At 43.8% G+C, this 576,716-nt stretch overlaps 1 protein-coding gene across 1 annotated transcript; it reads left to right on the plus strand.

The window, feature by feature from the left end:
- Window positions 1-45,889: 45,889 nt before the first annotated feature.
- On the plus strand, window positions 45,890-386,365 carry FGF10 (fibroblast growth factor 10). The gene is made up of 3 exons (XM_069627240.1): window positions 45,890-47,119; window positions 355,070-355,173; window positions 383,835-386,365. The coding sequence occupies exons 1-3, from the start codon at window positions 46,828-46,830 to the stop codon at window positions 384,042-384,044; spliced, it is 606 nt and encodes a 201-aa protein (XP_069483341.1). The 5' UTR covers window positions 45,890-46,827; the 3' UTR covers window positions 384,045-386,365.
- Window positions 386,366-576,716: the final 190,351 nt, after the last annotated feature.

A 576,716-nucleotide genomic window follows, 5' to 3' on the forward strand; every position in this document is an offset into this window, starting at 1 on the left:
AGGTGTATAAGTGGTAGTTGATTTTAGGAAATTGAAAAAAGTACAGTAAATTCATTTAACAGATTTTACAAGGTAAAAGTCTGTTTGAAAATGTGTTCATCTACCATAGCTCTCAAGTCACACGCTTTTGGCGGGTGTCACACGCCTTGTAAAGGGCAGACTCACCCGCCAAGCCTCCTGGACGCCCATTCATTCCAATGGGCGTCTCACCCGCTAAAAACAAAATCGGGTGATTTCACCCGCCTGTAAAACAAAAATGGTTGAGAGCTATGTCATGTACTATACAGAAAATATGCATAGCTGAAGTTTGTGTTCATGCATATGGATATGCGTGGAGCTGCAAGTAGAAATCTTGAAGACTTGTACAGTATTTCTGGTAGATGCTGCTTGCCAATGATATGACACTTGTACTCAGAGAGATTCAGAGTACATTTGCAGTGCTGATCTATGATGATGCAGTTAGATGTAGAGGTCTTGAATGTGATTGGTGCATGGTCATGTGATTTTTGAGGTACATCCAATGAGGGAATGGCAGAGAGAGTGTAGTGGAAATGGTAGAAGGGCTGTTCATGTTACGATATGTCCGCGGACATGGCGGTAGTTCCAGGACATCGGGAGTTACATCCGGGGATTTTTGGGTTCAGAAGTCATGCAAATGAGAATAAGCACTGAAAGGGATTGGTCAGGAAGGTTTGGTGGGTGTGTTGTGCCAGGAGAGATTTTTTGAGATACTCTTTTTGCTGAGAGAACAAAAGATATGGCTGTGTGTTTCAGAAAACAGATTGTTTGGATTTTAGGAGATTCGTGGATACATTGGTTGAAGGTGCATGCAGAAAGCTGTGGAGTAGCTGTAGACCTTGGATTCCCACATGTGGAAGTACACTGGCATGGAGTACGTGGAATGAAGTGGTTGGACTTGCTACCTCTCTGTGCTACTTTGGAGACAGAGCAACATCCAGACATAATTGTAATTCATTGTGGAGGGAACAGTTTAGGGCATGTGACTGGACTTTTTTTGCAATTTGCTATGAAAGAAGGACTGGGGAAGGTTATGGACATGTTTCCTAATTCGCAAGTGATATTTTCACGGATTGCGCAGAGACAAATGTGGCTTCGTTCTTCTTCATTTGGTCCACAAATGGAAAAAGCAAGGCGCAATGTTAATAAGGCTGTTTGTGGCTTTCTAAGAAATTTTGGCATGTCTTCTTTTCACAATGAAAATATTATGTTTTGTAGTACATACATTTTTCGCAGAGATGGAGTCCATCTTACTTATGCTGGCAATCAGATTTTTCTGACAAATGTAGAAAATGCATTGCAACCTTTTTTTGGAATTACAACAACGATTTTGAAGTAGATGTTAAGCATTTACAATTTTTGACTTACAAACACCACCCAAAGGCTCTTTTCAGAGCCACCACTTCTTTCCAGAGAAAATAACAATGTTTGTGATGGAGTAGTAACCCAATTTTTTAATGTTCGCGAACTGTCCGCGGACTTCTAAAAAATACAAAGAGCCCTGCTTCATTTATTTTCACTTCTATTTTTTAACTGGGAATGGCGGCTCTGAAAAGAGCCTTATTTGTTTTTGATTTTTGTAATTTTGTATTTTTTTTGGTTTTTCAGACACGACACACTAAGAGAGGAGGGTAAAGGAGGGTGAAGGGGGGGGCACCAACCACAGGGATAAGAAAGGGCGAGCTGAGAGAGGAAGATGTAGAGTGGGTTTTATTTGGGTAGTGAGCAGGTCTTCTCGTGCTCTGAGACGATAGTCTCAAAAGCACTCCGAAGTCGCTCCCCCCTGCAGAGTACTGTGTCACAGTACATACATACAACTGTGACCCTCGAAAGGTAAGGGTCATCAGCATTCTGTATGGCCTGTGAGGCAGCTTCAGAAAGACGCTGTCCCACAGAGGTGGTCCTTGTAGTGACAGGATCAGAAACAGAGGATGAAGTAGAGGAAATCAACCTGCTACGTTCTTCGCAAGGTACAACCATGCGAATAGCCCCAGAGTGAAATGACCTCAGGTGTCTCTTCATAGTAGTGGTCCCAAAGCTGTAGTTACTGTGCTTCCCGCGACTGAGTATCATTTTGCACTAATTGCAGGCAACATGGTTCGCACGAGCCTTAGGAACATTCCCATGAATGGTAAATAACCGCCTCACCCAAGACTCACGCCTAGTGCGGGTAGTAGGGATTTCCTCTACCTCATTCTCATCATCCTCTTCTTCCTCCTCCGCATCCTCACTCCTGTTCCCCTCTTCAGACACTTGGGGAGGTGGTGGTGGTGGAGGGGGTGGTGGTGGTGCTGAAGCAGGTGCAGCACCAAGTGGCAGTTCAGCAGCCAAGGATGCCATGTCGATGATGGTGTAGTCTGCAGGTGGCAGCAAAAATCACTGTGTTCTGAAGAATAGCCAGAAACACAATGGGAATAAGCTCTTGGGCGTGGTCTTTTATAGGGGTGCTTGTGCGCGGTCCGCGGACATGCGCACTGTGCGCGGACAGATCGAACACAAAAAAAGGTTCAGAAAGTTTCAAAAGGTATATAGAAACTCAAGATTGCTATGTGGTACTTGTGGCATAGTGAGATTTTATTGAAAAATATTATGGATTAACTGAAAATGTACTTTTAAATTGTTCGGGGAAACGAACAGTGTCCGCATTTCAGGACACACGATGAGCGTGGGCGCGGTCATATGATCTGTTTGCGAACTAGTCTGTGAAGGAAGCGCCTGTCCGCAGGACACCAAGTGCACGAAGATTGGTTAGCGCATGCGCATTGGTGTCCTACGGACACTGTTCGGGTTCTGAAGTAATTAAAAGTGCGTCACACGTGAAACAAACATTTCAGGACACCGCATGTGTTCTTAGAACAGTTTAAACTTGGTAGCGAACAGTAAGGACAGATATAGTGTTCTTCAGGACACGTGTACTTTAGTTTATGTACGAACATTTCAGGACACCAATTGTGTTCTTAGAAAACTTTCAATTGGGTAGCGAACACTACGAACAGTTGTACTGTTGTTCAGGACACATCATTTTCGTTTATTTACGAACATTTCAGGACAGTAATTGTGTTCTTCGGACAGTTTTAAGTTGATAGCAAACATTACGGACAGATATAGTGTTCTTTAGAACACTTTCATTTTTGTTTCTTTACGAACATTTCAGGACACTACGAGTGTTCTTAGAACATTTTGAACTTGCATGAGAACATTACGGACAGATGTAGTGTCCTCAGGACAGTTACATTTTCGTTTCTTTACGAACATTTCCGAACAACCGCGGTGTCCGTGGACACCTAAATTGGTTTTATTACAAGGAACTGAAAGTAATTACAACACAATATAAGAAAAGTAACTTTATTTAACATATATAAACAATTTATGACTGAGAAGATGGGGCAGAAACGGAAACAAAAACAGGAGAATTAGGGTTTTCAATATTAGTGGGATCAGGTGAAGAAGGGATGCAAATCTCATCAAAAGATTGTGGTCCATGGAGAGAGTTTGGGGATAAATTAATGGGATATGGTGAGGGGGGACAAGTACAGGTGGGACAATGGTATGTTGTTGGTGGTTTTAGGTGATCTTCCACAAAGTTCATAAAATTTGCCATAAATTGGTTCATTTTGTGGGTAATGTGTTCATAATGTGTTCAAGAGTGTTATCCATCACTTCTTTTTCTTTGGTAGTTGCAATTTTTGTAGGGTCTGTAAAAAAAGAATGTATATGTTGAATGTATACAAAATAATATTTATCAATTGGTTTATACAGTAAAGTGTGTACCATTAGGTGGACTATCTTCTAGCATTTCGTCTCGTGGGAAATGGTCCTCTAGCCAGTCCAGAGTACTACACATTTCTGTGAGAAAACAAAGAAGTAATATGTTTTTTTTTTCTAATATAGAAAGTTTATAAATATATGAGTAAAAAGAAGTGCACTTACTATGTCTGGTGAGATATGTAATCAGTAGTGTATAAGTCTGGTCTTGCTGTTGGTTGTGGAGCGTCTGTGAGGTAATTATGGTGGAAGCCACTTTATCTTCTTTTGGTATATTACATTTTAAAACATATTGTATTTACATGAATGGTTAGTGTGTTACATATATGGGTAACATTTTTTAAGTATTACTACATATACTTTGTATGTGTGCTGCTTTGTTAATTTGTTAAATGTTCCTATGTTATGATATAACTATTACAAATACCTCCCCAGAGTTTTTAGGTGGTGGTACTGTTCTCCGAACATGTCCGCGAACATTAAATAAGTTCACGGACATCAAGTTCATAAGAAGAGATCTAGTCAGTTCCATATGACATGTATATAAAGTCAAAGTCATTATTGTTAAGTTGTGCTACTAAAAAACTATGAAATTCAGTGAAAAAACTTTGTTAAAGGGACGTTATGGTTAAGTTGCGCTACTAAAAACCTATGAAATTCAGTGAAAAAAACTTTGCTAAAGGGACGTTATGGTTAAGTTGCGCTACTAAAAACCTATGAAATTCTGTGAAAAAACTTTGTTAAAGGGACGTTATGGTTCCAAGTAAAACCGAAAAACCCTTGAAATTCGGCAGTTATGGTAAGCTAAGCAACCATAACTCGCGCCGCCACCGTGCACTGCTAAGACTAACACCCAGGACATCAAAGATGACATCACAAATGTCATTGATGACATCACTGATGACATCACATGTGTATGTACTTCTCATGAAATATGTGTAGAAGGGATTCTTATTATGTTGCGAAAAAAGTGTCAAGAATCATTGCAAGAAATATACCCTAATAAGTGCATTGAACGATGCATTGATATAAATAGCATCCTATTATGGGGTTCTATCTAGTATACTAAGCTACTCATACAGAAACATAACATTGTGTGCAGCGTACAAGATGAAGGTATGATATTGGTAATGTTAATATGTTGAATAATGAAATGATAATTGTTTTTTTAATAGATTTTTGTATACTGTGAAATATGTAATAAGTAGCTAATAAAACCCATGTATTACATAATTGCATTACTATAGACAAAATACAAAGACACAAGAACACATACCAATATGGGTATATACAGGGAAAGTGAAGTTAGCAAAAAAGCACAAGTAGTAGCAGAAACAACTCATAACTTAACTGATTAGTTTCATGCAAATAAATGATTGCTCTGTTTCAAAGCTGCTATTTACCCTATGTATATGTATCACTTGATGTGATTGGACCCACAGGGAAAGTACAGCCATACAAAAAAAACAACAGAACTATCAGAAAGTGCTCATAAATCTAGTGATTATCTTTATGCACAAAAAGGATTGCTGTCTTTCAAGCTTGTGTTTTCCCATATGTATATGTTTCATATGATGTGACTGTACTCTAAGAGAATTACTGTAAGAACCTACTAGAAGGATACGTCTACAAATAAAATATAATTCTTAGTTTCTGACTGTTACTGAAGAAAACCATGTGGCCTAGATATGTCAGCAAAAGAAAAAATAGTGAGCCAGACATGTGATGTCATCAGTGATGTCATCAATGACATTTGTGATGTCATCTTTGATGTCCTGGGTGTTAGTCTTAGCAGTGCACGGTGGCGGCGCGAGTTATGGTTGCTTAGCTTACCATAACTGCCGAATTTCAAGGGTTTTTCGATTTTACTTGGAACCATAACGTCCCTTTAACAAAGTTTTATCACAGAATTTCATAGGTTTTTAGTAGCGCAAGTTAACCATAACGTCCCTTTAACAAAGTTTTTTTCACTGAATATATATATATATATCTTTCCTAACCTAATGTGTAATTCCACTGCCACATAGAATCTGCAGTGTAAGACATTCTTCTGCTCTCTGACGACAACCTACAAGCACCCACTCAGACACTGTGTTCCCCCCGTCCGGTGTCATTTTTTGAAGCACAATAAATCTTCATTCAAACAGTCTGTGCCTAATGCACAAGCCACGCGATACGCATGCACGCAACGCTTTCACTACCTGGCGGCCGACACAGCCACAACTCTCCAGCCCCCTGTACGAGGTAAGCTGTATTGAGTGCCTTACGCACTCGCCGAGCCCACCTTTCACTGTTAAATTAGCCAGCAATTTCGTCACTCCGGTTTTGACATTCATTTATTTTTGGCGAAACACACGCAGCTTCACTGCACGCCTGTCCGCCATCAGGCACTGTTTTGCTCCGTCCACCTTTCTTCCTATCTCACTTTGACATTTTCGGGAATTTGAAATATATGACATTAATTACATGACTGCCCTCACTCTATCTTTCACTGGGGCCATTCCGGGTTACAATCACCAGTACTAATAATAGACAATATCACTGGCACTGTCCTTTATGTATGTTCCTTGGAGAAGATGCACGCAGCTCCAGCACACGTGGGTCTGCCATTAAGCATGTGTTCTGCTTTGTGCACATCCCATCACAAAGAGCTAACTTATCTATTAAATTCTCCTGATCCTAACTCACCATTCAACATGCATTACAGTAATTACATGAACTGTCCCCTCCTTTTCTCTCCACGGGGACGTTCTGGGTCACAGTGATCAGTAGTAATAAAAAATAAAAAAGAAGGCCAATGGCACATTAATCTAGGTTGACCACAAATAATTAAATACACCACTAAGCCATGCATTGTGATCATTCTTTGGGTGATCCTGTTACACTAACCATAGCGTAGCGATTCATCTCATCGCGGCATCATCAGCCAGCCCTTTTTCGTCTAGTCTTACTAACCATCCCAGGTACTCTGTTGTTGTATTAATCAATCTACTGCAATATAATACATTCATATCAGACATTAAGGTAATCATGTACCCCTCTCCTATATCCCGCACACAACAGGATCTAACTAATTTTGCCAGTACCAAGCAGGGCTTCCGTCCATTCATTTAAGTTCACAAGACGACATATCAAGGTAGGTCCTCGACCTGCAGCTTTTTAATGCAATCTATACCCCTTGGTCACTTACTCCTGACACACATCTATTTCTACCACCAAATTCGTCCTGATGACAGTTTGGTCCCTCCAGACAACTTGCCACAATACAGCACCTTCTGAGGGTCATTTTCATTCCGAACCAGAAACACCAACTGCTTAATGTGTCGACAACAATGGCGTACTACTACTATTAAGTAGTACATGAATCTGCAAAAATAATTTTGTTACTAACCCTCACTATAATGTGTAGCTAAACGTATCATTGTCTTTGCCCCTGCGGGCCCATGTGTTGTTTAAGGCCTCGTGTTGAGTTATAGGACTGCAACTTTTAGATGTCTGTCCATATATTAATTAAAGTTTGAATTTTGGATTCACCTTGCCAATTTTGTGATCTTGTCTTCTGGCTAGTATTTGTTAAGCCTAGCTTTCTGCTGCAACTCGCACCTAACCCCAAATTCTTCTCTGAACAGGGGTAGCTTCTGACTCTCTTCTGTTTTTCTTATGTAATCCTCCCTCTCGAGTCAGGCACCCCTTAAACAAAAAAGAAGGTACCCTTGCCCCACCTATCTCTTGAATTCTTTAACAGCCACATAAGTGATTAGCAAAACATTTTTTTTGTAATAAACATGAGTTTTTTTTAACATTGACACTAAACACTTTCTGTATTATCTCTGTGCATTGTTGACGAATACATAGTCACAACTAAAAGCATGCAAAGCTTGTTTTGTGCCTACACGTTTTTTTCTCTGTGCAGGGGTACTTTTGGTAGGTACTATGGTATATATGAAGACTTGGATGGGTTGATGAGCTCTCCTTCACGTATAAAATATTTGTTTTTTTTAACCTATATGTTTGGAAAAAGAGTTATGAGATGCGCCTTTTACACTGATTTGTAAATAATGTTGGTGGTTGGGAAGAGGAAATTGCCTTCCAAACCTTTCGAACATGGTCTCTCAAAAATTACGCATGCTCACAAAGTGGCTTACCACGTTATTCGGTTGCGCACATGGAAAATAATTTGCGCTCGAAGGCTAATCATTTCTGCACTTAAGGAAAAATAATTAGAGGGAACATTGGACAATCTGAATTAGTTGCAGAACTCTCTTTCACATTTTATTTTATTCCAGTAAAATATACCCATACATACTCACTGCAAGTTGCACCACTGTCTGTGGGGTGACTCTAGAATGAACGTTATGAGAAACACTTCTAGCCTGTCTAGATGGGTTTGGAAAGCATAGAGCATGCCGTGAAAATGAGGAGAATGCATGCCTATAATGACTGGTTTGGGAAATATAGCACCACTTTGCTCTTTTCCGAGGGATTTCTATAATGTCAGTGGTTTCAGGATATCTGTTCATATCTTCATGAACTCATTATCTTGGGATGTACAGAGACGTCCAGTGATGATGCATGTTTGCCAGCTCTAGAATTACTTAGGTATTTTCCCATTATGAGTAGATCCTGAAAATACTAGGTTGTTCCTGGATCTTTACTGGTATCATATATGCGGGATGTTTTTACCCATGCATCCAAGCCCTACAGTAAAACTGTGCAGTACTGGCATGGAAAACATCATGCTGGCCAGAACTCCCCAGAGAGTGCACAGGGAAAACATGAAGAATAGGCTGCCACCCATTTTTGCCTATGTTGTGAGCACAGGAGGGCACTGCCTAAAACCACCAGTGGGCTACACACACAGTAGCCTGAAACCATTGGGAATGGCAATGCTGATTGCCAAAAAAGCAACTCAGAACTGTGGGGAATTCATTTTCTTAATCCCAAAAATGGTTGCATTACCAGTACTCACCACTATCAGAAAGCCGGCGTTTTAAAACCACCAGACTTTTGTGTAAAACTGAACAAATGAAACAAAACGAGACCAAGGAAAGACTTGCTAAGAGGTGGATACAATGTAAAACTATATTCTGAAATGACTTGAAGGAAGTAATTATTTAATGCATATGTAAAAATTGTCAGTGTGATTTGAATGTAGAAAACCGGGAACAAAAAGTGACATTTAGCTGAAACCTGGCTTAATGAAACTGGATTCAGCCACTCCCCTTGCCAAAAGGAGTTGTCACCTCTCTGATTAGATTAGGGGTGGAGCAGCTGGGGACTACAGGGAGTTGAACAAAGGCCTGTCCTGGACTCAGGCAAATGTTATATTGGGGGGCCGTAAAGTGGCTTCCTCTTAGGGGAAACTGGGAGGGGCAGTGCCTCTGCTAGCAGCTGAGCTTGGGGGAAGTGGATAAACCAGTTATTCCACCCTGTGATGTGGGAAGCCACACCCCTTTTTGACCAGGGCATAATTTTAAAAAGATAGATAACTGATAGTGCGGACTTGTCAGAATTATATAAGTAATATCATTATTTTTGTGATTTTTCTGTGAATATTTTGAGAGGCGTTAGGACCCTGTGGTGTATTCTGGGGGGTTGCTAGCGGAAAATAGGGTCTCACTCCAAATGTCTGCATGTTAAAAATCGGACACTTCATCAATTAATGTCTATAATCCTTGTGCACATGTGTGTAATTTTGGGTAAATGTCGGATATTGCAAAACCAGTTAAAAAGCGCAAAATGTTGTCATTTTTGAATGCAAGCCCCCAGGAAGATCAGAGGCGGACAAGCATGGACCATAAGGAATATATAATGTGCACATGTAATTTCAACAAATTGTATATCTGGGAAGGATGTATTTGAATCAAATATAGATTTGTGGGCAAACTGACCAGGGGAGGATCCTCTGACCCATAAACAGACTTCATCATGCTGACAATCCATTTCCTTCCCCCAATCATGGGAGAAGGGAGAATTGGGCCAATAACAAGTAGAGAGGGGCAGGCTTAGCTAGGCCCAGGCACACACCCATTTTCAAAACACATAAAAAGAGACTGCTGGGACAGGTAGAGACATTCAATTCCATTTGCTGCGGAGCATGCTGAGCGACGACTTCACATGCAGAGATCCTACACTTAGACTTCCAAGCTAAACAGAGACTACAGAACTTTGAACCAAGAAGGCCCACTGCAAGCAAAAGTATTTGTCAGCAGGCCTCAAAATCATTTGCGAACTATTCCACAGCCGGGCGAGCTGTCTGAATTCTTTTGCCAAAAACTCTTGCCAGTACCCAGAAAGCAGTGTTACATCCAGAATCCACTTGATCCGGACCAGAAAGCAGAGCAGTATCCAGAACCAGAGGCCAGAGATCCAGAGTGACCCAGACCGCTGTGAGCAGAACCAGAGAGCTGACCCAGATCACTGTGAAGTGCCGAGACCAGAACCGGAGTCCAGTCCAAAACCTGACCAGATCCGTGGCGAGGCCTATTTCAAATTTATATTGTGAGTTCCTAGCGGAACTGTGCAGAACCAATCTCTTAGTTAAAATAATCTAATCCAAACTATTTTAACCTAAGTAGAACTGCCTCCTAGAAATCGTCTCGTCTGTCATTTTTAAAGCTGCAAGCAGTCACCTGTCATTTTGAGTTTTACTTTAAATCCGAAAAACGACCTTTACAAAATCGTTCATATCTCTGGAACCGTTTGTCCTAGGAACTTGGTTTAACTTTCCTCTGAAAGCTTAGAATCTCACGATTCACGCACTCGCGAATTTTGCGAATTTTGCCACGATATGCGATTTGGCCTGATTCTTTACCTGTAAAAAGATAGCAGCTTTTTGCTTTCCTGTGCTAAAAATTCGTTTGTCTCTTAATAACCATCCCTGAATCATTGCTAAAGTGAGCCTGAGCTCATCCCAAGTATCTCTCACTCACCCTGAACCGACTTGCTACTCCTTGTACTTTTGCCGTAATCACGATTCACGCACTGGCGAAATTTGCCACGATTTGCGATTTGGCCTGATTCTTTACCTGTAAAAAGATAGCAGCTTTTTGCTTTCCTGTGCTAAAAATCGTTTGTCTCTTAATAACCATCCCTGAATCATTGCTAAAGTGAGCTTGAGCTCATCCCAAGTATCTCTCACTCACCCTCAACCTCCTGAAGGGAATTAAAAGCATTTTCAGCATATTTCTCACTTCACTGCCACCCCATTCAAAACACTTGGGCCTGTGTTTTAAAACTCATACCTGTTTTCTCTAAGCTTGCTGGGGTGGGAATTGAATTTCGTATTGTATTTGATTACATTCCTGAGAACTGTGTGCTCCTCTTTCCATCTCCTTCCATTTCTTACATTGCATAGGGGAGGTGGGTGAATTGCCAGAGAAAAAGTGATTATCTTATCTTTTGCTAAAATCATATCAAGTATTTCTGTACTGCGTTTTATTCCTCATTGCATCCATTTGAAACCATAAAAGTATTTTTGCTGCCTTATCCATCCTACACCAACTCCTCGTTGATTATAAAGAAGTGTGCTAGTGTCAGATTACCCATTGTTGATTAACATTATATTTATAAGGGCGATATCGATTATTAATTTATTATAAAAGCGTGGTATCTATATTTTGTTTTATTTCTCAAATAAACCTTTTAAACTTGCAAAACAGAACTACTTCTTGGCTCAGTGGGGTCAGGGGGATTCTAAGAGATGGGTGTTTTATAGGGGTAGTCATCCAGAACTCATGAACTGGACATAAAGATATATCAGTAAGGGTTTCCATTCAGTATCCTAGACTAGGCATTGACTTAGCTCTAGTGTTGAATTGAATCCTCTTACATATAAGAGACTTATTCAGGAGGTAGAATTATTTGGGTGTATGTCTTGTCTTCTCCTTCCCTAGATTGCTAGTAAAGTTAGAAGTATGTTGAGGATTTGAACCATTCCTCTTAATGGGCACACATGGTGGATTTTGTGAGTTATATTCCTCCTCATTTTCCCATGCTAAGATATTCTGCCACCTGATTCCAATTTCTATTAGTTTACTTAAAACAATCTTCAAACACATGTATGAGATGTAGCCAGATACCCAACAAGGAAATCACATTGGTTATTAGGTCAAAACAAAGTTAGTTCATTCATTTCTGTGCAATGGAATGTTTGGTTGGAAAACTCATTTCAGAGACTTGTAGACAGTCAGGACATTAAAGATGTTATGTTATGTTACGTTAAAAGCATTTATAGAGCACACGTAAGCCAAAAGGCATCACGGCGCTAAACTGGCAGAGAAACAAAGAGAGCGACGGATGAGAATCTAAAACAGGAGAGGTTTAAGAGACCAACCGAAAACCAGATGATCAGAAATGGCTCGCAAGGAATGAGGGAGAGCATTCCAGGCCTTAGCTGCCACAACCGAGAAAGCACGTCCACCCACACAGGAAAGCCTGAACCGAAGGACGCAGACCATAAGAGCAGACTGAGAGTGGAGGGGGTGGGAAGGAACATACATCGGGAACTTCACCTGAAGGTAGTTTGCCCCCACTTTATAGAAAGCACAGTGAACAATGCATAAATATTTAAAAAGCACACGCTTTTCAACAAGAAGCCAATTAAGCTGTCGAGGTAAGGGAGACATGTGATCACCCATCGCAGGGTGAAGAAATGACCTGGCTTGCTCTTCTGGCTTGCTGGGTGAAAACTCGAGAAAGTTAGCAGAGCATTCCTATCAGTGGGTTTATTAAATACCATAGTAGTTATGGTGTTATTTCGCACTTCAGTTTTTCACCCAGCAAGCCTGCAGAACAATTTGCCCTTCGGTCAATTCTTAAGATGCAGAAGGAACTGTTCGAACATTGTAGACTTTGAAAGACAATTGGATCACTTGGATAACAAACTAAAAAAGAGAGGATATGTGAAAAAAACATCAAATTGGCAAGAAAGAGGGCATGTAACATTCCACGTGATAATACGGTCAGGGCTTTAAGTGGGGTAAGAAATCGAGGGGGGCCCTCATTTGGGGGCGTGGCTTGTGGGGGAGGGGCGTGGCCTAAAAGTATGCAAATCGTAGGGTATACACACAAATATATATAAATGTTATATATTTGTGTGCATACCTTACTATGGTTTGTGTACTATGCAAGCCATCTTTTCTAAACATAGAAATATGTAACATATTATATGAGAAATAATAATAATATGAGAAATATGAGATGGACCAAGAAGTGGCATGGTTTTGTTTATAAACCTTTAGTTTTATATACCAAAAAGAGAACCTATCTATCCATAACTCTATGATGGTTTTCCCTGCCTCAACCTAAAACTAAGGAAGTGTCAGAATGTCTGTCAAATAAAATTCACTCTCCTTGTCCAAAACCCTACATCTATCCTTTACATTTAAATCTAATAATGCTAACTAAAATAAGGTCTTCCACCAGGAGAATATCTCTCTTCTCCTGGTATTCGGTGTAGTAAAAAAGCCAAGATAGTGGGCATAATTACAACTGTGCCAGTCCGGAAACAACTGTGCCAGTAGGCCTATTGGCACTGTTGTTTCTAGAACGGCACAGTACAACTCTGTGGGCAGGTGCCGTCATGCCCGCCAGGGGAAGACCTGCTGGGCAGGACGGCACCCGCTCGCAGAATTCTTACGGAAGCACCAGCACCATTGTTGACAGTGCCTGTGCTCCTGTGTCCCCATTCCCATGGAGCCCTGTTGGACTCCATGGGAATGGGGACTAACAAAATTACCAGCGCCTGACTTTCTGGCCACCGGACTCGGAATAGCTCAGTGGCACTGGGAAGTCAGGTGCTGGTAATTCTTTTTGGGTTCAGCGGCAACCCACCTGTTTTATTGGTAGGGTTACTGCCGGGCCCCTAATGAGGCCCAATGCCTCCCTTCTCCAGGCACAGTTCAAACAAGAAGATCTTCAACCAAGAGAAGGGCTCCCTTCTTCTGGTACACTCAGAAAAGTTATCTTTACAAAATGGAACAAACCAGGCGGAATGACTCTCTTCCCCATACATTTTATTGACTTATTATTAGTTCAGCTTTCAGATTCTTTATCAGGAAAATGCCTCCCTTCTCCTCGTAGGTATGGCTGTATCACGGTGTCCACACACTTTGTTGCTGGGGGAATTACTCTCTTTCCCTGACTCCTGACACTTACTATAACTTTTAATGTTCTTAACTACTGCCAGCTTGTCAAGTCTGTTGGCCTCTGTTCCCAGGCTCTTACAGTGTCCCAACTCTTTCTATACATTTCAGTGACGTCCTTCTGGTCACTGAATTGGGGATGTTTTCCTTATTTTGTATTGCACTTTGCTTTATGTTCCCGATCCTTATCCAATATTCAGTGGTCTTCCTGTGGCCACTGGGTTGAGGATGTCCTCCTCTGTTCTTTCTTTCAACTATTTAAGGGTACTGACCAGGTCTGTTGCAAGCTCTGGAAAAGTTCTGGGGCTCTCCTAATGTCAGAATTGTCAGGACCCTGGCTAGCTAGCTTTTTAGTTGTAGCCCCTGAGCTTCTATTCATGGCTACAACCAAAGGACCCCAGGCTATAGCCCCCTCAACCGCCCCAGCAATGTCTCTGTTCCAAACCCTTCTCTGGTGGTCAGTGTTTCTTCATCTCCACTGAAATGAGGAAGCTCTCCTCAGATGCAGTCTCTATTCATTTAAGGGTCCCCGACCCTTCTCTGGCAGTCAGTGGTTTCACTGTCTCCACTGAGATGCAAAGTACTCCTCGGATGCACTCTCTAGATGTAATAGGGCCCCCCACCCTTCTATGTTGTTCAGTGGTCTCTCTCTCTCTCTTTACTGGGTGAGGACATACTCCTCGGGTGGGCTCTCTATTCGTTATAGGGTCCCAGACCCTTTGTGGGCCACTTTTAGGCTCTGCCACATTGATGGCTGGAAGCTGGGACCCCTCAACTCTTCCCTTGTCCTCACCAGTCTGCCCGTGCCACCTGTTACCTGTTGAGAGCTGCTTGCACAGTGCTGGCTCTTCCAGGGAGTGCCGTTGGTCTCTTCTTGGCTTCCTGCGGTTTTCAGTGGCTTCGGTTGTTTCATGGGGTGTCTGCATCTGTTGGCTTCAGCATCATTGTGAGACCACATACCACCCCGCACAGGATGTCATGCCACCGCCTCACTTTCTTCCACCGGTCCTTGGATCTGCTGCTTTTGGACCCACTGGAGATGCTATCTGCTTCCCACTGGCATCCTCCAGTCTCTGGTATTTGCCGCTTCTTGACTCATGCGTTTTACAGCTACCTTGCCTCTCACTACTCCGAGGCTGACTTGACCCAGCTGGCCTTGACTGTTTGTATAGTCCTCATCTCTTCTTACACTTTTTTGCCAGCTCCTCTCTGGCCGAACGTACTTTGTTCCTTATGACATTTGCTTCTGTATGCCTCCTGGGGGCCACCTCGTACCAGTACTTGCCTGGCAAGTACTTTTCACGTCTTATGCAATCTTTCTCATCCTAATCTTTTCTACCTGGGCTCTACTGAAGGTATTACAATAGCACATATGTTTATCCTCAAGAAAGGGGTTTGTGATAGAAGAGGGGCAGAGAATGTTGGGTTGTGACAACTGAGGGCCTATACCCTAGGTGGTTGTACTTGTGCCCATGTGGGGAGTCCCTCCCCATGAGGTCCTCCTACATTAAACCTCCATTCTGGGGACTATTGGGTAGAAGCCTCACCTTCATGGGAAGCGCCCCCCGCCCCTGGCGAGACATGACGACACCTGGTGAATCTTCACAAGTCCTATGGACTCCATAAAATGGGGATTTTCACCACCTACAACCACTTGTGATCCTGTGGCAAACCCACAGGACCAAGTGGCAGTAACAGTAATACCATTTAGCGGTAATTCAGTGGTATTGCCAATGGATTACAGCCAAACTTTTAATGAGGCCCAATTTCCTGTAAAAAGGTAGAGCGTGGAGTCTTACTAGTAACCAGGGCCCTATAAGGCAGACCAGGGGAACAGAGCGCTTCAAATACCTTGAATAGTTGCTCTTGTGGCTCAGAATCATTGAACTAGGCTTTTAGGCACTTCAAAGCTTTAAATATGTGATGGCAGCATTGAGAGATTTTGAGTTGGTTTTTTCCAATGGATCACTTGCATCGAGACAGTCAAGTCGCCTTAAGCCGATCCAGCGATGCAGTGTGGTTCTCTAGCAGTGATCAGTTTGAATCGGATGAAGATCCGGAAGGTGATGGGTTGAGTCAGCGTATCAAATCAGTGAACTCATCTCAAAAAGTCCAATGATGTGATGTAGTTGTTTAGCAGCAATGGGCCCAAAAACAGCTGAAGCACAGGCACGCGATGGGTCAAGTCAGCAGATCGATGTGTAGACAGAGGATCAAAAAGCGGCAAGTGTTAACAGCATCTCTTGGTGCTTGTAGCAGCGCAACAATTGTCTTGAGTTTGCTGCACCAGCTTTAAAATTGATTGAAGCTGAAACACATGGTTCAGAGCAGTTTCTTGTCTTCTGGTTGCTGAAATACCCAGTCCAAGGTCACCAGGGGCAAGATAAGTCCTTTGTTCTGCAATTCAAAGTCAGAAAGTTTTCTAGAGAGCACACGCATCTGTCATCTCTGGTGAGCAGGTTTATCGGTACCAGTGATGTCAGCTTGCAGAAGAACATATCCAGCCATCATGGGTTCTATCTCATCCATGTGTGATTGGCTGGCTCTTTGTTACAAATGGAGCTTGTGTTCTCTATGGCAAATGCTATCTGTGCGCTTTTTATTGTGCCAGTTTGGGGTGTACATTCAGTACATATCTCAAACTCCAGGTACTATTAACATTTCTGGTGTTCAGTAAATTTGCATGTGTATCATATACATCTTGTAAATGGATGGTGCAGGTATGATATATCTGCATGTTATTTAGGGTGTCATTTGGTAGGTTGTGAGTTAGGGGAATGTTGTCTAAGTTGATGGATAGGCATTCACTATAGTTTATTTAAAGTTGTTTTTTATGTTTTCCTGTGTTTTTCTTATTGAGAAATGTTTTAGCATGACTGGTTGGGAACATGTTTTAGGATGGAAGGGTGTCTGGTGTGAAGTGGTTCCTCGTATATGGTGATGATGCAAGAAAATAGCTTCAACATGTTTCCAAATATACATGAGCACAGTCCTACTCACATTTTATGCTATCCAAATGTTCTAGTATCTACCATCACGTATTAAGATCATGTTAGGTGTTATTGCTTGCAGCCCCAGTCATACCTCTCCTAAAAAAGCAAGGGTCAGACCCGAACATACCGGCTCACTTTCACCTTGTGTCTTCCACATTACTCTAAAGTGCTCATAAGGGTTGTGTTCAAATGTCTTACCAATTTCATAGACATCCACAACCTTTGAGATCCCCTACAAGCAGGTTTCTGCTCCTGTGACTCCACAGTAACTGCCCTCAAGAATGTCTCCAACTTTATAGACTCTGCTAATCACTGCAACCTATCCTCTATCCTAACTCTCCTTAACCTGTATGCTGCCTTTGGCACTGTCAATCCCACTGATCTCCTTAGTACTCTCTTTCTTCTTGGGATTTGCGATCAAGCCCTTGCCTGGATTGAATCCTACCTTGCATCTTGCCAATTCTCAATCTCCTAAAGCAACAACTCACTCCTCTAACTGTTGGTGTTGCGCAATGCTTTGTATTGGATCCACTCCTCTTTACACTCTACACCTCTGCTCTTGGGGCACTCATTTCCTGGTTTTGATTCTTGTACCAACTGTTTGTGGATGACACCAAAATCTTCTTCTCTTTTCCTGAACTCTCCCCAGATCTCTCTATTAAAATGTCCAACTGTCTCTCTGCCATTAAATGAGCTCTCTCTCATCACTTCCTCTGCCTATCCAGATCCCACCTAACACTCTCCCCTACTCTTCTTCAGCTAGAAACCGTGGATTCCTCTATGACCCTTCTCACACATGCTCTACTTTCTTTTTTTATTATTATTTTTATTTGATTTACAATTTATACAATGTACAGTTTACAAGTTACCCCCCTTACAAATTAACCCCAACAAACAGATTCAAACACAGTGTTAGTTCAATTCCACGAATCTACCTCAAATGTCCTCAAATAAGGCTCCCTTCTCAAGTCGGTTGAATATTACTATCTCCATAAAAGCAAGTTTATACATTTCCTCCAACCAATCCCCCTTCTTCTGAGACACCTTCACTCATCATCCCCTAAGATTAGGGTTGCAAAATCAAAGTCCATAGAGCTTCTCAAAGTCCTGTCAAAAGTCATGCAGACTTTACCCCAGAAATTCCTCACTTTGACACATTCCCAGAGCATATGTGGCCAAGCATTAGCCCCAGGATTTTCCAGTTTCTTTCTCAAACATTGCCTTTCTAAGAATCAAGCCAAAACAATGTTTCTATTGTATTGTGAATGTTTTCTATTGGTTAATTTGCAATTATATCTGATGTAAGTTGTGACTGCATATTTCAAAATTGTACCTGTGTTGTTTTAATAACGGAATTTAATTTGGAGTTGTGACATTGTGTAGTGCCACAGCATTGGTGGTTGGTGCTGGTTGCTAGTCTTCTTTGTCAAACGTTAAATAAATATATATATTCTTACTATACATTGGCCTGGTTCCTACTCTATTGGTGACATAAGGTATTTGTTGGGGTGCTGCGAGATGGGTTGTTTTCCTAACTAAAGATGAATCTGTAAAAGCACTTTGGGTGTGCGCTATCTTTGTGGGGCGGGGGGAACTCACTGAGTTGAGTGTGACAGCCTAATAAACTGTGACACCACTAAACAACCACAGAAGAACTAACAATGTCAACAAAAACTCCAACCAACATCACAGGACGGCTAACACCTCTGTGATCCGATCCAATACATTAATATATGCTCCAAAAACCCAACCAAAGCACAGAAAGAAAGAAAAGGAAAACAGGAAAACACAATAAACCGTGGTAGGCGCCTCACAGACACAACTACAACTATCACACTTGCTAAAAAACCACAAAACCCTGCTAATAAAGAGGAACAACTCAAACTCCCAGGAAGGAAACTGCAACAGTGAACCAAAACACACCAGGACACAGAAAGGAAAACGCAAGGAGTGACATAAGAAAACCCCAAACTCATGAGGACCACCTTGGGCAAAAAACCAAAGAACACACCATTATAAAATACCGAACCTCAGAATCACGGGAAGTCATGCGTAATCATGAGATATCCTGAGCTTCCAAGTATTCTAAAGGAAAAGCACTAGAACACTTAGAAGGACAGAAGATGCCAGAGGAAATGACGAAGCATGAGAAACCACAGAGAAAGCATAAGCAAAATGGAATCACATCAGGCCACCACGCCAGCAAACACCAACACAACAACAGAAGACATGCCCACGACCCTGATGGTAAAAAGAACCAGACTGAAAACAAGACATAAATCACTGTACCTAACACCCTATCTCGCAAAGGAACACTCGCCAGAGCAACAAACAACATCCAGAAAAGTTAGACACATCATCAGGATATCGGGACTCCAAAGGGAAAAGGCAGAAACAAACAGAAGGAGAACTATGGGAATAATACCTTCACTCCATACATCCTTAAAACCCAAGGGGACAATGACAACACCAACCTGAGACAGAAGAGGATCCATAAGAAGACATGAACCCAATATGAACCTAGCCAACCTACTTACTGATGAGATCTATTTCTAAGCACACAACAGAGATCTACAATCAACTTTGAGATGGGGGAATCAACACCCTATTTGTCACAGAAACATGGCTGGGTGAAAACTACAAAGTCATAATGCATGGCTGTCTACCTGACAATTTCAAATGCATACAGGCAAACAGAAAAGGAAAAACAGTAGGAGGACTTGCAGTTGCTTACAAAGAACACCTGCAATAAAAAACAGCCGACCCACTGAACAACCCGAACTGCAAATTCCTCATCCTTCAGCTGACCTCAGAGCACAAACAAACCTCACATTTAGACTTATTTATAGATCACTGATTTACGACACAACATTCCTAGACATCTTCATAGAAGCTGTGACTAACCTGGCCATTAAACATGGCTACTTGATCATTCTCAGGGACTTCAACATATGGTTCGAGGAAAAGAACACAAATTCACAGAAAACCCTAACGAAGCAGCGTGAGAAAATGAAAGTATGACAGATGGTGAAAGGAGCGACGCACATAGCAGCACACACACTGGATGCAATACTTGTCAATACAAACTTGATCACAACAGCACCACCAAAACAAATGCTATGGAGCAATTACCTCATTATACATTTCGTGATCCAAATACCAACAAATGCATTCAACAAGCCCCAAAAGAACCACCATGTCTGGAAAAGAAACTGGAGAACAGTCAAAAGCAGTAACCTAGAAGAAAAACTAGAATCCTTGAAGCCAACGATTGCAACCCTGGACGCAACTGACATGGTTGAAAAAAAAAACAACATATTCCTGAAATGGATCGCAGAAACCATAGACAGCATCTTCTTGGAAAAAACCCTCATCCCACCATGAAAGAAAGCAGTGGTGAGATGGTTCATGCCTCACCTCAAAGCAATGAAAACAACAAACCAGAATGTAGAACATGATTGGAGAAAGAACGACAACCAAGCCAAAAGAATAACAAATCAGAAACAAATCTGATAATGCAAAGTGGAAATTCTCAAAGCGATAAAGAAATACTACAACGACTGGATCACAAAAGCAACAAACAGAAAGAACTATTTAACCTCGTAAACCAGATGAGAAATCTCACCAGATGCAATAACACCCTGGTACGCAAAACTATGCAATGATCTTGCAGATCACTTTAAGATTAAAATCATCAACATACACCAGATCATATTAAGTAGACCGATCAACCAGATCACTCACTTTTCTCACCCACCCACTGGGCCACAGAACAGACAGAACAGTTTCACCCAAATGTCCAGAAAAGAATTCCTCAGATTGGTGAACAAAAGCAACAAGGCATGCTCCCCAATGGTCCCCTGTCCACCAGACATCTACAAATCGATCCTTACACCGGGTGCACCCTCGGAATACTACCGAAACCTCTTAAATCTGTCACTTTCAACAAGAAGAGAACTGCAAGAATTCAAATCTGCCTACATCAAACTACTCCTCAAAAAGATACTACGGGCGATGTGGAAGACCTCTCAAACTACAGACCGATCTCAAACATTCCTTACCCGTCAAAACTATTAGAGAACTATGTCTACGAACAAATACTGGAAAACTTCAAAAATAACCAACTATTGGACCAGGCACAAGTAGGCTTCAAACCCATGAGAGGCACAGGGAACGGCACTACCCACTATATGGGATGACCCAAAGACCAACTTAGACTCCAACACAAACTCGCCACTGATACTACTCAACCTCTCCACAGCATTGGACACATTCAACCATAACACCCTCGTCAAGAGACTGGAAAAAATAGGGATCTGCAACATGGCGCTGCTTTGGATGAAATGTTTCCTGTCCAAAAGAAGAGAAGCAGTATGGCAACAACCATTCAAATCTGCACTGTTATCCCAGCTACTCTTCAACATCTATATGACGCAACTAATCAACCTCATCAAAAGACACTGCTCACATGCTACAACTATGCAGATGATACCCAAATTATCTACACAATCGTCAATAAACAAGAAGAGAACCCCACGCTAACAGAATGTCTCAAAGAACTCTACCAATGGATGAACACCAATAACCTCAAAATTAACCCGGACAAAATGGAAATCAAGATTACGCCTGTCAAGCAAGGAAACAACCAGCACATTCTGTAACCCACAGAACTCACACCGTCCAAAGTAGTCAGAAACCTTGGAATCCTAATGAACAACGCGTTGATACTAGAACCTCAAGTGAATGCAATAATAAAAAAAATGCTTCTTTCATCTTCACATGATCAAAACGATTCTATCATTCCTCGTCTTCAGGTGAAAAACACTGACCATCATCTCCCGCATCATGTCCTGGATAGACTACACCAACAGCTTATACCATGGAATGCCGGACTACTTACTGAGGAAACTGCAACGGATACAGAATGCAGCTGCCACATCGCACCAGAGCTAAAGATGCTACATTAGCTCCCAGTCAAATAAGAGAATCACCTTGAATACAATGTGCATAACACACAGAGCAATCCACGCCCAAGGAGCAGAATTCATACAAAGAAAATCACCATCTACAAGCCACCAACAATAAACACTTAGATCCAGCAACAACGTTTGCCTAGAACCTAAACTCTCGATGAGGCAAAAACTTGGTGGATCATGTGGGGTGCATTAAGCCCTAAGAAGAAATCCCCTTCACCTAAACCCACATTTAAACAGTGCCACCAAAACAGCTGTGCTTTTGTCTTTCTGGCACATGTGTGGCAAGCAGTTGAACACTGCTTTGAAAATTTGCCCTGCGTTTGCTTCATTTTCGTCTACATAACTAGAAGTTATGCCCTGCCTTAAGAGCCGTGCTGCATCTGTTTTTCTTACATCTGGAGAACAAAAAGTATGCAAAACATCCAAAGGAGCATTGTTCTAGTGATAAATCACATGAGGGGTAAGGGTTTCCACATTACAACCCAACACACCTTTTGTTTCCCTTTGATGTGAACCATAATTCTCAAATTACTGCAAATGAAAGAAATGCACGGTTTTCTCTTTTCTGTATCCAAATCAAAACAATCCTGTGCAGTATACCTCTGTGTCCATGAACCAACCGTACATGCAAAACCCCTCTAAAGGATCTAATTTAAAGACAATCCTGTGACCGTCAGAACCGCATTTTGGAACTTTAAATGAAAGACCTGCACATGTGTGAATCTGCTCTTTGGAAAATAAGGAAAAATCTCATTTAAAGGTCAACGTTGAATGACAGCTTTTGCTTGCACAGAAATGTCTGAATATGTGTGGGTGGGGCCTTGGCTATACAATGTGTACATTATATTTGTTCCCACAAGATTTAGTTACATTGGAAAAGGCTCAGGAACCAGTAAAACTGGTTTTTGGCTCAGGCAAAAAATTCAATTGCAAGCCTTGGCTCCCATTGAAAAGTCGCATAAATAAGTGAACCGGCCCACAATGGCATGTGAGGTGGCCAAGGGTATGGGGATTCTCTGCTCTACCAGACTAGCAGGCATTACTGGAAGAGGGGACAAAGGAAGCCAGTGTGGCTAGTGTTTGACCAAGAAGTGCGATTTCCTCCAGCACCCACTCTGAAAGAGGAACTGTCAAACTTCAAAGAGCATCATAAGTCCTTTGTTGCAAGCCGAGCCAGGAGGAGACAGTTTGTTGTGGGGGTCTGCAGCACCACCCCCATATGTGAGAAATCCTCCCCATTGACATTAAAGGACTTCTTCCTTTCCTTATAACACATTTTTCCCAGCACCGATGAATAAGTAGTAATTTTGTATTATGCTAGTTTTCCATGTGATTTTTAGATGCAGTTAAAGAGACCAAGTGCATGTTTCTAGCACTTTGTAAACTGAAATGGCCAGGAAAGACATGTTTCTGGCTAAATTATAAATGGGACAAATATGAAACTATGTGGAAACGTGGGAAATGTAATTATGAATATGTGTAATCATTGGCATAATTTTAACTAATATGAATTTCATGAAAAGAGCCAACCTCACACAGAGCCGGCGACCGGTTTGTCCAAATCCTATTGACCCATTGAATCTGCATATTTACTTCTTATGGTGGTGGCTAGTATGAGTCTGAAGTTTTTATTCATAATTTATTGTTGTTACAAAGTAGACTTGGGAGACAAAGAAGGGTCAGAAATGCAAATAGATGAATTATGCCTTTTCCCCTGAACCAATAGGGCTAGGGGTGGGAGGAAGAGAGGAATGGTAGGCTGTCCAATCCCAGGATAGGAGTAATTCCAGAGTACTCCCCTGCAGACTGTAAAATAAATGATGTCATTTGGGCTATATAAGAGGACCACAGAGAGACACAAAGGATCCATCCATCCCATCTACAGCAAGATACGCAGATTCCAGATCCAGACACACATGAATCCAGGGAAAAAGGAGAGGAGGAAGCTGATTTCATCCAATAGAGTGCAGAGACCAGACCTTGCCTAGCTGACCCCATCTAGGAGACCACAGTTACCAGACCTTGGCATAGCTGTCCAGAATCCATCCAGAAGAGTGCAGTGACCAGTTCCCTTGGCCTAGCTGTCCAGAGTGACCAGGTCCCTTGGCCGAGCTGTCCAGAGTGATCAGAAACCTTGCTGGCTTTCCAGAATCCCAAACTCAAGCTTACATTTTAAGAATCAAATAACCCCAGTCCCAAATTGCATTCCCCTCTCTTTTGAATCTTGCATCCCATAGGAAATCCCATTCAAAGTCCCAAATTGTCAGTATAATCCATTCACCTCCATTCTCAACAACACACACGATATGCTCATTCCGTGGTTGGCAGCGCACCTCTGGCCAAGGCATGTGGCCACCATTGAATGGCCCATAACTGTGCATGTTCCAATAGCCACGAGACTCCATTTTGTTAACTACCAACTCCATTTTGTAATAGGCACCGGGTAAACACTGAATACAGGCCTGCACCTCTCCCCACCATTCTCTGCGCACAAGCCAGCATGCCAACCCCCCACCTCCTCCCCTCTGCCATCTTCACGGCTGTCCTGTTCTCACGGAAGCATTGGGCATAAACTGTAACAAGCTAAACACTTGTATCTCTCTTCTTTCTTTTACATCAATGCCCTGTGTGTGACCGTGCTGAAGCATGGTCCTGGAAAAAAACATCCATCTCCACGACCCTGCCTCTGCACCAGCAGACCCCTTCTAAAGAAATATAGACCAGAAGCCACCTAACCTTGCACCTCTTTTGATATAACGGGGGCGTGCCCCTCACCCATTTGCCACTCCAGTACACACCCTATCACTAATCCCATGTGTGGTCATATATTCTCCTTGTACTAACAAACAGTAAGAACACCCCTAATACATCTAAGGAAACACTTGATGAATGTGATACTGAAATATTGTTTTAGATAAGACACTTGGACCCATGTACCCTTACTTTTATTGTTCAGGTCAAACGTTTAATCATCTAAATATATTGCATGTTGGGATTTATGAATTGTGCTAAAAGATGTGTGGCCAAAAGGGCAAATGTTAGATAGAGTTAATCAAAGCGATGAGGACATCGCCTGACCATTCACCCCTCCCAGATGAGCCCAGCTTACCCGCATGCTCCACAAAGTTGCCAGCTCTGCACTAACAAATCCGGGAGCACCGACCCTACAGCATCAATACTGTCCTGTACCCTTTGTCCAACAACCACGACTTAATGTATCCCCTGTAGTACACGTCAAAGATGATGTGTTTTTGTAATATAACATGTATTTTTTGTTGTTTGGGCAGAGCGCTCTCGGAGTAGCAGAGTCCTCTGCGTGCCCCATTTTAACTTTATATAAAGCCTTTTCTTTTACCTCACTTGCATTTGGTCCTGGTCTCATTCCCTACTGGGGTGTATCCATTAGTGTCTCTTATTTGCTTATTTTATTAAAATTGTGGGCAATGCCAGCTTTCACTTTTCATAGATTAATCTGTATTAGCCTGTGTATTTTAGTTTATTCCTTTTATGAATCTTTCAGTTGTCTGTATACATCCTTAATATTATTTTCAAGTAAATTAATGAATTCCCCTATAAAGAGATTCATTGTGTGAGTTGGTTGGAATTCGAAAATTACCCACCTCATTCCAAATGCCTTTCTTTAATAACTATAGTCATTAAAATAACTTTATATAAATTATTTTCTTTTACCTCACTTGCACTTGCACTTAGTCCTGTCTCATTCCCTGCTGGGGTGTGTCCATTAGTTATTTGATTATAATTGTGGAGAATGCCAGCTTTAATTTGTGACCCCGATGAGATTGCGTTCTTTCATTCGTTTTGGCGCGAGACGTCCCCTGGCCACAACGGCGAGATCCAGGGCGCGTCCCCGTCACGGCTACACACTTATGGCAACTGGTACCCTTACAGGTATGCACAATTAGGCCAGAAGGTTCCACGGGTCCCGGCTTTGCAAATACCCAGCCGTACTGCTCGCCAGAGCCGGGTATGGCCTTGAGTGTGGGCCGGGACCTTGACAGACCGGGTCCGGAGGCTCTATGATCAAGACGGACACGGGAATATCAAGTGTGCGAGACCCTAAAAGAAGGTGAAAGGGGGAAAACCGGAAGGGAGTCAGATAGAGGTGTGTTGGGAATATATGGTGGGGATTGAAACAGGGGACTTTCCTTCGAAGATGGGAACTTTTTCTTTACTGACCTTTTCTGTCGCAGATGGCCATTAGGGTTTTATAAGAGGATAAGAGGTGAATAGAGGTACAAGAACTTAGCTCCGCAAGGGGGTTGAAGGCGGCACCACATAGTACTATCTCGACTAGAACAGGGATTAAAAGGTGACAAAGTGAACAAAGTAGGAGTCTTGTGTAAAGAGAGGACTCTGAGAAATTTTTAGAAAATGCTTTCTTCTTGTTCATTCTTCCTTACGTGCTCCTTAGAAGATGGTCTCGAAGGGGCCAGTATACAGGGGAGACTCTGGGTGTAATAAGGGGAGGGGGAATGTAGAGGACAGTAGGCAGGCAGGGTCCATAGTTGAATGTTTGTGCATAACTCCTTGTTTTAATGTTGCATGATGTGCGTTGTATCTGTCTAATCTAATCGAATTTTATATGTCCTGTGGCCAATGTTTTATTTAATTTGGGTTCAGTAATGACAAAGTGTGGTAAATGAAGTGGAAGAAAAGTGCCATGATCCCTGTCCCTAGCCCTCTTAGGCATAGCACTGGAGCCAGGCCACGATTCCCCACATGGATCCAAAGGCCTCCCCATCTCATCTGAGACCCACTTGTAGTCAGACCTGGCACCTGTGGCGCCAGGTTCATACATGAGGCAGAGGACAGACTTGGAATTGGACTTGGTAATGCACTTTGGGAAATATGGATGCTGCCACATAACTCAGTTCCATGAACCGAGCTATGCGGTCTAGCTTTTTGCGTGTGGTTCGACCTAGGGATACATGGGATACCTTGAGGTTATATAAACCATGCCCGGGCAGAGAAACACGCTTTGCATTACTCTGCGCCTGCAGCATGACACTCACCGTGTTCGGATCGGTCTCCTGAGGCCTTCGCCTTTCCTCCGCATCCCACGTACCTGAAAGAACAAGAACAACATTAATATCACACTTACCGTGGAGAATTCTGTTTCCATCCATCGTTCCTCCGGTCCTGTGGACAGCATTTCAGGGCTGTTAGGGAGAATTCTCAGTTATGGCTAATTTCCCTCACCTAGTGAGTCCCCCAGCAGCTTTGCTGGACTTCTGGAGTTTATTTATTTCACTTGGTAAGAGTGTGAGCTTTTCCCCCACTCTTACCCATGTTTTGCCATTTGTCTTTTACCTGTTTTTTGATTGTGGACTCTGGAGTACACCGCTTCAGTAGCCCCCTTCTTTTGTGGGTTACACAGCACCTTCAGTGCAGTGACACAGGGTTGTCTTTTAGACTTCCCGCCGAATCCAATTCTGGGGCTGACTACTACAGTCCTCCAGAAAAGGGTAAAGTTGCCATTAACTTTACTTAGCCAATTTACCACAGATCCAGTACACCCCATCTTCCATGGAGTACTGGAAAGGGTTACTTCGTATCCCTTTGTATCTGTACCTCCTAGAGCATTGTTTCGCTCTTTTAACATTTAGACATGGCTGGTGGCAGTGGTATCTACCTTAACTTTTCTACCGCGATTATATTAGATAAACGTGGTATTGTTTTAGGCTATTATATTAGCCTCGCATTTAAACCAGCTTGACCAAATACTTTTTCTTTTGGCTCCTGTCGGTTTATTTGCCATTTCTTTTTGTTACAGTCCTTCTTGTGTCTTACTTTGCGCGGCAAACCAGATTTGCCTCCTTTGTTCACCGTCTTTTAGCAGGCTTCTGCTCAGAAGCCCTCCTCGAGGCGCCTGGGTGTCTAGATGGGCTGAGGGCGGGGTGTAATCACCCCCTGCATAGGGTATCCTAGGAAACCCAAGTCACACTTTGCCATGATTGGCTGAGGTGGTTGTACGGGCCGACAACCCCCCTGCTGCGTGATTGACAGCCAGGCTGTGTGAATGGGGGATTTTCGCATTAAAAAAAGCAGGTCTCTTGGGCTAGAAGTCAGAGAGTCGCCACTGGAACTACAAGGAACCGAAGAGAAGTGAAGAAGAAGTCGACTGCTGCAACTATCCCGTCCCGGTGAAGCCCTGCTGCAGTCCTGAGCTACCTACCCTTCGACGACCAGAGAAGATCCAGTCTGGAGTCTTCTTCCCTTGAGCTTGGTGGGGATAACCAGCTCATCTTCCACAGCCAGAGGATCCTCTTCGTGGTCGAAATCGCTGCACATGGCTGTAGTGGTCCGGATAGCCATCTGAAGAGCCTCTCCTGTTTTTAAGGAGTGCACCTTTTATTCATCGTCGCTGCAGCCGGCTTCATCCCTGTGTGGTGCAGACCTCTCCAGACGTCCTCCTTCACATCGAAGCTCCAGGAACCGTAGGTCTGCAGGAAACCACCAGGAACAACTGCCAGGGTGCCAGCTTCTCCATTGAATAAGGTACTGTGTCCTGCTTAAGGAATTAGGGTGAATCCCTTTTCTTCATCTCCAAGACAATATCAAAGTACTCTTGGCTACGCTGAATCGTGAACTGTCTGACTGCATGATCCTCGACAACAGGCACCCGGTGTTACTTGATCCTGGCTCCGGCCCTTTGACTCTTGAATTCCTGTCTATGAGTGTTCTTCGATTCTGTCTGCCTAAGTATAATATTGCCTATGATTTTTGCCTCCAACTCCCTCTGTGTATCGCAGGTGCTAAATGTGTTTTTGCCCCGGTAGCATTTCTTGTTACGGATACGCGTTTATTTAGTAGACCGAACTGTCAAAAAGTGATCGCAATCGTACTCACGGTAACGTGTCTTGTTTCATAACACCTGTCCATTCAAACACAGGGTACTTACCTTGAGGCATACCGTACAAAGTGAATTGGTTAGTTGTAGTATATTTACGTGTGGTTTTGAATTTAATAGAAGTGTTGTGTTTATAACAAATGGCTTAGAAATAAATGTACTTATATTTTTCTACCTGAAACCTTGAGTCAGTGTTTGCTTGAGTCACAGTAATTGTGGTCCCTTTGTGTAATCTCTGCTACTGCTCATATACTCTTGAGATAAGCATTGCTGCTCCTCTACTGCTACCACTTTAACATAGTAGTACAGGCTTGTACCAAAGGTAAAACTCTTATTGCCACCTGTGGTCTTAATTGTGTGTAGTGGTCCCTAAGGGCACTGCACAGGATTCTGCCTAACAGCGGCGTCATCTCCACTTCGGAACGCTGCATCCTGGGAAGAAAATAAGGAAGGGAAAAGACATTAGTAATCATTCTTGTATCCCGATTCCTTAAAACAGCAAGAAGAGTCAAACGCTTACCTGGACTCAAGCCGCTCATGGTAACTTCAGCTCCGGAGCGCGCCATCAACCTAAAAAGGGAAAAGACAATACAGGTTAGCACATAAAGGACAAGAAGGTGCTGCACATTGCGCTTTACTCACAGCACCTTATACTCTCACCCGGCAGCCATACTGGGACATTCCAGCGGCCTGAAAGGGACAAAGAGAGACATAGGTCAGCACAAGAAAAAACGAACAGCGCTGCACATTGCACTTTCACTCACTGCTTAGCGCTCGGCTTCCCTAAGTGGCACGACACCATCACCGTCCCCCTCCAACATCTAAGGAAGAAAGAGGAGACATTATTACGGGGCAAGAGACAAGAAAAGGACAGCTCATCAAACCTACCTTGTCGGGCTGGAGTTACAACAAGCCCAGACTCATTGGGGCAGCACCAGTGGAGCAACTAGGTCGCGCAGCGCCCACATCAACTGACGCACCCCTGCACCGAAGAGCAGGACGGAGAGGAAATCACACAAGAAAACAAGGTGAGGAGAGGACATAGGGGAAGGTTTGGTCCTCAGGGAAGTGGGGGTCAAGCAACCAGAGACTATAAAGTTACCATCTGGAAATCCTGTATTTCAGGCACAGTCCCCAGTCGAACATATTCCAGGGAAGGGTTTGAGATCGTGAGTGGTCCAAACAGGCTGAGTGGCATCCCCGTGGATATCAGGTGAGCGTTACAAAAAGGTGTTTTTGTAAACTGCATTGCAATAAATTTCGGGAAACAAGGAAGAGTATTGTTGTCAAAAGGTTGATTGAAATTGATATTGGAGTGTCCATACTTGCACGCAAACACATAATAGGCTCAAATTAAAACACAATGGGGGTAGAAACACCACTTATGCATATAAGCCAATGTTTACTATGGTACAGAGACAACATTATAAAGTATCACGAACAGTGGTTCACAGAAATGAAAGGTATGCCCCAAGTATGGCCTGATGGTGGGTCATTTGATAAATCCATACTAGACATGGTAGTAACATATTTGTTCATTAAGTACAAAGGCAGACTGTTGCAAAACAGAAGAGAAGTGTTAGACTTGTGGAAGTTGTTGGAAGAAATACCCCCAACTAAGAATAAGGGTCAAGGTACGTCTCCCCAGGCAACTAACAATAGTGAGGGGAAGGGGGCATGTGCAGAAAAGCCAATAGAAGCTGTACGACTATACCCAATGTTAACAAAACCTGCAGAGGGATATAGCGACCCATTGTATGTATCAAAACCAAGCACAGCCCTCGTGCCACAAGCAACAGCCCCAGCCCCACCCCATACGACCCAAAAGGTTCATTTGGACAGACATGCACCCCTCACTGAATATAGAACAGCCAACACAAGGCATAGAAGCACGATTAACAATGGCACAAGCTGAACTAGCACTTATCAGAGGGATATGTGAGCAAAGCACACCCGTACAGAGGGGCGAACAGACGTTATCACCCCAGCAGCCTGGTACCCCAGTGAAGGTAGTGGGTGATGACTGGAAAAAAGGAGAGATTCTATTTCGAATTAATGACACCCCCACCAGAATAATACAACTAGGGCAAGCAGAGGAGCAGGTGAGTATGGGGCAGGAGAGTGTATCATCCAAAAGGGAGGAAGAATATTGGAGTGATTTAGATGAAGAAGAGGAGGGGAATGGAGATGGTGAGATGACAGGTGGGGCATGAGGTGGAGCGTCACTCCTCGTGGGCTCATCACCCAGCACAACAGGAGAAGAGGAAGGGTGGCAAGGGAGACTAAGGAATAGAATGGGGAAGGTAACAGTAGTAGGCAAAAAGGGAGTAAGGGTGAGTATGGGAAGAGGGAAGGGCAAGTTACAGATGCCATTGATACACAAGGGGGCAGGGAGGCCGCATTATGTCCCATGGGCACAAATGGACAAAGCAAATCTATTGAAGACATTGCCACCACTTTCAGGGGGGGGGCAAGCAAGTGGATATACGCATTTGAGAAAAACACCGCCGGGGTCCCCCTAGCAATTGGTGATGTTAAGAGTCTATTGGTTTCGGCAGTAGGTGATCAGGTCTTCAGGGTGTGGGCGAAGGCGGGGTTCCCGGGGGTAACACTGGATTATGAAAGCCATGATGGGGCATCTTTTAACACTGTGAGGGCCTGGGTGTGGGAAGCACTGAGGGGTACATTCCCAGACACCCCCGGTTTGCAGTCAGTAATGCAGTCCACTATGGTTTGTTTTTTTGTTTTGTTTGTTTATTTTATTTGTATGGCGCTCCAAACCCAGAGGTAGAAGGGCGCTTAAGAATTTGGTTACAGCATTGTGAAGTATCTTAGTTTTGCATACTTCGTACAAGTTTATAATATAAGCATATATCTGTACAGTGAACAGTAAACAAGAGCAAATGCGTACAATATGCAGTTTTCAATATAAATACAGATACTGCACAGGTCTGGTGTTAATGGTGTTATTCTTTGTTTAGAAGCCAGCTGATGACCTGCTTCCTAAAGATCTGGAAGGATTCGATCATTTTGATGTTAAGCGGTAGGGAGTTCCAGAGTTGGGGGTCAAGCACTGTGAAGCTTACCCCTCCAGCTCTTTTTAGGTGGAACCGGGGCACTGATAAGCAGAGTGTTGGAGGATCTGGTGGATCTGGTGGCTGGTTTCAGGGTGAATTTATTAGCTAGGTAAGGTGGTGCTAGGTGATTGAGGGATTTGTACGTGAGGCAATTGGTTTTTAGATCAATTTTTTGGCATATGGATAGCCATTTGCAGGCTTTCCTAGTAGCGGTGATGTGCTCACGTCTGGGAAAGTTGAGGGCTGCGCGCAAGGCGTTGTTTTGTATTACCTGCAACTTGTTGAGTACGGATTGATTAGCACCTAGGTACAGGCTGTTACAGTAATCGAGTTTTGATTGTATTAGGGCCCTGGCAAGGGTGAGGCAGCTGTTGGGTGATAGGAAAGGTCTGCTGGCCGTAATGAGCTTGCCAGTATAGGCAGCAGCTGAGGCAGTCATATTGGTGTGTTTGCTAAGGTTGGTGTTGGTATCTAGATAGAAACCAAGGGTTTTTACGCTTTTGGCTATGGGAATGGCGTGGCCGTCTATAGTGATGTTGTTATAGCTAGGGTCGAGTTTAGTTAGAGTGTTGGGGGAGGCGACGATTAGGAGTTCTGTCTTCTTATCATTCAGGCAGAGGCCATGGGAGGCCATCCATGCCTGAATGATGGAGAATATTTTGTTGATCCGGGCGGCGTCTTCTTGGTAATTACCAGAGATGGTGAGGAGTATCTGGGTGTCATCTGCGTAGTTTGTGTAGGTGACACCCAGGCAGTCCACTTGGTCAAATAGAGGCTTTGTAAATATGTTGTACAAAGTGGGGGATACACAGGATCCTTGTGGGACCCCCCATGTGATGGGGATGGGGTCTGCTGCAGCTGTGGTGGAAAAGACTTGCATGATTCTGTTTGCCAGGAAGGATTGTATCCATGTGATGGCGGAGGGGGAGAAGTGGGCTGCGGTGGCAAGGTGATTACAGAGGACTTCGTGGCTGACCAGGTCAAAAGCCGCTGAGAGGTCTAGTAGGAGTAGGATTGCGGCATTGCCTTTGTCTTTAATTTCATCAATCTGGCTTTTGAGATCAACAAGGGCGGTTTCAGTTCCATGTTGAGGTCTGAAGCCGGATTGACGTATTCCTAGCAGTTGGTTGGATTCCAGGTATTCCTGAATTGGGATGTAGGCAACTCTGTCCAGGATTTTCAGTAGGAAGGGGACTGTGGTAATGGGCCTGTAGTTGGTGGGTATGGCCGGGTCGAGGGATTGTTTTTTCAGGAGTGGGAGAACCCATGATTGTTTTAAGTTGTTGGGGATAGAGTTATTGGTGAAGGATAGGTTGATGAGTTTGGTAATGAAGGGGGAGAGCTCTCTGGCTGCATCCTTTATGATCTGAGCCGGACAGCTGTCTCCTTTGCAGTTAGAGGGTTTTAGGGTGGTGATGATTTTTTGAACTTCCGGGATGGTGACTTTCTTAAACGAGAAGCCTGCGCTAGGGTTGTTGGGTGTGGGTAGGCTAAGGTTGGTGACCTTATTGTTGAAGAGTTGTTGCCGTTTGTCTTCAATTTTAGTTTGGAGTCCTAAAATTTTGTTGTTGAGGGCGTTCTGGATGTCGGTGCACCAGGATTTGTCTTTCAGGCCGGTTTCTGGAGGTGAAATAGGGTTTTCTAGTTCCTTCAGAATTTTGAATAATTCTTTAGTGGAGGATCCTGCCTGAGTGATCCTGGTGTTGTAAGCATCTTTTTTGGTTTGGATTATCTCACTTTTGTAGCGTGAGGATAAGTTAGTGAGGTTGGATTCGTTTACCGCGGTGGGGTTTGTCTTCCAGGTGTGATGAGCCTTAGCTTTCTCTTTCCTGAGTGTTTTGAGCTCAGGGGTGAAGGATGAAGTTGCTTCAGCTTACATTCTTCAAGTGCAGGACATGTGGAAAGCAGAGACAGGCACGGCCCGGGCTGGCCAGAAATACAGAGCATCATAGTGCACCATTGTAGGAGGATCAAAGAAAGGGAAAGCAAGATAGTACAGAAAAGGTTGGCAGACGAGGCAAAATTAGTTTAAACAAAGTTGGTGAAGGTCGCAGCAGTAGCTGCCACCCTGCCCGCAGTGCGACTTGGAGACGGGGAGGAGGGGCCAATATCAATACAGGCAAGAATGGCAGCAAATTGGTCAACAAGCGGACAGGAGCAATGGGCTGGTGAAGAACAGTATGCAGGGCCACAATGGCAAGGAAGGGTTGGAAGAGGAAGATGAGGTGGGTACAGAGGATCAAGAGGGGGTATGGAGGTCAAGGGCCCATAGGAGGAGGGCAAGGTGTGTGTTGGATCTGTGGTAGATGGGGCCATTTCTCAAGAGAGTGTCACAGCCATCCCATGGCGCCTTACCAAAATGAACAACAGTATGGTCACCCCCACCGAGGTAGCCCCCTATGGGCTGCCAATGGGAGGATATAGACGTGAAGAACAAGCATACCCCCAGTATGGATATGAACACAGAGCACCCATGCAAGGTGCACAGCAACACCCACCACCGCAGGGTCACATGACGCCTATATGCAGCACCCCATTCGCCACGACAGCAAACGGTGCACCGGCACCATTTATGGTGCAGCAGTGGTAGGGGATAATGTCTTCCACAAACATGACACACTGAGACACCCAGCATAGGACAGCCCACAGAATGCGTGTCCACTACTATTGACGACCCTCCGCTCAGATGAGGAACCACTGGTGGGGGCGGAGATAGGAAATAAACAATTCATCTTTATGGTGGATTCGGGAGCGGAAAAGTCGTGTCTGAAAGAAGGCCGGTTTCCACTTTCAAATCAAAAAATGGAGACGCTGGGATTTTCTGGGGCGGTGGTCGAGGTTCCATGCACTGAGGATTTGGATGTAACGGTAGGGGGAAAAACAGTACGAGCACCCCTGTTGTACTATGAAGATTCACCCATAATTATGCTGGGGCGGGACCTCCTCAGCAAACTTAATATGACCATATTGTTTACAGAAAGAGGAATAGTGTGTTCAACACCAGGGATATGTGCCATAAGGGCCATGTTACTAATACACACGCAAGCCAATAAACTAGCAGTTCGGGGATACCCATCGACCCAGACATGCTTGTGCAAGGGATACAGGTACTAGCGAGGGTAGTACCAGAAATAACGCACCAAGAGTAGCGTGTACCATCAGAATTTGTGTTCCACCCGTGGCAACCCCCGAGATGGTACCCAGGTCGATAGTGTCCATAGAAATACATGCAGCACAAGTATCAGCGCAACGAATTGCAGTAATGGGAATGGACATGCATGAGTGTGAGTGGTGATCAGTGTTGTGCATAGACCCCAATGTAGTGCTACGTGACTTGTCGGATGAGGGGCTGTTCACTGACAATGACACTGATGGAAAAATAATAATGGAAATTTCCATCCCATGTGAGAAAATGATTCAACATCGGCAGGTGACGACACCCGTCATGGCCATTGTCAGTGCACCGCTGGCATTTTTTGATGAGGACATGCAACAAGTACCATCCATATTATCGACCACAGGCCCTCATGATGTAGGACTCCTGCAGGAAGTAACCCACGTCAGAATCAAGATCAAGCCAGGTGCAATACTACCCCGTGTAAAGCAATACCCACTATCACAAGAGCAGAAAAAGGGATTCGCCCTGTAATACTTGTATTTATCTGATAGAAAAAAGTGAAGGGCGGAGCTTGGAGGATGATACAGGACTTAAGGCCTCTTAATGATGTCATACAAAAGGAATTTCCACTTGTTCCAAACCCTTCATCAATTTTGTGTAGCATCCCAAAGTGAAAAATATGTTTTTTCCGATATTATTGGACCCAGAGTCACAATATTTAACAGCATTCACCCTGGGGGGGAAGAGGTATGAACACTGCAGATTTCCACAGGGATACTGTGAAAGTCCAAGTATTTTTAACAGGATGCTGCATGAGGACCTTGGAAACATTGGCACAAAGAGCACAATCATTCAGTATGTTGTCGATGTGTTAATTTGCAGAGAGACTGAGAACAAGTGCAGACATGACTCAATAGTTCTGCTCACATTGCTGGCACACAAGGGATACAAAGTAGACAAGCAAAAATTGCAGTACTGCCTAACTGAAGTATTATATTTGGGTCAGCTCATATCAAAGGATGGCAAGAGAATAATACCAGACAGAACAGCAGCAGTGCACGCAGTAAGTGAACCAAACACAGTAAAGGAAATACAAAACTTCTTTGGCATGTGCATTTACTGTCGTGCCTATATATTAGACTATGTAACATGCACAAAAACTCTACTGCATGCATTAAAAGAAGCACAGAAAGAGAACACAACATTAACATGGACCACAGAAATGAGCTCAGCCTTTGACACACTCAAAGAATTTATTTCAACAGCACCCGCTTTAGCAAAGCCTGATTATGACCGTGATTTCTACTTGTTCTCACACTGTGATGGAATGTTGATGACAGCAGTACTGACACAAAAATCGTCACTAGGGCACAAGCCTCGAGCCTACTACAGTGGGACACTCGATGTGGTAATGCAAGGACACTTCGCATGCGAACAGGCTCTCACAGCCGTGGCGTTCACGATTGAAAAAAACACCACAATTTTAATGGGATGCTCGTTGTTTGTTGAGCACTCATTGTTTGCCATACTAGAAAGATCAAAGTCCACACTGACAACACAGAGAGCTACAGCATATAAAATTATCCTGTCCAGCCCAAATATACACATAGTGTGTGTAAAACAGTAAAACCAGCTACCTTCCTCACTGAGGCCTGTACCATAGAAGATATGCAAAACCATGACTGTGCCACATACAGGGGGGGGATGATGACATGTCCAAAGCAAACAAAAATGCCCTGGAAGAGGGAGAAGTGTATTTTGTAGACGGTTCATCATCAATAAACTCAGAGACAGGAGAAACACATGTAGGGGCAGTAGTACGATTGGAAGATGGGGAGTATGAGACACTAGTACAAAAGAGGCTACCAGCCCATTTTTCAGCACAAGCAACAGAATTGGCAGCGCTAATTGAGGCACTACACACAGCAAAAGGGTGTGCTGTAACTATTTACACAGATTCGGCTTACATGACAACAACAGTACATGCTGAGCTTCTATAAGAGCTCATAGAAGCTTTAAAAGAGCCAACAATGGTGGCCTTGGTTAAATGCCAGGCCCACACTTACAACACTGACGTCATTCCCTTGGGAAACGCCTTGGGAAACGCGGCAGCGGACGCTGCTCACAAAAAGGCAGCTTACCGAGCTAAAGAACTACAAGGAGAATTCATAATGAAAGGACATGTAGAGGAAGAGAGAGGTGAAGGTTACAACTCAATGTCAATTTCCCAAACTTTCAAAAAAGAGCCCCACCAGAATAGCAGGAGTTGTGGGCAAAAAGAGGGTGTATACAGTCTTCCACTGACCTTCTGTGGTGACAAAGTTGTAGAGGAAAAATAGTAATTTCTGTGGAACTATTAGAGATGGCATTCCAGAAACTACAATTCCCAGCACACACTGCAAAACAACACATAGCCACAGACATTCAGGAAAATTGGTTTGTGCCAGGATTGCAGGAACATGTGGCAAAATTGGTTTTAGAATGTACAACATGTCAAACATATAACTCAGGGATGACTTTGAGAACACTAAGAGGATCATTGCTCCACCCCATTGGGCTATTCCGTAAACTGCACATTGACTATGCAGACATGGGAGAAAGGTTTAGTGGAACACGATATCTGATTGTGGTAGTACGCCCCTTTTCGCAGTGAGTGGAAGCGGGACCCTGCGCCCACCTGGATGCAAAATGCGCAGCATAATTTTTGGTGAGGGAAGTATTTCCCCGGTGGGGCATCTGTGACATCATACGATAAGACAACGGAACGCATTTCGTCAACGACTTGTTTAAAGCTGTGACTGCGCTGCTGGGGATAAAACACAAATTGTTTTTTATTTATCGGCGCAAGCGAACAGGATTGTAGAAAAATTAAACGGCCTCCTTAAGAGCAGATTGTCAAAATTGTGCCACACCCTAAAGAAAAACTGGGTGTACTGCTTGCCGTTAACCCTATTTGAATTGAGGAACTAGCCTAGCAAAGATCACCACCTGTCACCCCATGAAATAGTGACAGGGTGACGCATGCACACGCCAATATCACCCCTAAAAAGGATGTCAGATGCTCGTAGAACAGCCACAGTACTGGGCGCGGAGTTCCAAGATTACCTAAGAAAATTGACCAAAGCAGCATGGATAGTAGCAAAGAAAATAGCACTGCCCTTTACGTGAGAAAGTGAAAGTGACACAGTAACCTTAGCAGGAGATAGCCCAAATACACAACTAATGCCTGGGGAGACAGTATATGTACGCAACTTTGTGCGGCGATGGAATGCTCCAAGATTTCATGGACCATACGATGTAATTTACTGTACACTCACAGCGGTGAAAGTAAAGGTGCTGAAATACTGGATACATCTATCAGTCCGAAAAAGCATATGACAGCGTTGTAGTGACAGCGGAGAGAAACGTTGAGGAAGTAACAATGCAGACATAGCTGAATAATGATGCCGAGAAATAATACAGAATCAGACAAAAGGATAAATAAGATAAAAGGTGAAAATCAATAAATGAAGAAAAGGTGTACATAAGATAATGTAAAGGTGTACATAGAAATGAAAGATATTAGCAAAATACAAGAGTATATATGTCTAAGACTTCAAGAATAAACTGCCTATCTCTCTCTCTCTCCCTCTTTCACTTGCTCTCTCTCTCCCTCTCTCCCTCTGTCTCTCTCTATCTATCTCTCTCTTTTTCTTTTTCAGAACCTTGCCACACACTAGTCACTCATTCTCTTTTTCAATTTTTATCACATAATATGAAAAAGGTAGATGAAATGTAAATTATTGTGTATGAGATATTTCTACGTAGATGATTTCAACCAAATTAAATCTGCAGTGAGTACTTAACATAATTATATCTCACTCTGTAGGCATTGAAAAGGCAGAAACGAGGGTTCTCAATGCCAGCGATGCTACAGTAGATAGTTATAGGAGAAATATTAGTAGTACTAGACTATATTCTTAAGAGTGCAGCATTTGTTTTTCGGCAATTTTTTTTTTTACACCATTTTTTGGTTTAGTATTGTACTGGGCAATATCTTTCATATATATTGATATGAAAGAGGGGGGGTTAAACTAATACAAGAAGGGTCCCAACTAGTTTGGGATGGTTTTAAGCTAATATGGTCCCACAATTTTCTGACAAACCTAACTACCCTGCACAAGAATAAAACTGTTAGATACCCACTAATGAACTACTCCGTAGGTGACTATTATGAGCATGAATTCAAGGTGTAAGAAATGAATGACCCCAACCCTCACGCATATACGGTGCCATATGATGACCTCAATACGACCACACTAACTTCCTCAGGCAACGACTATGTAAATGATGAACACCAAACACCTGCCCTGGCTCATGAAAAAGTGGGTGGGAAGCAAGGTGAAGAAACGTAGGCGGAGGTAATGGCTGGACTATTCCCAATCCTATATCAGGAACTGATAGAACTACAAAATGGTCCAGGGGGTAGAACAGGAACCGAAAAAGGGTGGTGGGACGGAAAATGTATGATGAATATCACAGCCTGGGTCTAGATACAGTAGAATACCCGCGCCACCCGCACGAGTCCAACAAACGGTATGCAGACATGAGCACAATAGCAAAGTAGGCTACCAACGAAAGCTGCTTTGTGTGCTCCTTGATATCCCATGCCTCGGAACACCCATGGCGTTGTTGCCACAAGAGGCGCCTATTGCGGATGCTCAGTGTCTAATTCATCTTACACTGTGTAGAATTAAAAGCACGTATCAAGCACACACTGTTACCTTGCAAATGCTGAAGAATGAAAAAACATGCTACAACAAGACACAAGGAGTAACCTGCATTAAGGATCCCTTTTTTGTAATACAAGGGACAATGTTTTCTGACAAAAAATGGCATTAAGAGCAAGTACCGTGTAAGGCAGAGGCGTTGCGAGGACTGTCCGACGAGAAGCTACAATGGATCAGAAGCACATGTGCTCCAATATGGTCCCAGCACAACGCCAAACTCACATAGGTAACAGCTCTCGAGAAACCAATCAAGTTGCAGAGTGAAATATCTTATGAATAGTGCATCCACGGAGAAGGGAAAGTGCCCTTAGGAATGAATAAGAACAGAATAGCAAAACTCATCATTCCAGACATTAAAAAAGGAACAGCAGCGTTAATGGATACTTATGGGTGTGTGGCAAACAGGCGTACCTGCACCTTCCGAAGTCATGGAGGGGCACCTGTGCTCTAGCACTGCTGCATTCAGCCCTAATGGTGCTTCCAGAAAGCCACATCTGAGGGGAGTGGGTGCCAGTAAAGATGTCCCAGGCACCCCCGTCAACAACCGAAGAACCCCCAGCATATGCTGTTATATCTGAAGAACAGCTACAGAACACAGTATCCCAAAAGCAAAGATCATAAAATTACATTGCCACAGAATCCTCTGGACTTTTGGCACAAATCCAAACAAGTTTACGTCAGCTGAGACATTTTTTGTGTCTCTTATTCCAAGCATCCAAGCTTGAGCAAATGCAAAATGGCTCCAGATCACGCACTGGGGGCTCATCCAGCTGGCCAACTACACAGAAGAAGGAATCAATGTCATTAAAGTGGAGTGGAGAACCCTGCAGTTGATGACCATTCAGAACTGCCATGTCCTCTACCTGCAAACTGCTATGGATAGCGGTGTTTGCCGAAAAAATGGGACAGCATGTTGCACGCTCGTACCCTCTGCCGATGCGGATAACGGGACATTATCGCATGTGATAGCAGCAGTGCATAATCTCAGCGAAAGAATGAAGGAAGAAGGAGGAGTGCAATCCAGCATATGGTTCGACAACCTGTTTGAGTGGGTCCTGACATGGCTTGGAATGACAGTGAAGCTACTGATACCCATCATCGTCTTTTTTTTGCAGATTTTTTGTGTGTGCCAATTTGGACTCAGGTGTTGTGCATAGTCTATTCCTAACAGTGCATTGATGATGGTGACAATGGGTAGTGCAGCAGGAGTAGTACAGATAACACACGAGGCTGAGGTCCAAACAGGAGAAGATTCAGAACCAAAATATCCAATTACTGCTATTTATAACACTGTGTATATTGTAGACCCACTCTGGCACACAACAATTAAGGAGCCCCAAGAGTTGGAGTGGTATGATGAAGTATGCGTAGATCTGGAGGGGGATGCAGGATGTATCTACATGATGTGCACCCCTGATGAATATGCAGAGGTGGGGGAGAGCCTAAGGCTGTATGTCAGGCCTGAATGCAAAGAAAGGGAACCCTGGCTTGGGACGCTGCTGTAGCTGAAGAAGCTGAACAGAGACGTTTGGGAGAGTTACAGTATTCGTTACTTAAGTAACGAAAGGGGGGAATGTAAGGGAGGAAGGGTCTTCCAGGCCTCCCTTCATTCCCAACAACGTACGCGATATGGTAATAGGCCACAGGTAAATACAGGCCTGCACCTCTCCCCCCCATTCCCTGCGCACAAGCCAGCATGCCAACCCCCACCTCCTCCCCTCTGCCGTCTTTGCAGCTGTCCTGTTCTCACAGAAGCATTGGGTGCGAACTGTAACAAGCTAAACACTGTATCTCTCTTCTTTCTTTTACATCACTGACCTGTGTGTGACTGGGCTGAAGCCTGGTCCTGGAAAGAACCATCCATCTCCCCAAACCTGTGTCTGCACCAGCAGACCCCTTCTAAAGAAATATAGACCATAAGCCCCCTAACCTCGCACCTCTTTTGATGTAATGGGTGTGTGGCCCTCACCTGTGTGCCGCTCCAGTTCACCCCCTATCACTAATGCCAGGTGTGGCCATATATTCTCCTTGTACTAACAGACAGTAAGAACACCCCTAATATACCTAAGGAAACACTTGATAAATGTGATACTGAAATATTGTCTTAGATAAGACACCTGGACCCATATACCATTACTTTTATTGTTCAGGTCAAACATTTAATCATCTAAATATAATGCATGTTGGGATTTATAAATTCTGCTAAGAGATGTGTGACCAAAAGGGCAAATTTTAGATAGAGTAAATCACAGCGATGTGGACATCGCCTGAACCTGCGCCCCGCCCAGCTGACCCGTGTGATCCAGGAAGTTGCCAGCTCTGCACCAACCAATCCGGGAGCCGGTGCCTACAGCATCGATACTGTCCTGTCCCCTTTGTCCAATAACCACGACTTAATGTATCCCCTATAGTACACTTCACATATGAAGTGTTTTTGTAACATAACATGTATTCTTTGTTGTTTGGGCACAGCGCTCTCGGAGTAGAAGAGTCCTCTGCATGCCCCATTTTAACTTTATATAAAGCCTTGTCTTTTACATCACTTGCACTTGGTCCTGCTCTCATTCCCTACTGGGGTGTGTCCATTAGTGTCTCTTATTTGGTTACTTTATTATAATTGTGGCCAATGCCAGCTTTCACTTTTCATAGACGGATCTGCATTAGCCTGTGTATTTTAGTGTATTCCTTTTATTAATCTTTCAGTTGTCTGTATAAATCCTTAATATTATTTTCAAATAAATTAATGAATTCCCCTATAAAGAGATTCCCGGTGTGAGTTGGTTGAAATTCGAAAATTAACCACCTCATTCAAAGAGCCATTCATATTAACTATAGTCATTAAAATATAGCTTCAATAGAATTTGTCTCTGAGTAACAAAAAACAAATTTGCACGTGTGCTGTGTGCATTCGCATGAATTCTGATTTATCATCTGTCCCATAGAAAAACCCAAACTGCAGTCCCAATGAGAACCATCCATGTCTGTCAGAATCCTATCCGTTATGTCCCTTTGTCCTCCTCCTTGAAACCGATTTCCAATTTTGACAGCAAAGCCCTTTCCGTGGCTGCCTATCATCACAGGTCCCGTGTTAAAACGAATTTCCATTCTGCCGCGTGTATTTTTCTTTAGCATTTATTTTCTTCCCCAAAAAACGATCTTCTTACCTGTGTTCATGTTGCCTTGGTGGCCTGCTTAGTAGTCTGTAAGCTTTCTTATCTCTCGAGTGTAGAAACACAAATTTCTTTTCCAGCTGTCCCACCCCACCGCGGTTGTAAGATGATGTGCGAGTAACAAGTAAAATCTGATTATGCCGTTTTGCTCATAAATCAGGTTTTCATTTTCTTTTCTGGTCTCCCATCTTGGGGTGGTGGGCTGACTTCTAAATTCGATTTTCCCCTCTTTATCCTGACTCCTTGCCACTGCCTTCCATCCAAAAGGAATTAAGTGAGCAGATGTTTGGGGTGAGTGTTGCAGGGGGAGTGCTTAACCTTAGTACCATCACGCGCTTCAAAATCATTTTTCCTGTTTTGCCATTAAAGATCCATGTGAATTGTGGGGATTTTGAACTAACTGTGTTGAAGGAATCTTTGCATTTGTATTGCCACAACATTGGTGGCTGGTGTCCAATTGTTTGATTTTGCTTTTATTTTCTTTAAACCATCAAATTAATAAATATCATATTGATACAAACCGGCCTGGTTCCTTGTCCACTGTGATACGGGGTGTTTGTGAAGGTTGGGTGCGAGACGGGTTGGGGGCCTACTCAAATAAAAGAACCTGTGGTTGATTAACGATAGAAAGCGTTTTTGTTGTGTGCCATATTCATTGTCAGGGAAAGCAGTACCTGGCTGGAGTGTGCTGTGTTATAAAGCCGTTACAATCAGCATTCTCTTGCATAGCTGTTAAACTTTGGAACTCCCTCCCGAGAGAAATACGTATTATGGAGGACCATCTAAAATGTAGAACACTTCTAAAAACCTGGCTCGTCAGCTCCGAACGGGATGAAGGAGTGGGACGGACCAGAGTGGAGAGCAGGGGAGAAAAATTGAGTCTAACTAGGAAGGGTGATTGGAGACCAGAAGTGTATCTCATCCGGTAGAGGGCCAAAGGTGGAAACAGGGGAGAGGGATGTGTCCGACTTAATCGTACCACTGAGTGTGTGAAACTCGAAACACAAAGAAATGCGGCTGGACGCTGAAACCGTGCAGCTCACGGACTGACTGCAGGGTACAGGGTGCAAATCACTCCTGGAGGAACGTGTGGGCGTCGTAATTGCTACACACTAGAATGAAGGACAGGGGAAGGGATACAGGTTGCCTTTAGTCAGAAAAGTGGGGCTAGAAAATGTACTGCCACTAACTAACCCTACTAAAAACTCACCCTTCTGCATACACTTCTCAAATGCTGAACTAAGCACAACCATAGCTCTACAGCATCACAAACCACACACACTGCACAACACCACGACAACAAAACAAACCACACATAATATATCCCCACACCACATGGCAACTACCAATTGAAAAACACACCTATGCTCAGTGACCGGTTTCTCCGAACTGAACCTGCCAACAGCACATCACAGCCCTCTTGCTCTTTTTCCTGCAGAGACCTACTAACATACCCGCCACGGTCCTTGCATTACAGTTCCACCAGAGCGCCAAGAGACCACACAGGTGGCAACAGTGCACGATATAAGAACCTTTAACATAACATAGCAACATTTAAATAAATATTGTAAGAGAACAAGAATAATTTCCATTTGTTTTTGTAAAACGGTCAAGGTACGATGTACTAACATTGTTCAAATGATATCTTAGCTAGCGTAGGTCATATGATATTTTAGCATGGTTCTAATTGAACCTATTATACAATGGAAACGTTTTCGTATTTAGGCCATTTTGGGATTACCTTGCTGCCAATGTTATCTGTTGTTGAATTATTAAGTTGGAAGGTGTGCTGTGTCTTGTCAGCAGTGTATGAGGTCATGTCTGAGGTCACGAGTGGAACACTGAGGTCCTGCTGTTCTACGAGTGCTGGTTGGTGTCAGTCGCAGGTGTTCAGCCTGGGTGCTGGGCACCGGGATCAGGGCAAGGTCAAGACTGCACATAACGTGTACCCAGGCCTCAAGTCGAAGGTACACGCGAGTGGACGAGTCCCCCCACTTTTTTATGAGGGTGTCTTGATATGCTAATTTCCGGTGACACCACGTTCAATTGATATGTTCATGAGCCCCCCCAGTTGTTGTTTTTTTAGGACTTGACCCCTGCTTGTACCAATAAAGCAGAAGTAACCACCGACCTCAAGTCTGCCTCCCAGTGTGTTATACGTAAATGTCACCCGCAACATGTATACAATAAAACTAAAATGCGCAACATTGTACTGTGAACACTCAGTGGATGCCCATTCTGCAAATATCATGGGCATAGCGTAAACCCAACACTTCGTACCATCCCTCTTGCCAGCTCCCAAAGTGGCTGCGCGTCAGAAGTCAGACGCATAGCTGCACTTTGTTGTTGCTCAGTACCCCGTGCCGTCGTATCTGTGCTGCTTATCATAAGGACTTTCTGTAGGTTATCGCATATCCGGGAAACCAAAAACTGAGCACAATCACTTTGGGGGAAAAAATGGATGAAGATGCTGTACGGAATTGTGCTTGACAGGGGGGAAACGTTATGATGGAAAAAATATGTTCTTTATAGCAAAGTTGCAAAGGAAATTGCATGAAAAATGCAGACACTCGACGCTAAGGCGGGTTTTATGGGGAAATCGCCGGTAATAAAGAGCGCTAGCTTTGAAGTGGAAGCCCGATTCAGTAAATGAGTCATGCGGGCAATTAGAAACCGGGCGTCAAAGTCGTCGCTTTCATTTTAGGAAGGATGGGGGTGGGAGGGCAGTTAGAATTTAAGGGGGTCGATAAAATGCGCGCCTTGGGAAGGAAGGGCGAAGAGTAACGTGTGAACTTTTGATTCCAGCGACGGAAGTGCCGAGGCAGCGGTTCGTTAAGTGGGGGGAGACCTCCGTGCCAGCTGCTGCCAGTGGCAGGGGTTAGGAAAAGGATGCTAATAACGCCCTCCCCGCTCTGCGTAGCCAGCATCCTCTAATCTACCCCCCACCCCCTCCACCCTTCAGGAGGACTTGGTTGCCCTTCTCCAGCAGTGAAGCACAAAAAAGCAAACCAACAACAAGCTCCAGGTGGCTCCCGATCGCTTTACTGCCAAAAAAAGAGCCTGTGTAGAAAACAAGTTTTTTCAGAAAAAAAGTGGGGCTCCCTAGAGGGAGCGGCTCAGGCTGGAAGACAACAGAATTGGGAAAACACTGCGAATTGGAGCCATGCTGGTGGGCAGCGGGAGGAGGCGAGCGCCCAGCAACAATTAGCAGAGACTGGGGGCTGCTGGTCTGCAGAGCAGAGCTCTCTCGGCTCCTCGCGCAGCCCCAGAAGGATTTCCTCACTCCTGCAGACGTCCACCGCTGCTTGACCTCGGTGCCCATCAGAGAAACATCCCACCTCTGGCTCCAGTAATCGCCGAGTCCTGCGAGCAGCGGCTCCCGACCTGTTCACAAGCGAGAACAAAAGCAGCACTTCGGAGGGTCTTCGCAGCCAAGCGGCCCGTCCCAGGTCTGACATGAAGAAGGGTGTACAGCTGGACCGAGTTCAGTGAAAAAGAGCACGTAGGTGCGGGCAGAGCTCCGGTGGGCAGTGCCTTTGGTTGGACATGCTGCCCCTCTTTCTCGCGCTGCCGCACTTGAGCTGCGGCATCTGACAGGCTGTGGAGATCACCATCACGAGGAAGGCAGTGGCACCACCTTAAACAATTGACTGCAGGAGAAAAGTGCGGAGGCGAGGAGGCCAGTTGGTGAACAGGGTTTTATTGTTTGGGTTAAGGACAGCCACCAAGGGTAACTGGGGGAGAGCCGCTCCCTGGAAGTGATTGGACCCCTGAGTAATGGATGTTGGTGCACTCTCTTCATCCGAGGTCCGAGCCCCGCGGGAGATAGGTGTCCGGCGGCCCCCCTCTTGCCTCCCACCAGTGAGCATCCTTCCAGCATGTTTCTTCTTGTGAGGCGTTCTCTGCTGCCGCGAGCTCCAGAACGATGTGCGAATGGGTACTGAGGAAGGGTGCCGCCGCCTTGTCCCAGCTGCCCTGCCTGGCGCTGCTACTCTGGGTGTCCTGCCTCTCGGTCACCTGCCATGACCTGGCCAGGGACATGCTGTCGCCGGAGGTCGCCAATAGCTCGGTGCCTGTGGTCGGGCGACAAGTGCGCAGCTACAAACACCTCGAAGGAGATGTGCGCTTGAGGAGGCTCCTGTGCGTTACCAACTACTTCCTCAAGATTGATGCGGACGGCAAGGTCAGCGGAACCACCAAAGTGGACTGCCCGTACAGTAAGTACCCATCACATGTGCCCTTTAGAGTCACCCGCAGGGGTCGTGTTGGACACAACGATACGTACTTGCTGTGCGAGGGCACAGCCAGGGGTCTGTAGATGGGAGAAAATGGGCGCGTGCCCCAATTGCATTGTATTTGAACACTCAGTTGTTCCTAGCGCCACTCGCTGTTAATGAACCGCACCGCAGACGTCTGAATGTGGCTGCCAATTCGGCGTGCATATTGCTGCCTGCGTAAGAAGGAAGAAGGGCGATGAACTTGCCATTGCGGCCCGTCCACGGCAGTTCCCTAAACAATGCTTGATTTAGGGTCGGGGGGGGGGGGTGTTTTGGTTTGGATTACTGTCTTGCATGCCTTAGACGATCATGGTTAGCAACAGTCCACCACGAAAGAAGCCGAGCACAGGCAATGCCTTCGAGGTCACCACAAACCACCCACTCGGCCACAGTGACCGCAGCGCAGTATAAGCGAGTCTCGCCTACGCAATGCCACACACGCACCCCTACTATAAACCACTCGCAAGAGCACAATATGACCTCGAAAACGTAGAAGTGTCCCTCTGTCTGTCACACACACAAACACGCCAGGGCACACACAATGCAAACCAATCCAACATCATATTCTGGCCATGCTGTCTGCAGTATAGTAGAAAGACAGGTTTCACACAGCCACACTCAAACACACCCGCGCACACATACACATAATGGCGCACTACTAATCACCTCTAGTATTACATTCTAACAATTATAGAGGTTCACAAACATTCACAACACACGCGGGCACATCTTAAGCCACTGGGGGCGGCGGGGCTGGGGGGTGTGGGGTGCTTTCTTTAACATTTGAGTCACGCAGGCCACAGGAAAGCCCTACACTGGCACTCTGAAAATCTGACTACACCACAGTAGAAGCCGTCACACACTGGCATTTTGCAAAACTATCTTTTAAAGGTTTCCAATGACCAGATTATCCAAGTAACCACACATTGCCCTTCTTTCGTTATATAAGTCCCCCCGTTTTGAAATTCTACTTTGTGGTCGTATTTTGGTCACACTGGCTCACGCCAACCTATTCAGTATTCAGTGCGCTCCGTAACTACGTCACACAGTGCACTTGGGAACTAACTACTCTGGCACACAGAAACCACACTCACATTTCTGCCACTAGAATCGGTGGCCACCTCACGTTATCTACTTGGGACACGTGCACGCAACACACTAGCCGCTAGAATGTTCCCTTTTTCAGACGCAAGAGAAAACGTGTTGGACTGTCCAGCACCTAGCCTAGCGCCACTTCGAATGCTCTTGAATGTACAGTCTACGCCAAACCCATTGCAGCGAGTGGTACTTAGTGACATAGCATGACATCTGGACCAACGCCATTGGGTGTCTCTCGCTGGGTGGGACATGGTGTTACACCAATGTCACAGGCCTCAGTGAGCACGCGCAGAGTTCTCCTAGAGCACGCAGTGGCTCATGCCAAACCGATTCCAGTAACGCGCACTGTCCACAGCACAGGTTTTAAAACTGCGTCTGATTGCCACCGCGCATACTTCGCTCATGTCATGCTCAGATACACAGCAACGTCACCCCAAGCGTTATCACTGGCATCAGACCGACCCCACGCCAGAGGCCACGCTCGAGAGTCTTGCCATATGGAAAGCACCGTGTTACACAAATGAACAACGCACACACGTTTCTTCTAAAACAAAATGTAAATGAAAAGTGGTCGCGAATACATTATACCTTTATCAGCATCATGCATACGACGGTTTGGACGTTTTCAAAAGGAAATAGGACCCCCCTCGTGCCCTAATGCGAGTAAACCAAATCAGGCCATGGGCTTTGTGTGGTCCTCGCCCTATCAGTAATATTTAGCCACACAGCTTGGGTAGGTGCCTGCCTTCTGACAGTTCATTTAATTCTGGATTTCTCTCATCAGTTATCAGTTGGGCGGAGTACCCAGTCCCTTAATCTGGATATACATTCACCGCGCGCCTCCAGAGATAGCCTGGAAACACACAGTGGCGTGGGCCCTACTGTGGGGCACGGAACAGTCCTCGCTCCAGAGCCTCCTGTTGCACGGAGCTTGACCTGTATCCTATATGCTGATAGCGTGGCTTGCTTGGCGGTGACGAGCTCTCGGGGCGCTGACAGAAGGCCCGGCCCGGAGCCCGTCGACAGAGCGGGCTTCCCCGGCTCCCGCTGCTCAGGCCCCGGCGCTGTTTGTCTTCGCGTGCCCCCTTCTGGTAATCGGATCCTCGTGTCTGCCTGTCAATAGCATGCGCGCTGACTTGTGGCTGTGGCCTGTGCTTCTGGAAGCGTTGGCCCGGGCTCCCCAGCACGGCAGACATCTGGGCCACATTTATGCCGACCTCATACACATGCCACCGCTGAGTTATCGTGCTGCTCTCTCAGGGCGCAGAGCCAGTCACCCAGGTAGCCCTGCTGCTGCGCGGGAGCTCCCGCCTCATACCTTCCAGTAGTTTCTCCAGGCACCTGGAGATGACGCAGATGCATATTCTGCGCAGTCGCGGGTTCGAATCCAGGCAGAGCCGTCCAGCTCCTTTATCCTTTCCATACCGAGTACCGCTGAGGTTGCCATTAGAAACCTTTATTACGAGAGAGGGGGACCCGTGCTGTATAATACATGATACTGTTATTGTAATTAACTTTATTATGTCCTCAGCCTCTCCTCGGTCATGTATCTTGGAGTGTGTCTACATCGTTCCTCAACCGAGTGTTTTGTCTGATGTATTTATTGTCAGCATGTGGTATTTTTTGTTGCACAGCCACGTGAACGTTTAGCACTCGGGTACATCGAAGTGTGTCCATGATCAACGAAACGTAGAAATACCCCTTAGGCACTTGGGTACAGACCACCCGTTTTTAATACGGGCCATAATGGACTGAGTCTGTACCTATACGAGAGAAGAAATTCAACTGGGGGAGCAATTACAGCAGAACATTTCATTTGTTACCCTTAGTGGCAAGTATTGGGTGCCACAGTGTCTTTGACTGTTATGCTTCCCCCATTTTACCTCATGGCCACTCTATCCAATCAAATGCTTATTTTTGTTGATGCCCATGTCATCGTATACAATGTGTTGAGTTTCATATTTGCAAATAAAGAACAACTGCATCGTTCTGTTGGTGAATCATGTCCCCCGCGTTGCGGTTTTAAATGTGTGGTCGATACTTTTATTATTGGCATTCCCGGAAGGGCCTGGCGTGGGCTCAGTAAATGGCTCCAGCCCGCTGCGCGCGCGAGCGGGATTCCAGAGCACTGTGAACAACGCCTCCCGTTGAACCACTGGGGCTGGCTGACAGGAGTCGGGCTCAGATGCTCTCTACATAAACCCGAGGGAGGGAGGAAGGGAGGGAGGGGACTAAACGCACCATTCTGTAGTATAGAACGTCTAGCGCTATGTTATCCAGCCCCCGAGAAACGCCTGTCTACAATATACGTGTGTGTGAGTCGAGAGGGGGCTGATAAACGTTTACAACCAAACATGCTTTCCACCCCACCCCCGAAAACATTATAATAATAAAGTCGAGGAAATGCATTTAATTGACGATGCCGATATTTTTACTGCAAATAAATCGCCCGTCAACATTAATGGCTGGGGGAACACTATGAGTGAAACGGGACGAAGAGACCCCACGTATATGCAAACCCAAACCGTTTAGCAAAACCTCCAAGAATACACAGTGCAAAAGATCTCGCCCTCATTTCCTGCTGCTTACTTTGGAAATGAAATGTCCCCTAGAACTGTTTTGTGGCCAAAAGGCGGCAATGTTAGAAGTTGCAGTTGTCAAATGCACCCGGGTGCATTTGGCAGTGTTTATATGTAGGGGCCAGTAAAATAAACCCGCAGACTTTAAACATACCAATTTGTGCAGAGACTAAACTGCCTTGCGTCCATTACCTTAATGAACAGAGCCACTGGATGGTATTTAACGCAGAGACATTCATTTTGTTAGGGTTTGGGGTACCAGATCAAAGAAACCGAGCTGCCTAATACTTTATTTAATAGCGCCAGTGATTATTTACTGGAAATGGGTGTGTCTCCTCAAGAAGCAGATCCCTGACAGCCCGTGCGAGCCTGTATAGTATACTACCCTACAGGCACACATATCTATGTGAACAGATTATCTCTTTAGAAATATATATATATATATATATATATATATATATATATATATATATATATATATATATATATATATATATATATATATATATATATATATATATACACAGCCCATGACTGAGCCCCCTCTGCTTTCACATATGGTTGTGCAATCAGGGAATGGCCATTGTTTCCAGCTGGAGAAGATTGTGTGCTTGCACACGTGTCATTAAGACTTTGTCTAAATGTTGTGTAATTGCATGGGAACAAATCTATTGCATGGCTCCAGGGTAGACGACTAGGCCACCAAATTAGGGTGACCTATTAGGGTGCTTGACCTATGAACTGGTATCCGTTTTCACTAAGAAGTTAGATTTTTTTCAGAGGCATGCTTCCACAAGCTTTTTGAGAGCGGTGTATGTTCAGGAGAGTTTCTAACCCGTGCTCCCCAATCAGAACAGATAGGGCCTGATTCGCAAAGCTGTTGTCAATGGGATGGCACCCCTGTAAAATGCTTTAGTAAATGAGGCCCATAGTGTCTGTCATTTTTGAGGTACATTTCAAATCATGGCAATTAATGAAAGGTGCTTTTGACAGAAGAGCATAAGGGTAAGACTGTCTAATGGGAAACAATGGCTTCTTGGCTGGCTGGCTGGCTGCCTCTAGAAAGTTAACACTGGAGGCCCGATTTGGATAAAACCCGAGAGCAGCGTGGGCTCTCGGAGGTAGGAGTGAGGGGTGCAGAAGATGCTACGAGGATTTTGAAAGGGCACTTGCGCTAACCTACCCGTGACGCAGAGGTGCTAATTGGGGGTGTACCAGTGTCCTGTGTTTTTTTTCAAGTACTGCACACCCATATCCATCATAGTGCAAATCAGGGGGACAACAAAGAATGGGCCTGAATTGAAAGTGTTTTTCAATGGGGGTTTCCCAGTCAAAGGTGCTTCTGGGAATCAGGCCCATAACGTGTTGCTTCAGAAAAGCATGAGTCTCGCCGGTGCATGTGCGTTAACCATCCCCGGTGGAGAACCGCAGTGGAGGCTGCATACTATTTCCTCTGAGATGATGATGCTGATGGATTAGCATACCAGTGTGTCAGATACATATCTTCCCTTTTGTATAGGCCTTCTATCTTTTCTAGGAAATTGCAAACGCAGCAAGAAAGTTGTGCAGTATTTCATCCATAGCGTACCATGAAAACAATAATGAGTTGCTGTTGGTGCACTGAGCGACCATATGATCACCAACAACAGTGCATACGTCCCTAGCATTGTTACTGTACATTCACTGCCATACATGACAAAACAGAGAGCACAAATACGACGAACAGAAGAAAAGCCTTTGCTGTGAAGCCAGTCTATGTTGTGAACACAGAGAGGACTTTGAAGCCCTGCCTCGCTTTCCTTCAACATGCAGACACCTACAGCTGTGAACTCTCAACAGTGCAGCGATTAACATGATAGCCAACCACTGCTGTAATTTAAGCCAGCGGCCCTAGCTCTGCTGCTCAACTAGTGGATCACAAGGTCAGCCAAGGCTTAGCAGCAAACTCTCCATATTCCATAACTCCTTACTTTCACTGCAGGTTGCGTCATGCTGTGTTTCGGGACCCCTGTGGTTCAGCACTATACTTGCGTATGCAATAGTCATATTTTGCCACCTTAGGGATCTTTTGAAAAGGTCATGCTTCTCTTACCCTTGAGACATAGCAGCAACCAGTTTTCAACTTCTATATGTGCCAAAAACATGCCACTGTACAGACAATGTAGAACAATGGCATTCCATGTAGGATTTGGTCTGGTATTTAACAGGACAGGAACCAAGGACCAGGGGCACACGTTTGAGAGGACATCTTTACGGTGGAATGATGATCTTGACTGTGATGTGCTCCACATAGAACGCTATATTGTGTGGTTTACGAGCAAGTTAAGGAGACAGGGTATATATATAATAAGAAGTCAATTGGGAATGAGTACACAGAAGAGATTTTCCTGTGGTATTTTGACACTTCGATACACAGGAAGATTTGCAAAGAAAGGTTTCAAGCCATGTTAGTCTAGTTTTAAATTGACAAAACTCCAAAGGTAGATTTTTCCTGGGACTAGAGATAACTAGTGCACTACAATGACACAATTAGTTCACTTTCAAAGTTCTTTAAAAGGTGGAAGTAAAAGATTGGAAAGAAGCAACAGCAAAACAGGATGGGAGTTTCTCTGCCCAGTGCTTTGCCCAGAATCACTGCATTGTTAATGACGAACTATAGTCCAGATTAGGATTGAGATTTTAAAATTCCAAAGGTAGCAATTTAACTACCACAGCACCTTGGCCCACTATGACAAGCCCCTCTTAAGCAGCAGCGATTTCCATTGTTCAGGTCTTCTTAGCAGGCACCTAGGGACAGAGCCTGTGGCCTGATAATACGCTGTGCTCCAATACCTAGATTTAGATGCTACATGCATTTCTCTTTCTGATAGGCCAAAGAGGTCGCCCATGGAGGTAGATGCATAGAATGATAAAAGAGTGAGACATAAATTGAAGAGAACCATACATAGAAGGCTAATGGACCCTGCGCAATGTTCTCTCACACACGAGGTAGGAGCTGCCCAAAGGCCCACAGACAGTGGGGTAACTTTGCTGAAAATTTTGGGGGGGACATGACCTCTGAACTAAAGCTTCCCCAGCCAAATGAATGGGGACAAAATGGTGTGCCATGAAAGTTGGGGGGGGGACAAACACCGCTGTCCCCACTTAAAATTACGCCCATGCCCACAGAGCACAGCCCGTGCACGTATCAACACAGAGAGAGATCCCACAGAGATTTGTAAAGACAGAGCATGCAATATTTCATATTATTGTGTGTTATATAAGCACAACCTGCATTTCATGGCCTGTTGGTGCTTTATAGAGTCCTAATGAAATGTGCTCATAGCTGCCTGCAATTGCTGCAAATATGGGGGCATGTTGACAGTTTTCCAAAATGTATCAGCATTAACTTGTGTTGCAGGCATCGAAGAAGAACCCGCAAAGCATTCGATGAAAGTGTTTTCACAGTAATAGATTGGATGAAATCCCATAGATTCGAAAGGAGCACAATGACCAGCGCAGTGCTCAGTTCAGCCTACCAGGCAATGGCTTCCGGACTTAATGTGAGAATATATGCCTTAACAGGTCGATTTGGCCAATCTTAAATGGGCTCACAAATCTATTTGAAATGTCCGTTAATAATGGCTTAAGAGAAAGGCTCTTACTATGTGCTATTATTAGGGTTGTCGAGTGGAGACCCAGCTTTAGGAAGCAACAGAGTACTTTACAATCATAGGGCGAAAAACACAGTGAAGGAAGCAGTGTCCCCCAGAAGCAACATTATGATAAGACAATTTACTCCAAGACTAAGATAAATGTGTTCAGACCAAAGAAGTTTAAAGGGAAGAGAGATTTTGAATTTAATCTACAGTGATTACAGAAGCCTTTCAACATCAATGGGGCAACTACATTTTACAGAGAGCAACAACGGTATTCCCAGTGGAATGACTTGTTAACCGAGTCTAAATATGGCCTGCTGTTACTGCTTGCATTCATGCATATTTTTCTTCTAATATGTGCTATGTTGCACTACTACTACTACTACCACGCTCGGTCGCTATGGCATATCTGAGGGAAATATGTATGCCCCTACACTTAAAACATTCACTAGCCATGCTGGCACTAGGACTATGGTGGGAGCAGGGTGGGAGGAGCTCAGGCACTCTGGTGGGAGCAGGATGGGGGTAGCCAAGGGATAGGGGTGGGAGTAGGATGGGGAGAGCCCAGGATCTGTGGTGGGGTGGGGAGAGCCCATGGACTGGGCTAGGCATGGGATGAGGGAGTCCAGAGACTGTGATGGGAGCAGGTGGGGGAGCCCAGGGATTATACTGGAAGCAGGTAGTGGCGACGGCACGCAACAGTTCATAACCATTTGTACTTACTTTCCATTTGGCATTTTTTGCGGGTCCTGGCCTGCCCACATTTTGCTCTGGGTCTCCAGGCCAAAAAAGTTTGGAGATCGCTGCCCTAGAAGGATGACCTTGGGCAGCAATCAGTTATATAACTGGTGGCTTAGAGAAGGCTTCAGTTCATCAAAACTACTATCAACCAATGTCTGCCCATCCGACGTTCCCATACTGCCACATGACAAGTAGTTAAGGAGAATTTACTGCAGTGAGTGTCTGTCATACATTATTTGAAGGTCTGGTGGTTGTGGTGTCAATATCATTCGTTGAACTCTGAGTAATCTGAAGCTCACTGCTGCTCTCTATTACCCAGCATAAATCAGGCGCTGAAATGTTCTTAATGTGTGTTAGGAAGGCCATGTCATGATGTGCTCTGGAAAGCAGAGCTGTTCACTTCGCTAATGTCGATGGGTAAAGCCCTTCATTACAGTTGACTTTCTCTCTCTCTCTCTCTCTCTCTCTCTCTCTCTCTCTCTCTCTCTTTCTCTCTCGCTCTCTTTCTCTCTCGTTCTCTCTCTCTTTCTTTCTTTCTCTCCCTCTCTCTCTCTCTCTCTCTCTCTCTCTCTCTCTCTCTCTCTCCCTCTCTATCTCTCCCTGTCTCTCACTCCCCATCTCTATCTGATCTCCATCTGGGATTAGCTCATTCTGCTTCACTGAAAGGAGCCCACATCTCTGCTTTAGGATTTTCAGGAGTGAACCCATTAATGTCCAGCATTGCATTGCCAAACCACTGCATTCAGTGTCCCGCTGCAATGTAGAAGACTCTCTTTCATGCCTTCTTAATATGTGGACTGAAGTTTGATGGCACATCGCTGTCATGATACTCCAATAACCTTATGTGTATCTCCCCAGGCAGGATGTAATACTCATTGGACCACTTATCACTTCTTGGTGCTCCTGCCAATCCCATGTGATAGAAAATGGAAATGAGGTGGGATGTTCCTTTTTGCTTTCCACCACCATTCCAGTGGGAACGAATTCTGTACTACCATCAGTCAGCTCACTGCATCAGTCACACTAATGTGGGGAATAATACACTTTCTCCACGTGTGTGAAACCCCAACATATGGATTCTTTTCTTGCTCCCAGGTGCTGCTTTTTTAAGGTGTAACATTCACAGGGCCGGGGCACTGCTTTCTCTTTTGTGTACCCTCCCGGTACACCCATTTTTGAACCATAAGGGCTGCCTATTGATTTATCTAGGCATACCGCATAGCTGAAGTCTTGACTCGTTTACAGCGTTTCTTTGAGGGCACTCCTCTTTGGAGGTAATGCAGAGGGATACGGGATCTGAGCGGTTTCTCTGAGGGCTCCTTCCTGGGAGAGCAGTGTGTTTAAGTGCTGCGATTCTTGTGAGGACCGCCCTGATTCACTTGCACCAGCAGCGCAGGAAGGACAGGGCTTGTGTACACTTACTGAAAATGAAGTGGCTCTTCTAGAGCCCGTGGTGTGGAGGCAGTGTGTACACCAGCCGAGTGTCATGTGTGTGGTTACACCTATCAATCCCATATAAATGTACGAGCTTCAGAGGGTGAAGCACACATGCATGAAAAAGAATGGGAGACAGCAGTGAGAAGAGTTAGGAAGCAGACAGGGGGATGACCGCCGAGTAGGTTTTTTCTCGCACAAAAGAAACATTCCATGTCAGTGCAGCGTGAACAATGCCAATTTTATGCAGGTGTTTAATTTGATATAGGTCGTCTGTAAAATAACACTGATTGCACTTTACTTGTTGTCAACTCCCTTATTAATCAATGATGTTGTGAGGTCTGTCTGCTGCCTCTGTTAATGCTGCACCGTTTCTGCTCCTTTCAAGGGGCTACACTGTCCGGAATGCCATGCCTTTGCCCCCCAAACCTGCCCATCAGCCCAGCGAATACTCCACCCCCAACCGACCCGGCCTTCTCCACACTATCACTCGCCATTTTCAAACTGCAATCTATACTGCTTTTCTTCCTGCATGCCGGCTCATTTCAGGCGACACAACGTTCTGACAGTTGTGGCATGCACTATGTTGTCAGGACAATGTTGGCATTATGTACCTCTATTGTTTTACCACTGATGTATTGACCTGAAATAGGTTGATCAGGAGAAAATGGTTAAAGGTTTCAATGCCTCTGAAGGCCATCACGTCGCCCCTCGCGCCGCCTGATCGCTACATGCAGCCCGCGCCGCTCCTGCCAGCCTGCCAGCCTCCCAGTACCGATCCTCTGCCGCACTCTGCATCCTACCCCTGCTGTATATATGTTCTGTTGTTACCACTGAAAAGCACTCCGTTATGCATCTATGATGCTGGACACCCCTGTAAAGTGCTCCGTTATGCATCTATAATGTTGGACACCTCTGTAAATTGCTCTGTTATGTATCTATAATGTTGGACACCTCTGTAAAGTGCTCTGTTATGTATCTATAATGTTGGACACCTCTGTAAAGTGCTCTGTTATGTATCTATAATGTTGGACACCTCTGTAAAGTGCTCTGCTATGTATCTGTATTGGTGCATACCTTTGTAATGCACCCCCAAGCTAGGTCCGTGCTCAATGAGTACCACAATACCATAATAATAATAATAGCAGTGTTTAATTTGTAAGAAAATAAGTGCCAGAGCCCAAATATTTTCACGCCTGTTACACATTGGGGTGGCCAACTCCCCGCCCACTGTTGACTCTACCCACGGCTGCTGCATAGTGTGTCAACATATTTGTGGTTAAAGATGCAACTCCCACTGGTTAATTGAGGGTGATGGATCCATTGTGCGATTTACAGTTATCAATCGTATAATAGTTGTGTCTTGAAATAAATTAAATGTTTAATGGTTTCTTTAAAACACATAATCATTAACATTTAGCTCTGATCGTATCGGTAGCAAATGGAACATGTTAACCATCTATCCACAGAAGAAAGAGAGCATGCATGCTTTCCTCCTACGGTAAATTGATGGACACATGCAGGCAATGACCCTCATTCTGAGGTTGGTGCTAGTCATGGCGCAATTAGCGCCATGACTAGCACCAATACCGGTACTGCCACTGACTTGGTGGTATGGGGATTTACCGGTTTATTCCGGCCATTGCGGGACCGGTAAGTCCCCATTTGAAAAGCCGTTCCCCATTCCCATTTGAGCCCCCATAGGGCTCAATGGGAAGGGGGAAGGCTTCAATAACTGTACCGCAAATTGCAGTACCATTATTGACCCCAGTATCCCTTAGCGGGTCCCGTCCATAACGCCTGGTAAAACCAGGCGTTAAGGGAGGGACCCGCAAAGGGACCTCGGAATAGGGCGCAAAGGGATTACCGGCACCGGTGTCATTACCGGTACCCGTTTTCCCTTTGCGCCCAGGTCGTAATGACCCCCAATATCATTAATTAACTGACAGACTTGCCTATAAAAGACTGCTGCAGGATTGTTTTATAAAGGTTGTCACTCATGACACAATCTCCTCTTCGATATTGGCCCTTTCAATGAACTTGTCCCTGTGTTGGGGCTGCTGGCTGGTGACTGGCCTGTTGTTGTGAACCCACCCTGATGGTTACTTCAGCAGAGAATCTGCAGCAATATCATGCTGGAGCAGAGTGCGGGCATGGCTAGCATCAGTGCCCAGCATTGTCAGTGTCCAACTTATTGATACATGAAAATGGATAAATAGCCTTGCCAACCGGGGTCATCACACTTGCTGTTATATTGCTATGACTGACTGACAGTTAAAATAATAAAGTTGCCAAAACACCACAACATATTCAAGCTGGAATCAGCAATAAGTGCAGGGACTCACACATAAGTGCCAGGAAGGAACCCTGGCAAACCCCCACAAATTAAGCACTGGCTCAGAGGTAGATTAAAATTGGTTTGCTAACACTGCCAGAATTCATGTCCATTGGCAGATCACATCCAGTTCCCATCAGCACAGACTCAGTTGCCTTGCCATTGTAAATCCTGATTCCCTCTTGTCCAGAAGATTGTTGCTCTTAATAAAAGATTGGAGCTGCTTAATCATAGCTAACTTGACTCTACAAGGTAATTTGGCAATTTAGACACAAATGACCGGATTGAACGGATCTGCGTGTGGCTTTCTTAATAATGGAGTTGCTATTGCAATTGCTTAAAGCACTGATGTAATAGCCAAGGGGATCGCAAAACATTAAATATTTTCAGAAAATGGTAGCCAAGTAGAGAAGTCATGATGTAATTCTGAAAATGTTTGCTGGTATTACATCATTGGGGAATCTTAGTATTCAAATCCATAAGTTGCTCTAGGGGCACCAGTGAGAATTGATCATGGGTACTTGTTGATATAGCCATTGAACGTTTGGACTAAGGTACTAATGCTGTAATCTGTGTTAGCTTTTTCTTGGATATCTTCATATATCAGATATAGTGGTTGAATGTTTTATATTAATGACTAATGGTTGTCTTATCTTCTCAATAATCAGGCCATACTTCTTTTGTGATAAATTGGACGTTGTGTTTTAGGCCAGAAAATAATGCATTTTATTTGCCTATCAAGACTTTGTGTTGCCCAAGACAGTAAATAGTATATTTTAGTTAAGGTGGTTAGTATGTTCTTCATTTCTGTTCAAAACAACTTTGAGCTTTTCGGACTGCTTCATGTTCATGTTCTCTGTGAACAACGTATCGCACCCATTCTTTTTAGTAATGCCATTGTGGCCATCCACGAAACCGTCGCCGACTTCTCTAAGTCTTGGAGGCGTCAAGCTTCGCTAATTCTGCTGGTGGGAGGTGAGATTCAAGTTCATTGGGCTCAACGTTTTTCCTTGACTATTTTCAGTTACAGTCACAGGCACAACTTGTGCTATTTCTAGTGACCCAAAGAACCTTTGCAGATTGATATTGCATGTGTATATATAACATTGAAAACACTGTGCACATTGATGTTCACCATTCTGTGCTTACCAAAGGGTGTATTGAATGGCAGAGGGAGCGGTTCTTACCTTCAGCGCCTCAGTATTCTACTGCTACTTTGTTGACAAATAAAATATGCATGTAACAAAATAACATCTGTATAATGTGTTACAAAAATAATGCCTAGAACGTTAAGACAGTGGTGGGGTTTCTAGAATCATCTGCTTTCCCCTTGTCCATAGCTATTCTTATAATTATAATTGTTCTTGTAATACACTGCCCTAGGTGGCCTCCAGCTTTACCTCTCGATTGCAGAGTTTTATTGTTGTCTTGTATCTTTGCAGCACCCTTTAGGAGTTATGTATAGCGTTGGACTTCAACAACCTTGATGAAAGATACATCCATGCACTTGCTGTTCATTCCATGCCTATATTTACAATACCATTTATGACCTTATGCATGTAAGTGCATCAATGGTGACCCGAAATGCAAGGGATATCTCCTCACTGCTGATATTGATACAGGATTATAACACCTAGGGGAATGCACATAGTAAATGCAGTAGCCCTTCTCACATATGCAAGGTCATAAATCTAAATGAAGGTCTTCCACTGCATACATGTTTAAATTCGTGTCAAGCATGACGTATTTTTAGGCTATGACTTAAACGTGAATGAGTGCTGGAAGGAAAACGATTTCTATAGTAACGGGACACTTGAAACTTCTAATTGAATTTTTTCAGGACTGTTTTCTTTTGTTTTTTATATCATCAGATTGGGGAGATTGTGCTGTTCTTGTATATAATTACTATTATGATTATTATGATTATTTTTCTTTATTGTGTTCTGATTACAATGTAGCCGCACACAAATAAACTATGTACAATCAATTTAAACACAATTTTATTTGTATAATCTTAACAAGTAATATTCTATACGGTTTATAGTGATAATGTTGAAAAACATTTTGTCGAAAGTCAAAATGTCAAAAACATAATGTCGAAAAAAATATTTTCGAATGTCTTTTTTTCTTTGTTTTTTGTTCGAAATGGGGGGGTTCCCCCAACCACCTTTTTAATGTTTTTTTCTGTTTTAACCTTTTTTTTTACTTGCGGAACCCAAAAAAATAATAAAATTAAAAAAAGCATTCTAAAAAAAAATTTCCGACATTATTTTTTCAACATTTTTGTAATTCAACCAAATGTTTTCGACATTATAACTGCACACCATTCTATACATTTCACACATAACCACTATCAAAAATGCATGTATAGATCTCTAAAAAGTAAAATGCAAAATAAAAAGTTCTTTAGTAGAAAACAGTTTGTAAATAAATTGTACTACAGCCAAGGTAAATGCGACTGAGTCCCCCCAAGATCTCCTTCCATAGAATTTGTGAGGAAAGGCACGTTTATTTACAGACACATTTGCTGAAGTGCCTCACATGCCTAGAATGAACAGAGGGACAATAAATCAAATGTTCCATCGTTTCCATGGAATATTGATTTCCACACTGTCTGCAGACATATTGGGGGTCATTACGACCCTGGCGTTAAGGGTTTAACGGCGCCGTAAAAGGTGTCGGCGCTGTTAAACCCTTAACGCCTGATTACAAGGTCCCTTTGCGGGACCCGACCTTAACGGCTGGTTTTACCAGCCGTTAAAGTAGGGTGCCGCAAAGGGACCTCGGTACTAATTACGGTACCGCAATTTGCGGTACCGTACTTAGCGCCTTCCCCAGTCCTGTTGAGCCCTATGGGGCAAAAATGGGAATGGGGAAGGGCCATGGTGATTCCAAGGGTGGCGGGCGGTATTTTCCCATTCCACCATGGCGGACTCGTTACAACACCGGCACCAACCATGGTGCTAATAGCGCCATGGTTTAGCGCCGGGGTTGTAATGAGGGCCATTGAGAGCAATCTAGACCCTGTCTTTACCCAACTATTTCAAAGGTTGGACAAAGATTTAAACAAAATCTCTGAACTGTTCATCTGAAATTACAATTTGGTAATTCAATTAAGTTTTGAGGGCGACAACCCCTCTTTTTTTCTGAACCTGAAATATATTTAAACAGAGTATAGTTTTGAGTCTGATATCTTATATCTGTCCAATGGAAGTCTTCTAGCTTATTCTTAGGGTTAGATATTAGAAGAGATTCATTCATTGCCAATAGAAATGAACTGCAGACAGCTGCACATTTGTATAATTCTCTTGAGGTGTTTCTTAATAGAATTATATTCAAATCACTGTATAAGATACTCATAGTTGGTGGCATAATCTTAAGGTAAATAGAGAGCAGCTGCCACTGTGTATAGTGCCTTATAGACAAACTACCCAATTTGTTTCCAGTTATTGCAGGTGGTACAGTTTGGGAATGTTTAAGACCTTTCTCGATATTGTCCATCTAGTAGGTTTAAAAAAAGACCAATCAGAATTCTACAATATCTCTAAACCATAAATCAGCATTGTAATTATCTTCTGTTATTAAAAGTTTAAGACAGGAATTAATGTGACTTGGCCATATTTTTGTCCTAGTGAATTTCAATGAGCAACAAGCAGCAGCATTTTTAACCCTGCTTTTTGGGACACCATAATAGATAAAATGATTTTAAACCAATAGTTTTGTCCACTTTAAATGCCAATTAAGATGACTAGGATTTCTTTTTAATGAGGTGCGCATTAATGTCGATTTGGTGATATTTATTGTGAGATTATGGTTGGTAATATTATCAGACATATATTGTCATACCAAGTTGTAAACCTATTGGAGTATGATCTAAAATAATTAGGTCATCACCATATGCCAGCCATCGGATATGTAAATATCCATTTGTGGTGAAGACAAAGTGGAATTAGAAAGATATTCACTACGGTTGCTAATGTAAATATTAAATAAGGCTTGGGCCAGAACATAAACCTTTCGTAACCCACACAATTTCAAAACCATACCCATTTAGTCTTACTTGGGCAGTGTTTATTCAATGTAGGAGAGTTATGATGGTCAAAAGACTCAACGGAATCCCACAGGATTCTAGTTTAGACCAAAGTAATGATTGATTTACTCAATTGAAAAGTGTTAGTTTTACTTATACTGTCCACTAGGAAAATATGTCTATAGTTGTTTGGGTCATCCCTATCACCTTTTTTAAATAGGAAAATGTTCATGGAGGACTGCCAGGACCAAGGCATCTTCTTGGTTTCAGCAATTTGTTTAAATAGTGCAAATGGAAGTGAGCCCCAAAGGTCAGGATTTGCTATTAGTAGTGTAATCGGAATGCCAACCAGGCCATTAGCTCTAAATGGATTTGCCTTGTTTATAACGTCATCGAGATCCTCCCGATCAAATTCACATGACCAAATATTACCACTTTGTAAATCAAAATCTGAAATATCTAAATTAGAAGGCTGTAGAATTCCTCATAGTATTTTTCTAAACCTCATCGGATATCGGGTTCAGTTGCAAAGAGACTTGATCTACATGGTCGCTCTTTATAATCAGCCAAAAAGAGTTAGCATTTAAATTAGTCATTGGGGAATGCTCTGCGTATCCACTGTGTCTTTTCAGGATATTTTCTATGTTCTTTCAATTAATTGGAATTGTATAGGCAGTGAAGGAAACTCCAATAAATAGAAGGATTGGAATTATTGTCCACCTCATATGACACAGAGGCTAAGGTTGGATGTACATCTTTTATTATACCTCTTTACCTATGATGGAAACCATTTTATTCTATTCCCATTACCATTCACACTTTAACCGATGACCATGGGAATGGCAGGGGATACTTGGTTTTTCCACTGAATAGTAAGATCACTTTTGTCTGTAAACTCATATTGCAAATTAAAATAGAATTAGGGACAAAATGTAATCCAAGATGTAATCCAGATGGAACTACTGCCCGCTCGTTTGCAAGTCGGGTGACCTGGTATATCGTCTGGGACATTACCATTAATTTAGGTCAAATTCAAGAAGCAAGAGCTGCTGTTTAGGCAGAAGGAGCTTGATTTCAATATGGCCAAACTAAAAATCGAACAGGCAGAAAAACAGAAAGACAGGGATCACCAGTTGGAACTGGCCAAGCTTCAAGTTGCCAATGGATCCAAGGGTCCTGGACATGGGTCTGGGGCCTCCTCTCATCCAAGGTTTCCAAAAGATCTGCTCAGTGTGTATGAGGAAAAGAATGACATTATGGACTGGCTGAATACATTTGAGTATGCATGTGAAGTTCAACAAGTTGACAATGCTGATAAAATTGCAGTGCCATTATGGAAATGTCGAAAGCTGAGAGAGCAGATCTTGCAATGTTGAAGCAGACTCTCATTTTAAAGTTTGGAAAGACTCCTGCCCAATACTTAAAAAGATTCAGAGAGTATAAGAAAAAAGAAGGTGGTACTTGGGTATCTTATGTCACTGAATCCTTAAAAAACTTGACTGGCTGGGTCGAAGGTTATAAAGTTTCTACCTTTGAAGGTATGATAAGTCTTGTCATGCTGGAACATATTTTTGCATTTTCTTCTCCTAAGCTTAAGCAGCATTTGGCCGATTCAAAGGCGATAGATCCTAAGAAGCTCGCCATTGCAGCAGATTTATGGGTGTCACATTGAGTGTCCCATAAGGACAAGACTCATCCTGGTAAGCAGGAGGAAGGGAAAAAGTCCAAAGATAAGGAGGGTGGGGGAAACTGATAAATCTTCTTCCCAAAAGGGCCACAAAAAGAAAAATAAGGGTAAGACACAAGAGAACTCACAGGGTAGTGGAGGTCAGCCTCCAAAATAGAACTCTTGTTATAATAAACCTTCCCATGTAAACAGACCCAATGGATCTTGTTTTGCTTGTGGAGCAACTGACCACGTGAAGGGGATCCCAAATGTAAGGTCAAAACCTTTGGGGTCCACTCTGCTAATCTGGCCTTCTCCTCCTATGAGGAAGAAGAGATTAAAGGAGCATCCTTCTCCTCCGACTCCTTCCCCAGTGGGATAGAAGCTGAGGTAGTTTTAGTTTCCCTGGGTTCCTGCGAGCCTAAAGTCACAGAGGTTTATGCTAGGATTCCAGATAACACCAAGCACTACTTTAAAGACAGGGTGCTGATCAATGGAGTAGATTCTCCAGCTCTTAGGGATAGTGGGTGCAGTCAAACTGTAGTGGATTCTACCTTGGTAGACTCAGAGGAAGTTGCCAGAGCTACTCTGATGCCCACTAAGTTGGCTGACGGCCCACCTCTCATGTTCCCAGTAAAACCTGTAAATCTTACTATTAATGGTACAGCAGTCAGGATTCCAGTGAGCATTCCGAGGAGTGTCCCAGGAAAGGTCTTGTTGGGCAATGATCTCAGAGCTTTAGGGCTTGTGGGAGATACTGCTGACAGACCCTGCACAAGGTCTCAAACGAGGGCAGCACTGGCCAAGACCAATGCTCTGCCCCAGCCAAAGGGAAACCCAAGGCTAAAGGAGTCAAGAAACCAAAAAGAGGGAAAGAAAATATTCCCCCTAACTCGCCTAACACTACGGTGGAGGTAGTTGGTCAATCACCCGGACCTGATGAGGAGGTGGTGATGCCTGAAGTATTTGACCCCAATGACCATCCCAAACTAAACGATTTGTTAGTAGAAGGTGGTCCTGACAGGGAAGAATTCAGTAAAGGCCAACGTGAGTGCCCATCTCTGGAAGGCCTAAGGAGATAGGGCTGCTCCCAGCTTGAGGGTGAACCTCCTTGGAAGCATCGGATTTATTGGGAAGGTGGACTCCTGTATAGTGACCCCACAGAGTCTACAGAAGGGGACCATAGGAGGTTGGTGGTTCCCCTTGCTGTAAGACCCTTCCTCCTGCAGCTGGCGCATGAAGTGCCGCTTGCTGGTCACCTTGGTATTAAGAGGACCAAGCAAAGGTTATCCATGCACTTCTACTGGCCCAAGATGGGGGTGCAAGTAGAAAGTCACTGCAGGAGTTGTGCCTCCTGCCAATTATCTGGTAAGAGTGGTAAAAGTGGTTCAACAATTCAAGCATCATTGGTACCACTCCCAGTTGTGGGAGTACCATTCGAGAGGGTAGGGATCGACATTGTTGGTCCCCTTGACCCCCAAACATCCTCAGGCAATAGGTTTATCCTGGTATTGGTCGACCATGCCACCAGATATCCTGAGGCCATCCCATTGAAGATTGTGACTGCCAAGTCAGTCGCAAAAGCTTTACTCAGCATCTTTACTGGCTTCCCTAAAAAAGTTGGGTCTGACAGAGGCAGCAACTTTATGTCGAAGTATATGCAGGCTATGTAGAAAGAATGTGGGGTCACCTACAAGTTCTCCTCTGCATACCACCCCCAGACCAATGGTCTGGTGGAACGGTTTAACAGAACGTTAAAAAGTATGATGGGGCTCTGGAAGAACCTCAAAGAAGAAAATGGGCTCTTCTTTTACCATGCTTACTGTTTGCCTCCCGAGAGGTACCACATGAGGGTGTTGGCTTCAGCCCCTTCGAACTTCTGTTTGGTCACCCTGTGCTGGGACCCTTAGCCATAGCAAGGAGGGATGGGAGATACCCACTCCCCCTATTACTACCAACGTAGTAGACTATGTGTTAGGGCTCGGAAAAAGGATGGTACTCCTGATGGGTCTGGCTAGTGACAAGTTGAAGGCAGGACAAGCCCTGGTGAAACATTTGTATGACCAGAGAGCTTCCCTCATCAACTTCACACCTGGTCAGCAAGTCCTGATCATGAATCCCATACGGCCTAGAGCTTTACAGGATAAGTGGTCAGGCCCTTACACAGTGGTGGAGCCTCTGGGTGAGGTCAACTATTTAGTGGACCTTGGACGGCCTGGACAGGCTCCAAAAGTGTTCCATGTAAATAGGCTGAAGGCTTTCATCCCAAGAGTTGAAATCGCAGCACTGCTATTAGCTTCAGATGTTGAGGAAGAGGAGTCTGAACCTCTCCCTGACCTGTTTCAAAGCAGTCCTTCAGATAGCTCCTTTGAGGGTGTCCGAGTGGCCCCTCACCTGACTTCTGATCAGCAGGCTGAGGTGAAAAGTTTGCTTAGGCAATTTTCCCCCCTGTTTTCACAGTCCCCTGGTTTGACACCTTGGTGCAAACATAACATAGACACAGGAGACAGTGTACCTACCAAAAGTAGGGGATACAGGATGTCAAACAAAGTACGGTCTTACATTAAGACGGAGGTCAACAAAATGTTAGATCTTGGGGTGATTGAACCCTCTAGTAGTCCTTGGTCCAGCCCTGTGGTTTTGGTTCCAAAAGCAGGTACTTCCGAATTGAGGTTCTGCGTGGATTACAGGGCTCTGAATGCTGTCACCAAGACAGATGCCCACTCCTTGCCTCGAACAGATGAGCTGGTGGATACCTTGGGTGCCTCCAAGTACCTCAGCACATTTGACCTCACTGCAGGCTATTGGCAAATAGCCCTCGCAGAACATGCCAAGTAGAAGACAGCGTTCTCAACTCCAGAAGGTCTTTACCAGTTCAGGGTAATTCCTTTTGGGTTGAAGAATGCACCTGTTACTTTCCAGAGGCTTGTGAATCATGTGTTGAATGTGTTGGATGAATTCTGTCTTGCATATCTGGATGATATAGCAGTTTTCAGTGCCACCTGGGAAGACCATGTGAAACACCTTGGGATTGTGTTACAGGCTCTTCAGAAAGCCCACTTGACCATAAAGGCCAGTAAATGCCAGATTGGACAAGGCTCAGTGGTTTACCTTGGACATGAAGTAGGTGGAGGGAGGATACAGCCTCTACCCAGTAAAGTACAAGCAGTACAAGCCTGGCCTACCCCCACTACGCAGACCCAAGTGAGAGCCTTCTTAGGACTCACGGGGTATTACAGAAATTTCATGGCAGACTATGACACCATAGCTGCCCCGCTGACTGCTTTCACCACTCCGAAGAAACCCAAGACGGTAACTTGGATTGAAGAGTGTGAGACGGCCTTCAATGGCTTAAAAGACTCCTTGTGCCAGGCCCCTGTACTCAGGGCCCCTGATTACCAAAGACCTTTTATTGTGCAGACAGATGCCTCTGACACTGGGATAAGAGCTGTACTATCACAAGTAGATTAGAAGCGAGCTCAGATGGTCCACAGTAGAGAAAGAATGTTTCTCTGTTGTGTGGGCCCTACGGAAGCTGAGGCTCTACCTCTGTGGGACCCACTTTACTCTGCAAACTGACCATGAAACCCTTAAAGTGGCTAATGAACATGAAGGGAGAGAATCCAAAGTTGCTTAGGTGGTCCATAAATCTGCAAGGCTCTGACTTCACTATTGAGCATAGGCCAGGTGTCCAACATAGCAATGCTGATGGATTGTCCAGAATGTTTAACCGACCTGAACAAGAAACTCATCCAGGGATGGATTAGTTCCCCCTGTCTTTAGTCTGGGAGGGGCGAGTGTTAGGAAAGATTTCATATTGAAGGTAATTTTCCCTCCATGTGGCAACCCCCAAACTTTTTGCCGTTGTTTTACACCCTGATATAGACTTTCCCAGAGAAGCGCAGCCTTCCGCCACACTCCTCTGGGCTTTCACTCAATTCTTATGGGGAAACTGACATGCCCTTAAGACAGTCAGTACTGGGAGACTTTGTTTCCCTTAGTCCTTTCCTCATGTTGCAGCTTTTGTGCAGCATGAAACAAGAGTGCACCGTAACTTACATTACCGCGCTCTTGGGTCTCTAGTCATTACAAAGGCCCGAGAAACAATCAACGGACTTATTATGAACTGTGCAAGTGTGTCACGACGGGACTGGTGGCAGCTATCGTTTCTCTTGTGTTTTGAACCCTTTTTAACAATAATAACAGACATAGTGTAAATATGTTAATACACCACTATCTATTAAGCATTTATACCCGATCTGGCATGCCGGATCAGGTATTATCAGCCTGGGGCCAGAGTTAAAGGCCCGAGCTTAGCAGGGGCTTTTAATGAGGGTCCCTGGGCCGATAAGATCAGATCCAGCATGGTGGAGATGGTATAAATGGTATTAGCACCCAGCTTGCCAATCCGGTAACCCGGGGTGTTAAGAGCATTGTATTTTGTTTGAATGAACAGGCGCCTTGTGGTGTTTCGTTCATTCAAACGATATACTTTAGCAAGATGCCGTGATGGAGCTGGAAGACGGGGCTCCATACAGAGCGCCTCTTCCATTTCCATTGAGACCAGCACTGACAGCAGGAGGAGGCAGCAGCATCAGCGGAGTGTGTCACCACTGCAGAAATCAGGTAAGTGTGGGGATTAAAAGAAGAAGGTAAGGGAGGGTGAAGGGAAGATGGCAGGTGGGGGGAAGCAGCCATCAGGTTGCTTGGAAAGTGCAGGGTTAGATCGGTAGCTTGAGCCCACGTTCTGGGCAACGTGATTGGTTGTTACCCCACCCCTAGTGCTATTATACATTTTATTACTATGTCTACTACTGATGTTTTGTTTTTGCATTCACAAGCTTCATACAGATTTTGACATTTTAAAATTAGTACTGGGTATGCAAGTCCCAATTATTTGCTGCATTCATGGTCCTAAATGTAAAATGCAATACAAAACTCCAAATGCAATGACTATCAGCTTTTGCAATGCTTCGTCTGGCCAGCGAGAGTGGATGTACAGTGATATAGTTTTGCTGGTCAGCACAAAACGAGCTGTCCTGTACTCTCTTCCCCCATGAAAAATGAGCTCATGGCGGAAGAGAGTGCAGGACATGGGGTTGGCGATCATACTTAAAGCTGGGAGGGGGACATCACTTTAAAGGAGGATCGTTAAACGTATTGACAAAAACAAGGCAAGATGGATGGGTGGCAAACGAGTTGGGGCATGAGAACCACTGAGGGGACGATTGATTGAGAATTAAAGAGATGTAAACATTTGAACAGCCACAGTGTATATGCAATGAGTTGATTCAAAGGACCTAAGTAGGAAGTGTTTTAAAAGCTGGGGTACGGTGATGAAACAAAGGGGCCTAAGGATATTCCAGATCTGAGACACTACCTCAAGAGGTGCTTAGTCCAGATCTCCCAGTCATATAACTAGTATCTGCTGTGGAGCAGACATTACAGGTCTGTTGCACTGAAGAACCATTGCTTACTCATGATCAGTCACTCTGTTGTTTAGTCAGATACCATTCCTCAAGAGAGCCGTTGAAAACGACAGACTACCTAAATGCAAGGTTATTTGATGCCAATGTAGACACACGGACCTTCAAGAGCACAAATCAGACTGACATCTTCCTTATTGAAGTCAACATGTTTTCAAATGTGGGCAAATATCTATGTTTCAGTGCAAGCACAGTTGCCTTATAATACAATTCATCCCAATTGTTGTAGCCGCCCGTGCCTCGGGTGGCTCACATGCATACATGCGCACACACACACATTCAGAGAGACACGGGACGCGATGCTGCCTGCTACGCGTCCCGGCGGCAACTGCCTGCATGAGCGCGGTTTATTAACCTGCGCATGCGCGGGTCTCAAACGAGGCTCGCGCATGCGCTACCACTAACTGGGACGTCACATCCCTTATTTTTTCCATCAACAAAACAGTTCAACAACATGGTGCTCTAACAATGCAAAATCGGTAAATTACAAACTGGATACTTCCATTACTGGGGACCACCCTTGGAAACATCTGCTCAATCCCCGGAGTCCAGGACATAGTCCTTGAGGTGAGCCGGCAGTCTCCGGTCTCTCCGCACGGGATACCTCGAGGTGCTGGCACAGTCCCATGGTTACTGACGTCCGCAGGGGCGATGTCCCTGGTGGGATCCTCGACTGGGGCCTCAGGGATAGTGTCCTGGTGTGGCCTTTCCTCTAGACCTGTGGCCCCCCGTGAAGTTTCCACTTTTTTGAAGAAAGACCTGTTGCGGGTGACAGTGCCGCAGTCACAGGCCGTGGTCACCATGGTTCCTTTCACGTGGGTGACCTTCCACGGGCGAGGCTCGTAGGGTAGAGACAGTTTGCCCTCGGGGTGTCGGTTCTGAACCAACACAGAGTCACCGACACACACATCGGCGTCGTGCAGTCCTCGTCTCTCGCTCTCCTTCTGATTGCGCACGGCGCGCTCCTCTCGGACTTTGTCATTGTCTATGACACCTGGCCTCCTGCCCTCCACTTCTGGTATCATTCCCCAGGGCAACGCCCGAACAGCACCTCCGCAGGGGCAACCCCCGTCGATTGGTGAGGCGTGGTGCGATATTCTCGCAGAAACTCCACGAGCTTTTTCAGAAGGTCCTCACCCCCACTGGCGGAAATCCTCAGTACCTTATTCAAGGTACGCATCATCCTTTCAACCTCTCAGTTCGCTCGAGGCCACAGCGGGGATACCCTGTGGTGACGGATTCCCCTCTGTTGGAGATACTGGGCAAACTGGCTGCCGGTAAACGGCGGTCCATTGTCCGAGCAAAGTATCTCTGGGAATCCATGGGCGGCAAACATTTTGTCTAGGGCCTTCGTGGTAAACTCCGTCGCTGTGGACTCCACTACCTCCACCTCTGGATACCTCGACCACTGATCCACCGGCACCAGAAGATACATGCCTCGACCCGTCGATCCAAAGTCCACGTGGACGGTTCCCCACGGCTTCTCGCTCCGTTCCGTAGAACTGATAGGTGGGGCCTTGTCTCCTGGGTTGGCTGCCTGACAGGACAAGCACTTTCTCACGAAGCTCTCCACCATCCCCTCCAAATCAGGAAACCAGTCCTTGGGTCGAAGTCTCGCCTTGGTCTTGACGACCCCTTGGTGCCCGATATGCGCCAGCTCTAACACGCGCCCCCTTAACGCCTGCGGGATCACGATCTGCCTCCCTCTTAGGATCAAACCATCATCTGAGACCGACAGTTCGTCCCGCACCTTCCAGAGTGTCTGCAGGTCCTTTTGGGCATTGGACTGTCGCCTTGAATTGCTGCGCAGCACCTCTCTCCAGTCGCCACTTCTCACGGCCGCCTTGATGATGCCGAACACCTCATCCTTGGATGACTCCGTCGCTATAGCCAGCCTCGACAGGGCCACCGGTAGCGCTCCATCCACCACGTGACAGAGCAAACCTTGGCAGTCGGACACACCACTGTCCTTGTCCGTATTCTCTGTGTTGGGGTGTCGTGAGAGATAGTCCGCCGGGTTGTTGGTTCCCGGCCTGTAAATTAGTCGAACCCCATACTCCATTAGGGCTAACATCCACCTCTCGATCCTGGGCTGTGGCTTCGAAGATACCCCCGCCAATATAGGCAGCAGCGGCTTGTAGTCCGTCACCACCATGACAGGCTTGCCCAGGATGTACAGTCGAAAATGGTGACAGCCCCACAGAATTGCTAGCGCCTCCCTTCCAATTTGGGAATATCGCATTTCGGTGTTGGAGAGAGCCTTGCTCGCGTACGCGATGGGACGCATGTCCCCCCTTTCATCAGGCTGCAATAGTACTGCCCCAACACCCACGGGGCTGGCATCCACAACAATTTCCGATTCCACAGAGCGGTTAAAGTACGCCATGGTGTCCCCATCGGACAGAGCATTCCTGAGGGCCTGAAATGCCTCCTGTTCCTTGCTCTCCCACCTCCACACGGCATCGTTCCTGGTCAGCGCCCTGAGGGGTTCAGACAAGGAAGCCAAACCCTTGATGAAGCGCCCACAGTAGTTCACCATCCCCAAGAAGCTCCTTACCTCCGTGGGGGATGATGGTGCCGCGACATCTCGAATGTCTCTGATCTTAGCTGGATCCGGTGACACACCAGCGGCGTGAAAAATAAATCCAAAGAACCCTATCCGGTCTTTAAAGAATTCACACTTTTGACGGTGTAGGGTAAGTCCCAGAGCACTCAACTTTTTCAGCGTGCTCTCGAGCCTATTCATGTGTTCGGCTTCCGAGTCGGCAAACATCAAAATGTCGTCACTCATATTCAAGACGCCTTTGAGGTCTGCCAGCGCCCCCCTAATAGTGTTCTGAAAGACTTCGGCGGCCGATGAAATGCCGAAGCTCAGGCGCTTGAATTGATACAGGCCATCGTGTGTGGTGAAGGTCGTGATGAATCTAGAGTCTGGGTGGAGCTCCAGCTGGTGATAGCCCGCCCGTAGATCCAATTTCGAAAAAACATTCGCCCCCTGCAACTCCCCAATGATATCATCGAGGGTCGGCATTAAGTGTCTCTCTCTCTTAATCGCGACATTGGGGAGACGCATATCAACACAAATTCTCACTGCCCCAGGCTGTTTCGGTTTGGGCGCCACCACAATGGGCGTGACCCAGGGCGTCGGTCCTTCCACTCTCTCGATAATGTCCATACTGACAAGCGACCGGAGCTCTTCTTCCACTTTCTCTCGCAGATGAAACGGAATACGCCTGTGCTTGAGAGCTGTTGGTCTGATCGTGTTGTCAATGTGCAGACGAACCGGGGGCGCCTTCAACTTCCCAACTCCTTCGAAAATGCCCGCAATCCTGTCCAGCAGTGTCTCGATATCCACCTGATAGACCTTTAATGCAAAGTGAACCAGGTTCAGGGCTTCGGACGCCGCACAACTGAGTAGAGAGTGTGGACTCACATCAGTAACGAAGAACCGGGTCTTTATGGTCTTTCCGCCCCTGGATACAGGCGCTACGAACACACCCTTGATGGGGAGCGGAGTGTCTCCCCCAAACGTGAAAATCCTCGCCGTCGAAATGTCCAGCAAGGGAGGGCCAGGAATCTTCTGGTAGTGTTCCAAGGCCAGCACGCATACTGAGGCCCCTGTGTCAGTTAGCACTTGTGTCGGCACCCCTTGAATGTTCACGACACATTTGGGCTGTCTTTTGCTCTTCGCCCCAGTAGCGATGCTCAAGATGAAAAATACTTCGTCTTCCTCCTCTTCTTCCTCTTCAGCTAGCTTAAGTCTCTGCATTTCTTGCTCCAAAGCCGCAATACTCCTCTGCCTTCTCGAACCACCTCCACGTACCCTGGCCGGGCCCCTCTGTGTTGGCACAGGACCTGTGGCACGACACATACGGGCGTAGTGTCCTGGTCCGTTGCACCGACCACATGACCTCAATTTGGCGGGACACTCCTCAGAATGAGGTAAATCATATCCACAATACTGGCAGATCGATCCAGGCCCTGTCGGGGAGCGAGATTCCTGTCGTTTCTGACCCCACTTGTCTTTCGACGCAGTCTGTTTACTGATAGCAAATGCCTCTTCCGATTTCCCAGGGCGCGCTGCTGCGTCCATCTTGGCACCTCTCGACTCCGCCAGTTCATAGGTTCTTCCACTGTCTAGGATTTGTTGCAGAGTCCAGCCCGGTTCCCTCAACACTTGCCTTCGTAGTTTTCCCGAGCTACACCCTTGAAGTACTTGATTCCTAATCATCGACTCCTCATTGTTCCATCGGCACGTGGTGGCCATGAGCCGCAGTTGAGCGCAAAACTGATCCAGTGACTCCTCCTCCTGCTGTTTTTCGCCACAGAAGAGAAATCTTCCAAAGTCGACGTTAGAGAGTGGTATAAAGTGATTTTCCAGAGCAGTTTTGACAGCATCATAGGTCACTACCTGCAGGTTCAGGGATTCATATATGCGTATGACCTCCAGGCCTGCCGAATACAAAAGAGTGGCCCTCTTCGCGTTGTCATTGGTTATCCCAGTCGCTGCAAAGTACATATCAAGTTTTTTTATCCATAGCAACCATCTTGGGCCCAACGTCGAAGGGGGACCGGACACATCAAACTCCTGCATGGGTAGCAACGACCCCTGTTGTGCTTTCACCACCACTGTCGCCACCTCTGCCTCTCTGTCACTTTCCGCCATGTCTACAGGTCGCACAGGCACCTCCCTATGGCTCAGAGGCTGCAAACCTGACTCGGGTGGGCAGCGTACGTACCTCCAGTTACTGTACGGTGGAATTCAGCATGTCATTGCTCTCCTCCAACTTTGTGTGTCTTCCTTGTTGCCAGCTGAGCTGTCCAGTCACCTTTTGTTCGGTGGCTCTGCGATGTTGGCTGTCCTCTGGGTTGTAGAGGACTGCCAGAGTTCCAAAAATTCTGTGAATGTGGTATGAGCAGCGCACAAGCAACTTTTCAGGCCGCTACTGCTGCATACCAGATGCTAGGGCACCAGGGATTTGTTCCCACCGGGTCCGTGACTCACCACCGTGTAGCGTCGCCGATGTAAAACACGCCGTGTTCATCAAGCAAGCGTTGCGATGGTATCCCGCCTCGTCGCCAGTTGGTGTATAGCCACCCGTGCCTCGGGTGGCTCACATGCATACATGCGCACACACACACATTCAGAGAGACACGGGACGCGATGCTGCCTGCTACGCGTCCCGGTGGCAACTGCCCGCACGAGCGCTGTTTATTAACCTGCGCATGCACGGGTCCCAAACGAGGCTCGCGCATGCGCTACAACTAACTGGGACGTCACACCAATGTCTTTCTGATTCCTCTGGATAAGGCACAGCAAAGCTCACTCACCTGAGTTACGCTCCACCTCTCTTAATTGGTGATGTCTTCAAAGACCTTTCAACGTGCACGTTGCAGGGTGTGGTGATTAATAGGCAACACCATTTCATGTCTGGAGCCATTACATTATTTTTCTATGTCTTTTAATACTTGTTTTTGTATAGCTGCCTCATGGCTGATTCATTGCATCCTGTTAGCAAAATTATTGTGTGCGGGAGGGGGAGAATTTGAGGATTAGTTGAGCTAACTGTTTGGGAAAAGGGTAGGTTTTGTTTTAGTATTTGCTGAGGTCATTTTATTAGCATACTGTGAGGGGCAGGGAGTGCAATAGTGTTGAGCCTCCCTCATGAGTGAAGGGGTCTTGCTACAAAATGTTTACTGTTACATAGGACTGAACACATGACTGTTTTTTCAGAGTCGCACTTAAGAGTTAAGCTCCTCTTCCAATTGTCTAGGTGCATCATGTCTGTAAAGTGCCTAAGAGCAGGCCAATTTGGTGCTTTCGTATGAGGAAGGGCACCACAAATTCCACCCACATCGTTACTTGCAGTCGGGTGAGTGATTTCAGTGTTGGGATAATGCGGTGAGGCAATTCTGGGCTGAAGTGTAGTCGAGCTGCTTTTGAGACAGCTGAGGTCTCGCTGGCGTTTTGGCCTGACGGCCACCCTAACCCCCGCTGCAGGAGTCAGTGTGGGGTGATGCATACAATGGCAAAGGCAATTCACTGAGGCCTCTGCACCCAAAGCAAAGGTGGTAGTGGCCCAGAGTGAATGAGCATTTGCAGGCTTACATTTTGCGTGGTCTGTGACCTGTCATGCTGTGAGCTTGTGTTTATTACAAGGCGCTTAGATCTCCCATATTTCAACCCCCATTAGTTTGCTGGGTAGGCCTCACATATTTTGCACGCTTGATTTCCCCTCGCGTATTTTCAATATTGTGCCACTTTGAGAGGTGTTTTTTAAATTACGCCTCAATGCCTTTACCATCTGGAATGTATAACCTGTCCCAGTAATGAACTGCTATTTAGATTAACTGATTATCTTGTTAACAGACACACAGCTCGAATTAAGAACAATAGGAAATGTACACACTGCCATAAGAGATAACTTATTTCTACTTCGGAAATGCCGGCTTGTTTACAGCAGCTTTTCTAGCTCAGGTTTTTCACCTCTGTGAAGTTCAGCTTTGCAATTTATAGGCAACAGTCTATAGTGAGGGACTTTTGACATTCATGCCTGCCGACAGAACTATATTGCCGTTCCCACGACCCGGACCCTCCACATTGAGAACCTTATCACAGATCTGCACAAAAAATGTGCAATTTTAAATCTGATTTATGACCACCTGCTAACTGGAGGCTAAGAAAACATTTGGTGCTGTATACATTGACAGCATAAGTACATGACACCAAGGTCTTGAGTGCTTAGCTGTACCAATCACGCACTCTTAAGCAGTTCAAGGAGACTTTGAAAAAGTGCAGGCCTGCTGAGTTAACACCTCTTATCCCCGGCACATGGCAGGACCCTTTCTTTGTAGAGTTTTACGGGGCACTATTCTCCTTCGCGGACTTTCTGAGTAACTCCAGAATGAGAAGGGCAATAAGGCCCACAAAAAACACGGCCTAAAATGTTCAAGTCGCCGTGTTTCATTTAGTTATTTTACGTATCTTTATATAGTACACACCGGCCACAAAAGTGACTACTTGGTGTTAAGCTTTTAAAAGATCTTAATTCAAGAGGGAGGCTATTCCACAGAGTGGATACCTTAAGTGAAAAGGTGCAGCCTCCAGTACTGACCACCCTGAATCTAGAGACGTGCAGAGTTACAGATGAATGGGAGAGCAGGGGTCGCATGGGAATGTAGTGTGACAATATCGCTTTTAGAAAGACCTCAGATATAGAAGATATGATACCATAATACCTTGAGTTTAATCCTGTTAGTATTGGGGAACTAATGAAAAGAGACTGGCACGGGGTGATATGCTTGTAGTATCCTACGTGGATATTTGGGATGCTCTGGACTCTGTTTCAGCAGATATGATCTGCATATGCAAGATATTTTTTGGATCAGAAAATGGTTGTCTTGATCTGGTGTGGAAAAGAAAAATTATTTTCAGATTTTATTTAAATTTTTTAAAAAATGCGTTGTTCCACTTCTGCAATTACTTTGGGGGGCAATGAAGATGTCTGTGTCACATTTCTCTGATAGATGTCCTACTTTTGTGGTTTGCACGGGTGAAAAGGACAGAGGAAAGAGAGCCATGGGGCAAAGGCAAGATGCAGTCCGATTGCCAGCATTGCACATCTGGCAGGTTGCTGCTCATTTTCCTAAGGGAGCGGCACGATTTTTGGGATAGGATGTTTGGGGACTTGGAGTGTGACTAGACTTGGGATGGATACCTGCGCTAGCAAATAACAGCCTGGGTCCTGCCACCAGGGGAAATCCAATGCTGTCAACCTTGGAAACGGAATTTTGATGCAAGGTAAGATGCATAGCAAGCACGCGTTTTTGTCGTTTATGTAGGATAAGTCACCACCGGCTATTTTCGTGTTTTTCACAAAACAGCAGTTTTTCGCAGAAATTTGTGTGCTTGCAAAATCGCGGAAAGCTGTGGGGTCTGATTAATGATTTTTTGGACTATTCTAATCCTAAATGACACAAGGCCACAACTAAATGGCATTCAATTGGATGACTGCATTGCTGTTTATTGGCAAGCGCATAAAAAGTCTTCAAATAACCTTTACGAAAATCAACTTCAGTCAGTAAATAGCAAATCCAGTACATGTTATTTTCTACAGTACCAGAAACAAGTATTGGTACCAGAGAAAAGTTACATAGACAAATGGCATTTATATACACATAATTGCCTACCTTTTCACTCATACATGAATGTGAGATTGTGAATTTCAACGCTATATGCATGCCATTTATGTGCAGGCTATAATAAATTGGATCAGACTACCATAAATTTGAATCAGGAGAATGGCACTATCAATAAAGAGGGTACTGTATATTCTCACCCAGGGAAGGGCGCTTAGCCAATCAGAATGGCTGGAAGAGCGGGCGAGAATACACAGTGTACTGCCCGCTCTTTCCAGCCACCTGTGATGCTTCCCCGCGTGGCACCATCATCATTGTGAGGAGACAACAGGGAGCCTCTACCTGTGGCTTCCCCACTTCCCCACTCTATCCTTCACCACCAAAACAAAACATACCCTTTCTCCACCCCACCCTCCCCACTTACCTGCTGGACCAGACTCTGGTCCTGTCCTCCTCCCACCTGCAGCCACCATAGAAATGGAAAAGGCACTAAATCACCTTTCCAATAGTGGTGGCCATCTTTTTTTTTTCTCGTGAGATTGGCATTGCACAATATGCGCACAGCCCATCTACTGGAAAAAATAAAAAAAACTATTTACACCCCAGGCAAACCCAGGGTGGAAATAGCTACTAACCCTCTCCAGGAGTGCTTACATGGCTTCACTGTGGCTTGCGTAGGCTCGGGCTGGTGAGCTGTCACTGGCCATGCTTGCCCCCAGACTTGGGGGTGATTGAGAATAGAGAATAAATGGGGAGAAAGAGGCATCTTAATCTCAGAACTGGTGGACCGCGGGGCACAGGGAACGCTTCTTTCCCTGGAGGAGCTGGTGGTTGTGATGGTAGCTGCACAGCATGGTGCGCTAAGGGGGAAGGGATAGGGGCAGCACTTGTTCTGAATGCTGGGGGTGGAAAGGTACTGCCACTGAATAGCCCATTGAGGACCCACTCATCTGTACACAACATAGGAGTGATAAGTGTACCACACCAGAATATATGTCAGGGGAAGGGACAAAGGAGGCCATAGTCAATCAAAAGAGTGGGGATAGGGTAGTGTACCGCCACTAACAAACCCTACTAAAATGCTAACCTTTCTGCATACACCTCTCAAACTCTGAACTAAACACAACCATACCTCTACAGCACAGCAAACTGCATGCACGTCACTGCACCGCAACAACACAATAAACCACATATAGCCTCGCACAACAGCACATGTTGGCTACCAACCGAAAACCCACCTACGCTTAGCAAATGTTGTAAACTGAACTGAAGCTGCCAACAGCACATCACAGCTCTCTTGCTCTTTTTCACCCGCTCAGTCCAACTTAACGAACAACCCATCACCCTCATGCTTTACAGATCCACCAAAGTGCCAAGGGACCATGCAGGTGGTGACAGTGGACAGTATAAGAACCTTTAACATAAGATTACTTTGTGAAGGGGACAACCAAATTGTATTGTATTGCATTGTTAATGGAATAGAACATGATGTTTCACCCAGAAGCACAAAAGATTTCAACAGAAAACATTGTACTTTAGCAGGGAAGTCAGTAAGCAATTGACCGTAGGATGATATGGAACAAATGGTCCAGAAACCAGTGACATGACAGACACACGATAGACCATGATTCAGGGGGAATTACTTTATACAGGGTAGCATTTACAGTGGAGTTAGATGGAGGGTAGTCCGAGAGGTGGGGTAAAATGGGAGTAAGTGAAGGGCAAGCCTTAAAGGCTAGGTGCAGGGAAAGGGGGCTGTAGCTTTATTCAAAGCTTTGAACAAGTGGATACTGTATTACTAGCATTATTTACACAGAGGGAAGTGAATTCCAGTAGTGTGGGGCAAGAAAGGAGATGGATCAGAAGAGGAAGCACAGGGTCAGAATGATTTGGGCCAGTGCAGTATGAGAGTGGATGATGCATGGGGGAGATTTGTTGGAATCAATGTTACCTAGCAAGGGGTGTGCAAGCTCATGCAGGGATTGGAAGTCAAAGAGAAGAAAGGAAAAAGGGAATGCTTTTTAATGGACTGCCCACTGGTATAAGGTGAGTGTTTGGAGGTGGGAGGAGAGTGGGGAAGGCAGGGTCGGTCTGGGGCATACAATTGTCTCCGGCCTTGTGACAGACTGGTTGTGTTGTACTCCGAGACCCCCGTCTAAGGGGAGCTTCACGGTCTACTCAGCCAAATGGCAAGGATTTGTGATATTGCCGAAGACCTAGAGTTACTTTATGTCGATGGTCAATGGGTGTCTTATTCTAATAGATAATCAATAACCATCCTCTGCTACCAAGTGTACTCTGAGACTCAAGGCCGTCCCATAGAGCTGAGGCTTGCTCAAAAGTACTTTAAGATGAGATAGCTGCACCCTTGAGATGGATGGGGTGCAGATTCATTACTCCAACACCAACCGATAAGGACAACTCAATGGTTTGGCAAAGAGAGTCCGTTTAATGACAAGTACAGAAAACAGGGAGTCATGGATATCAGCAGTGATGCGATCATCTTTCTTGCTTCAAACTCCAATGAACTTCATACAAGTTGCAACATTTATACTCAAAACTCGTCAACTCGTCACTCAAAAGTTAATATGCATTTCTATTGGTTAGCAAAAGGTAACTTTACTATAGGTACTACATTTGTATATGGTAACAGAGTGAGGGATTGGGAAAACACTGTCAGGTGGGCATCTAAGCCCTTCCTTCAAAATGACTACTGCAGACGCCACTAAAAGTACGACGTCCTGTTGGTTCTACTAACTATAGGACCCTAGATTATTTGGTCCATTGTGATTGGGTTGGCACCACCCCATGCACACTTTTCCACTTCGCTTAGCAGCACGCAGAATGGTCGGCCAGGTGTGGGTTGCCCCTTAGTTACCCGGCCTTCCTCCGATTATGGTTACAATCAATCATCACTTTAGTATCCATGTGTCAATTAATTCACAGTGGTTGGCCTCGAGACTGCATCTTCTGTCTGGAAAAGTTCTGATATCTCTGCCTGGTCAGGTTTCAAGCGCAGTTGTGAACCCTCGCTTCTCCCTGCTCGGCTCGTCACGTGATTCCTACGCCATGAATTTGTCTCTTTTATCTCAATTTGTGTATTTGATTCTCATTTAGCCTGACACCTGCCTTCCTCTTCTTATCTCGACCTTTCAGAGGCAGGATATTCTTTTCTCAGTTTCAGTTTAGATGTAGCTACTGTTCGCTTCCTTTATTGGTATGACCTTGGCTTTCCTGGCACGAGTTGCCTCTGCCGAGTTTCGATTCAGCCGTCTTTTCCCGTTTTGCTAAATATGAATCTTTCTTATTTGGCCTTTAGTAACTTGGGTTGATTCTGCTTTTTGTGCAAAGTAGAAATATACTTATAATACTGTGCTTCGTTTGAGGTAGATTAGGTATAATGGCACTTGCCACACTATTCTTCTACTAAGCATAACAAGCCACACTGTTTTCTTAGCTTTCTTGCAGTTCCAAGCATATTTACAGGTATAAACGTGGTCAATATCTTCATCTTGCTTACAGCTTTAAACTTCTTTGCATTTTGACATCATCCTTTCACTTTAGGTTCACAATATGCTCATTCATGGCGTTTCGACTCTGTGTGTCATTCTCTGGTTGCTGTTTCTTCTATCTGCAAGTCAGTCCTGGTCCTTATGACGTCACCATTCATCTTCCCTTAAGACCTTTGTGGTTTCTTCCAGGAATGTACTTAGGCAATCTTCATTTCATTTAATTTGTTGGTAGGGTTTTCTTAATGGAAATCTTACTGTCCATGATTTTCTTAACATTGGTACTTCAATGGGTGCTGTTTTTCTAATAGGTACTGGACAGAGTCCTACTGCGGCTCTCTGCTGGTTTATTTGTTCTTCTGTTCTTCTCTATTCACCTTCACTTCATCGCCTGGGTTCATTCCTTCTTCATCTTCTGGATCTATACATGATGGTCTGAGGAATTGTCTCTTTGGGGTCCATATTTTTATCACTCCTTTCAGGCTTCCTGCTGTCCTTAGATGTTCGTCTTTATTCCAGGTCATCAATTGACATTGTCCATTTGGGCTGCAGTAAACCCATCTTCCCACATAGTTTCGAAGTTTCTTGGGGTAGAAAAACGTCGTTCCCTCTGGTGCGTGAATGCTAGATTTCACAAAGTCTCTTATTTCTTCATCAGTCAGGTCTTTAGGCTTCCATCCTGGCTTGACATCAATCATGATCTTCATCCCTATGGCTTTTTTCGCAGTCTTCTGGCATTGAGAGATTATTACCTTGATAACACAAAAGCCTATTAATATCATCACTAGCAGGGCTCCCAGGAACTTGAATACATCTGCCATCCATTGTGGGACCCATGAGAATAGTGATCCAAACCAACTGTCATCATCAACTTCGTCAGTTTCATCAATCATCTGGTTCTGTAGTTTTGTCAGCATACCTATGGCATCTGTTAGGGTTCCATTATCCTCATCGGGAGATGGCATAAACGTGCAACATGATTCTCTGCTATTTGCACAAACTCCTCCATCCATAGCTGTGATCATGTCAAGCACATATCTGTTCTGGAGGGTCATCAGTCGGATGGCTCTTAGCTCTTCTTTGATTGCATTTAATCCTTTTATTGTCGTGTTGATGGTTTACAGTAACTCTCATCTGGTTATCTGCAACCATTTAGTATTTACTCCAACCTGAATTCTTGGCATGAAGATTGTCATGAACACTGATGAGGTAAGGCTAAACAGTCTGTGCTCATATGGGATTGCATGAAAGGCTTCTTCAGATTTGGTAGAGAAGTAATTTTCCCTCTTCAGTCGAGTTATGATTTCTACAGACCTCTTCCTCCTCAGGTGAGCATATGCTTTCAGGAAACTGTCAATATTCAGGTCGCCTTTCGGGATCACCAATGCTGGAACGTGGACATTTACTATGGTGCATATACATACCCAGTTTCTCGGCAGTCTGATGTATGCTTTGGATCCACATGCCCAATAGCGATCCATAATTACTGCAGTTTATGCATCATGCTTGGGGCACCAAAGATTCGTCCACAATTCTGATTCTCTCCCATCTTTCTTGTGCCATTGTTCCTGAAGCACAATTTTGAGCTTTCTAGTGGCACTATCTGCAAAGGTCCTCCTCTGTCTTCAAACCATGTCGGTAGTTTTGCAAACTTTGGACACAGTGGTTTGCATATCCTTTGTGAATTTTCAATTGCTTCCTTGCAGGCTCAGAGGACCATCCGTGCCCTGCAAATCACTACCCCTTTTTCCCACCCATCTGGTGAAAGCACTGTTCCCCAAATCTGCATCTGGCCTCTGTTTTTCCACTTTTGAGCCTCTTCTGGAGTTTTTCCTTGGATGTTCATTTTCTGATGTGCTTCTCGTCTAATCTCCGCTCCTTTAATTTCAGGTTTCTCGTATCTGATCACAATGTGTTTTGTTTTTCCACTGTTTCTTGTCTTTATGTCCTGGAAATAATCATCTACATTTGGATCGGTTTCTTCAGTTGCCCATTTTAATGAGGCATCATTACCCATGAACTGGCCTCTGGCTTTGCACATGGCTATGTGTGATAGACAGTGTGCTGTCTGGACATCAATTTTTACAGCTACAAAGATCTTTGATTTTCTCATGCTGTAAGGTAGGAGTGCACAAACAAAGCATTCCCCCTCTGAGTTTCGTCTTCCAACTTCTTTTATGTGCTTGTGCCAAATGTTGTTTCCCAAATGTGCTGTGCTGTCCAAGTAATCGTTTAGTTCACTGTCGTCTCCATGCATGCCTCTCTTGATTCTCAAGGTTTTCATGTAGTTTGCTATTACTACATCCCTGAATGCATCTGTACCATTTGATTAGACAAAAGTCTGGCAGTTCTGTCCTTGTCCTCTTGCATCTTTTTTCTTCTGGTTAGAAATTCCCATATCATCCATTTTGACATTGGTCCAGTATGTGGTTGTACTGTGGAACTTGTACTTGTCCCTTTCACTGGAACATATTGGTTTGTCCATGTTGTCTCTGCTGGTCGATTCTCTAACTCCTCTTGTCTCTTCAGGGGTTCAGCTTCTTCCTGTCTTTTTACTTCGCTTGTAGTAGGATTTCTCATAGTAGGCAGTCTTTTCTTCTCCGAGGCTTTGAATTGTGGTTCTGCAGTCATTGACACTAGGCCTGTTGCGTGTGCATTCCCTGTTTGCATGCATGTGGTTGTCAATAATCTTGTCACATTCATACTTTGCCGACCCTGTCTCTGGCTTCTCGATTTGTTTGTTACCCACTTTAGTGGGTTTTACGTGTGCATCATTAGGTGGGTGCACTGGAATTGGACCGCTTTGTACACCAATAAAAAATGCAGTTCTAATCGTTAATGACAGTAAAACAATGATGAATATAATACACAAATGCATTATGCCCCTGTATGTCTGGCGGCAGCATTTACTTCCAGAGAACTGTGGACGTCTTTCCTCCTGTGGGAGGACAAGGTTGCTGCTCTGGATCTCCATCTCGATCATTCGCTAAAATGTTAACTTTTACTATACTTCTTTAAACAGTGTTGTCTTTCGGATTCTTTGTTGTGAGTTTCAGGTGTTACACAATTGTCCCCCCTCTTGTGAATAATACATTGTCTATTATCTCAGGATACAGTTGCTTTACTAAACATGAGAAGTGTCAAAATTAAGTGATAATTCAGCAAAACTCTTTACTGTGCATGTTCAAAGTATGTCAGCTCCCAATCCATGCCCCTGATCTCCTTCAGTCTCGAAGACATGTTGTCTTTGTTAATGGAAAATAAGAAAGGAAATCTCTGGCAATGCTCTCTCGATCCTTCCCTTGGTGGAAAGCTTTTAAATTCTCCTCAGATAGTTCTGCTGATGGTTAGAGAGTTCCATTTGTAGTACTTTCCATGCAAGAGCATGCCCATTTGTGCAACATTGGCTGGGTCTCTACTGAATGTGAGGACGTCAACATCGATTGGTCTCCCCACTAGCTCTGGAAAATCAGTGACTAAACGAAAGAGAACGTTGTGGGCCAATCTACTGTCTTCTGGTGACAGGGACATTTGTTCCATTTTGCTGATGTTTAAGACTGTATGCTTTCACTTCAATGTAGACAATGTCTACACTGTCCATTTGCGTGGAGTGCAACTAAGATCACAATTTTATTTAGGAGTTGCTTAGATGTTCTGCATTTGCTGGGTCTCGAAGAAACGTGAGTACATCAGCTGTTCTTCCGACAAGATTCGGACAGCCTTTGATTATACGAAAGAACAATGTATTGACAGGCTCATTTACTTCCTTCTCTGTTTGGGACATTTGGCTTCTCCTCGCTGTATTCAGGAAGTAGTAGTAATTGTTTGGCAATTACAGTAAGCAATCTTCTTATTGTCTTTTCATTTTCAGGATCTTGAAGAAAGTCAGTGACACTGGTGAGCCTTCCCACCAATGAAGGCTATGATCTTAGCACTAGATTAAAATATGTTACCACATCTTTGGTGATGTCACTACAGTGGGACACCATAAGTGATTCCGAATAGGATCTTGGTGTGAAAGGAGTCTGGATACTGTATTTTCTTCCAATGTATGTGACCTCGATCAAAATTTGACATGTTATTTCCTCGTCACATTTTTAATGTGTCTCGATCCAAAGTTCAAGTTCAACAGACTATGTTGTGGTTTATAGATGCAATTATCTTTTTCACCCTGCATCTAGGATGCACAGAGAGTCCTTCGTTTATGTCCTTATCCCCCTTTTTTGCTCAGAGGAATATCCAAAGTGAAACCACAACTATCTCACAAAAGTTCGTTGTCACTTTTGCTGCTTGCTCACACGTCCTTCTTCTTCGTCATGGATCTCGTCTGCAAGTGTTGTTGTTCTTCCCCGTTGCTCATAGTCTCCTCATGCTGGGGTGCAAGCAGGGGGCCTTCTCTGATGTAGGGTTTGATATCGCCCAGGAAAATCCAAGCTCTCCTGCGTTGTAGTTTCACTGTGGAGGGAGTGCAGTCCTCCACTGTAAAGGGACCGTTAAATCTTGGCTTGTCCCACCTTTTCCTCGTATGGTTCCTTACAAGGACGGTATCTCCAGGGAAAATGGATGGTACACAAAGACTTTGAACCGTGTCTGTAGTAATATCTCCTTGTGTGTCCCATGCTGCCCTGCACCCTTTTCGTCATTGCTGCAGCTGGTCTGAAATTACAGTAAGGCAAGATGTCATGCAATTCAGGTAATTTTGCATTTCAGACCCTAAGATTTCTCCTGTTGACTGGGCATCACATCTAGCTCTATCTCAGGGTGTCAGGGGACTATGCATTCTTCCTGTGGCTATCTCGTGTGTCGTAAGATGATGGTCGGAACCGGGTTGTTTCCTGAGTGTATACAGTGCCAAAGGAAGGCAGTGCAACCATCCCTTTCTTAGAGTAAGCTTCAGCTTGGCTATCCTTTCCTTTAATAAGCCGTTCAGCTTCTCACAGACACCGTTACCTTGCGGATGATACACAGATGAGAACTTGTGCTTTATACCAAGCAGCAAGCTAATCTGTTCAAATACTGCATTAACAAAGTAAGGGCCATTATCTGATCTCATTACTTCACATACCCCACACCTGGGGAATATCTCTCTCACTAGAAATGTGGCCGCACAGGTAGAGTCTGGGTGTGTACATGGACCTGCCTCTATCCATCTAGAGAATGGACACACCACAACAATTAAGTATCTGTACCTGTTACACACTTGAATCATGTCGACGTTATCGACATGCAAGTGCTGAAAAGGCCCATTTGGCCTTGGGATTACTCCTCTTATTACCTTCAATGTGTGCCTAGCTGTGAATTGTTGGCAAATGATACAGTTCACTATAAAAAATGCAACATGCTCGGGTAAATTCAGTATGAACCAGTTTTCTGCGAGCATTGCCGCTAGATTCTCTTTTGTCATGTGTGCCGGATATGTTCCAGCACTCATTATAACAGAGCTATAGTCATCACTGGTTTACCAGTGCTGTCTTGTCGCCACAAACTGTCAGAGGGGTTTAAAGAACACCTTCACCGTTTCCATAGATTTTTCTCTTCCTGTGGTGCCTTCCCTTGGAGTTCCATCAACTGTGTTTGCCCAAGACTGCTATAGCTTTCAGGTGTAGTTCGTGCATACATCATTCTCTCATTGGTATGGGTGACTTCCACTTCCATGATCATCTTACTCTTGGATGCCATACTTTTGGCTTCTGTGTCTGCGGATTGATTTCCGCGTGAGATAAAAATCTGTCCCTTTCGTGTGGGTGGCGCATTTCACGAACACTATGCCCACTGGGAGCTCTAGTGGCTTGATCAGCCTGTCCAATAAGGCTGCGTGCTGCACTGGCATGCTGTCTGCTCAGAGGTAGCCCCTCCTTTTCCAGCCCGCTAAGCCTGCGTGCACTGTTGACGTCAAATAGGCGGAGTCACTCTTCACCGTTACTTCCAGGTCTGCATGATTCTCAATGGCAAGCATCAATGCCAATAATTCTGCAGCCTGTGCTGAATAGTGAGATGGTATTCATGCACTAAGGAGTAGTCGAAATTCTCCATTTGCGGTGCGTTTCATTACAGCGATGCCTGTATATCATTGCCCATCATTTTGATCGATTATCAAAGAACCGTCAATAAGGACAATTTCTCCTTCCACCAAAGCATTTTCATTCACTCTGGGGATTTCATCATAGAATTCATCATAGTTCGCACAGTCATGTATTGGCTTTCCTTCAGTGACTGGCTCTGCTATAAACATAGCTGGGTTCACTATCTTGCATTGGACTACCTTAATCGATGGATTTGATATGATCACTTCATAAGCAGAAACTCTCTGAGATGTCAGTGTGCCCTTTGGTTTCTCTAGAATAGCAAATAGCGAGTGCTTGACGTACAACGTCATTGAGCATCCCATTACAATGGTAGTAGCTTTGTCAATGGCGAACACTGCAGCAGCCAAACCTTGTTCGCAAGGGAAATGGCCTTTCATCACTGGGTCCATATTCCCACTGTAATATGCCAGGGGCTTGTACCCCAATGTGGTTCTCTGTGTGAACACTGCTGTTATGATGCTGCCATTCATGTGTGAAAACAGGTCAAATTCCTCTGCATAATTGGGAATCCCTAGAACTGGTGCTGTGCAAATTGCTCTTTTGAGTTCGAAAAATCCTTCCTCCATGGTCTCAGACCATTCAATCTTTCCTTTCGTCACTTGGGTCTTCTTTAAGGCCTGAAGTAAAGGCTTAGTGTACGAGCTATAGTCGAAGACCCATGCCCTGACATAGTTGCACAGGCCTAAAAAGCTCTGCATCTGTTTTATCGTGTGTGGCTTAGCCATGTGTTCATGGATTTCCCCCATTAGCAGTGTTATTTCCCATTCCAGGGTTCATGGTCTGCCCTGAGCTCATCGTTTGTGACAATTGCAGCAGTAACTGTTGGGACTGCCCTTGTGGAAAACTCACTATATTCTGAGGTTGCAAACCTTGTTGCGCTCCTGGTGCTTGTTGTTACACTGTGTGATTCTGTGCAACCCCAGTTGTAAAGGCGCAGGTGGATTTACCATGCCTGCCCCTATTCCTTGACTGTTTTGCATTATGCCTTGATTTCTGCATGTGCGCGCTAAATGCCCTGTCACCCCGCACAACCAACATACTGGTTATATTTTAAAACCCTCCTTGATTATTCTGGAAACCTCCCTGATTACTCTGCCATCCTCTTCCTCTAAATCCTCTTTCTTTCTCTTGAGTAAAACCCTGTACCGCCTTGATTATTCTGTTGTGGATTATTGACCTGCTGCATGCTCGATTCAGCTGTGCTAGTTATCATGGCTCCCTCAAGAGCATCTTTTGACAATTTCTTCTGCACCAATCTTGCTTCCTGACCCTTTCATGCAGCTTCCTTTTTACGATTCTTTTCTTGCAGTAGCCTGCAATAGTGTGTGATGGTCAGCTGTATTTCTGCCCAAGGTTTAGCCTCCATTCCTACCAATTTCTTGAGCTGTTTCTATACCGGCTTTGGCAGTCCTTGGCACAATATATGGTAGAACGCAGGTATAGATTTTGTCCAAGATTCATGAGTCTCGAGTACCTACGCATCTTGAAAATTCTGTATGTAAATCAACGGATCCTCAGACTCCTTCATTTTACATGTCATTATAGCTCCCATATCAGAAGTGTCTGGGTAAAACACTCATAGTGCCTTCCATACTACGGCTCTGCAATTGTTAAATGGAGCTCCGTCATGTGCTGTATTAATTGTGGTCACACCAGGGTAACCTGCCCTTGTCCACACATCGTCTGCTCTCTCACCAAGTATGGCGATTAAGAGACCCCTTGATTTCAACTATAGCTAATGTGTTCCCTCCTGTCATTTTTTCTAACTCATGTATCCATTTTCCAGCTCCCGATGTCAGCATTGGAAGCTTATTTTTCAAATTTTCTCGATTCATCTGTGGCCATGGAATATATTATGGTCTCGCCCCCCCCTTTTTGAGTAACGGAAATTGGGAGGAATAGCCCTCTCTCTCGTCTCTCATTATTCTCCTGTCTAATGCAGGGGTAATATTCCCGCATCACTGCCTGCTTGGCAATGACCTAAGACTGTCCACATAGGGCGGTGGTAACACCCCCCTCTGACCGTGAGATACTTCTTTGTATCGGTCTGACTGTGTGGCTGACTCTGATGCCCTCAGTGCAGATTCGCTAGTGTCTGACCACCTTATCCCTTTCTTCCTTGGGAGTCATCTTTCACTCCTCTCTTTCTCCTTTTCCTCGCGCTCCTCCCTTTCTGAGTCGGACATTGTCTGTGTCCAACCCGTGCCACTTTTTGTGTCTTCTTTGTTCCTACTTATTTCTAGTCTACCCAGGCATAGTTCTCTATTCCCACTACTTCGGGAAATATCCTCAGTGTCGTACAGCTGAGTGCTCTCTAGGCGCTCGTCTTCCCCCTCCACTTAAGGTATTTGTTCTAACCCCATTTCGTCATATATTCTATTGATCTTTTCTCCGATGCTTCTGGTGTCGAAGTTATTTTCAATATTTGCCCTAGACGTGCCTGGTACTGAATCGTGCGCAGGGAAGAATTCTTCAATGTCTTCCCAATCTACCACTTGATCAGGTTTTTTAACCTCTCTCTCCACATATGCAAGATCGCATGTTCTCTGTCTTCGCTTACGTTCTACATCGTCATCAAATTCTCTGCACTTCCTTGCCTCTTCTCTGACCCTATCTTCTTCCTTTTTCTTTTCATTTCTACGTTCATCTGCCCTTCCGATTTCCTCATCCCTTCGTCTCTTTATTCTCTTCTCTCGTATTCTCTGCTCTTCCTCTAATTTACGTTGCTCCTGTCTGTCTTGATCATTAGCTGCTCTGTTTGCGATCGAGCTGTCTTTCTTGCTCTTCGCGATATAACTGTTCTTATCTCTGTCTATGTTTTTTCCTTATTCTTTCATCTCTCAATTCTTTCTCTTTCTCCTTTCTCTGTACATTGTCTAGCCTCTCCTTTTGTTTTGCATTATCAATGCCTTTGCCATCGAGTTTCAATAAAATGTGCCCTCCCATCCATTCGTCTTTTGCGAATGCTATCTCATCAGTTCTATTTTCGCTTCCCTTCCATCGTTTGCCTTTTCTCTCCTTGTCGAGAGATGCACTTGTCTTGTCCGGTCCCTTCTCTCTTCATCGCGTCTCTCCCTGTCCCATGGGACTGAGGAGGTGATATCCTTGTCCTTTTCTTTCCCTTGATTTTCATCACTACTTTGCGTAGGTGACTCATATGCCGGGTTGCTATACCCTGTAGCTGCTTTAAGTTCTCTCAGCGGGTATAACTCCTCGTCTTTATTTTCTTCAATCTTCGTTTCAGACGGGGCGGGTGGCGTGGTAGGCGTCTCACCCCCCTCTGTGCATACATTAAGAATCCAATCTGTTGGCAGTTTCTCTTCCTTTCCCTGTTCATACATTTTCCAAAGCTCCAGAACAGCAAGGCATCTCTCCAACTTTTTGCCCGTCTATGTGGCGTGCAAATATGTCATCATATGCTGCAAAACAGCTTTAGATAAGGACACGCCCTGTGGCCATGGCTAAACATTTTGTGGGTTTTTCCTTTAACCCACTCTGTACTGTATGTCTTCAGTTTAGGTGCATGTTTTGGCAACTATTTGCATAGGTGTGCCAATGAAGTTAAGTCTTCCATGCTTAAATCTATTCCCTTTCTCCTTATATGACACTTGTTAAGGCTTCACGCGACTTTAAAACAATTCCCACAATATGGGCAAGCACCAATCACTGCAAGCCCCAATCCAGATTTCCTCACACAATTTTATATCATCTATTTTACTCAAAAAACATCAATTTGTATACTATAATATCTCAGTTATTCAATTGCGTAAAATGTAAATCAGTTCTTTTAAAGAAAATGTTCAACTTATGATGTCACAACAAACAAAATGTAAGACGGACGTTTAACAGACTAGAAGAACACCAGCTGGTCACATGTATCTCTGCCTCTAAAGTTACCCCGACATGGAGTTTAAATGTATCCCTTTCACGGCGCCTTTAATCGCTGTGGTAGTCTATTTGTTGCCATTTTATTTGGGACTCTGTATACACGTTTCTTCTAGCTGCTACATTAGCGTAGGAATAAGGCAAATCGTCTCTCTTATCAGGTGTCCTCCCTGGTAACCTCTCTCTTCTCGGGTGTCTTCCCCGGTATCTTTTCTGTAGTTACTTCTCAGTTACTCTTGAGTCATTATTCCCTTTCCTTTAGATATATGCATTCTTCTCTGCTTCTAGCTATATTTTGTTTTCCCGCCTCTCTCTGTTACCTTTTCCCTTTATTTGTTCTAAAGCATGCACTTTTGCCAAAACACTTAGGGCCTCATTACGAGTCCGGAGGTAACCGAGGCGGTAAAACCACCTGGTTACCGCCGGACTCATATTACCATTCCGCCTCCGTGATTCCTGGAATTACCGGGGCATTACAACCCAGGTTTTCTGGGAATCACGGAGGCGGAATGGTGTTAATCCCCATTCCCATTGAGTCCTATGGGACTCAATGGGAATGGGGATCATGGAAACACCGGCAGCATCTCGTAATGCTGCCGGTGTTTCGCCGTCCGCCTGCAGGCGGGCGGTGTTTAACCTGCCAGGTCAAACCTGGCGGGAACATCACCTCCCGCCTGCAGGAGTCGGGATCAGGCAGTCTGGAAACAACGGTGGAGGTGGGTTTACCGCCACCGTTATTTCCGATTTGTAATGAGGCCCTTAATCTTTTTTCACTCACCGTTCGCATGGTTCCTCTCTGGACCCTCGGGATCACCGCCTTTGTTATCGCCTTCTTCGGCTTTTCTCTTGTTCAGATGCCCGTAGGAATGGGAAGGGGTTGCATGGGGAAACACAGGTCCCTTCAGACCTTGTCCTGCAGGTTTATTTCTTACACTACCACTGTCTACGGGGAGCTTCACGGTCTACTCAGGCGAATGGCAAAGGACTCGTGATATTGCCGAAGACCTAGAGTTACTTTATGTCGACGGTCAATGGATGTCTTATTCTAATCGATAATCGATAACCATCCTATGCTACCAAGTGTACTCTGAGACCCACGGCCGTCCCATAGAGCCGGGGTTTGCTCAGAAGTACTTTAAGATGAGATAGCTGCACCCTTGAGATGGATGGGGGTGCAGATGCATTACTCCAACACCAATCAATAAGGACAACTCAATGGTTTGGCAAAGGGAGTCCGTTTAATGAGAAGTACAGAAAACGAGGAGTCATGGATATCAGCAGTGATGCGATTGTCCTTCTTGCTTCAAACTCCAATGAACTTCATACAAGTTGCAAAAGTTATACTCAAAACGTGTCTTCATTGATGTGTAACACTCAAAAGTTAATATGCATTTCTATTGGTTAGGAAAAGGTAACTTTACTATAGGTACTATATCTGTATATGGTAGCGGAGTAAGGAGATTGGCTAAACATTGTCAGGTGGGCATCTAAGCCCTTCCTTTAAAATGACTACTGCAGATGTCACGAAAAGTACGACATCCTATTGGTTCTACTAACTATAGGACCCTAGATTATTTGGTCCATTGTGATTGGGTTGGCACCAACCCCATGCATACTTTTCCACTTTGCTTAGCAGCACGCAGAATGGTCGGCCAGGTGTGGGGTGCCCCTTAGTTATCCGACCTTCCTCCGATTATGGTTACAATCAATCATCGCTTTAGTATCCATGTGTCAATTAGTTCACTGTGGTTGGCCTTGAGACTGCATCTTCTGTCTGGAAAGGTTCTGATATCTCTGCCTGGTCGGGTGTAAAGTCTAGGTGTGAACCTTATCTTTTCCCTGCTCAGCTGGTCACGTGATTCCTACACCGTGAATTTGTCTCTTTTCTCTCAATTTGTGTGTATTTTATTCTCATTTAGCCTGTCACCTGCCTATGTCTTCTTATCTCAACCTTTCAGAGGCATGATATTCTGTTCTCAGTTTCAATTTAGATGTAGCTACTGTTCGCCTCCTTTATTGGTATGACCTTGGCTTTCCTGGCACGAGTTGCCTCTGCCGAGTTTCGATTGAGCCGCCTCTTCTCGTTTTGCTAAATATGAATCTTTCTCATTTGGCCTTTAGTAACCTGGGTCGATTCTGCTTTTTGTGCAAAGTAGAAATATACTTATAATACTGTGCTTCGTTTGAGGTAGATTAGGTATAATGGCGCTTGCCGCACTATTCTTCTGCTAAGCATAGCAAGCCACAATGTTTCCTTAGCTTTCTTGCGGTTCCAAGCATATTTACAGGCGTAAACCTGGTCAATATCTTCATTTTGCTCACAGCTTTAAACTGCTTTGCATTTTGACATCGTCCTTTCACTTTAGGTTCACGATATCCTCATTCATGGCATTTCGTCTCTGTGTGTCATTCTCTGGTTGGTATTTCTTCTATCTGCAAGTCAGTCCTGGTGAGGTCACCATTCGTCTTCCATTAAGACCTTTGTGGTTTCTTCCGGGACTGTACTTAGGCAATCTTCATTTCGTTTCATTTGTTGGTAGGGTTTTCTTAATGGATACTATAAGATAGTCTTATTGGGGTAAATTTGGGATTTTGTGGTATTTTCTTACCGTGAAAATGTTGGCGGTAATTTGGTGGTAAATTTTGTCTTGCATTTAGTTTGGGTTTGGCCTCACATTATTTTAGTGACCGTACCTTGTTAGCTTATATTGGTGGTAATTTAGTGGTATTTTGTTTTGCAGTATTTATTGTGAGCATGGGTTTCTTCCTTATACTATAACCCCATCATAAAACAAACTTTCCTTTCTATTAGAATACCTCCTAGTTGTCTGTAGAGAGCTCAAGGCATATGCATTTGATAGAAACCCAATGATTTTATTTAGAGCGCCACCTATAGGTTGTGGCTGGTATCACTGGCTTATATACATCCAGTAGTCTATGTCATAAAGTATCACTGGTTTATTTACATCCAGTAATCAATGCCTTTCCCATCAGCATGCAAGAAAAGGGCATTCATCATACTGCACACCAACCTTCGTTTATCTGCATTGGTAAATTGATAGATGCACTACTGCACTAATATGAGTCTCCCCTTTATATATCATCTATTGGAGATAATTCACAGATGCATGAATGACACAAACTCATATTTGTTTTCATAGGTACTTATTATATTGAATTACAATTACATGTCATCAAGTCTTACCTAGGTTATTTACAGCAGCCTCTGGAATACAAAAGAAGCAAAACAGAACAGGCAGGTGTATCTGAAACGTGGATTAATATTCCCACATTCTGAAATTGACAAAAATAACATGCAGTGATTTTCTGACCTTTCTACACTATATAAATTGTAGCCAAACATACGACATTCAAATGATCCTCACTTGGCACAACTCTTACCAAGATTAGCACTTCTGTGAAGTTCTCAGCACGACCTTGTGCCACTTGCAAAGGCAGGCCCATTCAGCGCGAAATGCTTCTGTAAATCTTGTGTGGGGAACACAGCAAGATAATTCTCCCAGCCAGTGCTCTGACCCTTTTGAACTCTGTCAGCCTTCACAGATCAGCCCGAACAAACTCTTCTCCTCATGTTTTGCCATTAGCTAAACTCGGATCCTTCCCACTTTTTTACGTGGCATGTCTGCCTATAATTCTCCCCAATCAGGCTAACAAGAATGCATAATGTATCAACCCTCATGTTCCAAACATTGAGAGCTTCAGAAAAGAATTATTGTATCTCATTGGTTTCCTGCTGCCTCTTTCCCTCTGCTCTCCACAAGCTAACACAGCATTTTAGTGTTAGAAAAGTTAGAGTTCGTATTTTAGTAATATTAAATTAGGTTAGTCAGTTATGTATATTCTAATGTAGTTTCCTTGCATGAGGCATCCAAAGAAAATGTTGCACTTCAATATTTTGGCCTAGCAGCACTAAACTTTTCTATTTGTGCATTTCATTCTCTACAGTTTCAAGTTGGGCTTGGCGGGGTTGTAAAACCTGTACCTTACGTGCCACCAACAACATATTTACATGTTATACTGGCAAAAAAAAAAAAAAAATATATATATATATATATATATATATATATATATATATATATATATACATATACATATATATATATATATCATATTACTGCTGGCAACAAAATGCCACTACATTTGCAATAAAATATATGTATGCCATCACATTTAGTAAAACGCTATATATATTCTTACAATACCTTACTGTCCATGATTTTCTTGACATTGGTACTTCAATGGGTGCTGTTTTTCTAATAGGTACTGGGCAGAGCCCTACTGCGGCTCTCTGTTGGTTTATTTGCTCATCATAAATCGCATATCTCGGTGTGAACGTTCCTGGTACTTCAAACTGGACGATTGGAGTGCAGGCTTTATTTGGGACCTTCTCTACACTAGTACCCAAAGGGGAGGTTTTTGATCAAATGTGATGGAAACTGTGCATTTTAAAGAATATTTATTCAGCACCACTGGCAAATATGTATTCAGCAACACTGGCGAAAACTACTAGCCGCATGGTGAAGTAACTTCTCAAACTGGCCCAAGTGGACCAAAAGCATGTGCCACTTTGGCCAAAAAAACTGCCCCTCACTAGCATTTTTCCTTTTTGTTTCGGGGCGTGGCCCTATTGCCGATAGACCTTTTCGAGCCTGGGAGAATGTTGCAGACAGTATGGGTGGCAAAGGTGAGCACAAATAACGCTTTCTGCATCGTTCCAAACATGAAGGACTCATGCTACTCCTAATATTGTTCTGTATCCATTTCATAGAGATGGCATTATGTACACATGCAGCAAGCTTGGCACTTCAGTATATTCAATTGGGCACCATTAGATGTGCCATTACTGATCATGATACTAGTAATCCTAACCCTTCCCATGTGTTGACACTTCAGCAGCTGTCAAACTGTTAACTGGACAGAAAAAGTAAGTACACCTCATATTAAGTTTGAACATTCCTGGTGCATGATTTCGCCACACATGGCTACTGTGGAGATGTCCCATAAATACCCAGACACTGATTGACTAATAGTTACAGATACATCTCTTGTACAGTCATTTGTTAGCAGGGCCTAATCCTGGTGCCTAATCCTGGTCTAACATTTCAGACAAATGGTCAGGCTATCGCCATGTTAGGCCATGTATTATTCGTACAATACTAAGTACCGACACTTATATATTTTGGTGTGTTATACACATTTTGTAAGATCAATCTCATGCATGAATGGAGTGGAAGTTATCACTTATAATTTACAAAGTATGTACATTCAACACATGCAATGTGTGTAGGAAAGATAGCATATTGTGTTTTTGTGCCAGGGATTTTTCAGACCCTGTGTAAAGTGTCAAGAAGGGATGCTTTGCATATATTGGTCTTCTGCTAGCACACCCATGCCTGTATACCTTTAAACGTAATGCCAGCACCGTTTTGTGGCATTATTAGAGACAGGAACAGTCCATTGTGGCACATTTATATGTCTCACATAGGAGGATAGAAGACGCTGTCCTTGGAAAGGCTTCCATCACTGCTGTAGACCTAGAGCAAGCTCCCATGGATAAGGATGAGCTCCAAGCATGTCTCGCTCATGCATTTTTATTAGAGTGTTGATTGCTGGACTTCCATGACTATGTGTATAGCACTAATTGGTGTGAGCATTTATAAATCAAGATCCATGTCTTCCAATAGAGATATCCTTTAAATTAGTGATGCTTTCAGCCCAAGTTGATAGAGCAACCACATATTTTAATCTCAAACGTTGGTTTCTGCGTGCAATGAACTACTTTATATATTTATTTGGCACTATAGTGTCAAGAAATCAAGCGGCAGAAGCTGCACTATATTACAACCAGTAGCATAAACAAACTACAATACACTGGGCCTCATTAGGACCCTGGTGGTCCCGTAATGAACAGTGCCAGTACAGGACCATCACCGTTCATTATGGGCCGCCCTATTACGAGGACTGCTGTGGGACCCACTAAGGAACGCTTGGTCAGACCAGGCATCCTTAGCGGGTCCCGTTCGCAGTCCAGGATGCTGACAACGGGCCCATCATTAACAGGCCCGTTGTCAGCATCCTCCCCATTCCCATTGAGCCCTATGGGTCTGGAATGGAATGTGGAATGTTTTTTACCGGGGCCCAGAAAAGGGCAATAACCGGGTCTGCCAAGGTTGGCATGACCCGGTTATTGCCCTTTTCTGGGCCCCGGTAAAAAATCATTACCCGCGGCAGCCGTGCCCTTAAAAAGGGCACGGCTACCAAAAGGGTACTAATGAAGCCAGCTGACTAAAAGTATCAATGATTGACCTACTTTGCATTGAATGCACAGGACCTGTTTATGTCCTATTAGTGCACATTATATTGTAGAGAGGTTCTGTATTAATCTGGATATTAGTGGTCGACCTTAACAAAATGCCTGGTGTGATTACAATGGGAGTTTGGGAGTTTGTACATTGAGGATGTGTAAGTAACACTTAAGAAAATAGTCTCGGACATAGCCCACATGTCATTTGTTTAGGATGCTAGCTGCAGTACTAGAAACCCAATAAACTGCTTTCCAAAATGATTTAATATATATTTCCTGGATGTTATTTAACTATGGCAACATTTATTTCAAGAATCATTGTTTTAGTTTATGTTTGTGCTTCGTGCATGCAGCCATAAGTCTGCCTCTTAGCAATGACAGGGAGAGTGTGCGGAAGGGACCTGGGACGAGTCTGATCATGGTCACTCCTTATTGACAATGTTTACAAGGTGAAACATGTGGATCTACAAGAATTACAAAAAATACCCTATGTATTATTGGAAGGTCCAGGAAATTATTCTAGATGCTCTTTATTGTTGGGGGTGACTGTGTAATGTTAAGCTCTTACTGCTTGCCCAAACTATCATAGGTACAATGATGAATTAAAACGTGCCTCCTCCATTTCAAGATATCTATTGACATGGGTTATTGGCTGTTTAACAAATGGTGTTCTTTCCTCTTCCATATTTGTTTTGTTTTCAGATTAACAGGAGAGGGTGCTGTTAGTCATTGCTACTTTTTAGCTGTTTGTCTTGCAAACATTGCAGTGGTGAGAAGAACACAATCCTTTATTGGTAACGTTTCTTCGCCAGCCGAGAAGTCTCAAAACTAAACTTCATAATCCCCCTCTGCTGCGTTTGTTTGGACCACAGCCAACTTTTCGCTGCTTCACAACCTCCTTTACTGGCCTGTTGCGGGTTCATATTTTAGCTGCCAAATCTCACCTGTTTTGTGCCAGTGGCAGTTTGGACACAATACCAACTCTCCTTCTCATCACCACTATTAATATTTAGCAGCGTTTCATCTCAAGCTGAAGTTGACCCCATTTCGAATCGAATCAAAGTGGCCTGCATATTGCACTTTGGTGTGTGCATGGGATTTAACTCAGTATTCATGTCCTCTAATCCAGGCTTAGAGTTCCCATGCACTGTTCCAAACCAACTCTCTGGATCCCGATTACAATTAGATTCCCAATAAAAGATGATCCAAATGTACATAAGGGGGGACAGTTATGACACAGGGGATAAGATCAGGATTGCGTTCTTTACAATTGTGACTCAGAAATCTGCTTGCCTGACAATTGCCAGCTTTTATTGTTCCTGTACCTGATTTTAATTGGCTCTTTTATCATCTACGACTCAGTGACTGTTATGATTGGTCTCTTCTGTTGTAGTGGGCAAAAGATGCTCATGTGGACTTTTTCCAGTTCATGAGTAAATGCAACTCATTCCAGACACTTATGGTAAACTCCTTAATTTTTGTGTCTAAATGATGTTCTAATTAAGCACCGACAGGTTTTCTGAAGTATTTTCTTTAACAAATTTAACATAGAAAACAACCCTTTCAGAGGAATCAAGCTTCCTGGTGCGTCATCATAAATATCTTTTCCCGACTGTGAATCTGTTTCATGTGCCTGCATATTCTTAACTGGAATAGGGAGATTCTAAGACAATTTACTATTTCATATTCATGCAGGGGTTCAAATATACCCCAAACCTCTCGAAGATCAACTTTGAGAAATAGGGGTAGAGTTTTAAATTTAGGTGCCAACCATCAATGTCCCAACTTGCTCAAATTTAGCTTGACAAGTAGCACATCAATGTTGCTTGTGGCAAGGACCAAGACATTGCTTACAATCACCACTGATCTGGAAAAATTGCAACACGCAAATCCTCCTTCACTAAGGCAACCGTAGCCATTGAGTGTGAAATACTGAAACGAGAGTTTCCCCATCCCCCTACTAATTTTCCTTCCCTGTACGGGACAACAAATCCTAATTCAAAATTGTATTCCCCTCTTATATTCAAACTGCGTTGATTATGATTTCAAATAACACCCCCCTGATTTTAATAATGTGCTTAGAAACATTCTACATAGGTGAAAAAACTGATGGCTCGTGGTCCTCTCCCATTTGCTTTGCATTGAATGCACTACCATTAAAAGTGGGTGAAATTACAGCTGCTGAAGCAACATTTGAAGACCCTACCTCCAACTCTGCAGAGAAGATTGTTTTCCGGAGTCAAGCCTTTTGGATATATTTCATTTCCTGCCCAAATCTCATTGTTTTTGGGATTTGCCTAAAGGTATGGCCAATCAGGGGACCTACATGTTTTACAGAACCCTAATTGCACACAATATTTGGACAGTAATATGCATCAAATGATCAATTTCACTACAGTTATGCCCGGAATGTGTCCACGTCTCTTCAGGGCGAATTTCATAATTTCACCCACCCACTACCTATCAAACCCTTGTCTATCCCTTACCTTTTAGCAGCATGTCTGGTCTCTTATGAACTATGAAAGGAAATTCCAAAGACTACCTTTATTTCATGGATGCGATGGGCAAACACTCATAATTCCAGAAGAATCAGTAAGGGGAATTAACATTCTTATATTTGTCAATGTATTTATTCAATGTACCTTCATGGCTGCTGGTTTGGGTATAAGTGACATAGCTTGTCGTGTCCGAGCAGTATTTCTAAATAAGAAATCATTGAACTTTCTCATGCAGACATCATGTTGTTTTCCATTGACTGCCACATAAGTAAATAAAACAAAGCATACGGCAAAGCACATGATGTTGGTTTTCAAAGACATTCTGCTCTTAAACGGCATCAATTAATTTTGTTCTTTGCTTGAACATTTCACTGTAATTGGAACAGTAATTTTCAGAATACGCCATAAGTAGATTCTGAGGTAAGTGGGGCAGTGAGACAGGGATTTTTCTCCTGCTGCTAACACATGAATCCATTTACTTACTGGAAGTGCCAAGAACCTAAATAAAGCACAGTCATCATTTAGTAGTTCATTTGAATGGTTTCAATTGTGGACTTAATTAATATAGTTTGCGTCTTGCAGAAATACAAACATAGCATTGAAATAGAACAAGGGAACTGCTCACCACATTATGCCTGAAAAATACTGTGAGCATCGACTTTTACAAATACAGATGACCTTGTTGTATACTTATAGAATTACCACTTTTCTAATACCAACACCTTTTGACTGTCATGCTCACCTAATAGTTGATAGTACTTATAGCTGGTACTTATACTTGTATACGTGCTTGTATTTGCATGTGTATTTTGATCTGTTTCTATTGATTTTAAGCTTTTATGTAACGTTTGTAAAAGTTCTTTGAACTGAATACAAATAAATAATAATAATAGTTGACATCCACTCTTTATGCCAGAGGTAGCCGGTAATTGGAACCCATTTTGGCCTAAAGTGTAGATAGGCTCCTTTATTAATTGGTATAGAAGAAGGCTAGAGTATTGTCAGCAGTCTAACAGCGTTTTATGACAGTGATCTAACCATGCATAGCCTACTACAATACACAGAGCCAAGTACCTACAGGAGTTTACTTTTTACCAATAATATTTTCACTTAAAAAGGTAAAAACACCAAACCTCAATGGGATACCTTCAGAAATGCTGAAGCGATAGTCTAGCTTGTGATCTAGAAATGTAATATAGCAATGTCCTTGCCAACCTAAAGGAAATAGAGGGTTTAAGATAGTTGGTTAATCATTAACGTATACCAGTGCATAAAAATGGATACTTAAATTCTTTACTAGACATTTCCATTGATATGTTTGTTAATTGTATTTTGTGATAGATGAAGTATTGCGTATTGATGTGCAGATGGGCTTCCAGTGACAGGCGTTCAAGTATGCCATGCTTCACTTTCAGAATAATGATGCTTTCTGTTGGCCTTATCAGGTGTTAATGACCCTTGACCAAAGGGATGTTAACACAGATTAGTACCCGGTGTGCCGCTACGATCCAGAAAGCTGCACACAGATTGGTGCGTTTCCGAGCCTTACCCTATGGTAAGCCCGGAGACGTTCATGCATGCATCGCACGCCACTCTCATCCATTTTACAAGTGGCCGCCATGCAAAGGGAGAAAGAACTATCTGTAGTCCCTTGTCCCATTCAATGGTGGCCAATGACTGCCACGGAAAGGGATAACAGACTTGTTTCCATATCCGCGTCAGGCATTTTCTTTGGCTGCAAAACGCGACGCGTCTCAAAACTGAAACATCCCACCATTAGTACCCTGGTCTAATGTGCCGGGGTACTAATGGCAAAAAGCCCCTCACTGGCGGGGCATTACCTTACGCGGTAATGGCCCACCGGCTCGGGCTAATTGCTTTAATAAAGGCCTAGGAGAGGGGCGATTTTGCTGTTAGAACATTTGAGCAAATGAGGGTAGCATGCTTTCTATAAAACAGGGAAAAATAAAGGAGAAACAATGGAATGTTGGGAAAGAAGGCAATGACCTGCTGTCATTGCCCTCTGTCACGGCAATGGGCTGCCAACATTCCAGTGTTCTAATATTGGGTAATCCTACCGTTCATATTGAAATGTTGGAAGAAGATTTAGAAAACAAATAAGGATTTTATAAAGGTGGATGTTTAGTTTTCTTTATATAAAACTTCATTGTGGCTAATGAAAGAGGTGGCTTCCTTTTGTATTGTGGTCTCCTCTCCAATGGCCTTTAAAGCAATGTGTCAAATCCATCTAGTGGCTAAAGGCCAGCACATGTAGTCTTGTAATGATGTGTAAATTCCCCTGGCCAAGAGAATGATTTTTATCATTTGTTTTACTAAATTCCTGTTGTGACGTAATATATGGTAGCTGTGTCTGTTGGGCTCTGTATTGTTTTTCCGATATCAGAGCACCTGTTGCCCACCCCTCCTTTTATTTATTTTATTTTATTTTGATTTGTAATGCCAGTTTCTCCTATTCCCATTCCTCCCTTGTTATGTTCAGAGAGAACTTTCGTTTTCTGCCAGAGCTCCTTGCGATGCATTTTGTGGCAGAAACGGTGTCTAGCAGTTGCACTATGTTGCAGAATGAGTACATTGTGTTGAAAGCTCAATTATAGATTCAGACATTTTGTAGAAGTGGGTAGGACTATTTGAAGAATGCGTTCATGATGGTTTGGGAGCATCATGTAAAAACCTTTGCAATGCACCCAATCCACCATAACTAATGTAGAGGTTAAGATTTCTTTCTATACAACCCCATAAAACAAAAAACATCTTATCCACTACATTTACAATGACAGTCCTGTTTGCTTTGATGTGGGTTGTTCCTTTAAGTAGCACTCTAACTGGTGCATTTTACATTTGGTTATGACCATGATCCATACATTGATCTGCAGTCACCATTAATCTGTTTAGTGCTATTTATGAATGACAGAAGTAAACTATTGAACCTACTTTCAATCCGCCTAACTTCAATCTACTTATGGGCACATTAATAAAACATGTTTGCTCTTTGATGTTTCTTTTCATTTAAGAGTAACGTTCATTGTTAGATGTTTCTATAATGCATTTTAAAAGGCCTCTGCTCAACATATTTATACATCAAAGCAGATTCATTTCTTGTTTTCCATCATCCTCTTTTCGAACATGTATGTAGCATTGTGAATAGGACCAGTTTCATCAGGTGATAAGATCATTTTGGATCAACCATCCCACTTAACTAAATAACATTTTCTTCAGTGGTCCTAGTTTTGTACAGTACCAATGTTCATCTGTCCACTTGCCTTTTTGTCTTTGCCCACCAACCTCTGTTCAACATTCCTTTGCTATAACAAATGTGTTCAGTTTTGCAGGTGCCATATCGATTAAATTAGCATTCCTTAAAACATATGAGCATTCCTAATGATATACATATACGTTTGTCTCCAAGTCATTTTTTTCTAATGGACTATATGTCTGGTGAGAAGTAGGGATATGACTTACTTGCACATGTTTTCATAGTTTTTCCCTCTCCAAAGGTTATTGTGCAATGTATTCATCTTTGATTCTTTTTTGCAGAAAAAAAGAACTTGGAAATAATTTAACACATATGCAATACACATTGCAAACTTGGTCCATGAGGGCAGTAATTGCGTTTAGCCCAAGCAATTAAAGATGTGCTTACATTTAAAAATGCCAGCCTTTTGTGACTTTTTGCAGAATTTAACATGATAGATGGTAGACAAGCAAGGACAGATATGGTCTAATATACATTTTGAATATCAAGTCACAGTCTTAAGATGTTCTTTACAGTTTATCAGAGATAACCACTTGTCTTGTATTTAATTTATTTGATATTGTTGTTTAAAATGAAACCCTACATTATCCTTCTATTCAATGTTTCTGTAGTCAAATAATTTTTCTATAATATGATTGATCAATAATTTTCAGGATTTACGTGCAGTGGCCAATTTCAAGAAGCACCCATTCTCATTCCTCTGTCACTTGGGATAATCTTACTACTAATCCCCAATGGAATGTTTGCAAAATTAGTCCTAATTTTAAGATTGTATATTACATTTATGGAATAACCATAACAGTAAGTGAAAAATGAATAGACTTTGGGTGATGTGATGCTATGATCTAACAATTGTTAGTGGCAATGCAGGCCACTTACACAATTATGCAGACATCCAATGAAATTGTGCTTGCCTACGTCTTCTATATCTATTGATACAAATGCATATGTGATCAGCCCCTTAGCAATATAATTGCTTATGTTTTCTTAATTGTAATCACTCACTTTCTAATGCCTCTTACTCAGTTTGAAAGTAAGAGTTTTAAATTAATAAAATTTGACCAACCTTTTTTCCCCCCATCAAAACATGTTTATATTGTCACCGCGTTTTTAACTTTTTAAAAGATTTTTACTTGTAGATAGTTCATCAGTTATATAGTGAAATTGGTACAGGATAAGGACCTGCAGCCAGATATTAACTTAGGTTCTGTGACTTGAAAACGCTATCTATATATACACACACCTGCTTACCATGTTTTGACTGCAACAATTTTATTTGTGGACATTTTCACTGGAATGTTTTTACCGGGCACGTTATGATGAAATAAAACAAATATTGATATACTTGTGTTTGGAAAAGAGCTTGGGAGTTTGTGCGTGGCCGGGTGGTGAAGTTGGTTAGATGGGGTCTGGGGAACCCCCTATGTAAAAATAAAATCAGCAATAACGGCAGCAGTGAAAATGCCACAGTGAAAATGCCGACATATAAAATAGCCATGGTGAAAACAAGTGAAACCACACACACCTTAGTGCATTTAAGCTGTGGTGATTTTGGCCTTCTCTGTTATAATCAAAATTCAATATTAAATATGTGTGAACGCATCAATTCTAGAAGATTACTTATTTGACTTAGAAAAAAACATACCGTATAAATTGAGAAACTGTACCCCTGAACAGATAGTAAATTACAGCAATACTAGCAAGTTCATCCTCCCATTCTAATTAAACAATGGCCCACAAGTAAGTGAGAAAGAAGTGTTTTTTTTGTCTAGGTGGTGGATTTTGCCAACTCCTGTAAAAGACATTGCAGAAATGGCTGGCAACAAGGTCCTTTGTGGGACACACAGTTTTTAGTTGGGTATAGGATACATCATCGGGTGTAAACATGGAGGATCTTGAAATGGCCTTTCTGGATTTTTCTTCAATCCATGTGCTTTTTTTTAAAGTAAGAAAAGTGTTATTGGCCATATGGCACCACCGATCGTACACTGTATGAGCTACCCTCATTAGAAATTGGAGATTCATAGTGCAAATGACCCAATAAGACTTTGTGCACATGAAATTCCATTCAGCGGGAACTCAAAGTCTTACCACTATTGTTTTTACTTTGCTCTGACTTCAAAAAACACCATGATTATACGTAAGATGTTCCCAATGTGGAATGTTATATTTGACATACACTTGCCTATATGTCTCTGTTCTATATCTGTAATTGGCATTCCAATGTGGGACCAGAAGTTAAAGCTCAGTCCCAGTTCACTAGAGCAGTGATGCACTTGTGATAATTTTTATATAATTGCGTCTTGCCATCAATGTCAATTGGTACAAAGACACGTTGGCTGGCAACGACATAAGGATACTGTCATGTCTCCTGTGCCACAGCTTCACTTATGCCAATCTAAGGAGGGGAACATAGTTTGATCACTGCATCCCTGTGCCCTGTATGTGTGTGTGTGTGTGGGTGCACATGCGCCCATGTGTGTGTTTTCGTGTCTCAGTGGGTCTGTATTTGAGAGGGATTTCAGGCTACTATCGGGGGGACTGCACACAAACAAGGAGATATATTATATGATATTATATGGCATTTATAACGCACCTATACATAAGTGTTTATAGGTGTGACAAGACAAAGAGGGGTAAAGAGGGGTAAACATAGGGAGGACAAAACAACTATCTTACTAGGCCCTGTGTCATTCAGATCGCGCAAGTGCAGGTGCACGCTGGGGGGCTACTGAACCGGATATAAATATAAGGCACCATATGAAATGCATGACATGCTACTAGACATTAGATGGCCCATAACATCTGCATCCTGCATCCTCAAATCTTAAGTAACAAGTGAGACCAATGCCTTAACAGGCATTCTGTGCAGACATAGAATTATAGTACCTCTATTTAAAGTGTGGAATTGTTTGATATTATATTGCTGTTCAGCAGTTTTAATTCAGGTATAATAAGGCACTTCTTCAACGAAATACCTAGAAAGAGGTCATCCATAAAAGAAGACTCAACATCAACTTGTAAAAACATAATCATTCAACACAAATCCACATTCTGTAAGTGTATAGCAGATGTGGTGGGCAAAAAAGGATGCAGTGGACTTTACCTGGCTCGAATACACAAAGTACTATGTTGATTTGTGAATGTTGTTGTATGAAGCTGGGGTGGGCTTGCACTGCTGATGGCAGTTGGTACTGCTGGAGGAGGCCCCCCAGTCATGTTGGCATGGTCCTGTGTGCTGAGCTTGATTGTCCTCTACCTCTTCTATCCTATGACATAGTAGGCTAGTTATGTGCTATCAGTGTACAGTTAACACACTAGCTACACTGCTCTTCAGTTCACGTAAGCAAACCTGTTCTCAAATGAAAGGTGCATTGATGCGTTCAGTTTGCGCCCCTGTGGTAATAACGTGTCATGAAAGGTTTACAAAAGGCGTCCACTGAGATGAGTTTCAAATAATTCAGTACGTGTTTGTTTTTCTAAAGTATACCCAAAACAGCCACATCAAATAAAAGTATCTGTCGCCGTTCTTTACTGCCTTGACCAAAAAACATTGGTGAAACTGCCTTCAGGAGTCTAAATGCTCAGCGAAACATAATCCCCTCCACCCCCTCCCCGACTGACCACTCCCCTCTTGGAAGAGTATGCCGTATGCTTCATATGCCAAGGCTGAGTACGGTACTTGGATGTTTTGGCTAAGAACCGACCCATTCCAACCCACCTGAACTGCGTCACACACATCTTTCACCTGAACCTTGGCTTTTGATGTATTTTTTGGTTGCATTTTGCAAATGTCTCCATTGCCATGAATCCAAGCCACAATTCGAAGACTACACGTCTCTCTGACTACACATGACATTTATAAAAGTGAAAATACACTGGCTCAGCGTACTGGCAAAATGTGTACCACTAAAAATTACACGATAGCTCACAACTAAGTCCCTTCCTGTCAGGCCCGCTGCCGCCATCCTCGGTGTTTCCTATTGAGCCAACCACACGTCTATTTACACATCTTTAACATAGCTCCAACAAAGGAAATGGGCCTACATTGCGCAAGGTTTATGTGCGATTCGTTTGCGCTATTTTTGCATTTACATTTGATTTCCTGTATGGTGGGAGGCAGCACAGAGGATGAAAAAGACGCGTTGGCTCCTGGAGCTTCACACACTGCAGTGCGCCCCTGGAAACAAAAGACGCTAGAACTCGGGGATAGGGTTTGCTGTGACAGAGAGCGCTTTGAGGGTCATGAGACAAGCAGCCAGATTGGGTGACAAAATGTAAGATGAGACAAGCACATCAAAGGAGCCACGGATTTCAGCTGCCTTGCTGGGTTTAATTTGGTTAGAAAAGGTTCTCAATAGAGTATTGCATACATTCAGGCAGAGCCGTAGAGAATAGGACACAATCGTTTTTCTGCCAGCTTAATAGCTGCTTCTTTTCTTTGGCAAAGAGCAGATAATTAATGGATTGGTACATGCAAATATGATTTTTGATACTTTTGATACCTTTGCATCGCATGTAAAGAGTGTCACACAGGACCTCGTGACATATTAAACATGACCATATGCGTACATCCAGTAACGTTCATTTGCCACACTCACGCTTTCCATCTTGCGTGACCAATCCGAGGTGATGAGAGGTTTGTGTACCTGGATGGTTACCCCCCAGATTCCACAGCTGACATATCTGACTTCCAGGTACGTAGGAGGTACATTAAACAATCACGTTAGCACAGCCCTTACTGTAAAGCCCTTTTACATTTTTTAAGCAGGCGTGCAGTTCTAACTACGATGAGCAATCGCAGAAATGCAACACATTCGAAAAGCACTCCAAGCATGAGGTCTGAGAGTCCTAGGAAAAAAGGGACAAACTCGAAGCAAATAAGCAAAAACGAGTTTAATAAGTGATCAAAAAAAAAGTAGGCAAAACACACAGCAAAAACAACACAGGACGCCAGGGCAGTGTCCTGAACGACGTGTTTCGCGCTTCCCTGAGCGCTTGTTCACGTTAGGGAGACGTGAAAACAATCACAGTAGATATTGCAGATTAGTCCTTTACCCATGTTGCCTAAGTCCACAAGCTAACAGCTTTGTTATGAAACCATGGCGGCAATATTAGAGTGTAGCAGAATCCTGCATTAGCCATTGGAGAAACAAGTTAAAAATAACAGTGTTATGCAAAAGCACATTGAAATCTATCAAGAAACAAGCAAAGTGATGATACTAATGAATAAAAAGGGATGCATAATGAGATAGATGTCAACAGATCTCAATCAGTAAAAATAATTTAGTAATCCACAGTTGTAGCATAAAGTGCAAGTGCATTCCTATGCGCACATGTGAACATAGTACATGAAAAATGCAGCATAATGGCTATACGATAATGTGCAAATGCATATCTAGCTCAACATGGCAACATAGTAACAATATACAGTAAAAGAACAGCAGGGACAGAATAATACTGTCAAATGTGGAATCTCTATTGACAGTTACAGGCAGTCAATATATGCAACCCTTAGAATAAAAGCATGTTTCAGGGAACAACCATAAAGTGCAAAATGTAGATCTTCATAAAGGCGTAAGTCCAAGGCTACAGTATAAAGTGCAAGTGCATTAGATCGTAAACATGTCGACGTAGCAGCGATAGACAGGCAGACAAATAGTCATCATAAAGTGCAAGTGCAAACAATACCAATGTCCTCCTGATATGTGTGTCCATATTCAAACATAAGTGGCTACTGGCTCGGGTGCAAATAAGAACCATACGCACCCTAGAATCTAGCAAACCAGTATTGCCCACATATAGGGAAACCACAATAAGGAAGCACACCAGCACAGTATTAAAACTAGTGGAAGAGCAAGGGCAGAAAAGTAATAAGGAAGGCAATATAAAACCACACATACAGATGTCATGGTGTACTCGCAAAATCACATCCCCCTAAGACATCAGGAAGGCAAGACAGCCAAAATGGACCAACACGAAAGTAAATCAAGTTGGATAACAAAGATAATACAATTAAAACAAACGAAGCAATTCCAAGCCAGGGCAACAAATCTAAATGAAAATCAAGATATATATATATTAATGGGGTTTTGTGCCGGTTGACACAAGATACTTATCCATAAAGAGCCACTGCCGTTCATGTGCCATAGTATCCAAGAAATGGGTGCTAGCTTTGCACTTGAACATTGGCAAGATGGTGTTACCCCATTTGTATTCCCACCCTCTCATGCAATGTGCACATTTTTTATGTTATTTTATTGTTTAAAGCGCAGACCTAGCTTTAGAGCAGCCATGTGATGTACAGAGTGTGGGAAGCCAGCATTTGGGTTGGCATCTTTTAACAGTAACGCAGAACTGTAAGGTCTATGCGTCGGTATGTGCATTCATTGGAATTAGTCCTTGGTCAGGTGTTGTTGAAAGAGCCATCTTTTGAAAGATTTGCGAAATTGGAGAATTGTGGGGGCATTCCAAGCAAACACCGGGATTGGGGGTCCTCTATTTGGGGACGAGTTATGATTCAAGCCGGTTGGTTGATGTGCTGCGCGAGGAGCGTGTGCCACCAGATATGTGGAGCTTACCCGCCAGGTACGCTGGTGTACCACTTGTAATGGCTTAGTAGATGATACATGCAGTCTTGAACAGTATCCTGGCTTGCAGTGGAAGCCAATGCTTGCTCCTACCAGAGAAAAATCAAATGCACAAAAGAACGCAGGGAGGTGTGTGAGCAGCAAAGAGTATGCCAATGGAACTGTAACTACGCTGACAATGTAGGGTCACCCACCTGCTAATAGTAACAGAGGGCTCGGGACCTACACTAGGATGGGTGCTGTTCCTGACTGTACCTACAAGTGTTTAGGGCTCTGTGATCCTCCACAGATGTCAGAAGGTCAGTTTCACTTTCATGTGGGGCGATGATGAAGTCCCCTGATTCGTCATGATGATATGCTGCAGGAATAAGTCTGCAGTACTCTCCATCCTTTTTGTTTTGGGCATGAGAAGACATGCACTTTGTGTCAGTGTCTATACCACAACTGCTGTGGTCCACAATAGGATCACTGCCTCTTCAACAGTCACCTCATATTATAACAGACATCCCCTGGAATGGTACTGTGGGCAGCAACTAAAGGCTATGACTTGCCTCTACTTTTTGGGGAAATGAGCCATCGTCTGCTCACTTTTTGTCACCTGGAGCACCGTTTCTGGATAGCTGGTGAAGAGCACATTTGTTTTTTACTTCCCCCCTACTGGGGACTCAAGCATGGCTCGGCTGGTGATGTTTTAGTGCCACATCTAGCTGAGCTATCTTGTGGGTGTGTTGATTTATGTTTGTTTATGTCAATAGCCTGCTTGGGAATGTGAAATGTATGCAGGCACAACTGTGTCTTTCTTTTTATTGGTGGTTGGAGGGGTGACTTCGCATGTCCCTTAAGTAGTGTGAATAGTAGGTAATTTTAAAGGGAAGGGTGCATAAAGCTAGAGGCTTTGGGGGACAGTGACTGAAAGTAATGAAGGCAGTTTAAGATGCCTTTTCTTTCAAAGTGTTTCTTTCACTTGATAGTACAGTTGTAGAACACAGTGTTGGGGGACAGAGTCGAAGAAAGCCTGTTTTGAATCTTGTTTCGTGGGAAAGAAAGCTCACATGTTTTAAGGGTCCACATGAGTACATATTTTCACTTCATTCCTGTTCCCCTCTTACCGTTTGTGACCACCACACTCACCTATGCACAGTCAACTCTCGCTTGTCACTTCTGCCAGATGGCTTGGCAATTCCCAGACTATCATTTATGCAATAAGGTGAACATTTTATGAACCTATGAACAGGACCTGGTGAAGAAGCCTGCATTCCTCGAGGGCACACTTGAGCCCATCTCTTGTCCATCAGACAAACATGCATTTACTATGTTTAACTGTAATGGCCAATGCACTGTAATCTGTAGTCACGTTCTATTTCACCCCTGTGTGGGGGCTTGATACACTACCTTGTCAGTCAAGTTTTGGCCATGTAAGACTCAAAGTGCTAGTGTGCTGAGTAACGCTTTGCATTCTCAATGAATGATGGTGCTATCAAGGCTTATGTGCAACAAGCATTGACAAATGGTTATTGGCTTTTTTATATAGATATCTGCCAGGCATTCACACCATTTTCCAGCTATTGGCATTTATAGTTACTGTTATTGTGAAGATGAGATGGAAAGTGAAAAAGAAACAACTGCTTTCACTGCTGCAGTGCAGTTTCACCCTCTATGCTTTCAGAGCAAACTCTGCACTCCCACGGAAGGCATGCACTCCATGTGTGCATCCATTTGCAACACACTACTTTTTAAGCAGGTATGTGGGATTCCATATTTTGTCCAACTGACACCAACATCCCTCTTCTGGTTATTTGTCAACAGTAGGTGGATGATCGCTGTGCCACCAATTAGAAATAGATAACAATATCCTCTTTTTACAACATAACTACATCAAATACACGTCATATCCTGTGATGTCTAAAAAGCGTGTTTCATCCTTATATTATTGTAATATGTAAACGAGAGCCTCGTTTTCTAACATACAGAGGATCAACCAAATCCCCTAATTAAAGGAGGTTTGTTTCCCACTTCACTTTATTTGTTGCATATCCAGAAATATGTCACTGACCCATTTGCACAAAAAGCGAAGGTACTGGGCTGGCCCCGGTGGAATTTAAATCAGCAGCTATAGTTCCATTTATCAAGTATGCATGTATGTATGCATGTATGTATGGAGCACTGCACAAGAAGAGGAAGAGATACATAACAGCTTATAATGAGGGCAAAGAAAGCCTTTATCATTTGCCTGTAATCATTGGTTGGTGTAGTACCCATTGAGGAGTGGGTCTTAAATTCCTTTCTGAAGTGTTGGAGGGAGGGAGAGAAGCAACCAAATGATATTAGGTATATTTTTCCAGAGTGCTTGGTGATTGAAGTAGAATGGGCCCTAACTAGTCTTCTTAGAGTCACACATGGCGATGCCAGGGCTCTTCTTGTGGGGTTGGCTGCCTCAGATGAGTAGGAAATTGCTCACCCTGCAATACTGAGACTCTGGTATTTTGCTACTATGTCACACATGTACCCAAATAGATCATTTGTTCTTTCCACTGTTATTGCGATCCAGTAAAGCACTAGACAGCTTGTTGCCATTGTGATTCCTGCATTGACACACATGATGGATCTCTGGCACGAATGTCCTCTGCAGCCACCCACGAATACACCTGCTAACAATAATCCCACAAAGCAGACATGTGTGGGCATGCAAAGTCTTATACTAGACAGTTGTAAATACACTTTCAATTCTGTCCTATAAACGTGCACAGTTTTATTAATAATCTACAGAGCTCTCTTTTATATACTTGACTGAAAATAATATATTCAGTTGGTAAAATGCATACATGTGCAAAGCCACACAGTCTTCTTCATCAGGTAGCAGTAATGCAATGGTGTTACTAATTAGACTCGACATACAAGATGTTATGTAACAATCCAACAGGCAAGCACATACCTTTACTATGCTGCTCATACAGTTCAGTCTGTTTCCCCTGGAGTGTTTATGAATGGGTTGGTTATATAGAATACTCAACAAGGAGGTTTCCAATTCTTTCTATTCAGCAGAGGGTTTTCAGTGTTCGGGGCCTTTGTAGGGATTTCATGAGTGGTTCTAGGTCATCCGTGGGTGCTTCCAAAAAGGCCACATGACCTTTTCAGCCTCTTTTCATTGTGAAGAGGATAGAATATACACTACTCTTTTCTTCAGCACGGCTGTGCCATGTCTTCCTCCTTGCACTATTATCCCCACACATGCTTCATGGATCCCTGTTCCACACCTTCCCCTTTCCAACACCATATTCCACTATATTCACTGCAACAGTGCTCTGCTTTTCAGCCAAGTGTAATGACCTCAGCACTTACCCCGTTACATGTACTAAAGGTTCTTACACTCAGGAAGGCAATTATATACACTTAGACCATTAGTTGGAAAATAATTGGCTCTTTACAGGCCCTTTAGTCACATTCCATAAGTATACATATTACTACGAAATAAATGCAATTGGTTATACATGAATACATGAACAAGCATAAACACAATACCTATACATCACCGTTAGTGCAGTTGTAGGAGAAAGCTTCATTTCAACCACGACAACACTACCCAGTCCCGAGGCAGGTAGGCAGATAGATCACGCATCATCTAACGGGATCTGGAGCGGAGCGTCCTCCCTCTCAGTGAGACTTCAACACCCGGGGTTCCAATTCTCTGTCACCTTGTGGGGATTGCACCTCTCTTCTTATGGGGACAAATCCCTGCCCCTCATAAGTTGCAAACTGTCCCGAGCCGAAGGACAGACAGCAAGCATGGGAGGCAAGAGTGAAAAAAATCCAGACAGTGGAAAAACCCTGCTTGTCTCCCGCGCTCCCATTCCCAGCACCCCTTATCAATGAGCCTGCACATCCCTGACTCCCCTCTTGGCTCGTCCTTCAGCGAACAACACAATAACTATCCTCCGTAGTGAGCTCATCTACCTCATGCTACAATATCGCAACCATTGCAGAAATCATGTCTGCCTTATAACTGAGCTCGCAAAAACATAGACTTTCATTGCGGTTTGGAAGTGAATGCCCAAAATGGCAGCGCACCGTAGCCATATTGTTTAGCTCATTTTCTCACATGCACTACAGTTACTTTTTCATTGCCTGTCCATCCCCAGATCACTGTTGCCTGTCCTTCCCCTTTGCCTTCTCCTTGACTCTCTCCTTTGCCTGCCCTGATCCGAATGATGGTTCCCCACGCATATGCCATGTCTCTGTGTGTCCCACGCCCACACCACATGTATAAAAATAGAATGTTGCCCAGCAGACGCATTACTCATGTGGTCATCCTAAATGACATGTTATATCTGACCAATACCTTCACTGGCATACCCCTAGAACAGAAAGTTGGCCTTTGGGAAACCAGTTATGCAGGATAAAAGGGGTCAGAATGCACGCCGATATATTACATGTGAATATTTGTGGTTTTAATAAGCCTGGTTAAGTTTCCAATCGTCCACAATACCGATTATAGATGTGCTTTCTGCTCTTTAAAGATGACTGAGGTTCCCCATCCATATGTCACAAGCTACTGAAAGTGGCACAGTCCTAAACAAGGCCACGGCGACTTGCTAATGCCCTTTTTTAAAGCAAATATGATACAGCCATGTCTACCTAGCCTGCGATACCCTTGCACAGTACAAGGCCACAGAGACCATGCCTTCTTTTTTCACTTGCTTATTTTCTGGCTGTTCATGAAGAAGCACACCACTGATACCTTTGTACCCCTGAACTATTTCAGAGGGCCCACGTGAGAGACGTGGAGTGCATAGAGTACGTGCCTCTGCAATGGAAACATATACAAGCATTTAGATTTTTCATAGCAGATGTTAACACGGTTTGAAAGATGGATTGAGATGTTCAGCGGGGAGGCCAGATGTATGCATAACCTTTTGCCCCCGTTATTTCAAGAGGTTTCTTTCAATAATAGCTAAGTAAGTTTAACCCGAACTGTACATACATGTGTTGTAAGGAGACATTTTCAATTGGATTGCCAAATTTTGCATTGCTCTGAAAGCAACTAATTGGCAGATGAACACGAATGTACTAGAGGCCCTCCAGGAAGGGGGCGCTTCACATCTGTTTCCAGATGTTTTCCTTTTCAATACTAAAGTGAGAACTTATGAAACTATTTATGTGACGAAATGACTACTGCTCTGCAGCAGTGCAGGCCTGAGTATTGACTAAACCGTCTACCCAGCAGCGCAGTATTGCTATACTAGCAGTGATCCCAATCACACTTTGCCCTTTGTGGTAATGTTGACCGAGGGCAGGCTATGCTCGCCAGGAGGAGCGTGAGCTGACAACAATAGCAACACAAATAATTTAAGTACTATGGTTCCAAAAAAAGAATCTCTAATCAAGGTTTTATAGAAATAGAGACTTTTAATGAATCAAAATACAAGCAGCTAAGAAAACACTTGAAAACCCTATCCATGTAAAATAAATCACAGAGAATGTAGACTTGTGAGAAAGGGCACTGTGGGTAAATGAGCTGGGGTGTGCAGGCATCAGAATGGGCAACAATGTCATTACTCAAAGTAATGCTCCCAAAGAAAAAACGATAGAATTGGAGCTTAAGCTTAAACACACTATCGTCTCAAAAGTGGACAATGGGGACAGGATATCTTCACAGTACTTCTATAATTGCTGTCAGTGCTCAACAGCATCGAGCTGGGCTTCTAGGATTTTGTGTCGTGGCCGAGCTTGCATTGAGATACTTGAGTCAAGGAGATCCTATTAGTGGTCGGCATTGAGTCAGTTCAGGGCATGGGCTCCACATGGGTAGAATCCGCATTCAGAGTGGCGAGAGGATGACTTCTAATAAGGTCAGGCCACTGGTTGAGTCAATGGCCAGACAGTGGCTCTGCAGGGCCAGAGGTGGCATTCAAGGTAATGAGTTCAATAACTTCCAGCAGTCAAGTCGGTGCTAAAATAATTTGTTCTCACAATTTCAAGCCTACGATCAGATTGAGATGAAACGGTCCACTTCAATTGGTCGAGCTTGTGTCTGGATGGGTCAAGATGCAACAAGTAGCTCAAAGACATCTTGAGGTGGCAAAAAAGGATTCCATATGCTTCTCTGTTTCTGAGTTGCTGGGCAGCCCAATCCAGGGGCTCCATGAAAAGGTGAATCCTTCTGGTATGCACTCCCAATCCAGGGAGCTTGTATTGCATATGCATGGTATACTCATCTCTAGTGGTTCCTCCTGCTTCCAGTGCATCCTGGACACAGGTAAGTCTTGATATACAACAGTTCACCCTCACTGGTTAAGGGACATAGCTCTCCTCCCCTCTGGTTGACTTCTGACTACACCTCTCTGGTGGAGGACTTTGGAATGGCCTGAACACCCAACAGAGGTGCAAAGATGAATACAGGAATGAAGGCGTGCCCCTCCCTTTACATAGCGAACATGTCACAGGGTATTGTTTCAAAAGAAGCCTGCTGGGAGAGGTCCTATCCAAGTCCTAACAAGTGCCCTCGGCCATTTGGCTTCACACCCATAGTACCTTAGACACAGGAAATGGAGGGGCAGGAAAAGGAAACATGCCCTAACAGAAACCGAGTTTGTGGGATCCTTTACTCAGCCCACCTCTTTTCCCTGGCTGCTCTAACTGTGCAATAAAGAATACAAATCTGAACATCCGAGCCATCATAACACTTTCTTGCTGCTATCTTACTCACTGCAATGGACTGTACACCTTGAGGATGCTATGTCCTAATACACATCTGCACTTGGCGTTGAATGCTAGGAGCACTTCCTATGATTTTGAAAGAACAATCAAGGATAGGGCAGAGCCTCACAGCAAATGACTCTATTCCTTGTTGGCTTTGAGTAGTTTAGAGGAAAGAGCAGCCAGGGCAGACACAAAAGGTGCTCTTGAAGGTAGGACTTTATCTAAATGTTGCAATTGTTTGCCTGTCCCTATACAATCTTCTATTAGAAGTGATACTTGAAATTTGCAGTTGGAGCAGCAGACAGTGACATCTTTGCTATGCTGCTTGAGTTGAATCAACAGACATTGCTAATTTGCACCCTGTAAGTGGATGCCACCGGGAAGCTTTCTTCGCATTAATACCGTGTATGACTCGTACAGGTGCATGTCGTGAAATGCAGCGAAGTACAGGAGCCAGCCCGTCTCACAATAGATTCCGCCAGCCGCCGGGGAAAAAAAGCACATTAAGTAACCCTTCCGTGTCTAAGAAACCGTGTCCGGGCCAATTAGGCCAGTTTTCCACCCCCGACAAGGTCATCCCTTTGAACTGAGAGTGGCCTGTGTCGGCTGAGCACAACACATGTGCGATCTCTCAAGGAAACGTCCAGTGCGAGACCTCTGAGCCTACTGAAGTTGGGAGGCAAATATTTGTACTGCTTCACCTCCTCCCCCACCCTGCTGAAGCCATTGCCGCCAGGGTACCCCTGCCCTGCAGCTTTTGTTATGGCCCACTAAGTGCAAAAGGTCACACCTTTAGCTGCTGCACCTAGTGAGGCAAGAGAGCACTGGAGGAGCATGGTCGCAGGTCGCTCGTACACTTTACCCATGCTATTGCTTTCCCTTGAAGGGTTGGCAATAGGCAATGAGGCGAATTAGAAGGAACACCGATCCAGCCTATTTCTGCTATCATCTTGACCATTTGGATTGCTACTTCCAAAATAGGCAAAAATATCTTAAGCCAGTTATTTGTTAGTTGGTGGTACCTCAATGTGCCGCCAATAAGAGTGTGGCAAGATCTTTTCCCACGTTGTAAAAAGCGCCTGACTATTCAAATAAAGGAACGTGGAAGTGCTTTGAGCAGGACCCTTGAGGTTTCTGTGTATAGCTCCTCCGTGCCTTGCACCCATAAAGATAACCGAGCGGTGCCCACCTTCAGAGCGATGTGCAGAGTTAATGGCTGCCAGATGGCGCAGCTCCTGTCTGCTGGCAGGGCCTCAGGCATCAGCCTCCTTGCCTAGCAAGAGATAACGTGAGCCTTTTTAGCAGTATAAACCGTGCAGGACAGGGGATCCGATCTTGACAGCCTCCCGGGGTTAATTATCCCAGAAGTTTGCCCGCGCTATCAGTTGTCACTCTCGGGGTGCTGCACAAACAATCCGGAGAGAGCTGCCATTAACACAGCAAGAGAGCAGCCACTCGTCTGGGCCCTGCATTGCCGCTTTTTTTCAAGCTCCTGTCACCAGGACCCTTTGCGTTTGATCACTTCAGCTCCACATGCAGGATCCTCGGTTATTGACCCTAGAAAATCATCATATAGACAGCCCAGCTTTGGTCAAAAAAGTAATAGACATGCTAAACTATAGTTTTCTTAAAATTCACAATAATGCATCGCCCACTATACAACCTAACTATGTTGACGTTTGCGTGCTTTACACTGACACATAACTTCATAGTGCCTTATAGGTGTCCTTGGAAAGGAACCTGATGCATGCATTCACAACGCGCAGTGCCAAAATGCCGTTGGCTGTTGGCTTTTTGCACTGGTGAAAGCGCACTGAAGTTGGGGATAGTTTGCAGTGCTCAGAAGAGGAAGTGAAGCAGCTTGCAAGTTAGCATGAGACCAGAGCTGGACTCTAAGGATGGGGTTGCAGGAATGTTGAATGACTGTGATTTATAAATGCCTGTGCCAGATGGGCCTTCAAACTGTGATGGCTATTGGAGAGGGGGACTTGCACCCGAATGATGCTGCAGCCATGTTGCTTCCTCCAGATCTGGGTACATTCAGAAAGATCCTGTATTTAACCAAAAAAAAATCACTTTTCCAAAATAACATACATTCCGTTAAGTTTGGTGCTTATTCGATCATTTTGTTATCTGCGTTGCAGCTAAAGTGTGCTAAAGTGTGCTAAACGATTGGCCGAGCACACACTTAGCCAGAGATCCAAATATGCACAGCAATCACTGGGCACTGCATTAACTCGATTTCCCTTTTCTAAAGATAGCAGCCGAGTGATTTCTCTACATAATGGATTTGGTGAGGGTAAAATGGATGCGACTCAAAGCTCTTCAGAAATGAACCGCTAGGTTGAGCTATGAGGTGCAACATTTCTGACCGTCCACAAGTGATTAGCGTCGTACAACAGATGTCAGCGTGATGACGTGCATTGTTAAATGGAAGCCTGGCCTTTCGGTAATTTGCTGCCGTCCTTGCCAGTTGACCTCTGGCTGTGTTTATATTTCGTTGCTGCTCGCAAAAGGCAGGGTGATTCTACCATTGTCCACACGCTATTATGCAAAGTTGGCTAACTTCGATTCTACACCGAAAGGCAGCAATGCCAAAGTAGGATGTTTACACACTAGACATCTGTTGTGCAGCAGCAAGGAAGGGTCTCTGCAAAGAAAAGTCGTGATTGTGATGGAATTCATTTTTACGAACTTCAGTTTACACGCTGCCTTCTCCTAGTGTGAGCATTATTTCAAGCAATACAAACACGTTTAGAAACTTCCCTGTTGCATAATTCCAGTTTCCCAGAAATGACCTGCTGCAAACAACCCATAGGGAGTGTGGGAAAAGTATTTTTTTTTGCTTTTCTTTTTGTGACGTTACTTTATTTCTTTGATATAGCCTGGTTCGAGCTCCAAGAAGCAGTAGAGCGCTTGGCAGTGAACTTTTATTGTGCCAGACGTAGTTTCCAATTGCGGTTGTTTGTGAAGATCAATTGAGATCTTTAAGAATGTCCACTTCTTTCACCTTATCATAGAGGCTATTGCTTAATGCATGTATAGCAAAGTTCACAGACCTGATCAACATTTTATCTTCAAAGCAATACATGTTACCTTTTCACTTCTTGACCAAATAACTGACTTTACCCCTGCCTACAGTTCCCCTGGAGACGTGCATCCTCTTAAATTGGGTACAGCATATCTGCTTGCACACATGCCATCCTGGATATCACCATTGCAGACTATTTTCTATAAGTGAAAAAAAAACATTTATTTCTTATTATGTCCTAATGGTCATTCCAAAGCAGGGCTGTTTACCATTTCTACAATAACACATATGTGAGTAAAGTAACTATGGACCATGACTGCTTTTGCAGTTTCCCGTGTCTGGAGGCCATCTTTCATGTCGTGTCATCTGTTCGAGGGCGCTGCTGCCACAGAGCGGCAGGATAGGAGCAGAGGAAGAGAAGCGTTGCTGTGTCACTGAGTGGTTACTTAGACAGTTTATTGAAAAAAACGGTGTTTTGACAGGTCAAAGGTCGCAGAAAGATCAATACAGACGGCTCCTTTGTAAGGATGCAATTTGTTACTTTGAGTAGACCAAAAGAAGTAGGGCGACCTTTCCTTAAAGCAAAAGGTTAGTGTGTCCTGATTACTGAGGTGTTTTGACGACATCCCATACACTGCTGGAAGCACCACACGGATAATGCAGGCCAGTACTGACGCTGTAAATATGTACTGATCTCTGTGTAAAACGTGCAAGTGCTGGCATACTTCTACACGCATCTGTCGCTACCATTGAAACGCACACATAGTGGGGGGGCTGTAATCTGTAATCTGATCACAGCCTAGTATGTATCCCCTCACCACACGATGGATTCTCCTGTGATCTGGGAGTGGAGAAGTCTAGGAGACAGGCACGGCAGAGTGTATTATGTAGGAAGAACAGTGCACACAAGGCAAGAGTATTGCATGTACTGATGGCAGAGATGTGCCTTTGGTCAGAGTTTACTTTTGGAAGTACTGCTAGTTTATCCAATAGACCTGCTGTATTATAAGTCATTAGACTGCATTCCATAAAAAGGTGGTGATTTCTACGGCTGGCTGGTGATAGCTGGGAAATGCTGCTATATAGTATGCCACTGTGAAGTAGGGAGTCTCTAGCACTGTCTGGAAACTCTGCATGCCACTACCAGCGGTAAAATGATCACAGCTTGAAAATGCATTACCATTAGCAAAGCACAGCACAGAAAAATGTAATATTATGAAATGGTGGTAATTAACACCGACTATAGGAGCAGACATGTCCACTTCTTAAAAATACATTTCTTACCCGTATTCAAATGCTGGAATGTATGTATTTTTTTCCCTTCATTTCTGCAGAGGCCACCAGCCTGCTTAAGAAATTAACATATATTAACGTCCAGCAATATGTTTTCCATTTGGTTGAAAATTCTTACCACCAGCAGGATTGGTGATCCCTTTACCACCAACTGTAAATACCACTGGTGGTAATTTCATTCTGCTACTGACAATATGGAACATAAATGTTGTGCCAACACCACTCTTTAATGGAGCAGAGTTGTAAACTACAACAGCAGTATTTCTTCCAGGGTTGGACTACTGTGTTTAAAATGAAAGTCTGCAGCAGTGGGAACATCCATGCTTCTTGTTCTGTTATGGTGCCTGAGCTTGCCTGGTAAGTGACACCTTGTGACCCCGCCAAGGTATGTTCAGACCTTGATCTATAGATATACAAGAAGAAGGATTGGGGTGCCAAATACTTTGTCAGAAAATTGACCACAATCGTTGTTTTTTTTACAGCAAGAATAATAAGCGAAAATGTATCAATATACTTTTATTCCAAGGTGAAACAAAGTAGTTAGTTAAATCAGTTAATCAAATTCCCATCAAATGTATGTAGGTCCAATCTATTTTGGCAGTTTGGCGACATTTTTCTTGCAAGTCAAACAGAGTTATAGGGTTATTTTTTTCTTGCAAGTCAAACAGAGGGTTCCAAAGACTTTTCTTTAATGAAATCGCCATCCAAGTAAGAACATCAACACTGCATTTGCTTCTTTAGTAACGTGGCATGTGTTATACATTGCAACTGCATTTGCTGCTCCTTCTACTTAATGTTATGAAGTATATATCGATTGCAGTACGGCATCATCTTTTGTGGCATGTAGTAAATGTGGAAAAGGGGACAGAGCATGAATTCAAGGATATACCATCAAACCTTCCATGTGTTCGAGTATTTTTCTGGAGAATCCAAACCGTTTTGGGCGTATCCCCTTGTGAATAAAAAGCCAACAAGTGAATAACTGGAAGACTTGTAAAGAAGGATTGGCTGGAGTCTAGTCAATCCACACTAGCCATTACAATTGCAAAGCTCTGATATGAAGCAGAGATTGGATATCCTCTCTGCGAGATAACCCCCCACCCCCGAGACCTAAAGATAAGTGGGGTCTTTCAGCATGTGGGTATTATTGTTTAGGTCAGAGTGGGAATCTGCTGCACTGAGATAGACCAGCATCCCCGCCTATGTTTGCTTAGCTTAGACCACCAAATATATCTGGACATTTGACAAAACATGTTCTTAACAAGACTACCTTGAATAGTAGAACTTTAATTCTGTCTGTGTCTTGTATTCTCCAAGCAGAAGGATAGTGATTTAGGTAGACACCTTTGATGCTCTTAAGTAATTACATTGGTTCTATTGACTCATGTATAAAATGTAAGGCTCTTTGATTAATTCTTAACGCTAGCAATCTGAAAGTTCCTGTTTTTTTATCTGACAGGTTCACTACATATGTATTTACTAGGGTCCTTCGCTCCCAAGTTAAGAATCTTCTGGAGATACCCCAAGTTCAATACAAACACTGGGGAAAATGCTCTTTTTCTTTTCAGTCTTCATCTGAAAGTGTCTGCTGGCTACCACATTCTGTGCTACTGATATTATTGACTTCAGAGGTATGCAAAGTAGAACTAGTTTTCTCGTAACTAAATGTTTAACATTCAGGTAACAAGTTGATCTTTTAAACACAAATCCATCCCCCTAAAGTGTTATGCCATGTTAACTAGAAGTGAGTCATCAGCCCTTCCAACTCCATGTAGAATCATCCACTCTTTCGCCTCTGCAGTCGTTTACAATCCTACCTAACGCACAGTGCCGCATTCTGACAGTGATGTCAGTAATGCTTTGGTTAACATTGAATACCTAGTCACATGTCCCCCAACCATCAGTAGTTCGGCAACCATCAGTATGTAAGTATTCTTCTCCAACCATAATTTTCAGATCACCCGTCATAACCACCAATGCCTTCCCAAACTATTTCTGCTTGATCTTCAGAGGTTGATAACTAAGCATTGTCTGATTACCCAATGCATGGGCACTCTTATTGTCCTCCAATGACTAATCATGCAGTAGCCAATACATTTTTCATCTCAATCACTTACTAAGAATTCTTACCATACTGAAATTATTACTATTCCCACTATCACTTCAGTGCTGTACAACTGTTCCAAAACTATAGGTAGCTTGATAGTGCCATTTAATTATTCGTTTTCTAATGATCTTTTCCTGATCCTCTTCTCTTTTTAATTATTGCCACAAGTCATCAATCACTCATTTGTTTGTACTTGTACCATTATCTTTACTGACTCACTAAACATCAACTCTATATCACTTCGCACTGCATCAATGAAGGGTTGCCCGACCAGATGAATAAAGATGGCTGGTAGGCAATGATGGATTTAGAAACAGGTACTTTGAGGGATCTCAGATAAAAGATCCTGATGAGTACCACATGTTTTCCTCATGTATGCCACTGAAAAGGATTAATGTACGTGTCATCTACTGGCATGTGTCCAAACGTGTGGCTTAATTTGCTTACATATATTTAATAACTTCACAATGCCATTCCTCAGCCATTTAAAATACTCAGAGTGCTATGTAATAGCCGGTGGGCAGTGAAAAAGTGGAAAACATTATGTCGAAAGTCATAATGTCGAAGAAAAAAATGTGAATTTTTTGTTCCGAAAGTTTTTTAAAAATTATTTACATGTTTTTTAGGGATCCGCAAGTAAAAAAAAGGGGTAAAACAAAAAAAAATTTACTAAAAATGGGGGTTGGGGGGGATCCTCCCCATTTCGAACAAAAAACAAAAAAAAAGACATTCGAAAAAAAAATGCGACATTTTTTTCACCATTATAACTTTAGATATAATGTAATTCGAAATTATCACTATAAACCTTAATAGCCAACATAGAATGCATACTCAGGATTTTGACTCAGGTGGCCTCAGCTCCCTCCTGTGAGCCTCCTTGTTCATCCTACCCTTAACTCCATGCTTCTCCCCTCACTGATAATGGCACTGTGGACCTGAGCCCAAGTGCACGCCACCATGATTCTCAGTGGTGAGTTCACTCTCCACTGGACCTATTTACAAAAAAACTAAAAGGGGACTTCAATCTCGCTTCATGGACACTGATGGCATCCATGTTGGTCTGCAAAAGTGTCATTCATTGACCCTCTTTGTACCCTTTTCCCCTGATGCACAATTAAGATAGGTGGGTAAAGGTTGTGTGTTAATAGCATTTTAGACCTTGCAAGAGCTCATGATCCCTTGGGATAATGCCCTTCAGCTCAGGAATTAGCCCATGTTCATGTTCACTCTCTCAGTTTATGCATCCTACGTTTAATTGTGTGCACCTTCCATGTTTCAGTGGCTGTAACAGTGACTGCAAAAAAAGACCTGTCCCTTTAAAAAAAAATAATATTCCTCATGATTAAACTACTTTCAGGGTAATCACATCAAGGTTGTGATAGCCCCCAAAAACAATGTAGGTTGGATAAATTTGGAAATTAACATGGGGGCTGTATCTACTACCAATACGCTGATGCCTATCACAAAACATACTCCTAAACACCCACACAAGCTCCTGTGCACCATGTGATCTACAAGTCACAAGGCAATGGGGTGTTCCAAATATCAGCCCATACTACCGTTCTCTGGAAAATATGAATCTAGAAATCACTTCACCTGGAAGTTAGAAAGTCTGGAATACTATTAGGTCCACAATCACTTAGACGTTTAGCATTTTAAAAACTTAAATCACCCTAAAACAACATAACAGAAACCAACATTTACACTCACCTTTTCATAAAATAAAAACAACATTGTTGGAACCTTAACTCCCCATCACAAATGAAAAGTAAAAATGTATCACATAGGCATATCATTAAAATGTACCTCAATGACAACACAATGTAGATATCAAGCATACAATGAATTGTACATTACAATTAAAATGTATATGACTAATACACATCTTATATTGAATGACATCAAAACATACACTCCCAGTCGGACCTCATATTAAATTACATAAAATATACAACCACCGTTACTAAAATAAGTACCTCATGCAATATATATTGTTACAATCATCTTCCTACCACATTTCATGCCCAAAAACAACTAACATTCACCTACTAAGTACAAAAAAGCACACATACTACAAAGTGTAAAAGCAAAACACACAATCGAATTCAAACATGGTTTCTTTTATGTTACGTTTAATACTAATGTTGGTTTCGTTTGTTGTATTTAGGGCGATTTAAGGTTCCAACAATGGTTTTTATTTATGATACCTAGAGTCATTTCCTTGCAACAGGATTTGGATTTGCCATCACAGCTGCTGGATTTCCTTATCGAGTTGCACAGTTTTGGCAATAGTGTTTTGCGTTTTGCTAATATTCCCACACATGTTGCAGTGGTTTGGGAACATAATGGTTTATAGAGGCAGGCCACATGGAATGAGAGTGCAGCTGCATTCATGCTGCAGACATAGCTTCACTGCAGCGGTTGCTGAGCCACTGGTGAGACTAATGAGTACCAATGGAGACTGGCATTGCAAAGTGCAGTGAATCATCAAAGGTAATAAAAACAACATCAGTCCGAGGCAGCATCTGGGAGCAAAGTTTTAAGTAGCAGACAGGAATGCCCTGTACTAATTATTGGACTGTTAATAGGTTGCATGTGTCGTTGAGCGGGGATGGTGTGATTGTGGGCATGCTGTAGCAGAGCCAGTAGCCCTGGAGTGTATCTCTCACGCATTGGGCATTAACTCTCCAGCTGCTTTACAATGCTGCTCCAACACAGAGCAGGCGCATGAGAGTAGGTGCTGCTGCTGCCTGTGACACCAAGCGCATTACTGCTTTCACATGTTGTTGAAGCTGCTCAGCTCAAGAGTTTAGCGGAGCCGTTATTGTTAGTGTGGCCTTTTACATTTGCGTGTATGCAGCGCTGTACGTGGGTGAAGAAATCGAGTGGGGCATTAACAAATCATGAAACAACGTTTGGTGAGGGGCCTAAAAAGTAGGGCTGTACCGAATGACATATTTAATATTCAGCCGGATACCAAATAGTTTGTCAACTATTCGGCCGAAGCCGAATATGAAGCCAAATAGTTGCTTTATTTAATAAATCATGTTCCAAACTTCAAAAAACACACTTATTAAAAAAAAAAACAAATAAAGCGCCATTTTAAATGCATTCTATACTTTTATTTCTCTTCATTTTAATTCATGTAGCGTCTTTATTTAAAGTATAAAAGCCAGAAATAAAGCAGATTGAACCAAAATGAAGGGACCAAATGTACAGAAGCTGGTTGCATATTCAGTGTCAGTTAAAGTAGGAGGCTTCACAAATGCAAAAGGACTGCCTTTGTGAATCAGATGCATTGCATTCTCTATCCAGTTGCAAAGTCGATGTGGTCGAGTTTCGAAACTTATTTGCAGCTCACATAGAAATGTATAAAATGGTTCATGTCAAGTCAAGAGGAAATCTGAAATGTGTGAACTACATCTCACAAATATTCACCCCACCCACACAAATGCAGCTCACTTTTCACTTCTCCTAGCCACTCTTTCTCGTCAATACACAAACATGCAACTTATAATTTCCTGATAAAATATCAGATAATGTTAAACTCAGGACTCAAGTCCTTAAAAAAAAGAAAAGGGGGGACTATGACATACACAATGGGAAGTGACCTGACAGGAACTGAAAGTATCTATGCACATTTCTTTCAGTTGCTTTTCCAACTGAAAAAAGTGCACATTGCATATAAACATTCACCAAAAGAAAAGATGTTCCTCTATTGTTGCAGGCTACGTATAAAAGGTGAGCACATTTGTTGTCTAAGAATCTGTAACAAAACATGCCCTAAAGAGCAGATTACAATATAAAATATTTTTCAGCTGTGTGATAGCAATTTGTCTGGTCTTAATCTTTTCAGTTTTGCAAACTGAAGTCTATGTTTGCCTTTCTGAGTTCATGTTGCATTGTATTTAAATGAGAATATAAACGTATTTGGCAAGAGCTGAATAGCTAGAAACTATTCGGCTGGAGCCGAATAGCTTTTTTTTGCCAGAATTCGGCAGAATACTTACTCGAAGCTGAGGTTCGGTACACCCCTACTATAAAGCATCTAGCCCACTCTAAGAATTACAAGTAGCAGAGGAACATGTAAATGAGGTGTGGCCTATGTAAGTAAAGTAGCAACGTAGCAGGTGCAGTCATATTTCCGTACCTGGAACGAAATGCTCAAAATCATTTGAAAATAACGTATTACTAACAATGTAATAATGTCTAGTAAAAATCCATGAATGTATTCTCTATATATATATCATATTTCCCATCAGAGTGTGACACAACAAATAATGTACCTCTACATGTATCAAACTGATGAGGTAAATGTAAACGAGGGATGCTAGTGACTCTTAAGAGCAGTGTTGCCACTCATCATCCGTTCATTGATTGAATGCTTAGGGACAAACAGGCCAGTGAGACCCCTCTGGCCCTGGATCGAGAGCACGTTTTGGAATTTGTTAAGGCTAAGCCCCAAAGAGCCCAGACCAATTCAAGCCCTGTATTAATAGAATTTCAGTTGTTTTCAACCTGTGTTGTACAAAAAAGAGGGGGGGCAGTACAGAAATGACTGTATGGAGAAGTAACAGGTAAAGTGGGAATAGGGACTTTGTAGTGATTCTGCAGTGTAATCGTCTTCCACATATAGGATGACGGCCTGCTGCCATCAGCACCCTTCCATCCTCAACATGTGAAGCTGTGGAGCATGCAGTTGTGTCTGCTTGGAGTTTATTTCAGACAGGTCGCTATTCCACACGTTGCTATGAGACCTTGCATGTTGTTCCAAGAGGGTACAGCCTAAAGTGCACCACAGAACATCACGTAGGCCCTCAGATCCTGGCATACCTCAGCTCAGAGGGAATAACTCCATGTATTCAAGAGCAATGCAAATATAATTGCTGGAAAGCAAGCTTTTGTAGTTTCATTGCCATACATATCTTTTCCAGTCATATCTGTCAAAGATTTTAAGGAACATATTAATTTAAACAAAGGATACACAAAATGTGAGGTTGCTCCTCTCATAACCATAAACAAAGTTTTCCATCACAGACCTACATCCCCCATACCACTATATTCGCCATCTGCAAGTGGAAATATGTAGCCTCCTCAATTCTTACACTCTGCAATCACATGCATTTTGGCGTTCTAGATGCCATGGTGCATTATCTAAATGTGCAGACTAGTGCATGGTAACTCCCAGGATTGGCGGGTAATGTGTTGCATTCCCCGACTGCAGGTCCTCACTAAACCTTTCCACAAGAGCATGGCTGATCAAGTCTTATCTTCATGAACCAAATCTGCTTCATGTTTTCAGGAGATCTGCACATACGACTCTTAATGTAATGTTATTGGGTCTTGTATAGCGTGACTTCTGCTATTTTGACAGCCTCTTGTGAATACAGTAAATCTAACTGGAGATTAAGGAATTTGTGGTTTTCCTGAAAACCTGGTTTGGTTGGGGTTGTGCAGACATGCAGACCCCCTTTGTAGACTCACATGCAACCTCAACATGCCTGCCACGGCCTGTCTCTGTCCAATGGATTCCAGGCCACCATCTCCGAGATTGAAGGGCTGCTTCTGACACATAATGTTTGCCCTTTTGTGTGACATTGTCCATCGGCTTCCAGACATGTGTACCTCTGCAATACGATATTTTCCGATTGGGCAGTTGTGCTGTTTACCTTATTTACATACCGACTGATAGGGTAGTGGGAAGGTATAACTGAGTATGTATCAGCCACCTGTACCAACCCTACATTGTATGGCCAAACTGTAGAGCAGCCTTGTTAATGTAGTATGTTTTTAATGTGTAACTTGGATAGAAAGTGTGTTTAAATTCAATTTTTCGCCAAGTACATAACAAGTCCTATTATGTTTCTCAAACACTCTGAATGTTCATGGCAAATATTGTATGCCATATATATGCCTGTCTACGGCTAGCTAGGTCACCTGAAAGCTTTATTTCCCTGCTACATTGAAATGTAGCTATTTTTCACCTATTCTTACACTTTCAATTATCCTCTTAGCGAATATAAAATTGAGGCTTAGCGTATGTATGTAGATCCTCCATGAGCCATCAAGAGAAATAAAGTAAATGGTAGCTTTTCCAAACCAGTAAGATGGCCAATGCTAGTCCCTTAGCGAATATCATGAACACTGAAATAGTTATTGGTGAATAGTCATTTTTATTGAAGGACAATTACAATGCACTGTGAACATATTTCTGCTTCCAAAGCATGACTCAATATCATGGAGGGTACACAAGAATCTCCTTCTTGGATCCAGCCCCCTTTCAAAGAAGCATAACCCTTAACCCTACTGCTGTAAAGAACAGCATGGCAACTGGATTCTGGGTTTTCTGGGTTCCTTCCAGTGGGTCAATGAACCCCGTACACTTCTCCAAGCATCCCAAAACCACACTGACACAAAAAACCCATATGCATAAAGACCTCTTTTTCTAAAATAAGTAGCCTCAAAGGCCCTCTTTTCAAATGTACCACTGGCAGGCATTTATTAAGGAAATATCATCCAGAAAAACACAGTCTATCACATTACAATAACGGACAGCAGACACAACATCTGGATGAATAACTACCTTTCCCATTAGGGCACCTACATCAAACTGATTAGCTCGATATCCTTGTCTCCTTGCCAGCTGAATATCACTGAGAGTGCTGCTGGATAGTGTTGCCAATAGTTTCGCTGTGGCACTTTGTATGAAGACAGCTGGTGTCTCGATGCTCTTTGGCATCATAACCAATAGGGGTATTACAGATGGATTGTTTTTCTGTTGTTAAACAGTTCTTGTATGCTACTCAACTGACATTTGCTCTCTGATTTCTAACTCGCAACACCTGGGCCGAGTTACATTTATTTGCATTTGACTTTAACTGAGGACTGCCATTTTTAGGTTTTCCTCTGATGGCCCACCAAGATATAAATAAAAATGTGTTAAATGCTCCCTACAGATGGGGTTGTGTGTGGGCATTCAAAGGGCAGGTGTTATAACTACTTAAGGTCGCACATTGCACCTTGGATGAGATGCGGAAGGGCCCATAGGGATTCAAAGCTATGATTAGCAGGACTCTGGACAGGCACTCAACCCACTGAGAAATCTTGCCAGCTTATGTTATGTTTTGCTGTTGTGGTTGCTGACACCACAAATGGCACAAAGGTACCACAGACCATCTCTGGAAAATGAGGCGCAAGCAGGCTAGAATATCATGCGTGCATTTGCCTTGCATAGGTATCCCATATCTAATGATTTCTGTGTTTCTTGCCTGCTTCTAACACATAAACATGTTGAAGAAATGTAGCCCTAATTGTTTTGATGCTATATGGCATTATTGCGCTCTTCCGCTTTCAAAAAACATGTAAGCGTTAGAGATTAAATGAACAACATTCATTCATTGTCATGACCAGTATCAGATGTCAATTGGGCGGGAGAACGCTCAGTTGGGGGAGTGGCTGAGCCCACACGGCAATTAGGCTGTAACAAAGGCATGTGAAGAAGCTAATTTGAGGTGGGAAATGTTTCTCAATGTTGTCTGAACCATTATGTGATTTTGGGAATAAAAAACGATGAATTGGGGAGCCATGTCGAGCCGGGAGCAGGTTCAGATGGGGGATGGTGGAAGCCACCTCTTAACTAGGATTTTGAGTGTATTATTTCAGCTGGCAAGCCCTATCCAAGCAAAATTACCCAATATATGGGGAAAATAAACTGAGACCCAGTACCGCTCTTGATGCCTGGAATAATTTCCAAGTCATTTAGTATGAAATTTAAACATATGTTTGATCCCCCAAAAATTCCCACTTCAAACAGTTTCCCTTTCCAATCACTGGCTTTCTTTCCCGCCTGTGTAAGACACTTCATGATAGCATCCAATAATGGTGTCTGGAACTCTGTAACTTTCTAGCGATTCTATCTGGATTTTGATTTTTACCCGTTTTATGTGGTAACTTTTTGTTTTTCAGATCATTTGATGAAGGGCGTATAAGACCCGAAAACATGCCCGATGGGCACTGATATTTAAAACTGTGAAGCAGCCTTGTTAATGTATTTTGAATTTAATATGTGATTTGGATTACAAGTGTGTTTAAGCTTCATTTTAAATGGCTTGGAATGTATTCCTGGTATCAAATAGGGGTATAATAAGTAGTTTGTTTAAACCACATTTTTCCGTTGTTTTGACCTTGCCTCTGAATTTCCAACCTAATTTAAACAGCTGTGTGCGGCTTCACTTGTATATCGATAAAGCACCATCTAAGAGGCAGAATAGACCAAGACATATGCTGAGGAAAGCCTGCAATAGCATTATAGATGAATAGCTATCAACTGCAGGGATTTATTCCACCGAGGGGGTACGTTCGAATTAAACTTTGATGTCAATCGTGACTCCGAGGTAAAATACACCATGTAGTGGATAGCTACCCATCTCTTAACTCTATGGTGGGTGTTTGCCACATGCATCCATTTTCCACATACTCCTCCGTCCCCATGGAGCAGCACTACAGGGGTTGGAGCAGGGAGGGATGATAGGTACAATATAAACCAATACCAGGTTCCCTCTTGTTACGTAGTGCATATGCCTTGTGCGCATGCGCAGCCTCGTTTTGGGCCGCACATGCACGTTGTTAATAAAAGAGGTCCCAATGGCAGTTCCAGCCGGGACCCCATACCAGCAACACGCATCCCGTGTGCGTTCCTGTATGCATGCGTGCGAGCGTGTGTGTGCATGCGGGGGCCTGGAGGTCGCACGCCACTTCTAACACTGGCGACGAGGGACAGCGACGGTGGGGAACGCGACATTGCTCCGGCTGCTGCTAAATCGGAGAAAGTGTGTTCTTTCCCCATACGGTCGCGAACCTATGCACCGGGCCGGCGGCCATCTTGGGACACACGCAGATCACAGCGGTTGCGGCCCACACGGGTGCTCGTGCACCGGCTGTGTTCCGGATCATCCTCAGAGAATTTCTGGACACTCCATGGCCTTTTTGTGAGTAAGGGGAGTGCCTCAGTATTATAAGAAGAAGATAAAGGCCAAAGGCGCCTCCTACACCTGCTGCAGGCTGACCACGCCTCCACCCAAAGCCTTTGGTGCCTGGACAACATCCTAGACTCCTGAAGGTCAGTGCAGGCAATCCAGGGCTGACCCGCCGGCAATACCCTCAACCCAGTTACCACCATGGGTGAGGAGGAGGGAGACGAGGGAGCAGCAGCGCCAATCCCACGCAGGTTGCACAGTACTTTGACGCCCATGCCTGAATTTGACACCACACCACAGGCCCGCCATCCAAGCTGGGGCCGAAGTGGCTACTGTGGGTGAAGAAGTTAGAAATGTTCTTCAGGGCCTCAGGAGAGACGGATGATGATGCAAAGGTGGCCACAATGGTATATTCAGCTGGCACGGAGGTCCACAGGATTTATGATTCTCTGATTCTTCAGGTGGTCACATATGATGCAGTGAAACTGGCCCTCCAAGAACACTTCCTCCCCATGGCGATTTCGACAGAATTTGTGATGTGTGTGGAGAATCAGCAAGGGGAGGAGTCCTTGGACCAGTTCTGCGCACGGCTGAGACAACTCGCAAGCACCTGCAGGTGGGTGAATGAGGAGGAGATGGTGAGGAAACAGCTGATTCAGGGGTGCAGCTCTGGAAAGCTGAGGAGGCAGGTGCTTAGAGAGCCTGGCCTGACACTGCCGCAAATCCTTGACACTGGGAGAGCGTATGAACTGGCGGAGTCCAGAGGTGCGAAAATGGACACAGCAATACACTCAGGAAAGGGTGGGGACGGCGTTGCCATCAGACGCTCTGTCCCAGGTAGTGCGCGCTGGGCCCCCAGAAGAGTAGACAGTCCTTCGGTGCCCGGTAATCCCCAGTCGTGTCCGTACTGTGGATATGACCTGCCACACACTGGGGAATGCCCTGCAAAGACAAGAGTCTGCAGACGGTGTGGCACACCGGGACACTACGCGAGAGTGTGCAAGGCCTCAACTCCTGTAGCGGCGTTGAAAGGGCCAGCGAGGTCAGCCGGGGGCAATGCCTGGCACGTGAGGGGTGTGTCGTCAATTGAGCAGGGCGTGCAAGTTCTGGACATCACCGAGGAGGAAGAAGAGGAGGAGGAAATCTTTTTCATCTCGAGCATAGCCACCGGGTCAAGGCAGAGCAGGCAGCCAACGTGCACGGTGAACATTGGTGATGTGCCCACCTCAGTCTTGATCGATACAGGGGCATCGGTCTGTGTGCTGGCCGCTAAACACTATGAGACCCTCCCGGGTCCTTCCAAGTTGGAGGAGTCCAAAGCCCGGATATACTCCTTTGGAGGAGATACGCCACTGCCGATTCAGGGAGTCTTTGTAGCCCCGGTGTCACACGGGCTGAACAAGATCAAGACGAGATTCTTTGTGACAAGTGTGAGTTCGCACTCCCTATTGAGTTGTGCTGCTTTTGAAGCCCTCAACATTGTGCACTTCACTCTGGCGGTGTACCACACAGACATTGATTGCCTGCTGCAACGGTTCAAAAGCATCTTTGAAGGGGTAGGAAAGCTGAAGGGTGACCCCATCAGACTCCACATTGACAGGTCCGTAAGGCCGACGGCCCTCAAGCATCAAAGAATTCTGTTCCATCTGAAGGTGCAGGTGGAGCAAGAGCTTCAATCGCTCATCGATTTGGACATTATCGAGAGGGTGGAGGGTCCGACTCTGTGGGTCTCCGCCATAGTGGTGGCACCAAAGCCTAAGCAACCATGGGCTGTCCGCATCTGTGTGGACATGAGATTTCCAAATGGCGCCATTAAGAGGGAGCGTCACCTGAAACCCACGCTGGACGATATAGTGGGCGAGTTGCAAGTAGCAAAAGTATTCTCCAAGCTTGATCTGAGGTCAAGGTATCACCAGCTGGAACTTCACCCGGAGTCGCAGTACATTACCACCTTTACGACCCATGAAGGGCTATATCAGTTTGAAACACTCAGTTTTGGTGTCTCGTCAGTGGCAGAGGTCTTCCAGAACGTCATCTGTTGAGCCCTGGTGGGACTCAAAGGAGTCATAAACATGTCGGACGACATCCTGGTCTTCGCACAGTCAGAGGCTGAACACCTGAAGAGACTGGAACGTGCCTTGGAGAGACTTAGAAGCTTGGGGCTGACCCTGCACAGAAAGAAATGTGAGTTCCTCAAGGACCGGATAGAGTTTTTCGGGTTCATATTCCATGCTGTGGGCATTTCACCCGAATGTGAGAGACATTCGTGAGGCGGCCCCGCCCGAGTCACCGGCAGAGATAAGAAGCTTTCTGGGCATAGTGAACTATTGTGGATGTTTCATCCGCGGCCTGGCATCACTGTCAGAACCTTTGCGGCCCCTGACGAGGAACAATGTCGCATGGGCATGGACGTCGAAGGAGCCAAAGGCGTTTGCTGAGATCAAGAGCGCTCTATCGGGCCAGGAAACCATGGCATACTTTAGCCCGGATAGGGAGTCTGAGATAGTTATGGATGCCAGCCCGGTGAGGTTGGGTGCGCTGCTCATGCAAGCAGACTCTCAGGGGCTCATGCGTCCAATCGCATATGCCAGTGAGGCGCTCACAGAAACAGAAAAACGGTACTCCCAGATCGAGCGGGAGGCCCAGACCATCCTGTGGGGCTGCAAGCACTTTAGCATCTACATTCTGGGTAAACCGGTTGTAGTGAAAACGGACCACAAGCCACTGATTCCAATCATGGTGGGTGCCTCCTCTAAGCCACCGCTACGCATCGAGAGGTGGATGCTGTCGATGATAGAATATGGGGTTAAACTGCAGTATCGCCCGGGCACCCATAACCCCACAGACTACCTGTCCAGACATCCAGGGGCCGGGTGCTCCCGTGACATGGCCGAAGTGGTGGACTGCAACGAGATTTTGCACAACATTGTGGAGGAGGCCCTGCGGGTGGCCCTGGCGCGCCAGGAGATTGCGGACGCTTCAAATGAAGAAGATATATTTTTGATCATTAAGGAGGCCATGGACAGTGGGAAATGGAGAGAGGTGCTCACTAACAACGCCAGGAGGGAGACCGGGGCCCAAAGAGATCTCCAAGCACTGTGGAAGGTGCGCAACAAGCTCTCGGTTGCAGAGGATGGCCTTCTGTTGAGAGAGCTCCAGATCGTCATCCCGCGAGCCTTGGTGCTGAAAGTGCTGCAGCTGGCCCACAAGGGGCACCAGGGAACCGGGAAGACGAAGGCACACCTGAGACTGAAGGTGTGGTTCCCGGATCTGGAGCAAAGGGTGGGCGAGTTTGTGCACTCATGCGTACCATGCCAGGCAGCCAGTCCGGTGGAAAGGGGTCCACCGATTAGAGCGATGGAAAGAAGTGAACAGCCGTGGGGGACGGTGCACGCCGACTTCGGATCCACAGGCCGAGGACTGTACTATCTCGCAGTGGTCAACCAATGGTCACGGTATCCCGAGGTGGAGCTGGTAGAGTCAACAACCAGCGACCACACCATCTTGGCACTAGAGAAGATGTTTGCCACCCACGGGTTCCCCACTGAACTCTGTTCAGACAACGGACCGCCATTCCAGGGGCAGCAACTAGCCAGGTACTGTGAGGAAAGAGGGATCACCCACCGGAAGGTCACCCCGCTGTGGCCCAGGGTGAATGGCGAGGTCGAGCGCTTCATGCGGACACTCAATAAGGTCTTCCGGATCTCGTTGGATGGGGGAGGGGAACTACGCCATAACCTCTTTGAATTCTTGCGAGAGTACCGCATGACCCCACATCAGTCTACTGGGGTCATGCCGGCCGAGCCGCTATTCAAGCGGTGCCCCAGAGGATTGCTAACAGAAGAAGGGCGCTGCCCGGGGGTGATTGACAAAAACCGTGTACGGGTAGAGCGTGAGGTCAAGAACGAGTGAAAAAATGCCCGCAGGAACCTGCCCGAGAAGACGATCGTGGTAGGGGACACTGTTCTGGTCCAGAACAGAAGGCCCGAGGGAAAGCTGTCGCTCCCGTATGAGGCCCAGCCACTGGGGGGGACCCACGTCAAGGAGTCCATGGTCACAGCAGCCAATGCAAGAGGAACCATCACACGGAACGTCTCATTCTCCAAGCGGATCGAGGCCTTACCACCCCCCATGCCACCGAAAGGCGTCCACTTCAGGACCTGGACCAGGACCACCACCGAGAGACGAAGAACCTCCAGAGGTCCCAGGGACACAAAGACCACCTCGAGAGGAGTCCAGAAGGTATCCGAGCCGTGAGGGTCGAGAGCGCCGCAGAGGTTCCAGGACTTCATCATGGACCCGGTCTCCTAGGAGGTTGAAAACTGTTTCAGTGTTCCCAGGTTGTGTGTGTTATTTGTTAATGTTGGACTTGTTCATTGTTTGGGGAAAAAGGAGGGATGTTGCGTAGTGCATACGCCTTGTGCGCATGCGCGAGCCGCGTTCTGGGGCGCGCATGCGTGTTGTTAATAAAGGAGGTCCCGACGGCAGTTGCAGCCAGGACCCCGTACCAACAACACGCATCCTGTGTGCGTTCCTGTATGCATGCGTGCAAGCTTGTGTGTGCATGCGGAGGCCTGGGGGTCGCACGCCACCTCTAACACCTCTGACCTCACTCTGCATCAAACCAATAATGAAAAAGAAAACACCAGGAATTGAAAATGCAATATCCCACAGTTATGATATCATAGTAGTTCATGAATTCTATAATGCTTCGCCACGACGACATCACAGTTTGAAAATATCTGAGGATAAAGCATTTAAAAATGTAAACCGTTGCAAATGGCTTACTATGAACCCCATACAGAGCACATTTATTTCTGCTGCTGAGTACCATTTTGGAGGGCTTGTTAGAGGGGATGGAAACATTGTTTTTGTTGGAAGATTTGCCTGTTTGGGGGATTATAAACAGGTTTCTCATGCACCAGGCAGTGATGTTTATGAGTAAGAGCAGTTTCAAGTGGAGGCAGGGGCAAATGTCTCCCCGGTTACGATTAAGGCTGCTAACCAGCTCAGTTCAACTGAGAAACACCACCAAGCACAGGAAACATGAGGCAGAAGTTAGAAATTAGTATTCACTCCCTTCATCTTATTTATTGGAACTGTAAATAATGATTTGATGTTTTGTAAAGAATTGTTTAGAGGGATTAAAATGGCTTCCTGATGAACCGAGCAACCAGGTAACCCAGGAGGAAGCAGGGTCAGGTGAGGTTGGATAGTGCCCTCTTTATATACCTTGCCTATAGTAAAAGCTGGTGGCTATTTTGGACAGATCATTTTAGGTGGGAAATATCCCCACTGTCATAGGTGTGTGCCAAGGTACACGTCATGGGAAAGTAGAAATGCATTTTTCCTATGGGCTCATAATCTTTGTGAAGGGAAAGAAACTCATTATCTATGTTTGAAAAAGTATTTTTCCACCTTGTATAAAAATAGCTTTCTGATGCATATAGTAAGCCAGGTGATGGGTGGAAAGTTTACAATCATTACAGAAGAGGAAAGACCATATGAAAATAAGTTCTGTTCCCACCCCAAAAGTAGCACTCCAGCCTGAACTGCTAGGTCACATCCCTTCTGCACGAGACCACAAGAATCCCCAAACATGTTTCAGCCTTGATGGGGAGGAGTAGCTTGGGTCTGTAGGCCCAGCAGGCACGGGACCCATGTCTGGGCATACCAGTCCCACTCAGGGTGACTATGCAAAGCACAAGAGATGATGGCTAGAAGGTTTAGAATCAATCTTAACCTCTGGCATTGCTCTGGACAACCCTCCAGGCCATTGGTATTTGTCTGCCAAGCCATTACAGAAGAGGAAAGACCATATGCAAATCAAGCTTGGTCCCGCCCCAAAAGGGGCAGTCCAGCCCGAAATGCTAGATCACATCCCTTCTGCACGAGACCACAAGTATCCCCAGACATGTTTCAGACTTGTTGAGCCTCATCAATGACGAGTATTCTGGGTTTCTAAGCCCAGCAGATACGGGATCAACATCTGGTCCTATCCGTCCCGCTCTGGGTGATGTAGCATTATATTTGGGGACCACCCTTAACCTGGGGAGCTCCTCCCCCTGTCCCAATCAAGGAGCCCGACAGTATTTCGCTTAATTTTCTTTTAGCGCTGGCCTTGTTGAAGACTTGTGTAGAAATTCATAAATGCACCCCTCCTGTTCCCACAGTGAACCAAGAACCAGGCCGGCCTATATAAAGTATATTTATTTATTTTAATTATAAGTTCAATGAATAATTATTTTGTTCAATCACAGCCCCCACCTTCTTTTTGGCAGAAAACACTGCTTCAATTACAAAACACACTTTTCTGTATTTACCTTTGTCTCACAAAAAATGGAACATAGGCTAACATTACTAGTTTAAAGTAAATGGTACCTCATCTGATTGGGTGGCTTCCTTCAACTATTTAGGGATCCGTTTGGCTGAGTGTACATCCTGTATCATTCAGAGTTTGTTACGTAGAGGGGTTATTTTGCATACAAAGTTAGAAATTAACAAAATTATCTGCAAATCTGGCGGTAATGCAGTGACCCAGGCCATGACTGCTTTTGGTGCCAGGTTGTTCCTGGCTGCATTGCATGTAGCATTGCTGTGAATTGCTAAATCTGCAAGTTCATTCCTTTGACAAATAGTTGACTTGTGTGACAGCCTCAACTGCATCACTTACACCACAGACAGCAATGGGGTTCTGATCTTTGGCAACTGCATCACTTACACCACAGACAGCAATGGGGTTCTGATCTTTGGGATGTTTGCATCATCCACAAGGCGGTCCGAGGCCTTGGACCTCTTTACATCCAGATATATCCTTCCTAATTACCTCCCGGCCAGAGTCCTCCAGTCCTCTGGCTCCAACTCTCTGCAGGTCAAACGTTTCTCCAAGCAGGGAGTGGGAAGTAAATCCCGTTCCTTGGCTATATCCTCCCTCTAGAACGGCCTCCACCCTCAGACTTGAGCAGGATCTTGTTAAGTTCCAGAAACTTCTCAAGACTTTCCTTCACTCCTCTTCCTTCCCTCTCCACCTCCCTTGTTAACTCTCCCTCTACCGCTGAGACGCAGGCCTGGCCCCTTCAGAGACATACAGGGGCAGGACCACCAGCATCGTTCGGCAGCTCTTGCCCTTGGGCTCTCTTTCCTGGATTAGCCCAACTTTGTCCTCCCTGTCCACCGCACTCATCCTCCATTTCCCCTCATTTTTCCCTGGCACTTGCCACGCTTGATTTGCATATGGTCTTTCCTCTTCTGTAATGGCTTGGCAGACAAATACCAATGGTCTGGAGGGTTGTCCAGAGCAATGCCAGAGGTTAAGATTGATTCTAAACCTTCTAGCCATCATCTCTTGTGCTTTGCATAGTCACCCTGAGTGGGACTGGTATGCCCAGACATGGGTCCCGTGCCTGCTGGGCCTACAGACCCAAGCTACTCCTCCCCATCAAGGCTGAAACATGTTTGGGGATTCTTGTGGTCTCGTGCAGAAGGGATGTGACCTAGCAGTTCAGGCTGGAGTGCTACTTTTGAACATGGTTAATGTGCACATCAAACAAATAACCACCATACAGGAATTGCCTGTCTATACTGACTCCGATGATCAGTGTAGCAACTCTGTCTTGGATGTCCCTCATTAGTGACTTGTTAACATTCCTGTATCTGGTACACCTATGGATGAACATGTGCAATACATAATATTTCTAAATGTATTATATTTTCTACAATTTGGCGCCTGTGGGGATGGGACATGGAAATCACAAAATTAGAACAACAAAAATGGCTACATTGGCCTTGTGACAATCCTACTGTGCAAGTGTTTGACAAGGTGGTAAGTGCAAGGCGGAGGGGGTAGAAGGAGAAGTGCAGGAGTGCGGTGCCCCCAGGGATGGGGTTGGGCAAGTGCTGGGCAGGCCAACGTGGCAAGTGCCAGGGAAAAATGAGGGGAAATGGAGGATGAGTGTGGTGGACAGGGAGGACAAAGTTGGGCTAATCCAGGAAAGAGAGCCCAAGGGCAAGAGCTGCCGAACGATGCTGGTGGTCCTGCCCCTGTATGTCTCTGAAGGGGCCAGGCCTGCGTCGCAGCGGTAGAGGGAGAGTTAACACGGGAGGTGGAGAGGGAAGGAAGAGGAGTGAAGGAAAGTCTTGAGAAGTTTCTGGAACTTAACAAGATCCGGCTCAAGTCTGAGGGTGGAGGCCGTTCTAGAGGGAGGAGATAGCCAAGGAACGGGATTTACTTCCCACTCCCTGCTTGGAGAAACGTTTGACCTGCAGAGAGTTGGAGCCAGAGGACTGGAGGACTCTGGCCGGGAGGTAATTAGGAAGGATACATCTGGATGTAAAGAGGTCCAAGGCCTCGGACCGCCTTGTGGATGACGCAAACAGTCTTGAATTTAATCCTTGCCATCACCGGGAGCCAGTGGAGAGATTTTAGGGCTGGAGAGATGCAGTCCATGGGCTACAGGCCAAGGATACATTTTGCAGTCCTATTCTGGATTATTTTGAAGGTGGGGAACCAGTGCTCTGGAGACATTGAGCTTCTGGGGGAAGGTGAGGAAAGATAGAATACCCCTGAGAAGGTAGAGCTGAAAGTTGGACTTCTTGGCAAGGTCTATGATATGTGGGAGAAAGTGAGAGAGGAGTCAAAGATAATCCCAAGCTTCTTTGCCATACAGGTGAGTGATGGGAGGGGACCCAGGGAATCATGCCAAAGCGTTTTGGGGGAAACAAGGAGCGGCGTCCCAATAAGAAGGATCTCTGTCTTACTGGCATTAAGGCAGAGATCATTGGCAGAGCACCATGCCTGAATAGTAGCCAGGCAGACAGGTATGAGGGAGGTGGAGGCAGAGAATAGCAGCTTGAAAGAGAGCTGTGTGTCATCCGCATAACACTGGAAATGAAGGGAGAAAGTGGAGATCAGGTGGGCTAGAGGGGCCAGGTAGATGTTGAAGAGTCATGGCGACAGGATAGAGCCCTTAGGGATGCCTCAGGCAGTGAGTGAGATGGAGGGGAGAAAAGGACCCATTGGCACTTGGGAAGGTCTGTTAGAAAGGAAGGAGGTAAGCCATGCCAGATGTTATCAATGACGCATCTCTGATGTCATCAATGTGGCCATACACTGCAGAAAAGGAGGCAAGTTGTTAAGGTGGCTTTAGCTGAATTGTCTGTTGAATTCCAAGGGTTTTATTGCATTACATGTTCACCTTAAGGTCTCTTTAACTAAGGTTGTTTCACTGAATATATGGTATGTGATGAAGCTGTTTGCTAACCGTGAAATGCGTCATTGCCGAGAGTGCTGTCCACCAACATACCTTGATACGCGGTCTCTCTCTCTCTCTCTCTCTCTCTCTCTCTCTCTCTCTCTCTCTCTCTCTCTCTCTCTCTCTCTCTCTCTCTCTCTCTCTCTCTCTCTCTCTCTCTCTCTCTCTCTCTCTCTCTCTCCTCTCTCTCCTCTCTCTCTCTCTCTCTCTCTCTCTCTCTCTCTCTCTCTCTCTCTCTCTCTCTCTCTCTCTCTCTCTCTCTCTCTCTCTCTCTCTCTCTCTCTCTCTCTCTCTCTCTCTCTCTCTCTCTCGTATGTATACCTCAGCATGGATTTTATATTTGCTCTTTCCCTATTGTTAGTCCTCAGGCCATAATATTTTTAACTGTATCAATAAAATTACATAATGTTATCCAATTCACTTTGCCAATTATCTCAACATTTTACAATGTGTCTCTGATTATCCAGTAATATGGAATTGAAAAGCATGGAAGCATTCAGGGTTTCGGTAGCTACACATCTGTTAAAATCTGTAACAAACTGCCTACTTTCTAGTTATAGTTTTCATTTAACTAGAACTTTAGTGAACCATAATAGAAGCAAGCCAACCAATTCACAATACAATGCCCAGCGACAGCAAATCATGGATGCATACATCTAAAACTGAGATGGATTTCACAATAACATATAGGGTGTTATTTTCTAGGTCCTCTTTTAAAGTTAATTTCGTCGACTGGAAGGACGTTCACTCCTTTTGATTTAGGTTAGAGAGTGACAGGTTGTTTTGATTAATTGAGCTGTGGTTCTTGGTTAGTTAACCACTAATGCAAATACAGCGGTTGAAAATGTAATTCGGTATTTAAGTGACTCTTTCAATTGGCAGAAAAAGGGGTATATAATAGAACAAATAAATTGTAGAGTACCAGTAAATTAAGAAAGTACAATTGAACTCACCATCAAAGTGACAGCAAAAGTATAATAAGGCCAGTTCTATAGCAGAGGCAACATAACCTGTGTTGGAAAATCCTGTACTACTGCAGAAGTATGTAAAGTACTGGTGAACCCGCGGTAAAAGATGAAAAGAGATAGATGCCTATACATTGCTTTTTTTTTTTGCATGCACTTATTAGGAGACTTATACCCCTGAACGCAACAAAAACAAATAGGTAGAATCGGAAATCAGATTGTTAATACAGTTGATGTACACGTGAAATGTAGGACTAGTTTAATCATTACATGCGTGAACACATTGCACATGCAGTATCCATAATGAATTCCTCTTGCTAGTAATACAGCACAATTAGCTTGTTGCTGGTGGCAGAGAACTAATCTTGTTAGTTGGGTAGCATCTTTCAATCCCGTCGAGGTTCACACAGCTTTCTATCCTACCGGTATCGAGAAAGTGAATGTCAATTCAATTCGAAAATGCGTCCCTTTAAAAGCCCAATAATGTAAAAGGGTGGTAAGGACTTGCTAGCAGTAGGCACAGCCACTGATGTTTGGTCCTTACCACCTATTACATAAGTCTGCAGATGTCGAACACACATACTGTTGGTTGCAAAATGGCCAACACTGTTGGTTCAAAACCTTGCAATACAATATTGATTAGAAGAGGAGTGGACAGGAAACTTTAGCATGGTGCCATGTCCAATGCAAAGGACGCCCTTCCCCCCAAATCACAGTGTCTGATTAAGGATATAGAATTATGAGTGGGTAGTTCAGAGATTAGATCTTCATACTGTTAAACTAGTGCATTGCTCGTCTTAAAACTGGGCATATTTTAAGGGGTGCACCTGTGGGCACTACTGAGACCTTGGTTGGTGCATTCAGTTGGTGCTGAGAGGGCCTCAGAGATCCCTTGCATGGGGTGTTTTATCCCCAGGAGAGGGCCTCAGAGATCCCTTGCATGGGGTGTTTTATCCCCAGGAGAGGGCCTCAGAGATCCCTTGCATGGGGTGTTTTATCCCCAGGAGAGGGCCTCAGAGATCCCTTGCATGGGGTGTTTTATCCCCAGGAGAGGGCCTCAGAGATCCCTTGCATGGGGTGAAGAGAAATATGTCACCCTGTGCCCAGCAGATATGTTTCTGGTTGGTGGTCCTGTGAAACACCAAGCAAAAATGGTCATGGGGGTGGCTTACAAACCCAACAATTTGTACAACCTACACGGGCAGAGTGAGATCACTTTTTGTAAAACCATTCTACCTCAGTTTTTCGACCAACTATGCAGAAATACCATCGACTCTGGCTTAGGGTTATTCTGATGTAATAATGCCCAGAAAGTTTTACATGAAGCATTTTGTGAAAGTGCTAAATTATTAATAGCATTTTATAATTATCATTATAAAGGTTGAATTTGTAAAAATGTATGGTTTGTGAGCTGCAACGCCAATGACAAGGCTTCAACCACATATCATAAGCCCACAAAGCATACATTTGTGCCAATTTAACCTTCACAATATCTTGTCTAATTCCCAATAAATGTATTCAGATTTTTTAAGTTGGTAGGCGAAAATGCATTCTCTCCATAGGTACCTGTAATTCCCTAAACACAGGCCATGGGCCACAAGTTATCAATTGTTAGGACAGGAATTCTTGAAATGGCAACTTGTAGGTTTAAAATCTGTACTTTGTAGACCCATCTTGCATTTGAAAAGCCTACATTTTGGAATTTTCACTTTACTGAGATTTCACATTTTGATTGTTGCATGTGGTGGCAGCATGTGAGAATGTAGCATTTTACATGTTGTGCTGCAAAACCAAATGACAACAAGGCTTTTTAAAGAAAACTCCATTCCCTTGGGAGTTAAATCCTTTCCCAAACTACAGGTCTGCTCTTCTTAAATGTGAACTCTTAGTCACCTAGAGTCAGAAGGACAGTGAGTGCCTTAGAAAAATACGCAGATGTATTTCTTTGTCTTTTTGAAAAAATATTCACTCTCGTTTAAATATTCTATATCATTTGCCTTCAACTGCCCCTTACCATTTTTCTATTACTTGGGAGTTGCAGCCCACAAATCATACATTACCCCGCAAATGTATTTCAGATCTGTATAGTTTTCATTAGAAACAGAATGAATTAAATGTCTATTTTAAATCATATGAGTACACATGGAGAGTAATTCACATTTAATGCCAGAGGACAACATGACATGCATCCTATTCATTTTAAATGTAATATTATAGAAATGTGTGATACCACTGGTGAGGGCCCAGATACTTTAAAATCACCAGAGATAAATAATTGTGATTTAGGATTTCGAAGTATACATATACTGTTGTTTAAGCGTATTGCAAATTATGTAACTGTAAATGTGTCTTTGCATTAATTTATCATGCTTGAATTTTCAAATAAGTCCCATGACATGGTAATTCAACTTACATTGCACTGAAAAATAAAAAAATGGAGAGAGTCAGATATTCATGGTGTGCCATCTGGTGAAAACAGACCTTCTTATCGTTCATCAAAGATACACATTAGGCCCTGCATACCAGTAGAATCAAATGTCAGCCTTAGGCACATACCCAACATACACATAAAATACATCCTGAGTAAATTCAATCCACAGTCTCCCAGCAGTTTGTTGTTGTCACCTGGTTATATGTTGGGGGAAACCTGGTTTCAGACTGAAGGCTGGCCATGATATGCATCTATGCATGATCGATGGATGACTGTAAGGTGCCCAGTCAGCTATGTGAATGGATCAGTAACTTGAAAGGACAGAAATAAGAAAGGAAAATTATGTATTTATTTTGGAGGGCACAAAATGATGTAAAACATGGTTTTCACTTTAACTTTCTAAAGCGTACATCTAGAACAAAAATTACACTTTTAAATCATGAGGGTCTATCCCTCGAATATAGTCCGAACACAATATATTAATATGCATTAATACCTAATAAATGATACATGTTAATAACTCACTCAATTTTCATTTCACAAATCCATGTCACATATACTTGGGTTTGTTAGGCATGTGTGAATGAGAACATCCATATGTCATTATTGGGCAAAATTCCAGTGCACAATATATGAATTTGAGTCTAAAATGTATATGATCATCTTTGTCACATGTCCAAAATATGATGAACCAATATTAACACTGAATCCACAAACTCAGAGTATAGAAACTGCGCCAGGCTCTTGTGATTGAGTTACTCAAGTTTTTATTCCATGCCCTATAGTGATGACACGTGTTTCGGCCACTGGAGGCCTTTCTCAAATCAGGGCTAGTGTTACTATCATAAGTAATCATATGTACAACTTTGGGATAAATAAGTAAAAATAATAGTATTCACAAAAAATGGAAAGGAAAAAAAATGCCACAAAAAGCAAGCATTGGAGATTGCAGAATTCACAAAATCAAAGTCCAGTGCACAACATATGAATTTGAGTCTAAAATGTATATGATCATTTTTGTCACATTTCCAAAATATGATGAACCAATACTAACACTAGTTGATTTCTTCTGGGAGTGTCACCTTCTTAAAATAACTACAGGGAAAATTCCAACAATCCAAAATTATGAGGTTATATGACATAGTGTGGGAAGGTTTAGAGCCTACTTAGGTTTCACCCCACAGAAATTAGGGAAGCACTCTGGGATACTGAAGTCTGCATAGAATGGGGCACCTCTGACCAAACGGAAGAGTGCTGTAGTGAGGTAAGATCTTGAGAGAAGGAAAGACTTTGACTGGGCCTTGTCTAAGAGAAAGTCTGAAGCAAAATGTACCTGAATTGTGCCTGCTTTTTTTAGACTCTTGTAGCAGACACCAGAGGTACCTAACTGACTAAGGAGCATTACATAAAAGCTGCAAGGGTCCATGCTGGGTCTGTGTCTTAAAATCATTATCTAAAAGTGAGTCCATAAAAACCCATTGCAGTTAGACATATGTCCTCAAGAATCATTGTGTTAGTAATTCCATTGAGGGGGCACATCTGGAAGGGAAATCAATGGGAGACTGATAAATAGACTTTAAGTATAATTTTTCAGCACACAGTGCTCAGTTTAAAATCGAGTTTAATTAGCATTTTTTCCAGTGCAACATGTGCAGTGTTTGATAAATTGAATACAAGTAGAATGTCATTCTATATTAGTGTGAAATGTTTCCTGCTTTCTGAGCATAGTCAAAGCCAGGTGAAAACGGATTCACACTAGAACTTAAGACCATTTCTGCATGGAGCACACATTGTTTCTTTCAAACATAGTCAAATACATTCAACCTTGTATTTTCAAAGGTGAAGTCAGAAACTGAGGCAATCAACTAGTGTGCAACGTTTCATAGCCTGACAGTGGATTCATAAATGAAGACATGTGAAGGACATAGTCAAAACAAAACAAAAAGTGACATATTGGGAAAGCCCACTTCATGCTACGGCAGGGTGTAAGGGAGTTTAGCTGGACCAACTCCAATCCCTACAAAATGATGCATTTTAAATGAACATTCAAATCTTGTCAATGACATTGCGTAAAGTGGGAGGACCCCGAAATAGACAGACCCAAATCGTCAAATGGCATTGGGATGATCATTGTTGTCCTTTCTGAAAATCATAATTTTAGGTTTTTATATGGTGTTAATGAACTGATATTCTGTTTGTTTTCAAATGAAAACAAAATGTTCTAATCCCAAGCCTGACGTTTGTGTTACAACCTGCCATAGTTTGCATTTTACATTCATGCATTCACTGGAAACCTAAAGCACCATATACCCACAGGAGAACACAGTACAAATGCAGAAATGATTTTACAGATATTTTAACCAGGATTGTGTATACGAGGATGTTAAATCAGAGGGTGCTTTTAAGCAGAATCAAACCTAGTGTTCATAAGATATCTGTCAGCATACAATACTTAACTGAGTCAAATTGAAAAGTCAGGTACCGGTCTATGACAATGGGGAGGGTATGGTATTATAATTATAATTGCATTGTTAGTGTTTCAAGCCAGACTCTTGCAGCTTTAGATTCTGTAATAACAGGTGATAGGTGTATTCCTTTTTGAATGGTGCTTCATTTATCAATGGATGAAAGGCTAAGTCAGGTCTTCCATGGGATTCTAACTTGTGAAATGCAGTCTCACCTCTGTCAGAGAACAGTGCTTTACTTGTGTAGCTGTCCGCACATTGTGAAATGTAATAAAGTGATATGTAAAACTCCAAATCCCCACAATTTTACAGATACAACGTTGCTTCACTGAGTGAATGAGGTGAGTAAATGAATGAGAGTATGGAGAGATGTCATAGTTTAATTAGAGCATAAGGCAGGTCATGGCTGATGCCGTTCAAATCATTTTATATCCATGAGAGGTATGGTTATTAATAAATATAGGGTTACATGTGGGGATATGCAATACGAACCTAGGGCACCCAAAAGGAACAGATTCATAAGAAGATAACATATTGTGACATGAGTAGAGAAGCATTATCGAAACAAATATAATTAAAGAGTGAATGCATTGCTGCTGTAGAAATCATGATATCTAAATGGTAGGCAAGTTCATGAAAACATATAGGTTTGACTAATACAACATGGGTCAATTTGCCATGCATTTAAAAAAAGGAATGCCCATATTAGCATGAAGTAGAGAGGCTTTATTCAAACTACTTAACAGAAGAAAAAATATACAAGTTGAAAAATATATTTTGCAAACAAAAGTTGTGCAGTGAAGCAAGTATCCCTGTTCAGTATATTAACAATCGACATATTACCAGATGTGATAAGCCATAATAGAGGACTGTGTTAGAAAAGAATAAAGGTGTGCATGATATTAGCTGGTTGTGTGTTTTATGGGTATAATGTGATTTGCCTTCAGAACAGAAGTGAGTCTAGGAAGGAAAGAAAAGAGCTGGCATGGTATGGGGGAGGGTCTCAAGAGAGTGGGGCCCTTGTAATGGCTAACCCATTTAGGGAGAATCAGTAGAGTGAATACCACTGCATGGTTCCAGTCGGATCATATGGCAGATAGCTAGCTGAACCTTTAATCTGAATCGCTGTACTAGCAACGATGTACCTTAACACTATGCCCTTAAATACAAGAACAAAAATACGGAAATAGTAGGGCACATGTACTATTAGGCTGATATTTGATAGGGGATCACGATGTCTTGACTCATTTCCTCATCATTTGTATACAATTGCTGTTGGCTTGTGCTCACTTGCTTTTCGCTTGTACTCACTTTTGTTGAGGGAGATGTGAGAAAACATATCTTGCACAAACTAGGGCTTAGATCTAGCACTGGGCACTTGTGATAATGCTTGATAGACAGCTTGCTGGCAGTGGGGGTGCAAGATGTACTGAAACCTACCAATTCTACAACTTGGTACAGTTAGGACCTTAAGATCATTAGCTCTATGATGTTGGATGTGGTCTACAGCTACTATACGATATATTTCGTGATGGTTTATTTGATTTGGAATTTGGCAAATCTAAATGGGATATCACTTGAGTCAGTGCGGCATTCAGATTCAATTTCTACCATACATACGAATGAATCCCTGAAGAAGACAAGGCCTTTGCATCATGGCTATTGATCGAAACTAATGAACACTAGTTGGCAATCGTTGTTTGAGATAAAATGATTTTGTAGGTATTATATATAGATACTAAATATAGTTAAGTTGTTGTGATGCATACGGATTGGGATGCCTACTTTTGCCTTTTGTGCAGATGGATTAATACAGGAGCCTTGATTTAGACTTTGAACACAATTTTGATGTAAAGAGTTACTGTCTACCTCTTTATCTAAAAGAATATGGTAAATGTGTCTTTTATTTCTATGTGTGTTGTGATATCTTTTGTGTTCATTCACTTATGAGCATGTGTTCACATATTTATATCAAGTGGTTGACACATGTATTTTGTAAGTGATATTAAATCAACACTACAGCTAAGTCAATGCCTAGTCTGGGATGCTGAGGAAAACCCTTATTGATGTATTTTTATGTCCAGTTCAGTACTCTGGATGACAACCCTTGTATAACACCCCCCTCTTAGAATCTCCCTGACCCCACTGAGCCAAGAAGTAGGTTTCTTTTGCAAATTAAAAGGTTTATTTGAAAATGTAAACAATATATATATATATATATATATATATATATATATATATATATATATCACACTTCTATAAATAAATTGATAATGGATATTACACTTACACTTGTGAATATGAACACAAACGGTTCCGGAGATATGGACGATTTTGTGAAAGTAGTTTTTCGGATTTGAAATTTTAAAGCTCAGAATGACAGATGACAGTTTTCAGTTTTACAGATGACAGAATGACACAATTCTAGGAGGCAGTTCTAATAGGCTAAAATAGTTTGGATTAGATTATTTTAAACTAAGAGATTGGTTCTGCACAGTTCTGCTAGGTACTCACAATATAAATTTGAAACAGGCCTCATCACGGATCTGGTCAATTTGGACGGGACTTCTGGCGGTTCTGCTCATAGCGGTCTGGTCTCTGGTTCTGCTCTCAGCACTGCACAGTTCTGGTCTCTCTGGATCTCTGGTCTCTCTGGATCTCTGGTCTCTGTCTGGATGGGATGTCGGCCATCAAAATGCTCTGCAGAAATGGAAAATTAATGTCTCTACCTGTCCGAGCAGTCTCTTTTTATGTGTTTTGGAAATGGGTGTGTGCCTGGGCCTAGCTAAGCCTGCCCCTCTCTACTTGTCATTGGCCCAATTCTCCCCTCTCCCATGATTGGGGGAAGGAAATGGATTGTCATCATGATGAGGTCTGTTTATGGGTCAGAGGAACCTCCCCTGGTCAATTTGCCCACAAATCTATATTTGATTCAAATATATATTTCCCAGATACACAATTTGTTGAAATTACATGTACACATTATATATTCCTTATGGTCCATGCTTGTCCGCCTCTGATCTTCCTGGGGGCTTGCATTCAAAAATGACAACATTTTGCGCTTTTTGACTGGTTTACCAATATCGGACATTTACCAAAAATTACACACATGTGCGCAAAGAGTATGGACATTAATTGATGAAGTGTCAGATTTTTAACATGCAGACATTTGGAGTAAGACCCTATTTTCCGCTAGCAACCCCCCAGCATACACCACAGGGTCCTAACACCTCTTAAAACGTGCACAGAAAAATCACAAGAATAATGATATTACTTATATAATTCTGACAAGTCCGTACTATGAATTATCCATCTTTTTTAAAATTATGCTCTGGCCCATATGGGTGTGGTTTAGGTTCCAATGCACATGGGGGAAGCTTCTGTCTGCCCCCGCCTCCAGCTCTGGTGGCTCCCAGAGGCACTTCTCCTCCCACTTCTCCCAAGAGGAAGCCACTTTACGGCCCCCCCAATATAACATTTGCCTGAATCCAGGACAAGGCTTTGTTCAACCTCCTGCAGTTGCCCCCCCCCCTAATCTAATCAGAGAGGTGTCAACTCCTTTTGGTGGGGAAGCAGGATGCAGCTAGGCCTGGGAAGAGTGGCTGAGCAGGTTTCTCCTGTCGGGGGTAGTTGTCAGGCAGAATTCAGCTAAATGTCACTTTAGTTCCCAGTTTTCTACATTCAAATCCAACTTACATGCAGCTATTTTTTATATATACATTAAATAATTACTTCCTTCAAGTCATTTCAGAATATAGTTTTACATTGTATCCACCTCTTAACAAGTCGTTCCTTGGCCTGGTTTCGGTTCCTTTGTTCAGTTTTACACAAAAGTCTGGTGGTTAACGCCGGCTTTCTTATAGTGGTGGGCACCGGTACTGCATCCATTTTTGTTATTAAGAAAATGAATTCCCCACAGTTCTGGGTTGCTTTTGGCAATCAGCATTGCCATTCCCAATGGTTTCAGGTTACTGTGTGTGTAGCCCAATGGTGGTTTTAGGCGGTGCCCTCCGGTGCTCACAACATAGGCAAAAATGGGTGGCAGCCTATTCTTCATGTTTTCCCTGTGCACTCTCAGGGGAGTTCTGGCCATCATGATGTTTTCCATGCCAGTACTGCACAGTTTTATGGTAGGGCTTAGATGCATGGGTAAAAACATCCCACAATTTCACATAAATTATTGATGATTAGATGAATTGTGTATATGTGTACATGCATCTGTTAGTCTTTTTTTAATCTTGTTTCAATAAAATGTAGAATTGTGTTTCCTCTGTCTTAGTCCAGTGTGTATATGATTCAGATTTATTTCAATGTTGATTTGATTGAATTGTTTCTTTTGATTTATCCCAAGTAGAGCGTTTTTCTATAATAGTTGATATTATTCATCATTGTAATCAAATATCTAATTAAGTGCAAAATGGTACAAATGCAAAAAAGATGATGATGAAGAATTGATAAAATGAAAGTAATGTAGTTAAAGGCACCAGATTGCAGAAGGCTACTGAAAGGAGTGCTACATAACAAGCTTGGAGTAAAAGCAGTAAATAACCTGTTGGTACACAAATCACATTTCTAGCATCAACGTAATTTTTAAAAACATTGAAACAGGAAATAGTGTTCAAGGGGAAGCGTGCAATGCAGGGTTTATAGGAAGACTTGGTTTGCCAAGTGTCATCTGCACTGTGCTTGTATGATTCTATTTAAGCGTGAAGATTTTCAAATCAAATGTCATCATTCACAAAAAAAAATCCGATTAACTAACAACAGGCACATTTCCAGTGTATATTTAATCTAAGACTCTCCATGGGGGATTGGCTAAAATATTGTATACATTGTGTTTGTAATTTTTCAGCCAGTCAACACACAATATTTGGTATGTCAATGATTGTAGTAAATAGGAGACGGTTTCTAAACAAAACGTAGACCCCCCTTCCCTTTGCACACTCATGTAGAAAGTAGAAACACACATACAGACCACACACAAGCACAGTTCTCAATGGAAGAATAGTAAACTAGAGGTAAATAGCTCAGGGTGTTTACAAGTCTGAGGATTTTGGACCAGAGTGTCTCTTTTGAAGTCAGGCCGATGCAGGTGAACAATGACTAGGCAATGTAGTAATCGTCTTCAAAAAGACAAAACTATATGATATAGGCCACCTGCACGACCTTGTGCATGAAAGCATTGCCTTCAGTCGCCTTGTGTACACCTCTCTGAAAAAACGGCACGTTGGTGTATACGAGGTAAATGTCCAAATGGACGAAAGGCAGCAACTCAAGAGAATGCCGGCTTACTTCCTTTTCATCTCTGCGAGATATGGGAACCCCTTCGCCCCCACCCCCTCACCAGCTTTCCACTTTGTTGGCAGAGGTAAACACTCCAAAGAGGCATTTCTTATCAGCAGCTGTTGTGTAGACGGAATGCACCTGGCTCCCACGTTGTGCCCCTTCCCCAAAGATGAGCATGACTTTATGGGAAAACACCTACAGTGCCTAAACGTCAGTGGGCTGCTTCAAGAGTAACTGCTATGTTTAAACATTGAGGCGTTTAAGCTCTACTAAATATACACAGAACACAGAAACGGCTATCTCATCTCAGACCACACACATAATGGGAACAATAACGTTTGTTTTCATGGCAGACAGTGTCATCCCAATTTCTACTAGTGCTTGTGTTACCTAGTGTGGAAAACGTTAGTGCTTGCAAAGAAGCTGGGTGAACAGTGTTGCAAAGTAAACCCCTGGGAGCATGGTAGCTCCCAGGATGTTGTCATGGGTCACGTGGCTACTGCCACGTGACCAACCTAATAAAAGTAACGGGCCACTTCCGGCTCGTCAGTCTTGCCACCATAGCCCCCAACAGACAGCACGAGGATCCGTAGTCAACCAAAGATGGGCCCACTTCCTCACACCTCTGGTGCGGGCACATTTAGTCCGTTAAAACACGAAAGAAAGTAGTTTCCATTGCATGATTGGTCTGGCATCTATCTGTCTGCTGGAATGCTCAACAAACATTTCGTTGTGATGCTGGATTAACCTGACTGAGCACATGGCCATCCCATTTTCTAATAATAGACCAAAAACACCTTCTCACATAGTTTAGCACACACATGATCAGATATTGCTTTATTTGAAACGCTCACAGTCTTACTTTCTGTCCGAATTTCCAGCACTGATTTCCTGTCGGTGCCCCTGCCTCCATAGACTCCACCAAGTGCCAGAATCTTCTTTTGGGGAGTACCGGTTCACCAAAAGGCCCCTTGTCCACTGAATGTGTCCCATCACTCATTTCCCGTTTCCAAATACAACTTTCTGAACTGAATGTGCCACCGCCTCTCCTTCGCACACACACTTGAACTTTTTTGGGAAAATGTATTGAGCCCTCTTTCCTGACACTGCTTCTCCTCCTTCCATATACCGTTCTCAGCTCCAGTCACAGCTGTCGCTTGGGGCCCAGACACTTTGCTTCCATTCGCTTGTTTGGGACCCTGATGCTGCGTCTCTTTTTGCCATCTCATCTTCCCCTCTACTCCACCATTCCCAGTAATTCTGGAATGCTGCTGCCACCTGTTGCTCTGCCTAAGCCTTGGGCACTGCTTCCGGGTTCACAACAGTCCTTTCTTTCCATGGCACAGCCCCGCCAAGTGCTGCAACTCTAACTCCTTGGGAGGTACCAATTATTGGACCCTATCGAGCATCTGTGCTTCAGCTCCCCTACTGGTCGAAACTCTATGATCTATACCAACTTGCATCCATGCTCCCTGCACCGGGCACACCTTCCTCTGATACCCTCCCATAGCTGCTGAGTGCTCAGCATGCTCACTTGCCTTTCCACTCTGCCTCCTGCTCCGCTCAAATGATCGCTCTTCTCGCTGTGCAGCACATGCACATGCCTGGTGCCCCGACTGCTTCTAACAGCCTCCAAAAGGCTACATGCTTAGTCTGAGAACATTGGATCATTACTCAACCGATCTGCAAAGCCCCTTCTCCAGAACTACATGATTGCGGATCAGTTGCTGTTTACATGTCTTATAAGGGTGGCAATGTGTCGGTGCCTATAGTAAGGCACACTGTTACTGTATGACTGAAAGAATAACACTGATGCTATGTTATTCTTTCCCGCTCTGTGCTATGCTATATCATGCTATGATATGCTGTGTTATGTTAAACGTTTTGTACTGATATATCTATTTACAGTAGATATTGCAGAACTGGCAGTTGTAATGAGGTTTAATATTCATTATGTCCCAGGGAGATGACGTGGCACTCCACCATTGGTCAATTTCTGGGATATTCAAACCGGTATGGCTCTTAAAATCCAGATACCTGGAACATTAGTCAATTAGGGAAGGCCTCACCATTACCCCGGGCTCGCTGGCAACATGGCTCTCATTGCGACACTCCCATTCTGGCAGGAGTGCAGGCAGCCATACTGTCAACACCGCTCTCCTCCTTGCCTGGGCCTCATCTGAGAGACACGAACTAGGCAATTTAAATCACCCACACCCCTTCCACAATCTGTACCTTTTTCATCAGTCTGGGCATCATCCGACCCCCAGTCTTTGCCGGCCACACCTGGCAGACTTTTTCTAAGCCTTGCCACTCCCTCCTCGCAGTGGTTGCTGGAAACTAGCCAGTTCCCAGCAACCACTCCAGGCAGATTGCTGTGTTGTTTTTTTAATTTATGTTTTATTTGAAGGTACATAATAGTTTTATAGACTGCATCCTCAGGCTGTACTGGGGTAATGGGTAATGGGCCCCGAGACCCTGTTAAGTGCTCTTGCTGTGCTCGGACCTTTAACTTGGTCTTCAGGGCCAATAACTCCTGGTAGGGGCCCCCAGGCTAGGTCTATAAAGCTTAATTGATGGGTCAGTTTACAGCCGGCAACCTCCATGAAACAGACAGGATATGTGGTAAGAGCACTCTCTTGGCCATTATCTGGAGTGTTTGTATCTGGTACGTATGGTGTATCTGCTGTTAGTTCTATGTAGAGAGAGAGAGAAAGCGAGAGAGAGAGAGAGAGAGAGAGAGAGAGAGTCGTGCGTGAGGGTTCTTTTTGTTGTGTACATCGAACATGGTATGTGTATTTGATGCTTGGTACATTTGCGGTATGTTTGGCACACATGGATATACTGTTACGTAGGTGGTCCCTGTTTGATCTGGGCATAGTAGTGGGGGAATCTGTGTGGCATTCATATAGGCTGCATGGGCATGAGAGAAGCCCTAGCTTTCAAGGCACTGGAGCGGGTTCCTGTGCTCCCCTTTCACCTCTGCGCCTTACGGTGTGCGTCCCTCCGGAGCACTCTCATGCTGGTCACAATGTTCATTCGCAGATCTGTTTAGACACCTTGCCTTTCCTTTGCCTGGCCTTCTGTCACCCTGTCCTGGATTTCAAATATCTTTTTAGTCTGATAAATCAGTTACCCAGCTTTATTGTGCTGCTTCCTGCACTCCTCTTACTTTCCGCTGGAATGGATGGAGTTCAAATAAAGACTTTATAGAGAAAGATCTGATGGCGGGAGTAAAAAGGGTAAATGTTGTTTTTAACATATAGATGTGTTTCCAGGGCAGAATGCTATGTTGCTCGTTGCATACATTATTGAAACTTTCCTATTGAGAAACACATGCAAAGAGGGCAGATTCTGCAGTCGTTTTTGCACGGTACCAGCATGGGCTCCTTAGAGTTTCCTCAAGCTGTTAGCCTGGTTTACATTTTGTCTGCCACCCATCTAATTTCCTCATAAAAACGGCCTTGTTATTAAAACATGGGAAGGAGCGAGTCTGCTTCCTTAAACAAGGGCCGATGCAAACAGAGCGCAGAGGCCGGGCGGAATGAATAAAGTTACAATCTGAGCATTTCATGTACAGCGAGTGTGTAATTAGAGCCATTATCCAGCAGCAGGAAGGGGCGGCCCTCCTGTAACGGGAGAAAGCCTTTCAATGCCGCAGAGAACGGCTCCTTTCTGTGCACCACAAAAGCCCTGCAGTCCATACCCTTCAGAGACCAGATCAAAGGTACGTTACCCCACCATCACAATGAGCAAATAAACAAAAAAAACATAAAATATTATCACGAAAGGAAATACGCCATTACATACAAAACACAGCGTGAAGCCATTTTAAAGACCTGCCAATCAGTCGCGTCGTCTTGGATATCATTAGTTAATACAAAAAAGTAAACTTTGTTCCTAGACACTTAAAGGACCCTAAATTGAACATCACTTGACTATTAAAAGCTAAATCCCGTCCAAGGTGTGATTCTTACACCAGCTACTTAGGTATATAGATACATTAAGGTACGCGTGCGTCTTCACCGACAACAAAGGTTATTTTATGTCCCTTTCCCAAAATTTAAACTTCAAAGTGTTGGACATACCAGAAGGGAGTTGATGGCACTCCCGTGCGTTGTGCTAAAAAAAAAAAAAAAAGATTAAAAAAACAATTGAGCAGTTTCTGCTCCTTAGTCCTTTGAGTCCATCTGCTGCGACATTCTTTGTTGTTTTTTGTTGTGCGTAATGCGATATAGCATCAATGGCGATAATGACCTTATTCAAATATATTACTCAGAAGCTGGAAACTTCACACATAAAACCCTGTGTACATAGGCACTTTGAATTAATGTAACATGTGTACGCACTGCTAGCAGGTGGCAGGGGGCTCCTTCAAGAGTTTCTAGTCTCTCTTCAGGCCTTGTGAGGGCAATGGGAATTTCGGAATATCAGTGCTCATGGGTGAGGGATGAAGTCTAATTGACAGAGAAGCAGTTTTAGTGCATTCCCTAATGCATTATACAATACCATTATGGATTCTTCCAAGGGGGCAGTCTACATCCGAGCAGTTTGGGAAAACACAGTGCAATAATGATGTTAAACAGATTTAGAGAAAGGAAAACGAGGACATAAGAGGAATAAAGATGGAAGCATGACAATAAGATGCAGGCAACTGAGACACAAATATCACTATGGCGGGAATTCTATGAATGAACTTGGATGTAGAAAGTAGGCGAGCTGGAAAACACTTAAGTGGAGGCAACAGAAGAGCGACCATTTGAAGAGGAATGTATTGAAAGCAATATGGAGGCAATGGATTCAACACATAAAGGTTGGGGCTGGATCTAGCAGGCTGGTAGGGAATGCAGACAACCGTCTAGACATAATCAACGCTCAGAAGAACGCCATGATCTTCACTACACTGCTAAAAGGCAATTTGCGGTAGGAAGGGCATTACAAAACAAACTATTATTATTTTTATTTCCTTTAAAGTAAAGACAAATCTCTTCTGTTCAAAAACCATCACTTGAAAATATTGACCCGTGAAATGCTCAATTGTTTCACAGTCAACGTCCCCAAAATCCTCCATCCATTATACCAGTTAATTTTATGGAACCCACAAACAATGTCTTTGTCAATTCTTTTAAATAAGCTGTTAGAGAGACAGCTCTGGCCTTAAGTTTGGACTGTGTCGTTATTTATAATAACTCCCTCTAAGCAAATCAGCTACAGCAAAAGAAACTGAAATCTGTTGCATGTAAATCCCACAATGTCTCTTGCAGTGTTCATCCTGACAATTGCACATCTCAGCATCGAAATTTGCACCAACCTGTATGCTATGCTAGCATCTGCCCCTGCACCAACATCTACGGCTTTACCAAAGTATAAGTCTGTAATAACATCTACCTGTGAATCAGCATTTATCACTGCACTAACATCTACCTCTGCACCAACATCTATCACTTCATTACCATCTATCTCTACTTCAGCATCTACTGCTGAACCAAACACTAGCTCTGGGCCAGCATCTATCTCTGCACCAACATCTATCACTTCATTACCATCCATCTCTACTTCAGCATCTACTGCTGAACCAAACACTAGCTCTGGACCAGCATCTATCTCTGCACCAACAGCTACTACTTCACCAACATGTCTAGACCTGCATCTGCCACTCAGCCAACATCTACCACTGCACCACACCTACCAGTGCACCAATATTTACCTGTGCACCAACGTCTATCACTTCACCAACAGTTACATTTGCTTCATCTCCACATCACACACAAGAAATAGCAACACAAAGAATTGAAAAACACTCTTAGCTTCCATCTAAACATAGAGGACCGCATTATTGCTTGAACTCCATGGCTTTGAAGCACTCCACACTGCTATTCACTTCTTTCACATGGAATAGCAGCACCTACACCACCCTCACAACACCATCCATCCTAGGACAAGCACTCCCAGGGCAGGGTAAAGCTCTGTCTGGCATTCTGCTGACAACAAAAGATGAAGGGCCCGATTCATGGAAATGTGCGCAAAAATCCCACATGGGCCGCGTGCCGAGAAGGATACTGCATGAGCCTGGGCACAGAATGAAAAATGCACACCCCGCGTATTCATGGAATTTACTGTGCAACGTAACTGTATTTGCAAGTTATGCACAAACGCCCCCGACACACCCCTACGAATAACAAAAACAGCTACCTTTGCGTGCTCCCCTGGGCTCAATTCCACACCGTTCAAACAGTTCATGGGGTCCCCCGCACACAGGCCTGCATCTTGAGGACTGTGCGGAAGGTCCCCCGTAAATGTTGCCGGCACCTCAATAACATGTGTATGAAACATTGTAACTCAGTAATTATTTGGGAAATCTGCATGCCAACCCTGGTAAACCGTTCCTGCAACCCGTTAAACTACCTACGCGCACTCCCAAATCCGATCGAACACTGACCGCATGCACACACCCCATAATCCGGCTGGCAATCTTACCATTGTGCCACGATTGCATGCGCAAGTGCCTGTACACCTGCCTTTGGGTAGCAGATAGTATGAAGGACTTGCGTGGCCAAATGCCTGCCGAGAGGTTGCACGCTCGATTCCATGAATAAGTCTTATGCAGAAAAATTGTGGGTGTGCAATGGACTGCCTGCAGGCCGTCCCTCGTAATGCCCACGTTTGACTTCCTCTGCACAGCCCTCGCCCACAGACTGTGTGGTGTCTCTCACAAGGCGTTCGGCAGCTCACAAAGACGTCCCAAGCCTGCGTGTACTCCACACAAGTCCTGGTAAAGTACCACGCATTTCATTCCATGAATCAACAAACGTGGATTTGTGCACAGTTTTGCACGCAAGTACCTATTTTCCGTGCAAATAATTCCAAGAATCGGGCTGAAAAAATGTGTCTTGCCCCTCTCATCTCACTTCCACAAACTAACATAACAATTGGAAAATAGACACCCATCTCCTGCTTCCTCAATGCTCCCTCCCCTTGGCGTACTGGATTACTGCTGTTCCTTCTTATGATGCCTCTATTGTTACCCTAGTCTTTCTCTCTGTAGTTGTTCCGATCTGGGCATGTATGTGATCGAATAAAACCTCTGTAATAAATCTGAAATACATAATCCAAAGCCACAATAGCAAGATTGTGGGGCCAGCTTCACTCACCCAAGCTCTTGCACAATCACAATGTCACCTGGCCTAGTAATATTGTTGTCTTTGTTCCCCCTCCCTTGCCTCGTCACACCTTGAAACACTTGTGTATAGGCGCGTTATAAATTATATCATATCCACAATGCGGGATATCTGCATTGAGTTCATGGTTCGCATCAGCCGCCACTTCACCAAACAATTAGCAGCAGAAATAACTCAATGTAGTGTATGTATGTTGGTCAGGCACCGGTGTGTGTTAAATGATGTTCTGAATTGAAGTTTGAAGAGACCCATTAACTGGTCATTGTGTCAAAATAATATCTGTGCAAGACATGCAAGTACACACAGATACGTTCACATAGACACAAGGGATATGTTTGTGTTTTTTTTGTTAGTAACTGAGATTTTCAATTTTAGGATACAAAATGTGTGTATTCTTGCAGGTGAAAAACTTACCTAGTCATATTTTGTGAGATAACAACTTTACGAATGTACATTGCTTCAGCATTCACTAGAATATTTCAGAATATTAAGACACTATGGGCCTCATTACGACCCTGGTGGAACGGGTTTAACAGCGCCGGTAAAGGTGCCGGCGCTGTTAAACCCATTCTGCCTATTACGAGGTCTCCTGGCGGGACCCGCTCTGGACGTCTGGTATTACCAGACGTCCTTTGCGGGTCCCGCGAGGGGCCAAGCATGCTAACAATGGGTCCGTTATCAGCATCTTCCCCATTCCCATTGAGCCCTATGGGGTTCAAATGGGAATGGGGATTAATTTTTACTGGGTCCATGGAATGGGCAATTACCGGCTGCAGCCGTGCCCTTAATAAGGGCACGGCTACAGCCAGGGTCCTAATGAGGCCCTAAATATCCTTATGTGTGTAGGTAATTCATACACAATGGGCCTCATTATAAGTTTTGAGGTAGCCATGCCCTTAATAAGGGCATGGCTGCCTTCAAACTTGGGTCCAGGTCCGTGGTCCCTGAATGGGGAAATTCCGGGCCATTCCGACTTTGGAGGGCCCGGTATTTCCCCATTCAGGGAACCTGGACCCGGACAATCCCCATTCCCATTTGAGCCCTCATAGGGCTCAAATGGGAATGGGGAGGGAGCTAACAACGGGCTGTTAATAACGGGCCCGTTGTTAGCTTGCTTGTTCCCTCGCGAGACCCGCAAAGGACGTCTGGTCGGACCAGAAATCCAGAGTGGTTCCTGCAACGGAACCTCATAATAAGGAGGAATGGGTTTAACGGTGCCAGCACCTTTACCGGCGCTGTTAAACCCATTCCCCCGGGGTCGTAATGAGGCCCAAATGATTTTTAACAGTGTGTTTATCTATAAGTACAGTATTTCAAATACAATACACAATCTGGAATGTTGGATTCATTTGGTGTTAACAGTTAAATCTACAATGTATTCTGATTAAACACTGACATAAAATATTTTAGGAATTAAAATTATTAAGATTTGAATATCGATGTCCTATACATGGTTTATCAATATTTTAATTTAAGTAGATCAAACGAATTCATGTTTACCAGACCTTTAATCTGTCGCGGAAAAATTCCATGTAAACGGTTGCTTAAGAGTAGAGAATACATCACTCGTAACGTGACTCTTCAAAACAGACCCACAGTTTGCAGGTTCAACATTCACAGTATGTCATCATAAAATGACTTGAAACGTCCACGAGCATCGATGCTTTGAAGTTTACTTCCCCACTCTCCCTCCTCTATGTTTTCCCGGAGCGCTACACACAAAAAGGAAGCCAGGGTAAACCGGACACCGTCCTTTGAAAGATGAAAACCAAAATAAAATCTGCTCCTGGGGGAGTTAAATACTGCTTTGTCTCCGGAGAAAGGACCGTTAAATCTGAGATCTTGATGATAAATGTGACAGTATTAAATGTTACACAACGTGAGGTGGGATGCGTGTTACCTCAAATAGAGTGAACGCAGAGGCATGCATTTTCAGCCACAGTCCAGGTCTCTGCAAACACTTCATGAATACAATATGGCCATCTGAACACGACACAATAGTGCATGACATCATGCCTAATTTCTTCCGGTTTACATAATACTGTTAACGTGTTAAAGTTACCATGTGCCCTGGTCATGTGCTTCATTCTGGTTTTCTAGGGGTTATTCTGAACGGGTGGAAGACACGTTATGCTACTCTGCTTTTATACTGCGTCACGTCTCCACCATAGTAGCGTCTATGGATTGCCTTCCGGAGAAAGTTAGGGTATAGATATAGGTGCTGAGGTAGCATAAGTAAATTGGTTACAAGTCAGTATACATTAAATATTGATTAGGCTGCGTGTGTGAGGGGCTCGAGAATGTGCTCGGGCAATACTGATAGAGGTGCTTGCTTAATAACTGCACACATTTGCCACATGGTACTTCTTCATTCGTGTGTGTGTGTGTGGGGGCAAGGGAGGGGGCGGGGGGTTGTCTTTTTTCGTTTTTATGGCAGCGCCGACTTTTGTTTTTTCAGTAGATTTGTCATTTTGCAGATGCATTCCTATTTATTACACTGTGGAGTTAGATAGCTGTGATGGAGCCCCGCCTTCAGTGGCATGATGTACACGCCACAAGAAGGCCTCAGTGCACCAAACACAGCTACAGCGAGCTTGCGTGTGCAGAATGAATAGCACATGCATGCTGATATCATTTGAGAGCTTAAGGGGCAGCCTAGCGTGGGTCAAAGTGAAGAACGGAAACCGTAGCTGCAAAAGTGCTCATATCCATTTGCTGGTGTAATTAAAAGATAATAAGAATATAGTTATTGCAATATTCTCGTAACTCTACTCCCTGGTTGAGCTGTTTTGAAAGAAAACAGCCTGTCGTTTGGACAGGCTCGGTCTGGTCCATAGGGCAATAGAGCAGGGGCAATGCCAGAATTGCATGCCCATCATGCTAGTGTGGGCCAGTTATTTTGGTGAAGGACCGTATTGGCAATCGTGGGCACTTTTATTAGTTAATTTACAACGCAGATAGTAGTTTTGAACAGTGTTACTGAACACATACTCTCCCTTGGGTGCTACTCAAACAGTCTGTCGGAAAAGGAATGAATTGATACTTGCAACTGTAGGCCAGTTTTTCATTGGTGCCCTATCCAGTAGCACGCCCCAGTCCCACCCTACCTCTGTAGTTAACCAAGAGGAGAGCATACAGATATTTCCAGGTGCCAGACCTTGCCCTGTGTCAGCCAATGAACAGCTCTTCCTGAGCACCTGCTAATTCACTGACAACTAAGGAGTGCGGATGCAGAAACAAAAGGGGTTGGCATACAATGCAAGGGAGGGTGTCAATGGCCATCTTAGTACCAGGGTGAAGAGATGAGGCGTCAGACAGAATTGTAAGAGGAGATCAGGAGCGTCAGAAGCAAGGATGCACACAACGGAGTCAAGGGGTTCTTAGTACTGGGTGATAGTGGGGAGTCAAAAGTAACCGTTGGACCCACAGTTTGTCGCCGTACTAAAACCACATGTACCACACGAAACATTGGGTGAGTGTTGGCAATAAAAAAGGCGTTTTTTTGTGTGCACATCATTATGTTATCATAACAAACAATCATAATCATAATAACCATAAAACATAATGTGTACTTTTGGGCACGAGGTCCTGTGGGGTCCTGAGGTTGCACCCTCGGACCCATGCCGCCTTCGTTGCCCCATGACTGTGTGGGCCTCGTACAGCGCCCTGCTTCCTTCTCCTTCTTCTCTGCCCTTTTCTTGGGTGGCCGGTTTTGGGAAAAGAAAAGTACTCTGCGTGTGCAGTGTACCTGTTGTTTGGGTCCCAGTGCATGGTCCCAAACTGAAGTGTGCTTTGTTGCTGCAGAGCAGCTCCTTATATCAATCCCAGGGGCTGGCCCTGGGCTTTATTATGCCTGAGTGGGGGCCTTGGTGTCCAGCCCCCCCACCCCAGCAAGGCTGGTGCCAACGGCATGCCACACCCGAAGGTGCTTCTTTTGTTTGTGGGCAGCTTCCTACCTTCCTGCCCTGCCCTAGGTGTTTAGCACCTACTTGGTGTGAAGGGCAAGGTTTTGTTCCCACCTTGCCCTTCCCCCTGCCTGGCACCCTGCGGAGACGAGCGTGAATGGAGAGGGGGGCGTTGCGAACAGCAGGCCTGACTTGTCGCCCCTCTCCCTGTCCTGTCAACACTGGGGCACAGGTTACTGGCCCGCGCCCTGTAGCTGCGGGTTCCCCAGTGCACGGCGCTGGATATAACTGCCAGTCTGACGATCACCCAGGGAAGGAGGACGATGTTGTCACACTCGTGGCTAATGAAGATGATAGGGGGGAATGGCCTGCGGGCAATTTTTGAGACATCAATGGGGCAGGCAAGTAAATTCTGAGGGACAGGCAGAGTGCGCTATAAAGGGTAAAAACACGAGTGGGGCTTCCATATATATTGTGAGACAGAAATAAAAAGGCCCGCGTGCATGCCTGGGTACCGACCATTGTCTTTTTTAAATACTCATGAGGTGTGAGTTGAATGGGGGCAGAATAGTTACAAATAAACGGAAATTGATACAAATAGTAAAGATGAGGCTACAGCAAAGAATGATATGATATGATATTTTATTTATATCGCACTCGTACACAAGTGTTTCAGAGCACGAATGATTAAGGATAGCGCATCCGCGCCAAGATGAAACCTGAATGTTGGCGTGTGCAACACTTGGAATTGTGAACACCAGCCTGCATAGCATCCAGATAGGGTTGTGAATGACGGCATGCCCACACCTGGACAGATTTCTAGACGCTAGCCTGCGCCACATCTGGATGGGACTGTGAATGTTGGCTTGCCCACACCCAGATAGGATTCTAAACATTGGCCTGCTCCGCTTCCAGATAGAGTTGTGGGGGTCGACGGGTGCCACACTTGGACAGAACTGTGAATGTTAGCATGCTAAAGGTCAGGTAACCCACTAACCAATATAAGCTCAAACTCTGCATACTTATCTCACTCAAAGAACTCACACAACCATCTCTCGCACAACAAGCCGCACGCACTTCACAACACTGCAACAACACATAAGCCAGACCAACAGCACACGCGGCCTGACACCGATCCAATACCCGCACCAAAGCTCAGCATCTGGTGTATACCGAGCTGAAGCTGCCAACAGAGCACCACTCCTCTCACTATCCTACTCCCTTCTTCAACCTACTAACCCATCCCACCTTATCATTTACAGATCTGCCAGAGCGCCTGGGGACCAATTCCGTTGGTGACGTGCGCGGTACAAATACCTTTAACATTTAACATTTAACATTAAAACATTGTGGAAAGTGCACACAATCGAGGGAAGAAGGAGCCACACAAAACGAAGATAGCTGAGCACATGTGAAAGACAAGGACCACGAAGCAAGGGAACCATAAAGAGAATGCTTGGACACTGGGGGGCTGGGGTGGGGTGGAGTGCGACGAAGTACAGTGCAGCCTTGGCAGTGATAGGAGAGCAGGAGGACGGGGCAGTGGGAGGCGATCACAGCTTTTGGGAAGAGGGATCCACTCAGCAGGGCGGAAGGCCACAACCGATATGTGAGAGTGACAGACTCACAAATGAGGCCCCAGAGCCGTGGGCTTAGCCGCAGCCCTTTCTGCTGACTTGCTCTGTGTTGTGGGCTTGGTTGCCAAGTCGGACTCAGCACCCGGTCCCACTTCTGTGTTTTCTGGCTCGCGTCCCTTTACTTTCAGCTGTCCTGTAGGGAAGGCACCTGGAGGAGTGTGCGTACTTTCACATACTGTACTACCAGCAAATGTCAAGAAAGCCCCAAGCACTCAAAAGCAAACCATTAACAAAAAATAAATAAACTACCGAGCCAAAAAATAACAATATTAAAGCCAGGTGACAAACATCAGGAAAGCAAAGGCAGTCCCAGGGGCTTGGATGTTTACAGAATAGAGCAGCGCATATCTGATGTGTTTGTTTGAAGCAATCCTCTCTGCAATTTGAGTGTTTTGCTACAAAATGAGGCAGCAGGGCCTCATCTAGATGGATGCATGCCTAGGTTTTCAAATACTGCTATTCCCTCACATGCCCGCAATGGCAGGGTAAGGTGAGCACCGCAAAGCTGAACACTGATGTGATGGATCCTGATGTTGTGCTTTCAGCCAATCGGCCTCCATCACGAATCAGTCAGAGGGCTTTACCGGAACTAAAACTTGGCCAAGACAAAGACCACGCGGGTAGTATCTGAGGTGTAGGAAAAAACACAAAGCAATCCCAAAAATACTACTAAAACATATCTGCCAACATCTCACTACCCTAACATTAAATGTCATACATCCCTGATGGTTTGGATAAAAGGAAATGGAAAAGTCATATCAAGCTTTGATTTTCTATGTTCTAATTTCCTGGGAACAATAAGCCAGAGTGAAAACGAATCTGTAAACATGAAGAGTTAAAATTAACTATTTTAAAAGTTGTTTGGAGTCGTTCTGTTCCCCTGGCAGGGACGTCGTTTCACCAAAAGGCATGGGGTAGCGGAAGTGACATCACATGACCCTGACCTCTGATGACATCACAGGAAGTGATGTAATTTGACCCCACCCCGAAGTGACCTCACAGAAGTGGCATCACATAGCATTTTTCCTAAGTACAGTATGAAAAATATGGTTATAATATCACTGTAACGTGATACACATTTCATACAAGAATGGATCACGATGTGTATCGGCAGAAGAAAAAAAACATGTTATAACTGCAGCTTGCGAAAAGCAAAATGCATAGTTCGAAATGGATGATTAGTCTACTCTAAAAGCTTTTTGGAGGATTGTGTCTGCATTTACATGTGAATTTGAGGTGCTTAAGAACAGACTAAATCATGGACTCACCACCTGAAGTGTGCCTGAAATTAACCTTTAATGAGTCTACCAATTATTGTATCGAATTCCAGAACAACAAATTATTTGTCATTCGTATTCTTTCTTATTAAGGTCACTGCTGTATTACACTTGTGTAACTCCCTGTTTTTTTTTAAGAAGCCTGAACAAGAAAGCCAGCCACTCCAGAAAAAAGAGCCACATGGCATTGGCCATAGCCCAGGATCCTCAATTTGTAAAAAAAAAAAAAAAAAGAAAAAACTTTTCTTAAAAACATGTTTTTAGGGGTAGTAAGGGAGACCTGTAAGCGATATTCAATCAACACTACAGCTAAGTCAATGCCTAGTCTGGGATGCTGAGGATCTCTTAGAATCCCCCTGACCCCACTGAGCCAAGAAGTAGGTGTGTTTTTCAAATGAAAAGGTTTATTTGAAAATTTAAACAATATATATATATATATATCACACTTCTATAAATAAATTGATAACTGATATCACACTTCAGAATACGACCGTGATCACTGATTTGGTTACTTAGGAGTAGTGTAGAGGATGAGGTAGCTGAAAATGCTTGATGGTTTCAAGGAAATGCATGGTGGAATAAAATGCAGTACAGAAATAACTTGTTATGATTTTAGCAAAAGGTAATATGATCACTTTTTCTTTTGACAATTCACTCCCCCCCATGCAATACAAGAAATGGAAGGAGAGCACACAGTCTTCAAGAATCCCAACAAATCACACTTTATGATGCAATACACAGTTCCAGTTCCCCCAGCAAGCTTAGAGAAAACAGGGATGAGTTTTAAACACATGCCAATTACTTTAATGTGGTTTGCAAGGAAGTGAAAAGGTGCTAAAATTGCTTTTAATTCCCTCTAGAGGTTCAGGGTAGGTGATGGCTACTTTATATTAGTTCAGGCTCACTTTAACAATACTCTATGAAGGATTAGCAGATTGCAAACGAATTTTAGCAAAGAGAAGCAAAAAGCTGCTGATTTCTACAGATGAAGAAATCGGGCCAAATCGCAAATCGCGGTAAATTTCGCGAGTGCTTTAAAATGAAAGTTAAATTTCGTTCCTAGCCCAAACGGTTCCAGAGATACGGACGATTAAATAAAGGTAGTTTTTCGGATTTAAAGTAAACTCAAAATGACAGGTGACAGCTTGCAGCTGCAGAATTGACAGGTGACAGTTGTGCAGCTTTAACAATGACAGATGACACGATTTCTAGGAGGCTGTTCTAGGAGGCTGTTAGGTTAAAATAGTTTGGATTAGATTATTTTAACTAAGAGATTGGTTCTACACAGTTCTGCTAGGTACTCACAAGATCAACTTGAAATAGGCCTCGTCACGGTCTGGTCAGGTTGGACGGGACTTCCGGCGAGTGGTTCTGAAGTCCCGGCTATCTGGGTCAGCTCTGCTCTCTGGGTCTGTCAAGCACCGGATCTGCTCACAAAGGTCTGGTTTGTGGTTCTCTTGGGTTCCGGATACAGCACTGCTTTCTAGATACTGCTACAGGTTCTTGCAAAAATTCTTGGTGGATTCAGGCCTCTCTGCTACAAATTCTGGAGTTAAATTTGCTACAGGTTCTAGAGATTGATGGATTTGAAGTCTGGATCTCTGGATGTGAAGTCGTCGGTCAGCATGCTCCGCTGCAAATGGAATTGAATGTCTCTACCTGTCCCAGCAGTCTCTTTTTATGTGTTTTGAAAATGGGTGTGTGCCTGGGCCTAGCTAAGCCTGCCCCTCTCTACTTGTCATTGGCCCAATTCACCCCTCTCCCATGATTGGGGGAAGGAAATGGATTGTCATCATGATGAGGTCTGTTTATGGGTCAGAGGATCCTCCCCTGGTCAATTTGCACACAAATCTATTTCTGACCCAAATACATATTTATCTATGTACCATTTTTCTCATATTATAGGTCCAGTTTACATATTTTCTGTAGCACCAAACCATCCGATCCCTGTCTTTGTACGATGTCGTGTCCACTGATGACAGAATTCTCCCCTTTTCATCCAGATAACGACCTCTAAACCTTTCCAGATTTTACACAAATGTGCACCAGGCAGATGGGTTTCAGATGATAAAGTGTCAGATTTTTAACATGCATATATTTGGAGTAACACCCTATTTTCCGCTAGCAACCCCCCAGAACACACCACAGGGTCCTAACGCCTCTTAAAACGTGCACAGAAAAATCACAAGAATAATGATATTACTTATATAATTTTGATCAGTCCGCACTATGAGTTATCTATCTTTTTAACTTATGCCCTGGTCAAAAAAAAAGGGTGTGGCTTGCCACATCACATGGTGGAAGAACTGGTTTATCTACTTCCCCCAAGCTCAGCTGCTAGCAGAGGCACTGCCCCTCCCAGTTTCCCCAAGAGGAAGCCACTTGACGCCCCCCCCCAATATAACATTTGCCTGAGTCCAGGACAAGGCTTTGTTCAACCTCCTGCAGTCTGCAGGTCCCCTCCCTCAATTCAATCAGGGAGGTGTGAGCTCCTTTTGGCAGGGGCAGCAGGATGCAGCCAGGCCTGGGAAGAGTGGCTGAGCAGGTTTCTCCTGTCGGGGGTAGTTGTCAGGCAGAATTCAGATAAATGTCACTTTAGTTCCCAGTTTAAATGAAAACTTACAATTTTTACATGTACATTAAATAATTACTTCCTTCAAGTCATTTCAGAATATAGTTTTACATCGTATCCACCTCTTAGCAAGTTTTTCCTTGACCTGGTTCGGGTTCCTTTGTTCAGTTTTACACAAAAGTCCGGTGGTTTTAAAACGCTGGCTTTCTGATAGTGGTGAGTACCGGTATTGCAACCATTTTTGGGATTAAGAAAATGAATTCCCCACAGTTCTGAGTTGCTTTTTGGCAATCAGCATTGCCATTCTCAATGGTTTCAGGCTACTGTGTGTGTAGCCCAATGGTGGTTTTAGGCAGTGCCCTCCTGTGCTCACAACATAGGCAAAAATGGGTGGCAGCCTATTCTTCATGTTTTCCCTGTGTACTCTCTAGGGAGTTCTGGCCATCATGATGTTTTCCATGCCAGTACTGCACAGTTTTATGGTAGGGCTTGGATGCATGGGTAAAAACATCCCACAGACCCCAGGGGTAGCAAGGGAGACCTCAGGAGTCACAGGTGAACGCCCTGGCGACCCTTAAATGACGTCCCTTTCCCCTGGCCTGCCTTAAAGGGCCCTATTGACTAGTATGACCACACTCTCTACTTTTCCAAAATACATTTCCCATGCACTTGATATTGCTGCTGACATTCTTACCTGCGCACCTCTGTCTTCAGACAGTGCCTCCACAGGCCTGCATGATCTGTGTCTTCTCTTAAAGGGGTGGATTTTAATTAGTGTGTTTAAATTTGTAGCTTAATTAAAGGATCATATTTTTATAGAGCCATGGTTGGACACTGATCTAATTTGCTGCCATATTACTATTATTGTTTGATCTGCTTCTGTGCTTCCTCACATCCCTACAGAAGACTCTAGCTTGCGCTCAGTTGATGCTACCTTCAAGAGGTGGAGGAGGGATATTTTTTGGATATGGTGAATGTACCGTGAAAGTAATGTAAGGAGTAAAGCAAATAGAAATTGATATAAAAAGTACAAATTACTAAATTCATTATTTTACATATCTTTCTAAACAAATCTGTTCTCTCTATGTTTCATTTATTTAAAACATATGCAATTAGTTTGTTTCTAGTTAAGTAGTATTTAGAGATAAACTTTGTCTCCCACGCCAGTTGAATTCAACACAACCTATTTTACACTTACCTATTTCCATCTGAGTAGGTGTCTATGATGAAACTATGACTTCCCTGCAGGCGTAGAGGGAGAGGAAATGGATTAACCTTCTACTCAGCCCAATACTGCTTCTCAACCTGCAGGGATTCCTATCATACATGTAAAACAGCCAGAGCCTGAGCGGTAACCTTTTTGGTAACGTGGGCAAAGAGCAGACTATACCCTTCGGAGGGGTGTGAAGTTACAACAGTAGCAACCAGAACAGCCCTAGTGTAAACACCACCAAAATAAAAGAATGCTCAATGTTCATTCAAGGTTCAATACACACATACCTATACTTTAATTAAAGTAAAAAATGCACAAACAACTAACTTAAAACAATAACAAAACATGTATATTTGGTGAGAACACAGACAACGCAGAACTGTTATAGAATAGTACTCTGCTCTGGGTACATGAGCTGTGGGATAAGGCAACCAAATTGCAGGAGACGTCTTGCAAGAAAAAGGCAGAGATGGGGTCTTAAATGTCACTATAGTCCCCAAAGTGGACCGGGCAGTGTCGCTTAATAGTTTCTTATTTTTGCCTTTGAGGGCTCAACAGCGCTGCGCCGGGCTTCTAGGATCTTGCTAAGGTGGTGATTCGCTGTTGGATGTGGTACAATACGTTTAGGCCAGGCTGACAATGTCCAGGCTGGTGGGTTGCTATGTGGGAATTATGGCCCATAGTTGTTCCTTGTAACAAGATGTAGAGAAGCACACCTTTTTCACAGCTAGTATTACAATAGGTAGGACAAACTTATTTTGTTTAGGTGCCACAGAGTACAATCTTGGGCTACAGGATCAACTTAAGTACAGTAATATATTGGGTCACTCCAACAAATGACCAATGCTCCCTGCACACTTTTAGGCATCTAACAATGCAAAAACATATTAATGATGATAAGCATTTTTGACATCAACATTTTATTCTGTATTCAAAAAAGTAAAAATAATAATATACACTGTTTGTTCACATTTGATAATTCTTTAACTGTCCATTAATCAAACATCACATCTGACCCAATTTCTAATACTTCTTAGTAATTGTTCATGTGCTGAATGTTTCTTAATGCTCTCGGATAGATTTGTTTGCTGTTATTCTCTTGGTTGTTACACTAATCCCTTTTTTACCATGTTTGTTGTATGAGCCATGCTTAATGGTCTTTTTTTTGTAGTGAACCTTGTATTCATGACACGTTTCGGGCCTTTTACGCCCTTCTTCAGGTATGGACAAGTGTCTTTTTCAATGTAATGCTTTCTGCAAATTAAACCAAATTAATATTCCAATTATTTTGATTGCATGTCCTAGTTTTAAAATATCAATATTTTAGAATATCAAGTAATCATGATAAGAATCTGATCCTCTGACCTGTGAACCTGTGTCTCTCCGCTTCTTCTTTTTTAAGCTTATATACTACTTTGCTTGAGTACTCAAATGGGCCCTGGGCCTGTTTCTCTTCTTCAAGTTGAGCCACGGATTGATTAAATCTGGAAATTGAATTAAAAGTCAATGGAACCCTTATCATTTAAGACGCAGAGATTTTTGCACCGGGAACAGTCGCTACAAGTTTAGCGCTGTGTCCAAGTGCAAAAACCTTTGTTTTTCCTCCTATTTGTACGGCTTGTTATTTATTCCACAACTCTCACCTCTGCTGGTGAACTGTTTTCAGTTTTAAATACCGCTGGTGATCGTTCAGTGGGTCTTTACTGTCTCCTCCGGAGCTCTTGCCAGCCCGTGATCATGTTGTGTGTCTTGGCATTCCTACAATGTGATTGTCTTGTCTTAATTTACAATGCTCAAAGGTCGTGTTGTTTTACACAAAGTACAATTTTGGTGTTAATTTATAAAAGTGGTATCTTCCGAGTCTCCTCTGGTTTTTCCTTTCTTGCTTGTTTCTACTGCGCTTTTGTATTTGAGTGCGAGCCGATGTCCTCGCTTATCGTTTGCATTCTTTATTTCACAGCGAGTCCCCTATTCGGTAATAAAAGCGGGTGATCCTGCTTAGATATTTGTATTTCAGCGTTGGGTTGTTCGTGTTTTATAGGCTAACCTTTTCCATCTTACCTTATTTTTTCCTCACGGCAGACCAGTCTCGTCTTTTTCTTATGCATTCCGCAAGCAGTGTTGCTGTCATCGCTATGGCAACCAGTTTTCTGGTTTTTCTGGCGATAGATTATAGGGGGTTACTTACGGTTGTTTTAAATAGGCGCCATTTTGTAGTGGAGTTGTTTGTACCATCTTTAGTTCATTCTGCAGTATGAGCCTTATAGTTCTATGCCTCTTTTCATAGTATTGTAATTATTCTTCACATTGAGCATTTTGGATTGATTTTTTCTTCGTTTAGATATTTACAGAAAACAAGTGAGATCCCAATCTGCATTCATTCCATTTGGATGCATTGAATTTGATTTTTCAATCCAGTATGTTTCTTTTTGTAATAATATTTTGGTTAGATTTCCACCCCTTCTTGATTTCTTGATGGCTTCTCTTGCTCCAGTATGATGAATCTGATTTGTGCTATGTTGTGTCTCTTTTTCTTGAAGTGGTGTGCCACTGGTGATTTAATTGATCCCATCCTTATATTTGACTTGTGTTCAGACCATCTTGTTTTCACCTTTCTGGTTGTCATTCCAACATAGTAGATGCCACAGGGACATCTTATTCCATATATTACATTTTTTGCATCACAGGTTGCTGAATGGAAAAGATAAATCTTATATCCTTTGTGGGGGTGATTAATGCTGTTTTCCTTGATTAGGTTGTTACAATTGTTGCAATTCTGGCACGGTACAGTTCGTTTATGGTTTCTCAAGGTTTCATTTTTTGTTGCTAAATCTGCTTTTACCAAATGTTCTTTTATGGATTTGCTTTTATTATAAGCAAACAGAGGTGGTTCTGGGAAGAGTCTTTTCATCATTGGATCAAGAGTCAAAGTAGACCAATTTTTCTTGATTATCTTTTTAATACAAAACATAGAACAATTGACAATTTCAGCAATTTTATTAAAAATAATCATTGAAGAATAACACTTAAATAGTGGTCAAACCTGCAGACAAAGGTGGGGATGTTGTGGTCAAGAATAGGGATGACTATATTAAGATGGCTACAACACATTTGAACACACCAGATTGTTATAAAAAGCTATGTTCGAAATGTATTAAAGGGATTTAGAAAGAGGCCCAAGAGTTGAGAACCCCAAACTACCCACAATTTAATTCTTACCAAAAGTAAATAAGGAATTTGTAAATGTCCCAGAAGGGAGACCAATTGTGAGTGGTTTGGGGTGGGTTACTGAAATGTTTTCTAAATACGTTGATGCAATTATAGCATAGGAGGTCCCTAAACCTCCAGCTTACTTGAGGGACACAATGCATCTTTTACAAATGGTGGATGATTTTAAATGGGATGAAGACTATTGTTTTGTGTCTTTAGATGTTAAAGCTTTGTATACTTCAATACAACATAAATTAGCATTTAAGACAATAGATCACACTTTTGAGATGAGATCAGCCTCATATATGTTACACATTATGAATAAAGATGTTAGAATTTGCTTTGATGAATAATGTTTTCCTCTTTGATGAGTGTCTGTATTATCTCCCTTGCAAATCATTTAAAAAAATTAATAAGTTTATATATTCTGAGAACATCTATACCCCAAGAATTAAATTATGGAAAACATTCATTGATGATGTCTTTGTAATATGTCATGGTAATCGGGCATGCCTCCTTGAATTTGTGCATTACTTGAATGGCATTGATATGGGCATAGGATTTACCTGCAACAGTAATTTGTCTCAGATAAATTTTCTGGAAACCACATCAGATGTGAGAGGTAATCGGATTATGTCCAAAACATACAGGAACCCCACTGAGGAATCCTGTTTTGATGGCAACCACTTGTCACAAATGGAGTAGTATTAACAATATAACAACAGGTGAATATGTCAGAACATGGAGAAATTGTAGCGAGAACTCTACATTTAAGGAAGAATGGGTTATCTTGGATTCTAGATTTAAACACATGGGCTACAGAGAGGAAGTTCTAGCTACAGCTAAGAATACGAGCTTCAAGATGAACAGATTGAATTAGCTTCAACCTAAGTTTAGAAGTAGAGGATTTGTATCAGAAAGTGAGAATGGTAACCCAATATTCAGTTGATAGTAGTAGAGCGTATAGCATAATGTGCAAACATTGGAATCTATTATCTTTGGACTCAGATTTAACGAACTATATTGAGGAAAAACCATTGATTATGTGCACTAAAGCACCTACCTTAAAACACTCTTTGAGTCCTTCGTTTTTGCAACCATCAGAATTTGAATGTTTTTCATAAATGTGGACATTGTACCATGTGTCAATATACACATGAATGCCAAACTGTAAAGATAAACATCAAAGAGGAGATGATGATTCAAGAGTTTATCATTGCAAGACTAAATATGTGGTCTACGCCATAATTTCTGTTTGTGGATTGGCCTATATAGATAGCACAATCCAGGAACTAAGGTTTAGGATCAGAGAACACATCCGCACATTGCAGAAATAAGATATCAGGCTGCCATTAGCCATGCATTGAAAGGAACATCATAAACTGAATAATAAAGTGGGGATCAGATTCATTGGATTAAGAACATTACCAAGTGACCCAAAAGGGGAGATAGACAAAAAGAGCTTAGTTAATTTGAGGCTATGATTTGTAAGCATAAAACACAGTTGCATGGTTTGAATTCTGACCATGAAATGGTTGTTTTTCTTTAACTTGTACAGTTCAGTCTGTGCTATCAGAAAGCTGTCTGTAGAAAGCACAACATCTATTGTGTCTGAATGATTTTTGGTATATAGTAATTATTTGAAATGAGTATGGAAGATTTGGTAGAGATATATATGATGGAACATCAATGCTTTTTCTGTAAATTGTTAGTTGAACAACATGCTTCTACAATGGCTGGAATTTGAGGATGGTTTTAGGTTAACCAGTGCTCAGTCAGTAACCCATTTATGTGTACACATACATCAAGCAATATGGCTGTTTGTATTTGTTCACAATCAGAACCCTCAGAATATTGGGAGTGAGCTATCTAATTAGAAGGTGTTTCTTAACTTTAAGAGTAAAACTTTGTTTTAAGCAAGGTAGTCTGTCCAGCAAGATGCTATTATGCAATTGGTATATAGCAAGGTTGTAAAACTGCATCCAGGCAATAGGTGAGATTGTAGGGTGGAGTGCGTGTTTATTTCAGTTTTTGATTATCCAGGGATCGTGTTTGAATATCTTGGAACAATCAACGCAGAGAAATGGGCAAGAGCTAGTCACTGACATGGGAGACGCATCAAACTCCTTCAGAGCATGCACAGCTTGTAATGAGAGAGAGTAAACCTTTGACGCGGCAGACATGTTAAATTCCATGGAGCATGTATATCTCTACCAACCCTATATATTGAAAGGGTAACTCGTCTGGAGGACAAGCACGTTGAATAAGGACTAGAAGCTTTAAGTTGAAGTTGCAATAATATTGTTATTATATATAAGTAGTTGGTTTGTGCAGATGCATGACGTTTACGTACGGCACCATGGTAACTACATAAACACATTGAAAACAAGATGGCACTTTCGTGCCATGCAGATTTCTGCTGTTGGTGATAAGTTTGCATGTGTTGGGCTATTAGAAGATAGAGATAGGTAAGGAGGTATGACAAGGTTTGAGAATCAACTTCGGGCTGATGTTTTTTCTTGTTCATATTTCAGGAGAAAGTCCTCATTCTATGATTGGGAGGCTGAGGGACCTATCCGTGCTTTTAACATAATCTGTCACATGAAGAGGTAATTATTGGTTATAGGTAATTGTGTAGCGGCAAACTGTAGCAGCACAAGGAATGCTATATATTTTTTATCTCTTAATACGAGGTAAGAAAATGGGATAGCTAGTCACATGGTGAATATTACTTTTTGGTGAAGGAAGACTGGTGTAAAGGCTAAAATTCATGTTGCTGTAAGAAGTGCCCCTGGCCTTTTTGCATCATACGCAATGTCTCTTCTTCTGCAAGCAATGGAGGGGTCAGGAAGGAAAAATGGCAGAACCATTTATAATCCAGCCCCCTTCCTAATGTCCCTGTGGTGTGCAGCATCCTGAGGTGAGGCTAGGCTTTGTTATGTGAGTGCCACTTTGAAAGCAGGGTTCCCAGTAGATCTTCTGGTGGGAGCTCATATGCCTGAGGGAAGGCGTTGCCCATCTCTTATGGGGTCAAAGGAGTACAGAATCCTGGCTATTGAATGAATGGAGCAGCGTAGACAGCCAGGCTGCTGTATCAGGGGTCCTCCGATCCCAGCACATAAAAACCATGATAAAAAAGGAGCACACACTGGACAAGAACCAACACTGTTTATTACAGCTGGGTTAGCACAAATCAGACATAACAGTGGCCTGGAACTGATTGATGATGAGAGCTGACATCTGGGCATACAGCGAACATTCGTTTTATACGACAAATATAATGGTCAAGGCATTAGAAACTGTTGCACCTCAGGATGCTCATATTTTCCATGCTTCTGAAAAAACTCTTTGGCTAAACCACGGCATTTCCTTAGAGGTAAGCGTATGTTAGTGAAACGTGATTGGAGCAAACAGGACAACTGTATCCCAACTTATCGCCTCCCCATATGGTGCCACATCGCTTCTCACCCCTCCCGGGAACAGTTTACAATTAGTAAAATTAGTAAAATACCATTTGTGCTGCCATTGGTCAGCACCATTGTGAAAGTAACTCGAGACACCCTGATTCTGGTAGGAAGGGAGACATTCTCACAGTACCTGCTGGAAAACAGTCTTCGCAAACCTTGTGGTGGATACTCTGAAGGCTGGCCATCTCCCAGGGCCATAGAAACCTACCTTTGATTTTGTCCTCTGAGGAACTCCACTCCGTTCAGTTTCCCGTTCCCATAACCACCTGCCGACAGGCACTCGTGGCCATGTGAATGGTTCTCTGGCTCAGGTCAACTTCCCCTCTACCACTGAGTGCCCATAGGACGGGCTTGTTGCCCTGTCATTACATCACCCAATGTTGTCTTAGTTGCTTAGGTCTGCCTTTGACACGCAGCTTGAACTGCGTCTTCTTCTTCCCTAGCCCGTGGTGCACTGATCATGTGTTCAAAGGAGGTGCCCTGGGGACATCCTTCCTAAATGTGTTTACCTGGGATTTTTCCCTTTCCCATAATAACATACAAAAGCTCCCTGTGCCGATGGCAAACACAGTGCATCCCTAGCCCCGCATTTCCCTGTGAAGCCTTCTTTCATTTTGTGACTGCAGTTTGTTTGTGTACCTGTGTTTTTCCCCCTGGGAAGTATTCCCTCACCTCGAGTTTATGTCTATTTGGCACTGAATTAGCACCTTTAATATATTGCCATGAATACACATTTCCCTTGCATAGATAGTCTGGGCTCAGAGAAGTGACTCTTGTATGATATAAGTTTAGTCTGGCTTTAATAGTTACGTGCTCTTATCAGTCACCAAGCCATAACCAGATGTTGTTTATTCCCCTTCATTAATCTGCCACCAGATGGCAAAGACAACATTTGTCATATTTTGGATAGAGTTGCAGATAAAAGGGCAGCTTCTGCCTGCAGTGACTTTGGATCACAGCAGCTGTCAGGAATGGACACGTGGCCCCTAAACCTGCCCTATGCCACTGAAAAGCAGGTGTTGAAATTGTCAGGAGATTCATGCAGCAAGGACACATGCATGCTGTATGCTTTTGGCGTGTAGCTTCGTGAAAGGGGGTCTGATAATCAGTCTCCCTGTGGAGAAGCAGAATTATCCGCACCATTTTATTTGAATAACAATCAAAAAAAGCTAGAATTTTAAACCCCTTGCCAGAAAGCATTCTTTAAAATGAGGCAGGTCAGAAGTAGACCAAGCAACAATATACTGTGGTCCCTAAATGAAATAATGTCCAAGTAAGGCTCTATAAAGAATATGGTATTTTAATTAAACTAATAATAATAATAATAATAATAATAATAATAATAATAATAATAATAATAATAATAATAATAATAATAAATAATAATAATAATAATAAACACACTGATGAAAAACACTCTAACCGTCCCCTGTCAGTGAAGACAAGGATTAGGCGGACTTGTAATGAAAGGGGGCATCATAGGTCTGGAAACAGGGGTGCGCAGGCAATAATTTAAGCAGCAATGTCAAGTTCACTGTAGATTTCTCTTAAAAGGGCAGAGGGGTCAGGGGGTTACTAGTCACTAGGGCCCTTTAAGGCAGGCCACTGCAAATAACTTAATTGCTTGTTCTTAGGGCTTGACAACATCAAGTCTAGATTCTAGGTGCTTTTCTGTGGGTCGAATAAGCATCAATATGTTTCAAGCCAGTTGTTCCCAGGCTTCAAGTGAACAGCTTGAATTGGCAAAGAACATGTAGACGATGTGCCGAGCCGTTGTTTCAAAATGCTCAGGTTGGCTCGAAGCGGCCCAATAATGCGATGCGGTTCGTCAATGGCATTCACTTTCAAAATGTCTGGCTTGCAGGCAGGCGATAGGTTGAGTTAATGGTTTGACAGTGGATCGAAAAGTGTGATTGACAAAGACCACTCTTTGTGCTTGTAGTGACTTGAAAAGCATCTTGAGATGGTCCAGCAGACTCAAAAATAGAGTAAAGCTGTAATACAGTGAGTTGGTTCTTGACAGGTCACTGGTTCTGCACTTTCCAACCAGGAAGGTTTGTAGAGAGCACTTCCAAGGTTCTCTAACCTTCAATGATCAGGTTTCTGGGTACTAGTCTTTTCAGTTGCAATAGGCCTTGTCCCACCAGATAGTAACCCCAAATGGTCATCAGGGATTGTTTGTTTTCCTTTTTGGCGCCCCCAGCTCCACCTTAACGGAAGATGGATTTGGAGCAGAATGCTCTCAATAAAGTTCCAGATGTAATCTATCTTCTTCATATGTCCAAATATAATACCACTAAGAGGGTGGGCTCACCAGCATAAAAAGGCAATGTTCTACAGCAAATTGGTTTCTATTCTTCTGTAAGGGATCCAATCCTGGCTGGTGTTTCAGAATCTTCTGCTTGGTGTTGTCATACTCAAAATTCTTTGCTGAGAGTGGGCCAGGGTCACAGGAAGACTGGGATCCCTAGTTAATCCCAAAATGTTGAAACCCATCTCTTTGCGGAAAGTTCTCTCTAGAGCTACCGTACGCGGACCCATTCCGCTGTCTATCTACAGCAAAGAGTATCTGTTCTTACCACAATGTTTTGATCTCCTTTAGCTTGACAGAGACTGTACTTTAATGCACATTACCTCTCTGGTTTCTCCGGGAGCAGTTCCTGTCTTCCTGTGAGGGGAAACCCAGTCCCGGTCCCGGGTCTCGCCGGTATAATTGTGGCATCCCAGAGCCCACCATGTCATAACCAGACATGGCTTATATTTAGATATTAATCAACTGCCACCAGTATTGGGGGGCACACAATTATGTAGTTTTACTTATATGCAGGATTGTCCATGGTTAAAGGAGGCAGGAGATTTGGACTTCGTCACTCTAGTAGCATGTATACACATGTACATTCTTACTGCCATGTTGCCAAAGTACAAAGAAACTGCTGAGAGAAGTTCGCCGACGGCCAAGCAGAGTTGCATGCTTGCCCTATTCTTTTCAGCACAAAGCCTTATAAAGGGTAGTCTGATTAGACAGATCTACCCACATCACTTTACTCCTACAAATCTGAAAAGCTCAGGCTATTCTGCCCTCAGAGATAGCATTCGGTTACAGTGTGACTCCAAAATAGGGGAATCCTTCATTACACCAATAAAAGAAAACGTCCAATACTGGTCTTTTCATCCATCCTCCCTTTGCCTTAAACCATGCTGCTTCTGACATTTATTCTGTTTGATATTTTGTAATTAAATATGAATTATATATTACAATTGGTTGATGTTTGCCTGTTTCATTTTCATCTTTTATTTAAAAAAAACATGCATTTTTACCTCTTCATTTTCACTTGTCTTCATTGTTGCAGTCTTATTTTTTACCGTCTGTCCATTTTGATGAGGGTTGTCCTCTACATATGGGAGACTTCATCCTGAAGGCAGGAGAGTAGGCTAGTCTGGCAGCCAATAAAGGCAGGCGGTGTAAGTGCAGAGTAGCACTGGCATTCTGCCTGTGCCCGCATAATGCCAGCATTCTAAGGCTACTTGTTAGGTAGATAGAGTTTCAGCGTCCATGTCTCAATGGGAGTCGCATGTGAATGGCATTGGTTGCTGAACTGGGTTTGGAGTGGGTTATTCCAGTTCAGAGCAGGCACGGATCCGAGGCAAGCCTGAACAGTCACTGGGAAGTTACAACTGTTTAGAGAAGGGAAACAAAAGGAAACGTAATAAAGGGGTCTTTTATCTGCTCTCTGTAGTAAACTCCACTGTTTTGAATTTCCCAGAATTGTTCCAGACATGCACTGTGTCTGTTACATCACCGTGTTCTGTAAAAAAAACATGATTATAAAGAGCGCGCCATTCAGTTAAACTGTGTGTTTAATTAAAAAGAACAAACTCTCTCTTGTTATCTTCTAAAGCGCCCATCGCACAGCCGATTGCCCGACCCCCACTTTTAAACAAACTGGCTGCCCCTCGGTTTAAGAGATAAAAGCGTCAGTTAGTTAGGATATTTCTAATAATGTCGGGGACTGTAAAATTGCCCAGTTGTAATGCCTTTGTAATGCAGATGCAGTTTATCTTCTATATGGACTATTACGATTACCAGTGAAACGAACAATGTTGCTTAGCAATAAATAAATACATATATATATATATACATATACATTAATAGGAAAGAAAAAGGCAGGACATTTTAAGAAGGCACTCATGTTCACTCTCTTGACTCGTACTCTTCACATGAGATGCATGTTTCAAGGATCGGAGCTATAAAGAATGTATTGCATTTAAAGCGGTGTTACTTTCGCAATAAAACATATGTATTGAAGTATTGAAATCAGTGAGCTGAAAAAAAAGGAAATACAACATAAGAATGATCCAGCTCTTTGCCAAAATAAATGGTGCGAGTCACCTTCGTGGGAGTCTGCCTTTCTTTCTTCTCTTTTCACTCTATTACAACAGGAAGTGATGTACTGGCCAGGAACGGATGTCTGGCAATGTGCTGCTATATGACGCAGACACTAGATGAGATACAAGAGTGCCAGGCACACTGGAAGCATTCAGGAGGGCAGAGGGCCGAGTTTGCGGTTGTAAAGTTGTTGGTGATGTGTTTCCTTAAATTGAAGCAATCCAACTCCATATTCTGTCTTTATATTTATGGGAACTCCTAAAGAAGAACAGAAAACGACCCCATAATATAGACGGAGAATTAACTAAAATGTTCAGCTAATACTTTTTCTGGGCTCAATGAGACGCCATATTTGTGTTGGTTGATATCAAGCTGTAGCATTATGTAACCTCCCAGCAAGACCATGCATTGTCCTTTATAATGTACAATGACAACGAGGGTAGAGAGGGAAATGCTATGCTACCTAAGAAGGTGCCACACATTTAGGAATAAACTGCCCAGAAGCATGTTGGGCTTTTATGAGCAGTTCGGTAAACTTTGAAGCACACTTTCATCCCATTCCTCCTGTCATCCCGTCTACAACAAATACCCTGTGCCGTTTGTTATTCAAGTATTGTGTCATGGCCTTTGAAAATAAGTACATCATTCCAGATTATGGCTTTCCTTTGTCTATATGTGAGAGTACAAATAATTTACTTGTGAGTAAATGTGAGACAAGATGTATGGTAAGTGACTGGTGAGTGAAAGTGTATGTGTGATTGTGTGTGGATGTTCTGGGTGGGTGCCCATGTAGAGAATGCAGTGTGAATATTCTGGGTGCGCATTTGAGTGAGTGTGAGATCAGGTGCATGTGTTGGTGACTAGTGGATGAATGGGTATAAATTTAATTGTGTGTTAATGTTCTAGGTGGGTTCCTGTGTGGAGAATGCAGTGTGAATGTTCTGGGTATGCGTGTGAGCGAATGTGAGAGAAGCTGTATGGGTTAGTGACAGGTGGGTCAATGAGTATGAATGTGATTGGGTGTGAATGTTCTGGGTGGGTGCGGATGTGGAGAATGCAGTGTGAATGTTCTGGGTAACTGTGTGACTGATATGAGAGAAGTTATATGGGTGTGTGACTAGGTGATGAATGGGTATGCTTGTGATTATGAGTGTGTGAGAGGTGCTGGAAAGCCTGGAAGGGGTGGTGTAGCAGGAGCCTTGTTGACATTTCCTTAAAGTGACAAGGCATGTTTTACTGGCATTTATGGACCACTCCAACAAGTGTTATTATGTGGCTAAACTGACATTTTGCTGCAGGTAGTCTATCCATTGCTTACTGTGGCATGACATGGTTTACTGGCATTTATGATAAAGCAAGCATGATATGTGCAATTACATGGTTAGACTGGCTTTTTTGGTGCTGCCAGTCTAGCCATTTCTTACAGTGTCATGACATTTTGTACTGGTCATCTATGATAAAAGAAGCATGATAAGTGTTATTACATGCCGAGGCTGGCTTTTATGGTGCAAACATTCTAGCCATCCCCTACCATGGTATGGCATATTCTACTGGGCATCTATGATAAAGCAAGCATGAGTTATTATGTGGCTAGACTGGCATTTTGGTGCAGCCAGGCTAGCTATTTCTTACTGTAGCATGACATTTGTTTTACGGGGCGTCTGTCATAAAGCAAAATTGGTAAGCAAATGCATTGAGAAATGTTCCTGTGTGATGCTGGTGACTATTGGATTATTTTCATGAGTTACCGTACAAAACCGTTGGCAAACTACCTGGGTTTTTAAAAATTTGTCATAGAAATTGTACTTTATAATGTGTTGTTTTAGCCCATGATTCAAAAAATGTTCTCGGGGGAGAATTCATTGGTTCAGTTACCCTTGCTATGCTCAGTCTCCCTCACATACTTGTTACAAATATTTACGCCCCTCCAGTGGAGTAACTTTGCTGAAAATGTTGGGGGGGACATGACATCCGAAGGAAAGGTGCCCCAGCCAAATGAATGGGGACAAAATGGTGTGTCATGGAAGTTGGGAGGGACAAACACCCCCGCCGCCCCCTAAAATTACGCCCATGCGCCCCTCCAATTAAAAGAATTCACCGGCCACTGTTGTTGGCTGGTACAGTTGGATGCCAGGGACCAGGCACCGACCCGTTGTTTCACGCTAGGTGCAAGATTTAAGATTTGATTAAAAAAAATAATCTTAAATCTTTCACCTAGTGCAGTGTCTGCATACACCTGCAGCAGCAGCATGATAATCTTGGGCATTGCAAATGTATGGTAGTACAGGCTGCCTTGCAGTGTGGCATGGCATGTGCTAAGTTGATGTTAATGTTGTGTGATGCGCTACTGAGTATAGGTATGGGTAATGGATAAAATCTCTACTGAAACAGGCACTGCCAAACTGGTATGCCGCCTTTATGTCTATCATTTAGCACGGTTAGCCAAAGGCAGGTTATACTATTTACAAAGGACGTGAGCTAGCACAAAAGCAGACCAAACCAAAAAATGCGGTGGTACCAAAATAAACGTCTGTCAAAACAAAGTTCTATACAAATAGGATACTTAAGTAAAACTAACAATGCAAATACACTTATCAAGAGACACAGAAGAGGAATACTTGTAACAAAGGGCGGCACTCTGGGTCTGAGGACAGTGATGCACAGGCAATAATTTCAGCGTCAATTTAAAGTTCACTGAAGAGGTCTTTAAAAGAAATTAGGAATAGGAGTCTTACTAGTCACACGGGCCCTTTAAGGCACGTGAGAGTGACAACACAACTTCAAATGCCTTCAATACATGTTGTTGGTGCTCAACAGGATTGCACCACACATCTAAGCACTTTGCAAGGGGTTGTGAGTATTGAGACAGTCAAGTTAACTCTAGACAGTCCATCAATGCTTTGAGGTCCTATGGGCTCAAATTGTGTGAGTAACACGGAAGGGATAGATCGAGTCAGTGTCTCGCATCATTCCAGCTGGCTTGAAGAGGTCTACCAATGCAATGCAGTTCTTTGGAGGTGATCCGCTTGAAAGTGGCTGGAGCACAGGCAGTTGATGGTTTGAGTCTAAGACTCAATGGCTCAACAGCATATTGAATAGTCACGATTGCCAAAGGCAGTGCAGGGTGTTTTCAGAAGCTCGAAAATCACATTGAGACTGTTGAGTTGGCTTGAAAATGATTCAAAGCTGGAAAACAAGGTTTGGATCTGTTTTTTGACTTCATATTGCTTGATGACCTGTCCAAGGCCTCCAGGGGCAAGGCAAATCCTTTGTTCAGTGCTTGCTAGCCAGGAATAGTTTTAGGGTTTGCAGGGGATACCACCTGCATTGAGAAGGTTCTTAGGTCTGAGTATTCTCAGTTTGCAGTATGACTTGTCTAGCTAGCATTTTTCCCAAAATGTTCTACTCAGATGGTGCAGGAAAAGGCTTGTCCGTTTCCTGGTGGTCCTGTCTTCACCTTTATGGAAGAGTACTTTGGTGCAGACTGTACTCCCAGCATAGGTTCAGGTGTAATCCTTTGTCTCCAGTAGCCTAAAGATGATAAACAAATCGGGTCAGGTCTCACCCCTTAAATCTTCCAGAGGGGATTATTTCCTGTCTAGCCTTCTGTAAGGAGTCCAGTCTTGGTAGCTCTTTCACAATCCTATACCTGGTGATGTCATACCAGAGGTCTCTGTCTGCAGGTAGTGGGGAGGGGGTGCAAGACGTTTCGGAGCCCTGGGAGAATCCAAGATGGTGGGTCCTGTCTTTGGACTGATGCATCTCTACTGACTCTGCCATCTGCCCCTGGCTTCCTACATCAAAATCTCTATGTTAATTACAAACCAATTGTGATTTCCTTTGGCCAAGCAGAGCCTGTCCTTTGAAGCACTGGTCCTCTTGCTATCCCCAAGGGCAGTTCCTGCTGTACAGGAAGGTGATAATCCATTCCCACGGAGGACACATCCGGTAGCTGGGCTAGAGTCCAAACGGTTTGTTTTGGGTGAAACTCAACCGAAGACAGTGAATTCACAGCAGGCCCCGACAGGTAGGTCACTAGAAAACAAGCTGACAATAAAATGACATCAAAAGGCTTTTTCCAGTTTAATTGGCATAATCAGACATGGCTTATATTCATTTATTAATCAGCTGATAGAAGGTTCTGGCAGCACACAATTATATAGTTTAATTTAGGATCAGGATTGTCCTTGGTGAAAGCAAGATTCTGGTTGCTGGAGACTCAGGTTCCATTAGTGTGTGGACTGGAATGCTCGTGTTACTTTGTACTGCCACGTTGACAATTGACAAGGCAGCTCCTGAGAGGTGCCAATAGACTGGCCCAGAAGAATGACATGCTTGCACTATTCCCTTCAGAAAAGAATATTAGGAAAGGAGGGTCTGATTAGCACAACTCACTTTCAGAGACAGATCTACCTGCATCATGTGATTCCTAAGGCGATTCTACCTTCTAAGACAGCTTTCTGTCAGTGATTTGGCAAGGTTCCCACTCTTGTCACAGCAAACTTCCCTGAATATGGCGAGATAAACGCTAAACACACAGCAGTTATCAGTCTTGACATATACTATAAATAAATGATCAAATCATGGATGGATTGTGCTAAGTTAATGCTGGTGCAAAACAACAGGGTATTCTCTGTAGAAATAACCTCATTCAGAGGTGATCCGAAATATGCGATGCCCAGCAATTCGAACACAAGCTATGCTTTTCCCCAGCATCCACGCACATGAAGATGCCTAGTTATGAGCCTCTGACTGATTTTTCAATAGAAGCCTGACACTTCAGTATTAGTCATAAATATAAATGGTGGCCATGCAGCCAATTTATATATTTTAAATTGTTTCAGTTTATATTTTACCGTTAAGTATTTGGACTGGATCCCCAATCATCAAATTGTTTTGTTCCTGAATAATGTCAGGAATATAGTTTTGACTGCCCTCCGCTAGATGGCTTGCTTGGCATTTCGGTGCATGTGTTCTAAAACATGCACATCAGATTTGTTATTTGATTACAAGTGTGCATGTGGAGGTTATTTCTTTTCTAATGTACTAGCTCATTATATAGATGCCTAACAAGGTCTAGTATATGTAAAGCTCTACTATGTGAATGGCTCAGCACACGGAGGCTAGGTGCAAATTGAGATGGTGCTCCACATTATCTAAAAAAAGACCTGGTTCTGAGCTCAGCCGCTGTACTCAGGAACAGTGCAGCACACTGTGGCAGAGCAGCTCCCCATTCTCTTCCAGACTTTATAAGGAAAAGGCATCACATTATTAGTGTTATTTTTACTCTCTTTGTAACAATGTAGGCCCACATCTGCTGGGGCTTGTGCAGGGATCAAAGCCTAACAACAAATGTCAGGGACTCTGGCCCACGTGGTGAAAGGTCACTTTGGCTACCAGAGGCCACTGCTGATACATCCCCAACACCTACTTCTTACCTACATGTGAATAACATGTCAATGCGAGGTTTCAATTGCTGTGCATAGAAATCAATACGTTCCCTCATGATTGGAGCCTAATGGAGTTTATGAGAGGCCTTCAATGATGGATTGTGACAGGTCTCTTTGAAGTTCTGTTTACCAGGCCCACCCATCTTATTGTGTTCCCAGGCTGGCCCTCAGAACTGGTTTGGAAACAATGAATTTGGACCTGTATGGCCTCTTATTTTGTGACTGCATTCCTGGACTGGAGCAAGGCCTTAGAGATGTTTATCTTCAAATAGTTTCACGTTACCCCCAAGCAATAGCAGGAATATATTCAAGCAAGTCTCTTTGACTTATATAAAGCACAGCCTTCTGCTACCTGTTAACCATTGTAGGCAACTGCAGCTCAGGGAAGTGGTTGGAAAGGGATGATGTATATGTAGATTATTCACAGATGAGCCCAACAACCATGTAAGAGAGGTTCAGTCTCCACAACACCCAGCAATCCTGATAGGTGTATTGGCAGGGTGCAATGGCTGCTCAGGCTCAACAGCATCATCTGTGTAAAACCTGAAATCTCTACTGAAAGCTACCCTAACCTGAAAGCATCTCCAAGGTCACCTACGAATCCCTGTGACAGAACTTGACATTTGGGGCTGAAAGGCCCTTCAGTGCACATTGTTATGAGTGGCCTTACCATGGCATAAAGCAGTACACACATACAACAAGTGTGCCATTTTCTTACTTGGTAACCATCATGCAAAACACACAGTCCCCTACAAAGAAACCTTAGCTATGCAGTGACTGTATTCTCAATTTATTATCTGAATATTACACTATTTCTTCCACTTGTATTGGTTCCAGCCCAAACTATAGGATAGTACACTTTTATGGATCCATAGAAGTCTGTTCTATGCTTTTGCAAGTTCACCTTTCACCCAGCCCTTTCTGGACCATGCCACAGCTGACTGCATGACTTGACAGTCTGGAATTACTATTATAGAGAATTCCCTGAGCAAAAGTGTAAAATGTCATCCCAGATCACCAAGCAGGCATAATTTTGTAAGGTGGCTGTAGCACATCTAGAGCCCATCAAACAGTCAAATGCCACTTAAAGCAATAATACACGAGGCGGTTGGAACTACCACCTGACAATGACCTGTGACCATTGTGAGGACCTTAACAGAGGGCCCCAGCAATATTATGTGGTGTAATGCCACCCACCGCACTTTCACATGCTGTCCCGGGTGATATTCGTTTTATTTTTGTTAAGTTGTTCAATGGTGCTGCCGCTGTTTCACAAGTTTAACCCATCTCCATTTCCATGGTTGTCATTGACATGGGAGGGAAGAGGTGTGGCAGTTGGAAATAAGGTGAGCCCTGATGTACGGGAGAGGCAAGTGGATGTGTGGAGGAGGTCAGGCTGACTGTGGTGGGAGAGTAGGAGATGTCACGAGACTGGTGCGACTGAAGACCAAATCCCTGGAAGACAAGATGATGGCCCCTCGCTACTCAAGGGGCTTGGAAGGCGACATGAGGTAATGCCCACATTCCAAACATTCTGATTGGATCATAGTCAATTAGACGAGACCTCGTGGGTGCTAATTGTCATTAGCTTCACATTTCTCTGTTTACTGCTCCGCATAGTCAATTTGATTCCAAACACATTCAGGCTATACTTTGCTTTCTGCAGTCCTGATTCATGGTCAAGCTCAATGGATTCCAATGCTCTAAAGCTATTACACAACCTTCCTTGTTCCCTTCTAACTCATCGCATCCCTATGTCTCTGACATTTCACCCGCTTCCCTTTCCCTTATCTTCTTTTCCTTCACAGACCAAAGTGGCGATAACTTGTGTGGATGGCATAATACAGGAGCTCCAACTGTTTGGCACAATATAAAAGCTTCATAAATGAACACATTAACATATGATAACATAGGGCTCATGCGTAGGCTAATATTTTGAACTAATGTTGCAGTTACACAGGAAACCTGTACCTGGAATAAACAGAGTCAAACCACCCACTAATCCGATTTCAAGATAACCCTAATATTACGTTTTTATATAATTTTTTCGTCCTGGATTCCCATGGTCACTGCAATATTTACTTATATTATTATCCAACGTAATGTTATTCAATGTATCACCCTCGGAAGGATGAAGTCTGAGTTGGTCATGCTCCAATTTAGCCCCTAACTTGCTAAGCTATGCTACCAGTGATATGACATAGTGTAGATTCATTGGAAACGGACTGGTAGCTTTCGGGATGGGATTCTTTGGGGGAGAATGGGAAGGCAATTATCTTATTGGGGCAGACACAACACTCTACTGTGGATGCCGAAAAACTAATCAAGAGGTACAGGGAAACAGTTGGAGAGTGCAGACGGCCCAGAAGTTGCTTTTTTTAGGAAAGGAACAATGGTGCCAGTCTTCAAGCATGACAGATGACAACGGATAAAGGGAGATTGACCAGAGCTAGTGCACAGTGGTGGCGTGAGTTATGGTTGCTTAGCTTACAATAACTGGTGAATTTCTAAGGTTTTTTGGTTTTACCTGTAACCATAACGTCCCTTTTACAACATTTTTTCATTGAACTTCATAGGTTTTTATGAGTGCACCTTAACCATAATGTCCCTTTAACAAAGTTTTTAATTGAATTTCATAGATTTTTATTAGTGTAACTTAACCATAATGTCCCTTTAACAATATTTTTCAGTGAATTATATAGGTTTCTATTGGTGCAACTTAACCATAATGTTTTTTCATTGAATTTCTTTGATAGGTTTTTATTAGTGCAACTTTACCATAACGACCCTTTAACAAAGTTTCTTCATTGAATTTCATAGGTTTTATTAGTGCAAATTAACCACAACATCCCTTTAACAGTTCCTTTAGGAACCACCTTTCACAGTTGAAAAATAGAACTAAAAAATCGTATAGAGACAATCTACTTGACATTTCTCAGTAAAGTACATAGACTCAATACGTTTTTCCAACATATCCATTAGCATTTTGTGTTATGCTAATGGGAATAATATGGTGCTCACCCACCGTCCCAGGGACCGGAATGGGGGATAACGGCCCGGCAGCCCAAGTTATCGGCCCAAGCGAAGTGTGTCTGTGTGCACCCTGATGCCTGTGGGCTTCGGCGCATTATAAATAAATAAATAAATGAATAAATAATGAGGCTTCCAGACCATTATACTCCATTGCAGCCCCTGCAATGGAGGATAAAGGGCATTAGCACGCCTGGTTCTCAAAGCTGGAACCCGGTGTGCTGAAAAATTTATTTTTCTTCCTACAGCGGGACACCTGCTGTGTCCCGCTGTAGGAAGGAAAATCCTTTCCCAAGTTGGCCACTATGGAAAGGGAAGGCAGGGCTCCGAACAGAGCCCCTCTTCCCTTTCCATGGCAAACTGCAAAAGTAGAAGACAGAAGCCTATGAGTATATTACCACAAGCACATTTTTTTCCCTTTCAATCCTATCCCACTTTCGAATAACGTTACCACATAGCAGGTCCCAGGTGGACCTGGCCACCTTAACACCATTTTTCCTCCCTTGGGGTCATGGCCAGTAGTCAGATTGTCTGGGTCATGACCTTACACCATGACCTGGACAATCTGGCTACTGCCGATGGCCACAGGCCTCAGTCACCAAAGGTATATCATAATTTTTTGTACTTACATTATGACACTTCTCAAAAAATAAAACACGGGCACATTTGCAAAACCATGCATTAAGGTCCTTGCCAATGCTCCTTACACGAGTTTGCTTAAAATCAGCCCATTTGTTTTATTTTTTCAAAAGTGTCAAAATGTATGTACATACAATAGTCATGTAACTTAGCCCCCACTTGACAAAATCCATTCAGTCTTTACACAAACATTGAAGGTTGGGTCTATAATCGTTCTGAAAACCTTTGTTCACATTCGTCAAACAGCAACAAAGTTAAAAGCCATCTAAAAATGTTGAGACCCTCCTATAAATTAGCCCCCTCTTAAGAAAATCCTACCAGACCTTGCAAAAACATGTATATCTAGTTTTAAAATTGTTTTGCAAACTTTTGTGAAGATTCATTCAAATGGCATCACATTTATAAGCCTTTACAATATTTTAAATTTGTTCCCTCTTCACAAACCATTCAGAATCAAGTCTAGAATAAAATTCAAACATTTCATGCAGTTTCATTGAGGTGTACCAAAGTTATAAGCCATCCAAGAACTGCTTTTCACCAATCTGGTAATGCAGAACTAGGCATAGATGTCCCCGAACATCTGAAGTGTCCGCAAACAGTTTGACAAGTACAATGTTGTGTTTCTTAATATGTTTTTACCGCAAAGTTCACAGACACCGGCAGATGTCCGCGAATCCAACGTGGGTGTTTCCAAATATCTGACGCACTTCACACTTTTCACCATCCAATCAGGCTGCGCGTCCAGTGTCCGCAGACATCACGTCACCCTCTAGACCAATTGAATGCCCATCCGTGGATCTAACAGGGAAGTTGGTCCACGGACCGGACTCAGATATCACTAATTTCTTGTACCTACCTTTGGTTGTTTAAAAAGAAACTACTGGATGGATTTACACCAATTTTACAAAAGCACGATTTCGGGACCAAGCTGCCACTGCTGCCGCAAATTTGGTGAAAATCCATCCAGTGGGTTGGGCTGTAGGCATGAGAAAAAATGTTTTCCATTGCGTCATGAAAAAATATACTTTTTTTGCAATGTTTGGTAAGGATTTGTCCAGGGGGAGTGAAATTATAAGCCACCCAAAAAGTGTTCTTCCTATGAGTTGTGCTACTTAACCATAACTACACACCCTCTACCGCAGGCCTTGTAATACATATTTCTGAGGCTTGTGGAATCTGCTTAGATCACATGCTGTGCATAGGCCGACATCTAGTGGAAGCTGCGGAGTATTACAGTTTGTTTTTTGAAACTCGAAAATGGGCGTCGACACAGGGCGTGCCAGTAATACTATCCCTAGTGTGACGTCCACTGTACCCAAGATCCCTCACGAAGTCCTACCGAGACTCGACGACGTCGAGTTTTCGGAAAGAGGCACATAGAGAACGGTCCGAATCGGTGTCCTCTGGGCGTTCTCGAACGAGATCGCTGCATGACTCCAGGCAATCATCCACTCTTGCCAAGAGTGCCTCGCTCCCTAAGCTAACGGAAGTTCGATCGTCAGAGGACGAAGACGACTTCCACCCCCAGGCCGCTCTCCAGGAGTCGGAGCCCGCAGACAAGATCAGCGCGGCCCCATGTTCGAAGGACAGGGACTCTACCCCCGATCCTCGACGCCAGGCGTCGAACCTCCGGAACCACAAAGGGACAGGGAAAACACTCTTCCACTCACGGGGAGGGGGGAAAACAGCAGAAGAAGCAGCCACTGCACTCTTCCACACCTGTAAAACACTCCACTCCTCTTAAACATACAGACAAGCCCAAGTCTGCTGCTATTTCTAAAACCAGCAAGTCTACTCAGGATAAGTCTCCTAGACTTTCTGAGAGAGTCATTCCCAGTTCCAAAGAATGGTCGAGTGATGACATAGATAGGGTCATGTCAAGGATGTCTTCTTTGGCAGACTTTTATGATAAAAATCCAGACCATTTCCTTTCATATAATCCACAAGGGGCTACACCCTCAGGCTCTAATGATCCTATCCCCCCGAGTAAGAAGCCCCGGTTTGAGACACCTATGAGGTCTTCGGATCCCTTCAGTGTACAACCATACTCACGGCCATACTCACAGTATCAAGGAGAGACTTCCTTTGGTGAGGACCAAGAATTTGGCCTGGTAGAAGAGCAAACCGGGACGGGCTACTATGGGGATGATGAGGACCAAGAAGAGGAAGAGGAAGACCCTGAAACCTACAGAGTAGATTCCCCGGTAGAGAAGGAAGCCCCAGTTACCGACTCCCCTGTCAATAATCAACCCCTCCTGAATGAGGTTCTCGCACGAGCAGCAGAACATTTCCATATTGACACCCACGGTGTACAGGAGGAGAGGGACTTCGCCAAGGAGTTAGTGGGAGAAAGGAAGCCTGTTGCCCTGACCATCCCTATCCTTAAGTCTATTCAGCGAAGAATAGACCCGTCCCTGGTGAACCCGAACCTCACCAGAGCAGTCAATCCCAGAGTTGAAAAACTTTTCAGGGCAGCCCAGTCTGACCCTCTCTATATAAGAGGACATCTGAAGCCAGACTCCCTGGTTGTCACTAACACTCGTAAGAGGGCTGGAACACCCTTGTCATCGTCCGAAGCTCCTCCAGACAAGGAGAGCAAAAAACTATATGGTTTCGGCTTGAAAGTAGCCTCAACGTCCGCCTATCAGGCAAGGATTGCAAACTCCACCACCCTGTTGGCCAGCTACAACTGCCATCAGTGGGAAGAAGTCGCGGCACTCATAGCCTCTGCACCAGAACCCTTAAAGGGCCAGTTAGCACGAATTTCAGAAGAGGGTAGAGCCGTGTCTGGTTGCATTTTAAAAGCAACTTTTGACGCCGCGGACAACACAGGCAGATTGATAGCAGAAGGTACTGTTATCAAGAGACATGCGTGGTTACGGCATTCTGGTTTTAAGGCAGAAACCCAGGCATCTTTGTCGGACAAACCGGTGGAAGCCGATCTGTTGTTTGGTAAGGCGGTCGAGGACACGCTGAAGAATGTCAAGGACGAATATGAGACACTCAAGTCCCTTGGCCAACTAACCAATAAACCCCCTAACCAGAGAGGGAATGGAATTTTTTGTCGCCCACGCGGCCAAAATTCCCAGAGAGGATCAAACTATTCCCAGGGGCAGGGTACACAGTGGAACAACAACAGCCAACAGTCTACCCAGGGTTACGGCAGGGATAATAGGAGAGGACGTGGTAAAGGCAGAGGCAGCCCCAGTAGAGGAGGCAGCACGCCTCCACCAAAGCAGTGATGCTCAGTTCAGGGTCCCTTCTCACGCAATCCCAGTAGGGGGACGCATTTCCAACTTCACCCAGGCTTGGGAAGGGATCACATCAGACAGATGGGTGCTGTCAACAGTATCTGCAGGGTACTGTACAGAACTACTGCAGCGTCCCCGGAACCATCCTCCACGACAAAGAGTACACTCTTTAGAACATCAGAAGATTCTCCTCGAGGAGATCGCCAATCTGCTAGCAAAGGACGCGATAGAACTCGTCCCGGGACATCAGGTAAACAAGGGTATTTATTCAATTTACTTCCTTGTGCCAAAAAAAAGATTTGACAATGCGCCCAGTATTGGACTTACGGCCTGCCAACAAGTATGTCAAGCCCCAAAAGTTTCGAATGACTACGCTACAAGAGGTAATCCCCCTCCTAAAAAAGGGGGATTACATGGCAACCTTGGATATGAAAGATGCCTATTTTCATATTTCCATGTTCCCAGCGCACAGAAGGTACTTGCGCTTCAAGGTGGACAGTCAGCACTTCCAGTTCAAGTTACTGCCCTTCGGGATAGCTTCGGCACCAAGGGTATTCACCAAGGTACTGGCGGTGGCAGCTGCACACCTACGCAGGGAGGCAATCCCGGTGTACCCTTATATGAACGACTGGCTCATAACGGGGGAAACCCCAGTAATTTGCAGGACAAACATTCAAAGGACTATCGACCTCCTCCACGAATTAGGCTTCTCAATCAATGAGAAAAAGTCAAGTCTGGTGCCAAGCACCTCCAAACAGTTCCTAGGAGCAATCCTAGATACTCAAGAGGGGTTGACATTTCCTTCAGAGGAAAGAATTTGGAATATACTACTGCAAATTCCGCAATATCAGTCTGGTCACCAAATAACAGTACGCAAAGCAATGCGTTTGCTCGGCATGATGGCGTCATGTATTTACCTGGTCCCCCACGCGCCCCTGCGCATGCGTCCCAGGCAGGAATGGTTGGCAAAACAGTGGTCTCAGGCAAGTGGTCAGTGGGACTATCTAGTGGTAGTTTCACCAACACTGGTACAAAGCCTTCACTGGTGGACAAGAGAGAATCTTGCACAGGGGAAACCCTTTTACGATCCCGAAGTACAGGCAGTAGTCACTACCGATGCATGCCTGACGGGGTGGGGAGCTCACCATCTCCACCACACAGCGCAGGGTCTCTGGTCTCACTCAGTGGCCAAGAACCACATTAACCTGCTAGAGCTTCTGGCAGTATTCAGAGCGCTTCAAGCGTTCAAGCCCCACCTACTAAACCTGTCAGTGCAAATCCGGACGGACAGCACGACAGCCATGTTCTATCTGAACAAGCAAGGAGGGACTCGTTCACCAAATCTGTCCAAGCTTGCCCAGAAAATCTGGATATGGGCACTCAGTCGGAACATCTTCCTGTCATCACATGTTCCAGGGGAGCTCAATTCCCTAGCGGATGCTCTGAGCAGAGACTCCCTCCCAGAGGAACATGAATGGGTTCTACGCAGAGAGGTCGTAGAAGATATCTTCTCTCAGTGGGGTTTCCCCACTATAGACTTATTCGCCACAAGCGAAAACAGACAATGCCCAGGATTTGCATCCAGGTTCCCCCAACCAGACTCCCAGGGGAACGCCCTGTGGATGAACTGGTCAGGGATGTTTGCGTACGCTTTTCCACCAACTCCTCTCATCAGGAAGGTGGTCAACAAGATGAACAGAGAGTCGATGACGCTCGTCCTGGTTGCTCCCATGTGGGCAAGACAACCGTGGTTCCCACACTTACCAGGATGGCGGTATGCGAGCCCATCAGACTTCCGGCCTGGTTCAACCTACTGTCCCAGCACCAAGATCAAACGGTGCATCAGCAACCCAACTCAATGAACCTGGCAGCATGGCTCCTGAGGTCATAGAGTTTGGACATCTCAATTTACCACAGATGTGTATGGACATCCTAAAGGAATCTAGGAAACCAAACACAAGGCACTGCTACTTTGACAAGTGGAAGAGATTTGTTATCTGGTGATAGAGTAGACAAATCAACCCAGTTGATTGCACTCCTTCCACTATTGTTACATACATGGTCCACCTGCTGGATGCAGGACTGGTTTTTAGCTCACTGAAAGTACACCTGGCAGCCTGTCGGCATACACCACTTCCCATAACAAGGCCTTGTGGTGGAAAGTACCAGTAGTTAAAGCCTTCATGGAAGGAGTAAAGAGACTTCACCCTCCTATTTCAAACCCACCACCAGGGTGGGACCTTAATGTGGTGCTATCTAAGCTCATGGGCCCCCCTTTCGAGCCCATGCATAAAAGCAGTCTCAAACACTTGACTTATAAAACGGCCTTCTTAGTAGCTATTACTTCTATAAGAAGGGTCAGTGAAATTCAGGCTCTGTCAGTGCAGATCCCTTCTTTACTGTTCATAAAGACAAACTGGTTTTACGCACACACCCTAGGTTCTCACCTAAGTTTATATCTAAATTCCACGTAAACCAGTCCATCGAGCTTCCGGCTTTCTTCCAGGACCCTCAAAGCTCGGCTGAGGTGAAACTACACACCCTAGATGTGCGTAGGGCGGTCCTCTACTATGTAAATAAAACCAGACCGCTAAGGAAAACATATCAGCTGTTTGTCTCCGTAGCTACAGGCAGAGAGGGGGATCGCGTCTCTAAAGGTGCCATCTCGAAGTGGATTATTAACTGTATCCAGCTGTGTTACTCACTCTCTGAAAAGACTCTGCTTTTCACGCCAAGAGCCCACTCTACAAGAGGGATTGGGGCCACTCTGGCTTTCATTGCAAATGTACCCCTTGACACCATTTGCAAAGCAGCTACTTGGAGCTCTATTCACACTGTTACTCAGAATAACTGCATTGACACCAATTCCAAGGCAGATACACAAGTGGGACAAGCGGTTCTAAGACACTTATTTGCTCATGACCCTTCTCAAATCCCACCTCCTTCTTCAGGTACTGCTCGCTAATTTATGCACAGCATGTGATCTAAGCAGATTCCACGAGCCTCAGAAGGGATACATTACTCAATGTAATCGTATTTCTGATGCTTGTATCTGCTTAGATTCACATGCGACCCACCCTTCCTCCCCTCTGAGAGAAGGCGCATGGTTGCTTGTAGTCTTACCTTTCTATCTATCTGCTTGGATTATCTGTACTCACGCTACTCCTCATGCTACCTCATGTCAGAAAAAATACAATCTGAGGATCCTAGACGCGTGAGGGATCTTCGGTACAGTGGACGTCACACTAGGGATAGTATTACTGGCACGCCCTGTGTCGACGCCCATTTTCGAGTTTCGAAAAACAAACTGTAATACTCCGCAGCTTCCACTAGATGTCGGCCTATGCACAGCATGTGATCTAAGCAGATACAAGCATCAGAAATACGATTATGGTGAGTAATGTATCCCATACATATGTACAACATATGGATGGCAGCCAACGGACTCTGTCTCAATGGAGACAAAACAGAAATCCTTTTGGTAGGCACCAAAGAAACACTCAATAAATTCTCCCCACAATACAGCACCTTCAACATCGACAATACCACTACCACTGTCTCATCAGCAGTAAAAACTCTAGGAGTGTACCATAACTCCTCCTTGTCTATGACACGCCAGGTCAGTGCCATAGCTTTCTCCAACACCCTCACCACAAAAGTCATCAACACAGTCAAACCATTCCTGTCAACCAAAAATTGCCTTTCAATTGCCAGAGCCACAGTCGGCACCAAGGTTGACTTCTGTAATGCCCTATTCCTGGGCACCTCTGCCAAAAATCTTAACAAGCTACAAGTTACACAAAACCATGCTCTCAGAGCAGCATTGAGAATTCAAAAAAGGGGACACATCTCCCAGGCAAGGAAAGACGCTCATTGGCTGCTGGTTAAAGAACGCATTCTCTTCAAAACCATGGCCATTACACACAAATGCCTCTCACTTAACGCCCCCCCCACCTATTGGGAAGGATCACCCTCATCTCCTCATGCAGACCCACGAGATCTCATCTCACCCACAAGATCTATGTCCCCTCCTTCAAAAGGTCCAAAGCAGGAGGCTCCTGTTTGTAATACTTGGCACCTAAAAAGGAATGCCCTCCCTACTGCACTCAGAAATGAAAAGTCTTACACAGTCTTCCCCAAGATGCTGAAAACCAAATTGTTCAACTAATCATGTTACTTCTCTGTAACTTGCAACATTTTCTCAAGCCTGTTATGATTTTCCCATGTAACCAATGAACATGGATCTTGTTAATATTGTCTGCACTGTTGCTCTTCTTAAGTATGTCTGTACTAAGAAAGTATTCTGTAACAGCGCCATGATGCCCCAGGTCTGCTGTGTGCTAAATACATTTAAATAAATATATATATATATATATATATTATATGCATATCTCATTAGATGCTGTGCAAATGTCACAATATACATCAAAGAGCAACACAAGTAAGACACACCAGCAAATGAGTGGGCAGATTTACAGTTGGGTCACAATCCAGGACTACCCCTGATAGAATTTGCTCATTCAATAGCACAGGACTATGAATGTCATTACAGCTTTACTGTTCCGTTTAGGACAATGGTCTCGTAGTACACGGTGGAAAGAAGTGGCAGGGTGAGGAGAGTAGGTACAGTGGTACTACAACCCACTGTTTTTTCTAATTTGACAGGCGCACCAGTGATGGTACTGGTTGCACTCAGTGCCAGCCTTAGCGGCGGCAGTGCCTCAGATGGTTTAAGAAAAAGTTGGCACCCCCCATATCAAACGCGGGTGCGGCATTTCCTTTGGTACGCATGGTACGCTCCTCACCGCCATGGGCGCATTTAATAACCTTCCCCTACTATGCCATGTTGGGGGGGGCCCTGAAAGACTCCCGAGCTGGTGTGGATGGGGGGCTGTGGTGCCCCAGGCGGTCGCCTGGCACGCCCTGCCCTAAGGCCGGCCCTGGTTGCATATGTTGTCTTCTTTGCTCAGGCCAACTTCTATGAACGGCTGCCAGATTATACCTGGCAGTGGCACATATGCTTAAAAAGAAACCCACCTCACAGGTATATCTCAGTTGCAAAACGCTCATCTTGGAAGCTAATTGACACAGAGCAACACAAGTTTGAATCCCGGGTCCACGCTTAGAAACCAAACTCTGGTATTAAGTGTGTTATGAAAGAACAATTATTTTAATAATATAACATTATGGATGAGCTGTAGGAAGTGAAATACTATACGGCTTGAAAAGTCTTTCATTGTGTTCTGAAAAAGTCTACGTAATTCCCCACATGGAAAGTGGGGGCTTAATTTGGACAGTGGATCATCAGCTGTGCGTCATGCATGATGCCTCTGACAAAGTTTCCTTTCCTCCATACTTGCGGGAGATTCCCAAGCACTGACCATAGGAAATACGGGTGGATGGAAATTCCCTTATTGTAACAAATTCTTAAGAACTGCCTGGCCAACTTGGTCATCAGCCCGGGAGCTCAGGTCAAGACAATAATGTCTGCAAAAAGCTGACGGGGAATCACACATAGCACCCTTGGCTATGGACTCCAAAGGGACGTATTTTTGGAAGGCAACAGCAGTCGCTTTGCCACGGACCAGATGTGCATAAATGCCCTTTGGGGGCTGAAGGCCTTGAATTTTGTAGGCCTCGGAAATAAATGAAGCTATCCAACGAGAGATGGACACTTTTGAGGATGGTTTCCTTTTTGGGTCACCAGACGTAACAAAGAGTTGTAAAGATCTTCTAAGTTCACTTGTTCTGTCGCGGTAATACTTCAGAGCACGCCTGGCATCTAGATTGTGTAAAACTCTCTTGGCATCGGAGACCGGGTTCGGGAATAAGACAGATAAAGATATTGACTAGTTTAAGTGAATTTCAGAAACCACTTTGGGAAGGAAAGAAGGATGAGTGCGAAGCACAACCTTATCCTTGTGGAAAGTTTGGAACAGATGTTCAACAGAAGCTCACTTATTCGTCTTGCAGATGTTACCGCAAACATAAAAGTCACTTTCCAAGAAAGGTACTTTAGCCCGGTAGTGGCCATGGGTTCAAAAGGTTTATGACATAAAGCGTGAGGACCACATTCAGATCCCGCTTTGGGATGAGGGGCCAGAACCACTGGGAAAAGATGGAGAAGACCTGCAAAATGTCTCTTGATGACTGGGTTCGCCAGTGAAAAAGAGCAACTGTCTGTAGACAGATAAACCGCAATGGCAGATAAATATGTCCCGCATGATAAGACATGGATGCTAGAGGCTGCAAGGTGAGATACAAAAGACACAACACAGTCAATAGAAGCCTATCTATGATCAAGCTCTTTGGCTAGACACCAATGACAAAATTGGAGCCACTTGCTCCTGTATTGAGCTCTCGTAGAGGGCTTACATGCTGCTTGAATTATACGCATGTTATCCTCATAGAGGTTGAACTGCATTAATGATCGGAACTCAGGCCCCGGGCCGCCAAGCTGAAAGATTGTGGGGAGGGGTGCCACAGCTGATGATTGCTCTGGCGAAGCAGGCCGGGAATCTGCAGCAACCTGTTTGGGCAGCACACCAACAGATGCTGCAGTTCTGAAAACCAGAACCTGGCTGGCCAAAAAGGAGCTATGAAGAGGAGAGTGTAGTTGTATCACTCCTGAGTTTCCAGAGCGACCGATGAATGAGAGGCAAAGAAGTCAAAATGTAAGCTGTCATGTTGTCCCACGGGATCTTGAGGGCGGCCCCCAAGGAAGACACTCCGAGCCCATCCCTGGAAGCATGAAGAGGAAGTTTCCGATTTGATGAGGTCGTAAAGAGGTCCATCGCTGGCTACTCCTTTGCTGTAAGATCTTGGTGAGAACATCAGTGTTCATCTCCCATTCATAAATCGCCACAGATTGGTGGCTGCGGGAGTCTGCAAGCACATTGATGTGACCTGGAACATGCACAGCTTGAAGCCAGACATTGTGTTGGATACCCCAATTCCAAATCTGGATAGCAAGGTCCACCAGAGGAGGAGACTAGGTGCCCCCCTGTTTATTTGTGTATAGCATCGCTACTGAATTGTCCATGCAAAATCAAACCACAAACTGTTAGTGATAGAGGTTTGAAAAGCCTTGATCAACCAGAAAAACTGCCATGACCTCTAGGTGATTGATATGGAGCCTCCTGTTCTGAGGCGTCCACAAATTATACACCTCGAGGTGGCACAGTATCGCTGCCCACGAGAGAAGGGAGGAGTCTGTAGTAACCATTGCTTGTGGACGGGGCTCCTGGAAGGAGGTCCCCACTAAAAGGTTGCTGGTGGGCGACCACCATTGAAGATCCTCCGTCATGCAGGATGGGACTGGAATCATCTTGGAGTCTGGATCCGTAACCTGGGATCAGCAGCTCCGAAGAGCAAGCTGAGTACGCCTAATTTTCAGTTGTGCAAGAGGCAGAGCTAATTTGCAAGAGGCCATGAGGCCCAGGAGTCTCTGGAACCACCAGGCTGACATGTGGGAGAATTGCAGGAAGAGCTGGAACGTGGCTGAAAGGTCCGCAATCTTGTTCTCCATCAGGAACACTCTGGTACCAACAGTATCCAAACAGAAAACCAGAAAGGTCAGTTCTTGTGTGACCATCATGGATGATTTCTGCCGGTTCACTGACAGTCCAAGGTGGAACAAGAGCTGAAGGAATGACTGAAGATTGGCCGTAGCGGCCTGTGGGCAAGGACTGCGCAGGAGCCAACCATCAAAGTATGGATATAAATTAACTCCCAGTAGTCTGAGGAATACTGCGATGACCGCCATCATCTTTGTAAAGACACGCAGTGCCATGCTGGGACCAAACGGAAGCGCGCAATACTGGAAGTGTCCCGTTCCCACAGAGAATCACAGAAATTTTCGATCCAGGCTCCAGATCAGAATATGCATGTAGGCATCCTGAAGGCATACCACGCTGAGCCAATCGCCCTTCCCGAGAGAGGAATTTATCTGGCAGGGAGTAATCATCTTGAATTTCTCTTGGGGTAGAAAGAGATTGAACTTGGAGAGGTCAAGGATAGTGCACAGGCCAGTCTGGTGGGGTTTGGGCAGTGTAAACAGATGGGAGTAATAGACCTCCCCTTGCTGCCGCAAGGGAACAGGTTCCACTGCTCTGAAGTCTAGAAGTTTCTGTATCTGGGCAGAGGCAAGTGGAAGCCCACCTGAGTGACAGACAAAAGCCATCTGTCTTCTGTGATGGTCTGACACACCTCCAGTTGAGACAAAACCGTCCTCCCACCGGAGTCTTGTACGACTGAAGAAGAACATCATTTAGAGGGTTTATCGGTGGGGAGACCAGCTGTTGCAGAAGAGGAGGCTGTTGACCGAGAGAAAAACTGGCCAACTTGCCTTTGCTATTTACAGTGAGGGCCACCAGTGGGAGCCTCTGCACGGCATGCACGGCGGTCGTGAAAGCCGCTGAAACCAGAGAAGGACCACGTTTGACACCCCTACCTCTGAGTTTAAGGTGCCTTTCCTGTGGTTTTGGCAAGGACTAACAAGAACTTTGCAGTTTGCATGCTTGCCTTGGTTTTTGTAATTTCCTCAGCAGTGGAGGAGTGGAACAGTTCCTTACCCTCGAAGGGGAGATCAAGCACTGTGTCCTGTACTTCCTTCAAAAACTTTGTAGCATGCAGCCGTGCTTGGCAGGAGATGTCTACTCTGACCATAAAGCCCAGAGCGGAAGTGTCTACATGATGGGCCATGGCCTTCAGTAGATCCTGCTCCAGAACTCTAGCATTGGATAAGCCGCCCTTAAAGTCTTCGAGCCTATCAGGAGGAATACATTCCTGAAACTCGGCGAGCTCCTTCCACAGCTTGCCATTAGCAGCTGCCAGGATAAGCTCGGTATTAGCCTCCGCCGTCGATGAGGGGAGTGGACATGCAAACAAGGATATATCTTCAGATGCGTGTAGCTTGTAGAGAGTGTGAACTTTCTTGTTTAGGTGTTGCCCGGAATTAGGTATTTCCAAGAACTTGCAGGCTTCAGCCAGGACATCCTTTTGAAGTAACAAGCCAGTGCGCTCCTGTGTCGACAGAGTAAAGACTCCAGAAAGTACCCCTTCTTGTGGAGCCGGTGGTGCTGGTATTGGGATGTCTAGCAACGCCATCATATCCACAACCCGGTCATGAAAGGCTCTGGTCCACTTGATCCTCATCTAGTGAGGCAGGAGCAGAAACCTGATCCGCCGCACGTGGCGCCTCAGGCCCCAAGGGCAGGGTTGACTGCGCAATGGGAGTCTTTTCCACAGTAGAAAGTTAAGGCAGAGGAGGCAGTGGAGGAGGAGGTCCCACAGGAAGTGGTGGAGGTGATGGCATTACCGGGACCTGCAGAGTGCTTGCCAGAGTATGGGCCAGTTCATGCAGCTTAGGATACACTTCCTTAAATAAATCCTTAAACATCTTCATGGGATCAGAATGCCTCAGCGTCTGAAACTTGCCAAAAATTGCATTCTATGGAGAAGGTCTAGACGCTGGAGTGGGTAGAGGCCGCTCGGAAGGGGCATAATCCCAGGATCGCAAAGAGGATTGTTGCCAGGATGGTCCTCCACCAACTGGATCCACATAAACCAAAGGAGCGGGTGTTGGAGGGAGCGAGACTGTGTACTGCAGTGGAGTCCAAGTACGCCAATCCACTGAAGGGCAGAATGGGTTCTTGTTACTCACAAAACGTAGAAAAGATTGCTCTGCCCCAAAAAAAGGCCCGTCAGTACCAGCCGTTGTGAATGTTGGTGTGAGAGAGGTAGACAAAATGGCTGCTGTGGACTGCCATTTTATTAACCTATGAGGTGAACTGAGTCACAGGTGTCATTGAGGCTGTAGTTACCACAGGTGAATCAGGGGACTTATGTTCTATTTTAGCCTTGTGGCAAGGAACCTCTGCAGAGCCGGTGCTAGCAGATCGGTACACTTATTTCCAGATGTGGAAACCTTGGGGCTGCTGACCCCGGTGACAACAGCCCCAGAAGTACTGGGCCTAACTTTAGCCACTAAAGGGGAACATCGGAAGAAGATCCGGTCTTTACAGCCCCTTTGCAAGGGACCTCGGAGGAAATTCTAGAGTGCCGGTTAGATCCCTTTCGGGATACCTCAGGGAGATCCCTGCTAACAGAGCCACTTGAGCCCCTCCCGGACATAGAAGACCCCACGAAAGAGTCCCTTGGCTTGGGTGCCCTAAAAGGAATGAACTTGCTGGCTGTTTCCTTTTTCTTCAATGAACTGATGTGAATGTGGTGGAGGAATCCGCTAGAACATCTCCTCCCACCTGACAAGCCGACGCTAGAGTGCCTGGACGGAGAGGGAGTCGCAGTAGAAGCACAAGTCCCACCGGTGTTCCAGGCCTAAGCACTCCAGGCAAAGAGAGTGGGAATCTGCCCTTGCGAAATGACATTCGCACGATGAACAGGACTTGAATCCCAGACGCTCCAGAATAGATGGAACAAAGATGACCGTGGAACCAGAGCAGGAAAATGAAGGACAAGGGAACAAAAAGAAAATATTACCTGAGAAGCAAAAGCGCATGACCCCGACCGTGCAGAGAAAAGGACTGAAGGGTGATGAGCGGGGCGGATATCAGGAGGGTGGGGCTACATTCACGTGTGGTGGCGCTGTGTAAATATAAAAGGACAAAAAAATATTTGTCGATGCTTTAAAGTGCCCCAGTCACGTCCCGAAGGACGGAATGTGCCCAAAAGTATGGAGGAAAGGGAACAGGACATAGGAGTATTTTGGTTTTCCTGAGATACAGAAGGAGATGCATAGTGTGAAACATTTGAAAGGTGAAAGGGGGGTTGTGGTGAGAAAGGCTGACAGTGATAGACAAATACCACACAGAATCCCCTCAGAGAGGCTGCCAATGCCAAGCAATCACATGCTCTGGCGATATCTCCATCATGCAGCTCTGCGGAACAGTTTCAGGAGCACAAGCGAGCATGCAGTCACCCACATGCAGGCACATTTACATCAGCACACACCATGACAGACACACCCTCACGCAAACACACACAAACACAAACACACTTGGGCTTGATTTGCAAAACATGTTTAAACATGGGAAAGTCCCATTGAAAACATTTTTGTAAATCAGGCCCTTTCTCTTTCTCTATCGCAACCGGCGCTTAGAAACCATCATGATACTGTTGAATTTGAAAACGTCCTATAGCTTTGTAGAGGCAGGAGTGAAAATACAGCAACGGGTGCTTTAAATCAAACAAGTGCTTGTTTTGCTATTTTATTTTATACCCATTTCTTATTGGCCTGTATGCGCGGAGCACTTACACTGCAAATGTCTCAAGCACTTCAGCAAATTTGATCTGAATGTCAGATATATCTGTTGCAATGTACACAGAGCAGAAACAACGTCTTGCCAACAAACTCACGTATCAAAACCACATCATGGAGTAGAAATGCTATGATTTTGGGTAGCCAGTAGCCATTTTCCGAAAGTATAGTTATGGGGTAAAACTTCATAAAAGAAAAATGTGTTTTCTAACCCGTTGATTGCACCTTTTTGCGGCAAGGACATGCTCTTTTTTCGGCAGATGAGTACAAATAACGATCGTCTATTGTGTAGTTTTAAGGTAGCCAGGTAGCTCTTCGATCGCTAGCAGAATTTAGAGTAACGCCATTAGAAAATGTGAGTGTATGTGGAAACCTCCTTTTGTGGACCTGCTTCGGATTGATGTAGAACACAGGAGCCTGCGACTGGAGTGAAGCCATCGGCTTAAAATCCTGTATTTATTTCTGGTCTCCAGCTTGTGAGATAAATACATATGACAAGTTATGTGTAGATTAGACAGAAAAGTTGCTACTGTCTATAGAGAAAATGCTAAACAAGCTTGACCTTTTGTTAAGGAGTCCACATTTTTAAAGAAAACAAAAGGACCTCGTTATGAGTTTGAAGGAAGCAGTTTTGTATTGCACCTAATTCCAACGGCCATGTCTTAACGCCCCTTGGGCTGTCTGGGAGTGTGGCAGGATGTATGTGGCTCAATGTGCACATGATGAGCAGTACATTGCATGGCAGGAGAAGGACATTGTATGGTCTCTACATTTATGATTGCAGGCAAATTACAATTTTGGCAGAGATGTCTAGTTCGCCAACAATATAATTAGCGGTTTCATGTGCTGGGTGCAGGGTGCTGTGTAATGTGTGTTTGCTGGCATGTTGACCATATTTGGCATAGAACACAGTGAAATAATATACTGATTCAAGCAGAAATACTGTCGTTTCTCTACTTGATTCTGAGTTTCTGTTAGTCCCCCATTCTGACCTCCCATTGGTCGTCAATGGAGGATGGAAGTACTACCCTTGCCGGGAACTACACCCATTGTCCTTGGCAGGAATAGTGCGATGAATCCGCAGGCAGTTTTACAACTAATGGATTTTCAAATCAATAATCAGGATGATCGATAAAACAGGTGGTAATACTGTTAAGAACTGTTGTTCTAGTTACCTCAAAACATGCAATGAATCTCTTAAGCACATACATTAATTGGATGGAGTCGCCCAGGTGTAGGGACAGGGTATGGAAGAGAGGTGGTCTAATGGAAATACTTTCTCCACAGAATTATGATTTGGGACACAGAGTCTAATGGAATTAACATTTACTGGTAAATTCTTTTGTTAAGATAGGCCCAAAAGTACCAATAAAGAAAAATACTCAATAACTGAGTAACTGCAGGTGCATGAGAAAACCCAACTTTATTCCAAAAACAGACATCTGCTGGGAGAGCATGCAAAGGACAATCCGAGTAAGCTCAGCAGATCTCCCCTCGGTGCATTGACCTTGGTGCCTGGGAATCGTCTGAGCATCATGAGGCCTGGAAACCTTTTTTTAAGTGATTTTATGTCACGCTGCAATATTTTGAAACTGTAGCCTAGCAAAGTTTGGTCTAAGGAATGGTGGTACTATGGTCCATTCTCCGCCATTTTAGTGTTTTTCATGCCTACATGCATGTGTTCTTCGCGTCTACATGCTAGTGTTCTTTGTGTCTACATGTGTCATCTTTTGATTAGTCCCTGCCTGTGTATGAAGCAGCCTCCTACTTATGTGAATGCAACACACCCTATTCTACTCCTAATAGTGGCTACGTGGTTCTTAGTGTTTTACTGACTGTTTATAGACCAGTTCTCAGCTTGTATCTCTGTGCATACTCTGGAATGGGTGGATGTGTGGCTATACCTGGTACAACCCTCCTCTTCATTATTACACTCCGACCTATGGTCAATTTATTGAACACCCCTACATTTTCATTCTTCAGGTTATATCCATCTTTGGGTATCCATACTTTACACCCCCACCACTGAGGCTTCCTCCTTGTTCTATGTATTCCTCTAGCCCACATGTCATAAAGCAGCACTCCCCATCACCTTCACAATCGACCCAGTGCTCAGTTTAATTCTCTGGGTCCATTGGGGGCTCAAACATAGTGCCTGGGAGACCTATTGGTCTTTCAATAACATGCATTTCATGTGTCTTATCTGTTTGGGTGTGGATGTGCATCACAATATCTTTACCCAATATCACTGTCCTCATGTGGTGCTCTATAGCCTTGTTCCCAGTTTTCCTACATTGTGCTAAAAGTATTTGCAGGACGCAAAGACCTGTTGGTACTAATACCAGTATTGATATTAATATATTGACTATATTACCTAGCCAGGTAGGCACCCATGAGAACAGAGCTGTGAACCAGTCCTCGTCTTCAGCTTCACTAGTCTCCTGGACTATTTTTGTGTGCACATATTGCTAGGAAGATATTGCTTCTGTTAAACTCCCATTCTGCACATCGTGTGCAGGTGTAAACGGCAGCAACTTGAGCAAAGCGTTGCACACATGCCTCCATCCATGGCAGTGGAGAGGTTGAGGACATACCTGTTTTGGAGATTCATTAATCTGATTGCTCTGAGCTCCCCAATAATCGAAATGACTCATGTAGCTGGCAAAACTGTTTTAATATTGATTATCTGAAACAGTGGGTTCAACGGACATCAACTGACGTCTCAGCAGAAGAACTCTCAATGCATCTTGAAAAAAAGCATTCTTTCATAGCAAAAAATCATCATAGGTGATGTCAACCTACGTATTATTAACGTCATCCTATGTGGCAAACTACAAAAACCTAATGGCAAGTGTGATAGGCTCTAAGGGAATATCTAAGTATACGAGCCATACTCGTCAAAGGCAGTGAAGAAATGTGATAGGTTTCTTCACATCAAGTGGGGTAACTAAGCCCTCCCCTAAAACAGGTCACTATGAACATCACTAGATACACAACATCTCATTGGCTGCACAAACTATAAGACCCTTAATCATGCAGTCCCCTACCATTGGTTGGCACTCTAACCTCCGTCAGTACTTTTACACCTACGTCTAGCAGCATGCAGACTGGGCTTCCAGGTGCTGATGAGCTCAACTTTGACCAAAGCTTCCCACCAATTAGCATATTCATCCATCATCACCTCAGCGGTCTTCTGTCAATTAGGGCTTTGAACTTGTCCTTGGAAATGTTCTTTTCTCTGGAGAATTCATGGGAGTGAAGGCACACTCTGCCCTCGTGCGTAGGTGTGATCATCATGCTCTTCCAATGTCATCTTCCACGTGACTGAAGACAACAAAATTAAGCCTCTTTTGTATTAAAAATACTATTTTCTACTTGACCTCTGACGTCTTCCTTGTTTGTTCATGCCTCCTGAACAGGAGCTCTATTCTTTCACAAGATTTGTATCCAATATCTGCTTACTCTAGCCTGATAAAACCTTGGCTTCTTGGCTCATCCAGTCTCGCCATTCTGAGATTCACTTTGTAATTCACTTGTTTTCTAACTGTGACACACTGGAAAAGAGGCCTTCCTTCTTTAACCCAGCTCTGCTATAACACGTACTGGAAACATCCATTCTTTATTTGCGTCTATATATACATACATATCTATTCACTACTTAGCTAGCCTCAAGAATACATTGTCTGCTTGCGTTTCTTTGCATCTGTGCATGTGTAAACTGACTTGACATCTTCATCAGTTCTGTAGCATAGGTTTCTTCATCTTGATCTCAAACGAGATTCGACAATACATACTTTCCATTGAAGCTCAATAGAAGATTTTGCAGCATACAGTGTCGGAAAGTGCTGAGAGCCACCTGCTGAATTCAGGAGCTGATCCATGCCTCCCACAGCGTGAAATCCAACATGGCTGCTGTGGCTCTGCTGGCGGCTGGAGTGTGACACCAAGTGGCCGCTACGACATGCGCACCGGAGCGGAGGACTAGGGTGCCACTCAGGGCGATGCGCTGCTGCCATTACTGTGAGGCCCTGCATCGGACTGGGGAGAGCTGCAGGCCTGTGTGAGCCTGCGTTGCTATTGGTACACCTGCCATTGTGCAGCGGGAGATTGCGCAGGAGCTGGGATACCGCCTGGAGCGCACTACAACTGCCCGGGCTGCTCAGGCAGAGAGGAACGATAGGGATGCTGCTGCCTCCCCGGATCATGGTGGGGCACTGATTGTGCAGCTGGGGCGCACCCGTGAAGGGCAGCTTCCTGGAATGAAGAAGACTGCAGTGCAGAGCAGCAGATACATGGAACCTATGTACACGGGTTTGTGACTGGTGACTGGGACACTGCCACTAGGGCTCTGTTGTGGGTTGTGGCTCCTTGGGTTTCTACACACCTACCTGATAGCCTCAATATTCTGCACAGCTGGACTTGACAACAGGAGGATAAGGGAGGCAGATTGACACACTGCTGGTTTCCACTAAGGGACTATTAGACCAACTGTTTGGCCCTGGAATCGACACCCTCTGTGCTAGGTAACAGCTCGTGCTTTTGAAAATAGGGCATTAGCAGCCAACACAGGTGGCTAAGGTTGTTGAACAGGGAATGAGAAAGCTAATAACCGAGGCAGGCACCCTTGGAGGGCAGCGTGGTGCCATCGCCTACAGGGTGACACTTGAATACATACTCCAGATGGGAATGAACAAAGAACAGGTATATCAATATTAAATATAGGCTCACACAGCCCTGAAGGTACAGGCGGAAAAGGAACAACAGCACAAAGCCAACTTGACAAATTTCGGGAAGCAGCTGAGAAGCACCAGGCATAGAGTGTAGACCACAAGAAGGTGCAGAGACCTGGCTGGGGGTGCGGACAAGGCACCCAGGACTGGGGATGAGGAGTGACTGGCCTAGCCTGCAACACCGGATGAAGAGGAGTCCTCACACAAGTGGACAGACGACAACAAACTTAAAAGTGGCCCTGAATAAGAAACCACTTGCGGAATGCTGAGCAGAACTCCATGCTCTGGCTGAGTAGCACCCCAAATACATGGGTGACTGCCACAGATGGGGGGCGCCACTTCAGCAAGTGGGCACACTGAGGACCCCGCCATCTGTACATGCACCCACAATGGAGGTCGGGAGTGACTGGACCAGCCTGTGCCCCTGGACAAAAAGGGGCCCCCACATAAGCCAGACAACAATACCCAACCCAGGATAGGCCCTGCACAAGGAAAAAATAGCATAAAATTACCTCAGGTAAAACACGTGCCTGGCCCACTACAAACCGGGGGTGCCACTGCAGCTGGTGGGACACACAGAACTCTTGTGCCATACGTGTAGGCCTGATAACCAAATGCCGGATAAGGCATACAAGGGCAAAGGCAGGTAGATGATGATGGACGCATACACCTGGAAATATGATAACAAGGCGACCACATACAGTTGTATACGGAATGTACAGGTCAACCCGCAAGAAGAGAGCCCGATCCTGACGGCAACAGCAGCGCTGAAAACAGCACTTGAACACAAGATAGATGCAGTAATTGTGGATGTTGGGCTGCTGCGTCAGGATGTCCGTGAGGTAGCTCACCGCCTGGGCAAAGCGGAAGGGAGAGTACAGGAGAACACTACAAACATAGCTAGCACACGGACACGGGTGACGGATGTACTAGAAAGAGTGTGGATACAGGACCATCGCGTAGAGGACGCGGAGGGAAAGGACTAAAGAAACAACATCAATATTCTGCTCCGCCCTTTGAATGGGAAGAAGGCAGTGATCTGACGGGTTACGTGGAGCTCCTCCTGTTGCAGGAGATAGGGACCAGCACACTGACCCAGGGATTCACAATTGAAGGAGCACATAGATCCCTGGCCAAGAGGCCGCCACCCGGAGCACCCCTGAGGCCTGTGATAGCAAGAATAATGAACTTTAAGGATCGGGAAAATATCTTGAGCCACTCGAGGGAGGCAGGCACGATTCCGAGAAATTACTACAAGCTGCTAATCTACCCCAACTATATGGTGGAGGTGCAAAAGCAAAGGCCACTGTTTGGAAGGAATAAGGTGAGACTGAGAAGGGCCAACTTAAGATACATGTTGATATACCCGGCAAAGCTAAAGGTCCTGCACAATGGAGATCATACTTTTTTGAAAACACGAAGGAGGCACACGCTTGGATGGACGAGCAGGGTCGTCCACAGCTTCCGGGCAGGAACAATGAAGGCCCTTGAAGCATAATCACTGCAGCACAACAACACAAATACCGGGAGCTAACTGTGAGATAAATGGAGAGACACAAAAGACATAAACTGATATGTTGAAATTGGGCTTCTCAAGACAGAGAAGTACAACACCGTACAGATGGCTGCCTCTATGGGAAGCGCCGGACCCATAAACCTAGGAATCAGATGCCTGTTGGAAGGCATCAAGCTGCTTCACGTTACCCAAGAAAAGGGAAGGGGAGATGGGTACCAGAGAAGCAGCTGAGCCAGAGCATGCAATACGTGGCTAGGCAGTTATCCAAAGGTTGTATCGGGTTAATGATGGTTATAGTTCTTGGGGGTGGACAGTCGACCAGGTTTGAAGGATGGACGGAGGAGCTGCAGGGGTTAGTAAGGGAACAAACTGTGACATGTGTGAGGTAACAAGATGCCATGGACGCATGAGCAGTGTGGAAATGCCTAAATGTAGGCATGGGTGGTGACCATAAACACCCAATTAGGCGTCAGACACAACCAGAATGAGACTGTGCCCTCATCATTGAACGGGGCACCAAAGGGAAAGAGAACAGGCAAATACGAGGACAGGGCGGTGGGATCGGTACAGCCCTGGGTATTGACTCATGATGGGTGTTAATGGCCTGGGAATACTCAGCTGGAACGTCAGAGGATTGCACAACTACATTAAGAGGCTATGGGTACATGCATATTTAAAAAGAAAGGGAATACAAATAGCACTACAAAAGAAAACGCACCTCACAGCGGACAAGAACGCTGTGATAGCTAGGAAATGGGGGGGATGTATGGCTCAACATTCTCGGTATACGCAAGAGGGGTTCTGGTGTGGATGGCCCCCTTGGTCCCCTTCCAGTTGCTGGAATTTTAAAAAATGAGGAAAGCAGGTTGGAGGTGGTGCATGGCTTGCTGCAACACTAGGAGGTATACTTCATAAATACTTATGCCCCGAACCATGACTCAGCAACGTTCTTCCGGTCACTCTACACAAAGCTAGCTACTTATAGAGGGGTGACTTGGGTGTGGGGTGACGACTTTAACTGCACACCTAACCCTAAACTGGACAGGTCTGCTGAGAAGCATGAGAAGCCCCCACCACCAGCAAAAACACTGGGAGCCCTACTGAAATACCTACAGCTGGTAGACACTTGGAGGGAGCAGCAAGGAGCAGCAAGGAAGGGCAAGGGGATACTCGCACTATTAGCCCCCCCATGGAACACACACCCAAATAGATTCTATCTTCACAGGAGTGGAAACCCTGAGAGAGTTAGGGGGTGCAGACTATAAAGCCAGGGTTCTGTCGCACCATGTCCAGCTACTGGTGACTTGGCAAGTGGTGGCACTGATGGCGCTGATACCCACATGGAGACTGAGAGCTTAGGCCCTACATGATGATATCTTTAAAGCCCACTTGGGAGATTGCTAGCCTTGCTATGCAAATGAGAGGAACCAAGGGAGACGATAAACAGCATTAAGGATGAAGATGGGAGGGTGGTCAGAATACAAGGGGCGATCAATAATAGATTTTCCAGATTTACATGTACATTAGCAAGGCCTTGCATCAAATAGACCTACCACGACTTGCGCAGGAGCGGGTGGCTACCCTGGATGCACCCTTCATGCTATAAGAAATTGGTGCTGTAAAATGAGCTACCCACTGCAAAAACACCAGGACCGGATGGGCTCCCAAAGGAATTTTATAATGAAGTCCCCACTGGACCGTGGCTCGTACAGGCCGCTCTCTATGACAAATCAATATAGTACTGGTGAACAGACTCAAGAGAGTGATAGGAAGCTTGATCCACTCAGATCAGACCGGGTAATTCCCGGGGCGCAGCACATCATGGAATTTACATATACTACATCACGTAATAGACAGCACAAACCACCTAAATGGGGACTGCGCAGTGGCCCCCTCAAAGCAGTCTAGGCCTTTGACTCTATCAGCTGGGGACCCTGGAACAGTTTGGGATAGGTAACGACTTCATGAGGTGGGTGAGACGGATGTAAATGGCACCCAGGGCAGGGGTGAGAACCGGGAATCTGATCTCAGGAGTGTGGGAGGTGTGGAAAGGCATTAAACAGGGCTGTCCGCTGTCGCTGATGCTGTACATCCTTGCACTGGAGCTGCTGGCGACCTTCCTTAGACGGAGTATGTGGAGGTTGGCATAGAGATAGATGGGGTAGTACATTTGGTGTCCCTGTACGCAGACGCCATGCTACTGTATCTCAACCAACCAGAGGAGAACTTTGGTCGCTGACTGATACCGGGCCATGGCATAGGGCGCTGCAGAAAGGAATGCATGAGGGAAGTGAGGGGATGGAGGCTTGGAATGAAATGGCGCAGAGGTTGTTTGACAAAGCGAACATTGAGAGCCCCGGACCAGGACCAAGGAGCAGCAACTAGCTAGGGCACATTGGAACTGGCAATCATGTGGCGATAGATGATTGGAAGCATACGGGAAGTCTAATGTAGAATAAGAATGTGCAGATAAAGGTGTTATATATGTCACATCATAATCATGCAAAGTCCGTGCTAGAACATGCGCAGGAATGCATTGCCACAGTTAGAACAGTTGGTGTTTGTTTGTCTGTTAAACTAAAATAAAAATGTTTTTTTTTTTTTAGAGGAGAGTGCAAATTGAACATTATATGGGCCTGATTTACAAAAGCGTTTTACAATGTTAAAACGTTTTGAAAAAAGGCCCTTAGTCAAGTCGGGAAACACAAAACTGGAGTCATTAACAGTCATGTTTTACAATGCACGAATATTGAAATTATGAACGAACAAATAGTTATATATCAACTTGCCAAGCCATCATAGTTTATTGTAAATAGGAGGGCCACCTGTGGTATTCTCAAACGAGGAATAAGTTCAACATGGAAAAGCCAGGGGTTTGGCCGCATCCTTGCGTTTATTGAACAGTGTACTACAGAGCAGGTAATCAATAATTGTGTCAACTCTAACTCATCTAGTTCATGCTCCCTTCCTGTCATGCGCCCTACTAGTTCAAAACCACTAGCCAAAATCCTGACAACAGAAGTCCAGGCGACCGACCACTCGAATGTGCTGGAAGTAACTCTGTGCCCGTGTTTTCAGAAATGCCATGCCAGACAGCTGACTCTTTGTCACCCAGAGGTAGGTGTACTCTTTATGCATTTTCCCGGTACACCCAGCTAAAACTATGTCTTCACCTACCACCAGAACCCCACTTCCTTCATTTTTGGAAATCGAACACTTGTCAAAAATTAGTATATTTTAAATACAATTTATGTTCACATGTCAGCTGGAGTACCACCCCAAAATATGCTAAAGAATCTCACTAACAAGCTATTGGGATGGCAGAGGATATACCTGGAGAGGGCGTGTCACATGAGTGAATCACAGACTGTCGAGGTGTTAGGAACCTACTGGTGCAGTTTGCCATCCTGAACCATCCACTGACTGCCTCCATGCACTTGGCCTTGAATCTCACCCTCGTGCATAGGGCTGGATGAAACTGCTGAAATTCGCTCGCCGGGACATTTCTTGGATTCTGGGCAGAATTTGCTACTTTGCTAAACATTGAGAATTCAGGGGGAAAAAAATCAAAATTCACCTAAAAGTGGTCAGATTAGAAATAATCTGCTCTGCCAGTGAAGCTAAATTGGTGGCCAAATTCATCAATTTTGTTTCGCTGGTTGTAATTGCACCCACCCTACATTCACACTGATCACTGTCAACAGAGGGGATAAGAGATTGACTAAATGGGTTCAACCTTCTTTGAGCGTGCTTCATTTTCAGACCTTGAGAGCATGTGGCAGCTTTGGCGATGGATGGGACATTATCACTTAAGCCGTGTTCCCAAGTGGAGCCTGTGCATGGAAAGGAGAAGACTTGGGACATTGTGTGGCTCTTTAACTATTGTCCCAAGCATGATTTGTATAATGTATCTAGCTTGCCAGGAACAGCTAGTGACTGAATGGATGGTATCTGTGTTCAGTGTGTGAGTACGTTCCTTTGCAGGTGAAGCTGTGACTCCCTTGCTCTACCCTTCCGCAACTCTCTTTTCATTTGCTTCTACCATCTACAGCAAACCGACTCCAATCCACCAAACCTCCATAGAACATTGCCAGGGCACTTTACTTTGATTCTGTTGTTTGGGCAATCCCAGCGAAAGAAAGTTGTGCTGAAACTTTGTGTTAAAGTTCAAAGCTTTTGGGGTTTTTTGTTACAATATGGCTTGTTTGTAATAAACGTTTCTTTGAACTTGACTGCAATCAGGAAACTCTTGGAATAAAAACATTGCTGATATTTAAAACACCACATCAAAGCGGGGAAGGAAGAAGGCCAAACAAGCAGGACAGATGCTTTCCTCAACCTGAATTGCAGCTCATTTCCCCTTCCTAAACAGTAGGTGCAGCATTTTCATTTTGTTTCTTCTTTTTTTCGTAAAACGTAAAAATGAACATAGGAGAAAAGTGGAGGAAGATTCTGCGACTCAACTGACTCAGACAATTGCTTATGCAATCTTTCAATGTTTGCTTCCTGATATGTTTCATGAGTAAGGATTTTTTGTTTTTCTTCTCCAAAATCTGCCCATATCTTCGTAGTCATCTTGTTTCATCCTCACTTCTCGTCTGTGTGACTGAGCTTGAACCTGAGGCTTGGGAGGGAAAGCTATTGCCTTACCTCCCCCCTGATAGGGGAACCTGATCCCGTAGGAAACACCGGTGCTCTGGAAATAATTCTCTCATCTTTTACAGAGGGACTCTAATCTGAGAATGGGCCTTTGAAGGAATGAATAAGTAAGCATGCAGTGAATAAATAATACTTTTCAATTTTGCAGGGTATTCAAACAGCACAATGCATTTAATTTCCTTTAAAGTAGTTGCTCTTTGTGATGTGGTCGGTCAGTGGAGACACGCGTACATATATTTGACACAGACACACACACAGGCAGACACACACGCGCGCGCACACGCACACACACACACAGACACTCTCTCTCTCTCTCTCTCTCTCTCTCTTTCTCTCTCTCTCTCGCTCTCTCTTTGATTAACTTCGTTACATTCCTTAGCGACAGTGTATTTTGTTTCTTGGCAACATGTTAATTTGCTATCAGTAAGAGTTTGCTTAGCTCATTACTATTGCTTTACTTTAAGTGTCCTGAAACCATACTTGGCTCCTGGCAAAGAAGTCGCTATTGTGTCTTTCTCTTTTGCGTCCATATTAATCCTTGCAGTAACATATTGTTTTTATTTCTGCAGTTTGGTTCAATTAGCTGTTCCCAATTACCCAAACTTAAAGAAAATGTTATGTTTCCTTTTAATGCAGTTACTCATGATAAAAATATGACTTGAGTTCGTCTGTCTTCCAGTAAAGCTCTAATTTAGCATGAGATTGCACTTTTGAGTATATACAAAGCAAACACCCAACTGAATTTGATAAAAAAAAAATGTTACCCTTGTTTTGAGTTTCCTTTATGTACTTATGCAGACATTGGCTTTTTGGAACGTGTTGACGTATATACATCATTTGCAGCATGTTCTCAGTACAGGATGTGGCCAGAGCTAGTGCTTTCAGTTTATGATGTAGATGGGCAGCGCTACCATCTGTAAAAAGATTCAAAAGTGTTCATCATGCGCTTTTGATAATCACATTGCTTGTGATATTTACAATCGTTTTGGGAGTTGGTTGTCGCTAAACTGGATGAGCAGATGCATGGAATTCTAAAAGGGGAGGGCAGTGGTAAGAGGTGAGCTTCCTCGATGTCTTCTCAGAGTGAGGACAGTGACACACTTGAACTACCTTTCAGAACGCTGCAGAGAAGCCTTGCCCTCAGTCATGAATGAGATGAAAGCTAATAAAATGCATGAGAGTAGCATAAGCCACATGTTAGAAGAGATCCGCCAGTTACCATTGCCTTCTGAGGCATATCTTATTATACTTATTATCCTAGCCATCTTTTTAGCTGAAATGAAATATATATATGTATATAAATATACTCTCCTACCAAGAGTCTCTCATGCAAACATTTAAGCTACTGTGTTACCAGCTGGTCCCACCTTTAGCAAACAATTCCCTGTTCTGTAACCTATTTTGGGAAATGGACGCCTTCAGTGGCATGCACTTCAATACAAAATACTAGGGTGACCAGATTTTAAAAACAAAAACCTGGGACGGGCTATAGAAATAGAAGTAGGACTAAAGTAAAACGTTGGTCCTACTTCTATGTCGCTGGCCCATTGCGGGAAGAGTCTGTGCTAACAGGCACACTCCTTTCATTGGAGGAGAGCGCTGGGGAGGGGAAGGGGAGGAAATGGGGGCATGATAAGCATTTCACACCCCCATTCGTACAGGAAGAGTTGCGCCGGGACCCGATTTCGGGATTTCGAAATCATGCACCGGCAAAAAAGGCAAAACCCCAGAGGGGTTTGTAAAATAAAATATCTTCCGGGACCGGGGATGTCGGGTGATTTCCCCGGACTGTCCTGGGAAAACCCAGACGTCTGGTCACCCTACAAAATACCCATGTCATTTCAGAAGTTTAGGTACAATAACACAACACAGCAAGGTACAACATTACATACAGGCTAGCATAACACAACACCAAAACATAGCATGTCAAAATATGACATACCATGGCAAGATTTACATGCAGTCAAGCAAAGATTGCGTTGAATGTATAATAAATAATTCAAAATAACTTAAGACATTTGCAAGGGAATGTAATGACAATTCACTATGGACACAGTTTCCTGCTTCGATCTTGCGGTAACAAGAGTATTCACATAAGCACCCTCTGCCCCTCTATTTATCCACAGCAGTGTTTTTGTGGTGTGAGGAAACTTAGCCAAAAAATCAGATTGTTTATAACCACATTTTTCAGATGATCATGTAAGTGTGAAACGGTAAATTAGGAGTTCCAAGACACGCACATTGCCGTGTTCCATTGACTGTGTATCAGGGCCTTTTTTAGCATGCCTACAGGGACCACTGAGCCCGCAATTTTTTCCAGATTTTGATCCTGATGGTAGATTTATTTTCTTTCTAGCTTAACTGAACAGGCCAGTTATCTGAGAAACATACCATAAACCCCTTATCCATGTTTCCTAAACTCTTGTGAAGCACCAGATATATATATTCAAGCTGGAATCTAATGTTCAGAAGTAGCTCCCCTTCATGGGACATAGCATATTTTAACACGCAACATTACATGCGCAGCATGCCATGTCTTTTATGACCTCACCCACCGTTAGCTAGATTGTAAATAGATTCACTTCCTTGTCTCTGTATTCTGCACATTTATGTATTCTCATTTCCATTTAATACGTGCTATAATATATCCTCAGTGTGTTCTTACGTAAAACCAGAATGTTAATCTCATCATTCATAAGCAGCCAAGTAATTCTGCTTCTCAGGACTCTGCCCCTTCCTTCTTGCCTCTTCTGTACCCCTACACTGTTATTACACACCAAATCCATGGCATTGGCACACCCTCAAGCGTGTCTGGAAACCTCATATTTTTGTTTTGATAAACTTCATGTGGTGAAGAATCCTCCACACTTCAAAGGCATGCCTGTGCACATCTTTGAGGCCCTCACACTTCCATGCACTGACTACCTCTAGTATCACCTGGGACTGTATGGTAATTTGCTATCACAGAATGTGGACTGCTCTATGACGTTTATTCAGATACATATTTTAGCAGTCCCTTAGCAATGATTACATATGTATTCTAACTACCAGAACCACTCTACCCCTCTGCTCATTTCCAATCTTTCTCCTCATTTGTACATCCACATGTGTCCTTCTCCAACTTCTGCCGCTTTTCTTACCTCGGCTTCACTATTTAATCAGCAGAGTATTGTCTATCTTCAAGTGGCCATGCACACACTACTCTCCCTTTCAGACAAGCTTCTGTGCTGTAAGACCACAACAGTGGTACTAGATGCAGTATACATACTTGATATCAAAACATTCAGGCCTTAAATGCAATGTTGAAGGACACTGATTTTCCTGTTTAAAGAAGTGGTTGTGGGGTCAGTCACACATTCGTATATTCATCACACCATCTGTTTGCAGAACTGGCACAAAGATACTCTAAGTGGAAGCATTATAGGGAAATGCACATACTGGGCCTGATTCGTAAAGCATTTTTCAATGGGTGAATACCATTGAAAAACGTTTGATGAATCGGGACAAATATGTGGTGTATGCCTTGGTCCTTCAACTATTGTTTTGTTTTTACAAAACAAGAGATAAAATAGAATATATCTGACATAAACTTTTGCAATAGTTCTTGGGGTACACAATGTGCTCTCTCTTTTCAAATGTTATTCTGGTGCCATTTTTAAAGAGCATTGAAACATGAGAATTAGTTTATTCAAGTGTTATTTGAATCAGAAAGGTTTTTCCTCACAAGAAATATATTGTTTTTATTATGTGTACAACTTCTTAATTAGCATGAGGTTCACAAACCTAACTGGTTTGCAGTTGGCTCACTTTCTCTTCATTGAGTTAAGAAAGCAAATTAAACTAAAGGTTGGTCCTCCGTTGAATGCCTTCCTTTCTCTGTACAGTAAGAGATTCATGGGCTTTGTGAAGTTAAACTAACTGATTGGTGCAAATATCCAGATGCCCTGATTCATGGAATTATTTGCATGTAAAACAGGCATTTGCGTGCCAGTCTGCGCGCAAATCCCCATTTGTCAAACAGATTTGCGTGCAGAATGGCATGCAAATCCCAATTTGACATGCAAATAATTCCATGAATCAGTTTCATAGTGTCCATACACCTTGAGATCTCCCTCCCTCCAATTACATCACCATGTGCTGACCAGCAGCATTGCTGCAAAATACATTTCTTAACTGTATTTTGTTTTGTTTGAAGATAAATAGAGGCACAGCCAGCCCCAAGGACACTAGACATCACCTTATTGCTCCCTGTGATTGGTTTGCTTGTCCCTCCCTATCTGTTCACTTACTTTGTGCCAAGTCTAGTTATAAAAAAAACTCTGCAAGGCACTGCTGAGATTTGTAGTTTCTGCTATATAATTCCTATTGTGCATTATATTTTACTGCCAGACTCTATGCACCTGTTGTTCTGGGAAAAATCCCTCCTCCCATGGGAATATTCTTTCCTTGTACTTCAGCATTAAACTATTTTTGTGCTTTCTAATTTGCCTGTGCTTTCGTGAATTCAGCCTTGTTGAGTTTTCTGAGGCCTAGAAGGCCTTGCTAATTCAAAGTCATATTATGGGGTCCATTTTAGAAAAGATGGTTGCCCATTACTAGCACATTTCTATGGTAGTGTGCTACACTTCCATGCTATCAGTGTTCCATTCAGTATATATGTTACTTATGTTATGTTCTTCATGTCTGTATTGTTGCAAATGTTAATATTCTTCATGTATGAATGCATATTTGACCCTGTGCATTTTCTTCATGTTGAATGCATATGTGCTTCATGTCTAGTGAATGCTTGCACATGTTTGTCATAATGTTAGTTAGTTACTCGTGCCATCTCCTGCTTGGATTGTGTCCATTTCCTGCTGTAACTGCCTTGGATAATGGCGGTACGGTTTTTGTCTTAGAAAGTAACATTTCTCACCTGCGTAGTGTGGATCTGTGTGAAGGTTAACAGCTATGGATGAAGTATTCATCTGTCCCTCAACAATTGCTTCTATCTAGGCTATACAGTGTACTCCACTGATAGAATTCACACATTTTGGTTTTCTCCAGTGTCAAGAAAGATATGGTATCTGGGAAAAGCAACTTGAACAAAGAATATTTAAAACATATATTCCTTTCACTTAGCACACTTACATAAGTGTGGGGTTGTGAATGTATTGGCTATGTGCAAGTCATTTAAATGTAAACAAAAACAAACGTGTCTATGTGTCTCAAAGATTTGTATTCCAAAATAATACTTCCAAGTATCCCTTGCACTCTGCTCTAAACAGATGTGTGTGTAGCTTTCTGAATATGTGTGGGCAGCTTTTAAAAAACATGTGTAGATAACTTTCAATATACATGTGTGTATTGCTTTAAATAAATGTGTGTGTGTGTGTGTGTGTGTGTGTGTGTTTGTGCAGCTTTCAGTAAACAAGTGTGGGTACCTTTCAATGTACATGTCTGTGTGTGTATGTGTAGCTTTAAATACATGTGTGTGCAGCTTATCACTAAGCATGCAGTTTTCTTTTCACTCTTCATATGTGTGAAACTGGAAATCTTTGTATGTGTACACAGATTTTAAATTGCCTGTGTGTTTAGTTTGTAGTATCCATGTGTTTTTAGGATGGATATGTAATCTTTTACAGTAAAATATATTATGTTAAATCACTCCTTCCCTGTCACATTACACATAGGCAGGGTCAGACTGGGGCATACAATCTCCCCAGACACCAATGAAAAAGTGGTCCACAATCATCCTGGAGCTCTGGCCTGGCTGCATTCCAGCTTTTCCCTCCAGGGCGGGATGGGGACGCTGCCGGGGCTCACAGCGACCACAGCTAGTATTGTAGATGGTGGACTCACAATGGACACATGCGCCCAAGGCCAGGGGCAAATCCCCGGCTGTCGTGGAGCTCTGGCCGTGCCTAGATACAGCTTTTCCCTGCGGGGAGGAATGGAGATGCAGCCGGGGCTCCCTGGGACTGCCGCTGGACTTGGGGACGATCAACCTTTTTTTCTTTTCTGCCCTGGTTAGTGCACCCCTGCATGTGACGTACCGTTTCCATCGGACATCTGTGGGAACATGTGTTATTGCCGGTGTGTTTCAGTGGTTTCCTTGGGGCAAATGTCTGAAAATTGTGCTTTTTTCCCTACCTTTTGGACTTTGCTGGGCCTTGTGGGTAATAAATTCTAGGGTGATTCACACAAGTCAGACCTCTTTGGATTCCCACAGGTATCTTCTTTTCAGAAATGCATGGGGTTCCCTGTTTTCCTTGGTGACTGCGATACCCCAGGTCCAATTCTGTGGGTTGTCCATAAAGCCAAATCAAGTATTCCCTAAGGAGTTTGATGTGCCTTTTAGCCTTTTCCCCTTGCACTCAGGTAGGTGCAACCACACATAAGTGGTACCATTTTCATCAGGAAACATGTGGAAATGTGGAAAGGTACGACATTAGTTGTTGCCGGTGTGTTTCTGTGCTTTCCTGATGGCAAAAGTCTGAAAATTTTGTTTTTTCCCTACATTTTGGACTTTGCGGGTCTTTGTTGGTACTAGACTCTTAAGAAGATTTGCGCAAGTCCGACCTTTTTGGATTCCCACTGGTGATTTCTTTTTAGAAATACATGGGGTTCCCTGTTTTCCTTGGTCGCTGAGACATCCAAGGCCCAAATCTGTGGATTGTCCACAAGGCCAAATCCAGTCTCCCGAAGGCGCTTGATGTACCAGTGGTTTAGCCTTTTCCATTTGTGCCTGTGGGAAAATGGGAAGGTAAATCATGTGTTGTTGTTAGCGTGTTTTCGTTGGTTTTCTAGTGGCAAATGTCTGAAAATTGTGTTTTTCCCCCACATTTTGGGCTTTTCTGGGCTTTGTGGGTAATAGATTCTAGGGCGATTCATGCAAGTCAGACCTCTTTGGATTCCCACGGGTGTCTTCTTTTCAGCAATGCATGCGGTTGCCTGTTTTTCTTGGGGGCTGCGATACCCCAGGCCCAAATCTCTAGGTTGTCCACAAGGCCAAATCCAGTCTTCTCCAGGGCGTTTGATGTACCAGTTGTTTAACCTTTTCCCTTTGCGCCGAGTTAAGTGCCACTGGGGAACAACTGTGGGAACATGGGAAGGCAGGACATGTGTTGTTGCTGCGTGTTTCGGTGGTTTCCTGGTGACAAATGTCTGAGAATTGTGTTTTGTTCCCTATATTTTTGGCTTTGCCGGGCCTTGTAGCTAATACAATCCTACCGCTCACAAAACTGATGGTAACCTTATGAAATATATGTTTGTTTTTTTTGTTTCCACTCAACCTGTTCTTGCCAGCTTGGAAAATGGCGAATTCAGAACTGCAAACCATGTGTTCCTAGCACTTACAAGAAAAAAAAAACACAGGCTTCTTTTTACATCATTTTATTGTCATTTTTCGAAAAAAGCACAACATTTTGTCACTTTTGTATTATTTTCTCACAACTCCTAAAGCAAATGACTAATCCTTTATGACTAAAGCATTATGACCGGCTATATGTCGGAAAAAAAGTGTACAAATGTGGCCACAATATCACTTGTAACAATAATGTTACAAGGGAGTGAATGCGACATACCGACATTTTTTAACAAAAAGGACTCAGCACTGGAAACGAAAACCCTTAGGAGGGGTTAAAATACTTATGTTTAAAATGTATCTGAGATATAGCACCCTATGAATGGGTAAAATTGTCAATGTACACCAAAGGCCAATTTCACAAAACTGCCAAAAAGGTGCAAAACTAAAAACAATATAATCTGTATATTTGCAGTTGATAAAGCCTTACTAATAGGTTTTGTAGTTTATCAAAATCTGCAAAATTGATGATAAAAAGTCAGGAAACAGCTTGTCTAAGCAAAATAGGAAATTAATTTGCTGAAGAAAGTGTTTTTTGCAGCTTTCAAAGCAAAGTGAATTGAAGACTGAAGACATGTTTTACTTAAATTTGTCAGCTGCTTTGCTGGAAAAAGGTGTGGTAAACCTGCAGAAAGTCTCTATAAATGAAGTGAAGATAGTGTGCAAGCGGTTTTCCTCGTGTTTAGCATTGTGCATTAAACCATAAATCAATTTTCTGTATCGTATTCTTTCTCTTTCTGTACTAGAGTTTTCCACCTATTTTACAAATAAAACATCATATCAATTAATTTTTTGTAGGATTTTTTGTTTTCATCCATCGTCCAAAAACTCTTTAGTTCCGCTTCCAAATAGTTAGCTGTTGAAAAATGTTCCATACGTGTTTTCGCAGTATGTGGTATTTGTTTACTGGAATTCAAAAAAAGTTGTGATTGGAAACTACATCCATAATTTACAATTTTGTGAACGGAAAAATTATGATTTTCACACAGTTATGTGTGCAGCATTTAAAATGTGCATACCTCTAAACAAAACATCATCTGATAGAAGACTCTTGTCATAAAGTAACGCCGCAGTTTACCTACATCTCAAGGATGTATGTACCTGTGCGACAAGTGGAGAGCCTCAGGTTTAGGCAAGCACCCGACTTGCTTAAGACTACTGTGATCTCCCACCACCCACTTCACAAATTGGGAGGACCTTTGCCCATAGCCCAGTGGGTGAGAAAAAAAATTGCCCTGGCAGGCTCTGTATGCAGTAAAGGATAATTCCCCAACCAAACCTAATCACTATAGTACATTATCTATTCCAGTTTTCCGCTAGGAGAAGATTATGTATCATAAGTGACAGAGCAGCAGCAAACAGTTGAAGGGATACTTCAGACTGCAGCATGCACAATATAAATGATCAATAGTAGTATTATCGTTAAAACAAACACTGTAATTTAATACACTAAACATATGGGCTTTTTGTGTAATGCACATTTAACACAATCTATAGAAACAACAGATTCCATTTGTGGCAGGAAATATGACCAATTTAAGTGGAGTGATTTACCCAGGTTTGTATAGATTGGTCAAGTGTGGAAGCCAGGTTTTTTGGTTGCAGAATTTACAATTTTAAAGGGCACACATGCTCCCACTGCATATTTGATTTTGCACAAACATGCAATTCCTGGCAAGAGGTAAACAAAGTACTCTGTGCAAGAAGATGATTGTATGCAGTTCCATTAACTGTCGATGGGTGGCAAAGTCACTTTAATTTGCTCTCTGAATGTAACGGAAGATGAGGGGATGCTTGGCTTGGCTCCAGCTTAGCCCTTCTTTTTTTACGTAATCTCTTGAACTGAGCCAGAAAGTTGTTTAAAGAAATAAAACATACACACACACTAGAAATGAATGAAGAGTAACTCAAGATGAATTAGTTAAACTGCAACTTAAAAATCCTTATAAAAACAATGGTTTGATCGGAAATGTCTTTATCACACAGCAAAATGATTCTAGGCGCCAGAAACAACAGGGGGGAGAGAGTGGCAGACACAGGACCACCCTCAAGCAATTAGCTAAAGAAGAACATTTTCAATGTTTTTTTGTTGCAAGCCATAACTTTAACAGTCATCTGAATCTCAAGAGGGAGGGCATACCACCACACCCGGGGTGCCCGAATCGAGATAATTATATCATCTCTGGTAGTGTATTTCGCTTAAAGCATTGTTAACAAACGGGGGCCCACAGAGTGCAAGGTTCTCTTAGGTTATAGGGTTGGAAATTTCCAGATTAGAGGGAGCAAGACCATGCAGGAAATTAAGACAAAACAGCCGTCGACTGGGAGCCAGTGAAGTGTGCAATTTAGTGAGGAAATTGAGTAATGTTTCTTAAATCTGAAAGCCAGGCGAGCTGATGCATTCTGAACAGACTTCAGGAGTTGATTTTGAAAAGCAAGGAGGCTGGTATGAATTGATTTCACATGGAAAACCCTGGAATTAAGCGGGGATCCAACAAGTTGAAGCTGTCTTGAATAAATGGGAGGATCCTCATACCTGGAGAAGCTCAAAAAGCAAGTTGTTAACTGCATAGTGGGTTTGAGCATCCAGAATCAGATTAGCCTCCCATATTCAGAGGTTCTTAACGTTCTTGGAGCAGCTGTATGTTTTTACAAACAGAACCACATATATTGGTAAATAGGATCTGGCTAGTAATAGATGGTAGGACCCGAGCAAACAATAGCACCTCAGTTTTTGTGGCGTTAAATGTAATGTATGGTAAGTTGTATTGTATAGTGCTTGTCTGCCACTATTGGTGGCCTCACTGCACTTGGCTCTGCAAGTAAGATGGGGGGGGTACATTAGTGGAACAGTGGGAAAGGCACCACGTGGTGGTGGTGGACGCAGATCGCTAGTGCCCGGTTCATGAATACCAATCTGCTTTCTATGGGTTTGGTGGAAGAGACTTGGGAGTATGTTATCCATAGGGAAGAGGCCAAGATCAGGAAGTCTAAAATGCTTAGGGTCTGGTTAGCCTCTGATGTGGGAGAGTACGACGGGGCTAAAGAGGAGGGATAGTCATGGATTAAATATTGTTGATGTGATAATGGCTAGAGCTGTGGTGGCCTTCTGTGGGGGGTTTGTGTGTATAGTGTAAGGAGGTAGGAGATTGTAGCGCGGAGTCGGTACGTCAGGGGAAAGTGGCAGTTTAAACATCCTACAACCATGCATTAATACCCTTGTCCATATATGGTTAATTTTGAGTTTGCGCCCTCTCACCCATTTACTAACCTGCTTCGGCCGTGGACATAGTATTCAAGAAGGTTGGTTAGAAAATATCTCACTATGATCTGCATAGGAGTGGTACGGAGGCTTATCAGAGACGGGGAACCATAAACAATTAAAAAGTAAAGGAGACGAAGGAGAATCCTGATGAACCCCAAAGTCCACTTCTACAGACGGAAAACAGAAACTGCACAAATGATCTTTTATTCGTGATTACATATGAATCCAAAAGCAGTCAAGCAAAACTCCCTTCACCTGTGCACGTAGGTCATAGGGCTAGAATGCTTTTAAAGATAACCACCATAATGTGCACAGAAAGAGTGTAACATTTCTGAGGAAAATATGATTTTGTGCCGCATTGGAGAAATCAAAATGTGTCAATTGCGCACATATTGTTTTCTCAGGTGCACACGCATGGCCATGCTCCTCAGAGTAAAACTGTTTTTCAAATTGTCCTTCCTCGCCATCCGTTCTGTTGAAAGCACGCTCGCTTTAGTCATAGAACGGTGTGGCTCTCCGTTCAATCCCACATACGTTCCAGGGCTACAGGGACAGATTGATTTTGTCTACGTTGAGCCCCCATGGTCGCCCGCGTGCAGTATTTCGCGCCTGCTCTGCCTCTTAGCGGTGTAGCTTGCGTGCCACTGCACGCGCAGTGCATCCTGCTGTCAGCTGTCAGGGCAGAGGAGCGGCGCGCAGCTGTTCTAATAAACATGTCCGAAAGAGAACACGCTCCTCAGCAACACCCGCCCGTCCTTTGCGGGGCCGACGTAGGAAGAGGAAGCGCAAAGATGTGCCTGCTCTGGTCGCATGCTGACGAGCGGACGTATCCGTTTCACTCACGAGCTGGACCTGGTTTGCCAAGGGGGGCAGTAGCTATCCCGTTAATTATTCCCAGGTGCACCGTGCAAACACAGCATGCAGCACAATAAAAGTTTTATGGCAGAGGGAAAACTATATTGTTATTCTTGCCAACTATTTGGGAAGGAAATGCTATACACGTTTCATAAAAGTAGCTTGTGTCCCAATGAGCGAATTACAGGAAGGGGCCTCGTTGGGAAAGTGTGTCAGCGGCACCGTTTTGAAGACAGTACCCGAATTATCCAGAACCATGTTTCCATTCTCGGGCCATGATTTTTAGTGGCCCGCTGCAGCACTTCACAGACCAGGACAGCCGCAGGATGGCTGTTGACGTTTCAAGTCTTAACCCCATAACTGCAGCAGGAACGCCTGGCACAGTAATAGCGAGTGACGCAGGACGTGATCATCCGCATGCACGCCCTCTGTAATTGATCGATTAACATGTTGCCACTAGCCTCGATCCCAATTACAGGCGTATGCTGCACTTCGCAGGTATTGTTATATGTCCGTTGTAAACAGCTACCAGCCATGGGGACCTGTTTGACTTATTGTTCTCTGTTTTTATGAGCCTGACAAATCCGTGGCAATCTATCAAAATCAATGCTACAATGGGGGGTAGGCATTTTGATAAAGACCCCCCCCCGCCATTGCCTGCATATGCACACAGTGAGTTATTTCCAAGCATACCACATGCATGCGGCAAAACGCCTGAAAGTCCTACCTGCAGATTAGTGTGATCTGAGCACAGCTGAACACTCTTGTTTATGCTAAGAATCATAATCTAAACATATGTTCAGTTGTTGAGGGCGGGTGCAGTCTATCCCAGCACCCCAGTCTCCCTGAACTCCGTCCTCTGATTAGCCCGGTGGGGTGTGCATCTGAATTCAAGATTTTTCAAGCTTGCAAGAACAGGTTTTGAGTGGAATGAAAAAAAATCATATATTTCACTTGGTACCATTATTTGTGAGATGTAGGACTTTATTAATCACAAGGCCCGGCAAAGCCAAAGATAGAGGGAAAGAAACACAATTCTCAGACATTTGCCACCAGGAAACCACCGAAACACGCAGACAACAGCACATGTCCTACCTTCCCATGTTCCCACAAGTGTCTCCCAGGTGCACTTACCTGGGCGCAAAGGGAAAAGGCTAAACCACTATTACATCAAACGCCTTGGGGAAAACTGGATTTGGCTTTGTGGCCAACCCACAGATTTGGGCATGGGGTGTCACAGCCACCAAGGAAAACAGGGAACCCCAAGTATTTCTGAAAAGAAGACACCCGTCGGTGTACGCCCCTACCAAGCCTCTTCCACCCCGTCCTCTCACTTAGCATGTGGTACGCTGCACTGCCTGAATCCCCTGGCACTTGCCCACCTGCCCTACTCTTAGAACTTGCCTTGGCCCAGGGGCACTCTAACTCCCCTCCTCTGCCCCCCTACATTTGTATGCCGCCACTTCTTCCCACTTCTTCCCTCCCACCCTTGCATTTATTCCTTCTAACCCGAGCGGCACCGTCCCCTATCCCCTCCACTCCTGCACTTCTTGTTACTGCACTTGCACAATCCAAATGACACAAGGACTATAGGATTTATAGATGTCCTAACTTGGAGGTTGTGGCAGAACATCCTATACCAACCCCCCCTCCCCCATCTTAGGTCCTAAGGACCATTGGCCACAGGCATTTGTATTTGTTATGCCGTTCTAGGTTCCTGCAGGAGTGGGTAAAATGCTAAATGCTAATAGTCAGCAAATCCAAGATCCCAGCTCTCAGGAAACTGTAAATATTGTCGGTGGGCCATTGTGACTGAGGCAACAATGATCTTAGATTATTTGGGCCTTTGCCAGTGCTGACCTATTGTATGGTAGAATAACATTCCCAATTCCAGAGATGGGAATACATTGCATTGCAGTAGAGATTTTGGGTCCATTTCTGTGTGGGCCACTTTTCCACCTACTGTATATGATGATACTGGTGCACAGAGGGGAGGCCTGGGTCTTTGAGCCATTTTGTAAGATCACTTTATTTTATCTGAGAATAACACAATCAGCAAAATTAGGCTGCAACCTCCCCCCTTACATCTTGCATATGCCTTTGTTTAGACCCCATAATGCCATAAAAACATTCACCATTTGGGATTGTGTATCCGCTTCACAGTTATTGAACACCGTTTTACACAAACTAATAGGCAGGCCCATTCCCTACTTAGCCTATCGGATGAATTGGTTATATTTGTGAACATCTGGAGTTTGAGTCTAGCCTCAGTATTCTCCAGGTAACACGCTAGTTGAAGGGGCCTTCATGTGCAATAAACAATAGAGGGGTGTTAGTACGGTGAAGGGGTGGTTGATGGGCCGTTGTCACATAGTACTCCTCTCTGAAGACCTGCTACAAGAGGTGGAGGCATATCTTGGTGCAATTCGGCCTGTGCATGCAAAGGGGATGCCTATTAAGCTGAAGATTGTACAGTGGAGAGAGTGAGGCAGCCATAGGAATGTTTCACTTGATGCCCATTCAGTGTCTGTTTTTTGCCCTAGTATTTGACAGCAAGGCGATTCGTTCATGGATTCTGCCTATGAATCTGTTGTGGAAGCAGTGGGTATGATAGTGCGCAAAAAAGTAGCAAAGGAAATGTTATGCACTGTGAGAAGCGAGTGCAGGAATGGTTTTTAAGCTACTTGCTTCACTGTGCTTTAGACACGTGTACGCTTTGTTGAATTTCCCTTATTTTAGAGGTTTTTGTCCCAAAATAATATATTAGCACTCAGGGGGCCTCATTACGAGGTTGGTTAGCGCCATGATCACCTCCAATACTGGTACCGAGTCCGCCCTCGTTCAATGGGGACTTACCGGTCTATTCCGACCTTTGCGGGACAGGTAAGTCCCCATTGAAAAAGCCATTCCCCATTTGAGCCCCCATAGGGCTCAATGGGAAGGGGGAAGGTGTTAATAACGGTACCGCAAATTGCGGTACCGTTATTAGCTCTAAAGTCCCTTAACGGGTCCCGTCCTGAACACCTGGTAAAACCAGGCGTTAAGGAAGGGACCCGCTAAGGGAACTCGGTATAGGGCGCAAAGTGATTATCGGCACCGGTGACCTTACCGGTGCCCAGTATCCCTTTGCGCCCAACCCGTAATGAGGCCGTGTTTTGCTGTCGTTCTAATGGCATCAAAGACATGTGACCAAGCTGTACTGCCTGGTAATGGCATTGCAGCCCCCGGTGGTGGCCTTCAACTTTCTTTGCATACTACTATGGGCGGGTATGCAGTTACCAATCAGTATGGTCCGTGCATCTGGCACCTAAATACATTTTGGTAGTGGTAGATTTATTCTCCATGTGAGCTGATGTGATGTTTATGGGCCGTGTTCCCTTATTGTGGGAGGTGACATGCAGGAGTGGACTGAGAATCAAAAGAGGGCCTGGAAATAATGTTCAAGGTGGCCCCGTATTACACATTTTCAGCAAGCCTAACCCTTTTCCTATTAGCAGATTTGGAAATAAAATAGGTTACCACAAAAATGAGGACCATGGTGCAGAGGCCTACCGTGAAACCTGCTGAGTTCCCCATAGGCCAGTTCACCCCTGGTGAGATGCCAAACCAAATAAACAGTTTTTTAGACAGGGCATCCATTTCTGAATCACTGATGTGATCTATTTGCTGGACCCTCCAATCTCAATTCACCATTTACGTATTTATGGAAACAATGCATTATGGTGATTCTCCATTCTGGCACAGATTACAAAGTTCCCATATGAGGACCATTCTTCCATGGGAAACAAAATAGAAACAATGACAGAACTCACTCCTCAGGATCATAAGTAGAACAATTGGTAGACTAAGAAATGAGTATGTTTTGTGTGAGATCAGGTCTAAATCATTGCAAAAATCAGAAAACCTATGGGCCTCATTACGAGATGGGTGGTAGCCATGGAGCTACTAGCTCCATGACTGCCTCCCATACCGTGCCCATGTCCCGTCTCGTTCAATGGGGTCTTACCAGTGTAGTTCGACCCTGGCGGGACCGGTAATTCCCCATTGAACAGACCATCCCCCATTCCCATTTGAGCCCCATAGGGCTCAATGGGAATGGAGAGGGCGCTAATTACAGGCTCACGACTTGCAAGCCTGTTATTAGCGCCCTGTTCCCTTAGCGGGACCCGTAAGGGACGTGTGGTCAGACCACACGTTCCTTATGATCTTATGGACCTTATTATAAGGGAGGTAAGGGATCACTGGCACCGGTCTCCTTACCGGTGCCCGGTATCCCTTACCGCCCACCTTGTAATGACCCCCTATGTCCTTTTGCTTCAATTTTTAGCTGACTACGACTCAAAATTGGTATTCCTTAAGGAATTAAGTTTATCGAAATGTACCTCATGAATCAACCCCAAAATGCCTTCTTTGCATTCCACTCACCCCATATGATGACTTCCTATTTACCATCAAGAAAATTAATAGGGACTCCCAATCGAGGGGAACAATGTCCCCTGGCATGGAAAGCTTGTTGTTTAATTTACAATGGACAGCTTTTCTGTGCACCATGTCATGAAAGAAATCTGAAGACTACCCGGATTTCACACCTGCATACCTTTGTCAGCACCTTTGTAAAAAGGCAGGTAACTACCAACTTTCTCACATGGCCTAGCTGTCCCTATACGAATACAACCTCATCAACACCTCATCACCCTCATAAAATGCAGCTAGCTGAGCACATTCCGGTATAGCTGCTCACATAAGCATCCTTCAGGCCTAATGCAGCCAAAGCCCAGTCTGGAGTGAACCCACCAGACTGAACACATCCAACTGACTTCTCCAGCACCACACCTAAACGCTAGCACGCAGCTACCACCAGGCAATCACACCAGCTATACACTTATCTGGTGCACCCACGGACCCTACGAGACTATCCCTCTCTACTGACCAGAACTACGGTTCCCGAGGGCGTTCAACCTAACAGCGCTTTATATAGTGATATATAAATCGCTATATAAATGCCAAATTACATAACATCATATTTGTGTCAAACTCAGCAACAAACGCCATGAAATCAGGATTTCTATGGCAGAGTGGGATGACACCGGAGCATTGTAGGCTGGAGAGTGCCAGAAACGGCTGCTGTGAACAGTGGAGCTTCATGCAGTGCTGGCCTTACCTCTAACTCGATGTCTGGGCTGAGGTTTGCAGAGGACCAAGCATCTGGTGAGCAGTGTCCTAGATGATGGCAGGCAGCAAGCAGGTGTTCTTGAGTCCCACTTGAGGTCTTTCATCCCTTGTGTCTGGTAAGAACCATCCTGAAGCTCTGGAGGTTAAAGGAGCACCAGATTGGCATGGTGGTAACTTGGTGGTATGGAGGTCAAGTGGGTGGAGGGCACATCAGATAACTACTGTGGTGGAAGTTTGGAAGATGTTCAACACAGTTAACGTATTTACTATATGTGTTGTGCTCTTTTGGCATTCTTAGTACTTTAATAGATTTGGTTTAGCTGTTGGCTAGTTGGATGCTTGTCTTGTCATTACTATCTATTGATGATCACCTCCATCCCAAGTTAAACTCCAGACCATCTTTGTGTTTCTGTGTTACATGTGCTATATGTTGTAATTACCCCTCTTGCATCCAGGGGTTTACTACTGATTTTATATGTAGGAAGCCCCACCAGTGTCCAGGCTCGGCAAAGTAAGGTAAGTGAAGGATGTAGGTAGGTGTGTGAATCATGCTGCTTAACCCTTAAATGGTTATCTTGTTGGGCACCTTTGTTACTTCAGCAACTCTTGACCGAGTGGTGCCTAATGCACAGCCCTTAAAAGTGGGGTTACAAGTTGGGTTAGTAGACAGGACTTTGGTTCTAGCTGGTAGGCCACCTGGAGAGTCAGTGTTAGTGTTAGTTGCAGCAGTTGTGCACCAGTGTGAGGGGACAGGGAATATTGTTTACTTCAGGAGAATATATAATGTATTAAGCCCAGTGTCTCCAGATTCATGTGATCTATCCCCAGGCTTTAATTCTTTGGATTATCCTTCTTTTAATGATGTATGCTGTGAATTTACTTTCACGTTGTGTGTGAGGGGCCTGCTAGCATGTGGCACATTACCTTCTATTCTCATGGTCTTAAAGTATTAAAATATATACCTGCTTGCCTCACCATTAAGTTAAACACAATATGCCCACATTGAAAACAATTTAATAGTGTTTTGGCATACTACAGTGTCAATGCAATATGTCTGCATGTCCCTCTGGGAAATTGCAAAACTGAAAAGCACCTAATTATCTAAGTTCACAATTTGCACAGGACATGGGCCTCTGATGACTGTCACCACACCCAGCTCACTGCCCCATCATCTCCTGCATTTCTTTTAAAAAATAAAACATGGATTAATGTAACTTATTTGTCCTCTGTCTCTGCTGTTCTTTTTTTCTCACTTCTCTTTTTTTCGTGGAAGCCATTTTGGCTTGTTTTTTTTATTTTCTTTAATAAAAAGTCACTCATCGCATTGCATCTATATTGTCACCAGATGTTTGTCGAAGTGCATGCTTATGGTGATAATCACCTGAAAGGGCAGGTTGTACTGGACATTAATAGTCCCTCAATGCCTGACAATAGCCGTTACTTCGCTCTGGTGCACCCACCATATTAACTAAATTGTTTTCCTTGGTGAGTACTTTATTTGATATTTGGGAAATGTTGGTGGACATTTTAGAAAAGACCCTCAAAATATGACCCTCAAATAATTGGTAATTCGGAAAACAGAATTTTACCGCTGTACCTCTCTTTTAGTGTAGACTTAAGACCTAGATGTGCACTAAAGTGTTTGGATGCTAAATTAATATAAGCTTCCCTTCAGTCTCTAGTTCTTTGAGACTGTTTTGGTGACTTTGCTTTACAAGTGCAAATGAATGGAAATGTCAATGAAAATTGTCACGGTTTTATTACACGGCACACACAAACAAGGCAACTCATTCCCCTACAATGGAGGTGGCGCACAATAAAGTGCTTTTATTTTGAATGAGCAACAGATTATTTTTTTGAGTAGGCCTCCAACCCGTCTCGCACCCAACCTCCACACACACCCTGTGTCACAATGGACTAGGAACCAGCCAGTGTGTATCAATAAGATATTTATACATTTCTTATTTAATGAAAAAGGAAAATAATCAATATACAGCAGCCATCAAAATTGTGGCAACACTAATGCAATATCCTATCTAGAGCGACCAAGTGGAAATGGGCTGTTACACGCACTTTTGTTATAACGACAAACAGGAAAATACCATCAGGTTGAACGTGATAGCGCCACGGTTTTAGCACTCCCCCCCTGCAACACTCACCCCCATCCATCAACTAAACCTGATTCCTTTGAATGGAAGGCAGTGGCAAGGAGTTGGGTTAGAGAGAGAATATCGGATTTGGGGTAAAGCCCACCACCCCCAGATGAGAAGCCAGCAAAGAAAATGAAAACCCATTTTTGGAGCACAATGGCAGAATGGGATTTTGATTCTTACTCACAACTACTAGGGGACAGAATGAAAGGAAATTCAAATTGCTTACACTCTAGGAGATAGGGAAAGTTTAAAGAACCCTAATCAGCACACCAGAGCAACAATAGAAATAAAGTAAGAAAATCGGTTTTTGGAGAAAGCAAATGCAAAAGGGAAAAATACAGTGGAAAATGGAAATTCATTTACACTGGGTTTACAATGATAGGCAGCACAGGGAAGGGGTTTAGCTCAAAATAGGAAAATCAGTTTTCAAGGACAGAGGCACATAATAGGTACACTTCTAGGCAAAAGAGATTGCTCACAATGGAACAACGGTTTGGGTTTTATAAGACAGATGCAAATGGGAACTTGTTTGGTAATGCACACAATATATGGACAAATTTGGTTTTCACTTACAAGGAGACCAATTCTTATGAGGCAACTCTTTAATGACTATAATAATTAAATACAACACCAGGTATAAGATGGTTATATTCGAATTTCAATTACCTTTACCGTGAATTTTAATGGGAGAATTAATTGATTTACTTAAAAAATATGCTAAGGATATACACAGACACTGAGAGGTTTTTAAAATAGAGATGCTAACATACACAGGCTAACAATAGATTCTGCTATGGGAAGATGACTTAATTACACTGGCTATTTGGGGTTTTGAATGTATTGGATACAATGCTACAAAAATTAAGGTTTTATGCAATTCAGGGCTAGGGTATATGCTACTTACAAAGCAAGCCTTGGTTTAGGATTCAGGGCAGCCAGCTGGATCTCAGGACACTCTGGACAGCTAGGGCAAGGGGTCTTGTCACTGCACTCTCAAAGATGGTAAGGTTCAGCAGCCTTCTCTCCATCCTCCTTCTCCTGTCTACCCAGATTTTGGTAGTGTCCCCTGACCTAGTACATCCCCTTTATATAACACAAATGACATCACTAACTTTACAATCTACGGCGAGTACCCTAGATTTATCCGTGCTGCTCGGATAGGACAGTTTACTATTCCTCTTTCCTTCCCCTGGCATGATTGGTGCAAGGGAAGAGAGCACCATCTGTCTATTTGCATTTATTACAATTCGTTATTCTCATGACCACTTTTTGACAAAACGAATTATGTCTCATAACTTCATAATTATACTATCCCGGCCATATAGAATAGATATGCGGTTTTAGCGGGTCATAGGGAATTAGGTAAGCTGATCTCCAACTCCGTACATGGTAGCATGGCCCTTTCGCACATTTGTGTCATTTTTATAAAATGTATAACAGTTGTGACTCTGCAAATGATCCAGCATGTTCCTAATTTCATCGTCCAGCTTTCCATCAACTGTCATATTTGTCCACTATTCAGATCAGCCCGAAACTAGTCTTAACCGGCCATTTCATTCCCCAAAGTCTTTGGGAAATACAATTAGTCTCTTTAAAACCACCTGGAAATGACTTGCAAAAATAGCATGAAATGAAATTGATTCTTATTCTGATTGCTGTGAAAATGCTTAAAATGAAATCAGTCTTTTAATGTAAATTGACAGTGTCTTGTTCTACCTAGGGGAGGGCCACTTCTCCCCCACAGCCATCTGTCTTTCTCTGGACTCAGCCAATGACCAGAGTTTTTTATGACTCCCTTTGAAAGTGCAGGAAGTGCCCACACCTCCTGGGCAAGCTCTAGCCACACTTTGCTTCCTTTGAAATCTCTGGGCTCCTGCCTTAATGTCTGGCAGCGCAGGGAATTATGACGCCCTCTGCAGCATCACATTTTATTGCGAGATGGTTATAGGATATGTGTGAGATCCAGTGGGAAGCAGGACTTTGTCATCACGAGTCCCTGACTTCATGCCAGAACCGGGTTTTCCTGTCGCAAAGGGTCTATTCAAAGCTGACAGGAGCTTTGTGGGTTGGAACATAATCTGCATTCGCTTTGGTCAAACTCCCCCCATCAAATTCCCCTGACATTTATCTGTGTGAGCAGTGCTATCATTTCCACTTTGGCTTTTTAAAGCTGTTTTTCTTTCACACGTGTGCAAGCTTTTTGCTTCTAATGTTTAAAACCCTGTCTTTTAGGCCACAGGATTCTTTGATTTCTCCTTTTCGAGCAAGTTTGCATTTGCTGTTGGTCCACTGATAATGATGGGTAGGCCCCCCTTTCACATGGTTCTTTAAGTTGTCATGAACACCACGAAAAACCAAGCCTTTTTTCTTTGTTTACCATTTACCACAAAATACTTTGTTATTCTCATTTGAATACAATGCAACACGAACTCAGAAAGCCAAATATAGTCTTCAGTTTGCAAAACTGAATAGAATTAGACCAGGCACTTAGTCATAATAGCAGACAAATTGCTATCACACAGCTGTAATATGCTCTTTAGGACATGTTTTGTTACAGATTCTTAGACATAAAAGTTGCTCACCTTTTATACTTAGCCAGCAACAATACAGGAAAATCTTTTCTTTTGGCAAATGTTTATATGCAATGTGCACTTCCTTCCAGTGGCAAGGACAATGTGCATACTTCACTTTAGTATATACTCAGTTCCTGTCATGTCACTTCCCATTGCATACATCATAGCCCACCCTTTTCTTTTTTTAAGCACTTGAGCCCTGAGTTTCACATTATTGGATATTTTACGGATATTTTATCAGGAATGATATGGTGCATATGTTTGTATATTGGCGAGCAGGAGTGGCAAGGATAAGTGAAAAGTGAGAACCATTTGTTAATTTTTGGACCATGCCCATGAAGAAACATTAAGAACTCACAATAGGTAGTGGAGACTAGCAAGGTTTGGTTATGTCAGGCAGAGAAATATGCCCCCACCTAACATGCCTCTCAGAGGAATTTATGTTGGATAATCTCTACAGTTCCCAAGTGGGCCAGTGTGTGAAAGCAGGTTGCAAATTGCAATATCCATTTTGTTCATTGCAACTTAGGGCCTCATTACACGGACGGCGGTAAGGGTTTACTGGTACTGGTAAGGGCACCGGTACCAGTAAACCCTTACCGCCTTACTATGAGGTCCCTTTGCGGGTAGGTACTTTAACGCCTGCTGTTTAGCAAGCGTTAAAAAGCAACCCGCAAAGGGACCAGGGTGCTAATTACGGTACCGCAATTTGCGGCACCATAATTAGCGCCTTCCCCATTCCCATAGAGCCCTATGGGGCAGAAATGGGAATGGGGAAGGGCAACGGGGGAAGGGGGAATTACCGCCCCGCCAACCTTGGAATAGGGCGGGAATTCCCCTTAGTCCTTTTGCATTTGTGAAGACTCCTACGTTGACTGGCACTGGTTTTGAATATGCAACACAATTCTGTACATTTAGTCCCTTCATTTTGGTTAAATCTGCTTGTTATCTGGCTATTATACTTTAAATAAAGATGCTGCATTGATTACAATGAAGAGCAATACAAGTATAGAATGCATTTAAAATGGTGCCTTTTTAAATAACTGTGTTTTTTCAAGTTTGGAACATGATTTATTAAATAACGCAACTATTCAGCTACATATTCAGCTTCGGCAGAATAGTTGACAAACTATTCGGTATTCGGCCGAATAGTATATACTATTTGGAACAGCCCTAGTACAAATGACTCTGTGTGCACCTGAGAGACAAACTGTAAGCATTTCTAGGAATCCAGACACTGGCTTGTCAATGCTAAGATCAGACCGAGAACTGCACCTTTTTAAATTGGAGATTTCTACATGTAAATGCAATCGTGTATTTGTTCAACAATTGCCTGATCAGCATGTAAATACATGTAGATAAATGCACATGGAAGAGTGTGTTTGAATTTAGCAGTCCTCAAGTACATGGATTTAGTGTTTTAGAACCTAGATGAGCCATTCCAGTATTTCATCAGAGTGCCATGTTCCTAATATTGTTGGCAGATGGTGCTTTTGTGAACTCTAATAGTAAATAACCTTCATTCCATTGTATCTTGTAATGCTTTACACTTAATTTTAAATAACACTAAATTTCTATTTAACTTGAAATGAAGCATGTCTGTGCAAGTTCCTGGAGTCAGCTTTGAGTAAAGCTGCAACCTCAGGAATTTAGGTCACAGGACTAATCAGGAAGCTGTTATTGTGTTAATGTAAGATTCACCTGCCTGAAGCTCGTTCAAACCAGTCTCAAAGCTAATGAAAGTAAAGAGACAGTGTTTATTCCTAGAGAAAAGCATATTGGAGCTTTCAATAGCAGTATTATGGATTGTTAAGTGATTTCAATTCAGCAATCCCACTAAGTCAGTGCCTTGTCTGGGACGCCCAAATGAAGCCCTTATTTATATATTTTTATGACAAGTTATACTCTGGATGATAAACCCTTATATAACGCCCCTCTCTTTGAATCCTCCTGACCTCACTGAGCCAAGAAGCAGGTTTGTTTTGCAATTTAAAAGATTTATTGGAAAGATTTAACAATATATATATATATCACACTTTTATAAATAAATTGATAATTGATAGCACACTTGTGAATATGAGCAGTAATCAGCAATCGGTAATCCTACAGTAGCACAGTTCTTGGTTACTTATGAATAAGAACAGAGGACTAAGGTAGCAGAGAATGCTTTATATGGTTCAAGAAAATGCAAGGTGGGACAGAATGCAACACAGAAATAATTTGATATGATTTCAACAAGAGATAATGTGATAACTTTTTCTTTTGACAATTCACTCCCCCCCTTTATGCAATATAAGGAAATGGAAGGAGAGCACACAGTCTTCAAGAATACCAACAAAAATGCAATACAAAGGCTCCAATTCCCCCCGAGCAAGCTTAGATCACAGGGATGATTTTAAAACACAGGTGAAAGACTTTAAATGTGGTATGAAAAGAAGGGAAAAATATGCTAAAAATGATTTTGATTCCCTATAAGAGATTCAGGGTGGGTGATAGCTACTTTAAATTAGTTCAGGAACACTTTAGCAATGCTCTATGAATGATTGTCAGGTTGCAAACGAATTTCAGCAAAGGAAAGCAAGAAGCTGCTATTTTGACAAGTGAAGAAATTTGAGCCAAATCGCAAATCACAGCACTTTTTCTGAGTGCGTCGAGCGCGATTACGGAAAAAAGTATAATGAATAGAAAGTCTGGGTTTGTTGGAAAGCCTATAATCTTAGCTTTAAAATGAAAGTTAAATCTCGCTTCTAGCATGAACGGTTCAAGAGATACGGACGATTACGTGAAGGTAGATTTTCAGAAATGAAATAATGATTAAAAATGGCAAAATTACACTTTTACAGGTTTAAAATCGAAGAAGGGACACAAGATTCCTATGATGCAGTTATGGACAGGTTCAAATGTTTTGAATCAGATTGTTTTAAGCTAAGAGATTGGTTTTGCAGAGTTCTGGCTAAGTACTCACACTATGAATTTGAAATATGCTGTCAGGGTCTGGTCAGCAGGTTGGATTGGACTCGGGGCGGGTGGTTCTGAAGTCACAGCTATCTGGTCTGGGTCTGCTAGTGGATCTGGATCTCTGGTTCTGCTCACAGCGATCAGGGTCTGGTCTCTCTGGATACAGCACTGCTTTCTGGGTCTGCTACCGGTTCTGGCAAAAGTTTGTGGCAAGAATCCAACAGCTCGCCCGGCTGTAGAATAGTTTGGTTGGATTGCTGGATTCTGAAGGCCTGCTGAAAAAGGATTTAGCTGGTGGTCCAGGCCTCTCTGCTTTAAGTTCTGGATTGAAGTTCTGGAGTGAAGTTCTGGAGTTCTCCGTCAGCGTGCTGCGCAGGAATTCAGTTGAAGGTTGGAAAATGAATGTCCCTGTCTGGCTTCCAGTGGCTCTTTTTATGTCTTTTGAAAATGGGTGTGGATGCTAACTTTCTTTGCCCAACCCACTCACGATTTCATAGGTCAAGGATTTCTCTTTGACCTGATTTGAGAAGGGAGCAGTGAGTCAGAGTGAGTCAGAGTCTTAAAATCTATTGAAGAAAAGCCCCTTTGCTTTTACCTTAGAAATTCCTTTTCATAACTAAACATATTTCCCACATACACAAGTGGTTGACATCACATGTACAGATTGCAGATGACTTAAGGTACATTCTTGTTCAACTCTGATCTTCCTAAGAGCTTGCATTAAAAAATGACAACTTATTTTCGTTTTTAGTTGTTTTACCAATATCGGACGTTTACCAAAAATGGCACAAATGTGCGTAAGGAGTATAAGCATCAAATAATAAAGTGTCAGATTTTTCACATACAGACGTTTGGAGTAATACCACATTTTCTGCTACTATCCCCAAGAACATACCACAGAGTCCTAATACCTCTTGAAATGTGCATAGAAAAATCACAAGAATAATGATGTTAATTATATAATTTTGACAAGTCCGTACTATGAATTATCCATCTTTTTAAAATTATGCTCTGGCCCAGAGGGGAGTGGTTTCCCAAAGCACATGGTGGAATTTCTGGTTTGTCCACTTCCTCCAACTCAAGTTGCTCACAGAGGCACTACCCCTCCCCGTTTCTCTCAAGAAGAAGCCATTTACGACCCCCCCTAATTTAACATTTGCCTGAGCCCAGGAAGGCTCATTATTCTGTTTCCTGCAGTCCCCAGCTGCTCCTCCCCTAATCCAATCAGGGAGGTGTCATCTCCTTTTGGTGGGGGCAGCAGAATGCAGCTAGGCCTGGGAAGAGTGGCTGAGCAAGTTTCAACTCCTGTCAGGGGTAGTTGCCGGGCAGAATTCACTCTATTCAAGCCAGGCTTCAGCTAAATGTCACCTTTGTTCCCAGTTTTTCTTCATCCAAATCAAACTTACAATTTTTACACATGCAGCTAGAACGCTGATTCTAAGTTCAAAACTATGACATTTAACAGTTGCAAACTATGTGACACTCAACAGTAGGTCACTCATTTATTTTAAACATTTCAATTTTAGTGGCTTTAAGTCCAATTTCACTTCAGCTGCGGACATCCACAGCTCAGCCAGTTTCATTATGAACATTATTTTGGGCTCTTTCTCTTTCCAGATTTTGTAGGCACACAAGTCTACCTTCTGCCAAATGTCTGCTGGTGTTCATTGAGACTTTTGAATATATTGCAATGTTTAAAATAGTCATTTTTAGCTTGCATTTCAGAGAAACAAAGGTGATTTCAAAGCGCTTATTGAGCCAACCGGCACTGCTGTTTTTCCTTTTGCACACATATCACCCATTTCACTCCTGGCCCATCACGCTTGCACTGGTGGGTGGTAGGTCAGGCCACCATTTTGGTGTGCGCAAAAACTGCGCAGTTTTCCTGGATCCTGGTGCAAATGTATGCTTTTCCGCCATCTTGGATTTCCTAAGCCCACAGCACCAAATGTTGCAGCATAATAACTTGAACATGGGTCAAAACCCCTGACAGGATAAGAGCTCATGTGTGATGCACTGCCAGTGACACCTACAGGCTGAAACCAGCATTTATATTTCTGGCCAAAATGAATAAAAAGTCCATGGGCCTCATTCCGAGTATGGTGGTAGTCATGGCGCTATTTGCTCCATGACTACCTCCCATATCGGTTCCGACTCCGGTTTGGTGAAAGGGGGACTCACTGGTCCAGTCCAACCTTGGCGAGACCGGTAAGTCCCCATTCACCAAACCATTCCCCATTCCCATTTGAGCACCCATAGGGCTCAATGGGAATGGGGAAGTAGCTAATAACGGTACCGCAAATAGCTCGGAAGTCCCTTAACAGGTCCCATCCACAATGCCTGATCAGACCAGGCGTTAAAGGAGGGATCCGCTAAGAGACTTTATAATAGGGTGCAAAGGGATTACCGGCACCGGTGTCTTTACCGGTGTCTTTACCGGTGCTAGTAATCCCTTTGCGACCAACTCAGAATGAGGCCCCATGTGTTGTATTTTAAACTAAAAAGAAAATACCTTACACATTTGTAACTTTAGAAATAAAGGTCCTGAAAACTTGAAAGAAATTGTAGTTCACACATATGATATCTTGCAAGCTATATAAACTTCACTTAGTGCATGATGAGGAAACAATTTAAAAAGATAAAAAAATATTATTTCTGTCAATATACATCACACAGGGACAGGCCACATCTTAAAGTGTTCGTTCCAACATATATATTGTTATATTTATTTTATTGAACTCACATATTCACTTCTAAAGTTATATGGAAAAAGAGAAAGGTCACTCCATTACATTAGGAGTGAGTTCCCTTTCTGTGCCATGAGACTGGTGGCAGCCACACCTACTCACAAGATGAAAGGAGGAGTATATGATTATAACATAGCTTGTGCATTGAATTAGAATGTGATATTGACAAATGTGTTTCATACAACTGTAGGTAGATAGCTGAGGAGCTGAAACCAACTGGATGACTGGTTTCCTGACTGTATGGGGAAGGAGTCATTTCAGAGAGATGAGCAGGCCAGTGAGAAAACACCAAATTATCCATATAAAGTATTCATGGTAAAATCCCAGGAATCAAAGGGGCTGGGTGCTGAGTACATGTGCTAACATGACAGGTGCAATGTTAAATGTGATGCTGTGTGTCTCCTATTTAAATTGAGTATATAGTGAGATGTAATTCCCTTGCAGCCAAATGCATTTTTTTATTGAGAGACACAGTTTAAAACTGACAGCATTTTGTACAAATTAAATTTAGATTGTTTTTGTAGAATTGTACCAAATAAAAAAAGCCATGGCTCATGCTAGCATTGAATCATGCAGGCCATAGTGTTATCACAGAATACTATTGCTGACATTATAGCATGCACATTTGCAGCTCATGTGAGCCTAGTCAAAATAATTAGGCGTTTGTGCAACAGAAATTAGCACAGATAATTCATTCTATTCCCAAAAATAATGTGTTAAACCAATGCAAGCCCTTTAACATTGTACCTTTTACTGGAGAATATTACATCTCCCACCCAAAACTTGTAGAGCTGAAGTAAATTAATAGGAATAGATTGAAAAGTATGCATACATTCATTGAAAGTTGCCCACATATGTAGATTTGACGTTTCACACATATATAGGTTGACATTTATATACACATGTTCAGAGAAAGTTGAATACACATGATAAAGAATCCCCTGCACCCCATTTAATGTAGAGACAGTATTTTGATCTGTAAATGATGGGTGTCATTGTGGAAAATAAAGACTGTACTTTGAGATAGTTCAACCACAATGTGATGCCTCATGTTGAAATGCTTTATGAAGTGAAGGATGCCAAGCACTAGAAGTGTTTAGAATGCCTTGCAATTTCTTAGACGTTGCTGAGATTCATGTAGGCATGTGAAACTTTGTATTGATAAATTGGTTTCATACCTATAACATTGTAGTGATTTCCTTGGTATACAACTGGAGACCACCTTTGTTTGAAATGGACCTTAATTCTTTCAACACATTTGGAGTTTATGAAATCAGTGTCTGTTTTCTTACCCAGAACTGTGCGGTGGGACTGTATATCAGGAACATGGAATTAGCCATATCACCCTCATTTGAGCCTATAATTTAAATGTAAAACACACAGGTTTCAACAGTCTATCGTAGGTGGCATCCACTTAATATCACCATTAGCAATTGTCTATGCTGTTCCTATCAGTATTGCAAAGCCTGGCCTATGTCCGGATTTCAAATATTCACGTAGGGCGCATTGCTCTGTATATATCACTTTGTGTGCAGAAAAAGCACTAGATCCATTTCTGAGCTCAAAATCAGTATATTTTGTGTCCCTTAAGCAAACATTCAAAGCACAACAAAGAGTACTCAGCATAGAACTGGCAGATGCTTCCAAGTGCCTTGGGGTATATATTTCTGTATTTCTGCTGTTTTGGTCAATATGATGGCACATGCCACCACCAAATCTCCTGTGTGGCCCATCAGTATACTCAAACCACCCCTTTAAAGGAGAAGGCATCAGTCATATTCGTTTAGAATACCAATACCCCTTTCATCTATGGAATGACTGACATTCCTTTAACAACACTGTCCCATTCTCGGTAGGTCATAGTAATTGATCAACAGCGAACTGGAGAGCGTGCACATACAAGGAATCTACTGCACATATGAGTTGTACCAGATCAATTGAAGTCTGAGTGTTGTTAAAAGTGTCTCTTTGTTAAACAGTAATAGGCATGAACTGTGCTTGAAATAAAGACACACCCTCCAGCATACATAGGTGCGGGTTCAGTGACTCACTTTAATGTGGGGCAATATTATTTCTTTCATGGAACTGTAAAACCCGATAAGAGCATGCAGTATTACACTGAGTTCATGTGCTGTTATCGTTGGTGCATCAATGCATGATGGTTGTAGGGCAATTAATAGAAAATCAGGACATTGATAGTTCCATTGCAGACTATACCATGGGAGAGGGCCATAATGGCAGGTAGAGGTTTTCTGTACCAGCATTCCAACGTTTCTCCTTTGTCTATCGTTGCTTGAAATAAAACATTCTAATCTCATTGGGTGGAATGTTCTAAGAGCAATAATGTCTCTCCAAGCCATTACCAGTTGCTAAACTCCTGTTTCCTCTTTAAAAGGTGTTAACTTGAGCTGAGGACTGTTACTACCTGCACATGGCCCTCAGAATGTGGATTTATGTTAACGTTATTTGCTGGACAAATGGGCACACACAACCAGTAATGCCCCACCAGCCCAAGCCTAATAACAGACCCAAGTGCTGTGAGGGTTTCCATGAGAATTGGGCCCATTACCAACCAGGTCTGTCACAGCAACTCAACCATTGATGCGTTCAGCACCCGGCATGTCTTGGTGCTGATGACATGCTGTCTTTTCTTTTTTTTTATTGTCTTATTTTTCAAAGCGGTCATATGCCTTTTCATCAAAGGGAAGCATTCCATAACTAAGATGGGCACAATGGCAACATGACAGGGGCACGCATAAGTGGGTCGCTTCTTGCTGTCCATGGTATCGTCTTTGAGGAGGATGTACTGGCGGCGGCATGGTGGAAACCTGCAGATAGCAGGCTGCTGCCGGGGGTGAGTGCTAGAGCAGGAAGTGGTGGGTATGAAGACGCCTGATCGAGGACAGTATTCATAATTGTGAAGCCTGGAGCAGCATCCAGCTCTCTCTGAGTTCAGGCATTTATCTGATGAGTTCAACCAGCGTTTGAATGAGCTCATTGGGTGGCTTCCGCACACCAGGTACATATGCTTATACATTTTGCACTTACATGGAACTGATGAAAAAGTTCACAAACTTGGAAGACCTTTTTTATCTTCTTTAAATCATAAAGTTGAGTATTGTCTTCCCTGTTTGGCTCGCCAGCTACTGTGTTTTAACATTTTTAATTTGTGTGGGAATACTGCTTTGAAATGGCAATTCTGTTATGTTATTTCGTATTTTTATATTGCCTACTGCCATTATTATGTCTTTGAAGCGCTGCGTTGAATGAATGCCTTCAAAAGACCATAGCATAGGATGTAAAAAAAGAGCAAGAGAATGCATGCAAACAGGAATTGCCATTGGGGGATAAGAAGATATGACCAGATTAAAACATTTTAAATTATGCAGCGCATACCGCAAAGGCATATTGTAGACTGCTATTTCAGTGACTATGCGACAGCTGGACCAAATTGTTCATGGGACTCGGCTGTATTCTAGGGGTTGCAGTGTGAGAGGGGGCTAGCATATTGTAAATAGTCTATCAATCCCTTGGGCAACGGTCTACAGTTGAGCGCTCTGCTATACTTTACATACACGTGCATTAATGGCTAACATTCAATCAACATGCAATTACATGCACAATTGTCAGATATTATTATAATTGGTTATTTATAACATGCTTAATACCAAAGAGGTTTCTAAGCGCAGACCCGGGATTCAAACCTTTGTTGCTCTGCGTCGTCTTGCTTCCAAGATGAGCGCTTTGCTATTGAGCTATACTACCTGTGCCAATAAGACTTCGGGCCTGATTCATTGATTTTGTAGCATGGTTCACTGCCAACAAACACCTTGATTCACGGAGGGTGCACAAAGTATTATTGCTGTGCAAACTCACTCTTTGCACTGTGAATTTGGCCAATTTAGTGTGGTGCAAAGAGTACTTTTGAAGTGCAAAGTGGCTTTGCAGTGCAAAAATACACTTTGCAACGCTCTGTGAATCAGAATGTTTGTTTTGAAGCGCAATGTCCCTTTACACTGTGCTAAAAATTCCACAAATCAGGCCCATCGTTACCGCCTGCACTGGTCCTCTTGTCTGTACCATCTCATTATTGTTGTAAAATGTAATATATTGGATTAAAAGATTCAAAGTGGTGGTGGGAATGCATAGTCAACTATACAGCTAGATTGGGGTTATCAGTGGGTTAGCCTTTTCCCTTTGCGACCAGGTAGATGTACCCACACATATGAGGTACCGTTTTCATCGGGACACCTGTGGGAACGCGGGAAGGTAGGACATCTGTTGTTGGCGGCGTGTTTCGGTGGGTGGGCAGAGGGAAATGTCTCTAAAATTTGGTGGAAAAAAACACAATTTTCAGACATTTCACTCTGGACACCCACCAAAACACGCTGCCAACAACAGATGTCCTACCATCCTGCATTCCCACACGTGTCCCAACGAAAACAGTACCTCACATGTGTGGGTGCACCTATCTGGGTGCAAAGGGAAAAGGCTAACCCACTGGTAATCCCAAACCTTTCGGCAGAGCAGATTTTGCTCATGTGGACAACATACAGATTTGGGCCTACGGTGTCGAAGCCACCAAGGAAAACAGGGAACCTCATGCATTTCCGTAAAGAGGACACCTGTGGGAATCCACGGAGGTCTTACTTGCGCGAATTGCCCCAGAATTTATTACCCACAATCCCTGGAAAAGTCTGAAACGTTACGACTGCCTACATTTGGGGAAAAAGGGGCCAAACTTGGCCGAGATATCTTATGTAACAAAAAAGTTACAAGGGATTGAATGGCCACATACCGAAATCACCAAAAAATGCCTTGGCAGAAATACCCATGGCAGTTAAGGGGTTAAGACGGTAAAGCCCCAGAGGAGATATAATTTGTAAGGTAGCTCAGTGAGTTAATGCTCCAAATGCAGATTGTGCACAGGAATATGTAACACCTGTGTTCAGCACCTGGCTTAATCTTCTGGTAGGATAATATGCGGAGTGAATGCATTCAGCTTCCGATGCAACACAGCATTTTCCAGGTCAATTGGTTCAGAAAAAGTGGTGGAAAACAGTATTCCTCTGGGATCTCCTTGGAAATTAAACCTGGTAAAAGCGGGCAGAGTCCAGAGGAAGCCATTCTCAATTCCGCCAGCAATGGCTAATTGTGCGAGGTATTTACACTAATCCAGAGTGGAAAAGCAATGTGATTTCACCTGCCTTTTAGGCTAAAATCTTCCATTTTGTGGCGGAAATGTAAACACCTGTGCCAATGGAAGTGGTCCACTCCATGCAGTTTACTTTGCGCCTTGAAGCTTGTGGGTTTTGCATGATGCTACACATGTAATAAATAAATAAATACATTTAACATGACCCCAGATAAATGGCAATTTGTGATCAAAATGAGTGAGCATGGCATGTCGCTAGTAAGAGGGTGTCCTCTGCTTCTTGAGTGCGTTGGCAAATGCCCTTAATTGCCATCTCACATTAAACAGGTGCTTAAACCCATCAGTGTAGATTGTGCAATAATAAGTCGACAGAGGTATTTCAAATGGCCAGTTTAGCTCTTTGGGTGACATTGTCAAAGTGGGAGAATGTTGTCCGGAATGTGCAACTTTCTCTGCAGAGTGAATTGCGGCCACCACGAGGAAGAAGTGTGAAAATCCACAAGGGCACTGTGCCCTGCTCTTTCTGTGTGTGTCTTCCCCAGAGGGCGACAGATGCTGACTCAGACATGGGTAAGTCTCAGGTGGCAAGCCTGTACCCTAGTTGATGTGGCAAAGGATTCCAGACTTCCGAGGCTGATAACATTAGTAGCATTGAGTTACATGCCATCTGACAGGTATGTGTGATAAAGTTGCAAAGCAGAGTTGTTAGTGGTCTAAAGCAGGAGGCAATGTCTGCCCACGCTCAAAGGGTACGTACAACCAAAAGTAATAGGCCCCTCCCCCATCATGGCTGTAGGGGCCAGGCTCCAAAACAGGGCAAGAATGCCCTCCAATCATCCATGCCCACGAGTAGGGTACCCCTCATGCTCCAGGAACCCTGTTGAGCAACCTCTGTGCTTTGCAGGTGATACAAACATTATTTAAAGCCAGAAGTCTAATCTAATCTAATCGCTTAATTGCAGCCGGAAATTAGCTCCTGGCGTGATAAAGATGTCTTAACCAAGTGTGACATCATCCCCTTCATTTATAAGCAATATGTGTGTTCTCACGTTTTTTCATCCACTGAATTACTGTTAGAAACAAAGGCAAGAGTTGTGTCTCTTGTGTAGGCATTAGGAAGGCAGTTGCCAGCCTCTGGCATAATATGCCCATGTTCTTCCAATATTGGCTAGCTGTTGCCCTCTTATGGATAGGTAGAACCATTATGACAGTGACTGGCAAATGTCTTTCCCCGGCAGACAGTAAAGCGGAAATAAGAGGCCAATTCAAGACACGGAACAAATAGCAGTTAAGACAGACTGCAGCTGCCATTGCTGTGTTAGGGATAATATGTTGAGTGTTCAAGCAAGGAGGTATGTATCAAGCAAGCAGTGAGACAACGGAGAGGCAAAGAAAGGCCAGAGGGGCTCTTTGAATACTGTAACAGGGCAGAGGACCCATGCTCTGCCGTCCTAGTAACATATGAGAAAATCAAATAGATCAGGCTTTGCAGCAAATGTTAAACGAGAAAGGAACAGAGTCCACCTCTGCATTCAGAATAACAAAGACAAAGAAAGGCTACGCTCTAAAGCCAGCATGAGATGGAATAAGAGGGACCAGACTCTTCATGAGAGGTTGGCTCGGCCATCACAGGAGCACTAGAGGGGCAGCCCACATAGCAGGCTGCCCCTCTGGCTACCCCCCTGGGTCCACATATACCCCAACTACTAGGCATCCCCTGGGTCCGACGCATCCGGCAACAGACCTGGGGAGTGCTTATAAGGGGGTGGGCTTGCGATCGCTCCTCCTCCTTGTTTGCTGTATCCCCCACCGCACGGAGAACAGTCAAAGCAGCAACATCACACACCTGGTCCCTCTACTCCAATAACAGGGCTTACTCAGAGGTACAAGCAAGATTTCCTCTTTCTTTGAAACCCCCATCCTTCCATTCCAAGAGACACACACGTCTCCTTGCCCCACACAAAAAAAGTAGCAACTTACAGCTGGTAGAAAAGGCTGCAACTCCTTTATTTGGCAGGAATCCACTTACAGATGATCTGCCTCTTAACGAGCTGGTGTCCTAGCTGTGGCCCACTCGAAGTAATTGTTATTTCCTCTCTTTTACCATGAGCTCATAGTCAGATGACAAATCCAGAAATGCAACAGATAAAGACATGTTCTTTGCTGCTCCATCCTTTAATTTTCTTCTGTTTTCTTTTCTTCTTTTCTCTTGTTTTATACAGTGCTGATATTTGTAATTTAATATGTACTGCTATTTTAATTTTAATGTTGTGAAAAGTCGAGTTCTTTGACTAAAACACAATAAATACATTTGAAAAAGCAAAGTCCCCAAGGTGTCCCCTATCACCCCAGATTTTATGTGTCTCCTACGCCCTGCATGAGATGCCCCATCCATTTGGGGTAGGGGGAGAGGGCCACCCCCTTTCCACTAATAACATCCATGGTGGTTCAGTGGCCCACCACACCCACCCAAAACATGTTATAATTTGTTTTCATTTCGTTTTTCCCCTTTCCTAGGAGCAGATGGACACATGTTTGTGGCCATCTGCCCCTGGGGGGGCAAAAAGTACTGCCACAGGCTTGGTGTCTGGATCTGCCAATATTTGCAGTGGCCTCTCCCCGCACCCCAAATGGATGGGGGACATCTCATGTACACCTTCCTACAGGCAGAAATCTGCCCCCAGGGAGGACTGCATAAGGTGACCCCATACACTCAGGGTGGGGGAGAGGGCCACCCACCCTTTCAAACACAGAAAATCCTGGTGGTCTAGTGGGTCACCCCGGACTCCCCACCCAAAATAAGTTATAATATATTTTTAGTTTTGCCCCTTCCCTAGGGGCAGATGGGCACATGTGTGTGACCCTCTGCCCCTGGGGGGGGGGGGAATGTACTGCCCCAGGCTTGGGGGGGTGGCTCTGCCAATATTTGTAATGGCCTCTCCCCCCACCCCACATGAATGGAGGTCATCTCATGTACCACTTCCTAGGGGCAGAAATCTGCCCCCAGGGAGCAATACATAAGGTGCCACCCATCCACTTAGGTTGGGGGGAGAGGGCCCCTTTCAAACACACAAAAAATCCTGGTGGTCTAGTGGGCCCCACCGGAGCCACCCACCCCCACCCAAAACAAGTTATAATATATTTGTTGTGTGTTGTTCCCCTTCTCTAGGGGCAAATGGGCACATGTGTGTGGCTATCTGTCCCCGGGGGGGTGGGGTAAAAACATACTGCCCCAATCGTGGGGGCTGGTGCTGCCAATATTTACAGTGGCCTCTCCCACCCACCCCAAATGGATGGGGGCATCTCATGTACCCCCAGGGAGGGCTACATAAGGTGCCCCCATCCACTTAGGGTGGTGGGGAGAGGGCCACCCCCTTGTAAAAATCCCTGGTGGCTAGTGGCCCCACCCGCACCCACCCCCACCCAAAACTATGTTTTTAAGAAAAATGTTGTGCCCTTCCCTTGGGGCAGATGATCACTCATCTGCCCCCAGGGTATTGCCCCCATGCTTTGGGGTTTCGGGGGGAAAGGGCTGCTTAGATAGTAAGCAGCCCCTCCCCCCACTTCAAAAACAGATCCCTGCACAACACACCCAACATATTCTGGGGGGATAAATGACATTACATCCCCCCACGTACAATTGTGGGGGGGGATTTGTCCCCTCTGGCCCCCCATGTCCTATGCCCCTGCACCTGACATTGTCAGTCTTCGGGACATCCGAACCTCTAGAGATCCTCTAATCTTCTAACAGAGAGACTTCCCTTCGGCATTCGCCACATTAATTCAAATAACACTTGTGTTGTGGGGAAGTGCTTCTGTCCGGTAAAGTATAATGTGCTGAGCAGAAAAATTAACCATAAGAATCAAAAAGGGACCAAGACAAGACACATGTCATAGCCACAGGTGGTGCCACTCTAAACAAATCCAAATATTAAAAATGAACAGGCTTACAATTTGTTTTTAAAAAGGCAATAAATAAATAGTCTATACATTCTTTTACAATTGCATTGTAAATAGCGAAACACATGTAGAGGGCAATTTAAATGTAAAATATGGAAAGTAGATATCATCAAAGAGGACATTTCAAAATCTAAATTTATGGATAGGAGAATTCCTTAAAATATGGTCGTTTAGACATTTTAAGGCGAGGACTCAGGAAATACAAGATATTTCTTGCATGAAATGGATATTCCAAATATGGAGAGTAAGCTAACTACTTACAAGATATCTACACAAAGGACACTAGAGACATTCCTTAAAGAGGATAATTAAAAAATGTGATACAGAACAAAAAACGTTTAAGACATCTACAGCACGGTTTAGTAACTATTTATTTTCCTTTTTTTTAAATTTATTTTTTTTAAAGAAAATTACAAAAATCTTTTTGAACTAAACAAACTTCAGATCGCTAAGCACAAACCCGTTCCCCTTTCTTTTCTTTTTAATTGTGCAGGGAGTGCAGATGAAGCCCATTGGGACCAAATATGAAGTTATAAATATCATAGTTTATTAGTTAAGCATTTTGGCATGCCGGCCTTCAAAAACTTTTACACTGAACATGGTCCTATTAATGCAGAGCAGACTGTGTGTGTTTCTGCAAGTAACACAAGGAAGAGTTGTGATATAATAGAAAGGATATGTGAATTCCAAGCATTGGAAATCAAAAGGCCTATCTTTCATTACAAAGGGAAAGGTCGAACTGAAAAGCAGCCGTTACTTTGCATTTGCAAGAGAAAAATCAAAGGCCCTTCTACACGAAAAGCAGGGTTTTGAAACTCTGAAACTAAAATACTAGCCATGTGTGTTTTATAGTGTTAAATCAAGACATGAGAAAAATGATATCAGGGAAAAGACTGGAGATATGGGGGCAAGAAGCAATGTATTTACATATATGATATGCTTCACATGCAAATTACCAGAAACAATTGAAAATGCTACTTTTTTCCATGGGTCACATGTAAATCTCATTTATGCCAGAGACAGAGCCTGTTGCTTGTTGTTGGGCATATTTTCAAGGCTGGTCTGGCTTCTTATATGGAAGGGAAATCTAAGCTAATGTACACGCCAAGTATAAAACTTACATGGAGAAATGAGAGTGAACATGTGCATACATGCTGAAGAGTGCCCATTAGTTTAAATGGACTATCATAACTAGTGATTTTCTCAGCAATGATAAGTTGCCCTGCGTCCATTCATAGGTTGTTTGAAAGTTAGTAATGCACTGGTTATTCTGATGTAAATTTGAACCACATGCAATTTTTGGAGATCATGTTATCACCTGAATTCTGTTTCTGGCTTCTACGAAAATGTCCTGAATTTAAGAATTTGTGAACAGATGACTCATAAAATGAGGTATCTAGAGAGTACATTTCATGTTCATAACTATTATACTTTTTGTACAGAGGGCAAATAATTATAGCATGCCCATGCAATAAGGTGCTGAAATGAAAGTAATCTTCACTGATCCATCATGAGAAGACCAATATTAATAAATATCATGGCATTTATTGGTAAATGGCAAACCTTTGCCATGTAGGTACTTTCTGGCTAAAATTGGACATGGGAAAAAAATGTGAATCTCAAAGGGGAGTTGAAATATTTCTATACTAGACTCCTGAACCAATCCTTAGAGAGGGGCTGGTCTTGGGGGGTGGAGAAAAATGTAAATGTCCAATCCTGTTTGCAAGATCATAAGTTAGCACCACCTAATGTTCACATTCCATGGGAGGGGCATAGCAAGAGAAAAGGTATTGCACTATGGAAAAGGTGACAGGTTTTCAAAAATCACCAAATCACCACAACCTGGTTCTTGGCTCACTGAAGGCACAGGGGTGGGGTATTTATGTGGCTCTGTATGAGTCTTTGATAGTGCCAGAGCTAAGAAAAATCGAAGCAAAGTGTTGTAGGGATTCTAGATTGGGGGAGAGTGGTCTCTCAATATTACGCTACATGAAGCAGAGACACCAGGGGACATTTTTAGTTTTCGCTACTTGGTGACACTTAAGCACCAACAATAAGCCACAAATATTGCATTAGAGTAGAGTTATGAGGGAGATGACATATGAGGAGAAACAACCAGCTTGTGAGTGTTATTTGGCTATTTACCCACCTATTCACTACCCATGGGCATGCTAATTTTGATAGCCATTCTCACCAACTACGTTCCCCTTCCTGGTAGCTCTTTAAGATAGTGTTATCAAGCAGTAACATCAAACGTTGGTCTACCAGTGCTTTTTCTAAGTAGTCTTCTGAGAGTTAATGTGGTAAATGTAGTACTGTCAAAAACAAGCATTGACACAGCAACCGTTTTGACTTGTGTATATATGTATTAGATAGACATGTTCCAGTCACTGCTATCATATGCTGGGGGAATCACATTTTTCACCTATTGCCATTTAATTGTCATGAAGTACAGTACTTGTATGGCAGTGTCTGGCAAATACCTATTCTATGCCTACACTAAAGCTAAAACTGCTGTCTTTGCCAATGCTTGCTCTTTAATGTTCAGTGTGTCCAAAATGCAACAGTGCTACTTGTTCCATTTAGGCACAAAGTCTTTCTTTAATAGGTGATGTTTTGGAATGTCCTTGCAATTCACTTTTCAAGAAGTATGATGTTATCCTTTAATGAGGATCCAAATCTAACCCCATGGAGTGATATATTGACATGTTCATTTAAATTAAAAAAAGACCTCCCTCCTGCAGCCTACATTTCCCCATCATTCTTATTAAGAATTACGGAGAAGGATGGTCGAATAATTATATTGAGGTCTACGACCAGATACCTGCAATTGGAGGAGATGTGTGTAGAGATAATGTCAAAAAGACAGATTGTCCGGGCATATTTACATGCATTGTGAATGCTCCTGACGCCGCCATCTGTCCCTGTTGCTCCCACACATGCTTTTCTTAGGGACAGCAAATTGACTTTTGCCAGCCTAAGTTAGATGACAGTTCGCTGTCCTGTGATCTGGGTATTGGGTCACATTGTTGGTTGTTGGTCGGTTCCAGGGCCATTGTGGCACTTTTCATGACTGCCTAATGCTGACTTCCAATACGCAGATTGCTGGGAAACCGAAGGTGAGAGGTGCAACTCCTGATATGCCAAATCACCCACTTACCCACCATGGCTTTTTGAATGAGCCACTAAGTTGGCTTGCGATAATTCATGCTAGTAGTCCCCCCATGGTACGATTTAGTTTATAAAGTGAACTATGAAACTGGAGCAATTACAATCAATAGATTAGTATTACATCATTCTCATTGGGTCACTGAGTTTGACAAGGACTAGTCCATCATGCAACACCTCTGACAAAACTCCACGGATGAGACTAGTGGCAAGAGAGGGAGTCATTCATTTCTGGACAGTTAGGTTGTTTGCTTGGAGGTTTTCCACTGTGCACATCCGTCACTAGCATGAGCAGCGACGGGTCTATGAAGATGGCTTTCAGGCCTGCACGGCAGAAAGAGAGTTCACTGCAGGCATAGCACAGGGGCAAAGCGCTTGCCTTGGAAGCAAGATCACACAGAGTTTATGAGGTTCGAACCCCAGATCCACGTTTAAAAACCGAACTCAGGTATGGTATTAGGTGCATTGTAAAAAAAAAAATAGCATACATTGGCTTTTCTTGATCGTGTCCAGCAATCATAACAAGATGGGCCAATGTCAATAGTGGGCACTGTTTGGGCCTGATCGAAATGCATTCCACTGGTTTTGGCAAACACGTTTGAAGCGCTGCAGAACTCTTGCATAATGAAGAGCTCACCAGGAACATTTGTGGGAAATTACTGTATATCATGGTTCCGAGGCACCCTCCGTACCAAGCACTGCAGTCAAGCCATGCCACCTCTTCTGCGCTGTCACGTACACTACAGCCGGGTCAGGCAGTCTGAGCTCTCATTTTACTCTGCCAGTCGGTGTCACCGAACATGCTCTGTAACTGGAGACTTGATTAGCTGCCATTAGCTGAGAGGTGCTAACAACAGCGACCGCTATGCCTGCCCTTCCACCCACAATCTGAGCAAACAGAAGAAACGCACCCACTCACTGTGAGTGCTTTTTGAAGCAGAGTTCAGTCTTTAAAGGCTGTTCAAACGCAACACGTAATTCCAGCTTTCTGAAAAGATACATCTAGACATTTTCAGAGGCCAATAACTTTAAGGAAATTTACATTCATGTCAAGTATTCGATCATTTTCATCCACAAGAGATTCATGATTGAACTCTTAAAGAGCGTGTTCACAGACATAGAAATAACACCCCTCCCTCGCCACCGATGGGAGATGTTAAACCACTAGGGAACGCAGCAGTATTATCGAAAGTATTCAACTTCATTTAGTTTATCCAGGGTCGGATAACATATGTCATGGCTGGGGCCACAATTTAACGTGACGTTTGTTCCCCTCGCCCCCAGCCCCACACGTTTAGATAAAGCTGGGAAAAATAGTCCGAGGCACCCATGAAGGGCGTACATTTTAATGCAGTCAAAAGATTGCACCAGGGGTGCAGATTGTCATGGGGAGGGCAGGCGGTAGCTTAATGTCCAAAATAAAAAGGTTTATGTTGCTCTGTCACGAGACTGTTAAAACAGGGCAGCAGCTTGAACCTCCCCAGGATCGGAGACTGCTAAAACAGGGCAGCAGCTTGAACCTCCCCAGGATCGGAGACTGCTAAAACAGGGCAACAGCTTGAACCTCCCCAGGATCGGGTCCGATTTCAACGGAAATATGTGAAAGACCCTGACGCCTCCCCTGAGTTCAAGATTGGTGAGAAAGAACACAGTGATGTGAGCTTCGATGTCATTAGTAGTGGCTTGTCAGGTGATTACATGTGTTCTATATTGCTTGTTTCTTTTTAAACACTTGGAAATAAAATCATATTTCATATATAATCAAATCATTGACTTACAATAAACATTAGAATAGTCGACAAAGTAGTCACCTAACATGTTTAAAAATGGCATATCAACTGGAACGTTCGCTTATTTAACACGAGCCAGAGATATGGGCCATTCCTACTTGTGTGAGGCAAATGCTTATCCAAGTAGGAAAGGAATTTTACATTCTGGGTGCTGCTAAAGGGGACTGAGGACATGCATGTCTCGCTGTGGTCCTCACACAAACCCCAATTTTATGCGCTAGACAAGAGTGCCCTGAATTCATTACTGAGTCTCAGTGGGATCTACCAGGAGTGCATGCCCTGCTGGGGAAGTATTAAGGCCGGTCCATTGAAATGCACGTCCAGTCCCCGTTCGGCTGGAACGCTGACACTTAGATATGCCTGCAGATCCTGGTGACAGCAGAAATGTGACGCAAGTCCAGTGTGAGTAGGGGCGCCGGGGACGTGCGTGTAGGTCATGCTAGATGCAGGATGGTATAATAATGAGACTGTTTTGTATAGTGTTTCATGTCAGATTCCTTCCCACCTCAGAGCTGTGATCAAAGGTGCTATTATACCCAATGTAATGGTATCCAATGTATTGCTCTCAGAACGGTAGGGGGCTGAGTCAGTCCTATCGGGATTCAAACCTGTGGCATTGAAAACAGGTGTCTTGCTAGGACTTTATTTCCTGCGCATTGCATGCTTCGTCCAGCAGATATTGGCCCTCATTCCGAGTATGGTGGTAGTCATGGCGCTATTTGCACCATAACTGCCTCCCATACCGGTACCGACTCCGGTTTGGTTCAATGGGGACTTACCAGTCCATTCCGACCTTGGAGGGACCGGTAAGTCCCCATTTACCAGACCATTCCCCATTCCCATTTGAGCCCCCAAATGGCTCAATGGGAATGGGGAGGGCGCAAATAACGGGCCGGCGTATGCCAAGCCCGTTATTTGCACCCAGGTCCCTTAACGGGTCCCGTCCTTAACACCTGGTCTGACCAGGCATCAAGAAAGGGACCCGCTAAGGGACCTCGTAGTAGGGTGGTAAGGGATTACCGGCACCAGTCTCCTTACCGGTGCCCGGTATCCCTTACCGCCCTACTCGGAATGAGGGCCATTGTCTATAGGGCAGTTGGTTCTTAATGTAAATTATTACAGATGATTTACAGAAAATCACAGTGACCCACACATGGTTGTAAGCAGCTATCAAATTACAGATCCAATGGGAGAGCACCCCTTTCACAGTTTGGAGTGGGGACTCCCCTTCCAAGACGTTACTTAACGATGCATTTTAAAGCAACATTTTCCAAACAGAGTGATTAAATGATATAAGATTTAGAGGCAGTTCTGCAGTATAGATCACACAATAAGTCATTGCTTAAGATATCTTTGGGTAACTCAGAATATGGTTGCTCACTTCAGTAGTTGAAAAGCATGACTATTTCTGGGCCATCTGTGCCACTTTGACATAACAATGTTAGACTTTGACTACACTTAGACAGCTATAAATGTTTCTGTCTTTTGCCTTACTGCCCTGGCTCATAAACAGAATCCTCACTATTGTACCTCTGCCCCGGCTCATAAACGGAATCCTCGCTATTGTACCTCTGCCCTGGCTCATAAATGGAATCCTCGCTATTGTACCTCTGCCCTGGCTCATAAACGGAATCCTCGCTATTGTACCTCTGCCCTGGCTCATAAACGGAATCCTTGCTATTGTACCTCTGCCCCAGCTCATAAACGGAATCCTCGCTATTGTACCTCTGCTCTGGCTCATAAACGGAATCCTTGCTATTGTACCTCTGCCCTGGCTCATAAACGGAATCCTTGGTATTGTACCTCTGCCCCGGCTCATAAACGGAATCCTCGCTATTGTACCTTTGCCCTTTGTATGTATGATGTTCCTTTCCAAAGTGTTTCAAAAAAGGTAGCAGGCGCTCCTCTCCAGAAAGAACATGGCGTGATAGCCTGTTCTGAGATGAGAGTTTGCAGCACACACTTTTTGCTCACTGTACCTTTCACAGATGGGAAACATCCATTTGCATATCAGTCTTTGTCCCGCCCACATGGACAGTCCAGCACCGAAAGGCTATGGCAATTCCTCTCTGGACTGCCCATGTCTCTTGCAGTGCAGTGCAAACAACTAGCACATGTCTGCTAGTTTCCAAAGAGTCTACTTTGCCACAGAACCTACAGTATGCAGCCTCCATGGGAGTTCTACTACATTTAACCAAAATGTGCCTTGTCAGAAACAAATCCATGTACATTTTTAGAAAAGATCTTCGAGTAGATCGGTAAGGATAAAGAGACAGATGTGGAGCCAACATCCAAAACCTTCTATGTTCCGCATTCAAACAGTTCAAATGTAGATAGGCATGAAGGTCTTCTAGAGTACATATCCAATCACGGTTTTGTAAAGACAATTAGACTTTTGCTGGATTGTTCATCAGATCCAGATGCAAATCAGGCCCTTGCTACGCAATGATGTCACGGAAACTGCTAACATATTTATGAAGGTAAAGTGAGGTTTCTGCAACGCCTGTAACATGACAGGTAGAGCACGATTCACAAAGAACGGCCCACATGGCAGTCAGCAAACATACCCCTTAGGACAGGTGTATTGTGTGGCTAACACAATTTACATCAGGAGAGTTTTGTGAATTAGGGATAAACAAGAGCCTTATGCTCCCACTCACTAATCACAAGTCCTACTCAGCGAACCTATTGTACATGTGAAAGATTTACATAAAAAAATTGGAATTGACAACATTTAGAAGTATTATTATGCGGTGGCGGTGCAGCAACACTTTTGGGAACTGTTAGTAAAGAGTAAAACGTATTCATTCACAGTTTCAAATCTATCTTGCACATAGGGGGCGGAGTGAAAACGGTGTCCTGCTCCTAGTTTGACACACGCGTGGCACCAGATGCATTCTGGATTTACTGGCCTTATTACTAAAATAAAATGCTGCCCCCTCTGTGTTCGGGAGTGTTGCAGCATGTTTCCATTATTTTGCTGGTTTTACCTTTTTCCTGTTGTCAGCCGTGCTCATGCTGCACAGACATAATGAATGAAGGCAACACAAAGTCCACATTACAAGGGAGATGTGATGCCCCTCATGGGAGCTACAGTCTGTAACTGAAGGGGCATTAGGACCTTCCAACCCCACCTTGCAATGCATTAAGCAAGTTATCAGACGCAACCCGCCATACAATAAGCTTATTTGTTTTCATTTCTATTATACAAAAAGTAATTTAACGTTTGTGTCTCTAACCACCTTTCTGGTTACATAAAATAAACCCCTTGATAAAACTGTTAGAACAGGGACACGTGTTGGGGTTAAGTATCTAAAAGATTTGTTCTTTGTCAATTGTTGCAGAACAGCAATTCAGAATTCTCAACTTCTAGATACTTGTTCAAGGTTTTTATCTCCCACCATTTAGCTACATATTTTTTACTTGTGGCATCTATTGACTAATTTAACGAGCTAGTTACAGACGATTTGAGAAATCAACAATGTAGCGCACATGAAATCGGATAGCACACAATCTAGAAAAAGAAGAAAATAAAGCAATACAAGACATAAGTAATACAATGGTAATTCCCCCTTTCTCCATGGCCCTTCCCCATTCCCATTTTTGCCCGATAGGGCTCAATGGAAATGGGGAAGGAAGGGGCTAATTACGTACCGCAAATTGCGGTACCGTAATTAGCACCAAGGTCCCTTTGCGGGTCCCAACTTTAACGGCTGGTGTACACCAGCCGTTAAGGTCGGGTCCCGCAAAGGGATCTCGTAGTAAGGCGGTAAGGGTTTACCGGTACCGGTACCGGTAAACCCTTACCGCATTCCGTGTAATGAGGCCCTATGTCTCAGAAGCAAATAGAGAACTAAGTGCCCAAATCTGCTACAGGAAAATGGTGAGTGAAACAATGGAACAAGAACTTCAACAATGGACGGGAACATTAAACATATGGAAAAATGAACAACTACAGGATTATGACAAATATCTTTACTTACAGGTGAAATAACCAATCCAACAATTTCATTTCTAAACTACACCAAAATTTGATACATTTCCAAATGCAGACCAATACTGAATGGAACTAGTCCCCTTACTGAACCAGACTCAGAGTATATGGACACATTTCACAACCTCATTGCACAAGCTCTTGAATCATACAGTAAAGACAGAAAATATTTAATCAAGAAATTGAAAAACATGAATTGGAAAGATGAATATGTTTTCATAACCTTGCATATGTAACTGAACTATGTGTGTCGATTACATTCTCAAAACAAGATACAGTTCTCATTAACGTCTCAATTAAATGTTGTTGGAGATGCTTAAATCTAGATTAAATAACAATATATTTTGTCTCAATGGAAGCATCTAAAATTACGTGCCAGGAACTTCCACAGGCTCCAATATGCGCCCCTATGAATGGGATTTGTTAAAATGCCTTTACCAACAACAAGAAAATAATGTATTGGAGATACTATATTGGAAACATCCTATTCATTTGGAATGGACACCTGTAAGCACTGGAAATAATTGGTATTGAATTTAAACTGCAACTTATCTGATATTTTTTTAATGATGAATTACGGTAGAGAAAGAGTTCCTTTTCTGGATTTAGAAAGCTTTATAGCACATAACACAAATCATGATACTATATATAAAAAACACTGTCAGGAGATATAATTCTGCATGCTAGTAGCAATCATCCAAGACACACAATCAATAAAAAGCTAGGTGGAGAATGTTTTTCTACCAAAAGAAATTGCAGTAATGATAGGTGGAGAATGTTTTTCTACCAAAAGAAATTGCAGTAATGAAAGGGAATACAAAATAAAAGAAGAAGAACAAATTATCAAATTTAAAGAAAAATTGTACAGTACAAAAACTATAAACATCATTCTCTTAAGCAGAACAAGTACAGAGGATTGCAGTATAGGACTCTACAATCATCCACAAGCCCAAAGCAAGAGAAGAGGAGGTCCGATTTAGAACCACACAAAGTTCTCAAAACAACATACATTCTAAAGTACTTCAATGCATTGAAATGTTCTTCATTCAGACGAAGATGTAATGAAACACATAAAGGATACACCATGTATAACATGCAGGAAAGTTACAACTATGAACAAGAAAGGAAGCATCACGTTATGAAACACAGACACAAATAAAAAAAGAACATTTGCTAAAACAACAATGGCTATCAGCAAAGGGGACAACTTTAAATGTGGATCATCTAACATTACATAATCCACATTTTATAATGGATTAGGCCAATGAATTACATATATACAAGAAATCAAAAAACTCAAATTAAATCCCACAATAATTGCACCACTAATTTTGTGGTTTGTATGATTGTACGTGCATGCCAACATAAATATATTGGACACATCATAAGAAGCTTATAAATGTGCATTCTGTAACATAGCAGAGGCAAAAAATATTAACAAAACAAAATATACTTCACCAGCAAATTGGTAGGAAAGCCATCAGAATGAATGTAAACTGTCTATGCTTGGAATATGTCAATCAATCTTTCAGAGGTGGCAACAGAAAACAAACTATTGCGACACAAAGAAGCACAATAGATACATGTAATGGACACTTGTCACTATAGACTTAATAAGGACACTTAACTTTATGTCTTCATTTAAGATAACTACATATGGTATTTAGTACAAATTAAGTGAGAAACGTATACTTCTAGAGAGACTGTGTTCAGTAAACAACAGTGGTATTTATTATATAAACGTTCTTATTTCTTTGTTGTAAAACTATATCTGTATTTTCCATTTGATTATAAGCACCACACATCTTTATACATACAATATTCACATGAATCATAATTTTAATTGCACTAATAAATATATAGAACAAGTTGTGAAAATATAGTAAAATGTAGTTTAAATAATTCCAAATAAAATGAAAAACAAAACAAATTATATTGAAGTATAATGCAAACAATACTTTTATATAAAAGAGCACAGGAGTGACATTATGTACTAGGGGAAGGTGCTGGAAGCATGTAACATGAGCAATGATGCTGTCACAAGATGAGTGCATCTCAAAATATTATTGCGCAACAAGTGACAACACAAGCCCACTGTAAAGAGGCTCTGGTATAAAAAGAGCTGCATGTAAAAAATGTCCACTCAACAGCGAACCCCAAGTGCAATCCAATATAGGGAGAAATTATGCTGATTAACTTGAAAAGATATTATTAAAATTACGTGACTAACAAAATGTTCAAATTAAATATTGGAAACTTAACAAAAGTAGATCAACAAGACAATACCATAACTAAAATAGTATGCAATAGAAATTGGTCTATGGCTTGCATGCAATGAAATAAGGCAACTATTTGTAATTCATATTGGACCTCTCTTAAAATCTTCCAGGTTACATACATAAAAGTCCCCTTAAAAAGTTGCAAAAACAGGGCAACGCCTGTTGGGGGAAAGGCACAAAAAGATGAAGCTTTGTTTTGTGTTAGTTGTTGCAATTATTCATTCGAAAGAGGAAAACTTTGGCAATATTGTCATTTGTATATGAACAGGAAACCGAATAACGTGAAAAGATGAAAAAAAACAAACACATGTCCCTGGATTAATATAGAAAAATAGCTGTTAATCTAAAGGATATTACAAGATTAACCATATGCAAAGTTTTAAAAAACATGGCCTTCGAGCAGTTCAATAGGGACTTAACGTTGGTCATAAATAATACCAAAACAGTGGCAATGGTATGACAACACTCCACTGCAAAGAAGCTAAAACCCCATTGTATGTTAAATAGTGAAACGAGTTGCTGAAACATAGCACATATATCTTAACACAAAGGGTGGGGGAAACTGTTTTGCTTATGCACAAACCTGGGAGAAATGTTATATTCCCCACCTTGGAAGCATACAAAGCTACAGCACGTATAGCTGTAGTCTACGGCTCTAAATTACGGGGTCACATATTGAAAGGTAGGTTGGGTTTGACTGAGATGACATTTCTAAAGACAGTTGCTATCTATTCTATCATCAGCTCCATCCATCCATCCCTTTGTCCTTGGAAGTGGCCATTGGTCTGATTTAATATGAGACATAATTGAAGCCCCTCCTTTTTACAGGGTATCCCTGAACCCAAGTGTCGAGTTAGAATTACATACAAGAATGTTATGGTCCTTTACTAACAATGCAATGGGTAGTAACGGTAGTCAAACTATAAATAACTGCAGTAACTGTAAATGGTTGACATTTGTAAAAGAAATAAAAAACATGTTCTTTGAACTCGCCCATGGACATCTCTTGAGGGAGTTGTGTTACCATTGATGGCACAACAAAAAATAGTCTGAAGGCAAAACAATATTGGGGTTTTGAGCAATATTTAACCTGGATGAAAAACAAACCTCGATTTAAGATGAATTGAAAAACATATATACAGAATTACATTAGTAAAGTTCTGCTTGGATATTCTCCATTTTGAAGTTTTCACTTTTAAATAGGCACATGGACGTTCAACGTATTATCCACACTGCTGTAGCACCAATCAACACAGTGGTTCAGTTAGTGTTCTTCTGCCTTGATATTGGACCCTAAGGAAAAATCAGACCAGCTCAAGGAAAATTGGAGAAGACAGACGAGGCATTGAGGTTTTTTAAATCCTGTAATTCAAATGAAACAACAGTAGTCCTAGCCAAGTTTCTTTTTTTGGCACTTGGAATTAGAAAGAGCAAATGTAATTAGCTCATAATGAGTCTGTATTGCGAGGTGTATGCCTACAAGGGTTGACGTTTTTCTTGTTTTTTCTTGAAATTGGCAAAATTAACTGATATGTAAATTGAGATTATAATTTCCCTTGTATTGCTGTGTTTTTGCTTGAAATTGATGAAATGAGCTGAGCTGCAGATTGAGATTAAAACTCCCTTTTTATTCTATGTATTCTTTGATGATGTGTTTGATGAGGTGTTGATGAAATGGACCGACCTCTAGTTCTTAATCATCCTTTTACTGTATGACTTTTTTTATTATTGTTTGCACTCTGAGGGCTTATCACCCAATAACGTTTGTTGCTGTTGTTACGAGAGAAGAAAGCACATAAACGTCATATATCATCAAACTATCAAGTATTTATACTCTTTGTTTTCTTTATATTACAAAGGGAATTACTGTATGCCTGAGCTTCAAAAACTGCCTGGTTTCTTTATTTTTGTCCATGTGCACTAATATATGTAAATAACAAAAAATGACCAATAGATAAATGATACCAGGATGCCGTATATGTATAGTCAAAAAAAGTTTACCAATACAAAATATTAATTTCATTTCATTAACCAATTCAAATAATTAATCAAAAAAGATCACAAACCCAATTTCATAATTCTTTTCCATTCACATTTTCATTCTTAACTTAATTTACCATATTCATACCAACACTCATACATTCATATGGGTATCTATTCTACCCATAGCCAAGATTCACAACACATTTCCTAAATTTCAACTCATCTGTTTTACAGATGTATCCCTCTATCTCTATTTAGGGGGTGACTGTTTTGTCAACACGTGTTTCAGTTGTATTTTAGTGGGTGCATATCATCTTTCCCGATTATTCAGCCAACCTTCTTCAGGACGGAGGACAACAAATAAGTGTTGTTTCCTCTATGATGGAATAAAATGGCCATTGTGATCTATTCTGGTTCACCCAGGATGCAATTTCCAATGGTGATGCAATAGCTAATGAATATGCTCTCCAACAGGTTGTATCCCTGACTTCCATGATGCTTCCCCGTTGACAATGCTGCATACGGCTGGTTGAAGTTGCAATTGTAAACATTTTGAGATCCAAATGTGGCAGAACCCTGATGTACTGTTTCTGAAATTGTGGATTTGTATGAGCATGTGCTACTCTCTGAAGTTAGTCTACTATTATTTCCAATGCTTGGATATTTTTTGGGACATTCAAAAAGGATTGTGTGAATTTCTTCTGAGGTGAGCATATATAGCGAAATACAGCTTGGAAATGTTTCAACAATGCGGGGAGTTACAGTTGCATTATTGCGGTAAGTTATATTTTAATTTTCTTATGTAATGGATAACTCAGGGGCATTGTTGGTGTCTTGTGATGACATCAGTGTTAATTTTAATGTTAATGTTAAAGGATTTATTTTACCATGCACTATCACCACGGGAGTGGTCCCCTGGCTCTCTGACGGCTCTGAAAAAGGGAAGGGGGTTGAGTTAGTGGGAATAAGCTGGAAAAGTGCAAGAGAGCAGTGATGTGCTGTTGGCAGCCTCAGCCCGGTGGGTCAGTTGACTGGGCTTGGGGTGTTTTACAGTCGGTAGTCATTGTGTGCTGTTGTGCGAGTCTATGTTTGTTTTGTTGTTGCAGTGTAGTGAGGTTTGTGCGGATTGTTGTGTTGTAGGCTTGCGGTTGTGTTTGGTTAGAGTTTGAGAGGTGTATGCAGAGGTGTGAAATTGTTAGTGGATCAGTTAATTGGCGTTGCTGTCCTTGCAGTTATGTCTAGGTGTGATGCTTGCTATCATTCACTATTCCATCTGGGTGTGGCACTTGCTACACTTCAATATCCTAAGTAGATGTGAGGCAGACTAGTGAGCACTATTACACCCTAGTGTAGCACACACTAACATTCACATTTCTATCTATATGTGACGCGGGCTAAGTTAAGAATTCCATCTAAGTGTGGCACATGCTAACATTCAATTTCTATCTAGATGAAAAGTAGGCTAGAGTTAAGAATTCCGTCTAAGTGTGGCATATGCTAACATTCACAATCTTATCTTAGATGCGACGCAGGCTAAAGTTATGAATTCCATCTAAGTGTGGCACATGCTAACATTCAACTTATATTTATATGTGACGTGGGCTAAGAATTCCATCTAAGTGTGGCACATGCTGACATTCAATTTCTATCTAGATGAAAAGTAGGCTAGAGTTAAGAATTCCGTCTAAGAGTGGCATATGCTAACATTCACGATCTTATCTTAGATGCGACGCAGGCTAAAGTTATGAATTCCGTCTAAGTGTGGAACATGCTGACATTCAATTTCTATCTAGATTCAAGGTAGGCTAGAGTTAAGAATTCTGTCTAAGTGTGGCACATGCTAACATTCGCAATCTTATCTAGATGCAATACAGGCTAAAGTTAAGAATTCCATCTAAGTGTGGCAGATGCTGACATTCAATTTCTATCTAGATGCAAAGTAGGCTAGAGTTAAAAATTCCATCTAAGTGTGGCACATGCTAATACTGGGAAGTATGTTCGTAAGTAATGCAAAACAATATTTACGGTCCAGCCATGAGTAGATTTAGGTCGATGGTCATTAGTCTCTATAAGTGTGCATAGTGTAAGTTTATGGCAGTGTACTTTATGGAGAGGTAAGGTAGAGTGGCAGGGGCTTTCTGGAGTAGAGTAATTGCCCTACACCCCACCCAAGCCACACTTACAGTTTTTGTTGGTGTCTGCTGATTGCTGGCTTCATTGGCTTCCCCCCTGGACACCTTCAGACACATCTTGGAGCCACCAATGTAGGAGCTGCCCTTGTCCTTGGAGCCCTTAGCTGCAGGGGCTGCAGCAAAAAGCAAGTCCCAAGATTTTAGAGCGGCCAGGGGGCCAAGGGGGCTCACCTGCTCACCTGGGGACGCCAGATATTAAGTGCGCGATCCCCGGGTCCAGCAAGCATGGTCTTCTGTGCCTGACGCAGGCATCCAATCACGGGAGGGAGAGAGCTGGGAGGTGGGCTTTGGGACGGGGAAGAGCATCAGGGAGAGCCGGGTCTGTAAGGCAGCACGCGGGGCCTGGGGGCAGCAAAAAGCAAGGCCCAAGATTTTAGAGGAGCCAGGGGGCTCAAGGGGGCTCACCTGCTCACGCTGGATATTAGGTGCGCGATCCCCGGGTGCAGCAAGTGTGGTCTTCTGTGCCTGATGCAGGCCTTCAATCACGGGAGGGGGAGGGCTGGGAGGCGGGCTTTGGGACGGGGAAGAGCATCAGGGAGGGCCGGGGCTGCAAGGCAGCACGCGGGGCCTGGGGGAAGCAAAAAGCAGGGCCCAAGATTTTAGAGGGGCCAAGGGGCTTAAGGGGGCTCACCTGCTCACCTGGGTACGCCGGATAATAAGTGCGCGATCCCCGGGTGCAATAAGCATGGTCTTCTGTGCCTGATGTAGGCATCCAATCACGGGAGGGCGGGAGGCGGGCTTTGGGACGGGGAAGAGCATCAGGGAGAGCCGGGGCTGCAAGGCAGCATGCAGGGCCTGGGGGCAGCAAAAAGCAAGGCCCAAGATTTTAGAGGGGTCAGGGGACTCAAGGGGGCTCATCTGCTCACCTGGGGACACCAGATATTAAGTGCGCGATCCCCGGGTGCAGCAAGTGTGGTCTTCTGTGCCTGATGCAGGCATCCAATCACGGGAGGGGGAGGGCTGGGAGGCGGGCTTTGGGATGGGGAAGAGCATCAGGGAGAGCCGGGCCTGGGGGCAGCAAAACAAGGCCTCAGATTTTAGAGGGGCCAGGAGTCTCAAGGGGGCTCACCTGCTCACACCGGATATTAAGTGCAGTGTGCAATGGGGGGGGGGGCTGATAGTGAAGTTGGCGTAGCTCCCAACACTTGCCAAATTGCAGGCACCTTCACTTCACTTCAACTAAGGTTTTTGCACAACATTTGAAAGGTTTTGTTGCACTGAACTTATTCACTTTAACAGTGTTTTAACTAAAGTTTTTTCACTGAATTTCAAGGGTTTTGTTATCCTACAGCTCACACCGCTTATAGTTATCCCTTTTTTCTTCATGCAATATAACTTATGTCATATTCTCTGTTGTCAACGTGTGTTCTTAAACTCTGCAATCTGGGGTTCAAAAGATATTTAACATGTTCTTTGTCCACTCAATTAGAATTGATATCATCAGTGCTTACTGGCCAAAAAAAAAAAAAAAAAAAAAACAGGTCTTCATTATTACTTCAAATTTGCCTAAAATACCTCCATCCCCGACTAAAAAATATTGTGCTTGCTAAGACACATTATTTTAAATGTTTTAAGTGCCTACTCTTTTCTTTTTGGAATTGTGTTTTTCATTGCAAATATCTTACTTTTTGGATCGCCTGCTCCTCGAATCAAAACGCTAATTAAAATCTTTGAAAAAATTGCGTTTGTCTCCTTTCTCACTGTATCAATTTCCTAAGTGACTCTACCCCTACCTCTCTTTTCTGCTTCTTACATGTTCCCTTGATCCATTACATTGCAAAGTACAATGTTATGTATGTATTTACATACGTGAGTCATATCTGAAGATTTAAATCTTCACAGCTGATCTGCTGAGAAAATCAAGGTCTTCACTGTTAAATCACTTGAAACACCTGTCCAAAGAAAACAAAGGATTATGAAACCATGCATCAGCACCACTCGCGCTTCTGTGGCACAATTCTTTTTCAATTTTGATCTCTCAATTTAAGCTTTATAAGATAATCCTATGTGCCCAATTGACAGAATCTTCTGAATACCACCCTCCCACACATTGTAGGTCAATTTGTGAAGCCATCCACGCATTTTTCTAAAATAACAAAATTTGAATACTTCCTAAATTCACTGAATTCCCCCAAATAGAGTGTACTGTGCATGTCACATCTTTTTATTGTATATTTGTGAAGTATATCCTCTTTTCTTTTGCTTCTTGATAAGAATTGAAAAGTGACTCGACCCCATCATCTTTAATGCGTCTTGCATGTTCCCTTAATCCACTGTCCATCCCTAACGGGTAGGATAATGCTTTATTTTTTGCTTAAAATGTTTTCACTTTCATTGCTGGCAATTGAGTGGCAGAGGGCAATGATGGCAAGTGCTCATTTCTCCTTTGCCTTTCCTTATTTTAAACGGAACATTCTAGCCTCATTGGGTGGAATGTTCGATTTGCAGTAATATCTCCACCTCTCGTCGTTACCAGATGGTAAAATCCATTGTTCCTTATTAACTTGAACAAAGGGCCGTTACCAAATGGTGACAGACCTCGGAATGTGGTATTATGGCTTAATTGCCTTCCCAGCTGCACCTAACCTTTCTCTGAGGTTACTGGATTGACCAAAATGTCTGCTCAATTGCTCTTGTCTCTCTCTTATTGTCTGTAATGTCCACTAGCTCCTTAGAAATAATCCTACCAGTTTCCAACTTAATGGATCAAACACATACCAATCACAGCTACACGCACTTTAACATACACGAGGGAAGGACATGACCTGTTGACTGCTCATGGTAACTGATTTTGTGGGAGTTAAACAAGTTCATTTCATCGTGGTACCTGCAGTGCTGACATTGGTGCAGTGGTGATAGTCCTAGTGTCAGCATGGGAAATCTGGAACCCATGGCGCTGAGGCTGTCTCTGGTATTTTTGCTCGTGAAGCTATTGCAGTCGGGCTGGAAGAAATTCTGGTGATGGATTAGTCAAGTGGTTCTGCAGGCAAGTTTTGCGGTCAGACTTTGTTTCTTAAGGTTTCTTAGCAGGGTACATGAAAAGAAATGTTGAGTGTGAGATCATTGTAAGAGGTGGTTGAAGTACAAGAGATGCAATGGCACGGTAGTACACCAATCAGGTGGAAACATATAGTCCCAAACAGAAGCACAAAACGCATCAGATTTTTCACACCCCGAAAATAAATACACGCAGCATGTGCTAGTCGTTCTTTTGTGTTGACAAGCTGACATTTTCAGGATTTTTCTTTCCTTTTTTTTTTTTTTTTAAATCCTTGGGATGGTGTAAAAAGACAACAGTCACTCCATCACAAAGAATTGCACGCAGTGCCAAATTTCCACTCCAAATAACTATCCTGCCTTGAATTAAAGACCTCAAAAGAACATTACAGCGCAGCCTTGCTGCACAGAATTTGAAAGTGGGGGGTTAGGGGGTTAGGGTGGCGGGTTGTCTCTGGATGGAACACTGGGATGTGCGCCCAGCCCTAGGATCTGGGACAAGTAATGATATTCATAACATGCTCCTGGCTCATGGAATGTGCCATGGAGAGTGGTCTCACTGGCTGGCATGCTAAAACAACTTCCGCTACCCCAGCATTTTGCATCTGTTCCCATTTTCGTACACAACAAGTTGTAGTACTGCACACAATATTTGCTTAGGGAAGCAACGTCTCCCAAGAACGAAAGTAACATGTATGACTTAGTTATCCACGAAACAAAAGATGTTTTGCTTTTTGTACATTTATAATTTTAAAAAAAGGGAAGCAGGGGAGCATGTGTATTTAAGCACCACTTTGCTTTTTTCCTTTGTTTATAATTCTCACAGCTCGAGACCTTGAAAGAAACCCATAAGAGGTGAGATGCCCGACTGCGGGGCCCCCGCAGCCCCAAGAGACTCCCTGGGGAACCTGCTTCCATGACTTGGAATTGTTTCATCTCAGCTGTTATCTTCAAGTCCATTGGTCTTCTTGAAATCCCCGATACGCCCCTCTCCCTTTACCTTTCCCTCACTCCCTAATATATACACACACACCACAGTAGTTGAACATGAGTGACCCCGATAGAAGCAGCCCTGCTTAACGCTGTTTGTACAAGGTGCATGCCGGCGTCTGGCATAAATATTTATATCTTTCTCGCTGACATCAAGAGTCGCAGAGTGTAGCCAGACATATATAAATGTGGACTCATCTTGTGTGAGTTGCTAAGTAAAAGCTTGCAGCAAATTCTTTCTTAAACAGAAATGGAATGGCAAACTGCCACATAAAAAAGTACGTGTTTATACTAAATGTGTGGTCCCAGGGCACAGGGCAATTGCAGTATAAAGGCATGCCACACTGTGGTGTGTAATTGGCTGTGAATATTATCTCATCACGTTCCTACACTTGTGTTTATTGAATTAAAAACACAATGGTCTGATTATCAAAGGTTGCCTCTGGAGAGCAGGAGTGAACGGTGACCCTCCTTTCAGCCAGGCTCTGATCTATGTGTTCTGGAGCATGAGACACCCAGTCCGTCAAGCACTGAGACATTGGGTCAGGCTAACCCAGGTTGGGAAACCTGGCCACAATCATAATGTGTTATTGGCTGCTCCGCTACAGTATGAGACAGGCAGCCCCACACTGCTGCGGGGCCTACACACACATTCCCCGCGCAAGCTTTTTGAGCGCTGCCAGTGCTTCCGTATGCCACGGGGCAGGCTGCGCATTAGCCAGGCCACCCATGCAGCGCATAGCAGGGACTAGGCCACCAGAAGCGGCAGGACGTCAAGCTACTGCCGTGGTCACAGCATGGAAAAGCACAGTCAACAGCCAAACAAGGGTTAAAGAACGAAAGGAAACGGGTAGGATAAGGAAGAAGGAAAAGAGAAGTGGGCAAATGTGAAAGGGATACGAGGGACATCCTTTCACAAAGACTGGCACACAGAGAGTAGCGACGTGTCAGTGGCAGAAACATATTGGTCATGTTTGATGCAATCCATTAGCAATGGTTATTCCTATACAACACTGCCACGCCCGATCTGGCCTAGTCTGCAGCCACAAAAACCTAGAATATAAAAATGAACACTCCAATATAAAATACACATCTTGCCTCTGTCCCTGAGCTGGAATGCACAAAGTGGTATTATTTTCACCAGAAATAGCTATCCTCTATGCGCTTCTCGTGTACTCCTCAATCACACGGAGCACTGAGGTGAATTCCATGTGGATGACTGGCCACCATTATAGAGACTGGATGGGGTGACCACCTTTGTCTCCGGCCAGAGGGCAGTTGACAGAACGACGATGTCACAGCTTTAAGCCACAGAAAAGTCATGCGGTCTTCATTTCTCTTAAGCCCAAATCTATTTTCACCTCCTCCATCCACCTCCCAGCAGAGGTTATGACCAGAATTGGAAGTATGGCTCAGCGCAGTGGTAATTAGAAATGTAATAGGCAGCATGAGTCCAGCCAAACCAACAAGTTTCCCATAGATCACTACTGTGCGTGCAGGTTCTCATTGTACTATGAGTGTGTGCTTATCGTTTGACTGGCATCGCGCTATGAAACGTGCAAACAACAACCCCACGTATTTAAATTCCTATTCATTAAGAGTCTATTGATTTATATACTTGGACCAACAATGAGAAAGCTGTATTTTTTTAGAGGTCTTGTTGTTCTCATTTTGGGAGAAGTCATTTTCCTATATAAGATTGATCTTTCTATGTTAAAATAAAACTAATAAACAAAACTATTTTACAAGGTCATTGAAACATCCCAAAAGCTGCATCATGTGCATTCGAAAACATGAAATATTAAAATACTATCAAGATAAGAGATGGACTGACCTATAGGGAACTCTGCAGATTTCCCGGCAGGCCTGTGCACCCTGTGCCTCTTGTGTATGGTAAATTATTTTTATTTCCAAATGTTTTCATAGGAACATGGTTGGGCTTGCCGAAAACGTGCAATACGGGGCCACTTGAAAATGATTTCCATGGCCACTTTTGGTTCCCAGCCCACCCCTGTTCAAGAAGTTCTCTTTCTGTAGTTCTGGGCGTGCACTCGCTCAATGACCGAGGCCTAAGGCAGCCAACAGCGTGCTATCCTGCAAGCTATTTAGAAGCAAAGCTCTCTACCTCTTTTGGGTTGCACCTGTGGCATGTTTAGGGCATTCCTGAATCAATGAGGTTTCCCTACACGATTTCTCTCACGAGCCCTACTTAGTGGGAAATGTTCCAGGCAGATAGAAGGCATTCCACCCTACCCTGCAATGCCCCAAATAGGATCGCTAATGCAGAGATGGAGCACTTCGATTCCTTCTTACTTTCAACTCTTCAAATATTAACGGAGAAGTAGAGCAGACATTTCAGATGAAGCGCCCTTTCAAATGTGTCATCTAGAATGTGCACTGTGTAGCCATGGAGGTGGAAGTCTGAGGAGCTGGTGATAGCTGACATGTGTGCATGCAGGGCGGGGCTGTGCATCACTCGTGGTAGCACCCCGGCAATCCCCTCTGTGAATCAGTGGTTCCTGTGTGTACATTCTGCTGTTTATAGGAAGCAATGAGCAATCAGATAATCACATCCTATGCCTCATAGAATTTGTAAATCAGAAAATTCCATTGGAAAAAGTAAATCATTGAATGCTTGAATCAATAAGTACATATTTCAGATGCGGCTTGCTGCGTATTTCATCTTTCACAACATTGACGCTAACATTAAAGTGTTTGTAACAATGAACAATATATACACATTCAGCCAGCCTCAGGATTTGGATGTCAGTAGAAAATGGCTGAGACATCTGTAACTCTATGGGGGTGTAAGACGGTATGCAACCTGCAAGGGCATGCTAGACTGAGCTTTTTTAGTTTTTGCAATACAAAATGCTGGTAATTCTCTCTCAGAAAGTAAGCTCTGCTAATCAGGCTTCACTTTCGTAAATGCTCCATGCTAAAAGTATAGTGCACATATGTTCTTTTTGCTGGACCATGTCTGATGACATCTCATCAGCTGCCACAGAGTAAAACGTACTTTTTCGACAGTCTGTTGGAACCGAATTCATCTTCAGCAGCACTAAGTTGATGCTTTAAGAAATATTTCACCGATACGTTAATTCACAAAGTGTTGATTGGCAACCTGGCTAAAAAACTGATAGTCTGCACATGTGTTGTGTCTTGATCTGGGTCACCTGGTCCAGGCACACAGTTGCTAGGGGGCACCCAGCCGGATAGCAGATGCTGCGGTCATGCAGCCATACGGTTAGGGGGCACCCGGCAGTGACCATGCTCACCTGGTCCAACAATAGAAGTGGGCTCATCCACCACACAAACCCTGACTCCGTGGGCGCACAGACCTGGGTAATGATGCAGGCCGTGACCACATGGCAGGCCTCACATTAAAGCAGACAAGGACAACTGTCGCTCACACCTGGAGTCTTCTGCTTCACTGTTTCACATGCGGGCATAGGCCCCTTTAATTACCTACGGTCAAGACAAAGTCATGACCCATATCCTCAAAGGGGCGATACATCAATTAAAAAGGGCAATACCGCACCCCTCCTTTTTTTATAACCACAACAATAAACATCAATCATATGAGTGAACATTGTAACATCGGCTGCATTCCAGTCCGGACACCCACTACATTATTGGAGGCAGGTGGTCCTTTCGGCACTCGGTGAACCTACATCAGGAATAAAACTCTCCTCCCTGCAGAACCTCGCTCCAGTCCTGCCATGCTTGCTGGTGACGCCCCAGTGCATTTCCTTGTGCACATGATAGGACAAACATATCTTCGTCCTCATCTTCCCAAATGGGATGTTCTCTCTCTGGTGACACCAGCTGAGCCACGGATGATCTGGGCAGCCTCCTTCCCATTGCTTGTTGAGTGTCTTCCTTTGAGCCAGTAACCACTGCTGGTGCGATTGCGCTGACCGGAGATTGGAGATGGGACTGGACAGACCCTCGCAAAATCGTCTTCTTTTCTGCACCTACCGCATGTGTGTCCTTTGGCCAACCACTCATGTGCATGTGGCAGGTCCCATCTGCGCTGTGGGCATAGTACTGCGCCCATCTCCTTCAGCGGCCACTCCCCTTTTCTCAAAGGCTTGCTTTCCTGCCATTTTCCAATCGCGCACACCTCCTCCAGCTTCACCCACTGCATGGAATGCTCCCGCTTCAACTGCTGCCTGGACACGTCCATGGCAGACGCTCTTACCTCAGCCAACTCCTGGGACCAGCCCAGCTCTAGGATCCTGGCTAAGGTTATACCAAGTTCTCTGAGGACCTGCTTCTGTAATATGACCGAGCTGCAGGCATACATTATTTGTTGCCTGATTTCATCATCCTCATTGTTGCCCAATGTACATGATAGTGCAATTTGCTGCAGCCTGAAATTAAATACAGGCTCTCTCCTTCCTCCTGCCTTGCAGATCTCATCCTGAACTGTTCATAGTCACTGTTGATCATGGGCATAAAATTCTCATTCAGCACCTCAATGGCGGTAGCATACGATAGGTCCCTGGGCCGCAATGTTTTGAACAACTACTGCATAACGGCAACTGATCTCAACAGCCTCAAAGTAGAGTTCAATGTTTTCTACTCATACAGTCCATTGAGGTCCAAGGCTGTCCCGTCACATCAAAGCCACTCAGCGGTTCTAGCTGCCCTTGTTGAAGGTGCACCCCACGACCCTCTTGGGTGCCATCTCCATCATCTCCCATGGCATATCTCAGAGGCTAGTGTGGCCTGCGCATGTGCCAATGGGGGTTCCACAGTGAATAAGAGTGTGTATGGGCAAGAGGGCGCACAAGCGCTCACTAGGAGCCACAACCATCTAGTGTCCTTACCACCAAACAATTTCCATATGTGCTGACTGTGCACCCCAGTCCAGAGTGCCAACACCACCAGCAACAGTACCTCACATTGAGATTGTATGATTTCTATCACACAGCTGCACGCCTGATGTACCCCTTCCGGGACCCGTGAGTTGGAGTGCACACATAGCAGTGACCTGTCCTGGGACACCACGCTCCTCCTCAGAACGCACAATGAATGTCACAAACACATGCCCCTTATTAGAATGTCCATACCCCACAGTGCTCCGCACACAAGCCTTGTTTTCTTTTTTTAAAACATTTTTTCCACTGACACTATGGGAAGTGCACCAATTAGGGAGTGAGGAGCTGCCAACAAAACACTGCACTCTGGAGACCCACCGCAGTGGCTCCCATCCACAAATGTGCTCACACCTCTACTTAAAATAGCACCGATCTGGAGTGCACTGGTGGTGCACGAGGCAGCAGCAGGCCCGTGCTGTCGCAGGGATAGAATATGTGTGCAGGCAGCCGCTGGGCCTCCTGTGCCAAATATAGAACTCAGACCCCGGTGTAGGAGTAAGAACCCATCACCGCCGCAGCCCGGGAGTCAGCACGGTGCAGTGCCTCCATCAGCGTTGAATGATGAAGCGTGGACCACCACGCGGCTTCAACTGTAGCAGGAATTCAATCCTGCACCGCAATGAAGCTATGTGGCACTGGGCACGCAGCTCGCGCACACAACAAGCACTGCTCTGCGATGCGGGTCCACTATACCCCTCATCGCCAATGTTGTGTCTGGATCGGGGGGGGGGGCACACGGTCCATGCACACAGTTGCTCGGGGCACCCAGCAGGACAGCAGATTCTGCGGTCACACAGCTATACAGACAGGGGGCACCCTGTGGTGACCGAGCTCACCCGGTCCAACAATAGAGCTGGGCTAACCCACCACACAGTCCTTGCCTCCGTGGGAACACGGCCAGGGTAATCACACAGGCCGTGGTCACTCGGCAGGCCCCAAATTAAAGCAGACATGGACACCAGTTGTTCAGTCCTGAGTCTGCTGCTGCACTGTTTCACGTGGGGGCAGAGGCCTCTTTTATCAACTAGTCATGACCTTAAAGGAGCGATACATCCATTTAAAAGGGCAGCACTACAACATTAGCAGCGGCATCCAGGACTACTTCAGGAATGTGCCCATCGAAGAATTTTCTGCTGGCTTTTCTACAAGATAAGTCTTACATTGGTCTATATGAGAATACAAATGGGACTCCCTTTGAAAGTAAACAGTTGATATATATATATATACATATATATATATATACTATATGAAGCTAAAGTTATAAGGATGGCCCAAAACCCAGATTATGTTTTCATATTAAAATAGCTTTCCACTGACCCTTGCAACTGTCAGAGTTTCGTGTATAACCATCTAGGGGTGGTTTCCCCAACCACTCAATTACAGGCTAGTAGTATAGACTCCCTTTGTTCTCTCCTGGGAAAACATGACACCCTTACCGGTGAACAAGCTTTCCCCAGTTGGATGGGTGGGAACACTTCTTCAAAGGCAGCTCTGCCAGCACAATGGAGACACAACACCGGGATATAATTAATGGAGTCCCTTTGATGAAGGGGAGACAAGTGAGGGGGACAGTTAGGTACACCCGGAGAGAAATTACAACCAAGAGAGAATTCCAGCATCTTGCATTGTCCAAGTTGATAAGTACACTCCTTGTGGCCCTTCCCCACTTCCTGTAAAGAAAGCACTATGTGATAGATATCACCTGGCAAAAGATGTTTGTCACTGGAGTCCGGATTTGACCCGGAATGCTTGAAATGAAAAGGTCTACACTGGCAAAATGACTTCATAAAAGAGGGAGGCCTCCCTTATGTGCAATCACCTTTGCGCTACAGAAGAAGAAGGTTTTGCCTGGAATGTCATCGGAGACTTGTCCGCATAAAGTCCTCTACCATGAAGGTGAAGTAAAAGACTTCCAAAGAGGGTGCAACACCCTCACCCAATTCAGAAGATCATTTGAAGAGATCTGCTGTTTTGTGTAAGAGGATTCAATTCAACACTACAGCTAAGTCAACGCCTAGTCTATAATACTGAATGAAAACCCTTATTGATATATCTTTAGGTCCAGTTCATGCGTTCTGGATGACTACCCCTATATAACACCCCTCTCTTGGAATCCCCCTGACCCCACTGAGCCAAGAAGTAGTTCTGTTTTGCAAGTTTAAAAGGTTTATTTGATAATTGAGAATATATATATATCACACTTTATAATAAATTAATAATTGAATATCACACTTAATCTGATATGGTAAAGATCAACAACGGAGAATCTGGCACTAGCACACTTCTATAATCACTAATGAGTTGACATGAAATGGATAAGGTAGCACACTGGTAAATAGGAACAAAAGTATAATGTGGTAGAGGATGCTTTATGTAAGCTCAGGTGGATGCAATATTCAATGAATGCAGTACAGAAAATACGCAATATGATTTCAACCAAACAACGTAATCACTTTTCTCTGGCTATTCACTCCCCCACTCTTTATGCAATGCAAGGAAATGGGAGGAAAGCACACAGTTCTCAGAAATGCAATCAATGTAATCAGTTCAATCCAGCAAGCTTAGACAACAGAAAACAGATAGGAGTTTTGAAAACACAGCCCAAATGCTTTGATATGTGCTAGCAATGGATGAGAAATATGCTAAATTTGCTTTTAATTCCCTTTCAGAGGTTCAGGGTGAGTGGTATCTAGTTAATATTAGTCCAGGCTCACACTAGCAATGATGCAGGGATAGTTAACAGGTTAAACAAATTTCTGGCAAATGGAAAAGCAAAACTGCTGTCTTTTTACACGTGAAGAAATTGCAAATCGCGGTAAAATTCGCGGATGCGTGTTCCGCGATTGCGGTAAAACTATAGGGGGTAGGAATGCGGTTCTAGGTTCGTAGGAAAGCCACGATTCTAAGCTATCAGAGGAAAGTTACTGCAAGTCTCTAGCCCAAACGGTTGCGGAGATATGAGCAATTTTGTGAAGGTCGTTTTTCAGATTTGAAATTTTAAAGTTCAAAAAGACAAGTGCAGCTTGCGACTAGAAAATGACAAGTGACAGTTAGGAGGCAGTTCTACTTAGGTTAAATAGATTGAATTATATTATTTTAACTAAGAGATTGGTTCTGCACAGTTTTCTAGGTACTCACACTATATTCTTGAGTGAAATGGGCCTCGCCATGGATCTGGTCAGGGTTTTAAACTGGACTCTGGTCTGGTCTGGCCTCTGCACTTCACAGTGATCTGGGTCAGCTCTCTCTGCTGGTCTGGGTCTCTCTGGGTACAGCACTGCTTTCTCTCTGGTCTGGTCTCTTAGTTCTGGATAGATTGAAGTCTCTAGTTTGGCTCTCTGGAGGTTTGATGGAGGTAAAGTATGGATTTTTCCGGCAGAGCGTCCCGCTGCAGATGGATTTGGAAGGTCTCTATCTGTCCTGTCTGTCTGCTTTTATGTGTTTAGAATGTGGGTGTGTTCTAGCATCACTGACCCTACCTCTCTCTCAGCTTCTAATTGGTCAAACTTCCATTTATCATTTGATTGGGGAATGAACTGTGAGTCAGAGGGATGTCATTTTATGGCTTGCAGATAGGACACTCCTCTGTCAGATTGCACATATTCTATATTTGATAATAAAAGACATATTTCAGAGTTACACAGTTGTTTGAAATTACATATACATGGTGTGGCTGAATTTAGCCATGTCTCTGTCCAAATCTGCTGTTTCTAAGAGCTTGCATTCAGAAATGGCACATATTTCACTTTTTAACTGATTTTTCAATTTCTGACATTGACCCAACTTTACATATATGTGCGCAGGGAGTATGGACATTAACTGAAGAAGTTTCAGATGTTTAACATGCATACATTTAGAGTAATATCCACTTTTCCGCTAAAACCCCCCTGAACACGCCACCGGGTCGAAAAACCTCTTAAAATGTGGGCAGAAAAATCACAAGAATTATGGTATCATTTATAAAATTTTCACATGTCCGCTCTATGAGTTATTCATCTTTTTAAAGTTATGTTCTGGCTCCAAAGGGGTGTGGTTTACCCTCAGCACAAGGTTGAATTTCTGTTTTTTTCCAGTTCTGCCAAGCCAGCTTGCTCTCACAGGCAGTGCCCCTCCCAGCTCCTGCCAAGAGGAAGCTACATTTTACGACTGCGTAATAAAAACCTTTGCCTGAGTGAAGAGGGCTTTGTTCACTCTCCTACAGAGCACAGGTAATTCAATTATCAGATAGATGGCATATCCTTAGTGTGGGCAGCAAAAGGAAGGTTGGCCTGGGAACACAGTGGTGACTCAAGTTTCACTCCTGGTGGGGGTAGCTGCCAAGCAAAATCAAGTTCCTTAAACCAGGTTTCAGATAAAATGTCACTTTTTGTTCCCCAGTCTAAGTCAAGACATTTTTTTACATATGCAGCTAGAAGGCTGATTCTAAGTTTAAAACTATGACATTTAAACAATTTCAACCTATGTGACACTCAAAAGTAGGTCACTCAGTCAATTTGAACATTTAGATTTGTAGTGTCTTTCAGTCCAATGCAACTTAAACTGCTGAAATCCACAGCGCAGCCAGTCTTGTTATAAGCATTTTTCTGGGCTCTTCATTTCCCAGATTTTGTAGGCACACAAAACTCCATTCTACCAAATGTCTGCTGGTGTTCAGTGAATATTTTGCACATATTGCAATGTTTGAAATAGGCACTTTGGCTTGCCTTCAGAGAAACACAGGGTGGTTTTAAACTGCCGGCTTTTGGATAGTGGTGAGTACTGGTACTGCACCCATTTTTGGGATTTAAGAAAATGAATTCCCAACAATTCTAGGTTGCATTTGGCAATCAGCATTGCCATTCCCAATGGTTTCAGACTACTGTGTGGGTAGTCCAATGGTGGTTTTAGGCAGTGTCCTTCTGTGCCCATAACATCGGCAAAAATGAGTGGCAGCCTATTCTTCATGCATTTCCCTGTGCATTTTCTGGGAAGCTCTGGCCATCATGAGGTTTTCAATGCCAGTACTGCACAGTTTTGAGGTAGGGCCCGGATGCATGGGTAAATACATCCCACAAGCCCCCCTTCTTGCGGTGGCCATCTGATCCTTCACTAATGGGACCCGCAAGATCTGGGATGTAGTTCTCCTCTTCTTCCGATAAATGGCACAGTTCAGCATCTTTTCCTCCATCCGGTCGGATCGATCGGTTCTCCTCGCCGGTCCTGATGGGAGTATCGGGCGGTCCACTGGGCCCATTGGATCTTCGTTCCCGGTCTCCGGATCGTCCTTCTTGGTCATTCTTCATGGTTTCATCTCTCCTAGGATGATAAAGCAAAAGCGGCAATATCTACTCATAGACGATTTTTTTTTTTTTTTTTTTCCACCACTGTTGAGATAGTGGGGCAGCATATGCATTTTATCATAACGAAACATTACATTCTTATTTTAATAAAAACAGTATGACTAAGAGACAGTTTCATACAAATCACAGTATGTTAGAGACTAGATGTGGTATGTTTTATGATTGGAACTGAATTAGTCTGATACAGTACCCGCTAGGATTCCAGAGGATTCCTCCAGTTGTTGCAGAGTGTGCCTGGGATGGCAACACTTCAACTGGTTTATGTGTACCCACTTGTCTTCCCCCTCTGCCGAACCACCTTTGGGGATACGGATCTTGTAGGCCACAGGGGAGATCTTATCGACGATCTCAAAGGGTCCTTTCCATGTAGGCAAAAATTTGCGCTGCTTGGCCTGGTTCCTTTGGAAGTTGTATAGATAGACCCGGTCTCCCACCTGATATTCCTTCCTGGAAGTTTTCAGGTCATAATGGGTCTTCATGCTATCAGCTGATCTTTCTAGATTCCGCTGAGCATAAGCAAAAGCATGTTGGAGGTGTTTCCTTAAATTCTCTACATACTCATGAGTAGTGGAGGCATTTATCAGTGTCTGCTCTTGGGTCCTGTAGAGCAAATGCTGAGGAAGCACCATCTTGCGCCCAGTCATCAACTCAAATGGTGACATTTTGGTTGCAGATGAAGGGGTAGATCTGATAGCCATTAGGACCAGAGGTAATCGGATATCCCAACTTGGCCCAGAATCTGCCACAAACTTCTTTAATATGCTCACAATTGTCCGGTTATATCTCTCTACTGCCCCAGAAGAAGCTGGCCTGTAAGCAATGTGCAACTTCCTTTTGACCCCCAGTATCTCCCACATCTTTGTCATTACTTCACTGGTGAAGTGGCTACCTCTGTCTGACTCAATCCTTTGAGGTAGACCAAAACGGGAAAAGATGTGGTTAATCATCAAGGCAGCTGCAGTTTCTGCCTTGCAGTTTGGGGCTGGGAGACATTCCACCCACTTGGTAAACAAGCATGTCACAGTCAACATGTACTTATTCCCCCTAGCCGAGCGAATCACAGGGCCTACAAAGTCGATTTGTAAATCTGACCATGGCAGTGTCATTCCCCTCTTTTGTAAAGGCGCCCGGTGTGTGAGGGATGTCGGCTGAAATTGTGCACACACAAGACAACCCTTCAAATATTGGTTGAGGTCCTGCCCCATGTGTGGCCAGTATGCAACCTCTCTTAAGATTTCCAATGTTGTGTGAAACCCCCTATGACCGGCGGTGGCCGCATCATGGGCGTGACTTAACATCAGGCTTCGGAATGAGGTAGGAACCACCCACTGGTCGTGGCCAGCTTTGGATTTCCTTACCAACAAACCGTCTTGGATCCGGAACATTTTTGGACATTTCATCAACACTCTTAGGTCCTCTTTCCCAATGTAATCGGTATCCGTCAGGGGAAAGTTCTCAGGGTCCTCAAGGTGCTGGTAAAATTTACCAATTATTGGATCCCACTTCTGAGCAGTAATCAAATCAGCATCAGGGGTCTCCTTACTCCATTGTGCAATTGAAAGGTCGTTGTGAGCATTTGTCTGGGACCTAGTGATAGCAGTGACCTGGATTTCCCCCAACAGGGACTCAATCTCAATCAGATCCCCTTGGATGGCCCCGGTTTTGGCCAGCTGATCAGCTAAGTCATTTCCAGTTTTGTCTGGTCCCTCTACTTTGGAATGACCCTTGATCTTTTTCCAATAGATGGTCATCTCATTCGAGGTGACCAGATCATCAATGTTTTGGATCAACTTCCCATGTTTCAAGGGTTTGTTGTTAGCACATAACATGCCTCTGGTTTTCCAATTAACCAGGTGCTCCACGAACCCATTCCGTACATAATCCGAATCTGTGATTATGACCAGTTCGTGGAGTTGATGCTGGACAGCAGTGAGGATGGCCTGATGCACAGCCATCAATTCTGCCACCTGACTACTTTGGGGACCAATTTTGTATCCAGCGGAGGGTTCTGGGGACTCATTCACCCATGCATTCCCTACGCCAGCCACCAGTTCTTTCTCCCCGTCGTTGTCAACATGGTAAGAGCATCCATCCACATAGACAGTGGGCATTCCCTCACACTTGTCTTCTTGAAAGACTTTGTGTGGGGAATTAAGGTATGCCTCCATGTTGTCCTTGATTTTTAGACTTTCGTCCTCGAGACAGTTTTCTCTGGCACAATCATGCAAGTCAGCCAGACCTTGCGCGAGTGGACTCTTCTTGTTTTGGCCATATCTGACCTCCACAGGAAAGCCTTGCATTGACAGAATCCAGGAAGTAATTCGGGAATTACTCACATTTCCGGCCCGGATTCTGTCACTTTGGAGATATTGCAGAGGCTGGTGTGGAGTCTCCACTATAATGTGTTCCCCCTGGATAGACGGGCGGTAATTCTTCAATGCCCACACCGTTGCCAGGAGTGCCTTCTCACAATCGTTGAATTTTTCCTCCACAGAGGATAAAGTTTTGCTCGCATAGGAGATTACTTTATTGACCTTGTCATGCTTTTGGTATAATACTGCCGTCAAGCACGTATTAGAGAACCCCGTCTCCAGGAAGAACTCCTTGTTTCTGACAGGGTAAGCTAGGCAAGGCGCTTGTGAGAGGCTTCTTTTGAGTTGTTTTACCGCCTCGGCTTGTTCTGGACCCCATTCCCACTTGACCCCCCCCTTCAGGAGATGAATCAGGGGTCTGGTGATCTCTGCGTAGCCCTCAATGAACTTTCTGCTGTAATTAGTCAGCCCAAGGAGGCTCCTTAGTTCCCGCAGAGTTGTGGGGTCTTTCAGTTTCTGAAGTGCTTCCACTTTCTTTTCCTGGGGACAGAGACCCTGAGGAGTAATCTCATGCCCCAAGAAATTAACACGGGTTCTACACCACTGTGCTTTCTGAAAGGAAAGTTTTGCTCCGGCGGCCCTCAACTGCGTCAGAACATAACGGATCTCCGCTATGTGTTCCTCCACAGATGAACTTTTGATGAGGACATCATCTACATAAGCCAGGTTACCCCTTGCACCCAAGTCAGGCATGGCCTTGTGTAGAAAAATGTTGAATTCATTGCCGGAGTTGAGGTATCCGAAGGGAGTCCGGGTCCAGGTGTACTGCTGGCCCCCAAAGGTAAAAGCCAGCTTGTATTGGTCCTCCCTACTGACAGGCACAGTCCAGTATCCATTGGTCAGGTCTATTGCAGTGAATACCTGTGACCCCTGGATCTGGGCCAGCCCTTGGTCAATGTAGGGCAGAGGCCATCGGGAAGTATGGACCCGTTTGTTGAGCTCCCTGAGGTCGGCACAGAGTCTCCACTGGCTGTTTGGCTTCAATATTCCCAGCACCGGATTATTGAAGGTGCTGTGGACTGGACGGATTATTCCCCGGGACTCAAGGTTCTTAATTATTTCAGTAAGGGACTCCATTGATGCAAGAGGCAATCGATATTGCTTCACAAACACAGGAGTCATGCCAGGGTCCGTGGGGATTGTTGTTGTATGGATGTCAGTGCGACCACAGTCATATGAGTCTACCGCAAAGAGATCTTGGAAATCCAAGAAAACTTGTTTCAACTTTTGCTTTTGTTCCAGAGTCACACAGGCATCAGCTAGGTTGACTCTCTCTTCCACCATCTGCCTGAAGCCTGGAAAGACTTCTGGTTTGGCTATTTCAGCGGCCTCCTCCAGCTGGGTGGAGAAGTCCCTGGTCAGAGTGCTGATTTGGACTGGAGGCTTCAGGTGGGAAAGGCAGTCCTCATGGACCTGGAAAATCACCTCATCCCTCCTGAAATCACAAGTCACATCTTCCTTACCATAGGGGCAGGAAGTGTACACCAGGAAGTTCCCCCCATGCCGGGTAAAAATCCTGTCTGGTGTTGTATTGTCATCACTGTCACTGTCAAAACAGTCCTTGGGGATTGGTCCTAACAGTTCATTTACTAAGTCGATGGAAAAATGTCGGTCATCAACCGCCATTCCAATAATGGTGCATGCGGCTAGAGTAATACTCTTTAAGTCGCTGTTATCCACCTCTATTGGAATGGTGTCATGTTCTATGTTGACTAATGGAGTTGGGTTTACCCCCAACCCTTGCTGTTGGAGAGAAGCATTTAGATGTATGTAAGCATCAGGGTTTTTCAACTCTTGTCCCCTTTTAACTTTCACTTCCAGGGAGAATTGTCGGGTCCTTTCTGGGATGGTGACTTCCTCTTTGATCTGAATTTCAACTGCATAAGGTAGCAATTGAGCTGACCTAAATGCTTTTTCTGGATCATCAAAGCCCATGGGATTATCCGCTAATCAGGACCAAGCTTTGAAGTTTATTAGGTCCAAACTAATGGCAAAGCGATTGAGAATGTCACTGCCTAAGTAAAAGGCGGCAGTGACGTCTCGCACGACCCAACAATTGTGGACTATGCTCTTGTTGCCAATGGAGATTTTGAGCATACACCTGCTTGGCAGGAGATGTTTGGAATTAGGTGCTTCCAGGTCCATTTCCCATTTGTCTATCAGTTTGAAGGTGGGAATGGCTGGATCTTTTGGGAGTTGGCGGAACATGGCTTCGCTGATGAAGCTCTTACCGTTGTTTACACACACTCGAGCGAGAACAGAGTCCTTCCCATCATTTAACTGAACAGGGATGAACAACTGCTCTTCAATTTGCTGAATATCAGCCAGGCTTTGAGCTGATTTCACATCTTTCTGGACTAATGGAGTGGGAGTTTCCGATTGTGGATTGGTATAGAATTTCAGAGTGTTTCCTTCCAGCGTGGAATACCACCTTAAACTGGAAGGAAGGTTGATTTTCAGAAATAGAGAGGACCCCCCATCACCAGTCTGTTGTCCTACTGCTATTACTGTCACGTCTGGAATTTGGCTATTCTGGAAGTGAAATTCTACTTGGTCAGATTTTTGTTCAACCATGTGGCATGTGCCGTTTAAACTAACATGGTTGACACTCTGTTTTAATTTTATGGGTCGGCTAGTCTGGGTCCAGAGGACCTTGTTTACGCAATCAATTAGGGGTGACAACCTTCTCAGGAGGTCATTCCCTAGTAAACAAGGGGTGCCCTCTGGGGTCACAACTATAACCGGGTGTTTCAGCTTGTGTCGCCCAATTTTAATGTCCAAATCTGCAGTCCCCTCAACGGGAATTTCCTTCCCGTCAAAGTTCTGTAGTTGTCCCGGAAGAGAGGTGAGAGGAATTTGGTAATTCTCTCCCCTTCCTGCATTCAGTTCGTCAAAGGCCCTTCTGGACAGAAGGGTAGCTTGAGATCCAGTGTCCACCAGTGCCGAGATTGTACCCTGCCCCTGTACTTGTACCGGGGCATAATATCTTCCCTCCTTCTCCTCAAGGGGGCACAGATAATGTACATTTTTGGACAACTGGTGGGCTAATTTTCTGGTTTTGGACATCGCGAGAAAAGAATTTTGGGCAGAATTCTGTGGAGAGCCTTGGGAATCTGAAAGAAAAAGTTGGCAACTGGAGATCAGAGCCATTGTGGGTTCCCCTGGTTCCGGTTCTGGGCCGCCCCCCCCTTTTTGGAGGCAGTCCCCAGGATGGGTTTGAACCAGGGGATTTTCTTGCTGTTGGTTCTGGGATGAGATGGTGGGCGGCGGTAGCTCAGTCTCCACATCTCCCCAGTCTGGATTTGCATCCCTAGGGACCCATTTTTCTTTGGGAGGAGTTCCCCCCTCTCTGAAGGAGAAGATCCTTTTCCCAGGATCCTCTGAGGATCCCTCTCCCTCAAATTGGAAGATCTGTACCTCCTCAAACTGAGTCTGTTTGGGTCTTTTGTTTCTCCTACCCCCCCTCTGCTCCTTAGGAGGCAGACTTTCAGGGGCAAGAGATTTTGTTTCCGGTTCCTGGGTTTCCAGGGGCTGTTTACAAGTGAGGAAGGAAGCTTCCTCCAAGGCTTTACACCCCCCTTCCCTTTGTGCCTCCTCCCTGGGAACCGGTGTGTTATCGGGGTGCTGCCCCCGTCATTGTTCTGGAGCACCAGGTCCAGAGTTGGGTGCGTTCTGCGCCGGCATGCAGATCTGAGGGTTCTGCTGTGCCCTCAGTATATGACCCATATCCCACGCCATGTTTTGAACCTGGCGCTCTAACTGGGAAACCCGCTCAGGCTGATACGGGGCCCTGTTTTCTCCCCTGGGCTGATCCCGGGAAGGGTAGCTATCCCTCCTCTGGTAATACCCCGGGTTGGGAAGATTTGGGTACCCCTCCACCCTTGGCCTCCCCTCTCCCGGATTCAGTGGTCTGGGCTCAGGGAATTGGGGAAAGAAGGATGGATGGTTTTGGGGCTGAAAGTTGGGTGGATACCTGGGGAAAAAGTTCTGCCCAGGATTTGGAGAGTTTCTGCCCTCCGGTGGGAAGTTAGGAGGGAAGTTCCCTGGGTTAGGTGCTTGGCTGGATCCCCCCCCTTGGGCTGGAGGAGTCCACACATAACCCAGGATGGGTCTGTTTCCCTTGTAACGGGGACTTACATAATCAGGAGAGCGAGGGACCCCATTTGTGGGGCTGCCTCCCTGGCTCCCTGTCTGTGACTGGCCCGAGGACCTTCTGGGCCTAGCATTATTAGGTGCAGGTAGGTTTTTAGGCCCCCCCATCTCCAAATCTAAAACGGGGGTGACCTTTACCTCTGCCACCTTGGCAGCAGCAGGGGTGCTGTTGGCTTTGGGGTTTTTCTGGGCATTGCTTTTATTTTCTATGGGCTTCTGCACCTCATAGATCCGGGTAGCCTGTTCAATGACCCAGTCTAAAGATCTTTTCTCATGAAAATCCCTCACGAGCTGGGTCATGATATATTTGGGCAAGGCATGGAAAAACGTATTTATAAACTCTCTACTATCTGTGCGCACCCTTCTTGTGGTCTGTGCAAAAGCACGCTTTAACTCCTGCACAAATTCTTGTGGGGCCTGATCCTCCCCACATTGCAAATTGTAGGCTGCCTTGCGAGCCTCTTGAGGATTTCTGTGAACAGAAAAATGTTTCAGGATGGCCGCCTTATAGGTGGACCATCTTAAATGATTTTGGTCCTCCAGCCCCGCAAAGAAACTGGAGTATTCCGGGGAGAATGTCCACTTTACATATTGAATACAGCTTTGGCTGTCCTTCAAATGGAAAGTCTCCATCATTTGTTCAAACAACTCTAAGTGCTCCCAAACAGAATACTTAGCGTTCTTATGGTAAGGCGTGATGACGCTCCTGATCGCCTTAATCTGCCTTAAGGGGTCCTTAAGCAAGGCCCTTTTTGCCTTATTGGCCTTTTTGGTTCGGGTAACCCTTGTCCATTCTTCCTCGGACTCAGAGGCACTGCTCCCAGAGGTTCCCGTCTGTTCTTCCAGGTTTTCCCGGATTCTGCGAGCCTGGGAATGGCTGGCAGAATGTGGGGACCTGGTCTCCTGTGTCCTGCGCAGTTCAGAGGAGTCTTCAGATTCCTCCTTGCTGCCAGGATTTGATGGGTACCCCCTCCACTGACCTAACTGGGCAGAGGTTTTCAGGATGCCCTTAATGGGCCTACTCTCCCGGGGTTCCCCATTGAACTGTACTGTACTTGGGTGCCCATACCCGGATGCCCACCCCTCCATTCCTGAGTGGTACTGGCCTATGAGCCCCATACTCTTAGCTGGATAGTAATCTGCCATCCCTGTGGCCCTGTGCTCATGTGCGCCAGGGGACATGGGGGTGGCAGAGTCCAGGGACTGAGAGGTATGAGGGCCTCTGGTACTAGGGCTCCTGAGGTTATGCTCCGGAGTTTTCATTTCCCAGCGAACCTCATCTCTATCCGCCCCTGCTCCCTGTTGCAATGCAAGAGCCTGCATTGGTGCCTTCAGTTCCTCAGTTAAGGCCTTACTAGACTCTATCAGTCTCTCCTGCATCGCTACCTGTTGTTGGAGCCTATCATTGTGTTGACAGAGGGCCTCATTTTCCCTCTGTGCTTCCTGGTTGGTCCTGGAGAACTGGGCCAGTCTTTGCTGCAGGAGGTTTACCTCCTGGGCAATGTCCCTATTGGCCTGCTCCTTTCTTGCTAGAGCATCTTCCACCCTTCTGGTGTGCTCTACCAAGTTCTGGTTTTCTTTTTGGAGATCACCCAGCCCCTGGAGGGCCAGGTGATTTTCTTCAATTTCCTTTTTTAAGTGGCAGACTTCCTGGCCTATGGCGTCTCTTTCCTGACTAAGAGTCTGCATTTGTGCCGCCAGGTCGTCCCTTTGCCGTTGAAGGGCACCAGCTTTTTGGCGCTCCTCATCAAACTCTGCCTGGGTATCCAGGTCTTTCAGAATCAGTTTATTGCTCTCCTCTTTCTCTCTGTCTAGTTGGATTTGCAGGGTGGCTACCTGCTCTGTGCATGCCCTGTTGAAATTGATCTGTTGCTCCAGCTTTTTCTGGTTCTGCAGCAAGGAGTCCAAACTGTCTTGGTGCTCCTTCTGCAGGGCCAGAAATCGGGTATCCTGGTCTGTCTTTTCCTGTTGTAGGATGCCCATATCCTCTTTTATTTTAATGATATATTGCCTACTATCATTTTCTGCCTCCTGGCTCCTCTGCAGCCTCTGCTCAGAAGAGTCCAGATCAGATTGGGCCTTCTGTAATGCCATCTGTTGCCTATTTGCCAGATTTTGGCTTTCAGCACATCTATCCTGCATGTCTCCCATATATAGGTACAGGTATGCCGCTATCCTAACAATCTTGTCGTGTTCATCTTTGGCCTTAGGGGCCATGTATAGTTCACTCAGGGCCACATGTAATGGACCCTGATCTCTATATATATCTGACCCTGTTTCAGTGACCTGTTGCGTGATGGCCTGCAACCAGACTGTTTGGTCCTGGTGAGTCCACTCACCTCTCACAAATAACTTATGCAAGAAGTGCTCTCTGGCTATTTTCATGTCTACTAAGGTCGTCATTCTAGAGATTGGTCTCTGTCCTGACTTACAGAAGTTTGTATTTTATTTTTGCAGAACAGAACTTTTCTTGGAGTGTCCCTTTTGAGGAATGCTTCACAGCGTAATGCAGCGTGGTGATCCGACCGGATGTATGTATCCCGTCAGTTAGCACACTGTATTAAGCTGCACAAGTGGTAAATCTGACCCAACGTCTCGGCTCGAGCCCCCAATTTGTAAGAGGATTCAATTCAACACTACAGCTAAGTCAACGCCTAGTCTATAATACTGAATGAAAACCCTTATTGATATATCTTTAGGTCCAGTTCATGCGTTCTGGATGACTACCCCTATATAACACCCCTCTCTTGGAATCCCCCTGACCCCACTGAGCCAAGAAGTAGTTCTGTTTTGCAAGTTTAAAAGGTTTATTTGATAATTGAGAATATATATATATCACACTTTATAATAAATTAATAATTGAATATCACACTTAATCTGATATGGTAAAGATCAACAACGGAGAATCTGGCACTAGCACACTTCTATAATCACTAATGAGTTGACATGAAATGGATAAGGTAGCACACTGGTAAATAGGAACAAAAGTATAATGTGGTAGAGGATGCTTTATGTAAGCTCAGATGGATGCAATATTCAATGAATGCAGTACAGAAAATACGCAATATGATTTCAACCAAACAACGTAATCACTTTTCTCTGGCTATTCACTCCCCCCCTCTTTATGCAATGCAAGGAAATGGGAGGAAAGCACACAGTTCTCAGATATGCAATCAATGTAATCAGTTCAATCCAGCAAGCTTAGACAACAGAAAACAGATAGGAGTTTTGAAAACACAGCCCAAATGCTTTGATATGTGCTAGCAATGGATGAGAAATATGCTAAATTTGCTTTTAATTCCCTTTCAGAGGTTCAGGGTGAGTGGTATCTAGTTAATATTAGTCCAGGCTCACACTAGCAATGATGCAGGGATAGTTAACAGGTTAAACGAATTTCTGGCAAATGGAAAAGCAAAACTGCTGTCTTTTTACACGTGAAGAAATTGCAAATCGCGGTAAAATTCGCGGATGCGTGTTCCGCGATTGCGGTAAAACTATAGGGGGTAGGAATGCGGTTCTAGGTTCGTAGGAAAGCCACGATTCTAAGCTATCAGAGGAAAGTTACTGCAAGTCTCTAGCCCAAACGGTTGCGGAGATATGAGCAATTTTGTGAAGGTCGTTTTTCAGATTTGAAATTTTAAAGTTCAAAAAGACAAGTGCAGCTTGCGACTAGAAAATGACAAGTGACAGTTAGGAGGCAGTTCTACTTAGGTTAAATAGATTGAATTATATTATTTTAACTAAGAGATTGGTTCTGCACAGTTTTCTAGGTACTCACACTATATTCTTGAGTGAAATGGGCCTCGTCATGGATCTGGTCAGGGTTTTAAACTGGACTCTGGTCTGGTCTGGTCTGGCCTCTGCACTTCACAGTGATCTGGGTCAGCTCTCTCTGCTGGTCTGGGTCTCTCTGGGTACAGCACTGCTTTCTCTCTGGTCTGGTCTCTTAGTTCTGGATAGATTGAAGTCTCTAGTTTGGCTCTCTGGAGGTTTGATGGAGGTAAAGTATGGATTTTTCCGGCAGAGCGTCCCGCTGCAGATGGATTTGGAAGGTCTCTATCTGTCCTGTCTGTCTGCTTTTATGTGTTTAGAATGTGGGTGTGTTATAGCATCACTGACCCTACCTCTCTCTCAGCTTCTAATTGGTCAAACTTCCATTTATCATTTGATTGGGGAATGAACTGTGAGTCAGAGGGATGTCATTTTATGGCTTGCAGATAGGACACTCCTCTGTCAGATTGCACATATTCTATATTTGATAATAAAAGACATATTTCAGAGTTACACAGTTGTTTGAAATTACATATACATGGTGTGGCTGAATTTAGCCATGTCTCTGTCCAAATCTGCTGTTTCTAAGAGCTTGCATTCAGAAATGGCACATATTTCACTTTTTAACTGATTTTTCAATTTCTGACATTGACCCAACTTTACATATATGTGCGCAGGGAGTATGGACATTAACTGAAGAAGTTTCAGATTTTTAACATGCATACATTTAGAGTAATATCCACTTTTCCGCTAAAACCCCCCTGAACACGCCACCGGGTCGAAAAACCTCTTAAAATGTGGGCAGAAAAATCACAAGAATTATGGTATCATTTATAAAATTTTCACATGTCCGCTCTATGAGTTATTCATCTTTTTAAAGTTATGTTCTGGCTCCAAAGGGGTGTGGTTTACCCTCAGCACAAGGTTGAATTTCTGTTTTTTTCCAGTTCTGCCAAGCCAGCTTGCTCTCACAGGCAGTGCCCCTCCCAGCTCCTGCCAAGAGGAAGCTACATTTTACGACTGCGTAATAAAAACCTTTGCCTGAGTGAAGAGGGCTTTGTTCACTCTCCTACAGAGCACAGGTAATTCAATTATCAGATAGATGGCATATCCTTAGTGTGGGCAGCAAAAGGAAGGTTGGCCTGGGAACACAGTGGTGACTCAAGTTTCACTCCTGGTGGGGGTAGCTGCCAAGCAAAATCAAGTTCCTTAAGCCAGGTTTCAGATAAAATGTCACTTTTTGTTCCCCAGTCTAAGTCAAGACATTTTTTTACATATGCAGCTAGAAGGCTGATTCTAAGTTTAAAACTATGACATTTAAACAATTTCAACCTATGTGACACTCAAAAGTAGGTCACTCAGTCAATTTGAACATTTAGATTTGTAGTGTCTTTCAGTCCAATGCAACTTAAACTGCTGAAATCCACAGCGCAGCCAGTCTTGTTATAAGCATTTTTCTGGGCTCTTCATTTCCCAGATTTTGTAGGCACACAAAACTCCATTCTACCAAATGTCTGCTGGTGTTCAGTGAATATTTTGCACATATTGCAATGTTTGAAATAGGCACTTTGGCTTGCCTTCAGAGAAACACAGGGTGGTTTTAAACTGCCGGCTTTTGGATAGTGGTGAGTACTGGTACTGCACCCATTTTTGGGATTTAAGAAAATGAATTCCCAACAATTCTAGGTTGCATTTGGCAATCAGCATTGCCATTCCCAATGGTTTCAGACTACTGTGTGGGTAGTCCAATGGTGGTTTTACGCAGTGTCCTTCTGTGCCCATAACATCGGCAAAAATGAGTGGCAGCCTATTCTTCATGCATTTCCCTGTGCATTTTCTGGGAAGCTCTGGCCATCATGAGGTTTTCAATGCCAGTACTGCACAGTTTTGAGGTAGGGCCCGGATGCATGGGTAAATACATCCCACATTTGACAAGCCCTGCCAGCACTGCTGGAAAGACTGCTTCCTTGCTGAGACAATAGTACACAGGACTCTTCCTACCGGAACTGGCAGACCTACAAGTACCCTCTGGCAACCTTCCTTACTGGGAAGGGCAGAAGACAGACTTCCCTTTCCTAAGAGGAGACCAATTGCAGGGTCTCACAGTACACCAAGGACCTGCTGTCTGCCTAGACTGCCTCCTTGCTGAGACAATGGTGACCAGGACTCTGCCTACTGAAAGTGGTGTTCTCTGCAACCTTACAGGCTGGAAATGGCAGACAACAGACTTCACCCTTCCTCAGAGACTCAGGGAAACAGCTCTCCAAGGAAAACAGAAACATATGTAACAGTGGATTGTTCTCCCTGAACTTGTCGGTGGGCCTTAGTGGCAATTAAGACGACACTCCATACCTTTTTTAATTGCATACACTTAAATCCAAACATTTCTGTGAACAATTCCCTCCATACTCTTGTCTCCACACCAAGAGCGCCCGTTTCAAGTCTGTATAATTTGTGTATTTCATTAAAGGAGTGGGCTCTTCGTTAGTCTGTCCTTTTAGTTTGAAGAAAGGCGTGCACATATACTGAATCTTATTTGACAAGGGGGTCCTGGGAGTCCCTCTGCCAGACATTAATCCTGGTTACGAGGGACTTACCCAGAGTCTTTAGCTCACTATCTTTCACAGAGAAGAAATATCACAAACATATCAGTCTTTGTCCTGCAGTCCAACACCGAAATGCTAGGCAATTCTCCTCTGAACAAGAGTACCAACAGCATCCCCAGACACGTGTTTCAGTCTGGTTGGACCTCATCAGTAGGGAGGAGCTGTGCCTCTCTAAGCATAGTGAGCAAGGGGTCCACGTCTGGATTCCCCTAGTATCTTAGGGTGAGACCCAAAGTTACTTAATTATGCAATTTGACAAGGGGGTCCTGGGAGTCTCTCTGCCAGACATTAGTTCTGGTTATGAGGGACTTACCCAGAGTCTTTAGCTCACTATCTTTCACAGAGAAGAAATATCCCAAACATATCAGTCTTTGTCCTGCCCTGGGGCAGTCCAGCACCGAAATGCTAGGCAATTCTCCTCTGAACAAGAGTACAAACAGCAACCCCAGACACGTGTTTTGGTCTGGTTGGACCTCATCAGTAGGGAGGAGCTGTGCCTCTCTAAGCCTAGTGAGCAAGGGGTCCATGTCTGGATTCCCCTAGTAACTTAGGGTGAGACCCAAAGTTACTTAATTATGCAGTTTGACAAGGGGGTCCTGGGAGTCCCTCTGCCAGACATTAGTCCTGGTTATGAGGGACTTACCCAGAGTCTTTAGCTCACTATCTTTCACAATATTGAATCTTGACTGGATATTCTTGTATTTGTGTACCACAGTACAATTGTTGTTTGGATGAATCTTTGCTAGTTCACATCCATAATGCAGTGTGTTGCGTGTCATCTTTTACCATAAGAGGTGAAGGAGGTAGGTAGGCATGTTATATTGTGCCTTTTCACATTCATGATTGTGTTGCCCCTGATATCTATGGGCAGCCTGCTGTGGCAGGTTTAAATATAAGATATGATATGATAGGTTATTTATAACGCACTTAATAACCCGAGGGGTTCTAAGCGCGGTCCCGGGGATCGAACCTGTGTTGTTCCGTGTCGTCTTGCTTCCAAGGTGAGCACGTTGCCCCTGAGCTATCCTCCCGAGCCAGCCTTTGAATCCTGGCAGGGTCAACTCAGCCTTTCATCTTTCTGAGGTCGATAAATTGAGTACCAATCTGTGGGATAATAATGTCTTCTGTTATTTTTACGCTCTGAGACCAATGGGTGTGTAGCACTATATAAGAAATTAATTTGTATTATTATTATTATTATTATTATTATTATTATTATTATTATTATTATTATTATTATTATTATTATTATTATTATACTGGTTTAGTAATAATGTGGATCTGTGTGAGAGTTTAGAAACCACTACGCTTTCATTCAAAATTTTAGACGATCAGTGACACATGAATATAATACAAAAACAAATAGAGAAAGAAGTGTTTAATGAACATGAGAGAGGAGTCATACTCTGCTAGCATTATGAAAAGAACAGTTTAAAGAAGAAATACAAAACAGATGCAATACATAGTTTGCCAAAGATTATACTTGTAATAGGATCCTCCCTATTTGTAGTTTCTGTCTTACAATGCCACAAGTGTTCCTTCCCGAAGCAGTGACAGCAAAACTGAAGCAGAACCTTAATTTATAAGCAAGGACAATCTAATTACATTTGTAGTTTGGGCTATTTTTAGCAGGAGCTTGTTGTTTGGTTATTTGCCAACCCATTGACTGCTCATGGCCATGCTAATCCCCATGGCCATTCCCACCTAGTCCCTACCTCTCCCCGCGCACAACGCCTCCTCATGGGAACTCTTTGAGCCCACTTAAACAAAGCCTTACCAGCAGACCTTGTACTCGCAGTTCCTGCCAGTGTTTTCTCAATTCAGTTTTCTGAGAGTTAATGACATGGGGACCCATTCATGGAAATATTTGCATGTAAAATGCGGGATTTGTGCGCCATTCTGCGCGCAAATCCCAATTAATCGATTCATGGAATGGACTGCGCGTGACTTTTTCTGGACATGTGTGAAGTTCACACAGGCTCGGAATATCTCTGGGAGCCGTGGAGCGCCTTGCGCAATACACCTCGCAGAGCTTGGCCCTGGCTTGAACAGAGGGCTAAGAAAGGTGTGTAACACATAAAATGGGGAAGAACGTGGGAAAAAGGGGGCGTTCCGAGGAACGCCCCACAAGCAATCCCCGGCACGCCCACAATTGCGCTGAATGACAGTTGCAGTTGTAAACATGCTACTGGTATACTAAAAATGTCTTAGCCATGTCTGCCTTCAGATTTATAAGTGCTATGAGTGATTTTACTCAAGTCCTGTTAAAAACAAGCACTGGCAAAGCCAACAGTTTCGACTTGTATATAAGTATTAGGCATTTGCCAGGCATTGCTAATAGATACTAAGGTACTCGCACAATGTGCCCACCGTGCCCTACGCACATCCTTCTGGGATCTCTCTGAACTAGCTCTATCAAACAGTAACATCAAACTGTTGCCTGGCAGTGTTAAGCAAGATGCTGGCAGTTAATGGCTTAATTGCCTCTGTGACTGCCCTACTGGTGTGATAGAAAAGTCGTAACAGCCACGAGATTTATATCTGTTTCCTGCACTAAAGTCCTATTAAAACAATCATTGACAAAAGCCAACACTTTTGCCCTCATTGACAAAAGGTTAGGAGTAATGCAAGCTTTTGTTTACTAACTGGGCAAACAATATCAATTAGGCAAAATAGTACCTTCACTTTGCTTTTTAAGTTTCAATCTTTCATAAATGTGAATTAGCCTGACATAATTAGGGGTTAAAGTGGGTTTAATAATGAGCTAGCCACATAAGGTTGACTGTGGGCAGTAATCGAACATTTCAATTCAAGCAAGAATCAAAACATGCACAGGTTTAAGGAAAATAAGAGTATAACTGTCCAGATATATTTGAAGATAACATCACAGATGCAAGTCTGAGAATAAACTGTGTAGTACGTCCTAAATCATGCACTTAATAAGTGTGGTTTCCAGCGCTCATAGCGGTATAGTTTGCCAGCGTAGCTGTGGGCACCCGTGGCTATCCTAAATTTCCACACGATTCTTGTAATCTAGGAAACACACGCAAGCCTTTCAGCATCAAACTGGAAACATAGTTTTGTAACAATCCTGCAGCAAATCAGTTTGTTAAACATACCAGCATTGAACTCTTTATTAATCTTTCGATTTGAAAAAAAACAAGAGCTTGCAGAACCAATTTTAGGTCAAGATTTGAGGCAATAAAAACTAAAACATTGGCTTGTGAGCTACCCTTCATGGCTCTATGTTGAGCCTGTGAAATAACTGAGGTAGGCCAGGTAGTGTATGATTCCTTATGTGAAGTTTATTCTTAATGGTCTGTAATCAGGAAAGACCCTCTGAACAGCAAGAGGCCAGCAAGAGTGTGACAGATTGTCATTTGACTGTACACGTCACAGCTACGGGGCGCGTGGCTGACTCGCGCGAAGTAGTTCAGAGCGAGCTGTCTCGGGACACCATGCATATTACAGCTTGCTATCAAATGTGCTTCGAGAGAGAATTGATCACAAAAATCATCCACGAACCATCAATGGCCTTATAATTAGTTTGGAGTGTGGTCAATCAGTGGCAGTAATTCCGTTACTGCCACTTTTTTGTCTGTAATGGAGTTACCGCCAATTTTACTGCACCGCTTAATTCCGAGTTTGGAGCACAAGTGGAGGATTCACCTCCAGCATAAAGCTCCAGGTTAGTTCTCCACATTACCACCAAACATCCCCAAGGAGTCTGATGGACTCTCAACATGGGGATGTTCACCTCTGCACCACCACACATAATTCCGTGGTAATGCCACGGTACTGAATGGCAGTAACAGTAAACAATCTTGGTGGTATATCTGTGGACTCACTGTTAATTTACCACCAAGCATATACCAAGGTCCCATGTGCCTCAAGTTGAGTCACATGTATGCTCTCCACGTAAAATAGCACTTAGACATATCAACAAAAAAAGTAAAGGCCAGTTTTTAGGAATTAGAGTAAATGAAAGAAACAACCTGCTGGATAGGCAAGTTGCTGGTAGAAACAGTATGGATGCACATTTAGCTGCTATTATGATCTCACGAGGCCTGCCTGATGCCTCGGATGCTGTTTTATATTCTAGAGTCCAGGTGGAAGGGTTTGATTTGAATTCTGAAAATGTGAGGTGAGGGGCTCTACAAAGTTTACCACTTGCCCGCCCCCCACAAACGCACAAATTCCTTTTTAACATTTCCGTGATACTGTCCTAGCAGTAAGTATATCGTGAATCCCAAACATTTATTTAAGCTGGCTGAGTCCTGGGAGACGACTGTGGTGCATATTCCAAAGGGTTATAATGAAGTCAGCTCTAGGTGGGAGAATATTTGTTCAGCAGTACCGGCCACTTGAACAGAATCTGCTAGTCCCATAGTCTCGTCTCGTCTTGTTCCCAATCTGTGACTATCAATGTATTGTTCAGTCGCACCCTATGTGTGCTTGGGTTTCTGGCACATTGCCAGTGCTTTGCTTTCATTACTCGTCCAGGATTTCATACACATTGTAGCAGATAGAGCAGCAACAGCAAGCACCCAATCAGCTTTGCCACACTTAGTCCTGATGTTCACCGGAATGGGCCAAACATTATCAATCCATACAGTGGCGGACTTAACGGTCGGCAGAAAGACAAATGGCGAGCCAGCCCCTGTGCCCTGCCCCACCCCTTCCCTTCCCAGTCTCTCTCTGAGACACACGTTGCAGTCAGACCCGAAATTCAGCAGATGGTCACAGCGCACTGTAATAGAGGCAATGAATCTATTAATGGGCTTTAAACGTCTGCGCGCGGTGCACAATGCCCACTATTACTCTGTGTTAATCACTTCCCAGTTGTTGGCTGCAGCTCGGTCCAGGGTGCTCTGACTGGGCAGTTTACTTCTCGCTGTATCCCCTCTACAGAAACGCACGCTCCTCTGCTCTAGCAAGTGTTTAATGTATTATAGTTATGAAATAATGCAGATTCAAGCAGACCTGAATTCTGCTTGTTGTAATATTAGTTCAGGGCTGGATGTCTGTGCTCGGGCCTTAAAAATCACAACTTAAATAAAATGAATCATGTGTCCCTAAAGTTCATCTTTGCGCAGCTCTGCCCACTTTGGGGCCCCGCCTCCAGGACCCGCCCACTTGGGGGCCCTCTGTAATTTTTACCCACGGGGCCCTTTGCCTTAAATCTGCCACTGAATCCATACCCTATTTCGCTAGGGTTGCCACTGATCCACTGTAATGTACCACTAACGTTGAATGTATTAACTGTGTTTGGCGGATTTAATGGGATGCTGACAATTATAGTTGGAACAAGTATTGGCAAAGCCAGCATGTCTTGCTTTTCTATAAGTTTCATTTGACAAGGTGGCAAAGGTTAATTGTTTTAAATATGTGTTTCATTGAAACGTTCTGTGTCTGATTATTTTTTTCAGTCAATATGTGATTTAAAAACTGTATGTAACATCATTTAATGTTAATATGAAAACAACGTACTGCTGCTTGGAAAAAAACAGTTAGACAGGTCCCCAGTTGTAAATGATCAGCACTGTTGCACACACATTTTATGATTTATTATTATTATTATTTTTATTTTATTTTATTTTATTTATTGCCTTATGGCTTGATATTGGACACAGTACAAAGTAAGCCTTTCACAAAGAAGAAAAACACAACAATTGTAAACCATGCATACAACAAAACATTATACAATCCTATAAAGCATACATTCATCAATGAGAGTTAGTCCCCTGTTGCTGTCGCTTTCCCTTAGTGGCAGACTACTTTGGTCACTCGTGCTCTCGTGCTCACATAGAGATGCACCGACAGACACATGGCAACATGGGTTACGTGTAAGGGCTGCTACTGGTTAGTGGAGGACAAGAGGAACACCGGCTCCTGAGCAGATTTTGCATGAGGAATAAATGAATGTGTTTATTTATTTCATATGCGTGTATTAAATTGAGGTAGCGCAGAGCAAGGAGCAGCTTTGATTTTATTTTACTTGTTTACTTGTTTGCTCTGTTTTTTCACATGCATGCAAGATAGGTGCAAGGTTTCCTGTTTTTTAGAACCATACACAAAACGTAATATAGCAACTGTCCAAGGAAACGGTATTCAGTGCATTAATTTATGAAGGGCGAATAGCTGAGCTGGCTCCACCGGTATTCAAAGCTGCACTTGAGGTTGTGCATGGATGCCCCAGACTAAGGCTTAACACATTGAGCTGTTTGGTAGGAGATCCTGAAAGCCTTATCACCACCTTCGTGCTGGCAAAGAGTTATTTGAGCAATAGCATGGGTGTGTGTCAGTCCTGTTAGACAGACCATGGTTCTGAAAAAGGGAGGAGGCAGCTATGTCCTAAAGTGTTGTGATGAAGGGGTTGTGTTTCCAATGCAGATTCTGAGAATTGTCAGTTGGCACACATTGCAATATTGGATGCGTGAGGGGCTTCAGTGTATTAGCAGTGTTTCAAACGTAGAAATCCAGAACTAAGTGCCATATCAAATGCAAAATACATTATTACCCACTTGAATCCACTCAGTTCAACAACCTTAGCAGTGCTGTGGGCTGAATAAGCCCATCCAGAATTGCAAGTTGCGTGTGTTGGTCACACAGAGATGTCAAAGATGATCTGTTAAAACATTGAGCTATGTCAAAATACAAAAAAGGTAGCAGGTGCCCCTCTCTAGAAAGACCATGGCAAGATAACCCGTTTTGTGTTTTTTTCCCACGTTGAGAGTCCGCGGCCATCGCTTTTTGCTCACTGTACTTTTCACAAAGGAGGAATTTCCATTTGCATATCAGTCTTTGTCCTGCCCACAAGGGCAGTCCAGCACCAAAATGCCAGGCAAACTTCCTTTGAACAAGAGTACCAACAGCAACCCCAGACACGTGTTTCAGCCTTGTTGGGCCTCATCAGTGATGTGGAGCTGTGCCTGTCTGAGCACAGTGAGCAAGGGGTCCACGCCTGGGTTCCCCATGTAATTTAGGGTGACCAAACCCAAGTTCCTTCCAAAAATAAAGGTAGCAGGCACCCCTCTCTAGAAAGAACATGGCATGATAACCTGTTCTGTGTTATTTTCCCACTTTGAGAGTTTGCAGCCATCGCTTTTTGCTCACTGTACTTATCACAAAGGAGGAATACCATTTGCCTATCAATCTTTGTCCCGCCCACAAGGGCCATGTTCTTTCTAGAGAGGGGCCCCTGCTACCTTTTTTGTATTTTTGGGAGAGTTGGACAGTGGGATTTCTGAGTGCTGCAGGCAAATATTACACAAACTGAAAAAAATGCAATGTTCATAGCTTCTATGCCTGCTCCACCTGCTAAGCACCTATCTCCTCTTTATCCTCTATGTCCATCCCAGTTTCAATTGTAAAGATGCAAGCTTTAATAGCCAAGAAAGCATCCATGAGAGTGACTATTCAGCCTTGTACATCAGAGCAGGTTATTGGCAGAAGTGCTCTCATTGTTTTTCTAATATATAGTTTGTCACCTTTGTTGATATGTGGAAGCATCAGGGTTCAAACTTGCCAGGATGTGGGAACTATTTAGCCCCTGCTTGTAGCCTTAAAGAGCCTGGTTAACTTGACACCAAGAGCTACCTGGAGCCAGCCACTTTTGACTTCCCATAACAATTGGTGCGATGCGAACATACCTGCCTGACAATTACGTTGTGCTTTTGAAAATGTGTATAAAAGAGCATTAGGACATATGTAAGGACATATGTAAGAGATTTTAAAACATATGTTGTGGAAGTCGGATTGTTGACTGACTATGTGCTCTAACTCCTTTCCCCCCAAAGATAGCTCTTGGTACTGGACAATGCATGATAGCTTTTAGCTCCTGCTCATTAAATCCTAATGTCAACCCCTGAGCATGATGTATTTCCTAAGGTTTGATAACTTCTCAAATGGTTATTTAGGGTTCTCCCTTGCTTCAGCTTTCAAATTATTATATGAAGAAAGGCACCTGCATTCTAAACCTTTAAAGTCGCATAGTTAGCTCTTTGGAGATAACAATGCAGAACTCATTTTAACTTGGAATAAAACTAAAGATGACATGAGAGGAAATGTAGCCTCTTGCAAAATTAGCATATCTGTAACCCTGAAATCTGGACTGAAATCCCCACTTTCCCCCCTGACCAAACTATGTGGCTCAGCTTATTTTTGTTAGCTGTTTAATTTTGCTCCATAAATAATATTAGCACCGGGCGGGGGTGTGGTGGAGGGAGTGTAGCAGCCTCCCAGCCCTCGCTCTGAGCATCTTTGGAGGCAAGAGCCGCCATCTTCCCTGCCGGGAATCAGTCCCTTCTCCTGAATTCATGACGGTCATCTTGGTTTTTTTACTGTTTTTTTTTTTAGTTAAGAGATGCCAAATATGACGGTTATCAACTAGAAAAAAAGAAAAATAAACCTTTACCATCCCGTTATAATATGCTGGGATACTAATAGAAATCAACCCCTTTGTGGGCAAGATTTACCGAGGCAGGTAATACTCTTGCTAACGTTAAATGCCTCGCTTCACTCAGGCCTCTCAACCTGGTAAACCTCCCCCTCCCCCCGCCGTCTGAGTTTATTGCTTAGGTAATGACCCTTTACATAGAGCACAACACAGGCTGAATTGTCACTTATTGCACTAATCTCACAAATGTCACGTATGTTCTTTGCTGTGGCTTTGCTGAGAAAAGTCAAACAGACGGCAGTGGTTAGTGGATTGGGAAGATTGCCTGGGGAATGAGTCTGTGAAAGACAACCAAATAGCTGTCAGAAATGTTGCATTGTGTCCTTAAATTAAACAAGCAAATTAATGGCAATTATTTCGGCACAATAAATATATATCTGGGCGAGGCACATAATTCTGAAAATTGTCTCAGCCCTCTTATGTGGCAAATTTGATAGTTCATAAAAGTATGATACCTATAAAAGTAAGTTCCATATTAAAACCTTTAAAAGAAATTGCCATTCTGTTGTGCCTGGAAGCCTTCTAGCTAATTCAGCTACCAATGTGGCGCTATGTTCAAGTCTCATCAGTACATTTAGGTTCAACAATGCAAAGCACGATTTGTGAGCTGTGCTCTGGGAATACTAACTGTGCCTGCACCAGAGTCGCAAAGTGTGAATGGACTATAAATAATGCTGGGGAGACTGACACTGCTAAATTCAACAACAAAAAATCGTGGGCAAATGTTATTAAGCTATGTTTGCTCACTCTGTAGGCTCCATCCCTTTGTGTTACGTATACACAAACCTCCTCCCCCCTTATTTGTAATCCACTAAAAGCACTGTCACACATGAAATTGAAAAGACAGTGTGGTCGTTGCCAATCATGCGTTTACTGCTCCTGCTCAGCCTATTACTTGCCTTCCATGGCTCCACCCCAGGTGTTTCCTAATCCCACCTCATTGCTCATGCCACTGTCGCGATCATTGGCGGGTTCTGAGAGTACATTTATCTCACCGTGGCTGTAAAAGCAGGCTGCTTCAGAAACTAAAATATTTCATACATCTCTTGCCTAGTTTAAAACAGGACCAGTTGGTTTATAGAGAAAAATTATTAGAAGGGTCTTCTCCAGCATGAGGTTCTGTAAATATAGCTCTATAGTTTAGGCAGACACCTTGTGGTGTGTCTGAGAACAATTATGCAATTTGGATAGTGCTAAATGGCCCGCTGCAGTTTGTTCTTTTGGGTTATATATTCACATCATGTTCTCACATCCATGCACCCTCCATACGGGCTTTGTTATCCCCCACCCGACCTTTGTGTTCCATCTCACCATGAGGCGGCATTGTACACTCTGCTCCTGAAAGAACTTGGCCCCTGGCTCCTCGCACCCTGTGGATCTCGTGAGTGATGGTTGAACTTTCCAACTGCCTCTTCCGCTAACACTGGAACCTTTCATTGGACTGTGCTCTGTTTAAATTCGAATCTAGGTGGCTGTGCCTTTTACATCTCTGCATCCATTTGCTTTGCACTGTGCTCTGTTTAAATGTGAATCTAAGTGGATGTGCCTTTTACATCTCTGCATCCATTTGCTTTGCACTCTGCTCTGTTTAAATTCGAATCTAGGTGGCTGTGCCTTTTACATCTCTGCATCCATTTGCTTTGCACTCTGCTCTGTTTAAATTCGAATCTAGGTGGCTGTGCCTTTTACATCTCTGCATCCATTTGCTTTGCACTCTGCTCTGTTTAAATTTGAATCTAGGTGGCTGTGCCTTTTACATCTCTCCATCCATTTGCTTTGCACTGTGCTCTTTGTAAATTCAAATCTAGGTGGCTGTGCCTTTTACATCACTGCATCCATTTTGCTTTGCACTGTGCTCTGTTTAAATTCAAATCTAGGTTGTTGTGCCTTTTATACCTTTGCATCCATTTGCTTTGCACTGTGCTCTGTTTAAATTCGGGTGGCAAGGACTGTATGGTGTAGCAGCCCTTCTACCTTGCCCTCTACATCTGCTGCCTCTTTGTTCTTTGTGCCCAGTGTGCCTCTCCCTGCCTCCCCCAGCCCCTCCTCTTCCAATCCATGTCTCACACACTTATCTCTATCAAAAATGCTGTCACGCACGTATGATGGACCCATTACTTTGTCCGTCCAACCCTATCCTCCCCCTTCCCGCTCTCCTTTTTTTATGTATAGCTCTTGCATTATTGAAACGACTATCAGGCACGTACAACAATGATGTCATACGTTGTAACCAGTTTGTATTGTATTCCTCTTTGTTTTATGTTATACCTCCAAATACATTGCACATGGCCATTCTGAATGTTCCAATGCCTATTAAGAATGTTCATGTGTTTCCCTATCTACTCTCCCTCCCTGCATCAGAGTGCTTTGAAACGCTTGTTTAAGTGTACAGGTGCTATATAAATGACAAATAAATATTAAACTGAGGCATAAGGAAATAGCGTGATTTTGCTAGAATGGCATATTTTTGGTGAAGTTCAGACCCTGGTTCTTAAGCCTCTGTTGTACCAGAGCAGAACCCTCAACTGTAGACAGTTGCTCTAGGGTTGATAGACTGTAATACCTATTTCCCCTCTTGTGCGGCAACCCATCGAATACAGCCGAATCCCACAAAAAATTCCATCCAGCTGTCACATAGTCACTGATATAGCAGTCATCTTTGTGCTGGAACAGAATGCACTGCAGGCTTTTTATAATGTTTTAAACTAGTCATCTCTGCTAGTAATTGAATAGTCACTAGATTCGAATTACTATTTGCATGCAATGTTGTGACTTTATTTTCATGTTGGCACAGACTATGGTCTCCCGAAAGGACTTCATCCGCCACAGTGCTTCGAAGTCATAACAATGGAAGTGGTGCTATACAAATATCAAAAAACGTAACATAATATGTCTGGGTTGTTCTCAGAGATAGATCATGGACTAAGTGCTCATTTGTAAGCCTGCACTTTCTGACAGGGGTGAGACAGCCCTTCATCCAACCAGGTGGAAAAAAGCACATATGTTAATAAATTGCTTGGTAGTGGGAGGAACCTATCATGAAGGACAACGTAAAACAGGGTATTACCATAATCAAATTATCTACTAGCCCATTGCTGAAATAAAAGTGATGGCAGACCACAAACACACCAGCCTTTGATTACTTTAGCTGATTTGACTGGTGCTCCACAGAAGTGACATAAGTGGAACCTAGACATATTTAGATACTCGATTAGGCTTTTAAGTACAACTACACAAGAAAGGTATGTTTAATTTGGCACCTGCCATGGCATTTGAGTTGCTTATCTTTCTTGCTCTGAGTGCGTTAAAACAACTGCCATGCGGTATTCATGTGGCACCTAGGACTTGACCTTTCGATGTAATCATCATCAGTGCCGTCAGTTGGCACAGCCTGCGATTCCCGGATGATGCTCAAATGGCCCTAGATGCCAAACAGCCCAAAGTCGTCTGGGTCCAGTACTGGATTTTTAGCCAACAGCACTTTGCATTCTGGAACAAATAGGTGGATCCTGAAAGATATATAATTCAAAGGTCTGTTGGCTGAAAGGCCAGGACTGAAAGGTGGCTCTTCTGACATGGGGCTAATTGCCAGCAATGTCAGATTGATCCCCGGCAACATTGAATGGTTGAAAGAACTTTATTAGTATGTCTCCTTGTTTTTAGGGAAATGGAAGACACCCCATGTTCATTCACACAGAAGGATATTACGCAATTACTCCATGGCCAGCACCCGGCAAATGTCACAATATTCTCTCAGGTGCTCGTTCCAATCTGTCGAATGCCTGAAAATATCAATGTGGCAAGGAGGTCCGGCCCTAGAGCTCGCAATCCCGGCGCTGACACTTTCCAAAATCAGCCGCAAAGAACGCTAACAGAAAATAACACACACCTCCGCCATCCTGTGCACGTCACTTAGCAAAGTGAAGAGGTTTATCAACTGCCCATGAAGCAGGATATCACACCGCGTTGCAAAGCAAGAAACTCCTTTCACACAAGGCAGTCCCGGGAGTTTTACAGTCGCGCAAAGCACAGATCCGTGGCCCAGCTCCCAAGGCCCCCGACCATTCCCCCCCTCTGCTGTCCCAAAAGTGAATTTAACTAAAGATTGTGAATGTGGCATCATGAGTGCAAGTACCATGGGGGAGGAGGTGCACACTGTATGCCAAAAACGGCATCCTGCCTTTTCTAAAAGCAGACACCTCCCACTTGTCAGTCACTCTTCCTGAGCAATGCCAGGCACAGACCTGGCACGGGCAGACGGCTGCTCTTTGCGTGACTAACTTTGACGAGAAGCACACAGATGCCAACACTTTACAGAGCCATACCACAGGTACAGTCACTGAGCGCCGCCTCAGCAGGCTTTTTACATTTTCCATAAAATGGTACACTAGGAATTATTTCCTCATGCCGCTGCTCTTGTAGGAAGATTCAATTAAGTTCTGTATAGAACCATCTAAATATTCTGTCCGTTGTTACTGAAGTCTAGCTCCCTCTTGGGAGGCTGCAGTCGCACACTATGCAAACCAGTTACACATCAGGAGCAAGATTACAGAAACTTTGCACCAGAGCAAGTGCAAAATGTGCACAGTATAAGCACTAGGGCTACGTTTGCCCTAATTTTAAAAACACTGGGACACATTAAAACACCACTGCACCTCGACAAGTGCAGTTTGGCATATTAAAAGCACCTGGGCTAAAATTGCCCTAGTGCTAAAAAGATACATGTTTGATGCATGTTTGCACTAGGGAAAACTTTGCCCTGGTGCAAAAATGTAGTGAAAATGCATCGTTTTTGCACTAGGGCAATTTTTTCCCTGGTGCTTTTAATATGTCAAATTACACTTGACGAGGTGCAAAGATTTTTTAATGTGTCCCAGTGTTTTTTAAAATAGGACAACTTTGCCCTAGTGCTAATACCGTGCAAACCTTGCACTTGCACCGGTGCAAAGTTTCTGTAATCCGGCCCCAGAAGCCTACAGGGTGAAAGGCGCAGATCTAAGGACCACATGAACAATAGTGATGAGTTCCTTCATGTGGATACAGGATCCTGTAGGTACGAGGTTGACGGATTCACTACGTATATAACTTCCTGTGGGTATTCGGACCGTGCTCAGAAGCGAACAGTTGTGCATTTTCCTTCCTAACACCAGCAACGTTTCTTTGCTGCTCATGAGCCTCTAATATCAGTATTGTGGCACGCAGCTCTCTTAATTGAAAAATATGTTTTTGTAATGCGTGTGCATTACAAGCTGCAAATAAATGATGGGTTTCAGCGCACATTTTTAGGGATGGGTGCAGGGACGTCATTTCACCAAAATGCCAGGGGTAGCGGAAGAGACATCACATCACCCTTGATCCGTGATGACATCACAGGAAGTGATTTCAGTTGACCCCACCCCAAAGTGATATATTGCGGGAAGCGATGGAACACAACCTTTCACTCGTTGACAAAATAGGAAGTGGCATCACGTGGCATTGTACACTACGAAAAATATGGTTACGATATCACTATACTGTGATGTACATTTCATACAAGAATAGATGGCCATATGTAACGTTAAGATCAGTGTGTATAGGCCCATATTACCAAATTACTGTGAATGCAAGCAGACTTCCATGACCAAATGGTAATGATGTGTTATTATATAGCACTTATGCTTAAGCGCTTTATATAGAAAAAATATACACCCATATCACCCAACCTGTGTTGGCACTCATTTATCGACCTCAGAAGGATGAAAGGCTGAGTTGAGGCGTTTAAGAACAGACTAAATCAGTGACTCATCCCCTGAAGTGTGCCTGAAATAAACCTTTAATGAGTCTAGCAATTATTGTATAGAATTCCAGAAAGACACATTATTTGGTATTCCTAATCTTTCTTATTTAGGGTCAGTGCTGAAAGTGTTAGACTTGTGGCCCTTCTGTTCTTATTTTTCTTCTTTTTTTAAGGGGCCTGAACAAGAAAGCCAGCCACTCCATAAGTAAAGGGCCACATGGTGCTGGCCACATCCCAGGAGCTTGCATTACATTTTTTTAGAGGTCGCAAGGGAGACAGCAGAGGTCGCAAGGGGAACCTCAGAGGTCGTAGTTGCGATCTCTGGCAACCCCTAAATGACGTCCCTGGATGGGTGAGCCTTAAAGTTCTAGACTTGAACACCAGTTGTGACCTTTGAAGAAAAGATGTCGCTCTGTGGGAGTCATTCGCGCTTCCATATGGATAGTGCGCAAGTTGGTCCATGTCTGATTCAGGCGGAATTCAAGCCATTTTGAGCCATAAGTCACTATGGCTCAAATTCAGTTAAACAACTTAAAATCCATGCGGAGAGGGAGGAGAGTCTCTAAACCTTTTTGGGTTCAACTAATAAGATGGGCATGCGCATCTCATCAATTGAACCAAACAAAACTTGCACTTGAATTTCCATTTTCAGACCCTTTGCACATTTGCATCAATAACGGGTGCTTCTGCACATTGTAAAGTACATTCAGAGCACACAAACGGAATGCCCTGTTCACTGCCACATAGCCCCCCAGAAATCCTCAGGTCACCTTTGTGGATAAGATAATCTTTTTTTGGGCCGTCTCATCACTTATGCTAAAGCATATCTCACCATCTGTGCCCAAAAATTGTGCCCTAATCTCAAAGGGTGTCTGAATCATAGACACACAAATGCAGATGCCCCATATCACCCCCTTTGTGCATTTGCGCAACTAAAGTAGTCATTTCGCTGCATTTCAAATCGCATCCCAAATCGACAATTGGAATATTCTTTGAAATGTTCCTAAAATAGTAACATTACCCTGTACCTGTACAATCTTTCCATTTCCCTGAAAGTCAGCCACCACAACCGAACGCGCACATCTATCCTCCACACCTTTGACTGTTCCACCCTCCACTCCATCTCACAATACCTTCTGGAAAAAATCAAACGTGGCTGTGTGCACATGCTGCATTGTGTTTATTCTTCTTTAGACTGAAGTCAAACTTGGCTATGTGCACATGCTGCATTGTGTTTATTCTGCTTTAGACTGAAGCCGAACGTGGCTGTGTGCACATGCTGCATTGTGTTTATTCTGCTTTAGACTGAAGTCGAACGTGGCTGTGTGCACATGCTGCATTGTGCTTATTCTGCTTTAGACTGAAGTCAAACTTGGCTGTATGCACATGCTGCATTGTGTTTATTCTGCTTTAGGCTAAAATAGAAATCAGAAGTGTGCACATTTATTAGTTGACTGGTATCCACTTGCCCTCTGTTCTACTCTTCATTCCCCAACCTCTGCTTCTCACATTGTCCTTGTCTCTTCCTTCTGTGTCCCTCTGTGTCTGTGTGTGCCTGCTCCATTCAACCACATTCCTCAGGTTCCTGCTGGGCTAAGTGCACAATCTGTACCCTCTATGGCACTTTCTATCTCCCCCATCTTCTCCAGCTGCTTCTCCATCAACTATCCTTCACCTCTCACGAAATCTGGCAAGAAGAAAATAAAAAAGAACACCATGGCCTCCAACCTAAGCCTACCTATTACTGACACTATGTCAGTGCTTCTGCCAGAGAAACCCTTACTGACATCCTCTTTGTCGTCCCTTAACCTGGTCTACAGACCCTTCATATGGTCACTCTGCTCACTCCCTACTCATCCTCACACATCAATGTTGCCACCCTTTGGTAGGTCCTTCTTGCATCCTCCTCCTCCTCCTCCAGGCTCATCATTAATGTCTTTCTTAATGGTATTGTCCTCGTACAGGGTCCTCAACCTAACCTTCTCCTTGTTGATAGATACTCCCGCCCCTTATCAACTTTCCACCCTCTTCTTCAATGGCACCCTTGCCTCCTCCTGCCCTCACCTAAACAAGTGCTACAGCCCAAATACCAATTTGTCTCTTGGCTCTCTACCTTCTCCTGGCTCTCTACCATCTCCTGGCTCCCTACCTTCTCCTGTTTCCAATTCTCAGGCACTCTTGCCCCTTGCGAGTGTGACCACTGTCCCATGGAAACCCCTGTAAATCTCTCAAAAGTGGCAATCTGCTCTTGTTGCTACTGCTAACTCTCACTCTGCTGTCATGACTGCTCTCTGACATCTGTCACCTCCTTGAACTCTTGGACCTTAATGTTCTTGCCCTCACTGAGACATGGTTTAACGACAGCTCTGTCACAAGGTGTTGCACTCTTCTCCCTGAAGACTACACAATCCTCTCTGAGCCCATGACCAAATGACCAGGAGGTGGAGTAGCCCTGCTCCATCCAGAGTGGATCCCTATCTACATCATTGCCACTCAGGCCTACTCCTCCTTTGAATGCCTGGCCTGCAGGCTCGCTCTCTCCTCTCTCCTCTTTTACTTTGGCCACCTTCTATAGGCCTTCAGGCCAGTCCTCCATCTTCCTCTCAGAATGGGCTGACCTGGTCGCTTCTCTCCTCTCCACTTCCTCAGAACTCCTCCTGCTAGGGGATCTAAACATCCATCTGGACTCCCCAGATGCTCCAGGAGCTTTCTGCAAACTCTGCGATTATCTCTCTCCATTCTACCTTCTGGGTGATGCACACTGCAGGCCACACCTTGGATGCTCTAATCTCAACTGACATCCATCTCTCTACCCCTCCCATTATGGCACTCTCCTGCACTTATTATGGCACTCTCCTGCACTCTCTTCTCTTAGCAGTGGCACCCCCACACTGCCTCCCATCTTCAAGGACAACCGTCCCATGAAAAGAGTGACAGTGGCTGCATTTGCATCCTCCTACTCTCTGACCCCTACACTTGCGACTGGCTCCCACCCTGACACAGCCCTCTCTAACTTTCATCTCTGCATTTCCAACACTCTTGAAATCCTTGCCCCTGTCATTAGGGTATGTATAAAGCCTCCCAAAAGTGCAATTCTTGGTCGGGCTCTGATCTGGCTGCCCTCAAAAACAAATGTAGACCAGCAGAACAGGAATGGGTGGCCTCAGGTGCACCCTATGACAAACTGGCCTGTCGCCTTCTTCAAAGGCAATATAGACGCTGCATCCGATCCAAGAAAAGAGTCCATATTCAAGCCTGCATCTCTGCAGCAACAAATAACACAGCCAAACTTGCCCAATCCTTCTGCAGCCTCATCTTCCACAGCACCCACCCAAGCCCTCTGCTCGGCACTGGCAGCACATTTCACCAACAAAACCTTGGACATCCTTTCTTCTCTCACTCCACACACATGCACCAACATCCTCCTCCCCCTCTTCGGTCTCTCATTCTCCCCCCCTCTCTTTTCCTTCTATTATCACCGCCAAACCTGAGGAGGTCACTAGACTAGTCCGGTCTATGAAAGCCTCTTCCAAACAGGTGAATCCATGCCCCTCCAAAACTATCAAGGACAACATTGACACTCTAGCTCCAGCCTTGGTGGACCTCTGCAACCTCTCCTTCTCCTCTGGAGTTTCCCCTCCTCTCTCAAAAACTCTCTGGTGCGCACACTGCTCAAAAAACCTTCTGCCAACCCTTTTATCCTGGCCAATTATCATCCAATTTCTGTCACTCCTTTCCTGGGGAAACTACTGGAGAAGTTAGTTATCTCTCAGTTTACTCCCCACACCTAATCTGTTGGTTGTCTCAACGATCATCAGTCTGGCTTCAGAGCATCCAGATGCACAGAAACTGCCCTCCTGAACACTCAGAAATCTTGATTCTAACTCTCCTTCTGTCCTCATTCTCCTTGACCTCTCCTCCACATTCGACACAGTAAACCAAAACACTCTGATCAATCGTCTCCGTGATACCCTGGGCATCAGGCCTTGGCGTGTCTTTCCTCCTTTCTCTCCTACCGTTGATCACATGTGGAACTCATGCCCTTTCTCTCCACTATCACCCTCTCTACTTGTGGCATCCCTCGGGAATCTAACCTATCCCCCTGGTTCTTCAATATCTACATGGCCGCCTTGGGCCTCATGGTCTCTTCCTTCACTTCCAACTTTCAGTATTATGCGGATAACACTCATCTCTCCTTCAAGCTACCCTCAGCTTCTTCTTCCTCCTCGCTCATTCATGAATGTCTGTTTGCAATTCAGTCCTGGTGTGCAGCTAACGATCAGACAAAGATTGTTCACATTGGGACTGCTGCTCCCATTTTCCCACTCTCACTCTGGCCAGTCTCCCTTGGCCCTGCACCCAAATCCTCCAATGAGGCAAAAAATCTGGGAGTCATCTTCGATTCCACACTGTCCTTTGCCTCACACATCTCAAATATTTCCCAAAAACCTCACTACCAGCTGCACCTCCTCTGAGGTATCCTACCTTTTCTCAGTTTCCCCCAGAGACTCACTGTCTCTAGAGCTCTGGGTCTCTCCAGACTTGACTACTGTAACAGTCTCTTTCTCAATCTCCCTGCTTCTACACTCAGACCTTTACAACTCATCCAGAAAAGAACCGCAAGACTTATCTTTGGCCTCAAGCCCAGGGACCACATCTCTCTGGCACTGAATTCCATCCACTGGCTCCTGTGGCTAAAAGGATCAAGTACAAGACTCTCTGCATAGTTCGCAAGGCTTTCTGGGGCTATCACCCACAGTACTTACAACCCACTCTTCCCGAATACACTCCCGCTAGAGCACTTTCCTTATCCTCCTCTGACTCTCTGAGAGGGAGCCGTTTTTCCAAACAGAGACTTGGGGATAGATCCTTATCCTCTGCAGGGGCCAACCTCTGCAACAGTCTCCTTGCCTCTCTCCATCTTGAGCCGTATCTCCTGAAATTCCGGAAACTCCTCAAGACCTTTCTCTTCTCCTCTGCCTTCTCTCTACCTCTCCCCTGCTAACTTATGCTTCTACCTGCTATTACCTCCTGCTGCTCACCTGGCTGGCTGGTCGCTTTGCTCACCTCAGAACCTTACAGGTCCCAGGCACCCACACCCGGCCCTGCACTTGCCTTTGGTCCCCCGCACTATTTGCAGCACTACCCTACAGTACTACTTACGCACTTCCCTAAGAGATAACACTCTGCACTTAGCTGGCCCCCCTGATCCAGACGTACATCTTTTCTGCCCATCCCTTGCACTTCCTGTATGGCACTTACACGAACTGTGTGCACCTTACCCAGTAAGTTGTTGTATGTCTGTTCCTTGGTCTCCCTTGCCCCCCTCCCTAGCATTGTGTACCTGTCTCACTTGGGGTAGGGTACATTATAAATGTGCAATAACCTGCTCATATCCCCACCTATCCTATTGCATTATTGTCAGTTTGTCATGCCTGTACCCCCGCCCCCTCCCACCCTCCCTGCTCTCCCAACTACCTGTTATGCACTTGAATCAGCAGAAATGTTGTCAGGCCTAGTATGCTTATTATCACTGTATATCATTCTGAAATGTCCAAGACCCTATGAATTATTGTATCCGATGTACCTCTCCCGCCTTGGAGCATTTTGAAGCACTCGTTTTGTGTATAAGCGCTTTATAAATAAACAATACAATACAATACAATGCAATACCTATTTGGAAGAGATGCAAGGGCCTGTGCACTGCACAGCCTGATCATTGACGACCAGCTATGCATTTTCAATTAAATGAAACAGCAGCAGTACATACTGCTGCTGTTCCACTTGCATTTATAACCTTCAAATAGGGATTGAAATACTTTTTTTTAACATTTCACAATGACAGGCCCTATCTACCACGGCCTGTCATTGCAAAATGTGCTCTTTGCGTTTATGTGTGTGCTGGGAGTCTGTCGTACATTAGTGTCATTAATGCCATAAAAAATTCAAAATAAAATGATCAAAAAATGAGTTCTGAGAGTCAGCCTTGGTTCATTTCAAATGATCAAATGAACAAATGGAACTTAAGCACCTGAGACCAAGGATCAAGGATGTATAAGTGGAAACCCGGTAAGAGAAATTGAGTCATCTGGTACCGGGTGATCATGGATGTCATTTAGGGGTTGCCAGGGGTCTCACCTGAATAAGGTGAGATATACACATAAATATTACACATATGAATTGGCTAAAAATGGACAGCTTGTATATGAGACTGTGCAGAATTACATGTAATAGAAGTACAAAGTGAATGCAATTATCATATCATTTTGGCACTGAAGGATATAATATAAAATTGAAATTTCAGTAAAAGGTTTGAGAAGTTTGTAACAACTTGGAATACATAGGCATGCAGATCGTAGAGGAATGAGTGATGCAGCAAGGTGGAATGATTTAGAATTAGTTTTTGATCATGACATTGCAACATACATGGATAATGAAGATTGAGTTAGTAGAAAACTAGTTATGAAGTTAATCAAAATGTGTAATTTGGCTGGTCCACATACAATGTGTGAGTTTATATAAGGATAGCTGCTACTCTATTACTTGGAAACTACATAATTCAAAGATGGCCAAATAAGAACTTTGAAATTATACAGTTCTGTGCCCCCTTACTATGCATATTTACACCTAATTCTGTGATATGTTATTATGGTTGTAAATAGTGGTATTTTGTTGTGGTATAGTATTCCCTGTGATAATTTGTTGGAAGATCCCCTTTTACAGGGGCAAGACTCCTCAGAATATAGCTAACAAATGTTCTTTTTCTACCAGGGTACTCACTGCACCAACCACTGCACTTGGTACACTTAGTATATAACGGTATTTCCACCTCTCATCAGCTTATGTACAATGCTGATGTATTATCTAACAGCCAAAGTGCAAAACATACATCACATTATAAAAAAATAATTGTACACGCATGTCAGGCACTCCTAAGACTCACTTATTAGAAAACACCTACTTCAGATTTGACCACATGTGGTAAAATGAATTATCACCTATGGTAAAATAAGCCTATCCCCTGTTGAACCTTAGTCTATGTTCTAATAAAAATACAGTCACATAACAAAAACACAGCCAGTTTGTTTTCAAGACTTTTGGTTTTCATCCAATATTAAAATTCAAAGCTGTTTAGACAATTGCATATGGGATACAAATGGCTTAGATATGAAAAAAATGCATTCCATTAGAGTGTTTGCACACATAAAATAGCCCTTCGAATTATGAGTTTCACTTACCCGCTTGTTACCAGCTGCCCAGCAATGCTCGACGGTAACCTTGAATTGTTAGCAGATAAGATCCTGTCGTCTAACAAAACTCACTTGGCAAATGGAGCCCATATAACATGGAAAAAAATCATACATTTTGTTAAACAGAAATAACAATCTATTGATATTATAAAACCTGCCCAAGCACACTGCTAGCTCCTCAATTTCACCTATCTTACCTAAAGGCTGCAATTGTCTTTGCTTGATTGGAAATGGAACAATCCCCCTCATCTATCCGCACACAGATAAGGACTGCCACAACCTCTGGAAGCCTGCCAGCACTGGAGTCTGCCTGACAGTCACAGCTCAGCATTCGGAAAGGTAACTGAATGTCTCTCCCAGGAGGTTCCTGAATGTCTGCCCAATAACACCCACTCCAATCCTTTCTATGACCTCTCACTGCCACTGTTATGCTCACCTGGTCTCCACGGGGGCGTTGCACGAAGCTGAGCGATTAAAGTCTGTGTGTGTCTTTCTCTGTCTCGCTACTTCTCTCAAGCGTGGGCGTTTCCCTAGAATGTTGAACAGAGATGTTAACCTGCTGCGTAGGATAGGCAAGACTCCCACCTCCCTGTTCTTCAGCTTGTTTTCTCTTTCCTTTCCTCCACAGGTGCTGATGGTCCGTGGTTTCTGAAGCGTGGCTGAAGTCTGGGTAAGCAGGAGCTGAGCAGGCAAGGTGAGTGTTACGCTGCAGGATTGCAGAATAACGCAGTGTGTTCTGCTCTTTGGGTGTGGTTTATATAGCATTGATCAAATAGTCCCGGGTAAAGTAGTCCCAAGCCCTGCCACACCCTGGAAATTATACAGCAGTCCCTCCAGATTGGGCTATATGTGCCTCCATGTTCACTGAATTCTCATTCACATGATCAAATAATATGAGCCTGGTGCCAAAGGCACCAGGACTGCCTCCAGGAAGGCTTCTGAAAACTTTTTGGGGCCTTAAAGGTCCCCATGGGAGCCTGCAACTGGGGAAGGCTGGTCTGACCCTGAAGTCTGAAGGCATGCATCATGACAGCACTCCCCACTAAAGCCCCCCTGAGGGTGAGTTCTCCATCTGGTCCAGGCTTGCTTGGATGGTTTTGACGGAATTATTTTTTACCAAGCATGGTGCATGAATGTGGTTACTAGGCTCCCAAGTTCTTTCTTGTGGTCCATAGCCTTTCCAGTCAATTAGGTAAAATAATTTTGATTTGACAACCTTGGAGCCCAGAATATCCTTAACTTCAAATTCAGGTTCCCCGTCGACCATGATTGGCTTTGGTTGTTTCGTTACTCGAGTTCCTGGTTTCACTGGTTTTAAAAGTGAGACGTGAAACACGGGATGAACTCACATATGTGGAGGTAACTCCAGTTTCACTGCCACAGGGTTGATAATGGCTTTAATGGTGTATGGTCCTAAATATCTGGGATTGAAAGTGTGAGTTCCTTTTACCGGTATGTGTTTAGAGGCCAACCAGACTTCGTCCCCAATCTGATACTTCGGAGCTTCACTCCTATGTTGGTCTGCAAATCTTTTGTGTTTTTCTTTAGCTTGCTTTAGATGTTCCGCTGCCTTTTTGAAGGCTTGTGCGATGGTAGCGTGCAGATTCCTTACGGCTGGCATTTCCAAATGTTGAGGTGGGTCTAAGTTGGAGGTTCATGGATGTATCCCATAAATCGTATAGAACAAACTCTGCCCAGTGCTGGAGTGTAAGGAATTGTTATAGGCATACTCTGTTATCCTTAAAACATCTTTCCAATTACCTTACGTTTGGTGTAACATGCATTTTAGGTACTGTTCCAGTGTTTGGTTGGTTCTCTCGGTCTGACCATCGGTTTGAGGGTGGTGGCTAGTGGAAAGTCTTACATCGATTTGGTCTAACTCGCAACATTTTTCCAAAATATGAGATGAATTGGCTGCCACGATCTGAAATCAAGACGGAAGGGAACCCATGGATTCGAATGAGCTGTTCCAGGAATTCCTTTGCCAGGGTGGAAGCTGTGGGTAAACCTTTTAGTGGAATGAAGTGGGCCATTTTGGAAAACAAGTCCATTACCACTAAAATGGTATTGAATCCATTACAAGGAGGAAGGTTGGTGATAAAATCAAGAGAAAGCGTACGCCAGGGTGTAGGTGGAACATCCAGAGGTTGTAATAGACCAGATCTTTTTCTTTTGAGCCTTTCTTGCACAAATACCACATGATAGCACAAATTGTGTAATGTCTTTATGCCACGTTGGCTACCAATAACTCCTTTTGATCTTGGCTACATTTTTAGCAATCCCAGGATGACCTTCCACCAGTGATTTGTGGTAATTTGAGATGACCTGTTCCTGAAGTTCCTTACTGGGTTGATAAAGGCGTTCTCGAAAATATGGCAGGTGGTTTGTAAATGTATGGTGTTCGCTTTGGGTAGGCCAATCTTGCAAAGTCTTTGCATCAATGAGATGCAACATTTTCTTGTGGATGTCATCCATGGTCAGAGATGTCGTAATTCCCAGGATTCTTCTTCCTGGGATTATGGCTACTGGATCTGAGATTGTGTATGCTTCATCTATGCCGATGTGGGGCAGAGCATCAGCTTTTTCATTCCGACAACCAGGTCGGTATGTAATCACAAAATCATATTCAGCAAAGAACAGGGCCTACCGGAGTTGGCGAGATGACTGGGCCTTTGCCGTCTTTAGGTATTGCAGATTGCGAAGATCTGTGATCACTGTGATGGTGTGTCTTGCTCCTAGAAGATAAGGCCGCCAGGCTTTAAAAGATGCTTTGATGGCCAAAAGTTCCTTGTCTGTCACGGCGTAATTTAATTCCAGTGCTGAGAATTTCTGAGACCAAAAAGGCCTATGGGTGAAGTTGACCCATCTCACGGTCCTTTTGAGAGAGGACTGTCCCCATTGCCAGACTGGAAGCGTCGTTTTCTACCACATACGGGAGATCTGGGCGAGGATGTTTCGGGATTGGGGCTGAGGTAAATTTTTCTTTCAAGTCCTGGAAGGCTCTTGCTGCTTCATCCGACCATTGAAAGTGTTTATTCTTTCACAGTAAGGACGTGATGGGATGCACAAGTTGCGAAAAACCCGGGATAAACCGGCGATAGAAGTTTGCGAAGCCAATCATACTCTGACTCCTTTGATTGAAGTTGGAGATGGCCAATTGAGGATGGCATCTACCGTACGCGAATCCAAACAAACACCTCGGGGAGTTAGAACAAATCCAAGAAACTCGACTTCGGTGATATGGAAGGAGCATTTTTCTAATGTAGCATATAACTTGTGTTGCCAGAGTTTTTCAAGGACAGCATGGATGTGTTTCACATGGTCTTGCTTGGAAGCGGAGTACACCAAAATGTCGTCAATGTACACTAAGACGCAAACATCAATTAGTTCTCGTGGGACATCGTTCATGAAGTATTGAAACACCGCTGGGGTGTTACAAAGCCCAAAGGGTATCACCTGATATTCAAATAGCCCATATTTGGTACGGAAGGTGGTTTTACATTCATCACAATTTTTGACTCGTACAAGATGATATGCCCCTCTGAGATCTAACTTAGTATAAATCCAAGCGTCCTTCAACTGATCCAGCAGCTCGGAAATTAGAGGCAAGGGGTACTGATTTTTTAAAGTCACTTGATTCAATACGTGGTAGTCAATGCAGTCCTTAAATCTCCTTCCTTTTTAGGTACGAAGAATAAGGGCGAGGCCGCCGGGGACTTGGATGGACGGATGAAACCGTTTGCTAGATATCGGTCCAGATACTTTTTTAGATGGAGGTTTTCGGGCTTAGTGAGCGCATACATTCGACCACATGGAATCTGTGCGCCAGATACAAGGTCGATTTGGCAGTCATATGGTCTATGGGGTGGCAGAGTGTTGGCTTGGTCTTTTTGGAAGACAGCTTGAAAGTCTTGGTATTCCTGGGGTAGTGGGTTTGTTAGACTCATGACTGTCGCCACCTCTTTGGTCAAGGATTCTTCCACCTTATAACATGTATGAGCACATTCGCCTGAGAAGGTTAACCTCTTAGCACGCCAGTCAATGCAAGGATTATGTGTTTCTAATCACGGCATTCCCAGAATTATTTGGAATTGTAGAGCCTTGATTAGGTCGAACACAATGACTTCCCGATGCCCGTCTTCGCACAAAAGTGTAATCTCTGTCATTGAGTGCATTACAGGACCTGAGGATATCTACGTTCCGTCAACAGTGGTGACCAAATCGGTTTTTGCCTTCTTGCAAAGAGGAAGATCCATCCTTGAAGCTAATTCTTGATCCATAAAGTTACCAATGGGTCCGCTGTCGATGTATGCTCTGACCGCATGTTTGCGAGACGGTTGTTGGTGACTGATTAGAATTATTGACAAGGCTAAGTGCGACATCTGAGAATCCTTCTTTTCGCTCGACAAACAGACCTCTACGCTTGTCGGGCGTGGAAGTTTTCCGTCTCCGGTTCTGCCTCAACCTTGTCAGCGACCCAACTGCCTTCGTGCGTGGTTTCACTGGACACTCTCAGAGGAAGTTGCCGGCAGTCCTGCAATATAAACACAACTGTTGTTGGCTTCTTTTGTCTCTTTCGGTCTTGGATAACGGACATTGATCACCTCTGATCTGCATAGGTTCAGACATGTCAGTGGGTTTCGGAGCGTTTTCTTTAGGATGCACATAAACCCGATTTTCCATTCTAGCTCAGTCAGCTCTGCGATTCTGCAATCTGTGGTCTAGTTGCACTACCAGGTCAATGTATTCCGCACAGTCTCTTGGAGGATTCACCACTTGAGCCAAAATGTCTTTTAGCTCACCTCTCAATCCACGATGGAACAGTGTTGTTCTCTTGTCTTCGGGCCAACCAGTTTCCACTACCAATCTGTTGAAGGTTGCCATATATGTTAACAGATCTTGGCTCCTTTGACGCAACGACAGGAGTTCATTGTCTAGTGCTTGGCCTTGGGTGTGCTGGGCAAACAAATTCTCCATATCTTGTTGAAACCTCTGAAAGTCCCGTAGAAGAGGGTCATCCTGATTAACTAGTGGTACCAACTAATCTGCAGCACTGCCACTGAGGTATGAAAGCATGAAGACCACCTTCAACTGGTCGTTTGGAAAAGCTCCAGGCCTGCATAGGAAATTAAGGTGGCACTGGTTCATGAAATCCGCATATCTTTTTAGGTCTCCAGCGAAGCGTTCAGGTGGAGTCAAAGGTACGGCCCCCGGAAGAACCACCTCTACAGGGCTGCTTGACGGAGCTGGGATTCCTGGTAATAGTTTTTGACCAGCCTGTGACTGAAGTAATTGTCTGGCTAGTTCATCCGTGCGATCTTTAGTCATAATCAGTTCTCTTCTTAGAGCATTTGTTTCTTGTCGAGCAGAGTGCACCTCGGCCCTGAGTTCCCCCAAAAGCTGGGCCAAATGGTCAGTCTCAGATGTTTCCATGACGCCTAGGTAGAGGATTTTATGGAGGCTTCGCGTTTTGTTACACTGACCTGGTCTCCACGGGGGCGTCGCACGAAGCTGAGCAATGAACATCTGCGCGTGTCTTTCTCTGTCTCACTACTTCTCTCAAGCGTGGGCGTTTCCTTAGAATGTTGAACAGAGATGTTAACCTGCTGCGTATGATAGGCAAGACTCCCAACTCCCTTAACCTCCTACCGCTTCCATCTGTGCTTATGTCTCCCCTACGTGTTTTAATGGTGGACTCTCCATCCTGCGTCTGAATGCAGGGGCGCTTTAATGTTCATAGGCGTTTTCACTGGATCTAGTTGCGTTACTGATTCTGCGGCCTGTAGAGGAATCCAGACCAGCTGTGACTCTGTAGGTAAATCTTTGTACCAATTGGTTCTTGGTAACAGTTTTGCTTAATGTGTTCTTTTGTTGCAGAAGTTTTCACTATTGTGCTTATTCCTTTGCAGGTGTGTTTTTGGAGGTGCCAGATGAAGGAATGGGCTTCTCACTGCGACGCTGCGCAGTATTTCTGCAGCTGAGTTTTAGCGCTAGAGTGCAGCGTCGAGATGTATTTGTAAATGGGTTTTTCTTTGCGCGACTAACCTGATGTCTTCTTTTCCCTTTCCCTGCAGGTGCGGTGTGGCTCCGGAGCAGCGATCGCATGAACCGCTTTGATGGAATGCTGGGAAGACTGTCGCCGCCGGTTGAGTATTCACTCTCCCTTCTTGTGTCTTTTTCTGCAGGTGCGGTGATTCCCAGGAACGGCAGAAGAGAAGGCCGTTCGGACGGAGTTGGAGGACTGCTTCTCTTAGCTAAGGACACAACCTCTGTTCTTCTGCTTGTTTTCTCTTTCCTTTTCTCCAACAGGTGCTGATGGTTCCTGAGGCGTGGCTGAAGTCCGGGTAAGCAGGAGCTGAGCAGGCACGGTGAGCGTTACGCTGCAGGAGTGCAGAATAACGCAAAGCGTGTTCTGTTCTTTGGGTGTGGTTTATATAGCCTTGATCAAATAGTCCCCGTTAAAGTAGTCCCAAGCCCTGCCACGCCCCGGAAACTAGACTGCGTGGCTCAGTTCCTCCGGGCTAGGCTATGTATGCCTCCATGTTCACTGAATCCTCATTCACATGATCAAATAATATGAGCCTGGCACCAAAGGCGCCAGGACTGGCCTGAAGAAGAGTTCTGAAAACGTTTTGGGCCTCAGAGGTCCCCATGGGAGCCTGCAACTGGGGAAGGCTGGTCTGACCCTGAAGTCTGGAGGTATGCATCATGACAGCCACTCAAGAAGAAAATACTTCCTATCTAAATCCACCCACATCACCGACCTGCTCAGTGTCTTTCCCCATTGAAAATAACTGTCCTGCTAAACTACAAATGTAACACCTCTTCCTTTCGCTTCCTGCGCACACAATGGCCTTCTTAAGCAGCACATGTTTCAGCTTGCCACAAGCTCATGCTATGCTGCACGTTTAACAATCTCATTGAACAGAGCCACATGTATTTCAAATTTGGATTAAGAACATTTATTTCCAGGTAAACTAATTTGCACTCAATGATAAGGATATGGGATTCAGTTTGTTCAATGTGATTCATTGAGTTAGTATGTTAATGTATATTAGTTATTAAGTTTGGTGCAAATTCAGTCAAATTGAATATTATCCTGACATTAAACAATTTTAACACATGCTCTGCATTTCTGAACTCTGTTTAAAGCCCATTTGGCGCTTGCTTGTTGCTTTGGCAATATTTGGCTTGTGCATATGTTTGTATTTCTGTGTTTCTGCCCACGCTAAAACTACATGTACATGCTAAGCTAATAAACCCCTCTAACTCACAGCCCCCAGCTATTCAGAGCCCCCCAGCTACTCCTATACTATGAACTCAAGAAAGGCTGGTGTATAAAAAGACCACAAAATGGCAGCCACAGGCATCTAACATAACAAGATTTCCATTAAGCATCCAGCCAGCATGCCACACGCTTTTACATAGAATCAAGAAGGTAAACCCTGTGACACCTTAGTATAGAATAATTCAGTAAAAATAAGACTGTTTTCACTGATGTAGAAAATCAAACGAGCCATACAGCAATCGCTATATCGTTTTCACAGCTTTGAGTTCATAGAAGAACAAACATTGATGCACAAAAGAAAGGTTTAAGTTACTTTGGTCAAATATGGAATTTGAATTGCATAGGGAGACTATATAACGCGCGAGTGTTGACATAGCGCACATTTGAGGTAACACAGAAATTGATACATTTTACTAAAGTAGAACATTTGTTTTGATTACTAATTAAACAATGAAAAAACAAAGGGAACACATAATTAATCCTCTTTTTGTGTTTACCCTTTCTTCTCCCCTCCCGCTTCTTGTGTTTCCCACTATTATGAATATAGGACTAGTACAAAGAGGACTAACTGTGACGTGTACAATTACAATAATGATAGAAAAATGGATGTTAAAAGAGACATTTGGGGCCTCATTACGACCCAGGCGGTAAGTTACCGCCTGGGCCGTGACTTTACCACCATGGCGTAAACTACGTTTACGCCATGGTGGTTGGCGGACTTACCGCCCCATTCCGACCTTGGTGGGGCGGTAAGTCCCCAATCCCCATTTACCCTTCCCCATTCCCATTTTTGCCCCATAGGGCATAATGGGAGTGGGGAAGGAGTTAATTACGCCACCGTAAATTACGGTGGCATAATTAACTCCATGGTCCCTTAGCGCCATGGATTTTAACACCTGCTAAAAGCAGGTGTTAAATCCGCCATGGCGCTAAGGGACCTCGTACTCAGGCGGTAAGGGTCGGCGCTGTTTATGGCGCCGTAAAACCCTTACCGCCTGAGTTGTAATGGTGTCCTGAAGAAGCTCAGTACAGATTTTTGAATATTGAAGTTCAATTGCAGTGAAACACGTGTTGGCAAATCGGGAGATGGATAAACTATACAATTGAAGAGGCTAGATTGGTCACAATAGAACTCGTGTAATAGTGGCCATAAAAGACCTATATTATATATTTTTCTGGGAAATTGTGAGATAAACAGCAACAATGGAGGGGCGACATTGCTCAGCAAAAACGTTGCCATGTTGCTGTTGTATAGAAATGTTCAAGTAAAACTGTACAAGAAACATTATTTGTTGTTAGACACCACATAGAGGTAAAGTGTCACCAAGTGAAAAAAATATTTTTTTCCCATGGAGTAAGGGTATCAGAGGAACTGTAGGAGTTTCCTTGGATATAGCATTTGTTGAGAAATAAGGGATATTCACTAAGAATAATATGTGCTGATGAAACCTATTGATATGATGGTGACTCACTAGAATTTTGAATAACATGCTAACATTGTTTTGATCATTTGTAATAAACCTAAAAATTACAAAGGAGTGTGAATTGGGCTGTTTATGTTACTTTTCAAAAGGTATCCGAGCAATATTAAACACAATCAAGTATAAAAGGGAAAGGGACGCCATTGTCAGCACCTCATAGAACTGAGAGGAAAGCAGCGCCTGGAGATGCAGTGTCTAACAGAGCAGAGGTGCCAGCGAGAGTGGCTGTCGAGGGAGGTCGGGGTAGGGCTAGGCCTATTTGAAGAGGTGACTTTTTGTTTTGACAGCTTTCTATACTGTATCACAATGTATCACAAAGCAAGGCTAAACAAGGTTGATGGATTCTGTAAATCAAAACAAAAGAACAAAATGTGTATAGTATGACAGAATGATGCATCCTCCTCTTTTGTATAATACATTGTTTTTTGTACTCCAATATTGTGTCAGCGGTGCTAGGCACACACCACTTAGTGGTAACTTATCTACAATTGACAAAATCAAGCAACCTTATGCCTGGAATATAACAAACATATAACATAGATTTTTGGTTATTGTGATCGGTGCTGACATTTATACTGAAATATGCTTGCTGGAGATGTACATTTTTACATTTCTACTGACAGAACTTTGTCACAAAACGAATGAATAGCCATTTGCAACTGTGGGCCACTTTTTCATTGGTACCCAAGACAATTTTATGGCCCAGTGCGGCCCTGGAAAACACTGATTTTCACTGGGCCCACTTCTGAAGTTGGTGCAGGGAGCGTGCTAAAGGGCAGGAATCACTTCACCAAATCTGGATGCCCAGGCTCCACCACTATTCTCAAGTGGGCCTTGCCATCCTCGTAGTGTACGACAGTGCACCACCTTCATTGCGCCTGTTATGGGTGCAACGGGCGCAAAGGAAAAATCTGAGCAGCACTTTCCTTAAATAACGACACAAACATTATTTAATGAAAGTGTTACAGAGAACCCTTCATATTCAACATGCAAAGTAGAAGTAAATGTTTGCAAATGTGTATGTTGCCATAAGGATATTGGTTACATTTACAAGCGCATTGAACCCTGTATCTCACCTGCATACTAGCACTACCTCATACACTGCACTTTAAAACTGATGTCATGCTAAAATACAGCACATATGTAGTGCTGGTATGCAGGTGAGAGACATGGTTCAATGCAACCAGCTTCCCACCCATCCGACCCCTCCAAACACTAATGTTTGGCCACCCACCTGCACTGTGACCGGCTTCCTGTGCCACTCCTCCACAATACCGGCACCAAAATGGTACGGTATATGTTCGCCACTTTAACACACATTTTAAAATGAGGAGTGCCTCAAGAATACCCATCTTAAATGTAACGAATGCTAGGTTGGTTTCCCACCCATTCTAGTAACCACCACATATATTCCGAAAGTGGCACATTCATACCAACTTCGGAAGAATGCGCCACCTTCAGAATAGGTCGTAAGTACCGAAAAGGTAGTTCATGCTTTTTATGACCTTTTCGGTACTTAACACCCACATGAAAATCGGACCCTGAGAATTTTTCTTAAAACATAGTGAGGGTAGCTCAGAAGAACTCCAAGTTAAACATGCAGACAAAATCAGAAAATGTCAGCTTCCACAACACATGATTCTGCAACATCATGTGGAAATCATAGAAAGACTGCAGTTGCGAAAATGTATTTCTACTTTATAATTGTTTAATTGTTTAATTCTACAACAATCTTATTTTGCAACACTTTTTCCTGCACCTTTGAACATGACCATTTTTTTTAATTGAAGGAAATTGTCAAAATGTTGAGCACACTTTGTTTACAAATGGAAAATTCCCCTGTGATACACCTCTTAAGTGAACTACAATTGTATGTGCAATCAACATTATTGATGCACAATAAATATTTATGATTAAAATATTGTGAGAAGTATTCCTCTGATGAAGAAGGATATCCATTTATTTCATATTAAGTATTGCTTAATCTTAAAACGTCAGAAACTCAATCTTCTTGCATAAAAGATAAATAGGTTGCAGAGCAACAGTTTAATGTAACCAATGTGCATTTTAGTGCAAACGAGCAACTTGGCTTACATGTGTTGGAGCTCTCAGTTAATCACACAATTTGAACACTAATTTGTAATTTGTTTAAGATATTATCACCTTAATCCAATATACATTAATTCATATAATAGTTTTGAAACAGTTGGGTCTGCTAATTACATTTTTTAACTGATATTTAAGCTTAAACAATAATTAGTAATTTCAGATAAAATCTTTTAAATTCTATTTATGAGATTCAAAAGTTAGGATTGGTAAATTAAATAATTAATAACTCAGGGTGTGTTATTCAAAAAGTATTACAGATTATTTTGTAAGACATACGTTGTGTTTAATTAAAAAGCATAACAAATCTTGTACAGTGAAAAATGGGAAGTTATCAGAATAATGTTACTATACAAAATTAGTTTCCAAACAAAAAGGGCTACAAGTAAGTTTGTATTACTGCTTGCTGGAGTACCCGGCGTTGCCCGTGTCCTGATCGTGTGGTGTCTCATGTGCCCTGAAGGATGTTGCTCTTGTCCTCATATCGGCAAGCCTTTGCTTCAGTTTGCTCTAGTGTCTCATATGCCCTGGAGGATGTTGTTCTTGTCCTTATGTCAGCAAGTCTTGTTTCAGTTTGCTCGGCCTGTGTCTTGATCGAGTGGTGTCTCATGTGCCCTGGAGGATTTTGCTCTTGTCTTCTTGTCGGCAAGTCTCGCTTCAGTTTGCTCTGGTGTCTCATTTGCCCTGGAGGATGTTGCTTGCGTCCTCATGTCAGCAAGTCTTGCTTCAGTTTGCTCTGGCATCTCATTTGCCCTGGAGAAAGTTGCTCTTGTCCTCTGGTTGCCAAGTCGTGTTGCTGTTTTTGTTCTGTTTCAAAAGCTCTTTATATTGATTTTTGCTTTGCATCAGATGGAATTTTTCCAAGTGACGTTTGTTTTTTGTGCAGCATCTTTTAGTCACTCAATTGCTTCAGCACACTTGAGAAAATATCCAAGAAAGATTGATTTATTGTGCTCTATTCTCGTGAATGAGCTTAAGTAAACTGTAGCCTTGTCATTTCCCACATTTGGAGTGGCGTGATCATTTTTTCTTTTTTTATTCCCATTAAAAATGCTTTAATAAACACTTTCGAACTGTATATGGTAGTAATACATTTCAAAGATATAACCAATAGATGGAACATATTGCGTCAGTTTATTTTCTCCAAAATTTGCCTCCTTCTCGTACCTACTGTAATGAATCGGGTGAGCATCAGTAAATGAGGGTGTCTATTGAGTGAATTGTTTGCATCCAAACATAGACTACAATCTTGCCTCAGACAAATGAGGAATCCATGGAATATGGTAGCAATGGGTTCAATGGTGTGGATGTGTATAGCTGGACAAACATACACACACATCCAAATTTCTTTTTGCATGTAAGATCTTTGCATCCAAACATAGATTACGATCTTGCCCCAAACATAAGAGGAATCCATGCAAAATTTGGTAGACATGGGTTCAAAGGTATGGATTTGTATATGCGGACAGACATAGACACATACATACATTCAGCTTTGTATATTAGATGTACAAGTAATAATGACACAATTAAGATAAGACTTAAATATCCTTTTAGTATTGATGTTGTGGTAAAAAATGGATGTTTAAATGGGAAGGATGAAAATACATATTATGGAGCAAACCATGTCAAGGAAACACATACAAATGATGCAAACAACATGACTCAGTAAAGAAATTCAAGAGTGAATATGGAAATGTTACTATTAGGGTTCAATTAATAATATGGAAAGATTGCCTGAATTCCTGTTTCTATCAAATTGACCAGATTTGCGGTTTATGAATGTATATAATCCTCACTACCAATCCTATATATTGATTATTCTAATAGTATCTATTGAGCCAATCAAAAAATACATAGATGACTTACATTTTATATTCATTATAAGGTATGCTTAAATTAAACCAGTGTTGGATCACTCAGCAACCTCTTTATGTTTATGACATTTCTAAAGTAAAATGAGTGGCCTCTTTAGGCTGGACACTCATTCTGTCTCTTATTGTTGGCCATAATAATGTGTTAGTCACAAAGAAGTGTGGCGTCAACTTAAAAAGAAGTTGCACCGAGTAACTCTGGCTTACACTTGACTTACTGGTGGTAAGTGAGGTGTAAGTTAGAGTTACTCAGTGTAACAGCTTTGTGAATTGACCCCAGTGTGACAGTGTTTATTCAATAACCCAAATTTAATTTGTCTGTATATACATTCCACTTTGATGTTTCTGTGATATTACTTGTATTGATTACAGTATTCAACATCTACAATCATTGATATCTGCTAATTGGATCGGTTTTTTGGGGATAGGGGATGAGGGACATCATTCTTATTTGCTGTAACCTGTGAGAGCTTAGAAATACATTATTATGGTTTGACTGTCAAAATATCAGCTGTATGTTTCTCATTGAACTACAATTATGATCATTGGCTTAAAAAGATACCCTTTACTTAACTGCCTAAAGGAAGCTATGTTATATTAGTGTGCTGAATAAATTGCTTCTCGCACTCATTTAACACCACAACTTTTGTTCGCTATTACATTGTACAAATCGGGCCCCTGAAATGGAGCCACACACTGAGGCGAGACTGAACACCCTTTCCCCACCTTTACACTCCAAATGTATATCTTTTGAAAATACAAAGCGGGGCACATTACCAACTTTAGACTTGACTGACAGCGAGATATTGGAAGTAGGAGTTGATGTGTCTCAGTCATTGCTTGGTATCCTAGACACAATGTGCTCAGCCCAGTGTTTGGCCAGAGAGAAACTCCTTAACACCCTGTTGGGGGGGCTGTTTACTAAAGAAAATGGATATGAATAAATGGCCCCCTCCGCCATCAATAACATTGCTGTGAGGAAAGAGGGTGACACTACTCCACTGGAGTTAATATTGGGGAATATCTAGATCTAGGGGAGTGCAGGGCATAAAGTTGCAGCGCACAACTTGAAATCAGAAGATGGTCAATTTCACTTTGACATCGATTTCAGTCCTGGCGATGCGGCTATCATGAGATATTGGTGTCAACCAAGCTACTATGGACATGGAAGCCTTAAGGAAGGAAAAACTCTCTCTCCTTGAGCATTCCAGCAATAGGTAATCCACCTACCCACTATTTAAAGAACCTACATGCTCTTCCCAATTAGCTTGTCTAGAGTAGTGTAATTAGTCCAGGAGGGGCAGGGGAATGGTGGAAACTCCTTTTGTCTTCCCGACTCTTTCACCATGGGAAAGTCTTTTGAGAGCTCAGAGACAGCCCTCTGTCCTTTCCTCAATGTTAATGTTAATGTTAAAGGATATTTGTACTACACACTATCACCACCGGATTGGTCCCCTGGTGCTCTGGAAAAAGGGAAGGGGTGGGTGAGTTAGTGGGAATAAGCAGGAAAAGTGCAAGAGAGCAGTGATGTGCTGTTGGAAGCCTCAGCCCAGTGGGTCCGTTGGCTGGGCTTGGGGTGTTTTACGGTCAGTAGTCGTTGTGTGCTGTTGTGCGATTCTATTTGTGGTTTGTTTTGTTGTTGCAGTGTAGTGAAGTTTGTGCAAATCTTTGTGCTGTAGGCTTGTGGTTGTGTTTGGTAAGAGTTTGATAGGTGTATGCAGAGGGTTTGAGATGTATATGCAGAGGGGTGAAAGTGCTAGTGGATCGGTTAATTGGCATTGCTGTCCTTGCAATTATGTCTAGGCAGGCTAGTGATCACGATTCATCTAAGTGTGGCACTTGGTAACATTCACAGTTTCATTTAAGTGTGGCGCATGCTAACATTCACATTTCTATCTCGATGTGACTCAGGCTAAAGTAAATAATTCCATCTAAGTGTGGCACATGCTAACATTCACAATTCTATCTAGGTGTGATGCAGGCTAAAGTGAAGCATTCCATCTAAGTGTGGCGCATGCTAACATTCACAATCATATCTAGATGCGACAGAGGCCAATCTTCACAGTTCTCTCTAGGTGTGGCACTAGTTAACATTGGCAAGTCAGATTTGTTATTTCCCTTTGGCTACCCTTTGATTGCTTTTCTGTGGCTCGTATCTGGACAGCTCTTGGAGGCAGCAAGGGTGTTTTCAGGTTATGAAAAAAGGTTCGGAAGGCATTTAATTTTTGTCTCTTTTCTGGCATAGCATTTTTCCATTTTTTAAATTGCAATGGGGCTTCACACACCGATTGAATCATGATTTTTCAAAAAATGGGAAAGTGTTTCTTAGTGTATTTTACTGTACCACTACGATCTGATGGTTCAATAGTGTAACACGTTGTCGGTTGTACACCAAGGCTCTCTGACTCTTGGTCATTTACCTCCTCTAATGAGTTTACCTATCTTGCCTCGGTATCCTCAATTGGGTCCACTTCTCTTACCTCAGTATTCATTTGGGGAGATTTAAAATGTCCCTGAATTTGTGTTTTATTTGGGATTATTTGTTTCCCAAGGCCTATGCCATTCCTCAATTTTTCTTAGGGTCGAATATCAGCCTCATTAGGCATCCATGCAGGCTCTTTCGACACAGTCCCAGAACGTTTCCACGTGAGTTCACAGTTCTCCCCACTCAGTGAAAATACAGACTCATTTAGGGTGGTCGCAGTAGATGTCGAAGATGGAGTTGATACCTACATTGGTTGGTAGCTCCAAGACGTGTCTGTAGGTGTCCGCAGGGGAAGTCAATGAAGCCAGCAGTCAACAGACACCAACAAAACAGTAAGTGTGACATGGGTGGGGTGTAGAGCAATTACTCTATTCCAGAAAGCCCCCGACACTCTACCTTACCTTTCCTTAACGTAGACTGCCATAGACTTACACCATGCATACTTAGAGAGATTTGGGACCACCAGCCTAAATCTATTCATGGCTGGACTGTAAATGTTGCATTGCATTACACACTACCTTACTTGCCAATACCCCCCCACCCCCCTAGAGTTCTCAGTGTACTCCATTGAATCCACCAATGAAACTCTGGAAACAAAGCAGGGGAGCCCTAGTATGGAATCACCCAAAAGGTGGACCCCTGAAGTAACCTTCTCCCGTCTAAAATTGGACACAAGGAGGATACAAGTAACATAATATAGTGTCTCTTGTGAGTGCAAAATGGAAGACTGGGCCTGGCTTCTGAGAGCTCTTTCACACTCTCAAGGCGAATAGTGCAAAATAAACAGCCACTCGGAGTCTATGCAGGTTGGCTGTTGGAACACAAATGGGTTCATTCACCTCTGCAATAATGAGGAGAAGGACCTGAAAGGCTTTCCCATTCTATGTTTCCAAGAGTCCTGGTTAAGAGAAGATCCAATATATGAGGGTTTCATTACTTTTTGTAATCTAGCTAAAAAAGGCCCAACAGGTAGACCATACTCAGGACTCATAACCTTAATCAAAATGGGTCGAGGAATCAGAACGCGAAAACATCATACCCCCAACCTATGGATCCAAGTGCTTACATTGGAAATAGGGCAAATGACAAGATCTCCTAAGCTCATTGTGTCTGATGAATTTATAATGGAATCCGGCGAATGTAAAGGAAGAAGAAATCATAAAATGTGTTATAGATCTGATAGAGTAGGTGTGTATTGACTTGGTGTGAATCTCAATGACATACTTTGTGGAGAGTTGAACGTCAAGTGTATTGATAATAATGGGGCCCCCATAAGGTCTGTAGATGCTGTAGCAGCCTCCACATGAGTTAGATCTCCGAGGTGGTTACGAGAAATGGAGATCAGAGAGCTCCAAATGCTTAAAGGCCAAACAAGCAGAGATGTCCCAGCTAAAACTATCTGGCAGCGTGGTAACCTTAAGACCACACTAGATTTCTTTTTTCATTTCAGATAATGTTCTATGAGGGGTCACGTCACTGGAGATAGTTCAAATGGAATCCAGTGATCATGCCCTCTTGAAGTTGAGATGGAAGGGGATGAGAATGGTGGAGACCAAGGGTAAATGCATTGATGTTCAGGTCTGTCAAGGCAGAAACAGATTATGTATTAAACCACATAATGTCTCGGTAGGTTACAACAGAATTCAGAGACTTGGTGGACTAGGACAGTACAATACTGAACTACGTGCCTTTACTCATAAAATTTGAACAAGTTGAATAGTGAATTGGTAGGTGATCAGAAAAGGTGTAGGTCTTAGATGAGAGAGATAAAGAGTGTCCCTAGGATTATACGAGCCCTGAATAAGAACAACCAAAGGCAGAAATATAAAAACTATCTTTTGTCATTCAAAGCCGAAAGAACACACAGGAGGCAGAGAACACGCAAAAAGTTTTATGTAAGGAAAATTCCTGCATTACGTGGGAATTAATAAACAAGGTGGGCACACCCCAGGAAGCAATACAAATGTCGGCAGTCTCTGAAGAATAGTGGGTCAAGCACTTTGGATCCCTCTTTACCCCTCTATCAGCCAAGTGGGAGGAAGTGGATGTGTTTGACCCAAAACCGTGGTCTTGGCAGTTTGACAAAACTGATATCTTGAGCTTCATTATAAAACTAAGCACTTTGAGAGCTCCTGGCCCTTTTGGCCCGTCAAACAACATTTTAAAGCAAGCCCCGGATCTTTGGGCAGGGTGTGCATTCTTAGTATTCCAGCAAATAATGAAAGAAAAAAGGCCCTTATAATACCTATTTTTAAAAAGGGTGACAGTACAAACCCAAAAACCTATCGACCCATCGCCCTTCTAGATACTTTGGGAAAGCTTTTTTGTGTCCCTTATATTGTGTCATTTGACGAAATGGGCCAATGAATCTGGGATTAAGGTCTAAAGTAAAACATTTTGCTGTGATTTGGCAGGTTTGCATTAATTCGAGTTCTTACTTTCTATAACCAGAAAGTGAATCCAATTTTCTCCTATGGTGGGGAAACAGGATTGAATCTTCCCAGGCAAATCTGGGAAAAACTAGAAGGAACGTTTTGGAAGAGAGTCGTGTTGCTTCCGAGGTGCCTACCTGTGGCTTGTATTAGATTAGTATTGGGCCTGCACTCTCTATACTCAGTGTCCTCATGGAGGTCGATAAAACTGTTCCGGAAATCACTTATTGCCCAAACATCACCACCATTAGATATTTTAGACAAAAGACTGTCCAAAGGGGTGAAATGGCCTTTGGACCCCTGGAAAGTGAAGTGTACTGCTTGTTTGTTAAAGTTGAATGTATCTTTTGAGCTCCTAGTGCTTAATCCAGTGGCTGTTAAAACTAAATTGCAACGCCAAGATTGGCTATTAATCCAAGAAAAAAGAAAACAATATTTGCTGATGAAGGATTACAGTGGAGAATGTAGAGCGTTGAAAACAATCCCGGTAAGAGAGGGTTTGACATAGCAGAAGAAAGGAGTGAATGTGGACATGCCGATGTATGGTCCTTTACAGAATGTCTGTTTTGCTTTGAATCTTTCTTTGTATCGCTTATTTTCCTGGCTTCTGTCCCCTTGATTTGGTCTCTTTTTGGAAATGTTTTTTTAAAGGTGTTTTTAGGATGAAATGATGTGTAATGATTTGAAAATGTTAAAGGTTTGGAAAAAAAACAATAAAACTTCAAAAATAAAAATAAAATTCATGTTGCTTTGTACAAGGCTGACAGGGGCTGTGAAGCAACAAGAAGGTGACTTTTAGCATTCCATACACAAATCCAAATAATTAATTAATACATGTTAGCGACACTCAGGAAAAAGGCCACATTGCCAAATGTAGACCGAGCAATGCAAACTCTACAATCCTTATGAACCTAAGATTACATTACAGCCCACTATTAACAGGATGAGATAATAGCAACCCAGTTTGAGAAGGGTAGATGAGGCTGGAATATGCAGATTAACTCCAAAAAGATCTCAGCCTCAGGTCAAGAGAAATCCATCTCCCACGCCACCATTACCATCCCCATAAAGTCCTCAAGCCCTTCCATGCAGTCCCGTCAAGAGTCTTAATCCCAGACGATCCACAGAACAAACCCCACCCTAATTTATTTATTTATTGCTTATTTATATGGTGCTTGTACAACCAGCCAATGTTTCAAAGCACCACAAGGCAAAAGGAAAGGGAACAAATAAACAAGGGAAATGGCAAGGAATAAAAAAGAAAACAAACAAACAGCGGCCCTACTAGCCCTTGTGACATTCAGAATGTGCAAGTGCAGAGAAAAAGAAGGGGGTTGGGGTCTAGGGTGTAAGGTGCCAAATACTGACGGGGGGCGAGGTGTGTGGAAGTGCCACAGGTGCCTGTTGGGAAGGCAACAGGTAAGTGCATGGGCGGAGACATTCCAAGCTAAGAGTGGAGTCTAACGGCCATCAAGTACGTGCTGGGCTGAGACAAACCACCCATCTAGCAGGTGTGGGCCCAGAGGGGCAGTGCAGGGGGGTGGATGCTGGTGGTGATTGGACAAATGGCCAGGACCCTATTGGACTTTTGAGGAACTGGGCTGCAGTGGGGATGGTTAGCATGGAAGGGAGAGAGAGAAGGAGGAGGCGAAGAGCAAGGTCTTGAGTTGTTTGCGGAACTTGAGATGATCTGGTTCAAGATGGAGAGAGAGGGAGACACTGCCAGAGGAGGGAGCAAGCCAAAGAGAGAGATCTGCCCCCAGCTCTCTGCTTGGAAAAGCGTTTGACCAGCAGAGAATTAGAGCAAGAAGATCACAGGGATCTGGAAGGAGAGTATTTAGTGAGAGAGAGTTGCAGGTAGCGTGGTCCCCATTCTAGGCCCAATTCAATTTTTTTCTGAACAGAAAGAAAATTGATTTAGATAGACCGCTCCATGAACATTCAGGGGCTCTGAGGGCGAAAGCCCCCAAACATTTTACAAATATATATATATATTTTTTAAAGCAGTCAAGAGAAATAGACCTTTACAATGCTGGTTTTTACGATCAATAGAAAATCGTGAAATTGAGCTTTTGGGGGAAGGCAAGAAAAGGGAGAATGCCTCTAAGGAGGTGAAGTTGAAAGTGGGCCTTCTTGGCAAGGTCCAAGATGTGAGGAATGAAGGAGAGAGAGGAATCGAAGATGACACCAAGGTTATTGGCTGCAGTGGAAGGAGAAGGAGGAGAGCCCATAGAGGGTGGCCAGAGTGCAGGAGGGAAACAGGGAATAGGTGTCCCAATAGGAAGAATCTCAGTCTTCCTGGCATTAGGACAGAGATCATTGGTGGTGCACCATGACTGGATAGCATACAGGCAGACCGGGATGACAGAGGAGGAGGAAGGGTATATGTGATCTTACCAACCACAATAACAGAGTGGCAAATTTAATTGTGGACAAAACACTAAATTCTATTTTTTACTGTTTTATATGGGGGTGCTCCCCACCAAGCCCCCTTTTTTCCACTCTTTTCAAGCCACCCCAACCCCATCCCGACCCCTTTTAATCCCTTACTCCACTAACCTTTATACATTTAAGGACAACATTTCCTCCCTCGCACCTGCCTTGCTGACTTCTGCAATTATTCCTTAGCCTCTGGCTCTTTCCCTTCCTCTCTCAAGCACTCCCTTGTACACTCCCTTCATAGGTCTGGAGAGGGGACAGAGAAGAGATTATCTTTGATAGTCTGTCTGGAAGTAGCACAGACATATGTGTCAGCAATAGAAAGGCCAGGATTAGAGGCCAAGAGATCTTTTTCAAGCTTTTTACTTCCAGACTTTGTGAGGCAGGGGGCATAGATGATAGTGTAACAGTTAGAATAGATGGGAGAGATGAAGAGTGCCATTGAGGATGAGGAAAGAGGGCTAGTTGGAGAGGCGAAAGTCAGGAGAGGATTATGGGCCAGGGGACTTTTTTCTTGCAGACCAGGTGACCCCACTATGTATTGATGTGTAGGAGGCAGCTGGAGAAAAAGTGGGAGGGCAAGGTGTGCAGCGCTTGCCAGTAGTGCATAGAGAGGCGTTCACATGCACCTCCATGCCTGGTCTGGGCAAGATAGGGAGAGCCCAGACACTTTTAGGAGGCCCTTTGAGGGGGTTGGCATTCGCGTGGCGGCTCGCGGTCGGCAGGCAGACAAATAAATGAAGACCAATCAGACGTGGCGTCGGCGATTGCAGTGGATGCTGGGATCAGCTGAAGTTGTGGGCGAGCGGGGCGGCCATGCTGCAAGGGCCGTGCTTCTTGTCCTCATGAAGTAACCATGTGATTTCCATGGCCTTGATGATCCAAGGTAGGCTGTAGTGGGAGAAAGACACTAACAGGGGGAATTGCAGACTTAAATAAGCAGGCCTTTAGGAGTCCCTATACTTCCCCACAGTTCTTCTGCCTACATAACCTGACTATTGGTGACATAGGGATTAAGTAGATGGTGTGCTTTGCTTGAAACACATAGTCAGCACATGAATGCTCCAAAATGGCTGCTTAAGTGGCAGGAAATCGCTGTATGCTGGCCTTATATTGTACTGTTGACCTTGATGTGTAAATCCGATGCAGAGATAAGTGTGGTTCAGATCAATTCAAGAAAACATTTTAATTCCATAATTATTGTTCTTGTTGTTTTGTTAAAGTAAATGACTCTGTGGTAATTTACTTGGACAAAATTACTTACATTTCCGTTCAGTTTTTTGTGAATCCCTATACCCCCTTACCCCACCACTATTACCCCTACCTGCGCCCCATCCCCTCCCACACCTCTAACCCTTAAAAACATATATACAAATGTACTTCTGTAGATCTCAGGGACCACAATGGGTGCCACGTTTTCTCTGAGTTTGGCAAACATATATGTGTCATAATTTGTACAGACACATATTTATGCAGAGAGCAATAATCACATACATCAGATTGAAGTATGGAGGAGATATATCGATGAAATATTCCTGTTTTTCAATGGGGATGGGTGAGAACTATCTTGCTTCTGCATCTGGCTCATTGAAAGGAGCCCCTTTCTGAAATTCACCTAGTCATTTAGCAACCGGGAGATCCATTTCCTAGACTTGAACTTTTCGGCATCTGAAAATCAGTTGACAACAGTGTAACAAAAACCCACCGATCGTAACACAGTACTATTATATAGTAGCTACCACCAAAACACTTTGCCTGACAATTTTCTATTTGGCCAATTCTTATGATATAGGAAATCGTGCTCTGACTTACAAAAAAACAAGCAGCAAGACAAATCGTTCACGGTAAGGCTTGCATACAGAGGCTATCCTAGGAAGATACTCTGGCAAGCAGCAAAGAGAACCCAAAAATATTTCAAAGGGCTTGACACTGCTCCAAAGCCAAAGGAAGATTGTGACAGATAAAATCACAGCAGTATTCAGTTACTCGCCTCTGTTCAATACATTTTTTTAAAAAAGATTATCAAACTATGGCCTATCCGCAGCATGGGAAAAGCACCCATTGATAAACCATGTTATTCAGTCAAATAGAGGCAGAACATTTGTGATGAAGTCGTACACACAGTACAGAAGGAACTCGCCTGATACTGACCAAGTAAACTGTGGAATCTAAGACAGTTATCTGACGATTCACCATGTGAGATGTGTTCAGTCTGTCATCAAACAGCACACAGCCACTCTATAGATATACAATGGTACTCACCGTGCATTCAGAGGAATTTCACTAATTTCACTGATTGCAATTCCCAGAATGTTATGTACATCATAGCATGTCCATGTAATCTAAGGTACATTGGAATGGCACTGAGAACAATAAAGATAGATTATAGAGAATAGATCTTTTATCAGAATGAAGAGACTTTCTGTGACACTAGTAGAACATTTTGTACAAAAAAAGGCATTTGGCAGATCAACTGAAATGGACAGTCTTGGACAAGATGAAGATACTGATAAGAGGTGGTAACCTTGGAGCCACCCTCCTTAAAAAAGAACAGCAGTGGATTTTCAGACTGCACACAGACAACCGTGGCTTAAAAATAGCTCTCCAGATGCATGGTTTGGCAGTTTTACCTACTTTGGACTGTGCATAATTAGGATCAGGTTCATATTGTTTGGCCTTCATTTGAATAACACTTCAATTATCATGTTCCCACTATGTATAATTATAACAATACCTTTGCTACCAAAGTTGTGACTCATATATTTATGAATGTTTCCTGACTGATTTGAGAAGAATGGTCAAATACTGAAAAATAAGCGAGAGGAATCTACAGCGATCCCGAGCACTATTCTTGATCATGGATCTCATTTGAAAGCATGTAGTCCAATGTATCCAACATAGGACTCGGAATTTTAAAAAAAACACACAAATGATATAATCGAGGAGAAATGTTGATGACAATGGGCAGTAATTTACTCCTCCCGTATATAAGGGTTACATTCAAGGGACGTTCGACTCTGTCACATGATTCCCACAAGATGGGAGAATCATAGAAAAATAATACAGGACTCAGCGGCTTCCTAACAACAGAGACGTATGCCACAGTAAGACCATCAAGATGAGAGAATCAGGTACATCTCGACGTTAGAGCATGACACTCGTGAGTCAATGTGTGCAGCAATGTTAGTCATTTGTGAGAATCTTTAATATTAAGGGCACCCTTGATGGTTTCTTTTTTAGTACAGAACGGGTGAACATTTGGTGCGCTGAAGGTGTCCCCTATGTGACCTTTGTTGGCACTAAAGATGTTTACAGTTCATGTGAGTGGCAACCCTGTGATTATGCAGGTAGGCCATTTGAATATTAGATAGCCTTATTTTTTGAAGAGGCTATGGAATTATGTTTTTGAAATCAAGAAAAAAATGAAGAAATGGTGGTTGTGTGAGCTTGTGTCTCCCATTCAAGTTTGAACGACTTGATCATTCCCATGATAAGAGAGGTATTACTCAGCAGACCCACTAATGAAGCAAAAATACACAGTCCTGACGAATGTGACAAGAATAAGGAATAGTCGGTGAAACCAGTCGACCACATATACTGCAGATATATTTTACCGTGTTCGGAGATACCTAGTAAATGTGAATGGGACCACTGAAATGTGGGAATAGAACATCAAATGCTATGAATTTGTTAGCTACTCACTCCTCGAAGTGTTACATAAAAGATAGAATCCCTACTTGAATGTAGCATTTTAAACCTTTAGGTTTTTTTAATATACTGGTTACTCTATCTAGTATACCTTGACAGAGTTTAACTGTTCGATGACCCATTTTAGATCAACAGAATAGGGTAACTTTTCTTTCAATCGCTTTCAGATAGGCAGCACACCATTGAGATCCCAGGGTCAGTCCCGCCATTATATAGGGGAAGCAAAGTTCTTGCTGAGGGACTACGAGTGGAGTATTAATTAGGAGACAAAGAAATTGGTTTGACCATCCATGTGTGTTATAATTATATCTGTCTTGGTGGATTATATCCGCATACTGGGAGCTGTACTTATATTCTCTGCTTTGTTTTTGGTGGAAATGTACTTCCCACTAAATAATTCTGTTGAAGTAAATTACCACTGAGTAATTTACTATGCTAAAACAACAATATATGACAATTACTGCAGGAGACAAACTCAACAAAGGAGCAAAAATACCCCTGTAACTGAGCAAACATAAGCACCATCCTTCAGGATTCAACAAGCTGTTATACCTTCTGTGGTCCTGTAGTTTTTACTAAACAGTCAGTGGAAGTTTCTAAGCTCTCATCAAAGCGAAACTCATTTACCCAATGTACTGCATTGTGTGGTCTATTCAGACCCCGGTATGCGAGGCTGACTGCACAGTTGCAGATAGAACACGCTGTCAGCTGGACATTGAAAGTAAATCAATGGCTTTGAAAGTTGTCCTTGAGAAAACTATGAAAGTTGGGAGGCGTTATCAGTTATTCATCCTACTTACATCCCTGGCATGAAGCCATCTACATTCTGATTGTGCAAACGGAGAAGTATATAGAAACATGAAATTAATACAGTTTGTTTTCTTTTCTCTTCGCTTTAAGATATATCAGTTTAAGTTGGAGCCCATCTCAGTTGGGATTTTTGCTTTTCATAGTATGTCCCCAAGTACTAACATTATTGTCTCCTTTGACTGAGTGTGACTGTCGAGATTTACTTTACAAACCTACTTCTATTTTAAATCCCTCATACTACTTTCCAGTGACTTATTTACCAAAACATTAAACACAAAGGCAACACTCATTCTCTTTTCTCCACTGAGGCCAGTCTGGTATACATTGTGGTGGGGATCCTATGGCAAACTCTCTTTTTGTGTCCCCAGCGCTCATTCTGCAAACAGCCAATGTCTGGATGTGACACCTCCATCCATGGGCTTATGTTTCCAGAAATCCCACTGACTATCAGCAAGAAGAAGTCCAAAATGTTTATCTGGTTAGTAGCCCCCACAACACCCACAAGACACACCTTCAAGTATTGGTCGAGGTCCTGCCCCATGTGTGGCCAGTATGCAACCTCTCGCGAGATTTCTAATGTCGTATGAAACCCCTGATGACCGCTGTGGCCGCATTATGGGCGTGACTTAGCATCAGGCTTCGGAATGAGGTGGGGACCACCCACTGGTCATGGCCAGATATGGATCTCCTCACCAGCAAACCGCCTTGTATTCGGAACATTTTTGGACATTTCATCAACACTCTGAGGTCCTCTTTCCCAATGTAATCGGCATCCGTCAGGGGAAAGTTCTCAGGGTCCTCAATGTGTTGATAAAACTTACCAATTATTGGATCCCCTTTTTGAGCCATAATCAAATCAGCATCTGGGGTCTCCTTACTCCATTGTGCAGTTGAGAGTTCATTGTGAGCATTTGTCTGGGACTTAGTGATAGCAGTGACCTGGATTTCCTCCAACAGGGACTCGATCTCAAGTAGATCCCCTCGGATGGCTCCGGTTTTGGCCAGCTGATCAGCTAGGTCATTTCCAGTTTTGTTTGGTCCCTCTACTTTAGAATGACCCTTGATCTTTTTCCAATAGATGGACATCCCATTCGAGGTGACATGATCATCTATATTTTGTATTAATTTTGCTTGTTTTAAAGGTTTATTATTAGCACATAGCATGCCTCTGGTTTTCCAGCTAACCAGGTGCTCCACAAACCCGTTCTGTACATAATCTGAATCAGTGATTATGACCAGTTCGTGGAGTTGGTGTTGGACAGCAGTGAGGATGGCTTGATGCACATCCCTCAGCTCTGCCACTTGACTACTTCGGGGACCGATTTTGTACTCAGCAGAGGGTTCTGGGGCATCATTCACCCATTCATTCTCTACGCCAACCACAAGTTCCTTTTCCCCGTTGTTGTGAACATGCTAGGAACACCCATCCACATAGACAGTGGGCATTCCCTCACACTTATCTTCTTCATAGACTTTGTGTGGGGAATTAAGATTTGCCTCCATGTTGTCCTTGGTTTTATGACTTTCGTCCTCGAGACAGTTTTCTCTGGCAGAATCATGCAAGTCAGCCAGACCTTGCGTGAGGGGACTCTTCTTGTTTTGGCCATATCTGATCTCCACAGGAAAGCCTTGCATTGACAGAATCCAGGAAGTAATTTAGGAATTACTCACATTTCTGGCCCGGATTCTGTCACTTAAGATATTGCAATGGTGGTGTGGAGTCTCCACCATGATGTGTTCCCCCTGTACAAACGGGTGGTAATTCTTCAATGCCCACACCGTTGCCAGAACTGGCTTCTCACAATCGTTCAATTTTTCCTCCACAGAGGATAAAGTCTTACTCACATAGGAGATGACTTTATTGACCTTGTTATGCTTTTGATATAATACTGCAGTCAAGCATGTATTTGAGAAGCCTGTCTCCAAGAAGAACTCCTTGTTTTTGAAAGGGTAAGCTAGGCAAGGTGCTTGTGAAAGGCTTCTTTAGAGTTGTCTTACTGCCTCGGCTTGTTCTGGACCCCACTCCCACTTGATCCCCCTCTTCAACAGATGGATCAGGGGTCTTGTGATCTCTGCATAGTCCTCAATGAACTTTCTGCTGTAATTAGTCCAAGGAGGCTCCTTAGGCTCCTTAGTCCCCACAGAGTTGTGGGGTCTTTTATTTTCTGGAAAACTTCTACTTTCTTTTCCTGGGGACAGATACCTTCAGGAGTTATCCCATGCCCCAGGAAACTGACACGAGTCCTACACCACTGTGCCTTTTGGAAAGATAGTTTTGCTCCGCCAGCCCTCAACTCTGTCAGAACATAATGGGTCTCCGCTATTTGTTCCTCCACAGTTGAGACTTTGACTAGAACATCATCTACATAGGCCAGGTTACCCCTCTTGCCCAAGTCGGGCATGGCCTTATGCAGAAAGATGTTAAATTCATTGCCGGAGTTGATGTATCCGAAGGGAGTCTGGGTCCAAGTGTACTGTCAAGCGACTTCAATTCAGCACTCCAACTAAGTCAATGCCTAGTCTGGGTTGCCCAAAGGAAGCCCTTATTTATATATTTTTATGATAAGTTCATAGATCTGGATGATAAACCCTTGTATAACGCCCCTCTCTTTGAATCCCCCTGACCTCACTGAGGCAAGGAGCAGGTTTGTTTTGCAAATTAAAATATTTATTTTACAAATTAAACAATATATATATATATATATATCACTTTTATGAATAAATTAATATTGATAGCACACTTATGAATATGACAGTGATCAACAGTGGATAATATTACACTAGCACACTTTTTTAATTACTTATGAGTTGGCAGTTGGCATAGATAGGATAACGTAGCTGAGAATGCTTTTAAGGGTTCCACGAAATGCTATGATGGAAAAGAATGCAGCACAAATAACTGAGATGGTTTCCACAAGAGATAATATGATCACTTTTTCTTTTGACAATTCACTCCCCCCCTATGCAATATAAGGAGATGGAAGGTGAGCACACAATTTTCAGGAATACAATCAAAAGCAATACCAATCCAGTTCCCCCCTCGCAAGCTTAGAGCAACAGGGATGATTTTAAAAAACAGGCAAAAATACTTAAATGTGATTTGCAAAGAAGTGAAAATATGCTAAAAATGGATTTAATTCCCTATAGGATATTCAGGGTAGGTGATAGCTACTTAAGATTAGTTCAGGTCAACACTAGCAATGATTCATGAGGGATTATCAGGTTGAAAACGAATTTCAGCAATGCAAGCAAGAGACAGCTATTTTGACAGGTGGAGAAATTTGATTCAAATTTCAATTTGCAGCACTTTTTCCGAGTGCGTCGAGCACGTTTACAGAATAACTATAAAGAGTAGGCTTGTTGGAAAGCTGAGGATCTTAGCTTTAAAATGAAGTTCCGTTCCTAGCACACGCGGTTCAAAAGATACGGACCATTTTGTGTAGGTAGATTTTCAGAAATAAAGTTAGATTCAAATGGCAAATCACACTTTCACAGGTTTGAAATCACAGAATGGACACACGATTTTATGAAGTTCTAAATAGGTGGAAATGGTTTGAATTAGATTATTTTAAACTAAGAGATTGGTTTGCACAGTTCTGGCTTGATACTCACTCCTAATTTTGGAAGCAATGGGCCTCGTCACAGATCTGGTCAACAGGTTTAGCTGTGGTTCTCTCTGCTCTGCTGGTCTGGATCTCTGGTTCTGGCAAAAGTTCTGGCACTGCACAGCAGTCTGGTCTGGGTCTGGTCTTCTATCGGCACTGCACGGCGGTCTGGATACAGCTCTGCTTTCTGGGTTCTGGCACTGGCACCGCGGTCTGGGTCTCTGGTTCCGGCAAAAGTTCTAGCCAGAAGCGAATAGCTGTTGAATAGTTTGGTTAGGTGGATGGATTCTGAGGCCTGCTGAGAAGGATTCAGGTTTTGGTTTAGGCCTCTCTGCTTCAAGTTCTGGAGTCTATCTGGAGTCTATGGTCCTTCTGGATATTGTCTGGTCCGGCAAAGTGCTTCGCAAGAAAGTGGAAAGTGCAGTCCCTACCTGGGTTTCAGTGGGTCTTTTTATGTCTTTTGAAAGTGGGTGGTAAGGCTGACTTTCTATGCCCAAACCTCTGAGGATCCTGATAGGCTATAGGATTCTCTGTCGCCTGACTGGGGAACTGAATTGTGAGTCATCCGGCATCCTTTTTATGGCATACAGAAAGAACACTCCGCTTGTCACTTTGCACACAAATCTATTTTTGACTTAAATGCATATTTATCTACGTACAATTTTTCTAATATTATATGTCCAGTTAACATATTTTCTGTAGCACCAAACCATCCAATCCCTGTCTTTGTAAGATGGCGTGTCCACTTCTCACATAATTCTGCCCTTTTCATCCAGAACACAACCTCTAAACATTTCCAAAATTTACACAAATGTGTGCAAGGAATATGGGCATCAGATGGTGAAGTGTCAGTACTTTTGGAGTAATACCCTATTTTCCGCTACTACCCCCAGAACATATCACAGAGTCCTAACACCTCTTAAAATGTGCACAGAAAAATCACAGGAATCATGATATTATTGATATCATTTTGACAATTTTGTACTATGAATTATCCATCTTTTTAAAATTATGCTCTGGCCCAGAGAGGTGTGGTTTAGGTTCCAAAGCACATGGGGGAATGTCTGTCTGTCCTCTTCCTCCAAGCTTAGCTGGCTCACAGAGGCAGTGCCCCTCCCCTTTCCTTCCAGGAGGAAGCCATTTACGACCCCCTGATTGAGCATTTGCCTGAGCCAAGAAAAGTTCATTGTTCTGTTTCCTCCAGTCTCAGGTACCCCTCCCCTAATTTAATCAGAGAGGTGTAATCTCCTTTTGGTGGGGGCAGGAGAAGACAGGCCAGGCCTGTGAATGCTGTTGCTGGGCAAGTTTCAACTCCTGTCGGGGGTAGTTGCCGGGCAGAATTCAATCTCTTTAAGCCAGGCTTCAGCCAAATGTCACTTTTGTTCGCATTTTTCTTCATTCAAATCAAACTTACAATTTTGACACATGCAGCTAGAACCCTGATTCTAAGTTCAAAACTATGACATTTAAACAGTTGCAGCCTATGTGACACTCCAAAGTAAATCACTCATTTATTTCAAACATTTAGATTTTAGTGACTTTAAGTCCAATTTCACTTAAGCTGCTGACATCCACAGCTCAGCCAGTTTTTTTATGAACATTATTTTAGGCTCTTCATCTTTTCAGATTTTGTAGGCACACAACACTTCATTCTGCCAGATGTCTGCTGGTGTTCAGTAAGATTTTTGAATATCTTGCGATGTTACAAAAAAATAGGCATTTTGAGCTTTCATTCAGAGAAACAAAGGTGATTTCAAAGTGCTTTTTGTGCTAACAGGCACTGCTGTTTTTCCTTTGGCTGCACGTTTCACTCATGGCGCGTCTGGCCCATCGCGCTTGCACTGGTGGGTGGCAGGTCAGGTGACCATTTTGGTGTGCGCAAAAACTGCACGGTCTTCCGTGCAGTTGAAAATGTTGCAAATGTTGACAAATGTTGACAAATGTGGACAAATGTTGCAGCATAAGAACTTGAACGTGGGTCGATGCACCTAACAGTACTGCTGACCCCCGAAGGTAAAAGCCAGCTTTTATTGGTCCTCCCTACTGACAGGTACAGTCCAGTACCCATTGGTCAGGTCAATGGCAGTGAATACCTTTGACCCCTGGATCTGTGCCAGCCCTTGGTCAATGTAGGGAAGAGGCCATCGGGAAGTGTGGACCCATTTGTTGAGCTCCCTTAGGTCAGCACAAAGTCTCCACTGGCCGTTTGGTTTCAAAATCCCCAGCACTGGATTATTGAAGGTGCTGTGGACTGGACGAATTATCCCACGGGACTCAGGGTTCTTAATTATTTCAGTAAAGGACTCCATTGATGCGAGAGGCAAGCAATGTTGCTTCACAAACACTGGAGTCATGCCAGGGTCCGTGGGAATTTTTGTTGTGTGGATGTCGGTGCAACCACAGTCATATGAGTCTACCGCAAAGAGATCTTGGAAACCCAAGAAAACTTTTTGCTTTTGCTCAAGAGTCTCACTGGCATCAGCTAGGTTGACTCTCTCTTCCACCATCTGCCTGAAGCCCGGAAAGAATTCTGGTTTGGCTATCTCAACCGGCCTCCTCCAGCTGGGTGGAGAAGTCCCTGGTCAAAGTACTGATTTTGACTAATGGCTTCAGGTGGGGAAGGCAGTCCTGTGGACTTGAAAGATCACCTCATCCCTACTGAAGTCACAGGTCACATCTTCCTTACCATAAGGGCAGGAGGAGTACACCAGGAAATTCCCCCCATGCCCGTGAAGATCCTTTCTGGTTTTGTGTCATCATCGCTATCACTGTCAAAACAGTCATTGGGGATGGTTCCTAACAGTTTGGTACCTAAATCTATGGAAAAATGTCGCTCATCAACCGCCATTCCAATAATGGTGCCTGCGCCCAGAGTGATACTCTTTAGGTCGCTGTAATCCACCTCTACTGGAATGGTGTCGTGTTCTATGTTGACTAGTGGTGTTGGGTTTACCCCCAACCCTTGCTGTTGGAAATGAGCATTGAGATGAACATAGGCATCAGGATTTATCAGTTTTTATTCAGTTTCTGTCCTCTTTTAATTTTTACTTCCAGTGAGAATTGTCGGGTCCATTCTGGGATGGTGACTTCCTCTCCAATCTGAATTTCAACTGCATAAGGCAGCAGTTGAGCTGACCAAAATGTGTTCTCTGGTTCATCAAAGTCCATAGGATTACCTGCTAATCAGGACCAGGCTTTGAAGTTTATTAGGTCCAAACTAATGGCAAAGCGATTGAGAATGTCAATGCCTAAATAAAATGAAGCAGGGACATCTCGCATGACCCAACAATTATGGACGATGCTCTTGTTACCTAAGGAAATTTTGAGCACACCCCTGCTAGGCATGAGATGTTTTGAATTGGGTGTTTCCAGGTCCATTTCACATTTGTCTAAGAGTTTAAATGTGGGAATGTCTGGATCTTTTGGGAGTTTGCGGAACATGGCCTCACTGATGAAGCTCTTACCGTTGTTCACACCCACTCGAGTCCTTCTCTTCATTTAACTGAATAGGGAGGAACAACTGCTCTCGAATTTTCTGAATATCATCCAAGCTTTGAGCTGATCTCTCATCATTTTGGACTATAGGTGTAGGATTTTCTGATTGTGAATTTGTATAGAATTTCAGAGTGTTTCCTTTCAGTGTGGAATGCCACCTTAGACTGGAAAGAAGGTTGATTTTCAGAAATAGAGAGGACTCCCCATCACCAGTTTGTTTTCCTACAGCAATTAATGTCACGTCAGGGATTCAGTTATTTTGGAAGTGGAATTCAATTTGGTCAGGTTTTGTTCAACCATGTGGCATGTGCCATTTAAACTAACATGGTTGACACTACGTTTCCATTTTATTGGTCGGTTAGTCTGGGTCCAGAGGACCTTGTTTACACAATCTATGAGGGGAGACAATCTATGCAGGATGTCATTCCCTAGTAAACATGGTGTTCCCTCTGGAGTTACAACTATGACCGGGTGCTTCACCTTGTGTCGCCCAATTTTAATGTCTAAATCTGCAGTCCACTCGACAGGAATTTCCTTCCCATCAAAGTTCTGAAGTTGTCCAGGAAGAGGGGTGAGAGGGATTTGGTATTTCTCCCCCTTCCCAAATTCAGCTGATCAAAGGCCCTTTTTGACAGAAGGGTGGCTTGGGATCCAGAGTCCACCAGTGCCAAAATTGTACATTGCCCCTGTATTTGGACCGGGGCATAAAATCCTCCCTCCTTTTCCTCAAGGGGGCAAAGTTAATGCACATTTTTGGCCAATTGGTGGGTTAATTTCTTTGCCTTGCGTCCTGACAGATGGGTGATTTGGGCAGGATTTTGTTTGGGATGTTGGGAACCTGTAAGAAAAAGGTGGTAATTGGATATGGGGGAAGTTTTGGGCTCCCCTAGTTCTGAGTCTGGGCTGCGCCTCCCCCCCCACCTTTTTGGAGGCAGTCACCAGAATCGGTTTGACGAAGGTGATTTTCTTGCTGGTCATTCTGGTTCAAAAATGGGCGGTTCTAACTCGGTCCCCACATCTACCCAGACTTGATCAGGATCTCTTGGGACCCATTTTTCTTTGGGAGGAGTTCCCCATCCCTGAAGGAGAAGCTCCTTTTCCCAGAATCCTCTGAGGACCTCTCTCCTTCAAATTGGAAGATTTGCGCCTCCTCCACAAAATGGGCCTTTTTAGGATCTTTATTCCTCCTACCTGCCCTCTGTTCCTTAGGCTGCAGATTTTCAGAGGCAGGAGATTTTGGTTCTGGTTCCCGGGTTTCCAGGGGCTTTCCACAAGTGGGGAAGGAAGCTTCCTCTAAGGCTTTACTCCCCCCTTCTCCCTGTGCCTCCTCCCTGGGAACCAGTGGGTTGTCAGGGTTCTTCCCCCGTCATTGTTCTGGAGCACCGACCCTTGATTTGAGGAGTTCTGAGTCACCATGCTCATCTGAGGGTTCTGTTGAGCCCTCAGCATGCGACCCAGATCCTGTGCCATGTTCTGGACCTGGCGCTCCAGTTGGGACACCCGCTCTGGCTGGTACAGGGTCCTCTGGTCTAACCTTGGTTGATCACGGTGAAGGGTAGCTATCCGTTCTCGTATATTACCCCTGGTTAGGATAGTTTTGGTACCCCTCCACCCTTGGCCTCCCCTCTCCCAGATTGGGCTGTCTGGGCTCAGGAAAGTGGGGAAAGAAAGAAGGGTTGTTTTGGCGGTTGAGGTTTGGTGGGTCCCGGGGAAAAAAACTTGGCCCGGCATTTGGGGGATTACTGCCCTCCTGGGGAAAGTGTGGAGGGAACTTCCCTGGGTTAGCAGTTGTCTGGTTGGATCACCCCCCCTTGGGCTGGGGGAGTCCACACGTAGCCCAGGATGGGCCTGTTGCCCTAGTAGCATGGGGTGATGCAGTCAGAGGACCCATTTGTGGGGTTACCTCCCTGACTCCCTGTTTGGGATTGGCCCGAGGGCCTTCTGGGTCTGGGGTTGGCAGGATTCTGTGCGGGAATGTTTTTAGGCCCCCCCATCTCCAGATCTAAAATGGGGGCAACCTTCACCTCTGCCACCTTAGCAGGAGAAAGGGTGTTGGTTGGTTTTAGGCTTTTGTTAGTCTTTTTACTCTCTAGTGGCTTCTGCACTTCGTAGATGCGAGTTGCTTGTTCAATGACCCAGTATAGTGATCTTTTCTCCTGAAAGTCTCTCACTATCTGGGTCATAATGTACTTAGGTAGGGCATGAAAGAAGGTATTAATAAATTCCTTCTGGTGGTCTGCGCAAAGGCACATCTCAATTCTTGGACACATTCTTGTGGGGCCTGGTCTTCCCACATTGCAAGTTGTAGGCTGCCATGCGGGCCTCTTGAGGGTTTCTATGACTAGAAAAATGCTTCAGGATGGCTGCCCTATAGGTGGACCATCTTGAATGGTTCTGATCCTCCAGCCCCGCAAAGAACCTGGAGTACTCAGGTGAAAATGTCCACTTTACATACTGAATAGCGCTTTGGCTGTCCTTCAGGTGGAAAGTCTCCATCATTTTCTCAAACAATTCAAGGTGCTCCCAAACTGAATATTTGGCATTTTTGTGGTAGGGCGTGATGGCGCTCCTAATAGCCTTTATTTACTTCAGGGGATCTTTGAGTAAAGCTCTTTTAACTTTGTTGGCCTTTTTAGTTCTGGTCACCCTAGTCCACTCATCCTCTGACTCAGAGGCACTGCTACCAGAGGTGGCTGTCTCTTCCTCTAGGCTCTCCTTGGTTCTGCGAGCTATGGAATGGCTGGCAGAATGTGGGGGCCTAGTCTCTTGAGACCTGTGGTGCTCAGAAGTGTCTTCTGACTTTCCCCTGCTCCCAGGATTGGCTGAGTACCCCTCCCCCCCACTGTCCTAGCTGGGAAGAGGTTTTTAGTATGGTCTCATGGAATTCCCCACCAAATTTAACGGACTGATCTCTAGGTAGGTGATATTTCTGAGGATCCAGTTCTCTGATTCTCCCCTTACTGGAGTCTCCGTCATCAGAGAAGATGGCCCTAGCATTTGGGAACCTGTACATAGATGCCCGCCATTCCATTTCCGGGAGGCGTTGATCCGTCAGTCCCATATTTCCCATTGTGTTGAAGTCTACCATCCCCATGGCCCTTGGTTCATATGAGCCAGTGGACAAGGCGGTGGCAGAGTCCATGGAATTGAAGGGATTAAAGTCCCTGATGCCAGGGTTCCTGAGGTTATGCTCAGGGGTTTCTCTCTCCCATCTTACCTCATCTCTTTCAGCCCCTATTTCCTTATGGCATGCCAAGATCTGACCTTTTTGTTCCTCTATTAAGGCCTTACTGGTCTCTATGAGTTGTTCCTGCATGGCTATCTGTCTATGGAGCCTGTCATTCTTTTCACAGAGAGCCTCATTGTCTCTCTGAGCTTCCCGCCTGGATTGGGAGTGTTAGCCCAATTTTTGCTGCAGGAGACTCACCTTCTGATTTTGGTCCTTATTGGCCTGATTATTCTTTGTCAGAGCCTTTGCCACCCGCCTGGTGTGCTCTAACAGCTTTTCATAATCCCTTTTGATTTCACCAAGTTCCTGAAGAGCCAGATGATTTTCTTCTAACTTTGCTTTTAAATGACTGACTTCCTGGCCTAAGGCATCCCTTTCCTGAGTTATAGTGCCCCTCTGTGCAGCCAGGTCGTCTCTTTGTTTTTTGAATGCACCAGCTTTTTGGCGCTCCTCATCAAACTCTGCTTGGGATTCTAGGTCCTTAATAATTAATGTATTATTTTCCTCTTTCAAGGATTCTAGGTGGTTCTGTAATGTGTCTACCTGCTATGCGCATGCTCTATTCAAATTTAACTGTTGTGCCAGCTTTTGTTGCCACTGTTTTAAAGAGTCCAACCTTCCTTGATACTCTTTTTGCAGTTTCAGTACCTGGGCAACTCGCTCCGCATTCTTTTGCAATAAGAGTGTCAGTTCTTCTTGCAGTTTGGTGGCATACTGCCTAGCCTCTGTTTCAGCTTCTTGGCTACTCTGGAGCCTTTGCTCTGAAGAGTCCAGATTAGTCTGGATATTCTGCATTGCTTCCCCTTGCCTCTTTGTGAAGTCTACATGGTGTGCATACTTTTCCTGTATAACTCCTATGTGGAGGTACAGGTAGACCACTATTTTGCAAATTTTGCATTGCTCCTCTTTTATTTTAGGGGTCATGTACAGCTCACTGAGTGCTTGATGTAATGGCCCCTTATCCTGCCAGACATTAAGGTTGGTTTCAGTGACTTCTTGTTTTATTCCCTGCAGCCATACCTGTTCGTCCTGTTCTACCCATTCAACACTGACAATTTGTGCAGTAGGTGTTCCCTTGCAATAATGATTTCCACTGGGGTCGCCATTCCGGAAATATTAATTTCCTTCTGGCTTATCTCAGGGTTACTTTACTTTTGCAAACAAGCCCAACTCCTTTGAGTATTTCTTTTGAAGGTTGTTTTTACAGTGTAGCACAGTATGGTAACCCAACAAGGTGTATGTAGCCCGTCAGTTAGCACGCTGTGTTAGACTGTCATGAGTGATATGTCTAATTCAGGATCCTGGACGAGCCCCGAAGCTGTAAGTGATTTCAATTTGGCATACACCCAAGTCAAAGCTCAGCACAACTAAAATCCTTATTTTTTTTATTTTTTTGTCTAAAAGTTCATTATTCTGAACGATATACCACTCATATCAAACCCTTCTCCTGGAACCCCCTCGGTCACACTGAACAAGGAATCAGGCTGGTTTGCAAAGGTAAATATGTATTTATTTAAAATGTAATCACAATATGTTTTAACAGAGATACAACAATCACCAATGGGGTGACAGAACACTGAATAATATCGTTAGTACACTAGGAATAGGTAATGAGCAAAACAAATGCAGCACAGAAAATAATACTTTTTCAACTTACAACACATAATAAACCACTTGGTATCCTGCAGTAGTTATTAAGCATTGCCTTAGTATGACGGGTCTTTGGTTTGGCACCTTTGGCAGACAACTCGTCCTTGCCTACAGTGCAATATAAACACACATTTAGTTTTGTCTCTGTAAGGTAACTTACTGGGTTTGGTAAGTGCAGGTTTTCATTGTCTTAACTGCAGTAATACAGAACTAAAATGTATTTCCACTATCATTCTACCAGGCTCGATAGTCTAGGTATCTAAATAAAATGAAATCACCAAGAGTAGGAAGCCTAAGCTAAAGGTGGCGACCATGGCTGAGCACCTCTTGCAGATGAGCCCAGTGGTACCCCTGCAAAGGTGTATTTGCAAACCAGTCTGGCAGTCATAGGTTAAAATGTGTTCATCAGTACCAAGATCAGAAGCAGGAGTAAACCAACAAATCATGTCAAAGCACGCCGCATTGACTAAAAATATCAAAAACAACTAAGCATGCAAGGCAAAGAAAGCAGTCATAAGCAACGATAGCTCATATAGCACTCTTTCAGCTTGTTAACTAAAATGCAATCCATGGTGTTGGACGTCAGATTACATTTCTGAAGGGACAATAAACCGGAATGGACGAGACAGCTAACTTGCATGCTCTGAATGAGTCATGCACACAGAGTACCTTGCAAAGTATTGCACTGGTTTCGGAAAAAGAAGCGTTTCATTATGGGTTGATAAACATTAGTCTCCTTTTCAGCTTTACACCCGATTTAACGGCTTTATTGGTTCTTAACTGTCCCAGGAGCGGACATACATGACAAGGGGTGGCGGAAGGAAATCTCTGTTCAGAAAGTGAAGAGGAAAGAAGAGTTTTGCTTTCCATCTCAGCTTTTTGAGACAGGCTGATGGTCAATCAAAGAACAGTGTGGATTAGAAAACATGGGCCCAGATGACAAATGGAGGTTCTCCAGCCAATTCCAGCGTTGCATGCAGAAAATCGGCATGTGGTGTGCGCTGCGCCTGTCTGATTGCAGCCATGCTCCCTGCCATGCATTCATGCTATTCACCCAAAGTGTCACGGGCATGCCCGAAGGTTGAGTCCAGTCATGACCTGGCCTTTTCTCTGAGCAACATGTCAGTCCAAGATTTAAATGCCGCAGATTGTTTTCAACCCTGCCTCACAAAACGCATGTCACCCAAATCTATAATGTGCTTGTCATCCGAAGCCATAACTGGCCCCCGTTCAATTAAGCACTGAAATGCAACACATAAAGGCAAATATTGTATGTGGTTGGTGAATGCTCTGCTCCAGGCCGTCTGCTCAGTGCCTGCATCTGCATGCTATGAGAGCATGTGCAGCAAAAGGGCTCCACCCTAACTTTTGCTGCAAGAAAGAAACCAATGGAGGGCCACGAGCACATCTTATCAATGCACTCACTTTCAACAACCTGTGCGTTCATGATGACCTCCCACAACATTAAAAATAGGCCTATGGTGCAGAGGCCCACCGGGAACGCTCCTGGTGTCCCGGTGCACCAGTCCAGCACCGCCAGAAAGGAATAATGGGTGGAGAGGCTCTTCTAAATCCTTTTTAACTAAAAATGTCCACAATCATTTGGCAAAGATTTACTGGTATAACAGTCAGGATTATCAGTGTTATGTTGGTACTGCTGATGCTTCTGTGCTCTTTGAATGGCGCACATCACACCAGACTTCCAGGATAACTAATTACTTTCTTAAATTGTTTCCATTGAGATGAATTGGATGCAAGTGTATGTTGTGTGACAATCCTTAAATTCTATGATGAATTTGGCCCCAAAGTGCTTGAGTTGGACCCCTACAATTTGCATAGAATTTGCTAAGACAAAAGCAGCTAATTGTGCATTCCTTCTTTATATTGTAGGTGTGATGGAGATCACATCAGTGGATGTTGGAATTGTTGCAGTGAAAGGTGTATACAGCAACTATTATTTAGCTATGAACGAGAAGGGAAGGGTCTACGGTTCTGTAAGTATTCCTTTGTGCTGCTAATTGTATAAAAAACATGTCTTAAGTCCCAATAAGTATTAACATACCTTCTTTCTGATTCCTAATGGCCAATTGAGCTGCAGTTTTGGCTCAATAGCTAACAAAAAGATTACAAAAATTGCCCGAGATATTTAACGTCAAAATGTGTTAAAAATGTTCCAAGAACGCTGTGAGAAAGAGGCTAAATTGATTATTTCTTCAGAGATGGCTGCTCTAGCCACGCCAGAAAGGAGAATCTGGAGGGATCATTTGGGACTTTGCAGCTACAGCAAAAGCATAGTTAATTGCCATGAAACTAATAAAATTAGCAATGCATGCGTAATATGAATTCTGTTTGACTAACAGGGAGCCTGTGGGAGCCAAAGTGTAAGTCTTTCTGTAATGACCATGGCGAATAATTCAGAAACATTGAAGGTTTCTGGCTAAGTACAGGGCAGTGATGTAATTAATGCTCTAGTTAGCATTAATATAACACCGCAGCTAACATTGTAGGCACAGTGTTTCTGAATAGAGGCTCTTTGTACTAGTAATTGTGGAACAACTTGAGAAAATAAGCAAACGTTCAGTTACTATATGCTGCCTTACACATCATCTCAGTTGAAAATGAAACTGCAATAATGCACTTGCAAGAAGCCCACAGCAACAAAACTTAAACAGATATGCAAGCATGTCTTAATTGTAACTGTACACGCATGGCAGGCAGCGTGTACAATGGATCCCTATGGGGTCCACCTGACAGTGCCGGCAGGAAAATCCACGCTGGAGAATTTGTATGGTGGAGAGGAAGGGAGTCTGCAGAAACGCAAGTTGCCTTTCACCCCTCTTCTCTGCCATACAAATGATTATAATGCATAAAAGCCATACTCATGGTTTTTACACCTTCGTTTTATGTTAATGCTCATTAGAACATGTGCCCCATTGACTTAAAGCCGCTGGCTATCGGCCCTTCCTCCAAGGTTTCAAAATAGATGGTAACCATATCCAAAAAAAGTCCTTAAAATCAGTGTTTGCTGTTTTTGCTATTGGCCCCTCCCTGACAAGTGACTTTCAGCCTCATTTCTGGATAGTATCCTGCTTTAATGTGTTCACAAGCATCCATTGATCTTTTGTTTAGGGGCTTATGGGACTGATAATTTAGGTAAGATAGTAAGTCATGTTGGGTGTCCTGACCCACGTTTAAGCTATCCTGCTACAACATTTGGTGCTGTGGGCTTAGGAAATTCAAGATGGCGGAAAACCCACATGTGCGCCGAAATCCAGGAAAGCTGCGCAGTTTGTGCGCCCACCAAAATGGTTGCCTCACTTGCCACCCACCAGTGCGAGAATGAAAGGCCGGGTTGCCATGAGGGAAATGGGTTGCCAAAGGAAAAACAGTAGCGCCGGTTAGCTTCAAAGCGCTTTAAAACCACCATTGGACTACCCGCACAGTAGTCTGAAACCATTGGGAATGGCAATGCTGATTGCCAAATGCAACCTAGAAGTGTGGGGAATTCATTTCTTAAATCCCAAAAATGAGTGCAGTACCAGTACTCACCACTATCCAAAAGCCGGCGTTTTAAAACCACTCTGTGTGTTTTTCTGAAGGCAAGCAAAATGCCTATTTCAAACCTTGCAACATGTGCAAAATATTCACTGAACACCAGCAGACATTTGGCAGAATGGAGTTTTGTGTGCCTACAAAATCTGGGAAATGAAGAGCCCAAAAACAATGCTTATAACAAAAATGCTATGGAGTCAGCAGCTTAAGCCTAACTGCAACTGGATTTAAAACCACCAAAATCGAAAATGTTAAATTAAATGAGTGACCTATGTTTGGTGTCACATGCCTTTGTAACTGTTGAAATGTCATAGTTTTGCACTTAGAATCAGCATTCTAGCTGCATGTGTAAAATTACAAGTTATTTTAAAAGCAACAAAAAGTTAGCTGAAGGTCTGGCTTAAGGAACTTGATTTTGCCTAGCAACGGATCCCATCAGGAGTGAAACTTGAGTCACAACTATGTTCCCAGGCCAACCTTCCTTTTGCTGCCCACACAAAGGATATGCCATCTATCTGATAATTGAATTATCTGTGCTCTGCCAGAGAGTGAACAAAGCCCTCTCCACTCAGGCAAAGGTTTTTATTACAGACGTCGTAAAAAGTGGCTTCCTCCTGGAGAAGCTGGGAGGGGCACTGCCTGTGAGAAGCAAGCTGGCTTGGCAGAAACTGGAAAGACTGGTTTCTGTACCATGTGACCTGAAAAGACACACCCCTGCAGCAAGGATATGGTTTTATAAAAAGGGGGATAATTCATAGTGCGGACATGTGAAAATTTTATAAATGATACCATAATTCTTGTGATTTTTCTGCCCACAGTTTAAGACGTGGTAGGAACCGGTGGTATGTTCAGGGGGGTTTTAGCGGAAAAGTGGATATTACTCTAAATGTGTGCATGTTAAAAATCTGAAACTTCATCAGTTAATGTCCCTACCCCCTGCACACATGTATGTAAAGTTGGGTCCATGTCGGAAATTGAAAAAGCAGTTAAAAAGTCAATTATGTACACCCTTTGAATGCAAGCTCCGAGAATGAGCAGATTTGGACATAGACATGGCTAAATTCAGCCACACCATGTATATGTAATTTCAAACAACTGTGTAACTCTGAAGTATGGATTTTGATCATATATATATTTGGGTGCACAGATGATAAGGGAGGTTGTTTCAAGAGATCATAAAATGACATCAATCTGACTCACAGTTCAGTTTGCCAATCAAGCGGAGGAATGGAAGCCTGACCAATGACGAATGAGAGGGGCAAGTCTAGTGATGCAACACACACACCCATTCTCAAGAAACAGATAAAAGCAGAGAGTCAGGACACATAGAGAGATTCAATTTCATCTGCCGCTGGAAGCCCTGCCGGAAAAATCCATACTTACCTCCATCAAACTCCAGAAAGCCAAACTAGAGACTTCAATCTATCCAGAGCAGAGACCAGACCAGAGAGAAAGCAGTGCTGTGCCTAGCAGAGACCAGACCAGAGAGAAAGCAGTGCTGTGCCTAGCAGAGACCAGACCAGAGAGAAAGCAGTGCTGTGCCTAGCCGAGACCAGACCAGGCGCTGTGAGCAGAATCCGGAAAGACCTGACCAGACTGAAGATCGTGACCAAGTCGCTTTCCTGTTCAAAATCTCTTGTGAGTACTTAGCAAAACTCAGAACACATCTCTTAGTTTAAATTCATCTAATTCAATCTATTTAACCTAAGTAGAACTGCCTCCTATCTGTCACCTGTCATTTCTAGTAAAATTTGTCATTTTGAAAAAGTGTGCGTTTAAAATTTACAAAACCAAAAACGACCTTTACTAAATTACTCATATCTCCGCAACCGTTTGGGCTAGAGACTTGCAATAACTTTCATTTGGAAGCTGAGATCCCAGGCTTTCCTAGGACCCCAAAACGGTAGAGATAGTCCTTGCGGTTCCTTTGTAATAGCGCTCGGCGCATCCGCGAATTTTGCCGCGATTTGCAATTTCTTCACATGTAAAAAAAACTGCTGCTGCCTGATTCCATTTGCCAGAAATTCGTTTAACCTGTTAACTATCCCTGCATCATTGCTAGTGTGAGCCTGGACTAATATTAACTAGATACCACTCACCCTGAACCTCTAAAAGGGAATTAAAAGCGTTTCCAGCATATTTCTCATTCATTGCTAGCACCTATCAAAGCATTGGCACAGTGCCAGAAATTCGTTTAACCTGTTAACTATCCCTGCATCATTGCTAGTGTGAGCCTGGACTAATATTAACTAGATACCACTCACCCTGAACCTCTAAAAGGGAATTAAAAGCGTTTCCAGCATATTTCTCATTCATTGCTAGCACCTATCAAAGCATTGGCCTGTGTTTTCAAACTTCTGTTTAAGCTTGCTGGATTGAACTGAATTACAGTTGATTGCATTTCTGAGAACTGTGTGTTTTCCTTCCATTTCCTTGCCTTGCATCAAGGGGGGGAGGGGAGTAGCCAGAGAAAAGTGATTACATTGTTTGGTTGAAATCATATTGCGTATTTTCTGTACTGCATTCATTGAATATTGCATCCACCTGAGCCTACATAAAGCATCCTCTACCACATTATACTTTTGTTCCTATTTACCAGTGTGCTACCTTATCCATTTCATGTCAACTCATTAGTGATTAAAGAAGTGTGCTAGTGCCAGATTCTCCGTTGTTAATATTTACCATATCAGATTAAGTGTGATATTCAATTATTAATTTATTAAAAAGTGTGATATATATTTTAATTTATCAAATAAACCTTTTAAACTTGCAAAACAGAATTACTTCTTGGCTCAGTGGGGTCAGGGGGATTCCAAGAGAGGGGTGTTATACAAGGGTAGTCATCCAGAACGCATGAACTGGACCTAAAGATATATCAATAAGGGTTTTCATTCAGTATTCTAGACTAGGCGTTAACTTAGCTGTAGTGCTGAATTGAATCCTCTTACAAAGTGGGGGCTCGAGCCGAGACGTTGGGTTAGATTTACCAGTTGTGCAGCTTAATACAGTGTGCTAACTGACGGGATACATACACCCTGTCGGATCACCACGCTGCATTACGCTGTGAAGCATTCCTCAAAAGGGACACTCCAAGAAAAGTTCTGTTCTGCAAAAATAAAATACAAACTTCTGTAAGTCAGGACAGAGACCAATCTCTAGAATGACGACCTTAGTAGACATGAAAATAGCCAGAGAGCACCTCTTGCATAAGCTATTTGTGAGAGGTGAATGGACCGAACAGGGCCAGGATGTGTGGTTGCAGGCCATCACACAACAGGTCACTGAAACAGGGTCAGATATATATAGAGATCAGGGTCCCTTACATGTGGCCCTGAGTGAACTATATATGGCTCCTAAAGCCAAAGAGGAACACAATAAGATTGCCAGGATAGCAGCATACCTGTACCTATATATGGGAGACATGCAGGATAGATGTGCTGAAAGCCAAAATCTGGCAAATAGGCAACAGATGGCATTACAGAAGGCCCAATCTGATCTGGACTCTTCTGAGCAGAGGCTGCAGAGGAGCCAGGAGGCAGAAAATAATAGTAGGCAATATATCATTAAAATAAAAGAGGATATGGGCATCCTACAAAAGGAAAAGTCAGAACAGGATACCAGATTTCTGGCCTTGCAGAAGGAACACCAAGAAGGTTTGGACTCCCTACTGCAAAGCCAGAAAAAGCTGGAGCAACAGTTAGACTTTAACAGGGCATGCACGGAGCAGGTAGCCACCCTGCAAAGTCATCTAGATAGAGTGAAGGTAGAGAGCAACAAGCTGATTTTGAAAGACCTGGATACCCAGGCAGAGTTTGATGAAGAACGCCAGAAAGCTGGTGCCCTTCAAAGGCAGAGGGACGACCTGGCGGCACAAATGCAGGCTCTTAGTCAGGAAAGAGACGCCTTAGGCCAGGAAGTCTGCCATTTAAAAAGGAAAATGGAAGAGAATCACCTGGCCCACCAGGGACTGGGTGACCTCCAAAAAGAAAACCAGAACTTGCTAGAGCACACCAGGAGGGTGGAGGATGCTCTAGCAAGAAAGGAGCAGGCCAATAGAGACACAGCTCAGGAGGTAACCCTCCTGCAGCAAAGACTGGCCCAGTTCTCCAGGACCAATCAGGAAGCACAGAGGGAAAACGAGGCCCTCTGTGAACACAATGATAGGCTCCAACAACAGGTAGCGATGCAGGAGAGACTGATAGAGTCCAGTAAGGCCTTAACTGAAGAACTGAAGGCACAAATGCAGGCTCTTGCATTGCAACAGGGAGCAGGGGCGGATAGAGATGAGGTTCGCTGGGAAAGGGAAACTCCGGAGCATAACCTCAGGAGCCCTAGTACCAGAGGCCCTCATACCTCTCCGTCCCTGGACTCTGCCACCCCCATGTTCCCTGGCGCACATGAGCACAGGGCCACAGGGATGGCAGATTACTATCCAGCTAAGAGTATGGGGCTCATAGGCCAGTACCACTCAGGAATGGAGGGGTGGGCATCCGGGTATGGGCACCCAAGTACAGTACAGTTCAATGGGGAACCCCAGGAGAGTAGGCCCATTAAGGGCATCCTGAAAACCTCTGCCCAGTTAGGTCAGTGGAGGGGGTACCCATCAAATCCTGGCAGCAAGGAGGAATCTGAAGACTCCTCTGAACTGCGCAGGACACAGGAGACCAGGTCCACACATTCTGCCAGCCATTCCCAGGCTCGCAGAATCCGGGAAAACCTGGAAGATCAGACGGGAACCTCTGGGAGCAGTGCCTCTGAGTCCGAGGATGAATGGACAAGGGTTACCCGAACCAAAAAGGCCAATAAGGCAAAAAGGGCCTTGCTTAAGGACCCCTTAAAGCAGATTAAGGCGATCAGGAGCGTCATCACGCCTTACCATAAGAACGCTAAGTATTCTGTTTGGGAGCACTTAGAGTTGTTTGAACAAATGATGGAGACTTTCCATTTGAAGGACAGCCAAAGCTGTATTCAATATGTAAAGTGGACATTCTCCCCGGAATACTCCAGTTTCTTTGCGGGGCTGGAGGACCAAAATCATTTAAGATGGTCCACATATAAGGCGGCCATCCTGAAACATTTTTCTGTTCACAGAAATCCTCAAGAGGCTCGCAAGGCGGCCTACAATTTGCAATGTGGGGAGGATCAGGCCCCACGAGAATTTGTGCAGGAGTTAAAGCGTGCTTTTGCGCAAACCACCAGAAGGGTGCGCACAGATAGTAGAGAGTTTGTCAATACATTTTTCCATGCCTTGCCCAAATATATCATGACCCAGCTTGTGAGGGATTTTCATGAGAAAAGATCTTTAGACTGGGTCATTGAACAGGCTACCCGGATCTATGAGGTGCAGAAGCCCATAGAAAATAAAAGCAATGCCCAGAAAAACCCCAAAGCCAACAGCACCCCTGCTGCTGCCAAGGTGGCAGAGGTAAAGGTTACCCCCGTTTTGGATTTGGAGATGGGGGGGCCTAAAAACCTGCCTGCACCTAATAATGCTAGGCCCAGAAGGTCCTCGGGCCAGTCGCAGACAGGGAGCCAGGGAGGCAGCCCCACAAATGGGGTCCCTCGCTCTCCTGACTATGTAAGTCCTCGCTACAAAGGTAACAGACCCATCCTGGGTTATGTGTGGACTCCTCCAGCCCAAGGGGGGGATCCAGCCAAGCACCTAACCCAGGGAACTTCCCTCCAAACTTCCCACAGGAGGGCAGAAATTTACCAAACCCTGGGCAGAACTTTTTCCCCAGATATCCACCCGACTTCCAACCCCAAAATCATCCATCCTTCTTTCCTCAATTCCCTGAGCCCAGACCACTGAATCCGGGAGAGGGGAGGCCAAGGGTGGAGGGGTACCAAAATCTTCCCAACCAGGGGTACTACCAGAGGAGGGACAGCTACCCTTCCCGGGATCAGCCCAGGGGAGAAAACAGGGCCCCGTATCAGCCTGAGCGGGTTTCCCAGTTAGAGCGCCAGGTTCAAAACAGGGCGCGGGACCTGGGTCACATACTGAGGGCTCAGCAGAACCCTCAGATGGGCGTACCGGCGCAGAACGTACCCAACTCTGGACCTGGTGCTCCAGAACAATTAGAGCGCCAGGTTCAAAACATGGCGCGGGATATGGGTCATATACTGAGGGCACAGCAGAACCCTCAGATCAGCATGCCGGCGCAGAACGCACCCAACTCTGGACCTGGTGCTCCAGAACAATGACGGGGGCAGCACCCCGATAAATCACCGGTTCCCAGGGAGGAGGCACAAAGGGAAGGGGGGTGTAAAGCCTTGGAGGAAGCTTCCTTCCTCACTTGTAAACAGCCCCTGGAAACCCAGGAACCGGAAACAAAATCTCTTGCCCCTGAAAGTCTGCCTCCTAAGGAGCAGAGGGGGGGTAGGAGAAACAAAAGACCCAAACAGACTCAGTTTGAGGAGGAGGTACAGATCTTCCAATTTGAGGGAGAGGGATCCTCAGAGGATCCTGGGAAAAGGATCTTCTCCTTCAGAGAGGGGGGAACTCCTCCCAAAGAAAAATGGGTCCCTAGGGATGCAAATCCAGACTGGGGAGATGTGGAGACTGAGCTACCGCCGCCCACCATCTCATCCCAGAACCAACAGCAAGAAAATCCCCTGGTTCAAACCCATCCTGGCGACTGCCTCCAAAAAGGGGGGGGCGGCCCAGAAACGGAGCCAGGGGAACCCACAATGGCTCTGATCTCCAGTTGCAAATTTTTTCTTTCAGATTCCCAAGACTCTCCACAGAATTCTGCCCAAATCTCCTCGCTAGCGATGTCCAAAACCAGAAAATTAGCCCACCAGTTGTCCAAAAATGTACATTATCTGTGCCCCCTTGAGGAGAAGGAGGGAAGATATTATGCCCCGGTACAAGTACAGGGGCAGGGTACAATCTCAGCACTGGTGGACACTGGATCTCAAGCTACCCTTCTGTCCAGAAGGGCCTTTGACGAACTGAATGCAGGAAGGGGAGAGAATTACCAAATTCCTCTCACCTCTCTTCCTGGACAACTGCAGAACTTTGACGGGAAGGAAATTCCCGTCGAGGGGACGGCAGACTTGGACATTAAGATCGGGCGACATAAGTTGAAACACCCGGTCATAGTTGTGACCCCAGAGGGCACCCCTTGTTTACTAGGGAATGACCTCCTGAGAAGGTTGTCACCCCTAATAGATTGCGTAAACAAGGTCCTCTGGACTCAGACTAGCCGACCCATAAAATTAAAACAGAGTGTCAACCATGTTAGTTTAAACGGCACATGCCACATGGTTGAACAAAAATCTGACCAAGTAGAATTTCACTTCCAGAATAACCAAATTCCAGACGTGACAGTAATAGCAGTAGGACAACAGACTGGTGATGGGGGGTCCTCTCTATTTCTGAAAATCAACCTTCCTTCCAGTTTAAGGTGGTATTCCACGCTGGAAGGAAACACTCTGAAATTCTATACCAATCCACAATCTGAAACCCCCACTCCTATAGTCCAGAAAGATGTGAAATCAGCTCAAAGCCTGGCTGATATTCAGCAAATTGGAGAGCAGTTGTTCATCCCTGTTCAGTTAAATGATGGGAAGGACTCTGTTCTCGCTCGAGTGTGTGTGAACAACGGTAAGAGCTTCATCAGCGAAGCCATGTTCCGCCAACTCCCAAAAGATCCAGCCATTCCCACCTTCAAACTGATAGACAAATGGGAAATGGACCTGGAAGCACCTGACTCCAAACATCTCCTGCCAAGCAGGTGTATGCTCAAAATCTCCATTGGCAACAAGAGCATAGTCCATAATTGTTGGGTCGTGCGAGACGTCACTGCCGCCTTTTACTTAGGCAGTGACATTCTCAATCGCTTTGCCATTAGTTTGGACCTAATAAACTTCAAAGCTTGGTCCCGATTAGCGGATAATCCCATGGGCTTTGATGATCCAGAAAAAGCATTTAGGTCAGCTCAATTGCTACCTTATGCAGTTGAAATTCAGGTTAAAGAGGAAGTCACCATCCCAGAAAGGACCCGACAATTCTCCCTGGAAGTGAAAGTTAAAAGGGGACAAGAGTTGAAAAACCCTGATGCTTACATACATCTAAATGCTTCTCTCCAACAGCAAGGGTTGGGGGTAAACCCAACTCCATTAGTCAACATAGAACATGACACCATTCCAATAGAGGTGGATAACAGCGACTTAAAGAGTATTACTCTAGCCGCAGGCACAATTATTGGAATGGCGGTTGATGACCGACATTTTTCCATAGATTTAGGAAATGAACTGTTAGGGCCAATCCCCAAGGACTGCTTTGACAGTGACAGTGATGACAACGCAACACCAGACAGGATTTTTACCCGGCATGGGGGAAACTTCCTGGTGTACACTTCCTGCCCCTATGGTAAGGAAGATGTGACCTGTGACTTCAGGAGGGATGAGGTGATTTTCCAGGTCCATGAGGGCTGCCTTTTCCACCTGAAGCCTCCGGTCCAAATCAGCACTCTGACCAGGGACTTCTCCACCCAGTTGGAGGAGGCCGCTGAGATAGCCAAACCAGAAGTCTTTCCAGGCTTCAGGCAGATGGTGGAAGAGAGAGTCAACCTAGCTGATGCCTGTGTGACTCTGGAACAAAAGCAAAAGTTGAAACAAGTTTTCTTGGATTTCCAAGATCTCTTTGCGGTAGACTCATATGACTGTGGTCGCACCGACATCCACACCACAACAATCCCCACGGACCCTGGCATGACTCCAGTGTTTGTGAAGCAATATCGCTTGCCTCTCGCATCAATGGAGTCCCTTACTGAAATAATTAAGAACCTTGAGTCCCGGGGAATAATCCGTCCAGTCCACAGCACCTTCAATAATCCGGTGCTGGGGATATTAAAGCCAAACGGCCAGTGGAGACTCTGCGCCGACCTTAGGGAGCTCAACAAACGGGTCCATACTTCCCGATGGCCACTGCCCTACATTGACCAAGGGCTGGCCCAGATCCAGGGGTCACAGGTATTCACTGCAATAGACCTGACCAATGGGTACTGGACCGTGCCTGTCAGTAGGGAGGACCAATACAAACTGGCTTTTACCTTTGGGGGCCAGCAGTACACATGGACCCGGACTCCCTTCGGATACCTTAACTCCGGTAATGAGTTCAATATTTTCCTACATAAGGCCATGCCCGACCTGGGTGCAAGGGGTAACCTGGCTTATGTAGATGATGTCCTCATCAAAAGTTCATCTGTAGAGGAACACATAGCAGAGATCCGTTATGTTCTGACACAGTTGAGGGCCGCCGGAGCAAAACTTTCCTTTCAGAAAGCACAGTGGTGTAGAACCCGTGTTAATTTCTTGGGGCATGAGATTGCTCCTCAGGGTCTCTGTCCCCAGGAAAAGAAAGTGGAAGCACTTCAGAAACTGAAAGACCCCACAACTCTGCGGGAACTAAGGAGCCTCCTTGGACTGACTAATTACAGCAGAAAGTTCATTGAGGGCTACGCAGAGATCACCAGACCCCTGATTCATCTCCTGAAGGGGGGGCTCAAGTGGGAATGGGGTCCAGAACAAGCCGAGGCAGTAAAACAACTCAAAAGAAGCCTCTCACAAGCGCCTTGCCTAGCTTACCCTGTCAGAAACAAGGAGTTCTTCCTGGAGACGGGGTTCTCTAATACGTGCTTGACGGCAGTATTATATCAAAAGCATGACAAGGTCAATAAAGTAATCTCCTATGCGAGCAAAACTTTATCCTCTGTGGAGGAAAAATTCAACGATTGTGAGAAGGCACTCCTGGCAACGGTGTGGGCATTGAAGAATTACCGCCCGTTTATCCAGGGGGAACACATCATAGTGGAGACTCCACACCAGCCTCTGCAATATCTCCAAAGTGACAGAATCCGGGCCGGAAATGTGAGTAATTCCCGAATTACTTCCTGGATTCTGTCAATGCAAGGCTTTCCTGTGGAGGTCAGATATGGCCAAAACAAGAAGAGTCCCCTCGCGCAAGGTCTGGCTGACTTGCATGATTGTGCCAGAGAAAACTGTCTCGAGGACGAAAGTCTAAAAATAAAGGACAACATGGAGGCATACCTTAATTCCCCCCACAAAGTCTTTGAAGAAGACAAGTGTGAGGGAATGCCCACTGTGTATGTGGATGGATGCTCTTACCATGTCGACAACAACGGGGAGAAAGAACTGGTGGCCGGCGTAGGGAATGCATGGGTGAATGAGTCCCCAGAACCCTCCGCTGGATACAAAATTGGTCCCCGAAGTAGTCAGGTGGCAGAATTGATGGCTGTGCATCAGGCCATCCTCACTGCTGTCCAGCATCAACTCCACGAACTGGTCATAATCACAGATTCGGATTATGTACGGAACGGGTTCGTGGAGCACCTGGTTAATTGGAAGACCAGAGGCATGTTATGTGCTAACAACAAACCCTTGAAACATGGGAAGTTGATCCAAAACATTGATGATCTGGTCACCTCGAATGGGATGACCATCTATTGGAAGAAGATCAAGGGTCATTCCAAAGTAGAGGGACCAGACAAAACTGGAAATGACTTAGCTGATCAGCTGGCCAAAACCGGGGCCATCCAAGGGGATCTAATTGAGATTGAGTCCCTGTTGGGGGAAATCCAGGTCACTGCCATCACTAGGTCCCAGACAAATGCTCACAACGACCTCTCAATTGCACAATGGAGTAAGGAGACCCCTGATGCTGATTTGATTACCGCTCAGAAGGGGGATCCAATTATTGGTAAATTTTACCAGCACCTTGAGGACCCTGAGAACTTTCCCCTGACGGATACCGATTACATTGGGAAAGAGGACCTAAGAGTGTTGATGAAATGTCCAAAAATGTTCCGAATCCAAGACGGTTTGTTGGTAAGGAAATCCAAAGCTGGCCACGACCAGTGGGTGGTGCCTACCTCATTCCGAAGCCTGATGTTAAGTCACGCCCATGATGCGGCCACCGCCGGTCATAGGGGGTTTCACACAACATTGGAAATCTTAAGAGAGGTTGCATACTGGCCACACATGGGCCAGGACCTCAACCAATATTTGAAGGGTTGTCTTGTGTGTGCACAATTTCAGCCGACATCCCTCACACACCGGGCGCCTTTACAAAAGAGGGGAATGACACTGCCATGGTCAGATTTACAGATCGACTTTGTAGGCCCTGTGATTCGCTCGGCTAGGGGGAATAAGTACATGTTGACTGTGACATGCTTGTTTACCAAGTGGGTGGAATGTCTCCCAGCCCCAAACTGCAAGGCAGAAACTGCAGCTGCCTTGATGATTAACCACATCTTTTCCCGTTTTGGTCTACCTCAAAGGATTGAGTCAGACAGAGGTAGCCACTTCACCAGTGAAGTAATGACAAAGATGTGGGAGATACTGGGGGTCAAGAGAAAGCTGCATATTGCTTATAGACCAGCTTCTTCTGGGGCAGTAGAGAGATATAACCGGACAATTGTGAGCATATTAAAGAAGTTTGTGGCAGATTCTGGGCCAAGTTGGGATATCCGATTACCTCTGGTCCTAATGGCCATCAGATCTACCCCTTCATCTGCAACCAAAATGTCACCATTTGAGTTGATGACTGGGCGCAAGATGGTGCTTCCGCAGCATTTGCTCTACAGGACCCAAGAGCAGACACTGATAAATGCCTCCACTACTCATGAGTATGTAGAGAATTTAAGGAAACACCTCCAACATGCTTTTGCTTATGCTCAGCGGAATCTAGAAAGATCGACTGATAGCATGAAGACCCATTATGACCTGAAAACTTCCAGGAAGGAATATCAGGTGGGAGACCGGGTCTATCTATACAACTTCCAAAGGAACCAGGCCAAGCAGCGCAAATTTTTGCCTACATGGAAGGGACCCTTTGAGATCGTCGATAAGATCTCCCCTGTGGCCTACAAGATCCGCATCCCCAAAGGTGGTTCGGCAGAGGGGGAAGACAAGTGGGTCCACATAAACCAGTTGAAATGTTGCCATCCCAGGCACACTCTGCAACAACTGGAGGAATCCTCTGGAATCCTAGCGGGTACTGTATCAGACTAATTCAGTTCCAATCATAAAACATACCACATCTAGTCTCTAACATACTGGGATTTACATGAAACTGTCTCTAGTGATACTGTTTTTATTAAAATAAGAATGTAATGTTTCGTTACGATGAAATGCATATGCTGCCCCACTATCTCAACAGTGGTGGAAAAAAAAATCGTCTATGAGTAGATATTGCCGCTCTTCCTTTATCATCCTAGGAGAGATGAAACCATGAAGGATGACCAAGAAGGACGATCCGGAGACCGGGAGCAAAGACACAACGGGCCCGGGGTACCGCCCAATCTTCCCATCAGGACCGGCGAGGAGAACTGATCGATCTGACCGGATGGAGAAGAAGATGCTGAACTGTGCCATCTACAGAAGAGGAAGAAGATTATGCGGACAGACCGGTGCGTGGGTCAAAACCCTTGGGCACGCGACTCCCCATCGACCCAAACTCAAAGTGCAGTCACGTGGGGGGGCTTGTTGGGTGTCCTGACCCACGTTTAAGCTATCCTGCTACAACATTTGGTGCTGTGGGCTTAGGAAATTCAAGATGGCGGAAAACCCACATGTGCGCCGAAATCCAGGAAAGCTGCGCAGTTTGTGCGCCCACCAAAATGGTTGCCTCACTTGCCACCCACCAGTGCGAGAATGAAAGGCCGGGTTGCCATGAGGGAAATGGGTTGCCAAAGGAAAAACAGTAGCGCCGGTTAGCTTCAAAGCGCTTTAAACCACCATTGGACTACCCGCACAGTAGTCTGAAACCATTGGGAATGGCAATGCTGATTGCCAAATGCAACCTAGAAGTGTGGGGAATTCATTTCTTAAATCCCAAAAATGAGTGCAGTACCAGTACTCACCACTATCCAAAAGCCGGCGTTTTAAAACCACTCTGTGTGTTTTTCTGAAGGCAAGCAAAATGCCTATTTCAAACCTTGCAACATGTGCAAAATATTCACTGAACACCAGCAGACATTTGGCAGAATGGAGTTTTGTGTGCCTACAAAATCTGGGAAATGAAGAGCCCAAAAACAATGCTTATAACAAAAATGCTATGGAGTCAGCAGCTTAAGCCTAACTGCAACTGGATTTAAAACCACCAAAATCGAAAATGTTAAATTAAATGAGTGACCTATGTTTGGTGTCACATGCCTTTGTAACTGTTGAAATGTCATAGTTTTGCACTTAGAATCAGCATTCTAGCTGCATGTGTAAAATTACAAGTTATTTTAAAAGCAACAAAAAGTTAGCTGAAGGTCTGGCTTAAGGAACTTGATTTTGCCTAGCAACGGATCCCATCAGGAGTGAAACTTGAGTCACAACTATGTTCCCAGGCCAACCTTCCTTTTGCTGCCCACACAAAGGATATGCCATCTATCTGATAATTGAATTATCTGTGCTCTGCCAGAGAGTGAACAAAGCCCTCTCCACTCAGGCAAAGGTTTTTATTACAGACGTCGTAAAAAGTGGCTTCCTCCTGGAGAAGCTGGGAGGGGCACTGCCTGTGAGAAGCAAGCTGGCTTGGCAGAAACTGGAAAGACTGGTTTCTGTACCATGTGACCTGAAAAGACACACCCCTGCAGCAAGGATATGGTTTTATAAAAAGGGGGATAATTCATAGTGCGGACATGTGAAAATTTTATAAATGATACCATAATTCTTGTGATTTTTCTGCCCACAGTTTAAGACGTGGTAGGAACCGGTGGTATGTTCAGGGGGGTTTTAGCGGAAAAGTGGATATTACTCTAAATGTGTGCATGTTAAAAATCTGAAACTTCATCAGTTAATGTCCCTACCCCCTGCACACATGTATGTAAAGTTGGGTCCATGTCGGAAATTGAAAAAGCAGTTAAAAAGTCAATTATGTACACCCTTTGAATGCAAGCTCCGAGAATGAGCAGATTTGGACATAGACATGGCTAAATTCAGCCACACCATGTATATGTAATTTCAAACAACTGTGTAACTCTGAAGTATGGATTTTGATCATATATATATTTGGGTGCACAGATGATAAGGGAGGTTGTTTCAAGAGATCATAAAATGACATCAATCTGACTCACAGTTCAGTTTGCCAATCAAGCGGAGGAATGGAAGCCTGACCAATGACGAATGAGAGGGGCAAGTCTAGTGATGCAACACACACACCCATTCTCAAGAAACAGATAAAAGCAGAGAGTCAGGACACATAGAGAGATTCAATTTCATCTGCCGCTGGAAGCCCTGCCGGAAAAATCCATACTTACCTCCATCAAACTCCAGAAAGCCAAACTAGAGACTTCAATCTATCCAGAGCAGAGACCAGACCAGAGAGAAAGCAGTGCTGTGCCTAGCAGAGACCAGACCAGAGAGAAAGCAGTGCTGTGCCTAGCAGAGACCAGACCAGAGAGAAAGCAGTGCTGTGCCTAGCCGAGACCAGACCAGGCGCTGTGAGCAGAATCCGGAAAGACCTGACCAGACTGAAGATCGTGACCAAGTCGCTTTCCTGTTCAAAATCTCTTGTGAGTACTTAGCAAAACTCAGAACACATCTCTTAGTTTAAATTCATCTAATTCAATCTATTTAACCTAAGTAGAACTGCCTCCTATCTGTCACCTGTCATTTCTAGTAAAATTTGTCATTTTGAAAAAGTGTGCGTTTAAAATTTACAAAACCAAAAACGACATTTACTAAATTACTCATATCTCCGCAACCGTTTGGGCTAGAGACTTGCAATAACTTTCATTTGGAAGCTGAGATCCCAGGCTTTCCTAGGACCCCAAAACGGTAGAGATAGTCCTTGCGGTCCCTTTGTAATAGCGCTCGGCGCATCCGCGAATTTTGCCGCGATTTGCAATTTCTTCACATGTAAAAAAAACTGCTGCTGCCTGATTCCATTTGCCAGAAATTCGTTTAACCTGTTAACTATCCCTGCATCATTGCTAGTGTGAGCCTGGACTAATATTAACTAGATACCACTCACCCTGAACCTCTAAAAGGGAATTAAAAGCGTTTCCAGCATATTTCTCATTCATTGCTAGCACCTATCAAAGCATTGGCCTGTGTTTTCAAACTTCTGTTTAAGCTTGCTGGATTGAACTGAATTACAGTTGATTGCATTTCTGAGAACTGTGTGTTTTCCTTCCATTTCCTTGCCTTGCATCAAGGGGGGGAGGGGAGTAGCCAGAGAAAAGTGATTACATTGTTTGGTTGAAATCATATTGCGTATTTTCTGTACTGCATTCATTGAATATTGCATCCACCTGAGCCTACATAAAGCATCCTCTACCACATTATACTTTTGTTCCTATTTACCAGTGTGCTACCTTATCCATTTCATGTCAACTCATTAGTGATTAAAGAAGTGTGCTAGTGCCAGATTCTCCGTTGTTAATATTTACCATATCAGATTAAGTGTGATATTCAATTATTAATTTATTAAAAAGTGTGATATATATTTTAATTTATCAAATAAACCTTTTAAACTTGCAAAACAGAATTACTTCTTGGCTCAGTGGGGTCAGGGGGATTCCAAGAGAGGGGTGTTATACAAGGGTAGTCATCCAGAACGCATGAACTGGACCTAAAGATATATCAATAAGGGTTTTCATTCAGTATTCTAGACTAGGCGTTAACTTAGCTGTAGTGCTGAATTGAATCCTCTTACAGTCATAACGCTAGGACAAAAAGGCCTCACATTCAGCTGCAACCATGTCATAGACGATCCTAGAAGAAACATGCAACACAGTGAGATCAGTGCCTCATTACAGGTCCGGCGGTAACCATGCCAGTGATACCAGAGGGTTGCCGCCAGACCGTAATGCTTTACCAGGGCCTGAATTCCCAGTAACACCAGAGGATTACAACCCTGGCAAACCGGAAAGTCAGGTGCCGGCAAATTGTAAGTCCCCATTCCCATAGAGTCCCAGAGGAGTGGGGGCCACTTAAGCACCGGTACTGTTAATAACGGATCCGGTGCTTCTGTGAAAACTCTGCAGGCGGGTGCCGTTCTGCTCGACAGGTCTGACCTGCTGGGTGGGATGGTACCCGCCCGCAGACCTGTAATATGCTGGTCCAGAATCAACAGTGCCGGTAGGCTTACCGGCACTGTTGTTTCCAGACTAGCAGGCTCAGAATGAGCCCCAATGGGCCTCATTACAAGTTTGGCGGTAGCCTTGCCGGTAAATCCAGCAGGCTGCTGACAAACTTGCAATTATTTCTGGTGCCGACAAATGGGCAATTACCGGGTCATTACGGCCCTGCCGGACCCGGTAATTGCCCATTTGCGGGCGCCGGAAATAAAATGCTCCCCATTCCCATTCGGCGCCATAGGGCTGAATGGGAATGAGGAGGTCGGATGCACCGGCATCTTTATAAACGGCATCTGACATGCTGTGTTCACGGATAACTGTCTACCTGACAGGTCCAACCTGGCAGGCAGAAAGGCACCAGCAAGCACAACACGTAGTTTGCCGGTCTGGGCACTATGATACTGGCCTGCTTACCAGTACCGTAGTTCCCGGACCAGCAAACTTTTAATGAGGCCCATCTCTTGAGTTCATTGTTCTTACTAGTGAAATATCATATAAGAAGGACACCAAATTAGAGTGATTTAAAATATTTGTAGAGCCTGAATTCAGACTAAATTTAGAATACATTCAGGTCCTAATTGACATTCACCCCACTACTGACTCCCAAATGTCCAAAGCCTTTGGCTGCCCTTCCCATCCTTTCATTTCATCTTTTGCTTTCTTTTTGTCATTTAAAAAAAAGCAGTAGTAGTAGTAAAATAAAGGAGGGGAGAAGGTCTGAAATAAAGTAAGAAAATATAGGAAGAGAATGAGTATGGAGGCTAGGGTAGGCAGAAGGGAGAAAACAAATATCACGAAGAAGGTAGAGAAATAAAGCTGGAAAAATAGGAACGTCTGACTCTGACTATGTGTTGAAATGATTAAGGCTGGGCAAATGTCCCCACAATTTACCCACAATTGTATGGTTAACACAGTTTCAAAGGTCTGGTGAACCATGAATATTTGCTGGTCACTTCTGGGAGTACAAACCAGTCCCCTTGCACTCTCCCAAATCACCTCTCTACTGCCTCCTGCCACCCCCTGCTTTCCCTTAACTCCACCCCCAGCACCTCAACAAAATATACATTTTCTATGCAAGTGCCTAGTAAGGCAGTGGGGCCTCCCCTCACTATAGGTCCCTAATTATTTACCCCTGGGAGATCTCAAACCTTTCCAGAAGAGTGTCTAGAAAATGTTAAAAGTTTGTACAAACCCCACTCAAACAATATTCAGTTTTATTGTAGAATCCCTGAACTATGAGAGGGCAGGGGCAACACGTCGGTCTTGGAAACAAGACAACAGATTGGAATCCTCATCCCATGCTTAGAAACCACTTGCTGGTATTAAGCACCTTATAAATGAACAATAAAATAAGTAAATCAAGAATATCATCCAGCCCTAGCAGTGAGGTACAACTTTAATTTAGTATTTGGGATGTGTTCCTTTAGGTCAGCTGGATGGTGCTTAAAGGTTTGAAGGATATCCTTCATTAAAAATGACATTAAAATAAAGACATCAAAAACGACATTAACAACTAAAGAATTCCAAAATCAAAATGAAATTATCAGGCTTCACCAGTAATCAGCACTGTCAGGCATCCTACAGCCCGTTGACATTTATTTTGTCATAGAATTCTAATGATTTGCATGTGGGCTGTCTCTGTGTGTTGTGTTACATAGTAGAGTCCTGTGAGAAGACTTCTTAGAATCTTAAGTGTACCTTGTTGTATTGGGATAAAATAAACAACAATCCCAGGACATAGACGCATGAAGCATCATTGGTACCTGGTTACATGTAGGAACATCCCTGTCAATGTCCTGCTTTTCGAACTTGAAAAGGTATGTAATACTCTGAGCCAAACACTAGATGGCAACAGATGCAAGTAAAGCACGCTATTCTAAGCTAATACAAGCCACAGAAAGACAATTAATGGGTAAGTAATTTTTGCCGTACAGGCAAGCCATTTTCTCTGAGTAAATGATTGGAAACACCTCGCTCATGTCACTTGAGTGTACACAGGTACTTGAAACCCTGCCTGGGAATGGGGAGTAATGAATACCGGCACCCGGCAATGGGGATAGACCGAGTCCGGCGGGGTCGGAATGCCCCCGTACGTCCCCATTGCTGGGTCCCAATAATTCCATGAGTTTGGCAGCAGCCGGGCTGGTTGTACCGCCAAACTCGTAATGAGGCCCATTGTGTTTTCAGTCACTCATCTTTCACTCTATTTTGGATCATGTACAGATAAACATGACTAAACAATGAGGTTCAGCACACACAAGTGTATTGGTTTATAAAGCACCAACACAGGTGAAAGCTTTCTGAGAAAGTTAGATGATTGTCCTCTGCATAGCATCAGATTCCTACAGCTGCTAAAAACAGACCTTTAAGGTTTAGCAGTCCTGTTTGGCAGTGGTCATTTTATGAGCAATCCATGGAATATAAGCCTTTCTGATCTCAGTGTGCTGAACCTTCTATACTGCAGCATAGCCCTGCAGAACATAAATGAATCTCTTGTGTTTTAAATGTTCTATTTACAGTAGACTTATTATATGTAGCGGATTTATTGAAAATATATCATGCTATAAGATGTATTTAAATAAGCCATAGCCATCTCTTAATAGATTCTATTGTAGGATTTTTAGTGCTTTTAGTCATTTTTAAAAGGACCATTTTGTTTCCATTTGCTGTATTTTACATCTGGCAGCGCGACACGTTAAGTAAATGTGGACAACTTGCCAGTGCTCCAAAAAAGAAAGGTCCCAATCGACTTACTCTACCAGTTGCTTTCTTTTCAATTTAGGACAACAATCCTCTTTCTACATATATTTTAAATGAATATAATAATAGATATAAGTAGAACAATACCCAACATGTTACTGGTAGTTAGGAGCAGGCTATTGTTTCTTGTCATTGTTTGATATTGAGTGGGTATAGTGAAAGGTTCTTTACAGAACACCAGACAACTGCTTTATTCGTATTTATTCTTTTTATTTGAGAGCATTTGGCCAGAAAAGATGTACGTCGGTTATAAACAGTAGTAAATATAGAATTTCCCATTTTACTCTAATGGATAATGTGGGGAAATGATAAAGGGCAGAGTCTAGTGGGCAGTACACAATTTTGCATTCTACACATAGAAGAGCGGGCTCAGAGTCATGGTGCTGCATATGGCTTTCATTTGGAATCCATTCTTGCAATGCTTACATGTCTGGGCAGCGAATATGTTCCTATTCTCTTTAGTTCACTGTAATATTCACAACACTACTTTTCTTCTGCATCTATGGAATTGGAACATTTAATTAGCAAGAATAAAGGGAAACAGAGAAACAGTCCACACAGCACTGCCATGGTGCTGTGGAGAAATGTGGACACTCACTTAATTTGGAAAATGTATTTGTATAGCCTTAGTTCTTTGCAGGAATAGTCATTGGGCTGTATAGGTGGATTGGAAATCCTAAGCGAAACAGACAGGCAAGGAAATCCTGCACCCAATACAGACGAGTCAAGGTAATGGACAAAGGCCTGTTTTATTAATAGTTTGTATAAAACAGGGACAGCAATAAACACCAAGGTCTCCACGCTCTCATCATTCTCAAGCATGAGAACAGTTTAAAAGCAGAAATGTCTCATTACAATCTTAGTTACAAAAACCTACGGGAAGATGAGATTGGTTAGGGGAATTGTCTACATATGGAATACATAATTGTCAGTGTTTCTATTGGACATAGGTATCTGGTGGCTCCACCTCGGACCACCCATACATTGATAAAAGTAAGAAAGTCATCATCGCAATAGCACATTATTGGCTACTGCAACAGTTGCAAGTTGGCATCATTGGAAAGCATTGATTGGTTGGCATTGACTTTACCAACCTTGGATACTTGACAGGTCCTCAGCACTTGAGCAAAAATAGTGGTAGGGGGAGTGACACCAAGGAGCCACTTTTCAATTAAATAAGACACCATCCATGATGTCCAAGGCCACAAGCCAGGACATCTAGCTTTTAACTTGGCCTTGTCCGGCACCATTTGTTCTGAGAACTTTTGGGGAGTTGAGGCAGGTACATATCTGCGTCTGCAGCTCATGAATGCATACTTTTCTCTAGTTAAAGGTCATGTGTGAGAAGACCACATTTCAAATTATTCTGCTCAGGGATTACCTTGACTTTAGTTCCTATTAATATGGATGCCATTTTCTCCTTGCTCTCTAGAGACTTAGTCGAGCTACTCCCCATGCAGTACTAAGCATTTAATTAGCCGGCCCTTGGCACTCAAGGGTTGTTTTGTTCGCTACTTAATCTAAGAGGAATATGCTTTGTGCTTGAGAATTATTATCTTCTGTTCTTCTTTAGAGCTGTCCAAACCTCCCTTTTCTGCAGTAACATGGGAAGGGAGCTACGTAGCCACTGTATGACCTGCACATGTCTGTGTTTCAGCTAATTCAGCAAATCGAATCTCCCTGCAGCTTTGAGACATCTTTGGATGCTCCATTCAATCTATCGTGGCTGTGCTGTCCATTTCCTCCAAAATGGCCACTTGTTACTGTTGCATTTCTGCATTAAGCAAGCTTTATGCATGTTCTTATCTGTCTTGCATTTCAGTTTATACATTGATTTTGTCATGTTTCTAGTGTCTATTGGTACAAGTAACATTCTTCATGTCTAAATCTGAGTTTGACCTACTGTCTGTGTATCTTCATGGTAAGTGTATATCTGTTTCATGTCTAGTGTGTCTACGTGTATTAGTTTGGAAGTGAAGTCACTTGTTCTCGTCATCTTTGGTTACACCAAGTTCAGTTCATCTTGAGTTTGCAGACTCATCTTTTCCTTGATAGTTCCAGGATAAGGTCAGTAGGGTTGTCTTAGTGAGTAGCATCTCTAATGCTTGCAGTATTTAGATGTGGGAGGGGCCAACGCCATAAACAACATACTCTTCACATTTCTATGTTATGGAGGTAGGGGAGGAACCGATGTTATGAATTATGTAACCATCTGTCTCTCGACATTCCTCCCTCTGGTCAAGTCCTCGACCACATCTCAGGCAGGGCTCTCCCCCCAGGCAAGGCACCTTGGGGATCCATATCTTAGACACCCTTGTCAGGTCACCTGCATTTTTATATGCTCATTCACACTCTAGGTCATGCTGCAGCACTCCCCATCTGGTTTTCAGAATACTGAACATCCCTCATAATTATGAGGGTGTCGGGGATAACAAAATGTAGATCCTGGAGGGACGATAGAACTTTGTCTTAAGTCCATATGAGGTAGATCATCAGTCTGTGTGCATTCATGCATTTTAGTGTCCTGGCTTATTGCTAATTTCACCCATACCTCCTTTTTAGTCGTCTACTTAAATTGACTTATGGCTATTCTCAGGGTGCAGAATCCCAATAGCACTAATACTCGTATGGCTATTCGTATTTTGAGTGCATAATCCAGCCAGGGGGGAACCAGGAAAATAGATAAGAAAGTGATTCATCACCTAGAATTTCTTCCACCTCTACATTTTGTTGTGGAGATATGTTAACAATGTGATGGTCTCTATGAAGGTCCCATTTTCCCCATCACGGGAAGGTTAGAATGTGCAGCAAGGCAGGCCAATTTATGCGCACACACCACCCTCAATGGCTGTTATCAGATCGAGGAGATACCTCTTTTGGAGGGTGATAAGTCTTATTGCCCTCAGCTCCTCTCTTATGGCATTAAAGCATTTCATTGTTGTGCTAATTGTTTTCAATAGCTCCCTTGTAATTTGGGGCCATTTTGCATTTGCAGCTGTCTGTATTCCAGGGGGGAAGACAGCAGAGGAAATGACCACTGTTTTGCTAAATAATTTATACTTGTCTGGTATGTTGTAATAAGCATCCTCTGATTTTGCTGAGGAATAGTTTTTCTTTTTCTGGGCGGGTAAGGGTGATGGACTTTTTTGTTCTCAAATGTGCATCCATCTTGGGGAAGATAGTAATTTTCAGGGCTTTCTGGTGAACTACAAGAGGGGTGTGCCTACCATTACTAAAGAACAGAGTCCTCTTCAATTAGGAGGCAATTTCATATAGGCTTTCGACCCACAGGCCCAATAGTCATCCATTAGTACAGCTGTTCCTACTTTCACTCCGGGGAAATCATACATTTTCTTACACACCTTGTTTTTTCCTACTTTTGGACTAGCAGGTGATAATGGCTCCTCGTCATATGCAGTATCTTATGTGGTGATAGGGCAATGGTATTTTGAATTTATATAGCGCCTTATGTACCATTGGTATGTAGCTTGGATCACTAGCAAGCTGCTTGCAAGATGTTCTAAATTGAGGGGAGCCTCCACGCAACACCACTTAGTTTCATTATGGATTACAGTGGACCTGTAGACAGCAACCTAATCAGCAACCAGTTAGCCTGTACCATTTAGACAATATGCCTCTGTATGCAGGGAAGAACCTTGACAGTTCACGACTATGGAACATGCACATCACAGTCTTCATTAAATGCATTCCAGGCACGTTAACATGCATCATAGAGGTGAGAAGTGTTTTTACCTCTTAAAGCACCTGGTTTAACTCATCCCAGACATTTGATTTAATTAATTAAGCAGCCCTATTGGTAATAACCTCAGTAGTAAGGCCTAAGCACTAACATATGCATGCTTAAAAGGCAAAGCCAGTTCAACATATTGATTATTAATTATTTGTAATGTCAATGTATCACCTGAAGATGGCTAACGTTCTGTACAATTAAAGTTTGAAAAAGCCGATGAAATCTTAAAACCTAAAACAAACCAAAATCAGGAAAATGTTTATGCAATCATGCACACTCAATCAAAATAGAAACATAAGTGAATACCCACCCAAACACTTGTACCCACACACATATCCTGAACCTTTGTCCTCAAAGCAATAGAGTTCTGGTTCCAATATCACTTTCAATACAAGGAACCTCCAGCCAAAGTTGTTTCCTACTCCTTAGCTACAAGAGCCAATTCATGCCTGCTCCTATGCAGCCGGATAACTGGAGGTTCATGGAGAATACTTCTCCTAAACAGTATCATCCATTGTCAGAGACTATTGTTGGTGTGATGTTGTTCTTATGAGTTTCACATCAGCCCCAGATGTATTCACAAGTTATTGGCTGACTTAGATGGAATCCTACATAATAGACATAATCATGTCTTTGCTGTTTTAAGGCATCCAAAACACTTTGACGTGTAAGGTCTTGTTAGTAAATGGAGACCTTTACCAAGTATTTTCCACTTAGTGGTGTATGTATCTTCATTAGGTTATAAAGTAAATCATTCAGAACATATGAATAAGCCCTCTCTGTTGGGTGGTAAGCAACCCCATGTGTTTGATTGGAAATGAATGTGAGAATTGATGAGATTTGGTTGTATTCTATTATTTGACGATAAACTCTCTGCTTAACCAAATATGCAAACATGTTAACACATGCATGACATTAATTTCACATGATTTTTATATCAGTAAGTTTAGATAGAAGATGTATACATCAGAAATCGACTGTGGACACACTTCTAGAAGGACCCTTAGCCAATCTCCTGTCTTCCTCATTTAGAGGGCTTCAATCACTGACATTTTATGGTAGAAACACAGGGGGGTTCTTATATAGCATTTAATGGAGGCTTCTCACATTATTTTAACACCAACTACAGAGATGTTAATATCCTTCGCTGCACCTGAAAAACTTAAAATACAAGCCTGGACAGGGTGGTCAGATCTGTATGTTGTATTGTCATTCGGTAGATATTTCCAGTTACCGTAGGCCAGGACCACCTGCTGTACAACAGGTTTAGTCCACTCTTTAAATCTGCAAATCTGTTAGTGTCACCTATGTGTAGATGCCTTGGTTCCAGGACCAGGGAAAGGCAAAGACACAGCGCCTCATTCCTGCTGTTCCTATAGGAGATGGGCATGGCATTTATGCTAGCATAAGCCCAATGGAACATATACTTGCAGAGGTATACACGCATTTTGCCAACCTATTTTTGGTCGTGGTACTTTTCATCGCCAGAAACCCCGTTTTTTTTATTTTTTATTTTGGGGGGTGTTTTGTTGGGGTTGGGGTATTATTAAAATAGTAAGGGGAGGGTCCTGGGGGGGAACCCCCCACCCCAGAATAAAAAAAAACCCAAAAACAGGGTTTCTGGCGATGAAAAGTACCACGACCAAAAATAGGTCGGCGAAATCACGTAGAACCCTTGCAGGACCCCATGCTACGTGTATTCTTTTTCATTGCCTACTTTGCATGCATAAGGATACACAGAACATGGAATGTTTGGAATGCAGCTGATTACCTAAATTGTCTAGTATGTACATGGAAACAATTGCCACATTGCTGGCTACACCACCAATCATCAAATCAATCAATACAAGTTTAATCAGACACAACATACTCCCATAAGTGTGGGATTTATTATCAAGACATCTTACAAACCATCACAAAGTATAACTCATCCAGATTAATTCCGACACAGACACGAGATCAACATCACATGTTCGACAGTGCATTATTTATTTATAGCAAAACGAAATCGTCTCCAGCTTGACCATGTGTATTAAGTACATTTCTCGATTTCTTCTTTTGTTGTATAAAAGTAAGCATAGATAGTTCAGGTACTCTTAGATACTAATATAAAAAAAACCCTCGGACATCTCCACTTTAAAACGTTTGATATAATAAACGACCTTTTTCTGAAATTGCTCTATAACCAGCCAATCAATGATGTAATAAAGGCCGAGGGAATAGTCTAAATCGATGCACTCTCAGCAAAAGGCATGTTGACACACATCAGGAGGGTGAATGCAGGCTACCAAATTATAACAGGACGATATAAAGCACCAAAGGGATTCAAAATGGTTTAGTTTCGAGGACATATGCAGTCATAAGTTACTTCCCCACTTATCATAGGTTATCGTTAGAGGCAACGGTTTACATCTCAATATTTTGTTCCTGTCATTAAATGACTTAGCCCAACTTAGATACTGAGTCATATCATGCCTACCTTTAAGAAGGAAATAATGAATTGATTTTGTACACTCATATATCTCTTGTTCTAGATCAAAAGAGGTTAAAAGTCTGCATTTTACTGCTCATTTCTTGTTATCAATTGGGTTAAAGCATAAGATTTACAGTTCGTACTGTAGGGTAATACATGAAAACAATCTATAGATGCCAGGTCACCTTCAGCAAACAGAAGAATTTTCAAACACATGTGAATGATGGCTGTGCCCACAATATATCTTAATTGTCACTGTAAAACGGACGTCATGATGCCTCTGCCCACTCTATATGCCAACACTTTTGATCATGAGGCATGTACCCACGTTATATTTCAGGGCTACAGCAAAAACATGTTCCTGGTGTCTGTGCTCACAATACATGCAAAGTACCAAGACTCTATAAGAAGAAAGGTTAATTTTGGCTATGGCAATATTTCCCGTTAGTACACGGCACGCCGCGTCTGTGGGAAACACTGAACGTGGATTGTCTCATTTCCGAGCCATACTACAGTCTAATCCCGTGAAGTACAAACGTCGTTCACGTGCCGGGTACACTCTTTTTTCAAGGCAACCTTGGAAAGGGAGAAGGGACCACATGTAGCCCCGTCTCCTTTTTCCAAGGTGGCCTTTTTTATTTTTATTTTTGTCCCATCCATTAGTATGGAGCAACTTCGCACAAAATGGCGCCCTGTTGCTCCATACTAATGAAGCACTATGCGCGGTCTAGTGTTTCTAGAACCAGCGCGTACTGCAATGAAACCTTTTCCAATGGCAAGGACATGCTGCTTGAAAAGGTTTCGTAACCCATTAGTGTTCCTAGTGCTGCAAACCAGGAAAACCAGTATCCCGAGCCTACAGACCCTGGAATACTAATGGCAATAACCGCCTCGCCGGCGGGCCATTACTGCCTTATGGTAATGCCCACAGGGCCACCTTTATGGCCATCGCTACACTTGGGCCTGTAACTTGAGGCCCTGTGGGCATTACCATAGGCGGTAATGGCCCGCCGGCTCAGCGGTTATTGCCACAGTATTGCCATGGAGAGAATGTACTCATGTTAATTGTGCCACAGTTTGCCATCATAAGAAGGCGTTTTCATGCAGGCTGTGCCAATATATGCCCTTATTCCCAACATGAGAACAGATTGATGTTGGCTGTGCCCAATAATACTGTTATTGTGCCCCTTCAAAAAGACATTTTACAGTTGAGTGTGCCCAGATATGCCAGATTTACTACTGAAAGAATCCACTAAATTGACTCTGCTGAACAATCTGCTGAACAATGCAAGTTTAATTACACTCACTTGTAAGGGGCTTTCCCCCATGTAAAAGAGTCAATCCCCTATGCACTTTCACCGACAGCAGGATACTCCAAGAATGCCCATGTGGGTACATTGAATATCTTCCACCCATCTGGTGGCATAGAACCAGTTTACTACTACAGAGGGTTCAATCATTAACATCCTCACTTCATCTGGTGAGTTGACGTCTTGCCCCATCCCAAAGCCAATCCGGAGATGTGCTCTCAGTGGGGGTGTCGGCACAGTGTAGCCATACTGACAGCATTACCCACAACGCACTATGCACAGAACTCTTGTGGGTGCCAGGATCAAAGTGGGAGATAGAACTCCGAAAAAGATGGCAGGGCACCCAATGCTTTCCCATGTATAGCAGGTTAGCTTCTAGCACGCTGTCAGTCAGCAAGAGATTAAGTAGCTACTCAGTGAGTGTAGCACATTTCGATGTGCAACTGAGAACCACGTGTCTTACATTGATGATGTGCGAAGTTGTGTTCTTACAAAAAGAGTTTGTGCATGCACAAGACCGCACGTTGCTTCTGTTTCGTAATGCTGGTGCTTATGAGTTTCTCAAATGTCTACAGTGCATTCAAATAGTTATTTTGTGCCCAGTATTTAATATCATCTTGCAATATGTGATTGTCTGCATTTTTCTGTAAAATGTTTTAAGGGGGGTTGACCTTTTATTTACGCCATGAATGTGTTTTTTCCCCCTCAGAGAGAATTCACTACAGATTGTAAACTGAAGGAGCGGATGGAGGAAAATAAGTACAACACATACGCCTCTTACAAATGGAGGCACAAGCAAAGGCAAATGTTTGTGGCCCTGAATGGGAAAGGAACTCCCAAGCGAGGACAGAAAACAAAACGGAAAAACACCTCTGCCCACTTCCTTCCCATGCAGATCGATAGACATTACATCAGATGAAGGAGTTGGCGGTTGGCGTGGTTGGACGAAAGGGTCTCTTGCCAAGTACAATTGGTGATCCTCGAGAAGAGTCGCCATACAGTAACATGGAAAGGAGCACTGCATACACCCGTTTGTTTCTCCTCATTGCTGGCACAGGAAGTACTTGTAGTTAGTTCCGTGTCATATCTAATAATCTAGACACAGGCCAGAGTGAATGCGATGGAAGCTGCTCCCCAATGTGAACAATGATCTTGTTTTTTTGTATAGTGCTCGAGGACTTAATGGACACAAGAGGAAAACTGCTGAACGATCTTCTGGGAAGTTATTTATGGAATAGTAACTCATATTAAAGCCCCCATTACTCATTCGGGCAAAGTGATCCAGTGAGCAGAGAGTCACACAAGCATTTACTGGAAGCATTTGGATCACACGGACGAATAACGGAGTTTCTGGCGCTGTGGAAGAATGGCTCGGATTAAGGAACGTAAACACATTGAAAACTGTTCTAACAAAGCAGATTGTAGGGTATGCCTGTGTATTCTCTCCTCATTCCTTCCTTTTTAAGTTATTTATTTAATAGGATGTTAAATATCTGTCTTCTCTATTAGAGATGGTCCCTCAGAGCGAATACTGCGTGCCCCTTTCTCGCCGATTATCAATCACACATTTTGATGCCAGCTGAATAAACTGTTTGGAGTTACCATGTCTAAGATTAGCCCGTTATCTTAAACTTTGAAATGATCGAAGCAAATGGGTTACTAGCGTGATGTAGGCTAAGCCATTTCATTCGCATGGTCTGGTGTTCGTCTATGCTGGTTTACACTTGTGCAAAGCACGCAGGAGGATGTTTCCATGGTGATAAGGCCTTGAACTAGGCTGCAAGAGAATTCACGTTTAGCCGATTTCCACTTTTCCCAATAAAGAAACTATCGTACTTGGTTCCTGTGATTGGTCTTGAGAAATGGAAAGTAAACTTTCATATCTTTATATAAAATGCATGTCATGAGAGAGACTATATCTGCCGATATCTCTTTTTTTCCTGCGTGATGCGCGTGACCTGTTTTTTTTTACGGGGATGAGAATAGCATAGGCTAAAACAACCCTGTCAGCAGGTTCAACTTTTCAGGCGCTGCCATTTCTATTCTTGGCTCGGCGTCAACGGGTCCATTTGCAGGTGATATGAGGTCACTGCTTCATGGAAGGAGGGGGTACAAGTTCAAACAGTCAAAAGGTTGGACTGAAGTTTGATGTGGTTTGACAAAAGGGATGTCCATGATTTATTCGAAAATATCTTAGCTAATGGAGAAGTGACCGCATTTATTTCACTGAAAAACGAAATGAACTTTTTACCTTTTCTACTTTTTTTTTTAATAATGCGTGGGGAGAGCCCCCACCTCTCCCTACCCGAACTTATACCCTTACCCACATCCCACCTATTATGCACTATACATATACCACTTTACCTACCATTTTCAGTGAAATAAATGTGGTCACTTCTCCTTAGGTAAAAACGTATTCAGTGATTTCTACAGTATCGTGACCAAAGAGGTATACATACATTTTCACATGGCCATACTTCAAGCATTAATTCCATGTGTACACTGATACTTTCTATCAGGGTCTTGACAGGAGCGCATACATAATTTGCATATTTTCCATCATGCAGTGAGTTCATGTATTCAGTATGTGCATGCATATATGTATTTCTACAGTTATATTGACCGAAGCCCCGGAAAGTCCATTCACAATTTACGCTGGGTCAACTAAAAGGTCAAAGGTAATATTTAAGAATTGGGACACGCTAATTATTAGAATAATTCTGGAAAATGCATTTTCTGCAAAATTATGATTTTTTTAAAGCTTCCAGAAGCTCAGCCTACCCATACTTTGAATTGTTTTGTTAGAGCAGAAGTACAGAATCAGCTATGTAAGCAGCAGCCATTTCTACCACAACCTTCAAATTACAGTCCCTTAGGGGAAAAAAAACACACACATTCCTTCTTTGCAGTGTCTTAGCAAGAAATAAAAAAAATAGTATAATAATATGTTGGTTCTAAATATTTTCACTGATAGCTCTGAGATTATATTGATGCTGCGGTTTTATCTTCATATTTCCTGTTATAAAAAAAGTATTTTTATTTTTATTGTTTGGAAACTGTATTTTGGTACAAAAGAAGAGAGACTTACTAATGTGTTGTTTTACAAAAAAGTATGTAACTTCTAAAAATGCTGGTGTTTTGTGGTCTTCTTATAACTTATTTGAGTCAATGCTTTACCAGCACTTCCAATGTTAATCTGTTATTTAAATATTAGCTGTATAAAATAAGCTTTCCCATAAAGTACAGCATGGTCAGATTGTTTCTTTTGTGTTCTCCAATAAAGTTGACTGTTTTTGTTTAAAAACAAAAAAAAGCTAAAACAGAGAATACGCTTTGCAGCCAATTTTGACATTTTGAATTAATCTATCTTGTTTACAATTACAACTGAAAGATTTAATTTTCATCCCAGAATATTGAATATACACTATAACAAAAACAGTTTACTCCTATCAGTTTAAGACTTCCTAATATGGCATACTCCTGCTGGACGAAGATCACACACTGAGGAACCGAGTGGGGACCACCCACACCAAAATGAGCATGTTTAGTTACACAATCCCAGCAATGAACGGCTACTCTCGTCCATGGTACAAATTAGGTCCTCTTTGCGCATAATCCCCTTGGCAATGCAAAGGGCTGCATGTAAACAGCCGTCTTTTAAGGATCCGAAACATTAAAGCAGGTTGCAGCTCAACATGTTGGTTCGATCAGAACAAAACGGTCGAACATTCTGCGAGTTTCAATGTTTCCAGCAATTAAAATAAGACTATTTCTCTAGATGTTTAGGTGAAATGTGCACGAAGCAAAGTGTGTAAAAAGGGGCGGCTGGAATAGAATACTCCACACCACATGACTGCTTACAGGGGATGGGTGTAAGGTATGAAGCTGGTGAGATAGCTCAGTGAGGTAAGTGCTCGCTGCTAACATCTGTGTATGTTCAGGAGGATGCAGATTAAAATCCCTCACTGTTCCATATTCAACATAATGAGTATCAGTTTCGATTTCGAAATGCACATATTACGTTTTCAGACGCACGTATGTCTATCATCGGGAGGCTATGAATGTGCATAGATAGCTGCAAGCTATGGGCTGGTGTTTAGAGAAACATATGGTGACTACTGTGCTGTGAGGGGTATGCAAAGTGCCTTATATAGCTGAACCTCTGCCATGTTGGCGGCCTCTCGATGAAAGATTTTGAAATAAAGTGGGCAGAGGAAAGAAGCTTAGTGGAAAGAGTGTGAGGAAGGCAGGTTTTGAAGAGGGCAGGCTCAAAATACCTGTTTCCTGTGTGCTGGTGTGTTTCTAAGTGGTTTCTTTTGGTGGCATTTGCCGAGCTGTTTATCTAATTGTGAGACAGCAAACATTAATGACCTACTCCATTCTCTCCCAGTGCAGTAATACTGGGAACATCGCTGGTCTGGGAAGTGGCCAGTACTTGTTTAGTGGGATAGAAGTGTTGTGACTTTCAGAGAGCACTACGGCAATGGCGGCACCAGATGGTCATCTGCATTGTTTGTGGGGATCAGTGTTTCTGGAGCTTGTCGACAGGAGTGTGCACCTGTAACACTATCCCTACTCTACGTATATGGGTACCCGTGATCCTTCAGTCGTCGACGACGTCAGATTGTTTTTTTCGCCACTGAGGTTGGGCGCAAAATGCAGAGTTCCCAAACGCAAGTACGTGCAGATCGAACATCAAGGCCTAACCGAGGCCTATCCCACCGGGTTGACAAACAGGATGAGAAAGTGACACTGCATACCATCTCCAGATGCCGAATTGAACTCCAAAAGGAGCATCACGCCTTAAAGGCAATGCAGTCGGGAGGGCGGGGTAGGGCTAAGTTATACTCCACACACACCTGTTATTAGAGAATGCCTTCAACCCCCATTACGGATACACCTAAACACAATATCTCACTCGGTTCCTGACTATCCAATGGAGAAGGCTCCATTTAAATTCTGCCCTAGGTACAATAAAAAATTCTCTTGGATGGACACACACCGAGTCTGCAAAAACTGCCTTCCAAGAGATCACGACGACTCCTGGTGCAAAGCCTGCAGGCTTTTTAGATCAAAAAGGTGCACAAAATGAAGACGCCGACAGAACAGGACAGGGACGGCACATAAGCAAAGGGCCACATCCGAACACTCTACGCCTGCACAGAGAAAACTCACGACACCTGATCAAACCTCCAAGACACAGGACAGTTCGGCACCTCAATACCAAAAAAGAGGGTAAGGTAACCTTATTCATGGAGGGGAAAGGTGCACTCTCTTCTGCTATGTAGAATAAAGGCAGCACCATTTCTGCAGCGTCTGATTTAAAGGAGGAGGAAGTCTACCCCATAGGGAACATCTTGGCTGGAGGAGAGGTTCCATTTTCTTAAGGGAAACATGAAATCCTTCATGGAATTCTGTGATAGATTCCCAAAAAAGAGAAAGGGTGAATATGGCCTGCAATACAGCCCCATGAGATATAAAACAGTACCATCCTACTTTGCACAGACTAATGACGAGGAACTGGTAGCGGAGGATATCTACCCTGGTGTGGACATGATTGTGTGGGATGAAGAAGAACCAGCAATAGACCCAGAGGACTATACTCTCCCATCCACAGGCCAGGGTAGGGATCTCAACCTCATCCTCTCGTATGGAGGACCAAGTCTTGTACGTGGATCTCGTAAAGAGAGCAGCAACAAACAAGACGCACAATCCAGACAGAAGAACTCCAGTAGGAGACAGACTTTATAGAGGTCAGTCTCACAATCCATTCATTTGCTTAAAATCATGATAAAAAGAATCACGCCAACTTTGGCCAATCCAATGCAAACTAAACCAGTGAACCCAAGGATAGAAAAGAAGTATAGACTAGTGCCTAGCAACACGCAATCCTTAAGGGGCCAGCAAATGGTGGACTCTGTGGTGGCAACCACAGCCAGGAAGAAGGACAGAGCACCTCTATCAAACAGTGAATACCCCCCTGACAGGGAGAGTAAAAAGATGTACTCCTTTGGAAGGAGGATTGCCACATCTGCATCCCACGAGGTTAGAATTGCACATTGTCACCGCATGTATGGCATGATACACCATAGACCATTGGGATGTACTAGAACATCTCACCAGTCAAGTTCCAGAAGCAACTAAGACTGCTATGCTCTAGGTCATAGCTGAGGGGAAAATCTCAACAAATGCTGTAATTAAGAAGGAAGACATGGTCCAGGGTCTAGCATAATCAAGAGGCATGCTTGGCTCAGAGGCTCTGAGTTTGAACCCGGGACACAGGCCAATCTAATAGACAAACCATTGCAGGACAATGGACTGTTTGGCCCAGCGATAGATGACACACTAGAAAAGGCTAGAAAATACCTTTAAAAAACCTAGACCAAATATCAGGATGATCCTTCTAACAAAGGGGATAATTCGGAGGCAGGCGGCCCTTTGATATATGTGATATGATATGGCATTTATAACGCACCTGTACACAAATGTTTCTAGGTGTGGGTCCTGCCATACAGCCAAACATCAGGACATACAAACACACAAAAGAGTACCCCAAGTTTCCAAAGCACCTACACTCAGGGAACTAATGGATAATCGACTGTAAAACATCCCCAAAGGACATGGCACAAGTGAAGCCACTAGAAGCTCAGCCCCCACTGCAAAATGACTGCCCAGTAGTGGTCCCCTCCAATGCAACCCCAAAAGGATGTTGTTATGTTATGTCATGTTGAATTATACCGTGCAAAAATGCCACCCAAGGGCAGTGTACAGGTGCTCACGTGGCTCTGCAAGAAAGAGAACAGGTTTGGTTAGTGAGATAAGAGTGATAGGATAGGTCTAGAATGAGGAGAAACTGGCGTCTGTGTGTGTTGGCTTGCAGATGGTAGGTTACGTGCACTGGCGTGTTGTATCCGAATGGGAAAGGTCCAATGCCTGGGATGTTTTGGGTGTGACTGTTTGGTGTGTTGGGTGTGTTATGTGTAGATTGCTGGTATTTAGGGTTGTGCGCTCTAGCTTGTTGTGTCTGTACAGGTAAGTTCCAGCGTCTGGGTTTATTTGTTGTGTGTGATTACTTGTTTTGGGTGTGTGTTAGGGTATAGATTGGCTAGCCCAGTGGCCACGTATAGTATTTGGGTGGTGTGTTTGAGGAAGTAGAAGCAGGGTGGTTAGTGCATTGGCTACTCGCTAAATTCTTCTATGTTGCTAATCTACACAACCCTGTCTGTTGTTATGCATTACTAATCTCCGCAATTCTATCGAGGTGTGACGGATGGCTAATCTTCAAAGTTCTATCTAAAAGTGATGCATGGCTAAACTTCACCTTGACAGAGGGTGAACTCCTAAATTGGAGACAAAACAGTACATGCAAAACACCTTAATTTGAGATGCCTGCATAGAAAGAGAATGCCTAAGTATGGGACACAACAGGTAAATAAAACACAGCAATGATAGGAATACTATTCACTATCTGGCTAACTTTGGTATGCTTTATTATGAGGGTAAGAAGAGTGGGAGGGCTTTGGGTATACAGTAATTGCTGTATTCCCCACCCAGACCACACTTACCTTGTCAGTCGGTGCTGGTTGATGGTGGCAGGCTTCACAGGTGAACACAGACTGGCGCTGCTTCTTTAGGAGCTGCCCTTTATCTTGGGGCCCTTAACCGAAGGTGCATAACAGCAGACACGTTGGTACCAACAAGCAGAGTAAAGGAGGGTTATTGCATCAAGCTGATAACAAAAGTGCACAATCAACAACCCAGAGCAAGAAACAATCTCCTAAATGTCCTACATGAGGACAACCAGGCACTTGTCCTATACAGAGCAATATAAAACTGGTAAACACAGGAATATAATCTGTTACTTTCTGGTTCCAAAGAAATACAACCCTTTGAGGCCAGTCCTGGACTTATGACCCACAAACAAATACGTAAAACCCCAAAAATTCAGAATGGCAATCCTACATGAGATCATACCTCTTTTAAAAAAACGGTTTTACAAGAAAACATTAGATTTGAAAGATGCATACTTTCAGTTTTCAATGTTCCAAGGTTATCAAAAGTACCTCAGATTCTAAACAAGCACTACCAATTCAAAGCTATTCATTTTGGAATTGCACCAGTACCTCTTGTATTCATCAAGGTGTTAGCTGTAGTCACTGCAGAACTACGCCACAAAGCAGTCCCTGTTTATCCCTACCTCGCCAATTGCTTAATAACAGAGAGGGATGCACAGGAGTGTCTGACACACACTCAACACACTGTTCAATCAGCGATAAGAAGTCAAGCCTCACCCAAGCAAGGAAAAGGTGTTCCTGGGGCAGTCCTAAACAATCAAACTGAAACAGCATACCCAACACCAGAAAGAGTGCAGGCTTTATAATGACTCATTCCACTGTTCAAATCAGGTCAGATGCTAACAGTCAGGAACGTTATGTGACTCCTCGGTATGATGGTGTTAAGCAGATGAATACTGCATGCACGTCTCAGAATGAGAATAATACAGCAGAGGCTGGCGGAGTAATAGACACAAAAACGGGCCAATGGGACGGTAAACAGAAGTCTTCTCTTGTGGTTAGTAAGCAATATGAGCATAGGAAGACCCTTCATTTCTCCACAGCTACAAGTCACAATTATAACAGCTGCAGCTCTAGCAGGTTGGGGAGCACATTGCCAGCATCTCACGCCTCAAGGGAAGCGGTCAACAAAACAGAAGACCTACCACATCAATTGGTTTGAATTCTTGGCAATCAAGATGGCACATCTTTTCTATCAAGCTGTATTAGAAGGGGAAGAGCAACCTAATACAGACAGACAACACCACACCAATATTGTTTATCAATAAACAGGGTGGAACACACTCCAAACAACTCTCCACATTTGGCACTGGTGCATAGAAAGAAACATATCCATCCAAACACAACATGTTCAGGGGCTTCACAACTGTCTGGCACACTCTCACACCAGAGCCCCAATATTGGAACACACGTGGGAACGGAACACCAGTACATTCATACAGATCTTTGCAACATGGAGGCAACCAGCATTAGACCTATTTGCAACAAAAGAAAACAACAAAAAAATGCCAAAGCTTTGCATCCAGGTTCCCACAACTGAGCCCCCTAGGCAAAGCACTATGGTTGGTCTGGGATATTTGTATATGCTTTTCCCCCCGAAGCTACTTAACCACAAGATAATAAATAGGGAGCTTAACAATGATACTCATTGCACCAATGTGGGCAGGATAGCCATGGAACTCACACTGTATGCACACATTCCTATGGCCACCAATCAAGCTTCTCTCAATCCAAGACCTACTAAAGCAGAAGAACAAACAGGTAACACAACCAACACCTCAGACGAGCAACTTAGCAGCCTCGCTCCTGAGGTCATATAATTCGGTCATCTACATATCCCCACAATTTGTATGAATAACATCAGCAAGGCTAGAAAAAAAAACACCAGATGCTGGTAACTCAACAAATGGAAGAGATTTGTCTTTTGGTGTAGAAGAAACAAGATCAGTCCTCTAGATTGCTCAGCTACAGATGAGGTAATGTACCTTATGCACTTACTAGACTCAGGGCTGGTATATAATTCTCTTGATGTACACCTAGCAGCTTTGACAGTCTGTACAGCATCACAACACAAAACATTGTTGAGAATACCAGTTGTTAAAGCCTTCATGGAGGGTATCAAATGTTTCCACTCTCCAGTGTCTCACCCCTCCAGGGTGTGATCTAAACACAGTACTCTCACGGCTCATGGGTCCACCTTTTGAACCCATGCACATAGCATTACTTAAGGAGCTAAAATACGAAGTAGCTTCGCTTGATATTATGCAAATACGAAGGATAAGTGAGATACAAGCCCCATCAGTTTTGGAACCAGTTGACACTATACATAGAAAGTGGTGTTAAGAACACATCCAAGATCTTCTCTGAAATCCATATCAAACTTCTATGTTAACCAATCAATTGAATTCCCTTCTTTTTTTCCAAAACCCACAAAGCAAAGGAGAAATAGTGCAATGTATGTAATGCACTACCTTGACAAAAACAAAGATATATGAAAAACACAGCACATGTTTGTGTCCGTGGCAACAGAGAGGGAAGTAGATGCAGTCACCAATGCAACGATTGCCAGGTGCATTGTTACATTTATACACTGTGGGACTCCATAGCCAACAAAACATTGCCATTAAAACCAATGGGCCATTCAATAAGAAGTACAGGTGCAACCCTGCCTTGCTCGCAAACGTCTCACTTGAGACCATTTATAATGCAGCTACTTGGAGTTCAATGCACACCTTCAGACAACACTATTGTGTGGGCACAAAATCAAAGTCAGACCCCCCAGGTGGGTCAAACAATGTTAAGACATTTATGCACTTCTACCCCTTCAGCTCACCCACCTCCTTCAGAAAATACTGCTTGCCTGTCTATTTATTTATGTATTTATTTTGCATTTTTAAAGCGCTCACACAACACGCGGGCATCGAGGCGCTGTTACAGGAATTGTTTTTTTTTAAAGTTCGTAATTGTTTTTTTTTTCGTAGTTGCATATTTATAACGCGCTTAAACACCCAAAGGTTTCTAAGTGCAGACCTGGGGATCGAACCTGTGTTGCTCCGTGTCGTCTTGTTTCCATGGCGCGCACGTTGCCGCAGAGCTATCCTCTCGGGATCTAAGCAGATTCACAAGAACCAGAAGACAAATATTACTAATCAGTAATTGTCTTCCTGTAGCTTGTATCTGCTTAGAATCCAATTTGCCCATCCTCCTCATATTTCTGACGTCGCCAAGAGGTCACACTACCAGCTGCACCTCCTCAGAGGTATTCTTCCCTTCCTCTCCTTCCCCCAGAAGCTCACTGTCTCCCGAGCCCTGGTTCTCTCGAAGCTGGACTACTGTAACAGCCTCTATCTTAATCTGCCTGCCTCCACTCTCCGCCCTCTGCAACTCATCCAGAACAGAACTGTGAGACTTGTCCTTGGCCTCAAGCCCAGGGACCGTATCTCTCCAGGACTGAAATCTCTACACTGGCTCCCAGTGGCTGTGAGGATAAAGTTCAAAACCCTCTGCATTGTCCACAAGGCCTTCTGGGGCCTGGGTCCTAAATACCTTCAACTCTCTCTTCCCAAATATCTTCCTTCCCGAGCCCTTCGCTCATCCGCCTCCAACTCCCTCAGGGTTAGCCGCTTCTCGAAGCAACGAGCTGGGGGTAGATCTCTCTCCGCGGCAGGGGCCTCCCTCTGGAACAGCCTTCCTGCCTCCCTGAAACTTGAGGAGAACCATCTCCGGTTCCGGAAGCACCTCAAAACCTTCCTCTTTGCTTCTGCTTTCTCTCTCCTTCTCCCCTGCTGAACAGCTAATTAATTCTTCACTAAAACTTCACTTATCCTGCAACTGGACCACTCTAGACGGCCTCGGTCCTTGGCCCAGCCACTCTCCTCTTGCACTGATGCCCTGGAACCCCTATGCACTGCGGGACTGTCTCTGTATCCCTACAGCCCCCCCCCTTCCCCAGCACTTGCTCTGCACTTACCTCGCACTTGCCACCAGCTGGCCCTATTTATTTATTTATTTATTTATTACTTTACGCCACTTACCTTGTACTGCACTTCCCCCCCTCCCCTTGCACTTTTCCCCCTCTCCCACCCCTGCACTTGCGCGATCTGAATGACACCTGGCCTAGTAGGATCGTTGTCTGTCTCCCCTTGTCCCTCCCCTCCCTGCCTCGTCGCGCCTCGAAACACCTGTGTATAGGCGCGTTACAAATACCATATCATATCATATCATAAATACTTCACTTGTCAGAAAACATCAATCTGAGGACGTTGACACATGGTGGATCATGAGAACCCACACACGTAGTGTAGGGAAAGTGTTACATGTGTGCCACTGTCCACATCCATTTTTCAAATAAAAAATAATAATATGCTGGCTATATGACAGTCTATGCAAAGCATGTTTTCCTAAGCAGATGCCTGCTACAGAAAGATGATTACTGTTAAGTAATATTTGTCATATAGCTGATGGTGGGATGAAGAAAGGTGCAAAGTGTTTTGTGAGGGGTCCTCAATTGACAGTATCAGACTAGTGAGCCCTGGCTGTCATTTTATTTGTTCTTATGATGATTGTTGGGATGGTGGTAGTTTGTCAAGTTTCAATTTCCTTAGCCCACCTGGTGAGAGATAGTGGAAATGTCTTGAATCCCATATCTTTGGATAATAAGCATAAATAATATTGCAAGATTTGGCTGATGGGTTGGGCATACTGATGTTGCAATAGAACAGGTTTTTGATGTGGAGGGTGCTTGAATTAAATTGAGGTCATTGCATCATTGCTATATTATGATGATTCTTGCATAATGCGGATGTTGCAATTAAGCAATACATAACCCTTCTGGGGGCTGAATCGGGCTGTACCAGCCTGGAGCCCAAGTTATAGGCCCAAGCAATGTGAGTGCCTTAATGCCAAGCTCTGGCACCATTACCACATGTTTGTCCCCCATAACAGGTGTTTATTACTATTAGCTCCCCAAGACCAACCCGCAGGGTGCTAAGAGCAATATATTTGGGAAAGACAACTGTGGACATTGACCACAGGGCCCGTTGTTTCTCACAAATACTTCCTCACCTCTGCTAGCTTGCCCATCATGGACATGTGAGAGCTGGGTTTCGTGCAGAGCCCTTCCTTCATTTCCATGCAGCCATGTGGAGGTGCTAAGACATGGAGAGCCACAGTGGCGCTGCAACCACAGGTGCCTGAGATAAGTGGGAGCCAGGGCGTGCCAAGAGGGTTGTTGAATGATGAGGGTAGTGGCAGGGCAGGAGGAAGATGACCAGCGAGTGTATCCTTTCTAAGGTTGCCCCACACCTAGACTTGGATGGTATGATTTCATACCGTTTTGGAGGAGCCTGATTGGCTGGTGCATCCACGGAGGGTGCTAACGGAGCAGGTGTTTGATGTAGAGGGTGGTATTAAGCCAATTGAGGCAATCTCTGTGTTATGGTTATCCTGGGCTCAGCCAAGGACTGTGCTCAAGGGGTGGTGTTGATGTGTCATGTCTGTTGTAAAGGGTGCATGGGTGGGACTGAACCACATGTTTCTGCATCAGACCCACTAATGTCTGTGCTGTTGTGCTTAAGAGGAGGTGGTGGAGTCTAGATTTCACAGTGGGGGGTTATTCCAATCCTTTTGGTTACAGCCCTTGGACTGAGCGTATCCACCCTATTTTGAATAGCCAGGATGTTCGTGATGTTTTGAAGATCCCATGGAGTTCAATTTTTGCAAAGCCAAATGGGTCTGATGTTCAGAAGGTTTGTTGCAAATAATGCCAAGGGGACCATCCTTACCATTTCTTGTGAAGCGTGGGACTGTTACTAGAGCTGCATAGCTATAGTGACGTGTTCTGACGGGTGCTTATGAGATGATAAAGTTAAACTCACTCCCATCATTGCTCTGAATCCATGTTGTGATAGTATTGGTACACATGTGACCCCAACATTACTGGCAGATAACATTCCTTATGTTGATTTTTATTAAGGGAGTGTTGGAGGTACAGTGGTAGCTTGTAGACGTACTTGGGGTACTGTTTTCTGTTTATTAATAAAGTCTTCATTGTGAAGTTGTAAAGGCTTGTGTAGTTGTGCTGTGTTAAATTGATTAATTGAGGACTGATTGGAAGAGGAGGGGCAAGCCCAGGTTGTTGGGTTGTAGATTTGTAGATTTTGCCTGCTAGAGTTGTCTATGCGTCTTTGACAGTATAACAACAGTAGCAATTTGAATTACGGAAGATTAAAAGGCACCCATATTCATATGCTGCATATTATGAATGCCAATCAAAACTCCAGCAGCCACAGCTGCCTAACATACAAAAAAATTGTTTCAATAATAACTCTCAGGACAATGTTGACTATTTTGAAAATTGTCTTCCTCAAAAACATCTCTTCATTAAATTAAATGTTTGTTTGTTAATAACGCTGCCAAACTGGAGAGTTTGGGGGGAGATAGGGGTTGGAAGTGGATCTTCCCTGGCAGAATTAACTTAATAGTAGTGAAAGAAGGAGATATTAATAAAAAAACATGTATTAAAAAAGAATGATAAATCAGTGCATAAATATAGAAAAACAAAATATGTCTAAAAACAATTAAGTGGAATGATCAAGAAAATATTAAAGATGGAACTAATAACATGGAGACCATACAATGGAATTCTCTTTAGCCTACGATCCATTAAAGATGCGTTCTTGCCAAGTTTAGGACCTTGTTCATGGATGAGTTGTAAAATTAGATTTCATTCATGGGCTATTGCAAACATTGCAAAATATCCTCAAAATACTGGGTGCAACTATACTCATTTGCACCCTCAACAGGGGCAGTTCCTTCCCTCCCTACTCAAGGTGTGACGCAACAAACTGTGTAACAGATTATTCTATTCATTCCTACTTCAGACACAAATCATGGCCCTTGAATCCCGCACCCCTGAGCTAACAATGAGCCAAGAACCAGGCCGGTGTACAGGAAATATATTTGTATTTATTTAAATTAAAAGTAATGAAAATCACACTGAACTACACGCACCCCCTACTTTGTGGCTCACCATTAACTTTTTGTTTCACAAATCAATTACACAAATTAGTTAAAAATAATGCAAATCACAATTCTTTGCTTTCTACAAATGTCACTTCAAGAAATAATTAAACTGAACCAAAACACTTATAAATGTAGTGCTGTGAAATTGTGATTTTAAGATTTGTACAGATACATATGGCAATTATGATTTCACCCACACCTTTGGTTTAAAATAAATACAGAGTAATTTAGAGGTTTGTTTTTCAGACCCCCCTCAACTTTGGTCTGTGTTGGTGAAATCAGACTGAAAAATTTGAATTATTTGGGGAATTTCGGATTTCTGACCCCTTCCACAGAACGGCCTGTGTTAGGGGAAAGCTGGACAAAACGATTGGACTGATTTTAGAACAAAGACACCCCTCTTCCTTAAAGAAGTCGGTATCAATGCAACAAAAAGGATTACCCAATTTAATTATAGGCTATAGTTTTTCAGTGCACACTGGGAAGTGAGCTTTGTTAAATTTGAATTTTAACAACAGTCACCCTGTAGTGTTCCACTAAATGGGGAATTAATTAAATTAATCTTTCTAGTTAAGTAGGCTAAGGATCTACACGGTTTTGCCCCACACCCACTATAAAGGGAACAGGATTTAAGGCAAGCAGACTTCCCACCTTTTGATTTTCCAGGGCTCAGTTCTACTTACATAGAAAGCCTCTGTTTAAAGTTCAGGATAGCCAGCTGCATGTTAGGTCCCTCTGGAAAGATAGGGAAGGGCCTGGTCACTCAACTCTCAAGGATGGCCGCCCGCTCTCCAGCATAGTACCCAGTCAGATTTTAGGCCTTCCTAGAAATAGACAGCTCCACCCAGATGCACTCTCAGCAATCTCTTCTGGTGTTTTCTTGCAGCTCTCAGATGTTAAGTTTCATCAGCTCTTTTCGATGGTAAATTTCAGCATCTCTGTCCCTTCCTCCTAGTCCAGTCCTCCTTATATAGGAGCAATGACACCACCAATTTTACAATCTTGGGAGAGCACTCTGTAAGAGGTCATACAATAGGATTGGACAGTTACCCTTCTCTCTCCTCCCCACTCCAGCCCATCTCAATGGATTGGTTTAAGAGTCTGGAGCAGACATATGGCAGCTTCATTTGCATGCCCTATTTGTTCTCATGTCATATCTTTGGCAAAAACTAGTTTTGGGGCAAAACATCCTAATTTTACGAATAACTGCCATAGTATAAATATTTTCTGATTCAGCTAATCATGGGGAATTAAAGAAGACAACAGCCAGGTCTGCACCAATTTGCATGGCCATGTGGCAATTTTCTTCTGTTTCAATAAAAAAGTATAACAGTTATGAATATGTAATGTATTACCCATATTCCTAATGTTACCCTCCACTCATTCACCAACTGTCACACTTGGAACATTTTCAGATCAGTCATAAATCTAGTTTAACTGGCGATTACAGTCCCCTAACTCGTAGGTGCATGAATTTTATATCTCCAAAATCACCTGGAAATTACCTTCATTTTTTTAGATAATAAGAAAATCTACATTGTGGTTACTGGGATGGAGGCCTAAATGATAATAGCCCTCAAAATGAATAGTACATCATCATGAGCGACAAGTGACAATACTCCTGCCTCTATGTTATGTTAATTTAACTTATTTAGCACACGGTCACACAAGGGCATCATGGCACTGGGGAAGAGAGGAGGATTAACCAGGAAAAGGATAGTTAACCCAAAAGATATGTTTGCAGCGATTTTCTAAAAAGCCGAGGCAACTGTAAAAGCCCGACCTCCGATGCAAGTGCAACAGAAGGACGAGACTACAAGAAGACCAGCAGCTGTGGATCTAAGGGGCCGAGTAGGGCAGTAACGACTAAACTGGTCACGGAGATACTCAACCCCTTAATCGTGCAGAGCGCGATGTACCAAACAGAGGGTCTTGAAATCAATGTGCTGTTTTACCAGCAACCATTGAGGTGAGCACAGAACTGGGGCGATATGGGCTCCAAAAGTCACTGAAGCTGCTGGACTAAGCCTTTAGGTTGGCCCAAGTATACAGAATTACAGTAGTCAAGCCAACTCAGAACTAGGGCTGCCACTAACGGAGGGAGACGGTAAGAAGGAATAAATGGCAGGACCTTCTTTTGGATTTTTAGGTGAAAGTGGCCCGACTGACAGACTGCCGCCACCTGTGCGTCCATCGACAGTGACGCGCACATCACAACACCTAGGTTCTTCACCTTATCAGTAGGAACCGGAAGAGGGCCAAGAGAAGAAGGCCAAAAGGAGGACACGCAAAGGGAGAACCCACCACCAGCACCTCTGTCTGTCTTGTCTCCATTCAACTTCAGCCAATTGTGGTTCATCCATGCCCCCACGGAAGTCAGGCACCAAGACAGGCAGGGCGACACCTCAGCCTGATCCCGGTCTAGACAGATCAGGATCTGTGTGTCATCGTCATATGCATAGCATCTGATGCTGAAGGATCAGATGAGACACACAGGAGGCCATATGTAAATGTTGAAGAGAATAGGAGAGAAGAAAGATCCTTGGGGGACACCACAGCAGAGAGAAAACAGGCCAGAAAGAAGAAGAGGGAGAGAGAGACTTTGGGTCCTATTGTCCAGGAACGAGGCAAACCAAGTCAGTACCTGGCCTGAGATACCAACTTGGGCCAGACGGTTAAGCAGGATGGGGTGGTCTACTGTGTCAAAAGCCACTGAAAGATCTAGTAGGATCAGGGCCCCACCTCTCCAGCATCAACCAGCCAGGCCATATAATCTTGGACAGAGACCAGGACACTCTCACGCCCCAGTCCTGGCCTAAAGCCAGATTGATCAGGGTCGAAAATGTCAGTGGATTCCATAAAAGCAGAGAGCAGGGGAGAGACCAGTGACTCAAGAAGTTTCATAAATAAGAAGAGCTAAAAGATAGGATGATAGTTAGAGGGTAGCAGAGGATCTAGTTGAAGGCTTTTTAAGAAGGGGCATGACAGTAGGAGCCTTAAGCTCTGGGGGAATAATCCCTGATTGGCAAGAATTATTGACTGCCTCTGTGATTTCACTCAGCAGCCAGGACATATATCCTTTATCACAGCAAGGGGAACAGTGTCAGAAGGAGCCCCTGACTTAATATGTTGTATGGCGGTAAGTACCACATCTTCGGTAAAAATAGGGAAGGATGACCATGCTTCAATAGCTGGCAACCTTATAGGAGCAGATATGTCAGAAACAGAGCTAGATGTAGATGTTGAAGTTGTAGTCTCAATTATAGTAGTAAAGTATTGCGCCAGCACAGACTCAATTTTATGGGCATAAAAAGCCCTTTTTGCTGCCCCAATAGCAGCTGCATAAGAAGTGGCACAGGATCTATAAAGAAGTCTGAGATTAGGGTCATACGCTATCTGCCACTTTTGTTCCGCCTGGCTCAGCAAGAGACGATGAGCCTTAAAAGTCTCAGAGAATCAAGGTTCCATGGGCAGTCTCTGCAGTTGAATTAGCCTAGGAGGGGCCACATTATCGGCTGTCTTGAGCAGAGACTGAGACTGAGAGAGCCCAGATAGGGTAGTTGCTGTTGCACTACTACATTTATTTGACCAGTGAGACGAAAGCCGACAAATCAGCTGAATGTCACAAGAGTACTGGTTCAGCTGAATATGAAGTCACAAGAGCTGCTTTTGATAAACACCAAATCCAGAGTGTTTCCCAATGTATGGGTAGGTCTGGAGACTACTTGGGCAAGTCCTAGGTCACCTAAGCTCTCAAAAAAGAGATTGAGAGCTGGGTCTAGGGTGGTTAAATTTCAGGTTGAAATCACCCAATACTATAAGGTGAGTATACCGGCTCAAGCAGCCCAACATAGGAGCCAGGGGGTGATAGATTACCAGGAAATTACATATAAAACAAGGAGTGAAAACACAGTGGAGTAATAACGCCTTCAAGGCCAGTGTGTGGGAAAACTCAAGCCTGTACATCGTTAAAGAGGATTTAAAAATCATTGAGATGCCGCCTCCCATTTGGGTGGAAGGGCGGTCAGCATGAATGATTACATAGTCAGCTGGAATGGCTTGGACCAAGGCTGTGGCCGAAGCCTCTTTTAGCCAGGTCTCAGTTAGGAACAATAACTCTGGCTGGCGGTCCGCCAGTAGTTGGTGGATATCAGTCACATGGGCTAGAAGTGAGCAAATATTCAGGAGCAGCAATGGTACATTAAATGTCTTTAAAGGCTGCGTAGAGGATATTGGTGAATCAATTGACAAGCACTTTACAGGAAGAACCTGCCACCCTGCCAGAAACTGAGTGTTAGAAAGGGTGAGCGGAAGGATTTAATTGCAGGCAAAGTGTATGACCCCCTGCCGTCCTGCCGTAGCACAGACGGGCACAGACAGGCTTACCTTAAGTGCACCTTTGGCACGCTGATGGCATGCCCGCTGCGCCCATCTGCTGCGTGTGCGAGTGCATTGGCACATTTCTTGCTGAGAAGGAGCTTCAAGTGAGGCAAGGACACACTCACTAGAAAATAGAAAGAGGACTAGTAGTCCATCAACTCGAGGAAACAGTGTCAAAATGCGGTTAAAAGTAAAAACAAAGCTATACACAGTAAAACAGTACAAAGTCTTAGTAAACAGACCAAATCAAAATAAGGTTCCGTCAGAACCCTAGAGATGCTTTAAAGTGGAATCCTGAGAAGGACTTCCTCACCTCTTCACCAGTGCGGGCGAGTGCAACAGCACATTTATTGCAGTGAAGGAGCTTCAAGTGAGGCAAGGACACACACTAGAACATAGAAAGAGGACTAGTAGTCCATCAACTCGAGTAAACACTATCAAAATGCAATCAAAAGTAAAAACATGGTTATACACAGTATAACAGTACATAGTCTTAGAAAACAAACACAATTAAGCCTCTAGGCCATATGGTATCACTGGGTTTGCCTGTAAGCAGAGTTTTTTTTAAAAAAATCTCTTTGTGTTTGCACCTTGTTCTTTGAAGTTGGTTGCCTGTTGGAAGTTGTGGCCCCCAATCTTCAGACCTTTTATTCATACTCCAGACAAGGGGAAACTGTCCTGCTATCACTGCCTTCAGTGCCAGCAAGTCTGGCAAACACTTGGGTTTCTACACCTTTAGCCGGATGCACTTTATTGCAGTTGTGATTAGATGGTGGATGTCAGCATTCCAGTGGGTGAGTTTGTGGTGACATGTGTCCAACAGCCAACAAAAGGGTTTTCCTCTGGCCTAGAGACACGTTTTTTCATGAAAACAAAGTGGCTTTTCCTTTCAAATGTCTGCTGGTATTGTGCATGCACAACATAATATACATTACATTTTGTCAACACACACCATGTCTTTTCCCTGACATTTTTCTGTTAGCAGTGATACATTTTCACATTTAAACTGCAAAGCCGTTTTTGTGTCCGCGTTGAAAAATCTTGCTTTTCATGTGAAAAGGACTTCAGTTTGGGGCCTTTGAATGCACCCCACATGCCCCCCTGTGTTCTTCCATGACTCTTTGGTGGGGAAGAGCAGGGCAGAGGATGCACAATTTCCTTCATTGGGCAGTGGGTACATCTTTGGGTTGGAGGATGTGGCACAGCACCCCCTTTATGCCTTCTTTAGGGAGTGGCCACTCCAGTCGTCTCCCCTTCCCTCTTTGGGTTAGAGGGTGTGGCACGGCACCCCCTTTTCTTCCTTCTTTCCCAGGGCAAGTGGGGCTCTCACCAGACTCCCCTCTTGCCTCCAGGCTGGAAATGAAGGAGGTTAGGCCTCTAATAATAGAGAGAAAAAGAGGTTCAGTACTTTTTACACACATATTTCCCCAGTGGATTTACATAGAATTGACACCATCAACAACAGCATACAAGTATAAAAAGAAACTTTCACCATTTCACAACACACATTTTATTTATTTTCACCATGGACACTAAGTAAATTACTCCTTGTTTTATATATATATATATATATATATATATATATATATATATTTAAATATTTTACAATTTTACAAGGCCTGCGGTAGCGGCTCTGTAGTTATGGTTAAGTTGCTCAACCCATATGAAGAGCACTTTTTGGGTGGCTTATAACTTTTCCCCTCCCTGGGCGAATTCTTAACAAACTTTGGTGAGGTTTCGTCAGGGGGGAAAACGTTATAGGGGGGGTCCTAAAATGTCATATTTTTCCATAGACGCAATGGAAAAAAGATTTTGCTCACGTCTACAGCCCAAACCGCTGGACGTATTTTGGTCTCAAAAGCGTGTTTTTTAAAATTTGGTGTAAATCCGTCCAGTAGTTCTTTTTAAAATGGCCCAAAAGTAGCTAAAATAAATGTGTGATATCGGAGTTTGGTCCTCGGACTGACTTCCCTATTTGGTCCACGGACAGGCATTTGATTGGCCTGCGAACATCAGACGCACCCAGTGATTGAATGGTGAAAAGTGTTTAGTGCGCCAGATTTTTAGAAACAACCGCCATGTTGTAATCGCAGGTAGCCACTAGCGTCCGCGAACATCGCAGTAAGAACATTGCTCTTGTCAAACTTAACAAAAAATCTATGGGAAGGTGAAGGGTGATGAGTATGGGATGGGTTATGTCAGTAAGAAGCCAACAAGGTTAAATACCCAACCTTGAATGTTTGTGTAAAATCTGAATGGATTTGTCAAGTGGGGGCTAAGGTATATGACTATTGTATGTACATACATTTTGACACTTTTGAATAAATAAAACATGGGCGTATTTCCAGCAAACCAGTGTAAGGGCATTGGCAAGGACCTTAAAGCATGGTTTTGCAAATGTGCCCATGTTTTATTTTTTGACAAGTGTCATAATGTAGGTACAAAACATAATGATATACTTTTGATGACTGAGGTATAGCCTGTGGCCATGGGCAGTGGCCAGATTGTTTGGGTCATGGCATAATGTCATGACCTGGACAATCTGGCTACTGGCCATGACCACGAGGGATGACAAATGGGGTTAAAGTGGCCATGTCCACCTGAGACGGCTATGTGGTAAAGTTATTTGAAAGTGGGATAGGTTGGAAAGGGAAAAACATTTAGCTCATGGTTATATGGTCATAGGGATCTCTCCTCGCCTTCTGCAGGCTGCAATGGAAAGGGAAGTGACTCTGTGCGGAGCCCCGCCTTCCGATATCATGGTGGCCATCTTGGAAAAGGATTTTCCTTCGACACAGCAGGCATCCCGATATAGGAAGAAAAATCCTTTCTCTTTTTAGCACCCCGGATTCCCGCTTCTGGAATCCGGGGTGCTAATGGCCTTCATCACCCATTGCAGTGGCTGGAACGGGGGATAATGGTCCAGAGCCCTCATTATCCGTCCTTGCTTCGATTGGGCCGATAACCTGGGCTGCTGGTCCGTTATCCCTGATTCCAGTCCCTGGAATGGGGGATGAACGCCACATAACACAGAATGCTAATGGAAATGTTGGAAAATCTTATTGAGTCTATGTACTTTACTGAGAAACGTAAAGTAAATGGAGTCTATAAGATATTTTTTAGTTCTATTTTTTTACTATTTTTTAACTGTGAAAGGTGGTTCCTAAAGGAACCTTTCTTTTTTTGTTTTTTGATGTTTTTTTTTCTTTTTGCAGGAGAGGTTAGAACGTAAGCTGGGGAGGGAAATGAGGGAATAGGCAACAAGAACTAATATGGAGAGGCAGGTGAACAGGCGAAGATGTTGCATGTGTATTACTTCTTTGGTGGGGGGCAGTGTTTCTCATGCTCCTTGATAACAGCTTCAAAAGCACTTTGAAATTGCTTCCCCCGGCATAGTGCTGTGTTGCAGTATATACAGAGGACTGTTGTCTTCGAAAGAGATGGATCAAATACCTCCTTCAATGCTTGCAAGGTAGCTGATGGGATTTTGTGTCCCACAGAAGTAGGCTGTGTGGTTACAGTATTGGCTGAGGAATATGAGGTGGATGAAAACAGCCTACTACTTGCTAAGAAATTAACAACCTTTCTAAGAGCATTGCAGTGGTTGGATTTGGTGTGGCGGTGCATGGAGGTGGACCCGTAGGAGTACTGTCCAGGTCGTCCACAAATGAGCACAAAATTGCACTGAGTGCATTTCACTTTGGTAGCTTTAGTCTTTGGTGGTGGTGATGGCTCTTGGGGAGGAGGTATGGCAATAGCTGGTGCCATTTTTAAGATAATAATAGTTTTGCTAATATTTTTCCAAGTATGTGCTTTGTACTAGATTGTTAATGGATAATGAGTAAGCATAAGTGTAGGAGCCGAGCAAGGGTACATTTTGAGCTTGAAAGTTCCTAGATCAGTAGAAAATGCAGTTCCGAACTGTCCTTGATCAAGGGTACGATCGCATAGTGCGGACGTGTTCGCCGACATTTCATCATGCTGTGCGCAAAATCATGGTCACGTGGCATTATCCGGAAGGTCCGCGATGATGTCAGATGTTCGTGGATGTCGACAGATGCAAAACACAACAGTGGAAATAGTTTCAAAAAGTGTATAGAAGTGTTAAAAATGATGCTCGAAGGTGGGAAACTTTGTAAATTGGACAAAAATATTGCTATATTTGGGTAAGTATGATATTAGTAAGTTTTAGGAAAGTAGCATGCACTGGTTAAAAACCCATGCTTAGCTTACTATAACGGGCACATTTTTGCAGTTTTCTGGTTTTACATGTAATCATAATGTCTCTTTAACCACGTTTTTTCATTGAATTTCATAGGTTTTTATTAGTGCAACTTTGCCATAATGTCCCTTTAACAATGTTTTTTTCAGTGAAACCATATATATATATATATATATATATATATATATTTGAACAGGAGAGAGGGGCTCATTCTAGTTACCTGCACAGTTAACCTACTCAGCCACTGGCGTTCTCCTCCTATCGGTTTCTGTGATCTTCACATCATCAGGGAGGCAGTCTTAGCTTGCAGCTCACACCAACAGGTGCAGGTGTTAACAATCAATGATGATTCTGCTGCAAGAACTTCTGGTAGCTGTAGTAATCAGGTTTGCAAGGAACAAGCTCACACCCAGTCCCACAGTGGGAAAAGTGGGGGAGTGGCCCACAGTGAGGCACTCCAAAGCAGGGCATGTGTCACCCCGGTGCAGCACCCTATTAGATTGTGAAGATTCCACCCTTCAGAAATCCAAGAAATATAATGAACAGGAGAGAGGGGCGCACTCTAGTTCCCTGCTCAGTTTACCTACTCAGCCACTGGTGTTCTCCTCCTACCGGTTTCTGTGCTCTTCACATCATCAGGGAGGCAGTCTTAGCTTGCAGCTCACAGTAAGTGCAGGTGTTAACAATCAATGATGATTCTGCTGCAGGGACTTCTGGTAGCTTTAGTAATTAGGTTTTCAAGGAACAAGCTTACACCCAGTCCCACAGTGGGGAAAGGGGGAGAGTGGCCCACAGTGAGGCACTCCAAAGCATGGCATGTGTCACACCAGTGCAGCACCCTGTTAGATTGTGAAGATTCCACCCTTTAGAAATCCAAGAAATATGATGAACAGGAGAGAGGGGTGCACTCTAGTTCCCTGCACTGTTACCCTACTCAGCCACTGGTGTGCTCCTCCTACCGGTTTCTATGCTCTTCACATCATCAGGGGGGCAGTTGTAGCATGCAGGTCACAATAAGCGCAAGTGTTAACAATCCATTTTGATTCTGCTGCAAGGACTTCCGGTAGCTGTAATAATCAGGTTTGCAGGGAACAAGCTCACACCCAGTCCCACAGTGGGGAAAGGAGGGGAGTGGCCCAGAGTGAGGCACTCCAAAGCAGGGCATTTGTCACCCTGGTGCAGCACCCTATTAGATTGTGAAGATTCCACCCTTCAGAAATCCAAGAAATATGATGAACTTGAGTGAGGGGCGCACTCTAATTCCCTGCGCAGTTAACCTACTCAGCCACTGGTGTTCTCCTACCGGTTTCTGTGCTCTTCTTAGTTGCCATCTGATTTTTTCCACCTTCCTTTTCATTCTTCAGAGGATTCTACTGCTCGACTTTCATTTGGCTCCTCAATCAGTCCTAATGTATGTCTGGGGTGACAGCTTTCAACTGATCTTTGTGGACCCATTTTTCTTCTGTCCGTTCTCCTTTTGGGATGGCAATCTTCTTGGCAACAGGTTATATTTTATCTACAATTTCATAGGCACCACACCAAGATGGGGGGAATTTCCGCTTCTTGGCCTGATTCCTTTGAAAACCTTATCCCCTTCTTCATATTCTTTCTTGGTTGTCCTAAAATCATAAAAGGTCTTCATTCCTTCAGCCAACTTTTCTGAATTGCGCTGAACATATGCAAAAGCATGCTGGAGTTGCGCCCTTAAATTTTCAATGTACTCATGTGTAGTGGAAGCATTTATCAGTATCTGCTGCTTTGTCCTATAGAGCAGATGCTGTGGTAACACCATTTTTCATCCGGTCATGAGCTCAAATGGAGACATCTTTGTTGCAGAAGATGGTGTAGACAGAATAGCCATCAGGACAAGCAGTAATTGGATGTCTAAACAGGATCTAGAGCCTGCCACAAATTTCTTTAAGATACTCACAATTGTTTTGTTGTATCTCTACCCACCCACTTGAGAATGGCGGTAGGCAGAGTGGAGTTTTCTTTTTATCCCAAGGATCTCCCACATCTTTGCCATTACCTCACTGGTAAAATGGCTTCCTCGGTCTGACTCAATCCTTTACGGGATGCTTAAACGAGCGAAGATTTGGTTCATCATTAGTGCGGCACCTGCCTCCGCCTTACAATTCAGGGCTGGAAGACTTCCTACCCACTTTGTGAATAAGCATGTCACAGTCAACATGTACTTGTTTCCTCTAGAGGAGCGAATCACTGGCCTGATGAAATCGACTTGCAAATCTGACCAAGGCAGTGTCATTCGCCTTTTTTGGAGGGATCTCTGTGTGTGAGTGAACTTGGTTGGAATTCAGCACACACGAGACACCCATTTACATAAGTGTTGAGGTCCTGGCCAGTAAGCAACCTTGTGCAAGATTTCTAGTGTCGCGTTAAACCCCTTATGACCGAATGTGGCCACCTCATGGTCATGGTTCAACATCAGGCTTCCTTACAAACAAACCGTTATGGATCCAGAACTTCTTGGTAAACTTCAACACCCAGAGATCCTCTTTACCATTATAAGATGACTCTGCTAAAGGAAAGCTCACAGGGTCTTCGATATGTCGATACAATTTCACAATGATTGGGTCCTCTTTCTGTGCAGTGATCAAATCTGCATCTTGGGTATCTTTGATCCACTAGGCAGTTGAGAGTTTACTGTTCGTACAAGTTTGTGACCTGGTGAGAGCAGCAATTTGGATTTACCCTAGCAAGGATTCTGTTTATTTGAAATACCCCTGCAGAGCTCTGGTTTTATCCAGCTGGTCAGCCAGGTAATTCACAGTCTTATCTGGTCCCTCTATCTTGGAATGACATTACGGAATGACTCTTATCTACTTCCAATAGTTGGTCATCTTATTGAAGGTCACCAGATCATCAATTGACTGGATCAGTTTGGCATGCTTTAGGGGTTTGTTGTTGGCTCCAAGGATGCCTCAATTCTTCCAGTTAATCAGGTGCTGAACAAACCCTTTCCTGACATAATCAGTCAGTGATTATGACCAGTTCATTTAGTTGACGGTGCACTGCAGTGAGGATGGTTGATAAATGGCCATGAAGGATGGCTTGATAAATATAATTCTCCTTCTCTCATTTCTGACTGTCTGTCTGTTATCCAGGAGTGGTGTGCCACCAACAATATCTGCCTTAATGCCAGTAAGACTGTGATTCTCCTCATCGGCACACCTGCTCCCTCCTTTCCTGTCACTCTCTGGCTGGCCTCCCTTGGCCCTCCTTCTGCCCCCACCTGTGAGGCTAAAAACCTCAGGGTCATCTTTGACTCCAAACTCTCCTTCTCTCCTCACATCTCTGACGTCTTTAAGAAGTCACACTTCCAACTGAACCTCCTCAGAGGTATTTTTCTTTTCCTCTCCTTTCCCTAGAAGCTCACTGTCTCCAGAGCTCTGGTTCTTTGCAGACTGGACTATTGCAACAGCCTCTTACTAAATACGGCTGCTTCTACTCTCCACCCTCTGCAATTAATCCAAAACCAGACTGCAAGACTTGTCCTTGGCCTCAAGTCTAGGGATCGTATCTCTCCAGCATTGAAATCTCTGCACTGGCTCCCAGCGGCTGCGACGATAAAGTTAAAAACCCTCTGCATTGTCCACAAGGACCTCTGGGGCCTGGGACCTCAATAACTCCAACTCTATCTTCATAAATATCTTCCTTCTCGAGCTCTTTGCTCCTCAGCCTCCAACTCCTTCACAGTCAGTCGCTTCTCCAAGCAACAAATTGGTTGTAGATATCTTTCTTCGGCTGGGGCCTCCATCTGGAACAGCCTCCCTCCATCTCTGAAACTTGAGGAGAACCACTGAAAGCACCTCAAGACCTTCCTCTTTGCTTCTGCTTTCTCTCTTCTTCTCATTTTGCTGAACTCCTGGCTGAAACTGAAACTGCACTGGTCACCTGGCTACCCTCTGATCTCAAGCCCAGGTCCCCTCCCAGGCAGTTGCACACCTGGACTGCCCCCCTGGCAACCCTTGCACTTGGGGTCTGTTTTCTGTATCCCTACAGTCCCCCTACCAGCACTTGATATGATATGATATGATATGATAGGTTATTTTTAACGTGCTTAATACCCAGAGGTTTCTAAGCGTGGATCCAGGGATTGAACCTGTGTTGTTCCGTGTCATCTTGCTTCCAAGGCAAGCACGTTGCCCCTGAGCTATCCTCCCAAGACAAGAGAAGACACTTGGACACTTGATGTCTGCACTTACCCTTTGCACTTGCCACCAGTTGGCCGCACTTTTTTAAAAATTGTTTTACTGCTTGATCCCATGTGCTGCACTGCCCCACCGATTACCCCTTGCACTTTTCCTCTCCCGCCTCCCCTGCACTTGCATTATCTCTATGTCACCTGGTCTGGTAAGATCATTGTCTCTGACTTCCCTTTGTTCCCCCTCTCTTGCCTCATCATGCCTTTAAGCACCCATGTTTATGCACGTTATAAATGCCATATGATGTCATATCATAATTCTGCAACCTGACTTCTATGAAGTCCTATTTTATAACTAGCGGAGAGTTCTGGGGTATCAATCGCCCAGGCATTCCCAATGCCATCCTCCAGTTCTTTTTCCCCGTTGCAATCAACATGGTAGTGGCACCCAAACACATGAACTGTGGGTATCCACTGACATGCGTCTTCTTCATAGACCTTGTGTGGGGAAGTTAAGTTCGCCTCCATGTTGTTGTTGGTCATTAGACTTTCATCCTCGAGACAGTTTTCTTGAGCACAATCATGCAAGTCCGCAAACCCTCGAGCGAGTGGACTCTTCTTTTTTTGGCCATATCTGACCTCCACAAGAAAGCCTTGCCTGGACAGAATCCAGGAAGTAATTCTTGAATTATTAACGTTCCCTGCCTGGTTTTTGTCATTTTGGAGACATTGCAAGGGTTGGTGAGGAGTCTCGACAATGATGTGCTCCCCCTGGATGAATGGGCAGTAATTTTTCAACACCCATAACATTGCCAGGAGTGCCTTCTCGCAGTCATTGAATTTTTCCTCCACAGAGGACAAAGTCTTGCTCGCCTATGAGAAGACTTTGTTGATCTTGTCGTGCTTTTGAAACAACATCTCTGTTAGGCAAGTATCTAAGAACCCTGTCTCCAAGAAGAACTCCTTGTCCTTTATGAGGTAAGCCAAACAAGTAGGCTGGGAAAAGGTTATTTTACAGTTATTTAACTGCCCCGGATAGTTCTGGACCCCACTTCCTTTTGAGTCTGTCCTTTAATAAATGGACCAAGGGTTGAGTGACCTCTGCATAGTCTTCAATGAACTTCCGACTATAATTAGAGAGTCCACAAAGGCTTCTAAATTCTCAGAGCGTGGTATGGTCTTTTAATTTCAATAATGCTTCCGCATTCTTCACCTGGGGATTAAGACCCTCAGTGATGATCTTGTGCCTTAAGAGGTTCACTCGGATCTTAGACCACTATGCCTTCTGAAAGGACAATTTTGCTTTGGCTTTCTGCAACTAGGTTAGAACATGGTGGATTCCTGCTATATGTTCTTCCACAGGTGAGCTCTTGATAAAAATATCATCCACATAGGCCAGGTTTCCCCTTTCGCCCAAATGGGTCATGTCCTTATGTAGGAAGATTTTGAACTTGTTGCCAGAGTTTATGTATACAAAGGGGGTTTGAGTCGACGTGTACTGCTGCCCCCCGAAGGTAAAGGCAAGCTTCCCTACTCACGGGTACTGTCCAGTAACTGTTGGTCAGGTCAATGGCAGTGTACAACTTTGGCCCTTGGATCTGGGCCAGTCCCGATGTAGGGAAGGGGCCATCCTGACATCTGGACCCATTTGTTCAACTCCCTCAGCTCTGCACACAGTGTCCATTGGCCATATGGTTTGAGTAGCCCCAGTACAGGGTTGTTGAAGGTACTATGGATTGGAAGATCTATCCCACAGGATTCTAAATTCTTAATAATCTCTGTGAATGACTCAATGGGCAGGAGAGGTAACCAGTATTGTTTACAAATACTGGCATAATTTCGGGGTCCGTGGGTTATTGTTAGCCACCAATATTTTGAATGGTGTCGTGTTCTATCTAGGTCTACTAGAGGATTCGGATATAAATATAAACTTTGCTGATGGAGATGGGAATTTAAATTTATATAGGCATCATAATGTTTGAGGTTCTGTCCTCACTTAATTTTGAGAGAAAGAGTAAATTGTTGCACCTGCCCTGGGATGGTAGCCTCTTCTCGCACTTGAACTTCAATGGCATAAGGCATCAATTGAGCAGACCAGAATGCTTTTTCAGTGTTGTCAAAGCCCATGGGGTTACCCCACAGTCGGGACCATGCTGTGTGATTAATTAGGTCCCAATTGATTGTGAATCGGTTGAGAATGTCACTTCCCAGATAAAAGGTGTAAGGGACACCCCTAACAACCCAACAATGATGTTCATTGCATTTGTTGACAATGGACATTTTTAGCATACACCTGCTAGGCATGAGGTGTTTGGAATTTGGGGTTTCCAGACCTAATTCCAATTTGTCAATCAATGTAAATGTGGGCATGGTCTGATCTTTTGGGAGTTTCCTGAATAATTATTCGCTGATGAAGCTCCTTCCATTGTTCAGGCATACTCTGACGAGCACTTGTTCCTCCCACTCAGTTAACTGAATGGGGAAAAACAACTGCCCGCCCTTTTTCAGATTGTGAGGTTGTCAGGAGATGCCCATATTCGACCTGGTCCTTGTGGCAGAGATGGAAAGGGCATCATGTCAGTAGCAAACGTCCTTCTCCAAGATGGCACTCTGCAGCTCCTTGGATCTATTCTGGCAGCAGCAATACAGTCTGGATAGAAGGCGGAGTACCTGACAACAGACTTTGGAAGGCAGTGACAGCATAACAGGAGCTGTGTGATGGTAAGCAGATGCGTCACTTCTTTCTAGTAAGCATTGGCACAATGTAATCCTGTTTTTTCTTTTCTTTTTCTTTTTTTTAAATTGTATTTGGTTTAACAAAACCTTTACAAATAGAAACTAATGCAAACAGGTATAGACTACTTTAAAAATCCAAATGCTTAAATCTGAATCTCATACAGTTTAAAACAATAGAACATAACAATCCAAACGAAAAAACAAGCTTTCATAAAAAAAAAACTTGGAGAAAAAAAAGCAAGTCATTTTACCAAGTTAACTGTTTGTTGTCCTGGCAGGGTTGTCAGGCCACATACATTGGTTAAAAATTTGACAAACGTCAATTTTAGGGGCACAGATTTCCCATGTAACATTTCCCACTATACAACATCAAGATCAACGATCTCAGGGTTGATGACAAATTTAACAAATGCGTTAACACGTTGTGGCTTAATGACATCACATTCCAGTAGGTGTCTCAAAGTTTCCCTTCCGGAAGAATTTTTGCAAAAATGACAGGGAATTTGTTTACCTTTGTCACCTACGGACATTAAAATGTTAAAACAAAATCTCAGGTATACAATGCGGCAAATGGGATCTGGAAATTTATGAGATATGATTCGGGGTTCCCCATGAGTTTCCCATAAGGAACTAAATGGTGATAGATCTTTGATACTTGCAAACTCTCAATTGTAGATGCCCAATCTTTGTACTGAGAGCTCATTTGGGTATACTAGGATTGGACATTAAGGTTGATTTTGAGGAGCTTGTTCCCATTAGGTTCCCAATTTCACCAAAGAGACTGTTTTGATTAGGCCCAAGCAAGTTTCTATACAGTGTTAGCCTTCTCCATTGTACCGTGTAGTCTATCGAACAGGGCCAGTTCGTATCTCAAAGCGGTTAGCAGAACACTTTTCCGAAGGTAATTAATAACCTATCGCCAAATTTTTGATTCTAGTTTATGGAGAAATATAGAAGAAAAAATCGGTAGTAATTCAAGCCCATAGGGGATTTTGGGAATCATTTTTTGCTTGTAGAAGCTAAGTAAAGGAATCAGAGAACATTTGCAATACTTATTTGCTACTTTTTTCATCTGAAGTACTGCTCTTTCCAACACGCAGTTCCTGTACAGATAGATTTTGTTGGTGTCAAAGACTAGAAAATCCAAATAGCGCCTTGATCTAGTTCTTACAAGCATGTGATTGTTTATACTCCATTTAAAGGTTGAATTATTTTTCCGTTTTGTTAGGCACATTATAACCGATTTTTACTCATGTATTATTAGTCCATTTTTCTTTATGTGATGTGAGAAAGCAGTAAGTTTATGTTGTAAGCCTATAGGGGTGCCATCGATTAACAAAAAATCATCGGCGTAGGCACACCACATTATTTTGGTTCCCTCTATCTTGGGATAAATTCTCCGAACCTACACCTATCTTTTTCGGAGTTCCGCAGGGTTATGTGTATTGGGACAAGTACCGAGCCATTCAACACTCCAAGCTGCATTCATACCGGTTTCGGGCAGGGCTGTCTCAACCATTGTGTCAAACACCAGATACTAGACAGTCACAACATAGAATGCATATTCATCACACACTCCATTCACCGAGGTCCCACCCAGAGGCGTACCCACAACATACGGTCGTTGAGAAGGCTCCAGCTAGTCTGGTCGGCACTTCCCCACACTACCATATACGGAACTTCCACCCAACAGCCAGTCAGGGGGAAGGACAGAGGCAGGGCTGCCTGGGACTTCGGAAAGATCAGGGTAACAGGTGATGGAGGGCAAGAGGCCATGGGGGCCATTTTGTTTCCATCAGGAATCTACCGATTCCAATGAAAGGGGCTGGCCATCCCAAGATGGATGATACTCAGGGCACCAGTCATTTCAGCACGGAGCTGCAACCAGCCCGTACCCTGCTCTGTGGGTCACACACATGTGCCCAATAACATACACTAGGGGCACATGGTTGTACCCCTACCCATGGTGCCGTAAGGGTATCCCATGGGTCTGTTCACCAAACCAAAAGAGAGAGAGCTGCACTGCCAGGAGTCCCACATGAACTCCTGCGCGGAAACCACAACAGAACACACAATAAAAAGGCAATAAAGGACAAGGATACGGTGGCCCTGTCCCTCCGATGCATTTCCAACATCACATTCACCATGGACAATAATGTCTGAAGAGACTTTCGAGAACTGTGTCAAAGGAAAAATGGAACACTGGAACAAGCCAGACATTGAGCCCTATGCATACCACAACGTCAAAATTGGCGTATTAGGGAAATATCCTGCTGTCATGAAGGTCAAAGGGAGGAGTTGTGAATCTGAAATTTTTGTAACTAGAGAAGGATCATCATTATAAGGATGGAGCGAGCAGAAGAAGTTGGGGATAAAGGTTAAATAAAGGTGCTGTCCCAAAAATACATAAAGTTAGACTGGTTCTGCAGAATCTTAAGGGCAAAGTAAAAGCAGAAATTGAAGCTCTACTCCAAAGAGGCATCATAGAAAGAGTAGAAGGATCAGAGTGGTTGTCACCAGTTGTTGTAGCTACAAAACCCAGTTGGGACATAAGGCTATGTGTGGACTTGAGAGATCTTAATAATAACATATTGATAGACAGCCACCCTCTGCCAATAATCAGTGAAGGACTGGCAACATTGAGTAAAGCGAATGTCTTTTCAGTTATTGACCTGTCGCAAGCATACCATCAAGTTCCACTTTCAGAGGATTGTCAACATCTCACTTCCTTCATCACCACTGAAGGGACATATAGATATTGCAGGATGCCATTTGGCTTAGCTTCAGCAGCGGCGGTATTTCAGAGGGTTATGGAAATGGTGATGGATGGAGTTCATAATGTGATCATTTTCCAAGATGACATCTTGGTGTTTGCTGATTCTAGTGAGGAGCTTGATCGGTTAATGAGAACTGTACTGTCAAGGTTTGGGGAGGCAGGGCTAACTGTAAGGAGGAACAAGTGTAAACTATCTGTAGACAGTGTTGAGTACCTTGGTCATGTTGTGTCGAGTCATGGTATAAATCCTAAAGTGAGTCTTGTTGATGCTATTGAAAGAGCTCCATGTCCTTCAGATAAGGACCAAGTTAGGTCATTTCTTGGGCTAGCAGAATATTATCATAAGTTCATGAAGGATTTTGCTAGCATATCCACTCCTACTAGGACTTTATTAAAAAAGGGAGCGTAATTTCAGTGGTCCATGCAATGTGAGGAAGCAGTTAAAAGGATTAGACAAAGTAATGTATGTGCTCCTTCCATCTGGAAATTTGATGCAAATGACTGTACCGTATTAGTGGTTGACGCCAGCATGTTAGGATTAGGAGCCACTTTGTTACAGTATGATTCCAATAAAGTAGAGAGAGTTATAGCGTTTGTAGCGTTTGCCTCCAGGACTCTCAAAGGAGCTGAGGGTAATTATTCAGTTATAGAAAGAGAAGCATTGGCCATGTTTTGGGCTATTAAACATTTTAAATATTTCTTGTGGGGGAGAAGGTTTATTGTGAGGTCAGACCACAAACCCTTGGTACAGTCGTTTGATAGTGGCAGATGGGCTGTGGGATCCCCAAGGATAAGGAGATGGGGTCTAGGTCTTCAGTCGTACAATTTTGATGTTAGCTATTTGTCTGGAAAAAACAACTTGGTGGCAGATTTTCTGTCAATAATGCTGGTGGAAGGGGGTAAAACAGTGCAAATCCAAGACTATGAGGAGTGTGTTGTTGCAGAACTAGTAAGTTTGGACTGTAAGGAATGGGATCAAGCTGAACTAGTAGATCAGTATCTTAAACTTATTAAGCAGTGGACTGTGGATGGATGGCCTGACAAGGGAATTCTTGAGAAGAAGTTTGAGACATGGTGGGAAGTCAGAGAAGCAGACTGAGAAGGGGAAGTTGTATTGTTCCACCAGAAGGAGTGTGAATGAGTTTGTTGGAGCTGGGACATCAAGGCCACCTGGGGGAAGGAGCTACCAAGAGGAGGGTACGACACAGTTACTGGTGGTCCAAAATGGATAGAATGGCAGATGATTTTGTGAAAATTTGTAACGCATGTCAACTGAGTGATACAATTAAGGCTGTGCGAGAGGTGAATTTGATTCCTAATAGTGTGCCAGTTCAACCGTGGCAGAAACTGGCTGTTGATATTTTAGGGCCCGTGGCAGGTCTGGGGATGGATTCAAGTACATTTTTGTTCTTGTTGATTGGGTTCCAGCTTCACAAGCTGTGCTCTTAGTTTCAATGAGCTTGTTAAACTGGAACATGGAGATTGTTCAGTTGGTTGTTGGCGTTTTTGGCGGTGGGCTCGTTCAAATAAACTCACCAAAAATATAATTTCGTGTCACTTGTGATCTTTCATTGGCGCCGAGGATTCACAACAATAAACGAGCCTGCCGTACATCGATCCGGCTGTCCAGTCAGGACCACAGAATTGGAGGCCAGCCAAGAACGAGAACCAGGAGGGGCAGTCCTTCCGCAACCCGAGCTGTCGCAATGCCCGGCGAGCTAGATTTGGCCCGGAGACGAACCGCTCCGCCTCACAGGGAACAGAGAAGGCGGCAGGGAGAAGACATCTCACTGAGTGCGTTCACATCTTGTGAACGAATTGGCTGCTGCGCCCTTCCCCTGGGCGTTGTAGCGGCCAGCAAACTCTGACGTGGAGGCTGCCTGTCACCCGGTCTGACCTTCATTCACGCCAGGTGAACGGATTGGCCTCTCCGCTCCTCCCTTAGGCGTTGTAGCAGCCAGCAAACGCTGGTGTTGGGAGGCAGGCTCAGCCACGCCCAATAACTTTGCTGTGTGCTGTGATTCACTACTGCAATAAGCCAAGGAGAAGGGCACTTCCTTTTATCAGTAACAGTTACTGTAAGTAGCTGTAGAGGAGCTCCATCAACTACAGTTAGTATTCTCAGCAACTGTTGCTGCTTGCCACAAAGCAGCAAGAAAGGCTCAAGTAAAATAAAAAAATAAAAAAAAACTTCTTTGGAAGGGCAATGGATTGTGAGAAGCCACAACATTAAGAACTTGCAGGAGCACAATCCAAAATGGTATGCTTGCAACTCTGAATGAACTGCCAATCAGTTAACTTAAGGGTGTAACACTATTCTATTTCTGTGCAATTAGATCAGTAACCATGGCAGCGGCCAGCATGTCTCCTCCCCCACCGTTCCTTTCAGAACCGGGTACCCCTGTCATTAGATGGGACAGATGAAAAAACTATTGGACACATATTTTGTTGACATAGGGGGAGATAAATTCGCTCCAGCTAGGAAGGAGGCTTTGTTCTTGCACAATTTGGGAACCAAAGAATGCAGAGTCTTTGATGGTTTGTCAGAACCTACAGATATGGGACAAGGAGATGAAGCTCAGTTGTCAGTGGCAATTAGGAAATTACAAATGCAATTTGAGCCTAGAAAGAATATCACATTTGAAACACATACATTCTTCTTTGGGGGTCAAGACCTTCAGGAACCAGTTGAAACATTTATTGCTGCACTACGTACTCTGAGCCATTCATGTGAGTTTTGACCTTTGACTGATTCACTCATTCGTGATCAGCTGGTATGCTGCACAAACAACAATAGAAAACAGGAGAAACTACTATAGAAGGACCTATCTCTCGAACAAGCAGTTGAAGTGGTGAAAGGAATGGAGGAGACATCCAAGTACATGGCGAGTATGAAGTCAGAGAAACAGATCAATGAAGTAGCAGCAATCAAAACTGGGAAGAAATTCAACATTGGGAAGAGCTTAAAGTGCTTGAAGTGTGATAGTAATCGGCATGTCTCCTCAAACCCGTTTTGTCCTGCCTGAAATACTAATTGTCTCAAGTGCAAGAAAAAGGGACATTTTCCCAGAGTTTGCAGAGAATGTTTTTCAATAAAATGTATAGAGACAAATACCAGTTGCCCTGAACAGGAAGAAAATGTGGGAGACTGTCAACATGCACAAGTTAAACATGTACTTGAAATTGGAGACGTGTCAAATGGGGAGAAAGGGCCCATTGATGTAGTTATGATAAATAGCAGAGTAGTCACAATGAAGGTGGACATTTGTTCACCATGGACAATAATGTCTAAAGAGTCTTTCGATAACTGTGTCAAAGGCAAAATGGAACACCTGAACAAGCCTGACATTGAGCCCTATGCATACAAAAACATCAAAATTGACATATTAGGGAAATATCCTGCTGTCATCAAGTTCAAAGGGAGGAGTTGTGAATCTGAAATTTTTGTAACTAGTGGAGGATCATCATTATAAGGATGGAGCGAGCAGAAGAAGTTGGGGATAAGAATACAATGCTGAGTTTCCTGTCACGATTGCAGAAGTGAGAGACCATTGGGAAAAGGAGTTCCCAAATTTATTCACAGAAGACCTTCGGAGATTTAGAGGTTATGAACATCAGATAAAGTTAAATAAAGGTGCTGTCCCAAAAATACATAAAGTTAGACTGGTTCTGCAGAATCTTAAGGGCAAAGTAAAAGCAGAAATTGAAGCTCTACTCCAAAGAGGCATCATAGAAAGAGTAGAAGGATCAGAGTGGTTGTCACCAGTTGTTGTAGCTACAAAACCCAGTTACGACATAAGGCTATGTGTGGACTTGAGAGATCTTAATAATAACATTTTGATAGACAGCCACCCTCTGCCAATAATCAGTGAAACACTGGCAACATTGAGTAAAGCGAATGTCTTTTCAGTTATTGACCTGTCGCAAGCATACCATCAAGTTCCACTCTCAGAGGATTGTCAACATCTCACTTCCTTCATCACCACTGAAGGGATATATAGATATTGCAGGATGCCATTTGGCTTAGCTTCAGCAGCGGCGGTATTTCAGAGGGTGATGGAAATGGTGATGGATGGAGTTCATAATGTGATCATTTTCCAAGATGACATCTTGGTGTTTGCTGATTCTAGTGAGGAGCTTGATCGGTTAATGAGAACTGTACTGTCAAGATTTGGGGAGGCAGGGCTAACTGTAAGGAGGAACAAGTGTAAACTATCTGTAGACAGTGTTGAGTACCTTGGTCATGTTGTGTTGAGTCATTGTATAAATCCTAAAGTGAGACTTGTTGATGCTATTGAAAAAGCTCCATGTCCTTCAGATAAGGACCAAGTTAGGTCAAGGAAAAATCCTTCACGAACTTATGATAATATTCTGCTAGCCCAAGTTTGTGAAGGATTTTTCTAGCATATCAACTCCTATTAGGGATTTATTAAAAAAGGGAGCGACATTTCAGTGGTCCATGCAATGTGAGGTAGCAGTTAAAAGGATTAGACAAGGTATTGTGCGTGCTCCTTGCATCTGGAAATTTGATGCTAATGACCGTGCCATATTAGTGGTTGACGCCAGCATGTTAGGATTAGGAGCCACTTTGTTACAGTATGATTCCAATAAAGTAGATAGAGTTATAGCGTTTGCCTCCAGGACTCTCAAAGGAGCTGAGGGAAATTATTCAGTTATAGAACGAGAAGCGTTGGCCATGTTTTGGGCTATTAACCATTTTAAATATTTCTTGTGGGGGAGAAGATTTATTGTGAGGTCAGACCACACACCCTTGGTACAGTTGTTTGATAGTGGCAGATGGGCTTGGGATCCCCAAGGATAAGCAGATGGGGTCTAGGTCTTCAGTCGTACAATTTTGATGTTAGCTATTTGTCTGGAAAAAGCAACTTGGTGGCAGATTTTCTGTCAAGAATGCCAATGGAATGGGGTAAAACAGTGCAAATCCAAGACTATGAAGAGTGTGTTGTTACAGAAATAGTAAGTTTGGACTGTAAGGAATGGGATCAAGCTGAACTAGTAGATCAGTATCTTAAACTTATTAAGCAGTGGACTGTGGATGGATGGCCTGACAAGGGAATTCTTGAGAAGAAGTTTGAGACATGGTGGGAAGTCAGAGAAGAGTTGAGCATGGTAGGAAGCAGACTGAGAAGGGGAAGTTGTATTGTTCCACCAGAAGGAGTGTGAATGAGTTTGTTGGAGCTGGGACATCAAGGCCACCTGGGGGAAGGAGCTACCAAGAGGACGGTACGACAGAGTTACTGGTGGTCCAAAATGGATAGAATGGCAGAAGATTTAGTGAAAAATTGTAACGCATGTCAACTGAGTGATACAATTAAGGCTGTGCGAGAGGTGAATTTGATTCCTAATAGTGTGCCAGTTCAACCGTGGGTGAAACTGGCTGTTGATATTTTAGAGCCCGTGGCAGGTCTGGGGATGGATTCAAGTACATTTTTGTTCTTGTTGATTGGGTTCCAGCTTCACGAGCTGTGCTCTTAGTTTCAATGAGCTTGTTAAGCTGGAACATGGAAATTGTTCAGTTGGTTGTTGCCGTTTTTGGCGGTGGGCTCGTTCAAATAAACTCACCAAAAATATAATTTCGTGTCACTTGTGATCTTTCATTGGCGCCGAGGATTCACAACACTAAACAAGCCTGCCGTGCTTCGATCCTGCTGTCCTGTCAGGACCACGAAATTGGAGGCCAGCCAAGAACGAGAACCAGGAGGGGCAGTCCTGCCACAACCCGAGCTGTCGCAATGCCCGGCGAGCTAGATTTGGCCCGGAGATGAACCGCTCCGCCTCACAGGGAACAGAGAAGGCAGCAGGGACAAGACTTCTCACTGAGTGCGTTCACATCTTGTGAACCAATTGGCTGCTGCGCCCTTCCCCTGGGCATTGTAGCAGCCAGCAAACTCCGACGTGGAGGCTGCCTGTCACCCGGTCTGACCTTCATTCACGCCAGGTGAACGGATTGGCCTCTCCGCTCCTCCCTCAGGCGTTGTAGCAGCCAGCAAACGCTGGTGTTGGGAGGCAGGCTCAGCCACGCCCAATAACTTTGCTGTGTGCTGTGATTCACTACTGCAATAAGCCAAGGAGAAGGGCACTTCCTTTTATCAATAACAGTTACTGTAAGTAGCTGTAGAGGAGCTCCATCAACTGCAGTTAGTATTCTCAGCAACTGTTGCTGCTTGCCACAAAGCAGCAATAAAGGCTCAAGTAAAATAAAAAAAATAAAAAAAACTTCTTTGGAAGGGCAATGGATTGTGAGAAACCACAACATTAAGAACTTGCAGGAGCACAATCCAAAATGGTATGCTTGCAACTCTGAATGAACTGCCAATCAGCTAACTTAAGGGTGTAACACTATTCGATTTCTGTGCAATTAGATCAGTAACCAAGGCAGCGGCCAGCATGTCTCCTCCCCCACCGTTCCTTTCAGAACTGGGTACCCCTGTCATTAGATGGGACGGATGGAAAAAACTATTGGACACATATTTGGTTGACATAGGGGGAGATAAATACGCTTCAGCTAGGAAGGAGGCTGTGTTCTTGCACAATTTGGGAACCAAAGGATGCAGAGTCTTTGATGGTTTGTCAGAACCTACAGATATGGGACAATGAGATGGAGATCAGTTGTCAGTGGCAATTAGGAAATTACAAATGCACTTTGAGCCTAGAAAGAATATCACATTTGAAAGACATAAATTCTTCTTTAGGGGTCAAGACCTTCAGGAACCAGTTGAAACATGTATTGCTGCACTACGTACTCTGATCCATTCATGTGAGTTTTTACCTTTGGCTGATTTACTCATTCGTGATCAGCTGATATGCTGCACAAACAACAATAGAAAACAGGAGAAACTACTATAGAAGGACCTATCTCTCGAACAAGCAGTTGAAGTGGTGAAAGGAATGGAGGTGACATCCAAGTACATGGCGAGTATGAAGTCAGAGAAACAGATCAATGAAGTAGCAGCAATCAAAACTGGGAAGAAATTCAACATTGGGAAGAGCTTAAAGTGCTTGAAGTGCGATAGTAATCAGCATGTCTCCTCAAACCCGTTTTGTCCTGCCTGAAATGCTAATTGTCTCAAGTGCAAGAAAAAGGGACATTTTCCCAGAGTTTGCAGAGAATGTTTTTCAGTAGAACGTATAGAGACAAATACCAGTTGCCCAAAACAGGAAGAAAATGTGGGAGACTGTCAACATGCACAAGTTAAACATGTACTTGAAATTGGAGACGTGTCAAATGGGGAGAAAGGGCCCATTGATGTAGTTATGATAAATAGCAGAGTAGTCACAATGAAGGTGGACATTCGTTCACCATGGACAATAATGTCTAAAGAGTCTTTCGATAACTGTGTCAAAGGCAAAATGGAACACCCGAACAAGCCTGACATTGAGCCCTATGCATACGGCAACTTCAAAATTGACATATTAGGTAAATATCCTGCTGTCATCAAGTTCAAAGGGAGGAGTTGTGAATCTGAAATTTTTGTAACTAGAGAAGGATCATCATTATTAGGATGGAGCGAGCATAAGAAGTTGGGGATAAGAATACAATGTTGAGTTTCCTGTCACAATTGCAGAAGTGAGAGACCATTGGGAAAAGGAGTTCCCAAATGTATTCACAGAAGACCTTGGGAGATTGAGAGGTTATGAACATCAGATCAAGTTAAAGAAAGTTGCTGTCCCAAAAATACATAAAGTTAGACTGATTCCGCAGAATCTTAAGGGCAAAGTAAAAGCAGAAATCGAAGCTCTACTCCAAAGAGGCATCATAGAAAGCATAGAAGGATCAGAGTGTTTCTCACCAGTTGTTGTAGCTACAAAACCCAGTTGGGACATAAGGCTATGTGTGGACTTGAGAGATCTTAATAATAACATTTTGATAGACAGCCACCCTGTGCCAATAATCAGTGAGAGACTGACAACATACCGTAAAGCGAATGTCTTTTCAGTTATTGACATGTCGCAAGCATACCATCAAGTTCCACTTTCAGAGGATTGTCAACATCTCACTTCCTTCATCACCACTGAAGGGACATATAGATATTGCAGGATGCCATTTGGCTTAGCTTCAGCAGCGGCGGTATTTCAGATGGTGATGGAAATGGTGATGGATGGAGTGCATAAAGTGATCATTTTCCAAGATGACATCTTGGTGTTTGCTGATTCTAGTAAGGAGCTTGATCGGTTAATGAGAATTGTACTGTCAAGGTTTGAGGAGGCAGGGCTAACTGTAAGGAGGAACAAGTGTAAACTATCTGCAGACAATGTTGAGTACCTTGGTCATGTTGTGTCGAGTCATGGTATAAATCCTAAAGTGAGTCTTGTTAATGCTATTGAAAGAGCTCCATATCCTTCAGATAAGGACCAAGTTAGGTCATTTCTTGGGATAGCAGAATATTATCATAAGTTTGTGAAGGATTTTTCTAGCATATCACTCCTATTAGGGCTTTATTAAAAAAGGGAGCGAAATGTCAGTGGTCCATGCAATGTGAGGAAGCATTTAAACGGATTAGACAAGGTATTGTGCGTTCTCCTTGCATCTGGAAATTTGATGCTAATGACCGTACCATATTAGTGGTTGACGCCAGCATGTTAGGATTAGGAGCCACTTTGTTACAGTATGATTCCAATAAAGTAGATAGAGTTATAGCGTTTGCCTCCAGGACTCTCAAAGGAGCTGAGGAAAATTATTCAGTTATAGAACGAGAAGCGTTGGCCATGTTTTGGGCTATTAACCATTTTAAATATTTCTTGTGGGGGGAGAAGATTTATTGTGAGGTCAGACCACAAACCCTTGGTACAGTTGTTTGATAATGGCAGATGGGCTGTGGGATCCCCAAGGATAAGCAGATGGGGTCTAGGTCTTCAATTGTACAATTTTGATGTTAGCTATTTGTCTGGAAAAAACAACTTGGTGGCAGATTTTCTGTCAAGAATGCCGGTAGAAGGAGGTCAAACAGTGCAAATTCAAGACTGTGAAGAGTGTGTTGTTGAAGAACTAGTAGGTTTGGACTGTAAGAATTGGGATCAAGCTGAACTAGTAGATCAGGATCTTAACCTTATTAACCAGTGGACTGTGTATGGATGGCCTGACAAGGAAATTCTTGAGAAGAAGTTTGAGACATGGTGGGAAGTCAGCGAAGAGTTGGGCATGGTGGGAAGCAGACTGAGAAGGGGAAGTTGTATTGTTCCACCAGAAGGAGTGTGAATGAGTTTGTTGGAGCTTGGACATCAAGGCCACCTAGGGGAAGGAGCTACCAAGAGGAGGGTACGACACAGTTACTGGTGGCCCAAAATGGATAGAATGGCAGAGGAATTTGTGAACAATTGTAACACATGTCAACTGAGTGATAAAAGTAAGGCTGTGCGAGAGGTGAATTTGATTCCTAATAGTGTGCCAGTTCAACTGTGGCAGAAACTGGCTGTTGATATTTTAGGGCCCGTGGCGGGTCGGGGGATGGATTCAAGTACATTTTTGTTCTTGTTGATTGGATTCCAGCTACTCGAGCCATGCTCTTAGTTTCAGCGAGCTCGTTAAGCTGGAACATGGAGATTGTTCAGTTGGTTGTTGGCATTGTTGGCAGTGAGCTTGTTCAAATAAACTCACCAGAAATATCAATTAGTGTCACTTGTGATCTTTCATTGGCGACGAGGATTCACAGCATGAAACGAGCCTGCCGTGCATCGATCCGGCTGTCCTGTCAGGACGGCAAAATTGGAGGCTAGCCAAGAAGGAGAACCAGGAGGGGCATTCCTGCCGCAACCCGAGCTGTCGCAACGCCCGGCGGGCAAGAATGGCCCCAGAGACGAACCGCTCCGCCTCACAGGGAACAGAGAAGGCGGCAGGGAGAAGCTGTCTCACTGAGTGCGTTCGCATCTTGTGAACGAATTGGCTGCTGCACCATTCCCCTAGGTGTTGTAGAGGCCGGCAAATGCTGACGTGGAGACTGCCTGTCACCCGGTCTGACCTTCGTTCACGCCAGGTGAACGAATTGGCCTCTCCGCTCCTTCCTTGGGCGTTGTAGCAGCCAGCAAACGCTGGTGTTGGTGGCGGGCTCAGCCAAGCACAATAACTTTGCTGTGTGCTGTGATTCACTACTGTAATAAGCCAAGGAGAAGGGAACTTCCTATTATCAGTAACAGTTACTGTAAGTAGCTGTAGAGGAGCTCCATCAACTGCAGTTAGTATTCTCAACAACTGTTGCTGCTTGCCACAAAGCAGCAAGAAAGGCTCAAGATAAATAAAAAAAATTATAAAAAACTTCTTTGGAAGGGCAGTGGATTGTGAGAAGCCACAACATTAAGAACTTGCAGGAGCACAATACAAAATGGTATGATTGCAACTCTGAATGAACTGGCAATCAGCTAATTTAAGGGTGTAACACTATTCTATTTCTGTGCAATTAGATCAGCAGCCATGGCAGCGGCCATCATGTCTCCTCCCCCACCGTTCCTTTCAGAACCGGGTACCCGGCTACCCCTGTCATTAGATTGGACAGATGGAAAAAACTATTTGACACATATTTAGTTGCCATAGGGGGAGGAGCCTAAAGTGCTTCAAGTGCGATAGTAATCGGCATGTCTCTTCAAACCCGTTTTGGCCTGCCCGAAATGCTAATTGTCTCAAGTGCAAGAAAAAGGGACATTTTGCCAGAGTTTGCAGAGAAAGTTGTTCAGTAGAAAGTATAGAGATAAATACCAGTTGCCCTGAACAGGAAGAAAATGTGGGAGACTGTCAACATGCACAAGTGAAACATGTACTTGGAATTGGAGATGTGTCAAATGGGGAGAAAGGGCCCATTGATGTCTTTATGATAAATAGCAGAGTAGTCACAATAAAGGTGGACAGTTGTTTACCATGGACAATAATGTCTAAAGAGACTTTCGAGAACTGTGTCAAAGGCAAAATGGAACACCTGAACAAGCCTGACATTGAGCCCTATGCATACGGCAATGTCAAAATTGACATATTAGGGAAATATCCTACTGTCATCGAGTTCAAAGGGAGGAGTTGTGAATCTGAAATTTTTGTAACTAGAGAAGGATCATCATTATTAGGATGGAGCGAGCAGAAGAAGTTGGTGATAAGAATACAATTCTGAGTTTCCAGTCACGATTGCAGAAGTGAGAGACCATTGGGAAAAGGAGTTCCCAAATGTATTCACAGACGACCTTGGGAGATTGAGAGGTTATGAACATCAGATCAAGTTAAAGAAAGGTGCTGTCCCAAAAATACATAAAGTTAGACTGATTCCGCAGAATCTTAAGGGCAAAGTAAAAGCAGAAATTGAAGCTCTACTCCAAAGAGGCATACTAGAAAGAATAGAAGGATCAGAGTGGTTGTCACCAGTTTTTGTAGCTACAAAACCCAGTTGGGACATAAGGCTATGTGTGGACTTGAGAGATCTTAATAATAACATTTTAATAGATTGCCACCCTCTGCCAATAATGAGTGAAAGACTGGCAACACTGAGTAAAGTGAATGTCTTTTCAGTTATTGACCTGTCACAGTCATACCATCAAGTTCCACTTTCAGAGGATGGTCAACATCTCACTTCCTTCATCACTACTGAAGGGACATATAGATATTGCAGGATGCCATTTGGCTTAGCTTCAGCAGCGGCGGTATTTCAGAGGGTGATGGAAATGGTGATGGATGCAGTTCATAATGTGATCATTTTCCAAGATGACATCTTGGTGTTTGCTGATTCTAGTGAGGAGCTTGATTGGTTAATGAGAACTGTACTCTCAAGGTTTGGGGAGGCAAAGCTAACTGTAAGGAGGAACAAGTGTAAACTATCTGTAGACAGTGTTGGGTACCTTGGTCATGTTTTGTCGAGTCAAGTTATAAATCCTAAAGTGAGTCTTGTTGATGCTATTGAAAGAGCTCCATGTCCTTCAGATAAGCACCAAGTTAGGTCATTTCTTGGGCTAGCAGAATATAATCATAAGTTTGTGAAGGATTTTGCTATCATATCCACTACTATTAGGGCTTTATTAAAAATTGGAGCGAAACTTCAGTGGTCCATGCAATGTGAGGAAGCATTTAAAAGGATTAAACAAGGTATTGTGCGTGCTCCTTCCATCTGGAAATTTGATGCTAATGACCGTACCGTATTAGGGGTTGACACCAGCATGTTAGGATTAGGAGCCACTTTGTTACATTATGATTCGAATAAAGTAGAGAGAGTTATAGGGTTTGCCTCCAGGACTCTCAAAGGAGCTGAGGGGAATTATTCAGTTATAGAACGAGAAACGTTGGCCATGTTTTGGGCTATTAACCATTTTAAATATTTCTTGTGGGGGAGAATGTTTATTGTGAGGTCAGACCACAAAACCTTGGTACAGTTGTTTGATAATGGCAGATGGGCTGTGGGATCCCCAAGGATAAGCAGATGGGGTCTAGGTCTTCAATTGTACAATTTTGATGTTAGCTATTTGTCTGGAAAAAACAACTTGGTGGCAGATTTTCTGTCAAGAATGCCGGTGGAAGGGGGTAAAACAGTGCAAATCCAAGACTGTGAAGTGAGTGCTGTTGCAGAACTAGTAAGTTTGGAATGTAAGGAATGGGATCAAGCTGAACTAGTAGATCAGGATCTTAAACCTATTAAGCAGTGGACTGTGGATAGATGGCCTGACAAGGAAATTCTTGAGAAGAAGTTTGAGACATGGTGGGAAGTCAGAGAAGAGTTGAGCATGGTGGGAAGCAGACTGAGGGGAAGTTGTATTGTTCCGCCAGAAGGCGTGTGAATGGTTTTGTTGGAGCTGGCACATCAAGGCCACATGGGGGAAGGAGCTACCAAGAGGAGGGTACAACACAGCTACTGGTGGCCCAAAATGGATAGAATGGCAGAAGATTTTGTGAAAAATTGTAACGCATGTCAACTGAGTGATAACAGTAAGGCTGTGTGCGAGGTGCCTTTGATTCCTAATAGTGTGCCAGTTCATCTGTTGCAGAAACTGGCTGTTTATATTTTAGGGCCCGTGGCGGGTCTGGGGAATGGATTCAAGTACATTTTTGTTCTTGTTGATTTCCATTCTAAATGGGTGGAGTGGGAAGCAGCTAGAGAGGTGACAGCTAGAGATTTGGTTTCTTTTTTAGAAAAGGTTTTTCTCAGAGAGAGCTATCCTTCTGAACTGTTCTCTGACAATGGTGTGCAGTTTGTTTCTCAGTTTATGAGGACATTCTTGGAAGGATATGACATTAAACAAATCAGAATGGCACTTTATCATCCAAGGGCTAATGGATTGGTCGAGAGGGTCAATAGGTTTATTAAGGGAGGTATTCAGTTTGCAATGTATACTGGACTAAACTGAAGAGAGATATTGATCCACATCATGTGAAGTTAATTAACTACACCTCATTCCATCACAAAGATGTCTCCTTTTGTATCACTTAAGGGTAGAGAGCCGGGAACTAAGCTTTGTCCTGGGTGGTTAGGATTTGCAGGTGCAGTGGTAGTGGACAGGAATGCCATTATGAGACTTATGGAACAGGGACAAAGAATCAATAGTCTTTTGACAGGAGAGGGTGTATGAAGAGCAGGGAATGGAAAGCTGGAGACTGGGTGTTAGTGAAGAACCCCAGGTGTTCATAGAAGTGTGTGGATAGTAAATATATTGGTCCAAAGAAAATTGTTGCGGTACGTGGAAGTGTTGTCATTTTGGAAGGAGGTGAAGTGTGGTCTCAGGGCAGATTGGCAAGAGCTGAGACAGGGAGGGAGAAAGATGGTGGGGAACCTGGTGTGGAACCTCAGGGTGTGAATAATGAGCAAATCACAAGTGAGAATAATGAATATGATGAATCTAATACAAGTACAAATGTTAAAGTGATTACCAATGATGTTTCAAAGAGACTTGCACGCAAACCAAGTTGGTTAAATGATTTAATTTAATGATATCTTTCAATGTAGAATTTCTTTTAGTTCTTATTTTCAGTTATGTCATATTAAAGAATGATCTTTTTGGGGTGTTAGTTAATGTTCTGGGGAGGGAGCTATGTAATGGATATACTTTGGTGTTGTTTACTTTCGCTCTGGGTTCCAGCTTCACGATCTGTGCTCTAAGTTCCAGTGAGCTCGTGAAGTTGGAATATGGAGATTGTTCAGTTGGTTCTTGGCGTTGTTGACGGTGGGCTTGTTGAAATAAACTCACTAGAAATATAATTTCATGTCACTTGTGATCTTACGGTTAGCTAGTGCACAATGTTCCCTCGTAACTCCGGAAGAGGTCTCCTAGCCAGGTCTTCTCCTGGATCAGTCCGTGAAGGCACGGTAGCTTTCAGATTGCATCAAAGGAAACCAGGAGCAATTCTTATTCTGAATAATTCTGGTAAGTGAGAGGTCCCCAGAAATACTGTTCTGCCTCTCACTCACACTGCTGAGCCAGGCTCAGGCAGCCAATCATTCAGAAGGGCATTCAGCAGACAGGCAGCCAATCAGGCTCACAGTGCATTCAGGCCATTCTTCTCAATCCAGACACTCAGAACAAGGAATGTGGCTTGGGACAAGTACCCAGCCATTCAGTACTCCACACTGCATTCATACCAGTTTCGGGCAGGGCTGTCTCATTCATTGGGCCTCATTACAACCCTGGCGTTAAGGGGTTAACGGTGCCGTAAAAGGCTGTGGCGCCGTTAAACCCTTAACGCCCGATTCACACTTTAATGCCTGCTTTTTGCAGGCATTAAAGTCCAAACCGCTAAGGGACCTTGGTGCTAATTACGGCACCGTAATTTACGGTGCCGTAATTAGTGCCTTCCCCATTCCCATTGAGCCCTATGGGCCAAAAATGGGAATGGGGAAGGGGACATGGTGAATGGGGATTTACCGCCCCACCAACCTTGGAATGGGGCGGTAAATCCTCCATCCACCATGGCAGAATCCGGCACGGACCATGGTGCTAATAGCACCATGGTCAACGCCAGGGTTGTAATGAGGCCCATTGTGTCACACACTATAAACCAGATTCCCATAACATGAAATGTATATTGGTCACACACTCCATTCACCCAGGTGCCACCCCAAGTGTTTACCCACAACATACAGTCCCTGGGAAGGCTCCAGCAAGTCTGGCCTGGACTTCCCTGCAATACCATAAATGGAACTTCCACCCAACAGCCAGTAAGAGAAAGGGACAGAGTCAGGGTTTCCCACGACAATGTGAAAACAAGGTAACAGGCAATACAAAGCAAGACGCCACAGGGGCCATCTTGTCTCCTATCAGGAATCAGCTGATTCCAATGGCTGGGCCTGGGTATCCCAAAATGGAAGATACTCAGAGCACCTGTCAAATTCAGCATGGAAATGCCACCAGTCCATACCCTACTCTGTGGGCCACATACGGATGCCCAAAAACATACACTAGGGGCAGACGGTTGTACCCCCACCCATTGCTGCCATAAGGGTATCCCAAGGGTCTGTTCACCAAACCAAAAAGAGGAAGGGCTGCACTTCCAGGAGTACTACGCGGACTCCTGTGCAGAAAATAACACAGAACACACGTGATAAAAGGAGTACAAGACAAGGATATGGAGGCCCTGCCCCTCCAATGCATTTCCAGCATCAAAGTGTCGTCCTTTAAGGCGGACAGGCCAAAGCTGGGGAGAGTGTTTACATGAAAAGGCCTTGTCCTTTGTTCAGAGACTCTCTGGCACTTCCCACCTAGGAAGCTTGCTGGCAGAACCTAGCAGGGCATGCTGTGTGCTGGCTGGGTACCAGTTATGTAGCTGCTAGATGAGTCCTCTGAGTCCGATATCTCCCTGTGTTCACTGGGAGATGTTTATGGGAGGGATGTTGCTTCCCTCTTGGAAATCCTGGCCTTCCTTTGCTAATGGAAGCTGCAAGGTAAGCTGTACCTTCTGTCAGGGTCCAAATTAGTAGTTTTTCTTAATACTTTCGAAGTCATCAGATGATCTACAACAGAGGGATCCAACCCTCGTTTAAAGCCAAAAGTGCCCCACTGATTGGTGGAGGCTACACCTACAGTTTGTGGTGAGAACAGACTTTCTGTCTCCATAAATGAAACAGACTTTCTGTCTCAGGAAGATAGCACAGGGACAACGTGTTCGCCTTGGAAGCAAAACGACACAGAGCATCACAGGTTCAATCCCTGGGTCTGCGCTTAGAAACCTCTGGATATAAAGTGCGTTATAAATAACCTATCATATCATACGTTTTCCCTATGAAATGGGGTGTCCCTGCAAGGGTTGCATACTGTAAACAGTTGTCCTAGATATGCCATTCACTGCCATTCATAGAGAGGGGGTGAGCTAGCTTCAAGTTGACGCTCAGCATATTAAAGAGTTGTTGGGTTGCCTGTCGCCTTTTGTCAGTTCTGTGATCAGGCCTATTGCCGGCCTGTTTCAATAAACTCTCATCAGTATGTGCTGCCACCACACAGAACTACAATATAACAATTTCGGATCAATGGAGCCTTTGATATTTTAATTAGGCTGGCCATTCCAGAGGAAGGTGTAGTCTTCCCCTTCTTGAGATGCTTTGATGTACCTGTGACTGTCTCATTCCAGATGAACATGACAGGGAGGACTGCGCCTGTAGGCTGTGTACCCCCGGAGTACACTTGACTATGTGTTTGTTGTGTGGCGAGCATAAGAAAATGGTTACGGATTCGCCCCACACATTTGCTGAGTTTGATCTCCCATCATTCATTTTAATTACCTCAGAAATTCAGGGGTGAGTGCACACTCCCTGTGCGGATGGTCGAATTCCTCACACCACCTTAGGGTTACGCAGGGGACCCCGCAGAAATACCAGACGTTCCTTACTCAATGTGGCCTCCACTTTCTAATGAAACCCACAGCATTCTGAGCAACGCAAGCTAGGACAGTGTCTGTCATCTCCTACCTTAGCAGTGATGCTTTGGGATAAGTGAACCCATTGTTCTGAAATGATGACCCAATCCTTTTGATTGGGATGGGTTCTTAGAGGAGTTTGGAAAGATATTCGATCGCCAGGCTGCAGTGATGTATAAGGATAGGGAGTTGCTAATGCTTAGACAAGGTGGCAAAGAACTGGTAACGTATGTCACAGAGTTCATCTGGCTAGTGGCTGAAGCGGAATGGTCTAGGGAGAAAAGGATGGACCTTTTCTACAAGGCCTCTGGGACGACCTCAAGGACTTGATCGCACAAGTCAATCCACAACCCACATGCTGCCCCTCTATGATAGATCTGTTATCATGTTAGCTGATTCAGGGGCACATGGAATTTCACAGACTCCACATATGCTGCTAAGATTGGGGTGCACCTCTATCAAAAGGAGAGACCTGAACCCACCAGAACGGTGGACTGTAGCCTATGTTTTGGATCGATTACCAAATGTACACAAAAGGTGACACTCTAGTGCGGAGACAAGCACCAGGAGGAGATCAATTTTTACCTCATTGCTGGCCCTCAGTTCGTGTTCATACTGGGGTTACCATAGCTTAGAGAGCATGATCCTCGGATCCGATGGGCCACAGGTATCATGAACCTAAACTCCTAATTTTGTCGGGAGCACTGTATGCAGACCGTACTGCACTTGTGTTTCCCCCACACTCTGCACATGTGGTCTGTGCTGAAGTAGGTAGCCCGACAGAGACAATTGAACTTAGCTCTCTGCCACAGGAGTATCTTGTCTTTCATGACATCTTTAGTAAACAGGCCGCAGAAACTCTGCCCCCATCGGCCATTCGATTGCCGTATAGACCTAGAGCTGGGCGTTGTATTTCCATGTAGCTGTGTGTATGCATTAACCAAAGAAGAAACAGAACACCTGCAATACTATTTAGAAATAAACCTCCCTAGCAAGTTCATAAGACACAACTCTCCAGCCTCATCACCTCTCTTATTCATTCTGATGAAAACCAGAGACCTCTGCATGTGTATAGATTAGCATGGCATCAACCACATTACCATCAAGATCCAATACCCCCTTCCACTCATCCTGGTTTTATTGGAGCAAGTAAGGCATGTACCGATTTATACCAAGCTATATCTAAAAGGTGCTTACCATCTGGTGCGGGTGCATGAAGGGAACAACTGTCTGTAAAACTGCCTACTAGACTAAGTTCAGGCTTTATGAATACCAGGTTATGCCATTCGGACTCTGCAATGCACCCACCACCTTTCTTCACTTCTTGGACAAGGCCATTCGGGAGTAGCTCAATGTCTTTGCCATTGTATACATCTACGATATATTGATCTACTCCCACAGTATGCAGGATCATATCGCCCATTTCAGGGCCATGTTACAGCAGTTGCGAGAACATCCCCTATTTGCCAAGTTTGAGAAATGCAAATTTCATCGCACTACTGTGGAGTACTTGGGGTACGTCCGGACTTCAACATGGGTGCAAATGGACCACAGAAAGGTGCAAGCCATCTTAGATTGGCCATCATCCACCCCTCAGTAAAGGACATCCAGTCATTTCTGGGATTCACCAATTATTACGCCATTTCATGAAAAAATTCTCAGAGCTCGTAACACTAATTACAAGGCTCCTTACAAGGTGGCTTAAGTTTGAATGGGGCAGCACAGCAGAATGTGAGTTGTAACAGCTAAAAACGGCTTTTACAGACACCCCTCTGCTAAAACACCCTGACTTGTCCCAACTGTGTTTAGTGGAGACTGATGCATCTAGTTATGCATTGGGGCAGTCCTCTTCCAAAGGGATCCACAATCCAGATGGATCCACTACTCCATCCGTTGACGTATTCTTCATGTAAACTGCAACCAGCAGAGACCAACTGCACCATTGCTGATCGGGAGCTATTGCCAGTAAAGTCTGCCTTCGAAGAATAGTATCATTACTTATTAGGGGCGCCCCATACCATACTGTAGTGACTGACCATTGCAGCCTACAGCTTATTAAAACTGCAAAGATGCTAAGCCTGCATCAGTCACATTGGGCTTTATTTTTTGGCGATTACAATTTTCTCATCACCTCTAGGCCAGGATCAGACAACCGTACAGCAAATATCCTCTCTTATTACCCCGAAACACAAAAGAAATAAACTGCTAAAGAACGAGAGCCAGTTAGTCCTACAAAACAGATCATGGGTGCTGCTACCACCTTAGACATCTTTGAAGCCGCCCGGAAGGCCATGACAATCCAGGAATTACACAAATGGTGTGAGCCTGATGCACAACACACTAAGGTTGACAAGCACCCTTACCATTCCCAGGCTCTATGCCTGCCTACCCAGGGTCTGTAAATTAAAGACATGCAATGGTGTCACCATTCGCCCCTAGCAGGCCATCCAGACATTACAAAGACATATGACCTGGTAGCTTGACATTTCTGATGGCCTACCATCCTTCAAGACGTACATTGTTACGTCTCAGACTGTGAAATCTGCTGCAGAAACAAGGCTAACCACCAAAAGCCAGCAGGTCGTATTTGACTACTGCCCACACCCCCTATACCGTGGCACACAGTCAACATGGACCTTATAGTGGACTTACCCACATTACAGGATCACACTGCCATCCTCTTTATCGTGGACTCACTCACCAAGATGGCTAATTTTGTCCCACGCAAGGGCGTCCCAACGGCAGGTACAATAGCCGACATATTTGTACAACATGTGGTACGACTCCATGGTTTGCCTACCCCGATTATCACAGACAGAGGCCCCAGTTGACATCAAGATTTTGGCATGCATTCTGTAAGACGGTTGGAATGGACGTCCATTTGTCTTTGGGTATTGAAGGTGCCCACTCCCCGACACAATATCCAAAAATCAGAACGATGGACACACCCAAGTAGGGAATAAGAACAGTAGATAGATTGCAAATAGAACAGAGTTTATATGAGATAAATTGTGCATGCAGAGAACTCTGCTGCCCGGAAAGCACTCTGCCAAACATTACATGGGCAGCACATTATGAAAGAGAAAATGTCACAGATGACATCATATTACAAATGCACAAATCTGCAACACAATTGGGTTGAGTCATCGGTGCCGTATAGATCTTTAGGTGTCGACCACATGGGATTGGTTGGTGCTTAGGCATCACTCCTACATCACGTGGGTCAGCTGGGCTCATCTTTGCGAGGTGAAGGTCAGGCCAGCAAAAATGACACTTTCCCTAACTAACAATCGTACAATAGCAGCATTTGAGAGCATGAGATAAATGACACTCTTAAAGTCAGGTGGGAATGTGGGTGCTTCACAGAGTTCATAGACAAGTTCTAGGCAGGCATTGTACCCTGTTTATAGTGATCATTTCGAATTACATTTTGTCGAAAGTCCTAATGTTGGAAAAAAAAGTCCCACATTTTTTTTTCGGATGTCTTTTTGTTTGTTTTTTGTTCGAAATGGGGGTTTCTCCCAACCCCACTTTTTTGTATTTTTTTTGTTTTACCCCTTTTTTTACTTGCGTTACCCAAAAAAACCATGTAAATAAAAAAATAAAACATTCGACAAAAAAATTTGTTTTTTTTTCTCGACGTTATGACTTTCGACATAATGTTTTCGACTTTTTCACTGCACACCATTGTACCCTCTGCACCCTTGTAACCATAAACCTAGAGTCCCCAACCCAGGTGCCCCCCTTGGAGGTTTTGATCTACCCAATGCATCATGATACGAATGGACAAGTGTTAGAATTAGAAAGAATATATGAGTGTCTGGGGTCTGGGTTGGTTACAACTTAGCAGGGTGGGGGCAGAAGGAGCACGAGCTGGTTAGTGGAGATGGATGGGCACACAGGCGGGAGCCTGTTCTGGTCTCCCAGGGTGCAGTGAGCTCATCTGTTCTGGGACAGCACTAAAGGTTGCAAAATTGAATAGTTGAACTTCCGTGATAAAGGGGTTGGTGTGAAACTGGCAGGAGACAGTGGGGCGGGGGCCAGGGGTGGTGGCGTGAAGCGCAGAGCAGAGGGAGGGACAGGCTTTTAGAGATCATTTTCAGGCCGAGTAAAAGATGGCGTTTGGCGGGTTACTCAAAATGAGTCTTTGCACGTTAATAGGACTTAGTTACATGCTTTCCTTGTTAGTAATTAGTAGGTGATTAACACAGATTACAGTTGGGGGCAAGGGAGAACCTCTCCCCCCTTCAGCACAAATGAGATCCGTGCAAACAGGAGTGGTGAGAGGGGTGGGACGGACCACCTCTCTCCCAATACTATTACCTAGAAATGGATGGGCAAATTGAAAAAGTTAATCAGGTGCTCGAAATAATTCTTGCATTGTTTCACTACAAGTACAAAATCGTCCTAGGTCCAACACACCTGGCTATCTGAAATTGCCTATAACAACGCAGTCCATATGTCCACCAGACATACTCCATTTTATAGCCTATAAGGATATCATCTCAGGGTTCTGCCAATAGCCACAGCTCCACCGCCCATTACGTTAACTACTTTACTGGGCCAACTCACGTACATATGGCAGGTGTGGAAAGATGTACAATTCAACCTATCCCAGACCAAGGACATCTACAAGCTATATGCAGATAAACATCATCGCGTAAACCGCCCAAATCAGGTGGGGGACAGGGTATTGTTGTCAACCCATAACATCCACATACAGGGTCCTAGAAAGTTGCAGCCAACGTACTTAGGCTCATTTACAATGAACATAATCATCAATCCTGTTGCTGTGCATTTAGAATTACCTCCCCAAATGAAAATCCATCCCGCCTTTCATGTTGCTCTCTTAAAACCAGACTTGGACACCATCCGAACCAATAAGCCACCACCAGTCTTGGTACATGGGCAACCCGAGTACGAGGTACAAGCCATCCTCAACTTGCGACATCACATAGACAGAAAGGTATATGATATGATATGCCATTTGAAACGTGCCTATACACAAGGTGCGACGAGGCAAGGAAGGGGTAACAGAGGGAGGGCAGAGACAACAATCTTACTAGGCCAAGTGACATTGAGATCGCGCAAGTGCTGGGGAAGGTCGAAGGTGAAAAGTGCCAGGGGAAAGGGAAGGGGGGCAGTGCTGTACATGGGATCAAAACAATAACAAGAAGTCCGGCCAACAGGTGGCAGGTGCAAGGGTAAGTGCAGACAGCAGGTGTCCAAAAGTGTAGCTAGGGGGACTGTAGGGTTACAGATAAAGACCAAAGTGCAAGGTTTGCCAGGAAGCAGTGTGGGTGTTCAACTGGGCAGGCAGGGACCTGGGCCCCGAAATCAGAGGGTAGCCATCTGACCAGTGCAGTATCAGACAGGAAATCAGCAGGGGAGATCAAGAGAGAAGGCAGAAGCAAAGAGGAGGGTCTTGATGTGCCTCCAGAACCAGAGAGGTTCTCCTCAAGTTTCAGAGAGGCAGGGAGGCTGTTCCAGAGGGAGGCCCCAGCCGAAAAAAGAGATCTACCACCAACTCGTTGCCTGGAGAAGCGGCTGACCCTGAGGCAGTTAGAGGTGGAGGAGTGAATAGCTCGAGTAGGAAGGTATTTGCGATGAGTGTTGGAGGTATTGAGGAATTAGGCCACAGAAGGCCTTGTGGACTATGCAGAGGGTTTTGAACTTAATCCGTGCAGCCACTGGAAGCAAATGCATAGATTTCAGTGCTGGAAAGATACGATCCCTGGGCCTGAGGCCAAGGACAAGTCTTGCAGTCCTGTTCTGGATGAGTTGCAGAGGGCGGAGAGTAGAAGCAGGCAGATTTAGAAAGAGGCTGTTGCATTAGTCCAGTCTAGAGAGACATTGTGCTTCTAGGGGAAAGAGAGGAAAGGAAGACTACCTCTGAGGAGCTGAAGTTGGTAGTTTGACTTACAGACGCCAGAGGTGTGAGGAGAAAAGGAGAGTCTGGAGTCGAAGATGACCCAGAGGTTCTTAGCCTCACAGGTTGGAGCAGGAAGAGGACCAAGGGAGGCTGGACAGAGAGTGACAGGAAAGGAGGGTGGAGGTGTGCCGATGAGGAGATGCTCTGTCTTACTGGCATTACCTAATAGATTGGGTGGGTTACTGGCCCAAAGACCAATCCTGGATACCAGCCCACAATGTGCATAATGTGCACGCCCCAAGACTACTGCACATGTTTCATAGTAATCAACCGAAAAACCGAGGCTGCATGCTTCTGTGAGGGAGAGAGTGCTGTGAGGGGTAGGAATAGAAGGGGCAGGACCACACATGGAAAGGGCATTCGAATGACATTATGTGGCATAAATTGTGGCCAAAAACAAGTAACAAAGTACAAGGCCAGCCACAACAAAGCTACATCCATATGAAGGACATCCAGCCCTTTACACTACCCAGCAAGCCCTGGGCCCAGCACAAGAGGAACTCCACATCGGGTGGGGGCTCACCTGCAAGAGTGCACAGAAGACAAGGCACGCAAAGAAGACATGATTCCGAACAGCTCCAACCACCAAAGTGAATGCGAGGGGCCATGTCTCACAGGATCACGGCCCGGCCCTTTATCCTGACACAGATTAGTGCTGCAGGGAGCAGGGGGTGACGCAGGGGGCCCAGCCCCATCAGATCACTGGCCCCTGATTCCCACAAAGCTAAGTCAGTAAACGCAGCATACCAAAGCACATTCACCAGCGCCACTTGCCTGCGGAAGACCATAGACAACTCTGTGCGCGCCCTGAAAACACTAGGAAGCCTAATCCAGCATTTGCTAACCGCAGGAGTGCCTACATGGCCTAACACTGCCCAAACCACATGCAGCAGGATAAAGTGCATGTTTACAGCCAGACAGCATGTGTGAAGAACGTGTATATCTATGTGCAAGTATACCCCACATAAAAATATAGCCTAAGCACATGAACAGTCAGGTGCGGCATCATAGGACAAAGGGCATGAACATGTGTAAGGGCCACGTGTGGCAGCACAGACCAATGCACTAATCATAGTACTTTTTGCAGCATTTGAACTACTCCTGCAACACCGCACTTCCCGATCGCTCGTAGGAGATAACAGGGGGCACTTCTAAGCTAAGTGTTGCACAATTCTGTTCGTTTTCATGCACACCGGTGAATACACACAAGTGCTCTTGCACTATTTATGCTCACAGAAAGTAGGGCACAGTGGTAGTGTGGTAAGTGAGAGTGTATAGGATTGTTGGTATGTTACTGGCTACACGATGGAAGTGTGCGCAGAGGTCAAAATCTATCCTAATACCCCTACCTATCCATAACCTCTCCCTAACCCTCCTCCCAGTTACCCTGAGTTCCTGTCCTATCCAATCAATGTTACCCTAACCCTCCATCCCTGCTGTGGTTGTGGAGCCCTGTGTAAGCCCTGACTTGTAGGTCCCATAACCGCAGTGGAGGTGGTTGGTTCATGCCACTCCTGTGCCTTGGAGCTGTGGATCCTTTCAGCTTGTCTTCTTTAAATATAATGACATAACTGTCAGGATTCCTATTAGTGTGTAGGCAGAAGTGCCTCGTACTGTGCTCCGGGGCATTGACCTAAAGACCTTAGGTGTTGTCTCAGACAAATAAGAGCCCCCAGGTTGAAAGGCAAGGGCTCAAACAAGCAGGGCTAGCAAGGCCACCCTACAGGACCTCTCTAAAGAGACCAAGATGAAATTCAGTGTCTCTCAAGAGCAAGAGCAGTGTCTATTCAAGCCCAAACCCTCCAGAAGGAGTAAAGCTTAAGGTCACTGCTGTTACCGCACCTCCATCTCAGGCTGAGGTACCTTAATCCCCAGAAGAGCCACCTATTGGTGACACAGAGGTGGGGGAGATTCAACCTTGTTTGCAAGACCCAGATCCAAGAGGCAATCAGATCTGCAGAGCTTTCCTGCAGAAGGTAGACCCACTAGGGCAGATTTAAGCAAGGGGCAAATAGAGTGTCCCTCTCTTGAAGGCTTGCACAGGCAACCTGGTTTCCAACTTCAAGAGTAAAATCCTGGGAAGCACACATTCTCCTTTGGGAAGATAGCCTCCTATATAGTGAACCTGTAGAGTCTACTCCAGGAGCCCATGGGAGACTGGTGGGTCCCCAGGCAGTAAGACCCCCACTTCTGCAGTTGGCCCACGTGGTGTCGCTTTCTGGTCACTTGTGTACCAAGAAGACAAAGGAAAGACTCTCTCTGTATTTCTACTGGTCCCCGATGGGTGCAGCAGTAGACAAACACTGCAGATGTTGCCACACTTGTCAGTTGTCTGGCAAAGTGTTTTCAAGAATATGGCACCTTTAGCCCCTCTCCCAGTTATGGGAACACCTTTTCAGAGGGTTCGGATTGGCATTGTTTGTCCCATTGAACCTCCCACTTCCTCAGGCAACAGATGTATGCTTGTTGTAGTGGACCATGACACTAGATACTCTGAGGCAATTTCCATGAGAACCTTTACTGTGCAGGCAGTAGCCAAAGCCCTACTAATTTCTTTTTTACCAGACTAGGTTTTTCCAAGGAGGTGATCTCTGAGAGGAGGATCACTGTATGTCCCACTACATGCAAGCCATCTGGTAAACCTGTGGAGTAACCTATACATTCTCAACAGCCTACCACCCCCAAACCAATGTGTTGGTAGAGCGGTTTTACTGAACTTTGAAGAGCATGATGGGAGCTAGTGGAACCTTCACAGGAAGTGGGACATACTTATGAGACGCCTTCTCTCTGCTTATAGAGAAGTAGCTCAAGCAGGTGTGGGCTTTAGCCCCTTTGAACTTCTCTATGGACATCAGGTCAGAGGCCCTTTGGCTCTGATAAAAGAATGATTGAAGGCTTCTCCACCTTCCAAGCCAGTGAAAATCACTGACTATGTGCTAGGACTGAGAAGAAGGATGGCACACATGTCAGAAGCCACAGAGAACTTGAAAGCTGGTCAAGCCCTGGTGTGATCAGAAGCTTAACATGATGGAGTTTACTTTGACCAACAAGTTCTTGTGATGGTCCCAGTAATTCCAAAAGCCTGAAAAGATAAGTGGACTGGTCTCTTCAAAATTGTAAGCAAACATGGAGAGGTGAACTATTTGGTGGACTTGGGCAACTCCAAGGAGGGGTCTTTCACACAAACGGTTTGAAGTCTTATGTCCGCATGGCAGAGATAGGTGTTTTGCTCCTAGCTTATAACCAAGAAGAAGAGGAGAGTGAACATCTCCCAGATCTTCCAAAAGGATACACATTGGATCGCTCAGTAGAGGGAGTAAAACTTGCAACAGCAGAAGGAGTGCAAAGCTCTGTTGACTCAGTTTACCCCCGGTTCTCTATTACACCAGGCTTGACCCATACGAGCCAGCATGACATTGACACTGGAGATAGTGTTATTCTCAATATCTGGGGTTAGAAAATGTCAGCTACTGTGAGACATCACATCAAGACAGAGGTCAACAAGATGCTTAACCTCGTAGTAATTGAACACTCCAACAGTCCATGGTCTAGCCCCGAGATGCTGGTACCAAAGACAGGAACTAAGGAACACAGACCCTATGTGGACAACAGGGCCTTGAATGCAGTCACTAAGACTGATGCCCATCCTTTACCCAGAACAGATGAGCTAGTGGATAAGCTGGGCTCAGCCAAATTCCTCAGCTCATTTGATCGGAACTCAGGCTTTTGGCAAATAGCCCTGACTGACTGCCAATGAGAAAACTGCATTTTCTACTCCAGAAGATCTTTATCAATTTAAGGTGCTGCCTTTTGGACTCAAGAATCCATCCACCTTACAGAGACTTGTGAATAATGTCTTGAATGGGTAAGAGAACCTCTGCATGGCACACTTGGATGACACTGCAGTGTTCAGCCTCACTTGGGAAGAAGATCTTTAACACCTCAGCCAGGTGATGCAGACTCTTTAGCAGGCCGATCTGACCATCAAAACCAGATAGTGACAAGAAAGTCAGAGTTCATTGGTCTGCTTTCTTTGGACATGAGGTAGGAGGGGGGTGACATAAAGCTCTTACCCAGTAAAGTAAAGGCTGTACAAGACTGAGAGACTCCCACTACTCAAACCCAAGTGAGAGCCTTCTTCAGATGCACTGGGTACTACAGAAACCTCATTGCTGACTATGGGACAATAGCAGCTCCACTGACAACCATATCCTTGCCAAAGTACCCAAAGAAGGTGAAATTGAATGAGGAATGTCAGCAGGCCTTCCAAGGTTTCAAAGATGCCTTATGCTAAACTCCAGTCTTGAGAGCCCCAGACTATTCTCGGTATCAGGTAATAAAATTGCGGCAAAAATGTCGCCGGTAAAATAAATTGTAGCAAAAATGCTGTTGTTTGACCGGTAAAGTGTGTACCCGATTATACCATTTAAGGGGAGCGGGGGTTGCGTGGGTGTCCCCAGCGCCCCTTAAATGGTATAATGGGTCCGGGGGTTGCAGGCTTGTCCCCCGCATCCTTTACATGATTGTAGCACACATTTTTTGCTGCAATATTTTGTATTCACAGCCATTTTTGCCTCAATTCTAAGACATGGAACCCTATTGTCAACCCTTCCTTGTACAAACAAACGCCGCTGATCCATGAATTGGGACAGCCTTACGTCAAATGGATATAAAAGGCAGGGAGCACCCTATATACTTCATCAGCAAGAAACTAAAAGATAGAGAAAGTAGGTGGGTAACTATTCAAGGTGAAGGTCTTGCCATTGTGTGGTCTCTGAAGCAGTTTAGACCATATTTGTATGGATCTGTTTTCAAGATTCAGACTTCAAAACTGAATTCCCTCCAAAACTGCTCAGATGGCCTTTAAGCTTGCACGGGTTTGATTTCCCCATAGAGCATAGTCAGGGGCACATCACCAGAATGCTGATGGAATCTCCAGTAGGTATGAGCAACTAGAAATGTATCCAGGAGCAGATAACATCGAGTGTTAGAGTAGATTTCTCTTTCTTGTTTGAAATCTTCACTCTCAGTGAGTGCCCCAGCACTGTTTCTCGGACACCTGGATCTTTTGCTAATCTTCTTGGGAGAATGGGAGCCTTTTTCTCCACCCACCCTTCCTTTTACACTTGGGCATGGAACTTTTCTGACCACTTTTTTGTATTTCTAATTGGAATCATGCTTTCCTACAACTTTTTGGCATCTATAATTTTCTAAAACAGCACTCAACACTTCCAGTGTTGCTGAAAGCTCCTAGAGCTTCCACCTAATCGATTCTTTGTTTCCCTGACTAGCTTTTAAAATTAGCAGGGCAAGGGGATACGTTCTATTCCTTATGTGTTTTACTTTTCACGATCACACACCCCAACTTAAGTGAAGTGCTAATTTGATACAATGTATACCTTTTCACGATTCTCCAGTAACAAATTGTTACTGTGACAAGTTCCGCTGTTCATGCTGGTGGCAGTGTACCTTTTGGACTTTTTCTGTACTTTTGTTGCAGACTGTCATGGTGGCTGTGATAGGGCACACCGGGGACACCATTTACCCAAAATGGAGGTCTTATTTTTTTAAGCCCTGAACAAGGTGACTTGTCCTTTTTATGGCTTCCTCTACATTTCAGGGTGTGGGAGGGTCCTCTTGTCCCTTTGTTATCGACAGGCTTTCCAAGGAAAGCCTGCAAAGAGTGCCTAGCAGGACAGGAAGTGGGGGAGTTGGCCGAAACTCCCATGTCCTTTGTTCTACAGTGTGCCTCACTAAAACCATTTCATACTGGGAGGGTGGCTGTTCCCATTGGATAACTACCCCATAAGTTTGAATGGTGCATGGGACATGATTGGTGGACTCAGCAAGTGTTCCTGGACAAATTCTGTGGTCCTGGAGCTGAAACCCAGAGTCAACCCCTGGAACAGAAGATTCTGAAGAAGAAAGATAAAGGAAGACACCACCAACAACTTCCAACGACCGTCAGAGCCTGTTGTCTATACGCTGCTGTCCTCCCCTCCTACTTCGAAGCAACAGGGAACATCCAAAGAAGATTACTTCCTCCCATGGACTGGTGGGTCTAACCAGTCCCAAGACAAACTGCAATTTGCACCATCTTTGGAAGAGCTGCGACCTCCACGGCCTGCAAACTCCCAATACCCGGGGTCCTGTGCTGCATCGTTGTGCATCGTTGCCGGAAGCATGGTTTCACCTGAAACCTCAAGGGCATCCTCCTAAACCTACATCTACTCAAATTCACTCCTGAAGTTCCCCTTACCAGATGCGAGGACCAAGAAATAGAGAAGAGTTGACCTCCCAACAACCATTGCTCCACCGACCCTGGAAAAGGTGTCAACAAGCCAGAATCATGAAGATCCTTTTCTGGGCGTCTGTCTGCATGAGAGTGATAGCCAGATCTACCGAAGTCCCATTCTGCTGTCACCAAGACCGAGAAACCTGTGACCAGGTCTGCTGTTGCCTCACTACTGGAACTATCCTGCTGCAATTGCTTCTTCATTCAGAGGCACTGTCCTGCTCCTAGTACCACTTGCTTGGAGTCTACTTGCTCGATTTGGTGACTCTGGGAGCTTCAGATAGCTTGTGACTTGCACCCTCCCAGTTTCCCATAGAGGTACATTGGGTTGGACAACCCATTGTGCTTTTGCGATAAAACCACCTGTTCCAGGAGACTGGTCTTTTGGGCAATCTTTCAGGAAGTAACCTCCCTGAGCTTCTTTTTGATCAACATATTCATTTACCTGCAACAGTGGTGATTCCTGTTGCATACTAGCTCTCTTAACATTATACTTTGCCTTTTTCACTTTGTCTGCCTAACCCATGGTCACTAGTGGCCCAGTGACTCATCTGGACTTTCAGTGACTCATACCAAATAGGGTTGGATCTCTTAAAACAGGTTTGGGTCAAACTTACCAAAAGTTACTAAGAATTTAAAAAGTTTGCATATATGCTTCGAGCTGCTTGATTACATGATTTGCTAACCTAAAAGCTACTCTACTGTACTTACCTGTGAACATCTTGGGTCTACTATTGAACAGAGTTTTGCAAACAATTATTTACTGTATATATTGGTCCTTATTCTTTACTTACGTGAACTTAGTATTACAACATTGTGTCTTAGTGTATGTAATAAATGCCTATTTTTCATATAACTACATTGTGTAAGTGTATAACTACCACAGCCCTCCTCCCTCATTAGACTAAGCCTGGCTGCTCATCCATTTCTGCCCTACCTTTGGGTAGTTCAGGCCAAACCTAAGAAGTGTAACCCTGTTCCCCCTAGGTGGGCTTTCCTAAGTACTGTTTCAGTCTGCAACCTTTGTAGAAGTCCCTAACAAGCATTATTATTCATATTGTATTTATTGAGCATGGATCTAGCTTCATGAAGCAATGGCACACTTTGCAAACCATAGAGGGGAGGATACTTTGAGAGCAGAACAGATACAAGGGAACAGGGAGCTAATAACATAGGAGGGGGAGAGCGGGCAATTTGGCAGCAAAGGAACTACAAGCAACCAAGTGAGGAAACAGGGAAGCAGATCACCCAGTATTAGGTTGGTTGATGAGTGAAGGGTATCTGTACCTAGGTGTTAAGGAGGAGCCATTCCTTGAAGAGGAGGGTCTTCAGCTCCTTCCTGAAATGTATAAGTAAGGGGCGTGCCTGGTGTTGATGGGGAGCGGTTCCAGAGTCTGGGGGCATAGACAGAGCAGGCCTGTCTTCTGGTTCTTTCCTTTCTGCCATTGAAGAGCTAAAGTCTGCTCATATCCGTATACTTCTGGTTGCTCATAGCCCTCCTGAGATGCTGAGCTTCTTAGTGGGATAGCGTGTGGACGTCAGGCGATAGCATTGTAGAAGATTTGAAGATGATACGTGTATGCAGCGGGAGCCAGAGCAGTTCGTTGAAGTTCGGGGATTTGGTTGAATTTGATGAGTCGTGCTGCAGCATGAAGTACACTTATTAAGGGTGCTACCGTAGATGCTGTAAGGACTTCGAAAAGGGCATTGCCACCATCCAGGTTGGAGAGGACCAGGACTGGGACAGCAAGCCCAAAAGGTAAATAGTCTAATCCACTCTCACAATCACATTAATAAATTAATAAAATGAGAGACTTTTGTCTTCCTGTGCTTTCTCACAACTATTGCCTAATTTAGGAGCAACATATTTGTCACATTATTAATTAAGGATATAGGAAAAATATAATTCAGTTTCTGAGGCTTGTGAATCTGCTAAGATTCACATGCTTTGTAAAGGCCACATCTAGTGGTTGGTGTGCAGTATAACATATTTCATATTTAGTTTTGAAAATTGATGTGTCGACTTGAAATACCTATAACACTATCCCTACCCTATGTGTATGGGTACCCATGATCCTTCACCTTTCGACTTCCTTTTTTATTGCCATTAAGGTCAGACGCTAAGTGCAGAGTCTCCATAAAGAAGCAGATTAAAGTCAAACCGTCAAGGCCTAATCAAGGACCATGTTACAGAACAACGGCATCTGGGACGACAGCGGGTCCTGCTACTGATATCAGACGCCGAAAGTCTCATCATGCCAAAAAGGTGATACATTAAGGAGAGTGGGGGAAGGCAAAGTTACATTATTCTAAATACAAGTTTTAGAGATTGTTTTAAACCCCTTCATAGTTTCACCTTCACTTGCCAAATTTAGCTTGCCCGTTTCCTGGCCCCCCAATGGAGAAAATTTCATATAAATACTACTGTGTAATGCAAAATTCCATTGAAAAGACACGTACCAAGTCTGCAATAGCTGTCTGCACAAGACCCAAAGTCCAATAATAAAACAGACAAACACGGTTCGAAACAGTAGTCCGAAACTTTGGTTTCCACACTGAACAGGCCAGATTGGAGCCTAAATCTAGTGCACTGGTGGAACAGGGCAAAGGGACAAAAAAATTTAAAAATACATATTGGAACATTCAACAATGGTGTCAAAATCAAAACACAAGACACCAAACATGTTTCCAAGACAATTGGGGATATGCATTCATCTGAAGACGTTCTGGCATCTAAGACACAAAAAACAAACACCACACACAAAGAAGGAAAGGTTACATCAATTTCAGTGGTCATGGAAATGAATGGCACGCTATCATCTGCTGAGAAGAAAGGTAACATTCACACTCCATAGCCAGCTCCTCAGTGAACTCCATGGTTAGAAGAAAGATATAATTATCTTAGTTCATGGAATTTTGAGAAAAGAAATCCAACAAAGAGAAAAGGAGAACCTAGTCTAGAGTACAGCCCTAAAAAATCTAAAATAGCACCAATACATCCTGAACAGGTACATAAGGAGAAGGATGTTGAGGAAGACATCTATTAAGAAGAAGAAATTAGTGTGAATGAAGAGGAAAAAATAGAAATTGACCCTGATGACTATACTCTTACATCTCCAGACTTAGCAGAGCCATCAACCTCATCTTCTCCCACAGAAGATCAAGTCTTGTATGCAGATCTGTTAAAGAGAACAAGATTTGATATCCAGAAAGAGACACCAAGAGAGGAGAAAGACTTTATGATGTCCATAAAGAGAGAAAGTCAGTTTTGCAGTCTATACCAATTCTTAAAAGTGTACTTAAAAGAATCACATAATAATACTTCAAGATGGCCGCCGTGGAGGGAGGACGTGCGTGAGGTGAGCTCCGTCTCCCCTCCCGCACCACAGTAGCAGCTGGAAGCATCCGACTCACATGAGGTTTGAGTTTGGCCCCCCTACTGCACTCACAGGCCCTCATCGAGGTAGGAGCCGAGCGGCCCCCCTCCCAGGCCCCCCCGGGCGCATCACACCGAGGGCCGACACATCAAGACGCGGGAGGCCTACCGCTGAGAACGCCACCCGGCACATCCTCGGAAGGCGCCGCTCGAACTACCCCCACCGACACATTTGCCATTGGAGACGGTTTACGGACCCGGGCGCCAGCGGTGACCAGCGACGCATCCCGCAAAGCAAGACCCGGGGGAGGATCTACCCACTCTGGTGGAGGAACTGTGGCTCGGGGAGCATCGTAAGCTCGATCCAGGTGGAGGGAAAGATGTGGCGCCCCCCCGCCACAGAAGAGCAGACCCGGGACTCGGGGGGCGCGATCCGCTCGAGCCGACCGGGAAGAAATATAGCGGTGACGCCTTCCTCGGGGCGGAGGCGCAGTCAAGGGCTCTGGGAGCACCATCGGCTCGGGCCGGGTTGTGCACCCACGCGGCCTATACACCGTGATTGGAGCAGAGGCGGGGATCGGGACAGAGGGCACCTCTCGCCGCTAGAAGCAGCCAGTCAGGGGCGAGGGCCAGCCAACAGTGTGAAGGATCGCCGGCCCCAGCGGGTGAGTCACAAACTTTCGAGAAGCTCCCCTACTACTCTTGGGCCCGCGGACACGACGGGCCTGCACCGCTTCCCCCCCCTTACTACAGGGGTCAGCCAACTCAACAGCATAGGATACTGCCAAAAGGAAGCAGGGAGAGAGCCTTCCCCACATAACCTAAGCCCACACGGCAAGCGACTTAATCTAACACGAGGCAACCCGACAGCGTAAACTCGCTACGTCCCAGATGTCACAGACGAGAGGGAAGCTCAAACAGACGACCCCCTCGTCCCATACACAGAAGCAGGACCAGAATCTGGTCCACCTTTGGGGGTTTGGGGGGACAAGGCGAACCCGGACAAGGCCGCACCGCACAAGTCATCGAGGGGCGCCCAGGAAACAGACGTTCCCCACGGCGAGATGGCCACGAAGGCGGACTTGAAATCGTGGTTTGGGAAATTTCAGCTGCAATTTATGGACTCCCTGAACGCGCATCTGGATACCATGAAGAATGAATTTAAATCAGCCCTCCAGGAATTAAGAACAGAGGTTGATGGACTGGGTGAGAGGACGGACACCCTGGAGAGGGTGGTGCAGAACATGGAGGAAGAATCCCAACAAGTGGCAGAATTTCAGGAACAACTGACCCGTCTGACGCATAATCTTGAGATTCAATGCAAAGATTTAGAAAATAGATCGCGCAGGTCCAACATCAGGATCAAAAACATGCCAGAGTCGGTCGAGGACAAAGATCTCAAATCGGCGGTGCAACAAGTCTTCCTTGACATCCTTGACCTGCAGGGGGAAGAAGAAATACCGATTGATCGAATTCATAGAGTGGGCCCAAGGAGAACGAAAACTCAAGGCAACCGCCACCGGGACGTACTGGTGGCTCTCACACGGTACGCACAGAAGGAGCAGATAGTACAAAAGACCAGGGCAATGGACCATATCCGGATGAATGGAGAGGAGGTACAATTTTATCAGGATATTACATTATCCACGCTCCAGAAAAGAAGGGACATGGCCCAAATCACTAAAGAACTCACCACGCGTCAAATTAGGTACAAGTGGACGTTTCCATTTGGTCTACTATTCTCCTGGGATGGTGTGCAAAAGAGGATAACAACTAAAGAAGAAGGTCTGACTATCCAAATTTACAGGAGCTGGATGACGACTCCCCACAGGCAAACGGTACGTCCCCACTCCCTAGGAAGATCAGGGGGGAGTGGAAAACGATGAACAAAAGGGTGCAGCGCCCTAGTAAAAGGAAATAAAAGCCGACAAAGGGCAGAATTGGTTGAACAGGAAGCATGAGTAGGAGGTACGCAAGAAGTCCAGAATATGGAGGCAAGAAATGTGAGTCAGATACAAAAGGTGTCGGGAGGGGAGGGGAGTGAAGGCCTGGAGTCACTGAAGTCACGTGGAAGGGTTTAGGATTCCCTTATAAGTTTTCCCTGAGAATGTTAGAGGGTATGAAGCACAAGGCGACACGCCTGAGCACTAATAGGAAATCATGCAATCCTCAGGGCTGTTGGGGGAGGGAGGAGGGAAATGCGCCAGTTGGGGTTTGCGCAAGTGTTGGGGGGTGGGGGGGTGTTGGGGACTGGGGGAAAACTGAGCATAACTCAAATATGATGAGCGGGAGAAGGGAGCATAGGATAAGCCTTATATCACGCACATATCAATGGGGATAAAGATCTTGACACACAACGTCAGAGGCCTCAATTACCCAGTTAAGCGAAAAAAGTGGAACACTCCATTAGGCAAGGCGCATATGATGTTGTAATGCTGCAGGAAACACATATTAGAGATCGGGACAAGCAGAAGGTGCGTCTCAGGGGCTTCAATCAAATATTTCAGGTGAACGCACAGGATAAGAAAGCAGGAGTTCTTATAGCGATCAAAAACTCCCTACATGCACAGGTGTCTTCATGGAGAGACAATCAGGGAAGATGCCAAATATTAACCCTAACGATCGAAGGCAGAACCCTCACTTTGGCCACAGTATACGTACCAAACACAGGGCAGGAGGGCTACCTGAGGGACATCTTGAATAGAATAGAACAGCTAGCGGAGGGGGACATCATTGTGGGCGGGGATTTTAACATGGCGTGGGACCCATCCTTAGATAGATCGGGACCCAGACAGCGAGATCAAGGCACCCCATCCAAAAATTTGAAGCAGAAATTTACATGTCTAGGGCTGACAGACGCCTGGAGGAACGGCAACCCTACACAGAAAACCTTCTCTTATTACTCACATGTACACGGCACTGCTCCTAGAATAGATTACCTATGGGTCTCGGCCGGGCTTCTGGGTAGGATAAAACGAATTGAGATGGAACCCATCACACTCTCGGACCACGGTCTGCTGTGGGCAGATATTGTCTGGTCTAGACATGGCCACCGGTTATGGAACTGGCGCCTCCCAGAGGACATCATTAGAGATCCGGTGATGAGCCAGACGTTAAGAGAATACCTCCTAGAATACATGGCCATTAATAATCTCCCCGGAACGAATATGAACACACTGTAGGACGCCCATAAGGCGGTCATTAGGGGACACCTCATTGCGCTTAAATCTCAGAAAGAGAAGGCGCACCGCCAGTGGGAAAAAGAACTAGAAAGGCAAATCAGGGCGATTCAGACTGAGCTGATTCAGACGCCCACCAGGAAACTCATGCGAATGATGAGACATGTCCAGGGGCAACTGGAAACACTTAGAACGAAAAAAGAGCAGAAAGGGCACTACTCTACACGAAACATTGGTACTATGTTAAGGCCAACAAAGCAGATAGACTCCTGGCAAGACAACTGAGAGGGAAACAGCAGGCCCAGACAATACGAGCTCTAAAAGGGGAATCAGGCCAACTTAGAACACAAACGGAAGAGATATGAAGAATTCTGGGCAGATACTTCCAGACGCTATACTCCTCTGACTCTCCGAGGGAGGACTAGCAAGATGCCTTCTTGGCTGGGACTCACCTACCCGGATTGACAGAAGTAGATAGACAGGCCTTAGATAGGGACATCACCATAGAAGAAGTCTATGCAGCAATACAATCCCTCACGAATAATAAAGCCCCGGGCCCGGATGGATATACCGCCATTTATTATAAGACATATAAGGATATACTAGCCCCTATACTTACATCTCTGTTTAATACAGTTGGGGAGAAGGGGGATCTGACACGGTCTATGAACGAGGCCAAACTCCTGGTCTTCCATAAAAAGGGAAAGGATGAGCAACTTCCCGCCTCATACCGCCCGATAGCCTTAATCAATCTGGACGCTAAATTGTACACGAAGATCCTGGCGACTAGATTGGGCCCAGTACTTCCCAGGATAATCCACCAAGACCAGTCAGGATTCGTACCAAACCGCCAGACTCACGATAATATTGGAAGAATCCTACATCTCGTTGAAAAGATATGCATCAAACAAACCCCTGCTGCATTGGTAGCTCTACACGCCGAAAAGGCATTTGACCGAGTAGAGTGGTCTTTTCTATTCCGGGTTCTCCAGAAGGTGGGGTTGGGCAAAAGTTTTAGAGATAAGGTTAGAGCCAATTATAACTCCCCGTCTATGAGAATAGCGGTGAACGGTGGGATATCGGAGGTAGTGTACCTACGGAGAGGGACGAAGCAAGGGTGCCCGCTTTCCCCCCTTCTATACGCCATATACCTGGAACCTCTCTTAGCAAGAATAAGGGACTCGTCAGCGGTGCAGGGAATAGAGATGGCGGGGCAGGCCCATAAGGCGGTGGCCTATGCTGACAACATGTTAGTAGCCTTAGGAGACCCAGAGAAGTCCCTCCCACATCTAATGGGAATAATGGAACGATTTGGAGAGATTTCAGGGTTACAAATAAATAGGCAAAAATCGGATGTGCTGATACTGGCCGGGAATGGAGAAAGAATCGGTTCAGTGGCTACAGACTGTCAATTGAAAATTGCCTCCACGGGCGTCAGTTATTTAGGAATTACCCTCACAGACCATGTAAATAAATTATATTCCCACAATTATCCGCAAACTCTAGAAAGGGTCAGGAAGGACCTGTTAAAATGGAACCCGCTAGCGACCCCCTGGTGGGGTAGAATTACGGCTGTGAAAATGACAATTCTCCCCAATTTAATGTACCTATTCCAGGCGCTCCCGATAAGACCCCCCCAGGCCTTCTTCAAAGCAGTAAGGAAGGCGGTCTCCAAGTACGTTTGGCAAAACAAGGCTCCAAGAATTTCAAATGTGGTATTAACAGCTCAGAGAACGGAGGGGGGATGTGCCATGCCACATTTCAAAAAATATAACGAAGCGGCCCAACTCTGGGTCATGAGGGATTGGATATCGGAACAGGGGGAGAAAATTTGGGAAAAACAGGACAGAGCGGTGGCGACTACATCCACCAGGCACATGTTATGGCTCAACAAACGATTCCGACATGCAAACACCAACATTAGCGTAATAATGAAGTCGGCATTGGAGATATGGGACCCAGCCACGACAAACAAAACATTAACCAAGGACCCCGCCCCGTTCATGCCAATGTTTGGAAATCCCGAATTCCCCCCGGGATTGGACAAGAGTGCGTTAAGCAAATGGGAGGAAGGGGGGTGCAAGATGGTGGGTGATATGCAACAGAGCCAACAGATCAGATCATTCGAAGACTGCAAAACACTTTTGAACTTAACACCGAAAGATCGATACAAGTAGGAACAGATACATCACTGGCTCAGCACTCCACGCATGAAAGAAGCGATGACCAGGGACTTGACCCCCTTTGAGAACTACATCATGACGCATTCTGGATCTAAAAAATTTGTTTCCACCACGTACAAATTTATTAATGCCCTAAAGGAACCTACCACTTGGCAATACATGAAAAAATGGGAGAAAACTCTAGGCTACACACTCTCCAAAGAAAGGTGGGAACACCTATGGGGCATGATACCAAAACTGGCAAGAGCCATCCAAATGAGAGAAATGTGGGTGAAGATGATGGTGCAATGGCACTACACACCGGAGAGACTGAACACAATGTTTGCGGCCTCCCCGAACATCTGTTGGAGAAAATGTGGTGGGCGGGGAGATTGGAAACATATCTGGTGGGATTACCCTAAGATACGCCCATACTGGGGGGAGATTAAAACTCAAATGATTGGAATGTTCCCGGGAACAGAGCATTTGGGAGAGGAAATATGGCTACGGGGCTTCTGGGATCCGCAAGACAAAACGCTAAACACTCCCCAGAAAAGAAATTTTATGGGCCTCCTAATAGGAGCATGGCTGGAAATCGCTAAAAACTGGAAGCACGATTCCCCACCATTGGCGATAGAATGGTCACAAAGGGTGTGGTCACATCTGGCTCTTGAGCTAATAACTTATAACATCCAAGGGGATCATGGGAAATTCAGAGAGGACTGGGGAAAGGTACTTTAATTTCTTCAAAAGGAATATAAAGAACAATGGTGCCCTCACAATATAAGGATATTGGACTTATTTACGTGAATGAGAAATGATCTTCCGTTGAACAATGAATACAGACTGAGATATGAAGCTCGGGGGGTGGGGGGAGGTTTTCTTTTCTTGCTATTCGTTTTCTATATGTTGTTATGTTAACAGAAACTAAATAAAAACATGTTTAAAAAAAAAGAATCACATAATCCTTAATTCCCCTGTCCAAACTAAAGCAGTTCATTGCAGGATCGGAAAGAAATACAATGCAGTGCCAAGCAACCCACTATATATAAGGGGACAGCAGAGGGTCGACTCACTTGTAGTAGAAGAGGGGTGGGGAACCCCTATCGACCATCGAGTACCCTCCAATAAGAAAAGCAAACATGTTATGCTTGCGAAAGGAGAATAGTAACTTCTAGTAACTTCTGCATCCCACAAGGTTAGACTTGCCAACACTATGGTCCTCATGGCAAGATACAGCAGGGAACAATGGGATGAAATTGAATGTCTCACTGATCAGAAGGCAGAGCCCACTTAATCAGCAATGTGTAAAATCATATCTGAGGGTAACATCTCAACCAATGCAGTTATAAAGAACACCTTAGATGCTGCTGAGGCAGCGGGAAGAATACTAGCGGGCTATAACATAATTAAGAGGCATGGTTCAGGGTTCAAAACCAAAACACAGGCAAATGTACTGGACAAACCAGTTGAAGATAACTGTCTGTTTGGAACAGTACACAGTCTTTTTCCCACCAGTTTTTTTTTTTTTTACAATTCGTTTTTTAATTGGATAACAGTAGTAGGGGGTTAAGGATAGGGATTCAATAATAGGCAAGGGAGTTTGGGGAGAGGAACCTCCAAATATAAAAACAATACATTTCAAGGAGTTTTTATACACATTTGTTTAAAGAAATTATCGAAAACGAAACCTGCAGTAGATAAGGCAATAGAAAAGGCAAAACATTCTAGCACAGGGGATCTTTTGGCTGTAGGTGGCCCTTTTGAAGCCATCCATATAGTCAAGCAATAGGGTTTTCAAATATGAAGCAAGGTACGTCTCATTTCCAATGCAGCTATCCACAAGGGACTAGCTCGGTTTCAGACATGGGCAACCCCACAGAGGGCAAGCAAGTGGTAGAGTCCCTAGAAGTGCTGACCCTGCCACAAAATGACTGCCCAGTACTAGTCCCAGCCTATGCTACTGCAGTTGAAGGACACATCATATCCTATACCCACACATGAAAGGGGATAACTTCAGACAAGTGGGTACTAAGCACAGTGAAGGAGGGTAACTGCATCAAGGTTTTAACAAAACCGCACGTTCATCAACCTAGAACATGGCCAATAACCCAGCAACATATAAATGTGATCAGGCGCTCATCCTAAAAGGAGCAATAAAAGAAGTGCCGAAGGAACAGGTAAACACAGGAAAATACTGTGTTTATTTTATGGTACCCGAAAAAGACAAGACTATGGGACCAATGCTAGATCTAAGATCTGTAAACAAGTATGTAAAACCACAGAGATTCAGGGTGACAACCTTACAGGAAGTCATACCGCTTCTAAAGAGAGGAATCTTCATGACAACATTAGATATGAAAGATGGATATTTTCATATTTCAATATGGTATTCACCAAGGTGCTTGCAGTAGAAGCACAGCACACCTACCCCACAAAGGAATACCAGCGTTTCCCTACCAAGACGATTGGCAGGTTGCCTAACACACAACACTTACATTGCATTTAAAGCATGTTCACTAATACTCTAAACAAGCCAATGTTATATTGCCATTTCAAATGTATTTCTTATTATTAATTTCCAAGCACTACCATGAATTCATCGTTCATGTGGACATCATAGGGCAGAACAATTACTTGTGCAATCACAAAACATATGTTATGTGAATTTATACCGCCAACTGCTACAGCCCAAGGGCAGTCTCCAAGCGCTCATGTGGCTCTGCAAGAAAAGAGGGCGGGATGTGTCAGTGAGGAAAGTAGGATAGGCTAGGTTCAGAACCAGGAGAAACTGGCATCTATGTGCATTGTCTTATGTGCGGGTTAGTTGTGCAGCCTGGATAGTTGTAACAGTAATGGTAAGACGCAGTGCCTCAGTTGTGTACTAGTGTTTATTTTGAGAGTGTGAATCGGGTGCCGTTAGGGTGGAAGTATAATTACACGCACTGGTGTGTTGTATCCATAAGGGGGAATCCAGCCGGATGGCGAAGCCGGCCTTCTCCAAAGCTATACTACAAGGCCAGATGCCCTCTCTGCAGCTCCACTGTGTACCACATCGTCTCTTGGAGCCCTGCACCTGCAGAAGGGCAAAGACACCATGCCCAGCACTGAACAGCCAGGCTCTGCAGCCCCTGTTAATATGGCTGCTGTCGGAATGCCTAATTTCATGGGCCCGGCAATGGAGATGAAAGAGCCTTCTGATTGGCTCAACTGCACTGACAAGCCATTGCATCATCTGATCCAGATGGTGAATCTGGCCATCCCCAAAGGCCGTACTACAAAGTCAGATTACCTCTTTGCAGCTCTGCTGCGTACCACATCATCCCTTGGAGCCTTGCAGTCCTAGAAGGGCAACAAAACCATTCACTGAAGCTCCTGTTAAGATGGCCACTGCCGGGACTCCTAATTTTCGTGGACCCGGCACTGGAGATGAAATAACCTTCTAATTGGCTCCACCACACCAAAAAGTAATTGGATCATTCGAGCCGGATGGTGAAGTAGGCCATCCCCAAAGGCTGTACTACAAGGCCAGATGACCTCTCTCTCTGCTGAATACCAGATCATCCCTTGGAGCCCTGCACCCCCAAAAGGGCAAATAAACCATGCCTAGCACTGAACAGCCAGGCACTGTAGCCCCTGTTAAGATGGCCACCGCCAGAATGCCTAATTTCGTGGCCCCAGCACTGAAGATAAAAGAGCCTTCTGATTGGCTCCACTGCGCTGAAAAGCCATTAGATCATCTAATCCAGATGGTAAAGCGGGCCCTCCCCAAAGGCCGTACTACAAGGCCAGATGAACTCTCTGCAGCTCAGCTGCATACCACATCATCCCATGGAGCCTTGCACCCCAAGAAGGGCAAAGAAACCATGCACTGCAGCTCCTGTTAAGATGGCCGCTGCCTGGACGCCTGATTTCGTGGACCCAGCACTGGAGATGAAAGAACCTTCTGATTGGCTCGACTGCACCAAAAAGTCATTGGATCATTTGAGCAGGATGGTGAAGTTGGATGTCCCCAAAGGCTGTACTACAAGGCCAGATTTCCTCTCTGCCGCTCCGCTGCGTACCACATCGCCCATCAGAGACTTGCACCCCCAGAAGGGCAAATAATCATGCCCAGCACTAAACAGCCAGGCACTGCATCCCCTGTTAAGATGGCCACCGCCAGAATGACAAATTTTGTGGGCCCAATACTGGAGATGAAAGAGCCTTCTGATTGGCTCCACTACATCAAAAAAGCCATTGGAACATCTGTGCCGGATGGCGAAGCAGGCAGTCCTCAAAGACTGTACTACAAAACCAGATGACCTCCGTGCAGCTCTCTGCTGCTCGCACCAATTACAAGGAACCAGTCTGCACCCAACCCACTCTGACTCACACCACCTTTAAGGTAAGCCTGAAGTGCAAATCTGTACTGCTGGTGCTTTTGCTATCATGCATTATGGGTTAGTGCAACTACTTTGCACCTGCCATTTCCCAAACCCCTGACCAACACCCTTCTTCCCTGCAGAGCCAGCCTTCTATGCACCCTTCAATCTGCATGGATAGAAGTCAGTGTATGCACAAACCGATAACATGCCAGGGACAGACCGCCCAATCAACTCAGAGTATGAAACTATGTCACCTCCGGGGAGTCCACCAGTGTCCCGCTTCCCCCAGACACTATACCTACCCCGGGATATGGTTTTGACACAATAGGTCAGATACATAGACCCCTGCTATCTACCCACCCTTAACTGTGTGACTATCATTCTAGACACCAAACCCAACAAGAACTGCAACAACCAGACATGGGGACTGTCTCAAATCCACAAAAACACAAGCCACAGTCTGTACCTGTGGTCAATGAAGCCCCCTATGGAAGGAGCCTCAACTAAATTTGATAACGTCACACGGAAATCCCCAGAGCAGCCCAACCACTGTTAGAATATAATAATAATATGCATTTTCGTAGCCCTAAGCGAATCCCTTTTTGCAATCACAACCCTGTTTTCTTGCGATGTTCAAAAGGGGTTGCATTTGCCAAATTTCACTAAACAAATCAAAATAGAAAAATGTGTTTGTGGCCTTTTCCTTCAGACGTTACTAGAATGTGTTGATACAAGAAAACACGGGTCCATGGGTCCATGTAGAGTGCATGTTTTAGACGCATGGCCTTCACTGATAAACTTAGATTAAATAAGATTAAAGGCAGATCCTCTCATTCGTCAAAGTACGAAAATCTGTTTCAATATGGTTTCATTCTCTTTGCTAAATGCTATGTAAAGGCTGACTGCACTAAGAAAAGGCTAATCACACACTGAGTCATAATGTCCAGACCTTTCATTCTTGTTAAAAACACCAAGGTATCTTTAAAAGGTTGTACAAATGGGGTGACCATTGTTGGAACGAAGGGCAGATGGGTTCTGTGTTTAAAGACCTCAAACATAAGTCACTGACCATGAACTGATGTATGAAGAATGCGATTGAGCCATAAGCAAAGAAAAGAACATCTGTGGAATATGCAATTTGTCCTGCCCTCTTGAGATTAGGTAAAGATTGGGTGAATTTGTGTGTATGTAGTTTAAACATATTTGCGTTATTATCTTTTGCAAATGAATAACAAAAGACCTATGTTGATGCAGGCTCAGTTTGTATAAAAAGCAACATGGTGAACAATTCAGGCACTTTGCTTCACTCTCCATGAAATACTGGTCGTGGATGAATCTGAAGTCTGCTCAAGTGTATTATATATGTTTATTAAACCTTGTCTTGCAATATTGAAACTGTGTCTCAGATGCTCTATTTTGTTTGAATTATAGTGCCTAGAAATCTTAAAATGGTGCCCAATGTGGGGACCCACCGCTGACGAGGGTATCTTAATTGTTAGATGTGGCGGAGAGAAACCAGCTGATTGGACTACTTGGTTTTGGGGATTCCTGCTATCATGGGGATTTGATTTCGCGCAGCTGACACTAGTCTCCATCGGCAGTCTTCTCTCCATAGATGCCCTCTCCTGGCTGGGGCCCTTCCAACTTCATACAATATTTCACCCAGGGCATCTGAGACAGAACCTTGCCAGTAGGTATAGCTGTTTGGCAGGGAAGACTTAGTTAGCTGGGTTAAACCGAAGATATTTTCAAAAACCTTCTTTGCCAGGGAAAAATGTGAGAGTTTTTATGATGTCTGGTCCCAGTAAGCTTTGTAAATGTTGGTCCAGACTTTGTTGTGTTCGCTCTGACAATGACAGAAGGATCACCGGCATACACAATGTATGTCAAATATGGGTTTTCGGTGATAGTATTCAACAGTTCATGGCACTAACAGGCTAAAGCCTAGCTTGTGGTGGCCATAAAATGGCTCTTTTGACATAGCCATAACTCAGCATTTAGAGTCTGTATTATTGAAGAATAAGGCTAGATCCACAGCCTTTGATGTTATCTGCGTTTGGTGTCAGAAGCCACGCAGAAAATCAAACGCAAACAGAAATGTGCTTGATGACATATGTCACAGGCAGATAAAGTTTTAGTTTATGATCAGCAGAAACACCAACAAAATAATAGAGAAATTGACATGGATTTCTAGTTACAAATAACAGGAATTTACCCCCTTATACATACCACTACCCAGGGTCCTGTGATAGAACAAATTCTTAATAACCCCAGTCAATATCTTCTCCCCTCTGTACCTCTTCCTATGTATGGTGAACCACAGAGCCCATTAGTATTAGGGTCCCCGGGCCCCAAATTCCCTCCCTCAGCTCCTGATCTCCAAAATCCTCTCCTTTCGTCAGACGAACATGATACATCAGATGCCATCATAGACCCTCTAAGTGAATACATACATGGCCCATTAACTAAAGAAAAGGCTTGGAAATTAGAACCCTTTATTAGGAATACAGGGGCATCCTTAATACCTACCCAATGGAAAAAACTAAGAGAGCAAGCTATTGGGCTCATATTGAGCTGAGTCAGACAGGATGCAGTCGAGGAAGTGCTTGAAATCCAAGGTTCTGAGCAACTGATTCTATTAGAATATTTGGGTGACGAGATCCAGATCCAGTGGGAGTGAAAATTGCCTTCGGTAGTTCCTAGGGAATTGCAAGATTTAAACTTAGCTGCCTTCTCTTGTCATACAGAGAAGGATGTTTTCACACATGTTAAAGGACTGCACATCAGATGGGGAATTACAATTAATTACACAGACCACTCTCAAATGGGCCACCACTGTGATATCTCTCAGTTATTTGCAGTACCTTTTGTCAGTATGCCCCCCAGATGCAGATGCATATCATGAAAGCAAAGTTGGATGCAACTATGCAGCAAAATGAGGAAGGCGAGATAGAGAATTCCACGGAGTTGCAACATCTTAAACTAATTATAGATAATGCATCCACAATGAGTATCCCAGAGCAACTCATACACTTAACAGTACTTTTAAAACTACGTAAACCACCTAGTAGTCAGTTCCCTATGCAGGAGGCTCTGGCTACTTATATACCACAGCCTGCTACGCTTGATGCTCAGGGAAATCCTGTTCTTGTTAACCAAGGGAAACCAATTATGCAACCTGCTAAATATGACACTCAATTCGTTCACATACCCTTTTCCAGGCAAGAATTAAATGTATTAAAACAGACAATCCCATACATTAAGAACAATGCTACGGATTTTATAAAGAATTAGAGGCTGGTTTGAATACCTCCATCTTCACTTGTAGGGATTTGGAAACTCTATTTTCATTCATTTTGCCATCTAATATTTGGACACCAATCAGGAATATCACTGACTCTGCAACTTTGGGGGAGACATGGGAAATGCTCTCAACTTGACTCTAATAGGACAGCTGGCCAAAGGTCCGCTCCTGCAGTACTTATCCTTCCCACTATGATAGTCACACAGCTTAAAAGGGTGGTACCCGAGAACAAATTAATAGGGATAAGCTTGCTGCATGTGTCCAGAATAAAACTGAAGGGATAACAGAGTATTTCAATATGTTTGAGCAAGTGTTTATTGATTATTGAGGACAGGAAATGACTATTGTAGCAGGGAAACAGTTATTTGCAGATACATTTGTCTGGCAATTATTATCAGGAATTAGCATTCTTATAATGCAATCCGAGAGTGTCTGGCAGACTAAAACACCATCAGATATTCTACATATGGCTTAATATTATGAAAATAGAGTTAATGTGTGTGATGCTGGAAATGCATTGGAGGGACAGGGCCTCCATGTCCTTGTCCTGTACTCCTTTTATCATGTGTGTTCTGTGTTGTTTTCTGCACGGGAGTCCATGTGGGCCTCCTGGCAGTGCAGATCCTCTTCCTTTTTGGTTGTGGTGAACAGACCGTTGGGATACCCTTATCACACCCATGGGTAGGGGTATAACCATGTACCCCTAGTGTATGTTTTTGGGCACCTGTGTGTGGCCCACAGAGCAGAGTATGGGCTGGTGGCAGCTCCATGCTGAATTTGACAGGTGCCCTGAATATCCTCCATTTTGGGGTACCCTGGACTTGCCATTGGAATCAGTTGATTCCTGATAGGAGACACGATGGCCCCTGTGGCCTCTTGCTTTCTATTGCCTGTTACTTTGTTTTCCCAAAGACCTGGGAAGCCCAGACTTTGTCCCTTCCCCTGACTGGCTGTTGGGTGGAAGTTCCATATATGGTATTGTGGGAAAGTCCAGTCCAGACTGGCTGGAGCCTTCCCAATCACTGTATGTTGTACGCCCTTGGGGTGGGACCTGGGTGAATGGAGTGTGTGACCAAAATACACTTCATGTTATGGGTGTCTGGTTTCTAGTGTGTGACACAATGGGCATCATCACGAGTTTGGCGGTAACCCTTAAATGCAGTGGTAGCGCTATTACCATCGCATTTAAGGGTCTGCCAAACTCACAGCTTTGGCTGATTTTCCCCCAGCTCTTAGCTGGGGGGAAATCCGCTGAAATTTTGCGCTCTTACCGCCGGTGGGAAATCCGCCGGTGGTAAGAGTGCAAAATTTCCCCATTGAGCCCAATGGGGAATGGGGCATTCCCGAACGGGCTCAATGGGGAATGGGGATTTCCCATTCCGCCAAACCTGTGATCCGGCGCTAATAGTGCCGGTGGGTTTGGCGGTAGGGCAGATAACGCCAGCGCTATTAGCACCCAACTCGTGATGAGGCCCAACGACTGAGACAGCCTTGGGCCGAAACTGGTATGAATGCAGTGTGGTGTGCTGAAAGGCTGGGTGCTTTCCCCAATCCACATTCCTTGTTGTGAGTGTCTGTATGGAGAAGAATGGCCTGAATGTACTGTGAGCCTGATTGGCTGACTGCCTGCTTAATGCCCTTCTGAATGATTGGCTGCCTGGGTCTGGCTCAGCAGTGTGAATGAGAGACAGAACAGTATCTCTGGGGACCTCTCACTGACTAGAATTGTTCAGAAGCTGAATTCGAAACCTTTTACTTAACCTTGAAGCCCAGCTGGAAGAAGAAGATTTTGCTCCTGCTCTCGTTTGATGATATCCGAAAGCTGTCGTGTCTCCAAGAACTGATCCAAGAGAGCACCTGACAAGGAGACCTCTTCCTGAGCTACGAGAGAACATTGTGCAAAGCTGATCTTCTTCAAGTCACCCTGGAAGTGAGTTGTTGAAAGGCTGCCGACCGGAGACTGGGTTCACCTAGAACCTTAAGTGAAACGCCAGGATGTCAAGGCCGTCGGTGACCATCAATATTGACCAAGGTTCGGAGGACCACTGTAAACTAGTCGACCGGAGCCGCAACGCTCCATTGCCTAACACACTTTGAAACCAGGGACTCCCTTGCCGTCAACCGCTTTGTCCCGCCAGAGAAAGTCGATGTCGTTAATGAACCAAGGAGAATCTGCTGGAGGGTTTCTCGCCACATGAAGTCCACAAAGACGCTGACGAAGATCCAAAAGCCACCCTTGATCGAGTCCCGATCATCGACGCCAACGCCGACGACCTGACACCCTTGCTGGGCCGACGTTATTCATCGATCTGCTTTGCGGTAATGTACTCTCGTCATCGAGGTGCATCCCACACCTCACCTTTGCATGACGTCCATGATCGATCATCCACAAGCACCGCTAAAACCAAATCTGCTGCCTCAACGACATTGTTCACCTTTTCTTCATAGGAATCTCGAGGAGCCGTGGCTCCTGCTTTAAAGGTAGTCCACTCAAGAGGGCCCGTCGATGAACCATCAAAAGAACTCTTCTAAACTCAGATACATTGGGGTAGTAGAACATTTTAGCAGGAACCAAGTCTATTTTAAACATAGATGGACTGTGCTTGTTGATACACTTTATTTACAAGTTGCCCAGGTGGGGGGATCCTCAAATAGAACTGTGTCTTGGGTAGGGACAAAGTATTCTGCCATTTGTTAGACCTAACTTGTATTCCTTCCTAGGTCTGATGTTGATTCACATTACCGTTTGAATTGTATGCCATTGGAAACTGTCAGCAGTTGGTGCATTTTAAAGGAGTTAAGAGTTAACTGTGGTACCACATAGATATTGTACATTTACCATATTAGAATTGCCAGAGTACAAAGTGTGTTATTGATTGTGTATAAATATTGAACCTTATTTATATAAAGAACTGTGTTATCACATAACATAGTGTGTGGACATTCCTTTATGGGGGCTTGGAGACTACACTTTACTTAAGAACCAGCCCACATCACCTCCTGAGAGCTTAAGCCTTGATTGCTTGACCTTTGTTACCAGATAGAGAATCTTTGCTGGGGTGCTCTATGCTTTTACTTTGCTATATAGAGGGCAGGAGTACAGAAACCCCCATCCAGTCTTTACAATGTGGAAAATGAAAAAGCAGACAAGAAAAGAGTGCATCTTAAAACAGGGGTGTTAATACAGCAAGGACAACAGCAAACTAGGCCAGGGCCATTTATTGACTCAAGAGGAAGAGGTGTTGGCTCATTTGTACCATTTTCACCACCAGCACCTAATCAGTGTGTATATTGCAAACAGGAGGGCCACTGGAGGGCACGGTGCCCAACCTTGTTGAATAGGGGGAAGTGGAATGTATCAAAAAAGGGGAAGAGGATGTCAGGGATGACAAGTAGGAGGTAGGGGCGGATGGGTACCTCCTGGGCCTGGGGCTGGCCCTGCTGCAAGTACTGCAGTCCCTAAAAGCTCACTTGTTTTGGATAATCCAAGCAATCCTTTCGTCACTAATCAATACAAAACTGAGGATTCTTCTTTGGATTTCTCAGAATAGTACAGCCCTCAAATGAAAATTGAACCAATCCCCATCCCTGTGGATCAAACAGGACCCTATGTTCACATGAGCATTGATTTCTGGTAGACACAGGGGCTCAAATAAGCTCTAAATATCATACTAAGGTTCCAGATATTCCTTTGAGTGGGCATACCAATATTTCAGTAGGGTTCACTGGAACACCCTGTAGTTAGTAAATAATTGGTCTCAGTGCATGTTCTTTTAGGACCATCACCTAGCAAGATACCGTTCTTATTAACTACACAGTATGGAGAAAATGTGTTGGGTTTAAATTTGTGAAAAAATGATGTGCTACTATTTATGGTACGCCAGATGGAGTACACATTACAGTATGTCCTTCAAAAATGAAGCAGCTTTTAGCAAAACTTTTGCCACCAGTTTGACAATATCCCTGATGCCTTGTGGGCAGTATCAGATAATGATGTTGGCCTTAGGGATATTGCTCCAGTAAAGATACAAATACGACAGGGAGCAATTTATCCACCTATTCCCCTGTACAAAGTATCCCCTAAAGGTTACTTAGCACTTGAAACAATTGTCCCGGATTTAGCAAGACAAGGGATTTTCGAAGAAATAACGGAGAGTGTATGCAATAGCCCAATTTTACCTGTTTTTAAAAAAGGGGATGCAAACCGACCATATTGTCTTGTAATTGATTTGAGAGTGATCAACAAGATTGTAGCACCTCCGTTTCAAATAGTTACAGATATTACCACCATTCTTACCATGATGCCACCATCTGCAGAATATTCAGTGTTTGACATAAAAAATCATTTTTTGTATACCATTACAGTCAGAGAACAGATTTTTAATTGCTTTCTTCCTTGGTGGAAGAGTGTATAATTTTACTAGATACCACAAGGTTATAAAGAAAGTCCAACTATAAACAGTAGGGCACTTAAGGAACAGTTGGATTCCTTGAAATTAACCATATATGTTGTATTGATTCAATATATTGATGATTTCCTTATTACAGCTCTCACGTAGGAACTCTGTAAACATGCAACTATATTGTTATTGTCACATCTAGCTTCCCTTGGTCATAAAGCACCTTTGAAGAAATGTCAGTAATGTAGACGGGGATAGCATATGTAGGGTACTTCCAGTCTAAGGAAGGTAGGAAACTAGCACTTGACAGAATACAAGCTATTTCTAAAATGCCACAGCCAGACACACAAAAACAAGTTAGGGCACTTATAGGCTGTGCTTTCTGTTGTAGACAATGGATACCCAATTTTTCACTTATTGTCAAACCCTTGATACAACTCAACAAAGAATGTACAGGATCCAGTGCCATGGACTGATGAACATCAAGAGGCATTTGTTTTGTTGTGCTCCCGTTTTAGGGACTTTGGATTACAATAAGGAATTTGTTTTATTTGTGCATGAAGTTAATGGATGTGCTTTGGCTTATTGACACAGGAACATGGAAGAAGGAATAGACAGTGCAGCTATTTTTCCTCCATGTTAGACCCCGTTGAATGCGCTTTGCCTAAAGGTTTGCATGCAGTAGCAGCTGCAGCTTTGTCAGTAAAACAAAGTCTTAGGTCACTCTTTAAACGTAACGGTACCTGTGAGGAACTCATGGTGACAACAAGTAAGACAGACACAAGGGATTCCAGTTCAAGGGTGTTAATTGAACAATGAATGTAGTATGCAGGTTGGAAAAATGCCTAATCTAAACCTAAATCTAAGATCAGAGCAAGCGTTGAACATCAAATGAAAAATAAGGCAGTCCTAGTGGAGTTGCGTCAAATAAAAAGGCTTATACTAAGAAACCTATTGCCACACATTACAACTAATACAAGAAAAGGTGTTGGATAGTTCTCAAGAAAAGAAAGAAGTGTTCTCAAATAATATGTCAGGATGTGGTACCCTGGGTGTCCATGCTCTACACTTTGTACACGGGATAAGATGGGATCTTGGATCACGGTACAGTCTTGGGCTTCTGAATTGAAGGTCCAGGTCCCCATCAAACACCAGGCATCCAGGAATCCTTCCTCAGAGACAAAGACAGGAGAAAATCAGGCGCCCAGGAGTTATTCTCAGCAGTCTTTATTAGTTGTAGCTACAAGACACTTTCTTGAAAAAAAGACATTTTGCTTTTAACCTGCTTGTATAGGCCATTTGGATGATGCAACATCCTTATGCAAATGACTACTTTGGTCAGAGTATGCTTCTGATAGGTTCTCTTATTCAGAGAAAAAATCTCACTTCAATATGATTGGGTGGCTTATCTGGTGAACACCAAGCTCACATTAGCATAGCCGGCATCCACACTTTTCTCTGACGCACAAAACTGATAAGCTTATTTTAGAGTTGGCGAGACACAATTATGATATTTCTCAACTGCTTCCAAAAACAGCTTCATCACATAATTGTCAATTTTGTATCTAATTTTTGAGGTCCTGCCAACTTAGTTAGTGCCTTATACTTTGAAGAAATGAATAAACTCTATTATATAGTGCCAAATAATGCAGCTGCTCTGTCAAATTAGTCTCCATGAAGCACAGTATGCCTTTCTTATTAACAACATAGATTAATGTATCCGGGTTTCATTTTTTAATCTTGTCTGCTTTTCCTTCCAAGTGCCATTTTTGACATCCAGACCCAATTATCTCACCGCGAGATGCTGCCAAAGACTCTCTAATGTATTAGCCTCTGGTGCTTGTCTGCATTAGTCAGGGTTTTTCACACCTGGTCTAAAACTGGAGACCATTTTGTACCTGAGTCACCTATTTTTAAATATATCTTTGTCTGATACTGTATTAATCCTTCAGAGAGATATTATGTATTTATTTGAGCATCCCTTATTCATGATATATCCGTATACACTTCTGACATGTGTTAGATATTTGAAGTACCCTTTACTTTCTGGGTCTTCTAACCCAAATATGCACTTTTCCATGTGCACCTACCTTAATTAAGAGTACTATAATACTGATGTCTGCAATAATAGAACCATTTAATCTGCCTATCATGTTATCTGTACTCAGTTGAGGGGGCAGTGGCTGACACCTCCTATACACTTCTCCAGCATGAGACAACAGTTCTAATGGCTGTTTACAGGACTATCGATGGCCAAGTCTTATCTCACTTGAAGGTCTCTTGCCTTTAGAGGGCCTGACGTGTTCAGCTAACAAAAACAAAAGTTCCTTTAACAAACAAAAGAAGTTCAGTTTCCAATGTTCTGGTATCTCTAGTTTCTCTCATATGAGGCTCGACCAGAGTCTCTTGAGTTAGTACCCACGTGGTGCCTGACTGCAGCTGGTCTCCCCTTCAATACTTGTTACAGTTATATACACAGTTAATTGGTTCAAAATTGCCACTTTGCGATTCTCTCAGGAGTTATTCTCAGCAGTCTTTACTCAACACAGCCCGGTTCTCATTGATTCTCCCCTCGACTCACATGCTGTGATAAACCGCATAGCTTTTGCTTTCCTGGAGTCATGGCCAGTACTATGGGTCCGGGAGCTTCCCTCGCTCCTGCTTATCAGCGTAGGCTTGCCCTGTGCACCGTTCACATCTGCTGCAAGACACTTGTGTTATTGGTCGTGGTCTTAGGCTCTCCTTCACAAAGGTCCTGCGGGTCTGGGTCAAAAAATGGCAAGGTCACTTCTCTCCTCGCCACCCTCTTGATTCCTGCCATCTTTCTCCTTTGTTTGACCTGCCTCACCTGATTAGCTGTCTCGTCGTGCTGCCTGCCATGCTCGTACAGTGCTTGCTGGCTCTACCTTTTATCCCTGTGGGGAAGGGAAAGGGCTGTCAGATGTGTGTGATTCTGATCAATTGCCTGACTTTGCCTGACCCTTGTATTGGCACATGTCCGGCAAACGGCTCTGGTGTTAGTCTGTTGTGCTTTGGGTTGTGCGAAAGTGTTCATGTTGGAAAAGGGGGTTGGGCAGAGGTTTAGAATGTTCTACAAGAGATCATGGGGAAATGGTGTCAAAGAAAGGGGCATACCGTGTCCCACCCGTTGGTGACCCACTCCCACTCCCCGAGGACCCCCCATCCAGTTGATCCTCCCTCACTGGATCCAATAGTGATGGCTGTGTCCTGGCCACCTGAATGACAGATACCCAGGGACTAGAAAGGGAGACACCTTTAGGTTTCTTACATACCTCACTCAGCCGATGTCCTTTTAAATAGGACTCAAACCCAATATATGACTACGGCCCAAATTACCAGATGTTAATTGATATTGTTCTCACCACACATTAAAATTAAGCGCTGCAATACAATCAACTCCACTGAGCTACTACCCATACCAGATCAGGGTATTGGGGAAAATGAGTCCGCCAACCATGATTGTCTCTTTGCAACTGAAGAAGACACTAAGGGCTGAATTGATTTGTGAGATACCACCCTTCCGGAAGCGGAAGGACAATTACATTGTGATGGGTCATGTGTTAAAATGCCTGATGGAACTACAACCGCAGCTTCCACTGTTACTACTTTAAAAACTATAGTTGAGATCAAAAGAATACCCTTTAATTCAGCACAAGCAGCAGAAGTGATAGCTTTGACCCGTGCTTGTGAATTATCAGAAAACCTTTCTGTAAATATTTTCACTGACAGTCAGTATGCTTTCGGAGTAGCACATCATTTTTGAAAACTACCGGTGGAAAGGGGATTGTTGTCTTCACATGGGACCAAGATACAGCAACTGTTGTGATCTCTAACACTACCAAATAAACTGGCATAAGTTAGATGGCTGCCCATCAATTAATAGTAACTGAAGTTCATAAAGGAAATGATTTTGCTGACTCCATAGCCAAACAAAGAGTCTTAGATTGTACCTTTGGAATGTATAATGTTGAGAATATTAGAAGGGCCCAGGATTCAGGATGTATGGAGGAAACCTCTGTCAGCATCAAAGAGATACAAGCAATGGCCACTGATGAGGAAATAAGGCGGTGGGAGGACAGCTTTGCTATACAGGATGAAGAGGGGTATTGGGTCACAGGGTCTAAGAAGCAATGGAGTTACCTAATGCCTATTTACATTTGGTTGTGCATATGTCCCATGGACACACCCACATACATGCTAAAGCTGTTTGCATACAATTGGATAATGCTTGGTGTAATTCATTGATTGCTACAACAGCTGAAAATGTGGTTAGAATTTGTATGATATGCTTAGAACATAATGTAGCTCCAGGGACTAAGGTCTCCACAGGAAATGTTGACCCTCCTGCCTTCCCATTTGACATTTTGCATTTTGACTTTATTGAATCAGAAAGATGCAATCATTTGAAATATGTGCTGGTAGTGTTATGTGCTTTTAGCAAATGGGTAGAAGCCTTTCTCTTAAAAGACAACACAGCCATCTCCACTTCGAAAGTCATATTGAAAGAATAATTCCCCAGATTTGGATTACCCAGGGTAATCTGGTCTGACAATGGCCCTCACTTCATTGCAGAAGTAATACAAAACGTGTGTAATGGATTACAGATCAAAATAAATTTCACACCGCTAATCATCCTCAAAGTGCAGAGTTAATTGAGTGTCACAATGGAATTTCAAAAAACAAAATAGCTAAAGTGTATGTGCATACAGGACTTAAATTGCCAGATACTTCACCTTTAGCATTGCTCTCTATGAGGACTACAGTTGCGTCCAAGTAAAGGTTAATCCCTTATGAGAGTTTTATGGGCAGATCAGCTAATGTTTGGGGTGCTCCTAGACCATGAGCATTGAAGGAATATTGTAAACAATTCCTTCATGATATGATATGATACAGCATTTTTAACACACCTATACACAAGTGTTTCAATGCACCATGAGACAAGGGAGGGGAAACAGAGGGAAGACAGAAATAACAATCCTACTAGTCCAAGTGACATTGAGATCATGCAAGTGCAGGGGAGGGGGAAGGGGGAAGGGGGAAAGTGCGGGGGAAAAGGGGAGGGGGCAGTGCAGTATATAGGATGATAGTAAAATAAATAAAGACAATTAATAATAGATAAAAGTGTGGCCAGCTGGTGGCAAGTTCAGGGGTAAGTGCAGACATCAGGTGTCAAGTGCTAGTAGGGGCTGAAGGGGTACAGAGACAGTCACCTGAGTGCAAGTGTTGCCAGAGGGGCAGTGTAGGTGTGCAACTTGTAGGGAGGGGACCTGGCCCCGAGATCAGAGGATAGCCCGGTAACCAGTGCAGTTTCAGATTCAGCCAGGAGATCAGCAGGGGAGAGGATAGCTTTCCAATTATACTAATTATATTCTTCCTTATGAAAATCGGTATTATATTTGTGAGGACGGGAAGGCATATAAGTGGTTAAAGAAGGGTTGGCCAGGTATATGTTATCTTGCTAATGTATTCCCTGGAATGTATGTGGCCTCGACAGATAATATATACCAGCGTGTAAAATTACAGAGAGGAAAAAGAGAAGTGGACCAGACTGATACTGATGCCCAGGCAGCAGTTTTTTGGGAAAGGGATAATACCATTGTTTGGGGTAGGCCTCAATTCTAGAAGCATTTGCATGCTCAGTAGAGTGGTAGAAAGTATGATGAACAAGACTGCGAATATATTTGTGAATCTAACAACTGAGCAAAACACTATAAGATTGGCGGCACTTCATAATAGGATGGTGTTGGACATTCTCACGGCTACAAGAGGAGGGATCTGTAAAATAATGTGCTCCTATATATATATATATATATATATATATATATATATATATATATATATATATATATATATATATATATATATGTATGATAACTCCAGAGATATCTTTGATGTTATTGATTGATTACACATATTAGGAGAAGCAGTACATTATGAAGTTGGACAGGAGAACGGCTGGTCCCAATGGTTTTGAAACTTGTTAAAGAATTGATGATGGACATTGCTATATTGTTAGTGGTATTAGGTTTAATGTTAGGTTGATGTTGTTGTTTCCAGTGCATTCCTGTATGTTATTCCCTTTTATCTCAGAGCTGTATTATGGTAGTAAAGAAAATGAGGATGGAAGGAATTCAGGATTTAATGGACATAGATATTGAAGTTTAACTGATTTTTAATACTTATCCGGAAGAAAAAAATATAGTTAAGGCTAAGAGGATGGTTTGTTAGAATATAATAATACTATGCATTGTCTTAGCCCTAAGCTAACCCTTTTTTGCAATCAAAACCCTTTTTTTCTTGCGATGTTCAAAAGGGGTTGCATTTGTCAAATTTTACTGAAGAAATCAAAATAGAAATGTGTTTGTGGTCTTTTCCGTCAGTCATTATCAGAACTTGTTATTACAAGAAAAGCCTGGGTCCATGCAGCATGCATGTTTTAGCTGCCTGGCCTTCACTGATAAACTTAGGTTAAATAAGATTAAAGGCAGGTCCTCCCATTCAGCAAAGTGAGAAAATCTGTTTCAATATGGTTTCATTTTCTTTGCTAAATGCTGTGTAAAGGTTGACCACACTAAGCAAAGGCTAATTACACACTGAGTCATAATGTCCAGCCCTTTCATTTTGTTAAAAACACAAAAGGTATCTTTAAAAGGTTGTCCATATAGGGTGACCATTGTTGGAATGAAGGGCAGGCAGATTTTGTGTTCGAAGACCTCAAACATAAGTCACTGACCATGAACTGGTCGATGAAGTATGCGATTGAGCCATAAGCAAATTAAAGACTCTTGACATAACACGAACATCTGTCGAATATGCAATTTGTCCTGCCCTCTTGAGATTAGATAAAGATTGGGTGAATTCTTGTGCATGTAGTTTAAACATATTTGCATTATTATATTTTCCAAATGAATAACAAATTACCTAATTTGATGCAAGCTCAGTTTGAATAAAAAGCAACATGGTGAACCATACAGGCACTTCACTTCTCCACTCTCCATGAAATACTGGTCATGGATGAACCTCAAGTCCGCTTGAGTGTATTATATGTGTTTATTAAAATGTTGCCTAGCAATCTTGAAACTGTCTCAGATGCTCGATTTTGTTTTAATTATAGTGCTTAGAAGTCTCACAACAACAAGAGCAAGGAACATCTCAAGCTACACCCATCCAGTGCACTTACCTAGCCATGCCGAAACCACCCCAGCACCTCTCTCTCTATCCGCATCGAACTCCCAAACTAAATCAGTACTCACTACCCCAGCAACCACTGCATCCAGGAACAACAGACTAGGTACACAACTACTGGGAAACAGTCCACTCCACCTCCCTGCATCCACTACATTGAGGAACCACCATCTCACTGCCAGAACCCACACCAGCACCAACGACAAATGAAGCAGCACGCTCCCACAGATAACCTACTCCAAGGCGTCAGCTACCAAATTGCCACCGTTATCCAAAAGATAGACTGGCATCCGGGGAACAATTCCCACAAGTAACCCCACCCGACCAAACTCATTAAAAGTCATGCTAACCTCACCTTACCACACAGCACCAAAATATATCCTCTAGCCAGCGCTGATCGCAAGAGTTAGAAGAAATAATCATCGCCCATCCCATCAATCAAGAGCATCCCGCCTACAGGGGATCTCAGCTCCCTCATCCTCCAGGGTGCCATCATTAATGCTATATCCCTTCCTGCACATGCACTAGATATAAAATACATTATCACCTCCAGGAAGCTAGAATTATCAGCAATTTCAGAAACCTGTCTCAATCAAGCTTCGGCAACATCACTGTCAACAAACTGTCCTTAGCCCTCACGGAGGGTTTCACCTTCCTTAGGTGACACAAAACTGATGCCAGAGGCGGAGGCATCACCTTCATTTACGAAGACTCCCTGCTAATTAGACCTATTACCAGCGTAATGTTAGCTAATTGTGAACTCCAATCGGCCAAGCTCAAATCCTCCCCCTCTGACTCCATAACTTTACATATTATCTACAGGCAACCATGGCCACCTATGATCTTTGAGGAAGAGATCACTCACTTGGTTGACGAGAATATCAAACCCTCCTCCAGAGCCATACTCCTAGGAGATCTCAGTCTAGGCCTCCATGACCTGCTGGACACAACTGCGATGGCAATAGCAAATGCCCTCACAGACCTAGGCTTCACACACTGGGTCACGGACCCCACTCCCATCAAAGGTAGAGCCATGGATTGCATTGTGGACCTGAACAGTCAGATTACTATCACATCCAACAGCCCTTGTCCTTGTTCGGACCACCACATCATATGCTTAACTCTCCCACTCCAGAAGCAACATCTGTTGGCCACCCCCCACACTAGCCTGTACCTCCAGGAACATTTCAAAAGAATCCATCTGCCCCTTCTTCTCCCCTTGAACACAGAACACCTCGGATCATCAGACCCTAAGATCCTTGGGGACCTCTGTTCAACAATGGAGTAAATATGGTAGCGCCCCATCTCCCCAGAAAAGCTAAGCCGATAAGCCACATCAGCTCCTGGTTTTCTCCAAACCTTTCTTACCTAGGCTCCAAGAAAAGGCAGGCAGAAACCATTTGGAAGAAAGACCCCACACACCTCACCAAATACTCCTTTGTAACAAATACAAAGAGGCCATTATTAAAGCTAGAGCAGCAGTCTACAACTCTAGGATAGCGAAGGCCAACTCCAACTTGCAAGAGTTATTAAAAGACCTCAGAGAACTAGAGTCCCATTCCTCAACACCTAGTATATTCACTAAGGACTAGCCATGGTGTATTAGCATTCAGAATGCGATGAGAGCAAAGATAATCTCCCTGAAGCAGAAAATCACTAAGGAACGTGCAGCAGTCAGCACTTCTAACCTGCCTGCCAACTCATTAATAACTTACTCCACCCCAGCCTTCAATTTCAGAATGGCATCAGAACTAGAAACAGCTAATATTCTCAAAAACCTAAAACCCTCCATATGTAAAGGGAGTATATACCCAACTATGATAATCAAAGAATGCACTTAAACAGTAGTCCCCTTTATACCAAGATTTATCAATGCTTCCTTCACATCTAACCAGGACCCAGCTGGCCTAAAAGAATCACGGGTTCTCATACTGTTAAAAAAAAAAAAAATCCTTGGACACACTTATGCCCAACAACTATAGGCCCATCGCCACAGTTCCGTTCCTCCCAAATACACTGGACAGAGCAGCTTACATACATATACAATCCTATTTTTGAACTAATCACATCCTAGGGAAGCAACAATCTAGTTCTTGCCCGGCCATAAGACAGATTAGCTCTTTTTGATCTAAAAATCAAACTTGATGCATTTAAAGACCAGGGAAAACCATCACTCCTGCTCCTCTTGGACCGGTCTGCTGCATTTGACCTGGTAGACCACAATATTTTATGTCACTACCACACAACCTCAGGCAATTTCTCCCATGAAGCCGCAGAATGGATAGCCTCCTTCCTAGAAAACATATCCATGAGAGTGTTCTCAGAATCTTCCAGTTCCCACCCATCCCCATACTCTGTAGTGTCCCCCAAAGCTCTTGTGTCTCCCCCTCATTCTACAATACCTTTACCAAACCTTTATCCGACCTCCTGGACACAATAGGTATCTCATACAATAATTACGCTGACGACGCCCAAATTCTCCTGCCCTGACCGGCTCCTTCCTGGAAGACTCCCTTACCATCAACAAAATATATTCCACCATCCAGACCTAGATGGCAACCAACCACCTGTGCCTGAACGATTATATGACTGAGATCCTTCTATTGGGATCCCCTGCCATGCTCAAGCAACTCAGATTTCTCCTCCTTTACTATCGACGGAATCCAGAAACCGTCTCATCTACAGTAAAAACACTGGCTTCTATCTGGGGGCCACCATACCACTCACCAAACAAGTAAATGCAATCACCTCCTCCTCCGCATGCACAGCAGAATTTATCAACAGGGCCAGATGTTTCCTCTCACCAAACCCCTGCTTAACCATCACAAGAGCAATCAGTGGAGCAAGACTGGACTATTGTAATATCCTCTTTACAGGAACATCCAAACAGAACATTGCTAAACTATAGCTAATCCAAAACAATGCCCTCTGAGCAGCCTTAAACATCTCTAAAAGAGATCACTTTTCTTCCGCCAGAAGAAAATTCCACTTGCTCCCCATTCGAGAAAGGATCATCTTCAAAACATTATCCATAAGTCCCTATCCGACTCAGCCCCCCAATACCTTACCCAGAATATTGAGAGATCCAAATCTACCAGACCAATGAGATCCCCACAGGCATACTGCTGAGTCGTACTTAAGGTAAAAAGAGCAAGAGGAGGTTGGGACAGCTTCCCTACAGTAGCTGCAATCCAGTGAAACTCCCTGTATCCTAAACTAAGAGCTGAAACCTCCTACTGGACCTTCCGTAAGGCCCTAAAAACCTGAATATTTACTTAGCAGTCCACCTGGCTGCCTGTCTGATGCAGAGCAATAAGAGACTTCCCGCTCTATAAATCATCAATCAGACTATGAGCTTTGATATGACTGTAGGTGCTTTAGCCTCCAATATTACATTTTGTCTCCCTTCTACCCATGTATGATAATGGTGTTTCAGTGTAACTGATTGCAACAGCGCCCAGATATCTTTGGGCTTGGGCTTTTTCCAAATGTAAATGTCGCTTGGCTAGGCCATAGTCGAGCATAGTAGTGTGGATTGTGTTGGAGGAGCAGGAGAAGGGTGGATTGGTTAGTATCTTGGTTAATCTCGACAGTACCTCCAGAACATATCCTTCATGCTCATCCGTTTGCTGCTAAGTGGTACTCCCCATCACTTCTGGCTGAGGTTCACCAGCTGCCCCTACAAGCCCTCCAAGGTAACGGGGCAACTGTCTCCCACTGGTTTCTCTGAGTGACAATAGATAGATGGATAGTCCAAGAGGTCTTTAGTTGCTCAGCTGGGATTATTCAGTATAATTGTGCTGTGGTTTGTTGAAGGATTGGCAGTTAAAACGATGCATTGCTGGCCTTCATAGACCTTCAGGAGGTGATGCATGACTGTACTACTCAAACTAGCTGGTGTGATGCATGGTTGGTCTACATGCTTCAATTTAATGCATTACATGCCTGGTCTTTCCACAATGTCTAGGTGTTGCATGTGGGGTGTCTTTCACAGTTCTATCTAATGTGAGGCATGACCACTCTTTGCCGAATTTACTAGCTGCAGTCTATGACTGGAAGGGGGGGAGGTGGAGGGCAGTGGCAGCATTTAGGTCCTCCCTGTTTTCTCTGCTATTGTCTCTTTTCTCTGCTATTGTCCCTTTTTGCATTTCATTTGGTCCTCTTTGCATTCTGTGTTATTGTCCCTTTGTGCTGGTCATTGGCAGTTGAATAACTAAGTCTTTAGTCATATCCTGAAGGTGAGGTGGTCTTCTGTGGTTCTAATTTCCTTAGGCATTGTGTTCCACAGGTTAGCAACTAAGCATGAGAATGCAGCTCCTCTGAATTTCCTTTTTAGGTATTGTTTTGTTTCTATTTGGAGGTCGATGATTGATCTTAGATCTCTTCTTGGTTGGTAGCCGCTGATCTTGGCCTGAAGAAATGTGTCTCCTTGTCTGTGTAAAGATTTATGGGCAATGCAGAGGCCCATGAATTGAATGCTTTTTTTTTTACTGGTCGCCAGTGCAGGCTTCTCATATGGTCTCTTCTGCTTAATCTCAGGAGTATCCTTGCTGCAGTGTTCTGTACGCATTGCTGTTTTTGGTGAGCCTTTCATGCATTCCTAGGAAGAGACTGTTTAGGTAGTCAATTCTTGTTAATATCAGGGATATGATTGTAAGTGGAAAAGAGAGGTACAGGAGCATCCCCCTGAGGAGTCTCAGGACATAGAAGCACTTCTTTGTGATGGCGTTTATTTGCGGTTCCAGAGATAGTCCATTGTCCATGAGGTTTCCTAGGTTATTCAACACATTTGAAGTTTCTGGTTGGGTTTCAATGCCTGGCAGCCAGTCCAGTTGTAGGTTGTTTCCCTTGACTCTGGCGGTGAGAGCATTATTTCTGTTTTGGGTGGGTTCAATTTGAGGTTGTTCATTGTCATCCATCTGTAGATGTCTGTGAGACAATTGTTAAGGGTATTGTTTGGTTCGTGGGCTGTGGTTATCTTCACAATCAGTTATGTATAATCTGCGTAAATGTAGGTGAGCAGTCCGTGGGTTTGAATGATTTTCATTACAGGAGACATGTAGATGTTTTAGGTGTTTGAGGTGAAAGGTGGTAACTTCTTTCAGTTTGATTTATGAAGAAGGAGGTTAGCCATTTCAGGGCAGAGTATTTTATGCTGCTTTCCAACAGTCTGTTTATTAGGGTTGTGTGGCTAATTGCGTCGAATGCCGCAGAGGTGTCCAGTAGTATGAGGACAGATTGAGTGCCATTGACTTAAGCCTATTTGCATGAGGTTCAGTATTCCCTTTGTTTCAATGTAGTTAAGTAGGATTTTGTATAAATGGTTCTCCAGTACCTTTGTCGAGTAGGGCAGTTTGGATCTAGGTCTGTAGTTGCTGGGTTCTTCCGCACTTTCTGTTTCCTTTTTTACCAGTGGTTTGATATATGCCGATTTGAATGAGTTTCGTACTATACCTGTTATTAGCAACAGGTTAATTAGGTGCTGGAAGTATGATGCTGGAGTTTTGAGGCTGAGGATTCCTTTGTAGATGTCCGAGGGCTGGGGAGGGTCGCTTGGAGATCTTGCGAGGTTGGTGTCCTTTATAAGTATGGAGAACTTTTATTGTTTCAAAGCAGGTAAGTATTGCTGTAAACAGTGTTTCGTCAGTTACCCATGCTTCAGTGGTTGTGTTAGTATTAGCGCGATTTTGTGTTAATGGTCTGTTGGATTGTTTCTATTTTTGATCCGAGGTGGTTGTTGATGTTGTCACATTGTGCTTGGCTTGTTGCAGGATGAAGGGATTTTTATCTCTTTTGTGATTCTGATGAATTATTTTTGTGGGTTGGTTGCCGATTTGATTCTTGCAGTGTAGTATTCAAGAACAGGAGAATCCAGTTTACCTGTAGCAGCTCCGAGATTATGGAACTCACTCAAACATAAGCAATGTGCCATCCCATACCCATTTCAAGAAACACCTAAAAACATGTTTTTTTGTTGTAACTCTAAATGTATAACTCTGCAACTGTAAATCGTCTAACTCTGTCAATCCAATTTCTCTGTAAATTATAATGTTATTGTTCTTTGCCTTAGGTACTTACATCTTTCTCTGTAACCATCAAGCACTTCTATAATCCTGTAACCTGTGCTGTGATACCTCCGGGTTTGGTTGTATAAACAAATGCAATAAATAAATAAATAAATACCACATAAATTGGTTAACCTCCTGGTAATAAAAATGGCACTCATTTCCTTCCAAACAGTGTATGAGTTGGCCAGGGATATTTGCATATGCTTTTCCTCCAACACCACTTATCCACAGAATAATTCACAAACGGTATCACAAGTGCCTAAACAATGATACTCATTCCACCAATGTTGGAAAGACAGCCATGGTACTCACACCTACTATGCATGTGTCCATACCAACTAATCAAGCGTCAACCAATCCAAGACCTTCTAACACAGAAGAACAAACAAATAACACACCGACACCTCGGACAGTAGCAGCTCGGCTCCTAAGGTCATAAAGTTTGGTCATTTACGTCTTCACTCACGATGTGTGGATAATTTAATGGAAGCTAGAAAATCTAACACTAGACACTGCTATTTCATCAAATGGAAAATATTTATAATTTGGAGTACCAAAAACAAGATCAATCCAATAAATTGCTCAGCTATAGATGTGATAATATACCCTATGGACTTAGTAGACAGAGGTCTAGTTCATAATTCACTTAAGGTACACTTAGCAGCACTGGCACCTTATACCACATCACTTCAGAAAATATCATGGTGGAGAATACCCACAGTCAAAGCCTTTGTGGAAGGTGTGGATTTAAACACAGTACTTTCACATCATAGGGGGCCACTATTTGAACCCATGCACAAAGCACCACTTAAAGATCTTTCGTACAAAGTTGCCTTTCTGATTGCTATGTAGTCAACATATTAAAATGAAAGACACTACAAAAAAGAACTAAATATTTCCATGACTTCGAACGGGGACAGACTGTGGGCTAAACTAAAAGAGTGGCACTGCCCACAATATCTACTAGAAGCCATTGCGACCTTGTATTCAAATACAATAAACCAGATAAGATTCAACCCTCAAGGTCAAGTCACAAACAAAATACCCACGCATAGAGGACTAAAGCAAGGATGCACTCTTGCATCCATATTATTTAAATTATATCTATCGGACTTTCATGAATCTCAGTAACCTGTTGTAGAATTCCCCATGATACTAGCAAATCATCAAATTGCGTGGGTCTTATATGCAGACGATATGGTCATTATCACCCAGACCCGAAATGGACTGCAACGAAGATTGAAGGCCTTTGTGGGATATTCTACAGCCAACAATCTAAGAATAAATACAAAGAAAACTTGTGTTCTAGAACTAGGAACCAATCAGGGAAATCACAAGCAAATAAAGAGAAACTTTAACTGACAAATAGGGGGCCAGCACCTAAGGTAAGTAAAATCCATCGTCTGCTTAGGCATCCTCTTCAATTGTGACATCAATGAGAAGGAATGGTTTGATACACTCTGTGCCAAAACAAGAAGTCTGTCCACCCAAGCCAAAGCAATATTAAATCAATATGGAAAATATACATTGGCAACAGTACTTACATTCAATAAATAGACCGTACCAGTGCTAACATATGAAGCAGAAGCTTTATTAAATCTGTCTTCGGAAGCATGGCCTGTGTTGGAAGGCCTATTCTGCAGACAAGTTCTATGACTATCTAAGGGGCTTGCAATCAATGGAATCAGATAGGAGCTAGTGCTACAGTCAATGGTAAATTTTGTGGAAATTCCTATCCTTAATAAGGAAATGTATATTGTAAGACTATTCTCCGCCCCTTGATATTATAAGAAGTAAAAGGAACGGAACAGAGAAGATCGATTAGAAAGAACATTTTTAATTTGGCTCAAAGAGATAGGAGCAACAACAGAAATACTGACAACAAATCCTAAAATGGTCAAGAAGAAGCTAAAAGATTATGATTGGATTCAAACACTGAACATGAAGTCCAGCAATCGTATGAGCATTTCAAACATATCTGAATGAAGAGCCTTGAATGATGTACCTAAATATCTTAAAAGATTCCCATCAAGACACTATCGAGATATGTTTTTAAGATTTAGGCTCAATACGCTCCCGATGGGTGAAATTCTATACTTTGGAAAAAACACCCACATGGCAATTCATGGTGTAGATTTTGGCGGAGAGTTCAAGTCTGGGAAACCTCAAAAAATATAATGACAGTTTGCCCTGTAGTGAGAAAAGTGAGGATAATATACCTGCGAAATTCCTTCTGCAAAATACACTTTTTATCTGCAGAGGAATGGTGGAGTAATATTGTGGGCGGGGCTGATGTGAGCCTATCCTTGGCAGAAATATAATTATTGGAAAAAACCTTAGACAACTTTCCGTCAAAAAAATAGAAATTACCAGATGCACAACATGCATGATGATCAAATGTTGTGCTGGTTGATATTTAAAAGGTTTATACAAACCATATAAAATAAAATAAAAAAATTTAAAAAACAAGGTCGTTTAGGGAACATATCTGAGGTTGTCACCCAAAAGTCATATGTAAGTTCTATGGTATCCAATTGATTGAATTCCAAGCTTTTTTTAAAAATCCACAATGTAGAGGAGAAAGAGCCTTATAAAAACTTGATGTTCACAGAGCTCCAATGCACAACCTTGACAAAACTAAGGTTATACGAAAAACAGAACCATTTTTGTGTCCATGTCTTCAGGGAGAGACAGAAAAGTAGTCACCAAGGCAACTACTAAACAGTGGATTGTCAGATGTATCCAAATGTGCTACTCTATAGCAAATAAAACACTTCCATTTACACCAAGAGCATATTCAACTGTAAGTGGTTTCAACCGAGCACTCCGTCTAAGTCAATGCCTAATATTGGATGCCCAATGGAAACCCTTATTTATATATTTTTATGTCAAACGTTCTTTTATTTCTGGATGATGTACCCTTATATAACGCCCCTCTCTCTGAATTCCCCCAGCCTCACTGAACCAAGAAATAGGTATGTTTTCCAAAGTTAAAAGATTTATTTGAATAATTGAACAATATATATATATATATCACACTTTTATGAATATGAACAATATCTGAATATCACACTTATGAATATTTCTACAATGATCAGCACTGGGTAGTATTACAATAATGAACAATCTCTTTAATCAATTAGGAGTAAGAATAGGAAGAACAATGTAGCAGAGAATAAAACTGTGTGCTGGTTCAAAGAAATGCAATGATATGAAATTAATGCAACACTGAAATTTGATATGAATTCAACCAAAGACAACAATCAACAATTGCAGTTCTATCCCACTTCCCCCAGCAAGCTTAGAGAAAAACAGCAATGATTTTAAACAGGTCAAAATGCTTTTAATTGGGATTTGAAATGAATGGGAAAATGCTAAAAATGACTTTAATTTGTTAATTAGGATTCAGGACTAGTGAGAGTTGCTTTGGATTGGTCCAGGTATACACAAGCAATGATTGTTGAATGATTATCAGATTGAAAACGAAATTCAGAAGTTGAATGCAAGAAATAGCTGTTTTACATGGAGGGAAATTGAGCAAAATGCAAATTTGCGGCAACTTTACTGTGCGCGAGAAATGCATTACGGAAAAACTATAAGGAGTTGGAATACGGTTCAAAAGTTACAGAGGTTTTAGTAAAGGTAGATTTTTTTCAAAAAGAGTCAAGATTTACAAATGAGAGATGCGCTTTGGAAGATTAGGAACAAAGATTTTTTAACACTAGAGAGTCTAAGGAGCCACAAGCTACACAACAGCACAGCCACTGATCCAGAGGCACCTCCGGATGGTTTCTAGCTGCACAAGACGCTTGCCTTTCTCCAGCAAATATATTAGCCTCAAGATGATTATCACTACGATTAACACAGAATTATATGGATTAGAGAAGGATTCAGGATGGACACCAGAGATTCTACAATGCAATCTGGATATGTTGGAATGGGTTGGATAGGATTACTTTAAACTAAGAGATTTGCTATGGACAGTTCCATGCTAAATACTGACAACTATGGTTTGGAATGGAAGAAGCCCGTCAAGATCTGGTCAAAGATTTGGCTGGAATTCACTCGCCCCCAGACAGGTCTCAGGTGCTTTCTTCTGCTCTCAGCAAAGCACTCTGGTCTGCACAGCCTCTTGGACTGGATCTGACAGGATGGTTCTGGGTTACAGCACTGCTCTACTGATCTGGATCTCGGGGTTCTAGCAAGAGTTCTTGGCCAGAAGCAGCAAAACAGCTCAGCCAGGCTGATGGATCAGTTAGGCCCCTTGGAAGTTTAGGGGTTAAATCAAGTTGCAAGATTTTAAATGCCCGCTTTTTGGGTTGGGCCTCTGCTTCAGGGTTCTGGAGTATGGATATGGGTTCTGGAGTCTGGATCTTCCTTCAGAGTGCTTCGCCAGTCGATCAGTGATGGGTGAGTGTGTGTGTTGCCTGTCCTCAGCAGTCCCTATTTATCCATTTTCCAAAGGGGTGGGGAGGCTAGTTATACTATGTCCCACCCTCTAAGAATCTGATAGATCAGAAAATTCCCTCTCCCCTGATTTGAGAAGGAACAGAGTGTCATGATGTGTCATTATGCGTCAGAGTGACACTGTGTTTATGGTCCACAGAAAAAATCCTCCCCTTTCTTTCTAACCAGAAAATTTATTTTGCGTAGAAAACATATTCATAATATCCCCAACATGTTAATATTACATATACACATCACAAATTAATTAAGGCACGTCTCTGTTTAAGTCCCATCTTCATAAGAGTTTTGGTTCCCAAATGACAATTTTTCGCGCTTTTGGTTGGTTTCTCAATGATAAATCTATACACATTTTTCCCCATCCATGCACATACCCTCTGGACATGTTCCTGTAAATGTTCATATTTTTAACATAATCACAACTGCTACAAAGTCCACATTTTCATAGTTCAGTCTCTGAACATCGCAAAAATTCCAGAGTAGTTTCTACTTGTGAGCAATCTTTTCATTTTAATAATCTCTAAATTCCATATTTTTGCCAATTTAGTACAGCTTTTTATAAGTCTTTTCCAAAACAATATTTTCTGTGCTCTCTGAATACACACAAGGGTCTGTCTCCGCCTCCAAGGTCTTGGCTGGGCTAGAGAGTCACATGGGCTTGTCTTGCTGCCAGGGCTGGTTTCTGTTCACACCCGAATTAGCATTTCCATTCAGTTCAAGGGAGTCCTTTGTCTGCTAGCAGAACAACAACCCAAAGTCCCCCTCCCACTTCCTTTCACACCAGCCTGCCAGTTTCTTAGCAGAGAGCAGGGGGAAGGATTCCTTTGTTGGGTAAAAGGGTTTGAAATGTCTTTGAATCCCAGTGTAGTTGGCTTTACTCACTTTGAAATCCAAGTTTAATAGTTTTGTCCTAAAATACAAATTACACTTTTAACAAATATCCACAAATCTCTTAATTTCTGCCTTCTTAAAATATAGGAATTGAATTATAGCAAACCATCTTGCTTTTGATAGGAAGTCTCTTCTTTGGGATATTTTGATTTAATGTACAACTTTAAAATGACAGGTTTAGAGATCGCCAGCTTCTGACAGAGGCGAGTAACGGTATTGCGCCCATTTTTTACATATTTCTTTCAAGCAATCATCTTTAAATGTGGATTTTGTTCTGATAAAATATTTTTCTGCTAACATTGTGCTCAGGTGAATTCTTTATAGACAGTGATGTTTCACACCCAACAAGAAAGTTTTGTACTTTTCACAGCCAAGGAAAGGCAGATTTGTAAAGCAACTCTGTGTTTCCCTTGCAATGATTTTGCTCTGTGGGCAGCCAAAGGATGAGTTTTGGCAGTGGTCTTCTGTGTTACCACTGAACTGGGCAAAAGTGGCTTGGCCGCCTATTTTTCTGATTCTCCTGCACACTTCTGGGTGATTTTTAGTGAACACCATGCTTTCCGGCTGCCATTTCTGGTGTTTCTGATGCAAGTAATGCCTAGTGATGTTGCAGGGCATGGACCAGTGGGTTAAAACATCCCACAAACCCCCCTCTTGCGATTTGGCGTTGATCGACCATCAATGGGAATTTGCAAGACTGGGATGTCAGTCTCATCTCTTTTGGTTCCAAAATTGGCAAAGTTCATCATCTTTTCCTCCATCAGGGGTGGATCGACCTGTTCTCCTCGTCCAGTCCTGATGTGAGTATTGAGCGATACTCCGGGGCCCTTGTATATTTGCTCCCGGTCCCTGGGTAGTCCTCCTTGGATTCCGACTCCATGGTTTCCAATCCTAGGATGACAAAGCAAAAACATATTTGTAGACATTTCCCCACCACTATTAATGTAGTGGGGTAGACACATACTTTTTGACCCCCCCTTCAGAAGATGAATCAGGGGTCTTGTGATCTCTGCGCAGCCCTCAATGAACTTTCTACTGTAATTAGTCAGTCCAAGCAGACTCCTTAGTTCCCGCAGAGTTGTGGGGTCTTTCAATTTCTGGAGTGCTTCCACTTTCTTTTCCTGGGGACAGAGACCCTCAGGAGTAATCTCATGCCCCAGGAAATTGACACGGGTTCTACACCACTGTACCTTTTCAAAGGAAAGTTTTGCTCCGGCAGCCCTCAACTGCGTCAGAACATAACGGATCTCCGCTATATGTTCCTCCACAGTTGAGCTTTTGATGAGAACATCATCTACATAGGCCAGGTTACCCCTCTCACCCAGTTCGGGCATGGCCTTATGTAGAAAAATGTTGAACACATTGCTGGAGCTGATGTATCCGAAGGGAGTCCGGGTCCATGTGTACTGCTGCCCCCCAAAGGTAAAGGCCAGCTTGCATTGGTCCTCCCTACTGACAAGTACAGTTCAGTAGCCATTTGTCAGGTCTATTGCATTGAATACCTGTGACCCCTGGATCTGTGTCAGCCCTTGGTCAATGTAGGAAAGAGGCCATCGGGAAGTATGGACCCATTTGTTGAGCTCCCTAAGGTCGGCACAGAGTCTCCACTGGCCGATTGGCTTCAATATCCCCAGCACCGAATTATTGAAGGTGCTGTGGACTGGACGGATTATCCCACGGGACTCAAGGTTCTTAATTATTTCAGTAAGGGACTCCATTGATGCGAGAGGCAAGCGATATTGCTTCACAAACACTGGAGTCATGCCAGGGTCCGTGGGAATTGTTGTTGTGTGGATGTCGGAGCGACCACAGTCATATGAGTCCACTGCAAAGAGATCTTGAAAATCCAAGAAAACTTGTTTCAACTTTTGCTTCTGCTCCAGAGTCTTACAGGCATCAGCTAGGTTGACTCTCTCTTCAACCATCAGCCTGAAGCCTGGAAATACTTCTGGTTTTGCTATCTCAACGGCTTCCTCCAGCTGGGTGGAGAAGTCCCTGGTCAGAGTGCTGATTTGGAATTGTGGCTTCAGGTGGGGAAGGCAGTCCTCACGGACCTGGAAAATCACCTCATCCCTCCTTGAAGTCACAAGTCACATCTTCCTTACCATAAGGGCATGAAGTGTACACCAGGAAGTTCCCCCCATATGGGGTAAAGATCCTGTCTGGTGTTGTGTTGTCATCACTGTCACTGTCAAAACAGTCCTTGGGGAACAGTTCATTGCCTAAATCAATGGGAAAATGTCGGTCATCAACCGCCATTCCAATAATGGTGCCTGCGGCTAGAGTGGTACTCTTTAAGTCGCTGTTATCCACCTCTATTGGAATGGTGTCATGTTCTATGTTAACTAGTGGTGTTGGGTTTACCCCCAACCCTTGCTGTTGGAGAGAAGCGTTTAGATGAATATAGGCATTACGGTTTTTCAATTTTTGTCCTCTTTTAACTTTCAGTTCCAGGGAGAATTGTTGGGTCCTTTCTGGGATGGTGACTTCCTCTCCAATCTGAATTTCAACTAGATAAGGCAGCAATTGAGTTTACCTAAATGCTTTCTCTGGGTCATCAAAGCCCATGGGATTATTCGCTAATCGGGACCAAGCTTTGAAGTTTATTAGGTCCAAACTAATGGCAAAGCGATTGAGAATGTCACTGCCTAAGTAAAAGGCAGCTGTGACGTCTCGCACGACCCAACAATTATGCACTATGCTCTTGTTGCCTATGGAGATTTTGAGCATACACCTGCTTGGCAGGAGATGTTTGGAATTGGGTGTTTCCAGATCCATTTCCCATTTGTCTATCAGTGTAAATGTGGGAATGGCTCTATCTTTTGGGAGTTGGCAGAACATGGCTTTGCTGATGAAGCTCTTACCGTTGTTCACACACACTCGGGTGAGAACAGAGTCCTTCCCTTCATTTAACTGAACAGGGATGAACAACTGCTCTCCAATTTGCTGAATATCAGCCAGTCTCTGAGCTGATATTTTATCTTTCTGGTCTATAGGAGTGGGAATGTCTGATTGTGGATTGGTAAAGAATTTCAGAGTGTTTCCTTCCAGTGTGGAATACCACCTTAGACTGGAAGGAAGGTTGATTTTCAGAAATAGAGAGGACCCCCCATCACCAGTTTGTTGTCCTACTGCTATTACTGTTACATCTGGAATTTGGTTGTTCTGGAAGTGAAATTCTGCTTGGTCAGATTTTTGTTCAACCATGTGGCATGTGCCGTTTAAACTAACATGGTTGACACCCTGTTTTAACTTTATTGGTCGGTTAGTCTGGGTCCAGAAGACCTTGTTCACACAGTCAATTAGGGGTGACAGCCTTCTCAGGAGGTCATTCCCTAGTAAACAAGGGGTGCCTCTGGAGTTACAACTATGACCGGGTGCTTCACCTTGTGTCACCCAATTTTAATGTCCAAATCCGCAGTCCCCTTGACAGGAATTTCCTTCCCGTCAAAGTTCTGAAGTTGTCCAGGAAGAGGGGTTAGAGGAAATTGGTAATTCTCCCCCCTTCCTGAATTCAGTTCATCAAAGGCCTTTCTGGACAGAAGGGTAGCTTGGGATCCAGTGTCCACCAGTGCCAAAATTGTACCCTGCCCCTGTACTTGAACCAGGGCATAGTATATTCCCTCCTTCTCCGCAAGGGGGCACAGATAATGTACATTTTTGGACAACTAGTTGGTTGGTTTTTTAGTTTTGGATACTGATAAGGAGGTGATTTGGGCAGAATTATGTGGGGGGTCTAGGGAATCTGAAAGAAAAAGGTGGCAACTAGAGATGGGAGAAGTTTTGAGTTCCCCTGGTTCTGGTGCTGGGCTGCCCCCCCTTTTGGAGGCAGTCCACAGGATGGGCTTGAACCAGATGATTTTAATGCTGTTGGCTCTGGGGTTGGATGATGGGCGGCGCTAGCTCAGTCCCCACATCTACCCAGTCTGAATTTGAATCCTTTGGGACCTATTTTCCTTTGGGATGAGTTCCCCCATCTCTGCAGGAGAAGATCCTTTTCCCAGGTTCCTCTGAGGATCCCTCTCCTTCAAATTGGAAGATCTGTACCTCCTCCTCAAAATAGGTCTTTTTGGGTACTTTGTTTCTCCTACCCCCTCTCTGCTCCTTGGGTGGCAGACTTTCAGGGACAGGAGATTTTGGTTCCGGTTCCCGAGTTTCCAGGGGCTTTTTACAAGTGAGGAAGGAAACTTCCTCCAAGGTTTTACACCCCCCTTCCCCTTGTGCCTCCTCCCTGGGAACTGGTGGGTTGTCGGGGTGCTGCCCCCGTCATTGCTCTGGAGCACCAGGTCCAGAGTTTGGGGCATTCTGCACCAGCATGCTCATCTGAGGGTTCTGTTGAGCCCTCAGCATGCGAACCAGATCCTGTGCCTTTTGGACCTGGTGCTCTAGCTGTGAATCCCGCTCAGGCTGATACGGGGTTCTCATTTCTCCCCTGGGCTGATCCCGGGAAGGGTGGCTATCCCTTCTGTGGTAATACCCAGGGTTGGGAAGATTTGGGTACCCCTCCACCCTTGGCCTCCCCTCTCCCGGATTAGTTTGTCTGGGCTCAGGAAAGTGGGGAAAGAAGCATGGATTGTTCTGGGGTTGAAAGTTCTGTGGGTACCTGGGGAAAAAGTTCTGCCCAGGATTTGGGGAATTTCTGCCCTCCTGGGGGAAGTGAGGAGGGAAGTTCCCTGGGTTAGCTGTTTGGTTGGATCCCCCCCTTGGGCAGGAGGAGACCACACATAACCCAGGATGGATCTGTTCCCCTTGTAGTGGGGACTTATGTAGTCAGGGGAGTGAGGGATCCCATTTGTGGGACTACCTCCTTGGCTCCCTGTCTCCGACTGGCCTGAGGGCCTTCTGGGCTTGGGATTATTCTGCTGTGCAGGCAAGTTTTTAGGCCCCCCATCTCCAAATCCAAAATGGGGGCAACTTTCACCTCTGCCACCTTAGCAGCAGCAGGGTTGCTGGTTGTTTTGGGGCTTTTAGCATTATTTTTGTTTTCTATGGGCTTTTGTACCTCATAGATCCGGGTGGCCTGTTCAATGACCCACTCTAGTGATCTTTTCTCATGAAAATCTCTCACTAGCTGGGTCATGATGTACTTTGGAAGAGCGTGGAAAAAAGTATTAACACATTATTTGCTGTCGTGTGCTCCCTTCTGGTAGTCTGCACAAAGGAATGCTTTAATTCCTGCACAAATTCTTGTGGAGCCTGATCCTCCCCACATTGCAAGTTGTAGGCTGGTTTGCGAGCCTCTTGGGGATTTCCGTGTACAGAAAAATGCTTCAAGATGGCCACCCTATATGTGGACCATCTAGAATGATTTTGGTCCTCCATCCCCGCAAAGAAACTGGAGTATTCTGGTGAGAAGGTCCATTTCACATACTGAATGCAGCTACTGCTGTCTTTCAAATGGAAAGTTTCCATCATCTGCTCAAAGAGTTCTAAGTGCTCTCAAACAGAATATTTGGTGTTCTTATGATAAGGCGTGATGATGCTCCTTATTGCCTTGATCTGTTTTACGGGGTCCTTAAGCAAGGCCCTTTTTGCCTTATTGGCCTTCTTGGTCCGGGTAACCCTGGTCCAATCCTCTTCTGACTCAGAGGCACTGATGCCAGAGGTGCCTGCCTGGTCTTCTAGGTTCTCCCGGATTCTGCGAGCCTGGGAATGGCTGGCAGAATGTGGGAACCTAGTCTCCTGTGTCCTGGGGTGCTTAGAGGAGTCTTCTGATTCCTCCTTGCTCCCAGGATTTGCTGGGTACCCCCCCACTGTCCTAGCTGGACAGAGGTTTTCAAGATGCCCTTAGTGGGCCTACTCTCCTGGAATTCCCCACTAAATTTCACAGTGCTTGGGTACCCATGCCCAGATGCCTGCCCATCCATTCCTGGGAGGTGCTGCTCTATGAGCCCCATACTTCTGACTGGATAGTAATCTGCCATCCTCGTGGCCCTGGGCTAATGCGCACCAGTGGACATGTTGGTGGCAGAGTCCAGGGACTGGGAGAGATGAAGGCCTCTGGTACTAGGGTTCCTGAGGTTATGCTCAGGTGTTTCTCTTTCCCAGCGAACATCATCTCTATCAGCCCCTGCTCCCTGTTGCCATGCAAGATCCTGAGCTTTCTGTTCCTCAATCAAGGCCTTACTAGTCTCTATCAGTCTCTCTTGCATGGCTACCTGTCTGTGGAGCCTATCATTGTTCTCACAGAGAGCCTCATTTTCTCTCTGTGCTTCCTGGTTTGTCTGAGTACTGGGCCAGTCTTTGCTGCAGGAGGGTTACCTCCAGAGTCCTGTCCATACTGGCCTGCTCCTTCCTTACCAGAGCACCTTTCACCCCCCTGGTGTGCTCTAACAATCTATCATGCTCTTTTTTAAGGTCACCCAGTACCTGGAGGGCCAGGTGATTTTCTTCCAGTTTCCCTTTTAAGTGACAGACTTCCTGGCCTAAGGTGTCCCTTTCCTGAGCAAGAGCCTGCCTCTGTGCCGCCAGGTTGTCTCTCTGTCTTTGAAGCGCGCCAGCTTTTTGGCGCTCTTCCTCAAATTCTGCCTGGGTGTCCAGGTCTTTCAGAATTAATGTGTTGCTCTCTGCCTTCTCTCTATCTAGGTGGCTTTGCAGGGTGACTACCTGCTCTGTGCATGCCCTGTTGAAAACCAGTTGTTGCTCCAGCTTTTTCTGGCTCTGCAGTAGGGAGTACAAACTTTCTTGGTACTCCTTCTGCAAGGCCAGAATTCTCGTTTCCTGTTCTGCCTTTTCCTGCTGCAGGATACCCATATCCTCTTTTATTTTAACTATATACTGCCTGCTTTCATTTTCTGACTCCTGCCTCCTCTGCAGCCTCTACCCAGAAGAGTCCAGATCAGATTGGGCCTTTTCTAATGCCATCAGTTGCCTACTTGCCAGATCTTGGCCTTCAGCATATTTATCCTGTATGGCTCCAATAGATAAATATAGATATGCCGCTATCTTGGCAATCTTATTTTGCACATCCTTGGCCTTAGGGGCCATATATAGTTCACTCCGGGCCACATGTAAGGGACTCTGGTCTTTTCAGATGTCTAACCCTGTTGCATTGATCTGTTGTGTGATTGCCTTCAACCACACATTCTGATCCTGCTCAGTCCATTCACCTCTTACAAATAACTTATGCAAAAGGTGTTCTCTAGCCATCTTGATGTCTACCAATGTCGCCGTTCTAGAAATATTAATTTCCTTCCTGACTTACAGAAGTTTTTTTTTTTTTGCAAAACAGACCCTTTCCTTAGAGCGTTCCCTTTTGAGGGGTGCTTTTACAGTGTAACACAGCGTGGTATCCCAACAGGATTTATGTATCCTGTCAGTTAGCACACTGTATTAAGCTGCACAAGTGGTAGTCTAATCCAGAAATCCTGCTACAAGCCCCCAATCTGTAAGTGGTTTCAACCCAGCACTCCACCTAAGTCAATGCCTAATATGGGATGCCCAATGGTAACCCTTATTTATATATTTTTATGTCAAAAGTTCTTTTATTTCTGGATGATGTACCCTTATATAACGCCCCGGTCCCACTGAACCAAGAAATAGGTTTGTTTTGCAAAGTTAAAAGATTTATTTGAATAATTGAACAATATATATTACACTTTTATGAATATGAACAATATCTGAATATCACACTTATGAATATTTCTACAATGATCAGCACTGGGTAGTATTACTATAATCAGCAATCTCTTTAATCAATTAGGCGTACGAATAGGAAGAACAATGTAGCAGAGAATAACACTTTGTGTGGGTTCAATGAAATGCAATGATATGAAATTAATGCAACACAGAAATGAAATTTGATATGAATTCAACCAAAGACAATGTAATCACTCTTTCCCCCTGATACTACTCACTCCCCCCAATATGCAATATGAAGAGACGGAATAAGGGCACACAGGTTTCAGGAATAACAATCAACAACTGCAGTTCAATCCCACTTCCCACAGCAAGCTTAGAGAAAAACAGGAATGATTTTAAACAGGTCAAAATGCTTTTAATTGGGATTGGAAATGAATGGGAAAAATGCTAAAAATGACTTTAATTTGTTAAATAGGATTCAGGACTAGTGAGAGTTGCTTTGGATTGGTTCAGGTATACACAAGCAATGATTGTTGAATGATTATCAGATTGAAAACGAAATTCAGAAGTTGAATGCAAGAAATAGCTGTTTTACATGGAGTGAAATTGAGCCAAATGCAAAATCACAGCAACTTTTCTGCGTGTGAGAAATGCGATTATGGAAGAAATGTAAGTAGTTAGAATGCGGTTCTTCGTTCGTCTGAAAGATGAGGATGTTAGCCTCAAAATGACATTTACATTTTGTTCCTGGCGTGTACGGTTCAAAAGTTACAGATGTTTTGTAAAGGTAGATTTTTTTCAAAAAGAGTCAAGATTTACAAATGAGAGATGCGCTTTGGAAGATTAGGAACACAGATTTTTTAACACTAGAGAGTCTATGGAGCCACAAGCTAAACAACAGCACAGCCACTGATCCAGAGGCGCCTCCGGATGGTTTCTATCTGCACAAGATACTTGCCTTTCTCCAGCAAATATATTAGCGCCAAGATGATTATCACTACGATTAACACAGAATTATATGGATTAGGAAGCATTCAGGATGGACACCAGAGATTCTACAATGCAATCTGGACATGTTGGAATGGGTTCGATAGGATTACTTTCAACTAAGAGGTTTGCTATGGACAGTTCTATGCTAAATACTCACAACTATGGTTTGGAATGGAATAGGCACAATAAACTTAAGAGAGACTAGAGGTAATATTTCCTATGACTGATAGTGAACAGCCCTCTATAAACAGAACTCTTAAACAATACACAATGTTCACTCGGTCCCTTGCTTCCCCAAGTCCATATTGAAACTATGGTTTGGAATGGAATAGTCCCATCAAGATCTGGTCAAAGGTTTGGCTGGAATTCAATCGCCCCCGGACAGATCTCAGGCGCTTGGTTCTGCTCTAAGCAAGGCACTCTGGTCTGCACAACCTCTTGGACTGGATCTGACGGGTTGGTTCTGGGTTACAGCTCTGCTCTAATGATCTGGATCTCGGGGTTCTAGCAAGGGTTCTTGACCAGAAGCAGCAAAACAGCTCAGCCAGGCTGTTGGATCAGTTAGGCCTCTTGGAAGTTTAGTGGTTCAATCAGGTTGCAAGATTTTAAAGACACACTGAGAAGGGTTCAGCTTTTTGGGTTGGGCCTCTGCGTCAGGGTTCTGGAGTCTGGATCTTCCTTCAGAGTGCTTCGCCGGTCGATCAGTGATGGGTGAATGTGTGTTTTGCCTGTCCTCAGCAGTCCCTATTTATCCATTTTCCAAAGGGGTGGGGAGGCTGATTATACTATGCCCCACCCCCTAAGAATCTGATAGGTCAGAAAATTCCCTCTCCCCTGATTTCAGAAGGAACAGAGTGTCATGATGTGTCATCATGTGTCAGAGTGACACTGTCTTTATGGTCCAGAGAAAAAGTCCTCCCCTTTCTTTCTAACCAGAAAATCTATTTTGTGTAAAAAACATATTCATAATATCCCCAACTTGTTAATATTACATATACACATCACAGATTAATTAAGGCACGTCTCTGTTCAAGTCCCATCTTCATAAGAGTTTTGGTTCCCAAATGACAATTTTTTGCGCCTTTGGTTGGTTTCTCAATGTTAAATCTATACAATTTTTTCCCCATACATGCACATACCCTCTGGACATATTCCTGTAAATGTTCATATTTTTAACATAATCACAACTGCTACAAAGTCCACATTTTGATAGTTCATTCTCTGAACACCGCAAACATTCCAGAGTAGTTTCTACTTGTGAGCAATCTTTTCATTTTAATAATCTCTAAAGTCCATATTTTTACCAGTTCGGTACAATTTTTTATGTCTTTTCCAAAACAATATTTTCTGTGCTCTCTGAATACACACAATGATTTGTCTCCACCTCCAAGGTCTTGGCTGGGCTAGAGAGTCAAATGGGCTTATCTTCCTTTCAGGGCTGGTTTCTGTTCACACCCGAATTAGCATTTCCATTCAGTTCAAGGGAGTCTTTCGTCTGCTAGCAGAACAACAGGCCAAAGTCCCCCTCCCAGTTCCTTTCACACCAGCCTGCCAGTTTATTAGCAGAGAGCAGGGGGAAGGATTCATTTGTTGGGTAAAAGGGTGTGGAATGTCTTTGAAGCCCAGTGTAGTTGGCTTTACTCACTTTGAAACCCAAGTTTAACAGTTTTGGCCTAAAATACAAATTACATTTTTAACAAATATCCACAAATCTCTTAATTTCAGCCTTCTTAAAATATAGGGATTGAATTATAGCAACCCATTTTGCTTTTGATAGAAAGTCTCTTCTTTGGCATATTTTGATTCAATGTACAACTTTAAAATGACAAGTTTAGAGATCGCCAGCTTCTGACAGAGGCAAGTAACGGGATTGCGCCCATTTTTGACATATTTCTTTCAAGCCATGTGGATTTTGTTCTGATAAAATATGTTTCTGCTAACATTGTGCTCAGGTGAATTCTTTATATACAGTGATGTTTCACACCCAACAAGAAAGTTGGATCTCTTGTGATGTTTCAGAACCATGATTTTTGTACTTTTCACAGCCAAGGAAAAATGGATTTTTAAAGCAGCTATGTGTTTCCCTTGCAATGGTTTTGCTCTGTGGGCAGCCAAATGATGAGTTTTGGCAGTGGTCTTCTGTGTTACCAGTGACATGGGCAAAATTGGACTGGCAGCCTATTTTTCAGGTTCTCCTGCGCACCTCTGGGTGGATTTAGCGAACACCATGCTTTCCGGCGGCCATTTCTGATGTTTTTGATGCAAGCAATGCACAGTGATGTTGCAGGGCATGGACTAGTGGGTCCCAACAAACCGCACACCAGAAGTAGGGGAGCAACCCTGTCCTTCCTCGCTAATGTTCTCCTGGAGGCTATTTTCAAGACAGGTACTTGGAGTTCAGTGCATTCTTTCAAACAACATTATTTTGTAGACACAAAACATAGAACAGACTGTGATGAATCAGTAATGATTACCCACAGAAACCTGGCCTGGGTCCTTTCTCATGTGGCCAGGGAAGGGTAGATGCTTCCTGATCCTGACCCTGCGGGTGGTATTTTGCAGGAGGATCACATGGTGGAGGGAACAGTCCAGAAAGACTGGCAACCCCCCCTGTTTAACTTTCCCCATAACTCGACACCTTTAATGGCTCTTTGCCAAACAGAAGAATTCCAAAAGTCCAATTTTGCTGACAAGGACTACAAGTCCCGTAGGCCCAGAAGTATTGGGGTGAGGAAGAAGGCTGAAGAGGCACGTAGTAGTAGTAGTCAGGCAATTAAGCATGGTGGCCCACACCTGAGGGAAGCTGAGAGGGTTAAAAGCCCCCCTCAGGTGCAGGCAGTAGAGAGGAGCTGGAACTGTTGCTGTAGTGTATGCAGCAGTAGCAGATGCAGAAGTAAGAAGGCACATTGTTGGCAATCCAGGCAGAAGTGGGAAAACTGGAGGGATGCTGGGACTCTGATATAGCAGATTTCACCTCCTTATCCTGTAAGTGTCTTGTTCCCCAAACTCTGATGTGCAGAGGCTGAACAGCAGAAGGTATGCAGGAAGGCTGCTTTTCCCCATGTGACCCTAATTGCAGAGATTATGCAGTGTGAAGCTTGTCGGAGACCATGGCGAGAAGTTGCTGTGAAGCCGTGAGTCTCAGGAACAAGAAGGGCCCCTTAATTGAGTGTCCAGGCTGGAGACACCTTCAGAGAGGAAAGGTGTTAGCTCCAAGTGAAGCCAGAAGGCATGCATCATGTGAAAACTGGAACCAAGAAGTGAGTGAGTTGAGCCGGGCATTCTGATTCCTTGCACAAGCCTGCTGGCAACAGTATATAGCTAAATATTCACTTGCGTATAAGTAGAAGTGATGCAAAGTTAATCACTAAGTATTTGACGATGGTACACTTGAATTGTAGCACTCACCTGTGACCAAGCATTCTCCCTTTCACTGGCTTAAATTGAAAACAGTGTGAAATTGCCTTTCCAAACTTAAAACCTTGCAAAGCACATAAAGAAGTCGCTGTGTGTGCCTAATAGAGGACAGGCGACCTCTGAATCTTTATCAAAGCAGTTAACAATTCATAAGAAGATAAGTCACATGTTTAAACATTCTATTTACAAGTCAGACAGAGCAAGCATTTGCCAAGCCAAGACTGAACAAGGTATTGGACCATTAAGACTAAAACCAGGCTTTCCCAGAGCCAAGAAACAGTCTGAAGGTTACTGTGAGCCAAATAGAACATCAGCCTTGCCTAAGAGAAGAGTGTGCAAGTATTATCTGAAGCCAAAAGAGTGGCGTCAAAGCTTCTGGGTAATTACTCTGGCTAACAGTAGGCAGACGGATGAAGGCAAGGTTGGGTAAATGGAAGCTTGCTACGATTTTCTTTTAAAGTTGATGCAATCTAGATTGCCAAAGCCAACAGGAAAGAGAGAATCGGGCCAGAAGCAATTCTGGGTTGTCGCTGTGACAGACAGACAAGAGTGGCTGCCCCTCTGGAAAAAGAATATTTGTTTGGAGAGTGCCTTGCTTACTTGAAGCTATAGAAGAACGAGAAAGTTGCTCTTGTCATATTCGAACACTGTTTAAGTTACCTAGTAGTAAAACAGTGGCGGTGTATTTGGTTGTCCTTAGATCTGAGACTTCAGAGGCACAATTGAATTGGGAATACTATGAGGCAAAGGAGTAGACCTTGATGCTGAACTTTAATATACGTTGCTCAGAGTTGAAAGTTGCTGAAGTAGAAGTAGACATGCTGTGTAGTCATTCTGACAAAGATACCTAACCAAAGAACTGTGTTTCACTAACTTATTGTTTTTGCTGAAGTTGTACCTACTAAGGTTAACCAAGAACTGTGGTATTTCTTTCTGAACAAGTGGAATTTGTGTCAAAACATCATGGCAGGGAATGACATTGATGCTATTTTGAGGAAGTGGAAATACTTATTTCACCAAGAAGAGAAGTATGTTTCTGTTATTGGAACCCTGCTTTACTTTGACATTGACAGTGAAGGAGTCAAGAACCAAATTTAGACTGCATAACAAACTAAGATTTTCTGTTTTTTTTGTTGAACATTGGAATTGAATATACCTTGAAATTCACAGAGGTTAGCAAAGAGACTGTCAATATCATTGTGATCTTGTTGTGAACTGCCATATATTTTCTTTGTATATTTGATGTTTAAGTGTGAGGGCCAGATACCCTATGTCACAGTAGTTTCCTTTAGTTTTGATAGGTAGGGAAATTCTTGTTAGAGTAGGGATAGTGAGGTGTTTGATAACATGTATAATGTAATAAATGGCATATTTTGAAAAATGCAAATGTCCGCATCACATTGCTGACCCGTCAAAAGATCTACAAGAAGGCCAAGCAATCTTAAGACTTTTATTTCCACCTGATCCTTCAGCTCACCCACCTCCTTCACAGAATACTGCGTGTCAGTCATTGCAAAGCATGTGAATCCAAGCAGATTCACAAGGCCCAGAAAATAAATGCCAGTAATCGACTAGTAATCATTTTCTGTGGCTTGTATCTGCTTAGAAACACATGCACCCACACGTCCTCCCAACTTGGCAGCTGAAGTAAAAAAAAAAAATGAATTACATAGCCAACATATTTCACATGTCAGAAAACAAACAATCGGAGGACGTTGGTGTGTGAAGGATCATGGCTCCCCGTACACATACGGTTGGGATAGTGTTACAGGTATGCCCTGTGGAAACCCAATTTTTCAAATAAAATAACAAAAACATATGTAATACTCTGCACCAACCACTAGATGGCGGCCTATGCAAAGCATCTGATTCTAAGCAGATACAAGCAGTAGAAAGGCAATTACTGGTAAGCCATATTTTTCTTATTTGTAATGACGCTGCCACGACTTCAATCAAATATATTAACCACAGATGCTCATTAATGGATCTGTGAATAGGACTAGTTGCTCCAGCTCATAGAGGTATGGATGTCTGGGAGTAGCTGATAGGGCAGACATGTCATTCATTGTTTGTTTGTTTGTTTGTTTTATTATTTCTAATGAACGCCAGATCTGAGGGTATCAGGGCACAGACAGAAACAAGAATATTTTCAGCTTAGGTTACAGTGCTGTACATGTATATACAATAGGGATAAAGTTAACAGGTTAAAGCAAAAATAGGAGGTCAAAAATAGGAGAAGAAGTGTTTAGATAATATATACAAACAGAGATAAGGCTGACACAAGAAACAGAATGTTGCAGCAGACCTTGAACAATATGAGCAGGAAGTTGATAGGGAAGAGCTATCAAGCAGTGTGTATTGAAGGGGCGAAATTATATACAGTGTAGGATAGTAGAGTGGAGCTGATGGGAGGAGCCAAGTGTTTAGTGGTCATTTACTTTAATCCAAATGATATTGTGTCTGAAGTGTGGGTATGTTTGGTCTGCCCTTAAGGCAGGTGGTAGGGAGTTCCACAGCTGAGCGGTTTTAACTGGGAAGCTACATCCTCCAGTTTTGGAGAGTTTAAACCTTGGTACCGTCAGGAGATTAGAGTTGGCCATTCTTGTTAGGCGGTTGGAGGATTGTCTCTTAAATCTTTCAATAAGATAGCGTGGGGTGGCATTATTCAGATAGTTATGTCTGAGTGAGGCCGTTTTTAGCAGGATTTTGTCATTAGAGGAAAGCCATTTATTAATTCTCCTTGTCGCTGAAATATGAACTTTTTTTGCTATGGCCAGCGCTCCTCTAAGGGAGTTATTTTGGAGAATCTGGTTTTTATTGATGATCATACTTATTGGCCCCCAAATATAGGGTGTAACAATAGTCCAGTTTTGATAGAATTAGGGCTCTGGGCAAGGTAGCGCAGCTGTGCATGGAGAGGAAAGGCTTGGCAGCTCTAATTATCTTACAGGTGTAAGCAGTGGCGAGGCCATGGAGTTGACCTGTTTGGTGAAGGAGAGAGTGGCATCTAAGTAGAAGCCTAATGTTTTCACTTAACTTTATTGAGGTTGTGGGTGGAGCTGAAGATTATGAGCTCAGTTTTGTCATCATTCTGGCATAGACCATGAGTGGCCATCCATGCCTGGATGATGAGGTACACCCTATTCACCAAGGCCAAATCCTTGTCATAATCACCCGTCAACATTATGAGGATCTGGGTATCATCTGCATAGTTAGTGTAGGTGATACCAACACCATCAAGATCATCAAAAAGGGGCTTAGCGAATATGTTGTACATGGTAGGTGAGACACATGAGCCCTGTGGTACCCCGCAGGTGATGTGAGGGAGAAAAGACACACATGGTCCTATTATTCAGGAAAGATTGTATCCAGCCTATAGCTTCTTGCGAAAAGTGCGTGGCCGAGTCCAAGTGGTTGCAGAGGACTTTGTGGTGTACCAAATTAAACGCCGCTGATAGGTCAAGTAATAGTAAGAGGGCGGTTTTTCCATTGTCCCTAAGTGAATCCATTTGTGCCTTAAGGTCTATCATCGCAGTTCCAGTCCCATGTTGGGCCCTGAAGCGAGACTGACGGACTCCAAAGAGATGGTTTTGTTCCAGACATTGCTGTATTTGTAGGTATGCTACCCTGTATAGGAATTTGAGCAGGAAAGTAGTTTGTAGGTATGGAGGGGTCCAGAGATTGCTTTTTGAGGAGTTGGAGTACCCAGGACTCCTTGAGATTGCTGGGGGTGATGCCAGTGGAGCAGGATGCATTAATTAACTTAGAGATCAAGGATGATAGGTTTCTGGCAGCATTTTTAATAATTTGGGCTGGGCATGGGTCTCCTTGGCAGTTAGATGGTTTGTGGGTGAGGATGACTTTTTCAACCTCTAGGATGGTCACTTTGGAGAAGCTGAAACGATGTATGGGTTTGAGTGAGGGCGGGTGCGTTTTAGGTTGTGGCGTGCTCGGTTGTGGGGTAGAGATATGAAGGTTTTCTTTTTTGTTGGCTGTCTTGTCCTGGAGGAATGCTACATTGTTGGGTAGGGCATTTTGAATGCTAGTGCACCAGTTTTTGTCCTTAAAACAGTTGTCTGGCACAGGGTCGGAGTTTCGAGTTCTTTGAGGATTATGAATAGTTTTTTTATGCTTGAGTTGGCTTGCAGAATTCTCTTTTTGTAAGAGTCTTGTTTGGCTCGGATATTCCATTAATAGTCAAGTCTTTGTTCAATCCCAAAGAAGGCAATGTCATTTCATAAATGTTCATCTTTAGTCGACTGAGCTTTGGCAGAGAACACATTGATAAATTACTTTTCGGTGTTGCTTTCACATTGTACTGTGTGCTACAAATAAGGGAGATGCCAAGTGACAGAGAAGGCAACTGGAAAACATGTAATCATCACAACTGTAGAACCCCTCCTTGCGCTCCTCCTCCCAACCTAACTGAGACTGGATGATCTTCTCTTGAGTATTTTCTTCCCTGATTCAGTGGCAGAAGCAGATTTTGATGTCTCGAAGTGGGGGGAGGAGCTAGCTCCTAAAAGGGCTCCAAGACTGTAAATCATTCAGAGATACAGTAAAGGATCCTAAATGTCTCCGCAAATTAGTGTGAGCGGCCAAGCTTAATAAGGGAGCCCAATATAAATAAGGAGAGTTTGACAGGTTCATTCTTGCCCACATTCTCAGGTTTTCAGCAATGTACTATAACCTTAACCTGTCAACAAATAACATTCAACCTCCTGCAATATTAACAACATACTATATTACCTAATACTGCTAAATACACTGAACCACCTGCTGTGCTATAGCAATTCTCATAGCAAGCATACCATTTCACTATTACACATACCATGTCAGCACAACATATACACATTAGTATTTTCACTGTTGCTTAAAATAGATATTTGAATATGTGTATTACACATACCCTCCTACTCTTCGAGGTACAACAGCATTTTAAACACTATAACCCTTTGTTCACTTATTCTAGCACAACCTAAACCATGAGCTGACAACCGAGGCAACACATTTCAACTCACTTCATTCCCTAAGGCACTGTGAGCTCATTTTAAGCCTTGTTATCCTAGTAAAATGTTTCTCTGAGAACTGGAACAGGACATAATACCTAACTCCCTGTTAGATGACATTAACAAAAAGTGAAGACAACACAGTATCCTCTTGCCCAGAACGTTACCTTGGAGAACCTCATAAAATACTCTCCCTGCTTCTAGCACTGGTGCTAACTCTGGTTACCAAACCCCCGGTCATACCGTTGCGTTCGTGTCGCATTCCCAACGTGAGCACACCAAGTACTTTACATGATGCAGGGATTACCTGTTCATCATGTTTACCTCCTTTCCAGTTCTGCTGAATCCATACACAATGTGACGTACATCACACACAGGATACAGTGTTAGGACCTTTTCTCTGACACTTCTCTTCACCAGCTATAGTGATAAGTGTTCATAGGCCACTGTGACCCATATCCAGCCCACACTACGCCTTCATCAAAGTGAAAGAGTTCTCTAACAGAATACCGATGGTGAGCCAAATGCTGACTGAACTGTCACTCTAGCATTCGCCATACTCCACTACAAATAGATGACATCACCACTCTGCAGGTGAACACAGAGAACTGAGCTCCTTGGCCACAACGACTTTTCTAGTCACGTCAACAGGTATGGCACTTTTATCTTACGTGAAACACAGCTCAAAGCAAAAAAAAAAACCTGCCACCACTAGTGTACTGCACGGACGTTAAGGTGAGAACTGAACACAACAACACCCTGAAATTCAGCTAAATTCATCTTAATGTCATGGAGCCTATGACCACATTGTTGACATCACAGATGACAAGACTGATGACATCACTGATGACATCACGAATTATATAATATATGACATCATCGATGACATCAATGATGGCATTGCTGGTAATATCACTGTTTACATGATATATAACACCATAACATCACTGATTGATTACATCTCTGATGGCATCAGACACAATGGGCCTCATTACGAGTTTGGAGGTAGCCATGCTGTTTTTACTGCCATGGCTACCCCCAAACTCAGGTCTGGGTCCCGGAAAACAGGAATTACCGGGCCATTCCGACATTTGCAGGCCCGGTAATTCCCATTCACTGGACCCGGACCCAGTACGTCCCATTCCCATTTGAGCCCCCAGAGGGCTCAATGGGAATGGGGAGGATGGTAACAACCGACCTGTTTGTAACGTGCCCATTGCTACCATCCTGTTCTGCTAGCGGGTGCTGCTCTGCACGTTGGTCTGACCAGGCGTGAAGAGTGGCCCCACGAGCAGAACTCGTAATGTGGTGGTAGAGTGATAATGGCACCGGCAGCACTACCAACGCCATTATCACTCTACCACCAGGGTCGAAATGAGGCCAATATCATTTATGATTTAGCTAATAAAAGCTTTGTTTAACTAAATAACAATTTAGGCTCTGGCATGGCCAAAGGTCACAGCCACTGGTCAAGGCCATAGATAGTTGCCCCTTAGTGTGCTACAAGATTCAGTGGGCATGGCTGGATCCACTGTCTACGACCGAAGGTCATGGCTAGTGGCCGATGAGTGTTGTAAAATATACAGCGGGCATGATCAAAGGCTATATACACTAGCCATGGGTGAAGGCCATAACTACAGGGGGGATGGCCAAAGGGTGTGATGACTGGCCATGGCCGAAGGCCATGTCTAATGGGCCCTTAATGTGTTAAGCAATACATTGGGCATGACCAAAGGCCGTGGGCACTGGCCAAAGGTCATGGGCACTGGCGATAGCCAGTTTGCATTGTAATCTATCAGAGATTACATCTGTGATGTCTTTGATGATGCAATCAGTGATGTCATCAGTGATGTCAACGATTCTGACACTTTGCGTAAATCAAAATCTTCTTGCTATTATTTATCTTTTCGTTGGCACTCCATTAACACCAATAGTGTGTTTTCATTAGCATGACTTATGCCCAATGATTCCACATTATCATGTCTATTTAAAGGTAAAATGTACCACTTTGCCTTTTAAAGCTTTAATCATTAATTAATGCTTTATAAGCTGTACATGTATTCATGTTTACATTATGATGTAAAATTGTACATGTACCGTTAATGTTCACTCTTTTTACAAAACGTTTTTTGAAATAATAAAACAACATGCTGTAGTATATACATTGTACTACTATGTATGTTTTCAATGTGTCTTACAGTTTAGTAATGTATATATATTTTATATAGCTTTTTATATTTAATAAAGTATGAATTAGGTGTACATTTGTATGCTTTTATTGCACATAAATAATACATTTATATTACATTGTACATATTATGTTTTTAATAAGATGCATGTATATTTTCTCAGCTTGAAATGTATACTTAGTTGAGAAAGTATTGTTTTTAGGGTAATATGTCTCACGTAAACGTAATGTTACTTATGTATTTTTTGTATATGTGGAAAAAGGTTGAGTAAATATTTGATCAGGGATAAAAATGTATAATTTAATTGTTTAACTAGTGCACATGCATGCTTTTATAAGTATGTACTTTTGTTGTTATCCATAAGCATACATTTTCTTTTAATTTGAATGTATTACAGTACACAATTACATCTGTGGCATTTAATATAATGACAATGTTTATTTTTTAAATGCATTTGTTAGATGCCCAAACCCAGGGGTATCACAGCATAGGTATGGAAAACCTTTTTACATCGTTTTTAATAGGAAAAAATGCAATATATCTTAAATGTTCTAGAGGTGTGTATGTATGTTTATTGTACTTCAATGTACATACTTAAGTACTGACATTTTAAAAACAGTGGTTTAAATGTACTATACAAAAGGTCTTGCAAATACATAACTGCCAAACATAAGTAACTGTACTTTATAATAAATATACACATGTAAATATATTTCAACATATGCTTTTAAAACGAATATGTACGTATGCTGATATCAACATTTAATATGCTTGATTTTGAAAATGTACACAATCATTATTCATTTTTAATACATATGTTTGTAATGAAATATTTGTATATTATTGTTGTACTTTATTTGTGTTTAGTTTTATGCAGTTACAGAAGTTCAAACAAGTATAATGGAACAAGATGTTATTGTATAAAGACACATATATGTGTTAAATATGCCTTTTAATTTTACATTTTTACTAAAATAAAACTTTGATTATATTTGTAAAATATTGTATTATTATATTTGTAAAACATTGTAAACAAAGATGCAACACATAGATACATTGTGTGCACTTATTTATGTTATTTTCAAAAACTTAAAGTAGAAAAAGGTATGAAAATGTAGATGAATTGAAAATGCATTTAATGTGGCAAAATATAATGCATTGATTATACTGTCTTTAAATTTAGATTGCATAATATAAATGAAAAGAATGATTTTCTAAACAATTGTTTTTTAAACTATTTCCTAATTGATGATACTTCATTTGTTGCAGATTTATAGCAGATTTATAGCAGCATTTGTTTCTCCTACTGCAATTATTATACCATATTTTAAGTACCTTAGAAATTAGTTTGCATACTCAGTATCGATATTTGGTAAGGTGGAAGTGCCACTCTATCACCAACCTGATATTTCTTGGCAACTTTTAAAGGTACAGATTCATTTACTTTTTAGACTTTTACACTCTCAATATATTTCCTTTTCTGGTCAATTTATTTTGTTGTACTAGCTATAGTAGAAATGGGTAAGCCTGGTTTACCTGGCTCTGTTGCTTTATCTTCATAGACATTTTATAAGCTCATGCTTATTTTGCATATGTCAGACAAGGGAAAGGTCCACACAAAAGGCACATGACACATAGTTGAGGTAGCGATTGGAAAGACTATATTTGAGTAAATGCAACATTTAATCTAGTTGTTTATCTAAGCTGGGTATTAATCAACATGAATAATTTTGGTTAGAATTGCAATTTTTTGTGGAAAGTTAAAAACATTTAGCAAAGATGTTTAAAAATCATTTGTAAAAGGACAACACCAGTGTGTGGAAGCAATATGTGTATTTTGTGGGGTGTTTCCCCCTGTTTGTCTTTAACTTTTGCTCTCAGAACCCGACAGTACACCAAAAAGATATTCCTATGAGAGATCGGCCACACTTGCTTATCACTATTACGCATATGAGACAACATGGTGGAATTTCTTAAATGATGTTGATTGGGATTACCCCTTTGCAGGTATGCTTTGTAGATGGTGAAAACTACTTATTTCATGTTTCGAACATGATCTTGTTCAGGAGCTTCAAAGTAGTCCCAAACCCAAGATCTTAAGTTCCCAGATGAAATATTATCAGCGATTGGCATCCATTTTTTGCATAGTTCTTTAGCTTTAACACCTAAAATACATGTATTACAATCAGTATTAGGCACATTGATTGTTTTTCTTTTTTACATAACAGAACCATGTGACATAACCATGTAACAGAACCATGTGACATACAAAGAAAAGTAGCACCACTAATAGGTACATGACGTGTTTTGGTTTTATGGACAATGCAACCTTCACCACTTGAAATACTACCAGTAGCAGTAGCAGGGGTTTTATTTTTTTGTTGTTAAGTGAACAGGACTTTGCACCATCAAAAAAGTGTTTTGTTTTCACGTACAACGGAACTTTCAACCCTTCAAATACTACTAGTAGCAGTAGAAGGGCTTTTATCTTTTTTGCCGGATAAGATGATTTGCCACAGTTGAAAGGGTGCTTGCACTGGTAATAGGCAATACAATGCCTGCACAACAGTTTGCACTCTTAAAATATTACTAGTAATAGTATTAGGCAATGTATTTATTTTGTTTCAGAAAACATGACTTTGTGCCATTGCACTTTGCATCATTGAAGTAGAAGGCTAGAAAGTACGGAGGATAGTGTGGGGTACATTTACCAGCCCAGGAGAACTCCCCTACCTCACCAAACCACATCTCAGCAGTCACCAGTAGAATGACTACACTGGCTCTGTTGAGTACGATTGCCTTGCCTTAAAACTGTGTTTTGCAGTCACCAAAATAATGGCTGTGCTTTTTCACCAGACACATATGGGGCAAGAGGAAACACAGAACACCTTGCGAATTGCTGCCAGTATGTTCTTCATTGCACCAGAGAAAAGAAGTCAAAGGCAGAACTGCTATGCTGCCAGCTCAGAATTTCCCATTGAAAAATAAAGCGTTCTGCATTTAAAAATGACTGTGCACTGATGCCCTGTCCATCCTTTCAACTGTACACAATTTGGTTCCAGTAAGACCCAGTTCATCCATATTCAGGTTGTGCTCCAGCAAATGGGGTTATTCCTCATTGAATGACAGGCTGTGTCAGGCAAGATCTGTGAAATGGCAAAGAACTGCACTCCAAACCGTGCGGCGAGCGTTTTACTATTTTGCAACAAATTATCACAGGCAAACTCTTCCAAAAAGCCCTCTCTTTCTCTTAGTTCATGTCAGATTCAAAGAACCTTTTATTTGAACAGATGCCTGTGCATTAGAAACATGACTAGGGCTTTGGAAAGGTTTAAGTGGATGCAAGGAAGGCTGCATTGTAAAGTGACAGCCCAGGAACATTAACCACGTGTAAAATGGTGCTTTTTACAAACAAGAAAATGTCTGTTTAAAAGTGAAATGTTAAATTAAGTCCCTGTCCTTGCATAGAAAAGTGATGGGGGTTTGTTTTAAAACATATACAGGGTATTTAATTCCAAAAGACTTGCTTTCTGGTTCAGGAAAGAAAAATAAATGAATAAATACATTTGCTGTAAGGCCAGCAGAACAGGTTTTTTGGCAGGCCCTAGCTTCAAAGGACCTTGCTTCCTGGGAACAGGATCTACCTCCCCCCAAGTGGACCAACCCCCGGAGAATATGAATAGGCAAGGGTGGAGGATCTTGCACCCTCGTCAGACAAAGCGGCAGTGTTCCAGCCTGGGACAATGGATTTCCAGGACACATAGGTGCGACTTTCTGGTGGCACCTCCCCTCAACTCAAACTGAATAACTTCAAAGGCAAATTCATGGCAACACTGGACTAAGGATGACTAGAGCCTGACATTTGGCTATGGGTTGGAAAGAATGCCCTTATTTGGAAGACAAAACCAGCCCATTTGTGGCAAAAGACTTTTCTTATTTAATAAACTTTAAGACTTTTATTCCTGCAACCGGAAAACACAGTAATGGGATATTTTAACAGTTCAAATGTAATTTTTGTGGCATTAAAATAAGACATTGTAGCTTTCCCTAGCATATTGGGGATGCAAACATCAGAAAAATGTAATTCATGGGAAAAGTATACATGGTACAACTTTGAAAATCAATGCAAACATGCTCTATGATAAGATGTACACATATGTAAAATTGTAAAATTTAGTTGAAACGGTTCCCACTAGAAATTGCGACAGATTATTAGAAGGACTAAACAACAACGTACACAATTGGGAATTGAAATGACAGTATCTGTGTAAAATATGGCCTTTGCCTATGTGATTTGTAAAAGTGCCACAACTGTAAAGATGTGCAATTTATGTCATAACTGATTTTGGCAAAAATAACTGTGGGAGGGCCATGTGCATTTTAAGCACTAACCATAAAATGAATGTCATGTCCCTGAAGTCCACTGGCTGACAGGAAGGCAGTGAACATCACTCCTGACCAATCCAGTTGTTAGAGGCATGTTCAGCCAAAGTCTGCCTCTGTAGTATAATTGTGTGATGTCATCCTCCTTATAAAAGGTGGAGGCTCAGAGAGACAAAAGACTGATGCTTATTGTAAGTATCTCCCCATCCCATAGCAAAACGTAGGATATCCCATTCTGGTACTTTGCCATTTGTCCAACCCTATAAGTAATCCTGAAAGTACACTAGCAACTGTTTGAAATTATCATAACCCTCAGTTTTTCTTCTTCCTTGATTTCCAAGTGTCAGCGTCATTTTTCCCATCCCATCCTTCCCAGCCACAGAAGGTTTGATTTGAGGGAGTGTTGCAGGGGGAATGCTGAACTGTGATACCATTTAAAAATCCATTCAAAAGTTAATTTTGCTTTCATTCAATTGTGTGGTGTTTATTTTATATGAAAAGGTCTAAGGAAGTGCATTCCATCAATTTACCGTGTAATTATCACCCCACTGGTGATTGCTTCCCAATATAAAATTTGTGTGATTTCATTTGGATTTTAAAATAAAATAAATAAATATTGTATTACCACCCACCGGCCTGGTTCATGGTCCATTGTGGCCCAGGGTATTTGTTAAAGGGGAAGTGAGATGGGTTGGGTGCCATCTCAATCTGAATTCTTAGTAAATAAAGTAAGTGTTTTGATTGTACGCTCTAGCCTTGGCCAATATCAAGAGTCCTGGTGTTTCCAGCTTCAGCATATCCAGAGAGCCAGACCTTTCATACTCACCCTGCAGATTCCAGATTCCACTGCCAGGAAAGGGATAGCTGATCCAGACCCTCCTATCCAGGCAGAACCACCATTCAGATTTAAACCCCACAACAATCCCACTAATTCAGGGAGAAAGGGGGAAGGTGGCTGAATCCTCATTGGGATTATCCAGCACTGCCTGCTGGTCCTGCTACCTGCTTTATCCAGCTGATGTGCCACTGTGGCATGACCAGACCCTTACCCCGCTGTTCAGATACCCAGTTGGTGGTCCAGAATTCCGTATTCAAGTGCTTATTGTAAGTATCTCCCCATCCCATAGCAAAACGTAGGATATCCCATTCTGATACTTTGCCATTTGTCCAACCCTGTGAGTAATCCTGAAAGTACACTAGCAACTATTTGAAATAATCAGAACCCTCAGTTTTTCCTCTTCCTTGATTTCCAAGTGTTAGCGTCATTTTTTCCCATCCTTATAATCCATTGCATAAATCCTTGCTAATACTTGGAATAAACAAATGAATTCCCCCATAAGGAGATGTGCGGTGTGAGGGGGGTTAAGACTGCAGCTTGACCTTTTCCAAGTGCAGTGTTTCTTTGATTGATAATCTAGTTACGAAATATAGTTGTAATAGCACTTGTCATTTCCTTTCCAAACCGATTTTCATTGTCAACTGCTTCCACTTTTAAAACCAAATTTCCTTTCCCATTAAGAACCTCATCCTTGCATTCATTTAGAGTTCCCCTTTCACTTTTTTATTATTCCTGTGATGTGTATCTGTCCCTTAGCATACGAAACACATTCTGGTTTTATCTGTTGAACCTGTTTTTCAAACTGTTTTGACATTAAAACCTGTGAAAATAAGAAAATGCAATTTCTCCACATGTGATTTGGCTGCACTGTGTTTTTCTTTCCCAAGTCGATTTACTGAACTGTATGCCTGTTGTTAGGCCATTGCTTTGTTTTGCTAGTGTTCTTACATCTCTGACACTGTTATACTAATTTCTACCTCATCCATTCAACCGCGCATGTAAAATAAGCATTTAGTAATTTTGCAGGCTGTTTGGCTCAGTTTTCAGGGGAGCTACACCTCCCAGCCACAGAAGGTTTGATAAATAGGGATTTGAGGGAGTGTTGCAGGGGGAATGCTGAACTGTGATACCATTTAAAAATCCATTCAAATGTTAATGTTGCTTTAATTCAATTGTGTGGTGTTTATTTTATATGAAAAGATCTAACATTCCATCAATTTACCATGTAATTATCACCCCACTGGTGATTGCTTCCCAATATAAAATGTGTGTGATTTCATTTGGATTTTAAAATAAATAAATATTATATTACCACCCACCGGCCTGGTTCATGGTCCATTGTGGCCTAGGGTATTTGTAAAAGGGGAAGTGAAATGAGTTGGGTGCCATCTCAATCTGAATTCATAGTAAATAAAGTAAAAGTGTTTTGATTGTGTGCTGTAGCCTAGGCCAGTATCAAGAGTCCTGGTGTGTGACGCCCCTTTAGAATCCTTGACAGATTGGAGGCTTGTGCCGGGGATTGTGAAAGTGTTGCCACCGGTGACAGCTTAACACAGCAGGCTAACCTTCAAGGTAGTGATACCTTGTGGGGTTAGAAAGCTGTGTTACACTGTAGAAGGCCTGTCTGAAAAGATAAAGTAAAATCAACCCTGAACTAGACAGAAAGCAACAGAATATAGGTTACAATTATATAAATTAATAAAGAAACAACACTCTCCATAATGATCACATTAGAGATAAACATGGATAGGCAGCACCTTCTGCACAAATTATTTGTCAGAGGGGAATGGGCACAGCAAGATGAGGAGGTCTGGCTAGGAGAAATGATGCAGGTCAATGCCATAGACATGGATGTGTGGCAAGATGGTAGCCTGTTACATCAAGCCTTGAGTAAACTGTATATGACTCGATTCAAAGCCTACATATATCTCAACATGGGGATTATGCAGACAAAATCTGAAATCATAGAACCCTTACACAAACCCAGTCTGGACTATCAAACCAAATCCAGACTGAATTAAAACAAGTAGAAGAGAGATTAAAAAAGAGCTGAGGTAGGATTGGAAAATCACATCAAACAGCTAAAAGAGGACTTGTCTCTACAACAACAAAATAATTCAGAGCAAGAGGCCCAATCAAATTCATTAAGAGTGGAGTTTCAAGAAAAGGTTGACTCTTTGGAAGAGAGTCAACTGAAATTAAAACAAGTGAGATACAATAACATCAGCGGACAGCAAATAATCACTTTACAGAATCAGATAACAAAATTGGAAGAGAAAAGCAATACATTAATTATTAAAGAACTCCACTTCAATCATAATTTGATGAAGGGTGCCAGAAATTAGGCGCCATATGGCAACAAAGGGATGACCTGACGGAACATGTTGGCGCCCTGCACCAGGAAAAAGATGGCATAAAAGAAGAATGCGAAACATTAATGGGACTTAGGGGACAAATAGATCCTGAGTTAGAGCAGGCCGTAGAGGCTCAAAATGTACGGAGAAAGTAGGTTCACCTCCTGCAACAGAAATTGTCTCAGTCTTCCCAGACCATACAGGCAGCACAAAGAGACAATGAGGCCCTCTGTGAAGAGAACAATGGACTCCACATGCAGGTGGCAGCTCAAGAAAAGGTCATAGAAGTAAGTCAATCCCTGATAGCAGAGCAAAAGGCTCAGGCCTTTGCCTACCATCAGGAAATAGGGGCTGAAAAGGAGAAACTGGAGCTGTTAGAGAAAGAGTATGCAAGGCTGAATCCAAACTTGAAGAACCCCAAACAAATAGAGAGGGACAGGGAAACCCCTGATAACAGTGTGATGCCCTCTGTACTAAGGGCCTTAAAGCCATTTAACAATTTGTATGCACAAGGCACTACTGACTTCATGTCCGCCGGTTCACAGGAAGTCATGGGGCAGCCAGACTTAAATAGGCCTAGCATGGTTGAACAGGTAGGCCACCACCCATCAGAGATTGATGGACGGGCGTCCATGTACAGATTCCGAAATGTTATGGCCGAACTATCTAACCAGGAATACTCCTATGAGGAGAAACTCATGTAGCTAGACCTACAGAAGCATCACTTACAAAGGAACTATTTGGTTTGCTTTGAAGAAAAACAGCATGAAGTGAGGCCCCAAAAGGGCATTCTGAAGACCTGCATCTAATCAGGGAAGTGGGGGGATCCTCTGCCAACCCTGAAAGCAGGGGGGCGTCAGAAGACCACGATCCTGTGCGAAAGAGGGAGTCCAAGGGGAGTGACCCAGAGAGCCCAAGGTACAACAGGGGAGAAGAAGCTAGGCCCCACCATTCTGAGAGCCCCTCACAAGCTCAAACAATCAGGGAGCACCTAGAAGATCATGAGGGGACCTCAAACAGTGGCAGCTCTGAGTCTGATGGCGAGTGGATTCAGGTGACGTGGCAAAAGAAGGCAAATGAACAGAAGAGAGCTTTGGCGAAAGACCCCATTAGGCAGATTAAGGCTATTAGGAATCTTATAACCCTGTACCACAAAATATTCTGTCTGGGAGCATCTGGAACTATATAAACAGATGATGGTCACTTTTCACATCAAAGATAGCCAGAACTGTATAGACTATGCCAAATGGACGTTCTCTCCAGAGTACTCCGCTTTCTGTGCTGGACTGGAAGACCAAAACCATTCAAGGTGGAACACCTACAAGGCGGCCATCTTGAAGCACTTTTCTGCCCACAGAAACCACCAGGAGGCTCACAAAGTGGCCTACAATTTGCAATGCAGAGAAGATCAGACAACAAGAGAATTTGTGCAGGAGCTAAAGCGCGCCTTTACACAAACTACCAGGAGGGTGTGCACGAATAGTAGAGAGTTTATAACTACCTATTTTCATGCACTCCCAAAATACATAATGACTCATCTGGTGAGGGATTTTCATGACAAAAGGACCTTGGACAGGATAATAGAGCAGGCTACCTGGATCTATGAGGTCCAAAAACCTGCAGAAAATAAAAACCAGATAAAAAACCCCAAACCAACCAACAACCCTGCTGCTGCTAAGGTGGTGGAGGTGAAGGTTGCCCCCGTTTTAGACCTAGAAATGGGGGGCCTAAAAGCAAACCTTCCCAAAACCAGCCAAATCAGAGGCAAAGAAGGCCATCTGATCAATCAGCAGCAGGTAGCAGTCAGGTAAGTAATCCCGCCAATGAGATCTCTAACTCTGCTGATTACATCAGTCCCAGATACAAGGGCAACAGACCTATCTTGGGGTATGTGTGGACTCTCCCAGCCCAAGGGGGGATCCACCCAGGTGTGTACTTCCCTAGGAAACTTCCCTCCTAACTTCCCTCAGGTATCTTCCCAACCCCAACCTGCAGGACAACCCTCCTTTCTTTCCCCGGTTTCAGGAGTCCAGGAGTCCAGATCACCCAATCCGGGAGAGGGGAGGCCAAGGGTAGAAGGTTACCAAGGGAATCCCCAATAACCAGGGTACTCGGGGAGAAGGGATAGTTACCCTTCCCATTAACCACCTAGGTTTGAACAAAGACCCCCATACCAGCCGGAACGGGTGTCCCAACTAGAGCGCCAGGTCCAGAACCTAACTCAGGATCTGAGTCGCATGCTGAGGGCTCAGCGGAACGCCCAGATGAACATGGCAGCTCAGAACCCATCAAACCAAGGGTCTGGCACCCCAGAGCAATGACAGGGAGAGAATCCCGACAATTCACCGGTTCCAGAGGAGGAGAGACAGGAGGAAGGGAGTGTAAAGCCCTAGAGGAAGCTTCCTTTCTCACCCATGAAAAGCCCATGGATACTCCAGAACCGGAACTAAAATCTCCTTCCCCTGAATATCAGCAATCCAGGGAACAGAGGGTCGGTAGGGGGAAAAAAGAAAGCAAAAAGGCCCATTTTGTGGAGGAAGTTAGTGTCCTCCAGTTTGAAGGGGAAGAAACCTTACAGTATTCTGGGAAGAAAATCTTCTCCTTCGGGGATGGGGGAATTCCTCCCAAAGAATAATGGGTCCTAAAAGATCTAAATGAAGACTGGGTGGGTGTGGGGACTGATTCAGGTCACCCATCCCTGAACCCCGGAATTGTCATCCTGAGAAAAAAATATTAATGGAGGGATCCTCCCCACAAATTTGTCTAGTGACTGCCACCAGGTAAGAGGGGGCAGCACAAAGCTGAGGGAAAAAGAGGATTCCAAAATCCCACATATTTCAGGATGCCACATATTTGGTACAGGTTCCCAGTCTCCGGCACAGAAAAATGTCCAAAACACCACCGTGCCGGAGTCCAAAATAAAAAAATTGCCTACCCAGCTTGTCCAAAATACCCATTACCTTTCGCCCGCTTGAGGAGAAGGAGGGGATATTATATGCCCCCATGCAAGTGCCAGGGCAATGTGCCTTTTCAGCACTGGTGGATCCTGGATCCCAAGCCACTCTTCTGTCAAAAAGGGCTTTTGAGCAGCTAAATTCAGGAAGGGGGGAGAGACACCAGATCCCTCTCCCCTTCTTTCTGGACAGCTCCAGAACTTTGACAGGAATGAAATTCCTGTCGAGGGGACTGCAGATTGGGCGACATAAGGTCAAACGCCTGGTCACAGTCATGACTCCAGAGGGAACCCCCTGTCTATTAGGGAATGACATCCTTTGCAGGTTGTCTCCCCTAATAAACTGTGTGAACAAGGTCCTCTGGAATCAGACTAACCAGCCAATAAAATTAAAACAAAGTGTCAGCCATGTTAGTTTAAATGGCACATTGTTGAACAAAAATCTGATCATATTGAATTTCATTTCCAAAATAATCAAACACCTGACGTTACAGTAATTGCTGTAGGACAACGCACTGATGAACTCTTCTCCATTCCTGAAAATCAACCTTCCTTTGAAATTTAATACCAATTCACAATCTGAAAATCCCAATTCTATAGTCAAAAGTGATGAAAGACCAGCTCAAACTTTAGCTTACATTCAGAAAATTTGAGAACTGCTGTTCCTCCCTATTCAGTTAAATGAAGGGAAGGAGTCTGTTCTCGACAGAGTGTGCCTGAACAACGGAAAGCGCTTCATCAGCGAAGCCATGTTCAGAAAGCTCCCAAAAGATCCAACCATTTGCACATTTAAATTGTTTGATAAGTGGGAAATGGGTCTGAAAACTCCCAATTCCAAACATCTCCTGCCTAGCAGGTGCATGCTCAAAATTACTATAGGTGACAAAAGCATAGAGCATAATTGGTGGGACGTGTGGAATATCCCTGCTGCATTTTATTTAATTTGCAATTAATTTGGAACTTCTAAATTACAAGGCATGGTCCTGATTAGGGGACAATCCCATGGGCTTTGATGATTCTGAAAAAGCATTTCGGTCAGCCCAATTGCTGCTGTATGCGGTTGAAGTTCAAATTGGAGAGGAGGTCACCATCCCAGGACGGACGCGACAATTCCCACTTGAATTAAAAATTAAAAGTGGACAGAAACAGCAACATCATGATGCCTATGTACATCTCAATGCTCATCTTAAACAGCAGGGGTTGGGGTTAAACCCAACACCATTAGTCAATGTAGAACACAACACCATTCCAATATTGATGGATAACAGCAACCCTAGGAGTAGCACTCTGGTTGCAGGCACCATTATTGGAATGGCAGTTGATGACCAACAGTTTTCCGTGGATCTAGGAAATGAATTCATAGGACCAAACCCCAATGACAGCTATGACAATGAGCCTCATTACAAGTATGGAGGCAGCATGCCCTTAGTAAGGGCATGCTGCCTCCAGACCGTGTTCCAGGACCGGGTTCCTTCAATGAGGAATAACTGGGTCCTTTCAACATTGGAGGACCCGGTCATTCCTTCTTGAAGGAACCGATCCCCATTCCCATTTGAGCCCCCATAGGGCTCAATGGGAATGGGGACAGAGCTAATAACGGGCCCGTTAATAACGGGCCGTTATTAGCTCCTTGGTCCCCTCGCGGGGGTCCCGCAAGGGAACCTCGTAATTGCGCATCCCGTAATGAACGGTGACGGTCCCGTACCGGCACCCTTCATTACCGGAGCAGAAGCCTCGTAATGAGGCCCAATGACTATGACATACCACCAGACAGGATCTTCACCCGGCAAATGGGGAATTTCCTGGTGTACACTTCCGGCCCTTATGGGGAGGAAGAGATGACTTGTGACATCAGGCAGGATGAGGTGATATTCCAGGTCCACAATGACTGCCTCGCCTACCTGAAACCCTCTGTCCAGGTCCACACCCTTACCAGAGACCTCTCCACCCAGCTGTGGGAGGCCGCTGAGATAACAAAACCTAAAGTCTTTCCAGGCTTCAGGCAAATGGTTGAAGAGCAGGTCAACCTCGCTGATGCCTGTGGGACTGAGGAGCAAAAGCAAAAGTTGAAACAGGTGTTCTTAGATTTCCAAGATATCTTTGCTGTGGACTAGTACGACTGTGGTCGCACCGAGATACTTACTACTACAATTCTCACAGACCCTGGAATGACGCCTGTATTTGTGAAGCAATATCGCTTGGCTTTCGCATCTATGGAGTCCCTGACAGAAATTATCAGAAACCTTGAGTCCAATGGGATAATTTGTCCAGTCCACAGCATCTTTAATAATCCGGTGCTGGTGATTTTAAAACCAAATGGCCAATGGAGACTTTCCGCAGAAACAAACGGGTCCACATGTCCTGATAGCCCCTTCCCTACATTGAACATGGGCTGGCCCAGATTCAGGGGTCAAAGGTATGTACCGTTATTGACCTGACAAATGGATACTGGACCGTGCCCATCAGTAAGGAGGACCAATACAAGCTGGCCTTTACCTTAGGGGGGCAGCAATATAGGTGGACCCAGACTCCCTTCAAATACATAAACTCCGGGCAATGAATTCAACATCTTCTTACTCAAGGCCATGCCCGACTTGGGTGAAAGGGGTAACCTGGCCTATGTGGATGATGTCCTGCAATACCTCCAAAGTGACAGAATACGGGCAGTCACTGTGAGTAATTCCAGAATTACTTCCTGGATTCTGTCCATGCAAGGCTTTCCTGTGGAGGTCAGATATGGCCAAAACAAGAAGACTCCCCTCGCGCAAGGTCTGGCTGACTTGCATGATTGTGCCAGAGAAAACTGTCTCGGGGACGAAAGTCTCAAAACCCAGGACAACATGGAGGCATACCTGAAGGGGGAAAGGAACTGGTGGCCGGTGTTGGGAATGCCTGGGTGAATGATGCCCCGGGACCCTCTGCTGGGTACAAAATCGGTCCCCATAGTAGTCAGGTGGTGGAGTTGATGGCAGTTCATCAGGCCATCCTCACTGCCGTCCAACACCAACTCGACAAACTGGCCATAATCACTGATTCAGATTTTGTCCGGAACAGGTTTGTGGAGCACCTGGTCGATTGGAAAACCAGAGGCATGCTGTGTGCTAATAACAAACCACTTAAACATGGCAGGCTAATACAAAATATTGACGATCTGGTCACCTCTAATGGGATGACTATCTATTGGAAAAAGATTAAGTTTCATTCCAGAATAGAGGGGCCAGACAAAACTGGAAACGACCTGGCTGATCAGCTGGCCAAAACCGAAGCTATCCAGGGGGATCCCCTTGAGATCGAGTCCCTGTTGGGGAAATCCAGGTCACTGCTGTCACTAGATCCCAGACAAATGCTCACAATGAACTCCCAACTGCCCAGTGGAGTAAGGAGACCCCAGATGCTGATTTATTCACGGCACAAAAAGGGGATCTGATTATTGGGAAATTTTATCAACACATTGAGGACCCCGAGAACTTTCCTCTAATGGATACCCATTACATTGGGAAAGAGGACCTCAGGGTGTTGATGAAGTGTCCCAAAAGGTTCCAAATCCAAGACAGTTTGTTGGTAAGGAGATCCATCTCTGGTTGTGACCAGTGGGTGTTACGTACCTCATTTCGAAGCCTGATGCTAAGTCACGCCCATGACGCGGCCGCAGCCAGTCATCAGGGCTTTCATACTACCCTAGAAATCTTGCAGGATGTTGTATACTGGCCACACATGGGGCAGGACCTCGACCAATATTTGAAGGGGTGTCTTGTGTGTCCACAATTTCAACCAAGCTCACTCACGCACCAAGCTCCCCTCCAGAAGAGGGGGATGACACTGCCATGGTCAGTTTTACAAGTAGATTTCATCGGACCCGTTATTCACTCCTCTAGTGGGAACAAGTATATGTAACATTAACATGCTTGTTCACCAAATGGCTCGAATGTCTCCCGGCCCCAAATTGCAAGGCAGAAACAGCAGCTTCCCTGATGATCAACCACATCTTCTCGCGTTTTGGCCTACCCCAAAGGATTGAGTCAGATTGAGGAAGTCACTTCACCAGCGAAGTAATGACAAAGATGTGGGAGATACTTGGGGTAAAAAGGAAACTTCATATTGCATACTGCAAGTCCTCTAGTGTGGGAGTTGAGAGGTACAATAAAACAATTGTGAGCATTCTAAAAAGGTTTGTGGCAGATTCTGGGCCAAGTCGAGACAACCGATTACCGCTTGTCGTGATGGCCATCAAATCTACACCATCTTCTGCGACCAAAATGTCTCCATTTGAGCTAATGACTGGACGAAAAATGGTGCTACCTCAGCATCTTCTCTATAGACCACAAGAGCAGACACTGATAAACGCCTCCACAACACATGTTGAGAATCTAAGAAAACACCTTCAGCATGCTTTTATGTGCACTCAACGAAATCTGGAAAAATCGGCAGAGGGGATGAAAACCCAATATGACTTAAGAACAACGAAAAAGGAATACCAAGTAGGAGACAGGGTCTACTTGTACAATTTTCAAAGGAACCAGACTAAGGAGAGAAAATGTCCCCCCTCCTGGCGCGGTCCTTTTGAAATTGTAGATAAAATCTCGCCTGCAGAATCCTCATCCCCAAAGGAGAGCTGGCAGAAAAGAAATGGGTCCACATTAATCAGTTAAAGAGTTGTCATTCCAGGTACACTTTGCAGCTGATTGAGGAGCAAAGGGAAAGTCAAATAGAGGAGACATCTGGAGAATGAGAACAAGAAAAAGAAGAACCAGAAGGGAACAGGTAGGTCCATAGGTATATCAATCTAACAGAGAGTACTTTTCTTCATTATCAGTGCAAAAAGGTATCACAAAACCATGGTGTAAATATCAATAGTTATCTGCACCTTGTTAAGGAATTATTTGCTGATATTGTTCCAGTACTGTTTTGAATGTAATGTATGTTTGTCCCACTGATGTCAACCTTCCGGGTAACAGTCAGTGGGAACATTTTGTAAACTGTCTTTTTCTATCCACTATTTAGTAGTGATTCCGTTCCTTCGTTGACCAAGGAGGACTTCCCCGGGGACCCGGAAAAGGGAAGGAAGGAAGGGGGGTGTTGCTTCACACGCCAACGAAAGACAAAGGGAGGATAATGGCGTACCATTCCCAGATGAAAGAAGGACTCCAACCGATGAACCCCACATTGCCCTACTTTCCCTCAACAAGAAGTCTAGGGGAAGCGGGAGGGGGGATCTGTGAGGTACGTTTATCCGTCCAGCAGAACTTCCCTACAAACCAAACCACATCTCAGAAGTCACCAGCAGAACGGCTGTGCTGGCTCTGTTGAGCACTATCGCCTTGCATTAAAACTGCATTTTGCAGTCACCAAATAATGGCTGCGCTGTCTTACCAGCCAGACATGAGGCAAGATGAAACACAGAACACCCCGAGAATCGCTACCAGTAATTTCTTCATTTGCACCAGAGAAAAGAAGTCAAAGTCAGCGTTGCTATGCTGCCAGCTCAAAACTTTTTCACTGAAAAAAAGAAAATATTCTGTCTTTTAAAATGACTGTGCCCTGATGCTCTTTTTCAGCTTTTCAACAGTACACAACTTTGTTCCAGTGAGACCCAGCTATGTCCATCCATATTCAGGTGGTGCTCCAGCAAAAGGGGTTTTTTCTCACTGAAGGACAGTCTGTGTCAGGCAAGATCTGTGAAATAACAAAGAATTTCATTTCAAGCCGTACACAAAATGCTTTACTATTGCAACAAAATATCACAGATACACTCTTTACCAAAAACCCTCTCTCTCTACTAGCTCCTGTCAGTTTCAAAGGACCTTTTATTTGAACAGATGCCTGTGCATTAAAACATGACGGGGGCTTTGGAAAGGTTCAGAAAATGGATGAGAAAAAGGCTGCATTGTAAAGTGACAGCCAAGGAAAATTAACCACGTGTAAAATTGTGCTTTTTACAAACAAGAACATGTCTGTTAAAAAGTAAACTGTTGATTTAAGGCCCTGCCCTTGCATAGAAATGTGATGTTTTTTTTAAAAAACCTATATAGGATATTTAATTCCAACAGACCTGCTTTCTGGTCCAGGAAAGATAAATAAATAAATAAATACATAAATAAAATTACTGTGCGGACAGCAGAACAGGTTTTTTACAGGCCCTGGCTTCAAAGAATCTTGCTTCCTGGGAACAGGATCTACTTCCCTCCAAGTGGACCAGCTCCCGGGGAATATGAATAGGCAAGTGTAGAGGATCTTGCACTGTCAGCAGACAATGCGGCAGTGCTCCAGCCTGGGACAATGGTTTTCCGGGACACATAGGTGTGACTTTCTGGTGCACCTCCCCTCAATTCAAACTGAAGAGCTGCAAAGGCGTATCCATGACAACACTGGGCTAAATTGACCACAGCCTGACATTTGGCTGTGGCCCGGAAAGGAATGCCCTTATTTGTAAGACAAAGCTGGCAAAAGACTGTTCCTATTTAATAAACTTTAAGACTTTTATTTCTGCAACCGGAAAACGTGAAATTTGAACAGTTCAAATGTAATTTTTGTGGCATCAAAACAAGGCATTGGGTCTCATTTCGAGTTGGCAGTTAAAAAATTAAAATTACCGGCATGCCGGTGCAACGGTTGATTCCAAGTCAGCGTGCATGTGCACACCGGCATGCCGGTAAGGCCCTCCAATTCCCCGATAGCAGCATCATCAATGCCACAGACACAGGCACCAGCATCCTAGATGCCGTAATGAACGGTACCATTGATACCGGTATCGTAAATACCTGTAGTGCCGTTACCGGAATCAATGTCATCACGCCAGAATGGGAAATGCACCGGTGGCCATCTTTAAAAACACAATCCATTGCAATCCTCTGCCTACAGCACCTGGATTGGCAAACTGTGGACTGTGTCAGCAAGGAGATGGCCAAGGCAACCCGAAAAAGCACAGTGCGGCTGCGGAAGCCACGTTTTAGTGACGATGAACTCAACATGCTCGCCGACACACTGGTCGAGCATGAAGATGTCGTGTTCTGCCCAGAACTGCACAAAATATGAAAAAAACATAACTGGGAGGAGGTGGCGATGAAGGTCTCTGTGGTAGGGAGGACACCACACACCGTGAAAGACTGCAGGAAGCACTGGGATGATCTGCCGCTGCGTGTCCGCAACATCCACTCAGCAAACCAGAGCCAGGCCCAGGCAACAGGAGGCAGAGAATCATCTCCTATAAAGCTGGCACGTTGGGAGGAAACCTGCAGCTCCGTCATAGACATGGAGGCCATTGAGGGTGTTGGCCATTCCGAGGTGGGAGTCCCATCATCAGACAATGACGGTGAGTGACCCTTAGCGTAATACAAAAGTCACCACACACGCCCAATATCCCCAGAACAATTGTGGAGTCCAAATGGCAAGTAGATGAGAGCCAATACATGGCCCATCCCCACCGACCTAAAGTCAGCCCTTACAAAACCCCAAATCCCTGCTATGAAAACACATGACAAACCCCACTGACACAAACCACGTGAGTCCTCAATAGCAGACACATGCACCATCTGCATGCACACATACATACATACATCACTGTATAGTTTCAGGCCTGACCGCTGTGCCATTCCATAGCATGGTGCACACATCACCACTACCGATTGCACACTTGACACACTCACCTTGACCATGCAAGAAGTCTAAACACCAATGCAACAATGCACATTGTGCAAGCACGTCGGACCCTCATCTAGACCCACATGCACACAGCCCCTGAGGCATGGCCACAACACGCAAGCCACGATACACCTAACGGCCACCGAACAGACACGATGCCCATCATGGCTGCACCAGAAGGATGTCCAAACATTGCACCCCCTAACTCCTGTAAGCACCATTGCTGCCCCTCCAACATGTACACAAGAACGCACAGGACTCAAAATTAAATAGCATCAATGTATGTAGGATGTGCATTGACCCATGACTGATGTCCTGCCTCTCTCCCCCCCACAGGCACGGGATCAGACAGCGAGGCGGAAGACACTGCAACACCAACAAAGACTCCTGCATGCCTGCGCTGAGGCCACGACAACGCCTCCAGGCCCTCCACATCAAGAGCTGGCCATAAGCAAACCACCGCTCCCAAGCCACAGCCCCAAAGCCAACAGTGCGCACAGGCTGGAGAACCTTGCGAGCAGCCAATACCAACAACCGGAAGGTGCAGCAGCAAGGACACACTGCTGCCATGAAGGCACCTATGCGAAAAGGCGCACCTGCTACAAATCTCCCCACCAAAAAAACATCAGCCCCAAAGGAAACACCTCAGTTGGAAGAGGAGGGATCACCTGTGACCAGTGACGTGGAGGGGCTACAGTCGACGGCCACCAGTGACCTTGGAGAGGCAGCGCAATCTGCACAAAATAGTGCGGAGAAGGCTGAGGAAGAAGACGCTGCAGTCTATAGCTTGCCAGGGGACATGCCGGACACCCCAACCATGTTGGACAACCCACAGTTCTCACCCGAGCCTGGCTCCAGTGGACACGCCTCCACGGATGACATGCCCATACTACCACACAGCCCTGCAACCACGCACCCACCCCCACCCCTGTGCAACCACCGGCTGTGCAATCCATCCGGGACTTGGAGGGCCGGTTGACCTACATGGAGGAGCGCCAGAAGGCCATGCATTATATGGTCAAGAAATATGTATCAGAAGGAGAAGCCACACGCCTGGCCATACAAGAGAACACCTGGACAATAAGCAGTGCTGTCTACCGTGTGGCCCGGCGCGTGTGTGAGGGCATGGCAGAAATGACACAGGCTGTCACCCAGTTGGTGGCCACCATAGCCCAACATCGTGCTGCAGAGGCCGACACACAACCCTCCCATTGACCAGCTCAATACTGGCGAGTTTGACCCAGATGAGCCCGGTGCGCAGATCACTATGCAGTCTGCGCAGGCCAGATGAACAACCCCCCCACCTAAAAGGGGGCATCAGTAGCCTGAGATACATTGGGGGTCGAGTTGAACTTGAAGTTGGTGCAGGGGCATGAGTGTGTGGGGGTGTTGGGGGGCTGAGGGGTGGGCGGTCAGGGCGTTGGTGTGTGGGGGTGTTGATGGGGATGGGGGTGGGTGGTGACGGTGTGGGTGTGTGGGGGTGTTGGGGGGTAGAGGGTGGGGTAGTTTGTTGCATATTGAGGGGTAGAGGTCCACGTTGGTTCCTGTTCACTGTACATAGTTGTGATACATTTAATACACCTGGTGTGCATGAGAAAAACACATGACTGGACATTGCTTTTTGAATGTGTGTCAATTTATTTCTTAACAGTGCCCAGTGCTCAGTGTCCGCCATTCCAAGTGCCTTGTGTAACCCACTCCATCAAAAGTAATGTGCAATCTAAGTTTGGCGTACTACACATGCTTCATTCACATTGTGCCGTGGTCGATATGCACCTTCACCACCATCATCCTCATCTTCTGGTGGAATACTGTCTGTGTCAGGGGGCAGGGTTACATTGCGCCAGATGCACATGTTGTGCAGCATGGCACATGCCAACACTGTCTTGCCCACCTTTTCAGGCCTGTATATGAGTGCCCCACCCGAACTGCTGAGGCAGCAAAAACGGGCCTTCAACAGGCCAAATGTCTGCTCAGCCGTGACACGAGTATGTGCATGTGCACAGTTATAGTTCTCTTCGTGCCTGTTGACTGGTTGCCTGATGGGGGTCAGGAGCCATGGCTTCAGGAGATACCAGGCATCACCTGCATGGGAGCAATGGAAAGTGTTTTTGTGAACATTGTTGTCATTCCTTGCGTGCAATTTCTGTACAGTGTTAATGGTCCCATGCCACAGATTTGTCATGACTGCACTTGACATTTCCTTCTAGTAAGACCCAGGTAAGTGTACTTAGGGATGGTCCAGGCTTGGGGGGTATGTGTGCCATTCACGTCTTAGGGACATTTCCATCTGGTACAGCACTCACACAAATGAGTTGATAATGACCATGATCTGCTGACATCTGATGGGTGTGTTGCATTTGAAATTTGTACTATACACGTGGAGTGCCTCATAACATATATGCCTGATGTGCTTCATGATACACAGTGGTTTGCTAATCATGTTTCCAACTACTTGATGCCACCATGAAGTTGTCCATCACTGCCTTCCCCCATGTGTCCAAGGCCCAATGGCAATGGTGGTATGGTCCGCCAGTGACAGCAAACATTTCTGTGACAGGGCTGGGTGTGTACTGGCATGGTGGAGCAGATGTACTGTGGATGGGTCCTGTGCCACTCGCTCATATGTTAGTGGTGGTGACTGATCAGTGATTACATTAGTTTCCTTGCTTGCAAAATTGCAATTGTAAGTGTCCATTGAGGTGCCTGGGCTAGTATACTAGTCTGCAGTGTACCTGTGGGGTGGGTGCAGTGACAGAGATTTCCATGTGTGGCAGTTGGATTTGCCCCAGGCATGGCTGCATGTCCAGTGATGGACTTAGCTCCGCTCATGTATTTCAGGCATTGTGCCTGCAGGGTGGTGCATTGTGGTACCTGTGTTTCATGTCTGATGGTGTTTAAGGTGCATGTGCTGGGGTGGGTGCTGTGTATGTTGCTTACATTAACCCACAGCTGTGTAGGCATGCCACATCTGCATCCATTGGCTGTGTCGAACATTCTGTCCAGGTGATTGGGGTCACAGTTTTGCCACCTAGGTCGCTTTGTCCCCCCCAGGCAACACACCTCATACCCCAGTCAGCCGACAGGTGTCCTATGCTTCTGTCTCCCCCACCAGGCAACACTCCTCATACTCCAGCCAGTAGACAGGTTGCCTATGCTTGTGTCCCCCCCAGCAACACCCCTCATACACCAGCCAGCAGACAGGTTGCCTATGCTTTGTTCCCCCACCAGGCAACACTCCTCATTGCCCTGTTGTTGGATTTACCCAGCAGCCAGGTATGTTGTGCAGTGTGTCGTGCCATGTAGGGGAGAAGCGTGGAGTTGCGCAGCACCATGGCATCATGTGTGGATCACGGGAATCTTGCACAGCACTGTGTAATCAATTGCCTTGCTTTGCACACCATCGGGACATTCAGGGAATGTTAGAGCTTCCTGTTGCAGTGCACTACCTCCTCGCCATGCCGGACTACCAGCTCGATATGGGTGCAGTCGATGGCACCGATTACATTTGCCATGCCTGCCAGTGCATAGAATGCGATTTTGGATGCATTCACCTCCTCCACAGTCCGAGGTAAACATGCGTGGTCCCTTCCATGTTTCAAGAGGGCATCTAGCACCTGGTTGAGCACATGGGAGAAACATGGTTGTGAGATGCAATGCAGCTGCCCAACTGTGTGCTGGTAGGTGCCTGTGGCAAGAAAGTGCAGCACAGACACTACCTTCAGCAAGCAGGGATGCCTGTTCTACTGTAGATGAGGCTTACCAGGTCGTCATGGATGAGGTTCACTATGGTGTTCCTGTCCAGGCGGTACAGGGTGTGGATCTGTGCAGGTGTTAGGTCAAATGGACTGAGAGAGATTGGTGGCTGCCTGTGGGGTAAAACTGCCTGTCCTGGTGGTCTGTCTCACCCTCCTTCTCTTCCTGCACCTCCGCTGCATTCCCTGGTTCAATGACTGCTGGAGTAGTAGCAGTGCAGGCATGTCCTCCAGCCCCAGTATTGCAAATGCTAATGGTAGCATTTTGGGTTTGGAAGGGGTGTGGTGTGTGGGTGTGCTCCTTTTGTGCTGTGCCAGACTCCATTGCCCCCACCTATGCTGAGTGTGTGCACCTGTGGCAGGTTTAAGCACAGCAGATTGCTATTAAGGGCTGCCCCACGATGCCAGTGTTAACAACATCATGGTACCTGTTCTTACCGACATCTGGATGCCGGTATGTGCATGTCTGTGAACCTCGTAATGTGCACTTCCTTACGGCAAGCCGGTGTTACTGGCACGGCTGCCACGTGCCCGCGCCCATTCCGGGAAGGTGCTACCCGGTCACAATGGGTCCCTGAAGATGCCAGACCAGTAAAAGATGCCGGTATTCCCTTACCAGTATCGTAATTATTGGATAGGCAACCTTGTAATGAGGCCCATTGTAGCTTTCCCAAGCATGTAGGGGACGCAAACGGCAGGAAAATGTAATTCATGGGGAAAGTATACATGGTACAACTTTGAAAATTAATGCAAACATGATCTATGATAATATGTACACATATATATAAAATTGTAGAAATTTAGGTGAAGCGGATCCCACTAGAAATTGTGAAAGATTATTAGAACAACTAAATAACATCGTAGAAATGTAGGAGTTGGAATGCCAAGTTCAGTGTAAAATGTGGAATCTGCCTATGTGATTTTAAAAGCACCACAACTGTAAAAAAGTTGCATTTTGTGTCATAACTCATTTTGGCAAATGTAACTGTGGGATGGCCATGTACATTGTAAAGCACACACCACAAAACTGATGTCATATCCCTGAAGTCCAGCCATCTGACAGGAAGGCGGTGACTGCCACCCCTGACCAATTCAGTTGTTAGTGGCATGTCAGATCAAAGGTCTGCCCCTATAGTAAATCATGTGATGTCATCCACCTTATAAAAAGGTGGAGGCTAAGAGAGACAAAGGACTGACTCTCCTGACTTCCAGCTTCAGCATATCCCGAGATCCAGACATTTCATACTCACCCTGCAAGATTCCAGATTACACTGCCAGGAAAGGGATAGATGATCCAGACCCTTCTATCCATGCAGAACCACCCTTCAGAAGTAAACCTCACAAAAATCTGACTAATTCAGGGAGAAAGCGGAAAGGTGGCTGAATCCTCATTGGGATTATCCAGCGCTACCTGCTTGCCCTGCTTCCTGCTTTATCCAGCTGATGTACCGCTGTGCAGTGACCAGACCCTTGCCCCGCTGTTCATATACCCGGTTGGCAGTCCAGAGTCCCATGTTCCAGGGCTTATTGTAAGTATCTCCCCATCCCATAGCAAAATGTAGGATATTCCATTCTGGTATATTGCCCTTTGTTCCACCCCATAACTAATCCTGTGTTCCATCCTATAAGTAATCCTGAAAGTATATCAGTAACTGTTTAAATTATCCGAACCCTCTGTGTATTCTGTTCCTTTATTTCCATGTGTTAGCACCATTCTTTCCTATCCTTTTAGCCCATTGCATAATACTTGGAATAAATTAATTAAATTCCCATCCAAAGAGACACACGGCATGAAGGGTTTACACTTGCAAAGTAAACTGTGTCGCGGGCGGCGTTCCTCTGTTCTAGCCACTAAAATATAGTTTCAGTAGCACTTGTCATTTCCTTTCCAAACCGATTTTCCCTGTCCACTGCATTCACTTTTAAACGCAAATTTCCTTTCCCATTAGAATCCTCAACACTAGCAATTAGGAACCTAAGATATGTACTCAACAGGAGATTGCTCCAAACCCAAAGACCAAAGCGTTGGAGCAATCTAGACCTCACAATCAGATCTGAAGATCACACGAGGTAGAGGAAACCACAAAACATTGAAAGGTCTTCTGAACATAGCAGTATAAACTCAACCAGGGACGTCATTTAGGGGTCACCAGAGTCTCCCTTGCAACCTCTGTCGTCTCCCTTGCGACCTCTAAAAAAAAGCTAAAGAAAGCAAAAAAATAATTTTCTTTTTTTTAACTTTTTCTTGTTTTTTGTAAAGCCAGCTCCAAATCTGTGGCCAGCACCATGTGGCTCTTTACTTCTGGAGTGGCTGGCTTTCTTGTTCAGGCCCCTTAAAGAAAGAAGAAAAATAAGAACAGGAGTGCCACAAGTCTAACACTTTCAGCACTGACCCTAAATAAGAAAGAATAGGAATACCAAATAATGTGTCATTCTGGAATTCTATACAATAATTGCTAGACTCATTAAAGGTTTATTTCAGGCACACTTTAGGGGGTGAGTCACTGATTTAGTCTGTTCTTAAACGCCTCAACTCAGCCTTTCATCCTTCTGGTGTCGATAAATGAGTACCAACACAGGTTGGGTGATATTGGTTGTATATTTTTTCTATATAAAGTGCTTAAGCATAAGAGCTATATAATAGCACATCATTATCATTTTGTCATGGACGTCAGCTTGCATTCAGAGTAATTTAGTACACACTAATCTTAACAATACACATGGCCATTCATTCTTGTATGAAATGTACATCACATTATAGTGATATCGTAATCACATTTTTCGTAGTGGACACTGCTATGTGATACCACTTCCTGTTTTGTCAAAGGGTGAAAGGTCATGTACCACTTCGAGGTGGGATCAAATGACATCACTTCCTGTGATGACATCAGGGGTCAAGGGTCATATTATGTCACTTCCGCTACCCCTGGCATTTTGGTGAAATGACGTCCCTGAACTCAACCTGAAATGGAGGCTACCGATCTTAATTTTGTATGCACCCCACAGTAAATGATTGCTTGCTAATTGTGCCAACCTGACTTTCCTGGGAATGATGTTACTTTTTATTTATTGTTATTGTTAGGCATAATTTGCCCCAAAACGAATTGCTGATTCCACCTGATTTATTGTTGCTGAAGTGCTGTTTTGATTTATTTTGTTTATGATTTGATTTTAATTTCCATGTAACTGCACCAACACCCTATCACTAAATGTGCTCACCTTGCACAGTTTAGATGCCCAGGGCCCTTTCCCAGTTCTGCTACCTTTGGCCACACATACATGTGGCCCTGCATGTATCTATGCAATAGGACACATGCTATCGAGGCATGCCTGTCTCTGCCATCATCACCTTGTCATGCCTAATGCACAGAAACACTGCCCCATGAAACTCAGATAGCGTTGTTGATATTTTAATGATGTTTAAAGATTTTTCCCCAGATATGCTCTTAATGATTTTGCAGTTTGGGTCATAACATTAGAGATCCCTTAACCGATTGTACCATTATCGTTTTATAAAAGGCCTTCCACTTTAGGAAATCGCATTCTGTTGATCTAATGCCAGCAGACAATCCTGGCCCTGCTCAGGCTTCAATGCCAATTAATTGATTCCTAAATAATGTTCAATCAGTGTCTAGGATAGATTTGCCTGCAATTCACAATCTGATTGTAGACCAGAATCGTTACATTATATGCCTGTCTATCGGATAATAACAGTTTAGTTACAACTGAACTAGTCCCAGTGAATTATAAAAGTCATCACAAACGAATCAACCCCGCTCATGGTGGGGTCACCATTATTTATAATGATAACTTACACATCAGTATGCTCGAGCCACCCCTCCTCCATGCTGAGAGTCACTGATAATCCATCTGAATGCCCATGATAACAGTGATTATAGCTGTGTCTTACTCATCAATCATCAGAGCCAATGCAAGGATGTACTGATACCATGCATGAAGCTGTTGCAGCTATCAGGAACACAAACTGATGACTCCTGGTACTGGGCAAGTGTAATCATTGGTTTGACTGCTCTACTGATGCTCAGATATGGTTTATTTGGAACTGCTTGGAGGACTTGGTCCAACAAACGTTTCTATTAACCCCTACTGACATGGATGACCACATTCATGATAAAATGTTTTTCTTTGCTTTCCAAAATATCTCTAGCTGACGCTTTAAGAGTCTCATGATCTGATCATATGGGACTATTTTTCACTATACCATTTTATACAAAATGGCAAAATGCAAGATTCTTGACTTTACCAATCCCAGGCCATATGTGTAGTAGCGGCTAATAATCATAATACTCTCTTACATCATTTCAATAATAATCTCTCTGAGTTACAGGATAATCTAATTGCTTTGTAATGTGGTCCATTGGCAAAACTGTTGGCAGAAAAGTAAATGTAATCATAACCTTCATACCTAACTAGAAAATGGCATGCAGATGGTGATACACGTGCCAAATATGCATACCTCAATTAGTTGCATCAATACAAATCAACTATAAAAAAAATCAAATAAATATATTTTGGACCCCTAATGGAGCATACTACAAATGTTTCAAAAGTAATATTTCCGATTACTGGCAAAATACACAATCTGTCAGCATTCATAGCTCTAGTTGTTGCTTCTCAGGAACTGGTGGATTCAATTTTCCCCACTCCCTGAACAAAATCTCTATGATCAGAGATAACTAAACTTCTGAACTCACTTCTGTCATGGATTCCACAAATAACCAAGTACACCCACATAGAAATACAAATATGTATCTTAGACTCCATTTACCCTTTTAACTATTGCAGACTTAACAATCAACTTGAACAAGGCAAATGTTCCAGTTTACCCAATGACCTTTTGCCACCTCAAATAGCCAGAGGTTATTATACCATGTTATGCCTCTGATACTTTCCATCACTTTAATGTGTCCTTTGCCCAGGGGTTGTTGCAGAAAGATGGAAGGAGGCTATCATATGCCCCTTATTTATAAATGCCAATCTTGTCACATCAGATTGGAAAAACTACTGACATATGGTGGCTTGTAATCCCTTGTAGCCACTCAGTTGCTCATTCCACTATCGGGTTTATAAACCTTTCATCTAACTCCTTTAGAAAAAGAATACCTGCAAAACAAAAAGTCCTGACAGTAAATTCCAAACATCATAAAGCCTTCAGGCCTTCAACATTTGGCAAATGTCCTATCACAGTGTCTCAGGAAAAAATATCCCACCATTCAATTTGTCGTAGATGTATCATTAACTCATCAGGTAACATCAGTCACACAATGATGGTTCTTCCAACTTAACAAATGAAGGAGTTGTCTGACCTTATTCGTCTCAAATCAACATGGTAAAATCATTAATGTGTTACTTCTTCCCACCATGAGTTTGGTAACACCATATATCTTGGGCTCTAAAAATGAAATCCATCCAGTCTGCAATGCATACAGAATGCAGCAGTTAGAGTATAGCCGGGTCTTAAGAAATTCAAGCATATGTTACTTACCCAGGCTGCCCTGCACTTGTTGCCTGTCAAACAAATGATCATCTTCAACAGTATGTGCCAGGGGCATGGCCATCATGTTAATCATCTAACATCACTTTAGTATTGGTACTAAACTTTAGGTAATTGAGATCTCAGAATGTCCTATATGCCGGTCATAGTAAGATTTAAGGGGGCTAGTTTAGGGGGTAGTACATTTTATTTTATGGAGTCCACATTTTGAGCAATAATCTTGCCTACCCATAGGAAGACTAATTATGTATTTTCCTAAAGGAAACAGATAACCATGTATTTGTTTTTGGTTCTGGATGGAGCCCTCTTAGGCTAATTGAGTAGTTACACTTCTGTAGCAATCTTCCACATCTTGTTTTCAGCGTCCTTCCATAGCACTGTGATACCTGTTGGTGAATGTTTATACTTTATGAAACTCCCTCAGAATTCAATACAATACGATACAGCTGTTAAATGCCTGCTTTATTATGTGACAAATTGTCCCTTTTCACCAGAGAAAAGGTGATGATTTACTTTAAAGCAGATGCTTCAGCAACCTTTTCATCCCTCAAAGTACCAACTCAAACGTGTTTCTTTATCAACACACAGAAATACTACCTAACAGATTCTAAGATAGCCAGCCATGTGACACGACCCAGGGAGAAGAGCATGATAAGAAATGGGGCTGAGCTGGAAGCCTCGGGACTAATAGAATTTGAATGAAAGGGTAGAGACAGTCCCTATCAATTAGGGTACAAGAGAAGAATAAGAAATATACAATTGCAGGAAGGAAGTCACTCATGGTTTGGATTACGGGGATGGAATATTAAGTTCATGAGTTGCTGATACAGACACACTCTCACTCCCTGTAGTTGCTTAATATGGGATGATAATGCTTCCTACACTACCTCCCGAGATCCCTGCAAAGCCCTAGTGCCAGAGAGGGAAACTAACGACCCTGAATGTGCCTCCAACCTTACCGGAGCACAAGAAACCCTAAAAAGCATTTAGTACGTAGAAACTGAGAGTCGTGTTGAGATCTCTGAAAATCCCTTCTTGCATGAGAGGACCTTAAGAAGCACTTTGAAATCAAGCAGGGCATTGAACACTCTGCGAAGTCTCAATGATGAGAACACAGCTGTTGGAACCCCTAGACAGATACCATGAAGGTGTAAGCCACTACAGAGAGACTTTGAGATAAAGAAGCAACTAAGAATTTAAGAATGTAACTCACCGTATTAAAACGTATTCAGTATCTTCAAATCATTTCTTCGAACAATCAGCAACACTTATTTTGGGTCATCTTTGTATAAATGACCAATCAATGTACTGATATAACCAGGATCATCATAATGTTTTGAATCACTCCTGTATTGCTGCCTGATACCCCCCCTCATATTTATCCTACCACCCACCTTTTCACCATTGGTGTCTTGGACCTGTCCGAAATTGCACAATGCACCTTGAAAACGATTTAAAAAAAAGGTGAAGAAACATACTGAGAAAAGCTGGAATATAGATGTGTGCTCTAGCACCTTGAATCGTCTCTTGTGCTAGATGGGATTACCAATAAAGGCCTCAGACCAAATAACCAGATAGACTGGCAAAGTACTACTTTATTCTCAATTTAATAAAGCTGGGTCAACTGACAGACATCAGACTGATGCATGCACACTCACACACAAACCTGCTTAAACAGTGGTTTTATACCCCAATATGCGCAATCTATACGAGTTTGGCGCAGCCATGGAGCTGCTAGCTCCATGGCTGCTGCCAAACCGGGCTCCTTTACCGGGTTCCCAGAATGGGGAATTACCGGGCCATTCCAAGTTCGGGGGGCCCGGTAATTCTTCCCTCTGGGAACCCGGGCCCGGACCTTCCCCATCTGAGCCCCCATAGGACTCAATGGGAATGGGAGAGGGAGCTAACAATGGGCCGATTACGACCGGCCCGTTGTTAGTTCTCTCTTCCCCTCGCGGGACCCGGTAACGACGCCTGGTTTTACCAGGTGTCCTTACCGGTCCCACAAGGGGACCTCGTAATTTCGTGGGACGGGTTTAACGGGTCTGCCTCCATTAGCGGAGCCTTTAACCCATTCCGCGAAGGTCGTAATGAGGCCCATTGATGGGAGGGATTATACAATACATATGGGTTAGTACTTCATTCGCTGCCTCTTATCTGTGAGCATGCCTTGTGCTACCTCTAAATACACGATACTGATTATTACAGACAAAATGGCAGCAGATTGGTCTATCCACCATTATATAGCAGGTTGCCCATAGACCCACTGATTAGTTGACATTCCCACCCAACCATGGAAATTTTGCTCAGCTAGCACCATGTAAGCAAAACAAAACTCAGGTGCTTGATTCACGTTAGATTACTCCCCACTTTTACAATTAGTCCATCATTTCTCATCAGTCCGACCATGAGTCAAAGATTCCCATTTTCAGTGGACCTTGTAGCCGGCTCTGTGTTCTGGGAAATTCAAGCGAGTGTAATCACATCTTTATCGTCATCCACAGCTTAATGAATAGCCCTTGTTTTCTACTTATGGATCATGTATGAGGAGACCACACATTTGTCAATTTTCAACCTCCTATTTACTTATATTTGATTTAATTATGATGGGTATCATTGCTCCTCTTGGCTTCTAGAGACTTGCTCTCTCCATCTTGTAGAAGCCTTATTCATTATTAATTGCCCAATACTTCGGCTCTTGCAAATGCTTTCTTCTTCTTTAATCTAAGGAAAATATGTCTCATATCCATTGCTTATTAGTCTGCCTCCCTTTGTGCTTTGCAGCTATTCCATGAAATAGCATCCTTGATCCCAGGCCAACATAAACTCGTCTTCATTTTGCACATGAAGCTAATTCTCCAATGTCTCCTGACTCTGCAGCCCTAGTTTGTTTCTGTGGTAGCTGAATTGAATCTTTTCACAAGCCGGCATCCATTTTCCTATCACGGCCGTCCTTGTTATATATTTTTACCTATAGCAAGCGTCTAAGTGTCTCATCTACCTTGCGTTGCTGCGCATTTACACTTATTGGTCAACACGTTACTCCATTGTTCTTTGTATATATCATTACTTTATTGTTTCATACATGTTTCTCTTATCACTTCAGTTACATCATTACTCTTCAGTATTTTCACATCGTTTCAGTTTGTCCTCGTATAGCTTCTTTATGACATCACTCTGCCCACGTCAAATTTCACTCAGCACTACATGATGTCCTATGTTGCATGCTGACACCTGTCCACACATCCTTCCGCTACTGCAGTGCGATGACACATTTGATATGGTTGTCTGAGTGCATATCGTCTCTCGTACACTCGATGCGGTATAGGCATAACACATGGAGTCCCATATAGAGCCCTTCTCCTGCTGTTCCAGAATGACGGTGGTGAGGGGTGGGAGTTAGGCATAATGCATTCACCTGCTCCTCTATAGATTGTTGTCAAGTTAATAATTGTGTTATACTTTACTTATCATCCACATATGTAATATAGTTTGACACGTAATGCCCCCTTTGAACAGATACAAAACCATTTGTCTCAGAAACATCCATTGGGAAATGTATTTCTATTTTTCAGTACTGGTAGGACTAAAGAGAAAATAACAACACCTCCCAACTCCTTGAATGGTGTAATAAAATTACTTTTGAATGGATTGTGTCCTCCCACGTATTCCTTATCTTTGGTATTTCCGATATCCTGCTTTGCTGCTTTGGAGAAAAATTAATGTCGGCAGGGGGCGCTGTGCATTGATGCCTGTCGACTCGGTGTGCCTCGGAGGCCTCCATCTCAATGGTGACCTCTCCGCGCAGCGCCCGTTGGCCTCAGTTCAATTTTCATGCGCTTATGTTTCAGATGCGAAACGCCTCGTTCCTTGACAGGAATATCTTTGATACTTCTTTGAGAAATTTAATTTATTCTTCGAGTAGAAAATATAATGACTTCATCTTCAGCATCGTCCACCACAAAATCCGGCTTCAAAAAGTACCACGACTGCGGTGCGAAGATGTCCGTGATGGACCCTCTAAGGATCTGCCTTTGATGCCTGGGGTCAACTCACCCATCATCTGAGTGCGAAGATTGCCTTTCTATGGCAGCCAAGGCCTTGAGAGAGTGTAAAGGGATGCTTGCAGCAGGTAGGATCCAGAAATCCCCTGCCAGGCCATCAAAAAAGCAAAACACTTCGGACAAGTCGAGAACAGCCTCTCCTCATCGAAGAAAGAACAAATGTTCCCAGGCACGAAGTGGTTCACACCACTCATTGACCTCTAGACACAGAAAGAAACTGTGCCATAGATCGCCATCTTCCTCGTCTACAAGTTCCTCACCGGAATGGGCCGCTTGCCTCACTAAATCTAGTTCACCAGCCCAGTGGGAAGAGTTTTGATTATGGATGTTAAAGGTGTCGAGAACATGACCTTGCCCCACTCGACTACACCAAAAACACATGCTCTGGTAGAAAGACCTCGTAAGCACAAGAGCTGTGCGTCTTCAGACCCGGCCGATAAGACTCCTCGAGAGCAATAAAATATTCCCTCGAGTCAAAAATGGTCACTTCGAGGACTGAGCCATCAACTTCATCACCACCGAAAGACTCAACATCAGGGTTGAAAGGTGCGTCATCGACGGCATCGGCGCCGATAACATCAGAGAAGCCATCGATGCTTCAAGTGTCGACCTCCTCAACGCCACGTATGCCGAAGCTTTTGGCACTACAATCAAAGCCATTGACGCATCTATTGAAGCTGTCAACACTGACGGTCTCAATGATTTTGGCTCCCCTGACCAGAAATACAATGACAACTTCACTGGAAAAGACTTACATGCCTTTGCCACAATCTGATTTCTTCAAATCCCTTTCTTCTATTTATGAAGATGCGGAAGAATCTTCTGATGAAGCCAGGCATTTTTAGTAAGAATATGGGACACCCTCAGTGCCTGAGGCATTGATTTCAGAATATTCACACATGAGGAACTTACAGGAATGCCTTCATAAGTCTAGTGGAATAGACAGCTCACCAGAGGTTGAATTTGGCAGGGATGTCCCAGGTGACAACACAGAAGTGACATACAGGCAACTGATGTCAAGGGTTATGGAGTGCATAGGGTGGTCAAGACCTACACCAGTCTTTGAACAAGACAATCTTACTGTTATCCTGGACAGAGGGCCACAAGAGGACACACTTGTGCCTTTTCATCAAGCGAAAGAAAGGCATGTGACTACTAATTGGGAAACACCAGAGGTCATTCCGGCTGTCAATAAGAAATTGACAGTGAAGTACAGAGTTTCAAACTCAGACCCTTATTACCTCTCCATGCACCGTACACCATAATGCATGGTGGTTCAGGTGGATACCTCCACCCAAGGCAAAATGCCTATTCTACAATACCTCAGGATAGGGACGACAAGAGTTATGACGACTTGGCCAAAAAAGTTTGACGGCCGGGAGTATGGCCATGAAATCGGCCAATGCTACGTGCCATTAGTAAGGTTTACACACACCCTTTGGAAGTGCATTTCTATGGCGTCTGACCATATCGCCCAAAGGGGTAGAGTGGGTTGGATTCCTTAACATTGTCAAGGATGGGAAAGATGCAATTTGTGAATCCCTCCAGAGAGGTCTCGTCTCTGTTGACAATATCAGCATAGCTATGGCAGCAGGTACATTGATGCACAGATTTGCCTGGTTGAGAAAGTCAGGATTTGCCCCAGACATACAATCCAGGCTTCTCAACATGCCCTTTGACAGCACTTATTTATTCAGGAACAAAGCTGATGAGAGTTTGGATAAGCTTCAAACTTCCAAGGCTGCAGCCAAATCCCTTGGCGCTGCAATAAAACAACCTCCAAACTGCCCCATGGCTACACCCTGGAGGGTTAGGTCCTTTCGACACCATTCGATATTTGCAAGGGCCAGAGGACAGCCAGCTCAAAGTGGACAAAGAAGATACCCCCGAGGTGGATGGAGAAGAAATACTAAAACCGCAACAGCAGCGGCTGCCTCACCTTCAGCCACTGCGTCAGCCGCTCCAAAACCCCTCTGAGGTCTTCACTCACAAGCCCTCAGTAGGAAGCAGATTGTCCCAGCATCAGACAGAATGGCAGACTATTACCTCAGATGCATGGGCATTTGAAACAGTTGCCAAAGGTTACTGCTTCCCTTTTCTGCAAAAACCTGTTACTGCCTCCCTTTTTCTGCAAAAACCTCAGAATAATCCTCCCAGGGAGAAACTCTTTGAAAGTTCCAGATCCATTCCTCATGCAGGAGATTTTAATCCTGCTAGAGAAAGGTGCTATAGAACCAGTACCTGTAGCGGAGAGGAACAAGGGGTGGTACTCCCCGTATTTTCTAATCCCCAAGAAGGACGGGGGATTGAGACCCATCTTAGATCCTTCAGGAACCTCCAGCGTCAGGATTGGATGGTATCATTGGACCTTCAGGATGCTTACTTTCATGTGCCAATCCATCTCAAGCACAGACAGTACCTGAAGTTAACCTTTTGGGTTAACCTCTGCCCCAAGGGTTTTCACCAAACTGATGGCGTTTCAACAGCAAGTATTCGGAGGGGTGGAATTCATGTTTAACCCTACCTAGATGATTGGCTGATCAGGGCCAGTTCTCCAGAATAAGGCCTGTATCATCTGAGCTACACCTGCTACTTCCTTGACAGACTGGGCTTCTCCCTCAACTTCAAGAAGTCCCACATGATACCATTACAAAGATTCCAGCTCATCGGAGCAGCCCTGGATGCCTCCCTGGGAAAAGCCTCGCCACCAGAGGTGAGGGCTCAAGACATTCTGCAGATGGTGACCAAGTTCCAGAATGCTCAGCATCTACCGGCCTTTGATTTTCTGAGGCTGCTCAGCCTCATGGTATCGTGCATTTGTCCGGTGCCAGAGGCTCGCCTTAGAATGAGATCTCTCCAATGGGCTCTCAGAACTCAGTGGTCACAATTCTCAGGGAGGATGTCAGACCTCCTACAAATCCCAAGCAGAGTCTCACTGGATCTTCAGTGGTGGGCCTGTCAGGAGAACATCTTGAAAGGAGAACCCTTTTGGCAACCATGGCCAGAGATAACAGTTGTGACATATGCCTCACTCACGGGGTGGGGATACCATACCAATGATCTGACAATCATCGTTGTTGGTCTCCATTGGAGTTCAAACTGCATATAAACCTTTCAGAGCTAAAGGCAATCAGACTAGCGCTGAAGGCCTTTCTGCCATCTGTACGGGGAAAGAATGTCCTGATAATGATGGACAACACAGTGGCCATGTACTACCTCAACAATAGAGTAGGTGTAGGGTCACTCCCACTGTGCAGAGACACAATGCAGCTCTGGGTCTGGGCAATACAAGAAGGAATCTCTCTGTCAGCAGTTCATCTAGCCAGAGAGAAGAACACAATGGTGGACGCTCTGAGCAGGCAGAGCACAGTCTCTCACGAGTGGGAACTATCTCAGAAAGTACTTCAAGAGATCTTCACCCTTTAGGGAACCATTCATGTGGATCTGCTTGCGAAATGGTACCAACAGGAAGTGCGAACTGTGCTGGTCAAGGGAATTTCTCCCAAGAGGAGCTCTACATGACACGTTCGTAGTGGACTCGGAATTTCCACTCCTATATTTATTTCCTCCAGTCCTCGTGATTCTTCACATAATCAGGAGGTTGAGAAAGTTCAGGAAACTCAGGAAACACATGCTCCTAATTGCCCCGGATTGGGCCAGGAGAACGTGGTACCCAGACCTTCGGGACATGTCCATCTGCCTCCCCGATTCATCTTCAACAAAGAGAGGACCTTCTTTCATGAGCGGAGGGTTGGGTTCTCCATCCGGATATCAGGACAGTCATCCTACACGCATGGTTTCTGAGAGGCAGAGATACAAGGATTGGGATCTCCCGGATGACATAATGGAGATTTTGATTTCGGCTAGAAGGCCAGCAACCAAATATTTATACTGCTGCCATTGGAATACGTTTTGCAGCTGGTGTAGAGATAAGGACGTTGATTCGTTTAGTTGTAATACACCCATGGTGTTATCGTTTTAGTTGCATATCGCAAATCTGGGGCTCCAGATTGGTACCATCAAGGGATATTTGGCAGCACTTTCTATTTTCAAGTGCCCTTCCGAGGAAGTCTCTTACTTTAAGATACCTCTAGTAGTACAATTCTTGAAAGGACAAACTAATGTTTTCCCTAGAACCCCTTTTCAAGTCCCACTACGGGTTCTCAACTTAGTGTTAAAGATTTTGATGGCAGCTCCTTTGTAGCCATTACACTCCTGTCCCTTGAGGCTACTAACTCTAAAAACAATCTTTTTAGTAGCAATTACCTCTGCCCGAAGGGTGAGTGAGCTACAGACCTTATCCTGCAAGGCTCCTTACACTACCTTTTACAAAGACAAAGTGGTACTGAAAGTGAAGCCCACTTTTCTCCCCAAAATTGTTTCTGAATTTCATCTTACTAAGTAGATAACATTACATCTTTTTATCCTCCACCACATCCAGGGAAGTAAGAGGAAAGGCTACATAGTCTTGTCCCTAAACGTGCACTGAGCTTTTACATGTCCAGAATGACAAGATTAAGACAGGATGACCAATTATTTCTGGGCTATTTTGGTCACAAACTGGGTCTGGCCTTTACCAAACAAACTCTATCCAAATGGATTGTATTAACAATATCAGAATGATATAAACTGGTGGGAAAATTTCCCCCAGAACACCTAAGAGCTCATTCGACCAGGGGCATGTCGACTTCTTCTGCTCTACAGAGTGGAGTCCCAATAAGGGATATATGTGCAGCTGCCACATGGTCGTCTGTACACACCTTCACTAAACAATATATTTTCGACTGTTCTTCGAGGCATGAATCTGCATTTGCCAAAGCAGTGTTGCATTCGGTGCATACACAATCATGAACATGTATGTCACACTAAATTCTACTCCCTCCTCCAAATTAGTTAAACTGCTTTGGGAGTGTATCAAAGATAAGGGGGGTAATTACAACCCAGGCGGTAAGGGATGACCGGTACCGGTAAGGGCACCGGTACCGGTAATCCCTTACCGCCCTATTACGAGGTCCCTTTGCGGGTCCAGCCTTAATGCCTGGTTCTCCCAGGCGTTAAGGACAGGACCCGCAAAGGGATTTTTGGAGGTAAAAACGGTACCGCAATTAGCGGTACCGTTATTACCGCATTCCCAATTCCCATTGAGCCCTATGGGCGCTCAAATGGGAATGGGGAAGGGCCCTGGTGAATGGGGAATTACCGCCCCCACCAACCTTGGAATGGGGCGGTAATACCTCCATTCACCAGGGCGGAGTCGGTATGGGTTTGGAGGCAGCCATGGCGCTAATAGCGCCATGGTTACCTCCAAACTCGTAATGACCCCAAGGAATACGTGGGAGGACACAATCCATTCGAATGAACATGTTATTTACCCCTGGTAACGTTCTTTCGACTGGTTGTTCTTCCCACATATTCTTTATCGCCTCTCCCAACCTACCCCGCAGTAGAATTTCCCTTGCGGTTGCACTCTATGCTCTCTTGGGGGGAGTAACTGTCGGACACAAGATGAATGCTTCACTCGTAAAAATGAACTGAGGCCACCAGGCGCTGTGCGTGCTACATATACTTTCGGTAACATCGACATCGAGACAGAGGCCGCCGAGGGACATCGAGTCGACAGGCATCGATGCACAGCGCCCCCTGCTGAATTTGTTTTTCTGAAACAGCAAGGCTGGATATTGGAAATATCAAAGATAAGGAATACAGGGGAGGAAAATCCAGTCGAAAGAACGTTACCAGGTGTACATAACTTGTTCATTTGCTGTACTACTTTTCTGGGAGTAATTACGCTCACGCCGCAAAAATGTTTGCATTTCCTTTATTTATTCTATGACTTTGATGTATAATATGTTATATTGTAGCTGATATCCTAATGCAGAGTATGTTTAACTTAGTAATGAGACCCTGATGTGCTTAGAAACATTCTCCCTTTGAGTCAGTGTACTTGTATTGCTTTTAACCCACATGCCATTACTTGGTTCATCATACTCATTTCTTTGAGTACCTTTACAGTACACAATATGCAAACTGCCTATTGCTCTTCCACACCTTTAAGCATTATTGTCCTGGGTCAATGAGAAGCATTTGATACCTGTAATCCCAACCTAACATTCCCAGGTGAAGTAAAAGCTGTCAAGGACCTAAGGCATGCCGTTGCCCCATGTTGGAGGTAATCATATGTTTAGCACCTGTCAATGTGCTACACACACCAAATAAAATAGACCTCAAAAGGAACAAAAAAGGTACCTTTACCGGAGTGCTGCATTTGCATTGACATGGTGGGACATGCAAATTAAAGGTGAGTCCCACTGGAGAGGATGAGATATGTGAGGGCGCACGCACACACACACAGGATAACATTGATGTGGGCTGTGCAAAGAGAGGAAGCCACAGATGGAAAAAATGATGGTGGTTACTGTGGCATGGGGAGGTGGGACCTTAAGGCCATTCAAAGGAAGATGGACATTTCAGGCCTTCTGTCAGGGAATACTTCCACAAATGACTTGATCCTGCTTGATCCTGATTGATTTTGACATGCTGCATTTAAAAAAAAAAAATGGCATTAAAGGGAAAGTGCAACAACATTTTAGTGAGATGCCAATCAGGTTGCTCTGAATGTGGGTGAAATCCAATGATGAAGACACAGATTCTCACACAGCAGTCTCTCCATGTTCCACTGTTGCTACCTCCCATCTGCCTGCTTAATTCAAAATAAATGCAAAACATGACATTTGCCGGACACCTCTTCTGTCTGTTGCCATCCACACTTCTATAATCACACTCAAGCCACATGACAAATCTAAAAGGGTCTCTTCTTAGACATCTTTTTCCTATTGTTCTGGTGTCCACCCGGTTGTATTTTTTTTAGATGGACATAAATCTTTCGCAGCCTCGACCAAGTCATTTTACACAAAATAGAGTAGTAACCATAAGTACCGCAGGGTGCATTTTCTGAAATGCTGGCAGTGGTCTGGCGATATTCGGGGGTGACAGTCTTTGGCCTGTGTTAGAGGCCCCTGCAAGGTCAGGGCCTGCTACCTTGGACTGAGGGCCTTACAACTCCTGGCATTATTGGCCAATTGTTAATAGATACACTGATGTGAAGAACTACTCAGAAACTTGCAGCAGCACGCAGGTGGACAAGTTGATGCTGTGTTGCTATATTTCTCTAACCGTAAAATTGTAGAACCCATTTAATAGTAAGAACATCTCTTGAAGAGAATTCATCAGCTCAGTGACATTGTGAGCTAACTGGAGAATGACCCAATGATAATGACCATACCAATACAACTACTACTTCTACTACCAATGGTATGTCATGTTATGTTAATAGGACCCTGTTCTGTTGCCAATTGCAGTGTCCAGGATAGCCGGAGAGAAGGGAAAATGCAAATTAGCTTTGCTGTTGTGTTGATGAGTACAGACAGGAAAGACACTTGGGCTCATCACGAGTTAGGCGGTAGCCCTTAAATGTGGCAGTAACAATATTACCACTGCATTTAAGAGTCCGCCCAAACATGAGACTGGCAGCATTTACCCCCTGCTGGAAGCTGGGGGTAAATGTGCCGGAAAAATTCCCATTTTCATGCGTAATTAGCGCAGCGGTATTAGCGCACGCTAATTGCGCCAAAAATGCCCAATTGGGTATGGACCCAATGGGGAATACCCATTACCGCCCAACCCTTGATCCGGCGCTAATAGCGCCGGACCGGGTGGTGGTGACGCTATTAGTGCAGGCCGTATCCCGGCAGTAATGCCGCCGGGATACTGCCCAACTCGTGATGGGTCCCACTGAGCTCTGTGTGCAAGGTATTCTTAGTCAAGAACATAGAGGCATTTCAGTCTGAAGGGCGCTTTGTGTGTCTCTGGTGCTAGTAGGCAGTGACAGGACGTGCGGCTATGCAAGTTGGTTGTAGAGGTGTAGTGTATTGATGTTTGATATTGTTGGAGGGGTCTTCAATCGCCATGTGTGGGGGGGCTTAGGTGATATGTGTACTGTGTCAGAGACCCTGATGAGCAGAACAACCTGAAACTACATATAGCAGATCACAGCATGGCATAGCAAGACTTGCAGAAAAGCATGCAAGTTGTCACAAGGCATTAAAATTAACAGAAACGCATGGAAAGGGTATTTCAGCCTGCTGTCCTTCATGTGCTCCCACCACTGCTCTCTGCAAACATATCCGTTTCACTTTCTCACACTGACGCTGTTAGCTGCTGCCCCCTCTCTCAAATAGATACTTAATACCACATGTGCCAGAAGAGTCTGGGAATTAGCAGACGTGGAAAGGGGTTGGTCTGGAGACTTCACTCTTACCATTATCTAAGGGCTAGGAGAGGCAAACGTGTTTTCAGAGAAACATCTGCTTAAGCTATGAAGGCCTCGGACATCCCTTTCAACTTGCATAGTGTGTTGGTTGTCAGGCCGAGTGAGATTACAGACTTGACTCTTTTGTATTCATAGAGACTGTACCAGGGCATGTAGAAGTATGTAATGATCAGCCCACAGAAAATAATTTGTAATTACTACGGAATATCTTGAAGACAAGTTATTCATGGCGTCTTTACATGATATTGGTGACATTTATAAATATTAATAACGTCACAAACAGAAAATTGGGCTGTTTGCAGTAACTCGTGCAGTTAAAGATATGGGAGCTCCATGACACGTGCATTTAGATGCATGGATTGGTGAGTTACTTTTTTGGCTCAAAAGGACACATTATAATGGCATATTGGGCCTCATTACGACTCAGGCGGTAAGGGTTTTATGGCGGCGTAAACAGCGCCGACCCTTACCGCCTGAGTACGAGGTCCCTTAGCGCCATGGCGGATTTAACACCTGCTTTTAGCAGGTGTTAAAATCCATGGCGCTAAGGGACCATGGAGTTAATTACGCCACCATAATTTACGGTGGCGTAATTAATGCCTTCCCCACTCCCATTATGCCCTATGGGGCAAAAATGGGAATGGGGAAGGGTAAATGGGGATTGGGGACTTACCGCCCCACCAACCTCGGAATGGGGCGGTAAGTCCGCCAACCACCATGGCGTAAACGTAGTTTACGCCATGGTGGTAAAGTCACGGCCCAGGCGGTAACTTACCGCCTGGGTCGTAATGAGGCCCATTATCACTTATGCATCGAGAGATTGTTAATATACAGGAATGGATTGGCCCCTCGCCCTTTCGGCCCGTAGCCCGCCGAAATTGTCCCTGGGGAGTGGGGGCTGGTTTTCGGCCATGCCTGGGCCGGTTTGGAGAAAAACAAAATAGACATTTGTTTTCATTTTTTTTCTTTCAAAAAGCCTTTCATTCTTTTTAGGTCGATAAATCAGTACCAACACAGGTTGTGTGATATTGTATGCATATTTATTCTATAAAAAGAGGTTAAGCATAAGTGCTATACAATAACATTATCATTTGGCCTTGGACGTCTGCTTGGATTCACAGTAATTTATTGTACTTAGGAACAATGCTATTTGATGCCACTTCCTGTTTTGCCAAGGGGTGAATGGTTGTGTTTCATCGCTTTCCGGGACATCACTTCTGGTGATGTCATCAGAGGTCAAGTGTCGTGAGGTGAGGGGTGGGACACTTTTTTTTGGCGAGGGATGGGGCCCTTTTTTTGGCTGACCGGGCCTATTTCTTGTCCCAGTCACACGCTGTTAATATAGGTTCTTCTTATTATATATCAGTTGGTTCTTTGCTGTAGATGTTTGATAATAATTGGTCTTGAGGCGGACGAGGCTTCCAGACGTCAAAACTAGTTGTATTGTGCAATTCATACACCTGCTTTTATATGATATATCTCTGTGCTTTCCATATAAGCAACATCATCAAGCGAATTTTGTATTCTCTAATGCTATATGTGTTTTTAAAGATGTGCCGTTAGTTATTGTTGTTTAGTTATCAATGCTAGTGTGTCTTTTGTTGTAACAATTAAATACTAAATAGTCGTAGGCCCGTCATGCTTTAGTGCCTCTATAATTAGTGCTATGTTCCCATCTTGTGCAACTTTGTTGGTATAAGAGTGTAAACATGGAGAATTTGTGTTCTATTTTGAGTGGTCTCAAATCTCACACTAACTTCCTCAGGTGCTGTGCTCAGCGGGCAGCTTGTGCTTTTGCTCATCAGGATTTTGGACAGCGTTCATCCGGCGATCAGGACAGAGGACGGAATCGTTGGTTGTTTCACTTAGAAGTCTACCCCAGTGTCTCTCACAAGCCTAAAACTCCTCTCACACAGTGCATAAGGAATAAGCCAAAATGTATTGAAATAAAATCCTTACCTCTTCCACGCACCAACCCGTACCTGGCTTTGTGACAGTTATATAGCTACAGGTCCAGAATGATGCAGGAACTCTGCAAGGAATTCTTAATGATGAAATAAGGAGCAGTAAAGATAAAAGGTGGAGTCTGGATTCCTCAAAGTGCCCTGTGAATGTGGGAGCACTCCCCTTAGGCCTAGAGGGATGCTGCAGCTGTAGGAAGGTGTAGAGAAGCATGAAGACAATGAAAGAGATGGGGTTGAAGCAAGGGCATATTAGGAGCAGTGCAGTAACACTGTAATCTCTAGTTTACAGTATCCCCTGCCCTTTACTAGGTAATGCTGCATGTCTGAGCTCCTAGGAAAGCTTTGTGTGAGAACTAACCAGTGATAGGTAAGCAGCATTTACCTTTCTTTAGGACGTGTGCTTCCAGAGATAGGGAGGGGCTGTCAAGGATTATGTAAAGCATATGAAAAGGTCTTATCTGTCCCCATTGTGGGTCTTCTGGAGCATGTCAAAACAACATTAACAATCAACATCCATTTGAACTACAAAACAGGGTTAAAAGTGAAGGGTGATGCTTTTATGGCGCAAGATGCCTCTGATTGATTTGTACCCAAATATGTTCACTTTGACCTACGTTGGTCCTACTTCTCAATGTGTACCCTCATATTTACTGTTTTACACACGTTGGCATATTTTCGGGCCTGAGCGTCAAAGTTTGACCTTGTTTACTTTTGAGGCTGGTTCCCAAAGCTATGTAAAGAATGTGTTTTATGATACTGTGCTGCTTTTGTTTGCCTGGTCATGTTCTTCTTTCTAATGATACCCTAGCCCTCCCTTGCATTTTTCCTGCCTTCTCAGAACACATCAGCCTTACATGTTTTCCACCTTTGTCCCCCTTGTGTCTGCACATGCTCTTCTTTCCAGTGGCCCACACGCTCTTCAACATCTCCATATTTGCACAGCCCTCTTCAGTACCATTTCTCCCTTTTTTGTGTGCATGTTCTACCTTCTTGTGACATGTGGAGCCTTCAGGGAGCCTAGTATGTGTGATGTCAGGGAATTTCTCTGCTCTCCAAAGCTTCACCCTGTGTGCGTAGTATGTGAAATTCAAGGGGATCACTCTGTTGTCTGATTGTCTAGATCATCTTTTAGGCACCACTGACCCTGTCATAACAAAGTGCTCTAAAATGTTATTATTAACTGAGTCATTGTGCTCAACTTTGGAAGTATGAAAGGCTGGGTCCCTAGCTGAGCAGCTGGTTAAGCACAATTATATGCAATACGTGCATTAACTTACTAAAACATGTCGGCATATCGAGTAGCCTACACCTCCTTCATTTTCTTATGTGCATTCATTTCTCTTCGCTTAATGCAGGTTTCCTCACCAAGTGACCCCTTTGGGATCCTAAGTGTCAGAGTAAGCTATATTCTTTCAGTACACCAAGTAATATGTGTTTAGCTTTATATTTTAACAATATATAGGTTTATTTGATTATGTTATGGTGATTATTCCATAGGAAATGTTGATGTTATAGCGAAGAACATTGAAGAAACTAGTTTCCTCTTTGCCTAGATTGAGTAGCAAACCCCAATATGCCTGTGCATGTTTCCCTAACGCATTCTCTGTCTGCAGTTAGCAGACGGGCAGATGGGCCACACCTCAGAATACAACAGAAGAACATGGGGAGCAATCGTGAGTCTCTATTGTGAGGGCGTTCACTAGACCTAAATCCTCTTAAGCTCCTTGACCAGATGGACTTGCGAATGTTGTAATGAAACGTAATCCGATGAAATGGGCAATCTTGTTGTTTAAACTATTCACCGCTATATTGTAAAGTGGTGAAATACCAGAGAGCTGGCACAAATCTATTTTAATTCCCATTTAGAAAAAAGGAACATGATCTTCTACCGCTAACTATAGATTACTTGCAATGTATGATCCGTGTTGCAAGACTTTTAGCTTGCTAATATTGAACATTATTAACAAGTGGATAAAGGAGAACAATCATATTCCTTACCAGCAAACTGGATTCAGGTCAGGACATAGCAAACTTGATAATATGTGTGCACTTAATTACATTATATCTGATACACTCTGACACTCAAAAGGCAGTTTATATTTCTGTTTTATAGAATACAGCAGGACTTGCGATTGTGTCAGTCGTGAAAGACTTTGGAATACATTCCAGTGATGGGGCATTTGTCCTTTGATGTTACACTTTATTAAGTCACTGCATTCTGCCACTACAGTCTCTATTCGTATAGACAGGAACAGATCACTTACATCTCCGCTAAACAAAAATAAAGGTTTAAAACAAGGCTGTGTGATCGCCCCTGTCTTGTATAATTTATATGTGTCTGATATGAACTCCAACTTGACTCAAATTAATAGATTCCCTCCCAAAATTGGTGGAGTAGGAATTAGACGGCTAGCATACGCGGATGACACTGTTATTATTGATAAGACCCATATTGGTTTGCAGAGGTTGTTGGATGCTTTGTTTAATTACGCTACAAAGAATGAACTATTAATATAAAAAAAAAATAAGGTAATGATTGGTGCCCAATCCCAAAAAATATAAAAACATTCCTGTGGAGGATCAATAAGGAACATTTGGAGGTGATGGGTATCTATCCTTATTTGGGAATGCCTATTATAAACTGTCCTTTGATTTTGCTGAACGAAAACACTTTATCAGGCACGATGACCAATAGATGGAATGTTATTAGACGATAGCTCGCTAAAATGGGCGGATACTCAATTCAGGGATTTCTTGAAATCTATAAAAGTAGTATGGCTCCAGGAGTACTACATGCTCTGGAAATTCTTGAAGTGAAATATGGCTCATAGGCTTGATACACTTGAAGGAAGGCTAGGGAGACCTGTGCTTAAAGGCATGGTCTAGTAATAAATGTTATTGTCCCTACGGGTCGGCCATGTTTTTTTAAGCCTAAGTGGCTCGATTTTAGAAAACTTTCCTATGGACCTTACCCGAGTTTTCGTCCATTAAACGCACGCGAAAACAGGCATCAGGGCGCCGCCATTTTGTGATAATCCTATCACTTGCCGCATCGCCCTGGCTGACCTGCTTCTGCGGCACTAAATCAATTCCCCCGCCCCTGAGCCTGTCATCAGCAGACTCGTACCGCCCATTTCCCAACGCCAAAGCACGTCTTGTGTCAACATTCACTGCGCTTCAGCTAATGACGTGTCGCCATGGAAATGGCAGGACACCTCTTTCCTCAATAAGTATAAACAGACTGTTTCACAACACACAGCAGCAGATTTTCGATTCCTTTCCTCTCTCTGTGTTACTTAGAGTATTTTGTGGCTCGTTTCTGTGCTCTGGTCAGCTACCTTCGCCGCTTGTAGCCCGTGTGAACACCTGTAACATCTCGGTAAATTATTTTACTTTGTTTACCACACAATGGCTACAATAATGCCCTACATGTACGAGCCCGAGTAAACCGAGGAGAAACTACTGGAAAGGGAAGCACGTGAAAACGATGGGGATTCGGACGGCAGTTGGCAGGACGAATCAACAGATGAAGAGCCTGGGCCTAGTCGCATGGACGGCGTCTCCACCTGGTGCACATGCAATCGGTGCGAGCTAATGCCAACCGAGGAGGAGAACTGCTGCTGCCGAGAAAACTCGGGATGCCTGGCCTACATTTCGGAAGGCGAGCCACGACCGCAATGCATCACCGAGCTGCCAGACTTCAGGGCAGCCTGCCTCACACGGGCCGTGTTGAGAATAATGATGGTGCTTATGCATGAACTCCGCGCAACTGTTCGTCCTCGTAATCCGAGTAACAAGTAAGTATACTCTGCTTGTCATGCCACTCCTATTTCATGTTCTTCTACTATATCCAAAATTACATCTACATATCATTGTAACGCATGTAAGTCGTTCAATAGTGTGCATTGTCTAGATAGCATTTGTCCGTGCAGAATGCCATTAGTTACAAGAATTGTCATTGACAACAAACGTTTATTAAACTTATCTTGGTTATTTTAAATCAGTTTGTTTCATTCCTTTTCACAGGTGGTACAGGCTGGTGGCCTATCGTTCCTTTACATGGTGGCTCCACGGGAGGCTTGGACACCGCGTTCGAAGAGTGATACCCGCCTGTGCCGTTCGTGCCATAAGAGAAACGTTCCCGAGTGACAGCGGTCAGTACAGGGGATTTTCTCTCGCTGTGCTGCAACCTGACCTGTATAATCTTTAAAGTCTTGTATTTTTGTGTCATGAAAATAAGATACAAAATAAAACACCACATATATTTTAACAACGGTTGTTTCCATTTTTTTAAATGAATCAAGTGTGTCTCCATTCAAGGATGGACGTCAGACATCTGTGCTCCGAATGGGTGAAGGTCTGGTCGCTGTGAAGCAGGGTGGTCACTATCTAAGCTAACATAAAATATTCTCGATAATGCATGCACTAAATAACACTTGTTCAAAGTCTTTCAGTAGGTTATGTCTCTATAAAAGTCACACATATATCTATACTAACAATTAACATTGGATTATACAGGCCTTAGGTTAAGGGTCTTGACCACTGTAATACACCGGTTGAAATGTGGGTCTGTGCTCACAAGAATCTCTGGTATGTGGCATTTGTTATTGATAAGCAACGATATACTGCAGTAGGGGTCTAATGTTAATTCGGGATCTGCTAGGTGGGCATCATGTCGTGGTCAGTGGTCTGGCACTTGAAGAGAATACCTTGCAGGTACACAGGGTCACAATGACAGTAAGTTTCCACTAGCGAGGGTGTGTGGGCAAGGACACTTTTATGGAGATGAACGAGCAATGTGCTTAGTTCAGGCTGGTTCACATGCAGGACAGTGATCTCAGAGGAAGAGTCATGCTCAGTGGTCCCATCTATGCGATTGTCAACCAAAGTTATCACATAAGGGCAAGGGGTGAACCCACTACTGGAGGCACTTGGTCCGAGTTTCTACTGAGAAGTAAAGCATGAGAGGGGCCATCGAGAGGGGCCTGATGGCCCCTCGTTCCCACACACTTATCTGCACGGCCACCGGCCCATCCATCCACCCCCACCCCTATCAAAGGCAGTTTGCACCCGTGGATGAGCGCTGGCATGTGGGGCTGTCTGGGGCGCGAACGGCCAAGGTGCCAAACAACATGTACACTTCAAAAGGTATCTTACGCCCAGGGGCCATCGTTCACATGGTCTCCTCAGACCCCGTGTCTCCAGGCAGGCCTCCCCCGAGGCAGGCCGCCCCCCTGCAATCCACATAAGTGTGTCTCCATTCAGCAGTCTTCCTGTGCCTTATCTGCATGCCCCAGGCCCATCCAGCCCACCCCCCTCTATCAAAGGCGGTTCGCGCCAGTGGATGTGCGCTGTCAGGGGCGCGAAAGGCCAAGGTGCCAAAATACATGTACACTTCAAAAGGTATCCCACGCCAAGGGGCCATCGGTCACATGGTCTCCTCAGACCCTGTGTCTCCAGGCAGGCCTCCCCTGAGGCAGGCCTCCCCCCTTCAATCCACAAAAGTGAGTCTCCATTCAGCAGTCTTCCTGTGCCTTATCTGCACACCCCAGGCCCATCCAGCCCACCCCCCTCTATCAAAGGCGGTTGCGCCAGTGGATGCGTGCTGTCAGGCACGCGAAAGGCCAAGGTGCCAAACAACATGTACACTTCAAAAGGTATCTTACGCCCAGGGGCCATCGGTCACATGGCCTCCTCAGACCCCGAGTCTCCAGTCATGCCTCCCCTTGAAGCAGGCCTCTCTCCTAATACCACAACATACATACGTCATTCATTCACAAACACACCCCTGTTTCTAATACTTTATAAACCACTTGATATGTCTCATGAGAACCTCTTTGTGCTTTGCAAGTCAACTCCTGAACGTGCTACCTGGCAACCACTGAGATCTACGCTAATCTACTCGTCGTCGTGCTATCCGTGAACTTCTGTGACCGCTTAGAGCAAACCCATAAGTGTGCTACCTGTGGCCACCCACCTATTCTCCTGCAACATACTGCTCTGCTTGCTGAATCCAACTGTTTGTTGATCAAGGTAAGGCCATGTATCCTAGTCATATTTCGCAGATTTTTAAATTTCTATCTATTTGCGAGTAGAGTACACAATAGTGCTATGTTCATTGGTCTCATTGCTATTGACTTGAGTTTCCATTGCTATGCTATCAATAGATCTATTTATTTTCATCTTTGTCTATTGTCATCGAATTGCATCCTTTGGGGGTCCAGTCTATAATGTAAACATGTTTCATTCTTGTGCAAGACAGAACATCCAAGGGACGAGTCACATGTTCATATTTTAGTCGCATTATTTATACATTTCTGCAACTTATGCAAATACTTAGCCGCACATAATGAACTGGTATAGTTTCCGCGACCAAAACAAACCTTGCATTGATCATTGTATGATTCATTTACTTTTGTATCAAATCTTTATTCATGAAGATTGTATAATAATGTCGATATTTACTTTTCAGATTGATCAAAAATGCCTGCCTGTTCGATTAGAGGTTGCCCTTCGAAGACCCATGCAAAATCTGAAGGCACTACAATGCATGTATTCCCAAAAACTGTTGATCGAATAAGAGAATGGATCAGACATTGCGGATATCCACTGGATGAGCTGGAAAGTAGAGTCCAACAAGTCTTACAGGACAAGAGGGGTGATCGATACCGCATCTGCAGCCGGCACTTTTCCTTGGACATGTACAGAACATCTTGGGTAACAAAGAATAATAAACGGCGAACGACACGGAAATTGATCGAAAACGCTATTCCCACTCTATTCGTCCACATTCCGCCACTGGTGAGTCAAGTGTCCGGATTTAGCTTTAGGCCTTGCGGTAGTGTGTAGGTAGCCGAATGGATTAATTGATATTGTAGGTGTTCTATCCCTTGTAATAATTTCGATATTGATATGAGTGTATAGTTTTTTGAATAATGACAATTATCATATATTCTTTTTCGATTTCATAACCCACAAACGCAATGTATATATATATGGGAACAGGGAACTGTGCTGTATTGAGCATTTTTCAAGTATTCTGTCGCCTCACATGGCTATTTTTAATATTGGCATTTCATTATCAATCATTAATTTACCTTTACAACTTCTTGACTATCTCTTGAATCTGAAGCAAGAACATTCTACATCCTTGACGTGGTCGCAGTTATCAACCACTTCTAGCGCGTATCAGGTAATCTTACTAGGCTAATCCACTACATACTTGTTTTATGCATGTCAAGTAATAGTTTTATTCTATCGTGTAATTATTTTACTGAATGTTTGGCTAGTGCTTTCCAATTGATATACACCTTAGTTATCGCCCACTGGTGTTTGTTTTCAGTTATAATTAGTGTTATCCATACTAATGCAAGTACTGTCTTTCAGGGAGATGCTGAAGCGTCCGCCACATCTACAACATTTCTAGATGTTCTTCACCAGCAGGAGGTATGGATACTGACAGCTCCATCGAGCGTCATCATCAGAGCTGGAATTCTTGTCGTTTGATTGTTCTACACAATGTTTCATTCGTGGTTAGCCGTTGATATGTACCTGTGCTGTCGACCCCAGGTGTGTGTTATGTTTTCACTATTGTAATCCTCACTAATGCAAGTACTATGTTTCAGGCAGTTGATGGAACGTCAACCCCTACACTTGATGCAGAGCCTGACATTCAAGTAATTCCAGGGGAAGTGGAAGCGGGACCATGCGTATACGAATCGGCGCAACAGCTTTCGGAAGTGCGCACTACATTTGCAACATCCATAGATATTCTTCAGCAGCACGTGGTATGGATACTGACAGCTCCATCATGCGTGATCATATAACGTGATTCCATTTGTGATACTTTCTTCCCTATTAACGCAAGTGCTGTGTTTCAGGGAGACTACGAAGCTTCCACTGCAATCACAACATCCAATTTAGATGATGCAGATGTAAATAAATAGGAGAAATAAGTCAATGAAATGTGATCATATTTAGATTTTCCTTGATTCTTTTAGACAATGCATCATTTGTGGTTATCTCTTTATATGTACCTGTGCGTTCGACCCCAAGTGTGTGTTATGTTTCCAATATTGAAAACCATACTAATGCAAGTACTGTGTTTCAGGGAGACGACGGAGCTTCCACTACAATCACAACATCCCATTTTGATGATGCAGATGTAAAGGAATCGGAGAAATAAGTTGATGAAATCTGCATACTTATATTTTCCTTGATTGTTTTAGACAATGCATCATTTGTGGTTATCTCTTTATATTTACCTGTGCCGTCGACCCCAAGTGTGTGTTATGTTTCCAATATTGAAAACCATACTAATGCAAGTACTGTGTTTCAGGGAGATGAGGATGCCTCCTCTCCAATACAACCATTCATGGCAGTCCATGCAGAGCCAGAGGTATGGATACTGACAGCTCCATCGAAATAGATCATCACTGGTCGAATACTCGTCGTTTTATTGTTGCACACAATGTTTAAATCGTGTTTGGCTATTGAGATGTACCTGTGTGTTCATCCTCACGTGTGTTTTATGCTAACAATATTTTGATACATAGTAATGAAAGTACTATGTTTCAGGGAGACGATGGAGCCTCATTCCGTGCTGTCTATGCGGATACAGAAAATATAGTCGTTGCAGCGCAAGAGGAAGGGAGGACATGCGGAAACGAATCGGAGCTACAGCGTGCAGATGTTGAAGGTCGGGTCAAAAAAAGTTGCAAAGAAAAAAAAAAAAAAAAGGTTAGTTACAAACAGTTCATAATTTAAAAAAAAATTGTGCTGGGGACTATTTTATGTTTTTTTCCAGTCAATTGGACTACACTTTATCTTGTGTTTAAACTGAACATCCCTTTTCCAATCTCTCCTCCAGTTACCCGTGGGTGTCAGAACTATACATACACAGACAGTGAAGCGAATGAGAGATGTTGCTTGCCAGACCATGTCCACTATGGAGGAACTATTAATTGAGGCGAGGCGTGTTCAGGCTCGAGATGCTCATGTCCAATGGCCAGAACATGAATTAACTGTGTTTGGAGAATACAGCAAAGTTGCATTGGACCATTGCTACAGTGCGACCGCACCACCACAAGAAGATGTTATTGAATGTATTGAAGATAGCTCTGAAATAGTTGCAGATCAATTCACACAATCTACACCCGCCAAAAATTTGCCACCCAAAAACCTGTCGACATTGCTGTGTTCTCCCATCAATGTTGAAGTAATAGATGTCGAAATGACAGAGAATGAACCAGCCGCAGCATCCATAGACGCATCAGAACTTGATACCAGCGATATTACTTTCCAATGTGTTGAAATCTCCACAACGTCACAGGATGACAGTCTAATGAAAGAGAGCAAATACATTGTATTCGACAGTTGTTTGATGGAAATTATAAGTATGCTGAAATGTGTGCATTCCATTAGAGGGAAAGTGTGTGGGAAGCCATTGATTAATGTGACTCGTCAAATAAAAGGCAGTAACGTCAAAATAAATGCAGCCTGTAGATTAAATCATAGGTTCTCATGGTCTGCACAACCGATGCTGGGGAAACTGCCAGCAGGCAATCTACTGTGTGCAGCTGCATCACTTTTTAGTGGCTCCAGTTTTAGAAAGTTACAGGCTTTCTTTCAGTTTGTGGGACTCCATTTCATTTCTAAAGCGCTGTACTACATATACCAACGTGATTATCTGGCCATTAGTGATGCTTGGAGAATTGAACAATTGTCTCTAGCAAGTACATTTGAAGGCAAACGATTCAGACTAGCAGGCGATGGACAGTGCGACAGCCCTGGATTTTCTGCCAAGTACTGCACCTACCACTTTCAGGACATGGATAGTAAGAAAATTGTGAGTTTGGTGGTCGTGCAGGTAACACAATGTACATCGTCAGTGGCCATGGAGAAACTAGGATTTATAAAATCAGTGGAATATCTACAATCAAGGGGAATGCACATCGACCTCATAGCCACGGACAGACACGTTTCAATTGCCAAGACAATGAGAGAGCAGTTCCCAAATATTAATCATCAATTTGACGTATGGCATCTTGCTAAATCAATCAGTAAGAAAATCTCGGCTGCAGGAAAAAAAAGGTTTTGAAAGTATTTTGCAGTGGTCCCATTCTATCACCAACCATCTTTGGTGGAGCTCAAAAACTTGTGAAGGGTCAGTGGAAATACTACTTGAAAAATGGCAGTCACTGATGCACCACTGTACCAACGTTCACCTCTGGACAGCAAATCAACATTTCCACCAATGTGAACATGGCCCTTTGTCCCCAGAGGAGGCACGGAAGAAGAAGTGGTTGATTCCATCTTCACCGACACACAAAGCCATTGAGAAGATTGTTTTCGACAAAACTCTATCAAGAGATTTGAGAGGACTGACAGAATTCTGTCACACAGGAGATTTAGAGGTGTTCCACAATATGGGCCTAAAGTACAGGCCAAAGCGCTTGCATTTTAGCTTTCGGGGCATGAAACATCGCACTCTACTAGCGGTCTTGGTCCATAACAGCAATGTCAGACGTGAACAATCTAGGACTAGGGGTAAAGTAAGGATGCCTCGCTACACTAAGGTGTTTTCAAAACAAAGTAAGCAATGGGTGATCAAACCAGTCTATGATGAAATGCAGTTCGACTTTGTGAAAGGCCTTATTGTTGCTGTGTTAGAGAAGCACAGATATGGAATTTTGGACGTTTCTGTGCAGAGCAGTGATCCATTGCCACTGAACATTGCGACTGTGCCAGCCCACCCGAAGCACAGCTGGTTGTGAACTACAAATCCCGGTTTAAATAATTGCAATACGATTGTCTTTTTTTAAATAAATAAATGTTATTGTACAGTGTACCAGTAACCCTAACCGTTACCTTCACCATCATGGGTGACGAACAAGCTGGGTGTCATCTTTGAATTCTCTCTATTCACCTCATATATGTGTATGTTTATATTTTTCTCATGTCTCATCTCATGTAAATGTAAATGTTGTGCACTGTTAACGGAGGGGAGGCTTGCGTATTGCAAATAATAAAACAAACAAACAAACAATAAATCTCACTTTTAACTCAACACCTGTGGTACTTTATACTTTTCCTGACCTTCCGCCAAAAATTAAATGTCTCAATTTGGGCTGCAAAGCTCGCAGACAACGGGGACAAAATCGGGGCACTTAGAACGCGCCAAGCGGGCCGTGGCATTTGGGAGAGAAGCCAGTTCGCATTTGCACATTGAGGCGCACTACATAGAGGGATTCTAAACTTCAAGTTCTCACAGATGCCTTTACTACGTGATGTTGCAAATAAAGAATGCGAAGGACATCGGCTTTGATTTTCAGCTCGCGCCCAGATGAGGCCCACAAGTCGCACTGGAAGTATAAGGGTCTATTGTTTTGACCTTGAGACAGGGACCATGCCGAAAGAACTACATTTGAAGGGGGTGCGCAATAACGTAAGAGACGATAAGGCAGAAAATTCAAAAACCGAGTTTCATTTTAGTTCAGTATACGAAAAATCGTTGTCAAGAGCACGGTACGTTTTACAGACTGCATTACGAAGAGACACAATGGATATTTCAAATATAATGTGAGTAAATCTGTACACGCTTTTATACCGGAATGAAGATTTAATGAATGGATGCATGAATAAATGAATGAATGAAGAGCTAGGAAAAGCAAGGAAAACGTGTTCGTAGTGGGCACATGGGCATGCAGGTCCACTGGTCTCACCGATCTCGGTCCTTGGCCCAGCCACTTTTCCCTGCACTGCCTACCTGCACTACGGGACTGTCTCTGTATCCTTCAGCCCCTTCTCCCGGCATTTACCTTGCACTTGCCACCAGCTGGCCCTATTATTTAATTTGTATTCAACTAACCATGTACAGCACTTTTACACCCCCTCCCCCCTTCCCCATGCGTGATCAGAAAGACACCTGGCCTAGTAGGATCGTTGTCTGTCTGCCCTTGTTCCCCACCTGCCTCGTCGCGCCTTGAAACACTTGAGTATAGGCGCGTTACAATTGCCGTATCATATATCATATCATTCCTCACGCATGTAGACTAACTGTCGTTTATCATTGTGTGTTGGCCTCAATTTATTTCATTACTTTTCGCATTGATTTTAGAGCCGAACATACTCCATTGAACTATCCTTGCAAGCAAAAAGTTTCTGATCGGCTGTAATAAATAAAATGAGTAATATTAATGAAGATCGGCTGGCGAGACTAATTATAATTTTTTTGTTTTCATAACAGGTATTTGCTCCCCTTCTGCTACTGCCATCGGTTTGAGACACCAGCAGATGGTTTCTTCGTGAGACACCTGCAGCTTTGTGTGAACAACTGGAGCACACTGACAATTTTATGGGACGATCGCCAAGGACCCACATGCCCTTACGTTGTACTAGTGGCTATAAGCAACGTATCAACCTTTATGATGGACTAGTGCCTAGTTGATGGAACAGCCTTGCGGTTCACCGTGCTTCCAAAGTGCTTCTTTTAATGAAAAGCAACACCCTGTGTACCATTGCTGATACAGATAAAAGAAAATAAATGGCTTTCGGAGTTCATATGGCAATTGCTGAATATTCTCTAAACATTTAATGTCAAATAAATGTACTTTACCAAATGTACTGTGTTGCTGTTTGATTTTAAAGTACAGTTTCATATTCCGAATTGTGGCGCGCTGTGTTGTGAGATGGTCTGTGTTGGTTTCCGGGTTCTGTGTGAAGTCGCGTAGAAGACGACTGGGCGCGTTTGCCTATGCAGCACAGTAACGTCATGGAGAGAGGCGGGGAATATGAATGTTTGGATAATGTCAGGCTCAGGGGTGGGGGAATTGATTTAGTGCCGCAGAAGCAGGCCAGCCAGGGCGATGCGGCAAGTGATAGGATTATCACAAAATGGCGGCGCCCTGGTGCCTGTTTTCGCGTGCGTTTAATGGACGAAAACTCAGGTAAGGTCTATAGGAAAGTTTTCTAAAATCGAGCCACTTAGGGTTAAAAAAACATGGCCGACCCGTAGGGACAATAAACATTTTTACTAGACCATGCCTTTAAGCCCCCCAATGTGGTTCCTCTGGAGGCTATTAGGTGTGAGCTGGGTATTGGATCACTCTCTACTTTGTGGAAAATACACTGTACCAAGCTTTATAACAATATAATGCCATCTACTGATCATGAGAATCTGTTTGGTATGATAGCCAATGCCACATGATCAGGATATAAGAACATTTTGATGGAGAAACTGCAAATAAGTGTGAATTTCTTTTTTCCAGAACATTAACTTGAATGCCCCCAATATAATAATAAGTGTTAACTTGTTTTAACCTTCAAATGTAAAAGAAAGCTATTGAATGGGACATGATTAATTCACTGGATTATTTAAATACTAAAACAAGATATGGACTTTATATAATGCAAAGTGGGAATTATGATTTTAAAAGATGTATTATGTTCCTTTGTTTTAATATACTTCATTGTAATGAGTATATTGAAGCATGGAGATCTATCCTGTATGAATGCAGGAAATGTCGTTATTGTGAACATGATATAGAAACAGAAATGTACTCACTATGGGCCTCACTACGACCCAGGCGGAGGACCATGGTGCTATTAGCACCATGGTCCATGCCGGTGTCCGCCATGGAGGAATGGGGAATTACCACCCCATTCCGAGGTTGGCGGGGCGGTAATTCCCCATGCCGCCATGGCCCTTCCCCATTCCCATTTTTGCCCCATAGGGCTCAATGGGAATGGGGAAGGCGCTAAGTACGGTGCCGCAAATTGCGGCACCGTACTTAGCACCAAGGTCCCTTTGCGGGTCCCTACTTTAACGGCTGGTAAAACCAGCCGTTAAGGTCGGGTCCCACAAAGGGACCTCGTAATTAGGCGCTAATAGGTTAACGGCGCTGCAGCCTTTTACAGTGCCGTTAACCCATTAGCGCCTGGGTCGTAATGAGGCCCTATGTGTCCAAATTTGAGCATTTTTTATTACAGGGGCTATAATGATTTGATGATTAATTTAGCTATGATTGCCTCTGTCCAACTCTGGGCTGCTATATATATGGCTGATTCCCTGGTATACATTGTTGCTGCATATGTTTTATGGAAAATCATTTTAAGTGATGTAATTTTATGATTATGAATTGTCATATAATTCTTATGGTATGTATTAATGTATATGATTCTAAATGTGTTTAGATTGCTTTGTATTGTATTGCTGTAAGTTGTAATATGGATTAAGAACATTTTATGAATAAGGTTTGTGTATACGGTTTTAATTAACCATAGCACATTAAACTAATAATAACAAAATGATAAAAATAGAGCCTTTCAAATAGAAGCCCTCCAGGGTCAATGAGGAGTCTTGGAAACACCTTCATCTGGGAAACTGCTTGGTACAAGTCCAAATGTGGGTGCATTGGGCCGAGCTCTCGCGCAAAGGCCAGAAGACTGACAGTAAGGTGGCCTCTACAACTCGTTCTTTTGGTTGGTGGACTCACTGCCCCCTCCACCTCCTCGGTATGCAACTTGCTCCCACAATGGTAACTTCTCTTTCACACTCCAAGTGAATGAAGCTGCGAAAATGCACTTTACTTTGCACAACTACTGAACACTCCCAATGAAGACTCTAGCTAAACATCAATGGGGTGAAATATGCCACCTGGTGAATCTTTACCAAACAATGACAAGATCACACTGAATTGCATTTGAAGTAAATGTACTAACTACCTCTAATAAGATGACCCCAATTTAAAACATTGTGCCCAGGTCACAATACATTGGATTTTTGCCTTAGGTTGAATTCCCAAAGTTTTTCTACCCCAACAATCAACAACCAACCAGAAACCTGTGCTCGAAACAAAAAACGCATCCACCCTTTTTTTATTTTGTTGTTTAAAGCGCTGACCTAGCTCGAGGAAACTGGAGCACTGTACAAGGTGTGGGTAACCAGTGTTTGGGCTGCCATCTTTTGACAGTAGTGCAGTACCGTGAGTTGTGGTCTGTGCATTAACTGGGATTAGTCCTCAGGTGTGGTTGAAAAAGTCATGTTTTGAGATTTGCAAAACTGTAGAATTGCGAGAGCATTCTGAGCCAATACCGCGATCAAGTTCCAGAGTGTGGATACCTGACAAGAGAAGCATTGTTTATGGGTCCTCTGTTGCAGGTGAGTTGTGATTCAGCTTGTTGTATAAGGAGCATGTGCCACCAAGTAAATCAAGCTTTGCTTCGGTGTATGCTGGTGTGCTACTCATGACTGCTTTGTAGATGATACATGCAATCTTGAACAGTATCCTGGGTTGGAAAGGAAGTTATTGTAGTTTGCGAAGAGTTTGGGTGAGTCAGTCACATTTCTACACCTGTAATAAGACATACTGCAGTATGGTGGACTCCTTTTAGGGGACCGACTGGGAGCCATAACAAAATGTGGGAGACCACAGGTGCATTGATGTTCAAGACCATAAGTGCCTGTACTACATTCCCAAAGTCCTGTGGAGGGGTGAATCGTTTGCTTTTCCAAACAGTGGAGATTTGGAGCCAGGCCATTTGGCTCTTCTTGGCTATCTGTTTCTGAAAGGACAAGCTGCAGTCAATTTTGAAGCCTAAGGATTTAGCTGCGTCTGTGGGCTGCATATTAAATCCTGTTAGGGTGTATATCATTGTGCCATTATTGAACAAGTAGTTGTTTAGCAATGAGGATTAGTGCAGTCTTGGATCCATTAAGTTTGTGGTAGGAATTGTGAGGTAATCACAGTGATGACTGATGTCCTGCAGAATTTTTACTCTCATGAACAACTATCATCTGTGAATGGGCGGATGGCTATATCAGGTGTTTAGGATTTGGAGGTTTCTCTACACTCAGCACTCCTTCCTTTAGCATACCCCCTCCTGATCTAAAAAGTGAAGATGATTTCCAGAAAGTTCAGAGAGCATTACTCTCAATGCTGCGAAGTCTGTCTGACATGTCTTGTGCACAAATAAAGGTACAGCTTGTCCCATGGCGAAACATTTCCTGTGCAGGTGATGAGATGGCTCTGACAATGAGTGTGTGTATCAGGGCATCATTGAAAAGAACATCCACAACTGCCCAGAAGCCATCATCATTTTCTCTTGTCTAGGGAGGTTACCGTGGAGGTGCAGGGAGGTGCATCTGCACCACACACCATCGTCTATTGTGGCTTATGAAGGGCATCTTGAGGGTTCAACAACAAAGGTGCCACGCCGTAGGGTAGTAGTAATGCCTGACAAAAAGACACAGTGGACATGAAGTTTAGGATGGCATGTGGGTACATACATTTGTGCAGGGCTGTTGCCCACTCCTGGGAATTGCTGGAGCATCCTGCATGTTATTATAGTAAAAGGAGGAATGGAAGACACACTCATGTCTTTTACATTGGTGCACAGCACATCACCTGACATGCTAGCACTCTCTGTGTACCTGTTGTTTTGTCTATTCACCCCTGCACATATTTCCTAGTGGTACAGTGCTGGGGTGAGAACTTATATTTAAAAAGGGAAAAAGTAGGCTTGAAAAACCTATCGAAGAAAAGTGCATGACCAAAGTGCACACCGATAAACAAGCAATACATGTAGAACCCTCTTTAGTCCTCGAGTGGACAGATATAGCAAAGGCAAGAGAGGGAGGATCTGCATGCCAGGCTCTAAGAGGATCAACACCCTTTTCTTGGTCCTCCCCCAACTTTTCCAATCTCCCAAAAGTCAGACTGTCCCAAAACATGACTTTTCCTATAGGCTTTCTGCTCTAGCAATCAACATTTCTTAAGTGTCAACTCCCAGAAATGAGTCCCTTTTTTCTGAATGTTGTCTCCCTCGGCTTTTTGATTGTGCCCATAGTTGAACCTCGCTTACAAATCAAACTTGCCACTCTTACCTCAAGCATATTTTATCTAAATAAAACCGATTTTAATCATCTTGAGCCAGATCTCCTCAAATTCTGGAAGATCCTCAAGTTTTTCCTTTTCACCTCCTCCTTCCCGTCAACCCTCCTCTGCTAAAACATCACAGTTGCTGAGATTGTTGACCAGGGCCTTTATGTGTTTGCTTGGACCATGGCCTCCCATACCCAATTGCCTTCAGCCTCCACCGGCTCCTAGCACTTGCCTTGGCACCCACTGGTATATGCCACAACAGGCTTGCACTTATCTATTTATAGGCAGCTGACCACTCACCTAGGCACCTACAGCTGCTCACTCCCTAGCACTTCCCTCTTGGTACACCTGCACTTGTCCCTCAACCCCTCATCCCTTCTCTCTCTCTCTCTCGGCATTTGCATGTTCTGAATGCTCACAAGGCCTAGTAGATACACCTCTATCGTTCATTGTGTTCTTATTTTAATTCCCATGTTACCTCCCTGTTACCCTCTGGGTGCTTTGAAACACAATTTACTTGTTATATCAGCGCCTTACAAATGCACAATAAATAAATACAATTTGTACTAAACAAAATGTATTGTGCATTGCTTTTCATCTCTTTAATCTAACATTCCATATTGTCTGTTTCTAAACATAAGGTTTACTATATGGCCAATGTTATTTCTTTACATAATGTACCATTTCATGGAAGGCATCTTTAAAACAGAATGTTAAATGTACAAGTTAACGTTTGTGCACCTTTAACAGTGCAAGAGTGTACACATTTTCTTTCAAACTAATCAAATAGTGTGTGTGTTCAATTGACTTACATTACAGTTACAAATGGGAGAAAAACAATGCCATTGAAATTGTATCCTGAGCACATGTTCCTTTAAGAACACAACTTTAGTGCAGATCTGTATCAGAATACTTGGATCTGAGAGTTGGTTGTCAAGGAAAGCCTTGACAATTTCATTGACCAGCTGTCAGCCATCTGCCAAAGCCAGATCTCTCATAAAGCTTTAGATGCATGCATTAGGCTGGGCTGCACCCACAGTCATTCCGGCTCATCTTAAAACAATAGTAATTCATATCCCTGAAATACACTCTTCCAATGTACATTTCATGGTCTCCTTCACTTTATGGCTCAGACTTGTTCACATGAAGGAAGATATGTTCTTCTACAACATAATGGATCAAAGAAGTAAAGCCCTGGCCAGAGTTCAACCTTTTGACTTGGCTGAGCAATACAATGCAATCTATTAATGTTTGTTTTCATGGCATGGAAAATAACAGAAGCCTCGAGTTAATGATTATCTTAAATGAAGATCCATGTACAGAAATGTCCATTTAGAGCTGCACGTAATGTCATTTGCATAAATAAACATAACTTTGTAATATTTTTGTCATTTCAGAAAGTGAAGACAGTTATGGATTCAGTGGCAGATGCACTGCAGTATACGTCCAAACGTGTTAGGTTAATATATATCTATTATTAATACATTTTCATAATTTAATATATTGTCATCTTTCATGCTACACAGGTGTGTTATATATCTCTATATGCGGATTTGTAGTGTGATTCAAAAAACATATGTCTTTCTAATAGTGTAGGTGTAGGTTCAGAACCCAAGTTATGCGGGAAAGTCGTTGACAGTCATAGGGCCTCATTACACGGACGGCGGTAACCATGGCGCTATTAGCGCCATGGTTGCCACCGGTATTTTACCGAGTCCGCCTTGGTGAATGGGGGAATTACCGCCCCATTCCAAGGTTGGCGGGGTGGTAATTCCCCATTCACCAAGGCCCTTCCCAATTCCCATTTGAGCCCCCATAGGGCTCAATGGGAATGGGGAAGGAGCAAATAACGGTACCGCTATTAGCGGTACCGTTATTTGCCCTGAAGTCCCTCAGCTGGTCCCTTCCTTAACGTGTGGTCTGGCCACACGTTAAGGACAGGACCCGCTGAGGGACTTCGTAGTATGGGGCTAAGGGATTACCGGCACCGGTGCCCTTACCGGTGCCGGTAATCCCTTAGCGCCATCTGTGTAATGAGGCCCATAATCTGCTAAGAACATTCCCTTGTTGCATGGCTAAATATCTTGGTCCTTTTCTAATTAGGGTGTGAATCACTGGGAGTGTCAGCATCTGTAGGGAACCAATTAGAGACATTGTCCAATGAAAAATTGCTATGTCAAATGACACTGTGTGGGAAAATGTAGCACCTGTTTAAACTCAAAACACACAAGTAGAGAGAACTCTTGGATTATGCAAAGTCTGCAGATGGGGGGAAACTGTTTAACATGGGGAATGCTGTGGTCAAATAATTCCTTGGAGATACTTGTGCACTGTTTAAGAAGGAATTGCCAGAGTAATGTGATGCAGAACGATTCCTACATAGGACCAGAATGACAGCTGAGTGGCATAGCTGACTGGGTGAAGCTGCTTAGAGCTGTGGGATGTGAGAGATCATACTGATTGTGTTCCTTAAAAAAACAAACCTGGATATTAGCATAAAAACACCACAACATTAGTTACATATCCTAAACCAAAGGCAGAAATGTTTTAGACTAGAAAACAATCTTTCTGACAGAAGCCAGGGACATCAAACCCAGCGTTTTCAATGTGTAACTGTAAACTAGTGTGGAACATTTCACAGTTTACAGATGATTATTCAACTCTCGGCCTGCAGAAGCACTAGCCATGTAAAAAGAGAAATCTGAGTACAGCCACACCATTCTAGTGGAATGAGATGGATATCAGTTTGTCCATTTCCATTACCCGAAAATTATGCCAATTTGAATGACCAATATTTTTCCAAAAGCAGTGAACAGAAAAGAAAGGTCTCTGACCATATGCAGAATTCTAATGCCAAGCATGTTTGGGGATGTTTGTTCCTATTCAATCAGAAAATTATAGTTGTGAGCCTGTTTTATTTGATAGACTAATCAATGCAATTTTCTCTCCAAAAATGAAAGGTGGGATTTGCGATGTGCCAACAGCCGCAGCGGCTTCCAAGCAAATTAATGAAATGAGTTCTCATTTCTAAAAAAACATGCTTTGAGGCCTATTTACAGCACCTCAGCCTGATGCTAAACCTTGTATACTTACCTGTGACCCATCTTTATTATCTATTTTTTTAACATGAAATACTGTTATTTAAGGCATTCTCTAGCGCAGTTCAAATTACAGTGTACCTATCAAGGAAGCCCACTCCCTAATCAAAGTGCTACTCCCGCAGTTGATAAGTTCCCACCTTTTTACTGCACTGAACTGGCATTTTTACTACAGACAAGCAGAAATTATTTGAATATACATTGTACATTGTTGTCTAGAATATAAGCTACAGACAGTTGACTTATACTAATGGATGTTTGTGTAAATTGCCAATTAGTGAGAAAACCTAGGATAGTTGTTTTTCCTATCCTTTAGCCTGTGACTGTATGAAATCATGTGTGACTTCGTTAGCATAATGTTAGGGGGCCACCTTTACTTTTGATTTAATCTTTTATTAAAACGAAATATTCCAATCAAATACACGTGTTTATGGCCCCAGACCTTTGGTGTGGTATTCTTGTGATAATGAGGGTGAGCTCAAGCGTGCCATCTCCATACAACAAACCTTTTAAGCTGAGTTATTCAATACATTACTCTACATTCCAAATTTTACTGATGCTCTGAATTATGACTTCTTTTTTGTAGTTTGTTGGCCCTTTTGAATTAAATTGACCCATTAGACTACTCTTATTCAGTGACTCGTTTTGAGTTGAGTTGTTGACCCTCAATTCTGCTGCCCAATGTAAATTTTGTTGCTCCTCTTGGTTGACTGCACAACCTGACCTGTCACTTACCCTGAACAAAGGTGCTTTCCTAACAGGAGCAGAGAAAGACATTTTTATCCACTCACTCCCCTTCCTGAGCCATTGTGCTGCCCCCTACAGGAGCCCTTGTCCTGGCCCCATGGGTTACTTCTGGCTATATTGAACCAGTGTGTTTCCCCTACTCTGAGCCTGAGGGCTGCCTCTTATTCTGAGCCTTTTTACTACCACCATTCCGAGTCTGTGTGCTGCTCTCATTCTGAGCCTGTGCACTATCCCCATTCTGAGTCTATATTTGGCCCCATCCTGACTCCCATTCTGAGCCTTAATGCTGCCCCAAATTCCATGCCTATGCTGTCACATACTCTGAATCAGTTCACTACATCTGCTCCGTGCATGTGTGCTTCTCCCCACTCTGAGACTGCACACTATTTCACATTCCTAGCCTTTGCACTGACCTGCATCCTTACCCCTTAATTTGAGCTTGTGTGCCTCCCCTTTCAGAGGCTGCATGCCATCTCCTAGTCAAAGCCTGTGTGCTCCCATACCAAACTCTGACACACTGTAATCTTGACATGTTGTGCAAGTTATCCTTGGGCTGATGATGACACCTGCCCCTCCAGATGTTTGTACTTACTTAGAGGGCTTGCCCTCAATATCTATTTGCCTGCCTTTTCCACTCCTAAGTTTAGGTTCTTCATGAGTCCCTTGATTTTCTCAGAACTGTTGAAATGTCAACTAAATGTTGTTCCTTGTGTCATTTCTTTTATTTCTCACAAAGGGACATGTTTATGAATGTAATATAAACGTTGACTGCAGCTGCCAAAATGTTTTTCACAATCTTCATCTTCTAAAGATGATCTTCGCCCGCCTGCATCATCCCCCAAAAATGTCACTTTTCACTGCTTTGGTCCTACAGCAGCAGCATCTCCAAAAGGCTCAGCTTAAAAATGCCAGAAACATTGCAAAGAATTTGAAACATGCCATCTCACTAATTGCTGCCCTAAAATGATAAGACCAAACAGCACCTGAACTTTCAAGGCACTGAATGATTGTATCTCAGGGTTTATCACAAGCTTTTTCGACCCCTGCCCCCACAAAAATCCAAAAGGTAGGAGGCTTGCTAATCTGTACAGTAGCAACATCTGCTCTATGTAGTTTGGAGGTAGATCCCTTCTCTTTCCTGGCTTCACACTTTGGAATGCTCGGACGCCCACCCTACTAGGCAAAGCTCAGTATCACTGATTCTTGAGCGTTTAGGACAGATGTTGTTATTGGCGGTTGGTTTCTCCCCTCATCCATTTTTGAGTTCAAGTTAGTGTTTTCCCGATTGTTTGTAGACAGTACTATTTTCGGGAAAGTAATATTTTTAATCAAAGTCTGGTTTCCATTTGTTTTATGTTTTACTACCATTTTCTGGTTCTTACATTTCTTTAACAAGATCTTCCTTGATAAGCAGTCTGTATTAAGAGTAACCTTAGAATGTAAAGATGTCTTGGTTGTGATGGTGGTTTGCGTGAAACCGGATTTCACATGCAGTTTGGGGTTAACAAAAATGTCACAAAGTTTTTGCTTAGATTTCCCCCCGTAAATGACTTTCAGAATTGGTAGGTTTCCTTTTCACTTCCAGTGGTGTAGAAAGAGCAATATCATTCCGATCTTCCTCCACGTTAGTAGTAGCAGACCCCTTTGGTTTTTCCCCACTGGTGTTTGCATCTGATTGTAGTTTCAAATGCTCTCTCAAATCGGCCAAAGCAATTGTTGCCAGTCTCTCACCTACTGCGTTGCTAAAGTTTTCCTCATATGGGTCAGATTGTGATGGCCGTGTTCCATACTTCTCCAAATCAGGTAAATGTATATCTTATGGTTCAAAAACTCGCAATGCTCTTCTGTGTTCCTTTTGCTTGATTATAGGGGTCAAGTATAACATGGAGTAGATGTTGTGCAGATTGCTCTGGTTGGCAGATATAAAACCCTCCACAAATATCATTTGTGAATGGAGCATCGCCAGCATAGTTGTCTGATCTTTCAGCTAGTCCCCTAGTTCTTTGTGCAATTTCATGAACGTGGCCATGGTTGCTGTGAGTGTCGAAATTACCAAAAAGTCCAATTCCTTCGAACTTTCTTGATTGCCATCGGGAGACTGATGTGTTAGGGTTTCTTCATCCGTCTGAGTTGTCAGTGAGGGATAAGGTTTAGGCCTTTCCCTTGTGTCTGTGGGCCTCATTACACGGACGGCGATGGACCAAGGTGCTATTAGCACCTTGGTCCATGCCGGTAAAATACTGGCACCACCTTGGTGGAAAGGGGAATTACCGCCCTATTCGAAGGTTGGTGGGGCAGTAATTCCCCCTTCCCCCATTGCCCTTCCCCATTCTCATTTTTGCCCCATAGGGCATAATGGGAATGGGGAAGGTGCTAATTACGGCACCGCAAATTGCGGTACTGTAATTAGCTCCCTGGTCCTTTTGCGGGTTGGTTTTTAACGCCTGCAAAAAGCAGGCGTTAAATTCTCCAACCCACAAAGGGACCTCGTAGTAAGGCGGTAAGGGTTAACGGTCACTGGTACCATTAATGGTGACCGTTAACCCTTACCGCTGTCCGTGTAATGAGGCCCTAAGACTTCTACCGTTGAATCTGAGCGCTGTCTCTTATTAGGGCAATTAGGATGACTCCAGTGTGTCTTGGATATGTTGCTTTGGTGCACATCCTTGTCTTGATTAGCAGGGAAGGTAGGTGGCTTATTCAGCTGGAGTGCTTCCCGTGTTTGGCCCTCTTGTCATGTAATCAGAGTGTTAAATGCATCAGGGACTGACCCCCCTTCGTTAAGGTCCTGTCTGCAGGAGTCTCCGAGACTCAGCCCAGATTTTTCCACCAAAAAAGAGGTCTCGATTAGCAGCTGATCTGAGATGTCTACCGACCTTTCTGTGTCACCGTGTGAGGACTGGAGACCCAAACACTTAGTTGCCTTTGGCGTAGAATGTTGGTAAAAAAAACAGTGGCCTTGAAATTGGTTATCCACCGGTAGCCCTAATGGCTTCCAAATATTCTTCTCAGGCTGGTTCCATGAAGAGAGAACATTAGTTCTGTTAGTTCTAGGATCCAAAAGTGGGTTTTTATCACCACCTATATTTAGCCACATATTACCGAGTTCACTGCCCCTTGTGGGGCCCTGAAATAGGGGACTTCTTATATCCACAGGCTTTTCTTCATTATACATTACCATTGAGGGTGGTTGCAAAAATTAGCTGATCTCTCTCCATCTTCATGGACACAGCTAAAGTCCCTATGTGCTGGGACCTTACTAACTTCAATGCTGTCCTCAATCGGAGGATGATTTGTGTTTGTATTTGCCACGTGATTGTGACCCCTTGGCGTAGCTGATATTGCTGGTGTTGTCAATAATCCGTGTTTGAGGGTCTTTTTGCTCTCTTTCAAGCAGGGGGGTAACAGTTGGTCTCAATGGTCTCGATGGGCCACTACAGGCTAGGAGCTCTGTTTCACATGCCACAAGCTGCAGGGGGACTATTGCAGCTGCCCTGCCCTCTTCCGTTTTTTGTGCCTTGTGACAGTCAGAATGTTCCAGGGTGTCCAGATCTGCCATCACCACCTTTACCTCGGAGGGCTGTGTGAGCAGATGAGTGGAGGAATCAAATTGACTGGTGTTTTTATGTATGTTGTCCATATTATCCATATATAAGGCTGTGCTCGCATTTATGGACACTTTCATCATTAACGGGCACGGCAGGATCATTGTGCCTATAGGGTTGACACTAACCATGGCGTGGTTGCGTGAGGGGCGCAAGGGGCACCTCTGGTGTTGTCTAAATGTCGGGCTTGTTGTTTTCAAATCTGTCCGCCATACCGCCAGTCAGAGGAACCCTCACATCCTGTCCGCCAAACAGAGTAGTTTCTTTGTGGCGGGGGGGTGTGTATAAGGAAGCCTGGGGCATGGGCTGGTGGCTTCCCTCCATAGGAAACATTGGAGGCATGGGATGAATGATCAATGATCTCTCTCCCCCTCCCCCCTCCCCAGCTGCCCTAATAACCTCTCCTTACAACAATCCTTGCAATCCTTACAATGAACCTTCGGATAGCAGCGGGTGGGCTGCAAGTGGACCGCGAGCGGGCAATAAGTGGGCAAAAACCTTCACCAACCCAATCAGCCACACAGCCACTCCCTCAGCCCTGCATTGCCTGGGATGCCCTTGGCCCGCAGTCAAAAAGGCCTCGATAAATACAGCACACAACAGTGTGTACAGCCGTATACAACAACCGTCAGCCAGAACTCTGAATGATGGTAAAGGTCGCACTCCCTTAGCGTGTCGGACCGCAGGGCAGCAGGGCAGCTGGGCGGTAAGAATTCACAGGTTGCGGACTGAGGAGGGAGGAATGTGGTTGCCCCCCTTCCCCGTTAGTTCTGACCGCTTTTGCTAGCCCTAGCTTCAGTGGAGCTTCTTTTCTGCTTTTTCCTGCAGTGTACCTCACTCGTGCCACAACAGACTGTAGAGGAAAGAATCTCTCAACGTATTTTTTCATGATTTCCAGAACTATTTGCAAGATACTCATGTGTTCTTCCTTGGAATCGATATAGATTAACATATCATCTTGGAAGGTAAGAACAACCTCCATGTATCTGAACTGCTTAAATGAAAAAATGGCGGCAGCCGATGCTAAACCAAAATGCACACTTAGGAAAGCATTGTCGCTTAAAATAATAGTGAATTCTGTTAGGTCATTTGGATCTTGGGTAAGCTCGACTTGGTGATATGCTGATCACAGGTCTAATGTAGACAAATATTTTGCCCCTTCGAATCTTCTGACCATCTCTGATATATTGGGTATAACGTATTCATCTACTCTGATGCTCCGGTTGAGACTTCTTAGATCCATACACATCTTTGCACGTCTTCTTCTTCTACTATAACGAGTCTGTCTAACATGTCAGCAATCTGCTTTTTTTTCAATTCATCCTGGAGCCTGAAAGGTACCTTTCATGTCTGATGTTTAATAGGCTGTGCACCTTCTTTGAGAATAATTCGATGTTTGAAAAAATGGACTTTCCCAATCTCTTCAGTGAATACGGTGGAGAAAATGCTGTGCCAGTTCCTCAAGTCATTCTTGTATTTCTTTCTCTTGAGTCATATCCTCGTTTGTTTCTTGTAAGTCTTGTATCCCAGATCCATTGCTTAAAAGTACTTACTCTGCACCAGGTTTGAGTGTGAGTTTGAAGGCAGCTTGATGTTTCCAACTGAGGACAGGTGGAACTTTTCCCACCACGTAGACAATCCCAATTGTTGAATGTTCTTTATAACTCATTTCAGCTTGAAAATACCCTACTATTTGTATTCACTGGCTGAAGTAAGCTGTTGGCGCAAATGCTATGGGAGCTAGGTTTCCTACGCTTGGCTGTAGTATTTCTGTGTATAGTTCTCTTGATATCACCATTTACAATGACCCAGAGTCAGCAATAAACTCTGCAAAGACAGGTCATTCATGACAGGTCTAAGAGGTCTTGGCTCATCTCCCGGTCCGTCAATCACAAGTACTGTATTCACAAGGTGGTTCATTATTTCATCTTCTTCCAATGGTATTTGGCCCAACTCTTCAATGGTAGCAAAATTGATCCCTTGCATCTCTCCAGCTGTTCGGAGCCGCTTGTGTTGTAAACATGCCTATTCAAAATGGTTCAATCGTCCACATGCTGCACATATCTTTCCCCAGGGTGAGCAATTCTGACTTCCGCATCTCAATTACTGATTCTTTGGCCCTCTATCAGGACTTGCCCTCTTCTCATTTCTGCTGTTGATATTGCCAGAGGGCATCTGCCTTTCTGGTCTTCTCGCTGCGTTAAGTGCACAGATGGGGTTGAGCACTTGGGATGAGCGGACTGCTTGTACTTGCATCTTTTCGTTCCCCAAAGTATCACACCATATAATGGATTGTTCGACTCCTTTTGCTCAGTCAACAGACTCATCCGGTGTGGGTTCGACAGCAAGCCAAAGTCGATCCCGCACATGTGGGTTGCCGGTGTGAACCATGAGCTGATCTTTGATCACTTCATTTGGAAAAACCCCAAACTTGCAGGTGACTGCTATTGATTGTTCTCTACGGTGCGATATACTGTTCTATGGTTTCACCTGACTTTTGTTCTCTCATGTACAATCAATGTCTTTCCATGCCCATATACACTCTCGGCAGCTAGTACACATCCAGTCTCGGCAGGAGTTCCAGAAAGGGATACATGGGCGGGCCACAGTTGTTATCAATATTGAAGGTAGGTATCTGCTGACTTCCTCTTCCGCTGAGCCTAAGCAGTTAAGTAGTACCACCATGGAAAGGGACTCCACATGTTGCTGGGTCAGTGTTTGACTCGGTGCGGTTGTGGCACTTGTGCTAGCTGCCTGCTCCCCTGCTCTGTTCTTAGGGTGGCCATGGTGTTGCGTCTTATACAGTGTCTTCGTTACAGAATGAGTTGTCTTTTTTATTTCTTACGTGACTATCCACTGTCAAGTCTGCTCCTTGACCCCAGCAGACTAATGTATGTCAATGGGTAACTGCTAACCGTGAGTGAGGTGAGTGGTTTAGACATTCTCAAAGTAACTGCTAATTGTTGGCACCAACGAGTTAGGTGTAGAAGTCCATCTGAGCAGAGAAAGGCCCAAGCTTGTTGCAGGCAAGAAAGAAAGCATTCAACGGGCTCACACTACTGGGTTTATGCCATCGAGTGTGTTGCCAGGCTACACAATGCCACTGTTCAGCAGGTGAGTGTGTGTTCCTGCACATGAGGAAGTCCTTTCCTGAAGCGCGCTCTGAACCGTGCTTGAACCTGCCCCTTCTGCACAGAGGAAGTCCTTTCCTGAAGCGCACTCTGAACTGTGCTTGATCCCGTCCCTTTTGCACAGAGGAAGTCCTTTCCTGAAGCGCGCTCTGAATGGTGCTTGCACCCGTCCCTCACCTCCCCTCCCAAATAGCTCTGTGCTGAGGTGGAAGGAGGTGGGGGAAGGGGCGCTACTCACGTTTTCCCTCGGTCTGGGTCTGTGAGGACGCCAAGGCTGCTCCGAAGCTCCAGCCGGTTGACATCTACTGTCTGGTTCGAGTGACCTCGAATAGGAGTCAGGAGACGCTTGTCGCTAATGTGGTGTTAAAATAACTTGACGTGAGGACTCAGGTAACTCATAAAGTATCCTTTATTGGTAGATCGCTAGCACCATCTCCTTCCTCCTCACTCGCTATGCCCTCTCTCCAATTGTCCTGTTCTCTCATGACAGTGAGCGTTCTTTATTCGAGCACGAGAGTACTAGATGTTACATAAGTCTGCAACGTTGCTCATCCATCTGGTCACACTCCTATGACTTGTGATCTCCACCAACCTCTCAGGGAAAATGCAGTGATTTTTGGGCCTCAACACACTCTTGTCTGCAATTGGGATCTGAGAGCAGTGCAACATTTCTGCACTCATGATGAATTAAAGCCTCCCCAGGAATATCCTCCATGTATCTGGTGAAGCTGAAACCTCCTCAACAAATATAAGCACAGGAACATTAATATAAAAATTCCACTTCCTGGCTGTCTGGGTGAGGCCACACGCAATAGTACGTTGTTGTAATTTAGGGGGGGTGGGTGGTGGTAAATAAGTCAAGCTTCACTTCCCCTCTTGGTCAAATTATTGATGGGTACAGACAACTTGTACCATCGTGCAGCTGCAGTCCTTTGGGCAGACATGGGAGCAACAACCAGAACACCTGCATTGTGTAGTCCTGGGAAGTTCTGTGTAATCCGAAGCAATCCGCCTGCGTGCGTTGATAATCACCAGAGCACCATAACCTGAGCCCTGCCTCTCCAGGCACATTGCAAAGCGCGTGAAAATAGGCACGCCGTCAGAATTACAAGCACCATAAGGAGACAGCATGCAGTAGAAAGATAAACTCCTGAGCAAAAACGAGAACTTTTCCAGACACTAAAACCAGTCAAAGTGAATTGAAATCAGCAAATGGCCTGCCAGTGTGACAACGTATGCACTTTATGAAACTATAGACGTCTCCTTTAAATCCCCAGAAAGGATGAACAATTAGGACTTGGTTCACTTTTAGAAACGATTGGTTTAGCCAGAGACTCAAGCAGTTTCAGATGCAGCATTAGCACATGGAAGTGTTTTTTACCTCCTGTGAGCCAATCAGAATGTTAGGAATGTAGTCAACATTCAGATCATTTTGATTTCAGAAGCAGGGGGGAAACAGCAGACAACGTTTCTCTGCAATCAGAAAACCGCAATGCAATTTCCCCAGCAAGATTCTTTTCAAAAAAACACTCCTGCTCCTCTGTGGGTATTATATATATATTTTTTTTACTGAGCCTTTAATATGACAGACAACATCCAACTTACCTCACCAAAGTGAAAGATAAAGCATGATGCTTTTACTCTTGAAGAGAGAAAACATTTACTTTTACATAGCATCCAACACGTGATCATGTTATAACCTTTCCAGCTCAATCACGTTTACGATTAAAATGCTTACTTTACAACAAGAACCTTCTTTTTTATATACAAAAAGAAAATTGCATTTAATTGAGTACAATTTACTTAGTATTAATGGGCGTTTTTACTTCACCACTAAATCTTTACTGCTATTACCACTATATGCTAATAACTTTATACACATTGGAAAGGGTAAGCACAGCTTCAGGTAATAACCATTCCCCAACCTATTGTCATCGGCTTCTGTCCTAAACTGGTGGGATGGTCATTATCACACAGTAATGACTACTCACTGCCTATAAGACATCATTATATTACATGTGGCACTTTTAAAACATTTGACAAGATGTGAAAAAAGCACGCATGAGGGAATACATGTCAAATACCCATCGAGTACTCTTCCAAATATATAGAACTCTCTCAACTGTGGTTTTCTTTTCGTTCCCATATTGATGGAACATCCCAATTCCAAGGCTTTGCCATGGACCAGCTGCCAGTAGCAACTTAAGTTTGTTTAAACACAGATGATGCGTGTTCACCTCTCTGCCAACATCTTCCTGGCAGACCGTGAGGAAGTACCCTTTTAATTCGGTCTCTAACAGCTTTTCCATCAAGAAGTAAGCAAGGTTCAGAAAAACCCAAACAAATTCTGGTTTCTAGGTGTGACTGTCAGACATGTCATGACATCATTCGGTCTAGCTTAAATGTAGGCATAGTGTTCTATGGCAATGAAGCAAAACATTTCAAGACATTCCAACCGGATTCCGTGAAAAAGAGTTCAGACACACTGTAGTTGAGTAGACAAAATAAAAACAATATTTTCCACTCAGTTACTGCAAGGAAATCATGGATTCTCCATGAATAAATATATCAAACGGTCTAGTAGTTAAAAAAGGAAAATATCTAGTGAAAACGAAGGACGGTGCAAGTGGTACTGGACTAGATGAGATATCAGGGGAGGGCAGCATGGATGGATAGTGGCTTGTCCCTTCCACCTCACGGCGACAGCGGGTGTAAGTGTGTGTGTGTGTGTGTGTGTGTGTGTGTGTGTGTGTGTGTGTGTGTGTGTGTGTGTGTGTGTGTGTGTGTGTGTGTGTGTGTGTGTGTGTGTGTGTGTGTGTGTGTGTGTGTGTGTGTGTGTGTGTGTGTGTGTGTGTGTGTGTGTGTGTGTGTGTGTGTGTGTGTGTGTGTGTGTGTGTGTGTGTGTGTGTGTGTGTGTGTGTGTGTGTGTGTGTGTGTGTGTGTGTGTGTGTGTGTGTGTGTGTGTGTGTGTGTGTGTGTGTGTGTGTGTGTGTGTGTGTGTGTGTGTGTGTGTGTGTGTGTGTGTGTGTGTGTGTGTGTGAGAGTTTGTGTTACTATCCTTGTGGGGACTTGGGTGTGTAAACATGCACACGCTGTGGGGACTTGATTTCACTGTGGGGACCTAAACCCAAGTCCCCACATGGTAATGCCTTCCAAATGACTTAAAACAACTTAAAAGACATCTGTGCCAATTTTTAGAACTTTTAAAAAAATGGCTTTGTGGGGACCTGTGTTTATTTTGGTGTGTTGATTTTTTACTCAGCTCTGCCCCCGCAGGGTGGGTGTGGTATTGCAGTCATCAACACACGGACAGGAATTTAAACACACTTGATAAATCAGATGCCCTACATGCTTAGGCAGCAGACAGCAGATTCATGGGAACCATTTATAAACAAATACAATTGTGTTTTAAATGGCCTGAACTCTGCGTTTAAATGTAAAATAATGAAATTAAGCTGTTTTTTGTGTATTTTGTATGTTTACAGAATTGTTTATAATTGATATGCAATGTAAATCTTTCCTCATTGATTGCACAACACACTTCCAGATTCATTTCAAGCATTGACTACTTTTGTAATAAACGAATCACAATATGACTTACTTTACTTTCTTATTTTTCTGTGATTTTGTTGAAGTCCCCATAGGGGTGGTGTGTGATGAAATTGAATTCTACACTGTCAAGACAACACATTATGTGCACGGATGTCATCTTGTCTATAGTCTGATATGTGAATTAATTGAATGTTGGCATCACATTTTGTCTGATTATTCAAAAAATATTCACAAAGTTGATGTTTAATTGATAC

Source organism: Ambystoma mexicanum, chromosome 6p (assembly GCF_040938575.1).
Source record: "Ambystoma mexicanum isolate Mex_15411 chromosome 6p, UKY_AmexF1_1, whole genome shotgun sequence".
NCBI classification, from domain to species: Eukaryota; Metazoa; Chordata; class Amphibia; order Caudata; family Ambystomatidae; genus Ambystoma; species Ambystoma mexicanum.

Bases quoted from the DNA above. Each gene is read 5' to 3' on its own strand.
- FGF10 (XM_069627240.1), top strand. From the start codon at position 46,828: ATGTGCGAATGGGTACTGAGGAAGGGTGCCGCCGCCTTGTCCCAGCTG. The intron at 47,120-355,069 runs GTAAGTACCCAT...TTTATATTGTAG, and splicing joins CAAAGTGGACTGCCCGTACA to GTGTGATGGAGATCACATCA. The intron at 355,174-383,834 runs GTAAGTATTCCT...TTTCCCCCTCAG, and splicing joins AGGGAAGGGTCTACGGTTCT to AGAGAATTCACTACAGATTG.